Source organism: Channa argus, chromosome 12 (assembly GCF_033026475.1).
Source record: "Channa argus isolate prfri chromosome 12, Channa argus male v1.0, whole genome shotgun sequence".
NCBI lineage: Eukaryota > Metazoa > Chordata > Actinopteri > Anabantiformes > Channidae > Channa > Channa argus.
Window position 1 is genome coordinate 5,261,627 of NC_090208.1, and position 487,587 is coordinate 5,749,213.

At 39.8% G+C, this 487,587-nt stretch overlaps 38 protein-coding genes and 9 long non-coding RNA genes across 95 annotated transcripts; 27 read left to right on the plus strand and 20 right to left on the minus strand.

Moving 5' to 3' along the window:
* Positions 1-49: 49 nt before the first annotated feature.
* Positions 50-10,036, minus strand: LOC137137827 (low affinity immunoglobulin gamma Fc region receptor III-like). Of its 2 annotated transcripts, none has more exons than XM_067524551.1 (8): positions 8,676-10,036; positions 6,317-6,470; positions 5,758-5,793; positions 5,113-5,376; positions 4,788-5,033; positions 4,511-4,687; positions 4,230-4,328; positions 50-1,911 (listed from the first exon to the last, which is right to left on the minus strand). In XM_067524551.1, the coding sequence occupies exons 2-8, from the start codon at positions 6,363-6,365 to the stop codon at positions 1,844-1,846; spliced, it is 939 nt and encodes a 312-aa protein (XP_067380652.1). In that variant the 5' UTR covers positions 6,366-6,470; positions 8,676-10,036; the 3' UTR covers positions 50-1,843. The 2 variants fall into 2 exon arrangements, with proteins under 2 accessions (XP_067380652.1, XP_067380651.1); XM_067524550.1 differs by having other exon boundaries at positions 6,317-6,473.
* A 136-nt stretch (positions 10,037-10,172) lies between these two features.
* On the minus strand, positions 10,173-14,916 carry LOC137137832 (uncharacterized). The gene is made up of 7 exons (XM_067524562.1): positions 14,615-14,916; positions 14,237-14,272; positions 13,383-13,649; positions 13,058-13,303; positions 12,803-12,964; positions 12,449-12,550; positions 10,173-10,295 (listed from the first exon to the last, which is right to left on the minus strand). Exons 1-7 carry the CDS (start codon positions 14,643-14,645, stop codon positions 10,228-10,230), a joined length of 912 nt encoding a protein of 303 aa, XP_067380663.1. The 5' UTR covers positions 14,646-14,916; the 3' UTR covers positions 10,173-10,227.
* A 1,876-nt stretch (positions 14,917-16,792) lies between these two features.
* Positions 16,793-27,407, plus strand: LOC137137845 (programmed cell death 1 ligand 1-like). Of its 3 annotated transcripts, none has more exons than XR_010915796.1 (4): positions 16,794-17,175; positions 17,848-18,183; positions 18,429-18,944; positions 21,617-22,182. XR_010915796.1 is itself a non-coding variant. In XM_067524605.1 (4 exons), the coding sequence occupies exons 1-4, from the start codon at positions 17,106-17,108 to the stop codon at positions 21,820-21,822; spliced, it is 675 nt and encodes a 224-aa protein (XP_067380706.1). In that variant the 5' UTR covers positions 16,794-17,105; the 3' UTR covers positions 21,823-22,182. The 3 variants fall into 3 exon arrangements, 2 of the variants coding, with proteins under 2 accessions (XP_067380707.1, XP_067380706.1); XM_067524605.1 differs by having other exon boundaries at positions 18,429-18,491; XM_067524606.1 differs by lacking the exons at positions 18,429-18,944; positions 21,617-22,182 and adding an exon at positions 27,069-27,407 and having other exon boundaries at positions 16,793-17,175.
* Positions 27,408-28,482: 1,075 nt separating this feature from the next.
* On the plus strand, positions 28,483-36,519 carry LOC137137820 (high affinity immunoglobulin epsilon receptor subunit alpha-like). 3 transcript variants are annotated; one of them, XR_010915781.1, is made up of 6 exons: positions 28,483-29,903; positions 30,372-30,407; positions 32,023-32,283; positions 32,363-32,605; positions 34,690-35,597; positions 36,030-36,519. XR_010915781.1 is itself a non-coding variant. In XM_067524516.1 (6 exons), the coding sequence occupies exons 1-6, from the start codon at positions 29,738-29,740 to the stop codon at positions 33,054-33,056; spliced, it is 987 nt and encodes a 328-aa protein (XP_067380617.1). In that variant the 5' UTR covers positions 28,488-29,737; the 3' UTR covers positions 33,057-34,422. The 3 variants fall into 3 exon arrangements, 2 of the variants coding, with proteins under 2 accessions (XP_067380617.1, XP_067380618.1); XM_067524516.1 differs by lacking the exons at positions 34,690-35,597; positions 36,030-36,519 and adding exons at positions 32,679-32,849; positions 32,947-34,422 and having other exon boundaries at positions 28,488-29,903; XM_067524517.1 differs by lacking the exon at positions 34,690-35,597 and adding an exon at positions 34,497-34,559 and having other exon boundaries at positions 28,492-29,903; positions 36,030-36,517.
* Positions 36,520-43,205: 6,686 nt separating this feature from the next.
* On the plus strand, positions 43,206-46,301 carry LOC137137837 (signal-regulatory protein beta-2-like). Its single transcript, XM_067524581.1, has 3 exons — positions 43,206-43,370; positions 44,658-44,978; positions 45,152-46,301. The coding sequence occupies exons 1-3, from the start codon at positions 43,301-43,303 to the stop codon at positions 45,604-45,606; spliced, it is 846 nt and encodes a 281-aa protein (XP_067380682.1). The 5' UTR covers positions 43,206-43,300; the 3' UTR covers positions 45,607-46,301.
* Positions 46,302-50,453: 4,152 nt separating this feature from the next.
* Positions 50,454-59,527, plus strand: LOC137137819 (uncharacterized). Its single transcript, XM_067524514.1, has 9 exons — positions 50,454-50,590; positions 51,915-54,691; positions 55,160-55,195; positions 55,807-56,070; positions 56,150-56,395; positions 56,469-56,636; positions 56,734-56,979; positions 57,718-57,828; positions 58,906-59,527. Exons 2-7 carry the CDS (start codon positions 54,526-54,528, stop codon positions 56,841-56,843), a joined length of 990 nt encoding a protein of 329 aa, XP_067380615.1. The 5' UTR covers positions 50,454-50,590; positions 51,915-54,525; the 3' UTR covers positions 56,844-56,979; positions 57,718-57,828; positions 58,906-59,527.
* Positions 59,528-62,156: 2,629 nt separating this feature from the next.
* On the plus strand, positions 62,157-63,952 carry LOC137137866 (programmed cell death 1 ligand 1-like). Its single transcript, XM_067524656.1, has 3 exons — positions 62,157-62,315; positions 62,978-63,313; positions 63,600-63,952. The coding sequence occupies exons 1-3, from the start codon at positions 62,246-62,248 to the stop codon at positions 63,761-63,763; spliced, it is 570 nt and encodes a 189-aa protein (XP_067380757.1). The 5' UTR covers positions 62,157-62,245; the 3' UTR covers positions 63,764-63,952.
* A 6,828-nt stretch (positions 63,953-70,780) lies between these two features.
* Positions 70,781-74,281, plus strand: LOC137137872 (coxsackievirus and adenovirus receptor homolog). 2 transcript variants are annotated; one of them, XM_067524667.1, is made up of 5 exons: positions 70,781-70,929; positions 72,820-73,055; positions 73,199-73,519; positions 73,648-73,728; positions 73,853-74,281. In XM_067524667.1, exons 2-5 carry the CDS (start codon positions 72,986-72,988, stop codon positions 73,873-73,875), a joined length of 495 nt encoding a protein of 164 aa, XP_067380768.1. In that variant the 5' UTR covers positions 70,781-70,929; positions 72,820-72,985; the 3' UTR covers positions 73,876-74,281. The 2 variants fall into 2 exon arrangements, with proteins under 2 accessions (XP_067380768.1, XP_067380769.1); XM_067524668.1 differs by having other exon boundaries at positions 73,651-73,728.
* A 4,766-nt stretch (positions 74,282-79,047) lies between these two features.
* On the plus strand, positions 79,048-84,758 carry LOC137137890 (uncharacterized). Of its 3 annotated transcripts, none has more exons than XM_067524675.1 (7): positions 79,048-79,455; positions 80,337-80,438; positions 80,879-81,055; positions 82,660-82,746; positions 83,582-83,665; positions 83,906-84,115; positions 84,613-84,758. In XM_067524675.1, exons 1-7 carry the CDS (start codon positions 79,383-79,385, stop codon positions 84,756-84,758), a joined length of 879 nt encoding a protein of 292 aa, XP_067380776.1. In that variant the 5' UTR covers positions 79,048-79,382. The 3 variants fall into 3 exon arrangements, with proteins under 3 accessions (XP_067380776.1, XP_067380775.1, XP_067380777.1); XM_067524674.1 differs by having other exon boundaries at positions 79,174-79,455; positions 83,906-84,247; XM_067524676.1 differs by lacking the exon at positions 80,879-81,055 and having other exon boundaries at positions 79,189-79,455; positions 83,906-84,247.
* Positions 84,736-88,107, plus strand: LOC137137892 (Fc receptor-like protein 5). 2 transcript variants are annotated; one of them, XM_067524678.1, is made up of 7 exons: positions 84,736-84,867; positions 85,354-85,477; positions 86,667-86,702; positions 86,891-87,154; positions 87,234-87,479; positions 87,595-87,753; positions 87,861-88,107. In XM_067524678.1, the coding sequence occupies exons 2-7, from the start codon at positions 85,447-85,449 to the stop codon at positions 87,926-87,928; spliced, it is 804 nt and encodes a 267-aa protein (XP_067380779.1). In that variant the 5' UTR covers positions 84,736-84,867; positions 85,354-85,446; the 3' UTR covers positions 87,929-88,107. The 2 variants fall into 2 exon arrangements, with proteins under 2 accessions (XP_067380779.1, XP_067380778.1); XM_067524677.1 differs by having other exon boundaries at positions 84,744-84,867; positions 87,553-87,753.
* Positions 88,108-89,907: 1,800 nt separating this feature from the next.
* LOC137138067 (uncharacterized) lies at positions 89,908-91,939 on the minus strand. Its single transcript, XM_067524974.1, has one exon. It carries the CDS (start codon positions 91,937-91,939, stop codon positions 90,389-90,391), a length of 1,551 nt encoding a protein of 516 aa, XP_067381075.1. The 3' UTR covers positions 89,908-90,388.
* Positions 91,940-96,709: 4,770 nt separating this feature from the next.
* On the plus strand, positions 96,710-99,291 carry LOC137137894 (uncharacterized). The gene is made up of 2 exons (XR_010915848.1): positions 96,710-96,843; positions 97,753-99,291. It is a non-coding gene; the product is annotated as an uncharacterized lncRNA (long non-coding RNA).
* A 1,807-nt stretch (positions 99,292-101,098) lies between these two features.
* On the plus strand, positions 101,099-109,597 carry LOC137137893 (myelin-oligodendrocyte glycoprotein-like). 2 transcript variants are annotated; one of them, XM_067524681.1, is made up of 3 exons: positions 101,099-101,273; positions 107,643-108,186; positions 108,284-109,597. In XM_067524681.1, exons 2-3 carry the CDS (start codon positions 107,823-107,825, stop codon positions 108,400-108,402), a joined length of 483 nt encoding a protein of 160 aa, XP_067380782.1. In that variant the 5' UTR covers positions 101,099-101,273; positions 107,643-107,822; the 3' UTR covers positions 108,403-109,597. The 2 variants fall into 2 exon arrangements, with proteins under 2 accessions (XP_067380782.1, XP_067380781.1); XM_067524680.1 differs by having other exon boundaries at positions 107,836-108,186.
* An 834-nt stretch (positions 109,598-110,431) lies between these two features.
* On the plus strand, positions 110,432-121,369 carry LOC137137898 (ICOS ligand-like). 12 transcript variants are annotated; one of them, XM_067524688.1, is made up of 7 exons: positions 110,432-110,545; positions 113,731-114,075; positions 114,221-116,368; positions 117,910-117,970; positions 118,311-118,398; positions 119,152-119,241; positions 119,878-121,369. In XM_067524688.1, exons 1-3 carry the CDS (start codon positions 110,485-110,487, stop codon positions 114,385-114,387), a joined length of 573 nt encoding a protein of 190 aa, XP_067380789.1. In that variant the 5' UTR covers positions 110,432-110,484; the 3' UTR covers positions 114,388-116,368; positions 117,910-117,970; positions 118,311-118,398; positions 119,152-119,241; positions 119,878-121,369. The 12 variants fall into 12 exon arrangements, with proteins under 12 accessions (XP_067380789.1, XP_067380788.1, XP_067380794.1 ...); XM_067524687.1 differs by having other exon boundaries at positions 119,172-119,241; XM_067524693.1 differs by having other exon boundaries at positions 114,221-114,307.
* Positions 121,370-123,182: 1,813 nt separating this feature from the next.
* Positions 123,183-128,672, minus strand: LOC137137897 (Fc receptor-like A). The gene is made up of 7 exons (XM_067524683.1): positions 128,536-128,672; positions 127,592-128,352; positions 127,482-127,517; positions 126,607-126,882; positions 126,282-126,527; positions 126,014-126,208; positions 123,183-125,837 (listed from the first exon to the last, which is right to left on the minus strand). Exons 2-7 carry the CDS (start codon positions 127,620-127,622, stop codon positions 125,803-125,805), a joined length of 819 nt encoding a protein of 272 aa, XP_067380784.1. The 5' UTR covers positions 127,623-128,352; positions 128,536-128,672; the 3' UTR covers positions 123,183-125,802.
* On the plus strand, positions 128,629-130,569 carry LOC137137900 (uncharacterized). Its single transcript, XR_010915849.1, has 3 exons — positions 128,629-128,770; positions 129,654-129,989; positions 130,255-130,569. It is a non-coding gene; the product is annotated as an uncharacterized lncRNA (long non-coding RNA).
* A 2,411-nt stretch (positions 130,570-132,980) lies between these two features.
* On the minus strand, positions 132,981-139,227 carry LOC137137895 (zinc finger protein 771-like). Its single transcript, XM_067524682.1, has 3 exons — positions 138,896-139,227; positions 136,674-136,985; positions 132,981-136,585 (listed from the first exon to the last, which is right to left on the minus strand). The coding sequence occupies exons 1-3, from the start codon at positions 139,104-139,106 to the stop codon at positions 135,633-135,635; spliced, it is 1,476 nt and encodes a 491-aa protein (XP_067380783.1). The 5' UTR covers positions 139,107-139,227; the 3' UTR covers positions 132,981-135,632.
* Positions 139,228-158,734: 19,507 nt separating this feature from the next.
* On the plus strand, positions 158,735-163,437 carry LOC137137950 (uncharacterized). Its single transcript, XR_010915867.1, has 3 exons — positions 158,735-160,130; positions 161,590-161,910; positions 162,002-163,437. It is a non-coding gene; the product is annotated as an uncharacterized lncRNA (long non-coding RNA).
* Positions 163,438-164,894: 1,457 nt separating this feature from the next.
* On the minus strand, positions 164,895-167,849 carry LOC137137941 (coxsackievirus and adenovirus receptor-like). Its single transcript, XM_067524788.1, has 3 exons — positions 167,303-167,849; positions 166,073-167,173; positions 164,895-165,963 (listed from the first exon to the last, which is right to left on the minus strand). The coding sequence occupies exons 2-3, from the start codon at positions 166,140-166,142 to the stop codon at positions 165,395-165,397; spliced, it is 639 nt and encodes a 212-aa protein (XP_067380889.1). The 5' UTR covers positions 166,143-167,173; positions 167,303-167,849; the 3' UTR covers positions 164,895-165,394.
* A 5,107-nt stretch (positions 167,850-172,956) lies between these two features.
* LOC137137933 (carcinoembryonic antigen-related cell adhesion molecule 20-like) lies at positions 172,957-182,146 on the minus strand. The gene is made up of 7 exons (XM_067524774.1): positions 182,007-182,146; positions 177,389-177,574; positions 176,954-176,989; positions 173,926-174,189; positions 173,604-173,846; positions 173,362-173,529; positions 172,957-173,227 (listed from the first exon to the last, which is right to left on the minus strand). The coding sequence occupies exons 2-7, from the start codon at positions 177,417-177,419 to the stop codon at positions 173,139-173,141; spliced, it is 831 nt and encodes a 276-aa protein (XP_067380875.1). The 5' UTR covers positions 177,420-177,574; positions 182,007-182,146; the 3' UTR covers positions 172,957-173,138.
* LOC137137939 (myelin-oligodendrocyte glycoprotein-like) lies at positions 179,064-183,035 on the plus strand. Its single transcript, XM_067524783.1, has 3 exons — positions 179,064-179,291; positions 181,003-181,365; positions 182,044-183,035. Exons 1-3 carry the CDS (start codon positions 179,210-179,212, stop codon positions 182,235-182,237), a joined length of 639 nt encoding a protein of 212 aa, XP_067380884.1. The 5' UTR covers positions 179,064-179,209; the 3' UTR covers positions 182,238-183,035.
* Positions 183,036-186,452: 3,417 nt separating this feature from the next.
* LOC137137916 (V-set domain containing T-cell activation inhibitor 1-like) lies at positions 186,453-189,815 on the plus strand. The gene is made up of 4 exons (XM_067524741.1): positions 186,453-186,591; positions 187,418-187,747; positions 187,922-188,293; positions 188,586-189,815. The coding sequence occupies exons 1-4, from the start codon at positions 186,522-186,524 to the stop codon at positions 188,780-188,782; spliced, it is 969 nt and encodes a 322-aa protein (XP_067380842.1). The 5' UTR covers positions 186,453-186,521; the 3' UTR covers positions 188,783-189,815.
* A 4,674-nt stretch (positions 189,816-194,489) lies between these two features.
* On the minus strand, positions 194,490-196,929 carry LOC137137925 (low affinity immunoglobulin gamma Fc region receptor III-like). The gene is made up of 6 exons (XM_067524756.1): positions 196,813-196,929; positions 196,566-196,601; positions 195,316-195,579; positions 194,991-195,236; positions 194,729-194,917; positions 194,490-194,622 (listed from the first exon to the last, which is right to left on the minus strand). Exons 1-6 carry the CDS (start codon positions 196,844-196,846, stop codon positions 194,498-194,500), a joined length of 894 nt encoding a protein of 297 aa, XP_067380857.1. The 5' UTR covers positions 196,847-196,929; the 3' UTR covers positions 194,490-194,497.
* An 8,545-nt stretch (positions 196,930-205,474) lies between these two features.
* On the plus strand, positions 205,475-215,019 carry LOC137137940 (myelin-oligodendrocyte glycoprotein-like). Of its 3 annotated transcripts, none has more exons than XM_067524786.1 (3): positions 205,475-205,747; positions 208,147-208,509; positions 213,520-214,449. In XM_067524786.1, the coding sequence occupies exons 1-3, from the start codon at positions 205,666-205,668 to the stop codon at positions 213,591-213,593; spliced, it is 519 nt and encodes a 172-aa protein (XP_067380887.1). In that variant the 5' UTR covers positions 205,475-205,665; the 3' UTR covers positions 213,594-214,449. The 3 variants fall into 3 exon arrangements, with proteins under 3 accessions (XP_067380887.1, XP_067380888.1, XP_067380886.1); XM_067524787.1 differs by lacking the exon at positions 213,520-214,449 and adding an exon at positions 214,500-215,019 and having other exon boundaries at positions 205,481-205,747; XM_067524785.1 differs by lacking the exon at positions 213,520-214,449 and adding an exon at positions 209,489-211,295 and having other exon boundaries at positions 205,499-205,747.
* A 3,274-nt stretch (positions 215,020-218,293) lies between these two features.
* Positions 218,294-222,206, plus strand: LOC137138068 (uncharacterized). Its single transcript, XM_067524975.1, has 2 exons — positions 218,294-219,230; positions 219,398-222,206. The coding sequence occupies exons 1-2, from the start codon at positions 218,294-218,296 to the stop codon at positions 220,996-220,998; spliced, it is 2,538 nt and encodes an 845-aa protein (XP_067381076.1). The 3' UTR covers positions 220,999-222,206.
* Positions 222,207-222,660: 454 nt separating this feature from the next.
* Positions 222,661-227,117, plus strand: LOC137137947 (uncharacterized). 2 transcript variants are annotated; one of them, XR_010915863.1, is made up of 3 exons: positions 222,661-223,194; positions 223,378-223,489; positions 223,659-227,117. It is a non-coding gene; the product is annotated as an uncharacterized lncRNA (long non-coding RNA). The 2 variants fall into 2 exon arrangements; XR_010915862.1 differs by having other exon boundaries at positions 222,661-223,489.
* Positions 227,118-229,008: 1,891 nt separating this feature from the next.
* LOC137137912 (low affinity immunoglobulin gamma Fc region receptor II-like) lies at positions 229,009-246,721 on the minus strand. Its single transcript, XM_067524734.1, has 8 exons — positions 246,475-246,721; positions 245,765-245,800; positions 245,141-245,401; positions 231,552-231,794; positions 231,288-231,416; positions 231,088-231,189; positions 230,368-230,460; positions 229,009-229,371 (listed from the first exon to the last, which is right to left on the minus strand). Exons 1-8 carry the CDS (start codon positions 246,563-246,565, stop codon positions 229,304-229,306), a joined length of 1,023 nt encoding a protein of 340 aa, XP_067380835.1. The 5' UTR covers positions 246,566-246,721; the 3' UTR covers positions 229,009-229,303.
* Positions 243,767-245,134, minus strand: LOC137137952 (uncharacterized). Its single transcript, XR_010915869.1, has 2 exons — positions 244,608-245,134; positions 243,767-244,507 (listed from the first exon to the last, which is right to left on the minus strand). It is a non-coding gene; the product is annotated as an uncharacterized lncRNA (long non-coding RNA).
* A 943-nt stretch (positions 246,722-247,664) lies between the features above and the next one.
* On the plus strand, positions 247,665-258,919 carry LOC137137918 (coxsackievirus and adenovirus receptor-like). 2 transcript variants are annotated; one of them, XR_010915853.1, is made up of 5 exons: positions 247,665-247,858; positions 250,293-250,622; positions 250,798-251,136; positions 251,378-257,273; positions 257,539-258,919. XR_010915853.1 is itself a non-coding variant. In XM_067524743.1 (4 exons), exons 1-4 carry the CDS (start codon positions 247,843-247,845, stop codon positions 251,635-251,637), a joined length of 945 nt encoding a protein of 314 aa, XP_067380844.1. In that variant the 5' UTR covers positions 247,665-247,842; the 3' UTR covers positions 251,638-258,919. The 2 variants fall into 2 exon arrangements, 1 of the variants encoding a protein (XP_067380844.1); XM_067524743.1 differs by having other exon boundaries at positions 251,378-258,919.
* Positions 258,920-277,360: 18,441 nt separating this feature from the next.
* LOC137137948 (uncharacterized) lies at positions 277,361-281,817 on the plus strand. Of its 2 annotated transcripts, XR_010915865.1 has the most exons (3): positions 277,361-277,894; positions 278,078-278,189; positions 278,359-281,817. It is a non-coding gene; the product is annotated as an uncharacterized lncRNA (long non-coding RNA). The 2 variants fall into 2 exon arrangements; XR_010915864.1 differs by having other exon boundaries at positions 278,078-281,817.
* Positions 281,818-283,708: 1,891 nt separating this feature from the next.
* LOC137137911 (low affinity immunoglobulin gamma Fc region receptor II-like) lies at positions 283,709-301,461 on the minus strand. Of its 3 annotated transcripts, none has more exons than XM_067524733.1 (8): positions 301,215-301,461; positions 300,505-300,540; positions 299,881-300,141; positions 286,293-286,535; positions 286,029-286,157; positions 285,829-285,930; positions 285,068-285,160; positions 283,709-284,071 (listed from the first exon to the last, which is right to left on the minus strand). In XM_067524733.1, exons 1-8 carry the CDS (start codon positions 301,303-301,305, stop codon positions 284,004-284,006), a joined length of 1,023 nt encoding a protein of 340 aa, XP_067380834.1. In that variant the 5' UTR covers positions 301,306-301,461; the 3' UTR covers positions 283,709-284,003. The 3 variants fall into 3 exon arrangements, with proteins under 3 accessions (XP_067380834.1, XP_067380833.1, XP_067380832.1); XM_067524732.1 differs by lacking the exons at positions 299,881-300,141; positions 300,505-300,540; positions 301,215-301,461 and adding exons at positions 286,615-286,899; positions 287,008-287,043; positions 287,722-288,047 and having other exon boundaries at positions 285,841-285,930; XM_067524731.1 differs by lacking the exons at positions 299,881-300,141; positions 300,505-300,540; positions 301,215-301,461 and adding exons at positions 286,615-286,899; positions 287,008-287,043; positions 287,722-288,047.
* LOC137137951 (uncharacterized) lies at positions 298,507-299,874 on the minus strand. Its single transcript, XR_010915868.1, has 2 exons — positions 299,348-299,874; positions 298,507-299,247 (listed from the first exon to the last, which is right to left on the minus strand). It is a non-coding gene; the product is annotated as an uncharacterized lncRNA (long non-coding RNA).
* An 895-nt stretch (positions 301,462-302,356) lies between the features above and the next one.
* LOC137137919 (coxsackievirus and adenovirus receptor-like) lies at positions 302,357-313,639 on the plus strand. The gene is made up of 5 exons (XM_067524744.1): positions 302,357-302,550; positions 305,005-305,334; positions 305,510-305,848; positions 306,090-311,993; positions 312,259-313,639. Exons 1-4 carry the CDS (start codon positions 302,535-302,537, stop codon positions 306,347-306,349), a joined length of 945 nt encoding a protein of 314 aa, XP_067380845.1. The 5' UTR covers positions 302,357-302,534; the 3' UTR covers positions 306,350-311,993; positions 312,259-313,639.
* Positions 313,640-338,426: 24,787 nt separating this feature from the next.
* LOC137137910 (low affinity immunoglobulin gamma Fc region receptor II-like) lies at positions 338,427-344,839 on the minus strand. 4 transcript variants are annotated; one of them, XM_067524726.1, is made up of 11 exons: positions 344,766-344,839; positions 343,649-344,054; positions 342,825-342,991; positions 342,433-342,731; positions 341,726-341,761; positions 341,333-341,617; positions 341,011-341,253; positions 340,747-340,875; positions 340,546-340,647; positions 339,785-339,877; positions 338,427-338,789 (listed from the first exon to the last, which is right to left on the minus strand). In XM_067524726.1, exons 4-11 carry the CDS (start codon positions 342,521-342,523, stop codon positions 338,722-338,724), a joined length of 1,047 nt encoding a protein of 348 aa, XP_067380827.1. In that variant the 5' UTR covers positions 342,524-342,731; positions 342,825-342,991; positions 343,649-344,054; positions 344,766-344,839; the 3' UTR covers positions 338,427-338,721. The 4 variants fall into 4 exon arrangements, with proteins under 4 accessions (XP_067380827.1, XP_067380829.1, XP_067380828.1 ...); XM_067524728.1 differs by having other exon boundaries at positions 341,333-341,596; positions 342,433-342,991; XM_067524727.1 differs by having other exon boundaries at positions 340,558-340,647; positions 342,433-342,991.
* On the plus strand, positions 344,640-399,049 carry LOC137137932 (V-set domain containing T-cell activation inhibitor 1-like). Of its 5 annotated transcripts, XM_067524772.1 has the most exons (5): positions 344,640-344,794; positions 345,456-345,785; positions 345,955-346,293; positions 397,035-397,089; positions 398,374-399,049. In XM_067524772.1, the coding sequence occupies exons 1-5, from the start codon at positions 344,725-344,727 to the stop codon at positions 398,381-398,383; spliced, it is 804 nt and encodes a 267-aa protein (XP_067380873.1). In that variant the 5' UTR covers positions 344,640-344,724; the 3' UTR covers positions 398,384-399,049. The 5 variants fall into 5 exon arrangements, 4 of the variants coding, with proteins under 4 accessions (XP_067380873.1, XP_067380871.1, XP_067380870.1 ...); XM_067524770.1 differs by lacking the exons at positions 397,035-397,089; positions 398,374-399,049 and adding an exon at positions 346,557-346,957; XM_067524769.1 differs by lacking the exon at positions 398,374-399,049 and having other exon boundaries at positions 344,659-344,794; positions 397,035-397,860.
* Positions 357,101-359,300, minus strand: LOC137137949 (uncharacterized). The gene is made up of 2 exons (XR_010915866.1): positions 358,611-359,300; positions 357,101-357,867 (listed from the first exon to the last, which is right to left on the minus strand). It is a non-coding gene; the product is annotated as an uncharacterized lncRNA (long non-coding RNA).
* On the minus strand, positions 371,036-373,256 carry LOC137137928 (Fc receptor-like protein 5). The gene is made up of 6 exons (XM_067524762.1): positions 373,211-373,256; positions 372,860-372,895; positions 372,367-372,630; positions 372,042-372,287; positions 371,801-371,968; positions 371,036-371,703 (listed from the first exon to the last, which is right to left on the minus strand). Exons 1-6 carry the CDS (start codon positions 373,239-373,241, stop codon positions 371,591-371,593), a joined length of 858 nt encoding a protein of 285 aa, XP_067380863.1. The 5' UTR covers positions 373,242-373,256; the 3' UTR covers positions 371,036-371,590.
* LOC137137931 (low affinity immunoglobulin gamma Fc region receptor III-like) lies at positions 383,653-387,425 on the minus strand. Of its 3 annotated transcripts, XR_010915856.1 has the most exons (5): positions 385,811-387,425; positions 385,486-385,731; positions 385,278-385,412; positions 384,747-385,177; positions 383,653-383,860 (listed from the first exon to the last, which is right to left on the minus strand). XR_010915856.1 is itself a non-coding variant. In XM_067524768.1 (4 exons), the coding sequence occupies exons 1-4, from the start codon at positions 386,154-386,156 to the stop codon at positions 385,065-385,067; spliced, it is 840 nt and encodes a 279-aa protein (XP_067380869.1). In that variant the 5' UTR covers positions 386,157-387,425; the 3' UTR covers positions 384,690-385,064. The 3 variants fall into 3 exon arrangements, 1 of the variants encoding a protein (XP_067380869.1); XM_067524768.1 differs by lacking the exon at positions 383,653-383,860 and having other exon boundaries at positions 384,690-385,177; XR_010915857.1 differs by lacking the exons at positions 384,747-385,177; positions 385,278-385,412; positions 385,811-387,425 and having other exon boundaries at positions 383,653-384,683; positions 385,486-385,804.
* A 1,386-nt stretch (positions 399,050-400,435) lies between the features above and the next one.
* On the minus strand, positions 400,436-409,951 carry LOC137137901 (uncharacterized). The gene is made up of 2 exons (XM_067524697.1): positions 409,654-409,951; positions 400,436-409,541 (listed from the first exon to the last, which is right to left on the minus strand). Exon 2 carries the CDS (start codon positions 408,801-408,803, stop codon positions 402,789-402,791), a length of 6,015 nt encoding a protein of 2,004 aa, XP_067380798.1. The 5' UTR covers positions 408,804-409,541; positions 409,654-409,951; the 3' UTR covers positions 400,436-402,788.
* A 2,464-nt stretch (positions 409,952-412,415) lies between these two features.
* Positions 412,416-416,688, minus strand: LOC137137927 (Fc receptor-like protein 5). 4 transcript variants are annotated; one of them, XR_010915855.1, is made up of 8 exons: positions 416,562-416,688; positions 415,777-415,812; positions 415,393-415,656; positions 415,068-415,313; positions 414,204-414,356; positions 413,952-414,026; positions 413,159-413,314; positions 412,416-412,852 (listed from the first exon to the last, which is right to left on the minus strand). XR_010915855.1 is itself a non-coding variant. In XM_067524761.1 (8 exons), exons 1-7 carry the CDS (start codon positions 416,590-416,592, stop codon positions 413,174-413,176), a joined length of 840 nt encoding a protein of 279 aa, XP_067380862.1. In that variant the 5' UTR covers positions 416,593-416,688; the 3' UTR covers positions 412,416-412,852; positions 413,159-413,173. The 4 variants fall into 4 exon arrangements, 3 of the variants coding, with proteins under 3 accessions (XP_067380862.1, XP_067380861.1, XP_067380860.1); XM_067524761.1 differs by having other exon boundaries at positions 413,159-413,208; XM_067524760.1 differs by having other exon boundaries at positions 412,416-413,208.
* A 5,392-nt stretch (positions 416,689-422,080) lies between these two features.
* Positions 422,081-429,074, minus strand: LOC137137935 (carcinoembryonic antigen-related cell adhesion molecule 20-like). The gene is made up of 6 exons (XM_067524779.1): positions 429,053-429,074; positions 424,785-424,820; positions 423,925-424,185; positions 423,600-423,845; positions 423,394-423,528; positions 422,081-423,295 (listed from the first exon to the last, which is right to left on the minus strand). Exons 3-6 carry the CDS (start codon positions 424,127-424,129, stop codon positions 423,183-423,185), a joined length of 699 nt encoding a protein of 232 aa, XP_067380880.1. The 5' UTR covers positions 424,130-424,185; positions 424,785-424,820; positions 429,053-429,074; the 3' UTR covers positions 422,081-423,182.
* A 2,752-nt stretch (positions 429,075-431,826) lies between these two features.
* On the minus strand, positions 431,827-478,805 carry LOC137137920 (Fc receptor-like protein 5). Of its 4 annotated transcripts, none has more exons than XM_067524747.1 (8): positions 478,732-478,805; positions 477,670-477,705; positions 477,230-477,481; positions 458,725-458,970; positions 433,951-434,025; positions 433,808-433,876; positions 432,608-432,730; positions 431,827-432,445 (listed from the first exon to the last, which is right to left on the minus strand). In XM_067524747.1, exons 1-8 carry the CDS (start codon positions 478,757-478,759, stop codon positions 432,441-432,443), a joined length of 834 nt encoding a protein of 277 aa, XP_067380848.1. In that variant the 5' UTR covers positions 478,760-478,805; the 3' UTR covers positions 431,827-432,440. The 4 variants fall into 4 exon arrangements, with proteins under 4 accessions (XP_067380848.1, XP_067380846.1, XP_067380849.1 ...); XM_067524745.1 differs by having other exon boundaries at positions 432,608-432,794; XM_067524748.1 differs by lacking the exons at positions 458,725-458,970; positions 477,230-477,481; positions 477,670-477,705; positions 478,732-478,805 and adding exons at positions 434,100-434,345; positions 434,425-434,684; positions 434,805-434,840; positions 435,469-435,542 and having other exon boundaries at positions 431,878-432,445; positions 432,608-432,794.
* Positions 445,365-448,637, plus strand: LOC137137917 (coxsackievirus and adenovirus receptor homolog). Its single transcript, XM_067524742.1, has 4 exons — positions 445,365-445,610; positions 446,854-447,183; positions 447,358-447,669; positions 447,912-448,637. Exons 1-4 carry the CDS (start codon positions 445,517-445,519, stop codon positions 448,130-448,132), a joined length of 957 nt encoding a protein of 318 aa, XP_067380843.1. The 5' UTR covers positions 445,365-445,516; the 3' UTR covers positions 448,133-448,637.
* Positions 452,207-455,216, plus strand: LOC137137926 (myelin-oligodendrocyte glycoprotein-like). 2 transcript variants are annotated; one of them, XR_010915854.1, is made up of 4 exons: positions 452,207-452,918; positions 453,169-453,498; positions 453,674-454,015; positions 454,262-455,216. XR_010915854.1 is itself a non-coding variant. In XM_067524757.1 (4 exons), the coding sequence occupies exons 1-4, from the start codon at positions 453,039-453,041 to the stop codon at positions 454,453-454,455; spliced, it is 882 nt and encodes a 293-aa protein (XP_067380858.1). In that variant the 5' UTR covers positions 453,024-453,038; the 3' UTR covers positions 454,456-455,216. The 2 variants fall into 2 exon arrangements, 1 of the variants encoding a protein (XP_067380858.1); XM_067524757.1 differs by lacking the exon at positions 452,207-452,918 and adding an exon at positions 453,024-453,054.
* LOC137137907 (junctional adhesion molecule-like) lies at positions 464,356-469,433 on the plus strand. Of its 4 annotated transcripts, none has more exons than XM_067524716.1 (6): positions 464,356-464,570; positions 467,137-467,469; positions 467,645-468,004; positions 468,301-468,354; positions 468,838-468,891; positions 468,997-469,433. In XM_067524716.1, the coding sequence occupies exons 1-6, from the start codon at positions 464,498-464,500 to the stop codon at positions 469,188-469,190; spliced, it is 1,068 nt and encodes a 355-aa protein (XP_067380817.1). In that variant the 5' UTR covers positions 464,356-464,497; the 3' UTR covers positions 469,191-469,433. The 4 variants fall into 4 exon arrangements, with proteins under 4 accessions (XP_067380817.1, XP_067380818.1, XP_067380819.1 ...); XM_067524717.1 differs by having other exon boundaries at positions 467,140-467,469; XM_067524718.1 differs by lacking the exon at positions 468,838-468,891.
* LOC137137946 (uncharacterized) lies at positions 470,918-475,734 on the plus strand. Of its 2 annotated transcripts, none has more exons than XR_010915861.1 (4): positions 470,918-471,042; positions 471,321-471,653; positions 472,054-472,175; positions 472,595-475,734. It is a non-coding gene; the product is annotated as an uncharacterized lncRNA (long non-coding RNA). The 2 variants fall into 2 exon arrangements; XR_010915860.1 differs by having other exon boundaries at positions 472,054-472,170.
* Positions 478,806-480,400: 1,595 nt separating the features above from the next.
* LOC137137924 (V-set and immunoglobulin domain-containing protein 8-like) lies at positions 480,401-484,599 on the plus strand. Its single transcript, XM_067524755.1, has 4 exons — positions 480,401-480,563; positions 481,548-481,904; positions 482,568-482,927; positions 483,015-484,599. The coding sequence occupies exons 1-4, from the start codon at positions 480,536-480,538 to the stop codon at positions 483,179-483,181; spliced, it is 912 nt and encodes a 303-aa protein (XP_067380856.1). The 5' UTR covers positions 480,401-480,535; the 3' UTR covers positions 483,182-484,599.
* Positions 484,600-487,587: the final 2,988 nt, after the last annotated feature.

Consider the following 487,587-nt stretch of genomic DNA (forward strand, 5'->3'; position numbering starts at 1 on the left):
ATCACAACTGCTTGTGTTTCATCAACTTATAAAGATTTTGTTTGTTGATATTTGTGACTTTGGTGAAAATCACATCACATTTCATGACCTATTTATGCAAAAAAAAAAATGGAAATTGCCTTTAAAGAATTTGCTTTTTTATCATTATATGTGCTTAAATTCAGCTAAATGTTCAACATCCTCTGGACAGTGTTTTATTGTAATACGACAATGACTAGAAAAATACTAAGTGTGTGGTTTTACGTGAGCCGTGGGATAGACTGGTCCTTCAGCTCGTGGTGTTCATCTCCAAAGATCAGATCACATTTTATTACCCAATTGCTGTATGCAGAAATCCTTCCACAGTCCAAAGACATGCATGTTAGGTTAGATGGTGACTCTACATGCCCCGTAAGTGTGAATGTGATTGTTAACAGTTGTCTGTTTATGTCTCTCTCTGCTGGCCTGGGATAGACTGCAGACCTGTCCAGGGTGGAAGCAGAACCTTTAAAACAGTATCTGCCTATTCTCAAAAACCAATTTAATGTGTCAAGAAAAAGAATTTCTGCATTTTTCCGCATCATATTGTGCTGCTTTGTCAATAGAAGATGGACGGTGTCTCCAACTGGCTTCTAACTAGAGAATTTCTATGTATTTCGAAAGGGTCGATGATTTTGGGGGGAAAGATCACTGTAAATGGAAGTTAGCAATGTTACCATGGTAACAAACACAAAGACGGCATTTGTGGGATTTAAGGTGAACAGTGATCTCCTGCCTTTAAGTATTATTGCAGCTGTTGAGATAATGGTTCAGATAACAAATGGACAGATGCAAATGTAGTCACAATAATGTAGCATACAACTACGTTTCACTTTATCAACCTTCCGCCCCCTTCAACCAAGCAGAAGGGGGTGGAAACCTCAGACCACTCAGCATACAGACACCATGTACAAATTCAGTCTCAGTGTCTCATAATTTAGTGATGATATATGTTTAGAATATTTAAGTTTGTAGCATTCTTGTTTCTCGTAGTTTGAAAACTAGGACAATTTGAAGGGCTGTGCAGAGCATGTTGGAGCATAACCAGCAAAATAAAGCAGTTTCTGTCATGTAAATGATGTAATTTATTATGGAAGTTACACAGTTTAGATCATGTAAGTGGAGAAGAGTTTTAGGGGCGGCTGTAGCTCAGTTGGTAAAAGCAGTCGGTAAAGTTGGTAAAATTCAATCCCCGGTCCTGGCTATATGTCAAAGTGTCTCTGGGGAAGACATTGAACCCCTAACAGTCCATTCCCATCCCCAGCTGTGCAGTGCCGGTCCAAGCCCGGTAGAAATTGGGGAGGGTTGCGTCAGGAAGGGCATCTGGCGTAAAAATGTGCCAATTCAACATGTGGACAACGATCCGCTGTGATGACACTGAACTCACGGGATAAACCGAAATTATAAAAAATTTAAAAAATTTAAAAAATGAGTGGAGGATATTTTTAATCCTGAACCGTTTTGTGTTTAGTATAGTATAGAGTCAAAGTCTTCTTGGTTCCTCACTGCTGAATGATGTCCATGCTGTTTACAGACTGATTTTGTGGTTTTTATATGTATGTCTGCAAAGAGACATGTAGACGTTACCCACAGCCAAACAGGAACAGGTCAAATTTTCCATCTTACACCATTGTGAAACTGTTATAACCACACGAGAAGAACAATTTAAAAGACCGACGGTGATCCAACAGAGAAACCAGCTCACTGCTGTAGCAAATACAGAAGGTCAAAAATATGAATAAATTATAAATAATTAAAAATAAAACTGTACAGTTTTTCTTAATGATGTATTCTGATCTGAAGAGTTCTGAGGACCAGTTACGGTTCACTGGTGTGAAGGTGTTGAGTCTGACTTCAGTGAAGAGTATATGACCTCTGTTGCTGGTGGAAACCCTGAACACAAGAAAACATTATTGTGAGACAACAGTGTGGAAAATGTTGAACTTCACCCGTCTTTGTTTTTAATGCAGTGACATTACGCAAGTATTTATAATACCAACATCTGATTTCCACACTAACCTGGGTCTCCATGGAGGACCCTCTATTCTCTAAGAATCGGTTATCTATGTTTATCTTACCAAGATCTGTTAGCCCCCTAATCTGTCTCATCTCAAAAATGTGTTTGTCATAAATTGTGGCAAGAAACATTATGTGAGCTCTCAAGAATGACCTGGTTTACTCGCATTAGTTGGTCATTCATTCAAAATCTTCTGTCTAAGCTAACTCCTACGTATTTCTAATGCTGGACTGTATTGCAGAGGAAAACCATACAAGCACAACGTGAACATGCAAACTCCACACAGAAAGGCCACAATTGGTCAGCGTGAACCCACAAGCTTCTAGTTGTGAGGCAGCAGCCCTAACCACTCCACCACCATGCTGCGCATTAAAAGACCAGAAAAGAAAATTGCATTAGGTCACAGTCAGGACTCCACCCCAAATTTGTGCCTCGTTAACTCCAGTGCAGTTCCCCCGGTGCAGAACCAGATTAGGAGTCTCCACTGGCTCCACTGTCCGGGGGATCGGTCACAGAAGACCAGTTTGAAATTGTTAGACCAGTGACTGCTGGAAACAAAGCTCCATATCAGCCAAACCTTCCAGGGAGTTTTGGAAAATCGACATTTGAGCAGTTTTTGAAATGGTGGCTGCATTATGCTCCCGCTAACGACTGTGTTTCTTGCTTTGTCTGCAGCAAAGCCAGAGAGAAGGGATGTCGCCATAAAGATGGTAAAACATGGAAAAAGCTTGCTAAAACTGTTTTGGAGCTACTTTTACAGTGTGTCTGATTCCTTGGACGACAGGACCTTCCACTACTAGGCGAATGTCACCGAAATGGAACGGTATAGCAGCTGATGATGGGGCGGATTTAAGATCTGCCCAGAGACACTTCCGCAAAGAGACAACCAGATGTCTGACACCATTCCAAATGGAACATTGGAAATATTTTCACATGCAGTTCAGGGAAAAGTTGTGTCTAGAGACAAATGAGGGAACCTTGTGCCTCTTTCACAGTATTTTGTACATGTCGTCTCAGGTGCCTTAGAAGAATGTCCCAAACGAAAAGACATTAATCATGTATGTTTTAGGACTGGGTGAGGGTGTATGCCATTTGCCATTGTGCCCGACAAGATCTACAGTATGTAGCTTGTGATTTTGCTGAGGTCAGCGCAGTGGTTTTTCATCTGTGTTGCTTTATGCATTCGTTAGTGGCTCGTGTGCAAATATGCTCAGCAGCACCCTGGCAAGAAATATTCTCCCCCGCACATAACTATAACTGGAGGGCATTTATGTGAAACAGGAAGACCATATGACCACAAAGGCACAGTTTACATGAGCTCAATTTCACAATGCATATGCTGTATCAGCCACAGAACACAATGCTACAGAAAAAACCTCAACAGTTTCACGTCACAGTTCACTGCACTCAGCAAAAAGAAGCTGCTTTTTGCAGTTCACTGGCCATTACTAGTTTGCCAGTCTGTATCTGGAAGTCTCACAGAATCGTAGCTCGGTCATTCTCAACCACCTTCAGAGGTGTGTCCCATTTTGATCTTGGGGGTTTCCAGCCTGTACTCTGCACAGATGTTTCCGTACACTGTTCCAGCCACTTGGTTGTGGGGTTTCATGTGAGCCCTGCTTGCTAGCATCTTGCACCCTGCGGTTATGTGCATCTTTGCACAGCCTGCACCAGGAGTCCTGCCTGGTCTGATAGACCCCAACCTCTAGCTGTCTGCTCCTGTGCTGCCAGGATTAGTGCCTCTGTGCTGTCTTTCAGTCCAGCTTTGTCCACTTCTTCTATCTGCCGGTGGTAGATAGCGCTCAGGGGTTTGTCCTTCTATAATGGTTCCTGCTCTTACTTCTCTTCTTCCTTTGGTTTCTGCTGCCTGAGGTATTCACTAACCACTTGGAGCCAACTTCCTGATGTATTAATGGATCTTATTTGTTTCAGTGTGGAAAGCTCGTGTTGCTGCAGTTTTCCAATGGCTTGAGGTAAGATCAGCTAAATGAAAAGCAGACAAACTGCCAGAGCACAGACAAACTCACAAAGCTAAGCCACACCCACTATGGTGGCAGCACTGATCTACTTTGACGATGGTTTTCAGAATCACCAAACGGAACACAGACTCACTTCAGCGGAGGCAGGGAGATTCTCACAGTAAACACTATAATGTCAGCTTCACATTCTCTATTGCAAAACCATAAAACATTACCTGTGCTTCGTCTCGTTGGCTGTTGTTGATATTTATGATGTAATATTTCGACGTCCATGTATGTGATGTAACAATCTTCTCCAGTTTGTACTTCGTCAGCTGCAGTGAACCGAAATGTAAAAGAAATTTTTAAATACTGTGACCATTAAAAGAAACATAACACAAATTATAACATCTAATTATAATCTGTTGTTCAAATGTAAAACATGGGTGTTAGAATTCATACATGCTATATAAATAGTCATAAATCTCACTATTAAAACCAGAAGTCTTTGTCTCACCTTTAAGTTTCCTCTGAACATATAGTCTCACCAGTAGAACCAGTAACACCAGTAGAACCACAGTACAAATTAATGGGACAGACCAAACCACAGGCTGAAGAGAAGAGGAGGAAGCTGAGGAAGCAGAAGTAGAGGAGGAACGGGTGGATGTAGGTGGAGGTGTGGTGGAGGGTTTTTCTACAAATGAAGCCAAGATGATTAAACTACGTCACATTATGAACCATCACTGTTCAGTACAGAAAACTCAGAAGTCTCCTGAAGACTCTGACTTCCTGACCTGTGACGTAGATCCAGCTGGGTGGAGACTCTCCATGACTGCTGATGTGACACTTGTAGAGGCCTTCATCAGACTTGGTAACATGGTGGATGGTCATGTGACCTGTAGGCTCAGTCCTGATGAGGGAGCCATCTTTATAGAAATCAGCTGGGAGCTTGGAGGGAGGCCTCTTTGTTTGACAGTGCAGAGAGACATTGTGTCCCTCCATCACAGGGAGGACAGGACTCTGCAGGATCACTGCTCCACCTCAACACAGAGACAAACTACAGCATTTCATCCATTTCCACACAGCTTCATCAACACTAACTCCACAGTCTGATCTTACCAGTGACAGTGATGGTGATGCTGTTACTGGTTGATCCCTCTGTGGACTCACACCAGTAAACTCCACTGTCCTGTGGGTCCATGTAGCTCATGTTACAAAGAGAACTAGAAGATTTTCCCCAGTTAGCTCCACACTCAGCTCTGGTTTCTCTGCTTGTGTTCCTCATAAATGTCCATCCAGCAGAGCTGTCGTCCTCCTCACAGATCAGAGACACAGACTCTCTTTTAAAAAACTGAGACCTGCTTGGACTCCCATTTAGACGAGCTGTGGGAAATTCAGTGTATATTAAAAAAAAACACCCATTGCACCATCAACTATAACAACAATGATCTTGTGGGAAAAATTATGAAGTCAGTGAGTGAAACATGATCATGTCTCTTTAGTGGATCAGATGTTTTCTTGAATTTTAATAGAACTAAATCTAAAAGCATCAGAAACTGATTTAGGTTGGACTGACTTATAATATTTCATTTTCTCAGCTGTTAAAGTGGAGGGAAAAAAAGCAAATCCACAATTTAAACACATTCTGTCATACGTTGTTTCTCTCATCTGTTCGGTTTTAGCAGCTACATAGACATGATGAGGACTTCAAAAATAGAGGTTTACATTACAGACTATAGATTATTAGATGAGAAGTTCACCAACCTTGGTTTGTTGAGTAACACAGCAGAGGCATCACAACTACAGAGAAAGTGGATCCTTGTTACTTTGACATATGATAACAGAGTTCTACTTTACAGAAATATGATGATAAATCAACAAGATTCACAGTCCTTTTATTAGTTATGCTTGACAGTTTCATAGTTTGACAGGACCCCATAACCACTGTATGCACTGCTTTGTCAGCAGAATCTCAGTCCAATAACAAGTTTTATGTACATGTAGTAACATGTGGTCATTGTATTTTAGTTCTGTTTAAAATGTATTTCTGCTTTTTTGTTTGAAATTTTGTTTTACAGTAATAAATATTTTCTGACAAAGTTGCTGAACTGAGAATGTTTTCTTGCTGTTTCTTACATTTTCAGTTGTACTCAGTTTTCTTCATGCCGATGTAATAAAATGGAAATATAGTATAGTATAAATATAATCACGTTACTATAAATCTCCCTCCATGGAAAATTGTTTGATACAAAGACGTTTTTAAAACATATTTCAAATTGTAACTTTAAATCAAACTATTTAAATTGTACAAACTTGTACTCACGGAGCAGAGTTTGAAGAGATGTTTGGTCCATTGTACGACTTGGTGACATGAACTCAACACGTTTGCTTGCAGCAGTTAGTCCCACTTCCTTCCTCTGTCTAGGTTAAGGTGTTGTTTTCTCTCCAACACAAAATACCTCTTTAAGTTTATGTTACTACTGTGAAAAGAAAATATAAAATAAAAAATAGTTCATTCTTGGAAAGACTCTCTAGCATTAATAAAGATGTTGAAATTCAGAATCTACTGAAACAAATGGGGTTTTTGCAGAAAGCTGACAATGTAGTCTCAAGGTTTTTTGTAACCGATTTTGGACCAAGTAAGTCTTTTATTTAAATGGGTGGGCAGGGCAGGTAAAAAGCTTAGTAGTACACGTACTCTGTGGTCCCATCCAAAGACAAAGAAACAGACCAAGCTCCAATATCTTGTATTTGGATTTACACAACCAGCCAGCACCTTCGCCATTTTGCCATCAGAGTCCTTTGATGGTCCCGTGTTTTGCAACATAACTAACAGCGGTTTGCTAACAGTGTTGTCAGTGTGAGCATGTGCATGACTGGTTACTGTTCATTTATGCTACAATAATAAGTGACTAACTCATTTATAGACTTGGCTACGGCTACAGCAGCAGCTACAGCTAATGTACGGGACCACTACTACTGTTACTGGGCTACTGTTAGAGCTCGGCCCTGCTGAAGATAATGTTAGTTTTAGGTGGAAATTGTTTGATTTATTAGAATAACTGTCTAGTTTCCATTAAACACTGTTTGGACTTCGCTTTCTTTGTGTCGATGTAAGTCCTCAGTCTGTGTGTTTCTTACAGTCTGCAGTGCTGTCGCTGCATCCTCTAGTGGCTGTTGTCAAAAATGCACCACACAATAGATTCAAGTTTCCTTAATTCATTGTTTTTCAAGCCTTAATCCTCTGTCACCCCAGAAGTGGTTCCAGTGCTTTTCAGTGAAGGATCTTCCAAAGCTTCTTATTTCGCTCTGAGGATCGAAGATCAATGTTTGAGGAGAAATAAGTGAGGATACACGAGAGCATCCTTCACCAAAGTCTTTGACATGATCCACACATCCTTTGTTTGACTACCTAAAACCTGATTAAAAGAGGTATTCAACACCAAACAGAACGGGAAAGAAGAGGAATCGTGGCCTATCCACAGCATTGGTTCACTACTTTCATTGTTTATGAGCCTTTCAAATACTACTTGTCTATCAGCCCTTTGCTAAGGAAGTAAGCCATTAAAGTGAAAGTCTTTGAGTCAATTTTAGAGTTTGAAGCACTGGTCTAAAGGACAGATATCAGTAAATATGTATTTGAAATAGCAGGTACATACATGTAGAAGCTCCTAACGGCCTCATGTTTTGAAGATGGTGTCTAAACCAGAGATTATGGCTCGTTATTGAACCTTTACTAAGTTGTACCAGAACAATATGCTGCTGTGTTTAGAGATTGTGAGGAAACTAATGATTCATTCTGTTACTGTCACAGTGTTTGTGGACTCAATCAGAGCAGCAGAAGTGGAGACATCCTGTTATTTGGAAAGGCAGCTGACAGCATGACAGAGGCCTCTTGTGGTAAAAGTGTGCAGCTGCACTGATGAGCAATTGTTGATGAAGCTGTGTGGGAGTCACATGATTTGTAGTATTTGTAGAAAAGACTTGTAGGAAGGTTGTGCATTTGTGTGGTTGTCTCCTGTTGTGAAAGACACACTTCCACAGAAAGCTCACTGAAAGCTCTGTGCACCAGAGACACATGTGACACGTGATGCAACAGATCTTTCTCTGATTTCTATTTGTCTGACTCACGCTTCAGCCAGCTTGCTTAAAGAGTAACTAAACCCCTTTTAAAGTAAAAAAAACCAATATGAATATTTAGTAGTGGACTTGATTCTACATTTTGTGTTACGGGGAAGCACAGTGGTACAGTGGTTAGTGCTGCTCCCTCACAGCTAAAATCCACCAGCTGGCTGCAGCCTTTATGTGTGGAGTTTACATGTTATCCCTGTGCTTGTGTGGCTTTCCTCCGGTTTCCTTCCACAGTCCAAAGACATGCACGTTAGGTTAACTGGTGACTCTCAATTACCCATAGGTGTCAATGGTTGTCTGTGTATGTCCCTCTGTGTTGGTACTGAGACAGACTGGAGCCCTACATGTTATTACAGATACATATAGATGCATCAAAGAATTCAGCTGGTCAGGTAGGAGTGGGATTGTTTGGTCCACAGATGTATATCCACATAGATTTGGACGTATTGGACTTACAAACATAATACAGATAAATGTGATTACTGTGGCAAGAACATGTCATAATACACTGTGAGGAATATGAAACAGAAAGAAGGTAAATAATAACAAACCTCAGGGGGCCGGGCAGGAGGCCAGCTTCTGAGGCGGAAACCAGGTGCTGTACCTGAAGGGATGTCGGCTGACCCAGGAACCGAGACTGTTGCTGCGCCAGTCAGCTGGGGAACAGCAACGGGTGGCGTAGGCCACAGGAATGGACAGGAATGTATTCAAAACAGGCGGCGGCGATCCGCTCGGAAACAGGAACAAGTTCAGAACCGGCGGTGGTGTCGACCCGCTTGGAATTCGCAAGTGGGTCGGTGGCTTCGACCCGCCCGGAGGCAGGAATTGGAAGGACGCCGTCAGCCCGCTTGGAAGCAGGAACAGGCACTGCAGCAGATGAACCAGGGGAGAGGTGTCCCTGTTTACCCCCATTCCTAGCGTAAGTTAGGAGCTCTAATAATCTCTGAGCCCCAGGCACGTCGCTCAGCCAGGGTTGGGAAGAGACAATTCGTTCCATCTGTATGATCATCTCCCTGCGTCTATCTGGGTCTGTAGACTGCTCCCAAGTGTCCATGAGGTGGGAGAGGAGGCACATAATGACTGGGCACTGTTCGCACATGTCCAGAACGAGTTCCTGAGACCAGGGGGAATTCGACAAACCGGACATACAATTATGGAGGGTGGATGGCTGGTGGTCTGAGGATTGGGTTTTCTCTTACGTCAGGGTCAAAAGCATTGACTGTCCATAGAAATGTTTAAAGTCCAGGGAGGAGAAAAGGAGAGACGATGTGGTGGGAAGCAGTGGGGAGAGCTGGGTATAAATACACGGGGGCACAGGTGAAAACCAACAGGGTTAACGAGAAGAAAGAAGCTAAAGAAATTAGGAGATGGTACTGAGGGACTACAAAATAAAAGGGGCCGGAAGTAATAGTAAAGAAAACTATTTGGACTTTGGTGAAGATCCAATCACATTTCATGGCCAATTCATGAAAAAAAAAAAATCACTTTTTTAGTGATTATATGTGCTCAAATTCAGCTAAATGCTCAAAACTCACTGGACAGTGTTTCTGTGTAATTGGACAATGACTTGAAGAATAGGCTCACCCTACTAACCAATCAGAAAAGAGCAACAATATCTGCTTGATTATTAACTTTATTGTAATTTGATAACTAGGACTATTTGAAGGGCTGTGCAGAGCACGTTGGAGCATAACGCTTAGATAGCATCAGAGATGAAAGAACCAAACTCTTCAAATACACCAAGGCACTTGTAATAAAGCCTGTTTGGTTCTCACCGCTGAATGATGTGCATGCTGTGTGTAGATTGCACGTGCACTTTTTGTGTGTTTGTCTGCAAAGAGAGATGTAGATGATACCTACAGCCAAACCGGAACAGGTCAAACTTTCCGACCCACATGTTTGTGAAACTTTCATAACCACACGAGAAGAACAATGTATGAGACCGAAGGTGATCGTACAGTGAAACCAGGTCACTGCTGGTGCAACAAGAGTAAATTCAAAGACAAACAAAACAAAAATGAAGAAATTATAAAATAAAAAGACGATACAACTTTTAATTATTGATGTATTCTGAGCTGAAGAGTTCTGAGGCCCAGATACAGTTCACTGGTTGGATGGTGTGAAGGTTGAATTCAGTGAGGAGTAGACGATCTCTGGTTCTTGTGGAAACTCTGAACACAAACAAACAAAGTTTTAATGTGAGACAACAGTGGAAAACTTTTTTTCTCACGACCTCTGAACTCTAACTCTCTTCTTGTCTTCATCCAGTATTTACAATACCAACATCTGATATCCACACTCCCTGGAGAATCCTCATTCTCTAAGAATTGGGTATCTGTGATTATCAAGACTGTTTGGCTCCATAATGTGTTTCGTTTTATGCAGCTTGTGTGGTACTGATGGTACTAACTCGATGGTTCACTCACATGATCCCTCATGTATGATTAAAATGTATTTTAAACATGTCCACATTTTTCATGTAGGTTTAATAGAGGAAACCATCAGCACATACATAGACGTTTTTAACTGACATTTGTGTAGATGTTTTTATGACCCTGGGCCTTTTAAATCATAAAAATCTTTCTTAAGTCTCACTGGAAAACTGCTGTAAATGAGAAAAGATCAAATATAACTTGATGGCATCTATGTGGAACAGGAAACCCATACGACCACAAAGCTGCTTGATTGTATTAAAACATGTTGACACATTTTTACCACAAGGCACATTTCAGGTCAGCACATTTCACAATGCGTATGCAGCATCAGCCACAGTAGACAAAGCTACAGTAAAACAACGTGACCGGTTTTACTGTGAACTGCTATTAGCAATTACAAGCTGCATTAAATATTATGTTGATGAACAAAATGTTTGGTTTACTCTGTTTGTCATTTCAAAATAAGGGCGTACTAACTTCTGCACAACTGTATCTAGAAAGATCCTCCTGTCTGCACTCAAGGTCTCTCTACTGGGGCAAGTTTCCAGCTATTTGTGTTTTAGGATTTTTGATTATTATGTAAGTTATTTAATATTTTGGATAATGGTTTCATTATTTGCATCTTAGATCAGATGCACTGATTATATTTTGTTCTTTATAAGTTAATTGTGAGTCTTTGTCTTTCAGTTTCTGTGTCTCTTAGATGGTCTGTGTAATATTTCCTGTTACTGAACAACAAAACATGTAAGTTTTCTCCATATTAATCTTACGAGCAGAGATCACATTCAGAAATATTGTAAACAAAGATCGATCGTGCACATTTGATGGCCACAAATCTACTGAAACAAGTGAACACATTTTACCACAAGTCACCTTAGAGGCAAACACATTGTCACACTGTTTACCACAATAGCAAACCATAGCAAAGTGTGAAGACACCAGTTTCATATCCAAGTTCATTGGAATTCACAAAAAATAAAAACAACACAGTGCTTTACATGCATTAAATACATTTCTTGCTGTATTTAAGGCAAGTTTGAGAAGCAGAAAACAGAGACAGGCTGTGTCTTTTTATACGCTGCTCAAAATGTTACTTTTGCACAAGATGCAAATTTCTTTTCTTTTACTTTATTTATGACTAAACCATAGGAGTCAATTCCGCTGCCAGAAACACTGTCTGTTTAAGACATTTTAAACCCATGTCTCCACTGGCTTGGAACAATAAGTCCTTCAACCTAATGCCACACGCACTGCATTTTCTGTCTCATACCTTAGATATGAGACAGAGGACAGATCAATGTCAATTTTAATTACAATTAGCAAATGCTTTTTTCCAAAGCAAGCATAGCAAGAGGCTAGGGACACCTAGCAAGGGAAGGGGACAATTCAACATGAAGCCAGGAGGACCAACTGACCCTGTGGCTCGTGGACGACTGCTCTACCAACTGAGTTACAGTCCCAACACTGGACGGCCGTCTTCATGGTAATAATAGGTCAAACTTAATAAGTCTGGTGCACAAACACAACGTGCTTAGGTTTAGTAAGAAGATATTTGGTTTGGAGTAACATTACACAGGACCCATTTCCAAGTCACAACTATCCCAGCTGTTCTCAGGCGAGAGGCAAGGTCCCCCCCTGGACAGGTTGCCAGTCTATCTCAGGCCCACAGACAGACATACACAGACAGACAACCATTCACATTCACACAATTTAGAGTCACCAATTGACTTAACATGCATATTTTTGGAATGTGGGATGAAACCGGAGTACCGGTGGAAACCCAGCAAGCATGGGGAGAACGTGCAGACTCCAAACAGAAAGCCCAGAATGCAGCTTCTAGCTGTGAGGCATCAGCACTAACACAAAAAGCAATCAACCAAAAACATTACCTCTGCTTCGTCTGATTAGCTGTTGTTGACTTTCATGATGTAATATTTGGACGTCGGTGTATGTGATGCCATGCGTGACATGTTCTCCAGTGTCTTCATCAGCTGCAGTGAAACAAAATTAACAACGTTATAAATTTACCAGACAATTTGAAATTATTAGTGGCTCTTTCATACCTGACATGTGTGTACATCTAAAATACATTTGTAAATACTGTGACCATAAAAAAAAGACATCAGAAACTGTAACATGATCATAATTAGTTGTACCATTCTAGAACATGGGTGTTAGCGAATCCCTACATTCTACATAAATAGTCATAAATCTCACTGTAAAACCAGATGCCTGTGTCTCACCTTTAGGTTTCATCTGAACACATCTTCTCACCAGTAGAACCAATAACACCAGTAGAAACAGAGGACAGATTAAAGAGACAAACCACAGCACCGGCTGAGAAGAAGAGGAGGGAGCTGAAAGAGTAGAGGTGAAGGAGGAAGGAGGAGTGGTGGTGGGTTTTTCTGCAAATGAAGCAAAGATGATTTTAAATTGTCACATTATGAACCATCACTCTTAAATACAGAAAATGCCACTGAAGACTCTGACATCCTCACCTGTGACGTAGATCCAGCTGGGTGGAGACTCTCCATGACTGCTGATGTGACACTTGTAGAGGCCTTCATCAGACTTGGTAACATGGTGGATGGTCATGTGACCTGTAGGCTCAGTCCTGATGAGGGAGCCATCTTTATAGAAATCAGCTGGGAGCTTGGAGGGAGGCCTCTTTGTTTGACAGTGCAGAGAGACATCATGTCCCTCCATCACAGGGAGGACAGGACTCTGCAGGATCACTGCTCCACCTCAACACAGAGACAAACTACAGCATTTCATCCATTTCCACACAGCTTCATCAACACTAACTCCACAGTCTGATCTTACCAGAGACAACAGTGATGGTGATGCTGTTACTGGTTGATCCGTCTCTGGACTCACACCAGTAAACTCCACTGTCCTGTAAGCTAATGTAGCTGATGTTACACAGAGAACTAGAAGATTTTCCCCAGTTAGCTCCACACTCAGCTCTGGTTTCTCTGCTTGTGTTCCTCATAAATGTCCATCCAGCAGAGCTGTCGTCCTCCTCACAGATCAGAGACACAGACTCTCTTTTAAAAAACTGAGACCTGCTTGGACTCCCATTTAGACGAGCTGTGGGAAATTCAGTTTATATTAAAAAAAAAAAACACCCACTGCACCAACAACAATAACAACAATGATCTTGTGGGGAAAAATTATGAAGTCAGTGAGTGAAACAGTGAAGCATGATCATGTCTCTTTGGTGGATCAGTTGTTTTCTTCTGTTTTAATGGAACTAAATGTAAAAGCATCAGAAATTGATTTCAGGTGGACTCACATATGATCTTTCATTTTCCCAGCTGTTAATGCCGAGGAAAAAGAAAGCAAATCCACAATTTAAACACATTCCTGTTATCTACTCATTCATCACATAACAAGCATTTCTGCTCAATTCAGACCTTTAAGTCAGAAGTTATCTAATGTTTGCAAGTGGCAAGTATCCTTCTCTGGTCGGAACATGGATCCTAAGCTACACCACACATGCTTTAATGTAAGTGAAATATAATCCACGTGCGATTACAATAACAACGGCTTTATTTTATATTGTAATCATGCAGTTTCCTCTGATCAGTTCAGTTTCAGCAGCTACATACACATGACGATGACTTAAAAAACAAAGATTTAACAGCTATAGATTATTAAATGAGAAGTTCACCAACCTTGGCTTGTTGTGTAACACAGCAGAGGCATCACAACTACAGAGAAAGTGGATCGTTGTTACTTTGACATAAGACAACACAGTTCTACTTTAGAGAAATAAGAAGCTCATTGATGATAATAAATCGGCATGAATCAAACCCCAGAGATTGCAGAGTTATCCAGCTGTCTTTGCTCTTAACTCAAGTTATTTGGTTTTAACATGAATCTGATTTTCTTTTAACATAATATGATCACCATGGTAACTTGTTCTATTAGAGAATCAGCTCAAAACACTGACGGACAAATATTTGATATTAAAACCCTTCAACCATATTTCAACTTGTATTTCATCGTCACTCTTCTACAACTCAGCAGATTTGTAAAAAACTTGTACTCACGGAGCAGCGTCTGAAGAGACATTTGGTCCATTGCTTGACTTGGTGAGATGAACTCAAACTCAGCAGTTAGTCCCACTTCCTTCCTCTCTTTAGGTTAAGCTGTTGTTTCCTCTCTACCAGTCATAAAATTCCCCTTTTACTTTTTGCTAACACAATTGTGAATCATCTGTCACTCAACACTAAATATCTTTTGTGACCGAGGTCTTTTGTTAGATCTGCTGTGCACATTCACGTACTGAAGTAGACCAGATTCTCTCTTATATCTGCTCAATATTTTGTCTTTTTGCACTTTGTTGTGTCCGTCGTCGCCTGTTGGGCCCCGTCAGTGACTCCAACATGTTGAATGTTTAACTGTTGGCATCAGCCTGTGGGTGAAAGAGACCACTCTGATTGGTTGTTCTGCTTTGAAGTACACGAGTAGTCGTAAGAAACTGAGTGAGAGTGGGGTGAAAATAATAAGCTACAGATTTATATAGTGTGTAAAAACTTGAAGGAATTAGAAGCTTCTGCTGTAGCACTAATAGTGGAGCCATGCTTCTGCCATTTGGAACTGAAAGCAAATATCAAATGTAACCAAGAAATAAGGACTCCAGGAAAAACCTATGTGGCAAAAACAACACTTTTTCTATTCTGTTGTCATATATTTAATAGAAGATGTAACATATCAGAAATATGTATACAGGTGTTTTTTGAATTCATGAAAATTAAAGCAGAAATATTAAGACATTGATTCATTTCAATTTCTAAACTAAATCTTTTAAATGATGTGTTCAGTTTTAAAAATCACATTGTGTGATACAATTCATTTCTTTTAAAATTTAATGAACCTAACATGCATGTGTTTGGACTGTGGGAGAAAACCAGAGGAAACCCACACAAGCTCGGGGAGAACATGCAATTTTGTACAGAGAGACGACTAATGAGTAATGCAGTATATTACACTTCTTTGAATAACGAGCTCAACACTGGTTGATTTCACTTTCTCCATCATTTCTGTGTCAATGCGAGTCCTCAGTCTGTATGTTTCTTGCTGTTCACGTTGACCTTTTCAGTCAGCAGTGCTATCACTGCGTCCTCTAGCAGCTGCTGTCTAAAAAAGCACCACACAATTGATTCCAATTCCCGTAACTGAACATTTCCTCGATCCTCGGTTGCCCTGGAAGAGGTTCCAGTCGTCCATGTTGAAAGTCTCGTATTTTGCTCATAGTATTGAGGGTCAATGCTTGAAGAAACATGAGAATCATGTGAGTTCAGGGTCCCCACAGCGGATCATTGTCTGCATGTTGATTTGGCAGTTTTTACGCCGGGTGACCTTCTTCAACCCTCTGAAATTTCTACCGGGTTTGGCAACGGCACAAGATTAATTAAGTTTTCAGTGCACTGACACACAGTTTTATTCTGAAATACACAAAGAGATAATAAACAATGTGAGCCAAATTTTTATTGATTTTCAGATCCACCGTCTTTGTAAAGTCATGGATTTACTGTAGATATAATCAACAAAGACCCAGTCATTGAGTCATTGAGCGCCCTCTGCTGGATCATGGGAGAAATAGCAATAAAAAGTAATAATTACATTTCATCTGTTTAATCTGTTTATTTCTGTATCATAGATCACACTCACTATAGTTTGATTGGATAAAGGCTTAAAGTGTCTCTTTCATTCTTGACCAGATGTCCAGATCACCTCCTACATGTTACCCTCAGACTGAAGGAGATGCTAAACTGCTATAAATCTCACTGTGAGGTGATTGTGTGTGTGTGTGTGTGTGTGTGTGTGTGTGTGTGTGTGTGTGTGTGTGTGTGTGTGTGTGTGTGTGTGTGTGTGTGTGTGTGTGTGTGTGTGTGTGTGTGTGTGTGTGTGTGTGTGTGTGTGTGTGTGTGTGTGTGTGTGTGTGTGTGTGTGTGTGTGTGTGTGTGTGTGTGTGTGTGTGTGTGTGTGTGTGTTTTGTTGTTTTTCTTGTTGATTTTAGTCATTTTGTGTTTTTTAACTGATCTTTAAACATGAGGTGTTAACACTCAAATCAACCCACGTGGTCCCCCGACTGACTTCTAGAGACCCTTTTTTATTCACAGCAAAAAACTGTATTCACACTAGACAAAATGTAACAACTAGTGAGCGATAAGACAAGACAGGACATGTTTCACCTATGTACAGGGTGTGTTTGCTTGTGAAAGTGCATCAGGGTTGGAGGATTGAGGAGTGAGGTTACGCAGAAAAGGTCTAATCATAAGAGAAAGAACATAGTATGTGGAGAAATCACCAAAGAGTGTCAGCAGAACTGGGATCAGGAAAAGAAGGGAAGACAATTATCCTCCATCCAAAACAGTGTTAGGATATGAATAAGGCTCAGTCATTTAAATAGTGATCTCTGTTAAACTGTAGGAAGCTGAGACACAGGACAAAGCAAGGACAGTTGAACGTGGACTTAAAGGACAAACTTCTCGTTCTAAATGCGCCAAGAAATGAAAAGAAAAGCAGAAGAAAAAGATGCGTGAGTCCAGAAGGATCTTCTTAGTTTGTCTCCTCACATTTTGGGGGAAATGTTCAGCTTCTGAAGGTAAGCGGATCGGATCGGGCTTGAATATGATGAAAACGTCCTGCGAGGCTGTTTGACTTGTGCTGACTGATCTTCTCTGTTCTTCTGTCTTTTCTTTCAAAGCTTTGAAAGAAACGTGTCGCTTTAATGTTGAACATCAGATCTGATTCTCATTCTGCTCATTCACAGTTGGAACGTGTCTTTCAAATGATATGATTTCATTGTGCAGACTTTATTGACCAAAATGACAAAGGTGGCAGCATAATCCCATCTTTTCTTCTATACATGTTTCTGTATTTATCTGTATCGAAGATTTGGCAGCACGTGTCACTATTTCTAACTGTCAAACGCTTCAAGACACTGAGACATTTTATATTGATAAAGGGTCATTTTCTCCACCACTAATTTATGGTTATTTCTTTTTATTGTGCTGTAGAATAAAGAGAAATTCATGCTGGATGCAGACGGTGCCTCAAAGCCTACGTGCACCGCGGTTGCGTCATTCTTGCCGTTTTATTATTTTTTTAAACGCACGTCTCCTCCACATCACTGTTTGTCAGGATTTTTCCACATCATGTCAACAAACTGCACTGATCCAAGTTGTGACTTTAAAGCTGTGAGAATTTGACCTCATCAACTGTTTTACTGATGTTTACTTTGTGTTTTGATCTGGATTTTATGATTTTTGTTCAGACCATCAACAGATCACAGTGAAGACTGGAGATGATGTTACTCTTCAGTGTTGGGGTCCCAGCAGAGGCGTCATCGAACTGTTAGAGTGGAACAAACCAGACTTGAAATCACAGGATTACGTCTACTACTACAGAGACGAGCGCTTATATGAAAACTACCAGCATCCATCTTTTCATGGGCGAGCTGAGCTGAGAGACCCTCAGATGAAGGACGGAGACGTTTCTGTGATTCTGAGAAACAGCAGCATCAATGATACTGGAAAATATGAGTGTTATGTTGGATATGGAGGCAGGTCTGAGCTCATCACCACCATCACCCTGAAAGTCATAGACTCAGGTGAGTGTGTGTGTGTGTGTGGATCAGAGGTGAAGCTGCTTCCTGGTTGTTGATGTGAGAGTGAACCATCACAGATCAGATGTTGGTGTTTTCTAAAGATGTTGCTGATGAGACTTTGTAGCAAACAGCTGCTATGAGTGATGGGATCAAAGTGCAGTAGATAATGTCTGACAGGAGTTTGAAGAGGAAATGGATTCATCACCTACCTGACACCTCACACCTCACTTCTCATTCTCTTCTTACAGGTGGTGAAGCTCGAAACACTAAGAATGGAGGAGACAATGATGGACATGTTGGACTGATAGTTGGTCTGTCAGTTGCTGGTCTGCTTGTTGTTATTGCTGTAGCTGTTGTATTAGTGATCTTTAGAAAACACTCCTCAATCTTTCAGAGTCCTGCTGAACTGTAACCAGTTTCTGTAATTTGAACAGTATCTTATATTAATATGAAAAGTCAGATTTCAAACCAACTTAGATAAACATGTGTAAAAGGTTTCAGATCTACTTCAATCAAGTTGTAAAGAGTTTATTACAGAACTGATTGAACCTGCCATGTTCTAAGTGGCAACTTTTTTTTTAATTCACCAAAAAAAAAAGTACAGTCACACAATACAAAACATAACATCATAACAACAGTGTGAGATACGGCAAAAATACAAGACATGTGTGACCTATGTATAGTGTATGTTTGCTTGTGCAGGTGCATTAGGGTTGGAGAAGTGAGGATGAGCAGACAGGATATAATCATAAAAGAAATAACAGGTGGGATGTGGATGAGAAAGTACAGAGTAAACATACTGAGGATATAAACATGTTCTAAGCATATATACTGTATAATACTTATTAATGAGAAAAGTGATAGTACATTCATATAAATTAGCTAAAACACAACAAAAAGAGAAAAAATAATAATTTTATAAAATGTTTTTTTCCTTTCGGTTTATCCCCTGAGTTCAGTGTCGCCACAGCGGATCATTGTCCACATGTTGATTTGGTACAGTTTTAAACCTGATGACCTTCCTGACGCAACCCTCCCCAATTTCTACCAGGCTTTGTACTGGCACTGCACAGCTGGGGAGGGGAAGGGGCTGTTAGGGGTTCAGTGTCTTGCGCAGAGACACTTCGACATATAGCCAATAATAAATAAAAAAAACACACATAAACATATAAAAATATGTAGCAAACAGTGAAAATTATAAGGTCCATAATATCAATAATAATAGTAGTAATAATAATGATGATATTTAAACTAATATTAACCAATAGGCTGATAATAACATTAGGAATAATAGAAAGGAAACAAAACGTCATAGTTAAATAATATAATAATGAAATAATAGTGTTTAGAGAAGGCGAAAGGAGAGAAGAGAAAGAAAAGAAGGGGAAAGGAAAACTACTACTACCACATAATAACAATAAGATGAAGAATATTAATATTATTAATAACTATAATCATAATTAATTACTACTGCTAATAATAAGATTGATTGATATTAATAAGAATAATGGTATTTATTTAATAAATACATAAATAATATAGGATCATATAGGCCTGTTTCTAACTTGAGGATTTGTGTTGCAGTGTTTTCTGATCATATACCTGTTTTTATTATTTGACATTACGCTGCCCTGTTACACCTTTAAGCCTCGTGCTCCTGCTCGGTGCGTCCGTATTATTAACTCATAAATTCCTCATACTTGTTATGACTTGTTTCAGTAAGTGAAAGTTTAGAGTGTCTTCATTCATCTTCAGCTTACTTTGTGCTTCTACGACGCAAATTCAGCACATTGAGCTAAATAATGAGATGGTGAAACAAAAAACCTCAAACATCACATTATGGAACAACAGCAAAATCTATGTAGTTCTCTCCAGTGGTGGGATTGTGTAATGCAGAACCATTTGGAAAAACTAACAGTGTAACTGGGTTAAGAACATTCCATCCATTAACAGTTTAATCATTACATATGTCAGATTGACAGGGAATAATTTTGACAATATGATGCAGGTTTAAAACACAATGGCCGAGTCAAATGTTTTTTTTGTGCACATAGTTACTGCTCATTGCATCAGGAAGGTCATCCAGTGTAAAAACAGCCAAATCAACATGCAGACAATGATCCGCTGTGGCGACACTGAACTCACGGGATAAACCGAAAGGACAAAAATAATAATATTATTGAACACATTGCTCAATCAAATCCACATCTATTTCAGCATGTGTGAACTTTATCAAGCATGTGTCTGGCAAACTATCAGTGCAGGTCTGAGCAAGTATTTCTTTGTTCCAGTTAGCAAATCACAGTATGTGTGTGTAAGCATGTCTTCACTGCAGTGTGTCAGTGTGTATTACACCAGCAACTGTCCCTGGGACACCAGCTTGTCCTCCTCCCATCAGTTTCCCACCGGTGATGACTTCTCAGGACAATCTCTGGGTCTATGTCGTCCTCAATAGCAATAAGGACACCGCTCTGTCCCAGAGGGACAGTCTTTGTCCTCTGCCTCTCCATCATTAACAATATCCTCTCCCTTTATGACCTCCGTCATATGAAGACATCATCAGTGTATGTCCTGAAGACCAATTGTGGACCCTCTGGACTAGCTACTTCACAACACACCTATGAAAACATCCTGCATAACAATAAGTCCATTTTCTCATTATTTGATTTTGCATCACAACGAAACACTTTAACTTTAAAACAGCAGTTTAGATCTTTCTGTTCTGCATAGATGAAAGTTCATCATATCTTAACCATCATATCTTGGTCAGTCTACATTTGTGGACTGTGATTGGCCCCTGCTGCCACACAGTCCAGTTAAATGTTGGTACCACACCTTTGAGATTTGCATTTAATAATTCAGTTTACATTAAACGCTTTTTATAGTACAGATTATTAAAGAAAAAGTGATTTCATTTTTGTATATTCAATTTATTTGATAAGTTGGCAGCACATTAGTTTCTATTTTTGAAACCTGGAAAATAGCATGGACTTACACTTGACCTGGTTTTAACTCATGTTCGGCCTGTTTCTAACTTGAGGATTTGTGTTGCAGTGTTTTCTGATCATATACCTGTATTATTATTTGACATTACGCTGCCCTGTTACACCTTTAAGCCTCGTGCTCCTGCTCGGTGCGTCCGTATTATTAACTCTTCGACTGCTGCTCAGTTTACGGCTTTTTCCATCAAAACACAGTCACTCCTGAGAATATGTCATCTGATACAGATGAGCTCAGCTCCTGCTTTCATTCCTCCTGCCAAACAGTTCTAGATGCCAAAAAGCTGAACAAAAGTGGAAGAAAGACAAGCTGCAGGAGCCGTTCCAAATTTTAAAGGACTGCTGGTGTCGTTATCAGGCTATTGTAAAAAAGGCAAAAAGTAAAACACCTGTCCAATATCATACAGTCAAACTGTCAAACTGTTCTCTCCTCACAGGATCTACAGCAGTGCACACTAAAGATGGAGGAGACAATGATGGACATGCTGGACTGATAGTTGCTGGTCTGCTTGTTCTTATTGCTGTAGCTGTTGGTTTAGTGATCTTTAGAAAACATAACTCCTCAATCTGTCAGAGTCCTGCTGCTGTTTCTTTGGTGACCAGGACAACATGGAGAAACAACAGGATTTTTTCTTATTATTGACACATTTTATATTTTACACACATTTAGTCAGTATTTAGTATTTAGTGACTGTTTTCTGATGACTGATGTGAACATTTCCCTGTTTGTTGTATGTTTGTATGTAATGTGTCATTTACATTTCATTATTTTTCAAACCAACATGTTAAATTCATTGTTTGTACTTTTCCCAGAACTGGTTGTAGCAGCTGTAACTTGAAAGATTCTTCATACTTGTTATGACTTGTTTCAATAAGTGAAAGTTTAGAGTCACTACATTAAGTCACTAATCGTCTTCTGATTAAGCAGCAGATGAAGTGTTGATTGTTGAGTGTTTATTTTTAAATACGTTTCCTTTTTGTAATAAAAAGTGTTTTTATTGAAGGCCTGTGTTTACTCAGTGTTCGCAGTGTTAAAACTGCAAACACACCAAATACTGTAGCTACCTGTTGGTATTTACAGTGTAATATCTACACACTATGTAACAAAACAACACAACAAAAACACACACAGTTCTCTAACTGCTTCATCTTACATACAGCTGGATGCTGCTGTTATGTTTATAGTCTTATCTTGTCCAATTGTGAGGCAGCAATTCATTTAAACAGGCCAATCCAGTGGCCCATCCCTCAGACACACACACACACAAACACACACACACACACACACACACACACACACACACATGAAACACCTGAGGGGAAGGAGGACGACAGAACAAAAAATCCCCAGTAACTGCTCTTAATGATCCAGGTCAAAACACGGTTTACGGGTTTTAAAGCAGCAGTGTAGATATGAACACAGAGGTTTTTCTTGTGTTGTTATCATCCCACTGTTCACTGTTCACAAATGATGGAATAGTTCTAATAACAGTTCTAATCTAATAAGTGCATAAATAATAGGATAGTTTACCTTCAGTGATGTTAAAGGATCAGTAAAACATGAACACAAGTCAGTGAAAGTCTGATGAGAAGATATTTGATCAGTGTTGTTACCTGCAGGGTGACTCCTGTTTTTCCTCACTGTGTCACAACTGAAAACTACAGCAGTTTGTTTTGTTCATGTACAACAGTTACATGTTAGTATAAGAGCCAGGAAACATTCATCATCACATTTTCATCATTTATCTTAAACACTTGTTTAAGGCTTTACAGCGTTTTCAAACTGACAGCTTCCATCTGATGACTGAAGCTGCTCTGACTGAACTGTTATGAAGATGTGCTGCCACCTGCTGGATGAGTCAGATAACGGCTCCAACAGAGCAGAGAGCAGCTGTAACAAGGCAAAGTCATTTCCACCTGGTTCCAGACGTCCATGTTGAAAGAGGTCCCTAAGTCTTTTATTTTGCTCTGAGTATTGAGAGGCAAAGCTTGAGGAGACACAAGAGCATCTTTAATTAAGTTTTCAGTGCACTGACACACAGTTTTATTCTGAAATACACAAAGACATAATAAACAATGTGAGCCAACTTTTTATTGATTTTCAGATCCACCGTCTGGGTAAAGTCATGGATTTAGTGTAGATCTAATCAACAAAGACCCAGTCATTGAGTCATTGAGCGCCCTCTGCTGGATCATGGGAGAAATAGCAATAAAAAGTAATAATTACATTTCATCTGTTTAATCTGTTTATTTCTGTATCATAGATCACACTCACTATAGTTTGATTGGATAAAGGCTTAAAGTGTCTCTTTTATTCTTGACCAGATGTCCAGATCTCCTCCTACATGTTACCCTCAGACTGAAGGAGATGCTAAACTGCTATAAATCTCACTGTGAGGTGATTGTGTGTGTGTGTGTGTATTTTTGTTGTGGATTTTAGTCATTTTGTTTTTTTTAAACGACAAACTGGATCCAAATAATCGATGCAGAGGTGCAGGATTCAATTTTTTAAAAATAGAACAGACCTGATCTCAAGAATATGAGATTATAGTATTTGTAGGGAGAAATTAAAACCAGAAGATGGCGGCAATGCAACAGATGGGATTTCGGTCGCCATAAAATTTCAAAGAAGAAGAAGAAGAAGAAGAAGAAGAAGGAGAAGAAGAAGAAGAAGAAGAAGAAGAAGAAGGAGAAGAAGAAGAAGAAGAAGAAGAAGAAGAAGAAGAAGAAGAAGAAGAAGAAGAAGAAGAAGAAGAAGAAGAAGAAGAAGAAGAAGAAGAAGAAGAAGAAGAAGAAGAAGAAGAAGAAGAAGAAGAAGAAGAAGAAGAAGAAGAAGAAGAAGAAGAAGAAGAAGAAGAAGAAGAAGAAGAAGAAGGAGACCTCCTCCAATCGCTACTTTCTGTACTCGGTCGGCGGGAAATTTAAACCTCTAAGAAATGAAAAGAAGAGCAGAAGAAAAAGATGCGTGAGTCCAGAAGGATCTTCTTAGTTTGTCTCCTCACATTTTGGGGGAAATGTTCAGCTTCTGAAGGTAAGCGGATCGGATCGGGCTTGAATATGATGAAAACGTCCTGCGAGGCTGTTTGACTTGTGCTGACTGATCTTCTCTGTTCTTCTGTCTTTTTTGTCTGTTTCACTGGCTGCTTGTGTTTGTTGCTTGTGCTGATGCGAAACTCGAAGCAGACGAATCGACACATTGTCGAGAGTTTAAAGCAGAAGCTCGTGCGCTTATTATAACACTGTGCAGGATCGAGTTATGTTATTGCTGTCTGATATTAATATTTCAGTTACTGATTAGAAGAAAGAAGAGATCAAGTTTGTGCTGTTTCAGTGGTTTAAACTTTGATTTATTCATCCTCAGTTATTTCATACAATGTCTATTTGCAGGAGGAAAACTCATCTCCTCCTTCTTCTAAAGCTTCACAGCCCCTTTCTAGAAAGAGGAAATCTGCCTGATGAATGGCTCCAACTGTTTTCAGTCCTAGAAGAGTCTCACACATGTTGTCAAGCTTCCACTGCCTCTGACAGCACATTACAAGGAGAAATTGGATTTGTTTTATAATAAATATAATAGTTGTAACTGAAGATGGAACTGGAAAAAAAAGATGTTTCTTCCCTTTCTGGCTCTTGTCTCAGGTGACAAGTCTGAATCTCTGCTTGTCCTGGTATGATGCATCAGTAGGAAGCAGCTGATGAAGTGAGAGATGCTGCTGAGCTGAATGTGTTGGTTATGACAGAGAGACAGCAGTTTGATAGAAAGGATTTCATCTTCCATTTCCTCATCTCATCATCAGAGTGAAATCTGTTTTTCTCAAACTTTGAAGTTTCACCACATTCACTGAAACCAATGAATCTGTCATGGTCCCAGTGCACTTCCTGTCTGTGGACTTTTATTTTGTGGCCCGTTCTCCCTACTTCCTGTGCTTTGGTTCTTTTCCCCAGCTTTGCCTTTGTTTGTCCCTCATGGTTTGCACCTGTTCCCTCCTCTATTTAAGTTCAGTCTTCCCCTCGATCCCCTGCCAGATCCTCGTCGTTGTTACTGTTGTTGTTGTCATCGTCTAACCCACAATAGACTCTCTGAACTCCTGGTAAAACCTGACTTTATGTGTCATGGACTCTTGTATCCTGGACTCTGTGCACCTGTGATCTTTGGTCTGAGGTTTGCCTTCTGTTGAATTCAGTGTATAGGTTTAGTCTCCAGTTTTCTCTGCTTGTTTTGATCCTGGTTTTTTCGTGTTTAAATATGCTTCTGTGTTCTTCAGTTTGCCGGTTCTTTATGTTCCGTTTGTTCGTGTCTGCCTCCCCTTAGTTCCTGTGTTACTTTGGTATCTTTCCCTTCCACTGTGTTTTTTAAGTCGTGCTCTGTTTTACTTTAGTCATTACTACGTGTGTTCATTTGTTCAGTAGTTTGTGTCCTTTTATATTCCTGTTAGTCTCCTTAGTCTTCTCCTTGTGTTTACCTGCTTTAGTAGTTTAACGTTTATTTGTACCTTATTTATTTAGTAGCCTTTGTTTTCTCCCGAGTGATCGTTTAGGGTTTGTTCTTTAATTTACTCGCCTAACTTGTCCCTGAGCCTTAGCTGTGTTTATTTTGGTAAATTCTGTTCCCCTCTTGATTTCCACGTCCACCCTGATGTCATCTTAGATTCTATTAAGTTAACTCCCCTCGTGTGCTGGTCCTGTGGTTAGATGTCTTAGTCTGTATCTGTTCTGAATCTGGTTTCTAGTATCCTCATGTTAGGAGCGACTTCTGTTCACCATTTAGGTCAATAAAAGCCCCTTGTCTCCGCTTTTGGGTCCATCCTTAACCCAAAACACTGATAGAACCAGTAGCAGCAGTAAGCAGTTGTAAGAGTGACCAGAGCTTTTTCAGTCTGGACCCTCAACAAACTGAGACCTAATCTGGACCTTTATTATAAATAACATAAACTAATAAATGCTTTGTAAATACAAAAGACTATTTTATGCAGAAAACTAGAGAATAGTAGTAAAACGTATAATTCTTAGGTTGATGTAAATAATATCTATATAGATATAGACATATACAGATATCTATCCTCTAGAGAGAGAGAGAGAGAGACCCACCCTCTGGTTTTAGAAAACATTCACATTGAACATCAGAACTACATGATTAAACCTCATTTTGGTTTAAAAAGCTGAACTAGGAACTACATCCATTTATTATATCTGTTTGAATGTTAACTGATCAAAATAAATATTTCTTTAAGGAATATTATTACTGAGCTTTTTTCTGTTTTAATTCTGACCCACGAGAAAAGACTCCAACCTGGAGAAGACGTCCTTCGGTGTCAGGGTCCCAGAGGTGCTGACATCATATTTGTAAAGTAGATTAGACCTGATCTGGTATAAGAAGGTTCTGTCTTCTTCAGAGATGATCTTAAATATAAAAACTACCAGCATCCATCTTTTCATGGTCGGGTTGAGCTGAGAACTCTACAGATGAAGGACGGAGACGTTTCTGATTCTGAGAAACAGCAGCGTCAATGATACTGGAAAATATGAGTGTTATGTTAGATATGGAGGCAGGTCTGAGCTAATCAGCAACATCACCCTGATAGTCACAGACTCAGGTGTGTGTGCGTGTGTGTGCGTGTGTGTGCGTGTGTGTGCGTGTGTGTGCGTGTGTGTGTGTGTGTGCATCAGAGGTGAAGCTGCTTCCTGGTTGTTGATGTGAGAGTGAACCATCACAGATCAGATGTTGGTGTTTTCTAAAGATGTTGCTGATGAGACTTTGTAGCAAACAGCTGCTATGAGTGATGGGATCAAAGTGCAGTAGATAATGTCTGACAGGAGTTTGAAGAGGAAATGGATTCATCACCTACCTCACACCTGACACCTCACACCTCACATCTCATTCTCTTCTCACAGGTGGTGAAGCTGGACATATGAATGGAGAAGAATCAGATGGAAACAACAGAGGACATGTTGGACTGGCAGTGGGTTTGTCAGTTGTTGGTGTGATTCTTGTTGCTGTTGGTGTTGTTGCTTTTCTGATCTTTAGAAAAAGATTCACAGAGCAGAATTAATACTAACCTGCTGAAAGTGCAGGTGAATGTAGCATGTGATACATAAACACTGTACAAATACCTGTAAAATCAATTAGTCTTTACTTTAGCAGAAGTTTCTAAGATCAGAATCAGTCTTATTATAATTATATGTGACTTACTAAGCGACTTATTAATCAGTAATTTAAAACACTACACTATTGAGGAAGTACATGAAGAAAAGACACTAACTTTAGAATCACAGTCTTCATCTAAATGACTTTGGACTTACATGGTGGAAAAGTGGGTTTGATTCAATGCAAAATACATATTACATATTCCTTTCATCATTAGAATGGCTACAAATATGCTAAAAATAGATATGAGTATATTAATTAAAGCAGCTTCTATATTGAGTGTAAAGCAAAGAAGAACTTGTCTGTGTCCTGAATGATTCCTTGTGAAAACCTGCTTCTATTCTTGAATTAAATTTTCCCACAACTGAACATGAACAGGAGCCTCACTGTATTTATTGATTTTTAATTCAATTCAATTCAATTCAACTTTATTTATATAGCGCCAATTTACAACAAAGTCATCTCAAGGCACTTTACAGAATAAAGTCCAGACTACACAAGTATGTAGAAGCAACCCAACAAATCCCCCTTGAGCAAGCCCTAGGCAACAGTGGAGAGGAAAAACTCCCTTTAATGGGAGAAACCTCCAGCAGAACCAGGCTCAGGGTGGGCGGCCATCTGCCTTGACCGGTTGGGGTGAGTGGAAAGTGGAGAAAGAAAAGAAAAGAGCAACGAAAAGCAACAACGAAAAGCAACAACAAAACAACAAAAAAGCAACAACAAAAAGCAACAACAAAACAACAAGAAAAGCAACAACAAAACAACAAAAAAGCAACAACAAAGCATCGTGCAGGTTGTAGGATATAGAATTAATGGTATACAGTAGTGACAAGTAAATGTATAGAGAAAAGCTAGTTCAGGTTGAGTGAGCAGTTTAACTATAAGCTTTATCAAAAAGGAAGGTTTTAAGCCTAGTCTTAAAAGTAGAGAGGGTGTCTGCTCCCCGAATTTGGATTGGAAGCTGGTTCCACAGGAGAGGAGCTTGATAGCTAAAGGCTCTGCCTCCCATTCTACTTTTGCAAACTCTGGGAACCACAAGTAGGCCTGTATTTTGGGATCGAAGTGGTCTAATCGGGCGATACAGAACTATGAGATCTTTTAAATATGATGGAGCTTGACCATTAAGAGCTTTGTATGTAAGGAGGAGGGTTTTGAACTCTATTCTAGATTTTAATGTGTTGTTGATGTTGATGATCAAATCTCCCGAACAGTTTGTTTTCATCAGTGTGAAACAAGACATTTGTGTGTTTTCCATAAGTGAATGTGTAGAGATGCTGGCAAATTCTCCTGTGACCCAGACACACTAAACATGGCAGCAGTGCAGAGACAGTCGGTTCTAAAGGTTTTTGAGTGAGACGCAAACAATTTCTGCTTTATTAGTAACTTTTGTAACAATCCTCTTTATTGTAATGTGATCATTGTTTCGTGTCAGGGACATAGGGGGCAGTGTACTTTAGCAGGATTCCACCATTTTGGCTCGTTTGTATTGATGGGAGCCAATCAGCATCCAGAGTCTATAAAAGGTTGAGAGACTGTGTGTGAGGGGCTCTGGCTTTGTGAAGAGGACAGATGTGTGTTCAGGGCCACCACTGTTTGAAGACAGTTGGAAAAGTTGCAGGCCTGGTCTGGAGGCTTTCTTTTGTTTGCTGCCATCTTGGCCATGTGCTTTTGTGTGGGCACTAGTTTTGACGTCCTTTTGAGAAATTGTTTAGTGGTAAGAGGCTGGACCTTGTTTTTCTATCCAGTTAGGTGCAGACAGATGTTCTTTCATTTGGCACAGCTGTCCGGTCCAGGCCTCTGACCCTGTACTGTGGTTGTTTTTCAATTAAAAATCAAAAGCAAAGTCAGAGTTTGATTTCTTTGATAAAAAGAATGATACTTTCTGGATTTAGTGGGTTTAATGTTATTTTAGAAAAACATGGTTTGTACCAACAAATTTGTCCTGTATGTGCAGGAAACAGATGAAGACAGCTGCTATCAGCTGAACTCACATAGAACTGCTATTATCCAGTTCTGCCACCTGCTGGTTGACACAGGGAACAGTTCCATGGGTGGTTTTGTTCAGTTCAGGGGCCTCATTAGTAATTAATTAATATTGAATAATAGTGAACTGTCAGTAGTTTTAGTTTATTTTAGACACGTATGGTTTTGTTTTTATTGTTATTCTTAAACTATGTTCTGGCCAAACTATTTAAAATGAATGTGGTGTTAGAACATTAGAACCACCTCTTCTTATCATGCACTGCAGTAGAACTCCACGACCCACTTTGACCTCAATAATTATCACCTTTCTGACAGTTTTAACCTAAAAGCTGAGAAATCATAAGCTTGTAAAAGTAGAACTCATGGCAGAGCCACTGTATCAGACTGCACAGCTGGTCATAATGTTTTACCTGATTGGTTTATATAAGTAGTGATGTCAGTATGTCTGGGGTGGTTCTTTACTGTCGTCTGCTGGAGACATCACATCAACTTCTCACCGACTAAAAGGAAGGAAGCGGGTAAAGCAGCTGTTACCAAACTAAGTGCAGACGTCTCATCAAGTTGTACAATGGACCAACGATGTATCCAGCTGCTACTCTGTAAGTACAGTCTGTATTTGTTAAATCTATGCTGAACTTCATAAAAGTAGTGGTGATGAGATACAGCACAACATGACAGAAAAGGTTATGGTATCAAACATGAAATCAGATTTAAAATAACTGAACTCACGGGGTAAGGTGAAAGGACAAAAATAGATGAAATATAGTAAGTATAAATATATAATTTGTAAAAATAAAAAAAAATTAAAAACACGCTGAGACAACATCACATAAAGATTTTACAAAGACTTAGTTTAATTTAAAGTCGTATTCAATATTTATTGATTTATTATCTATTTACTGGCTTTATACTGTTGATCTCAAACAACCATGTAAATATTCACCCTATTGTCTGTAAACCCACTTATTACATTCACATCCATATTTAATGAAATGTTACTGTAAGTAAATACTCTACATGCAAATCTCCAAAATAGCCGACTGTCTTTTCTCTTTGTGTTTGTGTAGTTGTGACTTCACTGCTGTGGGGCTCAACAAACCAAGGTTGGTACATTTGTCATCCAATATTCATCAGCTGTTAAATGGTCAAACTGCTGATTTTACACATGAAGAAAAATGTGTGTATTACACATATAGTATGTTTACTCTGAACTCTTATTGGTTTCTCTGAGCCTATATGGACAATATTCTGCAAGTGAGAGCAAAGTGTAGTGATGGGATTTCTAAGGGAACAATAGTTAAAAAGAAATTGGCTTTGGATTGTTAAATATTGGCTGTAAACCAAGAGTCCATGAAGACACTTGGGTATTATTGTAAACAAAAAGAGTAAAGATGCAGCTTAAGTTCACTCTGCACATGTAGAACAGATGCTAACTTTTAATGAACTAGTTAAAATGAATGGAGTCAATACACATAATGAAAACATGTTGTTTTATAAAGTAACTTGAATCAGAATCAGAATCAGAATGAACTTTATTGCCAGGCATGTTTACACATACTAGGAATTTGTTTTGATGACAAAGCTTCACAGTGCAACAGAATGACAGTGACAATACAAGAACAAATACAATACAATACAATAATATAATATACAATATAATATACAATATAAAGATAAATGCAAAAAGCTAAACAAAATGTAAAATTGACAAATGTGAACTCAGTAGTAATGTGTGCAACTTGAAAAGTAAATGAGTATGAATTTTAATTAGCTTATGTGCAATAGTGTTATGTGTTCTGTGATGGTCAAGTGTTCATGAGGGTGATTGCCTGAGGGAAGAAACTGTTCCTGTGTCTGGTCGTTCTGGTACTCAGGGCTCTGTAGCGTAGACCAGAAGGCAACAGTTCAAACAGGGAGTGTGCTGGATGTGAGGGGTCCAGAGTGATCTTCTTTGCCCTTTTCCTCACTCTGGATAAGTACAGTTCTTGGAGACTGGGGAGGGCTATACCAATGATTCCCTCAGCAGTCCGGACTACCCTCCGTAGTCTTCTGAGATCAGACTGGGTAGCTGAGCTGAACCAGACAGATATAGCAGTGCAGAGGATGGATTCTATGATTGCAGAGGAAAACTGTTTCAGCAGCTCCTGTGGAAGGTTGAACTTCTTCAGCTGGTGAAGAAAGTACAACCTCTGCTGGGCCTTTTTCACAATGGAGTCAATGTGAATGTCCCACTTCAGGTCCTGGGAGATAGTGGTGCCCAGGAACCTGAATGACTCCACTGTAGTCACAGTGCTGTCCATGATGGTGAGTGGGGGGAGAGCAGGGGGGGTTCTCCTGAAGTCTACGATCATCTCCACTGTCTTGAGCATGTTGAGCTCCAGGTTGTTAAGGCCGCACCAGACGGCCAGCTGTTCCACCTCCAGTCTGTAAGCCGACTCGTCACCGTCCTGGATGAGGCCGATCAGTGTGGTGTCGTCCGCAAACTTCAGGAGCTTGACAGAGGGGTGTTTAGAGGTGCAGTCGTTGAATCTGAAACACTGCTAAACTTCCTCTTTATAAGTTAATGAAAACTACAAGTATTTTCATGGACTGTTACTCAGTGGACACTTAAGACCAAATACTTTCTATATACTGCTAATACTACTGTATGACATTGTTGTTGGTCTGATTATTGTTACTTTCTACCATTTTTCCTCAAATGCACTGAAACTCTCACAGTTCATCTGACTGTGAATCCCAACAGTGCTCAGTTCTTTGAGGATCAGTCCTTTAATGTGACCTGTGAGGACGTCGACAGCTCTACTGAATGGACAGTGAGGAGAAACACAACTATAGACACCATGCTACAGTGTGGAGATGGATGGGGAAAACCAAATAGGTTTTTGTGTATAATCAACATCGTCTCATTGGACAGGGGAGTTTACTGGTGTGAGTCCAGAGACGGATCAACCAGTAACAGCGTTTACATCAATGTCACTGGTAAGATCAGACTGTGGAGTTAGTGTTGATGAAGCTGTGTGGAAATGGATGAAATGCTGTAGTTTGTCTCTGTCTTGAGGTGGAGCAGTGATCCTGCAGAGTCCTGTCCTCCCTGTGATGGAGGGACATGATGTCTCTCTGCGCTGTGCAATGAAGAACTCCTCCAAGCTCCCAGCTGATTTCTATAAAGATGGCTCCCTCATCAGGACTGAGCCTACAGGTCACATGACCATCCACCATGTTACCAAGTCTGATGAAGGCCTCTACAAGTGTCACATCAGCAGTCATGGAGAGTCTCCACCCAGCTGGATCTACGTCACAGGTCAGGAGCTTCACTTTGATTTCAACACTTATTTCATCCACATGTTCACCTGAACAGGTGATTCTCTCTACAGAAAAACCTACAACCACATCTTCACCCACCTCCACCACCTTTACGTCATCGCCACCTCCATCCTTCACTTCCCTTCAGCTTGTGATAACAATGGTCCTCCACCTGGTGGTGTTCTGTCCATACTTGATCTCCACGCTCCTCATGGTGTCTTTATATGGACACAGACCCACAGGTAACACTCGTCAGTCACAGTTGTGTCTAACAGAATTTTTCATGTTTTAACTGTTGATACATTAACTGCTTCTCTTTCTTTTCTCCTCTGACTGTAGGAAATCACCTGCCCGTCTCCATGGTGACAACCTCGCCCACCCCAACTCAGGGATTGGCTGATGACTATGATGATGTCATCACTGGAGTCACCATGCAGCATCACTTCTGAATTGATCCACCTGTTCCTCGATCCTCACTCACGTCTCAAGTTGTTCAGTCCTGCACGTTGAAGGACGTCTCAAAGCCTCTTATTTTGCTCTCAGGGTGGACGAGTGATGATTGATGAGAGCTTCACTGATGTCTTTTATCTTTGTTGGAAACCTGTGGGTGATCGGATGCTGCAGCTGATCAGATGATCTGAAACTGCAGCAAAGCACAAAAGTTTGATACTGAAAAACACAAAAGAGATAAAACAGAAGTTATGTTAGAGCCAAGTTTGGATTTATTATTTTCTGATCCACCATCTGTGTTAACTGTAGATGTCAGTGACACATTTGTTTCCTTAAGATCTGAACAACATCATTGAGCTGAGGACAGTCTGATGTCTCTCAGTTGTTACCATCACACATGTTAACTATTTGAGCCAGTGATGCCTTTCTGCAAATCAATATTTATAATCTGACTTCTTGAATAATTTACAGAATTATTAACATATATTATAAACAGAATGATGCACATTACATGAAAATCATCCGTTTAGTGTATAAACACATTGTTGTCACTGAGTCCAGTAAAATACAAAATGCAGATTTTTATTTAATGTAAAACAGTGACTGATGTTATCAAATCAAAAAGATTAAAGTGCTGCAACTACCAAGTGGAGCATCCTCTATATTTTCTGTGAAGTGCATTTCTTTCTTATAGAAATGTTATAATCTTATATTTTTCCAAAGTAAAGACATTTGTCTTGAGGTCACTGAAGTGGAGCTTTAGTCAAAGTTCAGACTTGGGTTTTAGGCTTCAGCTTAGCTGTTTGTGTTTGGGCCTCACAAAATGCAGGAACTGATGTTTCACAATGATCATTTGTTCTCTTTTTAATAAAAGTTCTAAAACGCTGTTAACGGTTAGAAGCTTCCACAATCAGTTACTGCACAAGCTACATTAGGACTGGATGGTAATGTTTGTATTTAAAATTATATTTAAAATGTGTTCATGTTCAAAATTATGATTTTATTTATTTATTGTCTTTGGACTATTTCATTTAATAATTTCATTTTAAGACTGTGGAGTTAGTGTTGATGAAGCTGTGTGGAAATGGATGAAATGCTGTAGTTTGTCTCTGTGTTGAGGTGGAGCAGTGATCCTGCAGAGTCCTGTCCTCCCTGTGATGGAGGGACATGATGTCTCTCTGCACTGTCAAACAAAGAGGCCTCCCTCCAAGCTCCCAGCTGATTTCTATAAAGATGGCTCCCTCATCAGGACTGAGCCTACAGGTCACATGACCATCCACCATGTTACCAAGTCTGATGAAGGCCTCTACAAGTGTAACATCAGCAGTCATGGAGAGTCTCCACCCAGCTGGATCTACGTCACAGGTCAGGAGCTTCACTTTGATTTCAACACTTATTTCATCCACATGTTCACCTGAACAGTTCGATTCTTTCCACAGAAAAACCTACAACCACAAACAATGGTCATGGAGAGTCTCCACCCAGCTGGATCTACGTCACAGGTGAGCAAGAGAAAAATCAACTGACTCTCTGGAGTTTTCTGGATTGAGCTCAGCAAGTTTCTGCATTATCTGGTCATAAGTGAGCATGAAATATTTTCCAATTAGATTTTTTTCTTTTGGTCCATTTTAGAAAACTCCTCCACCACAGCATCCAACGTTACTTCCACTTCATCAACCAAATTGAACCACTGCACAGCTGGGGATGGGAATGGGCTGTTAGTGGTTCAGTGTCTTGTCCAGAAACTGTTTTCATAGCTGTTAAAATTAGCTGTAGCTCACTCTGCACTTCCCCATTACATTGCTCCAGATCAACAGTGTCTCTTTATCATGTGACAATGTCTTGAACATTGCAGCTTTCAGACACTGTCTCTCCCCGTCCAAACTGATGTAAAGTAGAATGTAGCTCCTGTTCTTTGACTGTAGGAAGAATCTTTCTCCTGGATGTCACTCAAGCTAATCTGCAAATTGGAGAAATTTGCACAGTAATAAAACTGTTTCTCCATTGGTCCAATGTTTGTGCAGTGACTCCATGCTGCTACTAAATGTGAACTTTGGGATTCAGATGTGCTGCTACCATGACGACTATTATGTCACTGGTGTTGTGCATCTCTTATTTTTATAATATGTTCCCGTTGTTTTAATACTATTATTATAATCATCACTACAGTGGAACACGGCACTAACAGTAGTTTGTACCATTCACTACTTTTCTTATAGACACTTAACTTCACTGAAGTGACCAAAAGCAACATGATTGTTGAGTAACATATGAAGTACAGACAGTCTTTGTTGGTAGAGAAGCTGCCTACCAACCAACGTACGAGTTGAAGAGCTACTCTGTAAATGTTCATTCTGGGGCTAATCACGTCTCTTTTAATCTTAAAATGTGTTTGACTTCAACATTCTCTCAGCAATTTCCTAAAACAGCTACTGCAGATTGTATCAAACAGGAGGAAGTTGAGAGTTTCCACAGAACTATTTTCAGCAGCCGATCGATCAGCAGGACTGTGAATGTGGAACTGAGTGAATAGAACAAGGGTGTGTGTTCATGGTGATACAGGAACATGTGATCCAGTACAAATAGGGCTCACTGATGTGTTTTTAGTTGGTTTTGGACAAAGACAGATCCAAGGCTTTGTGCTTTCTGCACCTCGAATCTCAAACTTTAACATTATAGTTGTTTAGTTTTTCACTTCCTCCTGCTGCTTGAAGTGAGCTCTGACCTGAAGCTGGTTTGGTTTCTCACTGCATGTTCTGCTTCAGCTGATGACACTTTGTAATGTGGTTAAATGTGTCAAATGCTTGTCACAAAATGTCGTGCAGCATCAGAGGTGTTAAAAAAGAAAAAACTTGAACTTTTCAAATCTCTATAAGAAAATGAATCCTAATGTAGCAGAGCAGTAAATGAACTAACAGTACTGGTATCAGCTGTAGTACTTAAAGTAATGTGATCTGTATCTTATTTTGCAGAGACTGATCCAGCTGCAGTTTACTCAACAGTGAGAACAACTACTCTTCAGTGAGGTCAACATCGACACCTTCACACCTTTAGTCTGATCACTGACACAGACCTGCTGCCTGCAACTGGTTCACACAGCTCCTCCCACCAGACACATATATTCTTTCAAACTATTTACATGTTTGGTTGTTTGTTCTCATAATTTTATATCATTATTCCATTTTTAAATCTCTAATAAATCCACTTAACCAATTTGATTAAGAACTTTCCGGCATTTTGTGTTTAATTTTTTTAGTTCCTGTACTTTTATTAACCGTCAGGCTGTTGTTGGTTTGTAGATGAGCTGCAGCAATGGGAGTATTGGTCTGAACATCTATAAATAAACTGCAATTCTACTTTTAATACCTGTTTACTACTCATTTAATAACTTTGTGTAAAATTGTTTATTATTGATACTAATCATTTTTCATTACACCATTCAGGCAGGAATAAAGTGTTTCTAAAAAAAGAAATAATTGTAATTATTATTTATTCTAATATAGTTTGCTGTTCTACATCGTGGTTGTTGCTGGAAGATTTAGAAGAACGTGTCTTTATAGCTGTAACTATAAAGTAGTTTAGTTTTACAGGATATGTTTAAAATACTAAACAGTCAGTCAGTAAAATACTAACTCACTCAAGTACAAGCTACATGTTTAGTATATTGTTTCATTTAATCAACATGGAACCACATGTACAGTAGTTTGGTTTTATTTCATATCACATTGTAACTGTTATTAAAGAGCAGTTACTCTATTTGTACTTTGTAATTATGTACAATAACATCTAAAAAGTACAATCTCACATGCTGACCCCCAAATGCACATGTCTTAGCTTTGTAACAGCAGTTTCCTGTACTTGTTCTAACGCACAAAATATTCACACCAGCTTGTAGGTGTAATATAAAGTGTCACCCCCACCTTGCATGATGAAACTCACACATGTGCAAGAAGTGTTAATACAGACCAAGCAAAACCTGAACCTGCTCTTCTGCTGTGTCCTGTGCAGACGAGCAGCATCTTCTGCCACCTGCTGGACACAGAACTCAAATTTAAAATGTAAAACTCAAAGGTGGATATGGAGGATTTTCATTTACTAAGTGATGCTGTTTGCTACATTGTGGGGAATTCAACAGTTTTTCTGTGTTACATTTGTATTTTTATTCATGTTTTAATCCTAATGTAATGGAACCTCTAACAAAAGCCCTTTTCACACATGCACTGGAATCCAGAAATTCTCCTGTTGTCTAGAGTGACAGTGACAATGTAAATGTCCGAGTGAGACACTACCAACATTATCTGGACTTTATTCTGCAAGCCCCCTAGTACAATGTCCATATTATGTGTGAGCCCATGTGTCCAGCACACTGCTTGGCTCTGATCTGCTGTAAACAGAACTGTTTCCCACAGCCTAAACTTTTCCACCATGTGGTGCCTCCTGTACACTGTGCACTGGAATCAAGCGTGAGGACGCTTCTCACTCGGGCTGTGTCCCACTGTGTGTTACATGCTTTATTTGAAAACTGTCCTTAGAGATATGATACCATCATGCAGTTGCTGTAGATTTGGCGGCTGCACGTGCATAATGTGAATCTCCCATTGCACTACATCCCAAAGGTGCCAGAGGTGCTGTACTGGATTAAGGCCTGATGACTGTGGAGGCCATTTCAGTGCACACTGTTTCCACCACACTATTAAACCATCAGCAAAGCAGGATGGATCCATATTTTCATGTTGTTGACACCAAAATCTGACCCAATCCTCTGAATGTTCAACACAAATCAAGACTTATTAGACCAAGCAGCATTTTTCTACATCTACTGTCCAATTTTGGTGAGTTAGCTGGTTGTTAGCTGTTTATTGGCACTGTGTGTGTTCTGCAAACCTTTGTTCAGTATTTTCTGCAATTTGTAGAGCTGCATCACTTCACCTTCTGTATTCGAAAACAAATTAGTCCATATTATGTTAAAAATATAACTCAAACAGCACAATGGACAATGTTTTTAACTCTTAAATACCTTTCAGCTCATCTAATTGTGAGTCCCAGCTTCTCTCAGCTGATGTCTCTCTGCACTGTCAAACAAAGAGGCCTCCCTCCAAGCTCCCAGCTGATTTCTATAAAGATGGCTCCCTCATCAGGACTGAGCCTACAGGTCACATGACCATCCACCATGTTACCAAGTCTGATGAAGGCCTCTACAAGTGTCACATCAGCAGTCATGGAGAGTCTCCACCCAGCTGGATCTACGTCACAGGTCAGGAGCTTCACTTTGATTTCAACACTTATTTCATCCACATGTTCACCTGAACAGGTGATTCTCTCTACAGAACAACCCACAACACCACCTCCATCTACCACACCCCTTAAATCAACCCTGTCCTCTATCTCCTCTTCCCCCAATCTTGTATTCAGACTGGTCCTCCCCCTAGTGGTGTTCTGTCCATACGTCATCTCCACTCTCCTCATGGTGTCTTTATATCGACACAGACCCACAGGTAACACTCTGTATCTTTCATTCATCAATCAATCATTCCAGTTGATATATTTTCTACTTTTTTTTTTAAATCTAAATCTGACTGTAGGAAATCACCTGTGTGTCTCTATGGTGATGACCTCACCCACACGGGCTGATCAGGGATTAGATGATGATCATGATGATGAGATGATGATGTCACCACAGAACATCACTTCTGATCTGATCCAACATGATCCATGTGTTAAACTTTTGAAAGGGAGCTACAATGTCAGAAACAGTAAAGTATCCAGAACACTTCCTCTGAGACTCCACATGTTCTACTTTCACTTATACATTAATGATGTTAAACTCAGATTGTCAAAACTCCAGTCGCAGCATCAGGTTGACATTAAACATTTCTGTATTATAACTGAAACATTTCTATCAGAACATTGTCAGGTTTAGTGAAGTTAGAAAGACTCAGTTCAACCTGATTCATGATACAGTACAGAACAGAACATGTTGGACGATGCACAGTAACATGATATTTTGAAATGAAAATGTGACAATAAGAATCATATAATTGATCAATGGATCACAATATAAAGTCAAACTGAGACTCACACAACTTGAAGTTGTAATTTATTTTTCTTAACACTAGAGGACGTCACAGGCTTGATTGAGTGACTCTGACTTTTACTTGTTAACTGATTATTAAAACACAGAAGGAGGTGGAACTGAGGAAGCCGTGTGGCCGAAGTTTGGTTTTTCAGCATGAGGACAAAGAAAAGGGGGACACAGCTGTAGACCCAACAAAGACTATTTGCAATCTTTGTTGATGCACTGTGGTTTAGTTAGATGGCGGCTAACACCAATAACACCAATGGTTCCTGTCTCTGTGTGTGTGTGTGTCTCCACTGTGTATCTTGAGGGAGAAAAACTGTCAGGTAAAGTGTTTGGACACAGCTGGAAGTCATTGAAACACAGACTGTTTAAGGTCTGATGTCGGTTTTCTAGGTCTCATTTCTGTGATTTGTTTTTTTACTCACTGTTTCATCAGCTCAGCAGTGGTGGATGAAGTACTCAAAAGCTATACTTAAGTAGAAGTACACAAAAAAAAAGTGTTTTAGTAAATGTATAAGTGATGTTTCCACTTAAGTAATATGATCATCCAGCTGTGAGAGACTCTCTGAAACACAAAGAAACTGTTGAGGATTTTCTGATACTTCTTGTACAACATCTGAACATGTGGTGGAAACAAACCATTCTCTGTAGTGGGAGAACATACACACTGATCACACACAAACACAACACTGGTGGTTTCATCAATGTCACTGAATGTGACCACTTTATGTGCTGACAGCTGGTTCACACAACAGCATCATTTGTTCATAATATGTTGATCAAAATCATCTCATGGTTTTATAAAAGAAGCACAGAGTGGTGTTAATGATGTGGCTGATTGCTAGTGACATATGTTGCAGGCTTTATAACAAACTCTGTGCTAAATTTATATTGTGTTCACCACATTATGATGATGTTATGTTATAGTTTAGTGAATAGACCCTCTTGATGTGTGTTACAGCAGCTGACACGTTCACAACATCTTTCTGTTTATGGTCTTCAGAGACTATTTGACTCTGTTAAAGTAGTTGCCTTTAAATAACAACTGTGCTTCTTTCACATGAACATGCTCTAAGCCCAACAGGAAAACTCAGGCTACTTGGAATCTGTTAATAACCACCTTTGTCACACCTGTTATTCAGTGGTTCAGCCAGAATCAGATGAACTGGCTTTGTGATACAGGCTCTGATGTCAATAATCAGTCTGACAAAACAAGATTACAGTTAAGACAATGTGGTGAATCTGGCTCAAACAAGAGTCACAGAGAAAAGTCTGAGAGGTGGAAAAAAGCAAACAACAATATTCTTGCACTGGGACCATTGTCTGACAGGAGTTTGAAGAGGAAATGGATTCATCACCTACCTGACACCTCACATCTCATTCTCTTCTCACAGGTGGTGAAGCTGGACACACTAAGAATGGAGGAGACAACGATGGACATGTTGGACTGATAGCTGGTCTGTCAGTTGCTGGTCTGCTTGTTGTTATTGCTGTAGTTGTTGGATTAGTGATCTTTAGAAAACGTTAAGGTCACAATTAACACCAACGTCCTCCTGAACAAACGTTTGATACACATTTAAAACGTTTCAGATCTGTTTCTGCAGTGACCAGGACAACACAGAGAAACAACAGGACTTTTTCTTATTATTGACACATTTTATGTGTGTGTCTCTCAAACTTTATGACTTGACTGGCTGTGTCTCGACTCACATTCACACCTCAGGCAATTTAGAGTCACCAGTTAACCTAACATGCATGTGTTTGGACTGTGGGAGCAAACTGGAGGGAACCCACACAAGCTCAGGGAGGACATTTAAACTCTGCACAGACAAGCTGGAACTAACAATACTGGACAGCAGGAAGTCGTTGGCTGAAACTGGGCTTCAGTGTCTGAGACCCTCAGTGTATCAAACAGGATGAAGATAGTGACTTCATTGGGAAGTGCAGCACATTTACCCACATTTAGTCAGTATTTAGTATTTAGTGACTGTTTTCTGATGACTGATGTGAACATTTCCCTGTTTGCTGTATGTTTGTATGTAATGTGTCATTTACATTTAATTATTTTACAAACCAGTAACATGTTAGATTCAGTGTTTCTCATCAGGAACTGGTTGTAGCAGCTGTAGCTAGAAAAATTCCTCATACTTGTTATGACTTGTTTCACTAAGTGAAAGTTTAGAGTCACTACATTAAATCACAAATTGTCTTCTGATTAACCAGCAGATGAAGTGTTGACTGATAGAAAACATCTTCATCTGCAGTTATTTTAGTAGCTGTATATTTTAACATTTTTATTTTTGTAAAGAAATGTGTTATTATTGAAAGCAGGTGTTAAAACAGTTCAATACAATTCAAACCCACCAAACACAGATTTTTCTTGTGTTGTCATCATTCTCGCTGTTCACATGGCCAAAATATTTAAATACCTGTTTGGACAGAGAGAGGAATGTGGATTCTGACTCCTGTGACCTGGTGCAGAAATCTCTTACTGACAGTTGGAATCACTAAAGTCAGTAAAACCTGTTTAGCTGTACACACTTCAACTCACTTATGAAGTTCAGCTTCCACTCATTTGTTGCTTTATTGATGTTGCAGAAACACTGCATGCTGTTACTTGTTCCAGGCTTGATTACTGCAAAGCATTTGTACAAGTACAAGAAAATGTGACCCCTGGTTGTAGCCTCTCTTCATTGGCTTCCAGTTCATTTTGTTATAGATGTTAAGTTAGTGAATTTAGTTTTTAAGGCTTTAAAATCTATTCCACAAATGATGGAATAGTTCTAATAACAGTTTTAATCTATTAAGTGCATAAATTATGGGATAGTTTACCTTCAGTGATGCTAAAGCATCAGTAAAACATGAACACAAGTCAGTGAAAGTCTGATGAGAAGATATTTGATCAGTGTTGTTACCTGCAGGGTGACTCCTGTTTTCCCTCACTGTGTCACAACTGAAAACTACAGCAGTTTGTTTTGTTCATGTACAACAGTTACATGTTAGTATAAGAGCCAGGAAACATTCATCATCCCATTTTTATCATTTATCTTAAAGACTTGTTTAAGGCTTTACAACGTTTTCAATGACTCTTGGTGAACTTTCAGAAACTGACAGCTTCCTTCCCAGGTCAACTGTGTGGATGACTGTGGTTTACATGACAATTTCAACATTGAAATGAACAAAAACTGCTGAGAGGCAGAAGAACAAACAAAGGGTGCATTCATTCTTATTATTAATGTGTATATAGTTTTCTGGTTGTGCTTCATTTTTTTTCTGTCAGAGCAGAGAGCAGCTGTAACAAGGCAAAGTCATTTCCACCTGGTTCCAGTCGTCCATGTTGAAAGACGTCCCTAAGTCTTTTATTTTGCTCTGAGTATTGAGAGGCAAAGCTTGAGGAGACACAAGAGCATCTTTAATTAAGTTTTCAGTGTACTGACACACAGTTTTATTCTGAAATACACAAAGAGATAATAAACAATGTGAGCCAAGTTTTTATTGATTTTCAGATCCACCGTCTGGGTAAAGTCATAAATTTACTGTAGATCTAATCAACAAAGACCCAGTCATTGAGTCATTGAGCGCCCTCTGCTGGATCATGGGAGAAATAGCAATAAAAAGTAGTAATTACATTTCATCTGTTTAATCTGTTTATTTCTGTATCATAGATCACACTCACTATAGTTTGATTGGATAAAGGCTTAAAGTGTCTATTTCATTCTTGACCAGATGTCCATGGTGGATGTTAACAATCTGAGCCTTGGACAGATTATGAGAATATGAGCCCCTGTCCACATAATGGGAAAAGGACCCCACTCCTCCTACATGTTACCCCCTTAGTTATGTCTAATTTTGTTGTTGATTTTAGTCAGTTTGTTTTTTTAAAGGACAAACTGGATCCAAATAATAAATGTAGAGGTCCAATGTTCAGTTTTAGAATAGAATAAACCTGATCTCAGGAATATGACATTATAGTATTTGTAGTGAGAGATTGAAACCAGAAGATGGCGGCAATGCGACAGATGGGATGTCGGCTGACATAAAACCTCGAAGAAGAAGAAGAAGAAATTAAAAACACCGCCACAAGCTATTTTAGTTACACTATTGACAACGCCTCTGTTATTTCGGTGGGTAACGAAATTGAAAAAAGAAAAGCAGAAGAAAAAGATGCGTGAGTCCAGAAGGATCTTCTTAGTTTGTCTCCTCACATTTTGGGGGAAATGTTCAGCTTCTGAAGGTAAGCGGATCGGATCGGGCTTGAATATGATGAAAACGTCCTGCGAGGCTGTTTGACTTGTGCTGACTGATCTTCTCTGTTCTTCTGTCTTTTCTTTCAAAGCTTTGAAAGAAACGTGTCGCTTTAATGTTGAACATCAGATCTGATTCTCATTCTGCTCATTCACAGTTGGAACGTGTCAAATGATATGATTTCATTGTGCAGACTTTATTGACCAAAATGACAAAGGTGGCAGCATAATCCCATCTTTTCTTCTATACATGTTTCTGTATTTATCTGTATCGAAGATTTGGCAGCACGTGTCACTATTTCTAACTGTCAAACGCTTCAAGACACTGAGACATTTTATATTGATAAAGGGTCATTTTCTCCACCACTAATTTATGGTTATTTCTTTTTATTGTGCTGTAGAATAAAGAGAAATTCATGCTGGATGTGTTTATTTTTTGAAACACGCGCCTCTTTGTCGATGATTAACTCTGTTGTCTCAGTGAACTAATCACTTCCGTCCCCTGATAACAAACTTTTTTATTCTCGTCAATGCAAAATTCCAGCTCGTGCACGCAGAGCAGAACGCACGTAATATGGATTGTGGGAGATATTATATTGAGGTCTGTACATCATATGCGCTCTTTACTCATTGTATACGGTAGTGTTACACCCAAAATGTTCTGTACCTTCTCTTTACCTGTATTACGGTAAACACTTTTTAGGGATGAGAAGAAGAAAACTGTTGTCACGTTATGACTGACCGTGTCGGATGGACAGAGCCGACAAAGCTGTTCTTTTGCTAAATAAACGTTTCATTGTGTGACCAAAGAGACCAGAATGATTTTTACTTTATCTCCACACGCAGCATGAACGAAGTGTTACTGCGCTCAACATATTATTTTACATTTACCTCCGCTTCAGAGCAGCTACCAATTCACCGCTGCTGAATAAAAAAAAAACACCTTTCGTGTTTGAAACCTGTGATGTAATTTACTTATGAAACTATAAATATAGTTATTAACACTGTGCATGATCGAGTTATGTTAGTGCTGTCTGATTTTTATATTTCAATTACTGATTAGTAGAAAGAAGAGAGAAAGTCAAATTAGTAAACTGATATTAAAAAGAAGGAAAGATCTTGACTGTTTGACTGTTTGGTGACGACAAGAACAAAGCAGAACACATGTTTTGGCCCTAATGTTACAAAGTTAACACTTAAAAACAACATGGATCAAATTTGTGCTGTTATTAATTATGTTTTTTTCTGTTTTAATTCTGACCCACAATTGAAAACAGTCCAACCTGGAGAAGACGTCCTTCTTCTGTGTCAGGGTCCTGGAGGTGCTGACATCGTATTTGTAGAGTGGATCAGACCTGATCTGGTATCAGAAGGTTCTGTCTTCTTCTTCAGAGATGATCTTATATATAAAAACTACCAGCATCCATCTTTTCATGGTCGAGTGGAGCTCAGAGATCCACAGATGAGGGACGAAGACGTTTCTGTGATTCTGAAGAAAGTCAACATCAAAGACACTGGAACATACGAGTGTTATGTTGGACTAAAAGGAAACAGTCCTCAGCTCATCAGCATCGTCCACCTGAAGGTTAAAGACTCAGGTGAGTTTGAAGTGCAGCTGCTTCCACATCACTGTTGGTCAGGATTTTTCCACATCATCAACAAACTGCGTTGATCCAAGTTGTGACTTTACAGCTGTGAGAATTTGACCTCATCAACTGTTTTGCTGATGTTTACTTTGTGTTTTGATCTGGATTTTATGGTTTTTGTTCAGACCAACAACAGATCACAGTGAAGACTGGAGATGATGTTACTCTTCAGTGTCTGGATCACAGAGGTGGAGACATCAAACAGTTAGAGTGGAGGAGACAGGATCTGGAGGAAGACGTCTTTATCTGCAGACATGGGTCTGAAGACTTCTGGCATCCATCTTTTAAGAATCGAGTGAAGCTGAGACATCCACAGATGAAGGATGGAGATGTTTCTGTGATTGTGAAGAACGTCACCATCAGTGATGCTGGAACATATGAGTGTTATGTTAGAAACCGCAACACATCCACATCACCTCAGTCAATCACCACCCTGACAGTCACAGACTCAGGTGGAGACACTGAAGATGGAGAAAGCAAGGACAGAGGAAAGCATGGACATGTTGGACTGGTAGTTGGTCTGTCAGTTGTTGTGCTTGTTGTTGGAACATTGATCTTTAAAAAATGTAACAATTCATAGCAACGTCCTCCTGAACAAACATGTGTTACACATGTGTAAAATGAGCAGAACAACAGGCAGAAACAACCAGACTGAAACGGAAAATACTGCACTGAATAAAATTACTTTACTTTAAATCCTCGTAATAATTTGCAGTTACAGTTTTTAAGTAAATTGTACTGCTGCAATATGAAGTACAGCATACTTGTCAGGATCAAGTAAAATATACTTAATACTAAACTTTACACAAATGAAGATAATAAGTAAATGTTAATTATATTTAAGAGATAAGATATATATATAGAGAGAGAGAATTTTCAAGTAAAATCAATGATTTTTTTTATAAATGGGAGCAAAATTATCACGAAAACAATCTTACCATTTATTCTTATGAAGGAAATATGTAGATTTTATAAAGTTGTATTAATTATGTAAATGTTGCAAATTGTATTTTGATATGTGTGTTATCAAATAAATGTAAAAACTTTCTGTATGCACTTTATCAACATGTATCACAAAACTTAAATGGATAACAACTGCTGATTCACTATTTCAAGTTGCCTTTAGTACAACCTCTGAACATTTGGAAGGACGACCATTTCCCTTGGTTCAGAGTCCTTTCAAACAAGTGAAATCTGAGCAGCCCTATGGAACATGCAGCTTGACTCCTCAGTCAACAAAGCTAAATACCTGCACTGGTATAGAATGGTGACTGATTGGTATTAGAAAAACCAGCTCATTTGAGTATCTGCTTTTAAATAAAACTAAAATTAAACCTGATAAAATCACTGTACGTTTCATTTCAAATGTGCAATGTTTCTTAAACACAAGGCGCAAAACATTTAGTATGATATATCACAAATACAAATAGATCCATAACAGGTCTGAAATAGTCTCAAATATTTAATAACTAAAAAAACCTTAAGGCCTGATGCAACTGCAAACCAGCATTCTGGATTTGTGCCCTTTAAATGTGCTATTAAAACCTTTTATCCTGGCAACATCTCCTTGCCTTCAAGATAGATTGAAACATGCACTAGATGCTCTTCATCAGCACCATGGAAGATCAGGATCTTGAGGATGTGGCATCGCTGCAGCTGTCCTCCTGCATACAATTAAAGTTAAGACAATTACATTGAGTAACAAAAATAGAATTTCTTGAATAATTCAAAGTGTCTTAGTGGTTGATGCTGAACACAATATCACTAAAACTCCATTTTTTTTTTTTTTTTTAACAGCAACCGAATCAGTTGTAGAGCCTGTGACAAGATGGTTGCACTCCACAAAGTGTAGCCCCTGTAACTTTATGTTGCCTGGAAAATCTATGACTTTAACACTTTTCAGAGCACAATTAATTTTGAATCACTGGAATTGTTGAGATGATAAAATGTTGGCTTTTTTAACATATCATTTGAGCAGACACCTTTGTCTGCTTTCCTCTCTTACTTAATGAGAACGCATTCAAATAAATTGTGTGTTCAAAATGGGAACAATTGTTGCTTTTACCAGGCAATCTTCAAAAAGTTTCTCTTCTTTCTCACCAATGTACAGGATGAGGCTGCGGATAACAGCTTCACGTCTCATCTCAATGTTTTGCTTCTATGAACAAAATAATCAATACTTAACCATTATTCATACATAATGAATAATCACAAAGTGCAGTGATTTGAGGACAAGATGAAGATGAAGTATACAGGGACAGAGAAGCTTCTGAGTGCAACAATTCTTGCTGCATATGACTATGCATTACGGAGTGTGTGTGTGTTTGATAAAGGGAGACAGTAGTTCCACCTCCTTGGTAAAAAAACAACAACAACATACCCTCAGCCTGTCTGGGAATGGCCTCAGCTTGTTCCCCAAAACACCTCCCTTAGCCTTCATCAGGGCAGTAAGTTTTGGTGTGTAGTGATCAAGTACAGTACATGTACATGAAGCTCTGCTCCAGGGAAACTGTAGTTATTCTCCTAAACTCCTCCTTTATCTGACTTGACAAAAGATTCAAAGACAAAGGTACAATGTGAGACAATGGGCCAATAGTCTTGTGCAAAATTAAGATTTAAACCACACATATATTAAAGACGTAATGAATGAGCAGATGCAAGCCGAATCATAGACTCAGAAAGAGAAACAAGAAATTTGACACCCTAGTTTAACTATTACAGGGACGTGTTTCAGGGTTGTTTGTTCATGTGTTAAACAAGAAGCAGTGGTCCTTATTATATACAGTAATATCAAAATGATGTGACTTCTCACTGGAGCATGTGACATTTTTAAGGGTTTAAAAAATTAAATACCTCAGCTTCACAAAACAAAGCAGATCATCTCTCCTTGAACTCATCAGCAGCTGGATGAGCACTGACGACCTCAAGCCTTCGATAGGAGAACGTCTTAGTGTTGTTCTTCTTCTTTAGCTCATTAAGAAGCTCCTGTCTTTCCACCTCTAAACTGTTCCTAGTTTCTCCATTCGGATGTGGAGGAAGGTAGTTAACTTCTGCTCTCTTTGGCTGGATATTTCTCACCAGGATGTTTCCTTTTCTAGGAGCTGATATCAATCTCAGGACACGGTACTTCAGGTCCTCTTCTCATTTTAGAGCGGTAATTAGCCATGTTGTATTTAAGACGTTGCTGCCACCCATACGTGCCTGAAAATGAGGTTCCAGTCTCCCTTAGGCAGAGATGTTTTTTATTCAGAGCTTCTACAACTGCCTGTATTTGTAGACCGGGAGGAAAGGCAGTGTAGTGGAATCAGCAAGTTTCTCAAGTATGTCAGAGTTGAAGTTTGGTTTTTGAAGGAATGAGCCATCACATTCCCTTCTTGAAGGGGGATTTCAGAATCATATGAAAAGGTGGTTATCACAAAATTAGTTGGCCCCAACGATACTCGGGGCAGTGGGAGAATGATGGTGTTGGATGAACTAACGGAGGGACTCTCATCCTGGAAACACTGATCCAGTGACACAGGAGAGGAAGAAGCAGTAGCCTCATTGATGGAGGTCAGTGTGAGAGTGACAGAAGCTTCTGCTTGAACTAGTTTGATTGTGCCTTTGTCTTTAACCACATCTGTTGAGGTTAGAGTGAAAAACTGGTTATCAAAATCTTTGTCCATGTACATAACAGTAAAATTCCCTCGGAGTTGAAAATGATCCTGTGCAGCTGCCAAACCTTCGTCCACAGAGCTTCCATTTGGTAGGATCAACTTGTGAACTTCAGTCTCTTCAATAATAACACGTAGTTGAGTCAAAGCAGACACCATCACAACTTTGAGCAAGCAGAACTGCAAAAAACGAAAGACATGATTCAATAACAAAAAATACCTGTTTGGACAGAGAGAAAAATGTGGATTCTGACTCCTGTGACCTGGTGCAGAAATCTCTTACTGACAGTTGGAATCACTAAAGTCAGTAAAACCTGTTTAGTTGTACACACTTCAACTCACTTATGAAGTTCAGCTTCCACTCATTTGTTGCTTTATTGATGTTGCATAAACACTGCATCCTTTTACTTGTTCCAGGCTTGATTACTGCAAAGCATTTGTACAAGTACAAGAAAATGTGACCCCTGGTTGTAGCCTCTCTTCATTGGCTCCAGTTCATTTTGTAATAAATGTTAAGTTACTGAATTTTAAGGCTTTACAACGTTTTCAATGAGTCTTGGTGAACTTTCAGAAACTGACAGCTTTCATCTGATGACTGAAGCTGCTCTGACTGAACTGTTATGAAGATGTGCTGCCACCTGCTGGATGAGTCAGGTAACAGCTCCACAGGTAACAAGTCACATTAGTCAGCTCACATAACATCAGGTGAGTGATTACAGGAGACTGGTTTCACATCCAGAAAAAAACCATCTGAACAACAACAAACAAAGGGTGCATTCATTCTTATTATTAATGTGTAGATATTTTTCTGGTTGTGCTTCATTTTGTTTCTGTCAGAGCAGAGAGCAGCTGTAACAAGGCAAAGTCATTTCCACCTGGATCCAGACGTCCATGTTGAAAGACGTCCCTAAGTCTTTTATTTTGTTCTGAGTATTGAGAGGCAAAGCTTGAGGAGACACAAGAGCATCTTTAATTAAGTTTTCAATGCACTGACACACAGTTTTATTCTGAAATACACAAAGACATAATAAACAATGTGAGCCAAGTTTTTATTGATTTTCAGATCCACCGTCTGGGTAAAGTCATGGATTTACTGTAGATCTAATCAACAAAGACCCAGTCATTGAGTCATTGAGCGCCCTCTGCTGGATCATGGGAGAAATAGCAATAAAAAGTAGTTATTACATTTCATCTGTTTAATCTGTTTATTTCTGTATCATAGATCACACTCACTATAGTTTGATTGGATAAAGGCTTAAAGTGTCTATTTCATTCTTGACCAGATGTCCATGGTGGACGTTAACAATCTGAGCCATGGACAGATTATGAGAATATGAGCCCCTGGCCACAAAGTGGGAAAAGGACCCCACTCCTCCTACATGTTACCCTCAGACTGAAGGAGACGCTAAACTGCTCTGAATCTCACTGTGAGGTGATTGTGTGTGTGTGTGTGTGTGTGTGTGTGTGTGTGTGTGTGTGTGTGTGTGTGTGTGTGTGTGTGTGTGTGTGTGTTTGTGTGTGTGTGTGTGTGATTGTTGTTTTTGTTGTGGATTTTAGTCATTTTGTTTTTTTTAAACGACAAACTGGATCCAAATAATCGATGCAGAGGTGCAGGATTCAATTTTTTAAAAATAGAACAGACCTGATCTCAAGAATATGAGATTATAGTATTTGTAGGGAGAAATTAAAACCAGAAGATGGTGGCAATGCAACAGATGGGATTTCGGTCGCCATAAAATTTCAAAGAAGAAGAAGAAAATGAAAAAGAGGAAAAAGAAGAGGAAGAAGAAAATGAGGAAGATGAAGACCGCGAATAGCTAGTTTATGTACTTGGTTGGCAACGCCTCCGTTATTTCGGTGGGAACTTTAAATGCGCTAAGAAATAAAAAGAAAAGCAGAAGAAAAAGATGTGTGAGTCCAGAAGGATCTTCTTAGTTTGTCTCCTCACATTTTTTCGAGTTATGTTAGTGCTGTCTGATTTTAATATTTCAGTTACTGATTAGTAGAAAGAAGAGAGAAAGTCAATGTATGAGCCTCTGTTTTTGTTTATATTGTGTATTGTAAGTTAGTTAGATTAAGAAGCTTGTGTATAAGCGAACTGATGATGTCATTAATTACGTCATATAGCTGCCTTTGAAGTTTGCTATTTAAGTTTGTTTAACTAGTTCTCGTAGCAACTATGTACACAGACAGTTTGTGACGAGATTTAGTTCAGCTCAGCCTTTAGAAAGAACAGACCAAGCTGTTGGGGACAGAAAGAACCGACTACAAGGCAGAAGTGAAAGGTTCAGTGTGGATCTGTGGGGGCACACGGTTTCTTACCTTGTTTGCTGGAATTGATATTGTGAAATTACTATTTGCAAATGAGTGTTGTGGAATGAGTCCGTTATCGGCTAAGTTGAGAAACGTGGAATAAAATAAATCCACCATCACTTTGTTTGATGGCTGTGTTCAATACAGACATGACAGATCTTGACTGTTTGACTGTTTGGTGACGACTAGATCACATTTCATGACTAATTTATGCAAAAACACCCAGAGAAACTGGAAAATCTTAGGTTTAGGTTCATTTCCATCTCAGGTTTGTTCGTAAATGTGATTGTTGTGGACGGCGCTCGGTCCACAGCAGAACACATGTTTTGGCCCTAATGTTAGAAATTTAACACTTAAAAACAACATGGATCAAATTTGTGCTGTTTCAGTGGTTTAAACTTTGATTTATTCATCCTCAGTTATTTCATACAATGTCTATTTGCAGGAGGAAAACTCATCTCCTCCTCCTTCAAAAGCTTCACAGCCCCTTTCTAAAAAGAGGAAATCTGCCTGATGAATGGCTCCAACTGTTTTCAGTCCTAGAAGAGTCTCACACATGTTGTCAAGCTTCCACTGCCTCTGACAGCACATTACAAGTGTTATGTTAGATATGGAGGCAGGTCTGAGCTAATCAGCAACATCACCCAGACAGTCAAAGACTCAGGTGTGTGTGTGTGTGTGTGTGTGTGTGTGTGTGTGTGTGTGGATCAGAGGTGAAGCTGCTTCCTGGTTGTTGATGTGAGAGTGAACCATCACAGATCAGACGTTTGTGTTTTCTAAAGATGTTGCTGATGAGACTTTGTAGCAAACAGCTGCTATGAGTGATGGGATCAAAGTGCAGTAGATAATGTCTGACAGGAGTTTGAAGAGGAAATGGATTCATCACCTACCTGACACCTCACACCTCATTCTCTTCTTACAGGTGATGGAGCTGGACATATGAATGAAGAAGAATCAGATGGAAACAACAGAGGACATGTTGGACTGATAGTGGGTTTGTCAGTTGTTGGTGTGATTCTTGTTGCTGTTGGTGTTTTTACTTTTCTGATCTTTAGAAAAAGATCCACAGAGCAGAATTCATACTAACCTGCTGAAAGTGCAGGTGAATGACAGATGTAGCTGTAAAATGTCTCAGATTTCTGAGGCTTCTATATTGAGTGTAAAGCAAAGAAGAACTTGTCTGTGTCCTGAATGATTCCTTGTGAAAACCTGCTTCTATTCTTGACATTTTCTGAATTAAACTTTCCCACAACTGAACATGAACGGGAGCCTCACTGTATTTGGTGATTTTAAATGTGTTTTTGATGTTGATGATCAAATCTCCCAAACAGTTTGTTTTCATCAGTGTGAAACTAGAGATTTGTGTGTTTTCCATAACTGAATGTGTAGAGATGCTGGCAAATTGTCCTGTGACCCAGACACACTAAACATGGCAGCAGTGCAGAGACAGTCAGTTCTAAAGGTTTTTGAGTGAGACGCAAACAATTTCTGCTTTATTAGTAACTTTTGGAACAATCCTCTTTATTGTAATGTGATCATTGTTTCGTGTCAGGGACATAGGGGGCAGTGTACTTTAGCAGGATTCCACCATTTTGGCTCGTTTGTATTGATGGGAGCCAATCAGCATCCAGAGTCTATAAAAGGTTGAGAGACTGTGTGTGAGGGGCTCTGGCTTTGTGAAGAGGACAGATGTGTGTTCAGGGCCACCACTGTTTGAAGACAGTTGGAAAAGTTGCAGGCCTGGTCTGGAGGCTTTCTTTTGTTTGCTGCCATCTTGGCCATGTGCTTTTGTGTGGGCACTAGTTTTGACGTCCTTTTGAGAAATTGTTTAGTGGTAAGAGGCTGGACCTTGTTTTTCTATCCAGTTAGGTGCAGACAGATGTTCTTTCATTTGGCACAGCTGTCCGCTCCAGGCCTCTGACCCTGTACTGTGGTTGTTTTTCAATTAAAAATCAAAAGCAAAGTCAGAGTTTGATTTCTTTGATAAAAAGAATGATACTTTCTGGATTTAGTGGGTTTAATGTAATTTTAGAAAAACATGGTTTGTACCAACAAATTTGTCCTGTATGTGCAGGAAACAGATGAAGACAGCTGCTATCAGCTGAACTCACATAGAACTGTTATTATCTAGTTCTGCCACCTGCTGGTTGACACAGGGAACAGTTCCATGGGTGGTTTGGTTCAGTTCAGGGGCCTCATTTATCAACTCTTCATATAACGTTTCTGAGAGCAGTCACATTTTTTCCTCTGAGCAGGTGAACCAACACATTCTCTGTGGTAAAGCAGTAAAATTGCTGATCCATTGAAATAACACGCACACAAACTGCAACTCTGTCAGACAATATGGAAACTGTCATGGTGACACCATACTTCCTGGTTTTGGACTTTTATTTTGTGGCCCCTTCTCCCTACTTCCTGTCCCTGGTTCTTTTTGTCCAGCTTTATTCCCTCCTCTATTTAAGTTCAGTCCTGCCAGATCCTCGTCGTTGTTAACGTGATCACTGCTGTTGTTGGTTCCGTCTTCATTGTCGTCATTATTACCGTCTCCAACCCCTCAGACTCTGGACTCTAGGTAAAAGCTGTTTGTGTGTTTCATGGACTCTTGTTTCTCCTGGACGTCTGTATTCTGGACCCTGTGCAGTTTTCCCCTTTGGTCTGAGGTTTGGTGATGTTGCTGTTTGCAGTTTTGTTTTTCCGTGTCTTGTTAATTTAGTTTATCTGTTAGTTTCCTTAGACTTCCTCGTGTCTTTACCTGTGTAGTGACTTTTATGTGTGTCTGTGCCTTATTTATCTGGTTTTCCTCTGTTTATCAGTTTTCCTTAGTCCCCCTCCGTGTACTTAGCTGTTAGTAGTTTTTATGTTTATCCGAGCCTTATTATTTCCTGAAGTTATGTAAATCATGTTACCATCTGACTTTCTATTAAGTTAATCCCCCTCATGTTCTGGTCCCTTTGGTTAGTTTGTCTGAGTCTCCTTTGTTCTGTGTCCGGTTCCTAGTAGCCTCCTGTTAGGAGCAACTTCTGTTCACTATTTACATCTGTCACTAAAGCCCCTCGAGTCTCTTCACTTGGGTCCTTCCTTAACCAAAACCGTGACAGGAAACCATCTTTTCTGTGTTTCCATTTTAATTTGGAACACAAGACAAACATTTTGTACAGAATGAATGATGCCATTAATGCTTCTATAACATTTTGTTTAACTCGTAATTAATATTGAATAATAGTGACCTGTCAGTTGTTTTAGTTTAGTTTAGACACATATGCTTTTGTTTTTATTGTTATTCTTAAACTATGTTCTGGCCAAACTATTTAAAATGAATGTGGCGTTAAAACATTAGAACCACCTCTTCTTATCATGCACTGCAGTAGAACTCCACGACCCACTTTGACCTCAATAATTATCACCTTTCTGACAGTTTTAACCTAAAAGCTGAGAAATCATAAGCTTGTAAAAGTAGAACTCATGGCAGAGCCACTGTATCAGACTGCACAGCTGGTCATAATGTTTTACCTGATTGGTTTATATAAGTAGTGATGTCAGTATGTCTGGGGTGGTTCTTTACTGTCGTCTGCTGGAGACATCACATCAACTTCTTGCCGACTAAAAGGAAGGAAGCGGGTAAAGCAGCTGTTACCAAACTAAGTGCAGACGTCTCATCAAGTTGTACAATGGACCAACGATGTATCCAGCTGCTACTCTGTAAGTACAGTCTGTATTTGTTAAATCTATGCTGAACTTCATAAAAGTAGTGGTGATGAGATACAGCACAACATGACAGAAAAGGTTATGGTATCAAACACGAAATGAGATTTAAAATAACTGAACTCACGGGGTAAGGTGAAAGGACAAAAATAGATGAAATATAGTAAGTATAAATATATAATTTGTAAAAATAAAAAAAATTAGATTAGCTGAGACAACATCACATAAAGATTTTACAAAGTAATTTAAATTTAATTTAAAGTCGTATTCAATATTTATTGATTTATTATCTATTTACTGGCTTTATACTGTTGATCTCAAACAACCATGTAAATATTCACTCTATTGTCTGTAAACCCACTTATTACATCCACATCCATATTTAATGAAATGTTACTGTAAGTAAATACTCTACATGCAAATCTCCAAATTAGCCGACTGTCTTTTCTCTTTGTGTTTGTGTAGTTGTGACTTCACTGCTGTGGGGCTCAACAAACCAAGGTTGGTACATTTGTCATCCAATATTCATCAGCTGTTAAATGGTCAAACTGCTGATTTTACACATGAAGCATAATATGTGTATTACACACATCCTAATATTTCAAAGTATGTTTACTCTGAACTCTTACTGGTTTCTCTGGGCCTATATGGACAATATTCTGCAAGTGAGAGCAAAGTGTAGTGATGGGATTTCTAAGGGAACAATAGTTAAAAAGAAATTGGCTTTGGATTGTTAAATATTGTCTATAAAGCAAGAGTCCATGAAGACACTTGGGTATTATTGTAAACAAAAAGAGTAAAGATGCAGCTTAAGTTCACTCTGCACATGTAGAACAGATGCTAACTTTTAATGAACTAGTTAAAATGAATGGAGTCAATACACATAATGAAAACATGTTGTTTTATAAAGTAACTTGAATCTGAAACACTGCTAAACTTCCTCTTTATAAGTTAATGAAAACTAAAGAAAGTATCTTCATGGACTGTTACTCAGTGGACACTTAAGACCAAATACTTTCTATATACTGCTAATACTACTGTATGACATTGTTGTTGGTCTGATTATTGTTACTTTCTACCATTTTTCCTCAAATGCACTGAAACTCTCACAGTTCATCTGATTGTGAGTCCCAACAGTGCTCAGTTCTTTGATGGTCAATCCCTCAATGTGAGCTGTGAGGACGTCGACAGCACTGCTGGGTGGACAGTGAGGAGGAACACAACTATAGACACCATGCTACAGTGTGGAGGTGGATGGGGAAAATCAAATAGGTTTTTCTGTAAAATCAGCAACGTTGTCGAATTGGACAGTGGAGTTTACTGGTGTGAGTCCAGAGACGGATCAACCAGTAACAGCATCACCATCACTGTCACTGGTAAGATCAGACTGTGGAGTTAGTGTTGATGAAGCTGTGTGGAAATGGATGAAATGCTGTAGTTTGTCTCTGTGTTGAGGTGGAGCAGTGATCCTGCAGAGTCCTGTCCTCCCTGTGATGGAGGGACATGATGTCTCTCTGCACTGTCAAACAAAGAGGCCTCCCTCCAAGCTCCCAGCTGATTTCTATAAAGATGGCTCCCTCATCAGGACTGAGCCTACAGGTCACATGACCATCCACCATGTTACCAAGTCTGATGAAGGCCTCTACAAGTGTCACATCAGCAGTTATGGAGAGTCTCCACCCAGCTGGATCTACGTCACAGGTCAGGAGCTTCACTTTGATTTCAACACTTATTTCATCCACATGTTCACCTGAACAGGTGATTCTCTCTACAGAAAAACCTACAACACCACCTCCATCTACCACACCCCTTAAATCAACACCGTCCCCTGCTGCTACCTCCCTCCATCTCTCGTTCAGACTGCTCCTCCACCTGGTGGTGTTCTGTCCATACTTCATCTCCACTGTCCTCATGGTGTCTTTATATGGACACAGACCCACAGGTAACACTCGTCACTCACAGTTGTTTCTAATAGAACTTTTCATGTTTTAACTGTTGATACATTAACTGCTTCTCTTACTTTTCTCCACTGACTGTAGGAAATCACCTGCCCGTCTCCATGGTGACAATCTCGCCCACCCCAACTCAGGGATTGGCTGATGACTATGATGATGTCATCACTGGAGTCACTACGCAGCATCACTTCTGAATTGATGACTCGTTCCTCATTCCACTTCAACCAAATTGAACCTTCTCCGTGTGTCGTATTGTGTAGCACCTGTTTGTGGTCTGATTCTACTGACATTACTGGTTCTACTGGTGAGACAACATGAGAAAACAGAAAGGTGATAAGCAAAAATCCTGATTTTACATTTAGTTTTGTTTTAGAGTGGAAATTCTATTTCTCTTAATTAAATCAAAAGCTCCAATTGACTATTGATTCCATCTTTTCCTGCTCTTGTGGAGACAGGTACCACAGTGGTCTGGTACAATGGCTACTTCTTCTATTGATGTTACACTGATCGTCTTGTCAGTCTCCCCCTCAAACAGATGTCCTTCTCCCTCCAACTGCATCTTAACATCCATCAAGTCAGAACCTAAATGCTCATAATCAGCGTCTCATTCAACCCATAGCAGCATAGTAGTCTTGAAATAGCTCTTCTAAGGCAGCAGGAATCTGCTGAAATAACAAACCCATTATAGCTGCCAGAGTTCTTTTCAATAGGATCAAACAGTGTCTCTATATAAGCGCATTCTCTGGTGGCTGCTTAACTCTAGATTATTATTACATTGAGGGATAAAGTCAACTTTGTGAGGTTTAGGCCCAGAACTACATGGTTAGTCTTAGTAAAAATATTATTATTCATAGATTTGTAGAAGGCTTAGAAGGCAAAAGCTGCTTTTTAGTGCGTTCAAGTGTAGTCAGAGCCTCTGTCTCAGAGACCCTCTCATTTTCTAGAGAGACCTCCAACACAGCAGCCAGGGGGCTTCTAAACATCCCCAAAGGGTCAAAATGCCATTTGACTTTCATAAATTAAGTGTCTGATAACAATGTTAGTAAATTATACTTTGATTCATTGCAGCTGATGAAATGAAAGTCGGAGCAGAGACCATCACAGATGACATCACATACAGTGACGTCAAAATACGGCGTCATAAACATCACCAACAAAAGTCCAGCAGACGAAGCAAAGGTGATGTTTTTTTGTTTGTTTTGTGATGTGTTAGTGAAGCTTCTTTAATTATTTTTTTTTTTTTTTAAGAGTGAGTTCAGTGTCGCCTCAGTGGATCATTGTCCACATGCTGATTTAGCACAGGTTTTACACCTGATGACCTTCCTGACACAACCCTCCCCAATTTCTACCGGGCTTGGACCAGCACTGCACAGTTCTATATAATATGTTCCTGTTTTAATACTATTATTATAATCATCACTACAGTGGAACACGGCACTAACAGTAGTTTGTACCATTCACTACTTTTCTTATAGACACTTAACTTCACTGAAGTGACCAAAAGCAACATGATTGTTGAGTAACATATGAAGTACAGACAGTCTTTGTTGGTAGAGAGGCTGCCTACCAACCAACGTACGAGTTGAAGAGCTAGTCTGTACATGATAGTTCATTCTGGGGCTAATCACGTCTCTTTTAATCATAAAATGTGTTTGACTTCAACATTCTCTCAGCAATTTCCTAAAACAGCTACTGCAGATTGTATCAAACAGGAGGAAGTTGAGAGTTTCCACAGAACTATTTTCAGCAGCCGATCGATCAGCAGGACTGTGAATGTGGAACTGAGTGAATAGAACCAGGGTGTGTGTTCATGGTGATACAGGAACATGTGATCCAGTACAAATAGGGCTCACTGATGTGTTTTTAGTTGGTTTTGGACAAAGACAGATCCAAGGCTTTGTGCTTTCTGCACCTCGAATCTCAAACTTTAACATTATAGTTGTTTGGTTTTTTACTTCCTCCTGCTGCTTGAAGTGAGCTCTGACCGGAAGCTGGTTTGGTTTCTCACTGCATGTTCTGCTTCAGCTGATGACACTTTGCATTGTGTTTGTTTATAATGTGGTTAAATGTGTGAAATGCTTGTAACTAAATGTCGTGCAGCATCATGCACATCAGAGGTGTTAAAAAAGAAAAAACTTGAACTTTTCGAATCTCTATAAGAAAATGAATCCTAATGTAGCAGAGCAGTAAATGAACTAACAGTACTGGTATCAGCTGTAGTACTTAAAGTAATGTGATCTGTATCTTATTTTGCAGAGACTGATCCAGCTGCACTTTACTCAACAGTGAGAACAACTACTCTTCAGTGAGGTCAACATCGACACCTTCACACCTTTAGTCCGATCACGGACCTGCTGCCTGCAACTGGTTCACACAGCTCCTCCCACCAGACACATATATTCTTTCAAACTATTTACATGTCTGGTTGTTTGTTCTCATAATTTTACATCATTATTCAATTTTTAAATCTCTAATAAATCAACTTAACCAATTTGATTAAGTACTTTCCGGCATTTTGTGTTTAATTTTTTATTTCCTGTACTTTTATTAACCGTCAGGCTGTTGTTGGTTTGTAGATGAGCTGCAGCAATGGGAGTATTGGTCTGAACATCTATAAATAAACTGCAATTCTACTTTTAATACCTGTTTACTACTCATTTAATAACTGCATGTGTAAAATTGTTTATCATTGATACTAATCATTTTTCATTACACCATTCAGGCAGGAATAAAGTGTTTCTAACAAATGAAATAATTGTAATTATTATTTATTCTAATATAGTTTGCTGTTCTACATTGTGGTTGTTGCTGGAAGATTTAGAAGAAGAACGTGTCTTTATAGCTGTAACTATAAAGTAGTTTAGTTTTACAGGATATGTTTAAAATACTAAACAGTCAGTCAGTAAAATACTAACTCACTCAAGTACAAGCTACATGTTTAGTATATTGTTTCATTTAATCAACATTGAACCACATGGTTTTATTTCATATCACATTGTAACTGTTATTAAAGAGCAGTTACTCTATTTGTACTTTGTAATTATGTACAATAACATCTAAAAAGTACAATCTCACATGCTGACCCCCAAATGCACATGTCTTAGCTTTGTAACAGCAGTTTCCTGTACTTCTTCTAACGCACAAAATATTCACACCAGCTTGTAGGTGTAATATAAAGTGTCACCCCCACCTTGCATGATGAAACTCACATCAGTCAGATAATGTTATATATGATACATTTTAGGACTAAGGGGCTTGATATCTCTGATTTTTACCAAACAGCTTCATTACTGTGGGTAAAAACACGTCTCAAAAATGAATTAGGACATTAGGTTATTTAAAAAAAGTGGAGTAACCATTTCAGCAGAGTCATTTATTTAAATATATTTATGCCTCAGGTGCTGGTGTAAAGTTCTGTTTCTGGAATTAAAGAATCAACTCATCACAAAACTAAACCATCAAATACAGAAATACAGCAGCAGTGGCACATGGTCAGTTTGTGAGGTGAATCGTTGGCGAGCTCCAAACCACAACATCTATTCTTCCTTTGCAGCATTTCTGCACCGAAACCTGTCAAACATTAGTCATGTTTCAGTGAACACTGTTTCACCAGAGAGACAAGTTAGAACCAACTGTCTCACAAAAAAACTAATGAAAGGAAATAATCAACATCACATTAGTGATGACAAGTAGATGACAAGTTTGCCACATTGTTTACCACATTATCATAATGTAATTTTATAGTTTAGTGAATAGACCCACTTGACTGCCTGTGTACAGCTGCAAGGTGAGAGACACAAAACCACGTGAGTGGAAACTTAGATGCACAAATGTAAAAGCATATCAATGACACAAAAACATGAGTGGGTGAAAGATTAAAAAACAGGGTGGACTTTATGGTAAAAACTCTATAAAAAGTGAGTGGCAATGGGAGGAGAAGCCAGTAGAAGAGAGTAGAGTTTGGAGGAGTAGGAAGTTAGAGTTGAGGTTTTTTTGCTTTCTTAGATGGTAGAAAGTTTTCCTGTTTCCTAATTGTAGCAAGAAATTTCACGTGAAATCATCTTTCACATCCCACATTAGCAGGAAACATAAGAACTGTTTTGTTCTTACTCCTCAATCTGTCAGAGTCCTGCTGCTGTTTCTGCAGTGACCAGGACAACATGGAGAAACAACAGGACTTTTTCTTATCATTGACACATTTTATGCGTGTGTCTCTCAAACTTTATGACTTGACTGGCTGTGTCTCAACTCACATTCACACCTACAGGCAATTTGAGATTCACCAATGAACCTAACATGCATGTGTTTGGACTGTGGGAGAAAACCAGAGGAAACCCACACAAGCTCGGGGAGAACATGCAATTTTGTACAGAGAGACGACTAATGAGTAATGCAGTATATTACACTTCTTTGAATAACGAGCTCAACACTGGTTGATTTCACTTTCTCCATCATTTCTGTTTCAATGCGATTCCTCAGTCTGTATGTTTCTTGCTGTTCACGTTGACCTTTTCAGTCAGCAGTGCTATCACTGCGTCCTCTAGCAGCTGCTGTCTAAAAAAGCACCACACAATTGATTCCAATTCCCGTAACTGAACATTTCCTCGATCCTCGGTTGCCCTGGAAGAGGTTCCAGTCGTCCATGTTGAAAGTCTCCTATTTTGCTCATAGTATTGAGGGTCAATGCTTGAAGAAACATGAGAATCATGTGAGTTCAGGGTCCCCACAGCGGATCATTGTCTGCATGTTGATTTGGCAGTTTTTACGCCGGGTGACCTTCTTCAACCCTCTGAAATTTCTACCGGGTTTGGCAACGGCACAAGATTAATTAAGTTTTCAGTGCACTGACACACAGTTTTATTCTGAAATACACAAAGAGATAATAAACAATGTGAGCCAAGTTTTTATTGATTTTCAGATCCACCGTCTGGGTAAAGTCATGGATTTACTGTAGATATAATCAACAAAGACCCAGTCATTGAGTCATTGAGCGCCCTCTGCTGGATCATGGGAGAAATAGCAATAAAAAGTAATAATTACATTTCATCTGTTTATTCTGTGTATTTCTGTATCATAGATCACACTCACTATAGTTTGATTGGATAAAGGCTTAAAGTGTCTCTTTCATTCTTGACCAGATGTCCATGGTGGATGTTAACAATCTGAGCCTTGGACAGATTATGAGAATATGAGCCCCTGTCCACAAAATGGGAGAAAGACCCCACTCCTCCTACATGTTACCCCCTTAGTTTTGTCTAATTTTGTTGTTGATTTTAGTCAGTTTGTTTTTTTAAAGGACAAACTGGAGCCAAATAATAAATGTAGAGGTGCAATGTTCAGTTTTAGAATAGAATAAACCTGATCTCAGGAATATGACATTATAGTATTTGTAGTGAGAGATTGAAACCAGAAGATGGCGGCAATGCGACAGATGGGATGTCGGCTGGCATAAAACCTCAAAGAAGAAGAAGAAGAAAAAGAAGAAGAAGAAGAAAATAAAAAAAACCCGCCAAAAGCTATTTCAGTTACACTATTGACAACACCTCCGTTATTTCGGTGGGTAACGAAATGAAAATGAGAATAGCAGAAGAAAAGGATGCGTGAGTCCAGAAGGATCTTCTTAGTTTGTCTCCTCACATTTTGGGGGAAATGTTCAGCTTCTGAAGGTAAGCGGATCGGATCGGGCTTGAATATGATGAAAACGTCCTGCGAGGCTGTTTGACTTGTGCTGACTGATCTTCTCTGTTCTTCTGTCTTTTCTTTCAAAGCTTTGAAAGAAACGTGTCGCTTTAATGTTGAACATCAGATCTGATTCTCATTCTGCTCATTCACAGTTGGAACGTGTCTTTCAAATGATATGATTTCATTGTGCAGACTTTATTGACCAAAATGACAAAGGTGGCAGCATAATCCCATCTTTTCTTCTTTACATGTTTCTGTATTTATCTGTATCGAAGATTTGGCAGCACGTGTCACTATTTCTAACTGTCAAACGCTTCAAGACACTGAGACATTTTATATTGATAAAGGGTCATTTTCTCCACCACTAATTTATGGTTATTTCTTTTTATTGTGCTGTAGAATAAAGAGAAATTCATGCTGGATGCAGACGGTGCCTCAAAGCCTACGTGCACCGCGGTTGCGTCATTCTTGCCGTTTTATTATTTTTTTAAACGCACGTCTCCTCCACATCACTGTTTGTCAGGATTTTTCCACATCATGTCAACAAACTGCACTGATCCAAGTTGTGACTTTAAAGCTGTGAGAATTTGACGTCATCAACTGTTTAACTTTGTGTTTTGATCTGGATTTTATGGTTTTTGTTCAGACCATCAACAGATCACAGTGAAGACTGGAGATGATATTACTCTTCAGTGTTGGGGTCCCAGCAGAGGCGTCATCGAACTGTTAGAGTGGAACAAACCAGACTTGAAATCACAGGATTACGTCTACTACTACAGAGACGAGCGCTTATATGAAAACTACCAGCATCCATCTTTTCATGGGCGAGCTGAGCTGAGAGACCCTCAGATGAAGGACGGAGACGTTTCTGTGATTCTGAGAAACAGCAGCATCAATGATACTGGAAAATATGAGTGTTATGTTGGATATGGAGGCAGGTCTGAGCTCATCACCACCATCACCCTGAAAGTCATAGACTCAGGTGAGTGTGTGTGTGTGTGCGTCTGTGTGTGTGTGTGTGTGTGTGTGTGTGTGTGTGTGTGTGTGTGTGGATCAGAGGTGAAGCTGCTTCCTGGTTGTTGATGTGAGAGCGAACCATCACAGATCAGATGTTGGTGTTTTCTAAAGATGTTGCTGATGAGACTTTGTAGCAAACAGCTGCTATGAGTGATGGGATCAAAGTGCAGTAGATAATGTCTGACAGGAGTTTGAAGAGGAAATGGATTCATCACCTACCTGACACCTCACATCTCATTCTCTTCTTACAGGTGGTGAAGCTGGAAACACTAAGAATGGAGGAGACAAAGATGGACATGTTGGACTGATACCTGGTCTGTCAGTTGCTGGTCTGCTTGTTGTTATTGCTGTAGCTGTTGTATTAGTGATCTTTAGAAAACACTCCTCAATCTTTCAGAGTCCTGCTGAACTGTAACCAGTTTCTGTAATTTGAACAGTATCTTATATTAATATGAAAAGTCAGATTTCAAACCAACTTAGATAAACATGTGTAAAAGGTTTCAGATCTACTTCAATCAAGTTGTAAAGAGTTTATTACAGAACTGATTGAACCTGCCATGTTCTAAGTGGCAACTTTTTTTTTAATTCACCAAAAAAAAAAGTACAGTCACACAATACAAAACATAACATCATAACAACAGTGTGAGATACGGCAAAAATACAAGACATGTGTGACCTATGTATAGTGTATGTTTGCTTGTGCAGGTGCATCAGGGTTGGAGAAGTGAGGATGAGCAGACAGGATATAATCATAAAAGAAATAACAGGTGGGATGTGGATGAGAATGTACAGAGTAAACATACTGAGGATATAAACATGTTCTAAGCATATATACTGTATAATACTTATTAATGAGAAAAGTGATAGTACATTCATATAAATTAGCTAAAACACAACAAAAAGAGAAAAAATAATAATTTTTATAAAATGTTTTTGTCCTTTCGGTTTATCCCCTGAGTTCAGTGTCGCCACAGCGGATCATTGTCCACATGTTGATTTGGTACAGTTTTAAACCTGATGACCTTCCTGACGCAACCCTCCCCAATTTCTACCAGGCTTTGTACTGGCACTGCACAGCTGGGGAGGGGAAGGGGCTGTTAGGGGTTCAGTGTCTTGCGCAGAGACACTTCGACATATAGCCAATAATAAATAAAAAAACACACATAAACATATAAAAATATATAGCAAACAGTGAAAATAATAATGTTCATAATATCAATAATAATAGTAGTAATAATAATGATGATATTAAAACTAATATTAACCAATGGGCTGATAATAATATTAGGAATAATAGAAAGGAAATGAAATAATATTGTTAGAGAACACAAAGGTGAAAGGAGGGAAGAGAAAGAAAAGAAGGGGAAAGGAAAACTACTACTACCACATAATAACAATAAGATAAAAAAAATAATATTATTAATAACTATAATCAGAATTAATTAATACTGCTAATAATAAAAATGATTGATATTAATAAGAATAATGTTATTTATTTAATAAATACATAAATAATATAGGATCATATAGGCCTGTTTCTAACTTGAGGATTTGTGTTGCAGTGTTTTCTGATCATACACCTGTTTTATTATTTGACATTACGCTGCCCTGTTACACCTTTAAGCCTCGTGCTCCTGCTCGGTGTGTCCGTATTATTAACTCTTCTACTGCTGCTCAGTTTATGGATTTTTCCATCAAAACACAGTCACTCCTGAGAATATGTGATTCATATTTGGTTTCAGATCTGTTTACTTTAATCTGTCAGATTCTTCATCCGCAGTTATTTTAATAGCTGTATATTTTAACATTTTTTTTTTTGTAATCAAATGTATTATTATTGAAAGCAGGTGTTAAAACAGTTCAATAAAAATCAAACCCACCAAACACAGATTTTTCTTGTGTTGTCATCATTCTCACTGTTCACATGGCACAAAACCTTTAGTGGGCAGCTTGTGCTCAGTCACTGTTTTAAGCAAAAATTTATGCATTCAAATATGTATCTGAGCTCAAAGAACAAATTTACATCTTTCAACTGTGCAAATTTGGATGAAATCCACTTAATATGAACTTTGAAGGTTTTATATTTAAATAGCTGTTTGGACAGAGAGAGGAATGTGGATTCTGACTCCTGTGACCTGGTGCAGAAATCTCTTACTGACAGTTGGAATCACTAAAGTCAGTAAAACCTGTTTAGCTGTACACACTTCAACTCACTTATGAAGTTCAGCTTCTACTCATTTGTTGCTTTATTGATGTTGCATAAACACTGCATGCTGTTACTTGTTCCAGGCTTGATTACTGCAAAGCATTTGTACAAGTACAAGAAAATGTGACCCCTGGTTGTAGCCTCTCTTCAGTAAAAGTCTGATGAGAAGATATGTGATCAGTGTTGTTACCTGCAGGGTGACTCCTGTTTTTCCTCACTGTGTCACAACTGAAAACTACAGCAGTTTGTTTTGTTCACACAGTTACATGTTAGTGTAAGAGCCAGGAAACATTCATCATCCCATTTTCATCATTTATCTTAAAGACTTGTTTAAGGCTTTACAGCGTTTTCAAACTGACAGCTTCCATCTGATGACTGAAGCTGCTCTGACTGAACTGTTATGAAGATGTGCTGCCACCTGCTGGATGAGTCAGGTAACAGCTCCACAGGTAACAAGTCACATTATTTAGCTCACATAACATCAGGTGAGTGATTACAGGAGACTAGTTTCAGATCCAGATGTGAAGGAAAAACTTCACACAGACAGATTTGTCTGTTACAAAGTTAATGAAATTTGTTTTCCTGCCTCAGGATTTAATTTTCATGTGTTCAGATACAACTAACATTGACTTTGAAACACAGAAACTAAAGAAAACGGTGCAGTTTTAGGTCTTAACATCTTTCAACATCTTTGGATCGTTTTCACTGAGGCATATTTCATAACTGAACAATTTAAAGACTGGGTGATAAATGTTTCACTGTTCACCCACCATCTTTACTGAGAAAAAACACAGTCAGAGCTGTTTGGGATCCTTCATTCTCTAATGTTGAACATTTGAGATTTCTAATAACAAGTCCTCATACTCAATTATGCAGTTTACCAAGTTCTGTATGTGGAAAGATTCCCAGGAACAAAGTGCCACAGAGCAATAAAAAGTCCAGGTGCAACGTCTCATCAAACACATAATGGTCATAAAGAGTTGTAAAATACTGTAAGTCCAAACCACATGGACACGTGGTTTATAGTCTTGTGTCTCTTTCAGTGTGGCAGTGTCCCGTCCTCTAAGCCATGTTTAATGTGTAAATAAGAAAAGTTATCTATGATGCACTGATCAGACAACGTGACCCATTCTGATATGAACACACACCGGGTGGAGATGATGAGGATGGAGGAAACAAACCTCTATATATTATATTGAAGACCACTGGTGCACTGTTAGCGATTGCTACTGTTATAGGTAATGTTGTTTCTGTGATCTACAAAGGGCTCATAGAGCAGAATTCATCTCAACCTCCTTCTGAAAAAGCTGATTAAACACAGCAGGTGTTAAAGGTCTCACATCTCTTCTCCTCTGAATCTGCAGCTATCGTGCCAGTGGCTGTTTAGTTCAACATGTGAAATCGACTGTAAAGTGCAGTGGATTTTAAAAACTCATTCAGTGACCTACCTGATCAACCACAGTACAAACAGAAAATAAAATTAGTTCAGTTACAACTGAGACACAAACAAGCCAAACACAGAGAAAGCACAGCAATGAAAGTGTGAACATTAAAAAGCAACAAAACAAATGAGCTGTTTTGACAAATTATTGTTTAAATACACCTGCAGTATAATCTCCAGTTTTCTGCTAAATACACAAATCATTTTCCATTTTATTGAGTCATGTTTCAAATGTAAGTGTCGGTTCAAGTGTAGCATTAAAACCTAATCAATCTGTAATTAAAGGCTCGGTCTGGTGCTATTTTACATTTATTATTTCCAAAAACAGCTGATAATTGTCATTTTTTTTTACTGTCTGTTTCAATACAACAGTTGAGTTCTCTGGTTTCCTGTAGGAACAAAAACCAGACCATGCAGATGATGTCTCACTCTGTCAGCAACAAAACCACAACAAGTACAACAAGTGTCCATCTGACTGATGTGTGTGTTCTCCCTCATGTGACAGCAAACTGACCTCTGATTCATTCAGCTCAGAAGCGATGCTCAGTAACGATGGCGTCAATGTCCAGGGTGTGTACTGCTGTTGCCATGGAGATGGCTGGGTCACTTCCTAATCATACATTTTAACAGTATTAATGAGGCAAAAATCAGAATTCATCTACTGAAATTAAAAACACCACATACCTGCAAAGTGGTAGTAACAGATATCTTGAGATTATTGATCGATTGATGAAGGTCAGTGAATGATTTAGTGGGTTACCTGTGGGTCTGTGTTGACATAAAGACACCATGAGGACAGTGGAGATGAAGTATGGACAGAACACCACCAAGTGGAGGAGCAGAAAAAAGGAGGAGCCAGGAGCTGTAGTTGTTGTTTTACCTGTAGAGAGAATCCACCTGTTCAGGGGAACAGGTGGATGAAATAAGTGTTGAAATCAAAGTGAAGCTCCTGACCTGTGACGTAGATCCAGCTGGGTGGAGACTCTGCAGGATCACTGCTCCACCTCAACACAGAGACAAACTACAGCATTTCATCCATTTCCACACAGCTTCATCAACACTAACTCCACAGTCTGATCTTACCAGTGACAGTGATGGTGATGCTGTTACTGGTTGATCCAATAAACTCCACTGTCCCATAGAACGATGAACCAGATGATACAGGAAGAACCAGCTCGTCTTCCCCAGTCAGCTCCACACTCAGCTCTGGTGTCTCTGCTTGTGTTCCTTCTCAGTGTCCATCCAGCAGAGCTGTCGTTCTTCTTACAGCTCAAAGACAAAGAATCGTCTTCAAAAAGCTGAGAGAAGCTAGAATCCACAAGCAGATGAGCTGTGGAAAATTCAGGAAAACTACATGATCCTGACATGCAGCAGAGCACTGTGGTCACTGTGGTCAGACCTGAAGGGAAACAAGAGCCAGGTTTGAAGTTTCACATGCAACCAGAGAAGAAACCTGAACCTCAGAGAGACTCTGGGTGCTGCACACATCATATTTTAAATAAGATACAGAATAACAAATAACTTACAGACTGGTGTCTTAAGATTTTTAAGATAAGGAAGAATTAACAAACTCACATCTTACACTGGATCTGAAATTATAAGACATACAGTTTACTGAGGTAATGTGATACTTACAGAGCAGCCACTGAGCAGGTGTTTGCTTCATTCTGCCCAGATGTGTCCGTTACCAAATGTAGAAGAGAAAGAGAAAACAGGGCAGATGTTTTTTATAGAGGTGAAATGATGGGGAAATGAAACTTAAAAATAGAAACACTAATATTGAGATTCAGGGCTTTAAAAAAGGAAGATGAAGTAATGTAAAGATTTAGGTTAAACATAAGTGACTGTGTTTATTTTTATTGAGTTTTGATAAATGGAAAATTAAAGATAATAAATAAAGGGAAGATACAGTGTTGTAAACGGAGCTCACATGTGGAAATTAAAGTTAACGTCAATAATTCTTGGTCAATTTATGCCCACAAGGCAAAAAAACAGCTGGGTGGGGCGTCTCTATGCAGGCGTATATGTATGAGACCACCCCAGCGGTTAGACGGGAAGATGCTGAGCACTTTAAAGACAAAACCTGCTGGTTTTTCAAACATGGCTGTTCTCCAGCTGCTGCTCTTTGCTCGGTGAAGCAGAGACACCAAAAACAAAGAAAAGTTGATTTTATCCACTTAATGTGTTTTGCAATGAGTTTGCTGAAAGAAATGAGGATGAAGGTGCTGGGATTCAGCACCAGTAGGTGATGGAGGACGGGCTCCACCCAGAGTTCCTCCAACTTTTGTTGTGTGAGTTAGCTAACATAAGCTAGCGGTAACATAGGCTAATGTTAGCTAAAAATGCCTTTTTATTTTTATTTTGATTTTAATGTTTATTATTTAAAAGTTCTAGCGCTACAACACCTGAAATATGTTAAAAAGACAAACTGAATAAATAGATCCTCAGCCATCCAGGTAGTGCTATGAGGCTAATGCTAACTCTATTCAGTGATAGTTGAACCTTATTGAAAATCATGAATCAAATATTAGCCTGCATTTTAAAATCATCAGACAGATGTCAGAGAAGAGATAGAATGTCTACAACAAGGTGAAATAGGAACTAGGAAGATGTTTTATCATAATTTCATCTGTTTTTTGCTCCACTTAGATTTATTTGTTCTTCAGAACTGAACTTAATCTAAATGTTGTAAGATCAAGACAAATCATCAGCCTGCTGTAACATGAACTCACTGTGTACAGTAAAGAGAAGTTAGCTAATATTTGAAATTAGTCTGTAACTTTTGACTTCATAGAGTCAAACTGGGTTTCAAACAAAGTTATTGACTGAGTGATTAATGTGTCGCTGTTCACCCACCATCTTTACTGAGAAAAAACACAGACAGAGCTATTTGGGATCCTTCATTGTCTAATGTTAAACGTTTGAGTCGTAATTCTTAATTATGCCGTTTACTTGAGCCTTTACCTGGACACGTTCCAAGGAACAAAGTGCCACAGAACAATAGAAAACCAGGTGTGTGGACTGTAGTCTTGTTGTGTCCCTTTCAGTGTGCAGTGTCCCGTCCTCTCCGTCACGTTGGATGTGTAAATAAATGTTATTGATGATGCACAGAGCAAGACTTTCAGAAACTAATTTTAAACTATTCTGATGCAGTTTTTTGATGTGAACCCGACTAGTTTTTAGACATTTGCTGTTCTAATTAAGTCGTTTCGTGTCGGACGTGAAACTGAAACGCGTGTTGAAACATACTTTGTTGTCTATTCCTGATGACTTTTGGGGACATGGGTCTGAAACAAAAACCCACTGCTTGTTTTTTTAAGTCTTGCTTTGTGATAAGACTGAATCTGCTGATTAAATAATGAACCTGCAGTAGCAAGTGTCTGCAGCTCTGGGAGGTTGTAAAAAGAGAAGGTGGAGCTTGAGCCAAATGCTAACGTGCTAAGTTTAGCAGGTTTACGTTCGCCATCTTAGTTCAGCTTGTTAATCTCATTCACACTAACTCTGACCCATTTACCATATAACTCTCTAACATGACTAGTGATGACCATCTTAACACATCTCTTTGCCCCTGGACCACCCCACTTAATACATCCTAGAACCACCTCATTACATCAGGCACTGGTCCAGTTTTTCAGTTCTTCTGTATTTTGGACCTGTACATATGGGAACAGAAAAAGTATTGCAGTAAACCACATGTGGAAGCCCCTCCCATCTGTTTCCCCCCAGCTTCTATGCTGGGGGCAAACTTACTATGAGCGTTCTTTCTGTGTTAGCCTGCCTGCAGGGCGGGTGTTTAGTCAGCACTTTTGTTTCTGGTCTGTCGCACTTTGCCTTTTAGCTGGACAAACCAAACTCCAGTCTGACTGCAGCATGTGACAGACCATGACCCCAGTTCAACGGCCCACAGTTCCAGCGGAATAACAGAGTAATAAGCGTAAATACAATCTGTAAGCGTCTAGACTGTTTGCTCTGGGCATTTCTGCTAAATTGCAATTTGTCTTTGCACTAATGTGGAAACCTTATACACAGTATGTTATACGGCTTAGGCAACGTTGTGTTGTGCCATTGAGTATTTTTTATTTTATTTTGTATTTTAAACCAATAGGACCTCCATTCACATTTTCACTGTAAATTTGTAAATATCAGTCAGTAATAGTTAGTTAAATCACGTAATTCCCTCTCTCCAACCCCAAGTGGTTTCATTATTGCAATAAACATTATTCAGTTTCTCCAGTCCACTGATTACATCCTGATAAAGCAACACAGTGCATCACCAGCTGATGTTTCTGTAAAGTTAAACTTCAGTTCCAACCAAAAGCCATGAAGGATTAGAGCTGCTCTGCTCTGAATTGTATCTGCTCTCCCTCTGTGGGTGATGGGAACTGCTGCCAGAGCCATTGACTGATCTTTCTTTTACTTTATTTGTTGGTTTCACAGTAGAAGGTTTGGAAGTAGGCAATTGTACTGGGGTGTGGTGTGTAAAATAAGAGGTTAGTAGGTGCCTTTTTTATTGGTAGTGTTTGCTGGCCACTCTACTGGTATGCTCTTCACCGAGCTGCAGGAAAAGGCTGCTGCTCCCTCTTGATGCTCTATGAACGAAGGAGAAGTTGCTGTGAGCACGGCAGTTGTTCCACAAAGTTTGAAATCTGCTGCCGGGATGAACAAATCTGTCATTATTTAATTCACGGCTTAGAAAAACTCGACACAGCTGCTGAAAATGACATTAACATTAACTGAGAAACTGAAACTTCCTGATGTTCCACCTCTTGTCACTGATGAACTGCTGAAAAGAAAACTGCACAGATATGAAAATGTAGTCTCACCTAGAACGATCATCCAATTAATAACTTGTTCATCTAAATAACAGTGAAGTTTATTTCAGTATGGCAGAGATATAGCTTGAAGTCAGCTTATTATTATTATTTTTTTTTTCCTCAGGTCAAAGTAGCCCAACTTTGGCAAAAGCTCTTTACATTCATGACCAGGAATCGGCACTGGGCCGGATCCTGCCTTTGTCTACTTGTACCAGTACTTGTTAAACGTCTCCAGTACTTCTCTTCATACCCCGTTAACTTCCGGATGTGGCGGACGAGGAAAAATGTCTGTGGTTTAGAGCTGTTTTAAGATAACTGATGAGGACAATAGTAAAGGTGAATACAAACTGCGCTGAAGTCTTAACATATAGTTACTAACAGTCATGCTCATGTTTCTCAAGAATATTTCATTAACATTTTCTATTTGCTACTGAAATCAGTAAAAACGAGGGTTATATGTGGTAACTAGAATATTACCGGAAGTTATCTTTGTTATTTTACCTTCATGTTCTTGTGTAGATTCTGCAGTCCATGTTGTCCATGCATCTTTATCCAGGATCTTACCTTACTGCAATGGATTGATCAGGATTTTACTCTCCAGGAATTTATACTAGAAGCAAAGCGGTTTCATACTTGTAACTGTACTTGACATTGGCGTAATTGTACTTACACTCAGTTTGGGGAAAAATTATATTGGAAAATATCAAACCACCTAACAAACTTTATAGGTATATGTGTGACCGGCGCGTTTAGGCCTGCAGCCTTCATCAGGGTCTGTGACTATGGTATCAGGACATGCCTTACCATGACCATAAATGAATGTTGTAAAAAAAAAAAAAAAAAAACAGGAACCTGAAGACTATGATACACATTGTTGCTTTGTCCAATCAAGACATCGCTTTGCCACCCCTGGGCCTAGAAGGGCCAAGGATTCAGTTTTTCATTTCATGTGGGGTTCTGCACATATTTACAAAGACCTGATGTGAACTTAGTTTTCCTGTGTTTTCCAGTAAACCACATGGACACTTGTTAAAGCCCTCCCACCTGTCTGCCCACAGCAGACTCCTTTAGGCACACAAGAATTACAAAGAGTTGGACTGCCTCTCAGGGCCTTTAAGGACCAGTTGAGCTCTTTTTAGTAAGCCAAGAACTATTAAACAGTAGAAGAAGAAAATTATGTCTGCTTCAATGTTCCGCTTCTTTGTGTGTCTTCTCACATGTTCCCTGAAAAGTTCTGTCTCTGAAGGTAAGCTGTGTGTGAACAGATGGACTTTTGTTATTAACGTTGTTGCTCTGTTTTTGCAATGAACAAAATAATAAAACTATTTCTGGACAGTTTTATTGACTTTTTCTTCTTGTTTCTTTCTTACTTGTTGATAAATAAACAAGAGTTGAAGGCAAGCCCTGGAGAGGATGTGACCCTTCAGTGTTCTGGATCCAGAGAAGGTTCAATCAGATTGTTGCAGTGGATCAAACCTGACCTGAGATCAGAGAGTTATGTCTACTTTGTCAGAGAGAACCGGCCTTATGAAATCTACCAGCATCCATCTTTTCACGGTCGAGTTGAGCTGAGAGATCCACAGATGAGGAACGGAGACTTGTCTGTGATTCTGAAGAACGTCAGAGTCGAAGACAACGGAACATATGAGTGTAAAGCTAAAATTGGAGATGGAACCTTGAAACTCATCAACACAATCCCTCTGACAGTCGGTGAGCAAGTGTATGTGTAAGTGTGTCCGTGTGTGGGGATCAGCATTGAACCTGATTCCTGGTTGAAACATCACAGATCAGATGTTTGTGTTTTCTAAAGTTGTTGGTATCTGCATGTCACTCACCAGCAGATGAGGTCGGAGGAAACAAAGGTTTATATATTGCAGCAGGAGGCGCTGGGTTATTGCTTCTGCTGGGTGGTATTATAGGTAATGTTGTTTTTGTCACTTACAAAGGGCTCACAGAGCAGAATTCATATCAACCTCCTGCTGAAAAAGCAGGTGAAACAGCAGGTGTTTAATGTCTCACATCTCGTCTTCTCTGAATGTGCAGCTATTGTGGCATCGGCTCATTAGTTTCCAGTTTAATAAAGGACCAGCTGAGCTGAGACCAGGCTGTAAACTACAGTGCTGCCGTGGATTTGAATGAATACTCATTCAGTGACCCCACCTGATCCACCACCTGAGCTCCAAACCATCTCATCACCAAACACCCGGGATTGTCTACAATACAAACAGGAAATGAAATGAGTGAAGTTACACCACAAACACAGAGAAATCACAGTAATGAAAATGTAAAAATTAAGCATATCTACATGTAGAAGCAACAAAACACCTGAGATGTTTTGTTGTTGTTTCGCGTGTCAAATGTGAATGTTAATTCAAGTGTAGCTTTAAAAACTAAAAACCAACCAGCCTGTAATTTAATGATCTGTCTGGTGTTATTTAACATTTGAACATTAAAATAAAATGTATTGCTTCACCTCTCAGCACTTCCTGACTTACTCTGCCTGTGTCTGAGCGCTCTGGTTCCTACTGAACATGGGTTTATAGCTTCTGCATGAAGAGTTGGTCATTTTCTAAAACGGCTGCTAACTGTCATTTTTATTAAACTGGAGGAAATTGTGACTTTATTCCCCAAATTAAAATTAGCTCTTCAGTTCACTCAGACTAAAGCCCATGTCCAGATTAAACATTGAATTATTTGCAACCAAATTGTTTGATCAAAACCAACTAAACCGTTGACAGAGCCACCTGACTAAAAACATATTGCTACCTTAAATATTCATTTTTTGAGAAAAACAACCCTCAATCTATATTTGGTTCAGTTTCAGTTTTGTTTTTACTTGAAAATATGACCTAGACCATTGTTTTAAGAGGGTGAATATATGACAATTGCTTCGGATTGTATGAAATAAATTAGCGTTATAATATTTTATGCAAGATTTCTTCTGTGCATCAACCTTTGACCATAATGTGGGACAAACTGTAGCCTCCAAAAATTTGTATATATTTAAAATCAGCTTCTTTCAGCTGAACATTGTAACTTTGCTGCAGGACTGTTATAGCATTCGATATTATCACATACACCTACTGTAGCTATGATAAAGTGACAGCTCAGTGTATATGACCACAGGCTTTTCAATTCAATTGTGTCACTGTCATTAAGTCACTGCTTTTGATGTTTTATACAATTAGCTGAAATGTCAGATGATCGGTTACTGTGTTTTCAGACTAAAATACAAAAAAATAAACATGATCAACACCTGCTGCGTGGACAAAAGCACATCTCGCCAGGACATGTGATTTTTGAATTCCTGGTACAGAGTGCAACCTGCATCAGACACGTTAAAGAGCAGCCTCACACAACCCATGGGCTCAAAAGAGAATCGGACAAGAGAAACATCAGCAGAGAAAGAAGAACTGGCTGTCTGTTAATTCTATTCACTGTGTTTCTCTTTAGCATCTGATATGCTTTATCTGTACTGTAGTATTGATGTAGTACACACCATCATGGGTGGTTCTAGGAGGAAAATGATTCAGCAACAACTTGGGACAAAAGCAAGACAAGAAAATTACACAATTTCCTAATTTCACAGAATGTGCTATGTCACATTTTTATGTCACATATCTTGCTCTTTTTTACTTTCTAAGCTGTCATAGGGACACATGTTTCCTTTAGTTTAGCTACAGCTGAGGCTGATTGGAATGTGATCAGTTCTGCAGGTGTTTGCTTATAAATCAACAAGTAGGACAAAATGTATATCTGATGATGGTTCTACATCAAAACAGTTAACACAATTTATATTGATGCAAACATGAATATCTAAACTACATTTTACCACAGTCAGCTTATAAGTGGATGGACTGACCAGTGTTGCCAATAAATGACACGATACAGTTTAAAAGTCAAAACTGACTCTGCTCAAATCCAACATTTGGTTTATTTACAGTGTTTTCATTTGTCAAGACAAGAGCAAACAAAAAAGTATATATATAGCAAAAGTATATATTGCAAAACTGCAAAATAAGTGGATCTATTTCTGTTCTGGCCCAGACTTTGATAAAACCCATGGTTTGATGGACAGATTGTGAAAGTGATCTTCACACACAGTAACTATAAGTATTACCATGATCATTACTGTTTTTTTTTTTATCTCAGCAGAACTTCATTCCTCTGATAATAAAACAATTGTTACTGATAAGAGTATTGAATATGTGTAGCTTTAACACATTATAGCTATAGGATTTATGTGTGTTGTAATTAATCAGTTCACTTGAGCAGCCATGTTCAGTGACCACCACCATGTCATCCATCCATGTCATATGGCGGCTTGGCTGGGGGAAGTTGTTGCCATGCAGATGGGCAGGACATTATGGGGCACTAAAAGGAAAAGTAAATTTAATATTTATTAACAGCTTTCTAAAAGGATGATTTTGAAATGATTTTAGATTTGAAATGTTAATACGCAGTAAACTGCAATTTATTGTACTGTTTATCATGTGAAACAGAGACTGATCTGTGACTCTTATGTTACCTGTGGGTCGGTGTCCATATAAAGACACCATGAGGACAGTGGAGATGAAGTATGGACAGAACACCGTCAGGTGGAGGAACAGTCTGAACACAAGATGGAAGGAGGCAAGTGGTGGCAGTGTAGGTTTTTCTAGAGAGAAAATAACCTGTTCAGCTGAACATGTGGATAAAATAAGTGTTGAAATCAAAGTGAAGCTCCTGACCTGTGATGTAGATCCAGCTGGACGGAGACTCTCCGTGACCATTGGTTGTGGTTGGAGATGTAGTTGTAGGTTTTTCTGTAGCGAGAATAAAAATTGTTCAGGTGAACATGTGGAAAAAATAAGTGTTGAAATCAAAGTGAAGCTCCTGACCTGTGACGTAGATCCAGCTGGGTGGAGACTCTCCATGACTGCTGATGTGACACTTGTAGAGGCCTTCATCAGACTTGGTAACATGGTGGATGGTCATGTGACCTGTAGGCTCAGTCCTGATGAGGGAGCCATCTTTATAGAAATCAGCTGGGAGCTTGGAGGGAGGCCTCTTTGTTTGACAGTGCAGAGAGACATCATGTCCCTCCATCACAGGGAGGACAGGACTCTGCAGGATCACTGCTCCACCTCAACACAGAGACAAACTACAGCATTTCATCCATTTCCACACAGCTTCATCAACACTAACTCCACAGTCTGATCTTACCAGAGACAACAGTGATGGTGATGCTGTTACTGGTTGATCCCTCTCTGGACTCACACCAGTAAACTCAACTCTCCAGTGTAATGATGTGGTCAATGTTACAAGAAGAACCAGCAGTTTCTCCCCAGTCAGCTCCACACTCAGCTCTGGTGTCTCTGCTTGTGTTCCTCCTCAGTGTCCATCCAGCAGAGATGTTGTCCTCCTCACAGCTCAGAGACGCCTCCTCTCCCTCAAACAGCTGAGAGAAGCTGGGACTCAGAGTCAGAAGACCTGTAAAAAAATGTGTATATTCTGAGCACAACTACACAATGTTGACACCAGTACTATATCCAATGGACAATTTTAATTCCCATGAAAAGTGGTCATTGTGATGCTTTGTTCTGTGCTAACTTTGCAGTTTCCACCTCTATCGTCCAAAGCTTGAGTCATGTCACCTGGAGATCTAAGCGGTGCTTAACAATAACTAGCTGCACCCACAAACTTTACACTAGCCATGTCCTCATATCAGATTAGACAAAGACTATTTAATTTGCAAAGCTCTGCTAGCAATATTAGCATTGTGGTGGCACCTGGAGTTTCAGAGATTTAAAAAATAACAGCACATGACCATTGTTTTTCCATGTATTTCCACATTATTGCGTCTCAAAACAAGTTCCTTAAGGTAATTCAACAGGACCACAAGTTAAAGCCTTCAAAATCCTCGAACATGTAACAATACAAGCTGAACAGTGTGTAGTGTTGGGTTACAAAGCAGAGTCTTGTGATGTTTTGGATATAAAGGAGCCGGCAGTGAAGACAGATGAACCAAGTGCAGGACGTACATGTAGCACGGACACGAGAAGCGGACAGATGATTTAGCAGAGGTTTGTTGACAAAAATCGTCCTTATGACATCCAGGGGAGTAGAGGACCAGTCCAATCAACAGTGTCAAGACAAACTTTAGAGTGTGTGTCCTGAAGCCAGCACAGTCCCAAAGAGTTGTAGTAGTAAAGCTGCTGTTTTTTTATGATGTCTAGACTGAGTTTTACCAACCTTGAGTAGGTCTGCAGCAAAGCATCGTGGTCAAACCTGAGGGGAAATGACACTTTGAGGTTTCACATGCAGCCAGAGAGACTTTAGCATTTTAATCTGAAGATCAATTATAGAGAAAATTGTTGAGGTGACATGAACTGAGTTTACACTAGATCACTAGAATGGGACATGAATCAACATGACATACAAGATACTCCAAAAGAGTTACACGTTAATGAACACATTCAAATGCTCATTTTCATAACTATTTAGATCCAGTCAAGTTACTGTGAGGACGCACAGCGAGGCGCCAACCAATGTGAGCTTTAAAGAAAAACACATACGTCTCCTCTAAATAGAAATCATTAGACCTCCTACTAGAAAATTGTAATTGTATTAATTATTAGAATATATTTGACTTACAGAGCAGCCACTGAGCAGATGTTAGCTTCATTCCGTTGTTTAAAGATATGAGAACAATGACAGTTAGATCCACCTTCTTCCTGTACGTCAGCAGCAGGTGAGTGTGCAGTTTTTCACATGAGCTCATGTCATAGTTTACCCTCTGACTATTATGGCTAAAATAATAACTGACCAGAGAAACAAAGCCCTTTAGAGAAGTTTGAAGAAATAATTTAGAAATGCAGATAGAAAGGCAACAAATGCTGCACAAACCTGAACTAGAAATATGTAAGAATCTAAGGAAATGAATTAGCAAATACATTATTAAAAGGAAGCTACAGAGAAGAACCAATCTGTTGTGGCAATCAGCATCAGAAAGGCAGAAATAAAGTGTAGTCAACAATGGAAAAAAGAAAAAAGTAAAAAAAAATTTTTTTTACTAAGTCAACCAAAACTAGGTTTTAAATAATTTAAAAATCATTGTATTATCTTTTACTTAAAATTTAGTAAAGTGTCCCAACTTTTTTCTTAGAACTGGAGTTTGTAAATACGGGATTAGTGTTAAAGTTTTTTTGTTTTTTTTTATCCTTTCGGTTTATCCCGTGAGTTCAGGGTCGCCACAGCGGATCATTGTCCGCACAGTTTTTACGCCGGATGCTCTTCCTGACGCAACCCTCCCCAATTTCTACCGGGCTTGGACCAACACTGCACAGCTGGGGAGGTAAAGTTAAAAGAAAAAAATTAAATGGAAAGAATAAAAAATGTGCTGGAAGATGGACTGACGGTGGGTCTGTTTTCTGCATCAATAAATATAAACAGAAATTTTAAAAAAGCTCAGAAACGTATGCAACAGCCGGATGTGACGTCCGCACGCAGGTGTACATGTATGCGTCCGCCTGAGCAGGCAAACCGGAAGCTGTCGTGAATTTCGAAGTTGAAACCCGCCGCTGCGACCAACATGACTGTCGTCCTGCTGCTGCTCCTCGCTGTCCTGTTAACGGAGGTCTTCGCCGCCGCAGCTCCAGCTCCCGGTGAGTTGTGTCTCAGGTGCTGGAACCACCTGCGTCGCCCTGCAGAAAGAAAAACCTGCACAGCCTTTGCTGCATAAGAAACGTGGTGACTTTATATTTGCAATGTTAATAAAATAATTTGAAGGTGAAAGAAAGTTTTGATTGTGGCCTGAGTTTTGACTACAAAACCATTTTATACTAAGAATCATCACATTTGAAACATTTTGTGTTTCTAGTGGAAAATGCATTTTTGCCCATTTTCATCCACACATTCGACTACATTCTAAAACATTTTGTGTTTTTTTTTTTTTTTTTTTTTTTGCCAAATGTATTTTAAAAAAGCAAGATTTTTAATAAACATATATTTACCATAATAATTTAACACACAGGTGCTCTGATGTGTTTCCATGCTGTGGTTTACCTGTTTGCTTTAATTGTCCTTGTCACTGTGTCTAAGACTTGACTGGAGTCCATTGGACACAGGTTGTGGATGTCCTGTATAATAATGTAGCCTACTCCAACACAGTTATTATTAATGGAACATTGAAGATATGAAGAGCGTTGGTTGCCTTTGGCCACTGGATGTTGCTGTAGGACAAATCTTGAATTTTGGAATTTTGAGTCTTAATTCTTTTCATCAGTGGTTTTCAGGACAAGCCCTACCTTACAGTCATGGTTAGATTAGTACCTGCCAGTAGCACTAGGAGCATAAAAAATGTCCCCAATAAAAACTATAATGTTGATTCTGTATTTTACAGGTCCGTTGTTTCCTAAATCCTTGTCAAGAACCGGCCCAGATACAGACTTTTTAACAGCTCGTAGTTTAAGCGTCCGTTTGTCTTCGAATGTCATCCGTTTGCAAACTGATGCTGTTTCTGTCGTTTTCTGTCCTATTGTCTCAGCTCTTGTGACAGCAGATGGACGCAGCACGTCGCTGAGCACCCGACAACTGGACCAACAGAAACTGACGACGGCGCAGCGTCCTGTCACCATGGTGACTTCAGGTAGGGCTGCACTGTTCTGAGGAAAATACGGTGCTCAGCATAAATGAGGACACCCCTTTGGAAAAGTATGATTTTAATCAATATCGCAACGAACAAAAAATTTTGGAAATTGTTCCAATTTCCAAAATTTTGACAAGACTGGGTTTTAGAGAACATTTGTTTATCACAACATAAAAGTATGGTTAATAATATAACTTTGATAACCACATCTTCAGTTTTACTCAAATTAGTTGATGCAAAAAATGTATTCACCCAACAAAAAAAACAAAAAACAGAAAACACTACATGGGGTATTTTGTATGAACTCTACGATTCAAAGACAGTACCAAGTCTTCTAGGCATGGAATGAACAAGACAGCGACATATTTCACATCTTCAAGAACAAACTCTTTTAAGAGCTTGGATGCTGGACGGAGAGTGATGGTCATCTTGTCCCGCAGGTGTTCGATTGGGTTCAGATCAGGAGACATACTTGTTGCAGTCAATCACTTTCACCCTGTTGTTCTTCAGAAATGCAACGCTGGTCTTAGAGGTGTGTATTGGATCATTGTCATGTTGGAAAAGTGCACGACAACCATGGGCACGGAGTGAAGGTAGCATCCTCTCCATGTTTCACTGTAGGTACCATGCATTTTTCTATCTACTCCTCACTATTGCAACGTCATACAGTTTTAATGCCATCAGTTCCAAAAACATTTATCTTGGTCTCATCACTCGAGAGTCCAGGTAGTCGTTGTCTTTTTCAGCATGGGGTCTGGCAAGTTGTAGGCAGGCTTTAGGAGAGGCTTCCTCCGTGGGTGACACCCATGCATCCCGTTCCTCTGCTGAATTGCTGTATTGTGTCACGGGACACAGTCGCCCCAGTTTGGTCTTCTACGTCTTTAGCTAACGGCAGTGGACCTCTCATCAGAAGATGCTCCTGTTTGAGGTGTCAACTTCTGTGGACAACCTGGACGTCTATGAGATGGTTGCACTTCCGTCTTTGTTAAAGTTTTTGTGTCACTTTCGCTGCAGTATTCTGCCTGATAAGTAAAGCTTTGCTGGTCTTCTTGTAGCCTTCACTTTTCTGGTGTAAAGACATGATTTTCTTTCTCGGGTCCTGTGGCATTTTTCCTCCATGTGGTGCCATTTATGACGGCATGAAATGAGATGGCGTTTTGTTTAAATAATCAGTGGACGGTCCAGTCAGAAATTTGAAGCCTTGCTGATGGTCTGATAATAGTTTATTTTCCTTATCACTTTCCTCAAACCAACGTAAGAGATACACAAAGTAAACACAGACAAAACTATGAATTAAAACCATATTGGACCGTTAAGACGTTGTATAGCGGATTTACGTTAAGCTAACATAAAGACAAATTAGCAATTTAATCAACACAGAAATTTAAATGTCTTAAGAAATATATGAATCATAAAACCAACCGTGTTACTACTTTTAATTGGAGCGAAACACAGACAGATGCTGTCCGTAACTGTCTCGTTTTATTTCTCCGTCTGTTACGTTTTACCGTTTTCTCTCGTTGTTAAGTTTCATTTTATCATGTGTTGCTGTACTTTCACAATAAAACACTTCCGTCTTACAGGAAATTATGAAAATAAAAGCCACAAAACAAATGACAAAGGTTTGAACTGGGCGCATTAGCAGGAGAAAAACCTTAAAAACCTTCTGAGGACGTTACAATTAGACTCACCTGTAGTTGGATTCTTGTAAATTAGAATTTCATAGCCTAAAATTTAGCTTTGCTCCTAAGACTTTCATTGGGGTGAGCTCATTTATGCTGCATAGGTTTTTTTTTTACAATTCCAGTACCACAATTCTGTCTTTATTAGTTTTTGCATGACGTGTTGTCCTTTGAAGACTGAACAAACTATCATTATCTATGCAAAATCGAAACTTCTTATCAGTTAATTTTACTGTGTGTGTGTTAAAATGCTTGAGAGGGACAGAATAATTTTGCTTCTCCTTAATCCACCCATTTTTTTTTTTTTATAGGGTGAATTATGACAAATTAGCAGCTTTTAATTTGGAGTCTGAGTATTTCTGAAGTCAGTGTAGGTTGATCGCAGCTAACGTTAGACAGCTCTCTGTTCTCTCACGGGGCTGACTGAGACCTATTTATCATCAGCACCTAATCAAACTGTGTGTGTCCGGACTGTTGTGGACTGACCCAATAACCAGCCTGTACCACTGAACTCGTGTCTTCCTGTCTCCTACTTTCAGCTGTTACTACTTCAAAAGGAGCCACAACAGTGAAGGAGCAGCAGAAACTGACCACCGTGCAGCGTCCTGTTGACCACGCGGTCTCAGGTGGATGACCCTAATGTAGACTGCACATCTAATGCTTTGCCTCCATCATTCATTTTAAAGAGGATGACAGAAAACATTTGGACCACCTCTTCTTATAATGCACCTGACTCCAAGGCCCAATTTGACCTCAATATTAAACAGAGAGTAGAATTATCCCCTTTGTGACAGTTAAAACTTAAAAACTGAGAAATTACAACATTGTAAAAGTAGAATTCATGGCAGAGATGCTGTAGTGGATTCTCTTAGATTGTACAGTTGTACCTAATGAAGTGGCCACTGAGTGTATATCACAAATGAAATAGCACCATTGGTCTTTTTTGATGCCGCTACATTTGTGGTTTCACTACATTTGCCTATATAGGACTGTACTGGGTATGGACACCTCCTCAACATATGAGTTACTGCAGCTATCTGAGCCTGCAGAGCCCTTTAATTGTCCATGACCCATCCGTCCATCCATCTGGCTGGAGTCTGTCCCAGCTGTCATTGGGCGAGACGTAGGATCCACCCTGGACAGGTCTTCAGATCGTGACAATTAATTGTTTAGGTTAACTGTATAATAACTAAAATAGTCAATAGATAAATTGATAGTAATAATCGTTAGCAGCACAGCGATTTTGGTTTAATAGGAACATCCTGTACTTCAGGCTCACTCTTTATTAGCTGCTGTAAGTTTAACAAACCAGCAGATGTCACTGTGCTGCTGAGGCTGCAGTTTGATTGATAGTTTGATAGTTTAGTGCAGTTCTTGGGCAGCCCTGCAGTATCACACTCCTGTGAACTTTCTCTGTCTGCAGATTAAACATGTTTAGTGTTTTTCTGTCTCCTATTTAAGCTTTTACCCCAAAGGGATCCACGACCGTGAAGGAGCAGCAGGTACTGAGCCCAGTGCAGCCTCCTGTCCCCGGTGTGGTCCCAGGTCAGACGCTCAGCCATTGATGAGGAAACTGTTGCATAGCCCTAAATTCTGAGTCTCTGTCCACCTTGGCACGATGTTTGAATGCAGCTCTGCAGCAGTGTTTTTACAGCACATATAGTTCTGTGGGGTTTTTTTTCCCCCCAAACAGTCCAACTGTCATCAGTCAACAGAACCTTACACACTGTTTGAGTAAACACAGATACTTCTGTTACAGATGCACTGATTTCTTGTCTCTCCCAGCACAAAGAAACATGAGGGCCGTCCTTGGACAGACGATCACTTTGCCATGTCGAGCTCCTGCTAACGTCAGCATTGCAGCCGTGAAGTGGTCCAGACCCGACCTGTTGCCAAAATATGTCCTCCTTTTCCAGAACGGACAACAAGTCCTGGGTAACCAGCATTTGCTTTTTAAGAACCGGGTGGAGCTGAAGGACAAACAGATGAAGAAAGGTGAGCTGTCGTTGACTCTGAAAAGTGTGAAGATCGGAGACGCTGGAACATATGAGTGTATCTATAAAGAGGCAAACGGAAAAACTTTTTCTGAGTCCTTCAGCACCATTAACCTGACGGTGCCGCTCTCAGGTGGGTTTGACCAGTGTCCATCCACATCAGACATCATCTGTACTCCTAATGATGAAAAACTTCTCCAGCTGATGTCATCTGGAGGAGTTTTTCGGCTAGAATTAGAGAAATAGTTTAACATAGGGAAGTCCGAGCGAAGTTTAAAAGCATTATAGTACATTTACACCCTAAACTAAAGCCATAGAAAGCAAGTTGAAATTAGGCGAGGTCTCCTTTTAACGTTCAAATTGAAAATGCACTTAACAGTTGAAGACTCACTCCGTGCTCCCTCTGTTTGTCAAATCCATTGAACAGCTATTTGAATATATTCATATCAACTGTATTGTTACAATTGTTTTATTTCTCTGTCATGTTTTGCTCCTCAGATGATGCGACTGAAGACTCCACCAGGCACCACAGTATAATGGCGATCACTCTGTCAGTCATCGGATTGATTGCTATTTTTGCCATTGTTACGGCTGTCGTTGTCGCCATCGTCAGGAAATGTACAAGATGTTGCCATCGTGACTGAGACCGGCAGCAGGTCTGAAGTGTCTCGGATGTGGACCCAGTAAAGAAGGGAGGCTATGACTTTGAAATGATGTCAGTGCGATTGTTTTCTGGATGCTCTGATCAGTCAGGTACTGATTCAATCATCCAATTATGGATATTAAACAATCGGGGTCAAAAATTGTGAGCAGCAGGTCCCGAAGGCCTGATGGGAGCCTCAAAGGATAAAACACAAATCAGTGTTAGAATTGAATGTGCACATTTCTAAATGTTTATGTGACGACAGAAACTGTATTGGTGCAAAACTCATCGTCTGACTCATGGGACGAACGAGCCACATGACGGATGGTGGATCCAACCAGTCAACACACACTGACTTTTTGTCGCTGCTTCATTATTTTAAGTGCTTTCTGCTGTAGTATAATGTATTTATTGACCAGAATTAACCAAATGTCAACTTTTGCTAATGTTTAATATATTTTTATTAGGGGTTTTTATAAGTAAAATAAAGAGTGATGATAAAGTTGGTGTGTGATTGTTTTGTTTGGGCCATGTTTTCACTTCCGTCCTTTGCAGTATTGTTGCTTAAAAATGAAACTTTTGCTGTATCTGAACAGGAAACCACAACCCCAACACCCACATTCACAGATGGAGGATTTTATCTGATCTGAATTGATCAAATCGTATTTGTGATACATCCAGCCAGCAGGATGGAGGAACTATCTCTGCTGTGGATTCTCTGTAAGTACAGCCCATGTGGGTTTGTCAGAGCTATACATTGTTTTTAATTTTGTTTCTAGTTTTCTTTAAGCATCACTTTGATGTCTGCGCTTAGTCGGCCTGTAGCTTTTATTTCCTGTCAACACCTACAGCACCGTTAGTGTGTCACAAAACGTGATTTTATTTCCACAGTGACTTTTCTTTATGGTTGTTCTTCTCAACTGTGAAACTATTGTTAATTCCACTAGTTTCAGTAATCAAATTCCCTTTCGCGCTCAAGGCTGGTTCAGAATCTCTAGTAACCCAACATTCTTAAAACAGATACTTCGTCTTTCAGGAAGTTTACAGAGCTTGTAAGGATTTCGTCACTATAATTGTCTATGTTGTTTACTTTTTAATCAAATTATACTAAATATATTATAAATATTCTTGCATTAAAGTTACAATCTCTTTTAAGTTGTTTTTATGTCTCGTCACATCTTTGTGAAGACTCTCAAATCCTTCTGTGACTCACTCAATAAACAAATCTAACATCATTGTCTTATTTCAGCTGGATTAGTATGTTTTGGAGAACTTACTATGATTTATCAATGATGACCAATTGAAGCTTGTGTTAGCACTACAGGATATTTGGGTGGATTTTTTACGACAATTTGCCGCTTCTGATGCCCCTGGAAGGGGCAAAGTGAAACTGATCAAAACTAATTATTGCCCTAAATGATCCTGTGGTGTGAGGTTTTTACAGAGAAGATCCTAATGCTCCTGACAGGCTTGGAGTCTCCAGTCTAAACTGTCAATCCTGTTAAACGGCGATGGAGCTTGAAGCAGAAAGTAAGAGCCAATGAGAACGAGCTGACAGGGAAATGTCACCAACCCGATGTGGTAGCAGTAGCTGGCACTAGCTTTGTTTGAGACGGAGAGGATATATTCCAAATGCAAAGCCTATTCACTATGCTGATTCTGTCTTCGCCGTCGTCCAGTTTTCTCTTTTTTTTGTTTCTCAGCTCAAAATGAAAACTAAATGAGCTTAAATTTGAAAACTCCAATTTGCATCAGGCCAGAGTTTCAGTGCTTTAGCTGGGAGAGCCTCTTCCTTCCTATGACGTATTGCCATCATCTGTGTATTCACACTTTGCTGTTTGTCAGTGTTTCTCTGGTATTCTGGTTCATGTAAAAACCTCAAACCAACCTCAGTATCATTTCTCTTTAGCTGCGATGTCTCTGCTATGCTGCTCCACAAACCAAGGTCAGTAAATGTCTTGTCTCACACTTTGAAAGTCACTGTGTCAGAGAAATCCTGAGAGTCCACAGGATGGGGACAACCATGGACTGTGAAATGGGTTCAGACTTTAAGGGGTGGAAAAGATGTTTGGTCTTCAGAGACGGTCAAATGAGTTAATTGCAATATATCATGTTATTACCTGCTCCCTCCAGTTCATCTGACTATGAGTCCCAGCTTCTCTCAGCTGTTTGAAGACGACTCTTTGTCTCTGAGCTGTGAGGAGGACGACGGCTCTTCTGGATGGACATTGAAGAGGAACACAACAAAAAGACAGAGGACTCAGTGTGGATTTGGTTGGGGAAGACGAGCTGGTTCTTCCTGCACCATCAGTTTAACAGTCCCATGGGACAGTGGAGTTTACTGGTGTGAGTCCAGAGACGGATCAACCAGTAACAGCATCACCATCACTGTCACTGGTAAGATCAGACTGTGGAGTTAGTGTTGATGAAGCTGTGTGGAAATGGATGAAATGCTGTAGTTTGTCTCTGTGTTGAGGTGGAGCAGTGATCCTGCAGAGTCCTGTCCTCCCTGTGATGGAGGGACATGATGTCTTTCTGCACTGTCAAACAAAGACCCCTCCCTCCAATCCTTCAGCTAAGTTCTTTAAAGATGGTGTCTTTATCGGGACTGAGCCTACAGGTCACATGACCATCCACCATGTTACCAAGTCTGATGAAGGCCTCTACAAGTGTCACATCAGCAGTCATGGAGAGTCTCCACCCAGCTGGATCTACGTCACAGGTCAGGAGCTTCACTTTAATTTCAACACTTATTTCATCCACATGTTCACCTGAACAGGTGATTCTCTCTACAGAAAAACCTACAACTATATCTCCACCTCCACTCACCTCTGCAGCACCACTACAATCCACTACATCCCTTGAATCAACCCTATCTACCACCTCCACCACCCCCCTCCATCCTTGGTTCAGACTAATCCTCCACCTGGTGGTGTTCTGTCCATACTTCATCTCCACTGTCCTCGTGGTGTCTTTATATCGACACAGACCCACAGGTAACACTTGACCTTACAAACACTACACACAAAAGATTTTATGATGATGTTTATAAAATGTCTCAATTTTTTTAACCATTAACTCCTGATGGGATCTGACCTACCAGTCTCCATGGCATCAGGCACCCAGGACTTCGATAAGGCTGTGGTGGTCAGCACGGTGCATCACTTCTGAGGGGAGTTCACTTACATTAGTAAAATGCTGGTTTTGATGTAAAAATTATTTAAACTGAACATGATTTACAACATGAAGTTATTGTTTGATGTTTGACTTCCTTTAATAACATATGCACACTCCTTTGTAACTCTGAACATTTTAAATAAAGTACTGTTTGGTGTCTTTCTTCCTCTTGATGTTGGAGTCTGTTCACTCTGTGATTCACTGATTTCTGCAAACCAAAGAAAAAGAGCTTGTTTGGGTTTTAACTGACAAAGTGACACCTCCTCTACTTATCTTTGTGGCTGTAATGAAAACTAGAAAACTCACCACAGACAACCAGGGCAGTTAGCCCTGAGCGTTTCACTCAAAAACCCTCTTTTTAGTTTAGTTTATGGTACTTTTTCATTGATACAGATACGATACCAGGAAAATCACACAATTGCACTGCGTTCATTAATAACTTTATTGCAAGGGCAATATGAAATATAAATAAAACTCATGAACATAAATACTTCAAAGAATTGCTTATATAATGGCAGAAAAATAGAGTAAATTAAATAAAAAAATTAATTTAAATAAGTTTTTCAATTATAATAAAAAAACAATTAGACTACGAATTACTATAAAATTAATTTAATTTCTTAAAAGATCAACATAGTGGTCAATGAACCTGCTTTTACTGGTTTAATACCAGTAAAACATAACACACAGGGAGGTGGCGCCACTTTATATTTACAGACAGAGATTTATAAGATTTATACATGAGGGCCTTATTGTATAATTAATTATATATGTTCAGCTTTGGATGTATTTTTTAAACAATATACTAAATAATGGTCACAGTATTAAAATCTTATCTATGATGAAAATATGAGGAAAACTGCCTCAGAGCTGCATTTGAATGAGCACTTGCAGGAAAACAGAGCCCTGTAAAAGCCCTGTTAGTACATTCATAGGTTATGTCTAAGGTCAAGTAGTTATTGGACTGTGTGTTTTGTAATTGGTTGGAAATGACTATATGTTTAGTTTTAATATAAACAATTTTGACAATTGTGAACTTGCAGCTTTACATCAAAAGACACACTTTGGTGCTATAGCATGTGTAAGTCAGTAGATGGTGCTACTAGACTTCTGTGTTCTGTTCTACAGGGACTATAACTACAGCCCCAGTGCTTAGTAATAAACAAGCACTGGCGTTGGCAAGACACTCATTCCTGTCCCAGTAGGTGCAGTTAGATGTGAGTTTGGGGGCTGTGACACTATGACTTTATATATGAATATAAATAGATGATTAGCTCCACTTGTCTTCTAAGTCTAACCAACTTCTCATATAGTCATCAGTGATGAAGAATTCCTCATTAGGAAGCATGATGCACTATGATAAACAGGGTTTAGCTGCTGAACTGTTGGAGCAGCACGACCATGGTGAATATCTCCACAAACTGCAGATTAATTGCATTTATTTATAAAGGAACAATGCATATTAATGAACACACACACACACATATATATATTCAATTTGTATAGATTATAGCCAAGGTTAATTTTCATCTTCAGTCCTTTGGCAGGCAAAAGCCACCTACAGAACACATACAGTGCAGTATACACTGACAGCCAGTAACTATACAATCAATGTGCAGTGCAAAAAAAACCCAAAAGACAAACAACAGCCAATTATAGTACTGTATATACACACACACACACACACACACACACACACACACACACGCTAAAATTTAACAGAACGAGATGAGTTTATGTCAGATTGTAAGAGCAGCAATTTTATTTATGCACTTGGTCTCTACATTTATAAGATGTCTATGAAGTATTTATTTTAAAGCCATAAAAAGCAGTTTACAGGAATAAATTTTTCGCATATTGTGACAGTTTGAAAGAAAAGACTTGACATGATGCTCAGTTCAGGTGTTTATTAGAGCGACTCTGTTAGATTAGACTTTATCATTGACAGACCCAGTTACACAGAACATGTAGGGACGGTGTATATAGTACAATGTAGCGTGAGACAGGTTCACGCACATTACACTGGCGTTGGCGACAATCCCCCAGGGGTTTTTCACTATTCACTACAGTAAAAAGGGAAAAATGTGAACATTTTTGTAACAAAACAGCACACTGTTTGTTAAATTTAGTGTCCTGTGTCTGTCTCATTGGTTCTAGTTGGTGGCGCCCTACCAGCCTTGGCTTTAAAGTGAACATTTTGAATTGAGTGTTAAATAAAGGTCCAAGGATTGACCCCTGTGGAATCATCAGCAACAACAATGTGAGTCCTGCCAAACAAATTGAGAACTGCATAATTGAGACTTAAAGATTATTTAAATAAACAGATCAGTGATATTTCATAATTCAGTGTCAGGTTCTTTTAAGATATCTATAAAACAATGACAAAGCACTGTGTTATATCCGGAGTGGAGACAGTATCGTCAACTAGTTAGGTAGGGTCTGCCAATATCGTACTTATTTCTCTTTACATTTGTCTCGGTCTCTATAGTCACCATCCGAGCACTCACATCTTTCTCCATAGTAACCATCTGGGCACTTACACTGCCATTCGTTGGAGTCGAGGAGCCTGTTACAAGTTCCACCATTCTTACATATTGTCCCCTCACAGACAGGCTCTTTGTTGGAGTAATACATAGAAATTTTAGCGTCATAGTGGTAACTCCATTCAGGATGCTTATAAAAACATTCTGCATGATGAAAGGGTTGGGGGAACTCAACATGGTTTTTCCCATATATGACATGTGTCACTTTGAAATAATCTTTTAAAAATACCTTAGTATGCCTCAATTTACCTTCATATTTTATTAAGCCGGAATTTACGCATTGTTCTATAAAGTCTTTAAGTTTGTTGCAATACATTTTTTTTTTAAAGCAGTGTTTAGCAACATTACCTACATCATATCTAAAGTGATATAAAGTAGTGTAGCCCACAGCGACAGTGATCTTACCAACAGTAACATTAGTCATGTCTAAGTTCATCATGTAGTCTGTGCTTGTGTCGTACACCACCACCACCCAGTTGTACCAGTTGTATTTCTTGTCCAGAGCCTCCTTCACCTCCTCAGCGATGATTTGTTTGTTGTCAGGACTAAGAGCTTTGGCAATCTCCGCCACATCTTCCTTCATGTACTTCTCATAGTTGTTGAGACAGTAGTCCACTGTTGATATCTGAGCTTTGTAGATGTTCCTCAACATCTGAGTATGTTCAGCTTCTTTACCTGTTGAGTTAACTCCAATCAATTTCCAGTAGAATTCATTAAGCACCAGCCCCTTCCATATCAAGCTGCTGAAATACAGGTTATATTTGCTAATCTCATTGATGTCACATTTAAACTTCTTCCTTAGCAGGTTGTTGAGGTTTCCACTGAGAGAGATGGTGCTGACTGTCAGGTAATGGTAGAAATTGTCCATACTGACCTCAGTGCCTGCGTTCTCATAGTATCTGATAAATATGCTTTTGAGTTTCTCTTTGTCCTCCTCGCTTTGATAAAACTTTGTAAAAAACTGACTAAACGTCTTCCATGTGTGGAGGATGCGGACTTCATCTTGAGAATAGACACTGGCGTAGTTGAACCATTCCACATCTGTAGCCAGGTTAGAGATCTGACTGGAGAGAGAGTCCAGTTTTCTGTTCATTTCAGAAAACCCTTCCCTCAGCTCATTCAGCACCGGGCTGTCCTCAGGGATGAAGATCAAGACCACGCTGATGATGGAGGACGCCAGAGCTCCGATGCCAGGTGCCAAGCTAGCAAAGTTTCTAAGACTTGTTATCACTTTTGTAACCTGTGTCACTGTATCTTTCTTATCTAACAGCTTTTCCATCACGTCTTTGAATAGAGACAGAGAATCTTTTACAGTACTTGAGATTTTATCAACTTGAGCCCTGCTCTCTGTAGGCAGGTCTCTCTTGGCCCCGTGGAGGGCAGACAGTTTGAAGGGGGTGGGATCATGTGACTGAGCAAAGCAGATGGTCCAGAGGAAAAGAAGGATCAGTGAAGCCAACATCGAGTCAGACCGCTGTAGTGACACCATTACTGCAACACAGACAAAATAATATGGAAACATTTCCTAAATGCCACCAGTGAATAAACAAGTATCAACTTTAAATTACAGTTATTATTAAGGTGGACACCCTAATCTCCACACCTATACAAGCCCCCTACTCTATATAAAGGACATACTAATTAGTTCTGAACATAGTTCATGAGCTAGTTGATATGATGTGATATATCATGCGATAAAGGGCTGCTAATGCTCCACCTGCATGACAAATTAATGTCCTGAAAGTCCTGGTAGCCTTTTGTTGTGGACAAACATCACTGAAAGACAAGCAGAACCACAAGAATCACCATGTATGGTTGCTGTTTGACATGTCCACAGTTTGAACTTAAGATAGATAAAGATGCAGACCTGATGAGGAGACTGGCAGATGTTGTGAAATAACAATTGCAGAACACACAAGATATATCTGGCACAACACAGTGTTCAATGGATTTAATAGTTTAGATTATGAGTTACAGTATCTTATTGGCCTTTTTTTACCTTTTACCAGTTTGGAAATAAACACAAAATACTGAATAGCCTACCTGTTACAATGACTCAGTGTGTGTAATCAAATACAATAAAAAATATATATAATAATATATTCATCATTGTTTTATTAAGTAATTTTATTGACAGATCCACCACATGACCACACTGGTGCACTACAAGAGAAACATGATGAAAATGATGTATAGCGAAAGGATTTATCTTGTTTTCCAAATGCAAACAAAGAAACAATAATTTACTATGATTCCATTATTACCTACCTGTGTATAATTTAGAATCAGTTTATTAGTGATTATACCAGTTTATCATGGGGAATTTGTTGGTACACACAGTTCTTAGCACAAGAAGGAATCGTTAAATCTCACACTGTGTGCAAAAACATAAGTACAATGCATGGTTTAAACACCGAACTATGCATACGAACAGTTAATGAACCGAAAAATGAGAACCCTAGATAACAAATACTCAACCTCATGCTTTAGAACGAAACACACCCCGAATAAACCACTGTGTCAATAAAGATGTAGAATCACCAAAGTAAGCAGAAGCTGCAGACCTGGAGGAAGACTTGCAGACCTGGATGCCTGGAGAGTCAGGAAAGGTGTGGCTGGTGTTGGTCCGCAGGAAGGCGGGATGGTAGCAGAGACTTTCTGACCTTTTATTCACCCCAACAGAGCAGGACACCTTCTCTGCAAACAAATGATTTTACTCCCTACTTTGAGCAGAAAGAGCTTCTTGTAAAAAAAAAAAAGACAGATAAGGCAGAGCTGATATGATTCTGAGGGCTCATTTGTTTTATAAGAACAAAAAGAAATGTAATATAAAATATTAATTAAACCACACAGAAAACAGACAAAACATGTACTATAAGACAGCAGTTTCTATTAGAATACTGCACAGGTGTAAAATTGAGTTATTGAATAATATTTAATGTGAAAAAAAGTCATTGACGCTCCTTATTCAGAAAGTAACTGCCCCAATAGTGAGCTTGTAACTTAATTTGTTTTCACTGAGTCGCAACAGGAACATTATTTATTACAAAATATTACAACAGTGCATTAAAAAAGTGGAAATGCGCCTCAATGCATTTTTAGTTTGAATAAACAAGAGTAAACACTTTGACAGTGCTGTTATGTGCTGTTAATGATGCTGTAGGTCATTATTTTACATTTCACTGTTTTTCTTTTTTCTCTTTGTCATCCCTCTGCATGTCGTCATCAGTCATTACAAATTCTACTGCTACCTCGATGTCTTCTCTCATCAAAGGAGCCTCTATGTCTGGTCAATGTCAGTTTGTTAAAAACCTTTAAATTCTGCAAAAGCCACTCGTTACATTTAGCATTTAGAACGTCGAAAAAAGTGCTACCAACACATTTGATCGTTTCAATATTGTTTCCACGAATTTAACAATAGGTTTGCGATTTTAAGTGTGTTAACTGTTACTTTTTACAATCAAAGCCAATAAAAAGTGACAGTCCTTCAACTTAGGAGCAATTGTTTTTAAAGATACATGTCACATTTTTTGACGTCCTTTTATTTTTAAATTGTTAAAATCAATATCTACATGTAATAGAAAAACCTCAAGTGGATTTAGATTTTTTAATCACCTATAAAAAAAATTTATTTGAAAGGCATCAGTTCCAGTGTACATACACAAATATGACTATTCATTTAAGAAAGACAAAAAAAAGAACTACAAAAACTTCAGATTAATATATTTAAAAAATATGAATACTTTTGAAGTTGAAACAGGATTTAAATGAAATAGCCTCTGAACTGGCTGTGATGACTCAATTGATGATAACATGAATTTGAGGTACAGCAGATGAGTCTGTTTTGACATTTGAATAGGGAAAGCTAACTTAAGGGATCTGTACAGAGTAAAAGATAATGGACTCTTTCAAATAGAAAACCAAGAGTTATCAGGCTTATAGATTTGCATTTGCTGAGGCTTCTCATCTGCACTTTTTATGTTCCCTGGGCTACTACTACTGTCTCTAAATACATTGTGAACACTCAGTCCCCCGGTGCCTTTTGTTTTTTCTTCAATACATTAGTGTCATTAGGTTCTGTAAGAACCCAGCTCCACCTACTTCAACAGCGGCTCTGGGACTTGGTGTTGTGGCCTGTTAAGTCCATGGTAAATTCTATGTGTCTTGATTCCCTGGACCCTGGTTTTGCTGTTTTCCCGTCTTCTCAATTGTCCTTAACCACATGCACTGCCCCAGTCTCCCTCACTCTCACTTGCCCCACCTTTTTCCGGATCCTCATCTGCACTCACGCTCCTTTGCTCTCCGAAAATACACTCTTGGGTCCCTCACCTGGCTTTCACGGTCTGCTCTTATTTCATGTTTGTGTGAATCGTTATTTAAATGAGGTGTTTAGTTTTAGTGTCCCTTGCCCACCTGATGTTTGATCCTCTGTTCTACTTGCCCATCACACCTTCAGTCCTTCAGTTCACTCTGTCAGTTTTTGTTTTCTAGCCTAGTTATCGTTTACACAGTTTGCAAAGAACTCCTCTCGATTAGTCTCTTTGAATTACTCCACCATGGTTAATATTTGGCACCAGCTTGGGACTGGCACCCCACCGCTGGGGATGGGAATGGACTGTTGGGGGTTCAGTGTCTTGCCCAGAGACACTTCGACATATAGCCGGGACCGGGGATCGAACCGCTGACCCTGTGGTCTGTGGACGACTGCCTTACCAACTGACCTTGCCACCCCTATAGTGATAAAAAGAATAACCTTGCTTTTTGGCTCCTTGGACCCCCACGCCTCTCAAACCAGACCCCCAGTACCCTCACACCACAGAACTCCCTTAACTCACACACCATCCTATCTCCTGCAGAGACCACAACCATCTGATCCCAGTTAAAGGCCGAGGCTACTTATGGTCTCCTTTTCTCTGTCCCAGACCCTGACAACACCAGCCACAATCAACCGAGCATCAGCCCTCTTAAGCCTCAGAACACCAGCACCTCTGACCTACAGTTTCCACTTCCCAGATTTCTTTGTTACCCCTTCGGACCAGGACCCATATTTCATGATACTGATCTATGATTCAACTACTTCCTTGACGAACTCTAGCAGATGGCCACCTTGCACAAGATGCTTGACATAGGGGGGACCATGTGTCACTCAAAGTGGCTGTAAATCTTATGGGCATATTCGTGCTTTGCTTCTCTGATGGCTGAGTACAGTTTTTCTCTCACGGTTTTTAAAGCCACCATGTTGTCAGCTCTAAAGGTGGAGGCTTTCGTCATTGCATGCAACTTTGCTGTCATCCACGGCTTCTGGTTGGGGTGTGTGATGGTCTTGGAGACAGTAAGATCTTTAATGCAGTTGCTTATGTAATTCATTGCTGATTCAGTGTACGTGTCCAAGTTTGTAAAAGTAAATGTGAAGTTTGTAGAGTTGCTGAATGTTTCACCCTCCTTAAACATGTTCCAGTCACTCTCCTCAAAGCAGTTCAAAAGAGCAGAGATGGCTCCTGCTGGTTGAGGGTTTTGCAAACACTGATCACTGATCCTTTTTTGAACACTGACCCGTTTTTAACTTCTGCTTCACCAATGTAGACACAGCTGCCTTAATTTGTGTTCATTTTGGCTTTACATGTTTCTCAGATTCATTCAGGGTATTTGCAGGTGTTACAGTCTTGAAAAGCTTTGCCTTCACTTTATTTAATGAATATCTTAAGAGCTGAGCTTGCAGAAACGCTGCCAGTGTTTTCTCTTGCAGTGAGATTAGAGATGAACAGTTACCATCTGATGAACCAGCTGAAGCTTCTCTGGTTCAGCCTTTATAACATGCTGCCACCTGTTGGATGACGATAGTTCATAAAACATAAATAAAATAACTTGTACTCAGTGGAAGTTTTTATTAATCAAACTGTGATGTTTATATGTAACAAAATTAGAATAATCACATTCTAAATGTGAACTTAGTCACTTTCTTTTTTCAGGGCATAAGACCTCTGCCAATATCCCACAGCAGACATTTTAAATCAAGGAACTAAGACAGACAAAACCCTTAATTAATAAATTAAGCTGTAGTATAAACGGACACTGTTTATAGTTTTAGTTTTAGTGTCACATGGGAACAACTTGCTATACAGACTTTACGAAAATCCCTCTTATTTTACATATTTTCTTTCCTAAATGAAAGGTGGAGGGGCTGCACAGACCTCCCGGCCGGTAGGTGGCGATATGCGACATTAGAGGAACCTGAACAGGCAGGACAGACGTCTTGGGAAAAGTTGAAGAAAGTTCTAGATTTTGGAAGGAGTTCGATCGTCACCATGTTAGTTCTCCCGCTGTTTGTCGGAATAATGAGTGTTTTACCTGCTGTTTACTCTCTCGGTGAGTTTGTGTACCGTACAAACCGTCGTGTGTCTTGTTGGGAAACTTTACAGAAAGTTTAAATGAGTTCGAATTAAGACCCGAACCGGTTCAGCGAAGTGCTTGGTTCTCTGGGACGCTAACTAAGCGGCTACTTTGTTTACTGTGTACGTGTACTGTGTTTTACCCTGTACACGTCGTGGTCGCCAACTAAAACTAACATTACATCATTTACATGTGCAGTGTTGAACCTAGAGTGTGTTTATGCTTCATCAAAGCGCTTAAGATATGAAAAATACAATAAAATACGCACCACACTGCACCGAGTACAATAACACAGTAAGACATCAGTGATTTATAGTACATTTGTACAAATTGCTTTGCATCTACATTTCATTACTTAGCATTCAAAGCTTCACAGTTGGACACAGCTTTAATCACTTTACCACAGAACAAGTATTGTCTGATTTAGCTGATTATTTGCAGCCTGCTAGCAAAGCTAACAAGTTGACTCCAGCAAACTGGACACATTAGGCTGCTCTGCTAACTTAGTTAGCCAAGTTAGCTCACGGAAAATGACAAAGTCAATAAAAGAAACAATGTGACACCAGAGGAAGTTCTGTGGTTCAACTGTCTCTTCACCACAATTACAGCTACACCAGTAGCATTTAGCTAACACTGTTTAGTTTATTATATTTAATCGTTATCATCTCCACTTACCACTATCTTGCTTTTTCTCCTGTTTGTCTTTTTTCAGTCACAGAATATTAACTCCTTTTGATTTTTGTCAGCTGGTTTTTGTTGTTACAATAGACCTGTGGGGGTCCTCTTAAGTAGGTCTGAGACTGGTAGTGTGATAGGCACTAGACAGATTGTGTACTTGGACAGTTTTAACTTGAACTTCATTTTTCCGTCTTATTTCTGTTTCAGAACTGATAAACATCACAGCTGAGGCTGGACAGAACATCATTTTGCCATGTCAAGCTCCGAACAACACCAGGATCCTTGGTGTCAAGTGGATCAACACTGACATGGGGCAAAATACGTGTTATTTCAACGGGACGGTTAATCTGATCCAGACAACCAACATCCTGCTTTTACAAACAGGTCAAAGCTGATGAACGGTGGGACGAAGGATGGAGACCTGTCTCTGATGCTGGAGAATGTGAAGACTGATGACACAGGAAGATACATGTGTCAGATCAAAAAGGGCAAAAAAGGACATATTAAGACTGAAGCCATCGCGATTATCAACCTGGATGTTAGTGCAAATTCCACAGGTGGGGTTACCAAGCTCAGACTCAATTGAGTTTGGAGTACAGCCACACAGTGACTGTTGAAAACAGTAAATGTGAGTAATGTCATCTGATTTTGATCTGCAGGAGGTACAGCTGGAGACACTTTGGATGGACACAGACATATTGGAATGGTAGCTGGTCTGATAATTGTTGGGACAACTTGTCTTTGTGCTGGGATTTTTTTAAAGTTGAAAAAACCCATGATTAATATTCCACCCCTCTGTTCTCTGGATGAAGCAAACATCTGACAGATGGTCTACAACATAAACTGTAAACAGAAGATGGACGGTGTGTATATAGCACTTTTAAAAAAACTTCTGTGACAGCAGCAGACGAAGGATGGTGAACAAGTGTTCTTTTACCTCGGATCATGCTGTGATTTATGCTTGGAGCTCTCAGCCCCTCCATGGTCTCCAATGAGCTATCTGTCTCTTTTTCCTTGGGGGCTCCAGGTCTCAGGTCCATGGGTCTACTAGGACACATCACAGGGACCTTTTCAGTTTTCCAGTAAACCTCGGACTTAAAAAAAATTCAGCTTTAAGGTGGAAACTGAACACTGAAGCTCTTCTGCAGCTGTTCTTTGCAGCTGCAGAATAAAACACACACAGCATCAATAGTAGAAACTATGCATTAACTCACCAGAAGCTACCTCTCTACGTCTTTATTCAATAATGTTGCCTGTTTCAACTTTAGTTTGGCATTCAGCAGATTTACTGAACATTACAAAGACATTGGCAGTGGAAACACTGATCCTTTTTTAACTTCGGCTTCACCAACTGAGCCACAGCTCAGTGTTACTGTGTTTTTGCACATGTGAACAGGAATCATCAAACACCGTCACCAGCTGGAAATATTATTTATTTTATTTAATTTCATTATTTTATACGTGCTCAGTTGGTTGTTTTCTACACCTGTGTGAACACCTGGACTGCAGGCCTGGGCAGGTGTTCACTACCTAAGTCCCTGGGACATGTTCACTGTTAACATTAATACGATTTATTTTTTAAAGGTTTAATAATAAAAATGTTTATGTCTATAGGTGATAATTTGGATATGTTTTGTACATATATTTACATGTTTTATACAGAGTATTTATGTAAAGTTTAAAACTTTTTTCTACTGTAATTTTTTGTATGACATTGTATTAAAAAAATAATTATTGATAAACTCATGTACTAGCATGTGTGTGATTGAGTAGTTTTGTATGTGCAGTGCCTCTTTGCTGTCATGTCCTGTGGACAATGTCAACTCATTATGTAGACATCTGTCCTGTGTGTTTGTTAGACAGCAGGTCTGAAGATTTAGATGTACTATTCTCCACTAATGACAGAAGATTCACTTTAAATATTTTACTTTGGTCTTATACAACAGTTTAACACTTTTTTCAAAATAATAACTTCTCAGATTCATTCAGGATATTTGCAAGTGTTACAGTCTTGAAAAGCTTTGCCTTCACTTTATTTAATGAATATCTTAAGAGTTGAGCTTGCAGAAACGCTGCCAGTGTTTTCTCTTGCAGTGAGATTAGAGATGAACAGTTACCATCTGATGAAACAGCTGAAGCTTCTCTGGTTTAGCCTTTATAACACACTGCCACCTAAACATAAATAAAATAACTTTACCTTTATGTTTTCAATGTATCGTTGAACTTAGTGGAAGATTTTATTAATAAAAAAGGGCCGGAGACAGAGTTTTCTAAAGCATGTGATGTTTTTATGTAACAAAATAAGAATGATAACATTCTAAATGTGAATTTAGTCACTATCTTTTTCTGGGCATAAGAGCTCTGCCAAGAATCCACAGCAGACATTTTAAATTGAGGAACTAAGACAGACAAAACCTTTAGTTATTAAAATTAAGCTGTTGTTCAAGTCATTATTCTCACTAATGTAACAGTGAACTCAGCTTGGTGGTGACCAAATAACAGTCATGGACAGGCTATTGATGGGTAAAACCTGAATCCATGTCTTCAGCTTCAGCTTTGGTCACTTCTCAGCTAGAGGTAGCTACCACCTTGTCCCTGGCACCTGGTGGCCAATCAGATTTCTGGGATGGCCAGTACCACCCCGGGCCACCTCTGTTGTCCGACCCTTTAGTGCATAGCCTCTCACTAGTGTGGTCGCAGGTGGAGGACATTCCTGTGAACTTTAAAAGGTTCTCCCCACCAGAGTCCATTGCTGGGATGATGCTTCCATGTTCTAAATTTCATGTAGTTCCCAAACAATGCAATGATCCCGTGACTTTGGAACTGTCTCTGCCCAGAGTACTGCCTCTGCTTGACCTTTCCAAGTCAGGACTGACCCTACAGGTCACATGACCATCCACCATGTCACCAAGTCTGATGATGGCCTCTACAAATGTCACATCAGCAGTCATGGAGAGTCTGGAGCTGGATCTACGTCACAAAGCTTCACTTTGATTTCAACACTTATTTCATCCAGAAATGTTCACCTGAACAGGTGATTCTCTCTGCAGAAAAACCTATGACCACACCTCCACCCACCTCTGCAGGACCAAATGGAATCATCCTTACAATGTACTCATCGATCGTGTATTTTTCCTGATGTGGAGCCTATACAGAGTAAATAACAAGCTGTTCACTTTGTGATTCATTGAGGTTTTGTACAGATCACAGAGAAAGAGCTTGATGTGGTTTTAACTGACAGTGACACCTCCTCTGCTTATCTCTGTGGCTGTAATGAAAACTAAAAAACTTAAACTCCTCTCAGTCTCTAAACTCTGAAGTGAGACCTGTAATTATTCACACTGTGGGAGTTCGATTCAAGTCCCCACAGTAAAACGTGATGGTTCAGGTTTCACACTGGGGTTTGGGTTTAGGGTTCTGTTCACACATGGTAACAACTTCATATACTGTGTAGAGAATATGACGACTTCTCTTATATATATTATTATATTTTCTTTTGTAAATATATATGTAGTTGGAAGACCTGTCCACGAAACTTTAAGCCCAGTAGGTGGCGCAGCATTATCAGAAAGTGAACAGGTGGGAGGAACCTTTCGGTGAAAGTGTACAGACCGGTAAAAGTTCTAGAAACTTCCAAATTTAAGAAGAAGCCGGTTCGATCGTCGCCATGTCGGTTCTCGCGCTGTTCGTCGGAATCCTGAGTTTTTTACCCGCTGTTTCCTCTGTCGGTGAGTTTATGTGAATAACCGTCGTCTGTGTCGTTAGGAAACGTTGCAGAAAGTTAAATCGGAGTTTAAATGAGTTCGAGTCAAGGTTCCGTAAAGTGTTCGGTTCTCTGACGCGTCACCGTGAAACTGACAAACTGCGCACTGTCATTAAACTAATCACTAAGCGGCTACTTTAGTTACTGTTAGTTATTGTTTACAGATTATGTCCGTGTGACACAAACTTGACGTCATCTCAAACTAACACTAACGTTACTTGGTTTACATGTAACAATAAGGCGAATTACGTCATCGCCGCAGTTTAACAAGCAGACGTCCGATCGCCTTTAAAACAAATTAGATATGCAACATGAATTCATAATTGGTCTTCCTGCTTGTCAACATCAGTCTCTGTATGTCTTTGGGTGGGGGTGGGGGTGGTTGCTCAAGTCTACAGCAGTGAAATCGCTACATTGAGTAAATGTCGCAGATATCCCTAATATACTGTCCTATTTCCCAAGATAATGACGTCACTATTGCATTTTATGTGCTTTTATTATCAATCAAGCCGAATACTTATGAAGGCAAAATGTGACGTCGTATGTCCTGGGAAGACATTTTGGATAAATTGTGGAAGTTGTGATGGACGTTTTGTGGATTACGTGCTGTACTTTTTGACTAAGAAGAATTAAAACACAAATACCTGCAATATAAATATATTCAGCCTAGGTAATAAACGTTAAAACGGCAATTTGTACTTATTCGAAGTTGTTGATATATTGAAATACAACTTCTATTAGCAATATTGTGATTGTGGATATATTTAATTAGCATTATGACTTGTGAGAATACATTTCTGACTAGGAGATATGCTATGTAATTGGAGATCTGTGTGGTTCGGTTCAGTCATTTAAAATCGTTCATCCTGGGGAGGGAGCAGTGGGCAACCAGCCTCAAGGACACTTGTTGTTGTTGTTGTTGTTCTTGCTGTTCATCTGCGGGCTCCAACGAGGGTCACGAGGATTTTGTGCTTTTTAATAAATATTCACACATAATCCAACAAATATTTGTAGTAACAAAATTTCTGTTCCTGTATTTATAGCAAAATATGGCAAGTAGGGTTGTACATCTGAAAAATAAACTTTGTATTCGTAGAAAAAAGATGTGTTCTTAAAAAATCAAATGAGGGTTTGTGTGTAAGACTCGGTACAGAAACGACATAGAAAAGTACACGCTCAACTTTCCCATTCTGTGTCAGTTACTGAATTTGTAACTTCAGTGTCTTTTCCACCTGAATGTGAATGAAAAATAACAACCTGAAGCTGTCGAACTGTCCAATCAGAGGGGAAATGGTGGGGTGCATCGGTGTGAGAGAGGGAGAGAGAGAGTGTGTGTGTTTGTGTGTGTGTGTGTGAGAGAAATTGTTATTGCGAATGAGAAGTAAAGGGCTTTAGGTACCAATAGGTAGAAAAGTGCTATATAAGTGGAGACCATTTTCAATTTTGGGGATTATTTGTGAATATTAATTTAAAAACTAAAAATCATTGTGACCCAATGTTAAGCCAACAGTGCGTCTCCGTGTCTAAAACCAAAACAGATCCACAAAACAAGTGTTTTGCATTGACTGAAGTGTCGAAGGGTTGCATCAACATTCTCCCAACACATCTCAGTTACTGTACACAAGCACCTTCAGTCCCCAACTACACACTGTTTCTTCTTTGTCTGTTAGACCATCACTACAAGTCATTCCTACAGTGAACTTTATGATAAAGTAGAAGGAGCTGTAAGAGTCTTTATTTAATTCAACTAAAAATCTGTAATATTTGTGCTGTGTAGGCAACACAATTAATTAAGGATCTTACTTCTCTTGATAATTTAAGCAGTTGACTCTAGTGAACATGAGGTTTTCCATTTAGCTGCAAAGCTTCAGTCTTCAGTATCACACCACTTGGCACTTGAATCCAGCTGATATTTAGTGACTGATTATTTATGCCATTAGTATTTTCACCATTGTTTTGTCTGTTTTACGGAGTGTGATCAATAAACACATGAAAGATCAAGACTGTGGTATATCACGATTGGTGAAGACAGGTTACTGGACATAAACTGATCAGTAGAAGGCCACAGGGAGTTGTTGATGAATGTAATATCTAACATGTAAATGTTATTTGTCCATTTTTTGCTCAAATGTGCTTAAAATGAATTGTTTTGTGTGTGTGCTGTGTTATCCACCCTTTTTATTTAATAAAAACCAATATAATAGAAATTCATTCAAAATTCAGAAATTCAGGCAACAGTGGAGAGGGAAACCTCCAGCAGAACCAGGCTCAGGGTGGGTGGCCATGGGATAGGGTCTAACAGACATTCTATTTACACATGGGGAAGTAAATAATGAAAGAATCACTTAAATTTGTTCACAGCATTTTCAGATAAGCACCTGCTGTAGTGGAATTTGTTTCTAACTGCTGTGTAGTCCCCTTCATTGTGAATTCAAATAATATTAGAAAATGGTCAGAGAGAAGAGAGTTATGAGAAAATACAGTTAAATTATCTGTTTTAATTCCATATGTAAAGACAAGGTCTAAGGTTTGACTAAAACAGTGAGTCGGTCTATTTACATTTTGAATCTAATAATGAATTAAACACAGTTACTGTCAGCATCTACAGGAATGTTAAAGTCACTCACTATAATAACGTTATCTGTACTAACCACTAAATTCTATCAAAAACTCTGAATAAGGGACTGGAGGACGGTACACGATAACAAATAATAGTGGTTTTTGAGTTTTCCAGTTTGGGTGTGAAAGGCTAAGAGTAAGACTCTCAGATGATTTATAACTATGTTTAGGTCTAGGAATTATTGATAAGCTAGAATGGAAGATTGCTGCAACTCCTCCACCTCAGCCTAGGAACATGATAATTAATATGACTTGGGGGGGGTTGACTCATTTAAACTGACATATTCTGCCTGCTGCAACCAAGTTTCAGTAAGACAACATAAATCGAATTGATGATCGTTTATTAAGTCAATTACTAACAGAGATTTAGAAGAAAGAGATCTGATATTTAATAATCCACATTTAATAGTTTTGGGGGTTAACTCTTGTTCATTTTTGGTTTATGTAATTTAGTTGGTTGGTGAACAGACACAGTCTATAAAGGTATTTGTCAGTTGTGGGGGGGTGGCAGCTGTTAGGGAGACTGCAGAGAGGCGTGTAGGACTGGATCTCTGCATCCTGGCCTCAACTCTGGAATGTCAGACTTTCACAATGCAAGCATTATTTTTATACATGAGTGACCTGTGCATGACGATTGTATTCGCTATGTGTTTCCACTTTAATAAAATTGTTATTTTGGTGACAGTGAAGAAATTGTTTTTCACATGTGTATTGAATAAATTTTGCCTAAGGTACAAAATTCTGGTCATGTGTTATATGTATTATGACAATTGGATCTGTTGTTCTTACATCCCATTTTTTAAAAGTTATAACAATGTAATATGTTCTCTATAACTTTATAATGGAGGCGCTGTAACCGTGTGTGTGTTGTAACCTTGTGTGTTTAAAGGTATTATTTCATATTTGGGTCCAGCTTTCTGCAGAAGTTCCAGTGAGGTCTTCTTTCCACCTGGATATTGAAAATAGGAGAAGGAGGGAGAGGTGGATTTGTACAGGTTAGCGAGGCAAAGAGATAGAGATGGGAAGGATGTGCAGCAGGTTAGTGTGATTAAAGATAAGGATGGAAATGTATTGACAGGTGCCAGGAGTGTGATGGGAAGATGGAAGGAGAACTTTGAAGAGTTGATGAACGAGGAAATGAAAGGGAACGAAGAGTAGAAGAGGTGACTGGTGTGGAGCAGGAAGTAGCAAAGATTAGTAAGAGTGAAGTGAGGAGGACGTTAAAGAGGATGAAGAGTGGAAAGGCAGTTGGTCCTGATGACAAACCTGTGGAGGTATGGAAGTGTCTAGGAGAGGTGGCAGTAGAGTTTCTGACTAGTTTGTTTAACAAGATCTTGGAGAGTGAGAGGATGCTGACGACTGGAGGAAAAGTGTACTGGTACCAATTTTTAAGAACAAGGGAGATGTGCAGAGCTGTGGCAACTACAGAGAAATAAAGCTGATGAGCCAAACAATGAAGTTGTGGGAAAGAGTAGTGGAAGCTCGGCTAAGGACAGAGGTGAACATTTGTGAGCAGCAATATGGTTTCATGCCTAGAAACAGTACAAGAGATGCAGTATTTGCTTTGAGGATGCTGATGGAGAAGTACAGAGAAGGTCAGAGGGAGTTGCATTGTGTCTTCGTAGATTTAGAGAAAGTGTATGACAGGGTGCAGAGAGAGGAGCTGTGGTATTGTATGAGGACGTCTGGAGTGGCAGAGAAGTATGTTAGAGTGGTGCAGGACATGTATGAGAGCTGTAAGACAGTGGTGAGGTGCTGTAGGTGTGACAGAGGAGTTCAAGGTGGAGGTGGGTCTGCATCAAGGATCAGCTCTGAGCCCCTTCTTGTTTGCTCTGGTGATGGACAGGCTGACAGATGAGGTTAGAATGTTGAGGTTCTCTTTGGGAGAGACGAGGATGGACAGGATCAGGAATGAGGACATCAGAGGGACAGCTCATGTTAGATGTGTTGGAGATAAAGTCAGAGAGGCCAGATTGAGGTGGTTTGAACATGTTCAGAGGAGAAACTGTGAATATATCGGTAGAAGGATGCTGAAGTTGGAGCTGCCAGGCAGGAGGTCTAGAGGAAGACCAAAGAGGAGATTTATGGATGTAGTGAGCGAGGACATGAAGTTAGTTGGTGTGAGGGAAGAGGATGCAGAGGACAGAGTTAGATGGAGGCACGTGATTCGCTGTGGTGACTCCTGAAAGGGAACAGACGAAAGGGAAAGAAGAAGAACTGATTGATTTAACAGCTTCCAGAGAGAGAGATGGGTGGATAGGATGAGCTATTAGGATCATCTTGTATTGATTTGAGTAATGATGTGAGGTTAAGACTGAACAACTCTGACAGCATAAGCTAATATTGACTCCTATATTCTGAATATTACCAATGGTGAGGTGATTGGCTGATGTCAGGGCTGCCACGTCCCCCTCATTCAAAGTGGCAAGATGATGAATTTAGACCAATTCACAGAGTAGCTGAAAATTTGTGAGAAACAAATAACATAAATAAAAGATTATTGTAAGGAAGACAGAGAGTCCGGAAGGCGTTTAAACATGTTATCTTCATAAAGATTGAATGTCTGTTAGCTTGTAATTTTGAAATTTGCTTGGTTGAGGTTCGACTAATAAGCAGTGAGAGCGCAGACATCCTTGGATGGTCCCCCTGTATTATGAAAATCTTAGTGAACCATCTGTATTGATCGGGATTTTTGGTGACATGTTTAACCAATTATTTATCGAATGAATCAGTGAGATGTCAAACCCAAACTTTTGTAGAGCTGAAGAAAGGAATTTTATAGTTAACTAGAACAACAGTACCATTTTTTTTTTGATGACTTCAAAGTTATATCCGGTTTAATCATTTGCAAATGTTAATAGCTGAATTCTACCATTAACCTGTGTATAGGAAAAGGAAAACGATTTTTATTTCTGTATTAATGAGAAAAGAAAATAGGATAAAGTCTGACCTGGCTCACCCCTGCCAGTCCGTCCTCCAAAAACTGCCAAAGAAAAATCAGACTGTGATCCCCAAAAACCAAGACCTTCTGTCCTTTGGCTAAAGCCATCTACAACAAGTGCATGGAAACAAACAAACAGCTCCTCTTCTTAGCTTCCTTTGTTGAAATCTTCATCTTTAGGGGGGAGGTGTTAAATCGCCATCTAGTGGTAGATTTCAGTGCTTGTTCCTGTTGAGCTCAAATGAGACTATTGCATGATCAGTCAAAAGGGGAGTTTCTGAAATTTCTGATTACAGGAAGTAACAATTTTTTTGTTGTTGTTTTTTGTACTAAAAAAAAACAAGTATGGTCTTTTATTTAAATAGTCGGGTCCACGTCCTCCATGTTCTAGACCTGTGTCCATTTTCTTACCTTCTTTATGGTACTGTTCTTTACGGTTCCAGAAGCACTATTAATACATATGTTGGTGCGAACATTGAGCTAAACACTCAGGAAAGGCTGGAAAACAAGCTAAAAAGTGGATGGTACCGTGTGTTTAAGTGTTTAGTGCAGAGACATTGTGGCCAATGTCCAACACATGTCGACTGTGAGGAGAAGAGGATTGGACTTTTAAAATTGGCGACTGTTGTAGCATAAGTTTGAACTCTTAAAAGGCACCAAACCCCATCGCAAATCTTTGTGGAAGTGCAGACTAAATGCTGTACATTTTAATCTACAAACAGTGACATGGCTGGAACCTGTATTCAGAGACAGTCTGTGTGTATTTGTATACAGCATGTGTATGAGAGACAAAGCAGCACGATTCAGGAGAAGCTGAAGAGATTTTTTTGGGGAAAATTGTGTCTCTGTTCCCTGAATTGGTAAGTACTCAGAAACGCTTCACGTTAATTAGCTGATGATGAGATGGAGATTTCTTTAACTTTTTAATCTTAACAACTGCTTTTCCCCTCTTATATGTGTGTTCCAGACCACAGATACCTGCCAGTTGAGCCTGGACAGAATATCCATCTGCCATGTCGAGCTCCCCCAAACACCACAATCCTCGCTGTCAAGTGGTCCAAATTTGGCCCGGGGACAAAATACGTGTTTTTTTACCGGGATGGGCAGCCTGATCCAGACAACCAAGATCCTGCTTTTATGGACAAGGTGGAGCTGAATGACAGTGACATGAAAGATGGAGACCTGACTCTCACTCTAAAGAATGTGACGGCTGGATTCGCTGGATACTACGAGTGTCAGGTCATAGATGCCAACAAGAAAACTGCCATCGTCGTTATCGTCAACCTGAATGTTACAGTCAAGTCTGCCAGCATAACAGGTGAGATTACAGAGTCTGGACTTGAAATGATTCACATGAGATAATGTTTCATCACCTACCTAACACCTCATACCTCGCATCTGATTCTCATCTGCAGGAGACACAACAGGAGACACTGACAAACATGAAAAAAACAAGACAAATGGACACAGCAGAGAATGTGCTGGACTGGTAGCTGGTCTGACCGTTTGGATTGTTTTTGTCTTTTTGATCTGAAGTGTATCAGTGCCATGAAAAGAAATCCACTCCTCTTTTTTTTAACAACATCCAAGAGCCCATGTGAAACGTAAATTGTAAACAGAAGATGGACGGCGTGTATATAGCACTTTTAAAAACACTTCTGTGACAGCAGCAGACGAAGGATGTGTTCTTTTACCTCAGATCATGCTGTGAGTTATGCTGGCAGCTCTCAGCTCCTGCTACGGTCTCCCATGAGCTATCTGTCTCAGGTGATGAACTATAGTCAACACATTGTCCTCCAGGTCTCAGGTCCATGGGTCTCCAAGGTCACATCACAGGGACTTTTTCAGTTTTCCAGTAAACCTCAGCCTTAAAACAGTGCAGCTTTAAGATGGTAAACTGAACAGGAATCATCAAACACCTTCACCAGCTGGAAATGTTATTTATTTTATTTAATTTCATTATTTTATACGTGCTCAGTTGGTTGTTTTCTACACCTGTGTGAACACCTGGACTGCAGGCCTGGGCAGGTGTTCACTACCTAAGTCCCTGGGACATGTTCACTGTTAACATTAATACGATTTATTTTTTTAAGGTTTAATAATAATAATGTTTATGTCTGTAGGTGATAAATTGGATATGTTTTGTACATATATTTACATGTTTTATACAGAGTATTTGGGTACATATGTGTACATATATATCCTTAGCATTTTACCTAGTTATAATGACAACTTGAACTCAGTTTACTTTTGAATGTTTGAATGTTGTTCAAACTTTGTCTCATATACATGTTTTGTCCTGAAGTGTTTGCAGAACTGCTCCAAGGTCAGTTATTGTCTAACAGCAGACCATCCCACACTGTAGTGACCCAGAGTCACTTCATGCTCACAGCTGCTTATCAAAGTGCTGAAAAGGGAAAAGGTTTCCAGAAAAGGAGAAAAGTGCTGGGAGCAGTAGCCTGAGGGTGGAGAATGTTCTGCCCAGCAACAGAAGGTTCTAAAACTAATGTGTGATGTATGAAGTTTAGAACTGCATAGAATGGAGAACTGAAACTCTGTCGATGTTCTTCTCTCTTGCAAGATACTAAAACCCTGAAAGACATCTGGATGTTGAAGCTTCTTTACTGATTACACTTGAGGTTTCTAAGACCAGATATGGTAATTTTTGCTATGACAATATGTTTTTTCCTACTGTAATTTTTTTCAATGACATAAAAAAAAATTGTATTAAAAAATTAATTATTGATAAACTCATGTACTAGCGTGTGTGTGATTGAGTAGTTTTGTATGTGCAGCGCCTCTTAGCTGTCATTTCCTGTGGACAGTGTCAACTCATTATGTAGATGTCTGTCCTGTGTGTCCTCAGTGTGTTAGACAGCAGTTCTGAAGATTTAAATTTATTATTCTCCCCTAACAACAGAACAGTCACTTTAAATATTTTACTCTCTTCTTATACAACAGTTTAACTTTAGGCACCAGTCACACCTGATATTAGACATATTACCTGGTTAAATAAAGATCTATATACTTTTGCAGCCTCGTTAGTAAACAAAACATCCAGGCCACAGATTAAAGTATGAAGGAGACAATAATGGGAGGTTGCTGAGTCGGGGTTTTGGGCTTTTATTTTCTGAAATAACAGTCATGGACAGGCTATTGATGGGTAGAACCTGAATGTGTGTCTTCAGCTTCGGCTTTGGGCGCAGGTACAGTCCAGCACTTACCTGTGTTGTGTTCTACTTGTCCTGCCTGTCTCCAGTTCTTCACTTATCAGATCTCTTACCATTATGTTTGTGGTGGCTGTAATGAAAACTAGAAAATTCACCACAGCTGGCAAATCTTCCAACTCTTGCTGTACATTCGCACACTTTTACTGCTGCCGTAACACGGACATTTCCCCACTTTTGGACGAATAAAGGCTTATCTGGTCTTATGTTATCTTGTTTTTCTCCCACCAAGTCACTAAACTCTGTCCACACCTCCAGGCCAGTAGGTGGCGCTATGCTGCATTCGAGGGACCTGAACAGGTGGGACGGATCTGTTGGGATGAGTATAGAGAGGGAAGGAAGTTCTAGCTAACTTCCAGTTTGAGGAAGAAGCCGGTTGGATCGTCGCGATGTCTGTTCTCGAACTTTTCGTCCGAACCCTGAATGTTTTATCCACTTGTTCCACTATCGGTGAGTTTATGTCAATAACCGTCGTGTGTGTCGTTAGGAAACGTTTCAGGAGTTTAAATGAGTTCGAGTCAAGGTTCCGTAAAAGTGTTCGGTTCTCTGACGCGTCACCGTGAAGGCCGCAAACTGACAAACTGCCCACTAATCACTAAGCGGCTAGTTTATCTATGAAATACGTCAGCGGTTCGGGTACTGGTCTCACTGCCGGTCATCGTCAGTCTCTGTAGGTCTTTGGGTGGTGATGGTCGGTTCATGTTTTTTTTTATTTTGTGCGTGTGTTTCCATTTTAGTATTGTGAACTATTAGCAGCAGCGTTATCAATATTGGTTGCTGTGTCAGACACAAAGCTATCGTAACTTTCCGCCTGTAATGTGTTCAAGTCTGTTTCACCGGGGGTTTGAATTGAGAAGAGGGGCAGTTCTCGGCTCATGAGGTGAAATTATAGGGGGCAGATTTTTACGGATTTAAGTATATTTATTTATTGGGTGAAGTGGCCTCATTATTTTTTTATTTGGAAGCGAAAAAAAAAAGCCCAAAAAACTCAAAACCATCCGGGTCTAGATTGTTACATTTGTTATCAACGCCATCAAACTCAGTGTTTAAAATATTTAATCCAGGAGAGACACTTGTAAGTTTCTCCTTTTATTACAGGGTAAAATAGCCAAATAAAAACAGCAAGGCCTACTACTTAAGATATTTAGGCTTGTTACTCTTTAGAACTCATTTGTTTTAGGAGTAGGGAGTATTCTGTTTAAAAAAAAAAAATAAATCTGTGAATTAATGTGGTGAGATCAGAGATGCAATTCAACCGCACTGTGGTGGTGACCTTATTGATAATTGGATCTGTGCACAATAATTAACACAAAAAACACATTAAAAAATAGCCTTTGACTGCTGTTAAATAACAAATGACCTTCATATCCTTATCGATCCTGTTTTTTACTTTAGTAACGTACTAAAACAAATCAGCCTAATTGATTTTATATAAGGTGGCCAAAACATCACTCCAGTACTTATCCACTACCCACAATGCCCTCATTAATAAACACATTGTAAAATTATGATTTTCACAATCAATTTCTGACACTTTCAACTTAAAAACCGAGAAATTACAACATTGTAGAAGTAGAACTATAGCAGAGCTGCTGTATTGTGGTGCACGTTGTGGGTGATCTGTGTATATTATGGACCATGTTGGCCACAGATGGTTTTTCTTTTATTTATTTACAAATGTATGATTAACAAAACAATGGCATCTCTCTCATAAAAAAATTACAGCCATGGCCAAAAATATTGGCACCCTTGCTGTTCTGTCAGAAAATGCAACCCCTCTATCAGAAAATTGTTCTAATTGCAATTGTTTTGGTTTTTATATGCTTATTGTTTTAGTTTGCACTGCAACAACACAAAAAATAAGAAGAAAAGTCCATCTCACAATTCTTACAGAACTCACAAACGGACTGGACAAAATGATTGGAACTTTGTCAAAATTGTAAGAAATAATTGCTTTTCAAGCATGTGATGCTTCTGTAACTTGTATTTAGACCCAACTGTGGCAAGTAAGTAAGTGTGGGTGATACAGTAATCACACTTGCAACCAGTTAAAATGGAGGAAAGTTGACTCAACCTTTGTCTTGTGTCACACTGAGCATAGAGAAAAGAAAGAAGTGTGAAGAGGTGTCTGTGAATTTGAGATCAAAGATTGTATGGACAATGTCAATGCATCTCCAGAGATCTTAATGTTCCACTGTGCACAATATCATCAAGAGGTTTACAGCCCATGGCAGTGTAGCTAAGCTCCCTGGATGTGGACGGAAGAGCAAAATTAATGACAAATTACAACAAAGGATTGTTGGAATGTTTGATAAAGAACCCAGATTAACTTCCAAACAAATTCAAGGTGAGCTGCAGACACAGGGAACAACCGTGTCAGCTCGCAGTATCCGTCGCCATCTAAATGCAAAGCAACGCTACGGTACAAGACCCAGGAGGACACAACTGCTGACACAAAGGCATAAAAAAGCAAGACTAGCTTTTTGGTAAAGGACATTATGGCACTGACAGAAAAAGAAAGGAGGCCTTCAAAGAAAAGAACACATTCCCTACAGTCAAACATGGTGGAGGTTCAAAGATGTTTTGGGGTTGCTTCTGGTAATGGATGCTTTGACTGTATGAACAGCATCATGAAATCTGATGGTTACCAAAGAAATTTTGGGGCTAGTGTCAAAGCTGTGTCTCCACCAGAGGTAATGGGTCTTCCAGCAGGACAATGACCCGAAACACACTTCCAAAAGCACTCAGATATGGTTAGAAAGAAAGCGCTGGAGAGTACTCAAATGGCAATGAGTCCAGGTCTGAATCCCAAAAACACCTGTGGAGAGATCTCAAAACAGCAGTTGGGAGAAGGCATCCTTCAAATCTGAATGACCTGGAGCAGTTTACTGGAATTTTGGTCCACTCTTCTTTTGCAGAGAGGTGGAAGAAACTCATTCATGGTTACAGGAGGTGATTCATTTCAGCTATTTTTTTCCAAGGGGGTGCTACCAAATATTAAAGAAATTAAATAACTCTGTCCAGTCCATTTTTGAGATCTGCGTGTGTTTTTTTTTTTTTTTTTTGATCAAGTTTGACTTTTCTTCAGTTTTTTTGTTCCAGTGCAAACAAAAACGATAAGCACATTAAAACCAAAACATTTGCAATTGGAACAATTTTCTGAGAGATGGGTTGCATTTTCTGACAGAACAGCAAGGCAGCCAATATTTTTGGCCATGATTGTATATTTACTCTAAACTAATTACAGCAGCGATGATAGAAGTGTCTTACACAAACTAAGTACTGAAATTATAGTTCAAGTACTTAAAAGGGTATTTCACTCAAAGTAGAAAAACCACTTCGAATTCTTCAGCACTTTTATTTAATCAAGGGTAAATCATGGTTATTATGAACATGACATTATTATGATATTCAGATCAGTGGGCCTCTGTGTAATTTATTTTTATGAGAATTAAGGCAGCACAGATCAGCAGAAGCTGGAGAAATTTTCTCTGTAAAATTATATGTACCCTGACTGGCTAAGTACTCAGAAGTACTTCATTTTGCTGATGATGAGGTGTTTGCATAGACAAGATTGGGTTCTTAAAAAACTTCACTTTTTGACATTTTTATTCTCTTTCATTATTGTGTTTCAGTCGACAACATCACAGCTGAGCCTGGCAAGAACATAACTCTGCCATGTCAAGTTCCCAGCAACATCACCATCCTCTCTGTGAGATGTTCCAATCCTGAACTGGGGGAAGAATATATGTTTTTTTACCGAGACGAGCAGGTTTATACAGAATACCAGCATCCATTTTTTTTTAACCGGGTGACGCTGAAGGACGATAGGCTGAAAGGTGGAAACCTGTCTTTGATTCTGGGGAATGTGAGGACAAATGACACTGGAAGATACAGATGTAAGATTATAGATGTTCAGAAAAAACTCTGTGAGACTGTCTTCAACCTGATTGTTGGAAACGAATTTGTGAATTTATCAGGTGAGGTTAGCTTTTAACTGCAGCTGCTTCAGATGTTTGGGGGGGGATTGGATGGGATCAAAGTGCAGTAGATAATCTGACAAGATTTTGAAGAGGATGGGTTTATTAACTACCTGATGCCTTACATCTGATTTTCTTCCTGCAGGTCATACAGCTGGAACCACTGAGAATGAAACAAACAAAGGTGGAGAAGAAACTAATGGGAACAGCAGAAACTATTTCGTACTCATAGGTATTGTGATAGCTGCTGCGATTTTCTTTCTGATCTTAACCACTAAAAGATGTGAACAAGCAGCCCAGCCACAGGTGTGAAACAAAAATCGTGAATATAAGGTGGAAAGCGTAGTTCTCTTATTAGTTTCAAAGGGCGTAGCCAATGTCTGTCTATATCTGTGTATAGATAAAACACCCATACATAAACAAAATAATGTAATATATGCGGTCCACGCGCGGAATGCACAGATATATACATTTTGAAGTGGTTGTTTAATTTCTCCAAACGCATGGAAAAACAAGTCAAGCCAGCTCCTCAACCGCAACTTCCCCATCCTGGATGGGGAAGACCGGTGGTTTGAACGAGGTGTTGACGAATCGGTTCATTACCCTCTTTCAACAGAAGAGGTGGACTATGACACCACTTCTCGCTTAGAGTGCAGTTTTTCATCACTCCCTAGGCAGTTGTCATTCGTCTCCAAAGCCTGTTTCACATATGAACTCCAGACAGTGTCAGGAGAATTCAGCCCTGGACATTGTCCAGAGTTGCATTTCCCACAAGTAACACACAGCGGGAGATCGTCCGAGTAAGAACCGTCCCCATGAGAAAGGAGTTATAACAAGATATAAAACTTAAGCTGTGGAAATCGGTGTTTTAGTTACAGCAGATTGGAGCCATGCATCTAATAAAAACAAAAAAACAAACAAAAAAAAAACGCTCACCTTTTAATCCTCCTGAAAAAGCAGAGCAGGGTGCTGCATGCTCAAGCTCACGCACATAATACGGATATTGCACTTGGGGGGGCTCGAAAGTTAAAGTCTGGACAATGTCGGCAGCGTCTCTTTTGGACATTTACGTTCACACATACACCCCCTCCCAAAAAAAACAAAACACAAAAAAAGTCGTGATATCGTCATATCAGTGCTTGTCTTCAGATGTCTCAAACAGTTAACTCTAATAACACATGAAAGTGGTATAACAACCCCAAAGAAGACAAAGGAGGACAAAAGCTTAATGACTGCAGTGTTTGTATGACTGCCTCTATAACAAGTTGATTAGAACTGAAGAAGCCTTTCTGATGGGAGGTGAAACGTCCTGCAAAGGACAAGTCTATTTGTCACTGTACAGCACTACTGGTGCAACCATCACCTGGAGGACTGAGAATTTTCACAGACGAGCTGTTCGCAGATTCAGCAGCAGGCTGACTGATGGCATGACAATGCTGATGCGCTGCCACATCTCCTGTGCGGTGACAGAATACCACAGTTGCTGACGACTGGAGTAGAGAGGAATGACTTCGACGGTGGCGGCCACCCAGAGCATCATTCAGGAGTGATGGCTTCCACTGTCCTTGCAGCACCTGTGATAACGAAAAGAGATGATCGTAGCACTAATGAGAGACTTGTTAAAGACGGCATCGCTTTGAGTGGCTTGACTTTTCGGCCCTTAATTAAAATCTCACTACCATCAATGGTGCAACTTCGAGCTTCATGAAGGCTTGGTGAACCAGATGTTGCAAGCTCTTGGTTGACGGCATGACCTTCTGCAGCTATTGGTGCCCAATGCACTCAGCGCCCAGGCTCTCTACTAGATTCATCAATCTGCTGTGATGGGGCACTACAGGAATGCTGAGATCCTCCGCTGTTTCAGAGAATGATTCTACTGGCCTGGCTGATGAGCTGTGGATGGATGGATGGATGGAACTATTAATTGGCACAATTTAGTCCTTCTCAGCCATTTGAAATAGTTGCCTGAATATAAATACCAATAAAATATAGCTACAAAAGTGACCACTGTCTCGTAACTTCCTTCTTCATGCGCTCACCACAATGCTAATTTCTCAAGATTAATTTTTTGTCCTTTCGGTTTATCCCGTGAGTTCAGGGTCGCCACAGCGGATCATTGTCCACATGTTGATTTGGCACAGTTTTTTTTTTTTTTTTTTTTTAACGCCGGATGCCCTTCCTGAGGCAACCCTAATTTCTCAAGATCACCTTGCCAAGTTCTGACCCTTTTGGTTGAACTGAGGTTTGCTCATCATCGAGGGTGTTTGGCATAAATACAGTAATTCGACCTATGGTAAGTAAACTCTGTCCTAACATCTCTTTATTAAAATGAAGCTAGCTTAATTATCTACATGTAGCTTTGGTAGCTCAAGTAGTAGTTTTAGCTAAATGTTTCTAGAGTTGTTAGAGTCAGCATTTTCACTGGACTCATCCCGTTAATTGCCATGACACTAACCTTTAGCATTAGCTACCTGCATCTTAGCTTCGCTTAGATGGGAACAAGCACTAAAATTTTTTAATGCTTTACTTTAGTCCATTGCTATCTCAACTTAAAATGTGGAGGAAGCCGTGAATTTATGTCAGTTCTACTCAGCTTGGGATGAGTAACAATTCTGTCTGTTTAACTGGTGGCACGTACAGATGCAGTGACGCAAACTGTTTTTCTGTGTAATTTTTATCATATTGACTGGCACAAGATTACACAAATGTGTACAAGTGGCATAGTTGCTCAATGGTTGGAGCATCAGGTTGTGATGTGAAAATCTCCAGGATCAAGCACCAGATGTGTCCTTGAGACACTCGGGCACTAACTGACCAACACCAGTTTCCTTGGAGGATGTGTGCTCATCTGCTGCCTCCCACCCTACTAACCTTTGACCACAGATCCAGTGACACTGCAGCGATGGGTCTTTTGAGCAAAATATTTGGACCAACTTGCCAAGTGACGCAGGCAACCGGGCCCCTTCCTTAATGTAGAAAAACGGACTTTGTGGTTGACTTCAGGAGAATATCTACTCTACACCGTGCCCCTGCCCTTTGGTGGCTTTGCTGCAGAGTGTTAACAGCACCAACTTTGTAGGGGTTTGGACAAGCACCAACAATACATTACCAGCATGAGAGGATAATCAATGCCAATACTTCCTACACAGGTGTTGGCCTTCTGTGACCTATGGTTACCCATAATCCCTTTCCTCTGTGTAGATTTGACTTTCACATGTCTCAACATACGCTATAATTCCGCCTTAACACGACTGTGTTCCACAAGGATGCTATTGAATGTTCCTAACAAACTACCACTTTCTTCAGTGAAAACTGCAATGTCTGTGACTACAAATCCTTTCAGGGGACAGTAAATCAATGACACCCTTCTGCTGTCACTAAAGGACATCGTTCAGATAATGTGTCCACAAAGCCACCAAAACCGTGGATGACCCCATCCAGCCCTCTTGCCCCTCAGGAAAGGGGTATACTAACATCCATGTTTGGACTCCTTAGCTGGTTTTCCCCCGAAAGCTCTGAATGCACCCCCCCCCCCCCAATTCTTACTTTGGAAGAATTTCAAAAACAGGCTCCTTAATGGTAAGTATCAATATGCTGGATATTTGCTTCTACAACACTAAAGCATCACTGCAGCATCTCGGCCCCTCAGATCCCATTTAAATCTCATTCGAGCTTTAAATCAATCTTGTTTTTTTATGTGTGCTCCTTTTTCTGCGTATTTAATGACTGGGGTTACATTTTGTGGAACACCATTTCTGTTCACTGTATGTTTGTTCATACTGTGGATTTACAAAGCTTCTTAAATCTTAAAATAACATGTTTTATCTTGTACAGGGCTCAATGAGGGGAGATTACAAATTTAAAGCAATGGGTGAAACAAGGCTGTCTTATCTGAGTAAGTAATGTGATTTGTGATTTATGTGTTTGTGATTTATAGTTATCCTAACATTATAAAATGATGACAATCATAACTCTTATTAAGTTTGTTTACACATGCCTAGGTTTTAAGTGAAATTGTGCTGCCTCACAGCTAGAAGGTTGTAGATTCATACCCCAGCCAGTGTGGAGTGTGCATGTTCTCCCTGTGTGTGCGTGGGTTTCCTCCTGCAGTCCAAAAACATGCCTGTTGGGTTAATTGGTGACTCTAAATTGCCTGTAGGGGTGAATGGTTGTCTGTTTATGTCAACCATTGACAGACAATGATCAATGGTTAAAGATGTGATGTCTTAATACAGGTGTACGGATGGAGCAGCTCAGTATTGCTGCTCTCTGCTGGATGTTAGGGAGGCGTCAGCTGAATGTCATCCAGGGAACCACCAAAAGGTATGTTGAACTTTCACCCCTAGTAATTTATTTCTGGGTCACACAGAAAAGTTGCAACAACTTTAAACACTGAGGCAGCAGTTCAGGCTGTTGATGACTTAAAAAACGTAAGTGCTTTAGCAGATAATAGAGCACTCGGGACATTTCTTACTGTACGACTCCAGTCAGTTTTTTTACAGCTGGAAGAGAGTCTGAGTTTACTTGGCAGGATAATGCTATAGCTTTGTTTTCTGCTCATAGTTCATGAAACTAATGTCACCATTATTTACTTATTTCAACAGCGTAAACCCTGATTTTTACCCTGGATTTTTTATTTTACCTACTTTGACTTTGAGTCTGATTTAATTCAAGGTGAAGTATAATAAAAGGTGAAAGACAGTAGTAGCAACCAATACATTCTGTCATATGTTGATATTTGAAAAACAACTTAAAAAGAAAATCATTTATTCAGGAATGTAGCTGCATTGCTGACTTTTGGCCGCTAGATGTTGTAGGACACAAATGGGACAAATCCTTCATTCTAGAAAACAAATGTCACTGCCTCCATCGGTAGTGACTCCCAGTGACTAACAGTAGTTAATCACTGACTAACAGTAGTTAGTCACAGGGATCTTATAGTAGTATAGCAAATTGGATTCATTCTCAACTTAAAAGCCTGAAAATGTTTCACCCCAAAATAGGTTTTGCCACCGTCTCATGTTGGTTTTAGTGTTTTTTTTTTTAATCTTTGAATCTTTCTTTTGAAAATGGAAGTTGGGTCTTGCGTCTTTCAGCTCTTAATTCACCAGATGGACACACCAGGTTATTGAGCGCGAGGAGCTGACACCAGTGCAGTGACTTCAGGTAAGGCTGAAGAATAGTTATTTTCTTTTCTTTAATTGCCTTACATTTAAAGCATTTAGAGTGACTGACTACTCCCTGAAGTCCTCCCAGTTGACAGTGGGCAGGTTTCCAATCTATCACAGGCAGGATACACAGAGACCGACACTGATGGACCTCTTATAGTAGTATAGTTAACCACCTGCCTGTCTTTGAACTGTGAGATGACAGAGCCTGGCGGGAAGGTTTGAACCCAGACCCACACTGCACCACTGCACTGTCAGCAGACTTGACAAGTTTTTTCTCTGTCTGCTGTTTTTACTTTTACTACTTCAAAGGGACCCACAACAGAGACTGGTCACAGTGCAGTGACCTGTCACCCTCTGTGGTCCCAGGTGGACACCAATATCACAAAGTCAAGTGTGTTGATGAAGCTGTCCGGGCTCTCAGGCAGCAGAACCCGAACCAGAGTTGGATATAATTACATTTATATCTAAATGTAATTTATAGTTCGTCAGCAGTTTTTTTCCTTATGTCCATGCAGCAGTGTGCAAGCTGTCCTTTCTGCAGTTACTTGGTTTTTTTAGGTTTCAGGGTTGAAGTTCAAATTAATTCAGCAAATTTTTCTGCTGACTTATTTTTACTTTTGCCTCTCTACAGAGAAACATCATGGCCCCTCCCGAGCTGGTGATCCAATCTGCAGTGAGGAGCTCGCAGCAACATCACTGCCTAGGCTGTGACGTGGACCAGTTCTGACCTGAAGAAAAGTCACGTCCTCCTTTTTCAAGACAGACATTGAGCTCTGGACAACCAGCATCCAAATATTCAGAGCTGGGTGGAGCTGAAGGACAAATCGATGCAGAATGATGGAGGAAGTGAAGATCACAGATGTTGGACCTCAGCACGCATTCCCTTCCCCACCTTCCGCTCCAGAAACCAGGACTGCATACACACCTTCGTGCCGCTCAATTACCCAGACTGTATTCAACCCACCAGCTTCCCCACAGAGACCCTGGATTCCCCTTAGGATAGAGAGGAGGTGACCAGACTCTTCCAAAGACAGAAAACAAGGATTACATTCATCATTCCATCCTGGACCACCTCAGCAGCCCTGGGATTTTTTATTTTATTTTATTATTTTTTTTTGTTTGTGGATTTGAGCTCAACCTTCAACACAATCACTCCAGAAATCCTGTCCACTCCCACTCCATCTGTCGGTGGGTCACTAGCTTCCTCAGCAACAGAACAGAGAGGGTTAGAATGAGAAAAGTTACATCCAGCATATGGAAAACCAGTACTGGGGCTCCTCAGGGATGTGTCCTCTCCCCTTTGCTGTTCTCTCTCTACACAAACGACTGCACCTTAATTATCAGCCTCATCCTAGATAAGACTGCATTTAAGGTTGATTAGCTGGTGCCAAAACAACCTGGAACTGAACATGGTCAAGGCTGTAGAAATGACAGCGGATTTCAGGAGAAGAATCATTGAAAAACACTTCACACTGAGAAATCATTAGGAGTTCAGGTGAGCAGGTTTACTGTGATTACAAACTCCATAGTGTGAGCAGCAAGATGACATTATCTGAACTAAAGGTTCCTCTAAGTGATGTCATCTAGAGGCATTTTTCAGCCAGAAGTAGAGATGTTTTTGATTTAGGGAATTCAAAGGGAAGTTTAAGGGTATTTATGTACTTGTACTACCTAAACTAGAACCAGAAAAAGCAAGTTTCAAATCAGCGAAGGCGTTCTTTAACCACTGCATGCACACACACAAACACACACATTGCACTTTAAGTACAAGTAATTGTGTTGGAACTGTCACACACTGCAGCTGGATTTGCCTTCTTTAGGCCATTCTTAAGTTCTCTGTAGTGTCTTTATTTTTTTTTCCTTCATACTGTCAAATTCCTTGTGTTGACATACTTGGCCAATAAACCTGATTCTGATACATGTAGTTACAGGTCTCAGAGTCCATCAGCACCACCCACTTGACAGTGCTGCTTTCAGGTGGTGTTTGCTGAGATACAGCCAGACTTTTTGTTGCTGTTTCATTATTTGCTTGAATCTTATTTAACAAGCTCTGCGCACTAGTATGATGTATTATTTAGAAAGAATTTTTAAAAAATGTACATAAAATTGTTTTGTTAAAGTTACTCTGATTGTTTTTCTTGCAACCTGTCGATGGTGAACTAAAACATTTTGGAACAGTTTTCCAAGAAACGGTTCAACTTTCTCACATTTATGCAGAAAGTCTTTGGTGAAAGTACAGTTGGGTGCAAACGTTTGCATTCACTTAGTTTAAAATAGCAAAATAAAACAAAGATTTGTATTATCAAATTATTTAATACACCTTTTAATTAGTACAAATGTTTGATCAGAAAACATTTTTATTTTTTTAATAATTGAATAAGGGGATTGCAAAAGTTTGCATTACTTTAACAATTGTTAATAATTTCCATGGACTTTTATCTAACCTTAACATATTGTTTTTTTCTATATGGAGAGTTGAATTCAAACATGAGTCAAGTATCCAAAGAGAAAATAAGTTATAGACAAACTATAATGATTATGTATGGACAGGACACCACCAGGTGGAGGAACAGTCTGAACCAAGACACAGAGACAAACTACAGCATTTCATCCATTTCCACACAGCTTCATCCAGCTGGTTCGCCCCAGTCAACTCCACACTCAGATCTGGTGTCTCTGCTTGTGTTCCTCCTCACTGTCCATCCAGCAGAGCTGTCGTCCTCCTCACAGCTCAGATAGACAGTCATCTTCGAACAGCCGAGAGAAGCTGGGAGAGTTAACACGATGTAACTCATCTCTCCATCTCCGCGCAATCCTCAAAACGTGTTGGGTCAATACAGTGTTTCCCACAGAATTTGATTTGCAGTGGAGGATGAATTGTACAAATACTACAAATCAATATCTGTACAAATACTGATTGTGGACTATTTCTTGTCTTTATATAAGAACAGCCTTCATGGCCTGACTTTAGCTACTGATGCTCCGGATTCAGTGTTGACTGAGAGATTCTGAAGAGAGAAGAGGTCATTATGGACGCTGTAGTGTTTAAAGCTGAGTTCTACTCTATAGTTTCTGTTATTAATTGTTCTGGTATCGGTATCAATAAAGCTATAGTTTCACACTAAAAGTCAGTACATCCTCTTTTAATAATGATATATTTTTTTTTTTGTCTAAAAACATATGTAGCAGGTCTTACTAAAAACAACAACATGTAACTTTTTTCACTGTGCCATTATTTTAGAAAAATGAAGCCAAAAAGAATAAAACACGTGGCCCTTACTATGATTCAAGAGCTTGTAGATCTACCTTTAATAAATACATTGAAGTGATCATTTTCTCTATGACTTCATCAGTCTCACATCGTGGCTTGAGTTCATTAGGATTATTGGACATTCTCCACCACAGCATTTCAATTAGGATGAGGTCTGGACTTTCACTGGGTCATTCCAAAACCTTGATTCTTATATTTCTCAGCCATTCTGATGTACATTCAACAGTCTGCTTTGGATCATTGTCCTGTTCCATGACCTAGTTTGGACCAAGCTTTAGCTGTTGGACAGATGGTCTCACGTTTGCCTTTGAGAGGAGTTCATGGTCGACTCTTCCAAACAAACTACTTGATCGGTCTCCCTCTAATTGTGCTGTCATGGACTTTAACATTTAACATGTTCAGTAACCAACAGACAACCATTCACACCTGGCAGCGCTAACCACTGCACCAGTGTGCTGCTGTGCTGACCACATGTGGCCATCATCTCTAAACCAAAGTTACTAAACCACGCTTACAGTATTATAGCAACGCACAGCTCTGGAAACACCTTTGTAAGGAGTCTTTCAATTACTTTGAGTGGTGAAACCTCACAACGAATGTTGGAATCAGCTTAACTTGACTTCCAGCTGTGTCATCTACTAACACTGTGTTTCTGATAGAAAAAGCTCTCTGACCTTGGTTTGTCGAGCAGCTCATCAGTGAAATCAAAATTAAAGAGAAAAGAACTGAGGTTAGTTTGAGCTCTAATAACTGATCTGTGGGACTCTACCAACCAACTCACCCAGCATCTTCTGCACAGATGTCTGATTCATTCTGCAGCTGCTTGAAGTGAGACCAGCAGCAGTTTGACAGTCAGTAAACACCTCCTTCTTCCTCTTTGGCACCACCACATGGCAGCGTCTCAGTGTGATTCTACAGCTGTTACCAGGAAACAGTTTATTCAAAAAGAAGAGATGGAAAAATAAGATTAAAAATATTAAAACCACACATCACATGCTGACAAAAAGGATACTATGCTTGATTTGGTTTGACAGGTTTAAAAGCTGTGGAGGTTTTTCTGAATCTTTAAAATCCAATATATGATATAAAGCCAATTAACACAATCCCATGTTTTGATGGGTGGGAAAATGTTTTTCACACATGGGTTTAACTGAGGGGGCGTGAGATTGAGGTGGTTTTGTACTTTACCCACTAAACTATTATTGGAAAGAAGCAAGTGCAACATGTAGCTGTAAGCTATTAACCACCACAGCAGAAATAGTGGCTGCTTTTACATAGAACAGTCAGAATGATCTTTATTGTCATTAGACACAGATACAAGGACGTTTTGCTTGACTTGTTTCTTGATGTAGTTAGAACAAAGCCAAATAAAGACAATCTAATAAAACATAACACAATATAGTAAAAATCATGTAGATAGTTATAAAACATATGAAAGAGGTATAAAGGGACACAGCAATAGTAGCAGCAAAATTATGTTTAAAGTGACCTTTTCATGTGAATTCTGTCGGTGCAGCCGACAGCAAACAGAAAGTGTCTTTCATTTTGTGTGTCTGTGTGTGGGCTTGTGCGTTGCGGTCTTTTGTGTCTGTGGCTTACAGATGCAGATTCTAAGTGACCTGATTAGAAGAGAAACCAAAAACAGACACAACTGCAAAAAAAGAAAAAAAATCTCCAAACCCCAATAAGGACTTGTCCTGTGTCAGATAATGTTCTTTAAGTAAAGCAGTATTACCACAGAGGAGACTTCTTCTTTAAGTTAAAAGTAAAAGACTTTAAATATTACATTCAAAAGTACATGAAGTATCAAAAGTACACATTAGGCCGAATGGCAACTTTCAGAATTCAGAATTATGATTGTTGATGTTTTAATGTCTTAGTCATTTCTTTAATGTTGTTTCTGGTAAAGGTGGAGCTTGACTTATGATCATAAATGTAACTACATCATGATATAGATGCATACTGTTGGGTAACTTGCCAATTTCCAAGAAAGTCTTAGGAATGTGCTGTAGTTTATTACTCTGATATCTAAGTTTGAAAAGAACCCTGCCCAAAATATTGACCCGTTACGTTTTGATGCCCAGAAAATGGAAATTCTTAAATATAAGTACTTTAAAATTGTACTTGACTAACTGACCTCTGCGAATTTCCATTAATTTGACCGTAGGACCCCTCTGCAGTTTACACCCACTAAAACATCATGAAACTGCTGCATGTTTTGCCCATAATGCTGTTTTGACAGCATAAACCCTGGATTTGCATTTTATGTAGTTGTGGTTCAAAAATATTAATTCAGAACTGTAGCTGCATCGGTGACTTTTGGCCACTAGATGAAGATGTAGGACAAAAGTCAGAGTCACAATAGAAAACAAATGTCACTGCCTGTTAGTCAGGTTGGTGTGAGGCAAACCTCCTTAGTCAATGTTGAACCTTTTTGTTGCTGCTTTATTATTTACTGAATCCTATTTTTAGTGCTCTGTCCTGTATACAAATACATGTAGCATATGGTTATAAGGACAAATGTCTTTATAATGGATATTTTATTAGGACTAAAAAGGTTTTGTTGAAGTTTGTCTATCGTTGTTTGGCTTGCAACTTTTTTGAATGGGGAACTTTTTGTGAAAATTGAATCATTACAGGCCACAAGCAACAGAAAATATTTACATAAAATATTTGGTTTGTTCAAACAAAAAAAAAAAGAAAAACATTCAACGGAACAGTTTTCATCTTTCTCACATTTATTCAGAAGGTCTGTTGTGTAAAATGTTCATCCACTTACTTTGAAATGGCAAAATAAAACAAAGATTTAAGTTTTATCAACATAATATTTAATGCATCTTCAACTAATACAAAATTTTCTTCATCAGAAAGCAGTAATTTAAAATAATTTATCAAGGGGACGTGCAAACTTTTAGACCCAAATGTACCATAGGCGAGGAGGCGTGGCTTGAGATTTTAGAGACACGCTGCCATGAACACGTTTTGCCCCAGCAGGGCTTTGCCAGGCGAGAATCAGACTGTAAAGTGTTCAGCAGCTGAAGTCTTGTATCCAACAATGACAATTATTTCATTTAAAACACCAGAAAGCTGATCAGTCAGTACAACGTTACTGTAGGGACTTAAACTTGGAAGCCCACTGGCACTGCTTTGTTAAAATGATTTCCATGGACTTTATCTAACCTTGATGTAATTCTTGTTTCTGTTTATGGAAAGTTAAATACAAACATGAGTGTCCACACAGATAATTATTATAATTGATGTTCAACTACTTCAGAGTTTAGAGGCTCAGTCTGTTACTAACGGTTGAGTTTTCTGGTTTTCTGTAGAAACACAAACCACAAAAACAAGCACAGGATGTCTCAGTCTGTCAGCGACAACAAAACCACAAGATGTGCGACAACAAAACCACAAGATGTACAACAAGTAAAAAAGCTTTATGATCTATTATAAATTTATTGTGTGTAGTGTTTGTAATGTGAATGGTTCAGAGTGTTACCTGTGGGTCTGTGTCGATATAAAGAAACCATGAGGACAGTAGAGATAATGTATGGACAGAACACCACCAGGTGAACGACCAGTCTCAACCAAGGATGGAGGGAGGTTGTAGAGGTAGTAGAAGGGGTTGATATGAGGGATGTGGTAGATGGAGGTGGTTCTGCAGAGGTGGTTGGAGCTGGTGTTGTAGGTTTTTCTGTAGAGAGAATCACCTGTTCAGGTGAACACGTGGATAAAAATAGGGGTGAAATCAAAGTGAAGCTCCTGACCTGTGACGTAGATCCAGCTGGGTGGAGACTCTCCATGACTGCTGATGTGACACTTGTAGAGGCCTTCATCAGACTTGGTAACATGGTGGATGGTCATGTGACCTGTAGGCTCAGTCCTGATGAGGGAGCCATCTTTATAGAAATCAGCTGGGAGCTTGGAGGGAGGCCTCTTTGTTTGACAGTGCAGAGAGACATCATGTCCCTCCATCACAGGGAGGACAGGACTCTGCAGGATCACTGCTCCACCTCAACACAGAGACAAACTACAGCATTTCATCCATTTCCACACAGCTTCATCAACACTAACTCCACAGTCTGATCTTACCAGAGACAACAGTGATGGTGATGCTGTTACTGGTTGATCCGTCTCTGGACTCACACCAGTAAACTCCACTGTCAAATAGGAGGATGAAGCTGATGGTGCAGGAAGAACCAGCTCGTTCTCCCCAGTCAACTTCACACTCAGCTCTGGTCTCTTTGCTTGTGTTTCTCCTCAGTGTCCATCCAGCAGAGCTGTCGTCCTCCTCACAGCTCAGAGACAGAGACTCTCTAATAAACAGCTGGGAGCTGCTGGGACTCACAGTCAGAGATGCTGAAAGGGCTGAGATGAAACGGTTTTTTATAGTTTTACAGAAAATTTATAATAAATAACAGTCAGACCAGAAAGACTGAAGCTATATGTTGCCTGCCGTAAATAACGGTTTAGTTCAAAATGTGTGTGATTTGTCAGTGTTGATTGGTGGGTGTATTGGTGAGTATCATTGTGGTCTGTTCATGTATTTTAGTTAAAAAATTCTCATGTCACTTGTTTTTATAGACTATACTTGACACATTGAACAATGCTACTATGACATGAGTCAAAAAAACATTTTTTAGCTGACCTCTATGGAATTATAGCTCCTGGATTGCATTAGATTGCTACATACATACAACATATGATGTTATCTCAGTGGTAATGAGGCAAAAAAGAATGAAATCAGATATTTTTTCACACTTTTTTCATTGCTGCATGGAAATGATTTGAGGAGGAGTATCTGTACAAACTTATGCACAACTGTAAACTGAACAATTGGCTGAGAGGTGAAGCTCACAGAGGCCTAAAGCCTGACTGTGTCCAGCTTCCAGCTGTGTCTTCCACACTAACTTGTCTCTCAGACACTATCGGTGGGTTTCAGAGTCTGATTGGAAAAGTTCACTGACCTTGGTTCGTGGAGCAGCTCATCAGTGAAATCAAAACTGAAGAGAAAAGAACTCAGGTTAGTTTGAGCTCTAATAACTGATCTGCTGTGAGATGTTACAAAGCGACTCACCCAGCAGCTTCTTGACAGATGTCTGATCCATTCTGCAGCGGCTTGAAGTGAGACCAGCAGTGGTTTGACAGTTACTAAATGAGAGCCACCCCCTTCCTTTTAGGGTAGGTGTGAAATTCTCTGCAGCAGCCAATCATTCAGGCTACAACCTGGTGGTGTTAATGTTGTGATGCTCTGGTTTGTGACACCTGTCGATTGGGGCCAGCGTTAACATTTTCTCATGCTGACCTTTGTTCAGAACAACATTAAAATCCCCTAGTGGTTGTGTGAATGCTGTGGCGGAATTACGTAAACTTTTGTGTAAAAAAAGTGACAGTAAATCTTCAAAAGCTAAGAACAACCATGACTAAATAAATTCAATTATATCTGTGCATAATTTGAATGACTTAATGAAAAAAAAACAAAACAAAAAAACTGAATCTTTCTGCAGAAACAAAGTCAAGAGGAAGTGAGAGACAGTGTGTTTACTCTGCTTTAGCCACTAAAATGTGGCAAGAGAGTAAATGCACTGTGTGGCTGCACACATTTAGTCAGACACAGACACATGGACAGTCTGAGCCTCTGTCTTTTTTTTTATGTTTGTGTATTTTAATGAAATGCAAATTGGCTTTAGGATAATAATAATAAAGTAGAGAGAGACACAGTAATGTTAAATATACGTAACTTCAGTTTCTCTGTGTAGTTTTCTTTGTCAAAAGCTCAAACATGTTCCTGAGGATGTGATGTAGATGTGTCTCCACTGGACAGCAACTTCTGAAACTCTGAAGAGACATAGAAAGTGAAAGCTCGAAGCAAACTGTAATACTGGCTGTTATTTTTTCTGTGAAGAAAGTTTTTAGAGAGAAGCAGACAGATTCACGGAGTTGATCAAAGGGATAACAGTGTATAACAGTGATGGATTTAGTCATTTCAGAGTGGAGATATAGGACGTATTGTGCACTTACAGTAGATACCAGGTGGAGGTGCCCTCAGTCTGTTAATCACCTGTTGTTCTCAGTGGAGGAATTTGGTGGAAGAAGGAAAGAAGGAAGAAGAATTCATCAGGTGTTTGTGAACAAATCCAAAGATACTTGTCTGTGTCAACAAGCAGCGGAAGCAGTCTGAACAACAGGATGATAAAGTTTGTATATTTCTCCGTGGTTTGCTTGCAGACGCTTCACCTGGCGCTTTGTCCAACAGGTGAGTAGCGTCGCTGCGGTTTCTCTGATATTAGACGCAGTCTCTGTCCGATCATTCGGTTACCGGAGGAAACTCACTGTTAACGGAAGTACAGTCAGTGACATCACTTATGGTTTTGTCTTATATACGAACGAAAGTTTGGCCTGTTTGAAAATAATCCAGCTACGTATTTTTTTTAGGGAAAGAAAATCATGACTAATATATATCGGGTCTATGTTGATGGACGGACTCTGCCATGTCAGGAACACGGCGAATATACGGGTTTACTGTGTAGAAGGCAGAGCGTGATAATCAACAACCGAGATAACTGAATGTAACGCTTGTGATTACGCGCGGTTTTCCAGTTTAAAGTGCATTTACACCGTATTTGTGTGTGAGACAGTGTCGTAGATTGAGATTTCGGGGCCTGTTGTCGACAACCCGGAAATGAACATTCAGTTTACATAGTTTTACGTGAAGAAATTACGTTAAACTCGGTGTAGACCAGTTCAACAGCTGGAACATCTGCACGATCTTCTTAAACTACAGACAAATCATAAATAAAGACTACAGTGTCCTTTATAATGTTTGACACAAACATCCATCATCTGCAACAATTGTGTTTGGTAGATTTCATTAAACGCAGCTTTTAAAAAATTCAGAAAAGTTAATCACTTTAACCACGTGGTTATTTTCTTCAACAAATCTCAAATAGTGAAATGAAACAATGAGTCTTTGTCTCAAACATTATGGCCAGCAGTGCATGTCCTTACAGGGAGAAGATGTGGACAAATTGGACAAATTCATGGATAAATGAAAATCATTTTACTAACAATACTGTAAAATAGCTACACTGCTGACTTTTGCCTCCTGCTTTTCTCTGGATTTTTGTTTTGTGGTTTAGATCCACAAGAGGAAAGAGCAAAGCTTGGTGATGATGTCACTCTTCAGTGTCAGGATCCCAGAGATGAAGCCGTCAAACTGTTGGAGTGGATTAGACCTGATCTGGAATCAGAAGGTTATGTCTTTATCTTCAGAGATAATCGTACATATGAAAAATACCAGCATCCATCTTTTTATGATCGAGTGGATCTGAAAGATTCACAGATGAAACATGGAGACTTTTCTGTGATTCTGATGGACGTCACCATCAACGACACTGGAACATATAAGTGTCACGTTAGATATGAAAGCAGATCTGAGTTCATCCGTATCATCAACCTGACAGTTACAGACTCAGGTGAGTGAGTGTGTGTGTGTGTGTGTGTGTGTGTGTGTGTGGATCAGAGGTGAAGCTGCTTCCTGGTTGTTGATGTGAGAGTGAACCATCACAGATCAGATGTTGGTGTTTTCTAAAGATGTTGCTGATGAGACTTTGTAGCAAACAGCTGCTATGAGTGATGGGATCAAAGTGCAGTAGATAATGTCTGACAGGAGTTTGAAGAGGAAATGGATTCATCACCTACCCTACACCTCCCACCTCACATCTCATTCTCTTCTTACAGGTGGTGACAAGGATGGACATGCTGGACTGGCAGTTGGCTTAACAGTTCCTGTTCTGTTTCTTGTTGTTTTTGTTGTTGTTGTTGGTTTCCTAATATATAGAAAGCGTAAAGAACAGTCAAAACAGAATTTAATCCATCCTCCTCCAAATGAAGCCAGTGATAAACAGCCGATGATAAATGTTTTAGTTTGTGAATCTGATTAGGGTTTTTCCTTAATGATAGAACCAGAACAGAACCAACCATGCTGATACAGAGGCAGCGGTCATTAAATTTCATGTATGTAAAGAATAATAAAAAAAAAGCTTTTTACCACAATATGTCTGATCTGTTGTTGAGTATATTGATGCAGATCTGATTTGACCTGGAAACAAAAGCAGCCAAACCTCTACACAACCCATAAACAGGTTTGTTGCGGTTTGAACACCTTATAGTTACATTTAATTAAACCAGAAGAACAACTATTCCTTACTAAAATGTACTTTCTTTGTACCTTCTTGTAAAGAAACAATGAGTTCAGACGGTCTGTGGCTGTGTTTTTATATTTCTATAAGGTATTGACTTTAATTTGTATTATTATGTTGATTTGTTTGGCACTATACAATTAAGTTGCATTGTTTTTATGAGACAGAATAAACTCAACACGCAACCATTTTTTTAAATATAATTAACACCTGCTGTCTGAACAGAGGCACATTTGGCAGAGTTCCTGCTTTGTGGATTTTTCACATGATGATAGAAATTGGAGGGAAACCTGGCAGCTTTCAAGACTTTCTGAGAACATGTTTGATTTTGTGTGTGAAGCTCAAACACACAGAGCTGTGGTGTTTCCTGTTGTTTCAGCTTCATCAACATGGATCAGTCAAACGACCCAGTCACAAGAAAGTTAAAGATTTTATCATTAAACTTTCTGGTTTTATTTAAAATGTATAACATTTATCTGACTGCGTACTCATTTTCTTCACTAAATACATGATGGACACTACTGCAGTTCAATGCAACCCACAGTGAAAACAGTGACAACAACCACTGAAATCTGGAGGAATGTTTTTACAACTGCTTCACATCAGATTGGTACAGTTCGGTGCAACAGTTTTATCTTTTGTCCTTTTAGCTCATCCCATGTGTTCAGGGTCAACGTAGTAGATCATTTGTCCGCATGTTGATTTGGCACAGTTTTTTACGGCGGATTTCACTGTGTCAATATTTATTTACCAAAAATGAAGCCACAAAACTGGGCAATGCTTATTACTCCCCATTAATAAATGTCTTGTAGATCCACATTTAGCAGCAATAACTTTCCTGTATGACTTCAGTCTCTCACATCATTGTGGAGGAACTTTGGCTCGTTCTTTACAACTTTGCTTCAGTTCATTGAGGTTTTTGAACATTCCCACATGCTCAGCTGTCTCAAAGTCCCACCGCAGCATTTCAATTAGGTTGAGGTCTGGACTACGTTATTCCAAAACCTTGATTCTTACATTTCTCATTCTGATGTAGATGTACTGGTCTGCCTTGGATCATTGTCCTGTTCCATGACCCAGTTTGGACCAAGCATTAGCTGTTGGACAGATGGTCTCACATTTGCCTCTAGAATACTCTGGTATGGAGAGGAGTCACTCTGAGTTCAACAGCCCAACAGCCAGGGGGAAGAAGCTGTGGAGGAATCTGGCTGTTTTGGTACGGATGCTGTGGATGCTTCCCAGAGGGCAACAGGGAGAACAGTCCATGGTGTGTGGGGTCCCTGAGGATGCTCTGAGCTCTGGCCAGGCAGTGTTTCTGTGCAACATCCTGGATGGGGTGAAGTGGGACCCGATAATCTTCTTTGCTGTCCTGACCACTCTACACATAGACTTCCAGCCCAGGTCATTGCAGCCTCCTGACCAGACTGTGATGGTGTTGGTCGGCACGCTCTCTGTGGTGCCTCTGTAGAGAGTAGTGAGGACAGGAGGGGGCAGGTGGGCTGTCCTCATCCGATGCAGAAAACGCAGGCAAAACGCTGAGCTCTTTTTGTAAGGGTCCCGATGTGCTGTGACCAGGACAGAGTGGTCGTGGTCTTTGCCCCCAGGAACTTGGTGCTGCTCACCAGGGGTGTATGACTGTGTGGATTCCTTCTGAAGTCGATTATTTCTTTTGTTTTTTCAGCATTCAGAGTCAGGTTGTTTGCTACGCACCAGTCTACAAGATGGTTCACTTTCTTTCTATATACCAGCATCTGCCCTGGGAGTGAATGTGCTGGGACATCCTGGGAAGATTGACAACTGTGTCAAATGTTTTCCACTTGTGAGTAATATTTCTCACTGCAGAGCATTTGTTTGGAAATGACTTTTGCCTCCTGCTTTTCTCTGGATTTTTGTTTTCTAGTTTAGATCCACAAGAAAAAAGAGCGAAACTTGGAGATGATGTCACTCTTCAGAATATATAAGAATATCAGAAGCAAACATTATTCAGAAGCAGGCAATATTGACCAAGATCAGTTGTAAAATGCCAGTTTTACAGCAATTATTTACTTACAAATTACCTTTTACACATTTAAAAATTATTTCAATAATATTAAAATAATGTTTTTGACATTTGTTCAAAATTAACTATCAAAATGAGAATTGTTTATTAATTATTCAAATACATCCCACATGGGTTTTGTGATAACACTCTATATACTAATACTTGTTATATTGAACCTTGTATTACTCATTCCTGCCAGGGTCTGTGTTTTGTGTGTGTGTGTGTGTGTGTGTGTGTGTGTGTGTGTGTGTGTGTGTGTGTGTGTGTGTGTGTGTGTGTGTGTGTGTGTGTGTGTGTGTGTGTGTGTGTGTAAAGTCAGTTTGAAGCTATAAGAGATAAATGTTGAGTTGGAGTAAAAACACGTTACAAACTAGAGAATAACCAGTCACTGTGATTGACCAGGTTTTGAGTCATGATCTAATAGAACATTGTGTGTTATGTCTGGAAACGACTTTGTTTCTGGTAAAAAGAAAATTCAGTTTGCATCATTGGTGCTTAACAAGACTGAACAGGTTCGAGTAGTCACTGCTCTGCAGTGATTCACACACCTGAAACTCAGCTGGAATCCAGGAACTTTGACTGGAAACTGAATGTAATTGATCCAAAAGAATGAAAAGTAAGTGTTGATCAGAACTCCACATTGGTCGTCACCACTGAAGTAACTACATCTTGTTTCTGTGCAGATAAATAAATGCAGTGAAACTATCATGTTAACACACACTGAAAGAAAAGATTTTATGTCTTTGTAAATACTGATGTGTTTCTTTTATATTCACTCAATGATCAGTTTCACTCCACTCAGCAGTGACGATGAAGCTGACTTTTCAGTAAAACTCACGTTTAGGCTTTTCTCCTGCTCTAAGATTAATGGCAGTATGAAGTGAAATTGAAGCTCCTCTGCTGCCTCCTGTTGACCAACTTTTACCTGTCGACTATTCATTCATTCCGTTCTACACCCATCAATAAAATTAGAACCTATATATTTTATTGTACTGTGCTACAACTATAAGTCCTGCATTTAAAATCTTTTGTCAGAAGCTGGATTAGAAATATGTGGCAGAAGAGGGAGGCCACACATAGATCATAACTAACAGAACCTCACTGTCCGGTTGGGTTTAGGACAATGATTGTGATTTGGGTTTTGTGACCCAACTCTCCACTCTCCACCTTGTTGCTGTTGTAGCGTTTGTCCGCTGATGCTTCGAAGACACGCACATATTTCATACAAAGCTCCGGCTGGAACAAATGATCATCAGCATGAGCAAAGTTTATTTTGTCCATCATCACTTACAACAAAATCATTGTCTCTATCATCAGTGTGATGATAGAGACAGTGGAGGCTTATGGCTTGTCAACGTGAAGAAATATCTAAGCGGCTGCATTGTGCTGGCGTTCTGATGACTGCTGCTGCACAGGTCTAGTTCATTTCACACGGAGGAACTGATCCTGATTAGGATTGTGGCTACACCCACACACCCTGACCGAACCTACGAGGGCTACAAACATTGCTGTGTTGTGTAATAAGGTAAAAATATCCAAAGAAGCCTTCAGTTGTGTCCAGAAGATGCACAAGTCCTAATCTTGTCACTGGCTCATACAATGTTCCTCATGCTGTGTTTACCACGGCTCTGCTGCCTCCTGCTGGCTTATTACTGCTCAGTTTAGACTTTGGTAGGAGTCAGATGAAGAATGTTTGGTAAGAGTCAGATAAAGAAAGTACAGAAAGACATGATTCAGCGAACATGTTTTCAAGGAGACAACATGTAACTTGCTCGGCTTATGACAGTAATTAAAAGGCTTAAAGACCAGTGACTGTTTAAATTTGTTTACCTTATTTTGGATCTTGTGTACAAAAATGTGGGCGTCTAATATCAGAACAAGCTAAAGAATCGATCGAGAGTCGACCTGGAAACCACACAAATTAAATCCCACAAACAGCAAATGTGTTTGTTGCTTGTAAACATGAGCTCTAAAACTGACCCCAATTCTTTTTGTGGCACTCAGGAGGACGTTGGGTTGAGATTCATTATTCCTCCGGAGACCCCCCAAAACCAAAATAACTAAGTCTGAACCGGAACTGTCACATTTTACCATGTAGGGACTAAATCACATTGAAGGTCAATGAAGACGACACACTGTGAAGACCAGTCAGTCACTAAAAATATTACTAAGCCTAATCACCAAACACTCCACAATGTTAAAAATCATATGTTTTATTACGAAATGCCACTCACCTAAGTGTTAGTCAAACACAGGCCGCTTCTTTACCAACTTAAGTTAAAAATCTGCTACTGTTGTTAATGTCTAATACATTTTTACAGAACCATTTTGTGTTTGAGGCTTATTTGATCAACCAAACGAGGTAAATGTTGCACATTGTGGCCTTCACTGTTTTATCTCATAGAAAGAAAACACTAGATTTAGTCCAGCAGAATGACCAGAGGAACCATGATGCCTTCCTGAGGGACTCTACAGGTCATTTTACCAACAATTCTGGTAAATTAGGTTTTCAATTCACACAAAACTACTGTAATTTTTTGGTGTTTTAGCTTAAGTCAAAAGCTGAAGAAAAAAAAACATAGCAAAAAAAAAAAACATTTGCAACCTTGTGAGATACAGATCTCGTAATTACCACATCCTGATGTTAAACGCATCTGGTTGGGCGTCATCCATAAACTGCACATCAAATTGGTCCTTAGAGAGTGGTGGCATAAAGTAAACAATGACCTCCATGGTTGGTTTGTAACTTTCATACAGAACACAACCGTGGCTACAGACAGAGGAGGGGACCTAAGATGTTTACAAGTTCCTAAAGACAAAAACAGGAAACAGAGTCTGATGCTGTAAACTAAAGTTCCTGTTGATGGTTCCAGAATTCACTTCTCTGACATGTTTCTCAGCAAACTGAAGTGCCTTATCCCCTCAGTTGGACTGCGTCCCTCAAGGTGGCTGGTCTTCACATGCTGGTTCAGGTACTCCCTCTTTGTAAAGGACCTCGTGCTGAGTCCAGAGTGATTCTGTCTGTCTCCACAGTGGAGCTTCAGGTGTCTTTCCAGACCCCCTTTCCTGCTGAAGTCCCGGCTGCAATACCCGCAGCGGTATGGTTTTTCTCCAGTGTGAACCCGTTTGTGGATCTCCATTGTCGCGATGGAGGCACACTTTATTCCACACACATCACAGGTGCTGCCCAGCACTTTGTGGGACCACAGGTGATGTCTTAGGGCCTCTGTGGACTCCAGTTGGTCCCCGCAGGCACCGCACCGGCTCTCAAGCTCCCTGCAGTGAATCTCAGCGTGCCGGACTAGAAGCCCCTGTGTATAGAACAAGCTCCCACAAATTCTGCAGCTTAATTTCTTGGCAGGACTCTGGTAGGGAATTCTCTGTCTGCGGTGGCTGCAGGACAACTGGTCCTGGTCTGGAACTACATTTTGTCGGATGTGTTTCTTCAGAGTTTGCTTTGAACTGAACTCCCGTCCGCAGCTGCTGCACACCAGATCCCGGTCTACAGGACAATTCCAAGTCTCCTGACACAGACCAGGCTCAGACTGAGCATCATTGCTGTCCTCAGTAGAATCTGATTGAAGAACAAACTCCCTGTTTTGATCTGAAGGTCTGCAGGTCTCTGCAGATTCTGGTCTTACATGGAGGTCCAAGAGGGCGGGCAGATGTTGCTCCTGTCTGTGGGACTGAATCTGACTGGATGAAGAACTTCCCTCATCACTTTCCAACAGCCAATCAGGAATCAGCATGAACTTCGACTCTTTCTCCTCAGGTTCAGAAGCCCTGTCTTCCTCCTCCTGTTTGAGCTGCAGACTCCACTCCGTCACACCTGTGGTGAAAATCCTGATGTAGATGACTAAAATACATTACCTTTACTTTGCTAACGTTACCATAGTTACCATGATGATGTAACCAACCTTCTTCCTTGGAGCTAGTCTCTGCCCTGGCTGAATCCTTCGGCATCATGTTACCTACACCCACTTCCTGTTTGACAGTAAAAACTTCCTGTTTATCTTCAGCAGGTTGAGGTTCCGCCTTCTCCCTGCCGGACTGGATCTGATTGGATGCAGGACTGCAGCCTGTTTCACGTCTCACCCTCAGCCAATCAGAACTCTGCATTAACTCGGGGTCAATCTCATCAGGTTCCAAAGCTCGGTGCTTCTCCTGTTTAATGTGCAGGCTCCGCCCCCTCACCTGGTCGTCTTCTGTGGTGAAAACCCGCAGAACTCCTGGAGGATTGAGACAGAGATGTGATGTGACATATTTAAGGCAACAAGTTAGTTATTTGATTTCTTGCACTTTAAATGTGCATGAATTATTTATGATATACCAAAATCCTTTATATTTTATTTGTTATTTAGGGAGTTTGTGATCTTAGTGGTTGCTTGCTGGTTACAGTGTACTTTTATTTTGATGGTCTTATTAGAGGGGACTGGAGCCATACACTTTTTTGCCTCTTATTAGAATGTTTTTAGGATTCTGACAACACCAGAACTTGTGGATAAGAGAGTGACCTGTATAGAGCATTGAGTTAGTGCTTAATTCATTGGAAAACTATGGGGGGTGTAGACAATTTCATGACTCTGCATCAGGTACTGGCCAAGTAATTTTTGTATCGGACTCAGGTTTCTAGGAGGGCAGTGCCAGATCAGATCATATCATCTATCAAAAAGTGTTACATCTTGATGTTGTCAATTTCCACGTGCAAGCTTTAACAAAAGTACCTCACATGAGCCACCAAGCAGGCTGAGCTTGAAAGTTAGAGGAGTCTATGGAGGAGTTCAGTGGTGGAGGGGTTTAGTGGTGTACTTAAGTAAAAGCACAAGTAAACAAACAATCATGCACTCAAGTAAAAATATAAGTACCTGCTAAAAGTAAGTAAGTACTTGATTTATATTTTACTTTAAGTATTAAAACTAATAGTACTTGACTATTTTGTGCGGATATTAACTAATTTATGCTCAAATCAACAGCTTTCGGCTTGTCCCTTCAGGGGTCCCCACAGCAGAACATGTTCCATAATCCCAGCCATATTGGTGGCTGGGATTTGAACCCACTACCTTCTGCATCCCAACCCAATGCTCCCATGGGTCCCCACATAAACAAATGGATGGTAATAGACATAAATGATGAGTTGAATGTTTAACTATATGACTGATGCTTTTAAAGAAAAGAAATATTTCTAAAGTGCTCATGTCGACTGAGAAGAAGAGGTAGGCAACGCCAAGTTCAAATTCAGGAAGCCAAAGGGTAAAATGACTGCATACCAGCTCACTTGGAGTACAGCTAATATGTCAAGTAAGTCTTTTAAATACGACCATGGAAGGAGAAAGTGGAAAAGTGGTTAATTATGAAATAAAAGTAACATAACGTGATTGAAATGCAACTTTGATTGAAAATGTAGTGGAGTAAAAGTCAAAGCAGCCATAATTAAAAATGTACTTAGGTACAGTAGCAAACTACTTACTTTCCACCACTGTAAGAGTTAATTCTGAAACAAGGGCATCGTGATAAAAAGGCAACAAATCACATGTGAATCAAACATGTGTGATTTGTAAATTGTGTCAGAAACCTGAACCAGAAAAAACTCAACCAACCACTAGAATATGAGGAGGCAGATGATAGACTACCAACAGTAACGAACTCCTTCATTTCTGAAAGGTTTTTCAGTGACTTCAAGAACAATGATGTGATGATTATATGTGATGACTGTCCACCATCTCCCAAGATGTAATTATGTAATTAATAATCGAATTAATTCAAGTTTATCTGCAATTGTCAAAAGGCCATGCAGCACTAACAAAATCCAAACACCAGGAGTTTTCTGAGATGAGTTGACAATAAAAAAAAAATGATATTATCATACCCACACAGCCACACACACACAGAGACACACTTTCACTGTACAGCTACAATAAGTCCGAGGTGGAGGAGAAACCAGGTTACTCTGCTGCTGCATGTCTACGTGGACTGAAACAGTAACCGAGTCTCTTAAGTCTAAGTAAACACCGACACAGAGACCGACCCACTTCCTGTTCAACTGTGTTCACGTATCGTACGTTTATGACGCAGCAACCACATCCGGCGACAAAACACCGCAACGTCACGTACACAAAAAGCCGATTAAAAAGTGACAGACCTCCTGCTCCGTCCCCCGGCGTGTCCCCCGGCGTGTCCCCCTGTGGCCCGGCAGCCTCCAGCTGTCTCCTCTGCCGCTCGTTGTCTCGTTTTAACAGCCAAACTTGTTGTTCGAACTCCGCGATGGTTTTGGCCAAACACTGGAAAATCTCGTCGGTAGCGGCGCTGAGCCGCTGGTCGACAAAAATCCGCAAAACGTCGAGCTTCAACATGTTTGTACCGACCGAGAACTGCCGGTTACGACGGGACACGGAGCCGGAGAAGCGAGGACGTGTTCTTCATCTTCTCACCTCTGATAGGTGGATCCCAGCCAAAGGAAACGAAGCATACTGCTGCCCGATGGACCGGAGTGGGTACAACCACGACCTGAACAGACCTCACTCCGAATACCACCACCACTACTACTGTTATTAATAATTATGAGTCTGTGTCATATTTTCTCACCCTGTCACCAAGTTATAATGACTGAATTCCCTTCTCCTTGACCGGTTTATAATTCAGGGAGGAACTGGAAGGTACATCCACCTCGACTCATTTTACTAAACATTTTAACAGGAATTACAGTTTGTAGTTTTGTTGAACACTCATTTATTAAACGCATCCAGAGAAGAAAACTGAAAGAAACTTGAACACAACATATATCAGTCAAACCTGTGAAGTACAAGTGTATGAGCAGAAACCAAGTTTATTTTCTGTTGAAAGTGTTGATAAAATGTATAATTATTATTATTATTGTTGTTTTTTAATTGGATCACTGTGTTCTGTTAATCACATTTCTGGATTTTAAACGTGTTGCTTGAATTCTGACAAATGACAAAAAACTGAATCTAAATGCTGAATTAAACTTTTTAGAAATTAGAAATTTAGAAATTAATTTGTTCTTCAGTCAAGAAACACATTTCGTCAGACCAGGTTCAAGTCTCTGTGGTCTACCATGGTTGACCCTGTAGGAAGGGGCAAAGCCAGGATCACTCAGTTCCTTGGTTAGTCAGAGAGACAGAAAAGAACTTACAGCTGCTGTTGTTTGTCTACCTGTCAGTACCCAAGGGTGTGCAGTCTCCAGTGTGGGTGCTCCAGTCTAGCAGACAGCAGCTTCACTTCTGAGTCACCTGGATGATTGTTGTTCAGGTCTAGCTCTCTCACATGGGAGGAGTTTGAGCTCAGAGCTGAGGCCAGAGAGCCACAGCCTTCCTCTTTGATCAGATCACCTGACAGACTAAACAGTCATGTTTCTATCACTTCGGAGGACAATACACCAACATCTATTTTTTTGGAGACATAATCATACACCAGTTTGTCTGTGTGTCAGCATTTTCTTTTTCATTAGTTGTGGGGATTATTCTAATTAGACAACACACTTGAGTCCAGATAGATACATTTTAAGAACTTTAATTGATTTGTGTTTTTTATGAACAAATTCAAATTTTGTCAATTTCTGTGGTCCAACAAAAGCCAAAACTCCAGACCCAGCAGACCTTTAAGTGCTAACAAGGCTGCATCAGTATTTAACCATCAGTATTTATCTTGTCAGATGGCTGAATACAAAGAGTTTGTGCCTGACCTGAGAGTTTAAAGTCTGCAATGTGCTTGCTTCAGCCTAGCAGACAGCAGCTTCACTCCTGAGTCACCTGGATGATTGTAGCTCAGGCCCAGCTCTCTGAGATGGGAGGGGCTGAAACTTAGAGGTGAAGCCTGAGAAGCACAGCCTTTCTCTGTTATCAAACAGGCTGACAGACTTAAACACAGTCATGTTTTCCGCTTATCCACCAGCTTTTGCTGTAACTAAACACCCAGCTTCTAAAACTGCAATTCAGTAGAAACAAAGCAGACTACAGTAAGTCAAGTCATGAAACTTTGGACCAGATCTAATATCTGGTAATAATTCACCAATTACACAAGAGTCTTGAGTGATTAGCCTAAGGTAAAAACTATTTATTAGTTGAAGTACATGTCAGCATTTTCCTTTTCATTAGTTGTGGGGATAATTCTCATTCGACAACACACTTGAGTCTAAAGATATATAATCTATAATAAATCTCTTTTTTATGAACAAATTGAAATTCAGTCAAATGTTGTGGTCCAACAAAAGCCCAAACTCCAGAACCAGCAAACCTCTAAGTGCTTCGGAAAATGGACAAAAACCCATCAGTGTTTAACCGTCAGTATTTATCTTGTCAGATGACTGAATACAAATAACTCAGGTCTGATCTGAGAGTTTAGTCTCCAGTGTGGTTGCTTTAGTCCAGCAGCCAGCAGCTTCACTCCTGAGTCTTCTTTAAAATAACGCTCAGGTCCAGGTCTCTCAGAGCTCAGAGGTGAGGCCAGGGAAGCACATTCTTCCTCTGTGATCAGACAGCAGGACAGAGTACACTGTCACGTTTACTTCCCTTCCAAGAACAATACACTGATTTACATTTATTTCTTTGAGACAAAAAACAAATAGTATTTCAGCTGTCAAATGACTGAGAACAAAGGGCTGAATCCTGACTCGAAGGTTTCAAGTCTGCTATGTGTTTGCCTTGGCCCACCAGACAGCAGCTTCACCCCTGAATCCATTGGTTTTTAGGTCCAGTTCTCTGAGACTAGAGGACTAGGAGCTGAGAAGTGAGGACAGAGCTTCACAGCTTCACTCTGAGAGGGTAGAGCCACTCAGTCTGAGGAGAACGCTGCAAAACAAAAGAAACAAATTCTGAACATCTGATGAAATGTTGATTTAATTACAGACTGGTAGATTTTGTTAAACTAAGCTGTTCTTTGTTCACATCCTGAGCTTTGTTGGAGGGAGTTTCAATGTTTCTTACCTCATGTTCATCATTAACCTCGTCAGTCACTTTGTCTGTGATGTAGAGGTCTGTGTGAATCTGACTCAGAAGGGTTTATTGATCCCTAAGGACTCTTTGGTTTCTGGGACAGTGCACACATGAACTGTGCTAAAGATCTTTCAGTCAAACCATGTCTGTCTCAGTGTTTTGGATAAAATGCAGCTCAGACAGATTGATCCAAGGTGTCCGACCAGTTCTGACACTCCTTCAGCTCAGATTACAATCAAACTGCTGTTGGCTGTTGGAACCTGCAAATCATTCTCAATCCACTCTCATTTAACTCAGAGAGAAACACCGAAGAATCAACACACTGTATCATTAAATAGATCTTGAAATAGGTAATTTGATCCAATTTGATCTCGTTAATCCTACAGATGTCTCTAGTAGGATTCTCACCTGCTGATCTCACTTCGGGTCCACTTCACTTTCCACCTTCATGTGCAGAGATAACATTTGGAGAGAAGAAGCTGCTCATTGTCCCTTACTAGTCTCCTCTATCTGTGACCATTTGATCTGAGGACGTTGTCACACCCTCATAACTTCAGAGTCCATATCTAAAGAACATCAGAGTTACGTCAAAACCCGTAAAACCTCTGGCAGAAACCCAGTGTTAGAGAACTCCCACATCAGATGATGAAGTTCTACTACCTGTCCACTAGATGGAACTAAATAGAGAATCTCTGGTTTTCTAGACAAAACAACAACAACAACAAAAAAATAAACACTGCAATGTTTGCATTTTTAAACAGATTTCAGTGAGTTATATTATATTCAAGGGTTTATGATTTGCATGTATTGTTTTGCCCATGTGTTTATTTAAAATCTCACTCTGCTAGAAGCATACACTGCATTTTAATCTAGTATAAATAAAACATCGACACACTTGTATTTCTCTTATCTTTAGGTGGTTTTATCAATTCAAAAGATTGTAAAAGGATGATTTTGTTTCTGTGAACAGTTGTTAAACCTGTAAATTTAGGTTTGTATCTGCAAAATAATTTTTGTGTCTTTTTTATGCACAAATTCTGTTTTGTGCATTTAAGACAAATTAAAAGCTTTGCTCGTTTGTAGACACATAACAACAAACTTGACTGTAAACTTTAAAACCAGGTAAAATAAAACTTTCCAAAAATGACCCCATGAACATTTAACATATGCATCTGTATAAATATGAGAATAGTTGTCATTGAAGGCTGACAGAGTTAAAGACCATCGAGTAATGTTACTGTGAAGTTGCTACAAGCTACGGGTACTTTAGTTAATGATACAGTGGCAGAATTAAAGTGACCTGTTACTGCTGCTTTGTGACCTTATTCTCAGGAACAAACATCACTGTTTTACCAGCATGTGTTCAGTGTCACCTTACTGGACCCTGGTACTGGTTCATTAAAGTAATTTAATCATTTGACACTAACGCATGTACTACTTCATGTCCTCTGGTCTTTTAACGATCAGTTACATCATTAGACCAAAGCTAACGTCCTTAGTTTTGTTTCTGTGTTGCCTTTAGCCCTTAAAAATTTCCAGCTATCTTCAACAGATAAACAACTAGCTACATTTATTCACATAATGTATTTGTTAAAACTACATTTTTACAAGCAAACTCTAAACAGCTTTAACAATTGAGAAGTTTGTCCTGCTCGCTCTTACTAACTTCTCTGCCTCAAAATACCAGGAAATGGTTTGCTTCGGGGTCTTTGTCGACAACTTCTGGAAATGGTGAAAAACTTCCAGAAAAAGTGAAGAAATTGCAGCCGAGGTGAAGAGACACTCTCCTGTCCACAGCCAAGTCCCACTGACCTTAGTTGGGATTAAAACTAATCATTAAATGACTCAACAATAACACCTGTACTGACAGAGAGCCTACGAGGGCTGGAAACGTTGTAGTCTTGTGTATAAGGTAAAAAAAAAAGATCGAAGAAGCCTCCAGTTGTGTCCAGGAAAGGCACAAAGCCTAATTTTCCTATTAGTTCAAACAATGTCCCTCATGTTTCGTTCACCAGGACTCTGCTGCCTCCTGCTGGCGGATTTCTGCTCAGTTTGGACTGTAAGAGTTTGATAAGGAAAATGCAGCTTTACTAAGACATACGAAGATTTAGCTTTGGAAACAAGTTGTCATGGACACAAAAAAGTATTGTTTGGCATTTGATGGTAATCAAAAGGATTAAAGAGCAGTGCCTGTTTCAATTTGTGTACTGTAGATTATTTTTGGTCTTGTGCACAAAGACAAATCAGGGACAAGGACAAGAAATAAAGGAACACAATAACGATGTATTTATTGTGTGTTTATTAACAATTCCAAATTCATAACCAGCATCTCACTAGTGTAACAGGAAACTCAGCTCAGACGTGATTCTCAGTGGTGACCCCAACAACCTCAACAACATCCTGGGTGGCTTCAGTCGTCGCCCTGGAGACGAGCAGGTAATTTCCTGTAGAAGGACATTACATACAAGTTATACAGCTTTGCAATGAAAAGAAAGTATTGATTTTGTGTGTAGTGTTTCTACATTCAGTGAATAGTTCAAAACAGTATCATAGGAGGCAAAAGCATCATAACGAATCTATAATTAATGGCAACACTACAGAACAGCAAGTAGTAACAGATACTGTGCAAGAGTTGATCGATTGATTAAGGTCAGTAAATGGGTCAGAGTGTTACCTGTGAGTCTGTGTCGATATAAAGACATCACGAGGACAGTGGAGATGAAGTATGGACAGAACACCACCAGGTGGAGGAGCAGCATGGACCAAAGATTGAGGGGGGTGGTGGAGGCAGAGGATGTGGTTCTAATTGTTGGTGTTGGTATCGAAGTGGACATGGCTTTGGTTATGTAGGTAGATGGAGGTGATGTAAGTTTTTCTGTAGAGAGAATCACCTGTTCAGGTAAACATGTGGATGAAATAAGTGTTGAAATCAAAGTGAAGCTCCTGACCTGTGACGTAGATCCAGCTGGGTGGAGACTCTCCATGACTGCTGATGTGACACTTGTAGAGGCCTTCATCAGACTTGGTAACATGGTGGATGGTCATGTGACCTGTAGGCTCAGTCCTGATGAGGGAGCCATCTTTATAGAAATCAGCTGGGAGCTTGGAGGGAGGCCTCTTTGTTTGACAGTGCAGAGAGACATCATGTCCCTCCATCACAGGGAGGACAGGACTCTGCAGGATCACTGCTCCACCTCAACACAGAGACAAACTACAGCATTTCATCCATTTCCACACAGCTTCATCAACACTAACTCCACAGTCTGATCTTACCAGTGACAGTGATGGTGATGCTGTTACTGGTTGATCCCTCTCTGGACTCACACCAGTAAACTCCACTGTCAAATGGTATTATTACACTGATGTTACAGGAAGAACCAGCTGAGCTGCCCCAACCATCTCCACATCGGGACTGTCGTTTGGTTGTGTTCCTCCACACTGTCCATTCAGCAGAGCTGTTGTGGTCCTCACAGCTCAAAGAGACAAATTCATGTTGAAACATCTGAGAGCTGGTGGGGCTCACAGTCAGACGAGCTGTGGGAAAGGTGGGAAAGGGAGGATATATTTAGTACATTGCTCATTTTCAGGCAGTACCAACCAGTACTGCTGCCAGTAAAATATTACACTGGGATTTTTTAACCATTTACATCACAGTTGTAGCCTCCGAGTGACACATCTTATTTATCATATAAAAATAAATAAATCAATCTTCATGTGGACCTAGATTAAATTTGCCTCCAATCTCTGATAACGTGGCCTCTGTTAGAACACTGCTTACAAATATAAACCATCAAGGGTCAGATCTGACAAAGAATGGAAACTGGGCATAAAGGTCTATAAAGAAAATGTAGCTTTAGCCTACTGTAGTAGTAAATCTCAGGGTTCTAATTGTAAAGGACGAAGTTTGCTTACCTTGGTTTGTTGTGAAGCACATCTGTGACATCACAACTAATAGGAAATATGAGTCAGGTTTGTTAAAGCAAGAACAGAGAAAACAACAGTCCCATCGTGTCTGCCTTTAGAACATGGTGTCTGCCTTTAGAACATGGTGTCTGCCATTAGAACATGGTGTCTGCCTTTAGAACATGGTGTCTGCCTTTAGAACATGGTGTCTGCCTTTAGAACATGGTGTCTGCCATTAGAACATGGTGTCTGCCTTTAGAACATGGTGTCTGCCATTAGAACATGGTGTCTGCTTGCAGAGTGACCGATGGAAAAAGCCTGAAAAAGCTAAACTCTTTGACAGATCTATACTTATCAAAATCCCTAAATAACATCCCTGAGCAAAAACCCATAAATATGTACTTACAAAGCAGCGACAGTAGAGAAGTTTCCTCCATCCTGCTTTAATCAGTTCAGTGCCCGTCGGGTAGAAGACCCTCACTACTATGTTGCTGTCAGTCCTGTGGTTTCCTGTCCTAAAGCAGTTGAAAAACTGTTACTTTGTGTATTAAGAACATGAATTAGTGCACAATCACTGTCAGTCCAACTGACCCTGGTGGATGGAGTTTTATAGCTTTTATATTTACATTAAATCATTCAGAGTTAAAGGCTTTTCTCAAAGTGACTCTTTATAAAATGTTTATTTAGTTTATGTAATGACAGGTTGGTGGGAAAAAAAGCTGTAACTTCCTGTAGATGACGGTAGGTTAGTTTAGAGGAAGTGAGGAGGTGGCTATAAACTGGCATGTCTGACAGTTGATCTGTGTTTAAACCACCAGTCATTTATAATCGATAAACTCTCTGTAAATGTCAGATCCCAGGAGTCAGTGATGATGAGGTTTGGGTTAAAGTACACAGCGTCAGTTTGTTTACCGATGTTGTGACTTTGCAGCATTCACTTGTTCTCTGGTTCTGTTTTGTTTCTTTGTCTCTTTGCTGGTCCGTTCTTGCCGTTTAGGTCCTCGGACCTGGTGTAAGGCCTGGTCAGTTTACTGTCTACTGACATCCTGGGTTTGGACGTATTGTCTGGAGATTGATAAGCTTCCACATGAGGCCAGAGAGTTAATTCATGCTGATTAAGGCTCTGCAGAAGAGATGTCCCGCTCCCCTACACTGTGTCCAACTCACCATCATTTGGTGTGTGTGTGTGTGTGTGTCTGTGTGTGTGAATATGAATGTATGTATGATCACAGTGAGCAATAAACAATCTTTTCTCTCCAAACAGAAGAGAAACACACAGTGTACATAGTATTTACTTTATTCCTGCTGTGGCTGCAGTGTTCGTCAGGTGACAATGTTTCTGGGTTTTGTCCACCAGGGGGCCCTGCTGGACTTTCTAACAATCGTGATTTCCTGATTCCATGAACACGCAGCTGAATCCATTTGTACTTCTACCTACTGAGAATCCACAAAATTACCACAATGAAACATGTTTATAATTCAAAAAATATTTTATTCAACTCTGAGAACAAAGCCTATAGCAGCTGCTTCATCAGGAGAAGAAGGAGATGATATCTTCTTCATGTATCTTTTTAATTGACGGAAAATTAACACACTAATTATAAAAACAACCAGAACAATAATAACTGACACAAGAGCTATCAGTCCATCATGACCTCGCATTTCTACTCCATCCTCAGTGTGCCCTGCTCCACCACCTGTGAGAAGAGAATGAGATGTGAGATGTGAGCTGTCAGGTAGGTGATGAATCCATTTCCTCTTCAAACTCCTGTCAGACATTATCTACTGCACTTTGATCCCATCACTCATAGCAGCTGTTTGCTACAAAGTCTCATCAGCAACATCTTTAGAAAACACAAACATCTGATCTGTGATGGTTCACTCTCACATCAACAACCAGGAAGCAGCTTCACCTCTGACACACACACACACACACACACACACACACACACACACACACACACACACACACACACACACACACACACAAACAGTCACACACTCACCTGAGTATTGAACCTTTAGGTTGATGCTGCTGACTTGCTCAGGGCTTTTTCCTTTGGTTCTAATATAACACTTATATGTTCCAGTGTCATTAATAGTCACATTCTTAAGAATCAAAGACGCGTCTCTGTCCTTCATCTGTTTGTCCTTCAGCTCTGTCCGATTGATAAAAGAAAAATGCTGGTGGTCTGGATCACATTTCTCATCCCGGCACAAAATAACATACTCTGGTTCCAGGGGAGGTCTGGTAATTTCCACAGCGAAGTTGCTGATGTTTCTGGGAACTTTACATGGCAGAGTGACAGTCTGTCCAGGTTCAGCCATGATTGGTTTCTGGTCTGAAACAGCAGAGACATTAGAGAGACAAAATCAAACTGTGTCTTCACCACATACTCACTAACACAGGAGAAATTAACACAAAGAAACATTTGATGTGATTATAAGTGTCCGTCTCACTTCATTTACTGTTACCGTTATAAATGTGAGTCTCCAACAGGAAATGAGATCTGAGACACAGTTTATATTGTGTTCATGTGCACAAATGAAGCAGTGACACATATTTTCTGTAGAATAACAGGCAGTAGAAATGGAAACAGGACTAAGTTTTAGACTAATCCAGGAAACACATGACAAAATAAAAGCCCTTTATCAGAGTCATGTAGAAATCTTTTTAAAATATGAATTATTATTCTGCCTCTTATTGATTTAGAAATATTAGAAAAACGTCTAATGGTAGAAGGATTTACGTCATCACAGAACCCGGTGTGTCCTAAAGTCAGCAGGTGGCAAAAATTAATAAATATTTTATTAATTCAATAACAATAAAAATCCTTTTTAACAATAATTATACGTCATTCAGCAGTTACTAGATAGAAATATTAGTATACAAATCAATGGTTGTATTAGTTTTTAAAGTACCGTAGATACTGTAGTTGTACAGTAGTGAAAAGTTCAGCAAAGTGCACCACTTAATAATGAAAGAAGGGAAGTAAAAAGTGATTAGTTAGAAACACTGTTAGTGACAGTGGCTGGTTCTGGTTCACAGTAACTGTGTCTGACGGTCTGTAACGTTACCAGGTTTCTCTGTTCAGTGTCTGAGCCTCAGCTCGTCCCTGCGGCCCGAGTGCACGACGCTGTCTTACTCCTATTAGAGTTTAGTTGCGCTTTGTTTCCGTACTTACGGTATGTGAACTATGAACGGCCCGAAGCTCTGGGATTGTTGTACGCAGACAAAGGCAGTAGATTCTAATATTTAACGTAGTTAATAGAGTGTATTATTTTACACATCGATGAAATATGACAAAGATAAGTCAGAACAGAATGAATAATAACAATATGTGAAATATTTTCGTTGCTGATTATCATAATTCAGTAATTAAAACATAATAAAAATATATAGTGAATAGCTGAATGTTGTACTATATCTTACTGTACAGTTTTTTTTAATAAAGTCAACTGAAGGTCTGTCTTAACAGCATTGTAACTAACAAGGTCCTTGTGTTTGGAAGCTCATAAAAAGGTTTTCTTTAAAAGTTTAAGAGAAACTTTCACCTCATTCATTTTTAGACTGATGATGATTATCATTATTTTACTGTCCGCTCTTTAAATAAAGGAAACTGTAAAGTTTCTGGTAAGAAAGAGGTTTTTAACAGACTGAAAACATGATGAAAGTTTGTGTTATTGTTTACCTGCCAATACATTTATGTTTGAAAAACTATTAGAACAATATTTGTTCACTATAAGTAGAAATACATTTCAATTTTCTTTACCATGTTTCATTACTGAATTATAATAGTCAGCAAATATTTGTTTTACTGTTATTATTCGTTCTGTTAACACTTATTATATTTCAACAATGTGTGAAATAATACACTAATAAATACGTAGGATATTAAAATCTATTGAAAACGCAGGTCTTACCTGTTTGTGCAAAAACCTGCGGACAGAATAAGCCCAAACCAACACCAGGGCACGAAGCAGCTTTGTGTCTCCATCTGCACAGGAGCAGTGGTGGAGACACAATAACTCCAGCTTCACGTCAGACTCCACAATACACTAAAGTTTCCACCTGCAAACATCCAACTCTAATCGCGCTGATATGAAGGAGGAGACGAGTTCGACTAATTCTGACGGAGAAAAATTCGGCGATTCATTTTTAGGATGATCGTCTGTTACACTGACAGAGAAAATCCCGCTGAGCAGATCATGGGCGAAGTCTTCCACAGGAGGGGCTCTGCTGCTCCTCCAACCGTCACTGTCGGACATTAGTGAAGGGTTTTACAGCCATTTAAAACCGGGAGCAGGAAAAGTCTGAGCTCCGATAAATAACTAACAGTGATATTTTGCTGTTTGTCCTCCTGACAAATGTTTATGGCTAAAATTCAAGATATGAAAATGATTCTTTTACCGAGGAAATTGCTTCTTAATCTGTTCTGTCTAAATGTCCAAATGTACATTTACAACTACATCTTCTCTAAATCAGGAGGCCTTGATTTTTTTATTACTTAGTAACTACAAGATTGAAAAACGTCTCTTAAAATTGTCTAATTATCATCAAGAACTTTTCTCCTCATAGATATTAAACCTGAAACAACAGAGACAAGAACAATATCATTTCAAATTGGTTTGAACATGAAATATATCTTCAAATAGTTCTACTTTTGTCCTACTCTGAGTTCTTAGCCCGGTTAAAGCTCCAATAAGTCCAAATTAATTTGCTGTAGTTTTTGACACAATCCCTCTTGGTGATGTCCAAATATGAATTGGGTTTGTTAAAAACACAAAGAACCTTCTGGTCTTTTCTTTGCTCCGTTTATCATCAGAACAGTTCTTCAGTTCTCACTGTGTCCTGCAGCAGACTGGGATCCATCATGATGTTCATGGTTCACTGCTGTGTGAGTGTGTGAGTACAGAGCAGGTTGTAAAGCTCCATCTACTGGAAACAGTCAGAAACCTCCAGCAGGTGGAGACACACGAGTTTCGGTTTAACCTGACACCAGGTGATTTCTGGTAAAAGTTTCAATGTCACAGGATAAAACTATAAATATGAGCTTTAAAGAAAAGAAAAACACCTTGAAACACTGCAGGTTTAGAGAGAAAACACAAACTAATCAAATATGAAGAAAACAAACACAGAGTTTTCTGCCGCGTTTGTTCATTGTTTCACTTTTTGTCTGCACATTCACAAGATGATGAAAATTCAGCTGAGTTCAGATCAGTCTCAACATGTTATTTTACTAAATGCAAACTGTGTTACTGAGCCATAAATTTGGTTGAAGAATGCAGGGTGTGTTTGTGCTTGTAGAGATCATCAGGCTTCCTGCAGACAGACAGTGCAGAGTAATAAATCATAGTCCAGTCTACAGCATCAATAAATAAAATATTTCAAGTAATTTTTGCCATTTCTGCTTTAAACCAAACTGTTAAAAGTGAACAAAGTGTCCTCCCTCCTGTGTCAGGGATCAAGACTTTTATACAAAATTCTGTAAAGTGTCTCAGAACAAAGTGCAGAATTCATCCTGCTGCTGCTCACAGACACAAACTGAGTAAAACCTGGTTCTAATGAAAACTGCTTATGAGTCGAAACTATGAAAGTGTGAACATCTACTGTCTGTCACACCTGCAGCACAGATCTGTGCTTGGACATGTCAGAAAGCTGGTCCACATGTCCGATTCAGTCAGACCTGTCTCAGCAGTTATGGAACGTGATGAAGTGTGCTGCAGATGTTTCCTCATGATGAACCCATGAAATTTCGGATTCCCACTGACTTTTGCTGATTGAAATAAATAATTCAGTGGGCAACGTTTCCTCGTGGCAGATAGTAATATTTGTGTTACTTCACTATTACAGTGCAGTGTTTATCTAGGACATTTTTCAGGCACAGTGGCAGGAGGATAATAGAGGTTTTAGGCAAACACACACACACACACACACACACACACACACACACACACAAAATGAATTGGATATTAATTTCTCATGCAGCACGTTTGGTTGGTAAATTCCATGTAAGGGTCAAGTAAAACAAAGTGAATATTAATAAGATTTATTTACGGGACGCAAATAATTTCTCCTGCATGCGTCACTGGGGGCTTCGATTAAACCCCTCTGGGATGTTTCTCTTCTAACAGGCTGTTTATGCTGATGGCATGTAAAACAGAATATTCCTGCCAATCCTGCCAGTTATGGAAGACAAAGTTAATCCATGCTATTTTCACAAAGACTGCTTTCTAAAAAAGCTGAATTCCAATAAAATAACACTTTTCTGGAACTTCCCATGGGTAAATATTCGATTCAAACATAAACATCCCATCAATATAAATGATGTTTGCTTACTGTAGTGAACTATGACTTCACATGATCAGAGAGAGAAAAACAACTCTTATGAAGACTTAAAGACTGTTGGAGGCCGGAGGGAAAATGAGACTATTGACATTATTGACACATTTACCAAAGTGTTTTACTTTTTGTGTAACACATTACATTTTATTTCTATAACAATGATTGTAAGCAGATATTCAAGCTTTGAGTTATCAGTTCAATAAAACTCTATAAAGATGTTAAGGGGGTCATTTATTCATTCATTCATCCAGCTTTATTTAAACTAAGCTATTAACAAATAGCCTGACTCGTTAGAAGCAAACATGGTCTTTTGCACATGAATACACGATATCACAAATGCAGAATATGGTAAAACAGAACAAAGAATAAAGTGCAGCTGGGCAGAAAAAGATCCTCATGTGGTACAACAATAATCCCAAGTATGGTCTGTGGTGTAGCACCAAATATAGCGTTTGCCATACTTGCCGCAGGGTTTTTCTGTCTTGCAGGTCCTGCCATTAAAAGCAGAGAAGCGATTAGCTCTTTGACAGCATTTCTCCCATTTACCGTCTTCATTTTCACAACTGAAGTATTTGTTTTCGTACATAGCACAGTTACTTTCAGCACGGCAACGTTTCCCACTCCCTGTTACTCCAAGTGGCAGCGGAGGGCTACAATATTCCCAGCTGTGGTCAGTATAGCACCAGTAGTAGTTTTTTCCATGTTTGCCACAGGTGTGATCACTTCTACACTTCTTGCCATTGAATGTAATGTCAGAGTATCTAGGGGAACAAGGCTTTGTCATCAATCCATTGGAACAGTAGTAGTCTCCAGCTTCTTCATTGTAAAGACAAGGAGGTGCTGCAACCATCCAAATTCTCAGGAACAAGATTGCAAACCACTTCCTGGGTTGCTCGTTTTTTCATTTTCAGATCCAATGAATTTAAAGGCACAAGCGGGCAAGCAAGTCCAGAGACAAACTTAATTTCCTCTGCCGCCTTCCACCATGCATCAATGGTATTAAAAACTAACTCTTTTTTCGTATCTGTTATCAATCCAATTTTTGCAGGATGGGAAGTTATTTCACTATCAGAAAAGCTTTGAGCGGTGTATAAAATGTTCATGGCATCTGGAGACAAGTTGAGTCGTGACGCCTGTTTCTTTTGAATTTCAGTGTACAACTTTTTAACCATTTGCTCAGATTTAAGGTTTTGAAAAAAGCAGTCGTCTTCAAAAATTTTCAAATTGTTTCCCCCATAAAGTTTAGACAGGAGACCTGTCACGTCTTTTATTGTTCTGACATGAATGATGCCATGGGGTTGGTTTACCCCTATGTACCCAAAAGAGAAACTTTCCTTTTCATCCAATGGACTGATGTAACACACCGCTGTCCAAACATGCGTAGGTATTGTTACCCTATTGAACTCCCGTGTGTTAGGGTCATCAAGAACTTCCATCCTCAGTATTCGATCGCTTGAAGCAGGTACAACTCCTGTCACCAGGTAGGCAGTGCCTGATTGTCCTGCAGTTGGGTGTTGTTCTCTTAAAATCTTCTTCACTGCAGCCTCCCACTCTTCCCAGTGGACTCTGTTAAAGCAGGCATCCATGGGAGCACTGTTAGTCAGGGTCAGGGTTAGTCACGCTTACTTTCATTGTTACACTTCCTCTTACCGTGCTTTCATATCCATATTTATACCAAATCCTGACAGTAGGATCTGACCAAATAGGACCCAGCATCATGTGAGGGAGTGCAGTAACCGTTGGCCCTCCAGCGTTTTGGTTGCAGTATAGAGCACAGATAGCAGATAAGTTTTGTTTTCTAGATTGTTTTGATTATCATCACTCATCATCATCACACATTGACCCATATCAAAACCTCAGCCCAAACCACAGACCTCTACTGACCACGAGTCTCCCCAGATCCTAGAGTTGATCTAGTCACTAGAGATGACATGAGACTCGTAGAGTTTCCCGTTACCTCATCTCTAGGATCCCCTAACACACCCTGTTTGCCCACGTACCTATTGGTAGGCTGCTAGTTGTCCAGTAGGGGATGCCCAGGTCAAGCGCACCATCAATGTTCCTGTTCCTGTCCTGGGGATGTGGCAGGCCACAGTTTCTACACCTCTGCCACTTCCTGTCCTGACCCAAAGTTGTGTCACCTGACGTGGTCTCTGGGTTGGCCAATGTCCAACCTGTTCCTGTTCTTGAGGAGTCTCATCTATGGCCAGCCAGTGCAACTGAGCTGCAACCAAGTCCCTCCACTGACTCCCCCTACACCACCCACTGTTTGGAACTGTGGCTGTAGTTTGAGTTAGTGAAATGGAGGAACATTTACAGAGCTTTAACTTCCTCCATTACTTCAACATGAACGAGGACAAGAGACCAACGTCCTTTGTCTCAAACAAATGTCTGATAAGAATCCTGATTATTTTATGTCTGATTCACAGCACAGTGGATAGAATCACACAGGAGTCACAAGCAGCAAGAGAGTCGTCTTTTCAAAATAAAAGGCTCCACTGTGATGAATTTCAAGCAGTAGTGGATGAAGTATTCAAAAACTGTACTTCAGTAAAAGTACAAACATGTACTCTAGTAAAAGTAACAGTACCCACCAACATTTCAACTTATTGATATTTTACCTTAAAGTAAAAGTATTTGAGTCTATTTTTCTTCCTGTCCCTTTATGTGGACCTGCTTTATGTTTGGTGGAGAGCTTTATAATGGTCATAGACATAAATTATGTTTTATGATGTCGTCGTGTTTGTACAGTCACACAATGACAGTAACAGCCTCACTAACACTGTAATGTCAAGAATAAAACACTAATACAACCGCTAATAAGAGATCCAGAGAGCTGGACATAAGGTGAGGACGCACAGAATTAAAGAGCCACAGAAATAACTTAAAGCTCTGTGCTTCTCTTGGAGCTTTATTTTGTTCTTTCCACCTGATTTAATCCAAGTGAACACAGTGGATGGTCTCTAGTGCATGTGGCTGCTTCCTTCAGAAGGAGAGGAGGACACAACATGTCCTCAGTCCATCAATGATGGACTGATTCACACATATGAATGTGTGAATCAGCAGGGAGCAGCTCTGTCCCAGTTTTCGGAGTAGTAACACCAAGAACTGGTTTTGCTCTGCTTTACATTCCCCCTTTTCTGAAGGAGAGGGAGGATGCGGCAAGTTACAGTTCAGGAGACGTTGTTTCATGAACATTAACATGACAAGGAGAATTTGACATTCAGTGATTCACATTTTACCATGAACTCAGCAGCTTTATGTCTGAAAAAAGACCAATAGTCTGCCACACATGAGGACCCTGTTAGTTACAATACTGACTTGGGGGGACTTTCATTTTATTTTATTAAAATAAAGTATTAAAAATTGAAATTGAAAAACAATGTTTCAAAATATTTCAACAATGTGTGAAATAATACACTCTATACCAGGGGTCACCAACCTTTTTGAAACTGAGAGTTACTTCTTGGGTACCGATTAATGTGAAGGGCGACCAGTTTAATATGCACTTTTGAAATAACAAATTTGCTCAATTTACCGTTAATTATATGTTATTATTAATAATTAATTGATTTAATGATATTCATCTATGTGAAGACACAGATCATGTTAATGATTTCTCACAATAACTATCAAATGTGATTTAAAAAAGAATAGCAACAAAAAAATTAGATGCAGCTCATTGGTAAGTGGGGCTATGTTGAGCTATTTTTAGAACAGGCCCGTGGGCTACTCATGTGGTCCTTGCGGGCAATCTGGTGCCCACGGGCACCATGTTGGTGGCCCCTGCTCTATACTCTCTATACTTGTCACTTACTGTGCAACTACAGTATCTACAATACTTTGAAAAACTAATAAAACCATTGATTTCGATCATAGTGTACTAGTATTTCTATTTATATGGTGTAGAATAATTAATTACATGTGTGTGTGGATCAGAGGTGAAGCTGCTTCCTGGTTGTTGATGTGAGAGTGAACCATCACAGATCAGATGTTGGTGTTTTCTAAAGATGTTGCTGATGAGACTTTGTAGCAAACAGCTGCTATGAGTGATGGGATCAAAGTGCAGTAGATAATGTCTGACAGGAGTTTGAAGAGGAAATGGATTCATCACCTACCTGACACCTCACATCTCATTCTCTTCTCACAGGTGGAAACAAAGAAGGAGGAGACCAAAATTGACATGTTGGACTTATACCTAGTGTTTTAGTCGTCGTTGTTGTTGTTGTTGTTGTGGCTGCTGTTTGGTGTGTGGATCTTCAGTCAATGTAATGACACATGAAGAAGAGTTCATCCCCTCCTCATGAAGCAACTCTACACCAGCCGTCCTGAAACATCCATTATCTGTAACCAACACCAATTTGTGGGAATTGAACTTTATTATCATTACACACAGTCCCAGTAGTTTAACTTTTGACCACAGAATTCAAAGTGTAGAACTGAAAATCAACTATGAAACAGAAGAAATAATAAATGTATATTGAACTAAACTAAGAAAGGATGTGACTGATGAACAAAAACTGTACAAACAAATGAGACAATATGAAGTTTGTCTGTAAATATTTTTATTAAGCTGATCATGTAGACACTGGTAATGATTAGTGTAAACTTTGATGGTTTTTGTTCTCACAGTTGAATAAAATATGTTCTGAATGATTAACATGTTTTATTGTGGTAATTTTCTGGATTCATGTTAGTTTCTTACGTTAATCTAAACCCCAGCAGAGTCTGGAAGCTGCTCCTGTACAAACATGTCTGATCTCATGTGGGAACCTGATGAACCAGTTCCAGAGGAACTACAGCACAGGACTCACCTGAGCTGTTACCAAGCAACAGCAGGTGAGTCAGGCTGCAGGAATGGAAGGAACAAAATGGAGGAACATTTACAGACAGGTTCACTTCAAACTGTAACTCTGCTACTTCCTCCACTATTTCAAAGTGAATGAGGACAAGAGACCACCGTCCTTCCTCTCTAACAAATGTTGTCTGATAAGAATCTGGACTCCTACTGCTGCTCTGTCTGACATTCTTGTTCAGACTAAAGTGAACTCTGAAATCCACATATTTTATCTCTGACCCACAGCAGCTGTGGACAGAATCATAGTGGAAAGTTTACAGGTATTGAAGGAGTCACCTTTAACAAATAAAATGCTTCACTGTGATGAATTTCTAGCAGTACAATTAGAGGATGAGGGCGTCAGGAAAATCTATGAAAATGTCTGATTCACTAACAAGTTAGAGCCTGAGAGAACAGGACTTCATGTTCACTGTGAAGTGTTAATGTGATGGGGAATTCCCATGACATCATCAGATCTGTTGACCATTATTTTTTCATTTTTCCTGTAGTTTCAGACTCTGATGTAAATGATCACTGTTATCATTCAAAGAAGATTTTAGTTTGGACTTCAGTCAGAGATTGTCTCCTGTGAAGAGTCTCCACTCCACTGTCATTCCTGACTACATGCTAATGCTCCTTTTTAAAATGAGTGGATATTAAAAAGGCTTTGTGCCTTTTCTTTCCTATCAGACATACAATAGACTTTGTTTGTTATGTACCAGATTTTATTTTTTATTTATTTTTTTATCCCGTGACTGCATGTATTAAACACTATGGTGTCTTAAGCAGAGCTCACCAATAGACTCAGTTTATGTACTGTGCAATATGAAACTTTGATGTCATCACATCCTTTATTAATAGTCTGACTTTGTCTGATTCACCTGTTTTTATCCAGTGAGATTCACTCATGTTGTGTTTACTGCTAAACTCTCTGAAAATCTGTGTCCAAACTGATGTATTTATTCTTACTAATCATATTTAAATATGCTGAATATCTGACAAACAAACCACATGTACAGTGCTGTAACACAACTTGCTGTTGTACTGAAGGTTTTTATAAACATCTGTATAACCTGTAGTTTTCTCACCACAACCACTGACATGTGAAGGAATATTTAAACTGGCCTAAAATCACATTTTATGACGTACTGGACTATGTTTGAAGTAGATTTCATACTGAAATAAAAACAGGAAGTGTAGTTTAAACGTCAACATAGGCCGCAGCTGCCATTTTAACTGAACGGTCAAACCACACAGAGACAGTTTTCATCATTTATTCCTCACATTCATTTATTTCTGAGCTTCAGTTACATTGAAACTTTAACCAGAAATCACCTGGTGTCAGGTTAAACCGAAGCTCGTGTGTCTCCACCTGCTGGAGGTTTCTGACTGTTTCCAGTAGATGGAGCTTTACAACCTGCTCTGTACTCACACACTCACACAGCAGTGAACCATGAACATCATGATGGATCCCAGTCTCCTGCAGGACACAGTGAGAACTGAAGAACTGTTCTGATGATAAACGGAGCAAAGAAAAGACCAGAAGGTTCTTTGTGTTTTTAACAAACCAAATCAATATTTGGACATCACCAAGAGGGATTGTGTCAAAAACTACAGCAAATTAATTTGGACTTATTGGAGCTTTAACCGGGCTAAAAACTCAGAGTAGGACAAAAGTAGAACTATTTGAAGATATATTTCATGTTCAAACCAATTTGAAATGATATTGTTCTTGTCTCTGTTGTTTCAGGTCTAATATCTATGAGGAGAAAAGTTCTTGATGATAATTAGACAATTTTAAGAGACGTTTTTCAATCTTGTAGTTACTAAGTAATAAAAAAATCAAGGCCTCCTGATTTAGAGAAGATGTAGTTGTAAATGTACATTTGGATATTTAGACAGAACAGATTAAGAAGCAATTTCCATGGTAAAAGAATCATTTTCATATCTTGAATTTTAGCCATAAACATTTGTCAGGAGGACAAACAGCAAAATATCACTGTTAGTTATTTATCGGAGCTCAGACTTTTCCTGCTCCCGGTTTTAAATGGCTGTAAAACCCTTCACTAATGTCCGACAGTGACGGTTGGAGGAGCAGCAAAGCTCCACCTGTGGATGACTTCGCCCATGATCTGCTCAGCGGGATTTTCTCTGTCCGAGTGAACAGATGATCGTCCCCGCGTGAAATATTCCATCACTGCTCTGTCAGAAAAACTGTGCCGTCCTTTCTCCGTTGCCGTGAAATTTCACGTAGTACGTGTCACTGCGGGCAAAAAACGACGCCTCCCTTCGTGATCTGCTCAGCGGGATTTTCTCTGTCTGAGAAACAGACGATCATCCTAAAACTGAATGGCCGCATTTTTCTCCGTCCCTCCCTTCATGATCTGACCAGTGGGTGTTTCTCTGACAGCGTCGTCTTTTCTGCTTCGCCGTGAAATTTCACGTATGCGCGTCTGTCACTGTCAGAAAAACCTTCACGATCTGCTCAGCGGGATTTTCTCTGTCAGTGTAACAGACGATAATCCTAAAAGTCAATGGCCGCATTTTTGTCCGCATTTTTGTGTAATCCACCTCCTCCACAAGAGGGCGGAGCGAGGTTTTGGAAAACAGTATATTATGGAGAAGTGCAGCTGGAGTTACTATGTCTCCACCACATCACCTGTGCAGATGGATGTGCACCGCTTCTTCGTTCTCTGTTGGTTTGGGCTCCAGGTGTTTGCAGACACAGGTATTACCTGCGTTTGTCCCTCTGCTCTGTTTGAGTGGTTTCATACTGCAGCACAGGACCACGTTAATACTCATGTCCCATCTGAATACACTCTGCATAAAAGTGTATTTGTTGGAGATTGAATTCAGAAAAAATGAAGCCTCCCTCCCTTCATGATCTGTTCAGCGGGGTTTTCTCTGTCAGAGTAAACAGATGATCATCCTCGCGTGAAACATTACGTCACGTCTCACTGCTCTGTCAGAAAAACCGCCCTCTCTCCGCTGCCGTGAAATTTCACGTAGTACGTGTCTGTCACTGTGGGAAAAGGCGACGCCTCCCTTCATGATCTGCTCAGCGGTTTTTTCTCTGTCAGAGTCAACAGGTAGACGATGATCGTAAACTCAATCGCCGGATTTTTCTCCGTCAGAATTAGTCGAACTCGTCTCCTCCTTCATATCAGCGCGATTAGAGTTGGATGTTTGCAGGTGGAAACTTTAGTGTATTGTGGAGTCTGACGTGAAGCTGGAGTTATTGTGTCTCCACCACTGCTCCTGTGCAGATGGAGACACAAAGCTGCTTCGTGCCCTGGTGTTGGTTTGGGCTTATTCTGTCCGCAGGTGTTTGCACAAACAGGTAAGACCTGCGTTTTCAATAGATTTTAATATCCTACGTATTTATTAGTGTATTATTTCACACATTGTTGAAATATAATAAGTGTTAACAGAACGAATAATTACAGTAAAACAAATATTTGCTAACTATTATAATTCAGTAATGAAACATGGTAAAGAAAATTGAAATGTATTTCTACTTATAGTGAACAAATATTGTTCTAATAGTTTTTCAAACATAAATGTATTGGCAGGTAAACAATAACACAAACTTTCATCATGTTTTCAGTCTGTTAAAAACCTCTTTCTTACCAGAAACTTTACAGTTTCCTTTATTTAAAGAGCGGACAGTAAAATAATGATAATCATCATCAGTCTAAAAATGAATGAGGTGAAAGTTTCTCTTAAACTTTTAAAGAAAACCTTTTTATGAGCTTCCAAACACAAGGACCTTGTTAGTTACAATGCTGTTAAGACAGACCTTCAGTTGACTTTATTAAAAAAACAGTACAGTAAGATATAGTACAACATTCAGCTATTCACTATATATTTTTATTATGTTTTAATTACTGAATTATGATAATCAGCAAGGAAAATATCGTATCACATATTGTTATTATTCATTCTGTTCTTACTTATATTTGTCATATTTCATCGATGTGTAAAATAATACACTCTATTAACTACGTTAAATATTAGAATCTACTGCCTTTGTCTGCGTACAACAATCCCAGAGCTTCGGGCCGTTCATAGTTCACATACCGTAAGTACGGAAACAAAGCGCAACTAAACTCTAATAGGAGTAAGACAGCGTCGTGCACTCGGGCCGCAGGGACGAGCTGAGGCTCAGACACTGAACAGAGAAACCTGGTAACGTTACAGACCGTCAGACACAGTTACTGTGAACCAGAACCAGCCACTGTCACTAACAGTGTTTCTAACTAATCACTTTTTACTTCCCTTCTTTCATTATTAAGTGGTGCACTTTGCTGAACTTTTCACTACTGTACAACTACAGTATCTACGGTACTTTAAAAACTAATACAACCATTGATTTAGATCACAGTGTACTAATATTTTTATTTATATAATTTGAATTATTCATAAAAAGGAGTTTTATGTTAATTTAATAAATAAAGTATTTTTTAATTTTTTTCCACCTGCTTTAGGACACACCGGGTTCTATGATGACGTAAATCTTTCGACCATCAGACGTTTTTCTAATATTTACAAGTCAATAAGAAGCAGAATAAAAACGAATATTTTAAAAAGATTTCTGCATGATTTCAGTACAAGGGAAAGAGAAAAGACAACAAAACAAAATGTAGATTATGTGTTATCATGTCATCTGTGTGGAATCTGTTGAGAGTTCAATGTGGGAAAAAAAACAGTTTAGGTGTAAATATATTCCAGTGTGTGAACTGTTTGAATATTATGTGGAACAGTATCACTGACTTTTACTTCCTGTGTTTGTCTAAAAGAGATAAAAGCAGAGGCTGGAGATGACGTCCTGCTCCACTGTCAGACTTCCAGAGGTTCTAATATTGAGCTCATAAAGTTGATCAGACCTGACCTGGAGTCAGACGGTTATGTCGTCTTCTCCAGAGAGAACCGTACATATGAAGAATACCAACATTCATATTTTCATGGTCGAGTGGAGCTGAGAGATGTAGAGACGATGAATCTATCTGTGATTCTGAAGGACGTCACCGTTAATGATACTGGATCATATCAGTGGTATGTTGCATATGAAGACAGCTCTGAGCTCTTCTGCACCAACAACCTGACTGTCATCACCTCAGGTAAGTGTGTGTGCGTTAATGTGAGAGTCAAGCATTACAAATCAGATGTGTGTGTTTTCTAAAGTCCTCATATCTGCTTCTCTTCTCGCAGGAGACACAAATAAAGAACTTGGGGATGGAGGAACAACGGCTCTTGTTGCTGTTGTTGTTGTTGTTGTTGTTGTTGTTGTTGTTGTTGTTGCTGTTGTTTTGTTTTTTATCAAATCGAAGACACAAAACCAAGACTGTGTTGTCTGAGGGACAGCTGAACGAACCAACCAATCACAGTGAAGTATCTGGCTCTGGGGGCGGGGCCATCAGCTGGGTTTGATGCAAGCAGAGAAACATTGCGCAGCTAAGGAGGCGCCCGTGTAACATCACATAACCGTCATAGAATTACTACTTCTTACTGTGTTTGACTTCGAGCTGGACGAAGCAATGTTATCGGCGTTAACGACCAAAACCGATGTTCCGTTGACGATACTTTGAAGACTGTGATGTCGCCGATGGGAGTGGACCTTCAACGGGGCCATTCAGCCAGCTCCCGCCCGCCGTCCCGCTTCGGAGTCAGGCTGGAGCCTCATCGGGCGCTTTCCTGCCTCTGTTAAATAGTCAACAAACATCAGTGTTGGCTATGACGTACCGCTGAATCCATGGGGTTATTCTAAAAAATAAAAGCCAGTAAATAACGCCTGCGTGGCTGCATCACGTTGTTTTATAGAATCAATAAATAATGGTGTCCCACTGTCCCAGCTGATAATGAACAGCCCCGTAGCATTTGCCTTCCTGGTTCTTTCTACCTAATGTGCACCATCATTTTGTGTGTGTGCATGTAGTTCACTTGAATCAGAAAAAGGAAGTGATCCTCTGTCTTTATTCACTCACCATATTTTTGCGAAAAGTTTTTCTCTAACTTGAACTTCAATAAGTCCAAGTACAGTTCCAGACTTACTGACGATCATCTTCAAGCCATACTGAGGGTCTCAGCTGCATCCTCCCTCAAGCCAAATGTGGCTCAGCTATGTGAGAGGAAGCGCTGCCAGGTCTCTAGCAGGAAAAGTAGGCAAGAGAAGCCATGTTCAGCAGAACTGTTCATGTTCAGAAGAACCCATTACATTTAAAGAACTGTTAGTTATGACGTTTGAGAGGATTAGATTTTTTTAACGAAGCTTTTTTTTTGTATCCCTTATGCGGCCCAGCCTCACGCAGACTCTGCCTCCTGCGGTCCGCAGGTAATTTGAGTTTGAGACCACTGGTCTAAAGGGTGTATCATGCAGAGGGTCCACTTCATCACATTTGTTCTACTGTGGGGACACCTGTCAGAATACTTTTGTAGTATTTGTACATGTGCTACAAACTACCAACAGCTCGATGCTGGTGAGTCACTGAATTAACCTGAGAATCCAAACAGCAGCAATAAACACCAGCTCAGGACGGGGACACAGAAGGGACAGAGGAACTGTAAAAAGAAGACTTCTTGTTTTACTTTTCTGTTGATTCTCTCCATATTTATGTACTAAACAATAAAACATGTTGTAAAATGTTAAACTTTATGTGTGAATTTATTTTTCTTTCCCTTCATGTTGAAGTGAATGTAACAGGTTTAGAATGAGGAAAAAGATCAGACTTGACACTGAAACTGTTGTTGGACAGACTGAAGCTGATGTGCGGATGTTTTCTGTAAACATGTGATGGTTACATGACACACTGTGAAGGTCTGAAGTCTGTCAGTCAGACAGCATCAGGTGGCATTAAACGTCTGGGAGACATCAGCAGATGACAGTGTCTGAGGCTGGTTTGCTCTCTCGACTTTCCGAGTGATGGTTTCCTGAAGAACTGCTACAGAAGAAGTGAAGTTTATGGCTGCTCGCCCCAAGCTGAAATAATGTTTTCCCCACAACACCTCCTCAGATGTGATCAGTTTGAATTCAACTTTATTTTCAATACACACAGTCACAGGAACACAACGTGTAGTTTAACGTTGATCCACAGAATTCCAACTGTGGGAATGTATGAATATATACTATGAAACACAAGAAATAATGAACATATAGTTTCTCAACAATGAGAAGATGTACTGATAAAAAATATATTTTAAATTTAAAAAAGTTTGTTTTTTTTAATTTAATTTACTGGATTCATGTCTGGTTTCTTCTCTGTAGCAGTGAATTTAAAGGTGTTTACCTCACACACTCTGGCTTTAATCCTGTTAAAACCAGTCTGAACCCACAGGGAAATTCTGAACCAGTTGCAGAGAAACCACAGCAACCGCAGGTGAGTCACAGTCAGAGCTGTTCTTTATTTCTGCTGAGGATGTTCTGGAAGCAGGGAGTCCACATGCAGACATGGACCGGGCGTTTTTATTGAGTTCAGAGAGCACAAGTCATATTGTTATCAAGTCGTCTTTTCAAAATAAAATGCTCCAATTTCTAGTAGTAAAATAAGAGGAGTCATGAAAAACTGAAAATGTCTGATTCTCACGTGATGTCTACGTCATTTTAAACCAAGTGTTGACGCTCTGCTTATTTTTCCTCCTCATCATCAGTACTTTTATTACGTTTATTTCCTTATTTATTTGATCTGATTTACCAACCAATGGACAAGTCAACATTTATCAGGACAGTTTTAGGGTCAGGGCTGGTCTTTGTCCTCATCCTAACCCTGTTACATTCACTTCAACATGAAAGGAAAAGAAAAATAAATTCAGACATGTGCACATTGCTGTGTACCTCCGTTGTTCCTCCATCCCCAAGTTCTTTATTTGTGTCTCCTGTGAGAAGAGAAGCAGATATGAGGACTTTAGAAAACACACACACACACGTGAAGGCAGTGAATAACAAGAGACCAGGGCCCCCAACACATCAAAAACATCAGTGTGTTTCTCTGAGCAGGTTTATTTACTTTCTTATTAAACCTGATTCATAAGTGAACCATCCAATGGACAAGTCAACATTTATGAAAGACATTTGGTGAAGAAACAAAAAATGAAACATGAACATGAATCCAACAAATTCTACTAAAACCATTTATTGATTCATAAAAACTTTATTCCATTGTCACTAGAGATCTTGGAAGCTCGCTGAGTAAAGGGTCATAATAGGCCTTTACCTTCCTGTACAGTTTGGGACATGAACGTCTTTTATCACGTCATCAAACAAACCATGTCAGTGAACAGTGTGTAGGTAAACTAATAAATCTACAAACACACAAAGACAAACAGATGTATCCAGTGTGTGTCTGTGGAACCTGTTCATCAAATCAGTACATGGGTAGTACTTCTTCAGAGGTACCAGATTTAAAAGACTTTCCTCAAATGTGACACTTTCTCTGTTTGAATGAGTCACAATCAGTTGCACCTCAGAGTCACATGATCTTAAGAAAGAAGGAAACAATAAATCTAACAGAAAAATACATTTAAAGTTTAGAGGAGCATTTTATTATTTACAACTGAAATATGGAGACAGGGGACAGTGAGAAAACCGAGACAAGTTGTTTGAAACCAGCATCATACTGTCTCTGAATGAATCACCTGGTGACAGAGGTGAGTGGAGTTGAGTGGAGCCATGTTGAGCATGTTCACACCAGCTTCATCAGCAGGACGGAGCTCTGAACTCCCTGTTTGTCTCTTACACTTCATGAAGATCACAACAGCAGTAACAAGACCAACAGCAGCAACAAGACCAACTATTAGTCCCACATGTCCTCTGCTGTCCACTGATGGTTGAACATTTACATTGATGCTGCTGATGGGCTCAGTGTCCCACACGGACCTCTTTCTTCGTTCTATTCTTCTGTGGACGACACGACACTCGTACGTTCCACTGTCATTAATCATCACGTCCGTCATCACCAAAGACACGTCTCCGTCCTTCATCTGTTTGTCCTTCAGCTCCACCCGATTGATAAAAGCTGGATGCTGCTTATCGGAATCAGACTGAGCGTCTCTGTAGAAAAAGACATATTCTGACTTCAGGTCAGGTCTTGTCCACAACACAGCTAAGACGCTCATGTTGCTGGGAACTTTACATGGCAGAGTGACACTGTCTCCAGGCTGAGCTGTGAGGATTTCCTGCCCTAATACAAAAAGGAAGAAAAAGTGTTAATTCAGTGATCAGGACCTGCTCTCTCAGACTGTCAGAGCTTCACACACTCGATCACAGAGAGTTAATAAAGCAGATCTTACCTTCAGCAAATGAAACCAGGACACACACTAAAAGGCACTTCCACAGGAGGGAGGAGCTGAGAACAGCCATCTGAGAAGGGGTTTTGGTGCGACCAACCTCTCACAGGTTCCACTTAGGCAATAAGTCAAACAAAATCTCGGCTTATACTTGGACAGAAGCCAAAGTTGACCAGCAGTTCACAACCACTGTGGGGTAGTTAGTGAACTAACAGGGGACAAGTCCGTTTTTCTCAAGTTGGTAAAGTGGTCTCTATGCAGGGTTCTTTCAAGTTTTACAAACCAAGTCAACACAAGGAAATCAACATGAGTTCTCACAATAACAGGGATTTCAATAGAAACAACTTCATAAACGTCTCAGTACACAGTGAGTATTTCTACTTTTCTTCCTTTAATAAGTTTCTTTGAGCATCACAGTCTTCAAAGTATTTGGTTATTTGATTGTTGTCAGTATTTCAATTAGCATCACAGCTCAAGTCCATCCCAGTCACAGCTGTGTCTCCGCAGCTGTGACTTTCTGTCTTTCTGTGTCTGAGTATTTATAGTAGTGCTGGTTGGTGGACGCCCAGCTTCCTCCTGATTGGTTTGGATGAGGATACCAACCAATGTTTACCTTCCTGTTCTGTGATTGGTCCGGTCTACAACCCGTCTACCAGTGGAACAAGCCCAACTCAACTCTAACCGCTAATTCAGAGAAACTCAGCAGGTAGAAAAGGAGGCTGAGTGGGAGAAATGTTAAAAGTGACGGAAATAGATGAGACTTTCAAACAGGAGCTTGTTAGGAACATGAAACGTGAGCAGGGTTCATAATAAATAATTAGTCATTAATGAACAAACAGGCTCTGACAGATCGTTTTCCCTCTTATATAATAGTTGGTGTGTCTGCAAGTAGATCGAAGCACAATGTAAGTGTTGTGGACATCCAGCAGGTGGAAGTTTGTCCAACAACAGAGGACAGTTTCAGGGTCGAGGCTGATCTTTGTCCTCATCCTAACCCTGTTACATTCACTTCAACATGAAGGGAAAGAAAAATAAATTCAGACATGTGCACTTTGCTGTGTCCCTCCGTTGTTCCTCCATCCCCAAGTTCTTTATTTGTGTCTCCTGTGAGAAGAGAAGCAAATATGAGGACTTTCGAAAACACACACACACACGTGAAGCCAGTGAATAACAAGAGACCAGGGCCCCCAACACATATTGTTTGTTTAACTGCATTGTAACATGTTCTCTAACCTCGCAAAGGGTTCGGATCTGTCGGGAGTTTACAGGCAGCGTCGGTAAAGGCTGCGAGGCGACACAAGCCAGAACATTTTTCTATATTTTGTTTTGTCTTTTCTCTTTCCCTTGGTCTGAAAACTCACACAGGAGTTTTGATTATTTCCAGTCCTGCTGACATGAACTGGCGGACAGAAACATCAGTTTGTTAAAAAATATATATTAATAACCACATGTGTGAAAGAGGAATAAAAATGACCTATTGACAGTTACATGACAGGTGCTTAACAGCAGCACAGCGCTGTATTCTGTAATGTAGTGTATACACCCATCACTTAATGCCTCAATAGGTAACTGCATTACCTATTGAGGGAGCCGGTGCTGAGTGTCTCGCTCAGGGACAAAGCTGTTGTCTGGTGAATGGTATCACTAGGATCACAGACTGTAGTGAGCTTTGATGAAGTGTCGTTTCCGATGTTCGCCACAAGACGAAGATCTGCGAGGCGACACAAGCCAGAAATATGTCCTGCTGGACATAAGAAACATAAGAGAATCAAGATGAGCTCACAACAACAGACGGGGTTTTGGTGCGACCAACCTCTCACAGGTTCCACTTAGACAATATGTCAGACTCGGTTTATAGTTGGACAGAAGCCAACCCATCATTCATTACCTATTGACAGTTACATGATAGGTGCTTAAGAGCAGCACCGCGATATTCTCTAACCTCGCAAAGGGTTCGGATCTGTCGGGAGTTTACAGGCAGCGTCGGTAAAGGCTGCGAAGCAACACATCTGTTCTGAAAACTCACACAGGAGTTTGGATTATTTCCAGTCCCGCTGACATAAACTGACATGTGAGAGGTTGGTCGCACCAAAACCCCGTCTGTTGTTGTGAGCTCATCTTGATTCTCTTAACAAACCAGAACAATTCTCTACATTTTGTTTTGTCTTTTCTCTTTCCTTTGGTCTGAAAACTCACACAGGAGTTTGGATTATTTCCAGTCCTGCTGACATGAACTGGCGAATCAGTGTATTTAAAAAAATAATATTAATAACCATGTGTGTGAAAGAGGAATACAAAACCTCGATGAGCGGGGTTTTAATGACCTATCATTCATTACATTACTTTCCCTCCCCAGCTGTGCAGTGTTGGTCGAAGCCCGATAGAAATTGGGGAGGGTTTCGTCAGGAAGGACATCCGGCGTAAAAACTGTGCCAAATCAACATGCAGACAATGATCCACTGTGGGGACCCTGAACTCACGGGATAAACCGAAAGGACAAAAAAAATATATATATTACATTACATTGGTGGTGGAAACATTATTCCAGCGTCAGGTGAGCAGCCATATAACATAGAACATTTCGGTTACACAACCGAAAATGTCGAGACCGAAAAACCTGCCTCAGACACTCCCACCTTCAGTATAAAAGACAGTGATGTGTGTAACTAGAGTCAGTCTCTTCCAGGATTGACTCAGGTTTATGAAATGCTTTGCTAGGAGACTTGATAAACCTATTACAGCACACTCAGAAGGACTCCAGTGTCTTATTTAAATCTTTGTTTGCGCGTTGGAAACTTGAGATTTTACTTGAAGAAAATCAAAGTATCTGCTTTGAGTTTGGACCAACTGCCATGACAGTATGTTGTTTTCCATTCACTTCTATTATAAAACATAACTAATCACGTTTTACTTCCCTACTCCACCTGCCTATTATGACCCTTTACTCAGCGAGCTTCCAAGATCTCTAGTGACAATGGAATGACGTTTTTATGAATCAATAAATGGTTTTAGAAGAATTTGTTGGATTCGTGTTTCTTCACCAAAGGGCTGACATTCAGAAACCTCCACTGTGTGTTTGTTCATGAACTCTATGAGCAGTGTCTTTCTCCACCTTTTTAGTAAAAATGACTCCTCCTCACTTGATCTGGATCCTGCACTGAGCTGCATGTGTCCTTGATGATCTCTACAAACACAAATAGACTCTGGGAATATTCTTCATGTGATTATATGCTCAACCAAGTTTATGGCTCAGTGACACTGAATATTTGCATTTAGTCAAATAAAATGCTGAGACTGATCTGAACTCAGTTGAAGTTTCATCATCTTGTCAATGTTCAGACAAAAAGTGAAACCATGAACAAACCCAATTCATATTTGGACATCACCAAGAGGGATTGTGTCAAAAACTACAGCAAATTAATTTGGACTTATTGGAGCTTTAACCGGGCTAAGAACTCAGAGTAGGACAAAAGTAGAACTCTTTGAAGATATATTTCATGTTCAAACCAATTTGAAACGATATTGTTCTTGTCTCTGTTGTTTCAGGTCTAATATCTATGAGGAGAAAAGTTCTTGATGATAATTTTAAGAGACGTTTTTCAATCTTGTAGTTACTAAGTAATAAAAAAATCAAGGCCTCCTGATTTAGAGAAGATGTAGTTGTAAATGTACATTTGGATATTTAGACAGAACAGATTAAGAAGCAATTTCCATGGTAAAAGAATCATTTTCATATCTTGAATTTTAGCCATAAACATTTGTCAGGAGGACAAACAGCAAAATATCACTGTTAGTTATTTATCGGAGCTCAGACTTTTCCTGCTCCCGGTTTTAAATGGCTGTAAAACCCTTCACTAATGTCCGACAGTGACGGTTGGAGGAGCAGCAAAGCTCCACCTGTGGATGACTTCGCCCATGATCTGCTCAGCGGGATTTTCTCTGTCCGAGTGAACAGATGATCGTCCCCGCGTGAAATATTCCATCACTGCTCTGTCAGAAAAACTGTGCCGTCCTTTCTCCGTTGCCGTGAAATTTCACGTAGTACGTGTCTGTCACTGTGGGAAAAGGCGACGCCTCCCTTCATGATCTGCTCAGCGGGTTTTTCTCTGTCAGAGTCAACAGGTAGACGATGATCGTAAACTCAATCGCCGGATTTTTCTCCGTCAGAATTAGTCGAACTCGTCTCCTCCTTCATATCAGCGCGATTAGAGTTGGATGTTTGCAGGTGGAAACTTTAGTGTATTGTGGAGTCTGACGTGAAGCTGGAGTTATTGTGTCTCCACCACTGCTCCTGTGCAGATGGAGACACAAAGCTGCTTCGTGCCCTGGTGTTGGTTTGGGCTTATTCTGTCCGCAGGTGTTTGCACAAACAGGTAAGACCTGCGTTTTCAATAGATTTTAATATCCCACGTATTTATTAGTGTATTATTTCACACATTGTTGAAATATAATAAGTGTTAACAGAACGAATAATTACAGTAAAACAAATATTTGCTGACTATTATAATTCAGTAATGAAACATGGTAAAGAAAATTGAAATGTATTTCTACTTATAGTGAACAAATATTGTTCTAATAGTTTTTCAAACATAAATGTATTGGCAGGTAAACAATAACACAAACTTTCATCATGTTTTCAGTCTGTTAAAAACCTCTTTCTTACCAGAAACTTTACAGTTTCCTTTATTTAAAGAGCGGACAGTAAAATAATGATAATCATCATCAGTCTAAAAATGAATGAGGTGAAAGTTTCTCTTAAACTTTTAAAGAAAACCTTTTTATGAGCTTCCAAACACAAGGACCTTGTTAGTTACAATGCTGTTAAGACAGACCTTCAGTTGACTTTATTAAAAAAAACAGTACAGTAAGATATAGTACAACATTCAGCTATTCACTATATATTTTTATTATGTTTTAATTACTGAATTATGATAATCAGCAAGGAAAATATCGTATCACATATTGTTATTATTCATTCTGTTCTTACTTATATTTGTCATATTTCTTTTCACTAGTATTCAACTACAGTATCTACGGTACTTTAAAAACTAATACAACCATTGAATTAGATCATAGTTTACTAATTTTTCTATTTATATTATGTAAAATTATTTAGTACTTTTTATTAATTTTATCCACCTGCTGGCTTTAGGACACACACTCAGGCTTCTGTCATACATATAAATCTTTCTATCGTCTTTACTTTGTCTCTGTAACATCTCTGTTCTGTTTGTTCCTCTTTGTTTCGGTCTAGTAAACATCACAGCTGAACCTGGACAGACTGTGTTTCTGTGAAGCTGCCAGCAACATGAGCGTCTTAGCTGTGGTGTGGACAAGACCTGACCTGAAGTCAGAATATGTATTTTTCCACAGAGACGCTCAGTCTGATCCAGAAAACCAGCATCCACCTTTTATCAATGGGGTGGAGCTGAAGGACAAACACACGAGACGTGTCTTTGGTGATGACGGACGTGATGATTAATGACAGTGGAACGTACGAGTGTCGTGTCGTCCACAGAAGAATAGAGGAGGAAAAGGTCCGTGTTGGACACTGAGCCCATCAGCAGCATCAATGTAAATGTTCAACCATCAGTGGACAGCAGAGGACATGTGGGACTAATAGTTGGTCTTGTTGCTTCTGTTGGTCTTGTTACTGCTGTTGTGATCTTCATGAAGTGTAAGAGACAAACAGGGAGTTCAGAGCTCCGTCCTATTGATGAAGCTGGTGTGAACATGCTCAACATGGCTCCACTCAACTCCACTCACCTTTGTCACCAGGTGATTCATTCAGAGACAGTATGATGCTGGTTTCAAACCACTTGTCTTGGTTTTCTGATGGTCCCCTGTCTCCATATTTCTGTTGTAAATAATAAAATGTGTCTCTAAACTTTAAAGTTGTACCTGTATTAATTTTTGCCGTCTTTCTTAAGATAATGTGACTCTGAGGTGCAACTGATTGTGACTGATTCAAACAGAAAGTGTCACCTTTGAGGAAAGTACTTTGAAATTTGTTGGATCTGAAGAAGTACTGTGTTCCTTTGTAATGTGGTGTTTAAACCTGTGGTTACTGTGAGCTTGTCTTAAATTTCTCATCCTAACTGAGGTTTGATTAAGATTTAACATTCACAGGCTATAAAATGGTTCAAGTAGAGCATGTTAACGTCTGCTCGATCTCTCTGAAAAACCCAGTGAACCAGTTGTAGATTCAGGTTCCAGGATCTCTGACATGCAGAGTCAAACACAATTTGTCAGACAGCTCCTGGGACATGTTGGACCTTTAGTGAAATAACACAAGTCTCAGTAGTCACCAGGTAATGTACACGATAAAACACAAAGTCTTTACTTCATTTACCTCAATTCAGAAAGAGGAGCAGGGTTACAATGACGTTTGGTGTCGTGGAACAAAGATCAGAATGAAACTGTCCTCTGTTGTTGGACAGATTGAAGCTCCTCTCCTGTCTCCTGTTGGACGTCCACAACATTTAGATTGTGCTTTGATCTAATCACACACAGTATGTAAAATGAAGTATTCAAGTAACTATTCACAGTAAAAATGTATAATTGTTCCTTGTGACTGTAATTATAATACTGCATCTGGATCTGGTTCTACCAGTCCTGTATAAATGTCCTATAATGACTATCCAATAATAATAATTATTATTTCATTATTCATACTCTACTTTATAACTCTACTTGTTTAAAATGTTGGTTTGAATCAGGTGCAAGCTGTTTTTTTACAATCAGTTTTTATTCAGAGCAAAGCTGTTTTTGTCGCTTTTGGATGTATTGACGTTAAAGGGCTGAACAACACCGACAGTTTTATGTTGTGTAAAATATTTTCGACCTTGTCCACGAAACGTACAAAAGAATTCCTTCTGAATACCAGCTTCACTCATTTGATCCTGGATCTCTTTAGTGACTTATGGAAAACATGACCGAGCACAGCAGAAGGACTCAAACTAAACATTATTCTAAATATTGAGAACTACACACTTCGAGCAATAATTTCTTGGTGTAAACATTGTCCATGTGTATGTCAAAACTATTTCCTAACCAGCATCTGTTCAGCTCAGAAGTGATACTCAGTGTTGACATCCACAACGTCATTGATGTCCTGGTTGGATGCTACTGTTGCCATGGAGACTGGTAGGTCATTTCCTGTCCGAGGAGTTAATTTAAAAAATTAGAGACAGTTTATAAGCAACATTAAAAAGGTTGAAATTATATAAAAAATAAATTATTGATTTTTGTTTATAATGTTTGTAAGATGAGTGAATGGTTCAGAGTGTTACCTGTGGGTCTGTGTCGATATAAAGACACCACGAGAACAGTGGAGATGAAGTATGGACAGAACACCACCAGGTGGAGGAGCAGTCTGAACACCAGAGGGAGGGAGGTTGCAGCAGAGGATGGGGTTGATTTAAGGGGTGTGGTAGATGGAGGAGGTGTTGTAGGATTATCTGTAGAGAGAATCCACCTGTTCAGGTGAACATATCGATGAAATAAGTGTTGAAATCAAAGTGAAGCTCCTGACCTGTGACGTAGATCCAGCTGGGTGGAGACTCTCCATGACTGCTGATGTGACACTTGTAGAGGCCTTCATCAGACTTGGTAACATGGTGGATGGTCATGTGACCTGTAGGCTCAGTCCTGATGAGGGAGCCATCTTTATAGAAATCAGCTGGGAGCTTGGAGGAGTTCTTCATTGCACAGCGCAGAGAGACATCATGTCCCTCCATCACAGGGAGGACAGGACTCTGCAGGATCACTGCTCCACCTCAACACAGAGACAAAATACAGCATTTCATCCATTTCCACACAGCTTCATCAACACTAACTCCACAGTCTGATCTTACCAGTGACAGTGATGATGATGCTGCTACTGGTTGATCCCTCTCTGGACTCACACCAGTAAACTCCACTGTCCCATGGGAGGATGCCAGTTATGGTACAGGAAGAACCAGCTTGTTCTCCCCAGTCAGCTCCACACTCAGTCCTGCTGTCCATGGTCGTGTTCCTCCTCAGTGTCCATTCAGCAGTGCTGTCATCCTCCTCACAGCTCAGAGACACAGTCTTCCACTGAAAAAACTGTGAGCTGCTGGGACTCACAGTCAGACGAGCTGTGGACAAGTAACTGCATTTAAAACACAGCTACGACGTCTTGACGCTTTGGGTCTCAGGACATGAGTAACTCTGTAATAGCCATCAGTGAATCATGAGCTCACACACAACAATGTATATGCAATAAATAATCTGGTTTGGGAAGAAGCTTCATGTGAGTGATTTCTGCTTTTTGCTAATCCCCACACTAAGAAACTGATGTGATGTTTCCCTGTATGTTAAAACTCTGGATGGTTGCTCTGATGGATATTTACTCTCTTCATGTTGTAAGTGGATCTATTATTTGGCTTTTTCACTGAAAATCTGATTCTGTATGTCAAACACTCCTGTGTATGAGGTGAGATCAGGGAAACGGCAGAGATGAGACGTTCAGGGACAGTGCAGAGAGATGATATATAGAACATAGATCACAGCCAATTACTTATTCCCACCATTCATCCTGATATATTCTTCTTTAAAGTTACATTTAACTTAACTATTTAGGTGTAATTCTCTGAAAACACACAGAGAGATTAGCAGCATGAGCTAATTCCAATGTGTGAATTCACTCTATTAACGATGTTTCAGGACATTAAAACATTTTTTATTGTTTTTGACATAAACATATTACATTACTTTGAAACAGTACAATGTATTTTATGCTAGTGTTTTTGAATGTTTCAGTTGTTTAAACATTATCAGTAATGTGTGAATTTTCCTTGATAAATAGAAAGAAGACAAATAATACTATTTGTTTTATATCACAAAACCTTTGTTTACAATCAATGCAATATGGCTTTTTAGCAAATCATGCAGACATAATAAATAGATGCCTGAACCAGCACACAGGGGAGCTGTGATGTTATGTGAGTAGCTCACATCTGTGCCTTTTATTTCTCTGTCTATTTTGACACATGAAGGTAGAACAATTTGAGTTACCAAGTTCATTGTTTTTAGTTACCCTGACTTAGATTTTATTTAAAATCAATGCATGCAGAACTTTTTGACCAGAATTTTTCCTTTTCCTTGCACATAAAACTGTTTTCTAGAACAGCCTTCTTCCACCTACAGAACATGGACAAAATTAGAAGCATCCTGTCTCAAAATGATGCTGAAAAACTGGTCCATGCATTTGTTACCTCTAGGTTGGACTACTGTAATTCCCTACTTTCAGGATGCCCCAGTAACTAAAGAGCCTGCAATTAATCCAAAATGCTGCAGCAAGAGTGCTGACTGGAACTAGGAAGAGAGATCATATTTCACCTTCACTAGCTTCTCTCCATCAGTTTCCCATTAAATCTAGAATAGGATTTAAAACCCTGCTTCTTACATATAAAGCTCTGAATGATCAGGCTCCATCAGTTATATACTGTCCACCTGCATCAGACAGTGGAGGCTCTGTGCAGCAGAGTGATACACCGTCAGTGTAGGAAGGAGCGTTACCACAGATTTTTCATTCCTATCGCTGTCAGTCTGTACAGTTCAACAGTTCAGCTGAATATCTCAGGTTATTCTTGATTACTGTAAGTTCTCTTGTCTGTGTGTTTGTTTCTTTAGGTTATAAATGCTTATCGATATATACTATATATTCAACTTTTCAAATTTTGTAAATAAAAAAAAGTGCTTTTTACACCCTACACCATCCCTGTGAGCTGCTTAACAAGTGAATTTCCCCACTGTGGAATCAATAGCACTACATACCAGTGCAGCCCTGTCACACACTAAACTCAAATACATCTCTGGTTGTGTTCCGGATTTCAACACATAAATTGTATTAATTTGCATACAATTTTGTGTGTTCTATTTAACTTTTAAATAGAACACACAAATCTAATCTAGAGCATGAAGAGGAGGAATCCAGTGATGAAGAGGATGGCCATGCTCAGGCTGCACATTCAAGTCAAAGAATGGGAACCTATCCTGGTCTTCATCCCCACCTAAGAATCAAGGTAGGCTTTCAGCTGAAAATGTTATCAGGACCTACAAAATATGCCGTAACCCGGGACTCATGACATCAAATCCTGCTTTGAACTGTTCCTGACTGAGTCCATTGAAACCATAGTGGTAAACCCAACCAGCTTGGAGGGGAAACAGATTTACAAAGACAATACGAAGGAGGTAACCCAGACAGAAAAAGCGTACATGGGTCTTTCGGTTTTGACTGGTGTGTACACATTCAGAAACAACAAGTAGAGATACAAGGCCGAGAAGCAAGATCACTTGCTGCAAGAGAGAGAGGTGACAAAAGGAAGAGCTGCAGTCTATGTGCACCAAGAAATGTGAAACATATTGTGCAACATGTGCATGAGACAAAAACATCACTGACGTTTGAATTAATCCACTCCACCAAGATTAGAAGCCTGATTTTTTTCAGTTTTTTTTTCTGTTATCAGGTAAAATGCATCTGATAGACTTATGGACATTGTAATGTTATTGCTCTTTAATTTTTAGACATTGATTTTAGAATATTGTGAAACTGTCAAGTGTATTTTTGGGATAATCCCCCTTGTACAAAAATAAAATCTCTCTGGTCACTTTTGACTGGGAACACAACAGGTATATTACTGAAATTATGGTTTTTAAAGATTGAATTCAAGATGCATAAGCTCAGATCAATGCGTCATACAGATCATAAATTAAGAAAGACGTTGAACAACTTGTAATGGTCACAAGAACTCAAGTAAAAATATTAAACACAACAAGTGATTATAACAACGAAATGAAGACAACATGAGGGTTATCAACTTGCTAACACATCGACACTAAGATAACAGGTGCACCGACCTTGATGGGATGAGCAGCAGAACACTGAGGTCAGCCCTGAGGAGGAATGAAACAGGTTTTAGGTCTCACACTGAACTTCAGAGAGAGTGCTGGAGTACTAAACGCAAAATCATCCCAGTATCTTTATACTTTATTTATATATAATAAACATGTCAGCAGCCTGCTCTCACAAATAACATGCACAGTAGCTTTAGACACTGAAAACTGAAAACACGGAAACACGTAGAAAGAGGTAAAGGGCACAAAGTCCTTGAGGTCACAAGAATTCGAAAGTAAAGCTAAAGCCTTTAACACTCTTCTCTACTCTAACACTTTTTATTCATGGAATGTTTCCAGCTATTTTGTTCAATCTGTATCTCCATATAAAAACTAAGAGCCGCCATATGTTCTCATGAACTTGTTCGTTAATTAAGCTGGATAGTAGGTTTTACTCACAGAGCAGCCACTGAAGAGACCTTTGCTTCATCCTGCCATTTACAGATGTGAAGTCAACAGCGGTGTTCTACCCGCCTCCTTCCTGTCGGTAAGTGCGTGGGTTTTTCAGCAGGGATGTGACTTCAGTTTATTAGAAAACAAAACCATCAGTAGGGGTCTTATTTAATAAGTCAGATCTTGACCTCCCTGTCACACATGAACACGTTTACCCATGTTACTGTATGTAATGCAGTACAATTTAACATCCTCACACAGCTCTGAAACAGTTCTAACAAAACCCAATTCTTATAAAGATTGTCTGTGTATGTGCTTTTATAGTGATTGTTTTGTTCCACACGTGCTGCAAAATATTCTTTACATACAGGTTTTAACATGGAATTTATCAATGCAGTTTATTCACTTGGCAGATTAGATTATATAACAGTCAACCATAACCTACAAAAACAGCAGCAAAACTGTGAAACCGGTGGTGTGAATAACCAGAGTGACCACAGTCTTCCTGGAACAGATGCTTCTGCAGAAATGAAATGATGAGAATTTCCTGAGTGTTTGCTTTTTATCTGAGTGAACACGATTTTTTTTTTGTGTGTACGTGCTGTTTCATTCTAATGTTTATCAGTGATTTTTCTGCTAAAATGAGTTTATGCCTGGTTAGATTTGAAGGTTTGGTTGGCTGTGACAAAATCAGGTCGGTACAGTAACAGGACTCAGAAATCTATGCAGTATGCAAAAAGTGCAGTATGAGAAGCAGTGTAAACACACCACACGGGCTTTTTGTAATGACTGACTAATGTAAAAGTAATGTCCACTTATGTTTTAATTGTTTGATTTCATTACTAAATTGATACCAGGAGACAGAAAATGACAAAAATTGAACTTTTCCAGCTTTTTGTTTTAAAGCATTATTTATTTAGGCTTGTTTTCACTGAGATTCGCTCTTCGGCAGAAACACCCTGGTCACCTTGACTCTGATATTTTCTAAGGAGACTAAGTTCTGAGTATGAGTCCATGGTAGCCAACTCCCTTTCTGCACGCTGCAATTTGGCCCAACGGCCAACCTAAGACGAATTGTCTGCAAGTAATTCACCGTTGTTGCCTTCCACATGAGGTGAGACGGGGGTGGAGTGTACAGCTCAGTGCTGTTTTACTGTGTGTATGAAGACTGATGAAAACAAGGAAATGACGGAAATGAAGTTATCCTGTAGGGTCGGGAGGTTAAAGCAGGTTTCTTTCATTCCTCAACTCCAGCACACGTGTCTGTACTGCAACACTGGAAATGACACTGTACTAAAACACAATGTTACTGTTCGGTTTTCTTCTGTGACTATTCCATAGGGTTAGGAATAAGTATGTTATAGTTTAATTTAGCTTGTTAGTATACTTTTAGTTTTATTTAGTATATTTCTAGCTTTTGCTTTCATAGAATAAAATGTGTGTTTATTAGAAACCTGTTCACTGACGTCCTTATGCCAAACTTAGATGATCCATCATTTCCTCTCTCGAAAAGAAGGGAAGACAATTGTACTCCATCCAAAACAGTGTTAGGTCCACAAGGAGCAGATGGAGAAATAGAAAGGAGGAGGAATATGAGACTATGGTATTTGTAGGGAGAAATTAAAACCACAAGATGGCGGCAGTGGAACAGATGGAATTGCGGCTGCCAATAAATAAATAAATAAATAAATAAATAAAGAAGAAGACGACGACGACGAATTCCTGTCTTGTTCCCTGTTCTGTGGAATTCCATAGTGTCTGTGATGGAATAAGGAAAAGTTGACAAAGTAGAAAGATAAAGAATGTTTTGATGAAGAACTTTTGAAGATGCTGCATCTTGGGCCAGTTTCTAGAACATTCTTATTGCTGCTGTGTTTGTTCGTGAGCGTGTTTCTTCAAGGGAACAGCGGTGAGTGAGTTCTTAGTCGTTAGCAGACGGCGTTAGCTAGTAGCTTTAGCCAGCTAACGTTTGCTCGGTTTTCTCTCACTTGTTTAATTACGTTGTTCGTGGTGAATTATTTAGGTTTTTCTAGCGATTATCGTGACCAAGTGAGACCTTCCGTAGGGTCACGTGACTGCACGCCGTCTAAAACTAAAAGTTAACTAACTAACGTTGAAGTTACGTGCTGCAGCTTGAGCAATGCATATGTAACCGAGCATTTAGCTTCGCCGGGCTAGTAGCCAGCATCGACATGCTAGCGGGTAGCTACGTATCCAGCTAGGAACGTGAGGTACGGGGCTCGTCAAACGAGTAGCCTCGCCGGGTTGCTGTCCTCGGAGAGTGATCGGCTGAGACACCGGCGGCCTCTCACTTGCTAAATAGGTTCTTGCTCTTCTCAGCAAGTCTGATTTTTGGCACATTCCGTGCGTTATAGTGCGGACAGTTTGGCTTTTAGGGGGAAAAAGTGCTCTATGTCCTACAAAGAGACAAAGCTGAGTTCTGGCATCGTTAAAGACCTTATTGATGCACCTGCACCAGTTCCTAACCAGGAGGCTTTTAATATTTCTGTGAAAGTGCCTTGAACTATAGGCCTATACAGTAAAAAGGTTTTATATCAGTATTAACTAATTAACAATTGTCCATAAATCACGAGTAAAGATGTCCTGCAAACATCGAAATTCAACTTCAGTTGTTTTACTTAGAATGTGCTGTCGTCCCTGGACTCAACCTACGTCGCTGTGATGGAGCAACCACCGATATGTTCGGAAGACTGTTACCAGTTGACAGAGTCACTAATAAATGTAAAACATACTGGCGACAGATTAGTCTTTCTCGGTCCCCCCTGGTGGTTGGAGGAGAGGCCACAGTGTTGTGTCCAATTTTTTTGTCCCCCTAACCCATGCAGATGTGTTTCCCCTCACGTTAACCTGTGTTCGGTTTGTGGAATAGCAGAGATTATAGTATGTGAATGCTGCACATACAGCATTTAGGATGAAGGGTTTAAAAAAAATCATAGGGAATCAAAACATTATCATGTGGAATGATGCCAAGAGGGATGATTCAAAGAGCCATTTTGTTTTACATCTGGCCATTAAAAATAGTGTGTGAAAATTGGAGAGCCACATATATATGAGCAAATGTTCACACCATCCCTTAGAGTTTGTCTTTAACTTCTTTAAATTACAGCAAATGAGCATTTTGAATTGCTAAATAAGATGTTGACCTGTATCGCACATACTAAGTTAACGTCTTCATTAACTTTACAAAGCTGCATTTACCAATGACCTCATCGAGTGGATAAGGTCTAAAATAGTTTTGTTGGTGCCGAATTGTTCACATATATAAACCCCACAAATATTAAAACATTTCAAATTTGAACTTCGGGAAGATCACTGCTAAAGAATAATGATGTTAGATGAGAATGTATTTTAATCAGGATTCCAAAAGTTAGAATTGTTATTAGAAAGTCCTAAATTATGTAACCATTTTTTATATTGTCAAGACACTGGTCATAAATGTGGAGGTTTCCATTATTAGTAATCAGACATCTTCAACAAGTTTGTAGTACATTCTGGATGGGCAGCAATTACATTTATTGGCTGGTGTAGAGGGCGAGAGTCCTCAGATGGAGGCAGGTGTTTTGTTCAAATAATTTAAGCCTTATGTTTATGTCCCTCAGGTCAGCTGAACATCACCGCCCACCCTGGACAAAACATCACTCTACCGTGTCAGGCTCCTGTCTCCAAAGACTTCATTGCTGTGGAGTGGACCAGATCTGACCTGAAACCATCACAGTACGTCTTTTTTTTCCGTAATGGTCGCAGTGATAAAACCCACCAGCATCCATCCTTTGTTAACCGAGTGGACCTCCTGGACAGACAGATGAAGGATGGAAATCTGTCTTTGAATCTGAGGAATGTGAACAGCAGCGACCATGGAACGTACGAGTGTCGAGTCAAAGAGAAAGAAAGGAGACGCGTTTTAAGAGGTGTTATTAATTCTGAGCCCGTCAACGTCATCAGACTCACTGTTACAGATTCAGGTGAGTTTGATAACAATTAAGTGGTTAGAATTAGGCGTGAGATCATGTACAGTAGGACACACTGGCCATATCGAAATTGTTAAAAGTCAAAAATCTGCCTCATTAATGCAAAAAATACATGTGAAAGCAGCATTCGAGCCACAATGATTAAAGTGCATTGTCACGGTTAATAATGTTACAGCATAACAAGTAGAAAGTCAGGCGACCGCATGTATGTTATGTTTGACCTTTTGGATTTATTGCATTTGAAATAACTAGTGAAGGTGCATAGATCTGATGGGGATGGAACATGTAACAAGATCCAAGAAAGCTGTTCCAATCATTTAATTACATCAACCAAACATCAATAAATCGATGGATGATTCTTTTTTGTTTTTTCTATACATAACTGAAGAGGTCATCATAATAAATGATGATGAAATGATTGAATAAAGCAAATTAAGATGTATTGAGTTTCACTTAAGTCATTGATGCATCTGCAACCATGACATTTTATAAATATGAGTACAAGTACATCAGCTGGTACTTTTTAAGCACCAGTACATCCTTGATCTGGAACCCCAAATCAAAATAACCCCAAAAATGGTATACATGAGTTTGAGGGGGGAAATGGGTTCTGTGGATTTTTTTTTATCACCTACCTGTCACCTGATATTTATATCTGATTCTGATCTGCAGATCTCACTCCTGAAGGCGTCAACAAGGGTGGACCTGTTGGACTGGGAGCTGGTTTGGTGGTTCTTGGTGTTCTGGCTCTGCTTCTTCTTGTTTTTGGTGCTATTGGTTTTGTGGTCTACAAAAAATGTAAAGGACACAATAATCCAAATTCATACCAACCTCCTCTTGAACAAGACGTTACATCAAGCGTGTAGCTGGGAAGTTTCTCCATTTTCCTTACTTTTTAATCTGTTGGGTCGTGAATGTTTCTTGTTACTTTTTGTCACTTTTTTGGTGCTTGGCATTAAAATTACATAGCTTTAAGAAAGAAAAACCCTAAATAAGAGTTAACATACACACACATAAAACAAATGGGCATGTGATTATGATGGATTCTGTGTGAGCAGTACAAGTGTAACTGTGAGTTTATTTGCCAGCCCTTTAATTCACTGGAAAATCCACCCAGTGCTAAGCCACTGTCCAGCCCTCAGGGAGCCTGTCCAGGAGGACATGTAGAGTAAAATGGAGACTAGCACAGAGCCACTACAAGCTAATAATTTATGAACTGTTTGAACGTGTTGAATGATTGTTTTGGAAAGGGAGAGAGTGTGAAAGATGATTTGATTTAATGTAATATTAAACTGATAATTTTATGAATGTACACATCAGCTAGGTGCTCAATTTCTGTTTGTTCATATTGAATAAAATATTTAATAATGACAGATGCCAAACAAGCACTTTGGATGTGCTACAGAAAAAAACGATTTACCGTTTACTCTGTGTGTTAACATTGCCTTTTGTAAAACCTATGTTTTTGTGTGTCTTTCTAATGAAATTATATATTTTTTAAAGAGAAAATGTTTATTATGTGATGTTTGGATCATGTTGTCATTGCCTTAGGTTACAATCCTTCTTCACTTCCTGTGAAATATATTTTATAACTGTCCCATTTTATAACAGATCCACAATTTCAATGTTAAAAAAGGGATATTAAATATCCAGAGAGCACTGTGGTTTTCCTTGTCCTCCTTTATTTAGCATATCTGCAGGTCTCTGATACGGTCTGAAAAACATCTTGCATTCAATGAAAATTGTACTTGTCTCCTGACAACAGTGCACATTAATGTTGGTACTAAAATGTTGCTGTTAGGAGGTTTTCTACATTTTTGTAATGAGAGATTCTTCTGACTGTAACAACAGCTGCTACTGTCGTCAACTCGGGATTTCAAGAGACGACTTTAGATCAAATGTACAGACACTTTTAAACATGTTAACTTGGCCATTTTATCATCTGTGTGTAGGTGACGTTAATTTAAACCAAAGTATCCTGATAAACTTTTTCTAAAACGTCAGAATAAATTCCCAATTTTAGATTTTGTATTAATGTTTACCCATCATAGTTTGGATGGTCTGATTGTGCTGGATGACACAGGTCACAGTTTCCAGTTTAATCTTTGAGAAAATATCAGGTGGGCGATCGCAACAAACTGACAGCATTTTGTAACATCAACATTAATAAGATGTCGGTGATAACGTTTTTTTCCATCGGTTACCTTATTTTAAAGGCAAATCAAATTCATTAATTAACTGGATGTTTTATTTATCATTTTGCCAAATTCACCAGAAGCTATTGAGAATAAAAAAAATAACCTTGGCCAGGATTTTAATAATGTACTATCAAAGAACTGAGATTTCTGATTAGAGTTTTGTCCCTTTATTTCCTTGGCATAAGAAAGAAGAACTGTATAGAGGTGACTCTTCACAGGTTACAGAGGATGAGGAGAAACGTGACTTAATATAGAATATATGCAGAATTTATGTACAGGTGTTGTCATTTAAGACGTAATCATAGACAGAATATCATGGTGCATGTTATGTGGGTTCCTATCAAAAGCAAAATTAAATCACCAGATTTTTCAAGGGAGTTTGGTGGCTCATTGGTTGTCGTAGTATTATTTTTGCACAATTGTTAAGGACTTTATTTGAGACAGGTATTTATTTCTAATCTTTCCTATTAAATTAACTGTCATTTTCAAACAGTAAATAATGTATGTTTCACAGTAAAAGTCTTGCGGCCCAAAAATGTAGATCATTTTAATGTGTTTAGAACATAATAGTATACAATTTAAATTATTACAATAACAAGTTTCTAGTTTGTTTCTGTCATATTGGTTTTTTACAGTTGTATATCTGCAAAACAATATGTCAGAGTTAGATATTTAGTGTATCCTGCTTATCACACTCCCACCTCATATTTTCTGGATCTTTATCGTCCATCCATCCAGTATCTTTAACTGCTTCTGTGCTTAGGGTTACGAGGGCTGGAGCCTACACAGGGGGAAGGGGTTTACCCTGATCAGGTCTCCAGTCTCTCTCAGGGCCAACACAGAGAGACATACATAGACAGACAACCTTCCACATTCACACCTATAGACAATGTGGAGTCACCAATTAACCTAACATGCATGTGTTTGGACGGTGGGTGGAAACTGGAGGAAACCCACTCACACATGGGGAGAACATACAAACTCCACACAGAAAGGCCTCAGTCGGCTGGGGACACGAACCCATACCCTTCAAGCCTGTTTCTGTTTTTTACACTTTGCAGATTTGACTTTGTTGACTGAACCTGTTCAGTATAATCTTATATTTAATCTTATTTACTGGTTGAAATGATTCATTCATAGATTACAATGTATCTCACCACCATTTTCTCCTCTACAACTTAGGGATATGATCTGATTATTGACATTAGTTTGATCAGAGCGTAACACTACGTCCTTCTCTTTGTGAGTGAGCTTGTAACTGTAGTGTTTCTACTTACAGGATCTTCAGTAGTTCAGTCAGAATGAAGGAGCAGGAGCATTAAGATCAAACACTGTTTAAGTTACTGTGGTACAAAACAGAAAACCAACAGCAAATTAGTAATATAATAATAATAGTAACAATAGAAAGCAGAAATGGAAAACCCCAAATCACAGGTGTGTAGACTCTATACACGTAAACATTATATTTATTTGCACAGTAAAGGATACTTTGTGTGTGTGTCTCCTGGCATGTGTCCTGAGCTGTTCTGCCTCTGAGGGTAAGTGAAGTTTTGTCCACTGAGCTGATGGAAAAACATCGATTCTAAGTGGAAGCAGATCTGTTGGCTGTTCGGTCTGTAAACGTGCAGTGTCTCACACACACAGACGAGGTTTCAGATTCGTTCTGTTAAGGCCGATTTTTAAACTGTAAATAGTAAATATTTTAGAGAAGAAAAGATACTTTCCTGGTTTTTCTAAGAAAAGCTTCCTGCACATGAGTCATTTTGTTGTCTCTTCCAGCACATGAGGACAGTCCCAACATAAAGTTGTAAACACTGTACGATGCAGCATAAACAGGGACCATCCTGTCCCCTCCTGATTTTGTCCACACTGTCACAGACAGATTTTGGTCTGACGCCACCCTGGCAACAGGGAACAGTCACATATGGATCCCGTTGGGTCACTTCCTGTGGGGGATTCAACTCTGTTGTAATCTGTTGGATTCCCACCAAACATCTGCTTGTAATAACGACTACAGGCATGAAAATGAATTCTGAGTTTTGTGAATGAATGCAGATTTTTTAATCTGCTAAAAAGCTGTTTAATCAAATGAGAAGCAGCCACAAGAACACATCTTTTACCTTCACAAGGCAGATAAACAAAGATCCAAACGTGAAAAAGAGAAAAATGCAGCCAGAGAGAAGAACAGCAGCTGCTGTGTGACTTCATCTTTTCTTCCTGATGTTTTTAACCAACACTGTCTCCCACCCACACACTCATCCCACAGTTTGAGGACAGAAAACCAAACACACAGTACTTTTACTTCACAATAAAATGAGAAACTGAAGTTTTTAATTTTAGTCTCATTCCTCTTTTGATTTCAACCCCAACATCTTCATAGTTCAGCAACAACAGAGGAATTAGTCGAGCTGAATTGGAGCTGAAGGACAAACATCTGAAGGACGGAGACGTGTCTGTGATTCACCATCAATGACTAAATCAGTCATGACAATGACTGATTTATTTATAAAGTTTCATAAACAAGTAAACACTGAAAGAAAATTGATTATATTCTTACACATTAATATGTAAACCAAACCCTGAGGGAATTTGCAAAAATAAACTCAGCTGTGACCTTTAGATTAAAAACATCATAAAAACATCACAACAATGTTTTTTTCCCTTTATTTCTTGGAGGCTCTGGTTGAGGTTGAGATTTATGTTCTGGCAGGTGGTTATTACATAAAAACACATCAGTATTTATTGGTTTATTAGATTTTATTTTAATCACTTTATTTTGAAGGGGTTGTGGGCGTTACTTCCTGTACAGACTGAAAACTCTCAGCTTTGTTTGGAGCATCATTTTACACAGCAGCTGAATCATGTTAAACTAAGGTCCAACTAGTTTTTATCTTTGTTGTTTCTACTAACAAATGATGTTTCCAGCACAGTAGGAGCCAGAAGAAGTAAAGGATGTCTTCTTCTACATGGACCTTCTGTATGTGTCTCCTCACATGTCTCCTGAACTGGTCTGTCTCTGAAGGTAAGCTGGGTCAGTGGACAATCTGCTGTAGGTCCAAACTTTTCCTAAAAACAGAAAGAGGAACCACGTTAACTGTGTCTCAGTGACACACAGCTCCAGGTTTATTCAGAGTGTTAAACTTAATGTTACTGCAGCACAAAGAAAAACTCTGAAACTCTCTTGGTTCAGCTTTTCTTTAGGAAAACAATTTGTCCCCACCCTCCAAATCATTTTTCATTTCTTACTGTAGATGTCACTATAGTCTCAGTGAATAGTTAAGGCCATGTTCAGAGGGTCAATGAGGGTCTTAGGGTATCAGGTATTTACTCAGGAATAATGAACATTTGTTGATTTCTACAGGAAACAATCAGATAAACACAGTGGGTCAAATGGATTCAGAGCTGTTGTTTCCATGTGGAAAGAGCAACGACTAGTTAATACTAGTTGCTCTGTCAGTTGTTACAGTTGTTGATGTGCTACATCTTGTTATAAATGTTTTATGAGCTATAGAAGATCAAAAAGACTCAAAAATCTGAATTTATGCCCATGAAGCAAATGACCCTGAGCTCCAAGCTTTAACTACTGAACCTAAACAGTGGAGACATGAGTGGGTGTCTCAGAGTAGTATCCACTGTGTCCTTCTGTCTCCTGTTGGTATTGTGACCAGCAGTAGCAGGAAAATATCAGAGATCATTAAAGTTTGTCTCCTGCTTCTTATAAATAAAAATCACATTTAAAGTAAATTTCTTTTTTAAAATGTATCTCAGATGGAAAAAGTTTGAATGTCAAATGATTAAAGTCATATTTGTTTCTTAAATTGTTTTCTGTTTTAATTCTGATCCACAAGTGAAAACAGTTCAACCTGGAGAAGACGTCTTTCTTCTGTGTCAGGGTCCCAGAGGTGCTGACATCATATTTGTAGAGTGGATCAGACCTGATCTGGAATCAAAAGGTTCTGTCTTCTTCTTCAGAGATGATCGTAATTATGAAAACTACCAGCATCCATCTTTTCATGGGCGAGTGGAGCTGAGAGATCCACAGATGAAGGACGGAGACGCATCTGTGATTCTGAAGAACGTCAACATCAAAGACAGTGGAACATATGAGTGTTATGTTAGAATCAAAGGAAGCAGGTCTGAGCTCATCAGCATCGTCCACCTGAAGGTTAAAGACTCAGGTGAGTTTGAAGTGCAGCTGCTTCCACATCACTGTTGGTCAGGATTTTTCCACATCATGTCACAAACTGCACTGATCCAAGTTGTGACTTTAGAGCTGTGAGAATTTGACCTCATCAACTGTTTTACTGATGTTTGCTTTGTGTTTTGATCTGGATTTTATGGTTTTTGTTTAGACCATCAACAGATCACAGTGAAGACTGGATATGATGTTACTCTTCAGTGTCGGGATCCCAGAGGTGGAGACATCGAAGTATTAGAGTGGAGGAGACAGGACCTGGAGGAAGACGTCTTTGTTTGTAGACATGGGAGCATGTCTGAAGACCTCCAGCATCCATCTTTTAAGAACCGAGTGAAGCTGAGAAATCCAGAGATGAAGGATGGAGAAGTTTCTGTGATTCTGGAGAAAGTGAAAATTAGTGACACTGGAACATATGAGTGTTATGTTAAACAGAGTGAATCTAAAAGATGGAAAAGAGCTGTTAATTTGAAGGATCCTGATGATGCTGAGCTCATTACCACCATTACCATGACAGTCACAGACTCAGGTGAGTGTGTGTGTGTGTGTGTGTGTGTGTGTGTGTGTGTGTGTGTGTGTGTGTGTGTGTGTGTGGATCAGAGGTGAAGCTGCTTCCTGGTTGTTGATGTGAGAGTGAACCATCACAGATGTTCAGATGTTTGTGTTTTCTAAAGATGTTGCTGATGAGACTTTGTAGCAAACAGCTGCTATGAGTGATGGGATCAAAGTGCAGTAGATAATGTCTGACAGGAGTTTGAAGAGGAAATGGATTCATCACCTACCTGACACCTCACACCTCACATCTCATTCTCTTCTCACAGGTGATGGAGCTGGAGCCAAATGGGTTGGAGGAGTCAAGGATGAACATCTTGGACTGGTTGTTGGTCTGTCAGTTGTTACAGTGATTCTTATTGTTTTTGTTGTCAATTTTGTAATTTGTAAAACATTTAAAAGACTCAAAAAGCAGAATCACAAACCACCTGTTGAAGAAGCAGCTGATCCTGAGCTTGACTCCTGATCCTAAAGTGAAAATAAAAGGAGGAGGAGGAGGACGATAAAACCCCCAGTGGAGACATGAGTGAGTGTCTCAGAGCAGTATCCACTGTGTCCTTCTGTCTCCTGTTGGTATTGTGACCAGCAGCAGCTGGAAAATGTCAGAGATCATTAAAGTCCTGAAAGTTTGTCTCCTGCTTCTTTTCCACAAACCACATGTTACCAAGTGTGGAACAGGAATCAGACACATCAAGGCTGCTGTTTCATGAACCACTACAGTTTGGTCTTGAACGAGTCAAATCCTCATGAAGCTGTGGACATTTCATGGAGCCTCATCAGTTACAGTGTGTCATGAATCCTTCCTGGACTCTGTTCACTCTCACTTTCTGCTTTTCCTGTTTGTTCCAGCTCTTGCTCTGCTTTGTATGTGCAAACCCTCTGTAGCTGTCGTCTTTGATCCTGGTGATTCTCTGTGTTCACACCCTCTTAGATTATTGTCAGTCTCTGCTCCAAGTCTCTTCCTGTATGTTTCAGACTCTTTGACATCTTATTACTTCTGTATTACAGTTGTGTTGCTGGTCTGTTTTCATTTTTGATTTATTTGTATATTTTGTACATTATGTCTTATTTTAATTCATTTAACTTTATTTTGTTAATTTTTTTCCTTATTGTGACAATGTTGTGGGTAACCGTGGTTTAGGCCACTTAACATTTATTAAAACAATCAGACATGAAGACAGCTGCATTAAAGACTGGGAAGAAACCCAACATGTGGTGATGTCTGTGTACAGAGTCACAGTGATGACAGAGTCACTGTCCACAGACGTTTATTCCATGAGTTTCATTTGAGGCTCAGTCTTGATTCTTTCCATTGTTCAGATGCTGTTGTCTGTAGTTGTTTTACTTCCTGTCTTGTTACCTGTTACGTTTTATTACACAAATGTTATCATCTGTCAACACTGGCTCATTCACTGGGATTTGTGTGGCACACGTTTTTTTGGAATTGCCTCCCTGTACTCCTTCATTTATATTGAATAAAAAGGAGCTTTTTCCATAAAGTTTTGGATGTACAGCACCTGTGTGTGTGGTTAATGCTGAGTGTGCACTTTAAACAAAACCATGTCTCATTCTTCCATCTGATCAGCTTCATCACACTTTAACCACAATGTCAGAAGAGAAATCCACAACTACCTGAATAATGATTCACTCTGCTCTAATCTGTCGTCATCGTTCAGTTACAGTCTTCAAGTCACAGTCAGAACCACAGTGGTTTTCACACAGAGAGAAATCAGGAAATAACATGAGCAGAGAAACAGACAGAAACTAAACAGGCAGATCTGATTCACACTTTTCCTCCAATATTGGAATCAGACCATGTGAATATGATGATGTGCTGCCACCTGCTGGATGATTCGGGTAACAGCTCCACAGGTAACAGGTCACTTTGTCCTCTTTGTAACAGCAGTTTGACTGACAAAACCAACTCAAAAGTCCCAGGAGCAGCTGACATCTTTAGGCTGAGTTCATGGTCCCAGTAAGAGCTAGAACAGAGTTGAATGTCTGTATAAGGTCTCCAGCTGTAAACGTGATGAACCACATCAAGAACAATTCCCACCAAATAAAATGCTGCTGACACTGACTGGAACAGGTGGAACCAGCAGGAAAAGAAACATGAAGGAAACACTGGATCTACTCTGCAGGTTTGAACTGAGCTCAGCAGCACAGTGACACCTGGTGGATTCAACGTGGGACAACAAGTCCATGAAGACAAAAGCTTGTTATTAAATGTGGATTTATTCAGTTCAGAGATGTTTCAAATTATTCAATGAACATGTTGTGGAGTTGTTACAATAAAATAATGAATAAATGTATTTTCAGATCTAAAAAGCCTCCATGTTGCTGACGTGCAGTGTGACTTTGGGCTGATGTTTTCATTTCACCTTTACTACTTTAATGATATTGTATCATGTGTTTTTATTGAATGTCATGCTAAATTGTTAAACTGTTAAATGTGACCTTTTAACCTTTAAATCTAAGAGCTGAAATTCCATCATAGTGGACTTTAAATAAGGTCAGAGCCTTTAACAGATCAGCTGGAGCTATAACAATAGAGATTAGTGAGTAAATTTATGTAACTTTAAGTTCTCACTTTTATTAAAAATTGTGTAACTAATATTTTCAACAATTGATTGTTTACAAAAGAGACGTTCTTCTTTTTTTCCCAACTGGTTTTTATTTTTCACAGGCCTGTACATGGACCAAGAAATGTGTCCAGAGCAGCAGGTGAATTTGTTGGTTGTTTCCTGTTTTTTCCCAGTTAAGAAACTGGACTAGTTGTCATCCTCCTTTCAACAGAAATGATGATGATTCATGCCTTCATTGATTAATTCCCTTTTCACCTGCCTTAGCTAAGCATCTGTCACTCACTTCAAAATGCTGCAGCTAAGCTCTTGACAAAGTCCTTTCAGAACATTTTGTTACCCCAATTTGAATTCTTTACACTGGCTTCAAATCAAATTCAAAGTCCAGTTCAAAAGTTAAGTCCCCACTGTGTTTGTCCATTCTGTCCCCTGTCTGATGTAACACAAAGACAAACACACTGTCCTGAAGCTTTTCCTGTACTGAGCTACCTCCTCTGAATGATGTCCATGCTGTTTATAGTCAGTGGTTGTGGTTTTTGTAAGTTTGTTTCTGCACTGAGCAGAGACACAAACCAAATCCTGTGTTTGTGTGTATAATAAACTGTTAATTGTCTCAATAATATTTCCATGATCACCAACTGTGCTTTCTGTTTCCCGATTTTTATTTTGTAGTCTCCCTGCTCCACTTCCTGTTCTAGTTATTTCAGTAACTTCACAAAACCTCATCAGTCCTGCTTATTTTCACCTGTGCATCTTCCTAATTAATCCCAGCTCTCCTCACAGTTTTCTGCCAGATTGTCTCACCGTGCAACCATCTCCTTTTGTTTTTGATTGGCTGGTACCTGACCCCTGATGACCTGCCTTTCCAGTCTTCACCATCATCTTACCTTCACCACTGGCTCTGTCACTTGCCTGGCTGCTGGTTCATCCTACCACTACCTGCTGTCAACAATAGAGGCCAGTATTGCCACTCTCCTTCCATCAAGGCATGTCCTGGAAAATCAGCTGAGTGGAAAGAACAAAGCCCAGACAGGTCAACACCTTTGACCTGTTCATTAGGTGTCACACTGGTGTAATAAGCTAAAGTTATAAGAGGAGATATCATCAAACAAGGAAGCTGCTTACAAAACATGTAACCATGACAATACATGAGTTTTATCCAAAGCCCTGCATCCTGAGACTGTAGGTACAATAGGAGGAAGGAAAGAGGCTGAGGACTAGTGAGTGTCACAGACTCTGTTACATTACAGTCATGTGTGAAGTTCACTAATATTGTAGCTGGTAGAGGTGAAGTTTTCTGTAGCCAAAACAATAATAATCCATGTTTTAATAATCTGTGTCTGAAAACTGTTAGTTTACTGAAGTAAAGTACAAGTATCTGTCAATTGTACTTGCTGCACATGTACATCAGTATTTATTACTGTACTGTACTGTACAAACTGAAAACTCTCCGCCTGGTTTGGGGTGTAACTTTATGCAACAGCAAAGTGACCAGATCATGTTAAACCCAGTATTGTCCAAGTCGGGGGACAATCTGCTGTAGGTCCAAACACTTACTGAAAACAGAAAGAGGAACCACATTAACTGTGTCTCAGTGACACACAGCTCTGGGTTTATTCAGAGTGTTAAACTTCATGTTACTGTAGCACAAAGAAAAACTCTGAAACATGTTGGTACAGGTTTTATTTAAGGAAATAGAAAAGCTCAACCCTTCGAGCTATTAGTTTCGTTCTCTCCTATTTAGTATCAGTGATATTAGGATCCAAAAGGATTAAAGGATTGTATAAATAGACATGTACCTGGAAGTCAAAGGTACTGGTGAATCAGTATCCTGGTCAAAATCTACAGCATGAAGACAAAACAACACTTCAACCAGCTCTGTGAAGAGACGGTTGAAAAGCAGAAGTCAGAGGATGGAGAGTTTGTAGAAAACAGCTGGATGAGGAATCAAAGTGCAGAAGATAAACTCTGACAGGAGACTGAAGAACTTATTATGCAGATACAAATACAAGTTGATGTTGAGTTGGTTCAAGCAGGTGGACCTATCAAGACTAGATGTTAATTACAGACGACCTACTATAATAATTTAGAAGTTTTACCACTTTTTTTGGTTATGTGATTATATTGACACTTGATTATCAGATCACAGATGTCAGTCCTTCCTGTGGTTTTAGTACAAGATAGAAAACATTCACATTTAACATCAGAACTACATGATTAAACCTCATTTTGGTTCAAATGACAGAGTCTGGTTCACACAGTTGAACTAGAAATGTGTTTAAACTGCATCCATAACTGTGAGTTCAGGTCTGAGCTTCATGTTTTACATATTGGATGTGTGACAAAGACTCTTCTGCATGTGAATGTTTTTATTCACATATAAATTCATTTACTTTTTATAAGCCTTATCTGTTATTTTAGATCATGAGTTTCACATGGAAAGAGGTTGATTGTTAATAATAATCGAAATGAAAATATGTCCTAAATCATTTTATTACTGATATTGATATTAAAGTTAAATTATCAAAATAACAAATATGTCCTAATAATAATTTTAATTTTGCTTTTTTCTCTTTTATTTCTGAAGTGAAAACAGTCCAACCTGGAGAAAACATCCTTCAGGGTCCCAGAGGTGCTGACATTGTATTTGTAAAGTGGATCAGACCTAACCTGGTATCAGAAGGTTTTGTCTTCTTCTTCAGAGATGATCTTACATATAAAAACTACCAGCATCCATCTTTTCATGGTCGAGTGGAGCTGAGAGATCCACAGATGAAGGATGGAGACGTTTCTGTGATTCTGAAGAACGTCTCCATCAAAGACACTGGAACATATGAGTGTTATGTTATGAACACAGGAGCTCATCACCATCTGTCCAACTGACAGTCGTTAACTCAGTTGAGTGTGTGTGTGACATTTCATGGAGCCTCATCAGTTACAGTGTGTCATGAATCCTTCCTGGACTCTGTTCACTCTCACTTTCTGCTTTTCCTGTTTGTTCCAGCTCTTGCTCTGCTTTGTATGTGCAAACCCTCTGTAGCTGTCGTCTTTGATCCTGGTGATTCTCTGTGTTCACACCCTCTTAGATTATTGTCAGTCTCTGCTCTGAATCTCTTTTCGCATGTTTTAGACTCTTAGTTTGTTCTTCCTGCCTAAAGCTCTGTGTATGAGCACTTATTACCTTTTTTCCCCCAATATCCTCACATTCAGATACTTTACTTTGTGTTACTTGTTGTGTTTTCATTTGTTGTGTTATTTTTCTCAGCTTGGAGTTCTGGTTTTCCTTTCCTTTAGTTCTTTACCCGGTTTGTGCTTTATTTTCTCTCACTGCAGATTTGCTCACATTGGGATTTGTTTTTTCTCGTGTTCACATTTATCTTTATTTCCTTAGTTCATGTTCTCCCATTCAGTTTGTGATTCTATGCTCTCTGGCACTTTGTAACGTTGTATTACTTCGTAAGTATTTGTACTTCGTTACTGTTCTATACATTTTTTACGTATGTGTACTTATGTATACTGTACATTATTTTTGGTGTTGTGCACAAAGACAAATCAGGGACAAGGACAGGAAATAAAGGAACATAATAAAGATTTGTTTATTATGTGTTTATTAACAATTCCAAATTCATAACCAGCATCTCACCAGTGTAACAGGAGACCCCAACAACCTCAACAACTTCCTGGGTGGCTTCAGTTGTCGCCCTGGAGAAGAGCAGGTCATTTCCTGTAGAAGGACATTACATACAAGTTATACAGCTTTGCAATAAAAAAGAAAGTATTGATTTTTGTGTGTAGTGTTTCTACATTCAGGGAATAGTTCAGATTGTTACCTGTGTCGATATAAAGACACCATGAGGACAGTGGAGATGAAGTATGGACAGAACACCACCAGGTGGAGGAGTAGAATAAACCAAAGATCGAGGAGGTGCTGGAGGCAGAGGGTGTGGTTCTAATTGTTGGTGGTATCGATATGGATATGGCTTTGGATATGTAGGTAAATGGAGGTGATGTAGTTTTTTCTGTAGAGAGAATCACTTGTTCAGATAAATATGTGGATGAAATAAGTGTTGAAATCAAAGTGAAGCTCCTGACCTGTGACGTAGATCCAGCTGGGTGGAGACTCTCCATGACTGCTGATGTGACACTTGTAGAGGCCTTCATCAGACTTGGTAACATGGTGGATGGTCACCTGACCTGTAGGCTCAGTCCTGATGAGGGAGCCATCTTTATAGAAATCAGCTGGGAGCTTGGAGGGAGGCCTCTTTGTTTGACAGTGCAGAGAGACATCATGTCCCTCCATCACAGGGAGGACAGGACTCTGCAGGATCACTGCTCCACCTCAACACAGAGACAAACTACAGCATTTCATCCATTTCCACACAGCTTCATCAACACTAACTCCACAGTCTGATCTTACCAGTGACAGTGATGGTGATGCTGTTACTGGTTGATCCCTCTCTGGACTCACACCAGTAAACTCCACTGTCCCATGGGAGGATGTAGGTAATGTAACAGGAGGAACCAAATGATCTTCCCCAACCATCTCCACACTGAGAAATATGTCCTTCTGTTGTGTTCCTCCTCAGTGTCCATCCAGCAGAGTTGTCGTCCTCCTCACAGGTCAGAGACACAAACGCCTCTTCAAACAGCTGAGAGCTATTGGTGTTTGCAGTCAGAGAGGCTGTGAAAAAGGGGGAAGAGATTGTGTTCATTTAAAACTACATTTACAGAATGATCCTTTACATCATCAAATGAACTAAATTGGAGCCTTCATTGCCAGGTGGTGGCCAGGGGAAAAACTGCAGCATTTAAAAGAGCCTTGAAAATGAGCCAACCTTACTGTGATGGTTGACACAATTAATCTTCTAGCCCTCTCCCCACCCATCCCACAGAAAAATAAGAGTGAAAGCTAAGATTAAGACTGCAAAGAGAGAGGTCAGCTGATGGAATTACAAAATAATATGCAGATAGAACAGGCTACTGAAGAAAATACAACGGACTGACACCATCTGAGGCCCTAGAAACGGCTAAACAAAGGCTCTCAGCACTGGAGAGTAGGCTACAGACCAAAAAAGAGAGAAGCATGGATGAATCAGAAGCTAGCAGCAGCCTCCTACCCAGACTGGCTAATACAATGAAGGACAGTCCTGATCATGAAAGCCCCACACATGGGACCAATTAGTCCAACTACCAACCAACAACTTGCCTCTACACAACATGAAAGGTCCTATCAGGAATCATAGCTGCCAAACTACAAGTCCACATGAACCAGTACATGATCACAGCTCAGTAGAGAATTGGAAAGAACACAAGAACTTCAAAGGTAATTTTCTGATAGAGCATTCACCAATGACGTCTTAATGTCACACACACATGGATCTGAAAATGCCTGGCATGATACAAAGTCAACAGTACATTAAGGACTTTTATACCAAACTCAGTAAGACTGTGTAAAGCAATGCTGGAAGTCAACAAGTTCTGTTGTTCTGCATAGGCTCTTAACAGATACAAGTTCAAGAGGGGAGTTATCATCAGCTGGGTAGGGGGTTCAGTTTCTTTTTAGGACACTCAAAAACACCTTTGTAAAAATCCCCCCACACTAACTTGTGTCTCAGGGTTCCTCAGACACTTTCAGTGAGTTTCCGACTGCTATAGACGTTTACTAACCTCTGATCTTTGTGCAGCACAGTAGTGGGATCACAGCTAGAGAGAAATGACACTCAGGTTACTTAGAGTTTGTGAAAGAATAATTACAAAACAAAACAACAGTCACTGGAGTGGAGAACACAAAACACAACACAAAAACCTTTTGTGGTTATAGTATAAAAATAATGTTTTAATATTACAAATCATTTTGAAGCCCTCTAATATTTTCTTTTCAGCTGATTTATGGAGGAAGACAGAGTTTACTTACAGAGCAGACACAGTAGAGATTTTTCCTCAATCATGGTGACATGTAAACTACTCTGCAGTCACTTCATGTAAAGCCCTGCCCACTTGTCTGTAATACAGTTGTCAGTGTTGTGGTTTCAGTTTTTTAGAACCATTCTGAAACTTAAATGCAGTAACCAGAAGTTAAACACTGTTCTTAAACTATTAAAAAAACTACATCACGGTCACATGAATTCAATGTCACCAAAGTATTGGACTTGTTGGGGACATTTTAGGATGCGTTAGCATGTTAAAAACTAACTTTACAATATAAAAACTACGTGGTCAGATTGGTCCCAGATTGGTTTGAGTGACTGGATTAAAACCATCTTGCTGGTGGTTCACACAATTATTTAAAGCTGTTCACTTGATCTGATCACCTGAGATCAGTGATGAGTGATCCAGCACAGTAAACCCTGTACGAAGTGAGAGCGACGTCCTGACTGACGGATCAGCAGACTGTCAGCAGAGTGGACCTGTGGCTTCCTGCACTTGTACCTGTGAGATGTGGACTTTGATGACAATGTTGTCCAGTCTTAATGTAGCTTGTGTAGTAACTGATTGTCGAAGCTTCTCACCGTTAACAGTGTTTTAGAACTTTTATTAAAAAGAGAACAAATGATCATTGTGAAACATCAGTTCCTGCATGTTGTGAGCCCCAAACCCAAACAGCTAAGCTGAAGCCTAAAACCCAAGTCTGAATCTTGATTATAGACGATGCTCCACTTGGTAGTTGCAGCACGTTAATCTTTTTGATTTGTTAACATCGGTCAAAAATACAACTTGTCCCACTGTTTTACATTAAATAAAAACCTCATTGATCACAGTGGGTCAGTTAAGAAGTGATGCTGTGTCATGACTGCAGTGATGCCACCATTAAGATACTAAATCCATCAAAGTCCAAATTAAATAGCTACTACACCTCCTCCTCCTGTACCTTCTTTGGTTTGATGTTTTTAATGACTATTTGTCCATAACTGACATCCCCTGTTCTCAATGTTGAGTAGACTGCACCTGCATAAGTCTCTGCAAAATAAAAAAATAATTCAATTTAATTATTGCAAGCACAACAACTTATACCAGTACTATATACAGTTGCACTCACAATTATTCAACCCCTCCTTGAAAATGTGTTATTTTTGCGATGTGTGTATACGTTACGTTGGGCTGAGTTTTTTTTCTTTACACCTCTGCTGTGAAATACCAAACAGAAAATATAAGCATAGAGGGTGTGAATCAGAAACAGAAAACTGGAACACTTAAATTCTTTATGTATGCAGTATCATAAACCACAGAAGCCCACACTCATGAGAAACTTGAACAGCATCAGTTCATTGTTTACTGGAATCAACAGTAAGAACTTTCTGTTGTAGTTCTACTTGCAGAGTTGAAAAAAAATGTATATACAAAATTATTTGTTGGGCACCTAATGTCAACAAGAAAATGGGGAACAAGAAGGAATAACATTTTCCTGTGACGTGTTGAATGATTTCTCCTATTACTCTCTTACCATTAACTACCATTGTTAGTTGTGGTTTCTGACTGGCAGAGGCAGCTGGTCTGCTTGTTTTATGTTAGATATGGAGTTCAACAGGGCTCTGTGTTAGGACCAGTACTTTCACATTATGTAATATTTAGGCAACATTATAATAAAACACGTTGATGATACCCAGCTTTATCAATTTGTCAAACTTCCAGCACGTCTAAAAGACTTAAAGGCCTGGATCTTATAATGTCCTACTTATAGATTCAGCATATAATACCAATTTTCCCAATGTTTTGTTGTTGCTTTCTGTTGCTCTTGTCTTTTCTCTCTCCACTTTCCACTCACCCTAACCACTCAAGGCAGTTGGCTGCCCACCCTGAGCCTGGTCCTGCTGGAGGTTTCTTCCTTTAGAAGGAGTTTTTCCTCTTCACTGTTGCCCAGGTGTTGTTCAAGGGGCTTTCTCTTCATATTTGTACAGTCTTTATAGATTTTATTATGCAGAGTGCCTTAAGACGACTTCATTTTCAATTGGAGCTATATAAACGTGCTGATGTCAGCATTTAGCGTCATGGCTGCAGAGTCCTGCTTTGGCGTTTGACCAGGACAAAGAAGACAAAGACAAAGAAAAGCAGCTGTACCTTTTGTTTTTGGATTGGCATTTTTAATGATTATCTGTCCATAACTGATGTCTTCTGAGTAAACTACAGCTGGACCAGTCTCTACAATAAAATACATACTATGTACTTCACTGCAAGTACTACACCTGATAAACATATGCACACACACACCATCTGACTGGCCATTGTTGGTTATGTAATATGTTGATGTCTGTATATGTAATGTTACCTTCTCCAACTTCTTCTTCATGAGCTGTAATCACAGTTTTGTGCAGCAGCTGTGCTGTTGTTTCTTCTGCAGTTTGCACAGATGTTAACATGGTGGACAATGATGGAAGAGTTACTTCTTCATATCTATGGGACATGCAGCATGCAACAATACCTGTGTTGAGGTCTGTACATCATATGCGCTCTTTACTCATTGTATACGGTAGTGTTACACCCAAAATGTTCTGTACCTTCTCATTACCTGTATTACGGTAAACACCTTTTAGGGATGAGAAGAAGAAAACTGTTGTCACGTTATGACTGACCGTGTCGGATGGACAGAGCCGACAAACCTGTTCTTTTGCTAAATAAACGTTTCATTGTGTGGCCAAAGAGACCAGAATGATTTTTACTTTATCTCCACACGCAGAGTGAACGAAGTGTTCCTGCGCTCAACAGGTTCTGGGCCCAGAGTGGAAGATAAGTGAACGTCTTAAGAGTCTCTTTTACGGACATTTTTGGTTCGACGCATTACGCGCGATAAAGAAGCCGATTTAGCAAGAACAGAGAAACTGATAAAATGGCAAGTCGAGCGACCGGGATCACGACTCCCCAACTTTACTTCGACGGCACAGAAGCTAAGTATGAGCTTTGGGAAACAAGATTCCTAGGATATTTGCACGTGCTAAAGCTAAAAGACACTATCCTGAATGTGCCTGCTAATGCTAATAATGAAGAACTAGCCGAAGACGCACGAAAAAATGCAGATTGCTATGCTGAGCTAATAAAGCTAATAGACGACAGAAGCCTCTCGCTGATAAGACATGAAGCCAGTGATGATGGTAGAGGAGCCCTGAAGATATTAAAGGAACATTATTGTGGAAAATGCAAGCCACGGATAATAAACATGTACACATCTCTAACTAATTTAAGAATGGCAGAAACCAAGAGTGTTACAGACTACATTATAAGGGCAGAGAACATTATTACAGCTCTGAGAAATGCTGGCGAGCCATTGAGTGACGGTCTAATTGTAGCCATGATCCTAGGCGGGCTCCCTAGACTCCTTCAAACCACTAGCTGTCCATGTGACACAAAATGAGGACAATGTCACTTTTGCAGACTTTAAGAGAAGATTACAAGTCTACGAAGAGTCAGAAAAAATGAGAATAACGGGGACAACAGATAATGTAATGAAAACACTACATGGAAGAGTTAATACTAAATCACACAACAGGAAAGATGAAGACATAAATGTAACCTGTTACAAATGTGGAACGAAAGGACACAAAGCAAGAAAGTGTTCCAGAAAAGTGTGGTGTAGTCATTGTAAAAGCAACACGCACACAGAACCTATTTGCAAGAAAAAGGGAGAACGCGATGGTCTCAGAAAGATTGCAGAGAACCAAGAGATGGATAAAGACCACCTCTTCAAGGCTAAGCACACAAAGAAGGAGAAACCAGCAGGTACGAAAAACTTAAAAGGCATCATGGTGGACACAGGAGCGACATCCCACATTATCAACGACATAAGAAAGTTCATCAACTTCGACTCTTCATTCCAACCGGGTTCTCATTCTGTAGAGCTGGCCGACGGGACAAGATGCAGTGGAATAGCAGAAAAAAGAGGTACAGCAGTGATCTACCTTCTGGACAATGCTGGAAAACAACACAGAGCACAGCTACGAGACAAACTCTACGTACCCTCCTACCCACAAGATATCTTCTCAGTAGTGAAAGCAACAAATGGATGAGCGATTGTTACTTTCAAAAGAGAGGAAAATCACTTGATTACCAAAGATGGCAGCAGGTTTGACATTCATGAGACAGGAAATTTGTACTACTTGTCAACCATAGAAGAGAATGTTGACCAATGCAATGTATGTCATGATATTCAAACCTGGCATGAAATTCTAGGTCATTGCAATTACGATGATATACAAAAACTACAAGGTGTAGTGAGAGGAATGGGGATGAAGGGAAACACAAAGCCAGACAAGCTATGTGAAGTGTGCACTCAAGGAAAATTCAGTCAGACGAGAAATAGGGAGCCAGATATAAAGGCAAAGAAACCCTTAGAGCTAGTCCACACTGATTTAGCTGGCCCCATGCCAACACCAACTGTTGAAGGGTACAGATATGCTCAGTCCTTCACAGATGACTATTCAGGTACTATATTGGTGTATTTCCTAAGATCCAAAAGTGATACAGTAAAAGCCACAGAAAGATTCCTGGCAGACATAGCACCATATGGAGAAGTAAAATGCATCCGTTTGGATAATGGCACTGAGTTTACAAGCCGAGACTTCCAAACATTGCTAACAAAGAACAGGATAAGGCATGAAACATCTGCACCTTACTCACCTCATCAAAACGGCACTGCAGAGAGGAGTTGGAGAACTCTATATGAGATGAGTAGATGCTTACTAATAGAGAGTGGATTACCCAATAAGTTATGGAACTATGCCATGCAAACGTCAGCGTACGTGAGGAACAGGTGCTACAATAGGTACACAAAGAAAACAGCATACGAGTTGTTCACAGGCAAGAAGCCAAATTTATCCAAGATGCAAAAATTTGGATCTATATGTTTTGCTTACAAGCAAGAGAGTGGAAAATTAGACTCCAGATGTGATCAGGGTATTTTCATTGGCTATGATAAAAACAGCCCGGCTTACTTAGTGTACTACCCAGACACAGAAAAGATTCAGAAGCACAGGTTGGTGAAATTTACAACTAAAGCGACCGAAGAGAAGGAAACACAAACTTCTGAATCGCACACAGGGTATGAGAATGTGTATCCTGTGGTTCAAAACCAAGACAGAAATGATGTAATGGTGGAAAAAAATGGAAAGGATGTTCATGAAGTTTTACCTGAACAAAGTGAGCCCACATGCCCAGAAGAACACACAGAAATGATCAGAAGAAACCCACCAAGAACTAGGAGGAAACCAACACATCTATTGGAATTTGAGACCGAGTACTCAGGGGACAATCTTAAAATGTGTGTTGACTTTTGTTACAGAATGATATGTAACATACCCCAGAACTATGAGGAGGCCAAATCATCAACCGACTCACAGCAGTGGAAAAGAGCTATGGACGAGGAGATGAGTTCGTTGGAAGAGAACAAAACCTTCACACTCACACAGCTACCACCAGGGCAAAGGACAGTGGGAGGTAGATGGGTCTACGCAATAAAAACGGACATTGATGGACGTGAAAAGTACAAGGCAAGGTTCGTAGCGAAAGGCTACAGTCAGAAACCAGGAACTGACTATGAGGAGACATTTTCACCCACAGCTGATATGACAAGTGTAAGAGTGGTCATGCAGAAGGCAGTTCAAGAAAACTTAGTTTTACACCAGATGGATGTTAAAACTGCCTACCTGCATGCACCAATTGACTGTGAAATATACATTGAACAACCAGAAGGCTACGAAAAAAGGTCAAAAACAGGTGACAAACTTGTATGTAAATTACAGAAATCGCTTTATGGTCTCAAACAATCAGGGAGAAATTGGAATGCTATGTTACACACTTGCTTAGTGGAAAACAACTTTAGACAGAATCCAGCTGACAACTGTGTATAAACAAGGGAGAACAATAATGGGAAGGTGGTCTTAATAATATGGGTAGATGATCTGATCATAGCAGCAGACAGTGAAAGCATACTGAAAGATGTAAAGAAGATGCTCACTGAAAAATTCAAAATGAAAGACATGGGAAAGCTGAAACACTTCTTAGGGATCGATTTTGAACAGACAGAAGAAGGAGTAAAGATGTCACAAGAAAAATATGTGTAAAAAATACTGAACAGGTTTAACATACAAGACTATAAACCTAGGGAAACTCCATGTGAACTAAAACTAGACTTCACAGAAAATGCAAAGAAAATGAATAACCCAAGAATGTACAGGGAGGCAGTGGGAAGCTTAATCTACCTGTCCACTTGCACCCGACCAGATCTGAGTTTTGTGGTCAGTAAACTGTCACAACATTTTGCTGAACCAACAGAAGCCCACTGGAACACAGTGAAGCATGTGTTCAGATATCTTAAGGGTACAGAAAAACAAGGTTTGTACTTTAAGAGAAAGACGGGAAAATTGGGTCTAATAGTGTACAGTGATGCCGACTGGGCATCAGACACTACGGACAGACGCAGTACATCAGGTTATTGTATCGGTCTAAGCAAAAACAGTGGTCTGATTGCATGGAAGACAAGGAAACAACCAACAGTAGCACTGTCTACTTGTGAGGCAGAATATGTGTCCTTAGCATCAGCTATACAGGAAAGCATCTATCTGGAACAACTACTCACAGGGATTGATTCGTATGAATATACAAGCACCATAGTGTACGAAGACAACCAAGGTACTATAGCACTAGCCAGAAACCCAGTTAACAGGCAGAGGTGTAAACACATTGACATCAAGTACCACTTTATGAGGGAAACTGTCAACAGTGGCAGAGTCAATCTAGAATATTAAGTTGATGAGCTAAGAGCGAGTGGGGGTGTTGAGGTCTGTACATCATATGCGCTCTTTACTCATTGTATACGGTAGTGTTACACCCAAAATGTTCTGTACCTTCTCATTACCTGTATTACGGTAAACACCTTCTAGGGAAGAGAAGAAGAAAACTGTTGTCACAATATGACTGACCGTGTCGGATGGACAGAGCCGACAAAGCTGTTCTTTTGCTAAATAAACGTTTAATTGTGTGGCCAAAGAGACCAGAATGATTTTTACTTTATCTCCACACGCAGAGTGAACGAAGTGTTCCTGCGCTCAACAGGACAAAAACTAAAAATGTCCACTTAACATTTATTAAAACAATCAGACATGAAGACAGCTGCATTAAAGACTGGGAAGAAACCCAACATGTGGTGATGTCTGTGTACAGAGTCACAGTGATGACAGAGTCACTGTCCACAGACGTTTATTCCATGAGTTTCATTTCAGGCTCAGTCTTGATTCTTTTCATTGTTCAGTTGCTGTTGTCTGTAGTTGTTTTACTTCCTGTCTTGTTACCTGTTACGTTTTATTACACAAATGTCATCATATGTCAACACTGGCTCATTCACTGGGATTTGTGTGTCACACTTTTTTTTGGAATTGCCTCCCTGTACTCCTTCATTTATATTGACTGTAAAATTAGCTCTTTGCATAAAGTTTTGGATGTACAGCACCTGTGTGTGGTTAATGCTGAGTGTGCACTTTAATACAAAACCATGTCTCATTCTTCCATCTGATCAGTTTTATCACACTTTAACAACAATGTCAGAAGAGAAATCCACAACTACCTGAATAATGATTCACTCTGCTCTAATCAGTCGTCATCATTCAGTTACAGTCTTCAAGTCACAGTCAGAACCACAGTGGTTTTCACACAGAGAGAAAACAGGAAATAACATAAACAGGCAGATCTGATTCACACTTTTCCTCCAATATTGGAATCAGACCATGTGAATACGATGATGTGCTGCCACCTGCTGGATGATTCAGGTAACAGGTCACTTTGTCGTCTTTGTAACAGCAGTTTGACTGACAAAATCAACTCAAAAGTCTCTTCTAGTTATTGAAATCAGTTTCTGTCTAACCTCCATCTGCTGGTGCTGCCTTTGAAGGGACCTGTAGGAGCATCAGCAGCTGGTCTAACCAGATCTGACTGTAGACCACTCATTGTTAAATGTGACTGAGGACAACACACTTTCTGAGGACGTCCAGGTCCGAACATGAGGTTGATTGTCCATCCATCATCTTTAACCTCTTATCCAGTCTGTCTCTGGGCCAACACAGAGAGACATTCACAGCACTAACCAGTCCACTACTGTGCTGCCATGTTCATCCATCCATGCTGATCCTGTAATTTACGGCTGCTCACTGTAATTCACTGCAGTTTTCTAGAAGTATCATTAGCTGCTGCTGTTGTATTGTTGGTATATTGGTCCCATATTCATCAACAAGGTACAAAAAACCTAACTAGGTCGTTAGGAAGAACTGAAACCAGCTCTGAGAGGCCTGGAGAGACTGAGGTAACAATGACAAACACTGTCAGTGATGGTGGAAGTTTTTTGAAGCACTGAATCACATAAATAAAATAACAATTTAGCATCAGTACAATAAAGTCAAAATGGCGACATCCAGTGGTCGACTTCTTCATGGTGTTACAATTGTGTGGATTTAATAAATGTGAAACCATGATGAAACAGTTTTTAGAAATATTTTATTCGACTTGTTACAGCAAATAAACGCTGAGTCGGTTCTAATAAGACACAGCTAAATAACACGACTGATCAGTGTGGTAGAAGTTTTATTGTTACCTTGTTTAAACATAACCACTTCAATTTCGCCCCTCTTTTTGTGCACGATAAAGCCCAACTGCTTGTTTCTGCCTTCCTGAGGGTGCGTAGTGTTCACTGACTTTATTTCCCCTCTCGCCGGGTCTTCAGGGGGATTAACCTGTGTCGATGACAGAATAAGGAAATGTTGAGGAAGTAGCTAAAGAATGTAAACCTGGGAAGATGGTGCAGTATGAGGCTCTTTGTAGAACATTCTTATTCCCGCTGTGTATATTCATGAGCGTGTGTCTTCGGGAGAACAGCGGTGAGTTAATATTTACTCCTCAACAGAAAACTAAATAGCAGACAGCGTTAGCATTAGCAGAAAGCTAACCTTCAAGCTTTAGCCTGCTAACTCAGCTAATGACTATCCCGAGGCCAGCTAGCGGGTATCCGACTCAGTTAGCTACATATCGAGTGGGTTGCCGAGAATAACTTCGCTCGGCTAGTGGGCAGCTGGCCTCGAAGAGTGGTTAGTGGCCTACCAGTTTCTGAACCAGTTTCTGAACCAGTTTCTAAATCAGTTGCTGCCCAGACAGTGTAACGTTATATATTTAGACATTTAGTGAAGATCGTCTTCAATAACATTAAAGGGCCGTCGGCTTTGTGAGCATTGCAGACAAAAACATTTCAGTCGTTGCACAAGTGTTTTCTTTACCCCACGATCCGTGGGTGAAGCGTAGTGATTAAAATAAAACATAGTAAACTGACGGACTAAAGTTAGTGACCATCTCCATATGCAGCGTGGACAACGTGGGCTAATAAATAACTTTTCCCATTACCCTTATTTCCTCCTTTTCTTTATGGTGTTTTCTAATTATTTTAAAGCAACTGTATAATCATTTGAGTCCACTCAATACATGCAGATGTTTTGGAATAAAATCATGTAACATGTACCAATAAGGTGTAATAGCTTTTTTCCAATAGCGTCGTCATTTTTTTTTTGAGTGACAATTCAAACTGCTTTTCCTGACGTCTGTGCTTGCTCCTACTATATGCACAACCTTTAGATAAAAAACAAAATAATCATGCAATGTAGTCAAAGAAGCTATTACGGCCTTCATACTACATTTGTTAATCAGGTTGAGACAGTGTCTGAAAGCTGCTTTATGTTCTTAAGGAGACAAAGTTGATTTCTGGCACTGATAGTATAGCTGTCAGTTTGATGCACATGCTATGCAACCAGTTAACCCCATCCCTACCCGGGTGACTGATAACTCATAATAATTCTGTGAAAATACCATGAACTATAGGCTTATACAGTACAACGTCATTATATCCGTATTGAGTAACACAAAATGATCCCTAAATTACTATGATCACAAATAAAGATGTCCTGCAAACATCTAAATCCAACTTCAAGCTAAATTGCAGTGAAACAAGCATCTTGTTTAATATAGAACATGATATTGACAAGGGAAGGTAATGTGGTTCCTGACCTCTATCTACATCACTACGATTGAGCAACCACTGATGCATTTGGAAGACTGGCACCAGTTGAGAGTCCCTTTTTTGTTTTTTGGTCCTTAGTCCGCATGTTGATTTGGCACAGTTTTTACACCAGATTCCCTTCCTGACGCAGCCTCCCCAATTTCTACCGGGCTTGGGACCGGCACTGTACGACTCGGGATTGGGAATGGGCTGTTGGGGGTTCAGTGTCTTGCCCAGGGACACTTCAACATCTAGTTGGGAAGAGAGGGTCACTGTACCAACTACCAGTTGACAGTCACAAGTAATTTTAAAACATTTTGACCGAAGATTATTCCTACTCGGTCAAACTTTTGTGTCCAATTACTTTTCACCATTGAGATGTGTTTCCCCTCACATTAACCTGTGTTCATCTTGTGAAGATTACAACATGTAACTTTATCTGCTGCAACACATTATCATGTGGACTGATACTAGGTGCACCACTGTGGCCACAAGCTAGTCAGTCACAGGATGATTCAGAGCCAAGTGTTACATCTAGACAAGTAAACTGGTGTTTGAATTTTGCAATGTTACACATAAATAAGAAAATGTTCATACTGCAGTTTGAAGTATTTGACCAGCTTCACGAGTGAACCCTCCTTTAGAGGTTATGTCATTCTACCAAGACTTACTCCATAAATTAGAGCAAATGAGCATTTTGAATTGCTACAAAAGATGTTGACCTCTATCGTACATACTAAGTTATTGTTTTCATTAAGCCTCACAAAGCTGCATTTACCAATGACCTCATCAAGTGGATAAAGTCTTTTAATAGTAGTTTTGCTGGTGGTGAAGTGATAAAATTGGTTAAAAATATTAACCCATTTCAAATTTGAACTTCAAGAAAATCATCATCAATAAAGAATAATGATGTCAGACGAGAATTTAATCTAATTGCAAATTTGTTTTAGAATTGTTATTATAAAGAAAAACAAGTTGTTGTTGTTTTTTTTATACTGTCAAGACACTATTAGTAAGCAGGTATCCTCAGAAACCTTTTTTTTTCTTTCTAGAAAACATTGGATTTGGTCAAACTTTTCAATTTAATACAGTTTGATGAGAAAGTTTGTAGTACATTCTGGATTGGCAGCAATTAGGTTTATTGGCTGGTTTGGAGGGTGAGAGTCCTCAGATGGAGGCAGGTGTTTTATTCAGATAATTTAAGCCTTTGTTTAGTATGTTTATGTCCCTCAGGTCAGCTGAACATCACCGTCCACCCTGGACAAAACATGACTCTACCGTGTCAGGCTCCTGTCTCCAAACACTTCATTGCTGTAGAGTGGACCAGACCTGACCTGACACCATCACAGTACGTCTTTTTTGTTCGTGGTGGGCACATTCACAACACTTTCCAGCATCCATCCTTTGTTAACCGAGTGGACCTCCTGGACAGACCGATGAAGGATGGTAATGTGTCTTTGATTCTGAGGAACGTGAACAGCAGCGACCATGGAACATACGAGTGTCGAGTCAAGGAGAGGGAGCGGAGACGCATGATAAGAGGTTTTATTAAGTCTGAGCCCATCAACGTCATCAGACTGACAGTTACAGACTCAGGTGAGTTTGATAACAGTTGGGTGGTTATGATTAGGAATATGACCATGTAGAAAAATACAAATGTGCATAATGGCCATATCAAAATTGTTTTGTCAAAAATCTGACTTGTTCAGGCTATACATCATTTTCTCTCTCTGCAGACGTATTTGCCAAAAAAATGCTCCTGTGGTATTTCAGCATTAACCCTAAAGTTATTTTCCATTATCAAATTTAAGTCACAATTTACGTGACCTAAATTAAACGGTAACATGAAATAAAGATCATCAAGGAGTCGCATTAAACAAAAAAGTCATGTGTGCTGTTACTTTGAGTTAAAGGCAATTAAGCGGACTGTGCCAGGTCAGGCTAAAATATTTAAATGCACTGGTGAGATGAAGAAGCTGCTCACTGTCAGATAGACTTGATGTCTGATTCCCAATTTTTTTTCCACAAGATTTTAAGGAAAGCAGAACATTCCTGACTTGATTGTAGAGATTTTAGCCCTGCAGCCAACTGCCTCCTAATACCACAAGGAATTGCAGCGAAAAACTCAAATGTGCAATAAGAGTTTTTAGCATGTTTCTAGTGTCATACTTAATCTGATTTTTCATAATTTGTCATTGTGAGGATGAGTTGCAATGTGATGGGATGAAAACAGCTGAACTGAATAAATAATGTGCCCCAGCCAATGAGAATTATCTAACAATAAATGCATTAATTCATAGGTACAAATAATAGACCTAAAAGTAACTCTTGAGTCACAATATTAAAAAATACAGTAGACTTTCGTGATTAATCTTGTTACAGCATAAAAAATAGGAAGTTAGGTTTGACCTTTTTGGATTTAGTATTAGTTTTGGACTCAGTATATCCTTAATATTTAAACTTAAGAGTGTCAGTAACCCCAAAAAATGGTTTACATGAGTTTGAGTAGGAAATGGCTTGTTACTTATATTATCTACCTTACATCTGATATTTCACATCTGATTTTGATCTGCAGATCTTATAGCTGGAAGCATCAACAAAGCTGATGGAGGAATCAAGGACGGACATGTTGGACTGGCAGTTGGTCTGTCAGCTCTTAGTTTGCTTCTTGTTGCTTTTGGTGCTGGTGGATTCGTGATGTATAAAAAAAGAACCATGGGTCATTCATACACAGTTCCTGCTGAACAAGCAGATGAAACAGTAATGTAGCTGTAAAGGGATAAAGATAGAGATCAAACTTTATTGATCTCACAGCAGGGAAATTCACTTGTTAAGCAGCATACAGCAAGACCAGCATCTTGTCTGCCCTGGTATGGCACTTCATGTACTGGGTGAAAGTAGGGAGAGTAGAAGAGAGTGGAGCGCGATTAAAGTCCCCAGTGAGGAGAAAGAGGGACTGCTGAGTCTGCATCAGCAGAGGGAGGGATGTACACATTAAACACAATAACGTGCAAAAACTCCTGGGGATGTAATAGAGTCTTTTGCAAATAGGAAGTAACTCAATGTCTTTAGTGCAGAGATGTGCGCTGGGTTGCACCATCTCTCTTTAATAAACACCACCAGTCGCCCTCCATTCTTCGTACCGCACTCATCCAAATCCATCCAGGGCAACCACAGAGTCTGGTGTCACTTCAGTCGCCCATGTCTGAAACATGAGGGTCCACTCCCTATACTCCTGCTGCAGCTAGATCAACCCCGTAAGCTCATCAATCTTATTGGAGAAGGAACGGACGTTTCCCATGTACCTTCATTTTCTCTCCTGGAGCTTTTGTCCCACTCTACAGCCTCTCCCTTTCCTCCATAATTCACCTGGAATCTCTGGCTTGTCTCGTAGAGCTAAAAGCTGCTCCTCTGTGTAAACTGTGAAGCTCTTTCTGAAGCTGAAGGGTTCTTTGGATGAACTCCCAAAAAGTTCAAAAAACAGTAAAAAAAAGAAAACAAACGAGTAATACATGTATTCGCCCTGTGTGCACAGAATCTAAAAGGATTTAACCACATTAAAGAAAACCTGAAACCTGAACCTGACGGGCTACATTCCCCAGGGAGCCTGCCCAGTATGTGAGGGATGGCACAGTCTCTCACAGTAGCAGCATGTCTGCAACATGGCTGTTGCAGACTCACAAATAGTCACTATATGTTCTTTGTTCATGCGCTGTTTGCACAAGGGTGTAATTAACCTAATATTGTTGGATGTATAAATGTATTGATTCTATGGTGAAGATTTTTTGCACTTAGGATAAGCTGATGAAAAACTATTTGTGAACCTTTACTGGTTTGTGCATATTAACATTGCCGTTTGGAAAATATTTATAATGAAATTATATTTTGTTAATCCAAACCTCACACAAAAGTTTCTTTATGTTATCAGTGCCTCAAATAAAAGCCTTCAGGTTTTATTTGAGTTTTAAAACCTGCAGATATGCTGAATAAATGAAGACGTTGACAAGCTGGAGTGCTTTAGGGATCTTAAAGTTCACTTTTTAATGTTATAAAACATTGAGAGTTAACTGTCAATTCTCAAAATGCCAGAAAAACGTCACTTCGGACTAAGACTATAACCAGTCATACAGAAAAAAAAACACATTATCACATCAAAAGCCTTATTCAGTGTAGTATTCAGTTTAAAGTAGTTTATGCTACTTTCTACTTCCTGTATTTTAACCTCTTCTGAATGTGAAGGTCCTGCGATGATTTACTGACTTTACACTGTAAAAACTGCACTGTTTTATGAAAAAGATGCTTTAGATTTAGAAATTATGTGTGTAAATAAATAAATAATTAAAATTATAAACTGTTGTACTGGGTGTCTGAGGAAGCATCTGTGATGGAAAATCAAGTTTTATTAAATGAAGATTACATTTAATCCTTAGCATTTTACCTAGTTATAATAGTAACTTGTACTCAGTGTACTTTTGAAGAATGTTTAAAAGATTGTCTGTTGTTCAAACTTTGTCTCACATATATGTTTTGTCTTGAAGTGTTTGCAGAACTGCTCCAAGGTCAGTTATTGTCTAACAGCAGACCATCCCACTCTGTAGTGACCCAGAGTCACTTCATGCTCATAGCTGCTTATCAAAGTGCTGAAAAGGGAAAAGGTTTCCAGAAAAGGAGACGAGTGCTGGGAGCAGTAGCCTGAGGGTGAAGAATGTTCTGCCCAGCAACAGAAAGTTATAAGACTAATGTGTGATGTATGAAGTTTAGAACTGCATAGGATGGAGACTTGAAACTCTGTTGATGATCTTCTCTCTTCCTGGATGTTGAAGCTTCTTTACTGCTTACACTTGAGGTGTCTAAGACCTGATATGCTCATTTTTGCCATGACAATTTGGCGTTGTCGGCAGGATCCGTGAGTGGTCACTGGAGGAGCCAGAGTAACCAGTGGTTTGCATGCACCCTGGAAAAGAAAACAGGAGTATAAAGGGCAACAGCCAAGTTGAACGAAGGGGCCAACAAATAAAACTGAGGTATTGGGAGCTTTAAAAAGATTCCCTCATCCTCGTAGAGACGTCTGCGTTGAAGGCCGTGCACGGACGGGGGCTTGGACCCCGTAGGGTCCGATTGTCGAGATTACGAAAACCAAGTATGGTGACAAAAGTCTTAAATGTTTGAAGACAGAAGAAAAAAAGTTAAATCAAGAAAAGAAACTGAAGGCTAAAAAGACAAACAGATGTGTAACTTACATAATGTTAAATATGTGAACAAAGGAAAATTAAGTAGAGTTTAGGGAAAGAAGACGACTACATTCATGTTGTCAGAATTATGCCCCATAAATTTGATTGAATAAATATCTAATGATTAAGTAGTGGATCTATCTGATGACTACATCAGAAGTAATGCAAGTGTTTGATAATTCAAACATTTAAAAACACACCATGATGAATTATAGCCCAGATTTTCTGTTATATGTGTATGAATGGAAGCTGCAGCAGGCTGTCTTTTCTTGTTCATGTCAGTAAGTGACTTACATTGTACATCACATGTTTCACATGACTGAATGAGTGGATTCAGTGAAGTTTGAATAATTCACTGCAGTGTTTTATTGGGCTGATCACTTATGTGATGTGTCTCTGAATGAGGAACCAATCTGTTTCTATGACGTTCAAATGCTGTTTCCCATATTTTCATGAGCTAAATCAGAATAAGAAAGGTTGGAAAATTTAGGCTGTGATATTTTCAGTGTCTGTCTGTGCCTACAGGAAGGTTTTTAGTTCTGTTTACATGCTTGTGCCTGAGCAGAAAACACAAACTTCTTCCTTATCAAAAATTGTGGCAACAACACATGGTGACAGAGGGGCAAGCAGAGAGGAGAGGGTTAGGATCAGATGAGCTAGTGATTCTTTCCTGTGTGAATCAACTAAGATTTTAATATTTCCCAGTAAGAGGGCATGAAGCTGTCCTTGTTATAGAGTAGGTCACATAATAATACACCCAATGTCACAGTGAGCCTAAATGCCACAATATGATAACCTGTAAATGAAAAACATAAAGCTCTCAAACAAAAAGCCACTGATGGAATTACATCAATTTTTTGAATTGCTAAAGAAAAGCAGCCGTGATTGTGTCTTGTGAATATTTAATGATAAAGATGTGTGATATTGATAGTGGAAAGTGGTCCTTCGTGAAGTAACTTATTGAAGTCATGTGATAACCAAACAATCCATTCTCATCTCTTTAACCAAGAAACAAAGGATGAGTTTCTTGGGTCTGACATCATACTGAAAACAATGGATTCAATATTATCAAGACAGAAAGGCTCCAAATGTATTGTTCCATGGAAAATAACTCTCAGCTCATGATGAAATGAGTTGAGCACCATGAGCAGACTCCACATTAGTGTTACCCAGTCACTATGTTCGGTTTGTTAACCAGGGAAACAGCTGTATGACTTGTGTTTTGTTACAGAACCATGATGGCAGATGACAACATTAGCTAAGATGGATCCTGCAGATGATGGATTATGATGCCTGCAAGCTGTGACAGTTGCAGACAAAGTGTTGGTTATGCTGATCTAACTCTTCCTTATGCAGCTTCTTTCTCTTATTCCAGGAGCAGAAACTCATCACCTTTCTACAGTGAGATGTCTGAGATACGATCAGTGTTACTTCACATGTCTAATGTAACTGTTTCCAGATGGTTCAATCCCACCACTTGAGAGAACCAAGAAGATTTTGCTGTTGTTACATAATGTGATGTTTATCATATTATTTAGCTTAAGATGCTGAATTTGTGGCTCATAGAAGAAGAACTGAAGACAAAAACAGTAAAGATCTTGGATTTTAGACTTTTAGATCCACAATTTTTGAATTGTTCATGAATCTGGAACACTCTGGACAAGAGTTCAAGGAATCTGATAACAATCTTTTTTTTTAACATAATAATGTTGCTGCTTAGTTTCAGCAGGAAACACGCAAGTGGATGATGTAGCTAAGAAAGCTGCCCAACAGGAAGTATCTCAAACACACACACACAAACAAAAGTGTTTCAGACATTTTATTGTCACTCCCTGCTGTACAACAATTTTCTATCTCTGAGAAAATCAGGGGAAAATAGGGGGTTGCAAATTCCAAAAGTTCCAAAATTCTTCTTAAACACTGATAAAGTTGACACAGGTTAAACCATGTGTTTAAAAGGGGGAATGTTGATTTATTACAGCAACCGATGATTTAACAAGGGGTATGAATCATATGCGCAGAAATATTGTCAATCTTGCTTTGTCTGTGTGACTAAAGCCACAGGCAGCACATCTTCCATCTGATAAACCATTTGACCATGTGATGATTGATTTCATTGAGTTGATGCCCAACTGAGAGAAGAGATATTGTGTTGTTATGACTGATGTACTCAAAACAAAATTGGTACGAAGGAGAAGGTCTCCATGGACTGAGCTTTCTCTGGCTGTTTTAAGGAACATGGGGATAAGGGAAAATAAATAAATAAAATTGTTTGGGAAATCTCCAAATTTGAGAAAATGATATGTTGCAATATTTCCAGACGTTGTTTCTGCTTTGTTTTAAATACATTACCAGGACATTCTTCCTATTCCAACTGAACGATTTCAGTGGAATGGACCCTTTCAAATGATGCACGCAACCACACAGCAGTGAAAGACGTGGATACACGCCACCCACTGAAAGGAAGGGGCCAAAGTCTGTGGACAAAGAGGACGAGTGCAAGTGCCTACACTCTGAGTCCCTAAGCTGCGAAGAAGGAAAGCAACAGTGAGAACAACACCATGGAAGACAGAATGAGACTCCTTGTGCCACAGTACACTGGTCAAGTAAAACACATGCTTTGAAAGACATGTGGTGAATCTGCAGAGGAAAACCACAACAGACTCGATCCCAGAACGTGCACCCAGGTGATGTTTGGAATTGAAGGTAGGAATCGAACATGATATGCCCCCACTCTCCAGGGAGGAAGTGCAGTGCCCATAAAAATCATTTGATGGAAAATTAGAAACCAAATAGCTGCAGGATTTGAGTCTTTGTGCCATTGATAAAAATCTTGATTGGATGAATTTCACATATGAATTACACCTCTGATGCTGTAGAACACCTGGCGGAGCATGCAATCTTTTACATTTTACAGGTGTTGTCTTATGCCATGTGTAAAAAGTCTAATTATGTGAGTCACAGAGTTCTATGACTCATCAGATGGCACTCATTGATATAACATCTGCAAAGAATTTAGTTCCTCTTTTTAAAACCTAATGTTGACCTTTTCACAGATCTGTAAATATCCTATATAGTTTTTAATCTGTGCTTAGCTCTGTACCCCAGTGATGTCTATGTCACAGAAAAACAGTGCCTGAATTTCCAATATAACATTAAGAAGATGTATATTGAATCTTTATGAATTTGTGCATCTGATGACTTCTTTTGGTTGTCTTGTGATTAAAATGTAATCAAAAGGAGGGAATTGTGATGGAAAATCAAGTTTTATTAAATGAGGATTACATTTAATCCTTAGCATTTTACCTAGTTATAATAGCAACTTGTACTCAGTGTACTTTTGAAGAACGTTTAAAACATTGCATGTTGTTCAAACTTTGTCTCATATCCATGTTTTGTCTTGAAGTGTTTGCAGAACTGCTCCAAGGTCAGTTACTGTCTAACAGCAGACCATCCCACACTGTAGTGACCCAGAGTCACTTCATGATCACAGTTCTATGTCAGTGTTACACAGTCCTTCGCTGACAACAATTGTTTTGCACCAGTGTGGGTTAAGGTAGAGAAAGACCCCACCACCATGTCGTTAAGCTGTCAGCTCGCTGTCTCGATCTAACCTTACAGGAAAACCAAAGCCTTCTATGTACAGGTTGTCACTGTTATCGTTCCTACTCAGACATGTTTCAGTAAAAGCAAGAATGGAAGCAGTCCAATACTCATACATATGAAACACATTGGCTTGCAGTTCATCAGTCTTATTGCGCAATGAGCGCACGTTAGCAAGGATCACTGACGGAAGTACACGGTGTTGTTTACTTTTTCCTCGCTTCAGTCTTGCTTTGATCCCACCCTTCTTCTTCCCCCGTCTTGTTACCTTCTTTTTATTGTTGTGACAGGTGTCCGTCCGACCGGGTGGGTTTGTGCGTTGTAGCTCCTCCGGTAACTTGTGTGTGACAGTAACTTGGTGAGAGTGATGTTGCAGCTGTAGCAAAAAGTCTCTGGAGTAAGTGATACGTGGATTGTCCGGAAGACTGTATCCATTTGTTACAGAGGACAAATGATCCAACACAAAACACAGGAACGCAGCAATCCACAAGGTCCCTGTGTAGACCCTTACTCAGCAAGTTAGGCTAATGCTAGTTGGATAACTAGTGTTAGCTTGCTAGTCCGGTGTGTATGAGGTTGTCACATCATGCCCCCAACTGTAGCAGTCAGTCCATACATACGTAACGTATCAAGAAAACACAAGTTCACACTATCTCCACGCTCGCATAACAACAGTACGAATAAAGAAGAAAGAAAGATATATATAGCATGTTTTGGACACCTATGCTGAAAGTACCAGTTTCAAACCCAGAAGCTTCTTACTGTGAGGTGACAGAGCCACTGCACCACTGTGGACACAGTGAAGCAGCAGGTGTCAGCACAGAGCAGCTCAGCGGGCGACGCCACACAAAGCTCCACTTCACCTCCGTCCTCTACAGGACACATGAGACAGCAGAATGACAGAAAACTCAATGGAGCTGCAAAAACTAATGCAATTATTAAAATTGTTTAAATGTCGCTGTAAAATCCAAGGAACAGCTTTTGATTTTCTGTATTTATTTACACTCACTGACCACCTGTATAATGGAATACAATCCAACACAGCAGCTCTGCCATGAATTTTACTTTTACAAAGGTATAATTTTTAAGTTTGTGGGTTAAAAGGTGAAAATTCTACTCTGTTCATTATTGAGCTCAGAGTGGGTGGTCGAGTCATACTGGAGTGCATTATAAGAAGCAGTGGTTCTAATGTTTTGGCACATTTATTCATTTTAAAAGGGGTGGAAAGTTTTTACTTTTTTTAGTTTTTACTACATTTACTACTGCACGGAAGTTCAAACTTCACATTACTTTACTCCAACCTTATATCTGTGATGTCCAACATCTTTAGGGAAATACTGAACCTATACTGCTCTGTGCTTTAAATTAATAAAAATCAATTATTCAACATTTCTTGTTCAAAAATGGCACAAGTTGTAACTCTTTCAGTGTGTCAAATGTGACGAATTCCTGTAGAACATATTTCTACTAAAATACATCACCCGCTTAGCTCATGTTTTGTTTGGCTAAAACAAATCGTAACGTGTTGTCAACTTCAGATTCTCTGTAGCCACAGTAACACAAAGTGTCCAAACCACAAAAAAATAAAGAAATAAAAGACTCTTTGCAACTAAATATTCCTTGAGCAGTTGTGCGTTGTGGAAAATAATTTGCATGCTGACTGCACAGTAAATGGTAAATGTTCTGCACTTATGTAACCAGGTGGTGAAAATCACCTATATCCTGTCAACTGTATTTTGTGGTGTAGTAGTTTTGCTGCAGTTACCGACGGTTAATGAGCACCATGCGGTGTGGAGTTGTGAACGTTTTCTGTTTTTTCCACCCTTTAGAGGTGCCACTGCCGTATTTGTACGTTATTTGTGTGAATATTTGAATCTAGTTGTGCTACACAGTTTGTCAAATTATTCTTTTTGAGGGTTATTATTTTTATTCTATTTACCATAGAACTTGCACTGGGCTTCTAGTGTTTGTTTGTTTTTGTTTGTTTCTTTTTGAACTTTCTACATTTGTTAAAAACTTTAGTCACTGTCCATCAGTGGGAAATAATAACTTTAATACTTTTAAGAAATAAAGAACCCACATAAAAATTATTTGAAGTGTGGAGTGTCATTTGCCCGGCTTCAAATCTTGGTACCAGGAGTGGGGTTTCTTCATAAAAAACATAAGTAAATATCTAGATTCAAAAGGCAGTTGTCTGCACAATATAGTACAAATTATACGGCAGTGGTGAAGAGTAGCCTGGTTGTATATCCTGGGGAGCTGAGGACCAGGGAGATCTTCAGAGAGTGTTGGTGTCTTGGACGTAGTGGAGAAGCCACTTGACAAGGAGGGACCAGTACTTGAGGCTGAAGAGTACATCACAGAAGTTGTCATCCGACGGAGAAGAACTCTTGGCTGGAATGGACATTGCTCATGAGTCTTGAGTGAAGTCAACAGGTTTATCCTTTTTCTGTGTGATACAGACTGAGCTATTTGAAAAAAAATAAATAAAGACTGAATGTTATTGGACTGAATCAAAGACTGTATAGAAAAGAAAAACAAGAAACATGTCAATCCAAAGTGAGGAGATTGTAGTAGGAAATGAACAGGGTTTTGGGAATGACCAGGATAGTGATTCTGAGGAGGATGCAGTAGGGCAAGTTGATGTGCAAACACAGATAATTGAATTAGCTAAAAAGCAACAAGAAGTTATGTCTGCCCTGTCCTCATTGAGCACAGAACCAACTAGATCATATGTGTACATGCCAAGGGAACGACATATTGCACCATTTAGTGGAGATTTGGATAAGGATGGAAGATCAGTAGATGAGTTTATTGATGAGGTAGAACGGGTTCTGTTTACACGCAACCAGTCCCCACCCGAACAGTTTGATTTTGTCATGTCACTCCTGAGAGGGCCAGCTTTAGAGGAGGTGCGTTTACGTAAAGATGACCAAACTGAGCAGACGAGTGACCTGTTTAGCTATCTCAGGGAGGGTTTTGGAGATAGACGTAGTTCCTCCCAGCTGCTGCAAAACTTCTATAGCTGCAAGGAAAGAGACGGTGAGGACATACGTGACTTTTCTCATGTCTTATCACAAGCGCTGAGCTCAGTAATGAAACATTATCCTAGGTCTGTTGCTAATGGAAAAATTGCACTGAGAGATCAGTTTATAGAGGGTGTAAGAGATCCTGTATTGAGACGAGAGCTTCGTAAATATGTCAGAGCTCTTCCCGACTCCTCCCTGATAGAAGTACGGGAAGAGGCTTACTCATGGTCCTCGGAAGAACTAGGACCAGGTGTAAAAGGCGGTAAAAGTAAAGTGAAAGCCTGCAGCCATCTTACAACTGATATGCAGTGTAGAGCTGTTACTACCAGTGAGAATCCTTGCTATCTAGAGGTTGTTATGAAGGCTCTGGCTGAGCAAGGCAAAGTTAGTGCTTCAGGCCAAGCTGAGCAATCTGTTTCACTGGATGATGTTTTGAAAGTTCTTAAAGAACAAGGTAAAGTGATTACGGAACTGACCAGAGCAGTGAAGGATTTGACTACTCAAACCCAAAGCTCGAGCACAATGGCAGTTAGCCAACAAAAAAAATCGGTCCCAAAATTTACAGCTGATGATAAGCCAATCTGCTTCAGATGTCAGACTGAAGGTCATGTTGCCAAGCAGTGCCCACAGAAGTGGCGCAAAGTTTCAGAAAGCCCTCCTACTTCAAGCAATTTGGGAAACGGGAACCCCTGGTTGCAGTGAGTCGGGCAATGCAGGGGCCGATGATAGACTCAACCAAATCTGAACTTACACGAGAGCAAGTGATCGAGCGTGCCATAGGCAAGTGTCCAGTAGTTGATGTTATGCTAAACAAGGTAGCAACTTGCTGTTTGCTTGATACAGGGAGCCAAGTCAGTACAATTACAGATGAGTTCTTCAGGAAGCATTTGTTAGGGGATGATGATGCCATGCTTGCTACGTCTAGTTGGCTTAAGTTAACTGCTGCAAATGGCCTTGAAATCCCTTACCAAGGTTATGTTGAACTGGAAGTTGAGACGATGGGCTTAAAAATCCCAAACTGTGGGTTTCTAGTCTTGAAAGCATCTGATGGTGTGACCCCAGCAGAACACTGTATCATTGGTATGAATGTCATTCATAAGTGTCGACAGCTGGTTGTCTCAGAGTTTGATACAGTTTTGGAAGGTACATTGGATTCTGGGTGGAGGAGTGCATTTCAGCAAATTCAGACATGCATTGTTGAACGGAAGATAATGGCTCGGGTTTTAGGTAGAGACAAGGTGCGAGTACCTGCTGAGTCCATTTCAACTGTGATGGTTAAGGGTCATTTCTCCCAGATAGGCACGGACACGCAACTTCTTATTGAACCAGCAAATGCACCACTTCCCCCAGGCGTACTTGTCATTCCAACACTTGTAGACAACAAAAGTCGCGTCCTGCCAGTCCAGGTTGTTAACTTCTCACAAGAGGACATATGGCTGTGTCCAAGGACTAGGATAGGTATTATTTCTCCTGTCGAATGTGTTGAAAATAACCAGACCTGTGGAGTGAAGTTCCACCGCATCTCCGCAGATGTTGAACAGGTTTCTGTTGACATGAAAAATGAACAGTTTGACAGTAAAGTACAATCTGTCTTAGAAAAACTTGATATAGGTGGCACTGAAGAAGAGCGAGCTGATCTCTGTGCACTACTGGCTAGGTACACAGATGTATTTGCAGACAATGATGATGATCTTGGGTCTACTGACAAAGTAAAACATGAAATCAAGCTGGTTGAGGACCTACCAGTCACCCAGCCCTATCGGCGTATTCCACCCAACCAGTATAAAGAAGTCCAAGAACACATTTCAAAGCTGTTGAAAAAGGGGATAATCCAGGAAAGTGAAAGTTCCTATGCTTCTCCTGTAGTTATAGTGCAGAAAAGTGATGGTAGTATCCGCTTATGCGTGGACTATCGCAAGCTTAACTTGAAAACCGTGAAGGATCCCTTCCCACTGCCTCGCATCGATGAGAGTTTTGATGCATTGAAGGGTGCCAAATACTTTTCTACCATTGACCTCGCCAGTGGCTACCACCAGGTTGTGGTAGATGAGCAAGACCGCCATAAGACCGCTTTCACAACACTTTTTGGTCTTTTTGAGTATTTGCGCATGCCAATGGCTGTCTGCAATGGTCCTGCAACTTTTCAAAGGTTGATGCAGGTGACTATGAATGACCTCATTTTTGAGATGATGCTAGTTTATCTAGATGATATTTTGGTGTAATCTCCCTCTTTTCAGTCACATTTGGAAAGGCTGGACATAGTGTTTAAGCGTCTCAGGTACACTGGACTCAAGGTTAAGTGGGAAAAATGTCATTTCCTTCAGAGAGAAGTCAGATTTCTAGGGCATCAGATATCTGCAGATGGCATTGCAACAGATCCCTCTAAGGTGACGGCTATTAAGGAGTGGCCGGTCCCATCCACAGTCAGAGAGCTACAGTCCTTTTTGGGTCTGTGTAGCTACTACAGACGGTATGTTGACGGTTTTTCAAAGATTGCTGCCCCTCTGCATGAGGTGGTTAATCAATGTCATGGTGTTAGCAGTTCAACTAAGGCTAGTAGGAGACTGGGTACACTATGGGACACTGACTGTGAGAGGGCCTTTGAAGTGTTAAAGGAAAAGTTGATGACTGCACCAGTTTTAGGGTTTGCAGATTTTACTCTCCCTTTTATTTTGGAAACTGATGCGAGTGGTCAGGGTTTAGGTGCTGTCCTGTATCAGCAACAGGATGACAGAAAAAGGGTCATTGCATATGCAAGTAGATGGCTAAGAAATGCTGAAAGAAATGATAAAAACTATAGCAGCATGAAGTTGGAACTGTTGGCACTCAAGTGGGCCATAGTAGAGAAATTTCGTGGTTACCTGCTTGGTTCAAAATTCACTGTCATTACTGATAACAATCCTCTGTGTCATCTCAAAAGTGCAAAACTGGGAGCCATTGAACAGCGACGGGTTGCACAGTTAGCTGCTTTTGATTTTGATGTACAGTATCGTCCAGGACGAAGCAATGCTGCAGCTGATGCTCTCTCAAGGCACCCTTTAGCAGGGGAGCCTGAATCTAACAAAGATGATGAAGAGTTTGATGATTGTGTTGCCATTTGTAATGTGCTTCACCGGGGAACCTCCCTGGAACCAGAGTTGGTCAAAGCTGGAGTCGAGTGCTGTCAGGTCAGTCAGGTAAGGGCCTTAGGAGCTGGTGAGTGTCATTTGAGTGGTAGGGAAGCCACTCCAACTCTCCCAGGCTATTCCAAGGAGGAGTTACAAACATTCCAAGGTCAGGACTCAGTGCTTAGTGTGTTTCGAACATTTTGGGATCGTAAATATAGACCAAGTCCCCAAGAAAGGAAAAGTCTTCCACAGATTGTGAAGTCACTTTTAAAGCAATGGAAGCATATCAGAGAGAGAGATGGATTGTTGTATCGGGTGGTTGAGGATGTACGCTATGGAGACTGTTTCCAGTTGCTTGTTCCAAATGGTTTGCAGAAACAGATACTGGAGAGTGTACATGATGGTATGGGTCATCAAGGCATAGAAAGAACCCTGCAGCTGCTGAGGCAGAGAGCATTCTGGGTGGGCATGCACAGAGATGTTGAGCATTGGATAAAAAGCTGCCAGCGCTGTGTTTTGACCAAAATGCCGCATCCCAAGATTCACCCACCCATGAAGTCCTTTCTTGCCTCCAGACCTCTAGAAGTTGTTGCAGTTGATTTCACTGTGCTTGAAACAGCAACAGATGGACGAGAAAACGTTTTAGTAATTACAGATGTGTTTACCAAGTTCACTCAGGCTTTTCCTACTCGTGACCAGAAGGCCGAGACCACAGCAAAGGTGCTGTTGAGAGAATGGTTCATGAAGTACGGTGTGCCTGAGCGATTGCATTGGCATTTCAACTTTAACTGTAATGCTTTCCATTCTCAAATATAAACCACATAGCTTATGAACAGTAAAAAAAAATTAAAAATTAAAAAAGAGGACAAATCTATTACCCAGCTTCTTTAATTATGTATTGTAGTCAGAACCTTAGTGTATGGAGAACCAGACGAGACCAAGACTTAAAGGAGTTGAGACCAAGACATGATAATATGTAATACTGCCAAAATCTCTTTGGGTGAGGAATGAAGATATTTTTAAGAGTTTTGCTACAGAGGCGCATTGCTATACTATATCATCTATACATTATTATCAATTTTCCTTATTATAGTTTGCTTCTTTAGTCATCTCTGGTTAATAAGTAGCTGGGATCCCTTTTTTTTATCGTTCAGTTTCAGCCTTCAAGTCAAGAGAGACCACAGGAAGTGATGTGCTTCAGTTACCTCCAGCTTTACCATCTAAATAGTGACATTTTGCTTTGAAGCACAGACTATGTGAATATGATGATGTGCTGCCACCTGCTGACTGATTCTGATAACAGCTCCACAGGTAACAAGTCGTAAGTTTGCAGGTCCTTCTTCTACTGGGCCCACTCATTTCTAACCACTTGACCTTACTGCCTAATAAACTATTTTAACTTCATGATTCATCTCTGCCAAAACTACCAACTTCTGGATAATACCTACAACAGTTTGCCATGGTTACTAATCAGCCTTCTTGGTCTACAACCAGATACTGATGCCCCAATGAACCAGGGAAGGCTCACCACCCTCTCTTAGACAAAACTGGCTCAAAAACTGGACTTTAAGGACTTTATCTGAGTCTTTGCTGTGAGAAAAGTCAGGTAACTTGCATTTGGACCTGGACACCAATCAGCAGAACATCATAACCACAATATAGAGGTTAAAATATGGTTACAATAAAATAAGCTACACATGTGGGTAAGGCTTTTATTCATAATCCACTTGATAGTATTTTGATTATTTGAATATTTGATTTATTTTCTTGATCAGTTTCACAGAAGCTGAAAAGGGTCTTCAGAAAACACCACATACCTGTTCACTTCAAACTCACCAACACACAGAGACAGAGTCTCATCCACCGTAAAGACTGAACACTTAAACTGCAAACACTACAGAGCTCTACACTGGAGAAACCAAACAGCCTCTGCACAAGACGATGGCAAAGCACAGGAGAAGCTCACCTCAGGACCAGGATCAGCAGTGTACCTACACCTGAAGGACAAAAGACCCTCGTTTGAGAACAACAACGTCCACAATTTAGACAGAGAAGACAGATGGTATGAGAGAGGAGTAAGTGAAGCCATTTATGTTCACATGGAGAATCCTTCTCTCAACAGAGGAGAAGGCCTCAGCCACAACCTGTCTCCTGTACAGCTCTTTGTCAACATAGGTGTTTTCAATTTCTTAAAAAATAAAGTTACAAGTTTTCTGTGATTCACTTTAAAAATACAATAGAGCAGATGGCAGCACATCATCACAACAGAACCAACATCAAGAGCTTCAGGTTGTTCAACAACTGTGAGACACAGACACAAACCAGCAGTTGTCAGTGTTATACATGGATTCACAAAGTCACAGGAGAATCTCAACTTTCAAACGGCAGATCATCTGCTAGTGTTTAAAATCCCTATGAAAAACAGACAGTACTGCAAATGTCTGAGTGCTCACACTAACAGTCCTGCTGCAGGTAACACTCAACAGCAAACATTCATGTCATAACAATATTAGCTTGGTTTCTACAACTATCTGTGGATTCTCTCATCAGACTTTCAGTTTCAGTTACTTATTGCTTATCAACACAGTGTCATCAGCAAATAGAGGTCTACTGATCTCTTTTCATCAAACCATTGGATTCCTCCCTGCTGACCCCTTAATAATCCATGACCACCAGGAACAGTATCACACAACATTGTCCTATTCTCATGATCATCTGATTCTTTTTAAAGTCAGTGAAATATAACCAAAGACAGAAATCTGTGTCTCTCTCAGTAATTTGTCTCAAAGTAACATTTGCTCACAACAAGATCGTCCCTGTCTGCAGCTTCCTGTTTCTGTCAAAGTACATGTTCCACTGCTTCTTAGATATGATGTAGTAAAATGCTTGCTGTGACCTTTCCAATATTTATATCAGCAAGTAAATATCAACAAAAAGAGAATATTAACTGAATGCATCAGTACTCAAAACAACAAAAACTGAGAATCCTGCAGCGTTTGTTCATGTGTGGATTGTAACATAAATAATCATACATAACAATTTGTGATGTCAGCACTGTGATAGCGTGCAATGATTCTTAACCCCAAGTTTGTGGTTAAAACTCAGAGCAGCTGCCAGAAATGCAGCTAAAAAATTTCCTTCTTTGAAACCACTTTTGTCATCCACATCTCATTTTGGACAAAGAAGACAGATGGTACAGAGGAATATGTGAAGAAATTTATGTTCACATGGAGAATCCTCTCGACAGAGGAGGAGGCCTCAGGCCCAACTGTCTCCTCTTTTCATGAAAAGACGATTTCTCACATCCAACAAGATGGTCACACCTAATGGTCCCATCTTAGAGTGTTAGTGTCATAATAATTACATCTTGATGACTCCACCCTGTTCTCACCTCCTCTGCATCCACCTGTCCACCGTGCTCTGCAAATGAAACAGGGTCTGGTGGTTCCATCTCCAGACAAAAGACACCAAGCAAAACTCTTCAGCTCATTGGTCCCATGATGGTGGAACGAGCTTCCAAACTCTCAGCAACCTCAGTCCCAATATTTAAAAACCTGCTGAAAACTGAACTCTTCCCCAACTTCCTATGCACTTAAATCATTACAAAGACATAATAACACCACCTATCTGTTCTTTCTTGCAGTTGCATCTAATGAAATGGAAACACTCATAGCACTTTGCTTTGATGTTTTCTCAGTGAATTAGATTTTTGCTGCCTTGTACCTTTTGTAAGTAGCTTTGGATAAAAGCGTCTGGTAAATGACTAAATGTAAATAAAATGTAAATGTGGAAAAGTCCTGTGTCTTGTTCCATTCAATTCAATTCAAAATGAAACGGAACAAACAGGACTTGTTGAACGTGCAGAAGAAGAAAACCACACATCTGCTAGACTGCATCAAAAAAAAGGAAGTGGTATAAGCAGTGCAGACTGAAACCAGGAACAACAACGAACATGACAAGTGTTTGATGATCAAGTGTCACATTAGGACAAACATCTCTTCAATGGCTCAGCTGTAGGTACGATCAGCTCTGTCTAAATTTCATTGATTACATGTTTAATGAATGAGCTCTGCTAGAGACTAAAGATGAGAGATTTTAATTTCAAATATATAATCATCAATAATCATCTAGGATTTTTTTTATTAAAAGGCAAAACAACCAATAAAAAGCCTTTGTGAGGAAACATTCTTAGTATTATTACTGAAAATGATGACATACATGTTAACATACATGATGACAACTTTTCCACTTTTAAGTTTGAAGTCTTCTATTGTTTTGTCCACAAGGATCAGTAACTAAAACACTGTAAGTCTAATAAGCCTGAAGTAAGTCTGGTTTACCTGGTAACATGATTCATGAAACACCTCTATGGTGTAAGTTGTGTTTTCTACACTAATGATCAATTTATGTCTGTATTTTGACAGCGTGTGATCAGGTTTGTGTCTGTGGGTTCATCTCCTCTGTTCTCATCACAAGAGACAAGCACCCAGACACCCAGACATGTAGTGACTTACACTGAGTTAGGAAGTGGTTTATGCAGATTCTATCTAACTACTGTGATCTACAGGACTTTCACACAGCTGCAGAATGAAGGAAAACACTGTGCTGAGGCTGCTGAGTAAGTCCTACATGCTGGATTTGTGTTGATGTGTGAATGTTGGGAAATGATCACTTCTGTGATGTTGCACAACAGACCAGTCCTCACAGGTAACATGTCATTTCTCTTTAGTTCTGACATCAATGCTGTGCTGCACAACAGGCCAAGGTTAGTGAGCATCTTCCAGTGTTTAACACCCAGCAGCTAACAAGGCTTCACTTTCTAAAGTGATTTAACATTGAATGACACCCGTCCATGGTCCTGCTTCCCTCGACCTGAGTCACCTTGACTGTCTCACTAGTAATAAAATTGCAGTTGTATGGTAGTGATGTACAGATCGATCCTGAAATTTAGATACTTCCAAATCCAACGTTTCCTGTTCTAGAATCCAATCCAATAATAAAAGATCAATATCTAATATCAGTAATTTGGGGTAAATGTTTAATTTGTTTAACTTTTCTTTATTCAGTTTTTTCCTTATTGTGACAATGTTGTGGTTAACTGTGGTTCAGGAGATAAAGCTGACTGAACATCTCCTCTGATCCACAGGTGTTTTTGATCAAGACACTGAAACACAAGTTGCTCCTGGTTTGACTTTAACTCACTTTGGATAAATGTATTAAATGACTAAATAGAATTGTGAAGCTCTTCTTGGCCTTTGTTAAACACTTTGAATAAGCTCTGTTATCCTCTGTACTACAGTGGATGAGTGGAGGCATCAGTCAGAGGAACTGTGGTTCAGGATGTACAGTGGGTTGAGTGGGTTTGCATGTGTAACCAGGTGGTGAAAATCACCTGTATCCTGTCAACTGGATTTTGTGTTGTGGAGGTTTTGCTGCAGTTGCCGAGTTTCAACAGCAGAGGGCAAAGTGTCACAGTGAGCACAGTGGTGTATTCAGGTGAAGCGCTGCAGGGAAAAATACAGGAAGTGAAACATTACACGCTCACCTAGTAGAAATGACCACAGCTGGAGACGCAGTGTAAATGCTTGTGGATCAAAGACACTGCTCCAATATTGGAATCAGACCATGTGAATATGATGATGTGCTGCCACCTGCTGGATGATTCAGGTAACAGCTCCACAGGTAACAGGTCACTTTTTAACAGCAGTTTGACTGACAAAACCAACTCAAAGGTCCCAGGAGCAGCTGACATCTTTAGGCTGAGTTCATGGTCCCAGTAAGAGCTAGAACAGAGTTGAATGTCTGTATAAGGTCTCCAGCTGCGAACGTGATGAACCACATCAAGAACAATTCCCACCAAATAAAATGCTGCTGACACTGAGTGGAACAGGTCCAACCAGCAGGAAAAGAAACATGAAGGAAACACTGGATCTACTCTGCAGGTTTGAACTGAGCTCAGCAGCACAGTGACACCTGGTGGATTCAACGTGGGACAACAAGTCCATGAAGACAGAGTCTTACAGTTGTGTAATAATGTGTTGGTTACATGTGAAAAAGCCACATGAACAGAGACACTGATTCACGTACAGATCAGTCCCACTGATTAAAAACAAGAGGACTTTAATACAGACTGTCAACTTTAATTATAGAGTTTGCTTAAAAATATTGGACCAACTGTGTAAGAAATGCAAACACTTCACATCTGTTCCACTTCCTGTTCTTTCTTAGAGGATTTGTCTTCAGTTCACCTTCATCAGGTGAAATGCAGCTTATTTAGATCCAGATCAAGAAAATTGGTCAATTTAGCATCAGTGAGTCAGTGGAAAGTCACATGTTCTACTGCACATAAGTACAAACTTCACATCTATCAGCTTTATGTCAACATTTTAGAGAGAAATATTTCACTTTTACTGTTCTGCACCTTAAATTATTAAACTTAAATTATTCAACATTTTGGTTAAAAATGCCACAAGTTGCAACTGTTTCATCGTCTTATATGAGACAATTTGCTGCTTTTCTATGTCACTAATTACAGTAAACTCTACTGTAAAATCTATTAGTGTCTCTGCTCCTGTAGAACATATTTCTACTAACATGATTCACCTGCTTAGCTCATGTTTAGTTTGTTCAAATGTGATGTCGACGTCACATTCTCTGTATCCACAGTAACAAAGAGTCCAGACTGAAAAAAAAAATACAGAAATAAAAGACACTTGGCTACTAAATATGTTTTGAGCAGTTTGTGTGTTGTGGAAAATCCTTCACAAGCTGCCTGCACAGTAAAGAATAGACCTACATGTTCCCTCATCAATGATCAAGAAGAGTCTTCATGACCAGTTGATTCACCACAAGATGCAAACTCCAGTAACTTTTGAACTTTTATACTTTTCTACTAAATCATACTGTGATAGACAGATGTAGCTCAGAGTGTGAACTTTAAACAGTCCTGGAGAAAATTAAATTAAAGTCATTAGTTTGTCTCAGCCGACCAACAACAGTCTGTTTTTAGTCCATGGTTTTCTGCACTGAAGAGGTGTGAATGTGTCAACCACAAACAAAAGAGAAAGTCATGTTTTCCACCTGACAACTATATGAAACCCACAGAACCATATGAGACAAACAAGACATGAGACTAAAGTTTATTGATCCTGCAGAAGAGGACACGTTGCTGTTTGGACTGAAGAGACACTGAAAAGAGAATTGAAAAAGTCCATATATGTGATGGAGTTAACAAATGTGTTATATTGTGTATTAATCATTAATTAATTCATTTTTCTTATAATTCTTACAGATTCTAGAAAAAGAAACTTGAGTTTGTCTTTCTTCATGTTCTGTTGCTGTCTGAAGACACACTAAAAATAAAGTTCTACAGTCTGATGGACTGAGGACCAGTTACAGGTGCAGCTTGTCCTCAGTGGTTTTACTGGGGTGAAGGTGTAAAGGTCGACCTCAGTGAAGAGTAGACGTCCTCTGTCTTGGCTGGAAGCTCTGAGCACAAACACACAGTTTAGACAGCGTGAGACAATGATGATTAAAAACAAAGTTTATTGGACAAAACATTTGCTTTTATAATGTATTTAATAAGAAGTGAATTAACAGTAGCTGGTTTTGAGAATCAGCCACTAACCATCACCCTGTTGTCTCCCACAGACTGGTTCATCATAACTTATCACAAAGTAGAATGTGTAGTGTTTCTTCTCTGAAGCTTTGTGTTTATTTGAGCTGCTGCCTGTGACCACATCTCCAAGGTGAATGATTTCACCTTTTATTTAAAAATAATAATACATTATTTTCCTATTTCCTGATTCTGAGATCATGAGGCTGGTAGCAGTTTTGTTCTTCACACCTCTGCTGTGAAACAGCAAAGAGCAAATATAGGTTTGGAGGGTGTGAATCACAAACAGGAAAGTGGACGACAGAGCTGCTTGTTTCTATTATCTTTAACATATCAACAAGGTACCAAACAAACAGTGTCATTAACCACAGAAGATCACACTCATGACAAACCTCCACAGCATCAGTTCATTGTTTTACTAAAATCTACATGAAGTTTCTGTTTTTCCACATGTAGAGTTTAAAAAATATACACATATATAGAAAATGTAAATTTATTAAGGTAGAAATCATGTTGTGTGATTTCTCTCACTACTCTCTTAGCATTAACTAACTGTGTTAACTATTTATATGTTTGTACACAGTTTGTGGTTTTGACTGACAGTTGCTCTGCTATAAACCTTAAAGACATAACACACAACAACATGATATTTTCAGTAGGTGATGGATCTTAAAGTATGTTTGTCTCTAATCTCCCTTTGTTTTCCTCCAGTTAAAAGTATGATATCATCATTGTGTCGGCTGTAAAGCGTCTCTACACACTGTAGCTTATAAAGCATGTTAACGTGCTGATGTCAGCATTGAGCATCATGGCTGCAGAGTCCTGCTTTGGTGTTTGACCAGGACAGAGACAAAGAAAAGCAGCTGTACCTTTTGTCTTTGCTTTGGTGTTTTTAATGACTATCTGTCCATAACTGACGTCTTCTGTCCTCACTGCTGAGCAAACTGCAGCTGGATCAGTGTCTGCAAAATAAAATACACAAAGTACTTCACTGCAGGTACTACACATGGTACAGTAGTAAAGGACATTTAAAGTTTGACATTCTAAATGGAAATCATGACGCTGCGTCCTCCAGAGGGACAATATGACTTGTTATCAGTGCACAGTTCAGCAGCTGTGATGATGTGGGGGGACATTAGTGCACACAGCACATGGGAAAGTTCCACATCTTTGTCCATTAACGCTGACATCAGTCTGACCATTTGAGAACAGGGCAGATCTAGAAATATTTACTGGGGCACCAGCTGAAACCAGGGTGGTACATTTGAAAAACCCTTTAGAAGATTTACATTTGGTAAAAAAAAACTATATTAATATTAATAGGCTAATAGTGTTTTATCAGTGTCAGAAATACATAACTTCTTTACCATTTCTTACTCCAAATAATTATGAACAAATAACAAGAAACAGCTGGGGAGAAGTATAAATCCATCTATTGCATAATCTGCCTGATTTCAACTGTTTCAAGAAATAAAGCAACAAAAACTTTGTTTCATAATGTTTGTACATAATAATAGAATTTTAACTCTTCATAATAATAAGTACGAGTATGAAGGTTTTAAACTAAAACACTAAACACACACACTTACAGACACACAAACCTCTGCTCCGTCTGATTGGTTGTTGTTGGTCATGTAATATGTTGATGTCTGTCTGTGTAATGTCACTTTCTCCAACTTCTTCTTTATCAGCTGTAATATACAGTAAAAAGGCAGCAGCTTACAATATTTTTTTCAGTCCAAAATGTTAAATTGGGCTGAAAAAGTCTGGAAAAAGTGTAAAATTTCACCTTTCGGTTTCCTGTAAAAACATTGTTTCACCAGTAAAACCAGTAAAACCAGCAGGACCAGACCAGAGATGGATGAAACAGATAACACCACAGACAGAGGAGGAGAAGAAGAGGAGCCAGGAGGTTTTTCTAAAATGAAGCAGAAGAAATTAAACTAAGAAACTGAAAATAATCGTTCTGTTTGTTCTCAAACTTTTCTCTGTCACATGAAAGATCACAGATCCAGTTTAGAAACCTGCTGAAGATTAGCTGGAGGTTCCTGACCTGTGACGTAGATCCAGCTAGATGGAGACTCTCCATAACTGCTGATGTGACACTTGTAGAGGCCTTCATCAGACTTGGTAACATGGTGGATGGTCATGTGACCTGTAGGCTCAGTCTTGATGAGGGAGCCATCTTTATAGAAATCAGCTGGGAGCTTGGAGGAGTTCTTCATTGCACAGCGCAGAGAGACATCATGTCCCTCCATCACAGGGAGGACAGGACTCTGCAGGATCACTGCTCCACCTCAACACAAAGACAAACTACAGCATTTCATCCATTTCCACACAGCTTCATCAACACTAACTCCACAGTCTGATCTTACCAGAGACAGTGATGGTGATGCTGTTACTGGTTGATCCCTCTCTGGACTCACACCAGTAAACTCCATTGTCCAATGGGTCAACTGAACTGATGTTACATGAAGAACCAGCATGTTTTCCCCATTCAGCTCCACACTCAGCTCTGGTCTCTCTGCTTGTGTTCCTCCTCAGTGTCCATCCAGCAGAGCTGTCGTCCTCCTCACAGATCAGAGAGATAGAATCGTCTTCAAACAGCTGAGAGAAGCTGGGACTCACAGTCAGACGAGCTGGAGAAAGATTCAGTGTATCTTGAGCAAAAAATAATATTAATAGAAACAGAATGAAGTGATTTAATAATATTTAACAGAAACAGTACAAAGACAATAAATAGATAGATTTAGAAGAAGTTTACTGACCTTGGTTTGTTGTGCAGCAAAACAGAGAGATCACAACTAAAGAGACAAGAGAGTCAGGATGGTTTGAACTAGACAAATGAGATGAGTCGACTTCAGACGAAAAACACTTCAATTATCACAATAATAACAATAATAATAATAATAATATGAATTACACAACATAGTTATCTAACAAAACCAACATAAAGTGAATAATAGCTAAAATATTCATACAGAGCCATAAATGTATCACTGTCTCAAAACAGCAGACATTACATGGACGATGATTTTGATGATCATGATTTGTAGTTGGCTTCTTTATTTAACATTAGTTTATGTTTCATACTCGTCATAAACATTTCTGTTACTCTACAAAATGTCAAAGAGACACAAAGAACAAAGAGCAGCATCACATTTTAAGTGAGACTGTAAAACAATATGGACATTAAGTTTGGACTTGTTTGAAGCTGCTGAATGAGACAGTTTAGATAAAAATGTGCATTTGACTCCACGTGGGCTGAAAGTGACAAATGATTCTCTAACTTTTCTGTTCAGGGATCAGAGCCTGTGAGTTCTAATGTTGGTCAGAGAACAAAGAGCTTTTTCCTGTTCAGGTTTCACCTTTAGCTTCAGTTTGATCAGCAAATGTCCTGATGAGGATCTGTCTTCTTCTGTTCCTATGTCTCCATTTATCTGACCTCATGCTGAAAGTCTCATAGTTTAAATTGTACTTACAGAGCAGCCGCTGAAGAGACGTTCGCTGCATTGTTCCACTTGGTGACATGAGAGCAACGCGTGTGATCACACTTCCTCCTTCTTTGTGCATGTTGGTGGTTTGTTTTCTCTGCAGCAGTTGGTATGAAAGAGCTCATTACGTTTGTCATCAGTTTATTCGGAATTCAGGAAGAGTTTCAGGCCTTTATTGATCCACACTGATCAGATTTTCATAAGAAGTCTCACTGCTTTGTGATCTGATTTCTGTTTTCTACTATTCAGTGAAAACTGAAATCTGTCATTTGTGAATTTGGTTAAATCTTTATTTGTTGGACAAAAGAAAACAATATTTTCAATGACTCATTTAATTGGAATATGTGAATAAAAGTAAATTTAGAATTTGATTCCTCTACCACAGTCATGTTTCCCACTGAGACAGAGAGACATCTTCAGGAGCTGCAAGGATGAATATAATGTTTGTATATGTATCAAGTGTTTGTGGTCAAAAATCTGTTTCCTTCAGGTTCGAACAAAAATGACGACATGGACCAAATAAGAACAGAGTCATCAAACATCCAAATTCATTATAATGTTTAAACAAAGATCTGTCTCTGTTTCTCTCTCTTTCTCTCTCTGTCTCTGTGTCTCCCTGTCTCTGTCTCTGTCTCTCTCTTTCTGTCTCTGTCTCTGTGTCTCCCTGTCTCTGTCTCTGTCTCTCTCTTTCTCTCTCTGTCTCTGTGTCTCCCTGTCTCTGTCTCTGTCTCTCTCTTTCTGTCTGTCTCTCTCTCTGTGTCTCTGTCTCTCTCTATTTGTCTATGTCTCCCTCTCTCTCTCTCTGTCTCTCTCTCTGTCTCTCTCTGTCTCTCTGTCTCTGTCTCTGTCTCTCTGTCTCTCTCAGAGATCAAATGAACAGTATGTGGAAGTTTGACCTCAATAATAAACACATTATTGAATTATCACCACCAATCAGGCAAAACATTATGACCTGTACAATCTAATACAATCCAATATAGCCGACCTGCCATGAATTCTACTTTCACAAAGTCATAATTTGTAATGACAGGAAGTTTCCTGCAGAGGTCAGTAACAGTATTTTCCATGTTTCATCAAACTGCAGCTTCTGTGGAGCAGGAGTGGGCCTGTGTTTATGCAGGTGACAGCAGAAGCTGGGATTTGTTTCTACTCATTACAGATAAAATGTTTCTTGTCCTCAGAGGAATTTGTTACTTTGCACTTATTACGTTTTTGCATTTAAGTAGATTTAATTATGGCCACTTGGACTTTTACTCCAATACATCTAAGAGCAAATATTTCTACTTTCTACTCAGTTGGTTTTACTTGGTTTTATTTAAAGACTTATTTGACACAGTCTGAACTTGAGTTTTGGTTCTTTTCAGGTGTGATTTCCCTGCAGGAGTTGACATTATCATGTAGGACACCCTGTCTCTCTGTGGAGACACATTAGGCTCCATTATAGACTCATTCTCAGCAGCATGTGATGAAATGATGATAAACTAACATGTCATGTTGTTTATGTCATGTTTATTCAGCATCTGCCTTCATAACAAAGGATCATGGGACAAACGTCCTGTGAGGACGACCTTCCTACCCACAATCCCTCAGTATTACTACTCAGTGCAGACGCACTTTCATAACAGCAGATGACACAGTTGTGTAATTTTGTGGAATTGAACATGAACACATTCACCAGTCAGCCACAACATTAGAACCACCTGCTGGTTTTTATACAAAGTTTATATTAATATTATTATAACTATGTAAGCTGATGTATCATTATGACTGAACCACCTGTAAACACATACAATGGTTAAAATCAGCTCCACCTTTGCTAACAGTGACCTTGGTCTGTTGACTGTTTTTATTAATAACCATATTTTACCCTATTTACCATAATTAGTATTGTTTAAGATACTTTGTGTTTTCAGTGGAGAACTTTTACTTTTGTACTTTGAGTAAAATGTAGATGTTTAGTACTTTGACTTGAGTAAGAGAGTTGAAGTTGTACTTGCAGTGGAGAATTTTTGGGCCAATATTACATTTTTAGTTTTAAGTAATAAGTTTTTGTTCTTCTACCACCTCTGTACTTTTACCATCTCTGAAGTAGAAGTACACAAACTCAATACTCAAAATATTTTTCTTAAGTAAAAGCACTAAGCACATTATCTACATTTTACTTAAGTGTGTGTGTGACTCGAGCATATGTGTGTGTTCGTGTCTAATCCAGCTGAGGAACCTTGTGTTAGTCACATTTTGTGTCTGACTTCATGACTTTGTGTTAATAATGAGGCATTAATAATCTCTCTGTTCATTCATTCTTTCACTCAGGTGCATGTTCCTGTCTGCAGCTTTTTGTTACACCTACAGAGAAAGACGGATGGAAACCTGGTTTCTTAATCCCTGTAAACGCAGTCATTGTGAAGTAAAGAGCAGAAGTGCAGCCTACAGGTAAATGTACTCATCCAAATGCTGGTATTGATGTTGCTGATAGTCCAGTTCTCCAAAATAAACCAGAAACATGTCTTTGTCTACATTCAGTTTTGGTAAAGCTGAATTATTTATTACACCAAAAAAGCCTTGTGGTGGTTGGTGCAAGTTATTAATGTCATTTGTGAAAGTTGTTCCGTGTTGAATTCAACTAAAAGGTGCAGAAATCTGTTCCCCAGCGTTTTAAACTTCTTGTGATGACCTGGAAAAAAGAACGTGAGAGAAGGACGTTCATGCAGACACTTTCCCACTGTGGCAGAGCTACTGTAGGGTGAAAGTGTCCTCCAGCTGTGACACAGTCAGCAGTGAAAACTAAACCGTTTTCACACAAACAGGACAATGAAACAGACAAGACTCACTTAAGACTGACCTTAGTGTATTTCACATGATATTTCTGACTTCTAAAGCCCGTGTAGCTGATCTGCATTGGGTCTTTCTGGACCAGGTGACACTAAGGAGACTACCTGGTCAACATGTCCAGGAAGCAACAGCTGCATTCTCTTAAGTTTTAGAAGCTCTTTCACTTTCACCTCTCAACGTATGGAAGCGACTTTAGAAGTATTTAAAAGTATTTTATATCTGCTGCCTCAGAAAATACTCATCAACTGTTGTAGAGACGGTGTTTGTGAGTGTGTGTGTGTGTGTGTGTGTGTGTGTGTGTTGGTCTGTGGTTTTCTGCACTGCAGGGAGATGTGAATGTGTCAACCACAAACCAGAAGGAACAAGTCAACTTTTCCATCTGACAACAGTATGAAACCGTCAGAACCACACGAGACAAACAAGACATTAGACAAATGGTGACACCTGCTGTCTGACTTCTGTCTTCATGTTCATGTGGAAGTATTGATTACTGTTATTTTATTAATGAAAATCATTGGATAAAAAAACGATCTATTATAAACTGAGTTTGAATCCCATCTTTCAAACATCTGCACAGATGTCTCAACTCTGGTACATTAATAATGAAACCTATATTTCTTATGTTTCTTTCCTCTCCCTGTTTAGTTTGAATATGAAGCATGCTGACGAATGTTGTGAGTACAGGATGTTTGTTTGTATCGTTTTGTAAAAAACTAAAAACAGAAATGATTAGATTAGACTTTTTATACATTAATATGTAAATTAGAGTTTGGAGCAATTAATTCAGAAGTGAATTCTGCACCACCTTTCAGTTAAAAACATCATTAAAACATTGCAACACGGCATCACTATGTTTTTTTTATTAATTTGTGTATTTATTTTTAAAAGACAAACTATCATAACTATCCGGGTTTATTCACTGTGTTAAACTTAATGTTAATGTCAATTTGTCTCCACCCTCCAAATCATTTTCCATTTCTTACTGTAGATGTCACTATAGTCTCAGTGTAAAGTTAAGGACATGTTCAGAGGATCAATGAGGGTCTTAGGGTATCAGGTATTTACTCAGGAATAATGAACATTTGGTTCATTTCTACAGGAAGCAGTCAGATAAACACAGTGGGTCAAATGGATTCAGAGCTGTTGTTTCCATGTGGAACAGAAGCTTAACTGCTGTTAATGACTTGGACAGTGAATCCTACTGGAAATCAGTGTTTTTAATGAGACTCCATCAAACTTTGTAGCTTCCAGAGACTGATGATACTTTGGTTTTGTCTGATCTCTAAACTCACTTTTACACTACACACACATTTAGAACAACAGGAACACACACACACTTCGTACAACAACAAATCAGTTTTAATCTTAAACAATAATATGATTTTTGCCCTTTTTTCTATCCAACATTCAGTTTTTAAACTGTGCAGATTTTTTTCTCAGTTTGTTTCATTCCTGAATCTCCAAGAACATTCTGACTGAGGTCATGTTTAAAGATTGTAGTATAAATACACATGTATCTGGAAGGTCCAGGTATTGGTGAATCAGTATCCTCAAAAAAATCTACAGCACAAAGACGAAACAAAACTCCAACCAACTCTGTGAAGAGATGATTAAAAAGCTGAAGTCAGAGGATGGAGAGTTTGTAGAAAACAGCTGGTTGAGGGATCAAAGTGCAGAAGATGTTAGTTACAGATCTTTTAATATTTAATAGCTACTTTTAATATTGTGCCACTTCCTTTTTAGTTATGTGATTATATTCACATCAGACCATCAGCTCCCAGATTTCAGTTTCCTCCTCTGGTTTAGTACAAGAGGATGAAACAAAAATGTACATTTAACATCAGAACTACATAATTAAACCTAATTTTGGTTCAAATGACAAAGTTACCAAAAGACAAAGTGCTTCTTTAATGCATTTTAATTTATCACCGAGAGAATTTTATTATTTTTATGAATTTTTAAAATTTTTTTAATCTTAATCGCACAGCTCAACCACCTAAAATGAATCATGATAACCTAATAAAAGTTAAGACTAATGCTCATTCAAAACAAAACCCAAAACTATTGAATTTGCATTATTAAATATCAGATCTCTCATCTAAATCCATGTTGGCAAATGACTTGATAAATGATCATCAAATTGATTTATTAAGAATGTCAGTATCAATGAGTCAACCTCCCCAAGTCATATTAATGATCATGTTCCTAGAAGCACAGGCTGAGGTGGAGGAGTAGCAGCAATCTTCCACTGAAGCTCACCAATAAATCCTGGACCTAAACATAGTTATAACTCATTTGAGAGTCTTACACCCAAACTGGAAAATTATTTGTTATCGTGTACCGTCCTCCAGTTATTTATTCAGAGTTTTTGATAGAATTTAGTACTTAGTACAGATAAAGTCATTATAGTGGGTGACTTTAATATTCATGTAGATGCTGACAGTAACTGTGTTTAATTCATTATTAGATTCAAAATGTAAATAAACCCACTCACGGTTTTAGTCAAACCTTAGACCTGGTCCTTAAATATGGCATTGAAAGTGATCATTTAACAGTATTTCCTCATCATTCTCTTCTGTCTGACCATTTTCTAATAACATTTGAATTTACAATAACAGACTATACAGCAGTTAGGGATTAATTTCACTACAGCAGATGCTTATCTGAAAATGCTGTGAACAAATTTAGTGAAATAATTTCATTTTTACCACCATGTATCAGCGCAATGGAGAGTAGCCACCATAACTTTACTCTTGTACAAATTGATTAGCAGGGTACAGGTGAAAGACATCAGGACTAATGGGTAGAGGAAACCAAAAACACTAAACACAAGAAGCAGGGCTGAGGGGCCACAAAATAAAAGCCATGAACAGGAAGTAAAGGTATTGAAACTACCTTAAACTGAAATTCATCAAAACTGAAGCAAGAGAGATCATATTTCTCCTTCATCACCTTCTCTCCATCGGTTTCCCATTAAATCTAGAATAGAATTTAAAACCCTGTTTCTTACATATAAAGCTCTGAATGGTCAGGCTCCATCATATATAGAAGACCTCATAGCACCATATCATCCCAGTAGACCACTTCGATCTCAGAATGCAGGCCTACTTGTGGTTCCCATAATTTCCAAAAGTAGAATGGGAGGTAGAGCCTTTAGCTATCAAGCTCCTCTGCTGTGGAACCAGCTCCCAGTTCAGATTCGAGAAGCAGACACCCTCTCTACTTTTAAGCCTAGACTTAAAACCTTCCTCTTTGATAAAGCTTATAGTTACTTATAGTTATGCTGCTATAGGCTCAGACTGCTGGGGGACCCACCCTCCATGTCCCCCTCTCTCTGTCCCTTTCTGCACGTGTCCCCGGCTTTGGAGCTGTATGTTTTCCAGCGTGCAGCTACTGGTCCTACCAACCTGCCAAATGTTTTCTTGCTTTTGTTGCTCTTTTCTTTTCTCCCTTCACTTTCCACTCACCCCAACCGGTCAAGGCAGATGGCCGTCCACCCTGAGCCTGGTTCTGCTGGAGGTTTCTTCTGTTAAAGGGAGTTTTTCCTCTCCACTGTTGCCTAGTGCTTGTTCAAGGGGGAATTGTTGGGTTTTCTCTATACATCTTTATAGTCTTGACTTAATTCTGTAAAGTGCCCTGAGATGACTTTTTTGTGAATTGGTGCTATAAAAATGAAGTTGCATTGAAATAAATCACAAATTGAAAGCATGTGGTTCACACAGCTGAACTAGGAATGTGTTTGAATTACATCCATAACTCTGGATTTAGGTCTGAGGTTCATGTTTTTACATATTGGATGTGTGAAAATTACTCAATCTGTATGCAATTGTTTTTTTTACATTTGATGTCATATTTATTTGAAAACTTTAACTCTTGTATTTTAGATCATGAGTTTCGCATGAAACATGTTTAAATTGTGAACATTTTTACAGATTGTTGCTGTTTTCTGTTTTAATTCTGACCCACAAGTGAAAACAGTCCAATCTGGAGTACAGTGGATCAGACCTGACATGTTATCAAAAGGTTCCGGCTTCTTCTTCAGAGATGATCGTACATATGAAAACTACCTGGTTCCAACTTTTCATGATCGAGTGGAGCTGAGAGATCCAGAGATGAAGGACGGAGACGTTTCTGTGATTCTGAAGAACGTAAACATCAATGATGCTGGAACATATGAGTGTTGTGTTAGAAACAGCAACACACAACCACCACCTCAGCTCATCAGCAACATCATCCTGACAGTTGTCAACTCAGGTGAGTGTGTGTGTGTGTGTGTGTGTGTGTGTGTGTGTGTGTGTGGATCAGAGATGAAGCTGCTTCCTGGTTGTTGATGTGAGAGTGAACCATCACAGATCAGATGTTTGTGTTTTCTAAAGATGTTGCTGATGAGACTTTGTAGCAAACAGCTGCTATGAGTGATGGGATCAAAGTGATGTAGATAATGTCTGACAGGAGTTTGAAGAGGAAATGGATTCATCACCTACCTGACACCTCACATCTCACATCTCATTCTCTTCTTACAGGTGGAGACGAGGATGGAGGAGACGAGGATGGAGGAGACGAGGATGGAGGAGACAATGATAAATCATTTAGACTCATAGGTGTAATGTCAGTTGTTACACTGCTTCTTGCTGCAGTTGTTGCTTTTAGTTTTATTATCTTTATAATATACAAAAGGCTCAAAAAGAAGATTTACCATCAAACAATTTATCATTGACCTCCTGCTGATGAAGCAGCTGATCCTGAGCTCCAAGATTTAACTCCTGAACCTTAAGAGATACTGAAGAAAAAGGAGGAGGAGGAGAAACCTCCAGTGGAGACATGAGTGAGTGTCTCAGAGCAGTATCCACTGTGTCCTTCTGTCTTCTGTTGGTATTGTGACCAGCAGCAGCTGGAAAATGTCAGAGATCATTAAAGTCCTGAAAGTTTGTCTCCTGCTTCTGTATCTAACTACATTTTTCACATATCTGTACTTAACTTATGTAGATTTACTTATAGCTACTTTACATTTTACTCACTACATCTAAGAGCAAATATCTGTACTTTTTACTCCACTACATTATAAATTACAGTTGCTTTACATGTTACAATTGTTTTATAAAAACAAGTCACAAGCAATGCACCAGGTGCAGGTAGGTGTCAGTCACTTCATCTGTATCCTTAATTAAAAGACTCATTTGACATTTTAGCAGTGTTCAAAGTGAGTCTGTACTCAGTAATTTTACTCTTTGGTTTGTTGTGCTGAGTTTGTTCTGTCTACAGAGATCTGCATTCACTGCACAGGAGTGAAAAACCCCAGATTTATTTCAATGTGTCTTCAAATGGGATCATTGAATGTGGTGTCAGAGTCGATCAAATAATAGAATGAGCAGATCTTCAAATGTTTTCTTAACTGAACGTCTTCATCTTGGTGCCATGTGCTCAGAAAGATGTAAAGCAGAGGTATGTGAGTTCTTGGTGTAACTGCTCTGAGAAAAAAAAAATGTTATAAAATAAATAAAAACAGAGTTTATTTCAGCTTAGTATTATAGCATAGTATTATTTCTAAATACTTAGAAAGTCGTGACAGCTCCCACAATATGACATAAAAACAGAAACAAAAGCTGCTGTGTGGATTTAACTCAGTCAGTCTCAGTGACAGTTAAACTGAGTGAAACCTGCACTGACACTTTTGAATTCTGTTTTTTTATTCAGTCTCTTCCTGTCTCACACTCCAGTAATATGACTTGTTGTTGATGTCTGTCAATAAAGGCCATAAATTATTGCTATTATTTATTTTATTATTACTATTATTTTTTTTAATATTACTATTATTTTTGAGGGCGTGTAGCAGCTCCCCCTCCAGCAGGTGGCGTCCTATATGACCTCTGCTGGTGCATATAACAAAATATTGCTACAAGAGAACCACATACAGCTTCAACCCATCATTTATGTGTATTACCATTAATTATTGAAGCCCCCCCCCCAAAAAAAGAAAAAGAAAACAAGGCAGCACTGCTCCACAGAAAGAATCAGGGAGAAAACATTGGTTGAGTACTTCTACTTTTAATACTTGTACTTGCCAGAGTAAATTTTTTTTTCAGAGTACATTTTTTTTCTTTTTATGTTCTTTATTTCATTATATCATTTTAATTCACAACTTTATTTTATTCAGTTTTAAACTTATTGTGACAATGTTGTGGTTCAGGAGATAAAGCTGACTGAACATCTCCTCTGATCCACAGGTGTTTTTGATCAAGACACTGAACCACAAGTTGCTCCTGGTTTGACTTTAACTCACTTTGGATAAATGTATTAAATGACTAAATGGAATTGTGAAGCTCTTCTTGGCCTTTGTTAAACACTTTGAATAAGCTCTGTTATCCTCTGTACTACAGTGGATGAGTGGAGGCATCAGTCAGAGGAACTGTGGTTCAGGAGGTACAGTGGGTTGAGTGTGTTTGCATTCGTAACCAGGTCATGAAAATCACCTGTATCCTGTCAACTGGATTTTGTGTTGCTGCAGTTGCTGAGTTTCAACAGCAGAGGGCAAAGTCTCACAGTGAGCACAGAGGTGTATTCAGGTGAAGAGCTGCAGGGAAAAAGACAGGAAGTGAAACATTACACGCTCACCTAGTAGAAATGACCACAGCTGGAGACGCAGTGTAAATGCTTGTGGATCAAAGACGGTGATCGGCTACTTGTGGGTGTGTTCGAAATAAAGCTCAGCTATCGCTGTTGTGAGAGGTAGCTGTAAAAAGGCAAGAGTTGGGTCTTGAGGTCGTGCGGTGTATGGGGCACAAGTGTTCTCCCTTCTGCCTGGCATTTTGAACTGTTCGTTGACGTTAGCTTGCTAGAACTCAAGCTAGCCGATTAGATTAGTTAAGTCAGATAGGATTAGCCTTAGCTTTAGCTTCACCGCCTCCCACAGTTAGCTCCCATAAACCGTGGGTTGCTACAATATGTTTTGAGCAGTTTGTGTGTTGTGGAAAATCCTTCACATGCTGCCTGCACAGTAAAGAATAGACCTACATGTTCCCTCATCAATGATCAAGATGAGTCTTCATGGCCAGTTGATTCACCACAAGATGCAAACTCCAGTAACTTTTCAACTTTTATAGTTTTCTACTAAATGATACTGTGATAGACAGATGTAGCTCAGAGTGTGAACTTTAAACAGTCCTGGAGAAAAGTCATTAGTTTGTCTCAGCCGACCACCAACAACATTCTGTTTTTAGTCCATGGTTTTCTGCACTGAAGAGGTGTGAATGTGTCAAGCACAAACAAAAAAGAAAGTCAAGTTTTCCACCTGACAACTATATGAAACCCACAGACATGACACTAAAGTTTATTGATCCTGCAGAAGAGGACATGTTGCTGTCTGAAGACACACAGCATCTAAAAATAAAGTTCTTCTGTCTGATGGACTCTGAGGACCAGTTACAGGTGCAGCTTGTCCTCAGTGGTTTTACTGGTGTGAAGGTGTAAAGGTCGACCTCAGTGAAGAGTAGACGTCCTCTGTCTGGGCTGGAAGCTCTGAGCACAAACACACAGTTTAGACAGTGTGAGACAATGATGATTAAAAACAAAGTTTATTGGACAAAACATTTGCTTTTATAATGTATTTAATAAGAAGTGAATTAACAGTAGCTGGTTTTGAGAATCAGTCACTAACCATCACCCTGTTGTCTCCCACAGACTGGTTCATCATAACTTATCACAAAGTAGAATGTGTAGTGTTTCTTCTCTGCAGCTTTGTGTTTATTTGAGCTGCTGCCTGTGACCACATGTCCAAGGTGAATGATTTCACCTTTTATTTAAAAAATAATAATAAGTTAATCTCCTATTTCCTGATTCTGAGATCATGAGGCTGGTAGCAGTTTTGTTCTTCACACCTCTGCTGTGAAACAGCAAGGAGCAAATATAGGTTTGGAGGGTGTGAATCACAAACAGGAAAGTGGACGACAGAGCTGCTCACTTTTATTATCTTTAACATATCAACAAGGTACCAAACAAACAGTGTCATTAACCACAGAAGATCACACTCATGACAAACCTCCACAGCATCAGTTCATTGTTTTACTAAAATCAACAAGATGTTTCTGTTTTTCCATATGCAGAGTTTAAAAAATATACACATATATATAGAAAATGTAAATTTATTAAGTTAGAAATCATGTTGTGTGATTTCTCTTATTAGTCTCTTGGCAGCTGGATCAGTCTCTGCAAAATAAAATACACACCATTTTTGTGTAGTAGTGGACCTGTGGCTTCCTGCACTTGTACCTGTGAGATGTGGACTTTGATGACACTGTTGTCCAGTCTTAATGTAGCTTGTGTAGTAACTGATCGTCGAAGCTTCTCACCGTTAACAGTGTTTTAGAACTTTTATTAAAAAGAGAACAAATGATCATTGTGAAACATCAGTTCCTGCATGTTGTGAGGCCCAAACACAAACAGTAAGCTGAAGCCTAAAACCCAAGTCTGAACCTCTTCAGGCTTTGGGACGTCCTTCAACGTGCAGGACTGAACAACTTGAGGTGTGAGTGAGGATCAAGGAACAATCAGCTCATTGATCACAGTGGATCAGTTCAGAAGTGATGCTGTGTGGTGACTCCAGTGATGACATCATCATAGTCATCAGCCAATCCCTGCTCAGTTGGGGTGGGCAAGGTTGTCACCATGGAGACGGGCAGATGATTTCCTACAGTCATTAGAGGAAAGAAAGTAGAAGTAAAGTAAATGTATCAACAGTTAAACAATTAAAAGTTCTGTTAGAGACAATTGTGGTTGATGAGTGTTACCTGTGGGTCTGTGTCCATATAAAGACACCATGAGGACAGTGGAGATGAAATATGGACAGAACACCACCAGGTGGAGGAGCAGAATGAAACGAAGTTGGAGGGAGGAGGAGACAGGAGGTGGTGTTGTAGTTTTACCTGTAAAGAGAATCACCTGTTCAGGTGAACATGTGGAAAAAATAAGTGCTGAGATCAAAGTGAAGCTCCTGACCTGTGACGTAGATCCAGCTGGGTGGAGACTCTCCATGACTGCTGATGTGACACTTGTAGAGGCCTTCATCAGACTTGGTAACATGGTGGATGGTCATGTGACCTGTAGGCTCAGTCCTGATGAGGGAGCCATCTTTATAGAAATCAGCTGAATGATTGGAGGGAGGCCTCTTTGTTTGACAGTGCAGAGAGACATCATGTCCCTCCATCACAGGGAGGACAGGACTCTGCAGGATCACTGCTCCACCTCAACACAGAGACAAACTACAGCATTTCATCCATTTCCACACAGCTTCATCAACACTAACTCCACAGTCTGATCTTACCAGTGACAGTGATGGTGATGCTGTTACTGGTTGATCCGTCTCTGGACTCACACCAGTAAACACCACTGTCCCGTAGGATGATGGTGCTGATGTTACAAGAACATCCAGCTTGTTTTCCCCAGATGTCACACTCACTCCTGGTGTCTCTGCTTGTGTTTCTCCTCAGTGTCCATCCAGCAGAGCCGTCGTCCTCCTCACAGATCAGAGAGACAAAATCACCTTTAAACAGCTGAGAGAAGCTGGGACTCACAGTCAGACGAGCTGGAGAAAGATTGAATTCATTCTGAGCAAAACATAATGTTCTATAATATCACACTTTGTTTACAAAAATGTTCAGGTGCTGCATAAAATGTTAAGAAACAGAATATGGTAATTTAATAATATTTAACTGAAATAGTACAAAGATAATAAATAAATAATGCATTAGATAGATAGATACTGAAATGTTACTGGAACGTGATGCCAGCAAATGACAACTATAGGCAGCAATAAAAAATTTGTATTGGACTGTGGAAACTTTGTCTTAGGCTGAAAATGACTAACCAGGACCGGGTGACTAATAAACATGTGTAAAATAATCAGAGTTTGAAGAGCTTCAGATGATCAGAGAAGAAGTTTACTGACCTTGGTTTGTTGTGCAGCAAAACAGACAGATCACAACTAAAGAGACAAGAGAGTCAGGATGGTTTGAACTGGACAAATGAGACGAGTCGACTTCAGAGGAAAAACACTTCAATTATCACAATAACAACAATAATAGGAATAATATGAATTATACAACATAGTTATTTAATAAAAACAACATAAAGTGAATAATAGCTAAAATATTCATACAGAGCCATAAATGTATCACTGTCTCAAAAAAGCAGACATTACATGGACGATGATTTTGATGATCACGATTTTTAGTTGGCTTCTTTATTTAACATTAGTTTATGTTTCATACTCGTAATAAACAGTTGTGTTATTTTACAAAATGTCACAGAGACACAAAGAACAGAGAGCAGCATCACATTTGAAGTGAGACTGTAAAACATATGGACATTAAGTTTGGACTTGTTTAAAGCTGCTGAATGAGACAGTTTAGATAAAAATGTGCATTTGACTCCACGTGGGCTGAAAGTGACAAATGATTCTCTAACTTTTCTGTTCAGGGATCAGAGCCTGTGAGTTCTAATGTTGGTCAGAGAACAAAGAGCTTTTTACTGTTCAGGTTTCACCTTTAGCTTCAGTTTGATCAGCAAATGTCCTGATGATGATCTGTCTTCTTCTGTTCCTATGTCTCCATTTATCTGACCTCATGCTGAAAGTCTCATAGTTTAAATTGTACTTACAGAGCAGCCGCTGAAGAGACGTTCGCTGCATTGTTCCACTTGGTGACATGAGAGCAACACGTGTGATCACACTTCCTCCTTCTTTGTACATGTTGGTGGTTTGTTTTCTCTGCAGCAGTTGGTATGAAAGAGCTCATTACGTTTGTCATCAGTTTATTCGGAATTCAGGAAGAGTTTCAGGCCTTTATTGATCCACACTGATCAGATTTTCATAAGAAGTCTCACTGCTTTGTGATCTGATTTCTGTTTTCTACATTTCAGAGAAAACTGAAATCTGTCATTTGTGAAGTGGGTAAAATCTTTATTTGTTGGACAAAAGAAAACAATATTTTCACTGACTCATTTAATTGGAATATGTGAATAAAATTAAATTTAGAATTTGATTCATTTACCACAGTCATGTTTCCCACTGTGTTCCATGAATTATTTGGGATGAACTCCTCTAAATCAGTAGCCTGAAGAGGGACGGACCATCCAGGGATGAGGCAGCAGACCCAGTGAGAAAACAATGAGCTACAATGCTCCTGATGATCACAGGGTCTGGGATCAAATCCCAACTCATTCATCATCAATGCAGAGATTAAATGTACAGTATGTGGAACTTATATATATATATATATATATATATATATATATATATATATATATATATATATATATATATATATATATATATATATATATATATATATATATATATATATATATATATATATATATATATATATATATATATATATATATATATATACGACACCTGCTGTCTGACTTCATGTTCATATGGAAGGATTCATTACTGTCGTTTTATTGATAAAAGTCATTGTATAAAAACAGATCTGCTTTAAACAGACTTTAAATTGTGAGGCAGACAATAACCTTCCATCTTGAAAACATCAGACTGGACTTTGTGAAGAATGTGAGGAGCTGGAAAAAGAAGAACAAGTGTTAAACTGTTAAAAACAAGGACTGTTAAGTGTGGGGTTAAAGGTCATGTTGGAGCCAAATAATCAATGTAGAGGCGCGTTATGCATTTTGAAAAATAGAACAGGACTGATCTCAAGAATCGAACAATATAGAACATGTAGGGAGAGAGTTAAACCAGAAGATGGCAGTAATGCAACACATGGGATCCCGACTGAAAAAGAGCACGTACTCTTACGTCACGGCGTAACTGCGCGAAGAAACTGAAACGTCACTTCCTTCTTTGGAGCGTAACTACGCAGTAGCAAAATGACCAGATCATGACCAGATCTTTGTTGTTTCCACTAACAAATGATTTTTTTCCATCACAGTAGGAGCCAGAACAAGTAAAGGATGTCTTCTTCTGGATAGATCTTCTGTGTGTGTCTCCTCACGTGTCTCCTGAACATGTCTGTCTCTGACGGTAAGCTGGGTCGCGTTAGGCCTTAACATTTCCTGAAAACAGAAAGAGGAACCACGTTAACTGTGTCTCAGTGACACACAGCTCCGGGTTTATTCAGAGTGTTAATCTTAATGTTACTGCAGCACAGAGAAAAACTCTAGAACATGTTTGTGCAGGTTTATGTATGTATGTATGTATGTATGTATGTATGTATTTATTTGTTTGTTTTTTGTTAAAGATGACCGCACCCTTCGAGCTGTTAGTTTCGTTTTCTTTTTAATCTCAGTTTAAAGTTAAACACACGTTCAGAGGATCAGTGTGAGACAGGAAGCAGAAAGTTGACATATCAGGTATTTACTCAGGAATAATGAACATTTGGTTCATTTCTACAGGAAGCAGTCAGATAAACACAGTGGGTCAAATGGATTCAGAGCTGTTGTTTCCATGTGGAACAGAAGCTTTGATCAGAGAACAACTGCTGTTAATGACTTAGACAGTGAATCCTACTGGAAATCAGTGGCTGTTTTTAGTTGAAAAAGACTCCAGATAAAGAGGAATGAGGCACTAAATGTAAAGAACTACCTGATGTGTTTCTTTCCTGAGTCTTTGTGGAACAATGGTCCTTTCTTTATTTGCTCTAAAGTGAGTGGACTGAAGTTTCTGTTGGTCTGTGAGATCCTCATCAAACACTTTAACATGTTTTAACATCGTCTTTAACATGTTCCTGGAACAACAGGAAGCTTCACTTACATTCACACAGTTTGAACAGGTGGATTTTCTACAAGGCCCCTTTCACACTTCCACCTCCCTCTCTGTCCACACTAAGTTGTTGTGTGAATAAAAGACATTTAAAGCAGTTTGATTAGTAAAATAATTAATAATTAAAGTAGTCATTAGTTACAGACCACATACTCTCAATACTAAATAGAAATTTTCTTTCTAATATTTATACCACTTCCTTTCATAGTAATGTGATTATATTTACATTGTTGACCATCACTTGCTGCTGATGCTTTGACCAGTTTTTACAGTGTTTCTGTAATGAACATTGTGTTTGTAGTCAGAGGAAACTCAGAGCCAGTTAATAACCAGCTTCATGCTCACAGTTATCTATGAGAAATGTTAGAGAACGAGCTTCATGGTCCAGGTCTCAGATGTCAGTCCTTCCTCTGGTTTTAGTACATTTAACATCAGAACTACACGATTAAACCTCATTTCGTTTCAAATGACAGAGTCTGGTTCACACAGCTGAACTAGGAATGTGTTTAAACTACAGTTGGGCACAAACGTTTGCATCCTCATGTTTATAAGTTATAAGTTTATAAAAATTATCCTTGTTTTTTGATGAAAGAACATTTGTACCAGCTGATTTAAAAATTAATAATAAAATCTTAGTTTTACTTATTTTAGCCATTTCAAAATAAGTGGCTGCTTTAAAGTCATATTTGTTTTTACATATTGGATGAGTGAAAATGACTCATCTACATGTGAATGTATTTTATTAATTTTTACAGTCACAGTTATTTTTTAAAAACTTCATCACTGATATGTCATGTTTGTTTATCCAAAGGTTGAATCATATCAACTGTCCATCTTTTCCTTGGTTAGAAACATTTCTCTACTTATTCAAGCAGCTTCTTCAATCTGAATAAAGTGGCTGGGGAACCCAGTTATATCATCAAAGGGATCTTCAGAAAATACCACATACCTGTTCACTTCAAACCCACCAACAACCTGAGACAAATACTTTTCCACTCGAAAGACTAAACATCTAAATACAAGAAGAGCAACATAGTGTGTGCAGTCCTCTGCAGTGAAGACAGCTCAGAGCTCTACATTGGAGAAACCAAACAGCCTCTGCACAGGAGAAGCAACACCTCAGGACCAGAATCAGCAGTGTACCTACACCTGAAGGACAAAAGGACGCTCGTTTGAGGATGACATCAAAGACAGATGGTATGAGAGAGGAGTAGGTGAAGCCATTTATGTCATCCGTCCCCAGGAAGATGAAAACCACTTCACACATCCACCAAGAGGGCCACACCCATCGACCCCCATCTTAGGGGTTTAGGGAATTAGGGTCGTAATCGTTACACCTTGATGACTCCACCCTCTTCCCACCTCCCACCTTAATGAGCTTATTCAGGCTCGTGTGGAACAAAGTCTACTTTGTGAACAGATGTGGTGTTTTCTAAAAAATTCTCTTGATGATATAACTGGGTTCACCATCCACTTTACTCAGACTGAAGAAGCTGCTTGAATAATAGCAACATTTCTAACCAAGGAAAAGAAGTTCAGTTGATATGATTCAACCTTTGGATTTATCTTTGATATTTCAGATCATGAGCTTCACGTTTAAAAAGGTTTAATGTTAAATGATCAAAATAACAAATGTGTCCTAAATAATATTTTTACTGACACTTGCTTTTTTTCTGTTTTAATTCTGATCCACAAGTGAAAACAGTCCAACCTGGAGAAGACGTCCTTCTTCTGTGTCTGGGTCCCAGAGCTGCTGACATCGTATTTGTAGAGTGGATCAGACCTGATCTGGAATCAGAAGGTTCTGTCTTCTTCTTCAGGGACGATCGTACATATGAAAACTACCAGCATCCATCTTTTCATGGTCGAGTGGAGCTGAGAGATCCACAGATGAAGGACGGAGACGCATCTGTGATTCTGAAGAACGTTACCATCAAAGACATTGGAACATATGAGTGTAATGTTAGAATAACAGGAAACAGTCTTCAGTTCATCAGCAGCGTCCACCTAAAGGTTAAAGACTCAGGTGAGTTTGAAGTGCAGCTTCTTCCACATCACTGTTGGTCAGGATTTTTCCACATCATGTCAACAAACTGCACTGATCCAAGTTGTGACTTTAGAGCTGTGTGAATTTGACCTCATCAACTGTTTTACTGATGTTTACTTTGTGTTTTGATCTGGATTTTATGGTTTTTGTTTAGACCATCAACAGATCACAGTGAAGACTGGAGATGATGTTACTCTTCAGTGTCTGGATCACAGAGGTGGAGACATTGAGCTGTTAGTGTGGAGGAGACTGGACCTGGAGGAAGACGTCTTTGATTGTAGACATGGGAGCATGTCTGACAACCTCCAGCATCCATCGTTTAAGAACCGAGTGGAGCTGAGAGATCCAGAGATGAAGGACGGAGACGTTTCTGTGATTCTGAAGAAAGTGAAGATTAGTGACACTGGAACATATGAGTGTTATGTTAGAAACAGCAACACACAACCACAACCTCAGCTCATCAGCAACATCACAATGACAGTTATCGACTCAGGTGAGTGTGTGTGTGTGTATCAGAGATGAAGCTGCTTCCTGGTTGTTGATGTGAGAGTGAACCATCACAGATCAGATGTTTGTGTTTTCTAAAGATGTTGCTGATGAGACTTTGTAGCAAACAGCTGCTATGAGTGATGGGATCAAAGTGCAGTAGATAATGTCTGACAGGAGTTTGAAGAGGAAATGGATTCATCACTTACCTGACACCTCACACCTCACATCTCATTCTCTTCTCACAGGGGATGGAGCTAGAGACACTGAGGATGGAGGAAACATGGACAGAGGAAAGCATGGACATGTTGGACTGGTAGTTGTTACAGTGCTTGTTGTTGTTGTTGTTATTGGTTTTATGATCTATAGAAGATGCAGAAGACTCAATCAGCATAATCACCAATGTCCTGCTGATGAAGCAGCTGATCATGAGCTCCAAGATTTGAATTCTAAACCTGAAGTGAAAATTGAGGAGGTGGAGGAAGAAAAACCCCCAGTGGAGACATGAGGTATCTATTGCAAACTTCATGATGGTGTTGGAGCTTTGTGTTATTGGGCCAGAGAAAGACCAGTTTAGGAGACATGTGAGGAGACACACACAGAAGGTCCATTTAGAAGTCAACATCCTTTTCTTCTTCTGGCTCCCTCTGTGCAGAACAATTCATTTTTAGTGGAAACAACAAAGATAAAAACTAATTGGACCTTACATTTCTGCTCAATACAGTCGAAAAAGAACTATGGATGTTGTTTGCATTAAATGGAGCTTCTGTGTGTGAAACTATGAAATCATTTCAATTTTAGTGACAAAAACAAGACAGTTTGATTGGATTAATATTATTTATTATGATTTCAAAGTTACAAAATAGAGCTAATTGAAACCAACATAACTACCTCATTTAAAATGCACTAAAGGTCTTGTACCATGTAAAGAATGTGCCAACACATTTTTTTAGCCATTTTCAAAATCTGGTCCATGTGCACTTTGCAACATGTAACAGAATCATGTTGAATCCACTGCCGTCCACTTATTAATCAGGAGCAGGAAATTTACTCACTTCTTAAATGCACAAAAATGTTTATGTAATTTTAAAAAGCAATTTGTGTGATTGCTCACTAATGTTGTTTCCAGTATTTCATTTTATTATTTTTCCGGATTCTTCCGTCCGTTTTTTTGAAATGCTATAAGTCCTAAATGCTAACAGCTGCAAACATGGTTCGAAGTGTAACTTGTTTAAGCATGTTTGGGAGAGATGGGCTTGGTGCTGACAGCTAATGTACTGTATTTATTATGAATATGAATGTGATTATTTTTATGAATGGAAAGTCTATGGGAGTGATGTTTAAACTGCAATATCTCAAACTACACATGGTAGCATGATGCAGCTTTGTGTACAGCTGCATCACAATGATGCGCTTCAGGCATATGGGGTCTCGTGTGTGTGTGTGTGTGTGTGTGTGTGTGTGTGTGTGTAAACCTGCTTTTGAATTCCATTTTTATATCTTCCTGTCAATAGGAACCTGAGATGTGTCCCCTTTACTTTTAATTCTTTAAGCATAATATAAATCATGTACTTAAGTAGAAATGTTATCGGGTACTTATACAACTTACCCAAACAAAATTTTACTGTAGTATTTGTACTTTTATTTTATTACATTTTTTGAGTTCTTCATCCAGCAGTGACTGAGTTATGATGGTTGTTCTCATTCTCTGAGAGAGAATTAATGAGGTAAAGCCTATTTTTATTGTTTTTTATTTTTTTTGTTGTTGTTTCCTTTTTATGGGTTTAATTTTATTATATCTCATTTTAATTCAGGAGATAAAGAACCACAAGTTGCTCCTGGTTTGACTTTAGTCATTGGATACATTTATCCAAAGTGAGTTTTTCTTGGCCTTTGTTAAATGCTTTGTTATCATATGTACTACAGTGAATGCAATCTGTGTCTTCCTGTGCCAAGTCCCAAGTCTGAATAAATGCAGAGGGTTGTGTCAGGAAGGGCATCCGACTAAAAACCTGGAGGTATTTCTCTGGTTGGAAGCGTCAGTCAGAAGAAACAGTTTATTTGAAATGATTCTGTTGTTGAAATAGTATTTCTCATTAGTCTATGAAATGTTCCAGTATGCTACATGCTATACTGTGTTTTTTAATCATTGTAATTATTGTAATATTGTATATATGGGCAGCTGTAGCTCAGTCAACCTGGGCAAGTTACTGATCCCCTAACAGCCCATTCCCCTCCTCACCTATGCAGTGCTGGTCCAAGCCCGGTAGAAATAGACCGGGCTGCGTCAGGAAGGGTATCTGGCGTAAAACCTGCCAAATCAACATGTGGTCAATGATCCGCTGTGTGTGCGACTTTTTCAATCTTTTTTTTTTTTAAGCTAATGCAATGACCGACTTGAGTGAAACTTTTTCACATTTTACCTTTTTATATTGACTTTTTTTCTTGGTTTGGATTTATGTTTACTTTGCTGGTAACTTAATAGATGGGATGTAGCAAAAATATTGTAAAGTTTTTCTATTGTATTGTTTTTCTATGAAAACATGTGAGCTCCATCTGCCCCCCTCCCATGAGCAATGCCAAGGAGTCTTACACACTTGGAAACTTAGAAACTGGATTTGTACATTAGGAAGAGCTCATTTTATTCTGTTTTTTACTTATTGTGACAAGTCCTGGTTTGACTTTAGTCATTTGATACATTTATCCAAAGTGAGTTTTTCTTGGCCTTTGTTAAATGCTTTATCATATGTACGACAGTGAATGCAATCTGTGTCTTCCTGTGCCAAATGATCCGCTGTGGTGACCCTGAATCAAGGGATAAACTGAAAGGACAAAAAAATTGTAATATTGTATATATTTGTAATTATTTAAACTCAAGAGTAACACATACAGTCCCAAGACTGCATAAATCTGATTACAGTGGCAGGAAGAAATCCGTGAAGCCTGAAGGACTGACTGGTTTTATGCATTGATTGTTGTAAGTGACCTTAATGAAAAGGTCTTCAACCATGAGAAATGTGTGCTTTGCTTTGTTCTCATTTTACTGAGTGTAAAATTGCACATCTGCTAACTAAAGCCGCAGGTGATTCAGCAGAGAGAACTGCTCGCAACACACACACACACACACACACACACACACACACACACACACACACACACTGTGTGGAGGTCTTCCCTGCTGATAAGATCAGAGGGCTGGAACAACGCTGTTGAGAATATATAAAGAGGTGCTTGTACTGTTTCAGCAGTCAATCCTGTACTTTTGCTGTGCATTTATCGACTCCTTGCTGCAAGTAAAAACCTTTTAACGAGACTCCAGTGACTCTGTCATTTTTGAGTAACAATTTACCTAACAGCTCGCCACAGTGTCAGCCTTTCTCTGAGGAATCTTGCTTGGATGTGGTAAAGAAGGAACCCAGAAAAAAACACACCACCAGAATTATTGCATCATGATGCTCCTACTAATGTTGGACTATGTCTGAACACCTTTTAACAAGTGCAATGTGTTCCAGAAGCTACATAAAACAATTAAAAAATATGTTTGCTCCAAAATGGACTTTCAGCGTGAGTCTTCTCACAGCTTTCCTGATATGTTCAGCCACTAAAGGTAAGGTAACACTTGTTTACTGAGAGTTAGGAAACCAGAAGAAACCGCTTTAACTGTGAGTCATTGACTGTGGTAACTTAGCTTTTGTAGGTTATTACGCTATAAACTTGCTCAGCAGATTTTGTCTCTTCCCCTGTATAAAGTATCAAGGGACTGTCTGAAATGAAAGTGCACATAGGAGCAGATTTATGGAGGAGAAAATCCCGGTTAGACTTTATACCACTTCCTAAAGATAAAAGCTTGGTTACTGGTGTCACGGTGGTTTCAGGTTTAGTGGACATACTGTAGATGTGGGTTTGTGTAATGACGGTTTGTTGGCTTTCTGAATTCTCTGAGGCAGTGGTGCATGACAGCAGAGTGTAAGGCACATTTAGTTACTTTCCCTAAATAAGGAAGCCTTCAGAGCAGCAGTAAGTTTGAGATAGATATGTTTTGTGTGTCCTAAAGACTCATCTCATATTTTTGTGTTCATTTTGACAACTCACATCTAATCATCACTCATTAAAATACATACTGTACAAAAGTTGTCGAGTCCTTTCAGTCTCAATGGTGGACTGATACATACCTCCTCAGAGCCAGATGAGAAAAACTGTGCGTTTCACAGACTCCACATAATCTTTTACATTAAACTAGGTTTGACTCAATGTAAGAATCTGTGAGCAGCAGCATGATAAAACTAGATAAACCTGTTTCATACACTTTCATGCTGTAACTGTGTAGAAAATATGTTCTGATTCATTTGCTCACAGGAAGTTTCTGTGCCATTTTGTCTCTGGGTGTGTTAGAGTTACAGAGAAAAGAAACACATTTACTGTGACTATTAATAGCTGTGATTCTCTAAAAGCACTGAAACAGTGTTGGTCCAAGTTTTCATGGGATGGTTTCCAATTTAGTGCAAGAAACTCTTGTATAAAAGAAAGTGTTCGATTTGAACAAACATGCACATTATCCCAACTTTGAAGCTCTCCACCTTCTCACCGAGCAGATTCTTTCATTACATTTTTATTACTTCTATTGTTGGAAACACGTGTTTCCAACATGATGTGAAGTTGTCAAAAGACACATTCAAAAAGGAAAGGAAATGAGAAAATAAAATCAAAAACAACTGATAAACAACTTTTCACCTGACTCCATAAATCTGCTCGAATTAAGACGTTGATCTTCCTGTTAATCAGTTCGTGTCAGCAGGAATTAACACAGGGTTTCCTCAAAGTGATGAACAACTGTGACTGTGTCACGATCTGGCCCTCACTTCCACTTCCTGCCTTGTCCTTTCATTTGGTAGCCTTTTGTCCACCTTCCGGTCACTGTCCTTTTCACCAGCTTTACCTTTCATTATCAGTCATTATTGTTTACTGTTCCCCTCAAACTCATGAGTTACCTGACCTGTGCTATTAGTTACTACGAGTAACTCTGACTCTTGTGACTTGGACTCTGTTTCTTGGTAACTTTGGTCTGAGGTTTGGTTTGTTCCTGTTCATTTTGTCTCCCTAGTCTTTTTCTGAGTGTTAGTTTGGTTTCTCCGTTTGTAGTCAAGTTTTGGCCCGTGTCTTATTTTATTCCTTAGTTTTTTCGCTAGGGTTAATTAATGTTTACAGTGTGTTGCTTCTGTTGTCAATGTTTGGTCTTGTTTTCTTAGTTATTATCTCTTGTGTTCAGTCGGGTGGATGGTCTGTGTTTACATTTTTTGTTCAGGATTTACTACCTGCCATATGCCTGCTTATTTTTGTGAATCCCTAAACTTTGCTTTATGAGTTTATTCCCTCTCACCGTCTCTTCACTTGCCTTAATACAAAACCTGATAGACTGAAGACACACAGATTTCTTCAGGACAGAATAAACTGATCATCTAACCACTCAAGTGATAAACCAACAAGACTTCACATACAGGAAAGTGAAAAAGCAGCCATTACAAGTTCCAAGAATGATCAGACCCTTTCTAGACCCGGCTTCACAAGAACCTGTCAGTCATATTAGTAATAACATATATTCTGTGTCAATTTTCAGTTAAAGGGAAAAAGAGAGAACAAAAATTTAGAACTACATGTGATGTAACCTGGGTAGAATCATAAAATGTGTGGTAAACTGAGTTCAGGTGTGAAGGTATTTTAGTCTTTAGTCTGTAAAATGGTTTGAAAATGAACTGATCAAAATAAAAATACTTTATTAAAAGGTTTTACTGACTTTTACTTCCTGTTTTTCCCTGGAAGAGATAAAAACACATACTAGAGAAGATGTCCTTCTCCAGTGTCACGGTCCCAGAGATGCTGACATCAAACTGGTAAAGTGGATCAGACCTAACCTGAAGTCAGAGGGTTTTATCTTCTTCTTTAGAGACGAACTTGTGTATGATGACAACCAGCATCCATCTTTTAAGAATCGAGTGAAGCTGAAAGATCAACACATAAAGGACGGAGACGCTTCTGTGATTCTAAAGAACGTCACCATCAAAGATACTGGAACATATGAGTGTTATGTTGGATATGGAGGCAGCTCCAAGCTCATTATCACCATTCACCTTATAGTCGTTGACTCAGGTGAGTGTGTGTGTGTGTGTGTGTGTGTGTGTGTGTGTGTGGATCAGAGGTGAAGCTGCTTCCTGGTTGTTGATGTGAGAGTGAACCATCACAGATCAGATGTTTGTGTTTTCTAAAGATGTTGCTGATGAGACTTTGTAGCAAACAGCTGCTATGAGTGATGGGATCAAAGTGCAGTAGATAATGTCTGACAGGAGTTTGAAGAGGAAATGGATTCATCACCTACCTGACACCTCACACCTCACATCTCATTCTCTTCTCACAGGTGGTGGAGCTGGAGGCACTGAGGATGGAGAAGATGAGGATGGAGGAAAGCAGAGTGATTATTTTGGAGTGGCTGGTGCTGTGTCAGTCATTGTTATGCAAGTTTCTGTTATTGTTTTCGTGATCCTGAGAAAAGTCATCAAGCAGCATTTATACAAACCTCATTTTAAACAAGCAGGTATCCAGCAGGTGTAAAGTATCTCAGATCCCTTTACTCCTGAAAGTTTGTCTTGCTGATGTGTCTTGCTGAAACTAAATCCACACAAATTTGTACACATTGTATGTATATACACATATTTGTACAATGTGTACTCTTGCATAAATAACACTCTTCATTAAGAGTTTCTTTGTTAGTAAATTTTACATGAAAAACTTGCAGCACACACACAAGAATGTTGAGACAGACTCCTAACCAAGGTCAACCAAACTGACCTTTAACCTGTTTGCTAGAGGAAGGAAAGTGGAGAAGACTGTTGGAGGTCTGTTTTGATTTTGGTCAATTTGTATTTTTTTGTTTACTTTTATGTGTTTAATATTATTATATCTCATTTTAATTTAACTTTATTTTATTCAGTTTTTAACTTATTGTCACAATGTTGTGGGTAACTGTGGTTCAGGAGATAAAGCTGACTGAACATCTCCTCTGATCAACAGGTGTTTTTGATGAAGACACTGAACCACAAGTTGCTCCTGGTTTGACTTTAACTCACTTTGGATAAATGTATTAAAGGTGAGGGGGCGGCTGTATCTCAGTTAATAAGGCAGTCATTCATGGACTGTCCCCCGGTATAGATTGAGGTGGTTTGCGTCAGGGAGGGGCCAATGATCCCTCGTAAACTGCATTTTACTATTGTATTATTAGTGTTTATCGCTGTGGTGACCCTGAACTCGCAGGATAAGCTGAAAGGACAAATACTAAAAAATCCTCTTTACTAAAGGCGGAACTGTGTGGTTCAGGAGGTACAGTGGGTTGAGTGTGTTTGTATCTATGTGTATATTGTATGTGTCCACCTAACATTTATTAAAACAATCAGACATGAAGACAGCTGCAGTAAAGACTGGGAAGAAACCCAACATGTGGTGATGTCTGTGTACAGAGTCACAGTGATGACAGAGTCACTGTCCACAGACGTTTATTCCATGAGTTTCATTTCAGGCTCAGTCTTGATTCTTTTCATTGTTCAGTTGCTGTTGTCTGTAGTTGTTTTACTTCCTGTCTTGTTACCTGTTACGTTTTATTACACAAATGTTATCATCTGTCAACACTGGCTCATTCACTGGGATTTGTGTGTCACACTTTTTTTTGGAATTGCCTCCCTGTACTCCTTCATTTATATTGACTGTAAAATGAGCTCTTTGCATAAAGTTTTGGATGTACAGCACCTGTGTGTGGTTAATGCTCAGTGTGCACTTTAATACAAAACCATGTCTCATTCTTCCATCTGATCAGCTTCATCGCACTTTAACCACTATGTCAGAAGAGAAATCCACAACTACCTGAATAATGATTCACTCTGCTCTAATCTGCCGTCATCATTCAGTTACAGTCTTCAAGTCACAGTCAGAACCACAGTGGTTTTCACACAGAGAGAAATCAGGAAATAACATGAGCAGAGAAACAGACAGAAACTAAACAGGCAGATCTGATTCACACTTTTCCTCCAATATTGGAATCAGACCATGTGAATACGATGATGTGCTGCCACCTGCTGGATGATTCAGGTAACAGCTCCACAGATAACAGGTCACTCTGTCCTCTTTGTAACAGCAGTTTGACTGACAAAACCAACTCAAAAGTCTCTTCTAGTACTTTAAATCAGTTTCTATCTAACCTCCATCTGCTGGTGCTGCCTTTGAAGGGACCTGTAGGAGCATCAGCAGCTGGTCTAACCAGATCTGACTGTAGACATCACTCAACGTTAAATGTGACTGAGGACAACACACTTTCTGAGGACGTCCAGGTCCGAACATGAGGTTGATTGTCCATCCATCATCTTTAACCTCTTATCCAGTCTGTCTCAGGGCCAACACAGAGAGACATTCACAGCACTAACCAGTCCACTACTGTGCTGCCATGTTCATCCATCCATGCTGATCCTGTAATTTACGGCTGCTCACTGTAATTCACTGCAGTTTTCTAGAAGTATCATTATCTGCTGCTGTTGTATTGTTGGGATATTGGTCCCATATTCATCAACAAGGTACAAAAAACCTAACTAGGTAGTTAGGAAGAACTGAAACCAGCTCTGAGAGGCCTGGAGAGACTGAGGTAACAATGACAAACACTGTCAGTGATGGTGGAAGTTTTTTGAAGCACTAAATCACATAAATAAAATAACATTTTAGCATCAGTACAATAAAGTCAAAATGGCGACATCCAGTGGTCGACTTCTTCATGGTGTTACATATGTATGGATTTAATAAATGTGAAACCATAATGAAACAGTTTTTAGAAATATTTTTATTCGACTTGTTACAGCAAATAAACGCTGAGTCGGTTCTAATAAGACACAGCGAAATAACACGACTGATCAGTGTGGTAGAGGTTTTATTGTTACCTTGTTTAAACATAACCACTTCAATTTCGCCCCTCTTTTTGTGCACGATAAAGCCCAACTGCTTGTTTCTGCCTTCCTGAGGGTGCGTAGTGTTCACTGACTTTATTTCCCGTCTCGCCGGGTCTTCAGGGGGATTAACCCGTGTCGATGACAGAATAAGGAAATGTTGAGGAAGTAGCTAAAGAATGTAAACCTGGGAAGATGGTGCAGTATGAGGCTCTTTGTAGAACATTCTTATTCCCGCTGTGTTTATTCATGAGCGTGTGTCTTCGGGAGAACAGCGCTGAGTTAATATTTACTCCTCAACAGAAAACTAAATAGCAGACAGCGTTAGCATTAGCAGAAAGCTAACCTTCAAGCTTTAGCCTGCTAACTCAGCTAATCACTATCCCGAGGCCAGCTAGCGGGTATCCGACTCAGTTAGCTACATATCGAGTGGGTTGCCGAGAATAACTTCGCTCGGCTAGTGGGCAGCTGGCCTCGAAGAGTGGTTAGTGGCCTACCAGTTTCTGAACCAGTTTCTGAACCAGTTTCTAAATCAGTTGCTGCCCAGACAGTGTAACGTTATATATTTAGACATTTAGTGAAGATCGTCTTCAATAACATTAAAGGGCCGTCGGCTTTGTGAGCATTGCAGACAAAAACATTTCAGTCGTTGCACAAGTGTTTTCTTTACCCCACGATCCGTGGGTGAAGCGTAGTGATTAAAATAAAACATAGTAAACTGACGGACTAAAGTTAGTGACCATCTCCATATGCAGCGTGGACAACGTGGGCTAATAAATAACTTTTCCCATTACCCTTATTTCCTCCTTTTCTTTATGGTGTTTTCTAATTATTTTAAAGCAACTGTATAATCATTTGAGTCCACTCAATACATGCAGATGTTTTGGAATAAAATCATGTAACATGTACCAATAAGGTGTAATAGCTTTTTTCCAATAGCGTCGTCATTTTTTTTTTGAGTGACAATTCAAACTGCTTTTCCTGACGTCTGTGCTTGCTCCTACTATATGCACAACCTTTAGATAAAAAACAAAATAATCATGCAATGTAGTCAAAGAAGCTATTACGGCCTTCATACTACATTTGTTAATCAGGTTGAGACAGTGTCTGAAAGCTGCTTTATGTTCTTAAGGAGACAAAGTTGATTTCTGGCACTGATAGTATAGCTGTCAGTTTGATGCACATGCTATGCAACCAGTTAACCCCATCCCTACCCGGGTGACTGATAACTCATAATAATTCTGTGAAAATACCATGAACTATAGGCTTATACAGTACAACGTCATTATATCCGTATTGAGTAACACAAAATGATCCCTAAATTACTATGATCACAAATAAAGATGTCCTGCAAACATCTAAATCCAACTTCAAGCTAAATTGCAGTGAAACAAGCATCTTGTTTAATATAGAACATGATATTGACAAGGGAAGGTAATGTGGTTCCTGACCTCTATCTACATCACTACGATTGAGCAACCACTGATGCATTTGGAAGACTGGCACCAGTTGAGAGTCCCTTTTTTGTTTTTTGGTCCTTAGTCCGCATGTTGATTTGGCACAGTTTTTACACCAGATTCCCTTCCTGACGCAGCCTCCCCAATTTCTACCGGGCTTGGGACCGGCACTGTACGACTCGGGATTGGGAATGGGCTGTTGGGGGTTCAGTGTCTTGCCCAGGGACACTTCAACATCTAGTTGGGAAGAGAGGGTCACTGTACCAACTACCAGTTGACAGTCACAAGTAATTTTAAAACATTTTGACCGAAGATTATTCCTACTCGGTCAAACTTTTGTGTCCAATTACTTTTCACCATTGAGATGTGTTTCCCCTCACATTAACCTGTGTTCATCTTGTGAAGATTACAACATGTAACTTTATCTGCTGCAACACATTATCATGTGGACTGATACTAGGTGCACCACTGTGGCCACAAGCTAGTCAGTCACAGGATGATTCAGAGCCAAGTGTTACATCTAGACAAGTAAACTGGTGTTTGAATTTTGCAATGTTACACATAAATAAGAAAATGTTCATACTGCAGTTTGAAGTATTTGACCAGCTTCACGAGTGAACCCTCCTTTAGAGGTTATGTCATTCTACCAAGACTTACTCCATAAATTAGAGCAAATGAGCATTTTGAATTGCTACAAAAGATGTTGACCTCTATCGTACATACTAAGTTATTGTTTTCATTAAGCCTCACAAAGCTGCATTTACCAATGACCTCATCAAGTGGATAAAGTCTTTTAATAGTAGTTTTGCTGGTGGTGAAGTGATAAAATTGGTTAAAAATATTAACCCATTTCAAATTTGAACTTCAAGAAAATCATCATCAATAAAGAATAATGATGTCAGACGAGAATTTAATCTAATTGCAAATTTGTTTTAGAATTGTTATTATAAAGAAAAACAAGTTGTTGTTGTTTTTTTTATACTGTCAAGACACTATTAGTAAGCAGGTATCCTCAGAAACCTTTTTTTTTCTTTCTAGAAAACATTGGATTTGGTCAAACTTTTCAATTTAATACAGTTTGATGAGAAAGTTTGTAGTACATTCTGGATTGGCAGCAATTAGGTTTATTGGCTGGTTTGGAGGGTGAGAGTCCTCAGATGGAGGCAGGTGTTTTATTCAGATAATTTAAGCCTTTGTTTAGTATGTTTATGTCCCTCAGGTCAGCTGAACATCACCGTCCACCCTGGACAAAACATGACTCTACCGTGTCAGGCTCCTGTCTCCAAACACTTCATTGCTGTAGAGTGGACCAGACCTGACCTGACACCATCACAGTACGTCTTTTTTGTTCGTGGTGGGCGCATTCACAACACTTTCCAGCATCCATCCTTTGTTAACCGAGTGGACCTCCTGGACAGACCGATGAAGGATGGTAATGTGTCTTTGATTCTGAGGAACGTGAACAGCAGCGACCATGGAACATACGAGTGTCGAGTCAAGGAGAGGGAGCGGAGACGCATGATAAGAGGTTTTATTAAGTCTGAGCCCATCAACGTCATCAGACTGACAGTTACAGACTCAGGTGAGTTTGATAACAGTTGGGTGGTTATGATTAGGAATATGACCATGTAGAAAAATACAAATGTGCATAATGGCCATATCAAAATTGTTTTGTCAAAAATCTGACTTGTTCAGGCTATACATCATTTTCTCTCTCTGCAGACGTATTTGCCAAAAAAATGCTCCTGTGGTATTTCAGCATTAACCCTAAAGTTATTTTCCATTATCAAATTTAAGTCACAATTTACGTGACCTAAATTAAACGGTAACATGAAATAAAGATCATCAAGGAGTCGCATTAAACAAAAAAGTCATGTGTGCTGTTACTTTGAGTTAAAGGCAATTAAGCGGACTGTGCCAGGTCAGGCTAAAATATTTAAATGCACTGGTGAGATGAAGAAGCTGCTCACTGTCAGATAGACTTGATGTCTGATTCCCAATTTTTTTTCCACAAGATTTTAAGGAAAGCAGAACATTCCTGACTTGATTGTAGAGATTTTAGCCCTGCAGCCAACTGCCTCCTAATACCACAAGGAATTGCAGCGAAAAACTCAAATGTGCAATAAGAGTTTTTAGCATGTTTCTAGTGTCATACTTAATCTGATTTTTCATAATTTGTCATTGTGAGGATGAGTTGCAATGTGATGGGATGAAAACAGCTGAACTGAATAAATAATGTGCCCCAGCCAATGAGAATTATCTAACAATAAATGCATTAATTCATAGGTACAAATAATAGACCTAAAAGTAACTCTTGAGTCACAATATTAAAAAATACAGTAGACTTTCGTGATTAATCTTGTTACAGCATAAAAAATAGGAAGTTAGGTTTGACCTTTTTGGATTTAGTATTAGTTTTGGACTCAGTATATCCTTAATATTTAAACTTAAGAGTGTCAGTAACCCCAAAAAATGGTTTACATGAGTTTGAGTAGGAAATGGCTTGTTATTTATATTATCTACCTTACATCTGATATTTCACATCTGATTTTGATCTGCAGATCTTATAGCTGGAAGCATCAACAAAGCTGATGGAGGAATCAAGGACGGACATGTTGGACTGGCAGTTGGTCTGTCAGCTCTTAGTTTGCTTCTTGTTGCTTTTGGTGCTGGTGGATTCGTGATGTATAAAAAAAGAACCATGGGTCATTCATACACAGTTCCTGCTGAACAAGCAGATGAAACAGTAATGTAGCTGTAAAGGGATAAAGATAGAGATCAAACTTTATTGATCTCACAGCAGGGAAATTCACTTGTTAAGCAGCATACAGCAAGACCAGCATCTTGTCCGCCCTGGTATGGCACTTCACGTACTGGGTGAAAGTAGGGAGAGTAGAAGAGAGTGGAGCGCGATTAAAGTCCCCAGTGAGGAGAAAGAGGGACTGCTGAGTCTGCATCAGCAGAGGGAGGGATGTACACATTAAACACAATAACGTGCAAAAACTCCTGGGGATGTAATAGAGTCTTTTGCAAATAGGAAGTAACTCAATGTCTTTAGTGCAGAGATGTGCGCTGGGTTGCACCATCTCTCTTTAATAAACACCACCAGTCGCCCTCCATTCTTCGTACCGCACTCATCCAAATCCATCCAGGGCAACCACAGAGTCTGGTGTCACTTCAGTCGCCCATGTCTGAAACATGAGGGTCCACTCCCTATACTCCTGCTGCAGCTAGATCAACCCCGTAAGCTCATCAATCTTATTGGAGAAGGAACGGACGTTTCACATGTACCTTCATTTTCTCTCCTGGAGCTTTTGTCCCACTCTACAGCCTCTCCCTTTCCTCCATAATTCACCTGGAATCTCTGGCTTGTCTCGTAGAGCTAAAAGCTGCTCCTCTGTGTAAACTGTGAAGCTCTTTCTGAAGCTGAAGGGTTCTTTGGATGAACTCCCAAAAAGTTCAAAAAACAGTAAAAAAAAGAAAACAAACGAGTAATACATGTAGTCGCCCTGTGTGCACAGAATCTAAAAGGATTTAACCACATTAAAGAAAACCTGAAACCTGAACCTGACGGGCTACATTCCCCAGGGAGCCTGCCCAGTATGTGAGGGATGGCACAGTCTCTCACAGTAGCAGCATGTCTGCAACATGGCTGTTGCAGACTCACAAATAGTCACTATATGTTCTTTGTTCATGCGCTGTTTGCACAAGGGTGTAATTAACCTAATATTGTTGGATGTATAAATGTATTGATTCTATGGTGAAGATTTTTTGCACTTAGGATAAGCTGATGAAAAACTATTTGTGAACCTTTACTGGTTTGTGCATATTAACATTGCCGTTTGGAAAATATTTATAATGAAATTATATTTTGTTAAAGAAACTTTTGTGTGAGGTTTGGATTATGTTATCAGTGCCTCAAATAAAAGCCTTCAGGTTTTATTTGAGTTTTAAAACCTGCAGATATGCTGAATAAATGAAGACGTTGACAAGCTGGAGTGCTTTAGGGATCTTAAAGTTCACTTTTTAATGTTATAAAACATTGAGAGTTAACTGTCAATTCTCAAAATGCCAGAAATACGTCACTTCGGACTAAGACTATAACCAGTCATACAGAAAAAAAAACACATTATCACATCAAAAGCCTTATTCAGTGTAGTATTCAGTTTAAAGTAGTTTATGCTACTTTCTACTTCCTGTATTTTAACCTCTTCTGAATGTGAAGGTCCTGCGATGATTTACTGACTTTACACTGTAAAAACTGCACTGTTTTATGAAAAAGATGCTTTAGATTTAGAAATTATGTGTGTAAATAAATAAATAATTAAAATTATAAACTGTTGTACTGGGTGTCTGAGGAAGCATCTGTGATGGAAAATCAAGTTTTATTAAATGAAGATTACATTTAATCCTTAGCATTTTACCTAGTTATAATAGTAACTTGTACTCAGTGTACTTTTGAAGAATGTTTAAAAGATTGTCTGTTGTTCAAACTTTGTCTCACATATATGTTTTGTCTTGAAGTGTTTGCAGAACTGCTCCAAGGTCAGTTATTGTCTAACAGCAGACCATCCCACTCTGTAGTGACCCAGAGTCACTTCATGCTCATAGCTGCTTATCAAAGTGCTGAAAAGGGAAAAGGTTTCCAGAAAAGGAGACGAGTGCTGGGAGCAGTAGCCTGAGGGTGAAGAATGTTCTGCCCAGCAACAGAAAGTTATAAGACTAATGTGTGATGTATGAAGTTTAGAACTGCATAGGATGGAGACTTGAAACTCTGTTGATGATCTTCTCTCTTCCTGGATGTTGAAGCTTCTTTACTGCTTACACTTGAGGTGTCTAAGACCTGATATGCTCATTTTTGCCATGACAATTTGGCGTTGTCGGCAGGATCCGTGAGTGGTCACTGGAGGAGCCAGAGTAACCAGTGGTTTGCATGCACCCTGGAAAAGAAAACAGGAGTATAAAGGGCAACAGCCAAGTTGAACGAAAGGGCCAACAAATAAAACTGAGGTATTGGGAGCTTTAAAAAGATTCCCTCATCCTCGTAGAGACGTCTGCGTTGAAGGCCGTGCACGGACGGGGGCTTGGACCCCATAGGGTCCGATTGTCGAGATTACGAAAACCAAGTATGGTGACAAAAGTCTTAAATGTTTGAAACTCTGGATTGAGTATTTTGGTTTTCCTTAAGAAGGTTGCTTTAATAAAATAAGCAAACAAAATTAGAGACAGAAGAAAAAAAGTTAAATCAAGAAAAGAAACTGAAGGCTAAAAAGACAAACAGATGTGTAACTTACATAATGTTAAATATGTGAACAAAGGAAAATTAAGTAGAGTTTAGGGAAAGAAGACGACTACATTCATGTTGTCAGAATTATGCCCCATAAATTTGATTGAATAAATATCTAATGATTAAGTAGTGGATCTATCTGATGACTACATCAGAAGTAATGCAAGTGTTTGATAATTCAAACATTTAAAAACACACCATGATGAATTATAGCCCAGATTTTCTGTTATATGTGTATGAATGGAAGCTGCAGCAGGCTGTCTTTTCTTGTTCATGTCAGTAAGTGACTTACATTGTACATCACATGTTTCACATGACTGAATGAGTGGATTCAGTGAAGTTTGAATAATTCACTGCAGTGTTTTATTGGGCTGATCACTTATGTGATGTGTCTCTGAATGAGGAACCAATCTGTTTCTATGACGTTCAAATGCTGTTTCCCATATTTTCATGAGCTAAATCAGAATAAGAAAGGTTGGAAAATTTAGGCTGTGATATTTTCAGTGTCTGTCTGTGCCTACAGGAAGGTTTTTAGTTCTGTTTACATGCTTGTGCCTGAGCAGAAAACACAAACTTCTTCCTTATCAAAAATTGTGGCAACAACACATGGTGACAGAGGGGCAAGCAGAGAGGAGAGGGTTAGGATCAGATGAGCTAGTGATTCTTTCCTGTGTGAATCAACTAAGATTTTAATATTTCCCAGTAAGAGGGCATGAAGCTGTCCTTGTTATAGAGTAGGTCAGATAATAATACACCCAATGTCACAGTGAGCCTAAATGCCACACTATGATAACCTGTAAATGAAAAACATAAAGCTCTCAAACAAAAAGCCACTGATGGAATTACATCAATTTTTTGAATTGCTAAAGAAAAGCAGCCGTGATTGTGTCTTGTGAATATTTAATGATAAAGATGTGTGATATTGATAGTGGAAAGTGGTCCTTCGTGAAGTAACTTATTGAAGTCATGTGATAACCAAACAATCCATTCTCATCTCTTTAACCAAGAAACAAAGGATGAGTTTCTTGGGTCTGACATCATACTGAAAACAATGGATTCAATATTATCAAGACAGAAAGGCTCCAAATGTATTGTTCCATGGAAAATAACTCTCAGCTCATGATGAAATGAGTTGAGCACCATGAGCAGACTCCACATTAGTGTTATCCAGTCACTATGTTCGGTTTGTTAACCAGGGAAACAGCTGTATGACTTGTGTTTTGTTACAGAACCATGATGGCAGATGACAACATTAGCTAAGATGGATCCTGCAGATGATGGATTATGATGCCTGCAAGCTGTGACAGTTGCAGACAAAGTGTTGGTTGTGCTGATCTAACTCTTCCTTATGCAGCTTCTTTCTCTTATTCCAGGAGCAGAAACTCATCACCTTTCTACAGTGAGATGTCTGAGATACGATCAGTGTTACTTCACATGTCTAATGTAACTGTTTCCAGATGGTTCAATCCCACCACTTGAGAGAACCAAGAAGATTTTGCTGTTGTTACATAATGTGATGTTTATCATATTATTTAGCTTAAGATGCTGAATTTGTGGCTCATAGAAGAAGAACTGAAGACAAAAACAGTAAAGATCTTGGATTTTAGACTTTTAGATCCACAATTTTTGAATTGTTCATGAATCTGGAACACTCTAGACAAGAGTTCAAGGAATCTGATAACAATCTTTTTTTTTAACATAATAATGTTGCTGCTTAGTTTCAGCAGGAAACACGCAAGTGGATGATGTAGCTAAGAAAGCTGCCCAACAGGAAGTATCTCAAACACACACACACAAACAAAAGTGTTTCAGACATTTTATTGTCACTCCCTGCTGTACAACAATTTTCTATCTCCGAGAAAATCAGGGGAAAATAGGGGGTTGCAAATTCCAAAAGTTCCAAAATTCTTCTTAAACACTGATAAAGTTGACACAGGTTAAACCATGTGTTTAAAAGGGGGAATGTTGATTTATTACAGCAACCGATGATTTAACAAGGGGTATGAATCATATGCGCAGAAATATTGTCAATCTTGCTTTGTCTGTGTGACTAAAGCCACAGGCAGCACATCTTCCATCTGATAAACCATTTGACCATGTGATGATTGATTTCATTGAGTTGATGCCCAACTGAGAGAAGAGATATTGTGTTGTTATGACTGATGTACTCAAAACAAAATTGGTACGAAGGAGAAGGTCTCCATGGACTGAGCTTTCTCTGGCTGTTTTAAGGAACATGGGGATAAGGGAAAATAAATAAATAAAATAGTTTGGGAAATCTCCAAATTTGAGAAAATGATATGTTGCAATATTTCCAGACGTTGTCTTCTGCTTTGTTTTAAATACATTACCAGGACATTCTTCCTATTCCAACTGAACGATTTCAGTGGAATGGACCCTTTCAAATGATGCACGCAACCACACAGCAGTGAAAGACGTGGATACACGCCACCCACTGAAAGGAAGGGGCCAAAGTCTGTGGACAAAGAGGACGAGTGCAAGTGCCTACACTCTGAGTCCCTAAGCTGCGAAGAAGGAAAGCAACAGTGAGAACAACACCATGGAAGACAGAATGAGACTCCTTGTGCCACAGTACACTGGTCAAGTAAAACACATGCTTTGAAAGACATGTGGTGAATCTGCAGAGGAAAACCACAACAGACTCGATCCCAGAACGTGCACCCAGGTGATGTTTGGAATTGAAGGTAGGAATCGAACATGATATGCCCCCACTCTCCAGGGAGGAAGTGCAGTGCCCATAAAAATCATTTGATGGAAAATTAGAAACCAAATAGCTGCAGGATTTGAGTCTTTGTGCCATTGATAAAAATCTTGATTGGATGAATTTCACATATGAATTACACCTCTGATGCTGTAGAACACCTGACGGAGCATGCAATCTTTTACATTTTACAGGTGTTGTCTTATGCCATGTGTAAAAAGTCTAATTATGTGAGTCACAGAGTTCTATGACTCATCAGATGGCACTCATTGATATAACATCTGCAAAGAATTTAGTTCCTCTTTTTAAAACCTGATGTTGACCTTTTCACAGATCTGTAAATATCCTATATAGTTTTTAATCTGTGCTTAGCTCTGTACCCCAGTGATGTCTATGTCACAGAAAAACAGTGCCTGAATTTCCAATATAACATTAAGAAGATGTATATTGAATCTTTATGAATTTGTGCATCTGATGACTTCTTTTGGTTGTCTTGTGATTAAAATGTAATCAAAAGGAGGGAATTGTGATGGAAAATCAAGTTTTATTAAATGAGGATTACATTTAATCCTTAGCATTTTACCTAGTTATAATAGCAACTTGTACTCAGTGTACTTTTGAAGAACGTTTAAAACATTGCATGTTGTTCAAACTTTGTCTCATATCCATGTTTTGTCTTGAAGTGTTTGCAGAACTGCTCCAAGGTCAGTTACTGTCTAACAGCAGACCATCCCACACTGTAGTGACCCAGAGTCACTTCATGATCACAGTTCTATGTCAGTGTTACACAGTCCTTCGCTGACAACAATTGTTTTGCACCAGTGTGGGTTAAGGTAGAGAAAGACCCCACCACCATGTCGTTAAGCTGTCAGCTCGCTGTCTCGATCTAACCTTACAGGAAAACCAAAGCCTTCTATGTACAGGTTGTCACTGTTATCGTTCCTACTCAGACATGTTTCAGTAAAAGCAAGAATGGAAGCAGTCCAATACTCATACATATGAAACACATTGGCTTGCAGTTCATCAGTCTTATTGCGCAATGAGCGCACGTTAGCAAGGATCACTGACGGAAGTACACGGTGTTGTTTACTTTTTCCTCGCTTCAGTCTTGCTTTGATCCCACCCTTCTTCTTCCCCCGTCTTGTTACCTTCTTTTTATTGTTGTGACAGGTGTCCGTCCGACCGGGTGGGTTTGTGCGTTGTAGCTCCTCCGGTAACTTGTGTGTGACAGTAACTTGGTGAGAGTGATGTTGCAGCTGTAGCAAAAAGTCTCTGGAGTAAGTGATACGTGGATTGTCCGGAAGACTGTATCCATTTGTTACAGAGGACAAATGATCCAACACAAAACACAGGAACGCAGCAATCCACAAGGTCCCTGTGTAGACCCTTACTCAGCAAGTTAGGCTAATGCTAGTTGGATAACTAGTGTTAGCTTGCTAGTCCGGTGTGTATGAGGTTGTCACATCATGCCCCCAACTGTAGCAGTCAGTCCATACATACGTAACGTATCAAGAAAACACAAGTTCACACTATCTCCACGCTCGCATAACAACAGTACGAATAAAGAAGAAAGAAAGATATATATAGCATGTTTTGGACACCTATGCTGAAAGTACCAGTTTCAAACCCAGAAGCTTCTTACTGTGAGGTGACAGAGCCACTGCACCACTGTGGACACAGTGAAGCAGCAGGTGTCAGCACAGAGCAGCTCAGCGGGCGACGCCACACAAAGCTCCACTTCACCTCCGTCCTCTACAGGACACATGAGACAGCAGAATGACAGAAAACTCAATGGAGCTGCAAAAACTAATGCAATTATTAAAATTGTTTAAATGTCGCTGTAAAATCCAAGGAACAGCTTTTGATTTTCTGTATTTATTTACACTCACTGACCACCTGTATAATGGAATACAATCCAACACAGCAGCTCTGCCATGAATTTTACTTTTACAAAGGTATAATTTTTAAGTTTGTGGGTTAAAAGGTGAAAATTCTACTCTGTTCATTATTGAGCTCAGAGTGGGTGGTCGAGTCATACTGGAGTGCATTATAAGAAGCAGTGGTTCTAATGTTTTGGCACATTTATTCATTTTAAAAGGGGTGGAAAGTTTTTACTTTTTTTAGTTTTTACTACATTTACTACTGCACGGAAGTTCAAACTTCACATTACTTTACTCCAACCTTATATCTGTGATGTCCAACATCTTTAGGGAAATACTGAACCTATACTGCTCTGTGCTTTAAATTAATAAAAATCAATTATTCAACATTTCTTGTTCAAAAATGGCACAAGTTGTAACTCTTTCAGTGTGTCAAATGTGACGAATTCCTGTAGAACATATTTCTACTAAAATACATCACCCGCTTAGCTCATGTTTTGTTTGGCTAAAACAAATCGTAACGTGTTGTCAACTTCAGATTCTCTGTAGCCACAGTAACACAAAGTGTCCAAACCACAAAAAAATAAAGAAATAAAAGACTCTTTGCAACTAAATATTCCTTGAGCAGTTGTGCGTTGTGGAAAATAATTTGCATGCTGACTGCACAGTAAATGGTAAATGTTCTGCACTTATGTAACCAGGTGGTGAAAATCACCTATATCCTGTCAACTGTATTTTGTGGTGTAGTAGTTTTGCTGCAGTTACCGACGGTTAATGAGCACCATGCGGTGTGGAGTTGTGAACGTTTTCTGTTTTTTCCACCCTTTAGAGGTGCCACTGCCGTATTTGTACGTTATTTGTGTGAATATTTGAATCTAGTTGTGCTACACAGTTTGTCAAATTATTCTTTTTGAGGGTTATTATTTTTATTCTATTTACCATAGAACTTGCACTGGGCTTCTAGTGTTTGTTTGTTTTTGTTTGTTTCTTTTTGAACTTTCTACATTTTTTAAAAACTTTAGTCACTGTCCATCAGTGGGAAATAATAACTTTAATACTTTTAAGAAATAAAGAACCCACATAAAAATTATTTGAAGTGTGGAGTGTCATTTGCCCGGCTTCAAATCTTGGTACCAGGAGTGGGGTTTCTTCATAAAAAACATAAGTAAATATCTAGATTCAAAAGGCAGTTGTCTGCACAATATAGTACAAATTATACGGCAGTGGTGAAGAGTAGCCTGGTTGTATATCCTGGGCAGCTGAGGACCAGGGAGATCTTCAGAGAGTGTTGGTGTCTTGGACGTAGTGGAGAAGCCACTTGACAAGGAGGGACCAGTACTTGAGGCTGAAGAGTACATCACAGAAGTTGTCATCCGACGGAGAAGAACTCTTGGCTGGAGTGGACATTGCTCATGAGTCTTGAGTGAAGTCAACAGGTTTATCCTTTTTCTGTGTGATACAGACTGAGCTATTTGAAAAAAAATAAATAAAGACTGAATGTTATTGGACTGAATCAAAGACTGTATAGAAAAGAAAAACAAGAAACATGTCAATCCAAAGTGAGGAGATTGTAGTAGGAAATGAACAGGGTTTTGGGAATGACCAGGATAGTGATTCTGAGGAGGATGCAGTAGGGCAAGTTGATGTGCAAACACAGATAATTGAATTAGCTAAAAAGCAACAAGAAGTTATGTCTGCCCTGTCCTCATTGAGCACAGAACCAACTAGATCATATGTGTACATGCCAAGGGAACGACATATTGCACCATTTAGTGGAGATTTGGATAAGGATGGAAGATCAGTAGATGAGTTTATTGATGAGGTAGAACGGGTTCTGTTTACACGCAACCAGTCCCCACCCGAACAGTTTGATTTTGTCATGTCACTCCTGAGAGGGCCAGCTTTAGAGGAGGTGCGTTTACGTAAAGATGACCAAACTGAGCAGACGAGTGACCTGTTTAGCTATCTCAGGGAGGGTTTTGGAGATAGACGTAGTTCCTCCCAGCTGCTGCAAAACTTCTATAGCTGCAAGGAAAGAGACGGTGAGGACATACGTGACTTTTCTCATGTCTTATCACAAGCGCTGAGCTCAGTAATGAAACATTATCCTAGGTCTGTTGCTAATGGAAAAATTGCACTGAAAGATCAGTTTATAGAGGGTGTAAGAGATCCTGTATTGAGACGAGAGCTTCGTAAATATGTCAGAGCTCTTCCCGACTCCTCCCTGATAGAAGTACGGGAAGAGGCTTACTCATGGTCCTCGGAAGAACTAGGACCAGGTGTAAAAGGCGGTAAAAGTAAAGTGAAAGCCTGCAGCCATCTTACAACTGATATGCAGTGTAGAGCTGTTACTACCAGTGAGAATCCTTGCTATCTAGAGGTTGTTATGAAGGCTCTGGCTGAGCAAGGCAAAGTTAGTGCTTCAGGCCAAGCTGAGCAATCTGTTTCACTGAATGATGTTTTGAAAGTTCTTAAAGAACAAGGTAAAGTGATTACGGAACTGACCAGAGCAGTGAAGGATTTGACTACTCAAACCCAAAGCTCGAGCACAATGGCAGTTAGCCAACAAAAAAAATCGGTCCCAAAATTTACAGCTGATGATAAGCCAATCTGCTTCAGATGTCAGACTGAAGGTCATGTTGCCAAGCAGTGCCCACAGAAGTGGCGCAAAGTTTCAGAAAGCCCTCCTACTTCAAGCAATTTGGGAAACGGGAACCCCTGGTTGCAGTGAGTCGGGCAATGCAGGGGCCGATGATAGACTCAACCAAATCTGAACTTACACGAGAGCAAGTGATCGAGCGTGCCATAGGCAAGTGTCCAGTAGTTGATGTTATGCTAAACAAGGTAGCAACTTGCTGTTTGCTTGATACAGGGAGCCAAGTCAGTACAATTACAGATGAGTTCTTCAGGAAGCATTTGTTAGGGGATGATGATGCCATGCTTGCTACGTCTAGTTGGCTTAAGTTAACTGCTGCAAATGGCCTTGAAATCCCTTACCAAGGTTATGTTGAACTGGAAGTTGAGACGATGGGCTTAAAAATCCCAAACTGTGGGTTTCTAGTCTTGAAAGCATCTGATGGTGTGACCCCAGCAGAACACTGTATCATTGGTATGAATGTCATTCATAAGTGTCGACAGCTGGTTGTCTCAGAGTTTGATACAGTTTTGGAAGGTACATTGGATTCTGGGTGGAGGAGTGCATTTCAGCAAATTCAGACATGCATTGTTGAACGGAAGATAATGGCTCGGGTTTTAGGTAGAGACAAGGTGCGAGTACCTGCTGAGTCCATTTCAACTGTGATGGTTAAGGGTCATTTCTCCCAGATAGGCACGGACACGCAACTTCTTATTGAACCAGCAAATGCACCACTTCCCCCAGGCGTACTTGTCATTCCAACACTTGTAGACAACAAAAGTCGCGTCCTGCCAGTCCAGGTTGTTAACTTCTCACAAGAGGACATATGGCTGTGTCCAAGGACTAGGATAGGTATTATTTCTCCTGTCGAATGTGTTGAAAATAACCAGACCTGTGGAGTGAAGTTCCACCGCATCTCCGCAGATGTTGAACAGGTTTCTGTTGACATGAAAAATGAACAGTTTGACAGTAAAGTACAATCTGTCTTAGAAAAACTTGATATAGGTGGCACTGAAGAAGAGCGAGCTGATCTCTGTGCACTACTGGCTAGGTACACAGATGTATTTGCAGACAATGATGATGATCTTGGGTCTACTGACAAAGTAAAACATGAAATCAAGCTGGTTGAGGACCTACCAGTCACCCAGCCCTATCGGCGTATTCCACCCAACCAGTATAAAGAAGTCCAAGAACACATTTCAAAGCTGTTGAAAAAGGGGATAATCCAGGAAAGTGAAAGTTCCTATGCTTCTCCTGTAGTTATAGTGCAGAAAAGTGATGGTAGTATCCGCTTATGCGTGGACTATCGCAAGCTTAACTTGAAAACTGTGAAGGATCCCTTCCCACTGCCTCGCATCGATGAGAGTTTTGATGCATTGAAGGGTGCCAAATACTTTTCTACCATTGACCTCGCCAGTGGCTACCACCAGGTTGTGGTAGATGAGCAAGACCGCCATAAGACCGCTTTCACAACACTTTTTGGTCTTTTTGAGTATTTGCGCATGCCAATGGCTGTCTGCAATGGTCCTGCAACTTTTCAAAGGTTGATGCAGGTGACTATGAATGACCTCATTTTTGAGATGATGCTAGTTTATCTAGATGATATTTTGGTGTAATCTCCCTCTTTTCAGTCACATTTGGAAAGGCTGGACATAGTGTTTAAGCGTCTCAGGTACACTGGACTCAAGGTTAAGTGGGAAAAATGTCATTTCCTTCAGAGAGAAGTCAGATTTCTAGGGCATCAGATATCTGCAGATGGCATTGCAACAGATCCCTCCAAGGTGACGGCTATTAAGGAGTGGCCGGTCCCATCCACAGTCAGAGAGCTACAGTCCTTTTTGGGTCTGTGTAGCTACTACAGACGGTATGTTGACGGTTTTTCAAAGATTGCTGCCCCTCTGCATGAGGTGGTTAATCAATGTCATGGTGTTAGCAGTTCAACTAAGGCTAGTAGGAGACTGGGTACACTATGGGACACTGACTGTGAGAGGGCCTTTGAAGTGTTAAAGGAAAAGTTGATGACTGCACCAGTTTTAGGGTTTGCAGATTTTACTCTCCCTTTTATTTTGGAAACTGATGCGAGTGGTCAGGGTTTAGGTGCTGTCCTGTATCAGCAACAGGATGACAGAAAAAGGGTCATTGCATATGCAAGTAGATGGCTAAGAAATGCTGAAAGAAATGATAAAAACTATAGCAGCATGAAGTTGGAACTGTTGGCACTCAAGTGGGCCATAGTAGAGAAATTTCGTGGTTACCTGCTTGGTTCAAAATTCACTGTCATTACTGATAACAATCCTCTGTGTCATCTCAAAAGTGCAAAACTGGGAGCCATTGAACAGCGACGGGTTGCACAGTTAGCTGCTTTTGATTTTGATGTACAGTATCGTCCAGGACGAAGCAATGCTGCAGCTGATGCTCTCTCAAGGCACCCTTTAGCAGGGGAGCCTGAATCTAACAAAGATGATGAAGAGTTTGATGATTGTGTTGCCATTTGTAATGTGCTTCACCGGGGAACCTCCCTGGAACCAGAGTTGGTCAAAGCTGGAGTCGAGTGCTGTCAGGTCAGTCAGGTAAGGGCCTTAGGAGCTGGTGAGTGTCATTTGAGTGGTAGGGAAGCCACTCCAACTCTCCCAGGCTATTCCAAGGAGGAGTTACAAACATTCCAAGGTCAGGACTCAGTGCTTAGTGTGTTTCGAACATTTTGGGATCGTAAATATAGACCAAGTCCCCAAGAAAGGAAAAGTCTTCCACAGATTGTGAAGTCACTTTTAAAGCAATGGAAGCATATCAGAGAGAGAGATGGATTGTTGTATCGGGTGGTTGAGGATGTACGCTATGGAGACTGTTTCCAGTTGCTTGTTCCAAATGGTTTGCAGAAACAGATACTGGAGAGTGTACATGATGGTATGGGTCATCAAGGCATAGAAAGAACCCTGCAGCTGCTGAGGCAGAGAGCATTCTGGGTGGGCATGCACAGAGATGTTGAGCATTGGATAAAAAGCTGCCAGCGCTGTGTTTTGACCAAAATGCCGCATCCCAAGATTCACCCACCCATGAAGTCCTTTCTTGCCTCCAGACCTCTAGAAGTTGTTGCAGTTGATTTCACTGTGCTTGAAACAGCAACAGATGGACGAGAAAACGTTTTAGTAATTACAGATGTGTTTACCAAGTTCACTCAGGCTTTTCCTACTCGTGACCAGAAGGCCGAGACCACAGCAAAGGTGCTGTTGAGAGAATGGTTCATGAAGTACGGTGTGCCTGAGCGATTGCATTGGCATTTCAACTTTAACTGTAATGCTTTCCATTCTCAAATATAAACCACATAGCTTATGAACAGTAAAAAAAAATTAAAAATTAAAAAAGAGGACAAATCTATTACCCAGCTTCTTTAATTATGTATTGTAGTCAGAACCTTAGTGTATGGAGAACCAGACGAGACCAAGACTTAAAGGAGTTGAGACCAAGACATGATAATATGTAATACTGCCAAAATCTCTTTGGGTGAGGAATGAAGATATTTTTAAGAGTTTTGCTACAGAGGCACATTGCTATACTATATCATCTATACATTATTATCAATTTTCCTTATTATAGTTTGCTTCTTTAGTCATCTCTGGTTAATAAGTAGCTGGGATCCCTTTTTTTTATCGTTCAGTTTCAGCCTTCAAGTCAAGAGAGACCACAGGAAGTGATGTGCTTCAGTTACCTCCAGCTTTACCATCTAAATAGTGACATTTTGCTTTGAAGCACAGACTATGTGAATATGATGATGTGCTGCCACCTGCTGACTGATTCTGATAACAGCTCCACAGGTAACAAGTCGTAAGTTTGCAGGTCCTTCTTCTACTGGGCCCACTCATTTCTAACCAATTGACCTTACTGCCTAATAAACTATTTTAACTTCATGATTCATCTCTGCCAAAACTACCAACTTCTGGATAATACCTACAACAGTTTGCCATGGTTACTAATCAGCCTTCTTGGTCTACAACCAGATACTGATGCCCCAATGAACCAGGGAAGGCTCACCACCCTCTCTTAGACAAAACTGGCTCAAAAACTGGACTTTAAGGACTTTATCTGAGTCTTTGCTGTGAGAAAAGTCAGGTAACTTGCATTTGGACCTGGACACCAATCAGCAGAACATCATAACCACAATATAGAGGTTAAAATATGGTTACAATAAAATAAGCTACACATGTGGGTAAGGCTTTTATTCATAATCCACTTGATAGTATTTTGATTATTTGAATATTTGATTTATTTTCTTGATCAGTTTCACAGAAGCTGAAAAGGGTCTTCAGAAAACACCACATACCTGTTCACTTCAAACTCACCAACACACAGAGACAGAGTCTCATCCACCGTAAAGACTGAACACTTAAACTGCAAACACTACAGAGCTCTACACTGGAGAAACCAAACAGCCTCTGCACAAGACGATGGCAAAGCACAGGAGAAGCTCACCTCAGGACCAGGATCAGCAGTGTACCTACACCTGAAGGACAAAAGACCCTCGTTTGAGAACAACAACGTCCACAATTTAGACAGAGAAGACAGATGGTATGAGAGAGGAGTAAGTGAAGGCATTTATGTTCACATGGAGAATCCTTCTCTCAACAGAGGAGAAGGCCTCAGCCACAACCTGTCTCCTGTACAGCTCTTTGTCAACATAGGTGTTTTCAATTTCTTAAAAAATAAAGTTACAAGTTTTCTGTGATTCACTTTAAAAATACAATAGAGCAGATGGCAGCACATCATCACAACAGAACCAACATCAAGAGCTTCAGGTTGTTCAACAACTGTGAGACACAGACACAAACCAGCAGTTGTCAGTGTTATACATGGATTCACAAAGTCACAGGAGAATCTCAACTTTCAAACGGCAGATCATCTGCTAGTGTTTAAAATCCCTATGAAAAACAGACAGTACTGCAAATGTCTGAGTGCTCACACTAACAGTCCTGCTGCAGGTAACACTCAACAGCAAACATTCATGTCATAACAATATTAGCTTGGTTTCTACAACTATCTGTGGATTCTCTCATCAGACTTTCAGTTTCAGTTACTTATTGCTTATCAACACAGTGTCATCAGCAAATAGAGGTCTACTGATCTCTTTTCATCAAACCATTGGATTCCTCCCTGCTGACCCCTTAATAATCCATGACCACCAGGAACAGTATCACACAACATTGTCCTATTCTCATGATCATCTGATTCTTTTTAAAGTCAGTGAAATATAACCAAAGACAGAAATCTGTGTCTCTCTCAGTAATTTGTCTCAAAGTAACATTTGCTCACAACAAGATCGTCCCTGTCTGCAGCTTCCTGTTTCTGTCAAAGTACATGTTCCACTGCTTCTTAGATATGATGTAGTAAAATGCTTGCTGTGACCTTTCCAATATTTATATCAGCAAGTAAATATCAACAAAAAGAGAATATTAACTGAATGCATCAGTACTCAAAACAACAAAAACTGAGAATCCTGCAGCGTTTGTTCATGTGTGGATTGTAACATAAATAATCATACATAACAATTTGTGATGTCAGCACTGTGATAGCGTGCAATGATTCTTAACCCCAAGTTTGTGGTTAAAACTCAGAGCAGCTGCCAGAAATGCAGCTAAAAAATTTCCTTCTTTGAAACCACTTTTGTCATCCACATCTCATTTTGGACAAAGAAGACAGATGGTACAGAGGAATATGTGAAGAAATTTATGTTCACATGGAGAATCCTCTCGACAGAGGAGGAGGCCTCAGGCCCAACTGTCTCCTCTTTTCATGAAAAGACGATTTCTCACATCCAACAAGATGGTCACACCTAATGGTCCCATCTTAGAGTGTTAGTGTCATAATAATTACATCTTGATGACTCCACCCTGTTCTCACCTCCTCTGCATCCACCTGTCCACCGTGCTCTGCAAATGAAACAGGGTCTGGTGGTTCCATCTCCAGACAAAAGACACCAAGCAAAACTCTTCAGCTCATTGGTCCCATGATGGTGGAACGAGCTTCCAAACTCTCAGCAACCTCAGTCCCAATATTTAAAAACCTGCTGAAAACTGAACTCTTCCCCAACTTCCTATGCACTTAAATCATTACAAAGACATAATAACACCACCTATCTGTTCTTTCTTGCAGTTGCATCTAATGAAATGGAAACACTCATAGCACTTTGCTTTGATGTTTTCTCAGTGAATTAGATTTTTGCTGCCTTGTACCTTTTGTAAGTAGCTTTGGATAAAAGCGTCTGGTAAATGACTAAATGTAAATAAAATGTAAATGTGGAAAAGTCCTGTGTCTTGTTCCATTCAATTCAATTCAAAATGAAACGGAACAAACAGGACTTGTTGAACGTGCAGAAGAAGAAAACCACACATCTGCTAGACTGCATCAAAAAAAAGGAAGTGGTATAAGCAGTGCAGACTGAAACCAGGAACAACAACGAACATGACAAGTGTTTGATGATCAAGTGTCACATTAGGACAAACATCTCTTCAATGGCTCAGCTGTAGGTACGATCAGCTCTGTCTAAATTTCATTGATTACATGTTTAATGAATGAGCTCTGCTAGAGACTAAAGATGAGAGATTTTAATTTCAAATATATAATCATCAATAATCATCTAGGATTTTTTTTATTAAAAGGCAAAACAACCAATAAAAAGCCTTTGTGAGGGAACATTCTTAGTATTATTACTGAAAATGATGACATACATGTTAACATACATGATGACAACTTTTCCACTTTTAAGTTTGAAGTCTTCTATTGTTTTGTCCACAAGGATCAGTAACTAAAACACTGTAAGTCTAATAAGCCTGAAGTAAGTCTGGTTTACCTGGTAACATGATTCATGAAACACCTCTATGGTGTAAGTTGTGTTTTCTACACTAATGATCAATTTATGTCTGTATTTTGACAGCGTGTGATCAGGTTTGTGTCTGTGGGTTCATCTCCTCTGTTCTCATCACAAGAGAACAGCACCCAGACACCCAGACATGTAGTGACTTACACTGAGTTAGGAAGTGGTTTATGCAGATTCTATCTAACTACTGTGATCTACAGGACTTTCACACAGCTGCAGAATGAAGGAAAACACTGTGCTGAGGCTGCTGAGTAAGTCCTACATGCTGGATTTGTGTTGATGTGTGAATGTTGGGAAATGATCACTTCTGTGATGTTGCACAACAGACCAGTCCTCACAGGTAACATGTCATTTCTCTTTAGTTCTGACATCAATGCTGTGCTGCACAACAGGCCAAGGTTAGTGAGCATCTTCCAGTGTTTAACACCCAGCAGCTAACAAGGCTTCACTTTCTAAAGTGATTTAACATTGAATGACACCCGTCCATGGTCCTGCTTCCCTCGACCTGAGTCACCTTGACTGTCTCACTAGTAATAAAATTGCAGTTGTATGGTAGTGATGTACAGATCGATCCTGAAATTTAGATACTTCCAAATCCAACGTTTCCTGTTCTAGAATCCAATCCAATAATAAAAGATCAATATCTAATATCAGTAATTTGGGGTAAATGTTTAATTTGTTTAACTTTTCTTTATTCAGTTTTTTCCTTATTGTGACAATGTTGTGGTTAACTGTGGTTCAGGAGATAAAGCTGACTGAACATCTCCTCTGATCCACAGGTGTTTTTGATCAAGACACTGAAACACAAGTTGCTCCTGGTTTGACTTTAACTCACTTTGGATAAATGTATTAAATGACTAAATAGAATTGTGAAGCTCTTCTTGGCCTTTGTTAAACACTTTGAATAAGCTCTGTTATCCTCTGTACTACAGTGGATGAGTGGAGGCATCAGTCAGAGGAACTGTGGTTCAGGATGTACAGTGGGTTGAGTGGGTTTGCATGTGTAACCAGGTGGTGAAAATCACCTGTATCCTGTCAACTGGATTTTGTGTTGTGGAGGTTTTGCTGCAGTTGCCGAGTTTCAACAGCAGAGGGCAAAGTGTCACAGTGAGCACAGTGGTGTATTCAGGTGAAGCGCTGCAGGGAAAAATACAGGAAGTGAAACATTACACGCTCACCTAGTAGAAATGACCACAGCTGGAGACGCAGTGTAAATGCTTGTGGATCAAAGACACTGCTCCAATATTGGAATCAGACCATGTGAATATGATGATGTGCTGCCACCTGCTGGATGATTCAGGTAACAGCTCCACAGGTAACAGGTCACTTTTTAACAGCAGTTTGACTGACAAAACCAACTCAAAGGTCCCAGGAGCAGCTGACATCTTTAGGCTGAGTTCATGGTCCCAGTAAGAGCTAGAACAGAGTTGAATGTCTGTATAAGGTCTCCAGCTGCGAACGTGATGAACCACATCAAGAACAATTCCCACCAAATAAAATGCTGCTGACACTGAGTGGAACAGGTCCAACCAGCAGGAAAAGAAACATGAAGGAAACACTGGATCTACTCTGCAGGTTTGAACTGAGCTCAGCAGCACAGTGACACCTGGTGGATTCAACGTGGGACAACAAGTCCATGAAGACAGAGTCTTACAGTTGTGTAATAATGTGTTGGTTACATGTGAAAAAGCCACATGAACAGAGACACTGATTCACGTACAGATCAGTCCCACTGATTAAAAACAAGAGGACTTTAATACAGACTGTCAACTTTAATTATAGAGTTTGCTTAAAAATATTGGACCAACTGTGTAAGAAATGCAAACACTTCACATCTGTTCCACTTCCTGTTCTTTCTTAGAGGATTTGTCTTCAGTTCACCTTCATCAGGTGAAATGCAGCTTATTTAGATCCAGATCAAGAAAATTGGTCAATTTAGCATCAGTGAGTCAGTGGAAAGTCACATGTTCTACTGCACATAAGTACAAACTTCACATCTATCAGCTTTATGTCAACATTTTAGAGAGAAATATTTCACTTTTACTGTTCTGCACCTTAAATTATTAAACTTAAATTATTCAACATTTTGGTTAAAAATGCCACAAGTTGCAACTGTTTCATCGTCTTATATGAGACAATTTGCTGCTTTTCTATGTCACTAATTACAGTAAACTCTACTGTAAAATCTATTAGTGTCTCTGCTCCTGTAGAACATATTTCTACTAACATGATTCACCTGCTTAGCTCATGTTTAGTTTGTTCAAATGTGATGTCGACGTCACATTCTCTGTATCCACAGTAACAAAGAGTCCAGACTGAAAAAAAAAATACAGAAATAAAAGACACTTGGCTACTAAATATGTTTTGAGCAGTTTGTGTGTTGTGGAAAATCCTTCACAAGCTGCCTGCACAGTAAAGAATAGACCTACATGTTCCCTCATCAATGATCAAGAAGAGTCTTCATGACCAGTTGATTCACCACAAGATGCAAACTCCAGTAACTTTTGAACTTTTATACTTTTCTACTAAATCATACTGTGATAGACAGATGTAGCTCAGAGTGTGAACTTTAAACAGTCCTGGAGAAAATTAAATTAAAGTCATTAGTTTGTCTCAGCCGACCAACAACAGTCTGTTTTTAGTCCATGGTTTTCTGCACTGAAGAGGTGTGAATGTGTCAACCACAAACAAAAGAGAAAGTCATGTTTTCCACCTGACAACTATATGAAACCCACAGAACCATATGAGACAAACAAGACATGAGACTAAAGTTTATTGATCCTGCAGAAGAGGACACGTTGCTGTTTGGACTGAAGAGACACTGAAAAGAGAATTGAAAAAGTCCATATATGTGATGGAGTTAACAAATGTGTTATATTGTGTATTAATCATTAATTAATTCATTTTTCTTATAATTCTTACAGATTCTAGAAAAAGAAACTTGAGTTTGTCTTTCTTCATGTTCTGTTGCTGTCTGAAGACACACTAAAAATAAAGTTCTACAGTCTGATGGACTGAGGACCAGTTACAGGTGCAGCTTGTCCTCAGTGGTTTTACTGGGGTGAAGGTGTAAAGGTCGACCTCAGTGAAGAGTAGACGACCTCTGTCTGGGCTGGAAGCTCTGAGCACAAACACACAGTTTAGACAGCGTGAGACAATGATGATTAAAAACAAAGTTTATTGGACAAAACATTTGCTTTTATAATGTATTTAATAAGAAGTGAATTAACAGTAGCTGGTTTTGAGAATCAGCCACTAACCATCACCCTGTTGTCTCCCACAGACTGGTTCATCATAACTTATCACAAAGTAGAATGTGTAGTGTTTCTTCTCTGAAGCTTTGTGTTTATTTGAGCTGCTGCCTGTGACCACATCTCCAAGGTGAATGATTTCACCTTTTATTTAAAAATAATAATACATTATTTTCCTATTTCCTGATTCTGAGATCATGAGGCTGGTAGCAGTTTTGTTCTTCACACCTCTGCTGTGAAACAGCAAAGAGCAAATATAGGTTTGGAGGGTGTGAATCACAAACAGGAAAGTGGACGACAGAGCTGCTTGTTTCTATTATCTTTAACATATCAACAAGGTACCAAACAAACAGTGTCATTAACCACAGAAGATCACACTCATGACAAACCTCCACAGCATCAGTTCATTGTTTTACTAAAATCTACATGAAGTTTCTGTTTTTCCACATGTAGAGTTTAAAAAATATACACATATATAGAAAATGTAAATTTATTAAGGTAGAAATCATGTTGTGTGATTTCTCTCACTACTCTCTTAGCATTAACTAACTGTGTTAACTATTTATATGTTTGTACACAGTTTGTGGTTTTGACTGACAGTTGCTCTGCTATAAACCTTAAAGACATAACACACAACAACATGATATTTTCAGTAGGTGATGGATCTTAAAGTATGTTTGTCTCTAATCTCCCTTTGTTTTCCTCCAGTTAAAAGTATGATATCATCATTGTGTCGGCTGTAAAGCGTCTCTACACACTGTAGCTTATAAAGCATGTTAACGTGCTGATGTCAGCATTGAGCATCATGGCTGCAGAGTCCTGCTTTGGTGTTTGACCAGGACAGAGACAAAGAAAAGCAGCTGTACCTTTTGTCTTTGCTTTGGTGTTTTTAATGACTATCTGTCCATAACTGACGTCTTCTGTCCTCACTGCTGAGCAAACTGCAGCTGGATCAGTGTCTGCAAAATAAAATACACAAAGTACTTCACTGCAGGTACTACACATGGTACAGTAGTAAAGCTGCTGTTAGTGTCAGGAAGTGGAAAACTGTCCTGTGGTCGGACATTTAAAGTTTGACATTCTAAATGGAAATCATGATGCTGCGTCCTCCAGAGGGACAATATGACTGGTTATCAGTGCACAGTTCAGCAGCTGTGATGATGTGGGGGGACATTAGTGCACACAGCACATGGGAAAGTTCCACATCTTTGTCCATTAACGCTGACATCAGTCTGACCATTTGAGAACAGGGCAGATCTAGAAATATTTACTGGGGCACCAGCTGAAACCAGGGTGGTACATTTGAAAAACCCTTTAGAAGATTTACATTTGGTAAAAAAAAACTATATTAATATTAATAGGCTAATAGTGTTTTATCAGTGTCAGAAATACATAACTTCTTTACCATTTCTTACTCCAAATAATTATGAACAAATAACAAGAAACAGCTGGGGAGAAGTATAAATCCATCTATTGCATAATCTGCCTGATTTCAACTGTTTCAAGAAATAAAGCAACAAAAACTTTGTTTCATAATGTTTGTACATAATAATAGAATTTTAACTCTTCATAATAATAAGTACGAGTATGAAGGTTTTAAACTAAAACACTAAACACACACACTTACAGACACACAAACCTCTGCTCCGTCTGATTGGTTGTTGTTGGTCATGTAATATGTTGATGTCTGTCTGTGTAATGTCACTTTCTCCAACTTCTTCTTTATCAGCTGTAATATACAGTAAAAAGGCAGCAGCTTACAATATTTTTTTCAGTCCAAAATGTTAAATTGGGCTGAAAAAGTCTGGAAAAAGTGTAAAATTTCACCTTTCGGTTTCCTGTAAAAACATTGTTTCACCAGTAAAACCAGTAAAACCAGCAGGACCAGACCAGAGATGGATGAAACAGATAACACCACAGACAGAGGAGGAGAAGAAGAGGAGCCAGGAGGTTTTTCTAAAATGAAGCAGAAGAAATTAAACTAAGAAACTGAAAATAATCGTTCTGTTTGTTCTCAAACTTTTCTCTGTCACATGAAAGATCACAGATCCAGTTTAGAAACCTGCTGAAGATTAGCTGGAGGTTCCTGACCTGTGACGTAGATCCAGCTAGATGGAGACTCTCCATAACTGCTGATGTGACACTTGTAGAGGCCTTCATCAGACTTGGTAACATGGTGGATGGTCATGTGACCTGTAGGCTCAGTCTTGATGAGGGAGCCATCTTTATAGAAATCAGCTGGGAGCTTGGAGGAGTTCTTCATTGCACAGCGCAGAGAGACATCATGTCCCTCCATCACAGGGAGGACAGGACTCTGCAGGATCACTGCTCCACCTCAACACAAAGACAAACTACAGCATTTCATCCATTTCCACACAGCTTCATCAACACTAACTCCACAGTCTGATCTTACCAGAGACAGTGATGGTGATGCTGTTACTGGTTGATCCCTCTCTGGACTCACACCAGTAAACTCCATTGTCCAATGGGTCAACTGAACTGATGTTACATGAAGAACCAGCATGTTTTCCCCATTCAGCTCCACACTCAGCTCTGGTCTCTCTGCTTGTGTTCCTCCTCAGTGTCCATCCAGCAGAGCTGTCGTCCTCCTCACAGATCAGAGAGATAGAATCGTCTTCAAACAGCTGAGAGAAGCTGGGACTCACAGTCAGACGAGCTGGAGAAAGATTCAGTGTATCTTGAGCAAAAAATAATATTAATAGAAACAGAATGAAGTGATTTAATAATATTTAACAGAAACAGTACAAAGACAATAAATAGATAGATTTAGAAGAAGTTTACTGACCTTGGTTTGTTGTGCAGCAAAACAGAGAGATCACAACTAAAGAGACAAGAGAGTCAGGATGGTTTGAACTAGACAAATGAGATGAGTCGACTTCAGACGAAAAACACTTCAATTATCACAATAATAACAATAATAATAATAATAATATGAATTACACAACATAGTTATCTAACAAAACCAACATAAAGTGAATAATAGCTAAAATATTCATACAGAGCCATAAATGTATCACTGTCTCAAAAAAGCAGACATTACATGGATGATGATTTTGATGATCATGATTTTTAGTTGGCTTCTTTATTTAACATTAGTTTATGTTTCATACTCGTCATAAACATTTCTGTTACTCTACAAAATGTCAAAGAGACACAAAGAACAAAGAGCAGCATCACATTTTAAGTGAGACTGTAAAACAATATGGACATTAAGTTTGGACTTGTTTGAAGCTGCTGAATGAGACAGTTTAGATAAAAATGTGCATTTGACTCCACGTGGGCTGAAAGTGACAAATGATTCTCTAACTTTTCTGTTCAGGGATCAGAGCCTGTGAGTTCTAATGTTGGTCAGAGAACAAAGAGCTTTTTCCTGTTCAGGTTTCACCTTTAGCTTCAGTTTGATCAGCAAATGTCCTGATGAGGATCTGTCTTCTTCTGTTCCTATGTCTCCATTTATCTGACCTCATGCTGAAAGTCTCATAGTTTAAATTGTACTTACAGAGCAGCCGCTGAAGAGACGTTCGCTGCATTGTTCCACTTGGTGACATGAGAGCAACACGTGTGATCACACTTCCTCCTTCTTTGTGCATGTTGGTGGTTTGTTTTCTCTGCAGCAGTTGGTATGAAAGAGCTCATTACGTTTGTCATCAGTTTATTCGGAATTCAGGAAGAGTTTCAGGCCTTTATTGATCCACACTGATCAGATTTTCATAAGAAGTCTCACTGCTTTGTGATCTGATTTCTGTTTTCTACTATTCAGTGAAAACTGAAATCTGTCATTTGTGAATTTGGTTAAATCTTTATTTGTTGGACAAAAGAAAACAATATTTTCAATGACTCATTTAATTGGAATATGTGAATAAAAGTAAATTTAGAATTTGATTCCTCTACCACAGTCATGTTTCCCACTGAGACAGAGAGACATCTTCAGGAGCTGCAAGGATGAATATAATGTTTGTATATGTATCAAGTGTTTGTGGTCAAAAATCTGTTTCCTTCAGGTTCGAACAAAAATGACGACATGGACCAAATAAGAACAGAGTCATCAAACATCCAAATTCATTATAATGTTTAAACAAAGATCTGTCTCTGTTTCTCTCTCTTTCTCTCTCTGTCTCTGTGTCTCCCTGTCTCTGTCTCTGTCTCTCTCTTTCTGTCTCTGTCTCTGTGTCTCCCTGTCTCTGTCTCTGTCTCTCTCTTTCTCTCTCTGTCTCTGTGTCTCCCTGTCTCTGTCTCTGTCTCTCTCTTTCTGTCTGTCTCTCTCTCTGTGTCTCTGTCTCTCTCTATTTGTCTATGTCTCCCTCTCTCTCTCTCTGTCTCTCTCTCTGTCTCTCTCTGTCTCTCTGTCTCTGTCTCTGTCTCTCTGTCTCTCTCAGAGATCAAATGAACAGTATGTGGAAGTTTGACCTCAATAATAAACACATTATTGAATTATCACCACCAATCAGGCAAAACATTATGACCTGTACAATCTAATACAATCCAATATAGCCGACCTGCCATGAATTCTACTTTCACAAAGTCATAATTTGTAATGACAGGAAGTTTCCTGCAGAGGTCAGTAACAGTATTTTCCATGTTTCATCAAACTGCAGCTTCTGTGGAGCAGGAGTGGGCCTGTGTTTATGCAGGTGACAGCAGAAGCTGGGATTTGTTTCTACTCATTACAGATAAAATGTTTCTTGTCCTCAGAGGAATTTGTTACTTTGCACTTATTACGTTTTTGCATTTAAGTAGATTTAATTATGGCCACTTGGACTTTTACTCCAATACATCTAAGAGCAAATATTTCTACTTTCTACTCAGTTGGTTTTACTTGGTTTTATTTAAAGACTTATTTGACACAGTCTGAACTTGAGTTTTGGTTCTTTTCAGGTGTGATTTCCCTGCAGGAGTTGACATTATCATGTAGGACACCCTGTCTCTCTGTGGAGACACATTAGGCTCCATTATAGACTCATTCTCAGCAGCATGTGATGAAATGATGATAAACTAACATGTCATGTTGTTTATGTCATGTTTATTCAGCATCTGCCTTCATAACAAAGGATCATGGGACAAACGTCCTGTGAGGACGACCTTCCTACCCACAATCCCTCAGTATTACTACTCAGTGCAGACGCACTTTCATAACAGCAGATGACACAGTTGTGTAATTTTGTGGAATTGAACATGAACACATTCACCAGTCAGCCACAACATTAGAACCACCTGCTGGTTTTTATACAAAGTTTATATTAATATTATTATAACTATGTAAGCTGATGTATCATTATGACTGAACCACCTGTAAACACATACAATGGTTAAAATCAGCTCCACCTTTGCTAACAGTGACCTTGGTCTGTTGACTGTTTTTATTAATAACCATATTTTACCCTATTTACCATAATTAGTATTGTTTAAGATACTTTGTGTTTTCAGTGGAGAACTTTTACTTTTGTACTTTGAGTAAAATGTAGATGTTTAGTACTTTGACTTGAGTAAGAGAGTTGAAGTTGTACTTGCAGTGGAGAATTTTTGGGCCAATATTACATTTTTAGTTTTAAGTAATAAGTTTTTGTTCTTCTACCACCTCTGTACTTTTACCATCTCTGAAGTAGAAGTACACAAACTCAATACTCAAAATATTTTTCTTAAGTAAAAGCACTAAGCACATTATCTACATTTTACTTAAGTGTGTGTGTGACTCGAGCATATGTGTGTGTTCGTGTCTAATCCAGCTGAGGAACCTTGTGTTAGTCACATTTTGTGTCTGACTTCATGACTTTGTGTTAATAATGAGGCATTAATAATCTCTCTGTTCATTCATTCTTTCACTCAGGTGCATGTTCCTGTCTGCAGCTTTTTGTTACACCTACAGAGAAAGACGGATGGAAACCTGGTTTCTTAATCCCTGTAAACGCAGTCATTGTGAAGTAAAGAGCAGAAGTGCAGCCTACAGGTAAATGTACTCATCCAAATGCTGGTATTGATGTTGCTGATAGTCCAGTTCTCCAAAATAAACCAGAAACATGTCTTTGTCTACATTCAGTTTTGGTAAAGCTGAATTATTTATTACACCAAAAAAGCCTTGTGGTGGTTGGTGCAAGTTATTAATGTCATTTGTGAAAGTTGTTCCGTGTTGAATTCAACTAAAAGGTGCAGAAATCTGTTCCCCAGCGTTTTAAACTTCTTGTGATGACCTGGAAAAAAGAACGTGAGAGAAGGACGTTCATGCAGACACTTTCCCACTGTGGCAGAGCTACTGTAGGGTGAAAGTGTCCTCCAGCTGTGACACAGTCAGCAGTGAAAACTAAACCGTTTTCACACAAACAGGACAATGAAACAGACAAGACTCACTTAAGACTGACCTTAGTGTATTTCACATGATATTTCTGACTTCTAAAGCCCGTGTAGCTGATCTGCATTGGGTCTTTCTGGACCAGGTGACACTAAGGAGACTACCTGGTCAACATGTCCAGGAAGCAACAGCTGCATTCTCTTAAGTTTTAGAAGCTCTTTCACTTTCACCTCTCAACGTATGGAAGCGACTTTAGAAGTATTTAAAAGTATTTTATATCTGCTGCCTCAGAAAATACTCATCAACTGTTGTAGAGACGGTGTTTGTGAGTGTGTGTGTGTGTGTGTGTGTGTGTGTGTGTTGGTCTGTGGTTTTCTGCACTGCAGGGAGATGTGAATGTGTCAACCACAAACCAGAAGGAACAAGTCAACTTTTCCATCTGACAACAGTATGAAACCGTCAGAACCACACGAGACAAACAAGACATTAGACAAATGGTGACACCTGCTGTCTGACTTCTGTCTTCATGTTCATGTGGAAGTATTGATTACTGTTATTTTATTAATGAAAATCATTGGATAAAAAAACGATCTATTATAAACTGAGTTTGAATCCCATCTTTCAAACATCTGCACAGATGTCTCAACTCTGGTACATTAATAATGAAACCTATATTTCTTATGTTTCTTTCCTCTCCCTGTTTAGTTTGAATATGAAGCATGCTGACGAATGTTGTGAGTACAGGATGTTTGTTTGTATCGTTTTGTAAAAAACTAAAAACAGAAATGATTAGATTAGACTTTTTATACATTAATATGTAAATTAGAGTTTGGAGCAATTAATTCAGAAGTGAATTCTGCACCACCTTTCAGTTAAAAACATCATTAAAACATTGCAACACGGCATCACTATGTTTTTTTTATTAATTTGTGTATTTATTTTTAAAAGACAAACTATCATAACTATCCGGGTTTATTCACTGTGTTAAACTTAATGTTAATGTCAATTTGTCTCCACCCTCCAAATCATTTTCCATTTCTTACTGTAGATGTCACTATAGTCTCAGTGTAAAGTTAAGGACATGTTCAGAGGATCAATGAGGGTCTTAGGGTATCAGGTATTTACTCAGGAATAATGAACATTTGGTTCATTTCTACAGGAAGCAGTCAGATAAACACAGTGGGTCAAATGGATTCAGAGCTGTTGTTTCCATGTGGAACAGAAGCTTAACTGCTGTTAATGACTTGGACAGTGAATCCTACTGGAAATCAGTGTTTTTAATGAGACTCCATCAAACTTTGTAGCTTCCAGAGACTGATGATACTTTGGTTTTGTCTGATCTCTAAACTCACTTTTACACTACACACACATTTAGAACAACAGGAACACACACACACTTCGTACAACAACAAATCAGTTTTAATCTTAAACAATAATATGATTTTTGCCCTTTTTTCTATCCAACATTCAGTTTTTAAACTGTGCAGATTTTTTTCTCAGTTTGTTTCATTCCTGAATCTCCAAGAACATTCTGACTGAGGTCATGTTTAAAGATTGTAGTATAAATACACATGTATCTGGAAGGTCCAGGTATTGGTGAATCAGTATCCTCAAAAAAATCTACAGCACAAAGACGAAACAAAACTCCAACCAACTCTGTGAAGAGATGATTAAAAAGCTGAAGTCAGAGGATGGAGAGTTTGTAGAAAACAGCTGGTTGAGGGATCAAAGTGCAGAAGATGTTAGTTACAGATCTTTTAATATTTAATAGCTACTTTTAATATTGTGCCACTTCCTTTTTAGTTATGTGATTATATTCACATCAGACCATCAGCTCCCAGATTTCAGTTTCCTCCTCTGGTTTAGTACAAGAGGATGAAACAAAAATGTACATTTAACATCAGAACTACATAATTAAACCTAATTTTGGTTCAAATGACAAAGTTACCAAAAGACAAAGTGCTTCTTTAATGCATTTTAATTTATCACCGAGAGAATTTTATTATTTTTATGAATTTTTAAAATTTTTTTAATCTTAATCGCACAGCTCAACCACCTAAAATGAATCATGATAACCTAATAAAAGTTAAGACTAATGCTCATTCAAAACAAAACCCAAAACTATTGAATTTGCATTATTAAATATCAGATCTCTCATCTAAATCCATGTTGGCAAATGACTTGATAAATGATCATCAAATTGATTTATTAAGAATGTCAGTATCAATGAGTCAACCTCCCCAAGTCATATTAATGATCATGTTCCTAGAAGCACAGGCTGAGGTGGAGGAGTAGCAGCAATCTTCCACTGAAGCTCACCAATAAATCCTGGACCTAAACATAGTTATAACTCATTTGAGAGTCTTACACCCAAACTGGAAAATTATTTGTTATCGTGTACCGTCCTCCAGTTATTTATTCAGAGTTTTTGATAGAATTTAGTACTTAGTACAGATAAAGTCATTATAGTGGGTGACTTTAATATTCATGTAGATGCTGACAGTAACTGTGTTTAATTCATTATTAGATTCAAAATGTAAATAAACCCACTCACGGTTTTAGTCAAACCTTAGACCTGGTCCTTAAATATGGCATTGAAAGTGATCATTTAACAGTATTTCCTCATCATTCTCTTCTGTCTGACCATTTTCTAATAACATTTGAATTTACAATAACAGACTATACAGCAGTTAGGGATTAATTTCACTACAGCAGATGCTTATCTGAAAATGCTGTGAACAAATTTAGTGAAATAATTTCATTTTTACCACCATGTATCAGCGCAATGGAGAGTAGCCACCATAACTTTACTCTTGTACAAATTGATTAGCAGGGTACAGGTGAAAGACATCAGGACTAATGGGTAGAGGAAACCAAAAACACTAAACACAAGAAGCAGGGCTGAGGGGCCACAAAATAAAAGCCATGAACAGGAAGTAAAGGTATTGAAACTACCTTAAACTGAAATTCATCAAAACTGAAGCAAGAGAGATCATATTTCTCCTTCATCACCTTCTCTCCATCGGTTTCCCATTAAATCTAGAATAGAATTTAAAACCCTGTTTCTTACATATAAAGCTCTGAATGGTCAGGCTCCATCATATATAGAAGACCTCATAGCACCATATCATCCCAGTAGACCACTTCGATCTCAGAATGCAGGCCTACTTGTGGTTCCCATAATTTCCAAAAGTAGAATGGGAGGTAGAGCCTTTAGCTATCAAGCTCCTCTGCTGTGGAACCAGCTCCCAGTTCAGATTCGAGAAGCAGACACCCTCTCTACTTTTAAGCCTAGACTTAAAACCTTCCTCTTTGATAAAGCTTATAGTTACTTATAGTTATGCTGCTATAGGCTCAGACTGCTGGGGGACCCACCCTCCATGTCCCCCTCTCTCTGTCCCTTTCTGCACGTGTCCCCGGCTTTGGAGCTGTATGTTTTCCAGCGTGCAGCTACTGGTCCTACCAACCTGCCAAATGTTTTCTTGCTTTTGTTGCTCTTTTCTTTTCTCCCTTCACTTTCCACTCACCCCAACCGGTCAAGGCAGATGGCCGTCCACCCTGAGCCTGGTTCTGCTGGAGGTTTCTTCTGTTAAAGGGAGTTTTTCCTCTCCACTGTTGCCTAGTGCTTGTTCAAGGGGGAATTGTTGGGTTTTCTCTATACATCTTTATAGTCTTGACTTAATTCTGTAAAGTGCCCTGAGATGACTTTTTTGTGAATTGGTGCTATAAAAATGAAGTTGCATTGAAATAAATCACAAATTGAAAGCATGTGGTTCACACAGCTGAACTAGGAATGTGTTTGAATTACATCCATAACTCTGGATTTAGGTCTGAGGTTCATGTTTTTACATATTGGATGTGTGAAAATTACTCAATCTGTATGCAATTGTTTTTTTTACATTTGATGTCATATTTATTTGAAAACTTTAACTCTTGTATTTTAGATCATGAGTTTCGCATGAAACATGTTTAAATTGTGAACATTTTTACAGATTGTTGCTGTTTTCTGTTTTAATTCTGACCCACAAGTGAAAACAGTCCAATCTGGAGTACAGTGGATCAGACCTGACATGTTATCAAAAGGTTCCGGCTTCTTCTTCAGAGATGATCGTACATATGAAAACTACCTGGTTCCAACTTTTCATGATCGAGTGGAGCTGAGAGATCCAGAGATGAAGGACGGAGACGTTTCTGTGATTCTGAAGAACGTAAACATCAATGATGCTGGAACATATGAGTGTTGTGTTAGAAACAGCAACACACAACCACCACCTCAGCTCATCAGCAACATCATCCTGACAGTTGTCAACTCAGGTGAGTGTGTGTGTGTGTGTGTGTGTGTGTGTGTGTGTGTGTGTGGATCAGAGATGAAGCTGCTTCCTGGTTGTTGATGTGAGAGTGAACCATCACAGATCAGATGTTTGTGTTTTCTAAAGATGTTGCTGATGAGACTTTGTAGCAAACAGCTGCTATGAGTGATGGGATCAAAGTGATGTAGATAATGTCTGACAGGAGTTTGAAGAGGAAATGGATTCATCACCTACCTGACACCTCACATCTCACATCTCATTCTCTTCTTACAGGTGGAGACGAGGATGGAGGAGACGAGGATGGAGGAGACGAGGATGGAGGAGACAATGATAAATCATTTAGACTCATAGGTGTAATGTCAGTTGTTACACTGCTTCTTGCTGCAGTTGTTGCTTTTAGTTTTATTATCTTTATAATATACAAAAGGCTCAAAAAGAAGATTTACCATCAAACAATTTATCATTGACCTCCTGCTGATGAAGCAGCTGATCCTGAGCTCCAAGATTTAACTCCTGAACCTTAAGAGATACTGAAGAAAAAGGAGGAGGAGGAGAAACCTCCAGTGGAGACATGAGTGAGTGTCTCAGAGCAGTATCCACTGTGTCCTTCTGTCTTCTGTTGGTATTGTGACCAGCAGCAGCTGGAAAATGTCAGAGATCATTAAAGTCCTGAAAGTTTGTCTCCTGCTTCTGTATCTAACTACATTTTTCACATATCTGTACTTAACTTATGTAGATTTACTTATAGCTACTTTACATTTTACTCACTACATCTAAGAGCAAATATCTGTACTTTTTACTCCACTACATTATAAATTACAGTTGCTTTACATGTTACAATTGTTTTATAAAAACAAGTCACAAGCAATGCACCAGGTGCAGGTAGGTGTCAGTCACTTCATCTGTATCCTTAATTAAAAGACTCATTTGACATTTTAGCAGTGTTCAAAGTGAGTCTGTACTCAGTAATTTTACTCTTTGGTTTGTTGTGCTGAGTTTGTTCTGTCTACAGAGATCTGCATTCACTGCACAGGAGTGAAAAACCCCAGATTTATTTCAATGTGTCTTCAAATGGGATCATTGAATGTGGTGTCAGAGTCGATCAAATAATAGAATGAGCAGATCTTCAAATGTTTTCTTAACTGAACGTCTTCATCTTGGTGCCATGTGCTCAGAAAGATGTAAAGCAGAGGTATGTGAGTTCTTGGTGTAACTGCTCTGAGAAAAAAAAATGTTATAAAATAAATAAAAACAGAGTTTATTTCAGCTTAGTATTATAGCATAGTATTATTTCTAAATACTTAGAAAGTCGTGACAGCTCCCACAATATGACATAAAAACAGAAACAAAAGCTGCTGTGTGGATTTAACTCAGTCAGTCTCAGTGACAGTTAAACTGAGTGAAACCTGCACTGACACTTTTGAATTCTGTTTTTTTATTCAGTCTCTTCCTGTCTCACACTCCAGTAATATGACTTGTTGTTGATGTCTGTCAATAAAGGCCATAAATTATTGCTATTATTTATTTTATTATTACTATTATTTTTTTTAATATTACTATTATTTTTGAGGGCGTGTAGCAGCTCCCCCTCCAGCAGGTGGCGTCCTATATGACCTCTGCTGGTGCATATAACAAAATATTGCTACAAGAGAACCACATACAGCTTCAACCCATCATTTATGTGTATTACCATTAATTATTGAAGCCCCCCCCCCAAAAAAAGAAAAAGAAAACAAGGCAGCACTGCTCCACAGAAAGAATCAGGGAGAAAACATTGGTTGAGTACTTCTACTTTTAATACTTGTACTTGCCAGAGTAAATTTTTTTTTCAGAGTACATTTTTTTTCTTTTTATGTTCTTTATTTCATTATATCATTTTAATTCACAACTTTATTTTATTCAGTTTTAAACTTATTGTGACAATGTTGTGGTTCAGGAGATAAAGCTGACTGAACATCTCCTCTGATCCACAGGTGTTTTTGATCAAGACACTGAACCACAAGTTGCTCCTGGTTTGACTTTAACTCACTTTGGATAAATGTATTAAATGACTAAATGGAATTGTGAAGCTCTTCTTGGCCTTTGTTAAACACTTTGAATAAGCTCTGTTATCCTCTGTACTACAGTGGATGAGTGGAGGCATCAGTCAGAGGAACTGTGGTTCAGGAGGTACAGTGGGTTGAGTGTGTTTGCATTCGTAACCAGGTCATGAAAATCACCTGTATCCTGTCAACTGGATTTTGTGTTGCTGCAGTTGCTGAGTTTCAACAGCAGAGGGCAAAGTCTCACAGTGAGCACAGAGGTGTATTCAGGTGAAGAGCTGCAGGGAAAAAGACAGGAAGTGAAACATTACACGCTCACCTAGTAGAAATGACCACAGCTGGAGACGCAGTGTAAATGCTTGTGGATCAAAGACGGTGATCGGCTACTTGTGGGTGTGTTCGAAATAAAGCTCAGCTATCGCTGTTGTGAGAGGTAGCTGTAAAAAGGCAAGAGTTGGGTCTTGAGGTCGTGCGGTGTATGGGGCACAAGTGTTCTCCCTTCTGCCTGGCATTTTGAACTGTTCGTTGACGTTAGCTTGCTAGAACTCAAGCTAGCCGATTAGATTAGTTAAGTCAGATAGGATTAGCCTTAGCTTTAGCTTCACCGCCTCCCACAGTTAGCTCCCATAAACCGTGGGTTGCTACAATATGTTTTGAGCAGTTTGTGTGTTGTGGAAAATCCTTCACATGCTGCCTGCACAGTAAAGAATAGACCTACATGTTCCCTCATCAATGATCAAGATGAGTCTTCATGGCCAGTTGATTCACCACAAGATGCAAACTCCAGTAACTTTTCAACTTTTATAGTTTTCTACTAAATGATACTGTGATAGACAGATGTAGCTCAGAGTGTGAACTTTAAACAGTCCTGGAGAAAAGTCATTAGTTTGTCTCAGCCGACCACCAACAACATTCTGTTTTTAGTCCATGGTTTTCTGCACTGAAGAGGTGTGAATGTGTCAAGCACAAACAAAAAAGAAAGTCAAGTTTTCCACCTGACAACTATATGAAACCCACAGACATGACACTAAAGTTTATTGATCCTGCAGAAGAGGACATGTTGCTGTCTGAAGACACACAGCATCTAAAAATAAAGTTCTTCTGTCTGATGGACTCTGAGGACCAGTTACAGGTGCAGCTTGTCCTCAGTGGTTTTACTGGTGTGAAGGTGTAAAGGTCGACCTCAGTGAAGAGTAGACGTCCTCTGTCTGGGCTGGAAGCTCTGAGCACAAACACACAGTTTAGACAGTGTGAGACAATGATGATTAAAAACAAAGTTTATTGGACAAAACATTTGCTTTTATAATGTATTTAATAAGAAGTGAATTAACAGTAGCTGGTTTTGAGAATCAGTCACTAACCATCACCCTGTTGTCTCCCACAGACTGGTTCATCATAACTTATCACAAAGTAGAATGTGTAGTGTTTCTTCTCTGCAGCTTTGTGTTTATTTGAGCTGCTGCCTGTGACCACATGTCCAAGGTGAATGATTTCACCTTTTATTTAAAAAATAATAATAAGTTAATCTCCTATTTCCTGATTCTGAGATCATGAGGCTGGTAGCAGTTTTGTTCTTCACACCTCTGCTGTGAAACAGCAAGGAGCAAATATAGGTTTGGAGGGTGTGAATCACAAACAGGAAAGTGGACGACAGAGCTGCTCACTTTTATTATCTTTAACATATCAACAAGGTACCAAACAAACAGTGTCATTAACCACAGAAGATCACACTCATGACAAACCTCCACAGCATCAGTTCATTGTTTTACTAAAATCAACAAGATGTTTCTGTTTTTCCATATGCAGAGTTTAAAAAATATACACATATATATAGAAAATGTAAATTTATTAAGTTAGAAATCATGTTGTGTGATTTCTCTTATTAGTCTCTTGGCAGCTGGATCAGTCTCTGCAAAATAAAATACACACCATTTTTGTGTAGTAGTGGACCTGTGGCTTCCTGCACTTGTACCTGTGAGATGTGGACTTTGATGACACTGTTGTCCAGTCTTAATGTAGCTTGTGTAGTAACTGATCGTCGAAGCTTCTCACCGTTAACAGTGTTTTAGAACTTTTATTAAAAAGAGAACAAATGATCATTGTGAAACATCAGTTCCTGCATGTTGTGAGCCCCAAACACAAACAGTAAGCTGAAGCCTAAAACCCAAGTCTGAACCTCTTCAGGCTTTGGGACGTCCTTCAACGTGCAGGACTGAACAACTTGAGGTGTGAGTGAGGATCAAGGAACAATCAGCTCATTGATCACAGTGGATCAGTTCAGAAGTGATGCTGTGTGGTGACTCCAGTGATGACATCATCATAGTCATCAGCCAATCCCTGCTCAGTTGGGGTGGGCAAGGTTGTCACCATGGAGACGGGCAGATGATTTCCTACAGTCATTAGAGGAAAGAAAGTAGAAGTAAAGTAAATGTATCAACAGTTAAACAATTAAAAGTTCTGTTAGAGACAATTGTGGTTGATGAGTGTTACCTGTGGGTCTGTGTCCATATAAAGACACCATGAGGACAGTGGAGATGAAATATGGACAGAACACCACCAGGTGGAGGAGCAGAATGAAACGAAGTTGGAGGGAGGAGGAGACAGGAGGTGGTGTTGTAGTTTTACCTGTAAAGAGAATCACCTGTTCAGGTGAACATGTGGAAAAAATAAGTGCTGAGATCAAAGTGAAGCTCCTGACCTGTGACGTAGATCCAGCTGGGTGGAGACTCTCCATGACTGCTGATGTGACACTTGTAGAGGCCTTCATCAGACTTGGTAACATGGTGGATGGTCATGTGACCTGTAGGCTCAGTCCTGATGAGGGAGCCATCTTTATAGAAATCAGCTGAATGATTGGAGGGAGGCCTCTTTGTTTGACAGTGCAGAGAGACATCATGTCCCTCCATCACAGGGAGGACAGGACTCTGCAGGATCACTGCTCCACCTCAACACAGAGACAAACTACAGCATTTCATCCATTTCCACACAGCTTCATCAACACTAACTCCACAGTCTGATCTTACCAGTGACAGTGATGGTGATGCTGTTACTGGTTGATCCGTCTCTGGACTCACACCAGTAAACACCACTGTCCCGTAGGATGATGGTGCTGATGTTACAAGAACATCCAGCTTGTTTTCCCCAGATGTCACACTCACTCCTGGTGTCTCTGCTTGTGTTTCTCCTCAGTGTCCATCCAGCAGAGCCGTCGTCCTCCTCACAGATCAGAGAGACAAAATCACCTTTAAACAGCTGAGAGAAGCTGGGACTCACAGTCAGACGAGCTGGAGAAAGATTGAATTCATTCTGAGCAAAACATAATGTTCTATAATATCACACTTTGTTTACAAAAATGTTCAGGTGCTGCATAAAATGTTAAGAAACAGAATATGGTAATTTAATAATATTTAACTGAAATAGTACAAAGATAATAAATAAATAATGCATTAGATAGATAGATACTGAAATGTTACTGGAACGTGATGCCAGCAAATGACAACTATAGGCAGCAATAAAAAATTTGTATTGGACTGTGGAAACTTTGTCTTAGGCTGAAAATGACTAACCAGGACCGGGTGACTAATAAACATGTGTAAAATAATCAGAGTTTGAAGAGCTTCAGATGATCAGAGAAGAAGTTTACTGACCTTGGTTTGTTGTGCAGCAAAACAGACAGATCACAACTAAAGAGACAAGAGAGTCAGGATGGTTTGAACTGGACAAATGAGACGAGTCGACTTCAGAGGAAAAACACTTCAATTATCACAATAACAACAATAATAGGAATAATATGAATTATACAACATAGTTATTTAATAAAAACAACATAAAGTGAATAATAGCTAAAATATTCATACAGAGCCATAAATGTATCACTGTCTCAAAAAAGCAGACATTACATGGACGATGATTTTGATGATCACGATTTTTAGTTGGCTTCTTTATTTAACATTAGTTTATGTTTCATACTCGTAATAAACAGTTGTGTTATTTTACAAAATGTCACAGAGACACAAAGAACAGAGAGCAGCATCACATTTGAAGTGAGACTGTAAAACATATGGACATTAAGTTTGGACTTGTTTAAAGCTGCTGAATGAGACAGTTTAGATAAAAATGTGCATTTGACTCCACGTGGGCTGAAAGTGACAAATGATTCTCTAACTTTTCTGTTCAGGGATCAGAGCCTGTGAGTTCTAATGTTGGTCAGAGAACAAAGAGCTTTTTACTGTTCAGGTTTCACCTTTAGCTTCAGTTTGATCAGCAAATGTCCTGATGATGATCTGTCTTCTTCTGTTCCTATGTCTCCATTTATCTGACCTCATGCTGAAAGTCTCATAGTTTAAATTGTACTTACAGAGCAGCCGCTGAAGAGACGTTCGCTGCATTGTTCCACTTGGTGACATGAGAGCAACACGTGTGATCACACTTCCTCCTTCTTTGTACATGTTGGTGGTTTGTTTTCTCTGCAGCAGTTGGTATGAAAGAGCTCATTACGTTTGTCATCAGTTTATTCGGAATTCAGGAAGAGTTTCAGGCCTTTATTGATCCACACTGATCAGATTTTCATAAGAAGTCTCACTGCTTTGTGATCTGATTTCTGTTTTCTACATTTCAGAGAAAACTGAAATCTGTCATTTGTGAAGTGGGTAAAATCTTTATTTGTTGGACAAAAGAAAACAATATTTTCACTGACTCATTTAATTGGAATATGTGAATAAAATTAAATTTAGAATTTGATTCATTTACCACAGTCATGTTTCCCACTGTGTTCCATGAATTATTTGGGATGAACTCCTCTAAATCAGTAGCCTGAAGAGGGACGGACCATCCAGGGATGAGGCAGCAGACCCAGTGAGAAAACAATGAGCTACAATGCTCCTGATGATCACAGGGTCTGGGATCAAATCCCAACTCATTCATCATCAATGCAGAGATTAAATGTACAGTATGTGGAACTTATATATATATATATATATATATATATATATATATATATATATATATATATATATATATATATATATATATATATATATATATATATATATATATATATACGACACCTGCTGTCTGACTTCATGTTCATATGGAAGGATTCATTACTGTCGTTTTATTGATAAAAGTCATTGTATAAAAACAGATCTGCTTTAAACAGACTTTAAATTGTGAGGCAGACAATAACCTTCCATCTTGAAAACATCAGACTGGACTTTGTGAAGAATGTGAGGAGCTGGAAAAAGAAGAACAAGTGTTAAACTGTTAAAAACAAGGACTGTTAAGTGTGGGGTTAAAGGTCATGTTGGAGCCAAATAATCAATGTAGAGGCGCGTTATGCATTTTGAAAAATAGAACAGGACTGATCTCAAGAATCGAACAATATAGAACATGTAGGGAGAGAGTTAAACCAGAAGATGGCAGTAATGCAACACATGGGATCCCGACTGAAAAAGAGCACGTACTCTTACGTCACGGCGTAACTGCGCGAAGAAACTGAAACGTCACTTCCTTCTTTGGAGCGTAACTACGCAGTAGCAAAATGACCAGATCATGACCAGATCTTTGTTGTTTCCACTAACAAATGATTTTTTTCCATCACAGTAGGAGCCAGAACAAGTAAAGGATGTCTTCTTCTGGATAGATCTTCTGTGTGTGTCTCCTCACGTGTCTCCTGAACATGTCTGTCTCTGACGGTAAGCTGGGTCGCGTTAGGCCTTAACATTTCCTGAAAACAGAAAGAGGAACCACGTTAACTGTGTCTCAGTGACACACAGCTCCGGGTTTATTCAGAGTGTTAATCTTAATGTTACTGCAGCACAGAGAAAAACTCTAGAACATGTTTGTGCAGGTTTATGTATGTATGTATGTATGTATGTATGTATGTATGTATGTATGTATGTATGTATTTATTTGTTTGTTTTTTGTTAAAGATGACCGCACCCTTCGAGCTGTTAGTTTCGTTTTCTTTTTAATCTCAGTTTAAAGTTAAACACACGTTCAGAGGATCAGTGTGAGACAGGAAGCAGAAAGTTGACATATCAGGTATTTACTCAGGAATAATGAACATTTGGTTCATTTCTACAGGAAGCAGTCAGATAAACACAGTGGGTCAAATGGATTCAGAGCTGTTGTTTCCATGTGGAACAGAAGCTTTGATCAGAGAACAACTGCTGTTAATGACTTAGACAGTGAATCCTACTGGAAATCAGTGGCTGTTTTTAGTTGAAAAAGACTCCAGATAAAGAGGAATGAGGCACTAAATGTAAAGAACTACCTGATGTGTTTCTTTCCTGAGTCTTTGTGGAACAATGGTCCTTTCTTTATTTGCTCTAAAGTGAGTGGACTGAAGTTTCTGTTGGTCTGTGAGATCCTCATCAAACACTTTAACATGTTTTAACATCGTCTTTAACATGTTCCTGGAACAACAGGAAGCTTCACTTACATTCACACAGTTTGAACAGGTGGATTTTCTACAAGGCCCCTTTCACACTTCCACCTCCCTCTCTGTCCACACTAAGTTGTTGTGTGAATAAAAGACATTTAAAGCAGTTTGATTAGTAAAATAATTAATAATTAAAGTAGTCATTAGTTACAGACCACATACTCTCAATACTAAATAGAAATTTTCTTTCTAATATTTATACCACTTCCTTTCATAGTAATGTGATTATATTTACATTGTTGACCATCACTTGCTGCTGATGCTTTGACCAGTTTTTACAGTGTTTCTGTAATGAACATTGTGTTTGTAGTCAGAGGAAACTCAGAGCCAGTTAATAACCAGCTTCATGCTCACAGTTATCTATGAGAAATGTTAGAGAACGAGCTTCATGGTCCAGGTCTCAGATGTCAGTCCTTCCTCTGGTTTTAGTACATTTAACATCAGAACTACACGATTAAACCTCATTTCGTTTCAAATGACAGAGTCTGGTTCACACAGCTGAACTAGGAATGTGTTTAAACTACAGTTGGGCACAAACGTTTGCATCCTCATGTTTATAAGTTATAAGTTTATAAAAATTATCCTTGTTTTTTGATGAAAGAACATTTGTACCAGCTGATTTAAAAATTAATAATAAAATCTTAGTTTTACTTATTTTAGCCATTTCAAAATAAGTGGCTGCTTTAAAGTCATATTTGTTTTTACATATTGGATGAGTGAAAATGACTCATCTACATGTGAATGTATTTTATTAATTTTTACAGTCACAGTTATTTTTTAAAAACTTCATCACTGATATGTCATGTTTGTTTATCCAAAGGTTGAATCATATCAACTGTCCATCTTTTCCTTGGTTAGAAACATTTCTCTACTTATTCAAGCAGCTTCTTCAATCTGAATAAAGTGGCTGGGGAACCCAGTTATATCATCAAAGGGATCTTCAGAAAATACCACATACCTGTTCACTTCAAACCCACCAACAACCTGAGACAAATACTTTTCCACTCGAAAGACTAAACATCTAAATACAAGAAGAGCAACATAGTGTGTGCAGTCCTCTGCAGTGAAGACAGCTCAGAGCTCTACATTGGAGAAACCAAACAGCCTCTGCACAGGAGAAGCAACACCTCAGGACCAGAATCAGCAGTGTACCTACACCTGAAGGACAAAAGGACGCTCGTTTGAGGATGACATCAAAGACAGATGGTATGAGAGAGGAGTAGGTGAAGCCATTTATGTCATCCGTCCCCAGGAAGATGAAAACCACTTCACACATCCACCAAGAGGGCCACACCCATCGACCCCCATCTTAGGGGTTTAGGGAATTAGGGTCGTAATCGTTACACCTTGATGACTCCACCCTCTTCCCACCTCCCACCTTAATGAGCTTATTCAGGCTCGTGTGGAACAAAGTCTACTTTGTGAACAGATGTGGTGTTTTCTAAAAAATTCTCTTGATGATATAACTGGGTTCACCATCCACTTTACTCAGACTGAAGAAGCTGCTTGAATAATAGCAACATTTCTAACCAAGGAAAAGAAGTTCAGTTGATATGATTCAACCTTTGGATTTATCTTTGATATTTCAGATCATGAGCTTCACGTTTAAAAAGGTTTAATGTTAAATGATCAAAATAACAAATGTGTCCTAAATAATATTTTTACTGACACTTGCTTTTTTTCTGTTTTAATTCTGATCCACAAGTGAAAACAGTCCAACCTGGAGAAGACGTCCTTCTTCTGTGTCTGGGTCCCAGAGCTGCTGACATCGTATTTGTAGAGTGGATCAGACCTGATCTGGAATCAGAAGGTTCTGTCTTCTTCTTCAGGGACGATCGTACATATGAAAACTACCAGCATCCATCTTTTCATGGTCGAGTGGAGCTGAGAGATCCACAGATGAAGGACGGAGACGCATCTGTGATTCTGAAGAACGTTACCATCAAAGACATTGGAACATATGAGTGTAATGTTAGAATAACAGGAAACAGTCTTCAGTTCATCAGCAGCGTCCACCTAAAGGTTAAAGACTCAGGTGAGTTTGAAGTGCAGCTTCTTCCACATCACTGTTGGTCAGGATTTTTCCACATCATGTCAACAAACTGCACTGATCCAAGTTGTGACTTTAGAGCTGTGTGAATTTGACCTCATCAACTGTTTTACTGATGTTTACTTTGTGTTTTGATCTGGATTTTATGGTTTTTGTTTAGACCATCAACAGATCACAGTGAAGACTGGAGATGATGTTACTCTTCAGTGTCTGGATCACAGAGGTGGAGACATTGAGCTGTTAGTGTGGAGGAGACTGGACCTGGAGGAAGACGTCTTTGATTGTAGACATGGGAGCATGTCTGACAACCTCCAGCATCCATCGTTTAAGAACCGAGTGGAGCTGAGAGATCCAGAGATGAAGGACGGAGACGTTTCTGTGATTCTGAAGAAAGTGAAGATTAGTGACACTGGAACATATGAGTGTTATGTTAGAAACAGCAACACACAACCACAACCTCAGCTCATCAGCAACATCACAATGACAGTTATCGACTCAGGTGAGTGTGTGTGTGTGTATCAGAGATGAAGCTGCTTCCTGGTTGTTGATGTGAGAGTGAACCATCACAGATCAGATGTTTGTGTTTTCTAAAGATGTTGCTGATGAGACTTTGTAGCAAACAGCTGCTATGAGTGATGGGATCAAAGTGCAGTAGATAATGTCTGACAGGAGTTTGAAGAGGAAATGGATTCATCACTTACCTGACACCTCACACCTCACATCTCATTCTCTTCTCACAGGGGATGGAGCTAGAGACACTGAGGATGGAGGAAACATGGACAGAGGAAAGCATGGACATGTTGGACTGGTAGTTGTTACAGTGCTTGTTGTTGTTGTTGTTATTGGTTTTATGATCTATAGAAGATGCAGAAGACTCAATCAGCATAATCACCAATGTCCTGCTGATGAAGCAGCTGATCATGAGCTCCAAGATTTGAATTCTAAACCTGAAGTGAAAATTGAGGAGGTGGAGGAAGAAAAACCCCCAGTGGAGACATGAGGTATCTATTGCAAACTTCATGATGGTGTTGGAGCTTTGTGTTATTGGGCCAGAGAAAGACCAGTTTAGGAGACATGTGAGGAGACACACACAGAAGGTCCATTTAGAAGTCAACATCCTTTTCTTCTTCTGGCTCCCTCTGTGCAGAACAATTCATTTTTAGTGGAAACAACAAAGATAAAAACTAATTGGACCTTACATTTCTGCTCAATACAGTCGAAAAAGAACTATGGATGTTGTTTGCATTAAATGGAGCTTCTGTGTGTGAAACTATGAAATCATTTCAATTTTAGTGACAAAAACAAGACAGTTTGATTGGATTAATATTATTTATTATGATTTCAAAGTTACAAAATAGAGCTAATTGAAACCAACATAACTACCTCATTTAAAATGCACTAAAGGTCTTGTACCATGTAAAGAATGTGCCAACACATTTTTTTAGCCATTTTCAAAATCTGGTCCATGTGCACTTTGCAACATGTAACAGAATCATGTTGAATCCACTGCCGTCCACTTATTAATCAGGAGCAGGAAATTTACTCACTTCTTAAATGCACAAAAATGTTTATGTAATTTTAAAAAGCAATTTGTGTGATTGCTCACTAATGTTGTTTCCAGTATTTCATTTTATTATTTTTCCGGATTCTTCCGTCCGTTTTTTTGAAATGCTATAAGTCCTAAATGCTAACAGCTGCAAACATGGTTCGAAGTGTAACTTGTTTAAGCATGTTTGGGAGAGATGGGCTTGGTGCTGACAGCTAATGTACTGTATTTATTATGAATATGAATGTGATTATTTTTATGAATGGAAAGTCTATGGGAGTGATGTTTAAACTGCAATATCTCAAACTACACATGGTAGCATGATGCAGCTTTGTGTACAGCTGCATCACAATGATGCGCTTCAGGCATATGGGGTCTCGTGTGTGTGTGTGTGTGTGTGTGTGTGTGTGTGTGTGTAAACCTGCTTTTGAATTCCATTTTTATATCTTCCTGTCAATAGGAACCTGAGATGTGTCCCCTTTACTTTTAATTCTTTAAGCATAATATAAATCATGTACTTAAGTAGAAATGTTATCGGGTACTTATACAACTTACCCAAACAAAATTTTACTGTAGTATTTGTACTTTTATTTTATTACATTTTTTGAGTTCTTCATCCAGCAGTGACTGAGTTATGATGGTTGTTCTCATTCTCTGAGAGAGAATTAATGAGGTAAAGCCTATTTTTATTGTTTTTTATTTTTTTTGTTGTTGTTTCCTTTTTATGGGTTTAATTTTATTATATCTCATTTTAATTCAGGAGATAAAGAACCACAAGTTGCTCCTGGTTTGACTTTAGTCATTGGATACATTTATCCAAAGTGAGTTTTTCTTGGCCTTTGTTAAATGCTTTGTTATCATATGTACTACAGTGAATGCAATCTGTGTCTTCCTGTGCCAAGTCCCAAGTCTGAATAAATGCAGAGGGTTGTGTCAGGAAGGGCATCCGACTAAAAACCTGGAGGTATTTCTCTGGTTGGAAGCGTCAGTCAGAAGAAACAGTTTATTTGAAATGATTCTGTTGTTGAAATAGTATTTCTCATTAGTCTATGAAATGTTCCAGTATGCTACATGCTATACTGTGTTTTTTAATCATTGTAATTATTGTAATATTGTATATATGGGCAGCTGTAGCTCAGTCAACCTGGGCAAGTTACTGATCCCCTAACAGCCCATTCCCCTCCTCACCTATGCAGTGCTGGTCCAAGCCCGGTAGAAATAGACCGGGCTGCGTCAGGAAGGGTATCTGGCGTAAAACCTGCCAAATCAACATGTGGTCAATGATCCGCTGTGTGTGCGACTTTTTCAATCTTTTTTTTTTTTAAGCTAATGCAATGACCGACTTGAGTGAAACTTTTTCACATTTTACCTTTTTATATTGACTTTTTTTCTTGGTTTGGATTTATGTTTACTTTGCTGGTAACTTAATAGATGGGATGTAGCAAAAATATTGTAAAGTTTTTCTATTGTATTGTTTTTCTATGAAAACATGTGAGCTCCATCTGCCCCCCTCCCATGAGCAATGCCAAGGAGTCTTACACACTTGGAAACTTAGAAACTGGATTTGTACATTAGGAAGAGCTCATTTTATTCTGTTTTTTACTTATTGTGACAAGTCCTGGTTTGACTTTAGTCATTTGATACATTTATCCAAAGTGAGTTTTTCTTGGCCTTTGTTAAATGCTTTATCATATGTACGACAGTGAATGCAATCTGTGTCTTCCTGTGCCAAATGATCCGCTGTGGTGACCCTGAATCAAGGGATAAACTGAAAGGACAAAAAAATTGTAATATTGTATATATTTGTAATTATTTAAACTCAAGAGTAACACATACAGTCCCAAGACTGCATAAATCTGATTACAGTGGCAGGAAGAAATCCGTGAAGCCTGAAGGACTGACTGGTTTTATGCATTGATTGTTGTAAGTGACCTTAATGAAAAGGTCTTCAACCATGAGAAATGTGTGCTTTGCTTTGTTCTCATTTTACTGAGTGTAAAATTGCACATCTGCTAACTAAAGCCGCAGGTGATTCAGCAGAGAGAACTGCTCGCAACACACACACACACACACACACACACACACACACACACACACACACACACACACACACTGTGTGGAGGTCTTCCCTGCTGATAAGATCAGAGGGCTGGAACAACGCTGTTGAGAATATATAAAGAGGTGCTTGTACTGTTTCAGCAGTCAATCCTGTACTTTTGCTGTGCATTTATCGACTCCTTGCTGCAAGTAAAAACCTTTTAACGAGACTCCAGTGACTCTGTCATTTTTGAGTAACAATTTACCTAACAGCTCGCCACAGTGTCAGCCTTTCTCTGAGGAATCTTGCTTGGATGTGGTAAAGAAGGAACCCAGAAAAAAACACACCACCAGAATTATTGCATCATGATGCTCCTACTAATGTTGGACTATGTCTGAACACCTTTTAACAAGTGCAATGTGTTCCAGAAGCTACATAAAACAATTAAAAAATATGTTTGCTCCAAAATGGACTTTCAGCGTGAGTCTTCTCACAGCTTTCCTGATATGTTCAGCCACTAAAGGTAAGGTAACACTTGTTTACTGAGAGTTAGGAAACCAGAAGAAACCGCTTTAACTGTGAGTCATTGACTGTGGTAACTTAGCTTTTGTAGGTTATTACGCTATAAACTTGCTCAGCAGATTTTGTCTCTTCCCCTGTATAAAGTATCAAGGGACTGTCTGAAATGAAAGTGCACATAGGAGCAGATTTATGGAGGAGAAAATCCCGGTTAGACTTTATACCACTTCCTAAAGATAAAAGCTTGGTTACTGGTGTCACGGTGGTTTCAGGTTTAGTGGACATACTGTAGATGTGGGTTTGTGTAATGACGGTTTGTTGGCTTTCTGAATTCTCTGAGGCAGTGGTGCATGACAGCAGAGTGTAAGGCACATTTAGTTACTTTCCCTAAATAAGGAAGCCTTCAGAGCAGCAGTAAGTTTGAGATAGATATGTTTTGTGTGTCCTAAAGACTCATCTCATATTTTTGTGTTCATTTTGACAACTCACATCTAATCATCACTCATTAAAATACATACTGTACAAAAGTTGTCGAGTCCTTTCAGTCTCAATGGTGGACTGATACATACCTCCTCAGAGCCAGATGAGAAAAACTGTGCGTTTCACAGACTCCACATAATCTTTTACATTAAACTAGGTTTGACTCAATGTAAGAATCTGTGAGCAGCAGCATGATAAAACTAGATAAACCTGTTTCATACACTTTCATGCTGTAACTGTGTAGAAAATATGTTCTGATTCATTTGCTCACAGGAAGTTTCTGTGCCATTTTGTCTCTGGGTGTGTTAGAGTTACAGAGAAAAGAAACACATTTACTGTGACTATTAATAGCTGTGATTCTCTAAAAGCACTGAAACAGTGTTGGTCCAAGTTTTCATGGGATGGTTTCCAATTTAGTGCAAGAAACTCTTGTATAAAAGAAAGTGTTCGATTTGAACAAACATGCACATTATCCCAACTTTGAAGCTCTCCACCTTCTCACCGAGCAGATTCTTTCATTACATTTTTATTACTTCTATTGTTGGAAACACGTGTTTCCAACATGATGTGAAGTTGTCAAAAGACACATTCAAAAAGGAAAGGAAATGAGAAAATAAAATCAAAAACAACTGATAAACAACTTTTCACCTGACTCCATAAATCTGCTCGAATTAAGACGTTGATCTTCCTGTTAATCAGTTCGTGTCAGCAGGAATTAACACAGGGTTTCCTCAAAGTGATGAACAACTGTGACTGTGTCACGATCTGGCCCTCACTTCCACTTCCTGCCTTGTCCTTTCATTTGGTAGCCTTTTGTCCACCTTCCGGTCACTGTCCTTTTCACCAGCTTTACCTTTCATTATCAGTCATTATTGTTTACTGTTCCCCTCAAACTCATGAGTTACCTGACCTGTGCTATTAGTTACTACGAGTAACTCTGACTCTTGTGACTTGGACTCTGTTTCTTGGTAACTTTGGTCTGAGGTTTGGTTTGTTCCTGTTCATTTTGTCTCCCTAGTCTTTTTCTGAGTGTTAGTTTGGTTTCTCCGTTTGTAGTCAAGTTTTGGCCCGTGTCTTATTTTATTCCTTAGTTTTTTCGCTAGGGTTAATTAATGTTTACAGTGTGTTGCTTCTGTTGTCAATGTTTGGTCTTGTTTTCTTAGTTATTATCTCTTGTGTTCAGTCGGGTGGATGGTCTGTGTTTACATTTTTTGTTCAGGATTTACTACCTGCCATATGCCTGCTTATTTTTGTGAATCCCTAAACTTTGCTTTATGAGTTTATTCCCTCTCACCGTCTCTTCACTTGCCTTAATACAAAACCTGATAGACTGAAGACACACAGATTTCTTCAGGACAGAATAAACTGATCATCTAACCACTCAAGTGATAAACCAACAAGACTTCACATACAGGAAAGTGAAAAAGCAGCCATTACAAGTTCCAAGAATGATCAGACCCTTTCTAGACCCGGCTTCACAAGAACCTGTCAGTCATATTAGTAATAACATATATTCTGTGTCAATTTTCAGTTAAAGGGAAAAAGAGAGAACAAAAATTTAGAACTACATGTGATGTAACCTGGGTAGAATCATAAAATGTGTGGTAAACTGAGTTCAGGTGTGAAGGTATTTTAGTCTTTAGTCTGTAAAATGGTTTGAAAATGAACTGATCAAAATAAAAATACTTTATTAAAAGGTTTTACTGACTTTTACTTCCTGTTTTTCCCTGGAAGAGATAAAAACACATACTAGAGAAGATGTCCTTCTCCAGTGTCACGGTCCCAGAGATGCTGACATCAAACTGGTAAAGTGGATCAGACCTAACCTGAAGTCAGAGGGTTTTATCTTCTTCTTTAGAGACGAACTTGTGTATGATGACAACCAGCATCCATCTTTTAAGAATCGAGTGAAGCTGAAAGATCAACACATAAAGGACGGAGACGCTTCTGTGATTCTAAAGAACGTCACCATCAAAGATACTGGAACATATGAGTGTTATGTTGGATATGGAGGCAGCTCCAAGCTCATTATCACCATTCACCTTATAGTCGTTGACTCAGGTGAGTGTGTGTGTGTGTGTGTGTGTGTGTGTGTGTGTGTGGATCAGAGGTGAAGCTGCTTCCTGGTTGTTGATGTGAGAGTGAACCATCACAGATCAGATGTTTGTGTTTTCTAAAGATGTTGCTGATGAGACTTTGTAGCAAACAGCTGCTATGAGTGATGGGATCAAAGTGCAGTAGATAATGTCTGACAGGAGTTTGAAGAGGAAATGGATTCATCACCTACCTGACACCTCACACCTCACATCTCATTCTCTTCTCACAGGTGGTGGAGCTGGAGGCACTGAGGATGGAGAAGATGAGGATGGAGGAAAGCAGAGTGATTATTTTGGAGTGGCTGGTGCTGTGTCAGTCATTGTTATGCAAGTTTCTGTTATTGTTTTCGTGATCCTGAGAAAAGTCATCAAGCAGCATTTATACAAACCTCATTTTAAACAAGCAGGTATCCAGCAGGTGTAAAGTATCTCAGATCCCTTTACTCCTGAAAGTTTGTCTTGCTGATGTGTCTTGCTGAAACTAAATCCACACAAATTTGTACACATTGTATGTATATACACATATTTGTACAATGTGTACTCTTGCATAAATAACACTCTTCATTAAGAGTTTCTTTGTTAGTAAATTTTACATGAAAAACTTGCAGCACACACACAAGAATGTTGAGACAGACTCCTAACCAAGGTCAACCAAACTGACCTTTAACCTGTTTGCTAGAGGAAGGAAAGTGGAGAAGACTGTTGGAGGTCTGTTTTGATTTTGGTCAATTTGTATTTTTTTGTTTACTTTTATGTGTTTAATATTATTATATCTCATTTTAATTTAACTTTATTTTATTCAGTTTTTAACTTATTGTCACAATGTTGTGGGTAACTGTGGTTCAGGAGATAAAGCTGACTGAACATCTCCTCTGATCAACAGGTGTTTTTGATGAAGACACTGAACCACAAGTTGCTCCTGGTTTGACTTTAACTCACTTTGGATAAATGTATTAAAGGTGAGGGGGCGGCTGTATCTCAGTTAATAAGGCAGTCATTCATGGACTGTCCCCCGGTATAGATTGAGGTGGTTTGCGTCAGGGAGGGGCCAATGATCCCTCGTAAACTGCATTTTACTATTGTATTATTAGTGTTTATCGCTGTGGTGACCCTGAACTCGCAGGATAAGCTGAAAGGACAAATACTAAAAAATCCTCTTTACTAAAGGCGGAACTGTGTGGTTCAGGAGGTACAGTGGGTTGAGTGTGTTTGTATCTATGTGTATATTGTATGTGTCCACCTAACATTTATTAAAACAATCAGACATGAAGACAGCTGCAGTAAAGACTGGGAAGAAACCCAACATGTGGTGATGTCTGTGTACAGAGTCACAGTGATGACAGAGTCACTGTCCACAGACGTTTATTCCATGAGTTTCATTTCAGGCTCAGTCTTGATTCTTTTCATTGTTCAGTTGCTGTTGTCTGTAGTTGTTTTACTTCCTGTCTTGTTACCTGTTACGTTTTATTACACAAATGTTATCATCTGTCAACACTGGCTCATTCACTGGGATTTGTGTGTCACACTTTTTTTTGGAATTGCCTCCCTGTACTCCTTCATTTATATTGACTGTAAAATGAGCTCTTTGCATAAAGTTTTGGATGTACAGCACCTGTGTGTGGTTAATGCTCAGTGTGCACTTTAATACAAAACCATGTCTCATTCTTCCATCTGATCAGCTTCATCGCACTTTAACCACTATGTCAGAAGAGAAATCCACAACTACCTGAATAATGATTCACTCTGCTCTAATCTGCCGTCATCATTCAGTTACAGTCTTCAAGTCACAGTCAGAACCACAGTGGTTTTCACACAGAGAGAAATCAGGAAATAACATGAGCAGAGAAACAGACAGAAACTAAACAGGCAGATCTGATTCACACTTTTCCTCCAATATTGGAATCAGACCATGTGAATACGATGATGTGCTGCCACCTGCTGGATGATTCAGGTAACAGCTCCACAGATAACAGGTCACTCTGTCCTCTTTGTAACAGCAGTTTGACTGACAAAACCAACTCAAAAGTCTCTTCTAGTACTTTAAATCAGTTTCTATCTAACCTCCATCTGCTGGTGCTGCCTTTGAAGGGACCTGTAGGAGCATCAGCAGCTGGTCTAACCAGATCTGACTGTAGACATCACTCAACGTTAAATGTGACTGAGGACAACACACTTTCTGAGGACGTCCAGGTCCGAACATGAGGTTGATTGTCCATCCATCATCTTTAACCTCTTATCCAGTCTGTCTCAGGGCCAACACAGTGAGACATTCACAGCACTAACCACTCCACTACTGTGCTGCCATGTTCATCCATCCATGCTGATCCTGTAATTTACGGCTGCTCACTGTAATTCACTGCAGTTTTCTAGAAGTATCATTATCTGCTGCTGTTGTATTGTTGGGATATTGGTCCCATATTCATCAACAAGGTACAAAAAACCTAACTAGGTAGTTAGGAAGAACTGAAACCAGCTCTGAGAGGCCTGGAGAGACTGAGGTAACAATGACAAACACTGTCAGTGATGGTGGAAGTTTTTTGAAGCACTAAATCACATAAATAAAATAACATTTTAGCATCAGTACAATAAAGTCAAAATGGCGACATCCAGTGGTCGACTTCTTCATGGTGTTACATATGTATGGATTTAATAAATGTGAAACCATAATGAAACAGTTTTTAGAAATATTTTTATTCGACTTGTTACAGCAAATAAACGCTGAGTCGGTTCTAATAAGACACAGCGAAATAACACGACTGATCAGTGTGGTAGAGGTTTTATTGTTACCTTGTTTAAACATAACCACTTCAATTTCGCCCCTCTTTTTGTGCACGATAAAGCCCAACTGCTTGTTTCTGCCTTCCTGAGGGTGCGTAGTGTTCACTGACTTTATTTCCCGTCTCGCCGGGTCTTCAGGGGGATTAACCCGTGTCGATGACAGAATAAGGAAATGTTGAGGAAGTAGCTAAAGAATGTAAACCTGGGAAGATGGTGCAGTATGAGGCTCTTTGTAGAACATTCTTATTCCCGCTGTGTTTATTCATGAGCGTGTGTCTTCGGGAGAACAGCGCTGAGTTAATATTTACTCCTCAACAGAAAACTAAATAGCAGACAGCGTTAGCATTAGCAGAAAGCTAACCTTCAAGCTTTAGCCTGCTAACTCAGCTAATCACTATCCCGAGGCCAGCTAGCGGGTATCCGACTCAGTTAGCTACATATCGAGTGGGTTGCCGAGAATAACTTCGCTCGGCTAGTGGGCAGCTGGCCTCGAAGAGTGGTTAGTGGCCTACCAGTTTCTGAACCAGTTTCTGAACCAGTTTCTAAATCAGTTGCTGCCCAGACAGTGTAACGTTATATATTTAGACATTTAGTGAAGATCGTCTTCAATAACATTAAAGGGCCGTCGGCTTTGTGAGCATTGCAGACAAAAACATTTCAGTCGTTGCACAAGTGTTTTCTTTACCCCACGATCCGTGGGTGAAGCGTAGTGATTAAAATAAAACATAGTAAACTGACGGACTAAAGTTAGTGACCATCTCCATATGCAGCGTGGACAACGTGGGCTAATAAATAACTTTTCCCATTACCCTTATTTCCTCCTTTTCTTTATGGTGTTTTCTAATTATTTTAAAGCAACTGTATAATCATTTGAGTCCACTCAATACATGCAGATGTTTTGGAATAAAATCATGTAACATGTACCAATAAGGTGTAATAGCTTTTTTCCAATAGCGTCGTCATTTTTTTTTTGAGTGACAATTCAAACTGCTTTTCCTGACGTCTGTGCTTGCTCCTACTATATGCACAACCTTTAGATAAAAAACAAAATAATCATGCAATGTAGTCAAAGAAGCTATTACGGCCTTCATACTACATTTGTTAATCAGGTTGAGACAGTGTCTGAAAGCTGCTTTATGTTCTTAAGGAGACAAAGTTGATTTCTGGCACTGATAGTATAGCTGTCAGTTTGATGCACATGCTATGCAACCAGTTAACCCCATCCCTACCCGGGTGACTGATAACTCATAATAATTCTGTGAAAATACCATGAACTATAGGCTTATACAGTACAACGTCATTATATCCGTATTGAGTAACACAAAATGATCCCTAAATTACTATGATCACAAATAAAGATGTCCTGCAAACATCTAAATCCAACTTCAAGCTAAATTGCAGTGAAACAAGCATCTTGTTTAATATAGAACATGATATTGACAAGGGAAGGTAATGTGGTTCCTGACCTCTATCTACATCACTACGATTGAGCAACCACTGATGCATTTGGAAGACTGGCACCAGTTGAGAGTCCCTTTTTTGTTTTTTGGTCCTTAGTCCGCATGTTGATTTGGCACAGTTTTTACACCAGATTCCCTTCCTGACGCAGCCTCCCCAATTTCTACCGGGCTTGGGACCGGCACTGTACGACTCGGGATTGGGAATGGGCTGTTGGGGGTTCAGTGTCTTGCCCAGGGACACTTCAACATCTAGTTGGGAAGAGAGGGTCACTGTACCAACTACCAGTTGACAGTCACAAGTAATTTTAAAACATTTTGACCGAAGATTATTCCTACTCGGTCAAACTTTTGTGTCCAATTACTTTTCACCATTGAGATGTGTTTCCCCTCACATTAACCTGTGTTCATCTTGTGAAGATTACAACATGTAACTTTATCTGCTGCAACACATTATCATGTGGACTGATACTAGGTGCACCACTGTGGCCACAAGCTAGTCAGTCACAGGATGATTCAGAGCCAAGTGTTACATCTAGACAAGTAAACTGGTGTTTGAATTTTGCAATGTTACACATAAATAAGAAAATGTTCATACTGCAGTTTGAAGTATTTGACCAGCTTCACGAGTGAACCCTCCTTTAGAGGTTATGTCATTCTACCAAGACTTACTCCATAAATTAGAGCAAATGAGCATTTTGAATTGCTACAAAAGATGTTGACCTCTATCGTACATACTAAGTTATTGTTTTCATTAAGCCTCACAAAGCTGCATTTACCAATGACCTCATCAAGTGGATAAAGTCTTTTAATAGTAGTTTTGCTGGTGGTGAAGTGATAAAATTGGTTAAAAATATTAACCCATTTCAAATTTGAACTTCAAGAAAATCATCATCAATAAAGAATAATGATGTCAGACGAGAATTTAATCTAATTGCAAATTTGTTTTAGAATTGTTATTATAAAGAAAAACAAGTTGTTGTTGTTTTTTTTATACTGTCAAGACACTATTAGTAAGCAGGTATCCTCAGAAACCTTTTTTTTTCTTTCTAGAAAACATTGGATTTGGTCAAACTTTTCAATTTAATACAGTTTGATGAGAAAGTTTGTAGTACATTCTGGATTGGCAGCAATTAGGTTTATTGGCTGGTTTGGAGGGTGAGAGTCCTCAGATGGAGGCAGGTGTTTTATTCAGATAATTTAAGCCTTTGTTTAGTATGTTTATGTCCCTCAGGTCAGCTGAACATCACCGTCCACCCTGGACAAAACATGACTCTACCGTGTCAGGCTCCTGTCTCCAAACACTTCATTGCTGTAGAGTGGACCAGACCTGACCTGACACCATCACAGTACGTCTTTTTTGTTCGTGGTGGGCGCATTCACAACACTTTCCAGCATCCATCCTTTGTTAACCGAGTGGACCTCCTGGACAGACCGATGAAGGATGGTAATGTGTCTTTGATTCTGAGGAACGTGAACAGCAGCGACCATGGAACATACGAGTGTCGAGTCAAGGAGAGGGAGCGGAGACGCATGATAAGAGGTTTTATTAAGTCTGAGCCCATCAACGTCATCAGACTGACAGTTACAGACTCAGGTGAGTTTGATAACAGTTGGGTGGTTATGATTAGGAATATGACCATGTAGAAAAATACAAATGTGCATAATGGCCATATCAAAATTGTTTTGTCAAAAATCTGACTTGTTCAGGCTATACATCATTTTCTCTCTCTGCAGACGTATTTGCCAAAAAAATGCTCCTGTGGTATTTCAGCATTAACCCTAAAGTTATTTTCCATTATCAAATTTAAGTCACAATTTACGTGACCTAAATTAAACGGTAACATGAAATAAAGATCATCAAGGAGTCGCATTAAACAAAAAAGTCATGTGTGCTGTTACTTTGAGTTAAAGGCAATTAAGCGGACTGTGCCAGGTCAGGCTAAAATATTTAAATGCACTGGTGAGATGAAGAAGCTGCTCACTGTCAGATAGACTTGATGTCTGATTCCCAATTTTTTTTCCACAAGATTTTAAGGAAAGCAGAACATTCCTGACTTGATTGTAGAGATTTTAGCCCTGCAGCCAACTGCCTCCTAATACCACAAGGAATTGCAGCGAAAAACTCAAATGTGCAATAAGAGTTTTTAGCATGTTTCTAGTGTCATACTTAATCTGATTTTTCATAATTTGTCATTGTGAGGATGAGTTGCAATGTGATGGGATGAAAACAGCTGAACTGAATAAATAATGTGCCCCAGCCAATGAGAATTATCTAACAATAAATGCATTAATTCATAGGTACAAATAATAGACCTAAAAGTAACTCTTGAGTCACAATATTAAAAAATACAGTAGACTTTCGTGATTAATCTTGTTACAGCATAAAAAATAGGAAGTTAGGTTTGACCTTTTTGGATTTAGTATTAGTTTTGGACTCAGTATATCCTTAATATTTAAACTTAAGAGTGTCAGTAACCCCAAAAAATGGTTTACATGAGTTTGAGTAGGAAATGGCTTGTTATTTATATTATCTACCTTACATCTGATATTTCACATCTGATTTTGATCTGCAGATCTTATAGCTGGAAGCATCAACAAAGCTGATGGAGGAATCAAGGACGGACATGTTGGACTGGCAGTTGGTCTGTCAGCTCTTAGTTTGCTTCTTGTTGCTTTTGGTGCTGGTGGATTCGTGATGTATAAAAAAAGAACCATGGGTCATTCATACACAGTTCCTGCTGAACAAGCAGATGAAACAGTAATGTAGCTGTAAAGGGATAAAGATAGAGATCAAACTTTATTGATCTCACAGCAGGGAAATTCACTTGTTAAGCAGCATACAGCAAGACCAGCATCTTGTCCGCCCTGGTATGGCACTTCACGTACTGGGTGAAAGTAGGGAGAGTAGAAGAGAGTGGAGCGCGATTAAAGTCCCCAGTGAGGAGAAAGAGGGACTGCTGAGTCTGCATCAGCAGAGGGAGGGATGTACACATTAAACACAATAACGTGCAAAAACTCCTGGGGATGTAATAGAGTCTTTTGCAAATAGGAAGTAACTCAATGTCTTTAGTGCAGAGATGTGCGCTGGGTTGCACCATCTCTCTTTAATAAACACCACCAGTCGCCCTCCATTCTTCGTACCGCACTCATCCAAATCCATCCAGGGCAACCACAGAGTCTGGTGTCACTTCAGTCGCCCATGTCTGAAACATGAGGGTCCACTCCCTATACTCCTGCTGCAGCTAGATCAACCCCGTAAGCTCATCAATCTTATTGGAGAAGGAACGGACGTTTCACATGTACCTTCATTTTCTCTCCTGGAGCTTTTGTCCCACTCTACAGCCTCTCCCTTTCCTCCATAATTCACCTGGAATCTCTGGCTTGTCTCGTAGAGCTAAAAGCTGCTCCTCTGTGTAAACTGTGAAGCTCTTTCTGAAGCTGAAGGGTTCTTTGGATGAACTCCCAAAAAGTTCAAAAAACAGTAAAAAAAAGAAAACAAACGAGTAATACATGTAGTCGCCCTGTGTGCACAGAATCTAAAAGGATTTAACCACATTAAAGAAAACCTGAAACCTGAACCTGACGGGCTACATTCCCCAGGGAGCCTGCCCAGTATGTGAGGGATGGCACAGTCTCTCACAGTAGCAGCATGTCTGCAACATGGCTGTTGCAGACTCACAAATAGTCACTATATGTTCTTTGTTCATGCGCTGTTTGCACAAGGGTGTAATTAACCTAATATTGTTGGATGTATAAATGTATTGATTCTATGGTGAAGATTTTTTGCACTTAGGATAAGCTGATGAAAAACTATTTGTGAACCTTTACTGGTTTGTGCATATTAACATTGCCGTTTGGAAAATATTTATAATGAAATTATATTTTGTTAAAGAAACTTTTGTGTGAGGTTTGGATTATGTTATCAGTGCCTCAAATAAAAGCCTTCAGGTTTTATTTGAGTTTTAAAACCTGCAGATATGCTGAATAAATGAAGACGTTGACAAGCTGGAGTGCTTTAGGGATCTTAAAGTTCACTTTTTAATGTTATAAAACATTGAGAGTTAACTGTCAATTCTCAAAATGCCAGAAATACGTCACTTCGGACTAAGACTATAACCAGTCATACAGAAAAAAAAACACATTATCACATCAAAAGCCTTATTCAGTGTAGTATTCAGTTTAAAGTAGTTTATGCTACTTTCTACTTCCTGTATTTTAACCTCTTCTGAATGTGAAGGTCCTGCGATGATTTACTGACTTTACACTGTAAAAACTGCACTGTTTTATGAAAAAGATGCTTTAGATTTAGAAATTATGTGTGTAAATAAATAAATAATTAAAATTATAAACTGTTGTACTGGGTGTCTGAGGAAGCATCTGTGATGGAAAATCAAGTTTTATTAAATGAAGATTACATTTAATCCTTAGCATTTTACCTAGTTATAATAGTAACTTGTACTCAGTGTACTTTTGAAGAATGTTTAAAAGATTGTCTGTTGTTCAAACTTTGTCTCACATATATGTTTTGTCTTGAAGTGTTTGCAGAACTGCTCCAAGGTCAGTTATTGTCTAACAGCAGACCATCCCACTCTGTAGTGACCCAGAGTCACTTCATGCTCATAGCTGCTTATCAAAGTGCTGAAAAGGGAAAAGGTTTCCAGAAAAGGAGACGAGTGCTGGGAGCAGTAGCCTGAGGGTGAAGAATGTTCTGCCCAGCAACAGAAAGTTATAAGACTAATGTGTGATGTATGAAGTTTAGAACTGCATAGGATGGAGACTTGAAACTCTGTTGATGATCTTCTCTCTTCCTGGATGTTGAAGCTTCTTTACTGCTTACACTTGAGGTGTCTAAGACCTGATATGCTCATTTTTGCCATGACAATTTGGCGTTGTCGGCAGGATCCGTGAGTGGTCACTGGAGGAGCCAGAGTAACCAGTGGTTTGCATGCACCCTGGAAAAGAAAACAGGAGTATAAAGGGCAACAGCCAAGTTGAACGAAAGGGCCAACAAATAAAACTGAGGTATTGGGAGCTTTAAAAAGATTCCCTCATCCTCGTAGAGACGTCTGCGTTGAAGGCCGTGCACGGACGGGGGCTTGGACCCCATAGGGTCCGATTGTCGAGATTACGAAAACCAAGTATGGTGACAAAAGTCTTAAATGTTTGAAACTCTGGATTGAGTATTTTGGTTTTCCTTAAGAAGGTTGCTTTAATAAAATAAGCAAACAAAATTAGAGACAGAAGAAAAAAAGTTAAATCAAGAAAAGAAACTGAAGGCTAAAAAGACAAACAGATGTGTAACTTACATAATGTTAAATATGTGAACAAAGGAAAATTAAGTAGAGTTTAGGGAAAGAAGACGACTACATTCATGTTGTCAGAATTATGCCCCATAAATTTGATTGAATAAATATCTAATGATTAAGTAGTGGATCTATCTGATGACTACATCAGAAGTAATGCAAGTGTTTGATAATTCAAACATTTAAAAACACACCATGATGAATTATAGCCCAGATTTTCTGTTATATGTGTATGAATGGAAGCTGCAGCAGGCTGTCTTTTCTTGTTCATGTCAGTAAGTGACTTACATTGTACATCACATGTTTCACATGACTGAATGAGTGGATTCAGTGAAGTTTGAATAATTCACTGCAGTGTTTTATTGGGCTGATCACTTATGTGATGTGTCTCTGAATGAGGAACCAATCTGTTTCTATGACGTTCAAATGCTGTTTCCCATATTTTCATGAGCTAAATCAGAATAAGAAAGGTTGGAAAATTTAGGCTGTGATATTTTCAGTGTCTGTCTGTGCCTACAGGAAGGTTTTTAGTTCTGTTTACATGCTTGTGCCTGAGCAGAAAACACAAACTTCTTCCTTATCAAAAATTGTGGCAACAACACATGGTGACAGAGGGGCAAGCAGAGAGGAGAGGGTTAGGATCAGATGAGCTAGTGATTCTTTCCTGTGTGAATCAACTAAGATTTTAATATTTCCCAGTAAGAGGGCATGAAGCTGTCCTTGTTATAGAGTAGGTCACATAATAATACACCCAATGTCACAGTGAGCCTAAATGCCACACTATGATAACCTGTAAATGAAAAACATAAAGCTCTCAAACAAAAAGCCACTGATGGAATTACATCAATTTTTTGAATTGCTAAAGAAAAGCAGCCGTGATTGTGTCTTGTGAATATTTAATGATAAAGATGTGTGATATTGATAGTGGAAAGTGGTCCTTCGTGAAGTAACTTATTGAAGTCATGTGATAACCAAACAATCCATTCTCATCTCTTTAACCAAGAAACAAAGGATGAGTTTCTTGGGTCTGACATCATACTGAAAACAATGGATTCAATATTATCAAGACAGAAAGGCTCCAAATGTATTGTTCCATGGAAAATAACTCTCAGCTCATGATGAAATGAGTTGAGCACCATGAGCAGACTCCACATTAGTGTTATCCAGTCACTATGTTCGGTTTGTTAACCAGGGAAACAGCTGTATGACTTGTGTTTTGTTACAGAACCATGATGGCAGATGACAACATTAGCTAAGATGGATCCTGCAGATGATGGATTATGATGCCTGCAAGCTGTGACAGTTGCAGACAAAGTGTTGGTTGTGCTGATCTAACTCTTCCTTATGCAGCTTCTTTCTCTTATTCCAGGAGCAGAAACTCATCACCTTTCTACAGTGAGATGTCTGAGATACGATCAGTGTTACTTCACATGTCTAATGTAACTGTTTCCAGATGGTTCAATCCCACCACTTGAGAGAACCAAGAAGATTTTGCTGTTGTTACATAATGTGATGTTTATCATATTATTTAGCTTAAGATGCTGAATTTGTGGCTCATAGAAGAAGAACTGAAGACAAAAACAGTAAAGATCTTGGATTTTAGACTTTTAGATCCACAATTTTTGAATTGTTCATGAATCTGGAACACTCTAGACAAGAGTTCAAGGAATCTGATAACAATCTTTTTTTTTAACATAATAATGTTGCTGCTTAGTTTCAGCAGGAAACACGCAAGTGGATGATGTAGCTAAGAAAGCTGCCCAACAGGAAGTATCTCAAACACACACACACAAACAAAAGTGTTTCAGACATTTTATTGTCACTCCCTGCTGTACAACAATTTTCTATCTCCGAGAAAATCAGGGGAAAATAGGGGGTTGCAAATTCCAAAAGTTCCAAAATTCTTCTTAAACACTGATAAAGTTGACACAGGTTAAACCATGTGTTTAAAAGGGGGAATGTTGATTTATTACAGCAACCGATGATTTAACAAGGGGTATGAATCATATGCGCAGAAATATTGTCAATCTTGCTTTGTCTGTGTGACTAAAGCCACAGGCAGCACATCTTCCATCTGATAAACCATTTGACCATGTGATGATTGATTTCATTGAGTTGATGCCCAACTGAGAGAAGAGATATTGTGTTGTTATGACTGATGTACTCAAAACAAAATTGGTACGAAGGAGAAGGTCTCCATGGACTGAGCTTTCTCTGGCTGTTTTAAGGAACATGGGGATAAGGGAAAATAAATAAATAAAATAGTTTGGGAAATCTCCAAATTTGAGAAAATGATATGTTGCAATATTTCCAGACGTTGTCTTCTGCTTTGTTTTAAATACATTACCAGGACATTCTTCCTATTCCAACTGAACGATTTCAGTGGAATGGACCCTTTCAAATGATGCACGCAACCACACAGCAGTGAAAGACGTGGATACACGCCACCCACTGAAAGGAAGGGGCCAAAGTCTGTGGACAAAGAGGACGAGTGCAAGTGCCTACACTCTGAGTCCCTAAGCTGCGAAGAAGGAAAGCAACAGTGAGAACAACACCATGGAAGACAGAATGAGACTCCTTGTGCCACAGTACACTGGTCAAGTAAAACACATGCTTTGAAAGACATGTGGTGAATCTGCAGAGGAAAACCACAACAGACTCGATCCCAGAACGTGCACCCAGGTGATGTTTGGAATTGAAGGTAGGAATCGAACATGATATGCCCCCACTCTCCAGGGAGGAAGTGCAGTGCCCATAAAAATCATTTGATGGAAAATTAGAAACCAAATAGCTGCAGGATTTGAGTCTTTGTGCCATTGATAAAAATCTTGATTGGATGAATTTCACATATGAATTACACCTCTGATGCTGTAGAACACCTGACGGAGCATGCAATCTTTTACATTTTACAGGTGTTGTCTTATGCCATGTGTAAAAAGTCTAATTATGTGAGTCACAGAGTTCTATGACTCATCAGATGGCACTCATTGATATAACATCTGCAAAGAATTTAGTTCCTCTTTTTAAAACCTGATGTTGACCTTTTCACAGATCTGTAAATATCCTATATAGTTTTTAATCTGTGCTTAGCTCTGTACCCCAGTGATGTCTATGTCACAGAAAAACAGTGCCTGAATTTCCAATATAACATTAAGAAGATGTATATTGAATCTTTATGAATTTGTGCATCTGATGACTTCTTTTGGTTGTCTTGTGATTAAAATGTAATCAAAAGGAGGGAATTGTGATGGAAAATCAAGTTTTATTAAATGAGGATTACATTTAATCCTTAGCATTTTACCTAGTTATAATAGCAACTTGTACTCAGTGTACTTTTGAAGAACGTTTAAAACATTGCATGTTGTTCAAACTTTGTCTCATATCCATGTTTTGTCTTGAAGTGTTTGCAGAACTGCTCCAAGGTCAGTTACTGTCTAACAGCAGACCATCCCACACTGTAGTGACCCAGAGTCACTTCATGATCACAGTTCTATGTCAGTGTTACACAGTCCTTCGCTGACAACAATTGTTTTGCACCAGTGTGGGTTAAGGTAGAGAAAGACCCCACCACCATGTCGTTAAGCTGTCAGCTCGCTGTCTCGATCTAACCTTACAGGAAAACCAAAGCCTTCTATGTACAGGTTGTCACTGTTATCGTTCCTACTCAGACATGTTTCAGTAAAAGCAAGAATGGAAGCAGTCCAATACTCATACATATGAAACACATTGGCTTGCAGTTCATCAGTCTTATTGCGCAATGAGCGCACGTTAGCAAGGATCACTGACGGAAGTACACGGTGTTGTTTACTTTTTCCTCGCTTCAGTCTTGCTTTGATCCCACCCTTCTTCTTCCCCCGTCTTGTTACCTTCTTTTTATTGTTGTGACAGGTGTCCGTCCGACCGGGTGGGTTTGTGCGTTGTAGCTCCTCCGGTAACTTGTGTGTGACAGTAACTTGGTGAGAGTGATGTTGCAGCTGTAGCAAAAAGTCTCTGGAGTAAGTGATACGTGGATTGTCCGGAAGACTGTATCCATTTGTTACAGAGGACAAATGATCCAACACAAAACACAGGAACGCAGCAATCCACAAGGTCCCTGTGTAGACCCTTACTCAGCAAGTTAGGCTAATGCTAGTTGGATAACTAGTGTTAGCTTGCTAGTCCGGTGTGTATGAGGTTGTCACATCATGCCCCCAACTGTAGCAGTCAGTCCATACATACGTAACGTATCAAGAAAACACAAGTTCACACTATCTCCACGCTCGCATAACAACAGTACGAATAAAGAAGAAAGAAAGATATATATAGCATGTTTTGGACACCTATGCTGAAAGTACCAGTTTCAAACCCAGAAGCTTCTTACTGTGAGGTGACAGAGCCACTGCACCACTGTGGACACAGTGAAGCAGCAGGTGTCAGCACAGAGCAGCTCAGCGGGCGACGCCACACAAAGCTCCACTTCACCTCCGTCCTCTACAGGACACATGAGACAGCAGAATGACAGAAAACTCAATGGAGCTGCAAAAACTAATGCAATTATTAAAATTGTTTAAATGTCGCTGTAAAATCCAAGGAACAGCTTTTGATTTTCTGTATTTATTTACACTCACTGACCACCTGTATAATGGAATACAATCCAACACAGCAGCTCTGCCATGAATTTTACTTTTACAAAGGTATAATTTTTAAGTTTGTGGGTTAAAAGGTGAAAATTCTACTCTGTTCATTATTGAGCTCAGAGTGGGTGGTCGAGTCATACTGGAGTGCATTATAAGAAGCAGTGGTTCTAATGTTTTGGCACATTTATTCATTTTAAAAGGGGTGGAAAGTTTTTACTTTTTTTAGTTTTTACTACATTTACTACTGCACGGAAGTTCAAACTTCACATTACTTTACTCCAACCTTATATCTGTGATGTCCAACATCTTTAGGGAAATACTGAACCTATACTGCTCTGTGCTTTAAATTAATAAAAATCAATTATTCAACATTTCTTGTTCAAAAATGGCACAAGTTGTAACTCTTTCAGTGTGTCAAATGTGACGAATTCCTGTAGAACATATTTCTACTAAAATACATCACCCGCTTAGCTCATGTTTTGTTTGGCTAAAACAAATCGTAACGTGTTGTCAACTTCAGATTCTCTGTAGCCACAGTAACACAAAGTGTCCAAACCACAAAAAAATAAAGAAATAAAAGACTCTTTGCAACTAAATATTCCTTGAGCAGTTGTGCGTTGTGGAAAATAATTTGCATGCTGACTGCACAGTAAATGGTAAATGTTCTGCACTTATGTAACCAGGTGGTGAAAATCACCTATATCCTGTCAACTGTATTTTGTGGTGTAGTAGTTTTGCTGCAGTTACCGACGGTTAATGAGCACCATGCGGTGTGGAGTTGTGAACGTTTTCTGTTTTTTCCACCCTTTAGAGGTGCCACTGCCGTATTTGTACGTTATTTGTGTGAATATTTGAATCTAGTTGTGCTACACAGTTTGTCAAATTATTCTTTTTGAGGGTTATTATTTTTATTCTATTTACCATAGAACTTGCACTGGGCTTCTAGTGTTTGTTTGTTTTTGTTTGTTTCTTTTTGAACTTTCTACATTTTTTAAAAACTTTAGTCACTGTCCATCAGTGGGAAATAATAACTTTAATACTTTTAAGAAATAAAGAACCCACATAAAAATTATTTGAAGTGTGGAGTGTCATTTGCCCGGCTTCAAATCTTGGTACCAGGAGTGGGGTTTCTTCATAAAAAACATAAGTAAATATCTAGATTCAAAAGGCAGTTGTCTGCACAATATAGTACAAATTATACGGCAGTGGTGAAGAGTAGCCTGGTTGTATATCCTGGGGAGCTGAGGACCAGGGAGATCTTCAGAGAGTGTTGGTGTCTTGGACGTAGTGGAGAAGCCACTTGACAAGGAGGGACCAGTACTTGAGGCTGAAGAGTACATCACAGAAGTTGTCATCCGACGGAGAAGAACTCTTGGCTGGAGTGGACATTGCTCATGAGTCTTGAGTGAAGTCAACAGGTTTATCCTTTTTCTGTGTGATACAGACTGAGCTATTTGAAAAAAAATAAATAAAGACTGAATGTTATTGGACTGAATCAAAGACTGTATAGAAAAGAAAAACAAGAAACATGTCAATCCAAAGTGAGGAGATTGTAGTAGGAAATGAACAGGGTTTTGGGAATGACCAGGATAGTGATTCTGAGGAGGATGCAGTAGGGCAAGTTGATGTGCAAACACAGATAATTGAATTAGCTAAAAAGCAACAAGAAGTTATGTCTGCCCTGTCCTCATTGAGCACAGAACCAACTAGATCATATGTGTACATGCCAAGGGAACGACATATTGCACCATTTAGTGGAGATTTGGATAAGGATGGAAGATCAGTAGATGAGTTTATTGATGAGGTAGAACGGGTTCTGTTTACACGCAACCAGTCCCCACCCGAACAGTTTGATTTTGTCATGTCACTCCTGAGAGGGCCAGCTTTAGAGGAGGTGCGTTTACGTAAAGATGACCAAACTGAGCAGACGAGTGACCTGTTTAGCTATCTCAGGGAGGGTTTTGGAGATAGACGTAGTTCCTCCCAGCTGCTGCAAAACTTCTATAGCTGCAAGGAAAGAGACGGTGAGGACATACGTGACTTTTCTCATGTCTTATCACAAGCGCTGAGCTCAGTAATGAAACATTATCCTAGGTCTGTTGCTAATGGAAAAATTGCACTGAAAGATCAGTTTATAGAGGGTGTAAGAGATCCTGTATTGAGACGAGAGCTTCGTAAATATGTCAGAGCTCTTCCCGACTCCTCCCTGATAGAAGTACGGGAAGAGGCTTACTCATGGTCCTCGGAAGAACTAGGACCAGGTGTAAAAGGCGGTAAAAGTAAAGTGAAAGCCTGCAGCCATCTTACAACTGATATGCAGTGTAGAGCTGTTACTACCAGTGAGAATCCTTGCTATCTAGAGGTTGTTATGAAGGCTCTGGCTGAGCAAGGCAAAGTTAGTGCTTCAGGCCAAGCTGAGCAATCTGTTTCACTGGATGATGTTTTGAAAGTTCTTAAAGAACAAGGTAAAGTGATTACGGAACTGACCAGAGCAGTGAAGGATTTGACTACTCAAACCCAAAGCTCGAGCACAATGGCAGTTAGCCAACAAAAAAAATCGGTCCCAAAATTTACAGCTGATGATAAGCCAATCTGCTTCAGATGTCAGACTGAAGGTCATGTTGCCAAGCAGTGCCCACAGAAGTGGCGCAAAGTTTCAGAAAGCCCTCCTACTTCAAGCAATTTGGGAAACGGGAACCCCTGGTTGCAGTGAGTCGGGCAATGCAGGGGCCGATGATAGACTCAACCAAATCTGAACTTACACGAGAGCAAGTGATCGAGCGTGCCATAGGCAAGTGTCCAGTAGTTGATGTTATGCTAAACAAGGTAGCAACTTGCTGTTTGCTTGATACAGGGAGCCAAGTCAGTACAATTACAGATGAGTTCTTCAGGAAGCATTTGTTAGGGGATGATGATGCCATGCTTGCTACGTCTAGTTGGCTTAAGTTAACTGCTGCAAATGGCCTTGAAATCCCTTACCAAGGTTATGTTGAACTGGAAGTTGAGACGATGGGCTTAAAAATCCCAAACTGTGGGTTTCTAGTCTTGAAAGCATCTGATGGTGTGACCCCAGCAGAACACTGTATCATTGGTATGAATGTCATTCATAAGTGTCGACAGCTGGTTGTCTCAGAGTTTGATACAGTTTTGGAAGGTACATTGGATTCTGGGTGGAGGAGTGCATTTCAGCAAATTCAGACATGCGTTGTTGAACGGAAGATAATGGCTCGGGTTTTAGGTAGAGACAAGGTGCGAGTACCTGCTGAGTCCATTTCAACTGTGATGGTTAAGGGTCATTTCTCCCAGATAGGCACGGACACGCAACTTCTTATTGAACCAGCAAATGCACCACTTCCCCCAGGCGTACTTGTCATTCCAACACTTGTAGACAACAAAAGTCGCGTCCTGCCAGTCCAGGTTGTTAACTTCTCACAAGAGGACATATGGCTGTGTCCAAGGACTAGGATAGGTATTATTTCTCCTGTCGAATGTGTTGAAAATAACCAGACCTGTGGAGTGAAGTTCCACCGCATCTCCGCAGATGTTGAACAGGTTTCTGTTGACATGAAAAATGAACAGTTTGACAGTAAAGTACAATCTGTCTTAGAAAAACTTGATATAGGTGGCACTGAAGAAGAGCGAGCTGATCTCTGTGCACTACTGGCTAGGTACACAGATGTATTTGCAGACAATGATGATGATCTTGGGTCTACTGACAAAGTAAAACATGAAATCAAGCTGGTTGAGGACCTACCAGTCACCCAGCCCTATCGGCGTATTCCACCCAACCAGTATAAAGAAGTCCAAGAACACATTTCAAAGCTGTTGAAAAAGGGGATAATCCAGGAAAGTGAAAGTTCCTATGCTTCTCCTGTAGTTATAGTGCAGAAAAGTGATGGTAGTATCCGCTTATGCGTGGACTATCGCAAGCTTAACTTGAAAACCGTGAAGGATCCCTTCCCACTGCCTCGCATCGATGAGAGTTTTGATGCATTGAAGGGTGCCAAATACTTTTCTACCATTGACCTCGCCAGTGGCTACCACCAGGTTGTGGTAGATGAGCAAGACCGCCATAAGACCGCTTTCACAACACTTTTTGGTCTTTTTGAGTATTTGCGCATGCCAATGGGTGTCTGCAATGGTCCTGCAACTTTTCAAAGGTTGATGCAGGTGACTATGAATGACCTCATTTTTGAGATGATGCTAGTTTATCTAGATGATATTTTGGTGTAATCTCCCTCTTTTCAGTCACATTTGGAAAGGCTGGACATAGTGTTTAAGCGTCTCAGGTACACTGGACTCAAGGTTAAGTGGGAAAAATGTCATTTCCTTCAGAGAGAAGTCAGATTTCTAGGGCATCAGATATCTGCAGATGGCATTGCAACAGATCCCTCCAAGGTGACGGCTATTAAGGAGTGGCCGGTCCCATCCACAGTCAGAGAGCTACAGTCCTTTTTGGGTCTGTGTAGCTACTACAGACGGTATGTTGACGGTTTTTCAAAGATTGCTGCCCCTCTGCATGAGGTGGTTAATCAATGTCATGGTGTTAGCAGTTCAACTAAGGCTAGTAGGAGACTGGGTACACTATGGGACACTGACTGTGAGAGGGCCTTTGAAGTGTTAAAGGAAAAGTTGATGACTGCACCAGTTTTAGGGTTTGCAGATTTTACTCTCCCTTTTATTTTGGAAACTGATGCGAGTGGTCAGGGTTTAGGTGCTGTCCTGTATCAGCAACAGGATGACAGAAAAAGGGTCATTGCATATGCAAGTAGATGGCTAAGAAATGCTGAAAGAAATGATAAAAACTATAGCAGCATGAAGTTGGAACTGTTGGCACTCAAGTGGGCCATAGTAGAGAAATTTCGTGGTTACCTGCTTGGTTCAAAATTCACTGTCATTACTGATAACAATCCTCTGTGTCATCTCAAAAGTGCAAAACTGGGAGCCATTGAACAGCGACGGGTTGCACAGTTAGCTGCTTTTGATTTTGATGTACAGTATCGTCCAGGACGAAGCAATGCTGCAGCTGATGCTCTCTCAAGGCACCCTTTAGCAGGGGAGCCTGAATCTAACAAAGATGATGAAGAGTTTGATGATTGTGTTGCCATTTGTAATGTGCTTCACCGGGGAACCTCCCTGGAACCAGAGTTGGTCAAAGCTGGAGTCGAGTGCTGTCAGGTCAGTCAGGTAAGGGCCTTAGGAGCTGGTGAGTGTCATTTGAGTGGTAGGGAAGCCACTCCAACTCTCCCAGGCTATTCCAAGGAGGAGTTACAAACATTCCAAGGTCAGGACTCAGTGCTTAGTGTGTTTCGAACATTTTGGGATCGTAAATATAGACCAAGTCCCCAAGAAAGGAAAAGTCTTCCACAGATTGTGAAGTCACTTTTAAAGCAATGGAAGCATATCAGAGAGAGAGATGGATTGTTGTATCGGGTGGTTGAGGATGTACGCTATGGAGACTGTTTCCAGTTGCTTGTTCCAAATGGTTTGCAGAAACAGATACTGGAGAGTGTACATGATGGTATGGGTCATCAAGGCATAGAAAGAACCCTGCAGCTGCTGAGGCAGAGAGCATTCTGGGTGGGCATGCACAGAGATGTTGAGCATTGGATAAAAAGCTGCCAGCGCTGTGTTTTGACCAAAATGCCGCATCCCAAGATTCACCCACCCATGAAGTCCTTTCTTGCCTCCAGACCTCTAGAAGTTGTTGCAGTTGATTTCACTGTGCTTGAAACAGCAACACATGGACGAGAAAACGTTTTAGTAATTACAGATGTGTTTACCAAGTTCACTCAGGCTTTTCCTACTCGTGACCAGAAGGGCGAGACCACAGCAAAGGTGCTGTTGAGAGAATGGTTCATGAAGTACGGTGTGCCTGAGCGATTGCATTGGCATTTCAACTTTAACTGTAATGCTTTCCATTCTCAAATATAAACCACATAGCTTATGAACAGTAAAAAAAAATTAAAAATTAAAAAAGAGGACAAATCTATTACCCAGCTTCTTTAATTATGTATTGTAGTCAGAACCTTAGTGTATGGAGAACCAGACGAGACCAAGACTTAAAGGAGTTGAGACCAAGACATGATAATATGTAATACTGCCAAAATCTCTTTGGGTGAGGAATGAAGATATTTTTAAGAGTTTTGCTACAGAGGCGCATTGCTATACTATATCATCTATACATTATTATCAATTTTCCTTATTATAGTTTGCTTCTTTAGTCATCTCTGGTTAATAAGTAGCTGGGATCCCTTTTTTATCGTTCAGTTTCAGCCTTCAAGTCAAGAGAGACCACAGGAAGTGATGTGCTTCAGTTACCTCCAGCTTTACCATCTAAATAGTGACATTTTGCTTTGAAGCACAGACTATGTGAATATGATGATGTGCTGCCACCTGCTGACTGAATCTGATAACAGCTCCACAGGTAACAAGTCGTAAGTTTGCAGGTCCTTCTTCTACTGGGCCCACTCATTTCTAACCACTTGACCTTACTGCCTAATAAACTATTTTAACTTCATGATTCATCTCTGCCAAAACTACCAACTTCTGGATAATACCTACAACACTTTGCCATGGTTACTAATCAGCCTTCTTGGTCTACAACCAGACACTGATGCCCCAATGAACCAGGGAAGGCTCACCACCCTCTCTTAGACAAAACTGGCTCAAAAACTGGACTTTAAGGACTTTATCTGAGTCTTTGCTGTGAGAAAAGTCAGGTAACTTGCATTTGGACCTGGACACCAATCAGCAGAACATCATAACCACAATATAGAGGTTAAAATATGGTTACAATAAAATAAGCTACACATGTGGGTAAGGCTTTTATTCATAATCCACTTGATAGTATTTTGATTATTTGAATATTTGATTTATTTTCTTGATCAGTTTCACAGAAGCTGAAAAGGGTCTTCAGAAAACACCACATACCTGTTCACTTCAAACTCACCAACACACAGAGACAGAGTCTCATCCACCGTAAAGACTGAACACTTAAACTGCAAACACTACAGAGCTCTACACTGGAGAAACCAAACAGCCTCTGCACAAGACGATGGCAAAGCACAGGAGAAGCTCACCTCAGGACCAGGATCAGCAGTGTACCTACACCTGAAGGACAAAAGACCCTCGTTTGAGAACAACAACGTCCACATTTTAGACAGAGAAGACAGATGGTATGAGAGAGGAGTAAGTGAAGGCATTTATGTTCACATGGAGAATCCTTCTCTCAACAGAGGAGAAGGCCTCAGCCACAACCTGTCTCCTGTACAGCTCTTTGTCAACATAGGTGTTTTCAATTTCTTAAAAAATAAAGTTACAAGTTTTCTGTGATTCACTTTTGAAATACAATAGAGCAGATGGCAGCACATCATCACAACAGAACCAACATCAAGAGCTTCAGGTTGTTCAACAACTGTGAGACACAGACACAAACCAGCAGTTGTCAGTGTTATACATGGATTCACAAAGTCACAGGAGAATCTCAACTTTCAAACAGCAGATCATCTGCTAGTGTTTAAAATCCCTATGAAAAACAGACAGTACTGCAAATGTCTGAGTGCTCACACTAACAGTCCTGCTGCAGGTAACACTCAACAGCAAACATTCATGTCATAACAATATTAGCTTGGTTTCTACAACTATCTGTGGATTCTCTCATCAGACTTTTAGTTTCAGTGACGTATTGCTTATCAACACAGTGTCATCAGCAAATAGAGGTCTACTGATCTCTTTACATCAAACCATTGGATTCCTCCCTGCTGACCCCTTAATAATCCATGACCACCAGGAACAGTATCACACAACATTGTCCTATTCTCATGATCATCTGATTCTTTTTAAAGTCAGTGAAATATAACCAAAGACAGAAATCTGTGTCTCTCTCAGTAATTTGTCTCAAAGTAACATTTGCTCACAACAAGATCGTCCCTGTCTGCAGCTTCCTGTTGCTGTCAAAGTACATGTTCCACTGCTTCTTAGATATGATGTAGTAAAATGCTTGCTGTGACCTTTCCAATATTTATATCAGCAAGTAAATATCAACAAAAAGAGAATATTAACTGAATGCATCAGTACTCAAAACAACAAAAACTGAGAATCCTGCAGCGTTTGTTCATGTGTGGATTGTAACATAAATAATCATACATAACAATTTGTGATGTCAGCACTGTGATAGCGTGCAATGATTCTTAACCCCAAGTTTGTGGTTAAAACTCAGAGCAGCTGCCAGAAATGCAGCTAAAAAATTTCCTTCTTTGAAACCACTTTTGTCATCCACATCTCATTTTGGACAAAGAAGACAGATGGTACAGAGGAATATGTGAAGAAATTTATGTTCACATGGAGAATCCTCTCGACAGAGGAGGAGGCCTCAGGCCCAACTGTCTCCTCTTTTCATGAAAAGACGATTTCTCACATCCAACAAGATGGTCACACCTAATGGTCCCATCTTAGAGTGTTAGTGTCATAATAATTACATCTTGATGACTCCACCCTGTTCTCACCTCCTCTGCATCCACCTGTCCACCGTGCTCTGCAAATGAAACAGGGTCTGGTGGTTCCATCTCCAGACAAAAGACACCAAGCAAAACTCTTCAGCTCATTGGTCCCATGATGGTGGAACGAGCTTCCAAACTCTCAGCAACCTCAGTCCCAATATTTAAAAACCTGCTGAAAACTGAACTCTTCCCCAACTTCCTATGCACTTAAATCATTACAAAGACAAAATAACACCACCTATCTGTTCTTTCTTGCAGTTGCATCTAATGAAATGGAAACACTCATAGCACTTTGCTTTGATGTTTTCTCAGTGAATTAGATTTTTGCTGCCTTGTACCTTTTGTAAGTAGCTTTGGATAAAAGCGTCTGGTAAATGACTAAATGTAAATAAAATGTAAATGTGGAAAAGTCCTGTGTCTTGTTCCATTCAATTCAATTCAAAATGAAACGGAACAAACAGGACTTGTTGAACGTGCAGAAGAAGAAAACCACACATCTGCTAGACTGCATCAAAAAAAAGGAAGTGGTATAAGCAGTGCAGACTGAAACCAGGAACAACAACGAACATGACAAGTGTTTGATGATCAAGTGTCACATTAGGACAAACATCTCTTCACTGGCTCAGCTGTAGGTACGATCAGCTCTGTCTAAATTTCATTGATTACATGTTTAATGAATGAGCTCTGCTAGAGACTAAAGATGAGAGATTTTAATTTCAAATATATAATCATCAATAATCATCTAGGATTTTTTTTATTAAAAGGCAAAACAACCAATAAAAAGCCTTTGTGAGGAAACATTCTTAGTATTATTACTGAAAATGATGACATACATGTTAACATACATGATGACAACTTTTCCACTTTTAAGTTTGAAGTCTTCTATTGTTTTGTCCACAAGGATCAGTAACTAAAACACTGTAAGTCTAATAAGCCTGAAGTAAGTCTGGTTTACCTGGTAACATGATTCATGAAACACCTCTATGGTGTAAGTTGTGTTTTCTACACTAATGATCAATTTATGTCTGTATTTTGACAGCGTGTGATCAGGTTTGTGTCTGTGGGTTCATCTCCTCTGTTCTCATCACAAGAGAACAGCACCCAGACACCCAGACATGTAGTGACTTACACTGAGTTAGGAAGTGGTTTATGCAGATTCTATCTAACTACTGTGATCTACAGGACTTTCACACAGCTGCAGAATGAAGGAAAACACTGTGCTGAGGCTGCTGAGTAAGTCCTACATGCTGGATTTGTGTTGATGTGTGAATGTTGGGAAATGATCACTTCTGTGATGTTGCACAACAGACCAGTCCTCACAGGTAACATGTCATTTCTCTTTAGTTCTGACATCAATGCTGTGCTGCACAACAGGCCAAGGTTAGTGAGCATCTTCCAGTGTTTAACACCCAGCAGCTAACAAGGCTTCACTTTCTAAAGTGATTTAACAGTGAATGACACCCGTCCATGGTCCTGCTTCCCTCGACCTGAGTCACCCCGACTGTCTCACTAGTAATAAAATTGCAGTTGTATGGTAGTGATGTACAGATCGATCCTGAAATATAGATACTTCCAAATCCAACGTTTCCTGTTCTAGAATCCAATCCAATAATAAAAGATCAATATCTAATATCAGTAATTTGGGGTAAATGTTTAATTTGTTTAACTTTTCTTTATTCAGTTTTTTCCTTATTGTGACAATGTTGTGGTTAACTGTGGTTCAGGAGATAAAGCTGACTGAACATCTCCTCTGATCCACAGGTGTTTTTGATCAAGACAATGAAACACAAGTTGCTCCTGGTTTGACTTTAACTCACTTTGGATAAATGTATTAAATGACTAAATAGAATTGTGAAGCTCTTCTTGGCCTTTGTTAAACACTTTGAATAAGCTCTGTTATCCTCTGTACTACAGTGGATGAGTGGAGGCATCAGTCAGAGGAACTGTGGTTCAGGAGGTACAGTGGGTTGAGTGGGTTTGCATGTGTAACCAGGTGGTGAAAATCACCTGTATCCTGTCAACTGGATTTTGTGTTGTGGAGGTTTTGCTGCAGTTGCCGAGTTTCAACAGCAGAGGGCAAAGTGTCACAGTGAGCACAGTGGTGTATTCAGGTGAAGCGCTGCAGGGAAAAATACAGGAAGTGAAACATTACACGCTCACCTAGTAGAAATGACCACAGCTGGAGACGCAGTGTAAATGCTTGTGGATCAAAGACACTGCTCCAATATTGGAATCAGACCATGTGAATATGATGATGTGCTGCCACCTGCTGGATGATTCAGGTAACAGCTCCACAGGTAACAGGTCACTTTTTAACAGCAGTTTGACTGACAAAACCAACTCAAAGGTCCCAGGAGCAGCTGACATCTTTAGGCTGAGTTCATGGTCCCAGTAAGAGCTAGAACAGAGTTGAATGTCTGTATAAGGTCTCCAGCTGCGAACGTGATGAACCACATCAAGAACAATTCCCACCAAATAAAATGCTGCTGACACTGAGTGGAACAGGTCCAACCAGCAGGAAAAGAAACATGAAGGAAACACTGGATCTACTCTGCAGGTTTGAACTGAGCTCAGCAGCACAGTGACACCTGGTGGATTCAACGTGGGACAACAAGTCCATGAAGACAGAGTCTTACAGTTGTGTAATAATGTGTTGGTTACATGTGAAAAAGCCACATGAACAGAGACACTGATTCACGTACAGATCAGTCCCACTGATTAAAAACAAGAGGACTTTAATACAGACTGTCAACTTTAATTATAGAGTTTGCTTAAAAATATTGGACCAACTGTGTAAGAAATGCAAACACTTCACATCTGTTCCACTTCCTGTTCTTTCTTAGAGGATTTGTCTTCAGTTCACCTTCATCAGGTGAAATGCAGCTTATTTAGATCCAGATCAAGAAAATTGGTCAATTTAGCATCAGTGAGTCAGTGGAAAGTCACATGTTCTACTGCACATAAGTACAAACTTCACATCTATCAGCTTTATGTCAACATTTTAGAGAGAAATATTTCACTTTTACTGTTCTGCACCTTAAATTATTAAACTTAAATTATTCAACATTTTGGTTAAAAATGCCACAAGTTGCAACTGTTTCATCGTCTTATATGAGACAATTTGCTGCTTTTCTATGTCACTAATTACAGTAAACTCTACTGTAAAATCTATTAGTGTCTCTGCTCCTGTAGAACATATTTCTACTAACATGATTCACCTGCTTAGCTCATGTTTAGTTTGTTCAAATGTGATGTCGACGTCACATTCTCTGTATCCACAGTAACAAAGAGTCCAGACTGAAAAAAAAAATACAGAAATAAAAGACACTTGGCTACTAAATATGTTTTGAGCAGTTTGTGTGTTGTGGAAAATCCTTCACAAGCTGCCTGCACAGTAAAGAATAGACCTACATGTTCCCTCATCAATGATCAAGAAGAGTCTTCATGACCAGTTGATTCACCACAAGATGCAAACTCCAGTAACTTTTGAACTTTTATACTTTTCTACTAAATCATACTGTGATAGACAGATGTAGCTCAGAGTGTGAACTTTAAACAGTCCTGGAGAAAATTAAATTAAAGTCATTAGTTTGTCTCAGCCGACCAACAACAGTCTGTTTTTAGTCCATGGTTTTCTGCACTGAAGAGGTGTGAATGTGTCAACCACAAACAAAAGAGAAAGTCAAGTTTTCCACCTGACAACTATATGAAACCCACAGAACCATATGAGACAAACAAGACATGAGACTAAAGTTTATTGATCCTGCAGAAGAGGACACGTTGCTGTTTGGACTGAAGAGACACTGAAAAGAGAATTGAAAAAGTCCATATATGTGATGGAGTTAACAAATGTGTTATATTGTGTATTAATCATTAATTAATTCATTTTTCTTATAATTCTTACAGATTCTAGAAAAAGAAACTTGAGTTTGTCTTTCTTCATGTTCTGTTGCTGTCTGAAGACACACTAAAAATAAAGTTCTACAGTCTGATGGACTGAGGACCAGTTACAGGTGCAGCTTGTCCTCAGTGGTTTTACTGGGGTGAAGGTGTAAAGGTCGACCTCAGTGAAGAGTAGACGTCCTCTGTCTTGGCTGGAAGCTCTGAGCACAAACACACAGTTTAGACAGCGTGAGACAATGATGATTAAAAACAAAGTTTATTGGACAAAACATTTGCTTTTATAATGTATTTAATAAGAAGTGAATTAACAGTAGCTGGTTTTGAGAATCAGCCACTAACCATCACCCTGTTGTCTCCCACAGACTGGTTCATCATAACTTATCACAAAGTAGAATGTGTAGTGTTTCTTCTCTGCAGCTTTGTGTTTATTTGAGCTGCTGCCTGTGACCACATGTCCAAGGTGAATGATTTCACCTTTTATTTAAAAATAATAATAAATAATTTTCCTATTTCCTGATTCTGAGATCATGAGGCTGGTAGCAGTTTTGTTCTTCACACCTCTGCTGTGAAACAGCAAAGAGCAAATATAGGTTTGGAGGGTGTGAATCACAAACAGGAAAGTGGACGACAGAGCTGCTCGTTCTATTACCTTTAACATATCAACAAGGTACCAAACAAACAGTGTCATTAACCACAGAAGATCACACTCATGACAAACCTCCACAGCATCAGTTCATTGTTTTACTAAAATCTACATGAAGTTTCTGTTTTTCCACATGTAGAGTTTAAAAAATATATACATATATAGAAAATGTAAATTTATTAAGGTAGAAATCATGTTGTGTGATTTCTCTCACTACTCTCTTAGCATTAACTAACTGTGTTAACTATTTATATGTTTGTACACAGTTTGTGGTTTTGACTGACAGTTGCTCTGCTATAAACCTTAAAGACATAACACACAACAACATGATATTTTCAGTAGGTGATGGATCTTAAAGTATGTTTGTCTCTAATCTCCCTTTGTTTTCCTCCAGTTAAAAGTATGATATCATCATTGTGTCGGCTGTAAAGCGTCTCTACACACTGTAGCTTATAAAGCATGTTAACGTGCTGATGTCAGCATTGAGCATCATGGCTGCAGAGTCCTGCTTTGGTGTTTGACCAGGACAGAGACAAAGAAAAGCAGCTGTACCTTTTGTCTTTGCTTTGGTGTTTTTAATGACTATCTGTCCATAACTGACGTCTTCTGTCCTCACTGCTGAGCAAACTGCAGCTGGATCAGTGTCTGCAAAATAAAATACACAAAGTACTTCACTGCAGGTACTACACATGGTACAGTAGTAAAGCTGCTGTTAGTGTCAGGAAGTGGAAAACTGTCCTGTGGTCGGACATTTAAAGTTTGACATTCTAAATGGAAATCATGACGCTGCGTCCTCCAGAGGGACAATATGACTTGTTATCAGTGCACAGTTCAGCAGCTGTGATGATGTGGGGGGACATTAGTGCACACAGCACATGGGAAAGTTACACATCTTTCTCCATTAACGCTGACATCAGTCTGACCATTTGAGAACAGGGCAGATCTAGAAATATTTACTGGGGCACCAGCTGAAACCAGAGTGGTACTTTTGAAAAACCCTTTAGAAGATTTACATTTGGTAAAAAAAAACTATATTAATATTAATAGGCTAATAGTGTTTTATCAGTGTCAGAAATACATAACTTCTTTACCATTTTTTACTCCAAATAATTATAAACAAATAACAAGAAACAGCTGGGGAGACGTATAAATCCATCTATTGCATAATCTGCCTGATTTCAACTGTTTCAAGAAATAAAGCAACAAAAACTTTGTTTCATAATGTTTGTATATAATAATAGAATTTTAACTCTTCATAATAATAAGTATGAGTATGAAGGTTTTAAACTAAAACACTAAACACACACACTTACAGACACACAAACCTCTGCTCCGTCTGATTGGTTGTTGTTGGTCATGTAATATGTTGATGTCTGTCTGTGTAATGTCACTTTCTCTAACTTCTTCTTTATCAGCTGTAATATACAGTAGAAAAGTCAGCAGCTTACAATATTGTTTTCTGTCCAAAATGTTAAATTGGGCTGAAAAAGTCTGGAAAAAGTGTAAAATTTCACCTTTCGGTTTCCTGTAAAAACATTGTTTCACCAGTAAAACCAGTAAAACCAGCAGGACCAGACCAGAGATGGATGAAACAGATAACACCACAGACAGAGGAGGAGAAGAAGAGGAGCCAGGAGGTTTTTCTAAAATGAAGCAGAAGAAATTAAACTAAGAAACTGAACATAATCGTTCTGTTTGTTCTCAAACTTTTCTCTGTCACATGAAAGATCACAGATCCAGTTTAGAAACCTGCTGAAGATTAGCTGGAGGTTCCTGACCTGTGACGTAGATCCAGCTGGGTGGAGACTCTCCATGACTGCTGATGTTACACTTGTAGAGGCCTTCATCAGACTTGGTAACATGGTGGATGGTCATGTGACCTGTAGGCTCAGTCCTGATGAGGGAGCCATCTTTATAGAAATCAGCTGGGAGCTTGGAGGAGTTCTTCATTGCACAGCGCAGAGAGACATCATGTCCCTCCATCACAGGGAGGACAGGACTCTGCAGGATCACTGCTTTGTCTAAACACAGAGACAAACTACAGCATTTCATCCATTTCCACACAGCTTCATCAACACTAACTCCACAGTCTGATCTTACCAGTGACAGTGATGGTGATGCTGTTACTGGTTGATCCATCTCTGAACTCACACCAGTAAACTCCACTGTCAAATGGGTGAACTGAACTGATGTTACATGAAGAACCAGCATATTTTCCCCATTCAGCTCCACAGTCACTCCTGGTCTCTCTGCTTGTGTTCCTCCTCAGTGTCCATCCAGCAGAGCTGTCGTCCTCCTCACAGATCAGAGAGATAGAATCGTCTTCAAACAGCTGAGAGAAGCTGGGACTCACAGTCAGACGAGCTGGAGAAAGATTCAGTGTATCTTGAGCAAAAAATAATATTAATAGAAACAGAATGAAGTGATTTAATAATATTTAACAGAAACAGTACAAAGACAATAAATAGATAGATTTAGAAGAAGTTTACTGACCTTGGTTTGTTGTGCAGCAAAACAGAGAGATCACAACTAAAGAGACAAGAGAGTCAGGATGGTTTGAACTAGACAAATGAGATGAGTCGACTTCAGACGAAAAACACTTCAATTATCACAATAATAACAATAATAATAATAATAATATGAATTACACAACATAGTTATCTAACAAAACCAACATAAAGTGAATAATAGCTAAAATATTCATACAGAGCCATAAATATATCACTGTCTCAAACGAGCAGACATTACATGGACGATGATTTTGATGATCATGATTTGTAGTTGGCTTCTTTATTTAACATTAGTTTCTGTTTCATACTCGTCATAAACAGTTCTGTTATTTTACGAAATGTCACATAGACACAAAGAAGAAGCAGCATTTTGAAGTGAGACTGTCCAACAATATGGACATTAAGTTTGGACTTGTTTGAAGCTGCTGAATGAGACAGTTTAGATAAAAATGTGCATTTGACTCCACGTGGGCTGAAAGTGACAAATGATTCTCTAACTTTTCTGTTCAGGGATCAGAGCCTGTGAGTTCTAATGTTGGTCAGAGAACAAAGAGCTTTTTCCTGTTCAGGTTTCACCTTTAGCTTCAGTTTGATCAGCAAATGTCCTGATGATGATCTGTCTTCTTCTGTTCCTATGTCTCCATTTATCTGACCTCATGCTGAAAGTCTCATAGTTTAAATTGTACTTACAGAGCAGCCGCTGAAGAGACGTTCGCTGCATTGTTCCACTGGGTGACATGAGAGCAACGCGTGTGATCACACTTCCTCCTTCTTTGTACATGTTGGTGGTTTGTTTTCTCTGCAGCAGTTGGTATGAAAGAGCTCATTACGTTTGTCATCAGTTTATTCTGAATTCAGGAAGAGTTTCAGGCCTTTATTGATCCACACTGATCAGATTTTCATAAGAAGTCTCACTGCTTTGTGATCTGATTTCTGTTTTCTACAATTCAGTGAAAACTGAAATCTGTCATTTGTGAATTTGGTTAAATCTGTATTTGTTGGACAAAAGAAAACAATATTTTCACTGACTCATTTAATTGGAATGTGTGAATAAAAGTACATTTAGAATCTGATTCCTCTACCACAGTCATGTTTCCCACTATGTTCCATGAATTATTTGGCATGAACTCCTGTAAATCAGTATCCTGAAGAGAGACGGACCATCCAGGGATGAGGCAGCAGCACAGAGACCCAGTGAGAAAACAATGAGGCACAATGCTCCTGATGATCACAGGGTTAATGTGGGGACCTGAGAGACAGAGAGAGAGAGAGACTTCAGCGTTAGGATTCAAAACTTGGGGCTCATGATCAGCAACATCTTTAGAAAACACAAACATCTGATCTGTGATGGTTCACTCTCACATCAACAACCAGGAAGCAGCTTCACCTCTGATCCACACACACACACACACACACACACACACACACACACACACACACACACACACACACACACACAAACACACACACACACAAATCTAATATGAATGGACCCTAACATATCAATTTTTTAAAATTATTATTTTGATAAACCTAGTGATATCGTTAGAAGGATGCTGAGGTTGGAGCTGCCAGGCAGGAGGTCTAGAGGAAGAACAAAGAGGAGATTTATGGATGTAGTGAGGGAGGACATGAACTTAGTTGGTGTGAGTGAAGAGGATGCAGAGGACAGGGTTAGATGGAGGCACATGATTCGCTGTGGCGACACCTGAAAGGGAACAGCTGAAGGGAAAAGAATAAAGAAGAAGATTTAGATAAACCTAGTGACACCCACCCTTAATAAAAACAGAAACAACTGAACGATGAGCCCTTAAAAACCAACAGAGGCATAATTCTCCTCTCTACCACAAACCTGTTTTCAGGAAATGTTTGGACCTACAGCAGATTGTCCACTGTCTCAGCTTACCTTCAGAGACAGACCAGTTCAGGAGACATGTGAGGAGACACACACAGAAGGTCCATTTAGAAGAAGACATCCTTTACTTCTTCTGGCTCCTAATGTGCTGGAAACATTATTTCTTAGTAGAAACAACAAAGATAAAAAGTAGTTGGACCTTAGTTTAACATGATTCAGCTGCTGTGTAAAATGATGCTCCAAACAAAGCTGAGAGTTTTCAGTTTCTTCAGGAAGTTACACCGTATGATGTCAGAGCACGTCCTCTTCCTCTTCTTCTATTTTGGGGTTTTATAGCAGCCGGGATCCCATCTGGTTTAACTCTCTCCCTACATGTTCTGTATTCTTTCATCGTTCCATATGAACATGAAGACAGAAGTCAGACAGCAGATGTCGCCATTTGTCCCCAGTGTCCCTGCTACAGATTAGAAAAACTTTATTAGTTCCTTGTTGCGCTTTGCATGTAAAGGAAAAGACCCACATAACCAGAAGTCCAATTTAAAACCAAATAATAATAATCATCTATTAGTCTAAAGAAAATCTAAAAAAGTCCAATTTCCAAATATTGATTTTTATTGATTTTTCCACCATTCTTCATATATATATATATATATATATATATATATATATATATATATATATATATATATATATATATATATATATACACAATCTAATACAATCCAATACAGCCGACCTGCCATGAATTCTACTTTTACAAAGTCATAATTTGTCAGTTTTTAGGTTGAAACAGTCAGAAAGGTGATAATTAAATAATGTGTTTATTATTGAGGTCAAAGTTCCACATACTGTACATTTGATCTCTGAGAGAGACAGAGAGACAGAGAGAGAGAGACAGAGAGAGAGAAAGAGGGACAGAGAGAAAGAGAGAGAGAGACAGAGAGAGAGACAGAGAGAGAGAGAGGGACAGAGAGAGAGACAGACAGTCAGAGAGAGACAGACAGAGACAGACAGAGAGAGAGAGACAGAGAGACAGAGAGAGACACAGAGTGAGAGACAGAGCGAGAGAGAGACAGAGACAGAGCCAAACACAGAGAGAGAGAGATAGGAGCCAGAAGAGGTAAAGGATGTCTTCTTCTAAATGGACCTTTTGTGTGTGTCTCGTCACATGTCTCCTGAACTGGTCTGTCTCTGAAGGTAAGCTGGGTCAGTGGACAATCTGCTGCAGGTCCAACAGCTCCGGGTTTATTCAGAGTGTTAAACTTAATGTTACTGCAGCACAGAGAAAAACTCTTAAACATGTTGGTTCAGAGTTTTTCTTTAAGAAAAACATGACCTCACACTGCAAAGTGTTAGATTTTTTTTTTTTACTGTAGATATCACAATAATGTCTTTGACATTCAATGACCCCATTTGAAGAATGAATTCACCCGCTTCACGTCTAAAAATAGAACATCTCTGTAGACAGGCCAAACATGCCAAAGAGTAAAATTACTGTGCACCTGCTCATTCTGAGTAGTGCTCATACGTCAAACAAGTCTAAAATTAAAACTATAAAGTCGATCTTACTCGTATCTAATGGTCAAACAGATACTCACTCCAGAGGTCGTTGTATGATGAACATTGAACAATCTCAAAAACACGTTCACAAACATGTGAACCTCACGGAGTGATTTTCTGTTGTTGCCTTTTGTTTAAATAAACTTTAATTTACTATAACCCCTTCCCTTGCCGTCTCCTCCTTTTCAGGTCCTTCAAAAATTAAAACAACACACAATAGAAAGTGTAACAAAAAATGTCTCCTAAAAAACTTTATTACTGACTTTTCTTTATTTCTGTTTCAATTCTGATCCCCAAGTGAAAACAGTCCAAACTGGAGAAGACGTCCTTCTTCTGTGTCAGTATCCCAGAGGTGCTGACCTCATATTCGTAAAGTGGATCAGGCCTGATCTCAAATCAGAAGGTTTTGTCTTTTTCTTCAGAGATGATCGTATATATGAAAACTACCAGCATCCATCTTTTCATGGTCGAGTGGAGCTGAGAGACCCACAGATGAAGGATGGAGACACATCTGTGAATCTAAAGAATGTCAACATCAAAGACACTGGAACATATGAGTGTTATGTTAGAATCAAAGGAAACAGTCCTCAGTTCATCAGCAGCTTCCACCTGAAGGTTAAAGACTCAGGTGAGTTTGAAGTGCAGCTGCTTCCACATCACTGTTGGTCAGGATTTTTCCACATCATGTCACAAACTGCACAAAGTTGTGACTTTAGAGCTGTGAGAATTTGACCTCATGAACTGTTTTACTGATGTTTACTTTGTGTTTTGATCTGGATTTTATGTTTTTTGTTCAGACCAACAACAGATCACAGTGAAGACTGGAGATGATGTTACTCTTCAGTGTCTGGATCACAGAGGTGGAGTCATCAAACTGTTAGAGTGGATGAGACAGGACCTGGAGGAAGACGTCTTTGTTTTTAGACATGGGAATATGTCTAAAGACCTCCAGCATCCATCTTTTATCAACAGAGTGGAGCTAAAAGATCCAGAGATGAAGGACGGAGACGTTTCTTTGATTCTGAAGAACGTCACGGTCAATGACGCTGGAACATATGAGTGTTATGTTAGAAAAAGCAACACACAACCACCACCTCAGCTCATCAGCACCATCACAATGACAGTCATTGACTCAGGTGTGTGTATGTATGTGCGTGTGTGTGTGTGTGTGTGTGGATCAGAGGTGAAGCTGCTTCCTGGTTGTTGATGTGAGAGTGAACCATCACAGATCAGATGTTTGTGTTTTCTAAAGATGTTGCTGATGAGACTTTGTAGCAAACAGCTGCTATGAGTGATGGGATCAAAGTGCAGTAGATAATGTCTGACAGGAGTTTGAAGAGGAAATGGATTCATCACCTACCTGACACCTCACATCTCACATCTCATTCTCTTTTTACAGAGGATGGAGCTGGAGACATCAGTGATGGAGGAGACAAGGATGGACGTCTTAGACTGTTAGTATTTATGACTCTTGTTATTATTGGTGGTGTTTTTTGAGCTATAGAAAATATCATCAACCTCCTGCTGATGAAGCAGCTGACTATGAGCTCCAAGATTTGAATCATGAACCTGAAGTGAAAATGGAGGAGGAGACACACACAGAAAGTTTATTTAAAAGACAACATCGTTTTCTTCTTCTGGCTCCTACCATGTATTATATTTTAGTGGAAACAACAAAGATAAAAAATAATTGGACCTTAGTTTAACGTGAGTAGTATAGATACCACATGGTTTCGCGTGCATGTGCATGTACCGTGCGCGTAGTGCATGGTGCCTGTTGACCGTTAGTTACCTCATAACCCCTCTCCTCCTCCTTCTCCTTCCCCCTTCCTCATCCAGTGGTGGATGTCGAGATGGTTCATGATGTGTATATGGGTGTGTGTGTGTGTGTGTGTGTTACCTGCCATTGCGCATGGAGCTGGGTATCCTTATCAGCTGACAGTTAGACGGTCGCCCCCTGTTCATGTGTTGGTTCATAGTTCTATGACACCTGTCAGTTACGATCAAAGCGTTGGGGCTTCCTCCAATCAACTGTTTTCAACGTCACATATTAAAGGGAAAACCTCTTTTAAAACTTGTATATAGTTTTAGAATTAGCCTCGTTATTATCATCCTAGCGATCGCTGCCGCTAATGCTGTTGTTGCTGCTGAATTTAAAAAAAAAAAAATCGCCATCAGTGATCATCCCGTCCTATTTCTCCTCACAAGATCAAAAACCTCTGGAAAAAATGGCATATTATACAGGTGGGTATTTTTTTATAAGCTATATACAATGTATTACTTTCACATATATATATATTTTAAAAACTATATTAAGCATGAATTCAGGAATGTTTTAGTTCATAGACAGGCGTGTGAAAAGGGTGTGTGTATATCTTAAATAAATAATATTATTTATCAGATTATTTATACAGTGTCATTAGTAGGATATATGGTAATGTGATATTTGTTGTTTTTGTTTTTAAATAGAAAACCTCCAACATGGCGACGGGCTACCCAGTGCTAAAAGGAGAAGAAACGATGGAGACGATCCGCTAACATATGCTGTACCGCTGATTCCTTCATAAATCTTCCAGAAAGACATATTACCAACAACACACTTTAACGATCTACAAGGCGACACAGGGTTCACAACCACGGACTTCGAGGATCTAGGAGTGGACCAATTCGTCAGCATCTATTTTCAAATCTGGGCAGTAGACAGCGAGTACCAGCTGGGATTGGATGAGATCTTTGATGTATTAACACCTACTGATAACCACGAGGAGGGTCTTCAGACAGACAGGGAAGCTAGCGTGAATGTGAGGGTTGTAGATGCGACTGTTCAGATAGATGCTATAGAGCAGACATGCCCAAAGTCCGGCCCCACTGGCTGGAACCCTCTGTCATAAAATCAATAATATATGTCCCGCCAGCACTGTTGTCCACAGAATAAAATACACGCTTAAAAAAAAAGCAATTTTATATTTCATCACAAGATGGCAGTAAACTTGTGGCCGAACTCTCGCGACCCCGTTTTGCGCCTGATCTGTTTTTTGCCCATTTCTAAAATGGCAACTGGAAGGAAGAAAAGGAAAGTTGACAGCGAGTGCAGCCGTTTCCAGGACAAGTGGAAATCGGAGTATATTTTTTACTGAGTTACGAAACAACTGTCTCTGCCTAATTTGCCAAGAGACTGTGGCTGTGTTCAAGGAGTTAATATAAAGAGGCGCTACCAGAGAAACATGCTAATTACAACAAGCTAACTGGGAACGAACGCGGTGAAAAATTGAAGCAACTTGAAGCTGGTTTAACGGCACAGCAGCTTTTTCACAAGAGTCGAATGAAAATACCACAAAGGCAAGTTATTAGGTGGTAACGCTGAAAACCAAGCACTGCAAACCTTTTACTGAGGGTGAATTTATTAAAGACTGTGTGATGAAAATGGTAGAGAACATTTGTCCTGAGAAAAAGCAACAGTTCTCCAATGTTTTCCTGGCTCGTAGCACTGTGTCACGGAGGATTGAAGAAGTTTCATCCGATGTTAAGAGACAGTTGGAGGCAAAAGGAGTAAAGTTTGAATTTTCTTCGTTACCCTGCGACGAAAGCAGTGAGAGTGGACAGTGAAATGAACGTGAGTGAAGAGCTACTTGACTTCCAGAGACTTAAGGACCAAACAAGAGGGACAGATTTATTTGATTCTGTTTGTTCCGCCGTAGATGCCATAAAACTACAGTGGAATAAAATCACGGGGATTATTACGGATGGATTATCAACTCTGGTGTGTAACAAAGTCAAAGAAGAAGGAGGTAAAGCTATAAAACTCCATTGTATTATTCACCAACAAGTTCTATGTGCCAAACATCTGAAATATGATCACATTATGAAACCGGTGATAAAGGCTATTAATTATATTTGCTCCAAAGCCCTTTGCCACCGCCAGTTTCAACAATTTTGACTGGACATTCACACTGAATACGGAGAAGTTGTGTATCACACTGATGTAAAATGGCTCAGTCGGGGGTCTGCACTGCACCGTTTCTACTCTCTTAAAGAGGAAATTGGACAATTCTTTTAAAAAAAAGGGACAACCGATGCCAGAACTAACCGATCCTGTTTGACTGGCTGATTTTGGATTTTTAGTCGACATAACCCGACATCTGAACGTGCTGAACACGAACCTTCAGGGGCAAAATGCAGTGATAAGCCAACTGTATTCACGTATCAAAGCCTTTCGGACCAAGCTGATACTTTTCCAAAGCCACTTGTAACAAACGCAGCCCAATACCACACATTTCCAATTTCTGCAAGAAATAATGACCCGATTTCCAGTGCACAGAAATGCACAAATGAGGAGGTAAATGAGGAGGTATGCTGCAAACATCTCAGCTCTGGCTGAGGAAGTTCAACAGCATTTCAGGGATTTTGCAACAATTGAAGAGGAGATCACGCTTTTTTCGTCTCCTTTTTCTGTGGATCCCAGTGACGTTCCAGCCCACCTGCAGTTGGAGCTCAGTGAGCTGCAGACTGTCACAGCCGGCACCAAAAACTCCTTCCTGTCAACTTTCACCAGCAGCTGGATAAAGACAGGTTCCAAGAGATTCGAACATTTGTTAAGAAAATGTTGAGCTTATTTGGCTCGACATACTTGTGCGAGAAGACATTCTCAGTTATGAACATGAATAAGAACCGTGTGAGAACAAGACTAAGCGACTCCCACCTGCGTGACATTTTGCGCATTAAAACCACCGTTTTTGAGCCAGACCTGCCCAGTTTACTGCAGTGGAGATCTCAGTATCACCCTTCACATTAATGCAAACCTGTTATTTGTTGATTCTGTTGAATAAAGGTTTGAGTTTGAGTCCAATTTCATAAAATACTTGCATTCAATTTATTTTTTTAACCTACATTTATCCAGATCAGACTGTTATCAGATCTACCTAGCAGCAGAAAGCATAGTAAACAAAGCAAAATAAAAGGAAATACATAGAAGCAACCCCCCTCCCCCATCAGTGGCATGTAAAAATCATGCTGGCCCGTATGAAAATTTTTTAATGTCAATATGGCCCCTGAGCCAAAAAGTTTGGACACCCCTGATGTATATGGTTACCACGCACACTCAAACCCGTGTTATGAGTTTGCAGGATGCCTGTTTCATGCCTGCATGAAGTGTACAAATCAGGCAGAGTTGAACCCTCTCAGTAAGATCCCAAATAGCATGTTCAACCATCAATTTAATGAGATGGAAACATGGAGACGGTGAGAGACAGTTTTCAGGGGTGTGGGTGTCATTTGAGCTTCAAAAGGCTGTTGAAAAAGGCTACGTCATGCTGACAAGCAAGCTTTTAAAACTAAGGATGTCAATGTCTTCATAGGAGCCATGACCACGGCACACGCGAGACTCGTGTTATATGATGTTATCGACAAATTGCACGTGTTGTATTGTGACACTGATAGCATTGTTTTTACATCTAAAGACGGTTACTGGATCCCACCACTAGGTCCATACCTGGGCGACCTAACCAATGAGATTAATGATGGTGATGTGTGTAGACTGCCTGAGGAAGACTTTATTACAGCGTTTGTTTCGGGGGTCCTAAGTGTTACGCATATGTCACCAAACGTGGGAAGATGCAGGTGAAATGCAAAGGTGTCACTCTAAATGCCAAAAACGCCTCTATCGTCACACCCCAGTCACTGCAGAGTCTTGTTAGGTCATACGTGGCCAATGGGGTTTCAGATGGCGATCACCTCACCACTGAATCTGAGACTATTGTTTGGAATAAAAAGGCCTTTACTCTAAAAATTTCTACATTTTAAATGGCATAAATATTATTTATGTAATTTTCAATGTCGTTTACATATTTAAATGTTTGTGTGATTTATTTAATTGTTTTTAGGTAGGAACTATAGGTCTTCTTTTGTTGCACACGGACACTTTTTTAAGACAAGTGCTCGGTAAGAAGAACATGTGGAGCGGTAATTTTAAGAGCTAAAAGTTATGGTGTCTTACGTGATGTAGTGAGTTTCTTAAGTTGTTTTGTTTGATATATTTTATTTGAATTCATTCTCTCCTGGATGTGCAGCCAGCGAGGTGTAATAGTTTGACGGTGGATAAACCTAAAGCAAGAGCAAGAGTGATACTACACTATCCCGTTTTCACTAAATATGTTCATCATAGAAATCTTAGCTGTTTGTACCTGGTTCAGAATCTTTTTATTCAGGGTAAATCAAGTAGGACCATCAGTTTAAACACAAACTATTTAGTGTTATTTAAAAACACACGTGACAAATACCAAATCACATTATTGGCTAGACAGATGTTTCCCGGCAATAGCAAATTTTTCCTGGACGCTTTTAACGATGCTACAAGTCCTGCCTTCGGGTATCTTTTCATAGACTTTAAAGCCAAGACCCCTGATCATCTACGACTCAGAACAGACTTGCTTTCTGACCGTCAAGTCGTATACGTGTCTAAAAGCCGGAGATCCTGATAATGTCAGCGTGCATGCGTAGAAGTCTGATTCTTTTGGAGGCTTTATATAAAGCACCTCCTAGGGTCAGATTAGCCATAGTGAACAATGCAGGGACTGACTTTATAAATGTTCTGTGTGAAATTGCCGACAATGAGTTACAGGGGAACATTCCGCTGTCGGACAAACAATACCGCTCAAGAGGAACTAAGCCGGTGTTAGATTAGTAGCAAACAAGAAAGCAGGGATTTCACAAAAGAAAAAAACAATTAATCAGAGTGGAGGCTTCTTACCGGCTCTTTTAGGAGCCACCATTCCATTAATCGCCAGTCTCATTACGCGTAGCTGAGTGTCTTTTTACTCTGAAGTAATGGAACATGCCCAGAAAATGTATTTGATCCCACAGCACCAGCTGGATGCTTTAAAACAGCATCAGCAGAATCAAAATACGGGTTCTATCAGACAGTCGGTGGAAAATGAGCTAGATAAAGCTATGGCCAATATTTTGAGTCTGTCTGACACCGATTTGTATGAAAAGGCCAAAAAGTACTCTAGTGTTTTACAACGGTACTTGTCACTGGTGAAACAGGGTGATCGTGAAAAAGGTGTGATCAACTTGACACTATCTGGTGGTCAAACCAGCGACGTTGTACATCCTAAAGTCACGCAAGTCTATGATGCTGGTGCCTACGGCACCTCTGACGTAATGTTGGAGGACATTCTAAAACACATGCCCGTTAAACATAAGAGACATGCACAGCACATATTAGACACTATGGCTAAAACCTCTGTCTCATGGACCGGTCAGGGGGAGCTTGTTGTCGACGGGGAGGTTTTGAAGGGGTCGCACATACACGATCTGGTGAAAAGCATTACACAGCCTCAGGATGTGACTAATGACAAAAAGCCTCTGGGTTGGGACAAGTTTTTGCAGGTCATGGCCGCTCTCAACGTGCCGTTACCATCCATCCCAAACATGGCTCATTACAGGGATTAAAATGGGTGATTGTCAAACACCTTCTAAATTGTCCTTGAGTGAGCATAACCCTGCATTAAGTCATACCCCAAGGCGTAAAAGGAAGTCAAATGTATGGATTAATTTTTAATTTCATGTAGATATTATTGATTTATTTGTATTACAATGTGTCTTTTGGTTTAATTTTTTTCAACATTTTGTTTATTGTGACCAATTTCTAATGTGTTTTGTAATTTTCTCATCTAATAATGTTTATATACAGCTTTTGATATTACTTATTGTATCTAATACATGCATTTTAAAATCTGTGACCATTGTGTTATAACAATATGTATAAACACGCAATGTATGAATAAAGAGTCTTTATTTACACATTATGTTTTTGTATTGTTTATTTTATTGTCATTGAGAAATACAACATTATCAATAAAACCAACACAACTGTAAACAAGATATCATCAGATTTGAGCCATATTTGTCCATAAAAGTCCTCATAAGACACCCCTCTTTGCATATGATACAGAAAAAACAAAAAACACGGTGTGTTGACCACAATCCATTGAATTATTATCCTGCACCTGCTTCATAGAATAAAACACCTCCTTACAATTCTGTTTAAGAAATGTGTTAATAACAGGCGGGAATTGAACATGTGTGGGGGGGTTACCAAAGCTGTCAAAAAAATAACTGTCCTTTTTCGTAAAATAGACTCCTAGGAAGTGTTCTCCAGGCATATGAGAAGGGTGTGTGTTAACAACCAGCATGGCGGGTAATCTGCTTATTTTCTTATCGTTTAAGTGGTTGCATGGAAAGACGCCTAAGAAATCAGCTTCTTTGCTGGTTATCCTTTTAAAAATACTCGTCAACTCTACTGTATTCATAATGTCTAATAAAAATCTTTCTTCTTGCAGACATTTCCGCTTTTAACCAGAGATACGTGACTGGTGCATCCCTCGTCCGGATCCATATTAAAACAAAAGAGGATTTATCCTCTAGCAAAACACTGAACAGATATCGCCAGCGAACGGTCTTTTAGGTGTCTCCCCGTTGTCTGTATCAGCTGGTAGTATTCGCGAACACACTGGCCCCTATTAAACAACGGCTGAAAAGGTTTGCGTAAGGGCTCATAAATTCAACATCGTAATGCTGGAAATTAAAAAGATTGTGAGAATAACTCCCCGTGAAGACTCGTTGTCAACAAACGCTATTATGACAAATTTAGGGATTTGACCTATATAAAGATTTTCCTGGTTGCACACTCTTGTACCAGCAGGTACTGAAAAGGTTTTTACACACACTCTGTCTATAGCATATTTCGCATTAGTGTGTTGCAGGGCCATGGTGGGAGCCAGTCTCACGCTGGGAGACACTGCTACTTTCTTGATGAATAAACTCGCGGACACAATGCTGACATTGAACTGAGTGTCTGTAGACGTCATAAGGCAGAATTCGTTTTTTGAACATATAAAGTTTATCTTTATATCAATTCCGTTCAATAATAGTTTCTCTTGAAAGAACAGATCAGCGTGTATCGGTGCTAATAATTCCACGATACGGCTCTCTCGGGTGTAATCAGCCCGCAATGCAAGACCTTCACTGTCGCCATCTATCGATGAATCGTCCATGTTGTTAGCTGTATCCATGCAAAACAGAGCCGTGCTGAATTGTGTGTGTAGAGTGTCTCTTCCAAAGTTTGTAAGCAGTTCCAGAATGGCTCTGTATGGATATGTATTTGATGCTTGAGTAATCAAACGATCCCCTAAGGTGATGTCCACTTGTGAAAAAGTGATGCTCCCAGATAATTCACAAATCGGACCCATCAGGGTTGGTGATTTTGACGCGGGTGTACAGGTTTGTATTATTTAGGTCTAGATAATCTTCTCCATTTGATGAAATGTAGAATTCCAGAGGCCCGTGGGGGGTGATCGCAGACAGTGGTGGAATTTCGACATAAGTGGCTTTCTCAATACTGGTCTGTGTGTAGGGTTTGGCGAAAAGGTCCAGTTCGCTCTTTACACACTCTTGCGACTGGCTGTGAATCAGAGCCATTGTTTATTTCAGAAGATATCGGAGCTTGTCAGGTCTGCTCTGCGTGTGGTCCTGCCTCTTTTGCGACAATGCTTTTTCTTAGCAATCCTTGCTGTTTTACACAACTTTCTCCTGGTTTTGGGCTCTGTGACGCCACGCCTATATCCCACAGGAGGCCTTTTTATTGGTCTTTTACAATACACCGCTAGTCCGTTTCCCTCCTGCTTCTGCGTGCTTCTCGCAATATTAGACACCACATCACCCACAATACCCTTCGCTCCTTTTTTCAATTGAGGAGCGGCAAGACTGAACCCCCGTCTGAGTAAAGGCATGGCCATTCTGAAGAGACTCTGGAAAACACCTCCAAGTCCATTTCCGTATTGAGCACTACTGCCAATAAATCCTGGTAACTCACCACCTGCCTGATTTAGATAACAAGACGTGTATCGCCCATCATCGTGTGTATTTGGATTATAGGTCATTTAACCCTTCTGTGTTTCAGAAACATTGTTTTAAAGGTCTAAAATGGAGTTTAATGATTACTTTTCCGTATGTAAATGGTATATATTGATTCTGATCGTTTTCTATGTGGTCTATGACTGATTTGGAGAGAGATGTGTAGTGCGGCTTATCATAACTCAGAGTGGGCATCCTACGCTCGTCGTCGCATGTGTTTATACTTCTTAGGAGTGGCACGTGACTGTCCCCCACCAGCTGATAATCTGCAATGTCGCTGTAAATAAATATATTATATTCACCACCGTGGATGTCTGCAGGGTAAGGAGCTATATGGATCTTTTTCTTTTCGGCATCTACAGGGATGATAAAAGCTACTCCCGGTTTGAATCCCAATATCTGAGCGAGTTTTCCCTTGAATATGAACATTAGACCGTTAGCCCCCATGAAGTAGACATGATTTGTAATATTGTTATACTGCATGGACACTCTGGCTGTAGACGGATTCTCAGTAACGTGAGCGTTAAATTCTTTCACTATTTTATTGACGGTTTCGTAAAATCCCACAGACAGTGTAATGTTGTACACCTCTCGTTACGGTGTTATAAATATTTATAGCAGCATCCTTGCGTAAAAAGGTGTTCCAGACCCGAGGAAACTGCACCTCGTGGGGTTCCTCAAGAACTATGGGTCTAGCGAGTTTTTTTGTGTAATTCCATATTTTATTGTTTGGGTATATATGTGATGATGAGTTGCTCGGGAGTGTGATGTAAAATCCATTTTTATCCATGATGGTTAAACAATGATCTGCTCCTCACAGCTGCACGCTATGTAATGCTCGCTTGGACTGGCGTGTCCTGCTGTTAAGCACTTCAATGCAGATCATTTATATCCTTTTCAGGTATTAAAGAGTTAAACATTTCAGGCCATCCTACCACTTTAGCAAAACATTATTTTCACATCCTACCTTTTTTCTCTCCAAAATTTTTTAAATTTTATTAAATCGACAATCGCATGCTGCAGCTCCTTTTCATAAAATATCCCCTGCAGTATTTCACCAGCACAGTCCACTAATCTGTACACTGGTGGCTCTCGAGCTACACATTCACATATCGTGAAATATTCATCACTGAATGTCTGTTCATATCCTTTCCTAAAAACACCGCCCAGTTTCGATATCTGTACAGTGTCTCCCACATTGTACTTGAAGCTGACAATACTCCTGGGCTTTGTTTTGTAAAGAGTTTTAAAGACCTCAGACTCTTTACTCTTATTAATGTCTACAGGAGCCATTTTTATCGATCTGTGGTGAGAATTATTATAGGAACCAACAAGATCCTGTATGATTTCTATGTATCACCGCAAATTAACAGAAGAGAAATAGCACCACATTCTGGTGCGTGAAGTTCCATTAAACCGCTCTGCAACACATGCTTTGGTATAATTTTTAGTTGAAAAATGCCGAATATTGAAAGAATTTAACATTCTCTGGAAAGTTTAGTTACAGAAGTCCCCGATTTATCTTTAAGACATCTCACCCAAGCATACTTGGAGAAAACATTAATACAAGTCAGCAGGTACCTCACGCTGTCATTCTGTGTGGCATAAGCAGTCATGTCCACCAGATCAGCTTGAAACTGTTTGTCTATACCACTGACCAGGATTCTGTTTCTTGGAAAATGTCTGGCTGCATTGGCGTGGAGAGTAAACACATCCTGTTTCAGTAAATACTGTTTCACCTGTGTTTGCTCTCGCTGCATTATACAATTTCTGTATACTACCTAGACCTCTGGGGTGGGACGGATCATAATATATTTTATCCAGAGTGCTTTCCATGTTCGCTTCAGAAAACATAAATGAACCAATAATTCTTTTATTGACACGTTAATGATAACACATACACACAAACTAATGTCTTTATCGTTCATACTTCAACAACTGCCACTTAGAGAACATTTTCTTCACATCATCATCATCATTATAACTAAAAGATTAATACATTGTTTTTTATATCCAATACTATACTATATATATATCCAATACTATAACACACACACAATAATATCTCTTTTATTTTTTATTTTTTATTTTATTTTTATTTTTTTTATGTTCAATGACGCCAGAGATCATAGACCTCTTGGATGATTCATTCATGTTTGGAACGTCTAATAGTCCTGACTTCCACTGCTACATACTCATACAAATCATAATTTATAATTATTTTAGAGAGAACAGCCTCCACTACCCCTCGAAGCATAGTCATGTTTTACCTATAGTCATTGGTTACTTCAGAATAAACATGTTCTAACACAGGGTCATAAGAATCTCTAAAGACGCGTCTGTAGATTTCCCAGCGTGCATATCATATATCATATCATATTCACGATTGGTAGAATAGTCCTTGCATGTGTGACGACCCAATTGTTCATTTTCAGCCATACATGCGTAGCACATTGTTCTTTTGGATGCATTTATCATCTCATAGATGCATCATCTAAAAACAGCACTTAGAACATCCACAAATTCTGCAGTAATAGTCACACGGCCGTACGGTGTGGGCGTATAGTCAGGTCTATCGGTTGATTCATGCAGGAGTAGATTAGCATATAAACGGTAGGGGAGTTCTTCTTCCACGTGCCCACGTCTGAATCCTGAATAGGCCTCCTGTTGATCATCCGGTTGGTCGTCAGCATATACATTATACACAGGTGAAGGATCTGTTAGCGTTGGGGTGATGGGTACCACAGCGTCATCCATAGAACCACTTCGGGCGGTCTCCTCTTCATAACACAGTCTCTCTATAAAATATATGACATTTTGTTCAATACACACACACACACACTACATACATCAAAGTATAAACATGTCAATAATGACCATTTAATTTTCAGTAGTAGTCAACGTGTCTGATGATTCGGGCATAGACAAACAACTGAGGGTACGCAGCCCATGATCGGCAGTGCTCGGATTAGTAGTGAGAAAAAGACGTTTTCTAACAGCTTCATAATACGTGTAGACCGTGTCTTTCTGTATCGCGTTATCAATATAACCAAACAGTTTTTGCAGGGATCACCAGTCGTTCCACTGTATAAAAAACACAGTTTCAAACCATGTGTCACATTCCTCCAATGAAATGGGGTAATGGACGTTCCAGCCATCCTTCACGTGGTTTGTTAAAACGATCGGTCTCGATTCTGTAAATCACAGGCAATGTGCCACCGACCCATTGCACTACATACATCGACTCTGGGAAGCCAGGCTGGCTCAGGTCGGGACACACTGATGTACGGAAAAGTCTACAATCTTTTACCGATAAACGCATAATGAACAATCAACTCCATCAATACAGTCACCAACATTTAGCTCAACATTCCCCGAATTGTATTTAATATTGTAAACATATCCCTGGATTCCCTGATGTTCTAGATTTAACTGCACGGGAGTTGCACGCTTCTCAACGCGTCTCTTTTTACGCGGAGCACACCACTCCATCGCAGCATCTAAAAAGGCTCAATAGTAGACAGATCTCCGTGAGACATACCTGCAGATCCGTATACGTAAAAATATTAGCGGCAGTAGCGGCAATAGGACGGGATGATCACCGATGGCGATTTTTTTGGCGATTCAGCAGCAACAACAGCAGCAACAGCATTAGCGGCAGCGATCGCTAGGATGATAATAACGAGGCTACTTCTTAAACTATATACATGTTTTAAAAGAGGTTTTCCCTTTAACATGTGACATTGAAAACAGTTGATTGGAGGAAGCCCCAACGCTTTGATTGTAACTGACAGGTGTCATAGAACTATGAACCAACACATGAACAGGGGGCGACCGTCTAACTGTCAGCTGATAAGGATACCCAGCTCCATGCGCAATGGCAGGTAACACACACACACACATACAGATAATGAACCATCTCAACATCCCCCACTTGATGAGGAAGGGGGAAGGAGGAGGAGGAGAGGGGTTATGGGGTAACTAATGGTCAACAGGCACCATGCACTACACGCACAGTACATGCACACTCATGCACGCGTAACCATGTGGTATCTATACTACTAAAGTGATTCAGCTGCTGCATAAAGTTCTGCTCAATACACTCGAAAAAGAACTATGGATGTTGTTTGCATTAATTGGAGCTTCTGTGTGTGAAAAAACAAGACAGTTTTATTGGATTAATATTATATATTATGATTTTAAAGTTACAAAATAGAGCTAATTGAAACCAACATAACAAACTCCTTTAAAATGCAAAGGTTTGTACCATGTAAAGAATGTGCCAACACGCTTTCTGTATTTTTGGTCCCACATGAACATTGCATATGGCGCCATTTTCAAAATCTGGGCCATGTGCACTTTGCAACATGTAACAGAATCACGTTGAATCCACTGCCGTCCACTTATTAATCAGGAGCAGCAATGTTACTCACTTCGTAAACGTTTATGTAATTTAAAAAGCAATTATTGGTAATTTGTTTTGTTCTTTATTATTAGCTTATAATTTTTCAAATTTATAATTTTTATATTGATTAGTTAATTTTTTTCTTGGTTTGGATTTATGTTTACTTTGCTGGTAACTTAATTGATGGGATATAGCAAAAATATTGTAATGGCTTTGTTAGCTAACCAGCTAGTGGAGGAAGGAAAATAGTTCTGTGGGTTTAAAGTGTTGAAAGTGTGAAATGTACGTTGTGTTAATGAATGTACGTGTTTTTAAATGTTCTGAGGGTTGTTGAAAGACTCAAACACTAAAAGATACTGACTATAGACTATATTGACTAAGTGAAAGTGTGTGAGCAGTCCGGACTGAATTGGGTGTTTAAAGTGGCCTTAAATATATATAGAAATGTGTGTGATAGAAAGTGTGTGTGAGAGCAAAATAGTTGTTTGTTTCTGTTAGTCCAAAAAGGGTGTGTGTGGGTGTGTATCAGAACAGTGCTGTGTTTCTGTGTTTCTCATAGTCTGGTGGAGAATAAACTGTGTGATATTGGATATTGGTGGTTGTTTTTCTTTTACTGTGGTTTGAAAGTCGTTCAGACTGAATACAGGCTGTAGCAGCTGAGGAGAACCTGCACTTGCACTGGTCAAAGCCAAACTGGAAGTGAGTTGTGTGTTCAGAGATGTGAGCTCCACCTGCCCCCCTCCCATGAGCAATGCTGAGGATTCCTACACACTTAGAAACTTTAAAGCAGAAACTTATTGAGTGGTGGAGAGAACTGTCTAACATGTGGACCCAAAGTCTCCCTCTGGTGACTGTGAAGGACTGAGCTTTAGAGATGAGATTTTGGATTTGCCTAAGATTTATTTGAGGACATTGAAGCTTTCAGGTAGAAATCCCAGACATATAAGTGATTGTGAAACTTTTACAACATTCTGAGACATGTGAATATAAACAACAGTGCAGTAAGAGGGACAAGCAGGAGGATGAAGGAAGATGGTGGAAGGAAGAGCCAACTCCTAAAGTCCATGCTGAAACATGTGACGCCACAATAACCTGAGAGAGTGGACAACTTCTCTCCTGGGATAAGGGACAGTAGATCATGCTGCGTTTGATCTCCACAGTGAACAACAGAGACATTATTTTCAAGCCTGCATGAAAAACCAAAGCTGACATGAAATGAGGCTGTTTACACCTGTGTCAGACATACTGAGACTGATCACCTCCCAAGATCGGGACAAACTGTGGAGAATAATGGCTTCAACTTCACTAAACCTCCTTCACCTGTAATGTTGGATGCATACTGCTGGTGAGGACATTGGATTAAGCTCCTGTGAATTTGCTTGGAGGAGATGTTGTGTGGAAATGGGAGTGTGAAGCTGCACACTGCCTGTGGCTGAGGACTAGGATGACATCTTTATGAACCCAGCTGAGATGTGGACTTTAGGACCGCTAATCTGCTAGATGCATCACTCCCTGTGTGTTTACCTTATTGCCCTCTCTGATATTTAAAGACTGAGTCTAAAGCCCAGCTAGAAACAGCCAGGGAAGGTCAGAATAAGCCCTGTAGTTAAACCCATCCCATGTAGTGATATGATGAAGAAAACAGGAAAGTGAATCCAGACTAGTGCATCCACTCTGAGTTTGAAATGTTTGAAATGAGCTAAAGCTCCTTAACGGTTCATGTCCATAGAGATGATTTTCCCTGCATTGACACCACTGGGGTTTTTTAATCTCTGTGCTCCCAGTGAAATAAATCAAATGAAATGATCTTAATTGAACTGTAAGTGAAGAAATGAGACATCTGCATTGAAGCTTTTTGACAATTGTGAATAGTTAAACAAATATAGTTTTTACATGTAGGACATGCCCTTTTCTTCTTAAAGAGAACCCAGCAGTTCTTTCATAGACTTGTTGACCAGGTTCACCTGTCAGCACACCTGGTCCAGCAAGACCCAATGTGGATCAGCCAGATGTGAATTACACTGAGCTCAGTCTGCTCCACCCTGCTGCTCTGTCTTTCCTGTGGCTGCAGTGCTGTGAGCACCGCTGGTTGTATTTTGTGTACTGTGTCTTTAATATGTCTTAAATGACGTCGTCTTTTTGTTTGGCTTCTGACTTTTCCACATCACGTTGTTCTGAGAACATGAGAAAACTCATCATAAAGCTGGTATTGTATTAGTTGTGATTTTGTAGCTGTTTGAATTTGACCTCATTGACTGTTTGAATTTTGTTTGTTTTTTGACACTGAGACATGTCTTTACTCCTCCGTCCTTGTGTCTTGCTGCTGCTTTAAACCAAAAAGCCCATTTGAACCTGTGTGTTTTATAAGATTGTAGATGAAGCTCAGGGTGCAGAGGCAGCTGGGATCATGTTGTTCTCTGTGTGTGTGTCAGCACAGACTCAGACCAAAGTTATGTACTTGAGTAAAGATTTAAAGTAATCTTTTCGTCGTAATAATCATCGTTGTTTTTTAACATAGATGGGTTTAGTTTAGAAGTCTGTTCTAATACAAACTGTAGCTGAACTGTTGAATTTCCTGGAAGAAAAAGCTGAAAAACTGACAAATATGAGCTTACTGACTTCTTGTCTTTATATTTGTATATTTCTTTCATCTCCCTGTGCAGTTTGAATATTTGTTTGTTGTGAGATTTATTTATATAGTTTCATAAACAAGTACAAACTGAAAAAAAATTGTATTATATTTTATACATTAATATGTAAATCAGACCCTGAGGGAATTTGCAACAATAAACTCAGCTGTGAATTCTGTGACCTTTAGATTAAAAACATCCTGAAAACAGCGGTTGTGGTTGAGGTTGAGATTAATGTTCTGGCAGGTGGTTATTACATAAAAAGTATTTATTGGTTTATTAGATTTTATTTTAATAAGTTTATTTTGAAGGGGTTGTGGGTGTTACTTCCTGTACAGACCGAAGACTCTCAGCCTTGTTTGGAGAATAATTTTACGCAGCAGCTAAAACATTTAAAATGTTAAACTAAGGTCCAACTAGTTTTTATCTTTGTTGTTTTCACTAAGAAATTATGTTTCCAGCACAGTAGGAGCCAGAAGAAGAAAATGATGTCTTCTTCTAAATGGACCTTCTGTGTGTGTCTCCTCACATGTCTCCTGAACTGGTCTGTCTCTGAAGGTAAGCTGGCTCAGTGGACAATCTGCTGTAGGTCCAAACATTGCCTCTAAAAACAGAAAGAGGAACCACGTTAACTGTGTCTCAGTGTCACACAGCTCCAGGTTTATTCAGAGTGTTAAACTTAATGTTACTGCAGCACAAAGAAAAACTCTGAAACTCTCTTGGTTCAGCTTTTCTTTAGCAAAACAATTTGTCCCCACCCTCCAAATCATTTTCCATTTCTTACTGTAGATGTCACTATAGTCTCAGTGTAAAGTTAAGGACATGTTCAGAGGATCAATGAGGGTCTTAGGGTATCAGGTATTTACTCAGGAATAATGAACATTTGGTTCATTTCTACAGGAAGCAGTCAGATAAACACAGTGGGTCAAATGGATTCAGAGCTGTTGTTTCCATGTGGAACAGAAGCTTTGATCAGAGAACAACTGCTGTTAATGACTGTGTGTGTGTGTGTGTTTCAGATTTCACTTCTATATTGTACAATGCCTTTACATTTAGTCATTTAGCAGACCCTTTTATCTAAAGCAACTTACAAGTGAGGTACAAGGCAGCAAAAATCTAAGTCAAGGAGAAAACATCAAAGCAAAGTCCTATCAGAAAAGTGTTCACGAGATGCAAGTGCAAGAAAGCAGAAAGGATTTTTTTTTTATTAAGAGATTTAAGTGCATAGGAAGATGCGGAAGAGTTCAGTTTGAAATGATTCTGTTGTTGAAATAGTATTTCTCATTAGTCTATGAAATGTTCCAGTATGCTACATGCTATACTGTGTTTTTTAATCATTGTAATTATTGTAATATTGTATATAGGGGCAGCTGTAGCTCAGTCGTCCTCGGCAAGTTACTGATCCCCCAACAGCCCATTCCCCTCCCCAGCTGTGCGTGCTGGCGCATCTGGCGTAAAAACTGCCAGATCAACATGTGGTCAAATCCGCTGTGGTGACCCTGAATTAAGGGATAAACAAAAAGGACAAAAAAATTCTAATATTATATATATTTGTAATTATTTAAACTCAAGAGTAACACAGTAGATACAGTCCCAAGACTGCATAAGTCTGATTACAGTGGCAGGAAGAAATCCGTGAAGCCTGAAGGACTCACTGGTTTTATGCATTGATTGTTGTAAGTGACCCCGTGTAAGTGACTACCAGGAAAGTGGAGAAGACTGTTGCAGGTTTTTTGTTTACTTTTATGTGTTTAATTTTATTATATCTAATTTTAATTAGTTTAACTTTATTTTATTCATTTTTTCCTTATTGTGACAATGTTGTGGGTAACTGTGATTCAGGAGATAAAGCTGACTGAACATCTCCTCTGATACACAGGTGTTTTTGATCAAGACACTGAACCACAACTTGCTCCTGGTTTGACTTTATCTCACTTTGGATAAATGTATTAAAGGTGAGGGGGCGGCTGTAGCTCAGTTAATAAGGCAGTCATTCATGGACTGTCCCCCGGTATAAATTGAGCTGGTTTGCGTCAGGGAGGGGCCAATGATCCCTCGTAAACTGCATTTTACTATTGTATTATCGCTAGTGTTTATCGCTGTGGTGACCCTGAACTCGCAGGATAAGCCGAAAGGACAAAAACTAAAAAATCCTCTTTACTACAGGCGGAACTGTGTGGTTCAGGAGGTACAGTGGGTTGAGTGTGTTTGTATCTATGTGTATATTGTATGTGTCCACTTAACATTTATTAAAACAATCAGACATGAAGACAGCTGCAGTAAAGACTGGGAAGAAACCCAACATGTGGTGATGTCTGTGTACAGAGTCACAGTGATGACAGAGTCACTGTCCACAGACGTTTATTCCATGAGTTTCATTTCAGGCTCAGTCTTGATTCTTTTCATTGTTCAGTTGCTGTTGTCTGTAGTTGTTTTACTTCCTGTCTTGTTACCTGTTACGTTTTATTACACAAATGTTATCATCTGTCAACACTGGCTCATTCACTGGGATTTGTGTGTCACACTTTTTTTTGGAATTGCCTCCCTGTACTCCTTCATTTATATTGACTGTAAAATGAGCTCTTTGCATAAAGTTTTGGATGTACAGCACCTGTGTGTGGTTAATGCTGAGTGTGCACTTTAATACAAAACCATGTCTCATTCTTCCATCTGATCACTCTCTGCAAATTACTGCAAATACTGTAAATCTCACCAATACTTTCTAGTTTGTGTGAAATATAAAAGGAGGCTTTGAATCAGAATCAGAAAGTCAGATGACCTCAAAGATGCTCAGCTTTATTAAGACAAGATGACATATTTTAACTCAGGACACACAACATACATGTTGGTAACAGGCAAACCACAGCTCACTGCACACAACAGCAGGTAGATGAGTTTAAACCTGCAAAAGTACATATAACCTTTACTGAAGGTAGACGAGGTTCTTGGCCTGTCTCTTGTTTTAGGTCTGAACATGAGGTTGATTGTCCATCCATCATCTTTAATCCAGTCTGTCTCAGGGCCAACACAGAGAGACATTCACAGCACTAACCACTCCACTACTGTGCTGCCATGTTCATCCATCCATGCTGATCCTGTAATTTACGGCTGCTCACTGTAATTCACTGCAGTTTTCTAGAAGTATCATTAGCTGCTGCTGTTGTATTGTTGCTATATTGGTCCCATATTCATCAACAAGGTACAAAAAACCTAACTAGGTAGTTAGGAAGAACTGAAACCAGCTCTGAGAGGCCTGGAGAGACTGAGGTAACAATGACAAACACTGTCAGTGATGGTGGAAGTTTTTTCAAGCACTAAATCACATAAATAAAATAACATTTTAGCATCTGTACAATAAAGTCAAAATGGCGACATCCAGTGGTCGACTTCTTCATGGTGTTACATATGTATGGATTTAATAAATGTTAAACCATGATGAAACAGTTTTTACAAATATTGTTATTACTGATATTATTGTTACTTGTTACAGAAAAAAGACACAGTTAAATAACACGACTGATCAGTGTGGTAGAAGTTTTATTGTTACCTTGTTTAAACATAAAAACAAGCGCGTGACCCCGACCTCTATATGTGGGTTTGTCCTGTTGACTTGTTGTGATCTTAACTGATCTAATCTCTTTAGTTTAACAGTTTCTGATTGATATTCTGTCACAATTCTTGTGTTCAGTTACACATTACCTGCCTTCACCAGCAGGAGGCAGAATCGGCTTCTGTGATGAAAACTCGTTGGTAGATTGAAGTGGGAGCAGTAGCTTGTAGGTTTTGTCAAATTCTCCTGCTGAGATAATAAATCTTTCTACACGTTTCTAAACCAAAATTTTGTATGATGTTACACAAACGTCTATGTCACTGAGGAAGAGCCGGCTCTAACCATTTTGGTGCCTGAGCAAGTTAAAGAAATGACCTAGTTACCGACTAGAACCAACAAGAAGATCAAAATAGCAAAACGTCTGACAGCTCACCCAGTTTTTGGATTTAGAATCTGTATGGTGATTGTGGACAATGTGATTCATTTTGAAAATGGCCTTTAACTGAACGGAGTAGAATTAAAACACTTAAAGCCATTAATAAAATAATAGATTAGGGTTCTAGTTCTTTGGGTTTTACGAATATTCTTTCATTCTATTTATTTTAACTGGGTGATACCACAGGAAAGTCCAGTGTTAATTGATTTATTGTCTGGAGTTTGTACACAGACTTTCTCAGACAAGATGCTGGTTCAACCTCGTTACACTGCACTGCCTCTAACTTTGCACCATAAAGCCTGAATTAAGGGTAGAAATATATTTATGTGATGTTCGATGTCAGCTAAAAGTCCCTGCGGCTTGTTTGTGTTTTCCCTAAAACATTTACAGTAACAAAAGCAAGTTGATGCATGATTATGTTTATTCTACAAATGTCAGTGAGAATCACACAGTACATCAAGTACTTTTGGTAGTTTAACATACTTCACTTGTACTTGAACACACCCACAAGTCATCACCTTCACTCACGGTGCCGGCTAACACATACACTTTACATGACAAACCTAAACATGTGAACACACCTAATAACACTAACTGTAACGTAATCATTTAACAACATTTAACATTTAAGCAATTAAAGCACAGAACTATTAAGAACACATTTACCCATAATTCCCTCGGGGCGGATTGCATCCGCCCCCACACTAACCCACTTGCTGGGCCGTTACACTGCCCCCCCCCAAGAGGGTTCAGTGTCCCCACAACCCTCAGTCACTCAGTCCCACAACAAAGTCTCTCAACTGTCCCGGCAGACGTCGAGCACGCGCCGGTCTTTGCAGCGGCCCACTCACCGTACCAGGCTCAGCCCCAAGTCCACCATTGTTCATGCTGGCACTGGGAGTGGCCGACAAAAGACTGTCCTCCGGTTCTGTCACCGGATTCGGAGCCAGAGGATGATATGGCGCCAGCCGATCCCTGTGCAGCACCACCCTCCGCCCCCTTCCCGGCATGCGAACCCGATACACCACCTCAGAGATCCGGTCCAGGATCTCTCCGGGCCCCTGCCAGTGGCTGGTGAGTTTTGGCGAGAGCCCCCGCTTCCTCACAGGGCAGTACACCCAGACATTGTCCCCAACTGCAAAAGGGTGTCCATGGCACTGTCCATCATATGCCCGCTTTTGTCGAGCCCCAGCATCCCCTTGGGATTCCCGAGCCAGCTGATGGACCACACTAAGGCGCTCCTTGAGCCGCCTGAGGTAATCCAACTCTGGGCCCCCCGTAATTTCAGGCTCCGGGGGTGGCCCAAAAACCAAGTCCCCTGGTGTCCGGAGCTCCCTCCCAAACATCAGTGTGGCTGGGGTACATTGGCTGGACTCCTGGACAGCAGTCCGGTAAGCCCACAGGACCAGGGGTAGGTGCTGGTCCCAGTCCTTCTGATGCCGGCTGGTTAGAATGGAAAGCTGAGTTGCGAGGGTGCGATTAAACCGCTCCACCAGTCCATCGCTCTGAGGGTGGAGTGGTGTGGTCCGAGTCAACCCCCCCACCTGGTGCCCGCCACCGCCGGTAGAGGATACCGTCACAGAGCTCCAGGCTGCCCCACTGTGAGTGAAGCAGTTTGATCTCTGACCCTCTGGCTGAAATGGCCGGCCATTCCGGTCGTTGTTGAGTCTGTAGCCAGCTCCGAACCTCAGCCAGCACCGGATCCATCTCCTGATGCTGCTGCAGCTGTTCTCTGCTGAACGGCTCTCCCTCCCTGGTGGTGACTGCAGCTGCTGATGGCCCCAGCTCTCGTTCCTCATGGCGGCGACAGTAGCAGCACTCGTCCAGAAGACAGGGGCGTCGTGAGAGGGCATCAGCATTGCCATGCTGTCGCCCTGGCCGGTGCTGGATATCAAAGTCATACTCCTGGAGGATCTCCAGCCACCTTGCCACCTGGCCCTCGGGCTGCTTGAAGTTAAGCAGCCAGGTGAGAGAGGCGTGGTCGGTCCTCAAAGTGAACCTGGTGCCAAGGAGATATGGTCTAAAGTGTCTTACAGCCAGGACCACCGCCAACAGTTCCCGCCTAGTCACACAATAATTGCGTTCAGGGCGGCTCAGACTGCAGCTGTAGTAGGCCACCACTCGTTCTCCTGTCTCCCCCCCTTGAGAGAGTACCACTCCAATTCCCACTCCACTGGCATCTGTGTCCACAATGAACGGCTGCTGGGGGTTGGGGTACGCCAAGACAGGAGCCTCCGAGAGGTCCACCTTCAAACGTTGGAAAGCCCTTGAGCAGGCCTCAGACCACTCGAACCACCGGCCCTTCTCAGTCACTCGGTGGAGGGGACTGGCAATGGTGGCAAAGTCTTTAACAAACCTCCGGTAATAGGAGGCTAGGCCAAGGAAACTCCTCAGCTCACTGGTGGTGGTTGGCTGGGGCCACTCTTTAATTGCAGCCACCTTGGCCCGGTCCGTGGTCACCCCATGCTCGTTGACCACGTGACCCAGAAACTGAGTCTCTCTCGCCAGCCAGTGGCATTTCGCTGGGTTAAGCCGCAGTCCAGCCTGACGAATGGCCATGAACACGCCTGCAAGGTTATTGATGGCGTCCTCGAAGCCCTTGGCGTGCACCAGCAGGTCGTCCAGGTAGACAACACAGCGGCTCCGTGGAATGTCCTTAAGAACACGCTCCATCAACCGTTCAAAGGTGGCAGGGGCATTGCAAAGTCCAAAAGGCATTACTTTAAACTGCCACAGTCCTTGCCCGATGGTGAAAGCAGTCTTTGAGCGGGCCTCTGGTGCCAGCTCTACTTGGCAGTACCCGCTACGCAAGTCCAAAGAGCTGAACCAACAGGATCCAGCAACATAGTCCAGGGCATCGTCGATGCGGGGCAGCGGGTAAGAGTCTTTCTTGGTTACTGCATTTAAACGCCTATAATCCACACAGGGGCGCCATTTTCCCGTTTTTTTTTTGCACCATCACCATTGGTGCAGCCCACGGGCTGTCCGAGGGCTCGATGATTTCATTGGCCACCATGCTCTCGATCATTTCCTGTGCAGCTTGGCGTTTCACCAACGGCAGTCTATGGGGCCGCAAGCGAATGGGAGGCGCATCGCCAGTGTCAATGTGGTGCTGCACCAGGCCCGTCCTAGTGCAGTCCTCGTCCCTGGCAGCAAAAATGTCTACGAAGTCCTGCAGCAGCCTGTTCAGCTGCTGCCGCTGCGCTGCGTCAAGGTGTCCACCGCTCCGCTGCGCTAGCTCCGCAACAGCGGCAGCAGTCTCATCAGAGGGAGGAGCATAGGCACGGGGGGGTGGCTGTTGGGGTACTCTGGCCCTGGCTGTGCGGCTCCCGCGGCATCTCCGTTGCCTCTCTTGCCCGGCCTGGGCTGGAGAGCGATGGTCTCGATGAGGCGGCTGGGGTGCGCTGGCCCTGGTGGTGCAGCTCCCGCGGCGTCTCCGTTGCCTCTCTTGCCCGGCCTCGGCTGGAGAGCGATGGTCTCGATGAGGTTGCTGGAGTGCGCTGGCCCTGGTGGTGCAGCTCCCGCGGCGTCTCCGTTGCCTCTCTTGCCCGGCCTGGGCTGGAGAGCGATGGTCTCGATGAGGCGGCTGGGGTGCGCTGGCCCTGGCTGTGCAGCTCCCACGACGTCTCTGGGATTCTCCAGCAGCACAACCCCATAGCGGCTCCACAGCGCCCCACTGTGGGGCAGTCTATTTGGAGGAGTGGTTGGAAGCGGGATGAGGGGTCCCTCACTGCCTCATCCCGTATCCGTTTCCCGTCAGTGACTCAGCTCTGGGGCGAGGGCTCGCGGCTAGGCAGTCCCTGGCGAAATGCCCTGGCTCCCCCCAGCGGTGGGAGGGATCGTCCCTCGGTCACCGTCGTGTGACAGCTGGCTGGGCCCGGCTGGTTACCTCTCCCTCTAGGCAATCCCCGGCGGCCTCCCGGCTGGCTGCCCTGACTGGCCTGTGCCAGGCTGGGGATCGACCCGGTGCTGAACCAGCCCCCAACACCTCCTCTGCACGCTCGGCTTCTCTCAGGGCCTCTTCCAGTGAGCGGGGTGTGGACAGGCGGACATGTTGGCGAAGTCGCTCTGGTGCTAGCCCCCGCAGAAAGGAGTGGAGGCTCAGTTCCTCTCGGGCTGCAACCGGAAAGGTGGGGTAGCCGCGTTGGGTGTAGAGCTGTACATCAGCCGCGAAAGCCCCCAAGCTCTCCCCGTCATGTCTGTAGCGGCTGGCTAGCTGCTCTCTGCTCTGCTCAACGGAGGTTCTCTGCCCGAAGCGCCGTTGGAGAGCGGCAGTGATGGCTTGGAGCTCCTGACGATCCTCTGGAAGTAGGTCAGCAAGCACCTGCAAGGCAGGACCTTCCAGGGCCAGGGCCAGGTGAGTAGCAGTTTCCTCACCGCTCCATCCCCCATGGAGGGCAGCCAACTCGACCTGGGCGAGGTAAGGTTCCAGTGGAGTCAGCCCACTGTAACGTGGTAGCTTTACTGGCGTTATGGGTAACGGTCCGCGTCTCCCGTGGTCAGGGTTGCAGTGTGTAAACCGGCACACACTAGCCTTTCGCCGTGCCCCCAGCTTGAGGTGCTCCAGCAGCACGCTGCTCTCTAAGACTGCACGCTCTAACTCGCCTATGCTTCTCTCCATTATGGCGTCTACTAGACGATAAATCCCACTTGCTGACACCAATGTAGCAACCCACGGTTTATGGGAGCCAACTGTGGGAGGCGGTGAAGCTAAAGCTAAGGCTAACCCTAACTGACTTAGCTAATCTAATCGGCTAGCTTGGGTGCTAGCAAGCTAACGTCAACGAACAGTTCAAAATGGCAGGCGGAAGGGAGAACACTTGCGCCCCATACACCACACGACCCCAAGTGCCTCGAGCTGTTTGACATAAGCAATCACAACACAACTCTTGCCTTTTTACAGCTACCTCTCACAACAGAGATAGCTAAGCTTTATTTTGAACACACCCACAAGTAGCCGATCACCGTGAGGGCCATTCATACACCCATCACCTTCACTCACGGTGCCGGCTAACACATACACTTTACATGACAAACTTAAACATGTGAACACACCTAATAACACTAATTGTAACGTAATCATTTAACAACATTTAACATTTAAGCAATTAAAGCACAGAACTATTCAGAACACATTTACCCATAATTCCCTCGGGGCAGATTGCATCCGCCCCCACACTAACCCACTTGCTGGGCCGTTACAGTATGATTCACTGTTGTTTGTGAGGTGATATTTTCATGTTAATATATGTAGCTTCCACCTCATAAGCTGCAATAAACTAAATAACTACAAATATCATTGATTATATCTTTGTAAGCCGCAAATGGTGTAAGCCCCAAACCAAACAGTAAGCTGAAGCCTAAAACCCAAGTCTGAACCTTGTCAGGCTTTGGGACGTCCTTCAACGTGCAGAACTGGAACAACTTGAGACGTGAGTGAGGATCAAGGAAAAATCAGCTCAGGGAACTGGGATCAGCTCACTGATCACAGTGGATCAGTTTAGAAGTGATGCTGCGTGGTGACTCCAGTGATGACATCATCATAGTCATCAGCCAATCCCTGCTCAGCTGGGGTGGGCGAAGTTGTCACCATGGAGACGGGCAGGCGATTTCCTACAGTCAGAGGAGGAAAGAAAGAGAAGTAGTAAATATATCAACAGTTAAATCATGAAAAGTTCTGTTAGAGACAACTGTGAGTGATGAGTTTTACCTGTGGGTCTGTGTCGATATAAAGACACCATAAGGACAGTGGAGATGAAGTATGGATAGAACACCACCAGGTGGAGGAGCAGAATGAATGAGAGATGGAAGGAGCTTGCAGCAGGGGACGGTGTTGATTTAAGGGGTGTGGTAGATGGAGGTGGTGTTGTAGGTTTTTCTGTAGAGAGAATCACCTGTTCAGGTGAACATGTGGATGAAATAAGTGTTGAAATCAAAGTGAAGCTCCTGACCTGTGACGTAGATCCAGCTGGGTGGAGACTCTCCATGACTGCTGATGTGACACTTGTAGAGGCCTTCATCAGACTTGGTAACATGGTGGATGGTCATGTGACCTGTAGGCTCAGTCCTGATGAGGGAGCCATCTTTATAGAAATCAGCTGGGAGCTTGGAGGGAGGCCTCTTTGTTTGACAGTGCAGAGAGACATCATGTCCCTCCATCACAGGGAGGACAGGACTCTGCAGGATCACTGCTCCACCTCAACACAGAGACAAACTACAGCATTTCATCCATTTCCACACAGCTTCATCAACACTAACTCCACAGTCTGATCTTACCAGTGACAGTGATGGTGATGCTGTTACTGGTTGATCCCTCTCTGGACTCACACCAGTAAACTCCACTGTCCCATGAAGCTGTTACACTGATGTTACAGGAAGAACCAGCTGGTTTCCCCCATTTCTTCCCACACTCCGTTCTGTCTTCTTCAGTTGTGTTCCTCCTCAGTGTCCATCCTGCAGAGCTGTCATCCTCCTCGCAGCTCAAAGAAAAAGACTTCCAACTAAAAAACTGGGAGCTGCTGGGACTCACAGACAGACGAGCTGTGGGGGAATGAGACATTTAAAAAACAATAAACGGCCTCTGGAAAATCCCCATAAAGGCTGAAGCCAAATGTTGAAAATCTTTGTGTAGAAACTGAAGCCACTGAGACATTTCAGGCATCGTGCCTTTGTCTCACCATCAGTCTGATGTCCAGATGTGTCCTCCACACTCTCTTGTCTCTCAGACACAATTACTAGATTCAGACTGTGATAGAAAACATTTACTAACCTTGGTTTGTTGAGCAGCTCAGCAGTGACATCACAACTACATAGAAATGATATTTAAGGTTTTACTTGTGTCAGACATGAAAAGAGAAAAGTACCCGAGTGGAGTCCACAGTAAAAGTGTCTTTCTGCTTTAACCTGACTTCATTGTGCTTTTCTCCACATGAATGTGTTGCTGATGTTCAGCTAACAAATGATTCACTAACAGATGCTGCACATCATTCTGAAAACCAAGACCCTTGTAAATATTGCCCACACTCTTTGGAGTAATTCCACCTTAAATGTCTTATCGTTACTAAGACAAATTTTTAAATCGTCCCAAACTAAAGCTATAAAGAGAACAGGTTGTACTTACAGATCAGACATTGAAGACATGTTTCTCCCATTGTGCCACTGTGATGTGAGCTCATTTCAAAACAGTCAGATCATTAAAACCACAGTTTCCTGTGCAGTTTGGTGCAGCAGCTGTGCTGTTTCTTCTGCTGCAGTTTGCACAGATATTAACATGGTGGACAACGGCTGAAAAGTTACTTCTTCATATTTATTTGTGAGCTTTTAGTTTTCACTTAACATTATACTCAGAATATACTCAAGTTTCAGTCAGACATTACTTCAAATGTAATTTTGTATCTAGAATGAGTTCATTTTACTTTTATTTAGATCCCAACTGACAAAGATGCAGATGTTTGCATTGAACATAAAATAATCAAAGGTTGTAATGACAGAAAGTGTCCTGCAGAGGTCAGTAACAGTATTTTCCATGTTTCATCAAACTGCAGCTTCTGTGGAGCAGGAGTGGGCCTGTGTTTATGCAGGTGACAGCAGAAGCTGGGATTTGTTTCTATTCATTACAGATAAAATGTTTCTTGTGCTCAGAGGAATTTGTTACTTTGCACTTTACTTTTTTCACGTTTTTGCATTTAAGTAGATTTAATTATGACTTTTCCTTATATACATCTAAGAGCATCGGATCATTTCTTCATTCAACTCACAGTCCTTATCCCGAGACCTTCGCAATCTCCTCCCACACTTGTAACATTCCGGCGCAACCTCAGGTCTCTCAACCCGGATCGATTCTCCTCGCTGGTCTCCGCAACTCTGCCCCCAACACAGGACCTCTCCATCCGCGATGCAGATGCAGCCACAGACAGCCTTTGCAATACCCTTTCATCATGTCTGGATTGTCTCTGTCCCATGTCTTCGAAACCCGCCCGTCTCTCACCTTCTAATCCGTGGCTCACTGATGGGATCCGTGAACAACGCACCACGCTCAGGAGTGCTGAGAGGAAGTGGCGCAAATCCAAGACTCCATCTGCCCTTGCTGAGTATAAGAATCTCCTTGGAACTTTTTCTCACAGTGTCACCAGGGCAAAGATCAACTACTACCAGGAGAAGCTCAGCAACACCTCGGACACCAGAAAGCTGTTCTCCACTTTTAAATCACTCATCTACCCACCTTCACCACCGCCATCTACCTCTCTCACTGCTGACAAATTTTTTACCAACAAGGTGGCAGCCATCAGCTCACAGTTCTCTCCTCCAGATGATGACATCCATCTAAACTCTTCCAACACTGCATTGCTCTCATCATTTGCAATTCTGACTGAGGATGACGTATCCAATCCCTTCCACTCTTCTTCAAGCAGTTGCACCTGCACTCATGCCAGCTATTACACAATTCATAAACACATCTCTCAAAACAGGGACTTTTCCAACCTCTTTCAAGCAGGCCTTGATTACCCCACTGCTCAAGAAGCCTTCTCTTGATCCCTCTGTAGTGGAGAACTACAGACCTGTCTCCCTCCTTCCTTTTCTGGCCAAGACAATGGAACAAGCAGTCTTCAACCAACTCTCAGACTTCCTTTCCAAGAAGAACCTCCTCAATGTCAACCAGTCTGGCTTCAAGAGGGGTCACGCCACAGAAACTGCACTTCTGACTGTTGTGGAATATCTTGGAGCTGCAAAAGCCACAGGTCAATCATCTGTCTTAATTCTACTTGATCTATCATCAGCCTTTGACACTGTGAACCATCAGATACTCTTGTCCACACTCTCTGACTTGGGCATCTCTGGATCAGCTCTAGACTGGCTTTGTTCTTACCTATCAGGACGAAGCTTCAAGGTATCCTGGCGGGGGCATCTTTCTCACTCTCATAGCCTCTCTATCGGTGTGCCGCAGGGCTCAGTTCTTGGTCCTCTCCTCTTTATCTATAATTCATCCCTAGGTGCCATCATTCACTCACATGGTCTTTCCTATCACTGCTACGCTGATGACACACAGCTCTTCCTGTCCTTTCCACCGGACGACTCCACTGTCTCATCGCGTATTTCTGCCTGTCTCTCAGACATCTCAGCCTGGATGAGTGAGAGACACCTTCAACTCAACCTCTCTAAGACTGAAGTCCTTGTCTTCCCAGCCAGACCTTTGATGCAACACAACATCAGCATCAACATTGGATCTACAGTGATTGTCCCCACTAATTCGGCCAAAAATCTGGGGGTCATCATCGACGACCAACTGAGCTTTAAGGACCACATCTCCTCAGTCTCTAGGGCTTGCAGATTTGCTCTTTACAACATCAGGAAGATCAGACCCTACATCACGGAATATACAACCCAACTCATTGTACAGGTGCTGTTCACATCTCGTCTTGATTACTGCAACGCTTTGTTGATGGGGTTACCAGTATCCACAATCAAACCCTTGCAGATGATCCAAAATGCAGCAGCTCGCCTCATTTTTAATCAGCCAAAAAAGACCCATGTCACACCACTTTTTAGATCTCTACACTGGCTTCCTGTTGCTGCTAGCATCAGGTTCAAAGCTCTGTCTCTTGCTTACAGGGTTTTTAACTCGACAGCTCCCGCTTACCTCAACTCACTCATTCAAGTCTACAATCCTTCTCGCCCGCTGCGGTCTGCCAACGAACGACGTCTGGTGGTCCCAGCACCGTATAGAAGACACCAAGCAAAACTGTTCAGCGCAATGATCCTACGATGGTGGAACGAGCTACCAAACGCCGCATGCTCAGCTGATTCTCTCCCAATATTCAAAAAACTGCTGAAAACTGAACTCTTCCGCATCTTCCTATGCACTTAAATCTTAAAAAAAAAAAAAAAAAAAAAAAAAAAAAACCTTTCTGCTCTCTTGCACTTGTATCTCGTGAACTGTGAACACTTTTCTGATAGGACTTTGCTTTGATGTTTTCTCCTTGACTTAGATTTTTGCTGCCTTGTACCTCACTTGTAAGTCGCTTTGGATAAAAGCGTCTGCTAAATGAATAAATGTAAATGTAAATGTAAATGTAAGAAAAAATGATTCTACTTCTTCTACCACCTCTGTACTTTCACCATTTCTTAACTAGAAGTACACAAACTCAATACTCAAAATATTTTTCTTAAGTAAAAGCACTAAGCACATTATCTACATTTTACTTAAGTGTGTGTGTGACTCGAGCATATGTGTGTGTTCGTGTCTAATGCAGCTGAGGAACTTTGTGTTAGTCACATTTTGTGTCTGACTTCATGACTTTGTGTTAATAATGAGGCATTAATAATCTCTCTGTTCATTCATTCTTTCACTCAGGTGCATGTTCCTGTCTGCAGCTTTTTGTTACACCTACGGAGAAAGACGGATGGAAACCTGGTTTCTTAATCCCTGTAAACGCAGTCATTGTGAAGTAAAGAGCAGAAGTGCAGCCTACAGGTAAATATTCTCATCCAAATGCTGGTATTGATGTTGCTGATAGTCCAGTTAAAGTCCAAAATAAACCAGAAACATGTCTTTGTCTACATTCAGTTTTGGTAAAGCTGAATTATTTCTTACACCAAAAAAGCCTTGTGGTGGTTGGTGCAAGTTATTAATGTCATTTGTGAAAGTTGTTCCGTGTTGAATTCAACTAAAAGGTGCAGAAATCTGTTCCCCAGCGTTTTAAACTTCTTGTGATGACCTGGAAAAAAGAACGTGAGAGAAGGACGTTCATGCAGACACTTTCCCACTGTGACAGAGCTACTGTAGGGTGAAAGTGTCCTCCAGCTGTGACACAGTCAGCAGTGAAAACTAAACCGTTTTCACACAAACAGGACAATGAAACAGACAAGACTCACTTAAGACTGACCTTAGTGTATTTCACATGATATTTCTGACTTCTAAAGCCCGTGTAGCTGATCTGCATTGGGTCTTTCTGGACCAGGTGACACTAAGGAGACTACCTGGTCAACATGTCCAGGAAGCAATAGCTGGATTCTCTTTAAGTTTTAGAAGCTCTTTCACTTTCACCTCTCAACGTATGGAAGCGACTTTAGAAGTATTTAAAAGTATTTTATATCTGCTGCCTCAGAAAATACTCATTAACTGTTGTAGAGACGGTGTTTGTGTGTGTGTGTGTGTTGGTCTGTGGTTTTCTGCACTGCAGGGAGATGTGAATGTGTCAACCACAAACCAGAAGGAACAAGTCAACTTTTCCATCTGACAACAGTATGAAACCGTCAGAACCACACGAGACAAACAAGACATTAGACAAATGGTGACACCTGCTGTCTGACTTCTGTCTTCATGTTCATGTGGAAGTATTGATTACTGTTATTTTATTAATGAAAATCATTGGATAAAAAACTGATCTGTTATAAACTGAGTTTGAATCCCATCTTTCAAACATCTGCACAGATGTCTCAACTCTGGTACATTAATAATGAAACCTATATTTCTTATGTTTCTTTCCTTTCCAGGGTGTTTGTTTATATCGTTTTGTAAAAAACTAAAAACAGAAATTATTAGATTATACTTTTTATACATTAATATGTAAATTAGAGTTTGCAGCAATTAATTCAGTAGTGAACTCTGCACCACCTTTCAGTTAAAAACATCATTAAAACATTGCGACACGGCATCACTATGTTTTTTAATTAATTTGTGTATTTATTTTTAAGACAAACTATCATAACTATCCGGGTTTATTCAGAGTGTTAAACTTAATGTTAATGTCAATTTGTCTCCACCCTCCAAATCATTTTCCATTTCTTACTGTAGATGTTAAAAGTTAAGACTAATGCTCATTCAAAACAAAACCCAAAACTATTGAATGTGCATTATTAAATATCAGATCTCTCATCTAAATCCATGTTGGCAAATGACTTGATAAATGATCACCAAATTGATTTATTAAGAATGTCAGTATCAATGAGTCAACCTCCCCAAGTCATATTAATGATCATGTTCCTAGAAGCACAGGCTGAGGTGGAGGAGTAGCAGCAATCTTCCACTGAAGCTCACCAATAAATCCTGGACCTAAACATAGTTATAACTCATTTGAGAGTCTTACACCCAAACTGGAAAATTATTTGTTATCGTGTACCGTCCTCCAGTTATTTATTCAGAGTTTTTCATTGAATTTAGTGCTTAGTACAGATAAAGTCATTATAGTGGGTGACTTTAACATTCATGTAGATGCTGACAGTAACTGTGTTTAATTCATTATTAAATTCAAAATGTAAATAAACCCACTCACTGTTTTAGTTAAACCTTAGACCTGGTCCTTAAATATGGCATTGAAAGTGATCATTTAACAGTATTTCCTCATCATTCTCTTCTGTCTGACCATTTTTGTTATAACATTTGAATTTACAATAACAGACTATACAGCAGTTAGGGATAAATTCCACTACAGCAGATGCTTATCTGAAAATGCTGTAAACAAATTTAGTGAAATAATTTCATTTTTACCACCATGTATCAGCACAATGGAGAGTAGCCACCATAACTTTACTCTTGTACAAGTTGATAAGCAGGGCACAGGTGAAAGACATCAGGACTAATGGGTAGAGGAAACCAAAAACACTAAACGCAAGAAGCAGGGCTGAGGGGCCACAAAACAAAAGCCATGAACAGGAAGTAAAGCTATTGAAACTACCTTAAACTGAAATTCATCAAAACTGAAGCAAGAGAGATCATATTTCTCCTTCATCACCTTCTCTCCATCGGTTTCCCATTAAATCTAGAATAGAATTTAAAACCCTGTTTCTTACATATAAAGCTCTGAATGGTCAGGCTCCATCATATATAGAAGACCTCATAGCACCATATCATCCCAGTAGACCACTTCGCTCTCAGAATGCAGGCCTACTTGTGGTTCCCAGAATTTCCAAAGGTAGAATGGGAGGTAGAGCCTTTAGCTATCAAGCTCCTCTCTTGTGGAACCAGCTCCCAGTTCAGATTCGAGAAGCAGACACTCTCTCTACTTTTAAGTCTAGGCTTAAAACCTTCCTCTTTGATAAAGCATATAGTTAGTTATAGTTATGCTGCTATAGGCTTAGACTGCTGGGGAACCCACCCTCCATATCCCCCTCTCTCTGTCCCTTTCTGCACGTGTCCCCGCCTTTGGAGCTGTATGTTTTCCAGCGTGCAGCTACTGGTCCTACCAACCTGCCAAATGTTTTCTTGCTTTTGTTGCTCTTTTCTTTTCTCCCTTCACTTTCCACTCACCCCAACCGGTCAAGGCAGATGGCCGTCCACCCTGAGCCTGGTTCTGCTGGAGGTTTCTTCCGTTAAAGGGAGTTTTTCCTCTCCACTGTTGCCTAGTGCTTGTTCAAGGGGGAATTGTTGGGTTTTCTCTATACATCTTTATAGTCTTGATTTAATTCTGTAAAGTGCCTTGAGATGACTTTGTTGTGAATTGGTGCTATGTAAATAAAGTTAAATTGAAGTTGAATTTAATCATGTCAACAAACTGGACTGATCCAAGTTAGACTTTAGAGCTGTGAGAATTTGACCTCATCAACTGTTTTACTGATGTTTACTTTGTGTTTTAATCTGGATTTTATGGTTTTTGTTCAGACCAACAACAGATCACAGTGAAGACTGGAGATGATGTTACACTTCAGTGTCTGGATCACAGAGGTGGAGACATTGAACTGTTAGAGTGGAGGAGAAAGGACCTGGAGGAAGACGTATCCAGTATCCATCTTTTCATGGTCAAGTGGAGCTGTGAGATAAAGAGATGAAGGACGGAGACGTTTCTGTGATTCTGAAGAACGTCAACATCAATGATGCTGGAACATATGAGTGTTGTGTTAGAAACAACAACATACAACCACCACCTCAGCTCATCAGCAACATCATCCTGACAGTTGTCAACTCAGGTGAGTGTGAGTGTGTGTGTGGGTCAGAGGTGAAGCTGCTTCCTGGTTGTTGATGTGAGAGTGAACCATCACAGATCAGGTGTTTGTGTTTTCTAAAGATGTTGCTGATGAGACTTTGTAGCAAACAGCTGCTATGAGTGATGGGATCAAAGTGCAGTAGATAATGTCTGACAGGAGTTTGAAGAGGAAATGGATTCATCACCTACCTGACACCTCACATCTCATTGTCTTCTTACAGGTGGAGACGAGGATGGAGGAGACAATGATAAATCATTTAGACTCATAGGTGTAATGTCAGTTGTTACACTGCTTCTTGCTGCAGTTGTTGCTTTTAGTTTTATTATCTTTATAATATACAAAAGGCTCAAAAAGCAGATTTACCATCAAACAATTTATCATTTATCAGTTAAATCTTGGAGCTCAGGATCAGCTGCTTCATCAGCAGGAGGTGATGAAGCAGCTGATCCTGAGCTCCAAGATTTAACTCCTGAACCTTAAGAGATACTGAAGGAAAAGGAGGAGGAGGAGAAACCCCCAGTGGAGACATGAGTAGGTGTCTCAGAGCAGTATCCACTGTGTCCTTCTGTCTTCTGTTGGTATTGTGACCAGCAGCAGCTGGAAAATCAGATCATTAAAGTCTTGAAAGTTTGTCTCCTGCTTCTGTATCTAACTACATTTTTCACATATCTGTACTTAACTTATGTAGATTTACTTATGGCTACTTTAGATTTTACTCACTACATCTAAGAGCAAATATCTGTACTTTTTACTCCACTACATTATAAATTACAGTTGCATTACATGTTACAATTGTTTTGTAAAAACAAGTCACAAGCAATGCACCAGGTGCAGGTAGGTGTCAGTCACTTCATCTGTATCCTTAATTAAAAGACTCATTTGACATATTAGCAGTGTTCAAAGTGAGTCTGTACTCAGTAATTTTACTCTTTGGTTTGTTGTGCTGAGTTTGTTCTGTCTACAGAGACCTGCATTCACTGCACAGGAGTGAAAAAACCCAGATTTACGGTCTATTTCAATGTGTCTTCAAATGGGATCATTGAATGTGGTGTCAGAGTCGATCAAATAATAGAATGAGCAGCTCTTCAAATGTTTTCTTAACTGAACGTCTTCATCTTGGTGCCATGTGCTCAGAAAGATGTAAAGCAGAGATATGTGAGTTCTTGGTGTAACTGCTCTGAGAAAAAAAAATGTTATAAAATAAATAAAAACAGAGTTTATTTCAGCTTAGTATTATAGCATGGTATTGTAGCAACCCACGGTTTATGGGAGCTAACTGTGGGAGGCGGTGAAGCTAAAGCTAAGGCTAATCCTATCTGACTTAACTAAACGGCTAGCTTGGGTGCTAGCAAGCTAACGTCAATGAACAGTTCAAAATGGCAGGCGGAAGGGAGAACACTTGCGCCCCATACACCACACGATTATTACTATTATTATTACTATTATTTTTTTTAATATTACTATTATGTTTGAGGGCATGTAGCAGCTCCCCCTCCAGCAGGTGGTGTCCTATATGACTTCTGCTGGTGCATATAACAAAATATTGCTACAAGAGAACCACATACAGCTTCAACCCATCATTTATGTGTATTACCATTAAATTGAAGCCCCCACCCCCCCCCAAAAAAGAAAAAGAAAACACAAGGCAGCACTGCTCCACAGAAAGAAACAGGGAGAAAACATTGGTTGAGTACTTCTACTTTTAATACTTGTACTTGCCAGAGTAAATTGTTTTTTTCAGAGTACATTTTTTTTCTTTTTATGTTCTTTATTTCATTATATCATTTTAATTCATTTAACTTTATTTTATTCAGCTTTAAACTTATTATGACAATGTTGTGGGTAACTGTGATTCAGGAGATAAAGCTGACTGAACATCTCCTCTGATCCACAGGTGTTTTTGATCAAGACAATGAAACACAAGTTGCTCCTGTTTTGACTTTAACTCACTTTGGATAAATGTATTAAATGACTAAATAGAATTGTGAAGCTCTTCTTGGCCCTTGTTTAACTTTGAATAAGCTCTGTTATCCTCTGTACTACAGTGGATGAGTGGAGGCATCAGTCAGAGGAACTGTGTGGTTCAGGATGTACAGTGGGTTGAGTGTGTTTGCATGTGTAACCAGGTCGTGAAAATCACCTGTATCCTGTCAACTGGATTTTGTGTTGCTGCAGTTGCTGAGTTTCAACAGCAGAGGGCAAAGTCTCACAGTGAGCACAGAGGTGTATTCAGGTGAAGGGCTGCAGGGGAAAATACAGGAAGTGAAACATTACACGCTCATCTAGTAGAAATGACCACAGCTAGAGACGCAGTGTAAATGCTTGTGCATCAAAAACACATGCCATCTGTGAGTCAGGATAAACACATTGGGTCAAATGGATTCAGAGCTGTTGTTTCCATGTGGAACAGAAGTTTTGATCAGAGAACAACTGCTGTTAATGACTTGGACAGTGAATCCTACTGGAAATCAGTGGATGTTTTAGTTCCTGGAACAACAGGAACATTATTTACAAAAAAAAATATATATATATATTTTTAAACTGGTTGAACAAAATATCATTTATTCAGTGGTTTTCCTCTGTGGCCAGTTACGCAGAATTTCCCTCAGCTTGTCTCATTCCTGTATCTCAGAGGATTCTCCATAATCTGTTTTTGGCTTCAAACGTCCAATCCAACCATCTTCACTGACTGGAACAGGTGGAAGCAGCAGGAAAAGAAACATGAAGGAAACACTGGATCTACTCTGCAGGTTTGAACTAAGCTCAGCAGCACAGTGACACCTGGTGGATTCAACGTGGGACAACAAGTCCATGAAGACAGAGTCTTACAGTTGTGTAATGTGTTGGTTACATGTGAAAAAGCCACATGAACAGAGACACTGATTCACGTACAGATCAGTCCCACTGATTAAAAACAAGAGGACTTAATACAGACTGTCAACTTTAATTATAGAGTTTGCTTAAAAATATTGGACCAACTGTGTAAGAAATGCAAACACTTCACATCTGTTCCACTTCCTGTTCTTTCTTAGAGGATTTGTCTTCAGTTCACCTTCATCAGGTGAAATGCAGCTTATTTAGATCCAGATCAAGAAAATTGGTCAATTTAGCATCAGTGAGTCAGTGGAAAGTCACATGTTCTACTGCACATAAGTACAAACTTCACATCTATCAGCTTTATCTTCAACATTTTAGAGAGAAATATTTCACTTTTACTGCTCTGCACTTTACATTATTAAACATCAATTATTCAACATTTTGGTTAAAAATGCCACAAGTTGCAACTGTTTCATCGTCTTATATGAGACAATTTGCTGCTTTTCTATGTCACTAATTACAAGTCAAGTCTCAAATTGCAAACTCAAATAGCTTTTGAACTTTTATAGTTTTCTACTAAATGAAACTGTGATAGACAGACGCAGTTCAGATTGTGAACTTTAAACAGTCCTGGAGAAAATTAAATTAAAGTCATTAGTTTTTCTCAGCCAACCACCAACAACAGTTCAGTCTGTTTTTAGTCCATGGTTTTCTGCACTGAAGAGGTGTGAATGTGTCAACCACAAACAAAAGAGAACAAGTCAAATTTTCCAACTGACAATTGCATGAAAGCCACAGAACCACACGAGACAAAAATGAGTCTAAAGTTTATTGATCCTGCAGAAGAGGACACGTTGCTGTTTGAACTGAAGAGACACTGAAAGACACACAGCATCTAAAAATAAAGTTCTACTGTCTGATGGACTCTGAGGACCAGTTAAAGGTGCAGCTTGTCCTCAGTGGTTTTACTGGTGTGAAGGTGTAAAGGTCGACCTCAGTGCAGAGTAGACGTCCTCTGTCTGGGCTGGAAGCTCTGAGCACAAACACACAGTTTAGACAGCGTGAGACAATGATGATTAAAAACAAAGTTTATTGGACAAAACATTTGCTTTTATAATGTATTTAATAAGAAGTGAATTAACAGTAGCTGGTTTTGAGAATCAGTCACTAACCATCACCCTGTTGTCTCCCACAGACTGGTTCATCATAACTTATCACAAAGTAGAATGTGCAGTGTTTCTTCTCTGAAGCTTTGTGTTTATTTGAGCTGCTGCCTGTGACCACATCTCCAAGGTGAATGATTTCACCTTTTATTTAAAAATAATAACACATTATTTTCCTATTTCCTGATTCTGAGATCATGACTGCTACCAGTTTTGTTCTTCACACCTCTGCTGTGAAACAGCAAAGAGCAAATATAGGTTTGGAGGGTGTGAATCACAAACAGGAAAGTGGACGACAGAGCTGCTCGCTGCTATTATCTTTAACATATCAACAAGGTACCAAACAAACAGTGTCATTAACCACAGAAGATCACACTCATGACAAACCTCCACAGCATCAGTTCATTGTTTTACTAAAATCAACAAAATGTTTCTGTTGTTTTTCTGTTTAATCAATACACATGTATATACAAAATGTAAATCAAACATGATTTCTCTCATTACTCTTTTGGCATTAACTAACTCTATTAACTAGTTGTATGTTTGTACACTTTGCTTCTTTAGTGTTAGACCAGGACAAAGACAGAGAAAACAGCTGTAGCTTTTTCTTTGCTTTGATGTTTTTAATGACTATCTGTTTATAACTGACATCTTCTGTCCTCACTGTTGAGTAAACTGCAGCTGGATCAGTCTCTGCAAAATAAAATACACACCATTTTTGTATAGTAGTGGACCTGTGGCTTCCTGCACTTGTACCTGTGAGATGTGGACTTTGATGACACTGTTGTCCAGTCTTAATGTAGCTTGTGTAGTAACTGATCGTCGAAGCTTCTCACCGTTAACAGTGTTTTAGAACTTTTATTAAAAAGAGAACAAATGAAATCAGTCCCTGCATGTCGTGAGGCCCAAACACAAACAGCTAAGCTGAAGCCTAAAACCCAAGTCTGAACCTCTAAAGGCTTTGGGACGTCCTTCAACGTGCAGGACTGAACAACTTGAGGTGTGAGTGAGGATCGAGGAACAATCAGCTCTGTTTGAGAACTGGGATCAGCTCATTGATCACAGTGGATCAGTTCAGAAGTGATGCTGCGTGGTGACTCCAGTGATGACATCATCATAGTCATCAGCCAATCCCTGCTCAGTTGGGGTGGGCGAGGTTGTCACCATGGAGACGGGCAGATGATTTCCTACAGTCATTAGAGGAAAGAAAGTAGAAGTAAAGTAAATGTATCAACAGTTAAAAAATGAAAAGTTCTGTTAGAGACAATTGTGGTTGATGAGTGTTACCTGTGGGTCTGTGTCCATATAGAGACACCATGAGGACAGTGGAGATGAAGTATGGACAGAACACCACCAGGTGGAGGAGCAGAATGAACCGAAGTTGGAGGGAGGTGGAGACAGGAAGTGTTGTTGTAGTTTTACCTGTAGAGAGAATCACCTGTTCAGGTGAACATGTGGATGAAATAAGTGTTGAAATCAAAGTGAAGCTCCTGACCTGTGACGTAGATCCAGCTGGGTGGAGACTCTCCATGACTGCTGATGTGACACATGTAGAGGCCTTCATCAGACTTGGTAACATGGTGGATGGTCATGTGACCTGTAGGCTCAGTCCTGATGAGGGAGCCATCTTTATAGAAATCAGCTGGGAGCTTGGAGGGAGGCCTCTTTGTTTGACAGTGCAGAGAGACATCATGTCCCTCCATCACAGGGAGGACAGGACTCTGCAGGATCACTGCTCCACCTCAACACAGAGACAAACTACAGCATTTCATCCATTTCCACACAGCTTCATCAACACTAACTCCACAGTCTGATCTTACCAGTGACAGTGATGTTGATGCTGTTACTGGTTGATCCGTCTCTGGACTCACACCAGTAAACTCCACTGTCCCATAGGATGATGGTGCTGATGTTACAAGAAGATCCAGTTTGTTTTCCCCAGATGTCACACTGACTCCTGGTGTCTCTGCTTGTGTTTCTCCTCAGTGTCCATCCAGCAGAGCTGTCGTCCTCCTCACAGCTCAGAGAGACAGAATCATCTTTAAACAGCTGAGAGAAGCTGGGACTCACAGTCAGACGAGCTGGAGAAAGATTGAATTCATTCTGAGCAAAACATAATGTTCTATAATATAACACTTTGTTTACAAAAATGTTCAGGTGCTGCATAAAATGTTAAGAAACAGAATATGGTAATTTAATAATATTTAACTGAAATACTACAAAGATAATAAATAAATAATGCATTAGATAGATAGATACTGAAATGTTACTGGAACGTGATGCCAGCAAATGACAACTATAGGCAGCAATAAAAAATTTGTATTGGACTGTGGAAACTTTGTCTTAGGCTGAAAATGATTAACCAGGACCGGGTGACTAATATATATATATGCATAATATATATATAAATTGAAGATATATTTATATTTAAGAGCTTCAGATGATCAGAGAAGAAGTTTACTGACCTTGGTTTGTTGTGAAGCAAAACAGAGAGATAACAACTAAAGAGACAAAAGAGTCAGGATGGTTTGAACTGGACAAATGAGACGAGTCGAATTCAGAGGAGAAACACTTCAATTATCACAATAATAGGAATAATATGAATTATACACATATTTATTTAAGAAAAACAACATAAAGTGAATAATAGCTAAAATATTCATACAGAGCCATAAATATATCACTGTCTCAAACGAGCAGACATTACATGGACGATGATTTTGATGATCATGATTTTTAGTTGGCTTCTTTATTTAACATTAGTTTATGTTTCATACTCGTCATAAACATTTCTGTTACTCTACAAAATGTCAAAGAGACACAAAGAACAAAGAGCAGCATCACATTTTAAGTGAGACTGTAAAATAATATGGACATAAAGTTTGGACTTGTTTGAAGCTGCTGAATGAGACAGTTTAGATAAAAATGTGCATTTGACTCCACGTGGGCTGAAAGTGACAAATGATTCTCTAACTTTTCTGTTCAGGGATCAGAGCCTGTGAGTTCTAATGTTGGTCAGAGAACAAAGAGCTTTTTCCTGTTCAGGTTTCACCTTTAGCTTCAGTTTGATCAGCAAATGTCCTGATGAGGATCTGTCTTCTTCTGTTCCTATGTCTCCATTTATCTGACCTCATGCTGAAGGTCTCATAGTTTAAATTGTACTTACAGAGCAGCCGCTGAAGAGACGTTCGCTGCATTGTTCCACTTGGTGACATGAGAGCAACGCGTGTGATCACACTTCCTCCTTCTTTGTACATGTTGGTGGTTTGTTTTCTCTGCAGCAGTTGGTATGAAAGAGCTCATTACGTTTGTCATCAGTTTATTCTGAATTCAGGAAGAGTTTCAGGCCTTTATTGATCCACACTGATCAGATTTTCATAAGAAGTCTCACTGCTTTGTGATCTGATTTCTGTTTTCTACTATTCAGTGAAAACTGAAATCTGTCATTTGTGAAGTTGGTTAAATTTATTGATAAAAGTCATTGTATAAAAACAGATCTGCTTTGAACAGAGTTTAAATTCTGAGGCAGACAAGAACCTCCCATCTTGAAAACATCAGACTGGACTTTGTGAAGAATGTGAGGAGCTGGAAAAAGAAGAACAAGTGTTAAACTGTAGAAAACAAGGATTGCTAAGTGTGGGGTTAAAGGTCATGTTGGAGCCAATAAAATCAATGTAAAGGCGCGTTATTCATTTTGAATAATAGAACAGGACTGATCTCAAGAATAGAACAATATAGAACATGTAGGGAGAGAGTTAAACCAGAAGATGGCAGTAATGTAACACACGGTCCTGACTGAAAAAGCGCACGTACTCTGACGTCACGGCGTAACTGCGCGAAGAAACTGAAACGTCACTTCCTTCTTTGGAGCGTAACTACGCAGTAGCTGAATCACGTTAAACTAAGGTCCAACTAGTTTTATCTTGTTTTCACTAAGAAATGATTCTTCCATCACAGTAGGAGCCAGAAGAAGTAAAGGATGTCTTCTTCTAAATGGACCTTCTGTGTGTGTCTCCTCACATGTCTCCTGAACGCGTCTGTCTCTGAAGGTAAGCTGGGTCAGTGGACAATCTGCTGTAGGTCCAAACATTTCCTGAAAACAACAGGTTTGTGGTAGAGAGGAGAATTATGCCTCTGTTTGTTTTTAAGGGCTCATCGTTCAGTTGTTTCTGTTTTTATTAAGGGTGGGTGTCACTAGGTTTATCTAAATAATTTAAAAAATTGATATGTTAGGGTCAGATTCATATTAGATTTATGCTTAAGCATCCTATTAATTTATTAAACAATAAAATAATAAAACAACGACTCGAATGTTGGACTCAGATCACTTTTTGTTTCATGAGTCATCCAGTATCGCATGGTTTACTTCCTTTACTTCCCCCACTCTTGTGTTCAGTTGTTTTTTTTAATACACTGAGAAAAGGTCCACTTCAGGTCCACTGAACATCATAGCTGAACCTGGACAAACTGTCACTCTGACATGTCGAGTTACCATCAAGAACCCGGTCACAGTGGTAGAGTGGAGGAGACCTGACCTGAAGTCTGGTTATGTCTCCTTTTACCGGAGTGGAGAGTCGGATCCAGACATGCAGCATCTGTCTTTTAACAACCGAGTGGAGATGAAGGACAAACATCTGAAGGACGGAGACGTGTCTGTGATTCTGAAGAACGTCACCATCAATGACACTGGAACATGAGTGTTATGTGGCTGAGAAAGGAAGCAGATCTCAGCTCATCACCACCATCAACCTGACAGTTGCAGTCTCAGGTAAGTGTGTGTGTGTGTGTGTGTGTGTGTGTGTGTGTGTGTGTGTGTGTGTGTGTGTGTGTGTGTGTGTGTGTGTGTGTGTGTGTGTGTGGATCAGAGGTGAAGCTGCTTCCTGGTTGTTGATGTGAGAGTGAACCATCACAGATCAGATGTTTGTGTTTTCTAAAGATGTTGCTGATGAGACTTTGTAGCAAACAGCTGCTATGAGTGATGTGATCAAAGTGCAGTAGATAATGTCTGACAGGAGTTTGAAGAGGAAATGGATTCATCACCTACCTGACACCTCACATCTCATTCTCTTCTCACAGGGGAGGGAGCTGGAGACACTGAGGACAGAGGAAAGCATGGACATGTTGCACTGGTAGTTGTTACAGTGCTTGTTGTTGTTGGTAGTTTTATGATCTATAGAAGATGCAAAAGACTCAATTAGCAGAATCACCAATGATGAAGCAGCTGATCATGAGCTCTAAGATTTGAATCCTAAACCTTGAAGTGAAACTGAAGGAAGAGGAAGAAGAACCCCCAGTGGAGACATGAGTTATCTTCTCCAAATTTCATGATGGTGTTGGAGCTGGGCCAAATATGTAATATGTCTATCTAAATATGTTCAGGCTATTACGACTCGAGATCAAACTGCAGTGACAGTGGCCGAGCCACCTGTCAAAAATTGGTTGTATGTTTTTGGAGTCCCTCGCCAGATACATTCTGACCAAGGACACTGTTTTGAAGCTAAAGTTATACAGCAGTTATGTTGTATGTATAATATTGCAAAAACTAAAATAAAACCATATCGACCTCAAGGCAATGGGCAATGTGAGAGATTTAATAGAATTTAATAGAATGACTTGCTTCGCACACTACCACACGGTAAGAAAAAGCAATGGACATCGCATCTGCCTAAAGTATTGTTTTCCTATAATACCACCAAACACCAATCCACAGGACATTCACCATACATGTTGATGTTTGGACAAGAACCACGACTGCCCATTGATGGTTTATTGGATGTTGCAGGGCAACCAAAAGTAAAAACAGTTGAGGAGTGGATAGCCACCCATCAGCATGACTTGGCCCATGTGTACCTGGGAGCTCAACAGCGACTTCAAGTAGCTGCAGATCGGCAAGCGAGGCAGCACAATGTGAAGGTTAAACAAGATACTTGGCAGCCCTGGCAGTTGCTGTTCTGTCGTGACAACAGCTATCGAGGACGCCATAAGATACAGGACCATTGGAGCCCAGTGTTGTATAAGGTGGTGCAGAGTCCAAAAACTTGAAGCCCAGTGTGCACTATTATTCGTGCTGATGGGGAGGGGATGCTGAAGAGGATGCATTGTTCGGAGCTCCGTCCAGCACTAGGTAAACAAAATGTCATATCAACTGCTGACCCAGGCCTCCGTAAAGACTTGTTAGATGTTGATGATGATTTTTCTCAACCATCTGTGGTTGTAGAAATATTTCAGGATCCTGAGAATAGTAGGCCAGAAATATCTGACCGTTCTCCATCAGTACATAACCAGACGGATGTTGGGAGTGGATCTATTGCAGAAGGACCACGGCGTTCATTAAGAACTACAGCAGGTCAACATAGTAAGCTTCACCACCTCCCAAAGTCAACCATCCCTCACATATATCAGAGCTATGTGTCTGTCCCTTTCTTATTTAGGCCCTGGCCTTAAGGTCCATCGTCGGGACGCCGATTTAATTTCTTGGGTAGATTGTGGCAGGTAGACTAGGACTCGGGTGGTGGCAATAGAGAAGCAGCAGCCAATGAGAGAAACGGCAAACTGATTAAGAGAGAAATGTGACGCAGGTGTGAGAAGCTGGCTGCTGCTCATTCTGCTGTGACTGTTGAGATGTTTCTGTTTATGGTTTTAGTAAGTTACATTTTATATTTTAGTGTTTTGTATTTTGATCTATGTAGTGGAAGCAGGTGCTTAAATGTCCTGAGATACTGTTTTATAACTTAAGTGGGTCTGCAATAACTTTTAGAGGTCAACGGGTGGAGCAGTCTTATCACCTGCTGTAAGGTATATTGGTATATTTGAAGTTTACTGTTGTACTGCATGTTTAGTGTTTGTATGGTTTGTTGTGTGGTTACTTCACATTTAGGATACTTCCAGCCCCCTGCCAGTGGGTGCTTGGTCTCCTGAGACTGTACAATAGTAGGAAGGAAAGGGGGCTGTTAGTGCAGCTCAGAGCCTTTTCCAATTCCATGTTTTAATAATCTGTGTCTCAAAACTGAGTTTACTGAAGTAAAGTACAAGTACCTGTGGATTTTTCCAGCACGGTAGGAGTCAGAAGCAGAAAAGGATGTCTTCTTCTAAATGGACCTTCTGTGTGTGTCTCCTCACTGGTCTGTCTCTGAAGGTAAGCTGGGTCAGTGGACAATCTGCTGTAGGTCCAAATATTTCCTGAAAACAGAAAGAGGAACCACGTTAACTGTGTCTCAGTGACACACAGCTCCGAGTTTATTCAGAGTGTTAAACTTAATGTTACTGCAGCACAAAGAAAAACTCTGAAGAGGAAATGGATTAATCACCTACCTGACACCTCACATCTCACATCTCACATCTCATTCTCTTCTTCCAGGTGGAATCAAAGAAGGGGGAGTCAAAAATGGACATGTTAGACTAATAGCTAGTATTTCAGTTGTTGTTGTTGCTGCTGTTTGGTGTGTGGATCTTCAGTCAATGTAAAAGACACATGAAGAAGAGTTCATCCCCTCCTCATGAAGCAACTCTACACCAGCCGTCCTGAAACATCCATTATCTGTAACCAACACCAATTTGTGGGAATTGAACTTTATTATCATTACACCCAGTCCTAAACCTGAAATGAAAATAGAGGAGGAAGAGGAGGACGAAGAAGAACCCCCACTGGTGACATGAGGTATCTATTGGAAACTTCATGATGGTGTTGTAGCTGTGTGTTGTTGGACCAGAGAAAGACCAGTTCATGAGACGTGAGGAGACGCACACAGAAGGTCCATTTAGAAGAAGACATCCTTTTCTTCTTCTGGCTCCTACCATGAATTATTTTTTAGTGGTAACAACAAATATAAAAACTAATTGGACCTTAGTTTAACGTGATTCAGCTGCTGCATAAAGTTCTGCTCAATACAGTCGAAAAAGAACTATGGATGTTGTTTGCATTAAATGGAGCTTCTGTGTGTGAAACTATGAAATCATTTTAATTTTATTGACAAGACAGTTTGATTGAATTAATATTATATATTATGATTTTAAAGTTACAAAATAGAGCTAATTGAAACCAACATAACAAACTCCTTTAAAATGCAAAGGTTTGTACCATGTAAAGAATGTGCCAACACGCTTTCTGTATTTTTGGTCCCACATGAACATTGCATATGGCACCATTTCAAAATCTGGGCCATAAGCACTTTGCAACATGTAATAGAATCATGTTGAATCCACTGCCGTCCACTTATTAATCAGGAGCAGCAATGTTACTCACGTCTTAAATGCACAAAAATGTTTATGTAATTTAAAAAGCAATTATTGGTAATTTGTTTTGTTCTTTATTATTAGTTTGTAATTATTTACACTTTACCTTTTTATATTGATGGGGGCAGCTATAGCTCAGTTGGTAAAGGCAGTTTCTTACGGACCACAGGGTGAGTGGTTCGATCCCTGGTGCTGGCTATATGTCGAAGTGTCCCTGGGCAAGACACTGAACCCCTAACAGCTCGTTCCCCTCCCCAGCAATGCAGTGCCGGTCCAAGCCTGGTAGAAATTGGGGAGGGTTGCGTCAGGAAGGGCATCCGGCGTAAAAACTGTGCCAAATCAACATGCGGACAATGATCCGCTGTGGCGACCCTGAACGCACGGGATAAGCCGAAAGGAGAGTAGTAGTACCTTTTTATATTGATAGTTGTTTTTATTCTTGGTTTGGATTTATGTTTGCTTTGCTGGTAACTTAATAGCAAAATATTGTAATGGCTTCGTTAGCTAACCAGCTAGTGGATACAGGAAAATAGTTCTGTGGGTTTAAGGTGGGTTAAATATATATAGAAATGTGTGTTTGTGTCAGAACAGTGCTCTGTGTTTCTCATAGTCTGGTGGAGAATAAACTGTGTGATATTGGATATTGGTGGTGGTTTTTCTTTTACTGTGGTTTGATTTGCATGTTTTTTCTAAAGTCTGAGATAAAGTCGTTCAGACTGAATACAGGCTGTAGCAGCTGAGGAGAACCTGCACTTGCACTGGTCAAAGCCAAACTGGAAGTGAGTTGTGTGTTCAGAGATGTGAGCTCCACCTGCCCCCCTCCCATGAGCAATGCTGAGGATTCCTACACACTTAGAAACACTTAGAAACTTTAAAGCAGAAACTTATTGAGTGGTGGAGAGAACTGTCTAACATGTGGACCCAAAGTCTCCCTCTGGTGACTGTGAAGGACTGAGCTTTAGAGATGAGATTTTGGATTTGCCTAAGATTTATTTGAGGACATTGACGCTTTCAGGTAGAAATCCCAGACATATAAGTGATCAGATCGTGAAACACTTACAAACTTACAAACCCAAGATCGGGACAAACTGTGGAGAAAAATGGCTTCAACTTCACTAAACCTCCTTCACCTGTAATGTTGGATGCATACTGCTGGTGAGGACATTGGATTAAGCTCCTGTGAATTTGCTTGGAGGAGATGTTGTGTGGAAATGGGAGTGTGAAGCTGCACACTGCCTGTGACTGTGGCTGAGGACTAGGATGACATCTTTATGAACCCAGCTGAGATGTGGACTTTAGGACCGCTAATCTGCTAGATGCATCACTCCCTGTGTGTTTACCTTATTGCCCTCTCTGATATTTAAAGACTGAGTCTAAAGCCCAGCTAGAAACAGCCAGGGAAGGTCAGAATAAGCCCTGTAGTTAAACCCATCCCATGTAGTGATATGATGAAGAAAACAGGAAAGTGAATCCAGACTAGTGCATCCACTCTGAGTTTGAAATGTTTGAAATGAGCTAAAGCTCCTTAACTGTTCATGTCCATAGAGATGATTTTCCCTGCATTGACACCACTGGGGTTTTTTAATCTCTGTGCTCCCAGTGAAATAAATCAAATGAAATGATCTTAATTGAACTGTAAGTGAAGAAATGAGACATCTGCATTGAAGCTTTTTGACAATTGTGAATAGTTAAACAAATATAGTTTTATATGTAGGACATGTAGGACATGCCCTTTTCTTCTTAAAGAGAACCCAGCAGTTCTTTCATAGACTTGTTGACCAGGTTCACCTGTCAGCACACCTGGTCCAGCAAGACCCAATGTGGATCAGCCAGATGTGAATTACACTGAGCTCAGTCTGCTCCACCCTGCTGCTCTGTCTTTCCTGTGGCTGCAGTGCTGTGAGCACCGCTGGTTGTATTTTGTGTACTGTGTCTTTAATATGTCTTAAATGACGTCGTCTTTTTGTTTGGCTTCTGACTTTTCCACATCACGTTGTTCTGAGAACATGAGAAAACTCATCATAAAGCTGGTATTGTATTAGTTGTGATTTTGTAGCTGTTTGAATTTGACCTCATTGACTGTTTGAATTTTGTTTGTTTTTTGACACTGAGACATGTCTTTACTCCTCCGTCCTTGTGTCTTGCTGCTGCTTTAAACCAAAAAGCCCATTTGAACCTGTGTGTTTTATAAGATTGTAGATGAAGCTCAGGGTGCAGAGGCAGCTGGGATCATGTTGTTCTCTGTGTGTGTGTCAGCACAGACTCAGACCAAAGTTATGTACTTGAGTAAAGATTTAAAGTAATCTTTTCGTCGTAATAATCATCGTTGTTTTTTAACATAGATGGGTTTAGTTTAGAAGTCTGTTCTAATACAAACTGTAGCTGAACTGTTGAATTTCCTGGAAGAAAAACTGACAAACATGAGCTGACTGACTTGTCTTTATATTTGTACAGGAGGATTTATTAATGTTATTTTATTGATAAAGATCATTGTTTGAACACAGATCTGTTTTAACCACAGTTTAAATCCCATCTTCATCTGCACTTATGTTTCAGACAGATGTCTTTCGTCTTCCTGTGCAGTTTGAACAGGGACATACTGATGAATGTTGTGAGTAAATGTTGTGATATTTACTTGTATAGTTTCATAAACAAGTAAAAACTGAAAAAATGTGATTATATTTTATACATTAATATGTAAATCAGACCCTGAGGGAATTTGCAACAATAAACTCAGCTGTGAATTCTGTGACCTTTAAAATAAAAACATTGCAACTATGTTTTTTTTCCTTGATTTCTTGGAGGCTTTGGTTGAGGTTGAGATTAATGTTCTGGCAAGTGTTTATTACATAACAAGTATATTTTGGTTTATTACATTTTATTTTAATCACTTTATTTTGAAGGGGTTGTGGGCGTTACTTCCTGTACAGCCTGAAAACTCTCAGCTTTGTTTGGAGGATCATTTTACGCAGCAGCTGAATCATGTTAAACTAAGGTCCAACTAGTTTTTCTCTTTGTTGTTTTCACTAAGAAATAATTTTTCCAGCACAGTAGGAGCCAGAAGAAGAAAATGATGTCTTCTTCTAAATGGACCTTCTGTGTGTGTCTCCTCACATGTCTCTTGAACTGGTCTGTCTCTGAAGGTAAGCTGGCTCAGTGGACAATCTGCTGTAGGTCCAAACATTTCCTGAAAACAGAAAGAGGAACCACGTTAACTGTGTCTCAGTGACACACAGCTCCAGGTTTATTCAGAGTGTTAAACTTCATGTTACTGCAGCACAAAGAAAAACTCTGAAACATGTTGGTTCAGAGTTTTTCTTTAAGAAAAACATGACATCACACTGCAAAGTGTTAGATTTTTATTTTTACTGTAGATATCACAATATCAAAATAGTGAATTTGACATTCAATGACCCCATTTGAGGACAGATTTCATCATAAATTCAGCAGCTGTATGTCTATAAATAGAGCATTAGTCCGGGGGTTTTTACTCGCGAGTGCAGAGTGCAGATCTCGGTAGACAGGCCAAACATGCCAAAGACTAAAATTACTGTGTACCTGCTCACTTTGACTACTGCTAATGCATCAAACAAATCTTAAAATAAAACCATGGAGGGAGAATCAGACAATATGTCTGCTGGATTAGTGACGAGATTCATGTCTCACTATTGGTTCTTTTAATAAAAAAACTAAATACTTTGTTACTTTCCACCACCGGTGGGTCATATGATTGATGTAGTTTCTAAAAGCTCCACCTGGTGGATTCAGAGCCATTGTTGTACATAAAGCCCTGTTGGATTAATCAGAGAACATCTGCTGTTAATGTCTTTGACAGTAAATCCTACTAGAAGTCAAAGGTACTGGTGAATCAGTATCCTGGACAAAATCTACCGCATGAAGACAAAACAAAACTCCAGCCAACTCTGTGAAGAGATGATTGAAAATCAGAAGTCAGAGGATGGAGAGTTTGTTGAAAACAGCTGTTTGAGGGATCAAAGTTCAGTAGATGATGTTAGACATCTTCTCTTTCTTGTACTTGCGTCTCATGACACAGAAACACTTCTTTTCATTGGACTTTGCTTTGATATTTTCTCCTTGACATTGATTTTTGACGCCCTGTACTTCAATTGTAAGTCGCTGAGGATAAATTCGTCTGCTAAATGTAAAGTTTTACTGATGTTTGCTTTGTGTTTTCATCTGGATTTTATGGTTTTTGTTCAGACCATCAACAGATCACAGTGAAGACTGGAGATGATGTTACTCTTCAGTGTCTGGATCACAGAGGTGGAGACATCAAACTGTTAGAGTGGATGAAACAGGACCTGGAGGAAGACGTCTTTGTTTTTAGACATGGGAACATGTCTAAAGACCTCCAGCATCCATCTTTTATCAACCGAGTGGAGCTAAAAGATCCAGAGATGAAGGACGGAGACGTTTCTTTGATTCTGAAGAACGTCACGGTCAATGACGCTGGAACATATGAGTGTTATGTTAGAAAAAGCAACACACAACCACCACCTCAGCTCATCAGCAACATCACAATAACAGTCATTGATTCAGGTGTGTGTGTGTATGTGTGTGTGCGTGTGTGTGTGGATCAGAGGTGAAGCTGCTTCCTGGTTGTTGATGTGAGAGTGAACCATCACAGATCAGATGTTTGTGTTTTCTAAAGATGTTGCTGATGAGACTTTGTAGCAAACAGCTGCTATGAGTGATGGGATCAAAGTGCAGTAGATAATGTCTGACAGGAGTTTGAAGAGGAAATGGATTCATCACCTACCTGACACCTCACATCTCATTCTCTTCTCACAGGTGGTGAAGCTGGAGACATCAGTGATGGAGGAGACAAGGATGGACGTCTTAGACTGTTAGTATTTATGACTCTTGTTGTTGTTGGTGTTGTTTTTTGATCTATAGAAAATATCATCAACGTCCTGCTGATGAAGCAGCTTACTATGAGCTCCAAGATTTGACTCCAGAATCTGACGAGAAACTGAAGGAAGAAGAGGAGTGGAGACATGAGTGGATGTCTCAGAGCAGTATGCAGTGTGTCCTTCTGTCACCTGTTGGTATTTGCTATGGCAACATTCGACAATTACTGGTCACAGACACCTCGAGTATAATCACTAAAGACGTTTCCAGATCCAGGATGTGGTTAAGGGTTTTATTTTCTTTCAGCAGAGAAGTTCACCAACAGAGTCTCAAGCCTCCATCCAGTGCAGTTCTAAGGAATTAACATGTCAAACATTACTTTATATCCTCCTGTTGCTGGGCAGAATCCTCTTTACCCCCCAGGCTGCTGCCTCCAACATACGTTAAACACATAGGAATCTGCTGTAACTTGGAGACGTCTCCGTGTGGACAGTCTACCATATAGCTGACCTTGAGCACTTCCACAGACACTTATCAGAACAAAACATGTATATGAAGAAAGTCGTGACAGCTCCCACAATATGACATAAAAACAGAAACAAAAGCTGCAGTGTGGATTTAACTCAGTCAGTCTCAGTGACAGTTAAACTGAGTGAAACCTGCACTGACACTTTTGAATTCTGTTTTTTTATTCAGTCTCTTCCTGTCTCACACTCCAGTAATATGACTTGTTGTTGATGTCTGTCAATAAAGGCCATAAATTATTGCTATTATTTATTGTATTATTACTATTATTTTCAGGGCGTGTAGCAGCTCTGCCTCCAGCAGGTGGCGCCCTAGGTGACCTCCTATATGACTTTTGCTGGTGCATATAACAAAATATTGCTACAAGAGAACCTCATATAGCTTCAACCCATCACTTATGTGTATTACCATTAATTATTGAAGCCCCCCCCCCAAAAAAAAGAAAAAGAAAACACAAGGCAGCACTGCTCCACAGAAAGAAACAGGGAGAAAAACATTGGTTGAGTACTTTTACTTTTAATACTTTAAGCAAAACATAAATCATGTACTTACTTAAGTGGAAATATCAGTAGATACTAGTACTGGAGTAAATATTTGATATTTTTGGAATATTTTCTTTTTATGTTTTTTATTTTATTACATCATTTTAATTCATTTAACTTTATTTTATTCAGTTTTAAACTTATTATGACAATGTTGTGGGTAACTGTGGTTCAGGAGATAAAGCTGACTGAACATCTCCTCTGATCCACAGGTGTTTTTGATCAAGACACTGAACCACAAGTTGCTCCTGGTTTGACTTTAACTCACTTTGGATAAATGTATCAATGACTAAATGGAATTCTGAAGCTCTTCTTGGCCTTTGTTTAACTTTGAATAAGCTCTGTTATCCTCTGTACTACAGTGGATGAGTGGAGGCATCAGTCAGAGGAACTGTGTGGTTCAGGATGTACAGTGGGTTGAGTGTGTTTGCATTTGTAACCAGGTCGTGAAAATCACCTGTATCCTGTCAACTGGATTTTGTGTTGCTGCAGTTGCTGAGTTTCAACAGCAGAGGGCAAAGTCTCACAGTGAGCACAGAGGTGTATTCAGGTGAAGGGCTGCAGGGAAAATACAGGAAGTGAAACATTACACGCTCACCTAGTAGAAATGACCACAGCTAGAGACGCAGTGTAAATGCTTGTGCATCAAAGACACTGCTCCAGTATTGGAATCAGACCATGTGAATATGATGATGTGCTGCCACCTGCTGGATAATTCAGGTAACAGCTCCACAGGTAACAGGTCACTTTTTAACAGCAGTTTGACTGAGAAAACCAACTCAAAGGTCCCAGGAGCAGCTGACATCTTTAGGCTGAGTTCATGGTCCCAGTAAGAGCTAGAACAGAGTTGAATGTCCAGACTGAAAAAAAATACAGAAATAAAAGACACTTGGCTACTAAATATGTTTTGAGCAGTTTGTGTGTTGTGGAAAATCCTTCACATGCTGCCTGCACAGTAAAGAATAGACCTACATGTTCCCTCATCAATGATCAAGAAGAGTCTTCGTGACCAGTTGATTCACCACAAGATGCAAACTCCAGTAACTTTTGAACTTCTACAGGTTTTCTGCACTGAAGAGGTGTGAATGTGTCAACCACAAACAAAAAAGAACAAGTCAAATTTTCCATTTACGACAGAGCTGCTTGTTTCTATTATCTTTAACATATCAACAAGGTACCAAACAAACAGTGTCATTAACCACAGAAGATCACACTCATGACAAACCTCCACAGCATCAGTTCATTGTTTTACTAAAATCAACATGAAGCTTCTGTTTTTCCAGTTTCCAGAGTTTAAAAAATATATACATATATAGAAAATGTAAATTTATTAAGGTAGAAATCATTTTGTGTGATTTCTCTCACTACTCTCTTAGCATTAGCTAACTGTGTTAACTATTTATATGTTTGTACACAGTTTGTGGTTTTGACTGACAGCTGCTCTGCTATAAACCTTAAAGACATAACACACAACAACATGATATTTTCAGTAGGTGATGGATCTTAAAGTATGTTTGTCTCTAATCTCCCTTTGTTTTCCTCCAGTTAATAGTATGATATCATCATTGTGTCGGCTGTAAAGCGTCTCTACACACTGTAGCTTATAAAGCATGTTAACGTGCTGATGTCAGCATTGAGCATCATGGCTGCAGAGTCCTGCTTTGGTGTTTGACCAGGACAGAGACAAAGAAAAGCAGCTGTACCTTTTGTCTTTGCTTTGGTGTTTTTAATGACTATCTGTCCATAACTGACGTCTTCTGTCCTCACTGCTGAGCAAACTGCAGCTGGATCAGTGTCTGCAAAATAAAATACACAAAGTACTTCACTGCAGGTACTACACATGGTACAGTAGTAAAGCTGCTGTTAGTGTCAGGAAGTGGAAAACTGTCCTGTGGTCGGACATTTAAAGTTTGACATTCTAAATGGAAATCATGACGCTGCGTCCTCCAGAGGGACAATATGACTTGTTATCAGTGCACAGTTCAGCAGCTGTGATGATGTGGGGGGACATTAGTGCACACAGCACATGGGAAAGTTACACATCTTTCTCCATTAACGCTGACATCAGTCTGACCATTTGAGAACAGGGCAGATCTAGAAATATTTACTGGGGCACCAGCTGAAACCAGAGTGGTACTTTTGAAAAACCCTTTAGAAGATTTACATTTGGTAAAAAAAAATCTATATTAATATTAATAGTGTTTTATCAGAGTCAGAAATACATAACTTCTCTACCATTTTTTACTCCAAATAATTATAAACAAATAACAATAAACAGCTGGGGGGGCGTATAAATCCATCCATCGCATAATCTGCCTGATCTCAACTGTTTCAAGAAATAAAGCTGCAATAACATCTTCTTCTTTTCCTTTGTTCTGTTCCCTTTCAGGTGTCACCACAGCGAATCAAGTGCCTCCATTTAACTCTGTCCTCTGCATCCTCTTCACTCACACCAACTAACTTCATGTCCTCTCTCACTACATCCATAAATCTCCTCTTTGTTCTTCCTCTAGACCTTCTGCCTGGCAGCTCCAACCTCAGCATCCTTCTACCGATATATTCACAGTTTCTCCTCTGAACATGTGCAAACCACCTCAGTCTGTCCTCTCTGACTTTATCTCCAACACATCTAACATGAACTGTCCCTCTGATGTCCTCATTCCTGATCCTGTCCATCCTCGTCCCTCCCAAAGAGAACCTCAACATCTTAAGCTCTGCTACCTCCAGCTCTGCCTCCTGTCTTTTCTTCAGTGCCACTGTCTCTAAGCCGAACAACATCTCTGGTCTCAACACCGTCTTGAACATCTTTCCTTTCATTTTTGCTGATACTCTTTTATCACACAACACACCTGACACTTTTCTCCACCTGTTCCAACCTGCCTGCACTCGCCTCTTCACCTCTTTTCCACACTCACCGTTGCTCTGAACCGTTGACCCTAAGTACTTAAAGTCCTGCACCTTCTTCACCTCTGCTCCCTTTAACCTCACTGTTCCACCTGGGTCCCTCTCATTGACACACATGTATTCTGTCTTGCTGCGGCTAAGCTTCATTCCTGTTTTCCAGATCAGGCCTCCACCTCTCTAGATTTTCCTCCACCTGCTCCCTGCTCTCACTACAAATCACAATGTCATCTGCAAACATCATAGTCCATGGAGATTCCTGTCTAACCTCATCTGTCAGCCTGTCCATCACCAGAGCAAACAAGAAGGGGCTCAGAGCTGATCCTTGATGCAGACCCACCTCCACCTTGAACTCCTCTGTCACACCTACAGCACCTCACCACTGTCTTACAGCTCTCATACATGTCCTGCACCACTCTAACATACTTCTCTGCCACTCCAGACGTCCTCATACAATACCACAGCTCCTCTCTCTGCACCCTGTCATACGCTTTCTCTAAATCTACGAAGACACAATGCAACTCCCTCTGACCTTCTCTGTACTTCTCCATCAGCATCCTCAAAGCAAATACTGCATCTGTTGTTCTCTTTCTAGGCATGAAACCATATTGCTGCTCACAAATGTTCACCTCTGCCCTTAGCCGAGCTTCCACTACTCTTTCCCACAACTTCATTGTTTGGCTCATCAGCTTTATTCCTCTGTAGTTGCCACAGCTCTGCACATCTCCCTTGTTCTTAAAAATTGGTACCAGTACACTTCTCCTCCAGTCCTCAGCATCCTCTCACTCTCCAAGATCTTGTTAAACAAACTAGTCAGAAACTCTACTGCCACCTCTCCTAGACACTTCCATACCTCCACAGGTTTGTCATCAGGACCAACTGCCTTTCCGCTCTTCATCCTCTTCAACGTCCTCCTCACTTCACTCTTACTAATCTTTGCTACTTCCTGCTCCACACCAGTCACCTCTTCTACTCTTCGTTTCCTTTCATTTTCCTCATTCATCAACTCTTCAAAGTTCTCCTTCCATCTTCCCATCACACTCCTGGCACCTGTCAATACATTTCCATCCTTATTGTAGCTACACTGGTCCAAAGAAATACTGCCCACGCATCATACAGATGTCTTTTAAGAATTTATTTTCCGCTCTCTCTCTCTCTCTCTCTCTTCATTTGACACCGTGAAAACTACAAGAAATAAAAGAACATACAACTTTGAAATGAATACATGTTTTCCAGTCAAAATCTCTCAGGCTAGTGTTCGTACAAAAGCACATCGACATGAATACAGCACTGTTACCGTGTGCGCCTCTTGAACCAAGTGCAGAATAGTTCTTTTGGGGCCTCGTGTCTTTCCTCAGGATGCACGTTAGCTTGACCCATAATGCCACCGTGATGCCCCTCACCAACTCTAGTCACATGACCCGTCCATCAAAATAAAAGCTTTTACAAGCCCATTCAACTTCGACCAAACATTTTGTATTTCACAAAAATGTATTTACAAATAAATTTTAACAGTTGTATGTAATAAAATAATTCTGAACTTATGACAGAAACATAATAATAAACATGTCATTCAGACAGTTACACTCCCACCAAATTACTATGATTTATGACAACCTTTATACAAATATTTGAATAAATCTAGTAATTTCCAAATAGATGACATTTATATAACTCTTTAGGAAGAACTATTGCAGTTTTCAGATTAAGTCCCCTGAATTACATCTCAGTTGTTTTCCACAAGTACAACTAATTTGTGAATAGGACGTTCAAGGACAGATGGATTGACAAGTCTTTGACCATCTTCTCCTAATTCTCTGTTTCCTATTTGTACTGTGGCTTTTCGCACCAGACCATCTTCCTCCATGCGAGCATCAAGTACTCTTCCAAGCTTCCATTCATTACGAGGAACACCTTCTTCCTTGACAATGACAATATCTCCGATCTTCACATTTCGTCTTGGAGAGTGCCAGCGCTGTCTGAGAGTGAGGTTCACCAAATATTCTTTCCTCCACCTACTCCAGAATTGCTCTGCCAGATACTGAACTCTGCGCCACCTTTTCCTGGCGTACAGATCTTCAGCCACAAATTTTCCAGGTGGAGGCAGTGCGACAGAGGTTTTCATGGTAAGTAAAAGGTTTGGTGTAAGTGGTTCTAGGCTTTTGGGATCATTGAGGTTGTCAGTGGTGAGTGGACGGCTATTTACAATAGACATGGCTTCATAAAGGAATGTCCTCAAACAAGCATCATCCAGCCTTCCAGCACTCTGTGAGAGGGCCCAGCTTAGAACGCTCCTAACGGTCCTGATCTGGCGTTCCCACACACCTCCCATGTGGCTAGCATCAGGTGCGTTCATAATGAAATCACACTGCCTTTCTGCCATGTACGTACTTAGTATGTCTTTGTCTACTTCTTTTAATGCCTTTGCCAGTTCATTCTTTGCCCCAACAAAATTTGTCCCTTGATCAGATCTGATTTGTCTTACGGTCCCACGGATTGCAATAAAACAGCGCAAAGCATTTATGAAAGCATCAGTTGTTAGATCCTCCAACATTTCAATGTGAACAGCCCTTGATGATAAGCAGGTGAAGATTAGGCCATACCTCTTGTACTCCTTTCGACCTTGCTTAGTGTAGAGTGGTCCAAAACAATCCATCCCACAATAAGAAAATGGTGGAGAGGGATCAACACGATTAGCAGGTAAATCGGCCATCCTTTGCGTTTCTGTTGGCCTACGAGCTCTCCTGCATGCAACGCACTGTCTGAGGTAGTTGGTCACGACTTTACTGCCACCGACAATCCAGTAGCCATTTGCTCTGAGTTCATTAAGAGTTTGTCCTCTGCCTTGGTGCTGAGTTTTTCCGTGGAAGTAGTCTAAGATTAGGCGCGTAATCACGCCATCTTTTGGTAGGATTATTGGATGCCTCAGGTCAAGAGGTAAGGAAGCCCTTTTTAGGCGCCCTCCCACCCTAAGAATCCCACCCTGCAAAACAGGATCGAGCTGAAAAAGTTTGTTGCTATGAGGCAGCCTGCCTTGATTCTTTGACAGTATCTGCATTTCCTCTTTAAAGGCATCTTTCTGTGCCAGCTTTACAAGCACCAGACTGGCCTTTCGTCTATCTTCCACGGTTATGGGTTCAGCTGTTTTTAATCTTTTTACCAGCTGCTGGATCCGAGCGACAACGTTTAATGCTGTAGGCCATTTTGTGAACAGTTTAAACCTATCTATAAAACTTTCCTCTTTTACAGCTCTTGTTTGTAGTGCTTGTATTGTTCTGACTTCAGGATCACCTACCAGAAGCTCAGGAGTTGATTTTTGTGTAACAATTTCTCTTTCCCATAGGAACTTAGGACCAGTAAACCAATTTGAGCTAATTAGCTCATCCACTTTGAGGCCTCTGGAAGCATGATCCGCCGGGTTTTGATCAGTGTCAACATAGTACCACTGTGCTGGGTTAGTAGTTTCTCTGATCCTTTGGACACGATTTGCAACAAAAACATGAAACCTACGGGCCTCGTTGTTAATGTACCCTAAAACTACTCGTGAATCTGTCCAGAAGTATTCTTGGTCGATTTTTAACTCCAGCTCTTCCTTTAACATGCTGCTGATTACTGCTGAAACTACTGCAGCTGTTAACTCCAGCCTCGGTATGGTTACAACCTTTGTGGGTGCGACCCTTGCCTTACCGATAACTAAGGAGCAATGCACTTTGTCTTCACTCACAACTCGAATGTATGAGCACTGACCGTAACCTAGGCTACTTGCATCTGAGAAGTGATGCAGTTCAATTCTCTGAATTTTGCTTGATTCGAAAGGGACAAGGCATCTTGGGACCTGGAGTTGTTGCAGATTCTTCAGGTCTTGCAGCCAGCTCTCCCATTGAGGTTTTAATTCTTTACACAGTGGTTCATCCCATCCAATGCCTCTTTGGCACATTTCCTGTAGTATTTTCTTTCCAAGCAGGAGGAAGGGAGCCAGAAAGCCTAGAGGGTCAAACACAGAGGCTACCGTTGACAGGATTCCACGTCGTGTCGCAGGTTTCTCATCCAAGTTGACCTTGAAGGAAAAGGTGTCGCTGGTCACGTTCCACTTTATTCCTAACACAGTTTGGCCTGGGTACTCATCGTAGTTAAGACCCACATCATGAATTTCACCAGCCCGTTTAGAGTCAGGGATTGTCTCTAATACTGCTCTATTGTTGGAGATGAACTTGTGAAGGTGTAATTTCCCCTTTGCGCACACACTTTGCGCTTCCCTCACTAGATGAATGGCTGTATTCACAGAGTCTACACTGATGAGACCATCATCAACATAGAAATTCTTCCTGATGAAGTTGGCCGCTGCAGGATATTCCTTTTCATTTTGGCTGGGAAGATACTTCATTCCATAATTTGCGCAGCCTGGAGAGGATGCTGCTCCGAACAGGTGGACTTTCATACGATATTCCTTTGGCTCTAAACTCGTATCACCATTTTCCCACCACAGGAACCGAAAGTAGTCTCTGTCTTCCTGGCTTACATGGAACCTGTGGAACATTTTTTCTACATCACAGATGACTGCAATTGGGTGTTTGCGAAACCTGCAGAGCACCCCTATCAGCCCATTTGTGAGATCAGGTCCAGTTAACAGGTGGTCGTTAAGAGCTGTGCCCTCATACTTTGCAGAGCAGTCGAATACCACCCTAATTTTGTCTGGCTTTCTGGGGTGATAGACTCCTTGATGGGGAATGTACCACACATTCCCTGCTTTAGGTTGGTTATCAGCTCTCTCTGCGTCCCCATCCTTGAAAACACCTTCCATAAATTTAACATAGTCTTCCTTGAATTTGGAATTTTTCTCGAGTTTTCTTTTCAAGTACTTCAGTCGCACTAGAGCCAAATGTCTATTTTCTGGCAACTGAGGGCGTGTCTTGAAGGGAAGTGGCATTTCCAAGTGCCCCTCTGTGTTCTGATGTATTCTTTCGTTCAGCAGCTGCATAAACTGTATGTCATCCTGTGATATACTCTTTTCACCTGAGTTTGTATCTTTGAAGTCTGATTCAAGGGCTCTGATGACAGTGGCTGGTGTCAATGGTGGGAGTTCTTTAACAGACACACGATGACACAAACCTGTCACCTCCGTTGACTTTGCGACCCAAGGTGAGCTTCCAACAATGCTCCAACCCAGGTCAGTCTTGATTGCATATGGCTCATCATCCCTTCCTGTGATAACCTGTCGTGGTGCTAATGCTCTAGAGCAGTCATAGCCTATCAGGAGTCCAACCTTACAGTCCATCAGTTCTGGTATTTCTTGCGCTATAGCGTTCAGGTGTTTCCATCTTTTGGCAGTTTCAGGAGTAGGAATGTGGGAACGTTCAAGGGGAATGAAATCTCTAGTGTAGGCAGGTGGTAAGTTTATAAAGCTTTGTGAGGAAAACCCTTTAACTCTAAGTCCACTAACCCTCTCACTCTGAACAATGGAATCTTTGCCCATCATAGTGGTAAGCTTTAACTTGACTGGTTCTGAACATGCGCCTATGTTCTCACATACCTCTTGATCTACAAATGTGTTGCTGCTCTGTGTATCTAGTAAAGCGTACACCAATGTCTCTGTTTCAGGAGTAGCAGCTGAGGAGATCCATACAGGCACTATCATGGATGTGCTACCACCACCCCCCTGCTCTACACAGCACGAAAGGGAAGACATATTTTCTTCTGCCTGCATGACATGGGTAGATGTGTCTGTTACAGCGGGACGGTCTTCATGAAGTGGTGTTGGATGATGTTTCTTACATGTGGCACAAGTAGCTTTATTTTTGCAGTCCCTTGAAATATGTCCTCTCCTTAGGCAACCAAAGCACAAGTTATTTTCTAGTATAAACTTTCTTTTGTCTTCAGTGGGTTGATTTGTAAACGTCTGGCATTTGTGGATGGAGTGACTTTCTCCACAGCACATGCAAGTGACAGGGTTGAAGGATGAAAATGAAGTGTTTACCTTCTTTGATCCATTAAAGTCCTTTAAGCTGCTTTCCACAGCATTGCATGGTTTCATTACTGTACTTGATTTTCCAGATGCTTTCACAGTAGTGATAAAAGCATTGGCCTTTGGGCGCTTTATATCTCTAGATGACTTCTCTTCCGTGGATTTCAAGGCATGAAGAGATGTTATAGGATTGCATGCAATTTCTGCTTCATGTGCCATAAAGTTAGCAAACTCCTTGAAATCAGGGTATTCTTCTGTTTGTCGTAGTTGCTTTGTGACATGACGATTCCAGCGAGATGTCAGCCAATCAGGAAGCTTTTGTAGCATTCTTTGATTCTCTTCACAGTCATTTAATACTTGAAGCCCTTTAACATATGGCATGGCATTGCTGCAGGCTATCAGAAAATCAGTGAACTGTCTCAATTTAACTGACTCTCTTGAACCAATTTTTGGCCAGTTATTCAACTTTTCTCTAAATGCACGCTGGATTACAAAGGGGTGGCCGTAACGAGCATTCATCATCTCCCAAGCTTGGTCATAGGCTTCACCATCCTTTCTGTAGAAGCTTCCTTCCAGAACAGACCGTGCCTCACCACTTACGTATTTTTGTAGATAAAACAACCTGTCAGCAGGATTTGTGCATCGCCGTTCTATCAAAGCCTTGAAGCTTGTACTCCACTCAAAAAACTTAAGTGGGTCACCTGTAAAGGCTGAAGGCTCGGGTGCAGGAAGTCTAGTAAGAACCATTGTATCATGCATGGCTTGAATTAGTGATGTTTCATTGTTGTTGTTGGTTTGTTCATTATTATTGTTCTTAAATGTTTGTTCCCCTTTTGTTTCCTTATCAGGTGCTGGAGGGCAACCAGCCAACTCACTGCATGCTGCTGTTCTTTCATCACAGGACTCACCTGAGTCAGTCTCGGAATAGGCCTTAAGCTTTGCGGCTATTACTTCAAGATCTCTCTGATTTTCCAATCTTTTAAGCTCTTGCCTTTGTGCAGCGATTGCTTCCTCCATTTTGATTTCTGCCTGCTTTGCAGCTAACTGTGCAGCACACTCTGCTCTTTTTGCTGTGATACATTGTTCTGCTGATGACCAACTTGAATGGTGGCTACGAACAGTGGATTTGGAGATTATGGTCCCAAATACTGATTGTGCATATTCTCTGTCAAGCACCATGTGAAGTCTTGTGTTTTCTGCCTTAGCATCAAACTCATCTTGCCCCACTTCACTCATGCGTACTTTCAGCAGGCCCATTATATCTGTTGTTACTGCTGTGCAGGAATCCATCTTTCTTCTAATCTCAGTAGAAGGTGCAGATTGAGATCGTATACTTTCATAGACATCTCTCACTTGTGTCTCTAGGTCTTCAACAGCATCCATCATGTTGCCTAGTTCATGGTCAGAGCACTCATCCTTAAGTCTAATACGTGTGGTTCTAACTTGTTCTTTCCAGCTTTCATACAGTTTGATGAATTTACTCTCCATCTGAGAAATCTCTTGTTGCTTCAACTCCATCATTTTTGGGGTTAACTTCCTCTCCCGTGAAGATTTCCTAGGTTCCACTGTCCTTGAACTGGCAGAGGTGGTCTCCCTCATTGCTGTTTGGTGGGTCTCTATTTTAGCATGGATATCGCTAATGAGTGACTCTAATTTCTCCTTCTCACCAACATCGGCTTGTGATTTTAACTGCTCATATAGCTTAGATAATTCTACTTGAAGAGACTCCATTTGTTTAGCAGGTCTACATCCCTGAGGATTTCCTTCATGAACTGACATTGTACATATTTTGGAGAAAACTACATCACTCCCTGTTATCTCTAAATGTCAGTAGTCTTATAGATCACTTCAAATAGCTATGTAACTGTTGAATCTAGTATCGACTATTAGCAGCATTTTACTCAAATAAAACCTTCTAATGCAGTCTACTGATGTAATGCAAATACAATTTAAGATCAAATACTATTAAACATTCACAGCAATTATGCTTATAGATAGGAACAACAGGCATCAACTTTAACATTAAATTATAGTGGTGATTGATAAACCAGTATTCTTAACAAGTAATCTTCTTTGCAATGCCTGCAAAGTTATTCAAGCGTCCGTAAAGCTCTGCAGGATACTTAGCTTAACCTGCTACCCTCTGCAGATTTAAAGTCCTCAGCCAGACGTCCACAATTGGATCAGCAAACTCTGCACAACCAGTAGAAAGGATATTTAACTGCCGAACGCTGTCTCTTGCGGTGAATTGCGGTACTCTCAACCAGACCATGCCAAGAGGTGACAGCCCCCTCTGCCGCCAATGCAGATCGACCCGTGTCTTCTTCGACCTTTTTACCCCCTAGCGATGATGCTCCGTGCGTTTTCACTCTCGGCTGTGTTGGCGTTACGTTTTCACTGTAGCTACACTGGTCCAAAGAAATACTGCCCACGCATCATACAGATGTCTTTTAAGTATTTATTTTCCGCTCTCTCTCTCTCTCTCTCTCTCTCTCTCTTCATTTGACACCGTGAAAACTACAAGAAATAAAAGAACATACAACTTTGAAATGAATACATGTTTTCCAGTCAAAATCTCTCAGGCTAGTGTTCGTACAAAAGCACATCGACATGAATACAGCACTGTTACCGTGTGCGCCTCTTGAACCAAGTGCAGAATAGTTCTTTTGGGGCCTCGTGTCTTTCCTCAGGATGCACGTTAGCTTGACCCATAATGCCACCGTGATGCCCCTCACCAACTCTAGTCACATGACCCGTCCATCAAAATAAAAGCTTTTACAAGCCCATTCAACTTCGACCAAACATTTTGTATTTCACAAAAATGTATTTACAAATAAATTTTAACAGTTGTATGTAATAAAATAATTCTGAACTTATGACAGAAACATAATAATAAACATGTCATTCAGACAGTTACACTTATTTTTAATCACCCTAACCTGCTGCACATCCTTCCCATCTCTATCTCTTTGTCTGGCCAACCTGTACAAATCCACCTCTCCCTCTTTAGTGTCCAACCTAGCATACCTAGCAAGTCCTAAAGCTGCAATAACATGGTTTCATAATATTATGACAAAATATATAAAACCTTAACGGTACATAATAATACAATTTTAACTCTTCATAATAATAACGGAGTATGAATGTTTTAAACTAAAACACTAATCACACACACTTACACAGATAAATTATCTTAAAACTCCTGACCTGTGACTTGGATCCAGCTGGATGGAGACTCTCCATGACTGCTGATGTGACACTTGTAGAGGCCTTCATCAGACTTGGTAACATGGTGGATGGTCATGTGACCTGTAGGCTCAGTCCTGATGAAGGAGCCATATTTATAGAAATATTCTTCAAAGATTCAATCACAGATTGAAGCACACTTATTTTCAGAAGTTTAGGTTAGGAGAAGAATAAAAGTGCTGTTTAGTTTGTTTAGTTAATACCTGTTGTTACTGTTCATGATCCTGATTGTTTACTACAGCTGCAAAATGGCCACTTATATAGAGCTTTTATGCAAAGCGCTTGAAAATGTTAATTCCTATTCACACACACACACTGATGGCATTGGCTGCCATGCAAGGTCCTCACCTGATGGTCGGCCCAGTGTCTTGCCCAAGGACACTTTGACATGTAGCCGGGAACAGGGATTGAACCACTAACCCTGTGGTTACCAACTGACTGCTGAGCTACAGCCCACGTGCAGATGTCTTTAAGAAAACTACAGCTACATGTTTGGTCTGCACCTGGACTTCATATAAGATACACTGAGTAGCTGTGGACATTGTTCACCTTCAGCACATTTTATTATGGATGATCTGTGTTTGTAATGTTGTAATGATGACAAGGCTACGAAAATTGTAAGATGTAATTGGTGGATCAGCCACACGTTGACTTATCTGTTCAGAGTTTCCATCATCTTACTTCAGAGATGAGAGGAAGCAGAAATGCTTTCACAAGCACCCTTCTGATTTGGTAAGTAGTTGTTCCAGTCTACAGTTACAATATTGGAATACTGGGCTTTAATTGATATCTTTGAACAGTGTTGAACAAACCTTGTCCCTCAGCAAGTTTCACTTTTAGCAGCCTTTTAGTCTGGCAGACTTCTGGTTGGCAGAGATTGTTGAATTCAATTACATTTGTCGTTTCTGTGGCACAGACAGAGTTGAAGTCCGGACTTCAGGAAGGCCATTCCAATAACCTGCTTTATCCAACATGAACATAATGGATATAACCAGCTTTATGTGCATGGGATCATTGTCCTGTTGAAAGAACCACTTGTAAGTTTCAACCATTTGTCTGAAGTTATGTCTAAGAATTCTGAGTATTTCTTCTTTATTATTTCATCTACTCTGCTGCAATGCACTAGTTCCTGGGCTGAGAACATGATGCCACCACTACAGTGCAGATCTTTACTGTGAGGGTTCCTGACCATCCAAACCAGTTTTCTCTCAGCTACCACTTAGAAAGTGGCTACACCTCTCAATAGCTTGTATCTATGTACAGTTATTTGAACTGATGTTGTGCAGTTGTGTTGGTCGATTCAGTGAGTGCTGTCAAACACATCCTCATTATCTACACAGAAAAGACCACTAACAGATCACTAACAGGAAGTTAAGAGGACTTGCCAAAATAAAACACATTTAGGACATTTCAGCACCAGAGAATGAATCATCTGAACATGTGCATGTGTTGTTCTGATCTCATGGGTCTAATTTTGAGCCTGTGTTGTCAGAAATCCCAAATGAAGTGAGTGAAATTCTTGCCGATCTTACTTAGTAAAGATCAATGTAGAAAATAGGCCTGAAAACAACATTGTTATTTTCCGATTAATTGCAATTATTCGTATAGGATCCCAAATCCCAAAGCGTTTACTTTCGGACATTGTAACTTATGTCCTACTTGCTTTTATTTCTATCGGAGCAGAGCCAAGACATCCATTTGCCTCTGGGATCGTAACCTGCTTTGTGTTGCCTTTATTCTCTGTTGCAACGGTAACATTGAACTTTTTGCTTAAGCCATGTTGTGGTGCATTCATATAATGGATGTTAATGAATTCATTCAGGGTCTGATTGTGAATTTTATATCTACAATAATACAGGTTAGGAACATTTCAGCCGATGATTGTACTTTTGGATATTTTACTTTATTGTTTTTTGTTTGTTGAAAACAAATTTATTACGATTAGCATTAATTATGTTTTTACTAAACATGTATATTAGTTGTAAAAGCACAAAATGCCACAATAAATGGTAGAAATAAGTCTTTTCTTTGTTGTAATCGCAAAGGTCTCAGTTTAAAGTTAAGGCCATGTTCAGAGGATCACAGGAATAATGAACATTTGGTTCATTTCTACAGAAAGCAGTCAAATAAACATAGTGGGTCGAATGGATCAGAGCTGTTGTTTTATTTATTTTTTCTTATTCACCAAAACAAACACAAAGAAAACAGTACAAATCACACAATACAAAACATAACATCATAACAACAGTGTGAGATATGGCAAAAACACAAGACATGTGTGACCTATGTACAGTGTATAATAAATGATAATTTTTTAACATTTGTACCAGCTGATTTAAAAATGAAAACAACAACAACTTTGTTTTACTTATTTTGCCCATTTCAAAATAAGTGGCTGCTTTAAAGTCATATTTGTTTTTAAAAAGTTGTTCGTATACACAGAGATGTTCTTACATATGAACAGTACCAGCATCCATCTTTATAAATAAAGTCTGCTTTTCATGGTCGAGTGGAGCTGAGAGATCCACAGATGAAGGACGGAGATGCATCTGTGATTCTGAAGAACGTCAACATCAAAGACACTGGAACAAGTGTTATGTTAGAAACAGCGGCGCATCATCAGCAACATCAACTTGACAATCACAGACTCAGGTGTGTGGGTGTGTGTGTGTGTGTGTGTGTGTCTGTGTGTGTGTGTTCTGTGTGTGTGTGTGAAGCTGCTTCCTGGTTGTTGATGTGAGAGTGAACCATCACAGATCAGATGTTGGTGTTTTCTAAAGATGTTGCTGATGAGACTTTGTAGCAAACAGCTGCTATGAGTGATGGGATCAAAGTGCAGTAGATAATGTCTGACAGGAGTTTGAAGAGGAAATGGATTCATCACCTACCTGACACCTCACATCTCATTCTCTTCTCACAGGGGATGGAGCTGGAGACACTGAGGACAGACGAAAGCATGGACATGTTGGACTGGTGGTTACTCTGTCAGTTGTTATAGTGCTTGGTGTTTTTCTTGTTGTTGTTGCTTATGTTACTTTTATGATCTATATAAAATACAAAAGACTCAATCAGCAGATTTTCCCACCTCATGCCAAAAAAGCAGCTGACCACAAGCCCCAATATTTGACTCCTGAAGCTAAACAGAAAATGGAGGAGGAGGAACCCTACTAGAGACATGAGTGGAGTTACTAGGGTTACTTTAAGGTGAATATGTCCCTAGGTGGGTTACCAATGTAGGTTTTTAACCACCGACATAAAATTTGATTTTACAGCAAAATGTAAAATCATTAATGTAATTTTCATCACATTAAACAAACACAACAGCAGGTCACATTTTTGTAGGTGTGTTGTATGTGTGCAGCCTGTGCAACTACTTGAAATTCTGCAGCTACTTAGACTATTAGGAAACCACAAAACAAGACACACACGATGGTGTGAAACTTTAGCAACTAAAGAAAGTTTCATTCGCATTTGAACTTTCTGTTCTGACACATAAGAAAAATGTGTGTACGTGTGCACTGAAGCTCTCGTCTGTGGCCTTATACGTGTTTTTACAAAAAAATACATTTTGTGCCAGGTGTTTTTTACACATATTCAGATTCTACAAATCCGCAAACGGTACTAATGGCTGTTTATTGAAATGGTCTTCACAAAGACACAAGCAGAAAAAACACACATTACCTCTGCTCCGAGTGATTCGCTGTTGTTTGTGAGGTGATATTTTCATGTTAATATATGTAGCTTCCACCTCATCAGCTGCAATAAACCAAAAAAGCCACAAATATCATTGATTATATCTTTGTAATTTGTAGATGAAAATGAACATATACATCAACAGAGATACATTGTAAACAGAAATAATCTGTAGCACATGAGTGTAAACATGTAAATGATAAACCCCATTATGTTTTATTGTGCAAATTTGTGTCTCACCTTTATGTTTGTTTCCACCACATCGTCTCATCAGTACGTCCACAACCACAATCAGTAAAATGACACATGCAACACGCACCAACACACAGAGAAAAAGGGTGGAAGTCATAAACGTAGATGGAGATGAAGGGTCATATGCCACGGTGGGTTTCTCTGAAATGGAAAAGATGATTATGTTCACTTTATTCTTCATGTTTTTTTCAGGTTTAGATATGTAGAGCTTCTTCCTTTGCCAAATGCAACATTAAAACCCACTACTGACTGTTAGTGCAGAACAACATGTCAGCTGAAGAACTGTCTGTGATCTAGGGCGTCCTGGAGTTGTTCATAGAAAGAGAGAAAATAAAACGTCCAAAACTTCTCCCCACGGTTTTGTTCATTTGTTCGCACATCAACTCAGCCACTATAAGAGTCACATCATGCTCCAGAAGTTCAGGAAAACTGAGCCTCAGATGATGTAACCACATATAAATATCCCACAGTTGCTGGGTTGATCCCCGGCTCCTCCTGTCACATGTCCATAATCAAAACACTGAACCCCAACTTAGTTGCTCTCGGTGAGTGTAGGCCAGCTTTATAGCAGCTCCACCATTGGTGTGTGAGTGTGTGTGAGTGTGAATCGGTGAATAGGTAGAAAAGCACTTTATAAGTGCAGAACATTTACCATTTACTCATCTGGACGAACCTTCAAGGTGACCTGACAGGGACATGTCTTCAGCCTCTCTTCTGGTGTGCTGCCAGGTTCAGTGCTTGATCCTCTTCTTTTTTACCACATCCTGATTGAACTGACAACCCACCACTACCCTGATATGTTTTATTTTTTCTAACTATGACCATTCCAGCACTTCATACTGACATACTGACCTGTGACGTAGATCCAGCTGGGTGGAGACTCTCCATGACTGCTGATGTGACACTTGTAGAGGCCTTCATCAGACTTGGTAACGTTGTGGATGGTCATGTGACCTGTAGGCTCAGTCCTGATGAAGGAGCCATCTTTATAGAAATCAGCTGAAGGATTGGAGGGAGGGCTCTTTGATTGACAGTGCAGAGAGACATCATGTCCCTCCATCACAGGGAGGACAGGACTCTGCAGGATCACTGCTCCACCTCAACACAGAGACAAACTACAGCATTTCATCCATTTCCACACAGCTTCATCAACACTAACTCCACAGTCTGATCTTACCAGTGACAGTGATGGTGATGCTGTTACTGGTTGATCCGTTTCTGGACTCACACCAGTAAACTCCACTGTCCCATGGGACTATCAGACCAATATTACAGGACAAATGGCCTGATTTGCCCCATTGAGCTCCACACTCACTCCTAGTTTCTGTGGTCGTGTTCCTCCTTAGTGTCCATTCAGCAGAGCTGTCGTCCTCCTCACAGCTCAGTGCAAAAGACTTCCACTGAAAAAACTGTGAACTACTGGGACTCACGGTCAGAGAGCCTGGAAAAATAATGGGGGGGTGAAGGTCATTCTTAATCTTCAGTGTGAGGGATCAGTGAATAGCTGGTCAAACATAGATACTAACTGTTTCCCAGACTGTGATACAGGAAGTTTACCAACCTTGGTTTGTGGTGCTGCAGAGCAGTGAGGTCAAAACTAAAAATGAAAGTCAGGTTGGTCAAGCTTTTAAATACAAGAGGACACCTCCATCAGAAACCAAGGACAAGCATCACACAGTGTATCCTAACTGTAACTATTCCGTCTCTCTAACCCCACTAACATGATAAAAGTGAAAGATTAATCTCATACATAACATATTCCAGCTCAAACATGCAACAAAGATGTAAAGTGCCTTCTACATTGTTTGGGGCAAGTTCCATCCATATTCATTTGCCTCTTTACTCCACATTTTGACATTAGTAATGTTTGTAATAAAAATATTCACATTAAAGTGATAACATTTTACCATACAGAAATTAATAAATCCAGTTGTTATATCAATAGTTTCATTGTTTTACATTAAAGGAGCTTTGTCCCAACACAATTATGAGCTAACAATAGCTGCAATCCATGGTGATATGCTTTGTCTCAAACATTAAGGCACCCGGACACGGGCTAAATGTCATTTCTACATAGTAAAACACAAATGTATAAAAAAAAGCATGTAGACTTTATCAACTTAAGAAAACTGTAAAAATAAATCTGTGAGGTGCAGGTGCAAATCGATTAATGAGATTCGGGTGTTTGTCCTAAACACTGTAGAGAACAGTGTATGTGATTCTAAAATGACAGAAATGATAAAAATAAAGTTACAATAAAAGAAGGGAGGGTGTTAACTGCATACCTGAGTAAAGATCCAGAATATATACTGCACATAATACACAAACAGAAAGTAGATAACTTACAGAGCAGCCACAGCACAGATGTTTCCTCCATCTTGGTGATGTTTGATCTGAAACGCTCAGTCAATTCAAGTAAAGCCCCCTTCACCCTCTGTGGCTGTCAAGGCTGTTTCCTGTCTTCACGCTTGTATGTGTCTGCTTACAGAAAAGTATTTACACAACACAAGAATATCCAGATGTGTCACATTCTGAAAGTCAATAACTGGTTCATACCTGTAAAATGGTTTTAATGCATCACATTTTAATGTAGACAATCAGTCACAAGCTGTATCTGTGTGTTGATGTTTAGCACAGTTGAAGTCAGTAGGTATTTTCTACCTGGCAGTGTGACATGTTCTCTCCTTTAACTGCTGGAATGTGGTCAGGTATAGATGTGCTGCATGTTTTCACTCAGCTGGGCAATATGGAGGTTTTACAGGCCTCATTAAAGTATAACGTCTGTAGGTGGCGCTTAGGACAACAACACGCAACATTTGAAATGTGCAGTGACAGAAAACACTGCTTTCTGACTTTTATGTGTGTGTGTGTGTGTGTGTGTGTGTGTGGGTGTGTGTGTGGGTGGGTGGTAGCACAGTGACAGCAGCAGGGGGAGAGAAATAAAACACACATGGAGAATCTGTGTGTAAGACAAGTCCAACATTAAAACGGGCTGAATGTGTGAATCCTTGAGGCCTAACAGGGCTTATTTATACCCTAAATTAACACATGGAGAGCGGATATGTTTAATGGTCTTTGTCCTTTTGTTAACGTGACTCAGTCTGATAGATACAGTTGAAGCTACAGCACTAAGTAAGTCGACAATTGACCTTTAAATTTGTTTCTGAAAGTAAAGGACAAACATCCATTCACAAAAAAAGAAAATCAAATCATTATATAAGTAGATTAAACTAAGCAATAATTCTTTATGTTTGGTTTTGTTTCCGTGGTCTCACTTTAAAAAGAAAAAGTAGAACAGTGAATGATAAAGTGCAGTGTTTCAGTGAAACCTCTTTTCAGTCTGCAACATTTCTAAGCTGAATTGAACTTTTCATCTTTTTCCTGCACTGTGTATTTAAACAATGTTGCTGCTGCTGTAAATTAAGTAATGTATGTACTTTATCATTCATACACCAAAGCCACAGAGCGTACATGTAGTATTCTATGAAGTTTATGATGATAAACTCGTTTTGACACAAAGTACTTGAATAAAGTTTTGCTGTATCTTTCTATGATTATTTTAAATTGTTGTTTTTTAACGTACATGGGTCTAGTTTGGAAGTGTGTTGTAAAACAAAGTGTATTACAAAGTATGACAGTTTTGTACAATGATTAACATGCTGTGAATCACTTGTTTCACTCGTGTGTCTGATATGAAATGTTACTGTCTCCTCAGTTTGTCTGACACCAGTTTTTAATCTCTTTATTTAGTGACTTTCATTATTTTACAAATCTGTCTGCACAGATTTGGACATTAGAAAAATGGACATTTACACAACTGGTTTTAGCTCAGTCTCAGGTTTGATGCTACACAAAGAGTAAATCTCTCACACACCCACAGAAGAACACAACAATGAGGAATCATGGGAAATGTAATTACAGCATGTGAGCAAATTCCCAACAAGGATGCCTGAGCCTGACAATAGAGGAAGCCGCCATCACCTGATAAAAGATGGCTTCTCTGAGTTTGACAGATAGTCAGGAAAACATTTGCTCCTTTATCTCAGTGGAGTGGAGACTCTGGTCAAGAGACAATCTTTGACTGAATCTTTAGGTGGAAAAGTAACAGGTCTTTGTGTGATTGTGGTCATTTGTCAGTCTGCAGTTTCCTTTCTTTCCAGTATAAATACTGTAATAGCAGTGAGAGTGAAGCAGAACAGTGAATAATTGTCTGTAAAGCTGAGGAAATCTGCACAATCAGCGTATAATTCTCTGTAGATTCAACAGCACCACATTTAACACAATGTATCTGATGCAGTGAACCTCACCAAAGAAACCACAAAGACTGCAGTTCATTTAACATCCTGCTACAAATGTTTGGAAAAGTCCTCCTTCTTTACACTTTATGAGCAGTGACACGAGGCCACTTTTTAAAATGTGTATTAATAAATTTGACTTAAAGTTCCCACTGTTCTAAGAGTGTGTGACGTATCAGATAATCTGGTGTTTGAAAGTTGAAATTCTCCTGTGCGTTTGTGACTCCACTGAAAACCCCTGTTGTTGTGGGCGGTGATCATGTGCTGCCTGCTGACTGACCTAACACCAACAGATGACGTTTTGGGTCATCATGCATCTACATTATAAACCAATGCCCTGTCAGTTTTGCTGCATTTTGCTGAATCTGAGCGTGTTTAATGTTTAGTTTTTTACCATCAGAATATCAATAATCTCCAGTGACCCAGTTCCACTAGCAGACATATGTGCTCATACCACAACACTGCCTCCAACATGTCTGACAGATGATGATGCTTTGGATCATAAGCTGTTAATTTTCCTCTCCGGACTTTTTTCAAGTCAATCTTGGTTTCATCAGTTCAAAGAATCTTTTTCCAAAACCAAACTCTTTTTTAGGTCTGCTCAGGCTTTCCTGATCTTGAGCATTCATCTTCCCCAGTTCCTCCTCACAGCTCAGGGAGACAAACACTCCTCTACAAAATGTCACATAGACACAAAGAGCAAAGAGCAGCATCAAATGTGAAGTGAGACTGTCCAACAAAATGGACATTAAGTTTGGACTTGTTTGAACTTTTCTGTTCCAGAAACATCTTGTTATTAATGTTTTATGAGCTATAGAAGACTCAGACTCGTTGACATCTTATTACTTCTGTATTACAGCTGTGTTGCTGGTCTGTTTTCATTTGTATATTGTATAAGTCTATTTTATGTGTTTTATTTCATTGCATCTTATTTTAATTTGTTTTATTTTATTCATAATTTTCCTTATAGTGACAATGTTGTGGGTAACTGTGGTTCAGGAGATAAAGCTGACTGAACATCTCCTCTGATCCACAGGTGTTTTTGATCAAGACACTGAACCACAAGTTGCTCCTGGTTTGACTTTAACTCACTTTGGATAAATGTATTAAATGACTAAATAGAATTTTGAAGCTCTTCTTGGCCTTTGTTAAACACTTTTTAACAAGCTCTGTTATCCTCTGTACTACAGTGGATGAGTGGAGGCATCAGTCAGAAGAACTGTGTGGTTCAGGAGGTACAGTGGGTTGAGTGTGTTTGTATCTATGTGTAGCATCCAGTCAGAAATTTGAAGCCTTACTGATGGTCTGATAATACTTTATTTTCCTTATTCTTTTCCTCAAACCAACGTAAGAGCTACACAGACTAAACAAAGACTAAACAATAAATTAAAAACATATCAGACCGTAAATACGTTATATAGCAGATTTACGTTAAGCTAACATAAAGACAAATTAGCTACTTAATCAACACAGAATTTTAAATGTCTTACAAAATGATATAAATCATTAACCTTGTTACCACTTTCAACTGGACCTAAATCCAAAAATAATAAAAATACAATCTGTGAACGTCTCCTTACTGTCTTTAGTCTTGTTTGACATCTTCCTCTGTTTTACAGTCTTCTGCTGTTGTTAAGTTCCATGTTTTAATGTTATCTGGCCTTTCAAAATATTACACTTCTATTTTACAAAAAATTATAAAAATAAAAGCCACAAAAGAAATCGAATAATGGTTTGAACTAGACACATTTTGCAGGACAAAAACAACATTCTAAGGATGTTACAGTATGTATGTGTATATTGTATGTGTCAGCTTATCATTTATTAAAACAATCAGAAATGAATACAGCTGCAGTGAAGACTGTGGGGATGTCTGAGGGATTTAAAGGATCAGAAAATCACTTTGTACAGAGTCACAGTGATGGAAATTACATCAATGTTTTCAGACAATTATTAAGTGAGTTTAACGTGTCACACTTTTTTCATTTCATTCGTTTATACTGAATGCATAAGCTTTATATTGAGCTCTTAACTTAAATAAAGTTTTGGATGTACAGTACGTGTGTGTGGTTAATGCTCAGTGTGCACTTTAATACAAAACGATCAATCTTCCATCTGATCAGTTTCATCACACTTTAACCACTATGTCAGAAGAGAAATCCACAACTACATGAACAATGATTCACTCTGCTCTAATCTGTCGTCATCGTTCAGTTACAGTCTTCAAGTCACAGTCAGAACCACAGTGGTTTTCACACAGAGAGAAATCAGGAAATAACATGAGCAGAGAAACAGACAGAAACTAAACAGGCAGATCTGATTCACACTTTTCCTTCAATATTGGAATCAGACCATGTGAATATGATGATGTGCTGCCACCTGCTGGATGATTCAGGTAACAGCTCCACAGGTAACAGGTCACTTTGTCCTCTTTGTAACAGCAGTTTGACTGAGAAAACCAACTCAAAAGTCTCAGGAGCAGCTGACATCTTTAGGCTGAGTTCATGGTCCCAGTAAGAGCTAGAACAGAGTTGAATGTCTGTATAAGGTCTCCAGCTGTGAACGTGATGAACCACATCAAGAACAATTCCCACCAAATAAAATGCTGCTGACACTGAGTGGAACAGGTGGAACCAGCAGGAAAAGAAACATGAAGGAAACACTGGATCTACTCTGCAGGTTTGAACTGAGCTCAGCAGCACAGTGACACCTGGTGGATTCAACGTGGGACAACAAGTCCATGAAGACAGAGTCTTACAGTTGTGTAATGTGTTGGTTACATGTGAAAAAGCCACATGAACAGAGACACTGATTCACGTACAGATCAGTCCCACTGATTAAAAACAAGAGGACTTTAATACAGACTGTCAACTTTAATTATAGAGTTTGCTTAAAAATATTGGACCAACTGTGTAAGAAATGCAAACACTTCACATCTGTTCCACTTCCTGTTCTTTCTTAGAGGATTTGTCTTCAGTTCACCTTCATCAGGTGAAATGCAGCTTATTTAGATTCAGATCAGGAAACGTGGTCAATTTAGCATCAGTGAGTCAGTGGAAAGTCACATGTTCTACTGCACATAAGTACTAACTTCACATCTATCAGCTTTATCTTCAACATTTTAGAGAGAAATATTTCACTTTTACTGCTCTGCACTTTACATGATTAAACATCAATTATTCAACATTTTGGTTAAAAATGCCACAAGTTGCAACTGTTTCATCGTCTTATATGAGACAATTTGCTGCTTTTCTATGTCACTAATTACAAGTCAAGTCTCAAATTGCAAACTCAAATAGCTTTTGAACTTTTATAGTTTTCTACTAAATGAAACTGTGATAGACAGACGCAGTTCAGATTGTGAACTTTAAACAGTCCTGGAGAAAATTAAATTAAAGTCATTAGTTTTTCTCAGCCGACCACCAACAACGGTTCAGTCTGTTTTTAGTCCATGGTTTTCTGCACTAAAGAGGTGTGAATGTGTCAACCACAAACAAAAGAGAACAAGTCAAATTTTCCAACTGACAATTGCATGAAAGCCACAGAACCACACGAGACAAAAATGAGTCTAAAGTTTATTGATCCTGCAGAAGAGGACACGTTGCTGTTTGAACTGAAGAGACACTGAAAAGAGATTTTAAAAAGTCCATATATATGATGGAGTTAACAAATGTGTTAATTTGTGTCTTAATCATTTTTAATTTTAATTCTGTTGCTGTCTGAAGACACACAGCATCTAAAAATAAAGTTCTTCTGTCTGATGGAGTCTGAGGACCAGTTACAGGTGCAGCTTGTCCTCAGTGGTTTTACTGCTGTGAAGGTGTAAAGGTCGACCTCAGTGAAGAGTAGACGTCCTCTGTCTGGGCTGGAAGCTCTGAGCACAAACACACAGTTTAGACAGCGTGAGACAATGATGATTAAAAACAAAGTTTATTGGACAAAACATTTGCTTTTATAATGTATTTAATAAGAAGTGAATTAACAGTAGCCGGTTTTGAGAATCAGTCACTAACCATCACCCTGTTGTCTCCCACAGACTGGTTCATCATAACTTATCACAAAGTAGAATGTGTAGTGTTTCTTCTCTTTGTGTTTATTTGAGCTGCTGCCTGTGACCACATGTCCAAGGTGAACGATTTCACCTTTTATTTAAAAAACAATAATAAGTTAATCTCCTATTTCCTGATTCTGAGATCATGAGGCTGGTAGCAGTTTTGTTCTTCACACCTCTGCTGTGAAACAGCAAAGAGCAAATATAGGTTTGGAGGGTGTGAATCACAAACAGGAAAGTGGACGACAGAGCTGCTCGCTTCTATGACCTTTAACATATCAACAAGGTACCAAACAAACAGTGTCATTAACCACAGAAGATCACACTCATGACAAACCTCTACAGCATCAGTTCATTGTTTTACTAAAATCAACAAGATGTTTCTGTTTTTCCATATGTAGAGTTTAAAAAATATACAAATATATATATAGAAAATGTAAATTTATTAAGTTATAAGTCATGTTGTGTGATGAGCCCCAAACCCAAACAGTAAGCTGAAGCCTAAAACCCAGGTCTGAACCTCTTCAGGCTTTGGGACGTCCTTCAACGTGCAGAACTGAACAACTTGAGGTGTGAGTGAGGATCAAGGAACAATCAGCTCATTGATCACAGTGGATCAGTTCAGAAGTGATGCTGCGAGCTGACTCCAGTGATGACGTCATCATAGTTATCAGCCAATCCCTGCTCAGCTGGGGTGGGTGAGGTTGTCACCATGGAGACGGGCAGATGATTTCCTACAGTCAGAGGAGGAGGAAGTAGAAGTAAAGTAAATGTATCAACAGTTAAAACATGAAAAGTTCTGTTAGAGACAACTGTGACTGATGAGTGTTACCTGTGGGTCTGTGTCCATATGAAGACACCATGAGGACAGTGGAGATGAAGTATGGACAGAACACCACCAGGTGGAGGAGCAGAATGAACCGAAGTTGGAGGGAGGTGGAGACAGGAGGTGGTGTTGTAGTTTTACCTGTAAAGAGAATCACCTGTTCAGGTTAACGTGGATAAAATAAGTGTTGAAATCAAAGTGAAGCTCCTGACCTGTGACGTAGATCCAGCTGGGTGGAGACTCTCCATGACTGCTGATGTGACACTTGTAGAGGCCTTCATCAGACTTGGTAACATGGTGGATGGTCATGTGACCTGTAGGCTCAGTCCCGATAAAGACACCATCTTTAAAGAACTTAGCTGGAAGGTTGAAGGGAGGCCTCTTTGTTTGACAGTGCAGAGAGACATCATGTCCCTCCATCACAGGGAGGACAGGACTCTGCAGGATCACTGCTCCACCTCAATACAGAGACAAACTACAGCATTTCATCCATTTCCACACAGCTTCATCAACACTAACTCCACAGTCTGATCTTACCAGTGACAGTGATGGTGATGCTGTTACTGGTTGATCCCTCTCTGGACTCACACCAGTAAACTCCCCTGTCCAATGGGACGATGTTGATTTTACATAAAAACCTATTTGATTCTCCCCATTCACCTCCACACTGTTCCATTGTGTCTATAGTTGTGTTCCTCCTCACTGTCCAATTAGCAGAGCTGTCGACGTCCTCACAGCTCATAGTAACAGACTGATCCTCAAAGAACTGAGCACTGTTGGGACTCACAGTCAGATGAACTGTGAGAGTTTCAGTGCATTTGAGGAAAAATGGTAGAAAGTAACAATAATCAGACCAACAACAATGTCATACAGTAGTATTAGCAGTATATAGAAAGTATTTGGTCTTAAGTGTCCACTGAGTAACAGTCCATGAAGATACTTTCTTTAGTTTTCATTAACTTATAAAGAGGAAGTTTAGCAGTGTTTCAGATTCAAGTTACTTTAAAAAACAACATGTTTTCATTATGTGTATTGACTCCATTCATTTTAACTAGTTCATTAAAAGTTAGCATCTGTTCTACATGTGCAGAGTGAACTTAAGCTGCATCTTTACTCTTTTTGTTTACAATAATACCCAAGTGTCTTCATGGACTCTTGGTTTATAGACAATATTTAACAATCCAAAGCCAAATTCTTTTTGAACTATTGTTCCTTTAGAAATTCCATCACTACACTTTGCTCTCACTTGCAGAATATTGTCCATATAGGCCCAGAGAAACCAATTAGAGTACAGAGTAAACATACTATGTGTGTAATACACACATTTTTCTTCATGTGTAAAATCAGCAGTTTGACCATTTAACAGCTGATGAATATTGGATGACAAAGGTACCAACCTTGGTTTGTTGAGCCCCACAGCAGTGAAGTCACAACTACACAAACACAAAGAGAAAAGACAGTCGGCTAATTTGGAGACCAACACTACATCTTCCCCCATCTTCCCTCACTGAAACCTGGTTGCAGCAGGAAGAATGTGTCAGTTTAAATGAGTCAACCCCCCCAAGTCATATTAATTATCATGTTCCTAGAAGCACAGGCTGAGGTGGAGGAGTAGCAGCAATATTTCACTCTAGCTTATCAATAATTCCTAGACCTAAACATAGTTATAACTCATTTGAGAGTCTTACTCTTAACCTTTCACACCCAAACTGGAAAACTCAAAAACCACTATTATTTGTTATCGTGTACCGTCCTCCAGTCCCTTATTCAGAGTTTTTGATAGAATTTTCTGATTTTCTATCTGATTTAGTGCTTAGTACAGATAAAGTCATTATAGTGGGTGACTTTAACATTCATGTAGATGTTGAATTTACAATAACGGACTATACAGCAGTTCAAAATTCATTTATCTGAAAAAGCTGTGAATACATTTAAAGAAATTATTTCTTCATCTTTTTCACCACCATGTGTCAATACTATGGTGAGTAGCCATCTTACTCCTGTACAAATTGATTATTTAGATGACGATTCTGCAGCCTCATTGCGTATGATACTAGATACAGTTGCCCCTCTGAAAAAGAAGGCAGTGAATCAGAGGAGCCGACCTCCATGGTACAATTCACAAATGCACAGCTTAAAGCAGGCGTCACGAAAATTAGAGAGGAAGTGTCGTTCCACTAATTTAGAAGAATCCCGGTTAGCCTGGAAAAACAGTTTAAAAACGTACATAAAAGCTCCGTGATGCCAGAACAGCATATTATTCATCATTAATAGAAGAAAACAAGAACAACCCCCGGTTTCTGTTCAGCACTGTAGCCAGGCTGACTAAGAGCCATAGTTCTGTTGAGCCTAGTTTTCCCTTAACTTTGAGCAGCAATGACTTTATGACTTTCTTTACTAATAAAATTGTAGCCATTAGGGAAAAGATTCACCAGATCCTCCCTACAAATATTACAGATAGATCTTCATGTACAACAGCTCTAGAATCCTCAATAAGGCCCCAATCCATCTTAGACTGTTTTTCACCCATAGATCTCACTGAGCTAAGTTCAACTATCGCCTCCTCAAAACTAACAACATGTCTTTTAGACCCTGTTCCAACCAAATTGCTTAAAGATGTTCTACCTTTAATAGACACGTTCATATTAGTTTGATTAATCTATCTTTAGAAACTGGCTATGTACCAAAGGCTTATAAAGTTGCTGTAATCAAACCATTACTTAAAAAACCCTATATTGATCCAGGTGATTTAGCCAAGTATAGACCAGTATCAAATCTCCCGTTTATTTCTAAAATCCTTGAAAAAGTAGTTGCAAAACAATTATGTGATCACCTTTACAGGAATAATTTGTATGAAGACTTTCAGTCAGGATTTAGAGCTCATCACAGTACAGAAACAGCACTGATAAAAGTCTCCAATGATCTCCTGGCTTCAGATAAAGGACTTGTGTCCATACTCGTCTTACTAGACCTTAGTGCCGCATTTGACACCATTGACCACAACATTTTATTACAGACACTAGAACATGGATTTGGGATTAAAGGAACCACATTACATTGGTTTAAATCTTATCTGTCAGACAGATTCCAACTTGTTCATGTTAATGATGACTCTTCTTCATGCACCAAAGTTAGTTATGGAGTTCCACAGGGCTCTGTGTTAGGACCAATACTTTTTAATCTGTACATGTCACCTTTAGGCAAAATTATCAGGAAACATTCCATAAACTTCCACTGCTATGCAGATGATACCCTGCTCTATTTGTCTGTGAAACCAGAAGATACTAACCAATTAGTCAAACTTGAAGCATGTCTAAAAGACATAAAGACCTGGATGTCCTACAATTTCCTACTTCTAAATTCAGACAAAACTGAAATCATCCTCTTTGGGCCTAAAAACACGAGAAATATGCTGTCTAACAATATAGTTACTTTAGATGACATAACTTTGGCCTCCAGTACTGCGGTGAGGAACCTTGGAGTTATTTTTGACCAGGATTTGGCGTTTACGTCACATATAAGACAAATCTCTAGAACAGCCTTCTTCCACCTACGGAACATTGCTAAAATTAGAAGCATCCTGTCTCAAAGTGATGCTGAAAAACTGGTCCATGCATTTGTTACTTCTAGGTTGGAGTACTGTAACTCCCTACTTCTGGGGTGTCCTAATAACTCTCTAAAAAGCCTTCAATTAATCCAAAATGCTGCAGCAAGAGTGCTGACTGGATTAGGAAAGAGAGATCATATTTCACCTTCACTAGCTTCTCTTCATTGGCTTCCCATTAAATCTAGAATAGAGTTCAAAACCCTCCTCTTTACATACAAAGCTCTTAATGGTCAAGATCCATCATATTTAAAAGATCTCATAGTTCTGTATCGCCCGATTAGACCACTTCGATCCCAAAATACAGGCCTACTTGTGGTTCCCAGAGTTTACAAAAGTAGAATGGGAGGCAGAGCCTTTAGGTATCAAGCTCCTCGTCTGTGGAACCAGCTTCCAATCCAAATTCGGGGAGCAGACACCCTCTCTACTTTTAAGACTAGGCTTAAAAGTTTCCTTTTTGATAAAGCTTATAGTTAAAACTGCTTTTCTCTATACATTTACTTGTCACCACTGTATGCCATTAATTCTGTGTCCTACAACCTGTACGATGCTTTGTTGTTGCTTTTCTTGTTGTTTTGTTGTTGCTTTTTGTTGTTGCTTTTCGTTGCTCTTTTCTTTTCTTTCTCCACTTTCCACTCACCCCAACCGGACAAGGCAGATGGCCGCCCACCCTGAGCCTGGTTCTGCTGGAGGTTTCTCCCATTAAAGGGAATTTTTCCTCTCCACTGTTGCCTAGGGCTTGTTCAAGGGGGATTTGTTGGGTTGTTTCTACATACTTGTGTAGTCTGGACTTTCTGTAAAGTGCCTTGAGATGACTTTGTTGTAAATTGGCGCTATATAAATAAAGTTGAATTGAATTGGACCCTCTTCCCATCATCTCCCCTTTCTTCAAGTTGCTCATCCTCGCTGCATCTCTAGAACATCTACTCTGCCAGGACTATACTCCACTCTTCCCCATAAGACCCCTGCTTCACTCCTGTAAGTTTTGTTTCATGTTCAGACACCATATCCGACAAGTCACTGTCAAGATACTCATCTTCGTGTTTTCTCATAGACTGGAGATCAGCACCACCTAGCGAGCCGGAGGACTTACATCTCCATCTTGTTTTGCCAACTATTATATTCTATAATAAATCTTTTTAAACTGAGCAGTTGTGTCAAGCGCCTTAATGGGTCCAACCCTAAAACTAGTACCTTACACAAGGGGTATTTGACCCACAACTTTTGCCTCCTTTTTTTTTTTTAAGGAGGATATTTATAGGTTTTACATGGAAAGTGTTTTAGTTATTAACGTAATAAAACATTTCAGAAGCCGAAGGTGTTTTACTTTTTGTTCATATTAATTTCTATGGCTAACTATGGCTTACACACAGACCCCTCTCTCTGTTTCGACTATTTGCTTTCTCGCAAGCGGGAAATGTAGCCGTAGAGCTACATCAACTCAACTGCACCATGAGCTATGAATAATGCCAGTACACTTGAACAAATGTGTTTTGTCCTGCCTTAACATTTGACAATCTAAAGCTTTTTCTGCTCTTAATTTGAAAGAGTTGTTAAATCGTGACCAGGTTTCCAGCTGTATACTGGTATCACATTATATAATTCCAGTAATTCTTAACTTAATGAAGAGTCTTTATATTAAGGAGCATCTTGCATTAAAGTAACTTTGTCCTAACACAATTATGAGCTAACAATAGCTGCAATACAGGCCCGGAACAGTATCACCATGGTGATATGCTTTGTCTCAAACATTAAGGCACCCGGACACGGGCTAAATGTCATTTCTACATAGTAAAACACAAATGTATAAAAAAAAGCATGTAGACTTTATCAACTTAAGAAAACTGTAAAAATAAATCTGTGAGGTGCAGGTGCAAATCGATTAATGAGATTCGGGTGTTTGTCCTAAACACTGTAGAGAACAGTGTATGTGATTCTAAAATGACAGAAATGATAAAAATAAAGTTACAATAAAAGAAGGGAGGGTGTTAACTGCATACCTGAGTAAAGATCCAGAATATATACTGCACATAATACACAAACAGAAAGTAGATAACTTACAGAGCAGCCACAGCACAGATGTTTCCTCCGTCTTGGTGATGTTTGATCTGAAACGCTCAGTCAATTCAAGTAAAGCCCCCTTCAGCCCCCAGGCTGTCAATGCTGCTTCCTGTCTTCACACTTTTATGTGTCTGCTTACAGAAAAAGTATTTACACAACACAAGAATATCCAGATGTGACACACTCTGAAGGTTGACGACTGGTTCATACCTGTAAAATGGTTTTAATGCATCACATTTTAATGTAGACAATCAGTCACAAGCTGTGTCTGTGTGTTGATGTTTAGCACAGTTGAAGTCAGTAGGTATTTTCTACCTGGCAGTGTGACATGTTCTCTCCTTTAACTGCTGAAATGTGGTCAGGTATAGATGTGCTGCATGTTTTCACTCAGCTGGGCAATATGGAGGTTTTACAGGCCTCATTAAAGTAGCCACTTACTATAGAGACACACAAACCTGATGTAGATGCAGATGCATTTCTGATGTTGAACTTTTAACATTTTCAGAGTCTGGCTGGATGTGAATCTTATATTCAGAGTGAATAGACTTACTGTTGTCTGGTGAAGGCTGGGATATGATGATGATGATAATGATGATATGTTAAATTAAACTATCAGCAGGTGGAATAAGAATGTACTAACCCATACAGATAGCAACAGCCAACAGTCTTAGAAAGGGCACCTCATGGGGTCTCATGTTCTTCAGTGTCATAACACACAGCTGTAGGCATTAAGTGTCCGTCTCTGCACAGTAATTAGACACCATTTGTGCCACAGCATGAGGTCACAGTATAACGTCTGAAGGTGGCGCTTAGGACAACAACACGCAACATTTGAAATGTGCAGTGACAGAAAACACTGCTTTCTGACTTTTGTGTGTGAGTGTGTGTGTGTGTGTGTGTGTGTGTGGATCAGAGGTGAAGCTGCTTCCTGGTTGTTGATGTGAGAGTGAACCATCACAGATCAGATGTTGGTGTTTTCTAAAGATGTTGCTGATGAGACTTTGTAGCAAACAGCTGCTATGAGTGATGGGATCAAAGTGCAGTAGATAATGTCTGACAGGAGTTTGAAGAGGAAATGGATTCATCACCTACCTGACACCTCACACCTCACATCTCATTCTCTTCTTACAGGTGGTGGAGCTAAAAAAACTGACGATGGAGGAGACAAGGACAGATTAAACCACGATGGACATGTTGGACTAGCTGTTGTCCTTTCAGTTGTTGGTTTTCTTGCTGTTGTTGTTGGATGTTTTGTAGTGTATAAAAAGTTAAGGACGGACAACGGAATTATCAAATTCCCACATTATTACCCAATTTAACTTTCTTAAATTGTTGAAGGAGGAGAAAGATGAGACAGCAGTGGAGGCGTGTACACATCTCGCAGCAGCTTTCTGCCTGAACTTCTTTTTCCTGTTAGTAAATTATGCAAGAAGCAGAATTCTGAAAACATTAAAGCAGGTGTAAATTCCAGATCTATAAAAACTACAAACATAAACTACATACATGTTAAGTTTAGAAAATGTTTACACATTAAGATGTCATGGAAAGAAGGTTTGTTTGTTTTTTTAAATCATTGATTTCTCCCAAACCCCAGCATGTATTAATGGCAGGTGTCTGTACATATATTGTAGAACTTGTACATAATCTAACAAAAATGTAATAACCAACACATAATATAATAACATTCAAAAGCAAATAAAAAATATAATATTTTAAAGTCCAGTGTGTTGAATATTTCATAGTTTACACTTTAATTTTGGACCAGATGATTTCAATTTCAGGGATGCCATTCAAACACAAATCACACGTGATTGTCTATGTCCTTAATTTGTCCTTTAGAAGTTTATAAAGCTGTATTTACCCGAATTTACCTCAGAAAATGAGCAAAACCAAAAATATAAATAGGTGAATTCAATTTCCTGTTAGTATTATAACAGGTATTAGTATTAGTTAGTGCTGTATTTCTTCCTTATCACATCACCAGATTCTTTAATGAAGTAAGTCAATGTTTCTGTTATTGATCTTGTGAAAAAGTCATCACATTTTATCAGCGGAGCTGTAACTAAGTCTATACGTGCTACAACTTGGCCTCCTGGGGAATTTGTGATGCTTTTATCTGTTATTGGCAACATATAAAAAGTTTGTCCGTCTTTGTTGATTAACTTAAATTCTTGATGTATTCTGCCAAACTCTTCTAAAAAGAATGAGAATAAAAATAAAACACCACACAGAGTTAATGTTACATCCAAATGTCTGTGTTTCATTTCAGTTTTAACCCAATTCCTAGATTTACTGATGTATCCGTCCCAAACCAGCAGGAATCAAGGGGAGATCATATGTAATCATATCCGTATGTAAAAGCTTGAAGGCAAGTTTTCTTCTAGTTGAAATATATACTGCTAATGGAGGTATAATAATAATAATGATGCCTTGCACCAGTCAGTGTATGTGTGTAGTTACTGAGCAGCAGGTGTCGCTGAAACACAATCTGACTACAGGAGCTTTTATAATTAACCAACAATCAATGACCAGCAATCCAGAGACCGAGGACCTGTACAACAAAGCCACATTAGTGGCCAATCAGCAAAGTGTTTCGTTTAGCTCAGGTACTACGAAGCTGACCCACTCATAGCCAGGTTAAATCACCATGGTAACAGATGCTGCAGAGCTATGAGCATGGTACACTGCAATGTGATCACTGAAAAAAGTGAGTCATTAACTATAGAGGATCCCAGAAGAGACTAAAGATTTCACAGTATGACAAAGAGCGATAAGCTGTGGATTGTTTTGTTCGACTTTCCAAGGGTCATTCAGACCTGACACAGAACGTTTAATAAAAAAGGGCCAGAGTTTCATATAGACAATCATAATGCATAATGATGAAGCTTCATTTTAATTATACAAAAGATTATTTTTAGTCCCAACAGAATTCCTGATGATACTGGTTTTCCTCACACTCTTATTAAATAACGGTATCACAGAAAGGCATTAGGAGAGTCTGTGATGAAAACTGGAAATAAAACTTAACCCTCTAATAATCAATAATATTAATGAGCATTCAATCAGGTCAGACATCATTTGTTATCTACATTTCTCCTTATCTCTGTTCTCTGGCAGCAAACACAGTTTTTCATGTGCATCACATGCATTACATGAACAAACTTGTAGCCAGAAAAAAATAAATAAAAAATACAGAATTATCAAAAGTCTGTTGGTAATGAGCTACATGATGCTTTTTATCCGGGTGGCCAGTAAATCCAGATGTGAGATGTCCAGATGTGAGATCCATTTCTTCGTGAGAATAAGCTGAACTTGCTTTGTGGTACATAACTCAGATCAGTTCAGGAGTGATGCTCTGTATTTCCATCAGTTATCAGCCAATCTCTGCTCAGGCTGGATGGGTGAGGTCATCATCATGGTCACAGGCAGGTCAGAAAGAAACAGTGGAAAATATGTTAACTAGTGACATGAAGACGTCTGTTAGAGATAACTGTGATTGAATAATGAATTGATTGATTGATGAGTGAGAGGTCAGTGAATGGTCCAGAGTGTTACCTCTGGGCCTGTGTCGATATAAAGACACCAAGAGGACAGTGGAGATGAAGTATGGACAGAACACCACCAGGTGGAGCACAGGAATGAACCAAGGATTGATGGAAGGGGAGGCAGAGGGCAAGGCTGTAGATGATAAGTGTAGATGATAAGGCTGAAGAGGTGGGTGAAAGAGCAGTTGTATGATTTTCTGTAAAGAGAATCCACTTGTTCAGGTTGAACTCGTGTGTAACCCGGTGGGTTGATGTTCTGTTGTTATTCTGAAAGTGCGTTAGGTTTCTGTGTGTGTGTAAACATTTGAGTGGTGTAATAAAATATATTTTCTCATAGTGCGTTACAAGTTCAGTGATTTACGTGAAGCCTTTAAATGCATCAACTAGAGGTTTTCATACACCTACCTGGACTTGCAAAAGAAAAAATAGAAGCAGGATTTACAAACAGTTATCAGAACGCATTGTGTATTTTCCTCTTTCTATGCGACTGTTACAAGGGACATTACGTTCACCACTTGCTGATTAGCCCTGAGGGCGCTACACACGTGTGGGTTTTGTTTTCTCTCCCGCCGGAGACGGAGACTGGTGAGACCATTTCTCCATCTAAGAAGACGTCTTTCACTCTCAGCATAAGAAGACACGGGGTCTAACAGCGGTGGTTCGAGGGAGAGTCAGTCACTGTCCACGGAGTTGGGACTGTACACCGAGTTTCTGCTAAGCTAACATTAGCTCCACTAGCAGTTTTTGTTAGTTTTTGTTCTCCATTAAGTTGTGGGCCCACAATAACCTGCATAATTGAGAGTTTGAACATAATTACATTTTCTTAATAGATATATGTATTTTAGAGGTTCACGGGCAGGTAGTACACGATTGAGATATTAGTATCTCAATAGTAATGTTGAAATTGTTGAGTATTTGATTCATTTGAGTTATTACAGATTGACACTTTTAAAAACAGCTGAACCTGAAACAGTATTTACTTGATTTTGGTTAATAAATATCTTGTTTATGGGTTACATGCATTTTCTCTTGTGTTTACTGTTTATCCATGGGAATCTATTTCAAAAATGTAGTTCTGAAGGGCATCAGAAACATAGCCATAGATTCATCTAGTAACTTCTCTTAGTTGTAGTCACCAGCTAATGAGGTAATCAGAGTGACTGCTACATGTCGACGAAATAAGTGTTGAAATCAATGTGAAGCTCCTGACCTGTGACCGAGTCCTTGCTGGAAGAAGATTCTCCACGACCATCGATGGTGGATGTGGTCAGAGTTTTACCTGTAGGGAGAATCAACCTGTTCAGGTGAACATGTGGATAAAATAAGTGTTGAAATCAAAGTGAAGCTTCTGACCTGTGACGTAGATCCAGCTGGGTGGAGACTCTCCGTGACCATTGGTTGTGGTTGGAGATGTGGTTGTAGGTTTTTCTGTAGCGAGAATCCAATTGTTCAGGTAAACATGTGGAAAAAATAAGTGTTGAAATCAAAGTGAAGCTCCTGACCTGTGACGTAGATCCAGCTGGATGGAGACTCTCCATGACTGCTGATGTGACACTTGTAGAGGCCTTCATCAGACTTGGTAACATGGTGGATGGTCATGTGACCTGTAGGCTCAGTCCTGATGAGGGAGCCATCTTTATAGAAATCAGCTGGGAGCTTGGAGGGAGGCCTCTTTGTTTGACAGTGCAGAGAGACATCATGTCCCTCCATCACAGGGAGGACAGGACTCTGCAGGATCACTGCTCCACCTCAACACAGAGACAAACTACAGCATTTCATCCATTTCCACACAGCTTCATCAAAACTAACTCCACAGTCTGATCTTACCAGTGACAGTGATGGTGATGCTGTTACTGGTTGATCCCTCTCTGGACTCACACCAGTAAACTCCACTGTCCAAGGGGACTGTCAGACCAATATTACAGGACAAATGGCCTGATTTCCCCCATTGAGCTCCACACACACTCCTAGTTTCTGTGGTCGTGTTCCTCCGTTCCATTCAGCAGAGCTGTCGTCCTCCTCACAGCTCAGAGCGAAAGACCTCCACTGAAAAAACTGTGAACTACTGGGACTCACGGTCAGAGAGCCTAGAAAAATAATGGGGGGGTGAAGGTCATTCTTAAACTTCAGTGTGAGGGATCAGTGAATAGCTGGTCAAACATAGATACTAACTGTTTCCCAGACTGTGATACAGGAAGTTTACCAACCTTGGTTTGTGGTGCTGCAGAGCAGTGAGGTCAAAACTAAAAATGAAAGTCAGGTTGGTCAAGCTTTTAAATACAAGAGGACACCTCCATCAGAAACCAAGGACAAGCATCACACAGTGTATCCTAACTGTAACTATTCCGTCTCTCTAACCCCACTAACATGATAAAACTGAAAGATTAATCTCATACATAACATATTCCAGCTCAAACATGCAACAAAGATGTAAAGTGCCTTCTACATTGTTTGGGGCAAGTTCCATCTATATTCATTTGCCTCTTTACTCCACATTTTGACATTAGTAATGTTTGTAATAAAAATATTCACATTAAAGTGATAACATTTTACCATACAGAAATTAATAAATCCAGTTGTTATATCAATAGTTTCATTGTTTTACATTAAAGGAGCTTTGTCCCAACACAATTATGAGCTAACAATAGCTGCAATCCATGGTGATATGCTTTGTCTCAAACATTAAGGCACCCGGACACGGGCTAAATGTCATTTCTACATAGTAAAACATAGTATGTATGTGATTCTAAAATGACAGAAATGATAAAAATAAAGTTACAATAGAAGAAGGGAGGCTGTTAACTGCACACCTGAGTAAAGATCCAGAATATATACTGCACATAATACACAAACAGAAATTAGATAACTTACAGAGCAGCCACAGCACAGATGTTTCCTCCATCTTGGTGATGTTTGATCTGAAACGCTCAGTCAATTCAAGTAAAGCCCCCTTCAGCCCCCAGGCTGTCAATGCTGCTTCCTGTCTTCACGCTTTGTATGTGTCTGCTTACAGAAAAAGTATTTACACAACACAAGAATATCCAGATGTGACACACTCTGAAAGTCAATAACTGGTTCATACCTGTAAAATGGTTTTAATGCATCACATTTTAATGTAGACAATCAGTCACAAGCTGTGTCTGTGTGTTGATGTTTAGCACAGTTGAAGTCAGTAGGTATTTTCTACCTGGCAGTGTGACATGTTCTCTCCTTTAACTGCTGAAATGTGGTCAGGTATAGATGTGCTGCATGTTTTCACTCAGCTGGGCAATATGGAGGTTTTACAGGCCTCATTAAAGTATAACGTCTGTAGGTGGCGCTTAGGACAACAACACGCAACATTTGAAATGTGCAGTGACAGAAAACACTGCTTTCTGACTTTTATGTGTGTGTGTGTGTGTGTGTGTGTGTGTGTGTGTGTGTGTGTGTGTGTGGGTGTGGGTGGGTGGGTGTGTGTGTGGGTGGGTGGTAGCACAGTGACAGCAGCAGGGGGAGAGAAAGGAAACACACATGCAGTCTAACACACGCAAACAGTGACAACATGATACAATCCTACTCCGTTACTACAGTAACCACCCTGGTCTATTGTGGGAGGGTCCTGTCCTGTGTCACGTGCGCTTTTTGACGCCTGGTGGATTTGTGCGTGTGTCTATCTCTTCCTGTTCTTGGTCTCTCTAGGGCTTTATGGTGTTTTGCTGAGGAATGTGGTCGAGAATTATTTGTAGCTAACAGTTAGTGAAGATTAGATTATTTTCTCTTTGACACGTGGACTGAGCGCCACGTTATTAAATATTAATTAGCCGGTAGCCACGCCCACTGTTTACCTGGCTGTGATCTATTGCCGCCAGCAGACGTGTCATCCTAGAACATTCTAGAAGTCGTCCGTGTTTCTATGTGACAGACCGGGTGTGTGGAACAACACTTTTTGCTTCACGAGCTCAGAGGAAACTTCTTGTCATGTTTGTCGTGGTCTTCATAGTTTCCGTGGCTGCGGCTGCGGCGGCTCCCACTGCCGGTAAGTCGTTTCTTTATCCCCGCTACAACACCAGCTAGTAAGGGGCTTCACGAACCCGTCACCACGGACAGGATCAGTTGATCGCGTCCTGTCAATAATTAGTGTCCATGAGTTTGATGTCAGACGAGCGACTTTCGACGAGCCACAGAGCTCGTTTTCGCACAGCTTCCCTTCAGCGGTCCTCTCCCTCCTCCCACCCTGATCCGACCCTCCATATCGGAGCCTCGGGGTCCACCAGCCCCTGGCTGAATCGCACAACTCGCGCTGTCAGACGCTTGAGCCAAAACGAACAAGCTGCAGGTTCAGGTTCCCCCGCCGATGCGGTTCCACCTCCGTGTTTTTGAAAGAGGTTCTCGCTCCTTCTGTTGGCCTCTGGCGTCTCCCCAGGAAACCGTGAACATGCTAAAGTGCATTCACTGATTGAAAAGCCAGGCCTGGTTGACCAGTTTTAGGCCCATTTCCAAATTTCCCAATTCTCAAAAAATCTGGAGAAAATTGTATATGTCCAATTCAAGGGTTCTCTAGAGGAACACAGCATTCTTGAGGTTTTCCAGTCCGTCTTTAAATCTCTTCACAGCGCTGAATGGACACTGCTGAGGGTTTTTAATGACAGATGCTGGAGACTCTGTGGTGCTGCTGGATCTGCTGCTGCCTTTGACACAGTAGATCACAGCATTTCCGTTTCTCCATTACAGCAGTTATCTGTGGCTCTGCTCTGGAGTGGTTGGCAGAGAGAACATTCGAAAACATCTTCGAAAGCACAATTGAACACAATTTGAACCTGTAGTTCGGGGGTGTTTCCTGTCCACCCCAAGCACTGAAACATCTAATTATGTATCAGTCTCTCTCTCGCTAACAACTTTCTTTTCTGTTCTTCAGATGGAGGAAACATCATGAAAATACCCAGTGGGGAGGGACCGGGGACTGCTGATAGAGACATATTTCTTTCCACAGTACAGACAATATTTTTACTGGGTATTCTCATCATTCGTGGGATTATTTATCCCAAGGCTTTAATATTCATAAGTGTTTTAATACTCACAGCTGTTTTAGTTGTATTCATTGTTTGTGTCTTTGTATATTTGATACAAAAAAGAAAAAGACAAAGAAAAGGAAGATTTAATCTGTCTGATCCTGCAAGTACAGATGAAAATGAGTTATTTAAATTGCAAACCTTTTTGCATTACTTGCCTGAAATCGAATAATACACTAAATTTACAGGACTGACACTTTAACCTTAACAATGTTTTACTGTGGAAACTCTGCCATAGATGATATTGTCCATTTGACAATCAACCCTATGACAGTGTGTCTCTGATACACCATCAGATGTAGTAGTCAGCTGTGCATCACCATGAGCCAAAATCCTGTTAATAAATGAAGTGTTTCTGGTCAAATTAAAGTGTGTGTACGTTTAACTTCTACGGCGTGATCCTACAAGAAGGATCTAAAGTCTTCATCCACCTCTGCTAAAAACTGAGCCCTGTGGTGGTGGTTTCTCATGTTCTGTGACCTTTATATTGAGACATAGTCACTGGTAAAAACAGACAATGGGGACACATTTTTGGACCGTCTCTCCCAGAAACATTTCTGATGCTACACTTGGTTGGTTGTATGAAAAAATGAGGGGAAAAGGACAACAAAGACACTTGCCTCAGACCTTTAGCACAGACACCTCCTGTTGCTCGGTCCTCATTAAAAGCAGAGACAAACAAATGGAGAGAAGGTCAAAGGAGACACGGGACAGTTTCATTTTGCTGTGTTTTAAACATATTGGTGACCAACCAAGAGTCTCATCTGTTTCCCCTGCACACACATGCGCACACACACACACACACACACACACACACACACACACACGCGTAAACGCAAATAGAACTGGACATCATTTACAAAAAGTTAGGTTCCTACATTTTTGAACAATAATGTGTTTTGGGCATTTGGCCACCGTGAATTTGAAATGAAAGACTCAAATGCGAGTGAAGTCAAGACTTTCAGCTTTAATTCAAAGGGTTTGATGTGTGACATTAACCATTCAGGAGTCACAGACATTTAAACACGAACCCCACAGAACCACAGTTTTGTCGAACTGCTTGAATTAAAGCTGAAAGTCTTGACTTTGCTCATATGTTCAATGATTCATTTCATATTCAAGCTGGTGCATTACACAGACCAAATCCCAAAAAACTCATCCTTGTTCCAATATTTATGAACCTGAATGCTGTATTGTTGCTTCCTTGGTAACTGTCCTTCCCCTATAGGAGTTGGGCATAAAAGTGACTTATGACAACATAATGTCTCCCAAACTGTTTAGAACGGTCTGACGGTCTAATGCAAGGCAAAACACTGCAAGACAATTTTCATTTTAGAGCACTTTTATAACCAGCAAATAATCCAACATGTTTCACAGGAGCACACGGGCATAAAAACAATGGCATCGTGTAGAGCATTAAAAACCTTAATGACAAGTATAAGAATAAGGAAAGAAAAACCAAATGAGCTGAGGTAGAACGGATAAAAGCCGAAAAACATGCACAGTTTAAAAGAAATAACATGCAGCTATAACCAGCTGTAGGTAGATCAGTAAAATAAAGTTACAGCAGTCAGTACTTTCTTAGGCCTTAATCCTTCTGGCAGTTTATTCCAGCACGTTAACAAAGACACATGAAACCACTGCATCAAATTGCAAATGTAGAGAATTAGTTTTTTCTGCACTGTTCAAAGGGGAGCGGACAGTGTGGGTTTAGGTACCTGAATGTAGCTTCAAGTATGTGATCTACTGTTGTCTTAGATTTGATCCTACTCTGAATTTCTAATCTTTCTGTTACTGAAGCCTCCTCATGTATAAGTAGTGCACACAGGAGACTCCCCCGTAAAATATGAGTCCTTAGAACAAGCGTCTCGAACTCCAGGCCTTGAATCCTGCAGCTCTGCTTGTTTTCCAAATATTCCTACACAACTCTTATCTTCCAGCTTCTGATTGATTAAACACACCTGATCCAGGTGATCAGTGTGAGTTATCCAGGAATAGTTGGAAAGCAAGCAGGGCTGTGGCCCCTTAAGGTCCCGGAGTTCAAACCCTGTCTTAGGTTGTTTTTGGCCAGTTATGACAACTATTGAATATGGTTTCGTGAGCTCTAGTGGTTGTAGTAATTATGATATGAGTGATGGAAAAATATCTACTGTATCAAGCTGTTTTCAATCCCATTGTGTCAAATCCTGATTTTGTCAGGCCAGATCCAGTGTTTTCAGTTGAACCACACAATTAAAACTTATGAATATGCATCTGTAATCCTTATTAGTTAGAGATCTGATTATAATAAATGATTTTACATATAGAACACAAGTAAACGCCTTTGCAAATTATTGGCCTAATAAATTTGTTTGGTTTGACTGATCTGGGCCCCGTAAAAATGGAGAATGCAGTTTCTTCTGCAGTAGTTTGTCAGACTATATAAACATATTTAAACCTGCAGATAATATAAAAAGATAAAACATGACCTGTTAATCATTGTGGCTTTTAAAAAACATCCTGCCTCAGGAACAAATGTAGCCACGAGATACAACGTCTAAATAGACAGAAATTAATAATAATAATAACAATTGTAATTATTATTATTATTAATTTCCAGCTCCCACCATTTCACAGTGAAACTGAAAGTGTTGCTTAAGTCCTCATTCATTTACAGCCAATGTTTCTATATCATCTTTTAAATCTGTATTTGTGTTTGCAGAAAAATCTAATGTAATCTACTGTAAATAGATTGAATGCACTGAAATGTGTGTTAACCTGTTCAAGTCTCCTGCTCACGGTTCAAAACCCAAAAGACCTACAGAAGCACTAAGCTGCTCATGAATCCACCATGCAGAGACACAGATACAGCTGTTTAAAATGCCTTTGTTTCATATTTCATGTTAGATTGTTTTCACTGACAGAGATTTAACCCCCGATGTGCCAAGAAACGAGCAGTAAAGCTTAATGAACCCAGTGGATGAAACAATGTTTGGCATTAACAACACAAAGGGAGGTGAATTCCAAAGGCTCACAGCACTAACACACCTTATCAGCACACTCTCCTCTGGCACACTCACTGAGCGACTTTACTTTCTTTTATCGACTTTGTGAACCTAAATTCTTATCTGTCATAATTCTGACTGCGGCTACGAACATCAAGTGTTTCTTTACCACAACGGAAAGTGAAGCAGAACAATGAACGAATGTCTGTAAAGCTGCGGAAATCTGCACAATCAGCTGATAATTCTCAGTAGATTAAACTGCACCACAGCAACACCCTGATAATGTCTTCATGCTGTCATTTCAAAGACTGTTACTACTGAGTGTGACCACATTAAAACAATGTAGCTGATGCAGTGAACCAATCAAACTTCTCAAAGACTGCAGTCCATTTAACTTCCTGCGAGTTCAGAGTTGGCAATGTCACAGTGCAGGAGTGGAGCCTTTTGTACAGACTGTAACTGTAGCAGTTCACATCAGAAGGAAACATCTGGATCCATCTCCTCTCCACACTGCGACTGCTGGCGAACAACCTGAAGCTCCCGTCGTTTGTGATGTAGTGATGACGTGCTGCCACCTGCTGACACCTGCTGAAACCATGACTGATCACATCATCATGTACCTCTTGAAGGCCACATTTGTTCCCATACACTTTCCACTTGAGTAATAATAGTACATTTTCAAATCTACTGAAAAACACTGTGTTCTGACATTGTAACTGAATAAAAGGTACATACTGTATATTTATCATAAACTACTTGATTTTCTGCAGTTATGCTTTAAAATTCTCACCATAGAAGTTGGTGCGTCTGATACTGATGATTTTATCATGGATCAGTCCGCAGTTCCTCCTCAATTCAGAATATAAACCTAAGGCACAGTTCCTCTGCTTTGATTATTCACCGTTACTAAAAAAATCTGTGGACAATATTAGACACGTGACAAAAATAAGGAGAAAAATAACTTCTCCTGTCGTGATTTGTCCCACTGATGGACGTTTCTGTCATCATTATGGAGGGTGGGGTTACTGTGTCAAATGTACCACCTAAATAAGTCGGTGATATTATTCATATGTTCAGTTAGAGTTTGTACTTGTGTGAGAAACATTAAAGATTTAATTTAGTGTGATCAGGTTTTTTCATTAAAAACAGACTATTTGAGGTCACAAAGTATAAAAAAAAATCAGATTTAAAAAAGAAATATAATGCCTGCTACATATCACCACACCTTGTTCATGAGCCTTTCTGCCTTGTTCATATGTGGCATAAGATATTTTTAAATATGTAGCTATAACCAGATTCAACAACTGTTGCTGAAACCCTTTCATCCCAGCATGAACCACCAGGTGGTGTTAATATGTGGCTAATCTCTGTATTATTTGTTTTAACATTATCCTCATTAGATGCAGTTATTACACACTTCAGCTTTAACAAATGTTTTTACATTGGCATTTTGCGCAGTTTAGTTGTGATGGTCTCACAGGAGTTTGTGGGCAATTAAAAATATCTGTGTGGTAAAGTTCAGATATCAGCTGTAATTGATCATGTGTTGAACAAAAGGGTAGAATGAAAGCATGTTCTATTACGACATTTGTCCATAAAATTGTATAATTTGATCGGTTTGTTGACAATTTGTCTTGAAGATTTCTTAAAATAATGATTTATTAAGGATTCAAGTATTAACATATTTAAGGAAGACATTGTTATTTTTGTGTCAAATCATTTTCGTTATAATAATTGTGCCATAGTTTAAAGTAAATTAATCATGTGAGTGCGAAAGAAAGGCAATAGGGAACTGTAGAAATTATTGAGTTTGGCACAAACTGGTTGACAGTATATTCTGATAAGAAAAGAAAAATTGATTAGTGGATTCACTGTCATTAATTGAGAGAAGCTCACTTAAAGATGGAAAAGTGAACCGTTTTTCTCTGGTGCCAATAAATCTTCAAAAAGCTGCTCAGATCGACTCATCTGTAAAGCTGTGAGGCTGGAACGTTCTGTGATTAGTGGAATACGTGTCAAAATGTTCTGTGACAAGAACAAGCGCCTACAAAGAACAGGATGTGCAGTATACGTCTTTGTCTTCCGATGAGGCAATTAGGGGGTCTCACTTTCATCTTTCAAATTTGGACAACAGTGACAATGTCTTGTCTCTGGGATCCTTCAGAGCAAGCAGTAAAAACCAGCTCATTAATTTTTCTGTTACATGTCAGTGTATCAATTCAGCTACATGATCATTTTGAGACTCTTGTGATGGACCAGTCAAAGGGACGGGGCCAATTTTTATCGCCTTTGGACAAGCGAGCAGTTAATATAATACCTTATGCTTCACACAGATGGATTGTGTTTATACCAGATTTCAGCACCCAGTGCCGACTCTAGGCTGCTGCTCCTGACACAGTTGATCAGACACCACTGTCCACTTTTTGACAGTTCCTCTCTGATTGTCTGTTGTGGGTAAAGAAATTTGGATCTCATGGATCATTTGGATCTGATGAGACTTTGTAGCAAACAGCTGCTATGAGTGATGGGATCAAAGTGCAGTAGATAATGTCTGACAGGAGTTTGAAGAGGAAATGGATTCATCACCTACCTGACACCTCACATCTCATTCTCTTCTCACAGGTGGTGGAGGACACCGTCCTGGACATGTTTGATTGATAGTGGGTCTGTCAGTCATCAGTGTGCTTGTTGTTATTGTTGCTTGTTTTATGATCTATAGAAATTCCAAAAGATAGATGATAGATGAGCTCCAAGATTTAAATCCTAAACCTTAAGTAAAACTGAAGAAGGAGGAGGAGGAGGAGGGGGAACCCTCAGTGGAGACAGGAGTGGATGTCTCAGAGCAGTATCCAGTGTGTCCTTCTGTCTCCTGTTGGTATTGTTGGTAAATCCTGCTCTAAAAAGCTCAAGCTCATCACAAGGATGATCAGTAGAAACAGGATCCACCAGAGCTCAATTTAGAGAGTCATTGCAAAGGAGGTGAATACTTATATAGATATTTTTGTTTTTTTATTTTCCATAAATTTTCAAACAAACTTCTTTCTCATTGTCATTATGGGGTAATATTTGTAGAATTTTGAGAAAACTAATGAATTTGACCAATCCACTGATTTGATCATGTTCTTGTTTTGTTGCTGCTGTCTGTTACATTTTTTCTATTACCTGTTATATTTTGTTACACAAGAATGAAAAAACTAAATTTAAAAATGCAAACAATGATAAATTTATCTGCGATTGTTGCTCTTTGGTTGGATTGTTGTTCTCTCTACACTCATGCTTTATTTTATTATATTATTTTAACCTTTTTTAATTCTTTCAGTACTTTAAATTTAAGGATTTGTCAACACTGGTGCATTAACAGGATTGTGGGTTTTCTCTGGCATATTTATACTAAAGAATGTAGAATAAACACAACACAGTCACAGTTTATTGTCCCCTATATTGTAGTTTTTTTTAAATACCTCCCAGTGCTTTAGTCTTTATTTATGTTGTATATAAAAGCTTTAAATTGAGCCCTTTCCATAAATGTTTAAAAGCTTTTTGTTATATAGGATGTAGCTCAGTTGATGAAGCAGTTCTCCACAGACCAACACGGTCAGTGGTTTGATTCCTGGTCCCTTTCGGCTATGTGTCAAAGTGTGGGCAAGACACTGAACCCTAAGTTGCTTCCGGTGGGTCAGGGGAGCACGCAGCATGGCAGCCACCCCCACTGGTGACTGGGTGAATGAAAAACAACATGTAAAGTTCTTTTGGAGAAAAGCGCTATATAAGTAGAGCATTTATCTAATATAAATATATATTTAGTTTATATCAGATCCTTCCATCTTATCAGCTTCATCACACTTTACCACAATCTCAGAAGAGAAATCACTCAGATACAGTTTTCAAGTCATAGTCAGAACCACAGTGGTCCCACAGGAAATAACATGAGCAGAGAAACAGACCGAAACTAAACGGGCATATCTGATTAAGCGCTTCCTCCAATTTTGGAACCAGAGCTTTGACACTGATCCATGTGAATATGATGATGTGCTGCCACCTGCTGGATGATTCAGGTAACAGCTCCACAGGCTAGAACGGTGGTTGCGGTTTTTGTGTTTATTCTTTCTGCACTGAGGAGACACACAGCCAAACCAGACAGCTTAATAAAACCCACAGAACCACACGAGAAAAACATCGGTTAGCGTTCTCGCCTCATGTCAAGACGTTTGTGGACATGAACATGCCGTCCAGCATCCAGCTGTGGCCTTTATGTGCGGAGGTGGCATGTTTTCCAAATCCCTGCATGGACTTCTCAGAGTACTCTATCTCGTTTTTGGTAACTTCGCTGCCTTCACAGCCCATCCTCAAAACATCTGCACAGATGTTTCAGCTCTGACACATTAATAATGAAACCCTTTCGTATTGTATTATGTTTCTTTTTTGTCCTTGTGTAGTTTGAATATGGACATAGTGATGCATTACAGCATGTTGATTTAAGGTCATATTCAAATAAAGTGGAATATTATTAGATGATCATTTTGATCACTCATGGGTGAAGTTCTCTAATGTTGGTAGCTGGGAGAGGTGGAGCTTTCTGTAGCCTAGTAACAGGGACATATTCCAAATAAATACCATAATAATCCATGTTTTAATAATCTCTTTCTAAAAACTGAGTTTACTGAAGTGCAAGTACCTGTCAGTTGTACTTGCAGTGCATGTACGTCAACACATTTTATTTTGAAAGGATCGGACATGTTGACTTTCTCTTTCCTCCTCTACGGACTGAAGAGTTGTCGCCTTTTTGGGGGCTTAACTTTTCGCAACAGTAAAATGAAAAGATCAAGTTAAACCAAAGTCCAACTAGTTTTATCTTTGTCGTTTCCACTAGGAGATGACTTTTCCACCATGGTAGGAGCCAGATTAAGAAGAGGATTGCTTGCTTCATGGACCGTATGTTTTTGTGTCCTCATATGTTTCCCAAACTGGTCTGTCTCCGAAGGTAAGACGGTAAACTCAGTGGACAATCTGCTGTAGGTCCAAACATTTACTAAAAACTTTAACTGCGGTAAAACAGCCGTCGTGTCCGAGATCGCTGCTGCGCCTCTTTCCGGACTTACGGTACGGAGACTACAAGCGGTCAAAATGGATAAAGAATCGGGGATTAAGACGTAACTTCGATTTTTTTTTAATAAATAAACTTTCATCAATTATGTGAAATATTGAAATGTGTTGCATTTGTGTGTTTGCAACGATCCCTGCGTCTTAACGCATCCGTTAGCCCGCTGCTTGTACCGTTCTGTCCTGAAAAAGGCGCACTACAAAAGTTCAACGCGCGCATCCGTTTTCCAGAAGGGCGTAAATGGAGCTGGCGGAAAACAGAAACAGGAACCAAGTTAACTGTGGATCAGCAACACACAGCAGGTTTATTGACAGGGGTCAACTTCATGTTACTGTAGCACAGAGTACTTTTCTATTTTTAAATACTTTTCTTTAAGCAAACAGTTTTTCCTCCTCGGCTGTTAGTTTAATGTTCTTATTTTTACAGTTTACAGGACAGAGTGAATTTGACATTCAGTGATCCCATTTGAAGACACATTTTTACCATGAAGTAGCATGAAGCAGCTTTACGACTGATAATAGAGGGTTTTCACTTCTGTGCAGTGAATGCAAATCTCTGTAGACAGAACAAAACTCAGCACAACACACCAAAGAGTAAAAATACTGCATACAGGGTCACTTTGTGTACTGCTCATATGTCAAACAAGTCTTTAAATAAACCCATGGAAGGGGGGCACTATGTCTGAGCCTGATTTAGTCAAGAGATTCCTGTTTCACTAATGATTTGTTTTTACAAAAACCACTGGTCGGTCACACTGTGGATCTTTTGGTAGTAGTTTTAGGACAAGAGCAAAAACATTCACATTTAACATCCGATGATTAAACCTGATTTTGGTTCAAATGACAGAGTCTGGTTCACACAGCTGAACTAGGAATGTGTTTAAACTTCATCCATAACTCTGGGTTCAGGTCTGAGCTTCATTTTTTTACAGATTGGATGTGTGAAAATGACTCATCTGCATGTGAATGTTTTTATTCACATATAAAGTCAAATTTATCTGTTATATTAGATCATGTGTTTCACAAGGAAAATACTTTGAAATGTTAAATGTTTGAAATAACATTTAACTTAAGATCTTCATTACTGACTTTTCCTTCGTTCTGTTTTAATTCTGACCCATAAGTGAAAACAGTCCATACTGGAGATGCCGTCCTTCTACTGTGTCAGTGTCACAGAGGTGCTGACATCGTACTTGTAAAGTGGATCAGACCTGACCTGGAATCAGAGGGCTCTGTCTTCTTCTTCAGCGATAATCAAACATATGAAAACTACCAGCATCCATCGTTTTGTGGTCGAGTGGAGCTGACAGATTCGCAGATAAAGGACGGAGACGTTTCTGTTTTTCTGGATAACATCAACATCAAAGACACTGGAACATACGAGTGTTATGTTGGACTAAAAGGAAACAGTCCTCAGCTCATCAACAGCTTCCACCTGAAGGTTAAAGACTCAGGTGAGTTTGAAGTGCAGCTGCTTCCACATCACTGTTAGTCAGGATTTTTCCACATCATGTCACAAACTGCACTGATACAAGTTGTGACTTTACAGCTGTGAGAATTTGACCTCATCAACTGTTTTACTGATGTTTACTTTGTGTTTTGATCTGGATTTTATGGTTTTTGTTCAGACCACCAACAGATCACAGTGAAGAGTGGAGATGATGTTACTCTTCAGTGTCTGGATCACAGAGGTGGAGACATCGAAAAGTTAGAGTGGATGAGACTGGATCCTGAAGAAAACATCTTTTTCTGCATAAATGGAATGTGTGAACAGAACAGTCAAGTGGAACTGAGAGATCCACAGATGAAGGACGGAGACGTTTCTGTGATTCTGAAGAACGTCAACATCAGTAATTCAGGAATATATGAGTGTTATGTTACAAACAACGGAAGCAAGTCTGATGTCATCTCCAGCATCCACCTGACAGTCACTGATTTAGGTGAGTGTGTGTGTGTGTGTGCGTGGATCAGAGGGGAAGCTGCTTCTTGGTTGTTGATGTGAGAGTGAACCATCACAGATCAGATGTTTGTGTTTTCTAAAGATGTTGCTGATGAGACTTTGTAGCAAACAGCTGCTATGAGTGATGGGATCAAAGTGCAGTAGATAATGTCTGACAGGAGTTTGAAGAGGAAATGGATTCATCACCTACCTCACACCTCACATCTCATTCTCTTCTTACAGGTGGTGGAGGTGGAGGCATATGGATTGGAGAAGACAAAGATGAACGACTTAGACTGGTGGTTGCTCTGTCGGTTATTACAGTGATTCTTTTTGTTGTTGTTGTTTATGTTGTTGTTGATATTATGATGTATAAAAAATCCAAAGAAAAGATCCAAAGAAGAAAAAAGCAGAATCAACCACCACCTGCTGATAAAACAGCTGACCCTGAGCGCCAAGTTTAGACTACTAAACCTGAAGAGAAACTGAAGGAGGAGGATAAACCCCCAGTGGCGAAAAAAAGTGGAAAATGTCAGAGATCATTAAAGTCCTGAAAGTTTGTCTCCTGCTTCTTTTCCACAAACCACATGTTACCAAGTGTGGAACAGGAATCAGACACATCACGTCTGCTGTTTCGTGAACCACTACAGTTTGGTCTTGAACGAGTCAAATCCTCATGAAGCTGTGGACATTTCATGGAGCCTCATCAGTTACAGGGATTTTGGTGAAACTCCTGTTCACAGTCTAAAGGTTCATATATCTGCTGCCTATAATCAAAAAGTCCCTTTGGATCCACATTTAGTCCAGATTCGAACTCTGTACAATCCCCAATATGATCAGAAATAGATAATGTGAATGTTCTGTGTTTTATGTACTGAAAGATTTATTATATAGAGTCTTATAGTAAATTTGTATTTGGGGTAATGAACATTTTATTTCCTTACTACATTAAAACTGTTTTTTGTTGTATTTAGTGTTACTCACTAAATGCATGAGCCATTTCTCTTTTCTCACTTGAAGTCTTTTACCTTGAAATGACCAGCTGAATAAATGAAATGCTGCAGCTGATTAAATTAAACTTTAAAGAAACAAAAGCAGCAGCCTGTTTAAGATGTAAAACGCTTAAGAGACTCAGTGGTTTGAAGAAGACACAGTTCAGTGTATATATCTATACATCTCATATTCTGACCTAATGTCTCATGGTTTCATGGGGATCACTATATCATCTATATCATCTTATTTTATAAGTAATTTCAGGATATTTGACCTTTTGTTCCTACGTCTCCATTTATCTGACCTCATGCTGAAAGTCTCAGTTTAAATCCTTCTTTGTACATGTTGGTGGTTTGTTTTCTCTGCAGCAGTTGGTATAAAAGAGCTCATTACGTTTGTCATTATTACACAGACAAATCGTCAGTCAACCAACTGTAAAAGCAGTTTACTTCTCGGTAGGTGTCTGAGGCCTTTTTTGATCCACACTGATCACTTTTTGGTCAGAAGCCTCACTGCTTTGTCATCTGCAGTGTTTATTTTTTTCTAAAATGCAGTGAAAACTTTAATGTGGAATTTGTGAATTTTGTTAAACCTTCAGTTGTTTGACAAAAGAAAATATTTTCACACACCAACTTAGTTGTACTATAGAAATAAAAGCAAATTTAGATTTTGATTCTTTTAACAGAAAAGTTGGTTCCCATTTCCCACTGGGTTACATTAATTATTGGGGATGAACTCTCTCTAAATCAGTAGATTGAAGAGAAATAAACCAGGGATGAGGCAGCGTCACAAAGACCCAGTGACAAATCCTTTACCCACAATGCTCTTCTCCTGATTATCACAGGGTTAATGTGGGGACCTGAGAGACACAGAGAGAGACAGAGAAAGACACAGAGAGAGACCACTGCAGGAGCTGCAAGGATGGAAATAAATCAACTGCATGTATCAGGTGTGATGGTCATTTGTGTTTCTCCGATCAAATCTCTGCTTAGAGTTTCACATATACAGTAAAACTAAATGAGGATGACACTGACCAAATAAGAACAGAGACCTCAAACGTCAAAATTCGTTAGAATATTCAAGCAAAGTTCTCTTTCTCTCTCTATCCAGAAGCCTAAGCACCTGGGGCCCTTGAGCAAGACACTCAGCTTATAATAATAATTTAATGCAATACAATGCAGGGGCTCTGCCATGAATTCTAATTTTACAGGGTTATAATTTCTCATTTTTTAGGTTGAAAATGTCAGAAAGGTAATAATTCTACTGTTTACTAAAGAGGTGGTTCTAATGTTTTGTCCACTTCGTTCATTTTAAATAGGATCCGAGAGCCACGGGTGACTATTGAAATTCCTATCGTTTTTTTGGAACCTTTTATTTTGAAGGGATCTGACGGGTGTGGACATTTCCCGGACAGACTGAAAACTCCTCGCCTTATTTGGGACGTAACTTCACCAAGCGGCAAAATGACAAGATCACGTTAAACTAAGGTCTAACTAGTTTTTCTCTTTGTTGTTTCCACTAAGAAATGATTTTTCCAGCATGGTAGGAGCCAGAAGAAGTAAAGGATGTCTTCTTCTGAATGGACTTTCTGTGTGTGTCTCCTCACATGTCTCCTCAACGCGTCTGTCTCTGAAGGTAAGCTGGGTCAGTGGACAATCTGCTGTAGGTCCAAACATTTCCTGAAAACTTGTTCTGCGTTAAAACAAGCGTCGTTTCATAGAACGCGGCGGAACCAGGCACCGCGGAACTTTTTCCACTTTTTCCGGACTTACGGGGCGGAGACTAGGAGCTGTCAAAATCTATTAAGATTCAGGAATTCAGAGATAATTTCGTCATATTTTAATGTTTTTTTATTTATTTATCATATTAGATATGAAAAGCTGTTGCATTGCACGGTTCCCAACAACCCCTGAGCCTTTACTTTGGCGCCGCGTTCTTTCTCGGAAGAGACGCAGTTCATGGAGCTGATGGGAAACAGTGAGGAACCACGTTAACTGCGTCTCGGTGACGCACAGCTCGCGGTGTGTTTGGACCTAATGTTACTGTAGCACAGAGAAATCCTCTTTTGTGGACATTTTAAATAGAGTGGTCACATATTCCTAATCTAGGCCCCTGATGAAGATGTTCGTGTGACTATTTAGCCATTTGTGTCATTTGGAGCTAGTTGAATCAGGGTAAAGCAGTAGATGGTCACACTGTATCTTATTGCCAACAAATCCTGTCACTCAAAAAAAAACAACAAAAAAAAAAACAAATCAGCACACACCTCTGTGTTGGAGTTGTTGCTTTTACCAAATAAAGAAGTAATAATTTGAATCTGACAGCAGTGAATAAACCTACAGAACCACGCGGTTGCTCCTGACTTTCTACTTATGTGTGCGCACCAAGAGCCACAGACATGCAAAAGGCTATTTCAAGTTCAGGACACAGTTCTGGCCCAGCAAGTACAATATTGGATCGACTTTGACATTTCAGAAGGAATTTGACACCGGACATTAGAGCATTACAGCAGTAGGCAAATGTGGAATATGCTTTTCTTAAAAACAGATCAATAACGAGCGCCGACGAATTCGCTTTTTAAGAGACTGATTAAGCAAAGCTGCAAGTTTTAGACAAATCCTATCAAAGGAATTCTACTACTTTAAAAGTTCAATATTATCACAGATGACCCCTGAAAACATATTGTTTTTTTTTTTAATTCTGGGGGTGTTTGCTCGAGCTGCGTGTGCACGTGTCTGCAGGCAGGTAACCGTAAAATACACACTAGGTGTTAGTGAGTCTGAGTTCTGTGCTTAGGAACTACTGTCCCTAAAACCAGGCCAAGGCACTACGCTGCAAATATTGCTTTAAAAAAGAATTTTATTTTTCTATTTTACACATTTCATAATTTACCACATTCATTAAACCAGGTGCAGGTAGGTTGGTGGTCCCTCCGTCCACAGCCTTAATTAAAACCTACTTGACATATTAGCAGTACTCAGTGAGCCGGTACCTGTCACTGACTTTGGCCTGGAAACCGACTTCTGCGTTCACAGCTGAAGCGAAAACCACCCGAGTAATTGTCTATTTTTAGACATAAACTGCATGAACTGTAAAATGTGGCTTCAGACGCGATGATTGAATGTGGTTTCAGAGGTTTTATCAGCGGTTTATTAGTGTTTTCTTCTTGAAATCACAGAGCTGTTATTGTCACTATGCGATGTTCCAACATGTTTTTTTTTTTTTTTTTTTTTTTTGTCCTTCCGGCTTATCCCGTGAGTTCAGGGTCGCCACAGTAAAACACATTATTTTACTAATGTCAGCGGATACTTATGCTTTAAATTAAGTCAATTTTTGTTTGTGTGTTTGTACTTTTACTTAAGTACAGTCTTTAGTGCTTCATCCACCACTGATTACTTGGACAGTAAATCCTACTAGAAATCAGTGGGTTTTCTGGTTGAACTGCGCCTTGAAAGCAGAAGTGAGACATCCGGAAAACAGGGCTACAGATAAAGACGGACAAAGCTCTAAATACTTTGACCAATAGGTAAAGAAACTGGTTGATGGGTTTCCTTCCTTATTCTTCTATATTTTCTCTGAAGTATTTGGACTGGAGTTTCTGTTGGTCTGTAGTTTTCTCAGAGATCTTCATCAAACTTTCTAACTTTCTACTTTGGTTTCTCTCTTCTCTAAACTCACTTTTACACCAAACACACTACTTACAACAACAAATCAGTCTTTGTGATTTGCATATAATATGATTTTAGTCATTTGTTTCTCCAACATTGAGTTTTATAATTGTAAAGATTTTGTCTCAGTTCGTTTCATTCTTGAATCTCCAAGAAAATTCTCCATTGATTCTGTGTTAAAGCTTTAACCTGCAAACACTATTCATCCACTTTGGGAAGTTTCCACCTTTTCTTTATGTGTAACACTGAATCATGGTCAGTGAAATCAGGTTTCACTTTCAGTTCCAAAGAAAAAAGTCAGAGGATGGAGAGTTTGTAGAAAACAGCTGGTTGAGGGATCAGAGTGCAGAAGATGTTGGTTACAGAAAACCTAGTTTTAACATTGTGATTTTGTTTTCTAGTATTTTCACACCTTATATTTATATTTGCAGCAAAGCATCAGGTCTCAGATGTCAGTCCTTCCTCTGGTTTTAGTACATTTAACATCAGAACTACAGGATTAAACCTCATTTTGGTTCAAATGACAGAGTCTGGTTCACACAGCTGAACTACGAATGTGTTTAAACTACATCCATAACTCTGGGTTCAGGTCTGAGCTTCATGTTTTTACAGATTTGATGTGAATGTTTTTATTCACATTTACAGTCATATTTCTTTTTTAAACTGTATCTGTTGTTTTAGATCATCAATTTCACATGGAAAGAGTTTGATGAATTTAATTCAATGTAATTAATGTAATTTAATTAAACAATCAAATAATTAGATTTTACTTTTAAACTGTGATGCTGACTTTTTCATTCCCTTTTTTCATTCTTATTGATTTGATTCTGACTTACAAGTGAAAACAGTCCAATCTGGAGAAGACGTCCTTCTTCTATGCCAGGATCACAGAGGTGCCGACATCGTACTTGTAAAGTGGATAAGACCTGACCTGGAAACAGAACTTTATGTCTTCTTCTTTAGAACTCATCGTGCGTATAAAAATTACCAGCATCCATCTTTTCATGGTCGAGTGACGCTGAGAGATCCACAGAGCAAAGACGGAGACGCATCTTTGATTCTGAAGAACATCACCATCAATGACACTGGAACATATGACTGTTATGTTGGACTAAAAGGAAACAGTCCTCAGCTCATCAACAGCTTCCACCTGAAGGTTAAAGACTCAGGTGAGTTTGAAGTGCAGCTGCTTCCACATCACTGTTGGTCAGGATTTTTCCACATCATGTCAACAAACTGCACTGATCCAAGTTGTGACTTTAGAGCTGTGAGAATTTGACCTTATCAACTGTTTTACTGATGTTTACTTTGTGTTTTGATCTGGATTTTATGGTTTTTGTTCAGACCAACAACAGATCACAGTGAAGACTGGAGATGATGTTACTCTTCAGTGTCTGGATCACAGAGGTGGAGACATCGAAAAGTTAGAGTGGATGAAACAGGACCTGAAAAAAAACATCTCCATTTACAAACATGAGAAGATGCATAAAGACGAAAAACAAAATCCATCTTTTAATAACCGAGTGGAGCTGAGAGATCCACAGATGAAGGACGGAGATGTTTCTGTGATTCTGAGGAACATCAACATCAATGACACTGGAACATATGAGTGTTATGTTAGAAACAGCAACACACAACCACAACCTCAGCTCATCAGCAACATCACAATGACAGTAATCGACTCAGGTGAGAGTGTGTGTGTGTGTGTGTGTGTGGATCAGAGGTGAAGCTGCTTCCTGGTTGTTGATGTGAGAGTGAACCATCACAGATCAGATGTTGGTGTTTTCTAAAGATGTTGCTGATGAGACTTTGTAGCAAACAGCTGCTATGAGTGATGGGATCAAAGTGCAGTAGATAATGTCTGACAGGAGTTTGAAGAGGAAATGGATTCATCACCTACCTGACACCTCACATCTCATTCTCTTCTTACAGGTGGTGATGGAGGAGACAAGGACAGACATGTTGGACTGATAGTGGGTCTGTCAGTCATGTGTGTGCTACTTCTTGTTGTTGGTGTTTCTTTTATGATCTATAGAATATGCAAAAAACACAAAATGCGGAAACGACGACCTCCTATTCATGAAGCAGCTGATCGTGACCTCCACGTTTTAAATCCTGAACCTTAAGAGAAACTGAAGGAGGAGGATAAACCCCCAGTGGAGACATGAGTGAGTGTCTCAGAGCAGTATCCACTGTGTCCTTCTGTCTCCTGTAGGTATTGTGACCAGCAGCAGCTGGAAAATGTCAGAGATCATTACATTTACATTTACATTTACATTTAGTCATTTAGCAGACGCTTTTATCCAAAGCGACTTACAAGTGAGGTACAAGGCAGCAAAAATCTGAGTCAAGGAGAAAACATCAAAGCAAAGTCCTATCAGAAAAGTGTTCACAGTTCACGAGATACAAGTGCAAGAGAGCAAAAAGGTTGTTTTTTTTTTTGTTTGTTTTTTTTTAATATTAAAGTCCTGAAAGTTTGTCTCCTGCTTCTTTTCCACAAACCACATGTTACCAATCGTGGAACAGGAATCAGACACATCAAGGCTGCTGTTTCATGAACCACTACAGTTTGGTCTTGAACGAGTCAAATCCTCATGAAGCTGTGGACATTTCATGGAGCCTCATCAGTTACAGGGATTTTGGTGAAACTCCTGTTCACCGTCTAAAGGTTCATATATCTGCTGCCTATAATCAAAAAGTCCCTTTGGATCCACATTTAGTCCAGATTTGAACTCTGTACAATCCCCAATATGATCAGAAATAGATAATGTGAATGTTCTGTGTTTTATGTACTGAAAGATTTATTATATAGAGTTTTATAGTAAATTTGTATTTGGGGTAATGAACATTTTATTTCCTTACTACATTAAAACTGTTTTTTGTTGTATTTAGTGTTACTCACTAAATGCATGAGCCATTTCTCTTTTCTCACTTGAAGTCTTTTACCTTGAAATGACCAGCTGAATAAATGAAACGCTGCGGCTGATTAAATTAAGCTTTAAAGAAACAAAAGCAGCAGACTGTTTAAGATGTGAAACGCTTAAGAGACTCTGTGGTTTGAAGATGCTCATGTTGTGTGTTACATTCTGTAATATATTCCTCAGTTACAAGAATATTAACCATGATAAAGTGTTGAATTCATTGTAGCAGCTACCTATGTTCTAGGGTCAGAGGTGAGATTAGACATTTTGTTGTGTATGAGGTTATGTGATGATCCCCCAACACCTGATCATATTATTGTAACTTTTGAATGTCTGTATAAGGTCTCCAGCTGTGAACGTGATGAACCACATCAAGAACAATTCCCACCAAATAAAATGCTGCTGACACTGACTGGAACAGGGTGGAACCAGCAGGAAAAGAAACATGAAGGAAACACTGGATCTACTCTGCAGGTTTGAACTGAGCTCAGCAGCACAGTGACACCTGGTGGATTCAACGTGGGACAACAAGTCCATGAAGAGAGAGACTTGTTATTAAATGTGGAATTATTTAGTTCAGAGATGCTTTAAATTATTTAATGAACATGTTGTGGAATTGTTACATTAAAATAATGAATAAATTATATTTTTCAAATATAAAAAGCCTCCATGTTGCTAAGGTGCAGTGTGACTGACTGTGTTTACATGCACTTAGGAAACCTGGTTACAAGAAACCTGCGTACACATGCAGCAGAAAAGAAACCTTATTTTTCCTCCAACCGGGCTTTTTTTTTTTTAAGCCTGGTGCATAGATTTCAACTGTATTGTGACATGACAGCTTTTTGACCTTTGTGTGTGTTTTTCCACATATATTGCATGTTTTTGGATATGGGAGGAAACCAACACCCTTAAAAAAAAAAACTGGTTCAAACCCAGAAGCGTCTTACTGTGAGGTGACAGAACCACTGCACCACTACGGACAACATGAAGTATCACAGTGAAGCAGCAGGTGTAAGCACAGAGCAGCTCGGCAGGCGATGCCACACTAAGCTCCGCCAAACCTCCGTCCTCAACAGGACACACAGCAGTAGGACATGAGACAGCCTGAAAACTCAATGGAGCTGCAAAATGTAATGATGACGTTTACATGTCACTTTGAGAATCAGTTAGCAGTACAGCATCTGTGTTTCTGCAGAAAGATTCAGATTAATTATGTTTTTGTCTGAAATGAATAAAAAAAGTCTTCATTCCTGTTTCTTGGCTGCAGTAGACACTAATGTTCATGTGTGATTGTTGCTATTAGCTGTTCTACGGTTTTAAACAAGCCACGAGCAAACACAAAAACAAAACACGAGCAAACACTGTCACCACTGTTGCTATAGATCAGAAGAATCTGGATCTGTCCATCATCTTCTGTTTGTTTACATAACGATAATTAAAATATCATGAGACATTAATGTCCATACAGTTGTGTAATGTGTTGGTTACATGTGAAAAACACACACGAACAGAGACACTGATTCACTGACTTTTTACTGCTCTGCATGTTTTTTGTTTAAAAGATGGAAATGTTCCATCATCTTAAATGAGACAATTTGCTGCTTTTCTAGTTCACTGATTTCAGTAAACTTTATCTGGGCTCTTCATGTTAAGACATAGGGCGGCACGGTGGTGGAATGGTTAACTTGCTGCCTCATAGCTAGAACGTTGTGGGTTCGTGTACCCGGCCGATCATGGCCTTCCTGTGTGGAGTGTGCATCTTCCCCCTGTGCTTGTGTGGGTTTCTGTGCTAAATTGTTCAAATTTGTTGGAAACAACACAGAGTGATGTAAACTTCACTTTCTCTGCAGCCACACTAACGCTAAAAAAAATGAAAAACACATTTGGCCACTAACTTATATTTGAGCAGTTGTGTGATATAGAAAATCATTTCTCCTGACTACACAGTAGACAATCCTGTCCAGGGTGTATATCAGTGATCAAGAAGAGTCTTCAAGAGGAGTTTAGATTGTGGATTTTTAAACACTGTCTGAAAAAAGCTCTGTTTGGACGGATTCAAGACGCTTTTCATGTTACGATTCCTTTGTTGACTTGGTCCCTGTTTTCTCCCCAGTTCCGCTTTGTGTAACTCACCCTGCATGTCCTGTTCATGTGTCTCTCTCCTTGAATAAAAGGCAGCTTCTTTTTGAGAATCAGCCGCTAACCACGACCCTGGTGTCTCCCACAGACTTGTGAACCATAGCTTATCCACCAAGGTATAATGTGTACTGTAGTGCTTTCTGTAGTGGCCTCTGCAGCTTTGGGTTTATTTGGCTGCTGCCTGTGGCCACATCTTCGAAGGGGAAGATTTCAGCTTTCATTTCTGCCAGCAGACACAATTAAACAATGTAATGACCAATTCAGCCAGTTCAGCCACCTTTGGACAGAATGGTTTCCGGCCGTGAGGCTAAGAATCATCAGTGTTGGGTTGCAGGTTTTTTCTTCCCACCTCTGCTGTGAAACAGCAAAGAGCAAGAGCAACATAGGTATGAAGAGTGTGAATCAGAAACAGGAAACTATATACACAGTAACATTAACCACAGAAGACCACACTGATGAGAAACCTCAACAGAATTGTTTACTGGAATCAACAAAAAGTAGCTTTGCATGTATTTCCACATACAAAATTATTGAAGTTATAAATATATATTTTTATGACATAAATCATGTTGTGTATTTAATCTCATAACTCACTTAGCATTAGAAAAGAATAGTTCAAAGTTATTAACAAATTACAGATTTTTTTTTTAATGCATTTTAGAAAAAGTCCAAACTTTTTAAAATATGAGTTGAGTTCCCAGAAAGATAAAAATAATGGACCCACTTCAGAGTTTAGAAGCTCAGTCCGTTTCCATACAAGAGTTTTCTGGTTTTCTGTAGAAACACTCTGTCAGGAACAACAAAACCACAACAACCATCTGACTAACGTGTGTGTCCTCCCTTATGTAACAGCTCACCGATGCTCAGTCGTGACTTGTGTCATCAAAGTTCAGGGTGAGTGCTGCCTTCGCCATGGAGACAGGTAGGTCATTTCCTGTCAGAGGAGGCAATGTCAAATCTTACACGCAGCGTTAAGTGAGAAGCATCATAATCTGTTATAAACCACACTACAGACCTACAGAACCAATAATGGAGAATATTGTGCAATAGTTTATCAATTGGTGAAGGTTTTCGAGTGGTTCAGATTGTTACCTGTGTCGATATAAAGACACCATGAGGACAGTGGAGATGAAGTATGGGCAGAACACCACCAGGTGGAGGAGAAGAATGAACCATAGATGGAGGGAGGTGGCAGCAGGGGACGGGGTTGATTTAAGGGGTGTGGTAGATGATGATGGTGGTGTTGTAGTTTTATCTGTAGAGAGAATCACCCAGAGAATCATCAGGTGAACATGTGGATGAAATAAGTGTTGAAATCCAAGTGAAGCTCCTGACCTGTGACGTAGATCCAGCTGGGTGGAGACTCTCCATGACTGCTGATGTGACACTTGTAGAGGCCTTCATCAGACTTGGTAACATGGTGGATGGTCATGTGACCTGTAGGCTCAGTCCTGATGAGGGAGCCATCTTTATAGAAATCAGCTGGGAGGTTGGAGGGAGGCCTCTTTGTTTGACAGCTCAGAGAGACATCATGTCCCTCCATCACAGGGAGGACAGGACTCTGCAGGATCACTGCTCCACCTCAACACAAAGACAAACTACAGCATTTCATCCATTTCCACACAGCTTCATCAACACTAACTCCACAGTCTGTTCTTACCAGCGACAGTGATGGTGATGCTGTTACTGGTTGATCCGTCTCTGGACTCACACCAGTAAACTCCACTGTCCAATGGGTCAACTGAACTGATGTTACATGAAGAACCAACACTTTCTCCCCAGTCTTCACACTCAGATCTGGTGTCTCTGCTTGTGTTTCTTCTCAGTGTCCATCCAGCAGAGCTGCCGTCCTCCTCACAGCTCAGAGAGACAAACTCTCCATCAAACAGCTGAGAGAAGCTGGGACTCACAGTCAGACAAGCTGGAGAAAGATTCAATGCATTATGAGCAAAAAATTATATAATGTAATGTTCAACTCTTTCCAAAAAGGTTGTGATGCTGCATAAAATGCACATAGAAACAGAATATAATGATTTATTAATAATATTTAACTGAAAACAGCAGTAAGGGAACAAAAATGTTGTGGACTGTGAGCTGTGGACTGTCCAGTCTTAGACTGAGGACGACTGACCAGGACCAGGCAAATAATATTCATCTGTAAAATAATCAGAGCTTTGAAGAGCTTCAGATGATCAGAGAAGAAGTTTACTGACCTTGGTTAGTTGTGAAGCAAAACAGAGAGATCACAACTAAAGAGACAAGAGAGTCAGGATGGTTTGAACTGGATAAATTAGTTGAGTCAGAGAAATGATAAACATTTAAATCATCCCAAAATATAATATTGATAATAATAAAGATTACAGTGCTACACAACACAGTGACAGCTTTGGTTCCTGTTTATAACTGTATGTAAGTGCATTGTGTTACTTCCTGTTTCTACATTTTTTACTAGTGATGTTACGCTTGAAGCAGACAAGATTTTACGAAGTCTCGCTTCAGCACGTGAAAAATCAAGTGAGCACATAAAAAGAAGCTTGATTATGTCACACTTGTATCAGACAGGTGAAGTGCTGATATTGGCCATCAGATAAGCTTCTCATTGTGTTCACAGTCCATTTAAAAGTTATTTAATTTCATTACTCTAACAAAATAACAACGACAGCATTAAAACATTCTGTATTCTAATCAACCGTTTCATAATTTATCCTGCCCATGGACATGCAGTTCCAAAGGTTTGGCAGTGCTTTCAACTGTGTTAAATGCTTTGAAACATTGCACCATTTTTAACGCAGTTAAGCCTCAGAAAGCTTTGGTTTTTCCACCGATACTGTTCACAGATCAATTGTTGCTCTTATTTTATAAGTGATTTCTCTGCACGAGGATGGTAGCTGGTGTGGACAAACAGCACAATCCCAGTTAGCTGTCCTTCAGGAGTTCCCGAGCAGCCTAGAAGCCAGGCCAGCTGGGTAAAGGTTTGTAAGAGGTCTGATACTAAACAGCACTCGCTGACAAACCGACTCGGCTCTACAGTCAGAAACGTGAAGTTAGAGACTTCAGCAGCCATCGTCAAATGTATTCCTGGGGCCAGAGCGGGCGAAGTTGAACCCCGTTTGAACCTCCTGGCTAAAGTTAAATTTAAATACAGTAAGATTATTGTTCACACAGGATTTAATGACGCCGATTACGCAAATTCGAAGTCACTAAAATTTGTTGCAGCTCTCTTATCTAGCAAGACTGATGTGGAATGTGGGCACACTGCAGATTGTCGGAGCTGTTCTCTGGACGCATTTGGGATATGGTTGCTTTTACCGTTTTGGTCTTCAGGTGTGTTGCTGGGAGGAGCCGTTTTATGCTGTTAAGTCTTTCGTTAGACCACAATGAGGCAGTCCTGTCCCATGCCCTGGGACTTAATACATGTCTGCTGTTCTGCTTATACTGAAGTCTCTTTTCAGTAGAACCAGTGAAATGACCTGCAGGGAGTCATCGCCTGTTGGTAACAGTTTCAGTGGTAGATATACCCAATAGTGCGCTAAGTTTAGTGTCTTGGATCTTCAGGGTGTGTGGTTGGTTACTTGTCTATGCTTTGTTTTGTCTGATGGATAAGATGGTCCAGAGTTGTCCTGAGATACACATTCACTCGAAGCAGAACTAAAGGGGCCGAAACAAAAGTAGGGGGTGTCAAAAACCAGGTCTTAATTGTGATAGTGACAGAGTGCTGGGATCTGAATGTAGGCCTTCAAACTAGCATCCTCTGTTGTGCTGAGCCAAATTTCAGATGGGTTTGCTAGTGGATCAGGAGATGAGCCTCACGCAAAGTCTCCACTATCATCGCTGAGCTGGCTGTTCTCCCCGGGGGAGACACGACCCAGACCAGGTCCTGCACTTCAGCGGAGCAGTATGCTGGTCCCCGCTGGCAGTGCAGACCTCACAGGAAACATTGGGTCAAATTTCTAGACTCAGTTTGGATAAACTGATGGATTTTAACTTAGTACATGTTCAGGTCAGAGCTGCAGTTTTAGAAGCTCACTTCAAGAGAAGAGAGAGACAGTTTTTTTGAAAGTAAATTCTAATATTAGGCTTTTCGAAAATAACTGCATCATTGATTTTAGAAATCTTTTGTAATTGCGTGAAAAAGTCACTACAGTCGATGTTGAGATGAAAGAGGCTGTGGAGGAGCTAAAACCAGTATCAGCAGAATGTCCGACAATGTGGATGTTAAGGTTTGGACTTGGTTGAAGCTGCTGAATGAGACAGTTGAATTGGATTCACTTGACTCTGCATGGCTTAAGAGTGACAAATGAATTCTCTAACTTTTGTTATTGTGATAAACAATTATTAATTCTTTATTGGTTAAAATGTTACAGTAACCTGTAAACCGCACGTGATGTGACGTGATACAGGAATTTTATCCATGAGGGTTTTCACAGTAGTTTTACTGAAGCTGCAGTGTAAAATATGAACCAAAAGATAATTTAACAGTGTCATTATTTTCAGTGAGGACATGGTTGGACACTGGACAGGAGGATGATATGAAGAGACATCAAGCAACAAAGCCACGAAGGGAGAGGACGAGACAAGACACTGATAATGATCCGTCATCTAAACATCTCATGTTCTGACCTAATGTCTATTTTCTTGTTTCAGCCGCTGTGATCCACATTTTCTCAAGAACTGCTGAATCCGTCTTTTTTCTACGTGTCTCTCTGTTTCATTTTCATGTTAATCATCACTATAATCTTTCATTCCAGGATATATGACCTTCTGTTCCTACATCTCTATTTATCTGACCTCATGCTGAAAGTCTCATAGTTTAAATTGTACTTACAGAGCAGCCGCTGAAGAGACGTTCGCTTCATTGTTCCACTTGGTGACATGAGAGCAACACGTGTGATCACACTTCCTCCTTCTTTGTACATGTTGGTGGTTTGTTTTCTCTGCAGCAGTTGGTATGAAAGAGCTCATTACGGTCACTTTTTTTTAAAATGCAGTGAAAACTAAAATCTGTCATTTGTGAATTTCTTTAAACCTTTGTCAGTGTGAGAATTAAGAGAACGATTTTCAGTGTTTTCACTGACCAACCTGACAGTTTGATGACTGATGTCTTTGCGTTCCTTAAATTATTTGAGATGAACTCTTCCTCAAAGTCAGTCGGCTGAAGAGAGACAGACCATCCAGAGATTAGGCAGCAGCACCAACACCTAGTCTGAAAACAGTGACCCACATTACTCCTCCTCCTGCCTGTTAAACATGAAAAGATAGAGAAAGAGAAACCACAGCATGGGCTGCAAGAATGGATATAAACTGACTGCATCAAGTGTGATGTTCATTTGTGCCTCACAGGTCGAAAAGCGTTTCCTTCACTTTCACACATACAGTAAAACCAAATGAGAACAAAGAAAACAAAGTTTAATATAGAAATAAAAAGGAACAGTAGAACCCCGGCATGTACAGTCTTATATCAATAAGATTAATCATAAGATAACTGCTGTTGATATTTTGCAACATTTTCAGAAAATATGTTTATATAAATATGGATTGCTCAGTGTGGTGTAACCCACCCGGAGTACAGGAGGTCAGGAGTTGGACCTGGGGGGGTTGTACTAGCAGAGCTAATAGGGGCAAGTGGGGAATTGTCGGTTCTCTGTCTTCGGTAGTTGTGTTACATTCCGTCTTGTCACCCGTGATGTTTTGTTACACATAAGAGAGAAAGATCTAAATATAAAAACTTCAACAATATTTTCATCTGTGATTGTTGCTCTTTGTTTTTCTCCCATATACATATTTTTATTATAATCCCCTCATAAGTAACCTCTCTCACTAGCGTTACTTGTATAGTAGGATTCCAGAAGATCCATTTTCTCATCAGGTTGCTCTGGTTCCCCATCACCTTGTTGCCCCGGGTGACAGCCGAGACTCTATGGTTTCCAACTAGGCAGGTAACATTAAAGGCTCTGCCTACGGGCCAACACTGGATATTCAAAGAGAAAGTCCCTCCCGGTTATCAGGTTCCCCGCTGGCAAAACAAGCTGGGCAAAAGAGGAGATAGAGGCCACTGACACCAACACAAGGAATCCCAAAATCCAGCATCCTGAGACACAAAGTGGAAGGAACTTCACGCTCACTTCAACCGGGACAACGTGGGGACATCAGCCAAGACCACTAACTGTGGTCAACCCACCAAGCTGACTATCAGCACCGCTGTCTGTCACTGGATACTGGATTTTCTGACGAGCAGACCTCAGCATGTCAGGTCAGGCCAAACCTGCTCCTCCACCATCACCCACAACAAAATGTATTTCTGGACAAATAGCGACATCTGCTGTCTGACTTCTGTATTCATGTTCATACGGATGAATTCATTGCTATTTTGTTGATAAAAATCCTTGTATAAAAACAGTTTCAAACTGAGTTTGAATTACATCTTCCAAACATTTGCACAGATGTTTCAGCTCAAAAAATCAATAAAGAAAACTATATATTTTTTTTGTATATTTTTTTTCTGTATTCGTGTATTTTGAATACATGCATACTGAATGTTACGAGTACAGGATATGTATTCATATACAAGTAAAATCAGAAAATAATATACATACATTTTTATTTAAATCAGAATTTGCAACAGTTAATTCAGACATGAATTCTACTCAACCTTTCAATTAAAAACATCATTCAAAATCGCAGCCTACATCTCAAAGTTGGATTTATTTATTTATTTCTGATCTCCAGCTCAGACATTTTACGCCACCTTACAAGGAATCCTGGAGCGTCTGGTAGAGGTTGAGTTTTATGCACTGACAGGTGGTTATTCCATAATAATACATCAGCATTTATTGGTTTATTAGATTTTATTTTAACAATCTTTATCTGAAAACAGACTTACTGTAGTAACAGTACCTACAAACTGTACATCAATATTTGTAAACACTTTATTTTGAAGCCACCTGACCTGATGTGGGCGTTACTTCCCGTACAGCTACAAAAACACCTTTTGGGGAGTGTAACTTTATGCAGCAGCAGAATCATGTTAAACTAAGGTCCCACTAGTTTTAACTTTGTTGTTTCTATTAGAAAGTACTTTTCCATCACAGCAGGAGCCAGAGTAAGAACGATGATGTCTTCCTCTAAATGGACCTTCTGTGTGTGTCTCCTCACATGTCTCCTGAACTGGACTGTCTCTGAAGGTAAGCTGGGTCAGTGGACAAACATTTCCTGAAAACAGAATTAACTGTGTCTCAATAACACACAGCTGCGGGTTTATTCACAGTGGTGAACTATGAAGTATGTTACTGCAGCACAGAGAAGAACTCTGGAACATGTTGGGGCAGGTTTTCTTTAGGAAAACAACTTGTCCCCAACCTCCAAAGTTTAAGATTCACTTTCTGTTCCTCACAGTAGATAGCGCAGTCATCTCAGTTTAAAGTTAAGGACATGAACATTTGCTTAATTTCTACAGGAAGCAGTCAGATAAACACAGTGGGTCAAATGGATTCAGAGCTGTTGTTTTCATGTGGAACAGAAGCTTTGAACAGAGAACAACTGCTGTTACTGGAAATCAGTGCTTTTAATGAGACTCCATCAAACTTTGTAGCTTCCACAGACTGATGATACTTTGGTTTTGTCTAATCTCTAAACTCACTTTTACACCACACACACATTTAGAACAACAGGAACACACACACACTACATACAACAACAAATCAGTTTTCCTATTTAAACTTGTTTAACAATAATGCTAATTTAGTCGTTTTTCTCCAACAGTCAGTTAATATTTGTAAAGATTTTCTCTCATCTTGTTTCATTCCTTAATGTCCAAGGAAATTCTCCATTACTTCTGTGTTAAAGGGCAACTTCACCACTTTTCAACTTGCTCCCCATGGCTTTAGTTTAGGGTCTAAATATACAATAATCCTTTCAAATGTCTCTCTGACTTTTCTATTTTAAAATACTTTACTTCTTCTGGGCAAAAAATGCCTCCAGATGAGTTTTACACAATTAGAAGTTCATATTATATCATCTGGGGGAGCTCTGGAAAAGCAGGTTGACCACGATCATCATTTGAAGGATTGCAAATGCAGAATAGAGGGCGCTCTCTCCCAGCATGACGCCAATCTAGCCAATATTCAAGCCGAAATGTAATTAATATCCCAACTGCTTAGTTGTGTGTTGCCAGTCCCCTCTACTTCTAACCCTCCTCCTCCTCCTGTAGCTGCAGCCTCTGCCCCTTTGGTTCAGGAACCAAAGGGGCAGAGGCTTATAGCTATACTCTGGAGACCCCAAGATTTGTAGAGCTTTTTTGTTCAAATGCAAACTGCAGTTTCCAATGCGACATCCTGTGTTCCCCCCAGAGCGTTCCCGCTGTGTCGCTGCTCATTAGCTACTGGTCATCTCCCGGTTCACCCTCACCTTCCAGTGTCACACTCTTCAGGAAAGAATTTTCCTCTTTTCCTGAACACCCCAGAACCCATGCAGCCAGGGAGAGCATGACTTACACCTGACAGGAGAAACATGACAGGAGTTTCCGATGTAATCGGTGTCTTTATTCTGGTCGTTCAGGACCCAAGGTGTAACTCTGTCCCTTTAAAGGAAAGACTCGGCAGGAGCAGGGAGACAACTGCTAAGCCACACAGATTCAGACTCCACTGCCTCCCGACCTAGTTTGAAGGTTACGTTACAGCTTCCTAAACACTTGGTTTCTCTCATTGCATTCATAGACTGCGGTACGGAGATGGAATACGTCGACGAGAATCTGGCTTGCGAGCTGGGTCTTTCTTTAGTTCCTCACACTAAACCGATCCTTGTTGAACCCGAGTGCCCTGCAGACTGCTCCTATTTTGATGACTATTGAAAATCATCTTGACAAACTTTCCTTCCAGGTCATTCAGTCCCTCCAGCAACCACTGATTCTCGGCTGCACATGGTTAGCACGTCATAATCCACACATTGATTGGCGTGAAGGTAAAATAATTAATAAGTATGCTTCCTCTTCCAGTCTACTGGAGTTCACTTCCAATCATATTGTCCAGATCAATGAACCTGAAATTTACCATGACCTGAAACTCATCAAAAATAAACCCACTTCTCTTCCACCTCATTGCTCCTACAACTGTGCCACTGAGCCTTTTTCTGGTACCATGCCACCGAAGGGTAGACTCTCTTTGCCATGGAAGCTATGGAAAAGTACATCATTGAGTCACTAGTGGCTGGTTTTATTCGCCCCTTATCATCTTCCGTGGTTGCAGGTTTCTTTATGTGGGCAAAAAAGATGGGGGGGGGGTCTGACCGTTCGGTGATACCTTTTTGCCTGACCAATCCTCCAGCCATTTTCCAAAACTTGGTCAAAAGTCTAAACTAACAGTTTTTAGTCAGAGGAATCCTGCTGACAGTTATCCATGACCAGTGTTAGAGAACGAGCTTCATGATACAAGTCCCAGATTTCATTCCTCCATCTGTTTTTAGTTCAAGAGCAAAAACATTCACATTTAACATCAGAACTACATGATTAAACCTCAATTTGGTTCTAAAGACAAGAGTTTGGTTCAAACAACTGAACTAGGAATGTGTTTAAACTACATTCATAACTCTGGATTCAGGTCTGAGGTTCATGTTTTTACATACTGGATGTGTAAAAATCACTCATAATTCAAGTTATATTTCTTTTTAAAACCATTATTTTAGATCAAAACAAAAATATGTTGTAAAGATCTTCATTACTGACTTTTCCTTTTTTCTGTTTTAATTCTGACCAAGAAGTGAAAACAGTCCAATCTGGAGAAGATGTCTGTCTTCTGTGTCAGGGTCCCAGAGGTGCTGACATCGTTCTTGTAGAGTGGATCAGACCTGACCTGGTATCAGAAGGTTTTGTTCTCCTCTTCAGAGATGATCGTATATATGAAAACTACCAGCATCCATCTTTTCATGGTCGAGTGGAGCTGAGAGACCCACAGATGAAGGACGGAGACACATCTGTGATTCTAAAGAACGTCACCATCAATGATAGAGGAACATATAAATGTTATGTTAGAATCAAAGGAAACAGTCCTCAGCTCATCAACAGCGTCCACCTAAAAGTTAAACACTCAGGTGAGTTTGAAGTGCAGCTGCTTCCACATCACTGTTGGTCAGGATTTTTCCACATCATGTCAGCAAACTGCACTGATCCAAGTTGTGACTTTAGAGCTGTGAGAATTTGACCTCATCAACTGTTTTACTGATGTTTACTTTGTGTTTTGATCTGGATTTTATGGTTTTTGTTCAGACCAACAACAGATCACAGTGAAGACTGGAGATGATGTTACTCTTCAGTGTCTGGATCACAGAGGTGGAGACATTGAACTGTTAGAGTGGAGGAGACAGGACCTGGAGGAAGACGTCTTTGTTTGCATATATGGAAATATGTGTGAAAACCAGCATCCAACTTTTAAGAACCGAGTGGAGCTGAGAGATCCAGAGATGAAGGACGGAGACGTTTCTGTGATTCTGAAGAAAGTGAAGATTAGTGACACTGGAACATATGAGTGTTATGTTAAACAGAGTGAATCTAAAAGATGGAAAAGAACTGTTAATTTGAAGGATGCTGAGCTCATCTTCACCATCACCCTGAATTTTACAGACTCAGGTGAGTGTGTGTGTGTGTGTGTGTGTGTGTGTGTGTGTGTGTGTGTGTGTGTGTGTGTGTGTGTGTGTGTGTGTGTGTGTGTCAGAGGTGAAGCTGCTTCCTGGTTGTTGATGCGAGAGTGAACCATCACAGATCAGATGTTTGTGTTTTCTAAAGATGTTGCTGATGAGACTTTGTAGCAAACAGCTGCTATGAGTGATGGGATCAAAGTGCAGTAGATAATGTCTGACAGGAGTTTGAAGAGGAAATGGATTCATCACCTACCTGACAGCTCACATCTCATTCTCTTCTCACAGGTGCTGGAGGAGACAAGTATGGACATGTTGGACTGATACTTGGCCTGATCGTTGGTGTGCTTTATTTGGTGGTGTTTTGATCTGCAGAAAATATATATTTTATAAAAATCTGTAATAAATGAAAAATAAATATTTCAGCATGAGTCTGACCAGCAACAGCAGATGAAAACGTCTGGTTAAACTTTTCCCATAAAATGAGATAAGAATCTGTTTAAATATAATAAACAGCTCAGTGCACAGTGTAAATGTTTCTGCTTTATGACTAAATGTAAATACATGCTCACCTCTATAAATATTTGTTACAAAAACACATTTTGTGATGTTAACTGCAAAAGTGAAAAGTTTAAAATGGTGCTTCTTGCTTTTCACCTTAGATGGTTTGTTATTTTGTCATTTTTTTAGATTTCTGTGTCCTACAACATGTGGTAAATTCGACCCATCTGTATCTGTATTGCAAAGTACTTTCTTACCCTGCTTTCACATGGATTCTGCTGTTTTTCAATCACCTGAAACCTCACATGTGATTCTGATCTGCAGATCACAAATGTCTTTGCTGTTGTTGTGACTCTTACAAGCCGTATGACTGCAGTAGTGAGTACTGAGTGCAGTAGATAATGTCTGACAGGAGTTTGAAGAGGAAATGGATTCATCACCTACCTGACACATCACACCTCACATCTCATTCTCTTCTCACAGGTGGTGAAGCTGGAGACAGTGAGGATGGAGGAGACAAACATGGACATGTTGGACTGGTGGTCACTCTGTCAGTTGTTATAGTGCTTGTTGTTTTCCTTGTTGCTGTTGGTTTTACTATGTATAGAAAATCCAAAAGACTCAAAATGCAGATTTATCAACCTCCTGCTGATGAAGCAGCTGATCCTGAGCTATAAGACACAAACCACGTGTTACCAAGTGTGGAACAGGAATCAGACACATCACGGCTGCTGTTTCATGAACCACTACAGTTTGGTCTTGAACGAGTCAAATCCTCATGAAGCTGTGGACATTTCATGGAGCCTCATCAGTTACAGGGATTTTGGTGAAACTCCTGTTCACCTTTGTCATGACAAAACTTGACAATTACTGGTGACAGACACCTCGAGTGTAATGAATAAAGAAGTTTCCACACCCAGGATGTCTTTAAGGGGTTTATTTTGTAGCAAGAGAGAAATGCATCAACAGAGTCTCAAGCCTCCATCCAGTGCAGTTCTAAGGTCTTAACATGTCAAACATAAACTTATATCCTCCTAACAGGAACTGATTGAGGTGTACAAGAAATAGAGGACTTGTCTGAGTTTTGACCCTCCCCCTTTGTCTAAGGCCCTTGAAAAAATAAGGGTCTATTTGCTGCTCTGTAAACAAATGAGCAGGGATCCCCAAAAATTAACTGCGGTTATCTATTTGTTCTCTGTACCGAAGCCCAAACTCAATCACCTCAGAGGGTTTCAGACGGTAATGAATCCCTCCCACGTGTTGCTGAGTCCGATTTTGGTCAGATCACACAGTCAGGAATTGGTATTTAGGGTGGACTCAAGTGCATCATGGAGAGAGGGGAAGAAAATTGACTTTATTAACAATTATAAGGAAAAACAAGGAAAACTACTTAACATAAATTCACTCCTACAAGGACGACTAACCCGGCACCAATCGCACATGCACACTAAGGAATCAGATAAGGGCTGAATGGATAACCTGAAAAAACGTTATGGAAGATAAACATGAATTGAACGGGTGATAACCAAAAAAACTGGGGACAGGAAAACAAACAAAACTAAACATAAACCAGGGCTACAGAAACTACAAAGATCAATTGGAGAACCAAACATAAAACCAACAAGGAGGAGGCCAATCAACCAAGGAGGAAATGAGTGATCTAACGAAAACTAAAACCATGATACAGAGAAATAACTAACACCGGAAAAGCTAAACATCAATGGAACATGTTTTGAGTTAATTTGTTTCTATACATTGTCTTTACCAAATAAAAGTTGAAAAAAAATTCAACTAAACTTAGCCTAACAGCAAACTAATAATATACAGACTTGTGTTATGGAAGTCAAGTCTATAGTGTCTCTGTCCATTCTGTCTCCATTACGTAAGTAACACGAATATAAACTCACACTTCTATTAATACAAGGTGACACATTTCAGCTCAAGACACACAATGACAAACACTATCACAATATGCATGGTGTCAACCTACAAAGCAGACTCCCCTTCATCAGCTTCAGACCACAGCTCCGTGCGACAGTACTCAAGTAAATGTACCTTAAAGATGTACTTATATCCAGTTGTGCATAATTACATGTGCAGTGTTTTCTCACTTCTTGTCATTGCTCTCCTGTGCAAATCTAATGCATTAGATATTAATTTTTATTGATGCTGTTGATGCTTTATAAACTCTTTGTGGACAGTGGCTTGTGCAGGAAGTGAATGCAGCCTTCCTGCAGGAACAGATGAACTTTATACAACACTATCAGTCACAAAGCAGCTATGTTCTATTCTTTTTTTTTTTTTTATCTCTCTGCAACAAGCTAAATGCTGCTAAAAAAATAAACAAAGAGCTCATCCCTCAACATCCGTAGGTAGCAGCTCTGGTGTTATAGAGCTTAAGAGGAGGAAGAGGAAGAACAGTTCTACTTTCAGCTCAGTCTGCTGCAGCTGCTCTCATGACTTCATTAACATGTAGAACATCTCTGGCTTTTTTCACATGTTTCTGGATCTTTGTTTTGGCACCTAAAGGTAAGACGTCTTTGTACAGTATTGTATTTTTCTGAAGAGCTTTTTAAGCTAATGTTTATTGTAGTGCAACCAGAAAAAAACTTTTTTTTAGAAAAATCAAAATTGAAACCTGTCAGAAATTGTTATATTTCTGCAGCTTTTGTTATTTTACTGCCAGTTTACAGAAGCTGAACACAGTTCATTTTCATATAGAGGCCCACACTCTGGCTTGCTTTAGGGTTGAGAGTTCTACTTGGATTTTTCAGCCTCTCTGCTTTGTTTCTTTGTTTCTGCTCCAGTGGAGAAAAACATCACAGCTGATCATGGACAGGACATCACTCTGCCATGTCAAGATCCCAGTTACACCAACTTAATAGCTTTAGAGTGGACCAGACCTCAGCTGGATCCAAAATATGTCTTCATTTTTTACCGGCACTGGTGGTTTAAACTAGAAACTCAGCATTCGTCTTTCAAGCACAGAACAAAGCTGAAGGACAAACAGATGAAGGATGGAGACGTGTCTTTGATTCTGGAGAACGTGAAGCTTAATGACACTGGAAAATATGAGTGTCATGTGATGCTGAGTAGAGCAAACCACAGTGAAAGAATCATCAACCTCAGAGTCAACTTAGGTGTGTGTGTGTGTGTGTGTGCGTGTGTGTATGAGAGGTAAAGCTGCTTCCTGTTTGTTGATGTGAGAGTCCGTTTCGTGTCTATTAAAATGAGAAGAAATCGTATTTCTGCCAAACACTGCTGGTGTTATGTTTTATAAAAATATATTTTGCTCATAATATTTTTTGTTGCCACATACGTAAACAGAGTTCTGTGAACATTTGGTACATTTTAGATAGACGCCTCAGTTGATTCTCCAAACGTGAAGACAAAGCTACAGTGGGTTCTTGTTGCCAAGAAACTAACTTTTTCCTTTACTGTATGAAGCCAAGTGTTGCTGACTTGTGTTTCATAGTTTGAGTTGGTTTCAGTTCAAAGTCGTTTTACACTTCACCTGACCAGGTGTGTTTGTTTTTCTAGCTCCAGTCTCTGGTCCGTCTGTGTCTTTGTTGACCATTTTCTGTCATATCATGGCGACATGTCCGTACTTCATCTGCACCCTCCTCACAGTCTCCATATATTGTCAGAAGCCCACAGGTAAGGTCAGTCTACACACATGCTGGCAGCTCTTTCTGGCTTTGTGCTGAATGAAGGACCAAGTCCATCACCAAAGCTCTGCTCCACCTCCAGGTTCTGTCTTTGGCATCAGCTAAACATAGATTTGACTATTTAGAGTTATTAAAAGTAGAATACTTGAAATACATAAGTTATGTTTTGGGTTATATTTCTCACACAAACACTTTTAAAAACATTATTATTTTTATAGATTCTTATGTCTGAAAAAGGGTTTTATTTTTGTTTAAAACCTTTAAAATCATTTCCCAAATGTGCCACATTCTTTTGAACATGTGCTCACGGTTATAAAAAAAAAAACATTGTCCCCTCGAGATGACGTTGGCATACACAGAGTGATGTGACCTGCTGCTTTAGTTTGTCCATGTTTTTCTCTCTGTGTCTCCAGGTTGGCATTAAATGTCTCATCGCAGAAAACACAGAAAGGAAGCCTCCTGTTTCCGTGACGACGTGTTCACCCAATCAGAGTGTCTTTCAGATGTCAACACTGAGCATCATTGCTAAGATTATTTTCTGTACGTTTTAACAGTTTGCAAAATCTGCTCAATACTATAGCAAATGTCTTGCATCTATGAAATAAGTCAAATAATAAACAATTTTAAAACCTACTGTGAAATTTGCAGTGTGAGAACAATTAATAATCAGCTGATACGCTTTAATTGCACACATGTGACCGTATACATACTTTATGTACTTTAGGATGCTTAAGTATGTTGGGTTGAGCTTCGGGACGGGACAGGCCGAAAGTTGTCATACTGAAGTATGTTAATCTCCTACACATGATTCCGGCTACCAAAGTTCTAGCAGTTATCGAGGGTGTTATTTTTACCAGTACTGTGACTGTATTCTGTGGAATAATCACATACATATATATTTATGTGTGTATTCTGTGTGTTGTGTTGTGGCCAATAACAATATAGTCCATTGATGTGGGCAGCAAGCTGTCAGACGTTTGCCTAGACCACTTTGGTATCAGTGAGTTTGTTTACACGGACTTAAGTCCGTGTCCCCACAGGTTTCCAGTAAGCAGATTTCTTAAGTGCAGGTAAACACAGTCAGTGAAGACAGTAATTCTCTGCAGAAATGCTGTAAAGCTGCAGGGCTTCTCGGCCTTTGTGTAACATCCGCCCCAACCTGAGTCCAATTCATCAGCTGAACCAACAGGGAGGCCATCTAAAGGATTCTAAAGGATGTAAGAGGGTCACCTTTGTCTGCGGGTTTTATGGCAATGAAAGCAGTATAAACACACACAAACTCCACAAAAACATTGTTCTTTTTTTCGCTATAGCAGATGTGTGACGAGAGTATGATGAATTGCTGCCACCTGCTGGATTATTCGGGTAACACGGGACCAGGCCAATGATGAAGGGAACCAACCTTAGAGTGTAACATTAGAAAGGTGGGAAACCAGGGCTACCTTGGTGCTGGTCCCAAGCCCGGATAAAAATGGGAGGGTTGGAGCAGGAAGGACATCTGGAAGACAAAAAATAATCAATGTGGTGACCCCTGAAGGGACAAGCCAAAAGCTTGGTGCTTTGTTATTTAAGAGCAATTTTACTTCTGTACTTTAAGTAAAATGAAGATAATCTGCTTTGTACCTTTACTTGACTAAAAGATGAAGTGAAGCAGAAAAACACTGGCAGAACACAAAGTAAACTTAGCGTGGCTCTATAACACCAAAATGTCATGCTGACAGCAGGGCTATATATCTTTTTCATACATGGTCACTCAGCCAATGCTGGAATTGGGACCGACCTTAGACTATGGCTAGAACCTTGAGTGTAGACCTGAAGTGCACTGGCAACTGTGAGAACCCAACCTGGACTTTTTTTTAAGCGAGAGTCCTGCTGAAAAAAAAGTCCTTTGGAAGAGAACAGTTCTGCGCTGCATGTTTCGATTAAAATATTTGAAAACAGTCACATACTTTAACTTTAAGTAAATTGTGATGTATATCTGGGTTCATCAGCTGAACCAACAGGGAGGCCATCTAAAGGATTCTAAAGGATGTAAGAGGGTCACCTTTGTCTGCGGGATTTATGGCAATGAAAGCAGTATAAACACACACAAACTCCACAAAAACATTGTTCTTTTTTTCGCTATAGCAGATGTGTGACGAGAGTATGATGAAGTGCTGCCACCTGCTGGATTATTCGGGTAACACGGGACCAGGCCAATGATGAAGGGAACCAACCTTAGAGTGTAACATTAGAAAGGTGGGAAACCAGGGCTACCTTGGTGCTGGTCCCAAGCCCGGATAAAAATGGGAGGGTTGGAGCAGGAAGGACATCTGGAAGACAAAAAATAATCAATGTGGTGACCCCTGAAGGGACAAGCCAAAAGCTTGGTGCTTTGTTATTTAAGAGCAATTTTACTTCTGTACTTTAAGTAAAATGAAGATAATCTGCTTTGTACCTTTACTTGACTAAAAGATGAAGTGGTACAGTACTTGGTGGTAACACTAGGTTTCTGATTAATGAAACGCATTTAACACACGTGTGCATGCCACAGTGAATTCACTTCCTCCTTAAAAGGGTCGAAAAAAGGTGGAACTCATATGAGGGTGAGACCACTATACATTTGTCAGCTGAACAAAAACGCAACTTGGATTTTCCCTGTGCTGACACAAACTTCTTTCCTTTAAAACTGCAGCACTGTCAGCCTTCGAAAGTAGCTTCAATGCAACACACCGTGAGCAACCATAGCAATTCAATGCACAGGCTGAATGTCACATGCAGCGTGTATATTTGTGTGTCGTATGTGTCGGTGCTATGTCCATTAAAATACCACCGTATCCTGAATGATTCAGTGTTGTAAAAAATAAAAGGTGAAAGCATTTTATTGGCACTTCTTAACCAAGCACAACCATATCATTCCTTTCCTTAGTCACAGTTCACTAACGTAACTTTTTGGAATAATGCACAACTGGAGTACAGCTGAGCACTTACACAGTTCCCACTCATCCTTAAAAAGTCCTGAAGTCTGAAAATCAGAAATCTGTTTTAGGCCTTACATCCTTTTAGTTGTCATCATTAAAAATCTATTTAGTTATCATTTTTGTGTTGTTCTCTTCTTTTTTATTTCTGTCCTTATCTATTAATTTGGTTTTCTGTGTGTTGGTTCTGATTGTAGGTCATTAGAAACTAATTTCCACCAAGGCCGAGACCACAGCTGCGCAAAAATTGTAACTCTGGTGTTCCTTGTTCTTTCCTTTGGCCTCAAAACAGGAACTGCTCTTCCCGAATCAGTTTCTTTCTATGTGTGACATAATAAATTGGGGTTTTAGATGCAAAGACATAATGGCCAGATAAACAAAGAAAAGACATTTGGTTCATTTCAACCAAATGAACCGATATATCTTTATTTTTTGATATGGTAAAGCATTATAAACATCGTAAAACACATGTACATAATATCTGTTCTCTTTTCACTTAATAAAAATGATTGACTGACGGATAAATACATCTGTTCTTCTTAAAGCATGTGAATACCTACAGAGTCCTGAACAGCACTGATACCTTTTCAGCTTTCCCCACCAGAGTCATCGTCATCCCAAAGGTGTTGTTCAATAGCTACTAGCCTTGGGTGAAGTTCTTGAACATGTTTCACCTCTCATCTGCGCTTAATACATCTACATTAAGCTACGTATGTTGTAAAACGTTTCCGGTGGTTCAGGTTGTTTCTGCATTTAAATCTGTTTAAATTAAATGGTAAAAGACAGGGAAGTGGGTGAGTCTCCTCTTACTGACCATGACTAACCAAACAACGCTCAGAGAAGAAAGGAAAAATAAGCTCTAAGCATTTTCAACATTGAACAGATTACAACAATTTTTGGAGTCAGGGCTTTGTCACAACAAGCAGTCTGACTGCTTTCAATAGCAAAAAGCCACGTTACTGCCACCACCTGTTTAGGTAGAGATTTAAGTGTTTCTACCAGAGCTCCTTCATACACCCTACAGATTTGCACACTCCATAAGCTAGTTTAGGAAAACCTCTGGTGTCGAGGGAGGGAAAGGCCATTTCAGTCTGGACTGAGCCACAGTCAGAGAAGTCATTGACACTCTGATGGTCACTTGGGGGATGATGTGCCCCCCTGCTTTATTCATATCATTATGAGTCTTATGAGTTAAAGTCGGAACAACCATCAAAAATCAAATTTTTATGCAGATGACTCAAGTATGTTTGCTTTGCTTAAGAAGAACACATTGATCACACTGGATCAGTTCACAGGTGATCCTCTGTGGTGACAGCAGTGATCACATCATCGTAGTCACCATCCAATTCCTCCTTAGCCTGGGTAGGCAAGGTCATCACCATGGAGTTGAACAGGTGATTTCCTACAGTCAAGAAAAATAGAAAATGCATCAACTGTTAACCTGTGAAATGTTCTGTTTGACTGATTGATTAGTGTTGATAGTGAATGAGACCTTACCTGTATGTCTGTTTCGATATAAAGATACTACAAGGAGAGTGGAGATAAAGTATGGACAGAACACCAGTAGGTGACGGACCAGTGTAAATACAAGCTGGAGGGAGGTGGAGGCAGGGGAAAAGGTTGTAATTGATGGCAGGGGTAATAACGTGGACATGGCTGCGTTTATTGCGGTAGATGGAAGAGTGGTTGGAGGTTTTTCTGTGGAGAGAATCGTCAGGTGAACATGTGAATGAAATAAGTGTTGAAATCAAAGTGAAGCTCCTGACCTGTGACGTAGATCCAGCTGGGTGGAGACTCTCCATGACTGCTGATGTGACACTTGTAGAGGCCTTCATCAGACTTGGTAACATGGTGGATGGTCATGTGACCTGTAGGCTCAGTCCTGATGAGGGAGCCATCTTTATAGAAATCAGCTGAATGATTGGAGGGAGGCCTCTTTGTTTGACAGCTCAGAGAGACATCATGTCCCTCTATCACAGGGAGGACAGGACTCTGCAGGATCACTGCTCCACCTCAACACAGAGACAAACTACAGAATTTCATCCATTTCCACACAGCTTCATCAACACTAACTCCACAGTCTGATCTTACCAGTGACAGTGATGGTGATGCTGTTACTGGTTGATCCCTCTCTGGACTCACACCAGTAAACTCCACTGTCCCATGGGACTGTTAGACTGATGGTACAGGAAGAACCAGCTCGTCTTCCCCAGTCAACTCCACACTGAGACATCTGTTGGCTGGTTGTGTTCCTCCTCACAGTCCATCCGTCCTCCTTACAGGTCAGGGAGAATGCATCTCCTTCCAACAGCTGTGACCTGCTGGGACTTACAGTCAAGTGAGCTGGAGAGAAGAAGGAAGCATATGTGTACATTTAACTGAAAAACCCTGGAGTTAACTGAGACAGTATCTACCATTACAAGATCTTTTAATTGGGATCACTAGTAATTCTTAAACAGTCCTCTTGACTATGTTATCAAGGTATGTTAAACTCAGTGAGTTTCGGACTGTGGTAGGAGATGTTCACTAACCTTGGATTTTTATGTAGCACAGCAACGAGATCACAACTAGAGAAACCGAGAGAACATAAACTAAGGTTTATTTGAGGTTTCACATTCAACAGTAAAGCAGAAAAACACCGGCAGAACACAAAGTAAACTTAGCGTGGCTCTATAACGCCAAAATGTCATGCTGACAGCAGGGCTATATATCTTTTTCGTACATGGTCACTCAGCTAATGCTGGAATTGGGACCAACCTTAGACTATGGCTAGAACCTTGAGTGTAGACCTGAAGTGCACTGGCAACTGTGAGAACCCAACCCGGACTTTTTTTTTCAGCAGGACTCTCGCTTAAAAAGTCCTTTGGACGAGAACAGTTCTGCGCTGCATGTTTCGATTAAAATATTTGAAAACAGTCACATACTTTAACTTTAAGTAAATTGTGATGTATGTCTGGGTTGTTACTGTGTGGTGTGCCAACGTGCTTTAATCACAAAGTCAGAAGTAAAAAGACCCACTGCAGCAACTGAAGCAGGAAGGAGGTTTCCTAGCTGTTAGTCGGCTGTTAGAGTCTTGACTACTCATTTTTGAGGTGCTAATTGTTTTAGTTTTGAATTTCCGTTGAACTGAGTTTTAGTCTTGCCATGGAAGGTTTTTAATCTGAAAAATATATATTCTTGTTATATACAAGGAGGATTATCAGATTAGATAGGGGGGGGATGCACAGAAGAGTCGTAAATATAGACACTTGTCAAAAGCCTGGACGACGAAGAAGATGGTGACAAAGTGAAGACATTATGCAAGTTATGAAACATAGATTACACACCTTTGTTTAGAAAACACAATAATTTACTGTACTTGTTGTGAGAGAGTTTAAAATCAGAATGAAACAAATCTAAATCTCTTTTTTGTTCACAAACAGTTTATACATTCTCCAAATAGAGCCCCTTCAAATTACTGCACCCTTCACTTTATTCAGTTAGAAACTATAATCTGCACACAGATTTAGTCGTCGGCATCTCATGTTGTGATCTAAAATGTTTATGTGAAATCATCGCCCAGATACTACACATAACACCTAGACTGTACTTACAGAGCAGCAACTGAGGTGTTTCATCCATCCTTTATTCTGGTAAAATGAGGTCAATCTTTCTGGTTCTCAGTGCAGAAAACCACTCCTGTTTCCTGTTCCTGTTCCTGGTAGTCAGGTCGGAGTTCCCCTCCAGAAAATACTAAAAGTTGTTTAGGTAATATTTAAAGGTAAGTAACAGAAACAGAAGCGAGATCTAGATGGTGAAATAAATAGCAATTTACATAAGAAAATCTGCATAATGCATTAATTAATGCTTGCACTTCAACAAACGTTTGCATGTTTAGAGAGTAGACAAGAAGTTCATATTTGCATAGAGCGAATCATGATCCATTTGATGCAACAACAACAACAAAAATAATAATCATGCTACAGTGAGTAATTGCTATTTATCCAAAACAGCTCGTTAAACACTGGTAGAAAAACAGGTCTATCTTTCTGTAGACAAGGCCGACAGGAAGTAAGGAGGAGGTGATTTTGTATCTAGAGCTTGTTTCTGCTTCAACCACAGAAATGGGGTCAGACAGAAATGAAAAGATATTACAAATGTGTTGCTGAACATCAAAGAGTGAACTACTGTATGGACAGAGGTTCACACAGGTAACGTTTGATGATGGTGAGATACCAAGACTCAAGAGTAGTAGTGAAGCCTGTTTCCCATGAATAAAAGAAGTACTGAACATTTGGTATCAGAATTGGAACATTAAATGTGCAGAATTAGGTACTAACAGTTTGCTAACTAACAGTTGCTTTGCACCATTGGACATACAGACAGTGACTGAAACATGAAGCACACAAGTTCCTGCAAACAAGTCCTGTTTGGAAAATTAAGTACAGTTTCCTTTTGCTTTAGAATAACGGCTACTGAATTACTAACTCATTATTTTAAGGCCGGTTGTGAAGTATCCTCATAATTACACGATCCTTAAGTTATAATTGTGACTCAGTTTCTCATAATTTTCAGATCCAGATCTCACAGTTACGAGTTCCTATTTTTCTTGCAGTGTGCGTTGGTGAATCTGTCATGTAAAGTCAGTTTATTTATTAGCACATTTAAACTGCTGGAGAGTCAAAGTGTCTAATCAGTGTCTGAGGTTGTACATGTCCATGAGTGCTCACAGACACAGTTGTGGCCTGTGCATAGCTTCTAATGTTTTAATGACATTTGGCCAGAAAAAAAGGGGCATAGATGTGATCGATAGCTCACTACAGAACAACCAGGTGGGGATTCAGCATAGAGGGGTTTGGAAAGGTTGTTATGCATTCGACAGCCACATCTGATAGGATTCAGGATCCATTGTAGTATTTGTCAGTTTCCTGTTTCATGGAGCAGACACAGTCCACACACATGGAAACACACTTTAGACTGCAAAGCATCCTGCAAAGGAGACGAATCATTGGTTCCATGTAAAGAATAATTTAATGATGATGAGATGGGATTAGATTTGATTAGCTATGCACCTCAGAGTTACAAATGACTAGTCACTTAAAAAAAAAAAACTCAGCTAGGCAGATACCTACAGTAAACACGGAAACAGGTTTCAATCCATTTAGGGAACTTTCAACACAAGATGGTGAACTAGTTTGTTTTTTGTCCCCATCACTCACCAGTCACAATCTGACAGGGCGGCGTTATTTCCCATATCACGTGAACGCATCTGTCCACACCCCACACCTCACTAGATGACACCCTAACCAGAAAGACGAGAGGACTTTAAGACAAGCTGCTACAACTCAGCTGGTCTCTGAGGACCTCTGGACGTCTTCTTGTACTTGGAGTGAATGTGAGCAGACGCCGCAGTCCGTGATGTCCAACTACGCGCTCTCCACCACAGGTGAGTCTGGATGTGAAGTAACAACGAGGCTGAACTTAGTGAAGACACACCTGGTATAGACAGTAAGGTGTGTGAAACCCCTTAGAGGTTATTGAATTCCTAACAATATCGTAAGTTTTTTCCACTGGTGCGCACAAACTGTGTATGTATCACATTTAATAAACGTGGCTTTTCAGGAGTGATGCTTTGGCTTTATAAGACCAGTAAGACCAGGTTAATTTATACAATTAAAAGGCCCAAATGATACGGATTATGATAAGGATTTGAACTGTCGGTGCTGTTAATAATGTTACTATTCGTTTTAGACATTGTGCAATTTACGCGCGGTTAATAAACGAGGCCATCACAATGTAAAAACTGTGCGTTTAGGTTTATAAAACGTTCATTGTATCAAGACATTTTTATTTGTCTTGACATGGACTTGTGGCTCTATCTCTAATTCTATGTCATGTGATGTGATGTCTCAAATCGCACATGTGTGTATTGATTCAACAAATTAACAGGAGTTTGTTGCTCTGGTGCGTCACTTTTCAGCCTGGCTTGTGTCCCCATCACACAGTTTTGACATGACCTATAAGGAATGTCTTTATCTTGCGTCTCAGTGGTTGAGACAGATTCATTGTGCATGATTCAAAACCAAAAGTGAAAAAGCCAATGTTAGAGACAACGGTGAATCATTTACAGGCTGAAGTATTCAGAAGGATTTCAAACCTATTTAAATTGGACCTGAAATAACATAGTCAGCATTTTCTGTAGCTGTCACCGGTTACAAAAGGTACATGTTTTAGTACTATCTATATAACACTTTTCTTTCACATTTGCTGATCTGACTCCTGATCTGGAAAGTCCCTCAGTTGTTGATGGTTGATGGTGATTACATACTTCCTGTTCATCACGCAGATGTCAGTTACAAAGTCGTCACATGGTGAAACTGGACTGTTTGTTACTTTTGTGCTTGGCGCTGTTTTTCTTCGCCACTTTCAGTTCAGAGAAACGTCACATCCTACATCGGACACAACACCACTCTGCCATGTTTGGCTCCCAGCAACGTCGCCATCAACGCTCTAGAGTGGACCAGACGTAGCAGTCCAGCACAGTACGTCTTTTTATCCCGGGATGGGCACGTGGATCCAGTCAATCAGATTCCATCTTTCAAAAGCCGTGTGGGGCTGAAGGACAGAGAGATGAAGGGTGGAGACCTGTCGTTGGATTTGCAGAACATCGAACCGAGTGACGGAGGAATATATGAGTGTCGCTACAAAGAGAGTGGGCCAAGATACAGAAAGAGAGGTGTTCTTCAGAACGATCCCATCAGCGTCGTCAACCTGACAGTTGACAAAGGTGAGTGTTTCGAGTTCATCGGATCCAGTTGAGGTGCGATGGTGTGTCTGATGAAAATACATCAACCAACCAAATACATTTTAACCGTATTTACATTTTGTAAATTACATCCTTTGTTCCATATTTGGCATGTTAGAAACTATCAGGACTATCAACAGGAGCTGAGTCAGTCAGAATGAGCAAAATCAAGTCAGCTCAAGTCAAGACAGGCTGATTTAAATCCAGTTAAGTCCAGATCGGCTGAATTAATTTCAGACAGGTCGAATTAGTGGCTGAGCTGCGTTTCATTAAGATAAGTTGAGAAAGATCAAGTGAGTTGGTGTCAGGCTGAGGTAAAACAAGACGGGTCAAATTGATTAAGGACAGGATGAGGTAAGTTAGAGTCACGTTGGACTTTTAAATGTGAGGCAGCAGCTTATTTTTCAAGGTGCTGCAACACAAATAATTTATTTATTTGTTTATTGTTTCCTAGCACAAACTGAAGCTGGAACCTTTAGGAGAACTCTGACTGTTGATCTGCTTAACATGTACTGTACATGATTCACAGTGGCCAGATTAGTGCATTATTAAAGATTTCTGTTTTAAATATATATATTTATTAAAAAGTGAAAACGGTGGTTGATTGACAGTGTCCTGAGAAGAGCTTCTTCTCCTGTTTTACAGTCCAGTACATTAAAGCTCGGCCTGGAGATGATGTCATTCTGCCATGTCGAGCTCCCAGAGACGCCCTAATTGACGCTTTAGAGTGGACCAGACCTGACCTGGAGTCAGAAGGATATGTCTTCCTTATGAGGGATGGAATCCCCGACACAACCAACCAGCATCCATCTTTTGAAAATCGGGTGGAGCTGAGGGACAGTGAGCTGAGTGACGGTAACCTGTCTTTGATGTTGAAGGATGTGAACAGCAGAGACACTGGAAGATATGAGTGTCGTCTCAAAAAAGGTGGAGAAAAGCATTTTAAAAGAGCTGCAATTAAGAACGAAGCAGTCAGCATCATTGTGCTCACAATTGTAGACTCAGGTGAGTTCGTAGAGTCCAGCCTCAGGTGAGTCATTAGTCATCACTTACCTGACGTAGCTGATATCTCACACCTGTTTGTACCCACAGGTGAAGAGACAGAGGATGAAGAAGAAGACACCGATGAAAAACAATCTGATGATAAAATCCAGAATGTTGGAGCCATGCGTCAACGTTATGGATTGATAGCCTGTTGTGTCGGTTTTGGTTTGGTTTACGCTGTCTGGGGATTCTTGATTTGCTTCCGAATCCTTTGAAAGGCACGAGTCCTCATTCCAAACGTGTGCAGCTGAAACTGACCCAATTTTGTCTAAAATTATAAAGAATATCCCAAAGTTTCCAAAGATAAAAAATATTTTAGGCCAAATTTTGATGAAATGGCCTATTATTTACTTTTAACTACAGTCAGAAAAGTCTAATATCTAATCTAATACACTATCTAATACAACATTTAAGTTGTTGTCTCACCCACGTTTGTTAGATTCATGTCGGAGAGTGTGGCTTTCAAATACGTATAAGATTGCTGACACTGCATAGTCTGCAGGTGCCTTGAGGTGCTGTACAAACAGGATCACTTATATCCACGATCAGGCAGCAAAACTGACCGGGTTCTCGGAAGATCACGGCAAAGCATCTGTACGACACATTTACGAAGTAGATTTATCGTCTTGATTTTATTTTACTTTGTTTTTAAGTATAAAAAACGTTTTAACATTTGGGTATGAGCACTTTGGTCTAAATCAAAATATGATGATTGATGTTGTGCTGCTAAGCAGTTGGTCGGTTTAGCTCAAAATAAAGACTAGAAACGGGGAACAGCTTACAGGGGTTTGTCCACGCGGTGACTAAATCTACTTGGATCTCAGAAGATTGCTGATTAATTACTGCACACAAAACAACTTACTGCAATTATCATAATAATTATGGTGTATTAATGTACTAATTTCCACTTTTATTTTTCTTTTGATAATGTTGGCTTAAGTAACAATTTTACATAAATTTAGGATTTAAAAAAAAATCTGAGCTTCTGCTTCGCCCTGAAGACACTAATAAAGGATCTTTAGACGTGTTGATCATATGAAGATTACTAGGTGTGGAAAATAGGTTTCGAACAATCATTAATACCTTTGGTTTATTTGTATTAATAACTTGGTGTCACATGTAACATGTGTTATTATAGCTTAAGAGAAGTGCACAGAACATAGTGTGACTAGAATATTGTGCAAGCAACAGTGAGACTGAACGAAGTGAGTGTGTACTGTGAAATATAGGGTGAAGAATGTATGTGAGTTGTTTTGCAGATGCCAGAGCAGGGTGAGGCTGAAGGACAGGAACCAGCCCCAATGTATGTATCTGTAAATAAGGAAGAAAACGTTGAAAGCGACACTCACAGAAGCTGTAGCAGCAGTAAAACGGACTGGTTATATAATATCAGGTCAAGGGACAGTCAGCTGTCAGACTTTGTGCCCTGACGCTCTTTGTGTTGTTGCTAGGGAAAAACTCTGACCCGGAGCTCTGATTATATTTTCACGTCTGCTTCTATTCGTTTCGTATTGATTTTTATGTAACCTGGTTTGATTAATACTAAATAAAATCTCTGGATTTGAGAAACAAGAAGTTGTCCTTCACACTCACGGATATTTGTGATTAAACTTTTCTCCACAAATAAAATGTTTAATAAAGAAATGATTCTTTTTTATTGAAAAATGCATTACATATGCTAAATTATTAATAATGTTGTGTAAACCCAAAAGCTGCCCATTATTATGTGTATAATTAGTATGTAATATGAGTAATAATCATATGAGGACAAGCTAGTTTTTCCTTCCAGCCAGAGCAGTACATACATATACTGACATTAATGATTACAGAGTGTTATGTATATTTCTAACTGGTGGTATTGTACACATGTACTGTAAACTGATAAACTTTAAAAAAAAAGTTCTTCAAACAGAAAGTGAAAGCCTTGCTTATTGCTACAAGTAAGCACTGTAAGCACGGCTCCTATTCTAAAACTCGTTTGGACCGGTAGGATAGTGACAAAGAGAGGAAAGGCAGTAACAATGTCAGAGGCACTATCCAGGAAGAAGCAACAAAGATCCATGAATGCACCAGGAAGATGGCTCTGAATGATGATGAGCTTAGTGAATACTCCAGGCAGCAAAAACCAGAGGAGGAAGAGAAGGAAGAACAGGAACCGTCGGATAGAAGAAGTGGCCTATTTTGAAAAATCCTATGAGTAGCTGGACAAGGCTGGACTAAAAGACAGCACAGGAGCAGGCTCTAAGATCAATAGAGTCCGTGGTCTACCAGACCAGGCAGGACTCCAGGTGCAGGTGTACATAGATGAGACAATCCACCAAAGATGGTTGAGAATGACAGAGCTAAGATCCTGTGGGACAGATGCAGACTGACAAACTGCTAATGGTCAACCATAGTAGTTGTGGACAAATAGAAGAACAACGCTGTAGTGGTAGATGTAGCGACAGCAGGATCAGGAAGAAGGAACATGAGAAGCTCGAGAAATATCAAAGGCTGAAAGAGCAGTTAGAAAAGATGTGGAAGGTGAAGGTACAAGTGGTAATAAGAACACTGGGGGCTGTGAAACCAAAACTGGGACAGTGGTTCCAGCAGATTCCAGGAACCACATTTGAGATCTCTGTCCAGATGTGTGCAGTCCTAGGAACAGCAAAGATACTGTGCAGGACCCTCCAGGCCTCTGGAAGAGACCTAAGCTTGAAGAAAGGAAAAAGACCCCAAAGTAGGGAGCACATATATAAGCGCTAGTGCTTTGCAGAAGAGCTCAGCTTGGTCTGTGTGGTGTTTGCACATCGTTATATTTCATTTCAGATTTAATTCTCAGAAAATGAACATATTTAAAAATGCCTCCTACAGCTTAGCCAGCAGTAAACTCACACACTGCTTGCTGACCAGGTCATGTCAGGTCTAATCTCAGGTCTCAGGCTGCCAGTTGCTGAGATGACACCAAAACTTTGGAACAACGTTCCAAATAGCCAATATTTGGATACATCGCCCACATATTCTACATCTGAGGGGGTAAAAGTGTAAGTGAAATTAGGAGAAAGCATCAAAACAGCAGCAATAGTCTCAGAATCAGGAGCTGGCACGTTGATGATGGTTTTAAGTATTGATACTACTGTCAGTGTAGCGTACTTATATACTCTATACTATTATGTACATGTCTTAGTTTATAATGTATTTATTTGAATTCATTCAAGGACAAATCAGATTTGTAAAAGAGTCTGAGGATTGTATCTGAGGGCAGAGTTCACTGTTGAATATAATCTTTAAAGTTTATAATCTGAGTGATAACTGAGGCACAGCTTGTGCCACTATAAGACTTTTTATTTGGAATTTCGTAACGCGTCCCAGGTTACATTCCTGTTGTACAGTCACAACTCCCTCCGGTTGTACCACAGAGACTGCTTCATAAATGCTGAAAATCCCGTTCTGGAAAAAACAGATATTCTCAGCAGGTTATTTCTGTCACAGTGGATGTGCAGGTGTAAAACTGATCTGTTCTAGTTAAACAAGACATTTCAAAAAAAGTTCTATTTGTGAAATCAAAGGCATTTTCTTTTTTAATTTAGGACATTCTTTATTTAAATGCCACAATTCTGTGTTATTCATCTGTATTCAATATTCAACAAACTTTAAGATCTGACACACACACATTTGATGTTTTTAATGTAATGTACAAACTGAGACCCTACATCAGTCCTTCCCTGGAATAACTTCACTCAAGACTTCATTATAGCTTTATAGTTGTATTAATAAAAAAACATTTGATTCAAATGACAAAAATTACAGCATTAGTTCAGTGGTGAAACGCTGTTGCTGGATGACTGGACTATGACCCAGCTGATGACTGACCCGATCATTTTCATTGTAGTCATGTCAGTTGTGTCTTTTCATGTGATCACTGTCTGAGCAAACAAACAAAACACAGCTTTTTGTAAATCGTGAATCAACCACATTCTGACTTGATGCTCCCACATTTAACTGAGTGATGAGGTTGATGATCTGCTCAAGCTCAGGATGGTACTCAAGTGATGATGTGCTGCCACCCGCTGGCTGCTTCCTGTCACTGCTCAGTCTGAGCATTTCAAAAAGTCACACAAGTGAGCTGACATTTTATTACATTTTCAAGCCTTTTGCTTACAAAATGTCAAATCCCCCACATAAAGTAGAAAGAAAGGAACGGGAGCTGTAGGCTTCTTTATCAGGTCCAGTGTCTCCCCCCCCTCCCGGGTGCGACAATCCATATCCTGAGTGAAGGTGGGGAGGGTCTTGGAGAGGGTTGCATGATTTAAGTCACCTGAGATCATAAAGAGGCCGTCAGGATGTCGGGTCTGTAGTCTGGTTGCAACCGAGTGTATGACGTCAATTGCGACCTCTGAGGAGATGGATGAAGGAATATAGACGTCGATCAATATGGCGTGTGAGAGGACGCCACCCCCCCACTTCCCTCTCTCCTCCGATCCGCCCGCACTGTACTGAAGCGTCAATACTGATGCATGTGTCGGACATACTGTCCTGCAGCCATGTCTCTGTGAAACCCATTACTCTACACTCTCGAAAGATATTGTCCTTCCTCACCAGTGCAGTCAGCTCGTCCACCTTGTTCTCCAGAGACCTCACG

What these genes read in the sequence shown, in the direction of transcription:
- LOC137137918 (XM_067524743.1), top strand. An exon ending in CCTAAAGGTTAAAGACTCAG is followed by an intron (nt 250,623 to 250,797) that starts GTGAGTTTGAAG and finishes GTTTTTGTTTAG; the next exon opens with ACCATCAACAGATCACAGTG. An exon ending in AATGACAGTTATCGACTCAG is followed by an intron (nt 251,137 to 251,377) that starts GTGAGTGTGTGT and finishes CTCTTCTCACAG; the next exon opens with GGGATGGAGCTAGAGACACT.
- LOC137137933 (XM_067524774.1), bottom strand. Translation starts at nt 177,419, where the DNA reads ATGAAGCAAAGGTCTCTTCAGTGGCTGCTCT. An exon ending in CTGCTGCTCATCCCATCAAG is followed by an intron (nt 174,190 to 176,953) that starts GTCGGTGCACCT and finishes ACTTGTCCACAG; the next exon opens with CTCGTCTGACTGTGAGTCCC. An exon ending in CATCATCATCACTGTCACTG is followed by an intron (nt 173,847 to 173,925) that starts GTAAGATCAGAC and finishes CTCTGTGTTGAG; the next exon opens with GTGGAGCAGTGATCCTGCAG.
- LOC137137916 (XM_067524741.1), top strand. Translation starts at nt 186,522, where the DNA reads ATGTCTTCTTCTACATGGACCTTCTGTATGTGTCTCCTCACATGTCTC. An exon ending in GAACTGGTCTGTCTCTGAAG is followed by an intron (nt 186,592 to 187,417) that starts GTAAGCTGGGTC and finishes CTGATCCACAAG; the next exon opens with TGAAAACAGTTCAACCTGGA. An exon ending in CCTGAAGGTTAAAGACTCAG is followed by an intron (nt 187,748 to 187,921) that starts GTGAGTTTGAAG and finishes GTTTTTGTTTAG; the next exon opens with ACCATCAACAGATCACAGTG.
- LOC137137866 (XM_067524656.1), top strand. Translation starts at nt 62,246, where the DNA reads ATGCGTGAGTCCAGAAGGATCTTCTTAGTTTGTCTCCTCACATTTTGG. An exon ending in GAAATGTTCAGCTTCTGAAG is followed by an intron (nt 62,316 to 62,977) that starts GTAAGCGGATCG and finishes GTTTTTGTTCAG; the next exon opens with ACCATCAACAGATCACAGTG. An exon ending in CCTGAAAGTCATAGACTCAG is followed by an intron (nt 63,314 to 63,599) that starts GTGAGTGTGTGT and finishes CTCTTCTTACAG; the next exon opens with GTGGTGAAGCTGGAAACACT.
- LOC137137892 (XM_067524677.1), top strand. Translation starts at nt 85,447, where the DNA reads ATGGAGGAACTATCTCTGCTGTGGATTCTCT. An exon ending in CATCACCATCACTGTCACTG is followed by an intron (nt 87,155 to 87,233) that starts GTAAGATCAGAC and finishes CTCTGTGTTGAG; the next exon opens with GTGGAGCAGTGATCCTGCAG. An exon ending in CAGCTGGATCTACGTCACAG is followed by an intron (nt 87,480 to 87,552) that starts GTCAGGAGCTTC and finishes TTCTCTCTACAG; the next exon opens with AAAAACCTACAACTATATCT.
- LOC137137907 (XM_067524716.1), top strand. Translation starts at nt 464,498, where the DNA reads ATGATGTCTTCCTCTAAATGGACCTTCTGTGTGTGTCTCCTCACATGT. An exon ending in GAACTGGACTGTCTCTGAAG is followed by an intron (nt 464,571 to 467,136) that starts GTAAGCTGGGTC and finishes ATTCTGACCAAG; the next exon opens with AAGTGAAAACAGTCCAATCT. An exon ending in CAAGCCGTATGACTGCAGTA is followed by an intron (nt 468,892 to 468,996) that starts GTGAGTACTGAG and finishes CTCTTCTCACAG; the next exon opens with GTGGTGAAGCTGGAGACAGT.
- LOC137137837 (XM_067524581.1), top strand. Translation starts at nt 43,301, where the DNA reads ATGCGTGAGTCCAGAAGGATCTTCTTAGTTTGTCTCCTCACATTTTGG. An exon ending in GAAATGTTCAGCTTCTGAAG is followed by an intron (nt 43,371 to 44,657) that starts GTAAGCGGATCG and finishes AATTGAAAACAG; the next exon opens with TCCAACCTGGAGAAGACGTC. An exon ending in CCTGAAGGTTAAAGACTCAG is followed by an intron (nt 44,979 to 45,151) that starts GTGAGTTTGAAG and finishes GTTTTTGTTCAG; the next exon opens with ACCAACAACAGATCACAGTG.
- LOC137137845 (XM_067524605.1), top strand. Translation starts at nt 17,106, where the DNA reads ATGCGTGAGTCCAGAAGGATCTTCTTAGTTTGTCTCCTCACATTTTGG. An exon ending in GAAATGTTCAGCTTCTGAAG is followed by an intron (nt 17,176 to 17,847) that starts GTAAGCGGATCG and finishes ATTTTTGTTCAG; the next exon opens with ACCATCAACAGATCACAGTG. An exon ending in ACATGTTGGACTGATAGTTG is followed by an intron (nt 18,492 to 21,616) that starts GTCTGTCAGTTG and finishes CTCTCCTCACAG; the next exon opens with GATCTACAGCAGTGCACACT.
- LOC137137927 (XM_067524759.1), bottom strand. Translation starts at nt 416,592, where the DNA reads ATGGAGGAAACATCTGTGCTGTGGCTGCTCT. An exon ending in CTGCAGCACCACAAACCAAG is followed by an intron (nt 415,657 to 415,776) that starts GTTGGTAAACTT and finishes TTATTTTTCCAG; the next exon opens with GCTCTCTGACCGTGAGTCCC. An exon ending in CAGCTGGATCTACGTCACAG is followed by an intron (nt 414,357 to 415,067) that starts GTCAGTATGTCA and finishes TTTCCATTTCAG; the next exon opens with AGAAACCCACCGTGGCATAT.
- LOC137137895 (XM_067524682.1), bottom strand. Translation starts at nt 139,106, where the DNA reads ATGTTGAAGCTCGACGTTTTGCGGATTTTTGTCGACCAGCGGCTCAGC. An exon ending in GCCGGGGGACGGAGCAGGAG is followed by an intron (nt 136,986 to 138,895) that starts GTCTGTCACTTT and finishes TCAATCCTCCAG; the next exon opens with GAGTTCTGCGGGTTTTCACC. An exon ending in GACTAGCTCCAAGGAAGAAG is followed by an intron (nt 136,586 to 136,673) that starts GTTGGTTACATC and finishes TTTTCACCACAG; the next exon opens with GTGTGACGGAGTGGAGTCTG.
- LOC137137901 (XM_067524697.1), bottom strand. Translation starts at nt 408,803, where the DNA reads ATGTCAGTTCATGAAGGAAATCCTCAGGGATGTAGACCTGCTAAACAA.
- LOC137137897 (XM_067524683.1), bottom strand. Translation starts at nt 127,622, where the DNA reads ATGGATCAGACATCTGTCAAGAAGCTGCTGG. An exon ending in CACCATCACTGTTGTCTCTG is followed by an intron (nt 126,528 to 126,606) that starts GTAAGATCAGAC and finishes CTCTGTGTTGAG; the next exon opens with GTGGAGCAGTGATCCTGCAG. An exon ending in CAGCTGGATCTACGTCACAG is followed by an intron (nt 126,209 to 126,281) that starts GTCAGGAGCTTC and finishes TTCTCTCTACAG; the next exon opens with AAAAACCTACAACACCAGCT.
- LOC137137910 (XM_067524726.1), bottom strand. Translation starts at nt 342,523, where the DNA reads ATGTACAAAGAAGGAGGAAGTGTGATCACACGCGTTGCTCTCATGTCA. An exon ending in TTGCTGCACAACAAACCAAG is followed by an intron (nt 341,618 to 341,725) that starts GTCAGTAAACTT and finishes TTTTTGCTCAAG; the next exon opens with ATACACTGAATCTTTCTCCA. An exon ending in CAGCTGGATCTACGTCACAG is followed by an intron (nt 340,876 to 341,010) that starts GTCAGGAACCTC and finishes GCTTCATTTTAG; the next exon opens with AAAAACCTCCTGGCTCCTCT.
- LOC137137832 (XM_067524562.1), bottom strand. Translation starts at nt 14,645, where the DNA reads ATGGACCAAATGTCTCTTCAGACGCTGCTCC. An exon ending in CAGCTGGATCTACGTCACAG is followed by an intron (nt 12,965 to 13,057) that starts GTGAGGATGTCA and finishes CTTCATTTGCAG; the next exon opens with AAAAACCCACCACCACTCCT. An exon ending in GCTAATCAGACGAAGCAGAG is followed by an intron (nt 10,296 to 12,448) that starts GTAATGTTTTTG and finishes GTTTGTGTTCAG; the next exon opens with AGTTTCCACAAGAACCAGAG.
- LOC137137919 (XM_067524744.1), top strand. An exon ending in CCTAAAGGTTAAAGACTCAG is followed by an intron (nt 305,335 to 305,509) that starts GTGAGTTTGAAG and finishes GTTTTTGTTTAG; the next exon opens with ACCATCAACAGATCACAGTG. An exon ending in AATGACAGTTATCGACTCAG is followed by an intron (nt 305,849 to 306,089) that starts GTGAGTGTGTGT and finishes CTCTTCTCACAG; the next exon opens with GGGATGGAGCTAGAGACACT.
- LOC137137924 (XM_067524755.1), top strand. Translation starts at nt 480,536, where the DNA reads ATGTCCAACTACGCGCTCTCCACCACAG. An exon ending in CTACGCGCTCTCCACCACAG is followed by an intron (nt 480,564 to 481,547) that starts GTGAGTCTGGAT and finishes CGCCACTTTCAG; the next exon opens with TTCAGAGAAACGTCACATCC. An exon ending in CAACCTGACAGTTGACAAAG is followed by an intron (nt 481,905 to 482,567) that starts GTGAGTGTTTCG and finishes CCTGTTTTACAG; the next exon opens with TCCAGTACATTAAAGCTCGG.
- LOC137138067 (XM_067524974.1), bottom strand. Translation starts at nt 91,939, where the DNA reads ATGTTGGCTTCACTGATCCTTCTTTTCCTCTGGACCATCTGCTTTGCT.
- LOC137137898 (XM_067524684.1), top strand. Translation starts at nt 110,485, where the DNA reads ATGTCTGTTCTCGAACTTTTCGTCCGAACCCTGAATGTTTTATCCACT. An exon ending in ATCCACTTGTTCCACTATCG is followed by an intron (nt 110,546 to 113,730) that starts GTGAGTTTATGT and finishes ATTGTGTTTCAG; the next exon opens with TCGACAACATCACAGCTGAG. An exon ending in ATCCAGGGAACCACCAAAAG is followed by an intron (nt 118,399 to 119,151) that starts GTATGTTGAACT and finishes TGAAAATGGAAG; the next exon opens with TTGGGTCTTGCGTCTTTCAG.
- LOC137137917 (XM_067524742.1), top strand. Translation starts at nt 445,517, where the DNA reads ATGGTAGGAGCCAGATTAAGAAGAGGATTGCTTGCTTCATGGACCGTA. An exon ending in CCTGAAGGTTAAAGACTCAG is followed by an intron (nt 447,184 to 447,357) that starts GTGAGTTTGAAG and finishes GTTTTTGTTCAG; the next exon opens with ACCACCAACAGATCACAGTG. An exon ending in CCTGACAGTCACTGATTTAG is followed by an intron (nt 447,670 to 447,911) that starts GTGAGTGTGTGT and finishes CTCTTCTTACAG; the next exon opens with GTGGTGGAGGTGGAGGCATA.
- LOC137137819 (XM_067524514.1), top strand. Translation starts at nt 54,526, where the DNA reads ATGTCAGTATGTCTGGGGTGGTTCTTTACTGTCGTCTGCTGGAGACAT. An exon ending in ATGTATCCAGCTGCTACTCT is followed by an intron (nt 54,692 to 55,159) that starts GTAAGTACAGTC and finishes GTGTTTGTGTAG; the next exon opens with TTGTGACTTCACTGCTGTGG. An exon ending in CATCACCATCACTGTCACTG is followed by an intron (nt 56,071 to 56,149) that starts GTAAGATCAGAC and finishes CTCTGTGTTGAG; the next exon opens with GTGGAGCAGTGATCCTGCAG.
- LOC137137926 (XM_067524757.1), top strand. An exon ending in CCTGAAGGTTAAAGACTCAG is followed by an intron (nt 453,499 to 453,673) that starts GTGAGTTTGAAG and finishes GTTTTTGTTCAG; the next exon opens with ACCAACAACAGATCACAGTG. An exon ending in AATGACAGTAATCGACTCAG is followed by an intron (nt 454,016 to 454,261) that starts GTGAGAGTGTGT and finishes CTCTTCTTACAG; the next exon opens with GTGGTGATGGAGGAGACAAG.
- LOC137138068 (XM_067524975.1), top strand. Translation starts at nt 218,294, where the DNA reads ATGTCAATCCAAAGTGAGGAGATTGTAGTAGGAAATGAACAGGGTTTT. An exon ending in GAAAGTTCTTAAAGAACAAG is followed by an intron (nt 219,231 to 219,397) that starts GTAAAGTGATTA and finishes GTTGCCAAGCAG; the next exon opens with TGCCCACAGAAGTGGCGCAA.
- LOC137137931 (XM_067524768.1), bottom strand. Translation starts at nt 386,156, where the DNA reads ATGCAGCACCTGAACATTTTTGTAAACAAAGTGTTATATTATAGAACA. An exon ending in CAGCTGGATCTACGTCACAG is followed by an intron (nt 385,413 to 385,485) that starts GTCAGGAGCTTC and finishes TTCTCTCTACAG; the next exon opens with GTAAAACTACAACAACACTT. An exon ending in ATATGGACACAGACCCACAG is followed by an intron (nt 385,178 to 385,277) that starts GTAACACTCATC and finishes TAATGACTGTAG; the next exon opens with GAAATCATCTGCCCGTCTCC.
- LOC137137911 (XM_067524731.1), bottom strand. Translation starts at nt 287,812, where the DNA reads ATGCACAAAGAAGGAGGAAGTGTGATCACACGTGTTGCTCTCATGTCA. An exon ending in TTGCTGCACAACAAACCAAG is followed by an intron (nt 286,900 to 287,007) that starts GTCAGTAAACTT and finishes TTTTTGCTCAAG; the next exon opens with ATACACTGAATCTTTCTCCA. An exon ending in CATCACCATCACTGTCTCTG is followed by an intron (nt 286,536 to 286,614) that starts GTAAGATCAGAC and finishes CTTTGTGTTGAG; the next exon opens with GTGGAGCAGTGATCCTGCAG.
- LOC137137925 (XM_067524756.1), bottom strand. Translation starts at nt 196,846, where the DNA reads ATGATTGAGGAAAAATCTCTACTGTGTCTGCTCT. An exon ending in ATCTCTACTGTGTCTGCTCT is followed by an intron (nt 196,602 to 196,812) that starts GTAAGTAAACTC and finishes ATTTCTCTCTAG; the next exon opens with CTGTGATCCCACTACTGTGC. An exon ending in CAGCTGGATCTACGTCACAG is followed by an intron (nt 194,918 to 194,990) that starts GTCAGGAGCTTC and finishes TTCTCTCTACAG; the next exon opens with AAAAAACTACATCACCTCCA.
- LOC137137820 (XM_067524516.1), top strand. Translation starts at nt 29,738, where the DNA reads ATGTCAGTATGTCTGGGGTGGTTCTTTACTGTCGTCTGCTGGAGACAT. An exon ending in ATGTATCCAGCTGCTACTCT is followed by an intron (nt 29,904 to 30,371) that starts GTAAGTACAGTC and finishes GTGTTTGTGTAG; the next exon opens with TTGTGACTTCACTGCTGTGG. An exon ending in CAGCTGGATCTACGTCACAG is followed by an intron (nt 32,606 to 32,678) that starts GTCAGGAGCTTC and finishes TTCTCTCTACAG; the next exon opens with AAAAACCTACAACCACATCT.
- LOC137137932 (XM_067524770.1), top strand. Translation starts at nt 344,725, where the DNA reads ATGTCTTCTTCTAAATGGACCTTTTGTGTGTGTCTCGTCACATGTCTC. An exon ending in GAACTGGTCTGTCTCTGAAG is followed by an intron (nt 344,795 to 345,455) that starts GTAAGCTGGGTC and finishes CTGATCCCCAAG; the next exon opens with TGAAAACAGTCCAAACTGGA. An exon ending in AATGACAGTCATTGACTCAG is followed by an intron (nt 346,294 to 346,556) that starts GTGTGTGTATGT and finishes CTCTTTTTACAG; the next exon opens with AGGATGGAGCTGGAGACATC.
- LOC137137941 (XM_067524788.1), bottom strand. Translation starts at nt 166,142, where the DNA reads ATGGCTGTTCTCAGCTCCTCCCTCCTGTGGAAGTGCCTTTTAGTGTGT. An exon ending in CCTGGTTTCATTTGCTGAAG is followed by an intron (nt 165,964 to 166,072) that starts GTAAGATCTGCT and finishes TTTTTGTATTAG; the next exon opens with GGCAGGAAATCCTCACAGCT.
- LOC137137940 (XM_067524785.1), top strand. Translation starts at nt 205,666, where the DNA reads ATGGTGCAGTATGAGGCTCTTTGTAGAACATTCTTATTCCCGCTGTGT. An exon ending in GTGTCTTCGGGAGAACAGCG is followed by an intron (nt 205,748 to 208,146) that starts GTGAGTTAATAT and finishes TATGTCCCTCAG; the next exon opens with GTCAGCTGAACATCACCGTC. An exon ending in ACTGACAGTTACAGACTCAG is followed by an intron (nt 208,510 to 209,488) that starts GTGAGTTTGATA and finishes TTTGATCTGCAG; the next exon opens with ATCTTATAGCTGGAAGCATC.
- LOC137137928 (XM_067524762.1), bottom strand. Translation starts at nt 373,241, where the DNA reads ATGGGAGAAACATGTCTTCAATGTCTGATCT. An exon ending in GAGCTGCTCAACAAACCAAG is followed by an intron (nt 372,631 to 372,859) that starts GTTAGTAAATGT and finishes ATTCCCCCACAG; the next exon opens with CTCGTCTGTCTGTGAGTCCC. An exon ending in ATATCGACACAGACCCACAG is followed by an intron (nt 371,704 to 371,800) that starts GTAAAACTCATC and finishes CTCTGACTGTAG; the next exon opens with GAAATCGCCTGCCCGTCTCC.
- LOC137137893 (XM_067524680.1), top strand. Translation starts at nt 101,213, where the DNA reads ATGTCGGTTCTCGCGCTGTTCGTCGGAATCCTGAGTTTTTTACCCGCT. An exon ending in ACCCGCTGTTTCCTCTGTCG is followed by an intron (nt 101,274 to 107,835) that starts GTGAGTTTATGT and finishes TGTGTGTTCCAG; the next exon opens with ACCACAGATACCTGCCAGTT. An exon ending in CAAGTCTGCCAGCATAACAG is followed by an intron (nt 108,187 to 108,283) that starts GTGAGATTACAG and finishes TCTCATCTGCAG; the next exon opens with GAGACACAACAGGAGACACT.
- LOC137137890 (XM_067524674.1), top strand. Translation starts at nt 79,383, where the DNA reads ATGACTGTCGTCCTGCTGCTGCTCCTCGCTGTCCTGTTAACGGAGGTC. An exon ending in TGTCCCCGGTGTGGTCCCAG is followed by an intron (nt 83,666 to 83,905) that starts GTCAGACGCTCA and finishes TGTCTCTCCCAG; the next exon opens with CACAAAGAAACATGAGGGCC. An exon ending in CCTGACGGTGCCGCTCTCAG is followed by an intron (nt 84,248 to 84,612) that starts GTGGGTTTGACC and finishes TTTGCTCCTCAG; the next exon opens with ATGATGCGACTGAAGACTCC.
- LOC137137935 (XM_067524779.1), bottom strand. Translation starts at nt 424,129, where the DNA reads ATGAGCTGTGAGGACGTCGACAGCTCTGCTAATTGGACAGTGAGGAGG. An exon ending in CATCACCATCACTGTCACTG is followed by an intron (nt 423,846 to 423,924) that starts GTAAGATCAGAC and finishes CTCTGTATTGAG; the next exon opens with GTGGAGCAGTGATCCTGCAG. An exon ending in CAGCTGGATCTACGTCACAG is followed by an intron (nt 423,529 to 423,599) that starts GTCAGGAGCTTC and finishes TTCTCTTTACAG; the next exon opens with GTAAAACTACAACACCACCT.
- LOC137137939 (XM_067524783.1), top strand. Translation starts at nt 179,210, where the DNA reads ATGCTGCATCTTGGGCCAGTTTCTAGAACATTCTTATTGCTGCTGTGT. An exon ending in GTTTCTTCAAGGGAACAGCG is followed by an intron (nt 179,292 to 181,002) that starts GTGAGTGAGTTC and finishes TATGTCCCTCAG; the next exon opens with GTCAGCTGAACATCACCGCC. An exon ending in ACTCACTGTTACAGATTCAG is followed by an intron (nt 181,366 to 182,043) that starts GTGAGTTTGATA and finishes TCTGATCTGCAG; the next exon opens with ATCTCACTCCTGAAGGCGTC.
- LOC137137920 (XM_067524745.1), bottom strand. Translation starts at nt 478,759, where the DNA reads ATGGATGAAACACCTCAGTTGCTGCTCT. An exon ending in CAGCTGGATCTACGTCACAG is followed by an intron (nt 434,026 to 458,724) that starts GTCAGGAGCTTC and finishes TTCTCGCTACAG; the next exon opens with AAAAACCTACAACCACATCT. An exon ending in CAGCTGGATCTACGTCACAG is followed by an intron (nt 433,877 to 433,950) that starts GTCAGAAGCTTC and finishes TTCTCCCTACAG; the next exon opens with GTAAAACTCTGACCACATCC.
- LOC137137872 (XM_067524667.1), top strand. Translation starts at nt 72,986, where the DNA reads ATGTCTGCTTCAATGTTCCGCTTCTTTGTGTGTCTTCTCACATGTTCC. An exon ending in CACAATCCCTCTGACAGTCG is followed by an intron (nt 73,520 to 73,647) that starts GTGAGCAAGTGT and finishes GTCACTCACCAG; the next exon opens with CAGATGAGGTCGGAGGAAAC. An exon ending in TCTGCTGGGTGGTATTATAG is followed by an intron (nt 73,729 to 73,852) that starts GTAATGTTGTTT and finishes CTGAATGTGCAG; the next exon opens with CTATTGTGGCATCGGCTCAT.
- LOC137137912 (XM_067524734.1), bottom strand. Translation starts at nt 246,565, where the DNA reads ATGTACAAAGAAGGAGGAAGTGTGATCACACGTGTTGCTCTCATGTCA. An exon ending in GTCTCTTCAGCGGCTGCTCT is followed by an intron (nt 245,801 to 246,474) that starts GTAAGTACAATT and finishes TTGTCTCTTTAG; the next exon opens with TTGTGATCTGTCTGTTTTGC. An exon ending in CATCACCATCACTGTCACTG is followed by an intron (nt 231,795 to 245,140) that starts GTAAGATCAGAC and finishes CTTTGTGTTGAG; the next exon opens with GTGGAGCAGTGATCCTGCAG.
- LOC137137827 (XM_067524551.1), bottom strand. Translation starts at nt 6,365, where the DNA reads ATGTCACCAAGTCGTACAATGGACCAAACATCTCTTCAAACTCTGCTC. An exon ending in CAGCTGGATCTACGTCACAG is followed by an intron (nt 4,688 to 4,787) that starts GTCAGGAAGTCA and finishes CTTCATTTGTAG; the next exon opens with AAAAACCCTCCACCACACCT. An exon ending in TGTTCAGAGGAAACTTAAAG is followed by an intron (nt 4,329 to 4,510) that starts GTGAGACAAAGA and finishes GGTTCACTGCAG; the next exon opens with CTGACGAAGTACAAACTGGA.